Source organism: Sander vitreus, chromosome 3 (assembly GCF_031162955.1).
Source record: "Sander vitreus isolate 19-12246 chromosome 3, sanVit1, whole genome shotgun sequence".
Classification (NCBI taxonomy): Eukaryota; Metazoa; Chordata; class Actinopteri; order Perciformes; family Percidae; genus Sander; species Sander vitreus.
The window spans coordinates 28,603,139-29,179,854 of record NC_135857.1 but is presented as its reverse complement, the minus strand read 5'-3'; the positions used below and the strand labels follow the sequence as shown (position 1 = coordinate 29,179,854).

The 576,716-nt window shown below is 39.9% G+C and overlaps 19 protein-coding genes and 4 long non-coding RNA genes across 44 annotated transcripts; 12 read left to right on the top strand and 11 right to left on the bottom strand.

Moving 5' to 3' along the window:
- Positions 1-6,584: 6,584 nt before the first annotated feature.
- Positions 6,585-23,944, bottom strand: LOC144515763 (A disintegrin and metalloproteinase with thrombospondin motifs 15-like). Its single transcript, XM_078246868.1, has 8 exons — positions 22,671-23,944; positions 20,522-20,654; positions 17,558-17,725; positions 13,413-13,696; positions 13,145-13,322; positions 12,735-12,910; positions 11,580-11,755; positions 6,585-10,244 (listed from the first exon to the last, which is right to left on the bottom strand). Exons 1-8 carry the CDS (start codon positions 23,637-23,639, stop codon positions 9,467-9,469), a joined length of 2,862 nt encoding a protein of 953 aa, XP_078102994.1. The 5' UTR covers positions 23,640-23,944; the 3' UTR covers positions 6,585-9,466.
- A 1,300-nt stretch (positions 23,945-25,244) lies between these two features.
- On the top strand, positions 25,245-41,276 carry LOC144515762 (A disintegrin and metalloproteinase with thrombospondin motifs 8-like). The gene is made up of 9 exons (XM_078246867.1): positions 25,245-26,329; positions 28,088-28,327; positions 32,070-32,202; positions 32,378-32,545; positions 33,852-34,144; positions 35,491-35,677; positions 36,306-36,478; positions 36,897-37,072; positions 37,607-41,276. Exons 1-9 carry the CDS (start codon positions 25,595-25,597, stop codon positions 38,364-38,366), a joined length of 2,865 nt encoding a protein of 954 aa, XP_078102993.1. The 5' UTR covers positions 25,245-25,594; the 3' UTR covers positions 38,367-41,276.
- Positions 41,277-42,509: 1,233 nt separating this feature from the next.
- Positions 42,510-55,506, top strand: zbtb44 (zinc finger and BTB domain containing 44). 4 transcript variants are annotated; one of them, XM_078246865.1, is made up of 6 exons: positions 42,510-42,811; positions 45,083-46,187; positions 47,628-47,712; positions 48,234-48,385; positions 51,363-51,663; positions 53,629-55,506. In XM_078246865.1, the coding sequence occupies exons 2-6, from the start codon at positions 45,119-45,121 to the stop codon at positions 54,026-54,028; spliced, it is 2,007 nt and encodes a 668-aa protein (XP_078102991.1). In that variant the 5' UTR covers positions 42,510-42,811; positions 45,083-45,118; the 3' UTR covers positions 54,029-55,506. The 4 variants fall into 4 exon arrangements, with proteins under 4 accessions (XP_078102991.1, XP_078102988.1, XP_078102992.1 ...); XM_078246862.1 differs by having other exon boundaries at positions 47,628-47,742; XM_078246866.1 differs by having other exon boundaries at positions 47,628-47,742; positions 51,363-51,446; positions 53,629-53,747.
- A 34,952-nt stretch (positions 55,507-90,458) lies between these two features.
- Positions 90,459-104,814, top strand: pou2af2 (POU class 2 homeobox associating factor 2). The gene is made up of 5 exons (XM_078246860.1): positions 90,459-90,688; positions 91,825-91,925; positions 98,599-98,638; positions 98,911-99,215; positions 102,351-104,814. Exons 1-5 carry the CDS (start codon positions 90,679-90,681, stop codon positions 102,786-102,788), a joined length of 894 nt encoding a protein of 297 aa, XP_078102986.1. The 5' UTR covers positions 90,459-90,678; the 3' UTR covers positions 102,789-104,814.
- Positions 104,815-104,818: 4 nt separating this feature from the next.
- On the top strand, positions 104,819-111,382 carry LOC144515759 (pou2af1). Its single transcript, XM_078246861.1, has 5 exons — positions 104,819-106,505; positions 108,358-108,455; positions 108,900-108,960; positions 109,842-110,155; positions 110,807-111,382. The coding sequence occupies exons 1-5, from the start codon at positions 106,499-106,501 to the stop codon at positions 111,155-111,157; spliced, it is 831 nt and encodes a 276-aa protein (XP_078102987.1). The 5' UTR covers positions 104,819-106,498; the 3' UTR covers positions 111,158-111,382.
- LOC144515760 (uncharacterized) lies at positions 106,169-108,359 on the bottom strand. Its single transcript, XR_013501772.1, has 2 exons — positions 107,772-108,359; positions 106,169-106,556 (listed from the first exon to the last, which is right to left on the bottom strand). It is a non-coding gene; the product is annotated as an uncharacterized LOC144515760 (long non-coding RNA).
- Positions 111,383-117,385: 6,003 nt separating the features above from the next.
- LOC144515756 (uncharacterized) lies at positions 117,386-121,182 on the top strand. The gene is made up of 2 exons (XR_013501771.1): positions 117,386-117,472; positions 118,082-121,182. It is a non-coding gene; the product is annotated as an uncharacterized LOC144515756 (long non-coding RNA).
- LOC144515755 (POU class 2 homeobox associating factor 1) lies at positions 120,555-132,986 on the bottom strand. Its single transcript, XM_078246859.1, has 5 exons — positions 132,879-132,986; positions 128,441-128,568; positions 123,340-123,379; positions 122,936-123,225; positions 120,555-122,174 (listed from the first exon to the last, which is right to left on the bottom strand). Exons 1-5 carry the CDS (start codon positions 132,892-132,894, stop codon positions 121,743-121,745), a joined length of 906 nt encoding a protein of 301 aa, XP_078102985.1. The 5' UTR covers positions 132,895-132,986; the 3' UTR covers positions 120,555-121,742.
- A 19,810-nt stretch (positions 132,987-152,796) lies between these two features.
- LOC144515754 (uncharacterized) lies at positions 152,797-165,671 on the top strand. 4 transcript variants are annotated; one of them, XM_078246858.1, is made up of 11 exons: positions 152,797-153,098; positions 154,039-154,160; positions 154,999-155,023; positions 156,079-156,122; positions 156,243-156,390; positions 156,506-156,818; positions 158,319-158,424; positions 159,149-159,295; positions 160,658-160,718; positions 162,419-162,582; positions 164,413-165,671. In XM_078246858.1, the coding sequence occupies exons 1-11, from the start codon at positions 152,933-152,935 to the stop codon at positions 164,443-164,445; spliced, it is 1,329 nt and encodes a 442-aa protein (XP_078102984.1). In that variant the 5' UTR covers positions 152,797-152,932; the 3' UTR covers positions 164,446-165,671. The 4 variants fall into 4 exon arrangements, with proteins under 4 accessions (XP_078102984.1, XP_078102982.1, XP_078102983.1 ...); XM_078246856.1 differs by having other exon boundaries at positions 156,079-156,149; XM_078246857.1 differs by having other exon boundaries at positions 156,076-156,122.
- A 12,201-nt stretch (positions 165,672-177,872) lies between these two features.
- atf5b (activating transcription factor 5b) lies at positions 177,873-181,555 on the bottom strand. The gene is made up of 4 exons (XM_078246839.1): positions 181,341-181,555; positions 180,413-180,634; positions 178,874-180,059; positions 177,873-178,213 (listed from the first exon to the last, which is right to left on the bottom strand). The coding sequence occupies exons 2-4, from the start codon at positions 180,549-180,551 to the stop codon at positions 178,027-178,029; spliced, it is 1,512 nt and encodes a 503-aa protein (XP_078102965.1). The 5' UTR covers positions 180,552-180,634; positions 181,341-181,555; the 3' UTR covers positions 177,873-178,026.
- Positions 181,556-198,187: 16,632 nt separating this feature from the next.
- Positions 198,188-229,483, top strand: LOC144515753 (alpha-2-macroglobulin). 3 transcript variants are annotated; one of them, XM_078246854.1, is made up of 37 exons: positions 198,192-198,465; positions 200,575-200,755; positions 202,458-202,614; positions 203,341-203,393; positions 205,273-205,293; positions 206,252-206,420; positions 206,547-206,631; positions 207,015-207,135; positions 207,241-207,355; positions 207,860-207,969; positions 208,292-208,447; positions 208,732-208,968; positions 209,185-209,248; positions 210,919-211,064; positions 211,228-211,377; positions 211,820-211,952; positions 211,989-212,089; positions 212,325-212,412; positions 212,665-212,806; positions 213,470-213,695; positions 213,870-213,996; positions 215,440-215,561; positions 216,186-216,237; positions 216,892-216,975; positions 217,160-217,336; positions 218,241-218,322; positions 220,023-220,179; positions 221,140-221,214; positions 222,515-222,680; positions 223,718-223,914; positions 223,992-224,207; positions 224,762-224,880; positions 225,844-225,934; positions 226,132-226,200; positions 226,370-226,475; positions 227,911-227,952; positions 228,897-229,483. In XM_078246854.1, the coding sequence occupies exons 1-37, from the start codon at positions 198,383-198,385 to the stop codon at positions 228,917-228,919; spliced, it is 4,443 nt and encodes a 1,480-aa protein (XP_078102980.1). In that variant the 5' UTR covers positions 198,192-198,382; the 3' UTR covers positions 228,920-229,483. The 3 variants fall into 3 exon arrangements, with proteins under 3 accessions (XP_078102978.1, XP_078102977.1, XP_078102980.1); XM_078246852.1 differs by lacking the exon at positions 212,665-212,806 and adding an exon at positions 212,488-212,608 and having other exon boundaries at positions 198,188-198,465; positions 211,820-212,089; XM_078246851.1 differs by having other exon boundaries at positions 198,191-198,465; positions 211,820-212,089.
- Positions 229,308-348,331, bottom strand: phldb1b (pleckstrin homology-like domain, family B, member 1b). 11 transcript variants are annotated; one of them, XM_078246843.1, is made up of 22 exons: positions 348,051-348,331; positions 317,174-317,275; positions 313,692-313,815; positions 309,826-309,996; positions 286,505-286,630; positions 277,208-278,718; positions 258,304-258,621; positions 256,788-256,934; positions 256,381-256,518; positions 254,337-254,465; positions 251,766-251,921; positions 251,148-251,258; positions 250,934-251,023; positions 246,996-247,133; positions 246,079-246,195; positions 245,788-245,893; positions 243,957-244,299; positions 243,549-243,639; positions 240,962-241,108; positions 240,343-240,562; positions 235,531-235,616; positions 229,308-233,374 (listed from the first exon to the last, which is right to left on the bottom strand). In XM_078246843.1, exons 1-22 carry the CDS (start codon positions 348,075-348,077, stop codon positions 233,234-233,236), a joined length of 4,539 nt encoding a protein of 1,512 aa, XP_078102969.1. In that variant the 5' UTR covers positions 348,078-348,331; the 3' UTR covers positions 229,308-233,233. The 11 variants fall into 11 exon arrangements, with proteins under 11 accessions (XP_078102969.1, XP_078102972.1, XP_078102968.1 ...); XM_078246846.1 differs by lacking the exon at positions 348,051-348,331 and adding an exon at positions 338,315-338,416; XM_078246842.1 differs by lacking the exons at positions 246,996-247,133; positions 348,051-348,331 and adding exons at positions 250,371-250,505; positions 318,437-318,705.
- A 2,272-nt stretch (positions 348,332-350,603) lies between these two features.
- Positions 350,604-363,434, bottom strand: LOC144515748 (coatomer subunit delta). Its single transcript, XM_078246835.1, has 10 exons — positions 363,257-363,434; positions 360,476-360,739; positions 359,691-359,870; positions 359,266-359,471; positions 358,908-359,069; positions 357,172-357,337; positions 356,277-356,424; positions 355,992-356,100; positions 352,983-353,187; positions 350,604-352,327 (listed from the first exon to the last, which is right to left on the bottom strand). Exons 1-10 carry the CDS (start codon positions 363,257-363,259, stop codon positions 352,238-352,240), a joined length of 1,533 nt encoding a protein of 510 aa, XP_078102961.1. The 5' UTR covers positions 363,260-363,434; the 3' UTR covers positions 350,604-352,237.
- A 1,506-nt stretch (positions 363,435-364,940) lies between these two features.
- Positions 364,941-375,752, top strand: LOC144515749 (porphobilinogen deaminase-like). 2 transcript variants are annotated; one of them, XM_078246837.1, is made up of 14 exons: positions 364,941-365,121; positions 367,167-367,220; positions 367,623-367,695; positions 368,420-368,469; positions 368,910-368,965; positions 369,426-369,503; positions 369,814-369,891; positions 369,985-370,060; positions 370,233-370,346; positions 370,441-370,479; positions 370,581-370,700; positions 370,788-370,841; positions 372,195-372,281; positions 373,132-375,752. In XM_078246837.1, the coding sequence occupies exons 1-14, from the start codon at positions 365,098-365,100 to the stop codon at positions 373,303-373,305; spliced, it is 1,077 nt and encodes a 358-aa protein (XP_078102963.1). In that variant the 5' UTR covers positions 364,941-365,097; the 3' UTR covers positions 373,306-375,752. The 2 variants fall into 2 exon arrangements, with proteins under 2 accessions (XP_078102963.1, XP_078102962.1); XM_078246836.1 differs by lacking the exon at positions 364,941-365,121 and adding an exon at positions 366,880-367,003.
- A 10,616-nt stretch (positions 375,753-386,368) lies between these two features.
- On the bottom strand, positions 386,369-425,484 carry ubash3bb (ubiquitin associated and SH3 domain containing Bb). Of its 2 annotated transcripts, none has more exons than XM_078246831.1 (14): positions 425,217-425,484; positions 394,643-394,696; positions 393,861-394,047; positions 393,201-393,399; positions 392,433-392,602; positions 392,093-392,301; positions 391,221-391,365; positions 390,783-390,906; positions 390,561-390,680; positions 390,357-390,449; positions 390,095-390,239; positions 388,226-388,332; positions 387,989-388,098; positions 386,369-386,661 (listed from the first exon to the last, which is right to left on the bottom strand). In XM_078246831.1, exons 1-14 carry the CDS (start codon positions 425,342-425,344, stop codon positions 386,524-386,526), a joined length of 1,929 nt encoding a protein of 642 aa, XP_078102957.1. In that variant the 5' UTR covers positions 425,345-425,484; the 3' UTR covers positions 386,369-386,523. The 2 variants fall into 2 exon arrangements, with proteins under 2 accessions (XP_078102957.1, XP_078102956.1); XM_078246830.1 differs by having other exon boundaries at positions 390,783-390,909; positions 425,217-425,482.
- Positions 425,485-425,728: 244 nt separating this feature from the next.
- gkup (glucuronokinase with putative uridyl pyrophosphorylase) lies at positions 425,729-437,699 on the bottom strand. 2 transcript variants are annotated; one of them, XM_078246832.1, is made up of 23 exons: positions 437,449-437,699; positions 435,689-435,795; positions 435,537-435,581; positions 435,271-435,424; positions 435,082-435,153; positions 433,261-433,352; positions 432,934-433,090; positions 432,500-432,577; positions 431,837-431,928; positions 431,537-431,642; positions 431,377-431,456; positions 431,225-431,293; positions 429,665-429,725; positions 429,561-429,577; positions 429,404-429,461; positions 428,951-429,043; positions 428,767-428,827; positions 428,568-428,681; positions 427,441-427,498; positions 427,040-427,108; positions 426,901-426,964; positions 426,686-426,757; positions 425,729-426,358 (listed from the first exon to the last, which is right to left on the bottom strand). In XM_078246832.1, exons 1-23 carry the CDS (start codon positions 437,503-437,505, stop codon positions 426,263-426,265), a joined length of 1,872 nt encoding a protein of 623 aa, XP_078102958.1. In that variant the 5' UTR covers positions 437,506-437,699; the 3' UTR covers positions 425,729-426,262. The 2 variants fall into 2 exon arrangements, with proteins under 2 accessions (XP_078102958.1, XP_078102959.1); XM_078246833.1 differs by having other exon boundaries at positions 433,261-433,349.
- Positions 437,700-437,917: 218 nt separating this feature from the next.
- Positions 437,918-448,874, bottom strand: usf1 (upstream transcription factor 1). Its single transcript, XM_078246834.1, is given in 11 exon segments — positions 437,918-438,668; positions 439,882-440,010; positions 440,405-440,499; positions 440,611-440,669; positions 440,794-440,881; positions 442,210-442,384; positions 445,250-445,354; positions 446,582-446,694; positions 447,872-447,921; positions 448,082-448,143; positions 448,814-448,874. Coding segments are annotated over 10 exon segments (912 nt in total). The 5' UTR covers positions 448,090-448,143; positions 448,814-448,874; the 3' UTR covers positions 437,918-438,578.
- Positions 448,875-451,615: 2,741 nt separating this feature from the next.
- LOC144515744 (uncharacterized) lies at positions 451,616-457,549 on the bottom strand. The gene is made up of 5 exons (XR_013501770.1): positions 457,458-457,549; positions 456,840-456,924; positions 455,482-455,551; positions 455,124-455,353; positions 451,616-453,067 (listed from the first exon to the last, which is right to left on the bottom strand). It is a non-coding gene; the product is annotated as an uncharacterized LOC144515744 (long non-coding RNA).
- Positions 457,550-461,766: 4,217 nt separating this feature from the next.
- On the top strand, positions 461,767-499,828 carry LOC144515742 (alpha-2-macroglobulin-like). Its single transcript, XM_078246827.1, has 37 exons — positions 461,767-461,895; positions 467,382-467,469; positions 467,626-467,806; positions 468,077-468,233; positions 469,258-469,310; positions 469,811-469,831; positions 473,003-473,168; positions 473,246-473,330; positions 473,437-473,587; positions 473,875-473,992; positions 474,119-474,228; positions 474,325-474,507; positions 474,762-474,989; positions 478,114-478,177; positions 478,276-478,421; positions 479,179-479,328; positions 481,411-481,557; positions 481,664-481,769; positions 481,930-482,068; positions 482,548-482,773; positions 484,140-484,266; positions 484,419-484,540; positions 484,638-484,689; positions 486,564-486,647; positions 486,917-487,093; positions 487,527-487,602; positions 487,787-487,943; positions 491,648-491,722; positions 493,034-493,193; positions 493,292-493,479; positions 494,133-494,345; positions 494,468-494,586; positions 496,948-497,038; positions 498,175-498,241; positions 498,326-498,433; positions 498,620-498,661; positions 499,654-499,828. Exons 2-37 carry the CDS (start codon positions 467,384-467,386, stop codon positions 499,656-499,658), a joined length of 4,380 nt encoding a protein of 1,459 aa, XP_078102953.1. The 5' UTR covers positions 461,767-461,895; positions 467,382-467,383; the 3' UTR covers positions 499,659-499,828.
- LOC144513400 (uncharacterized) lies at positions 463,369-465,201 on the bottom strand. Its single transcript, XR_013501119.1, has 3 exons — positions 465,062-465,201; positions 464,894-464,962; positions 463,369-464,169 (listed from the first exon to the last, which is right to left on the bottom strand). It is a non-coding gene; the product is annotated as an uncharacterized LOC144513400 (long non-coding RNA).
- Positions 499,829-502,844: 3,016 nt separating the features above from the next.
- On the top strand, positions 502,845-520,771 carry LOC144515743 (alpha-2-macroglobulin-like). Its single transcript, XM_078246828.1, is given in 37 exon segments — positions 502,845-502,930; positions 503,082-503,262; positions 503,522-503,678; positions 504,084-504,136; positions 504,534-504,554; positions 504,908-505,073; positions 505,147-505,231; positions 505,327-505,477; positions 505,758-505,875; positions 506,003-506,112; positions 506,209-506,376; positions 506,601-506,825; positions 507,548-507,611; positions 507,708-507,853; positions 508,656-508,805; positions 509,238-509,384; positions 509,487-509,552; positions 509,555-509,615; positions 509,953-510,094; positions 510,564-510,789; positions 512,005-512,131; positions 512,263-512,384; positions 512,482-512,533; positions 512,772-512,855; positions 513,151-513,327; positions 513,743-513,818; positions 513,990-514,146; positions 515,100-515,174; positions 516,640-516,799; positions 516,898-517,085; positions 517,580-517,792; positions 517,920-518,038; positions 518,242-518,332; positions 519,517-519,585; positions 519,669-519,774; positions 519,890-519,931; positions 520,621-520,771. Coding segments are annotated over 37 exon segments (4,386 nt in total). The 3' UTR covers positions 520,626-520,771.
- Positions 520,772-526,753: 5,982 nt separating this feature from the next.
- LOC144515741 (tubulin-specific chaperone cofactor E-like protein) lies at positions 526,754-540,459 on the top strand. Its single transcript, XM_078246826.1, is given in 12 exon segments — positions 526,754-526,804; positions 526,960-527,030; positions 528,378-528,557; positions 528,987-529,056; positions 529,058-529,124; positions 530,072-530,171; positions 530,174-530,252; positions 532,650-532,906; positions 536,002-536,128; positions 536,321-536,437; positions 536,531-536,642; positions 538,653-540,459. Coding segments are annotated over 10 exon segments (1,284 nt in total). The 5' UTR covers positions 526,754-526,804; positions 526,960-527,030; positions 528,378-528,409; the 3' UTR covers positions 538,860-540,459.
- A 20,043-nt stretch (positions 540,460-560,502) lies between these two features.
- LOC144515740 (tubulin-specific chaperone cofactor E-like protein) lies at positions 560,503-572,445 on the top strand. Its single transcript, XM_078246825.1, has 11 exons — positions 560,503-560,578; positions 561,806-561,922; positions 562,077-562,147; positions 563,494-563,673; positions 564,103-564,242; positions 565,186-565,367; positions 566,378-566,634; positions 568,520-568,646; positions 568,839-568,955; positions 569,049-569,152; positions 571,151-572,445. The coding sequence occupies exons 4-11, from the start codon at positions 563,526-563,528 to the stop codon at positions 571,375-571,377; spliced, it is 1,302 nt and encodes a 433-aa protein (XP_078102951.1). The 5' UTR covers positions 560,503-560,578; positions 561,806-561,922; positions 562,077-562,147; positions 563,494-563,525; the 3' UTR covers positions 571,378-572,445.
- The last annotated feature ends 4,271 nt before the right edge of the window (positions 572,446-576,716 follow it).

The window sequence follows — 576,716 nt, the reverse complement described above, 5'->3', positions numbered from 1 at the left end:
GTCAAATGGCCTTTTGAATGGGAGTGCTAGGGGCACTTTTATGCTAGCCTCAAAATAGCTATTTTTAAAACACTAAGAAAGCTCGACACAACATGAAACTTTGCTCGAAGTATCGCCAGGGGCTCTACACATGAATGCAAGCATTGAGAACATTGTTTGTGTACACAGAGTTTACTAAAAAGAAAGGTTTTGAGCAACTCACTGTAGCTGTTGTTCTTCCGGTCGCCGTCTATCGAGCCAGTAAAAAATAGTCGAGGGAGGAGAGTAAAGATGGAAAACTCCAAAAGCTTAGTTCCATATAAATGCACGGATAATTCGTTGTTTTGTCGTTAGTGAAACACAATATTGACCTTGTAAGAGCCTCATATAAGAATGACATTTCCTCCTATGGAGTCCATTCATTCGCATTCGGAGATTGCCTATTTTGGACTGGGAAAATGGCGGATAGCGTAAACAACAACTGTTAACGTGAGTTGCTCAAAACCTTTCTTTTTAGTAAACTCTGTGTACACAAATGTTCTCAATGCTTGCGTTCATGTGTAGAGCCCCTGGTGATACTTGGAGCAAAGTTTCATGTTGTGTCGAGCCTTCTTAGTGTTTTAAAAATAGCTATTTTGAGGCTAGCATAAAAGTGCCCCTAGCACTCCCATTCAAAAGGCCATTTGAACGAAAAACGAGAATACGGTAAATCTTAAAAGTGAAGGCTTCCGTCCTAAATATGCTTTTAAACGAAAGTTTGACTCGGATACATTCACAAAAAGACCCTAGGTTGCATTTTGGCAAGAGTTACGCTTTAACACTGTTTCAGCTATAAAACTACACTTTTTTTTTATTTTTAAGGAAAGTACAAATATGAACCTCTCAAAAACCTTTTTCTGGCATCCATGTTTGTGATCAAGTCCATTAGATGGGTCTGTGCATTATAGAGAGAAAACAGGACATCCCACTCCAAAAGTCACTTTAAAACTAACATTGTGGCAGAGGTTTCCGAGGCATGTATCGTAAAATTTGAGCAAATAAATCAAAACTATCTGAGTCAAAAGAAAATGTGTTTTCGTGATTTGGGTGAACTGACCCTTTAAGGCAGTGTGCAGTCAGTGTCACATACAAGGATATGCAAAACAGACATAATTTGAAAGCATAACTGTAATAAGACATAATTAAACCACACACTACTGAAATCACATGTGCGGCTGTGGTCTGAGTGTACAGTATATTACAGTATCTCATCTCCGGTTGAAGACCATCAATCCTTCACTTTGAAAAAAGATTGGTATGAGGACACGACACCGCCAATAAATTAATGCGGATCAAGTCTTCGTTGTTAACCCCACATTGATCCTTTATATTTAACCACAGCCTCTCCTCTTCCAGAGGAAGGACTCCTTGTCTGACCTGAACCAAAATTTAGATATGACAAGACAGGCGCCAGTGAAATGAGCTAAAGCTGTTTGTGTTGACTTTGAAGCCCAAGCTGCAAGGCCTGCCCTATCATGTAAGGTTCTAGTAAACATAAATCACCAAGCATCACTTCACGTGGAACATCAAACTCATTTAATCTCCTGAAACAGTCAGCTGTTATACCACAAGATGACTGGGAGCTAATACCTGTCACCATTAACTGTGAGACCTTGGACCCCATTTACATTTGCTTCTGTGAAGATACACGTAAAATGTGAACTTACGCATCAATGGGTATTATGGGTAACCGTAGATCTCAGTGGTTAACGCACACACACCTCCCAAATTTTAAGCGCATCAAACAAGCTGATTTGTTTATCCACATAAGAAAAATAGTTGTATGTTCAAGTACAAAAACAAACACATGTCAATAACCCCCGCATGTTTGTGCATGTGTAGCCCAGAAAAGCATGTTTCAGCTGTTGGCTGGCTATAAAGTAAATGCAACCAAGAAGCATTCGAGACAGAATGAAGTCTGACGGCCATTGCATTCTAGCCAGATGTTGAAAAGGTGTAAATGGATCTGTCTATTCATATGTAATCTTTACTCCTCACAAAGTAGCCACTTACAGGTTCTGTCCCTTGTGATAATGGCAGCTGAAGAGACACTTCACACTCAAACTGAAATGAGCCATTTACAATGTAAATGAATGGCTCCAGCTTGGGCAGATCCATGGTTTATGAGTTAAAACGGTGACCATCTCACTCCTTCATTTTCTTTCATCTCTCTGGGATTAATATGAGTGTATCAATATAGAATACCACACAGAACCTATTTAATTGTTAAAATCAATAATGAAACAAGGCAACAATTAATAAAGATGAATCACATTTTATTGTACTGTAGTTGTTGTCGGGTACTAAGGAGCTAATTTATTGCTTGAATTCAGAGTATTTCCACCACAAAGAGCCTCTGTTAAACCAGTGGTGATCTTGATGTATTCCCTGACCTTGGCTTAGCAAATGAACTTCACAGCCAGTTGTTTACAGCCCTCCACATGCATTTAATTCTGCAACGCTGGTCATTTTGACTTTGCGGTTCAGTCAATGTAAAGAAAGGCCAACTTAAAGCCTCAGTGGTTCCCATGGACTGGGAAACATTAACCCTTCATGCTCATTAGCCACATTAGCAGTGTCTGAATAGGTGGACAGGTCTCTGGTTGGAGAAGAGGGGGGGGAAAGTACATCAAAATCCACTCAGCTCTTGGCAGAGGCCGTGTCAACTGCTGTGTTGTTGTGTAAAGCAGATAATGTGATTTCCGGGCAAGAGTTCTCTTCACACCTCTCTGTAGCAGCCGCCCACTGCGAGGTAAAACTCCTTAAGATGAACTCCAAGAGGGTGATTTCCTAAATACACTGGATAAAAGCTCACATTCAATAGAGCACTGATCCATTTAGGATGCGACAGGCACAGTCCAGGCCCATTAAAGTGGCTAAAGACTCAAAAAGTGATAAACACAGGAAGACACTGCAGGTCTATGCTTCTGTCATTTTGTAAAGATGGTGTAAGGAGATGAAATGGGTGGAGAAACTGTGTAGGCCAGTGGAACCGAATTGTATTGACTGACTCAAGCGAGTTGATCTAATTTCCAGACACATTCAAATCAAACATTTATATTGATGTAGTGTCATACAAGAAGTCATGTCTAAGGAGTCCAGATGACACTGTAAGTCTAGCACTTCAACCTACTTGGTCACAGTGAATCATGGCTCCATGAACCTATTCCACCCTGCCACACCCATTATTATAAACACATTACTTTGCCAAGCTTTGTCAAAACTCTTGGAACTTTCTTTAAAGTGTAGTTGAGATTGCAGAGGTTGCAGAAAAATCAGTGTGTGGCTATGCAATGTTGTTGGAACAGTCATATGGGTTGTTTGGGATGACAGTCTGACAAGCAATGTATTCTGTTAAGGCATTAAGAGAGACTACGCACCCATCCGAGTCCTTTCCAGCTTGGGTCACTGATCTCCATCCAACCCCCCTCCCTGCTGGGTCAACCAGTCCACGCAGTGAGCCATAATGTAACTTCATCTCACTAACGTCCTCCAGAGATGCTCCAACTAATCATTTAACCAATCCCATGAGGTCTGTTCTTTTACTGGACAACCAGGAGTAATATGATGTGACTTCATTGCACACATTCATGCTCATATTTACCAACTCAGCCTGTCGGCACTGCTTTAGAGCAGAAGACACCAAAGGGACACCAAAAGAAAAAGATCAAACATTGATGAGTCACTGCTTTTTAGGAGTGTTTGAATTTACAAAAGAAGCAGACACACTGACACCACCATTTCATTAATGCAAATGCACAACATGTCAATTAGCAGAGAGTGATTTCTCTTTTCTGTTACCGTTGTGATTCAGGCTGAAAAGTCTGTTTTGGATAATTGTCCCAGTCCAACTTCAAAAGAAAGTCTTAGATGACTAGGAAATGGTGTTTGTGTTTTTAGCAAACTGCCCTCACAGGCTGCACTGACAGATAGACTAAACTTTCTCTATCAGATATTATCTATAAAAGCAAAACACATCTGGTCTACTGGCTCAGTGGTTTAAGCTTTTTCAGGTGAGATCTCGTTGAATTCAGACCATGTGGCTATTTGGTTTAGTTGAACATTTACATTTATAGCTGGGAGGAGGCCTCGGGGGAGACCCAGGACTAGGTGGAAGGATTATATCTCTAACCTGGCCTGGGAACGCCTCGGGATCCCCCAGTCGGAGCTGGTTAATGTGGCCCGGGAAAGGGAAGTTTGGGGTCCCCTGCTGGAGCTGCTACCCCCGCGACATGACCCCGGATAAGCGGATGAAGATGGATGGATGGATGGATGAACATTTACAGGACTGGACACTAGGCTGAACATGAAGAGTCCCAGGCCTCAGTCTCACAATCCTCAGTGTCCAATCTTCTACAAACTCACATGATAAATATATTCGGTGAACTTAAAGGAATACTTCACCCCCAAAATGATAAATTGTATATCAATTACTCACCAATTGTGTCCCTTTTTCGTGAAGAAAACATTTTTATAGCATGCAGCATGCAGCATACCCCATGGTAAATGGAGAATCCAAAAATGGAGAAAAGTCTTGATGAATTGAAGTTATAAGTGACCCCGTTTAACAACAACATCAAAACATCAGTTTACAAGCTCTCACACAACTCATGCAGTATAACACAAGTCTGGTTTATCCAGCCGAATGCTCAGTACTTCCAAAACTATAGAATTTTGGCAAAAATCTCCAGAAACAGCACACAACAGCGTCATGTTTGCGCAGGCGCGCTACTCGTTCACTTTTCATCTGAGAAGCTTGCACAGCCGTGCTACTCGTTTGTGTGTGAGACTGTTTATGTGGAAATGTTCTTTTAGCGAAAATGTGTCAAATGTGTTTGGGAAGTACTGAGCATACGACTTGATAAAGGAGACTTGGATTATGCTGCATGAGTTGTGTGAGAGTTTGTAGATGAACGTTTTGATATCGTTTTTCTGTTGTTAAACTTTACTTCAATGCATCTCCACTTTTGGATTTCTTTGTTTACCATGGAGGCATGCAAGAAAAACTTTGTTTTCTAATTGACATAGAAATTATCAATATGGGGGTGAAGTATTCCTTTAAGGCAAGATAGAGCATCACCATAGAAGCGTAAGGCTGGTGATATTTTTTTGTTAGTAAGTTTTTGGTGGAACGTGTACGTTCAAAAGTTGTTTTACTCCTGCGAGAGAAAACTCAGATTAGACAGATAGTCTAGCTAGCTGTCTGGATTTACCCTGCAGAGATCTGAGGAGCAGTTAACCATAGTCCTCATAGATCCACCAGAGTTTAAAATTCCAACACAAAGAAAGCGGAAGGTACTGAACATCCGGCTGAAAATAGTGACATCTGGCAGAATTCCACATGTCGTGGATATAGACTAGTGTGTGTTGTACTAAAAGGATGGAGTTTCACTGTCATTCTGAAGTGCAGCAAAGAGAGGTTGTCAAGAAAGAGACTCAAATCCTGGTTCAGGCCAAAGAAAGTATGTCAGTTATTTAAAAATTTAAATTATATTTGGCCCGCTGACTATTTTAAAATGCAGTTCCAATTGTGAGCAGTTACAGCTAGTTTTACACGCTCTTTTTTAACAACAAGAATGTATGTGATTATGTGTACAGTGCAAACCATCCAAATCTTTCATCCTTAAATCTTCGGGGTGATGGTACCCAAGTTGGAGAGACGTCTGTCCAACAATGCATTAAGCTTACTGGGCAGGCTCTGGCCAAGCTGGGTGTGTTATTACAGAACAGCCAGAACAACGGAGCTTGAATCAGCAGAATACCAAAGAGGATGAATGAACATGTTTTCATCTGCGATCAAGCTTCAGTTGGAGAAGAGCTGAGGTATCAAGACATGTGATGGAAGACTGCATGGCACAGCAGAAATCTGCTGTAACAGATACTGCTGTAGCAAAGGGAGACGTTCAAGAGACAACAGATATCCATCCAGCCTTTCATCCAACTATGTAGGATGGACTTATAGTAGGGAAGTAATATTTCCTTGTTGTCTTAATGTAAAATATCTGAATAATACTTTAAAACCTAAAGCTTCAGACAGATCATCAATCATGATTCAGCATTGGCTTATAATCTTATATGTATATATACATTCTTTTTTTCATACAGCTAGATGAATGTATACATAGTATACAATACAAAAGACAACTGATTAAAAAAAATAACATTACCATGATGTGAAAGAAAGAAAAACTAACTGTACAATGCCATCTTTTGAATGGTAGGTCCTCTGAACTAAATCTGACTGGAAATTAAAGCAACACTATGTAACTTTTAGCTGCAGCTGTAGTTCCAATGAGACAACCTGTAGGGGGACTGAAGTGGGAAAAGTTGCATATTGTTGCTTTAAGAGTGTAATAAATTTTTTTGTTGAAGGACATGGTCTATCAGTTTAAAGGACCACCTTCAAATACAAATCTGCGATATTTGATGCATTCAAATGCAAGTTGTTTCATGAAGAGTGTTGAAATTGGAAGTGTTGAAAGTTATAATAGCATAGATGATGGAATTCTTTTCTTTTAGTACATTTCTGTCTTTTTTATTAATGAACATTGTAAACATGTCCAGACAGATGCAGTTGCACTTCAAATCTTAGGGTGTGACAGCAAAACTGGACTTTTACCAAGTATTTTTAAGACTGCTGTGAGCATACATATTTTCATCACAGATGTGTTGAAAATGCAGCAACATTTATCCAATGGAATAAAATCAGTCCCTTCAAAACAACAAACTAAAATGCCATGATATACAACAATAGGTGTTTGATTGTGTTTTAGGACTGTTCTTTTAATTTCACCATGTGGATGTGTTTCATAGAGAAGAACATCCTTTTTCTGAAACAGTTCACTAAAGAGAATAAGTGTAACACCTGAGCAAATGATCAAACCATATACATTTTGGTGGTTGGGGCAGTATAATGATAGGCTGGCATGTTGCAATATGTCATTAAGGGCAAGAGGTGATGAAGCAGCTATGCAGCAGCAGGACAAAAGACTGTGAAAGTTGAGGCGATGCCACAAGCCAACATGCATTGTATTCATAGAGCTTTGAGGAGGGCAACCGCATTACCTGAAAACAGCGTATTCATTTAACAATATTAATGCCTAGATTATTGTTATGTCTTGATTCTTTGTCTTAAACCACTAATACGTTTTCTTTCTTCATGCCTTTTGCATAGCCAATGTCTGTAATTGGGAATGTTTTATTTAATTGATTGTATGTTTAAGTCTTTTGTATTTTCTACTTCTGCTATGTATTATGTTGTTTGCTGATTTTTAACTGTTTAAATGCTGCTTAGGTCCTGCCATTGTCTTATATCTTTCTAACTGGAAAGTGTTTTACTAGAAAAGGATTCAATGAATAAACCACTATTATTATTATTATTATTATTATTATTGCTAATCTAATCAATTACTGTAAGGAATTTAACCTAGTGAACATAGATACTCAGTAGAGAAGTGGTATATGCTACATCTACAGTTTGAGAAATCTAGATCAATACCTTCTTCAAAACTGACAACAACCTCCTTTTTTCATGAAGGCGCAAACTTCAAACCTCAATCGTTTGATCTCTTAGTCTTAGGAAATAGTAAAAAATAAATGTCCATCACAATTTCCTAGAACCCAAGATGACATCCTCAGATTGCTTTGGCAAGCTGCCAGAGTGCTGGTGTTACACCGTAAACCGCAGCGCTGTGAAGGAAGGTCTGGCAAAGCCAGACTACACCATAAGTAACGAGAGACAAAGTAAACAAACATGTAGGGCTGTAGTCTTCATGTAACGGGCAGACAGTGTGTTGTTACTGGTATTGAACCGTAAGGAGCACAGCAGCATTTGAATGGACCCGGGTGGCATTTGCGTTCACATGCTGTTTAATGTGCTGAGCAGCTAATTAGCTATCTAGTCTGCACACACTGACGTTAGCCGTGCTCTTTCCCCCGAAGAATGTTCTTGTTTTTGTGGCTTGTTCAATAAGCTAAGGTGCAGGACAAGACGTGTGTTCATGGTTGTAAGTTAGATAAGAAGGAGACGTTAGCAGGACAGCTAATGTAGTTGTTGATCAGAGTCTGAAGATCTTGTGTTGTGTAACAGGTTGCTGTCTGGCTCAGTGTGACCGTCTGCCATGCCCATGATTGAACACGGACATTAATGCTTTATGCAAGATTTAATTGGCTCTATCGAAATGTCTCCATCTTGGATTCCAAACGGGATTCCATTGAATTAATGCAAAACTAGGAGGGCGCCATCATAAAACCAAAAATAATTAATAGGCTATTCATTTGTCCCTTTTGGTTTTAGTTTTTTCTCAGAGGAAAACACAGGACTAGTGATGTATTTAGCAGATCTGCTACATACATATATATATATGTGTACATGTTGTAGCAGACAAAAGAAGTTCCATCAGAGACGTGTCTCAAAGTACTAAGGCTTTTTGAAAGGTTATAATTCTTTGGCAACAGAACAAACAGGAGCATTGCTTAGTTTGTAGTTTACACAAAACAGACACAGACGCATTATGATTGCACCATACAAACAGCCTACATTCACTGGATATAATATGCATCTTAGCTCTAAACTTATTTTCCTCTTATAAAAAAAATATTTTTACTTTTTTGGTCACGAGTAAAATTCAGGAGTTCTTTGATATTGATCAAATTCATAAAGATTGTATCAGGTGCGTAATATATTGACTGTTTTTTTCATTTTGTAAGGATGTGAAGCTTGTAAAGCTATGATCTAACTCTGACTGGCAGTGTGATTGGCTGCTGGCTTTGATTATTCTACATCAAACAGCCAAAGCACTGAATAAAGACAAATTACAAAAAAGATGCAGAAACTGCATGGACCAATCAGGTCTTGAATGGTGCATGAATGTTACAGTACTGTCATTCACATTTTGATTAGTTCTTTAGTGAAAAGAGAACAGTGTCAATTCACAGGTGAGATATCTGCTTGTGATAACACACAGTGTGAGTGGTGAGGTTATATCTCACCATGCTTTGTCTGTCTGTCTGGACTTCTCTCTGCTTTTGCAATTTCATCCCACGCAGGTAACTTTACCAAGAATTTATGTTTGTGTGCAGATGTGTGTGTCTCTGCATCTTTCTCCTCTGTTACTCTCTGTATATGCTCAGGCATTGTGTCATCTTTCCTGGTAGAGGTAGACTAACCACAAGTCAAAACTGAGGCAGATGGTTTGACAGTTTACAAGAAGACAGCTTTCATTCTTTTCTCTTATCTAAACTGATATCTGTCTTTTCATACAATAGAGGGAGACCCTCTCTGTCTCCATTGGCTTTCTTCAGTGTAGCAGACGCCCCTTCAGACACAGTCAGGCTGCATTTGAGAGTATTTCCACCCAACACAGCCGTGGGATCATTATCATGCTGATTTGGGCAAATCGTCACTTTGGCTGACAAAAATAAGTCCTTTGGTTGTGTCTCTTCTGCTTTAACATGGCTTCAGATTGCAGAGGTCCAGTTCCTGAGGCTTCCTCCTTCCAGAGCAGTGGTCTCTGGGTAGATTTAGACCATTCTCGGTCATGCAGCGCACTGGCCTCCTTTTAAAGCCCCTTCCACAGGACTTGGAGCAGTGAGACCAGGCCCCTACATCCCACATGGGACATGGATCACCACATGCTCTCACTGCTACAGGCCTGTCAGCACTGTCACAGTCCACTGCAGGACGCCCCTCCATGCTCTGACACTGCACCAGTCTCTTCTGCAGACCATTCCCACAAGTCACTGTGCACGAATCCCAACTTCCTGTCACCCAATGACTGACCGGCCTCTTACCCATCATCTGCGTCTTAGCTTCTACCCTATTACTGTCCACCAAGACACTATTATGCGCGGTGTGGCTTTTCTCTTCTTTCCGCAGAGTCTTCTGCTCCTTGCTCTCCTTGGTGATGTAGAAGGAGTAGCGCACCCTGGGAGGAGTCATCTTCCCTACCGAGAGCACCTCTACAGTCAAAGGTTCCTGCAGGGGTCTGGTGGCCTGAAGAATCTCCACGGATGTGGAGGTGCCGCTGTAACGCAGTAAGCTGCCCTTCACTAGCAAGTCGCGCTCCACGGCTGACACCACGTAGTTGCCGTTCAGCAGGTACTTGCCATGCCGATTCTTCACTGCTAAGTAGTTTTCATCGCTGACCATTCCTCGGTAGCCACGCTGACGGACGTCAATGTTGGAAGCTCCAACAGGCAGCATCACCACAAAGTTGTAGCCATGACTGAAAAGAAAGTGTGGCGATGTAGGGCATTAATAACGCTGAATGGCCAATGGTTATTCTTTCAAGACGATGGATGTAATGTAACTTGTAAACTTAAAAGCACTTCATGTATTCATAAACATCATCAATGTAAAGGATTCCAGAGAGTGAGTAGATCACAGTGTGTCACTATACATTGGTGCCATCTTGTCCAGTCCTTTTACCTTTGTATAATTAACATAAACATGAGACCATGGTCAAGGTGATTGGTTGCCTCTATTTACCTTGCAGATGCTCCTTTGTGCAAATTCTGACCATTTCTCACCAATTTCTCACAAAATGGTAAATCTTATTGTTTATCACTTCGTCTTTAAACAGTATCACTTTGTCTAATAAAGTAAACATAGATGATTTCCCGCCAAATCAAAGAAGGTTTGGTGGCAAACAATCACGTGTCAATGCTGAAAGATATTCTACATGAATGTCTCCACTTAAAGGAACACTGTGATATTTTCGGAAACAGTCGTTTGCCTTCATAGCCAGAGTCAAATGAGAACATCAATTCGATTTCTATGCTTGTAGTAGAGAGATTGGGCCAGGACATGGTTAGCCTAACTTAGTACAAAGACTGTTAAAAAAATACACGTCTTATTTTCTTGTTAACTTGTTGACTCCAGCCACCAATACATTTAAAAGAGATGCTCCAGTGGTAGCTCATTCAATCACAATGTTTTGAATTTGTAAATGTGTTAAATACACAAGTTACATTGTGGAAATTTTTGAAAGAGCTTAAAGGCCTCATTAACTTTGCGAGGCTAGCTGTTTCCATCTGTTTCCAGTTTTTAAACTACGCTAGGCTATGTCTTGGATTGTTATATCATCCAGTTTCCAGACCCAGATACAGTCTGCCTAAAATTTCCTTAAATCATTTCTCTTTAGTGTTTAGAATAACTCCACAACATCCAGATTATTTATTTCCATGAATATATTGGGAACCACTGCACACTTTATGTCAAATGCCTACCTCTAGGCTATTCCTAAAGCTTAATTGATAGTTCTGCATTAAGAGGCTACGGTGGTTATGTGCTTAGGCTCTTTGGGTGCAGCGGCTACAAAAATACCATGTTGGGAGAACTGTGATTGGTCAGCATGGGCTGCTTGTATTTCCTCTTAGATGTTTCTGATGCCAGTAGAGATTGAAAAAGCTCAGTTATCTTTTCCTTCCTTCAGTAACACAATTCACCAAAGACATTTCCACTGCAAACCTCTTGACATCAACATTGACATTCTGACGTGTCCCGGCAGTTTAGATGTAATACTATGTAGTGATGCAGTATGTGCTAATATGCTACTTACATAGGTTTGGTGAACATTCCTGAGACCTTCTTGCAGCCCTGGTTGTCGCCGCCACACACACCACACTTGTCAAACTTCCTGTTAGAGTCCAGCTTGCCATCGCAGCCTGCCTTGATGCATTTTCCTTGAACACATACAGCTGAGGTGTCTGGAGAGCAGGGAGTCCCATCCACAACCTGCAGGGTTTGAGACATTGCATCATGCTGATCTTAAGGTGGATAATATGAGCAGGAAAAACAGAGGGAAAGAAAGAGCAAGACAGAAAGTGTTGCCACATATATGGTCTTCCATAATTACATACTTTATTCTTCTTTCTAAACAAACATAATGAACCAAAGAGCTACATAAATAGAAAGTCGCAAAGTAGCACCAGAGGGAGTGTAGTGTGTCCTTTAGTGTAAACGAGATGTTGGCCTGTATTGCTGTTACAAGCTTTTTTTCTTTTCTGGTTGCATACATAGTTGCTGACAAGCCACAGCTGTGAAGTGATACTGTCCCTGCATGTTTCCCTTCCTCAATCAGCAGCAGCAGCAGCCACTCTCTCTACTGCCACCAACATATCACCTTTCACTGCTTTGTTGTGGATAGAACTAGCCGTTACTTCTTGCATTTTGAATAAGGGCCGACTCATACCGAGCAGTTACACGCCAAACCTTTGTGAACAGAGAGCTGCTAAATAATCTATCTAATCTAATCTAAATGTTTCAACTACACCTCCCATGAGGTTTTGACGCATGATGAGGTTTTCAATGACACGAGAGATTACATTAGCAAATACAGGAGTTGATACCTGAGTTTATCTCAGAATACTGACAGAATTCCCCAAAGTCACGTCTTAGTGTTTTAGACAGATCTGAGTGCAGCAGGACTTTGGTTTTTATTCATAGCATGTACCGTCTACAGGGTAAAACAACAGCTAGCAATTATTAGGCTCAAATCAGCCTCCAGTGAAAGCAATCAATATGTAATTTGGCTAGTTGTAGTTTCTCTACTTTATTAACACAGGGTTGTCTAGTAAATATATTGTATTGTCTTGTAGTAATTCCATTTTTTCGTGATAGAAAAAGAGTTAATTAAAGATGATACAGTTGGATGGTGTGGTTACAATCAGGAGGAGCGGTTAAGTGAACATACCAAATCCTAAAAGCTACATACCTTTGGAGCGAGGACATAGAAGTACCCAGTCCCGTTGGCGCGGCAGATAAGCTTGCATTTGTCTTTGGGAGAGATGCCCGAATATTTAGGAACCCAAACCACAGAGGAACCTAGTCTGTTGGTGTTCAGGTTTAAGCCATTAAACGCCTCACACTGCTCTTCACGGAAACTCTTACCTGGAGATGTAAAAAGAACCTCAGATTAGTTGACAACTACTGCAACACTCTTGACCTTATAGAATGTGATTGCAGTTTTGCAATTGACTGTTCACTAAGCCCCTAATGGATTTCACTTCTGTGCATTTTATGATGATAATGGTGGCAGATTTGCTACTTGAAATTCTTAGTCAACAATGGGTCCTTGAAGGTCCTTAGACAGAGGTAGACAACAGCAAACAGAGACTAGTGTACCTGTTTCAGGACAAGAGTTGAAGTTACAGGAGCGATATTTGATGCGAAGGCCATAGCAGTATTTGCCTCCATTCTCAGGAACAGGGTTGTCACACTCCCTCTTTGCCAGCTGAACTCCTCCATCACAACTTCGGGAACAGTCTCCAAATGCTCCCCACTTCCCCCACCGGCCATCCACCTGGGACAAAAGAAACACAAACACAATGGTACATCAACATGTAATAAAAAAGACCAAGCAGGACAGGGTTTTCTTTCCGCACTCTCTCACCTTGATGTGCATGGTGTTGTTCTTATCAGTGCAGGCTCCTCGGTAGCAGACCTTGCCGTTGCCACAGCTGGTGCCGTCTGCCCAGGGGAAGTGTCGGGTTTGGCAGACCAACTGGCCGCGGGCCTTCCCGGTGCACCACAGCTTGGAGCAGGGCTGCATGTACGGGCAGGGCTTGGATCCGGGGCCGAAAGCAAGCTCACACTGGCGGTGCAGACTGTAGCTGGAACCAGGCAGGTTGTCTGAGAGAGACAGCTGCCTTTGAGGTTGGTCCAACAGACAGTCTCCTACAGAAACAAACAAACAACATTGCAAACAATCAGACCACAGCTGCATTCACTCACAAACATTCACTTTAAACACAGAAAACTTAAAGCTCCACTAATTGATATTTTTGTATTTACAATGGGGAAAATTACTACGTGTCATATCTAAGACGCTGCTTGACAAACCCACAGAGATTCCTCATCAACTCTGCAGTTTCCCTCAGCTCGATGGAGTTCATCTTTCAGCTCATTGTTTTGGTTTTAAAGTGCTCATATTATGCTCATTTTCAGGCTCATACTTGTATTTAGAGGTTATATCAGAATAGGTTTACATGGTTTAATTTTCAAAAAACACCATATTTTTGTTGTACTGCACATTGCTGCAGCTCCTCTTTTCACCCTGTGTGTTGATCTGTTTTACCTACAGAGTGAGGCATCTCACTTCTATTCCATCTTTGTTGGGAGTCGCACATGCATAGTACCTAGATAAGGACTACTACCCAGTCAGAAGCAGGGTATGAGGACGTTATAACGTGTTACAAAGTGACGCACGTTCGTCACGGAAGTAAAGGCTGGACTACAATACCTATAACGTGCACAAAAAAGACATATAACACAATAAAGAAAAGGGAAAAAGCCAAAAAGCATAATATGAGCACTTTAAGGCTTTACTGTTGTCATCATAGACAGTTAAAGAAATGGACAATGTGATGTCATAGATTTCCATGGAAACCAGTGAAGTCTATATGAAGCACTTTTCCAGCGTTACTGCGCAGCCTCCAACTGAGCTTGACGACGTAGATGTGACGTGAGCAACCTGTTCTGAAAGAGAAATCTCAATCATTCCCAATCTTGCAGAGACGGAGAGCGTAGGTATATGTAAGGAGATAACATGGACACAGGCTAATTATTGCTAACTAAAATGCTAGTTAACATTAGTAATTAAACTTAAACAGCTAATGTAAGTCGAAACTGCCTGCGAGCTTCTCCTGTACTATACGGTAATTCCTCTACTATGCGACAGTAAGTCGCGTGGTTATGACACAATTGTTAACCTATTTTTACAAAAACATCTGCTACAAGGTAATGGAGCCTTTTATACATTGTCGTGTTTCTTTAGAAATAAACAATGGACATATAGAGTCTTTAAACACTTCAGATATAAAGTTATTCGCTGTCAAAGTGGCGCCAAAATGAATGGCAGTCAATGGGATGCTAACGGCGGGTGATGGCTTGTTAGCAACAAAATGGCTCCATAGGAGGTACGCTTTGTGGATGCTCGCTTACCTGAGACTGAATCACTTACGTCATTCAGTCTCAGCGCTCTCATCAACCTTGTTTCAAGCGGCAGCAGGCAGCTGTTTTCAGTGCAAAAGCTAATGAAGCCATTTAACACTACCCACCAGCACCAAACAGCAGGCAGACAAAGTTAGCGACAAGGAGTTAATGGAGACCAAAACATAGAGCAGCTAAAGGAAAAGTGAATATCAGACGTATGTTTATGGTGGACAGGAACATGAATGCTGCTGTTAATATGAATACTCTGTCTAGGCAACTGTTTGCTAACACATTCGCCATATCAACCTATTGAGGTGTTAATATGTCAATGTTTTTTTTTTTTTTTTATAGCTTGTTGCACTGCAACCATATGGCCAATAAATCAACCAATGAAGCTTTAGGGGCAAACATCTAATTAAAACAATAAAATCTTTACCATGGCATTTTGTGATAATTTGACTGATGTGGTGAAAATAGTACTTTTTATTTGCTAAATTTGTGGTTAACCAAATATTTCTACACTAGACCCACGTAGACTCCTTGTTAGTGAAGTCAGAATTAATAGAAACTGTGATTCATCAGTCCATGAAACTGAAAACAATATATCAATCAACTATAAGAGTAAAACAAACTTTGGTCATCTTTAAGTAAGAGGAACATATGTACTGTATCTATCATCTTTCTTGTATCAAATGTCCCTGAGAAAGAATGACGCTGTTTAAAACTGTTATGCATTGCAAGAGTGCTCTGGTAAGTTCATGTAAGGCAATGACTAAATGTTGTACAAAGCGACATAAAACTATGGATTAAAGCATTCAAATAATGTTTATGAAAGAGCTTAAAACTGTTGGTACGGTTATGTTCAATAACTGTGTCTTCAGTCTGTACAAAAGCAGACTGCAAGCTGTCTATATGAGACAGTGCAGGTACCAGATAATGTTAAGATTGGCTCATGTAGAAAAGACAGTAGTGTTAGCTTTGGAGTGTTGAACTTGGTAAAGACTAATTTGCTTGTTACAGTAAGTGGGCTGGTTGCGAGGAGGTAATACATTGGTGTGCTAATTCTGTCTATTACACAGAATCCACTCACAGGCACTTACAGGAGTTTACACACAGACAGAAAAAGACTTGGCATAAGGGAGCTACTGAGAAGAAACAGCCGAACGATATATTATTGAAGTTATGAATGGTATATTGAATGTCGATACTAAAAGTGGATAATGTATGTCATCATCGGCATATGAAATAAAATCTCAAAGAAAGATACTTCCTCGTATACACAGTTTCTTCACTGGGTGATGTTCATTGCACTCTTATTTCAAGTGTAATTCTGCCATGAAGTGTTTCACATTTCTGCATTTCTTGTGGATACATTGTAGTCTATTGAGGCTAGTGAGGATGCAGTATGTGCTAGTTCTACAAAAGAATCATCTTTCTGGCTTAAAAATCTGACATTTAGCCTACTTTTATATGCTCTCATCCACCACTGTAGTATATACTTTATATCTGGATGTGACAACATCAAAATATAACAAAATGTCCTCAGATATTACATAAATAGAATTTTTCTACCATTTTGTTTTTAGCTCTGATTAGCATATAACAAGGAACTCTGTTAGTTTGGCATCCTCAAGCACTTAACTTGCCTTGCTTAAAGCTATGAGGACTCAGCTGGGTGCTGCATCCCTTTCAGCTTGTTGTTAAAACAGGATTTATAGCCAAGAATCCAGAATTCTGATCCCATGTAAAGTAATTTAGCATTGGTTTTAATGTGCTATGGCGTGGATTATTCAATCATTTCACCATTAACTTGTATTATATGACATGACATGACAACTACATGTGTCCACCAACCAAAAGTTTTCTTAAAGCTGCATTCATTTTTTCTAGTTCCATCAACCTTCTGTTTTGCATCTAATCAACTCCCAGGAAGGAAATCTGCAAAATGTTCTACGTTTGCCAGCTAATCACTACATTTGTCGTTTGCTATTTGGTACAGTAAGTGTATCAGAGCTTTTTTTATTTATTTTTTTAGCAAAAACAGCTGTCTGATGTGGCTAGAAACAAAGTTGTTGAGAGTGCTGTGACTGAACCAAAACATTAAAGTTGTGGGCCAGAAAACCAAAACAATGAGTTGAAAGAAGCTAAAACGCTTCGCAGAGCTGAGGGAGTCTGGTGATACTTCTCTTTGGGTTCATCACTACAAGTGATCACTTTCACATTAGGCTACACATTTTTTTTATTTAAGTTAGTCGTTATTGTTGATTGATTCCCTCGTCAACTTAGACATAGTGTTAGGTTTGTTTTATCCTCGAATAATCGAATTTCATTAGGTACAAAAAAAACACTCAAGAATAAACACTCGCTTAACAAAGAAAAACAAATATTTTATCCAAATAGATACAGTACTTAGTAGTAATATGAATATTTTATTTTGTTGAAAGTTGAAACTGATATTGAAATTACAAATGTAACCATGACGAACTAGAGCCAAGGTCTGTTATTGTGGGCGCAATTAGATTACAACCAGCTGAAAGCATGAAGCCTTGACAGAATTAGTGGTCCATCTGAGTCCAGAGACATATACAGGAAGTGTTTACTAACCATGACCTCTGTCCAGGAACTCAGTAATGATGGCTGCGCTGCACACAGACCAGGGCCTGCTCCTGTCGATCTGAATCAGTGTGGGAGACATCATGTGGTTGTCCTTTAGTTTCCCAAATACCTCCTCACACGCCTTCACATTGTCGTGGGGCATGTTGAAGACGTGGCCTGAGGGATGAGGGTAGGGTGGGAAGAGAGACAGAAGGTTATGCCTTTGTTAGCGTTAAGTAGTTCCAATATTTTAAAACACAATAAGCAGTTAGTAAGAGTTACTGGGCATATTCTGTATCTGTGGTGATGAAAATATTACCAAAAAAGAGAAACTTTTTTCCAGACATCACAGCACACATGTATGTATAAGGCAAAGCAAACTAAACTTGGACTGATTTGAAAGCTGATGTCATAGCAGACAGGAATGCAGTTAAGCATGGGAATATACAGCGTGGCTTATGTACGTCCATGTTCTAAACCAGGCCTGACAGGGGAATTTAGTTCCCAAGGAAATCATTTAATTCCCTAAATATGGACATGCAGAACAATCCAAAAAAACGAAACATAGATGTGTTTCCGCATATTCAATCATGAGACAGGACCGTTTCGAGGGGAAATTGTGTAATGAGGACAGTGTAAACCAATGCCTCTCTGGGGGCCTCAGGAGTTACTTGTGCATCTGGTTTCAGGCATGAGTCTTGCTTCTTTTACATTCTCAACCACTGATTATTGAAAATGTGAAAATATGTAATTTGTATTATTCATAGGATTTGCCTTAACTAGACAGTTTTAAGAGTTTGTCAAACTAAAGTACATGCAGTTCATATATCACCCATTAAATTTCATCGAAAAAGCAGGATTAGCATTGCTCCTTTTTTATGTTCACCTTTGACAGGTAATTTTAAGCTGCAAAAAGGAGATTACATACATAATATCAGCCTAAATCACAGATAAATATAAAGAAATTGCATCGTGGTAGATTAACCCTATTTGTCAAAACTACACTTCACCATCCACAGGAAGTGATAACTCAAAACTTCAGTATAAAGTCAGAATTCAGGCATTCTGGTTCACGAAATACCTTCTCTGTGGCCTAGTTGGGAAACAACAGCACACACTTACCATGAAACAGCTAACATTATGCCAATCAATATTGGTTCATTTTAGCTAGCTATTTAGCAATGCTAAAATCCTTGATGCGAATTGGAAATAAAAAGAATGGGTCAGCATTCTTAGATTCGTATTAATCTTCTGTGGGTTAAGTAGGAAGCTGGAGCAAGGATGTGGTTAGCCTAGCTTGTACAAACACTGAAAACGAGTGTATACAGCTAGCCTGGCTCCAAAGTGTAAACATATGTCTATTCATTTTTTCACAGTGTATCTTGTATAGTATAGTCAGTAAGTGACAGTTTTGGACAGTTATTTCTTCACAAAAGAACAGTTTATCCATCTGGCCAGTAGACTACTTTAGTGTAACATCTCTGGCTATGGCATAGGTTGTGAGATACATTTGGTGTATCTAACACAAAGAAACCAAACCTGGCAACCTCACTGTGACTACAAGACTTTGGGAAGCTGCGCACAGTTACAATATGTAGCTGTTGAATGCCAGGAAATATTTACAGCATGTGACATTTTGCTTTCTGCACAGGTTTAGCAAAAACATGCAAATTAGTGTATCCCTTTCTTACAGTCCTTATGCTAAGCTATGCAAACCATGCCCTGAGTCTTGTCTTGCTCTGTACATGCACCAACATAAGATTGGTATAAATTTTCTCATCTCATTTTCGGAAAAAAAGCAAATAAGTATTTCACAAAAGGTTCAACTATTCCAATGCCATTTCCACGGCAACTAGCACAATCCATGTTCAATATCGAAGATCATACAGTCATGTGAAAATATTAGGACACCCATGCTAAAGTTGACTTAAAAGAGGAATAAAAAAATCATCTTTTGGAAATTGATCTTAATGCCTTAATTAAAAAAATGAGGAAAAATCCAACCTTTAAGGACAGCAATTTTGTTTGTGAATGAATAATGTATCGTAAATAAATAAATGTTCTTCCTTAAAATACAGGGGGCATAAGTAAGTACACCCCTATGTTAAATTCCCATAGAGGCAGGCAGATTATTATTTTTAAAGGCCAGTTATTTCATGGATCCAGGATACTATGCATCCTGATTCCCTTGGCCTTTGAAATTAAAATAGCCCCACATCATCACATACCCTTCACCATACCTAGAGATCGGCATGGGGTACTTTCCATGAAATCATCTCTCAATGCAAATCAAACCAGCTATTAGGCTAACTGAAATAAAACCATGCCAATCTCTAGGTATGGTGAAGTGTATGTGATGATGTGGGGCTATTTTAATTCCAAAGGCCAAGGGAACTTTATCAGGATGCATAGTATCCTGGATCCATGAAATAACTGGCCTTTAAAAATAAAAATCGGCCTGCCTCTATGGGAATTTAACATAGGGGTGTACTGACTTATGCCCCCTGTATTTTACAGACTGAACTTCAGATTTTTCTGTTATCTCTCACTTTCAATTTGCAGCTGCCAGTGTGCAAAGTTATGCTGTGCAGCTGTAATGTCAAACATGCATAGATCTCAACCTTGGCCCAGAGACCTGCTGGTTTTGATTGTGCCAATCTATTTTATTTACAAAACAATTTACAAACAGAACATCAGGTAAATGCAATTAAATCACTGCTATGATTGAAACCCAGCAGTGCACTGGGACTAGGACAGCCATATAGATCATCATGAAAGTTGCAAAGCCCTCTGGCCAGGCCAGTTTCTACACTGATTATGCTCATCTTAAACCTGACTGCAAAATTCCTTTGACATTTTAGGCTTAGGTTATATGCAACTCTTGTGCATTAGCATACATCTAAAATGCATAATGGGAGTGTGCAATCCCTGATAATGAATGTTTCTCACAGCAAATACAAACAACTTTCTTACCAAGTTCGTGGGCAGCTGTGAAAGCGGAAGGCAAGCCATCATCTTCAATGACGGAGCAGCTCCTCTTTGGGTCACACATGGTTCCAACATCAGCCATACCCAGTGTATCACAGGTTGTGGCCCCGCAAAGATCCTGGTGACACAGAGACATGTTAATTGTAACACGCCTTTCATTTCATTCTCATAAAAATCTTGGAAAATCTTGAGCTACAGAATGAACAGACCAATAGACCACCAGACTAATACAAAGCACATGGGTTTGTTTCTCTGTTCTGACTTTTGAATATGTTGAAGCAGAGGGTCAGGGGAGATAGCCCACCACACATTTCCTCTTGGTGTTTAGTTAGAGGTAAGAGGTAAGAAGAGAGTTTGGAAGGACAAGATGAGTTCCACCTGCAGCACACAGCCCAGGGTGAGTAAAACCATGACAAAAACTCCATGATAGTCTTATCTTTACCAGTGTACCACTTAATATCTCACTATCTCTTATTTTCTCTATGTTGTACTTCCATTTCTACTAATTGGCTATATCTGGCTGTACCTGGCAGTAGTGATGTTACGTTCGCGAACAATCTGGTTCTTCTCAACTGCAGTGAAAGCTGTTCTTTTTATTGTTACAGACATTCATGATCCCCAGAGGATGAATCCTAATGACTTTGTTGATCCCCTGATTTTACCTTTAGCACCACCATTAGGTTGATAATTTATTTTTCTGGTTAAAATGTCTTGACAACTGTTGCATGGATTGCCATGACATGTGTTACAGGAATTCACATTTCCCTAAAGTGGTGATCTCCTGAATCTTGCGCCATCATCAGGTGCTTTGGTTTATAATCAAATACTGCAGGACTCATGATATTCCCATCAGCCTCAAATGTTCTCGGTGTTTATTGCTAATTAGCTAATGCTAGCATGCTAAAATAAGATGGTGAACATGGTAAACTTATTTATTTATTTTTTTTAAGATTTTGCATCAGGAAGATATAGGTGCCTCTGTCCTAAGGCTTACTGGACAGTATTTTGTGACTAAAACTTATTTTGTCTCTGATTCAATATTTCTGGGCATAAATGATGTTATATACAAATGACTTCCCTGTGCTATTGTAGTGTTCAGAGTAAACACTAAAGTGGAGGACGAACTTATTAACCCAGTGTTACACTGAGGCCCAGTGATGCCAGAAGCACCCTCTGCCAGCCATGTGTATTCCACACCACTTGCTCTCCGTAACCTATTACAAGACTTTTTCCATTTCAGCAGTTGCACTCATTGTGCCATACAAGGACAACAACATCGGACCTGGACTTTCCTACATATAATTGCCCTCAGTAAATAAGGGATCGTTCCCCAGTGTTGGGGTGACTTTTAAGTCGTTTTGTCCTTGAAGTGTTTTTGTATGTTGCTATGGAGTGAAAGAAAGAGGACATGTTTCAGATGGCCAGCCAGAGCCAAACTGGACCTAATGGAAAGCAGGCACCAATAACCAGGCATCAGAGTGGGAGAGACAGAGAGAAGTTAGTGACTGTGGAGAAAGATTTACTAGGCAATGGTGGCAGCTCTGGTGGCCACATGGGATTATCTGGCAGCTGTGACCAGCTGAATGCTTTAGATAGTGTCAATTTACATCATCTTGAATGAATGAAGAAGGAATTTGGATTCTAATTGGATTCTTAAAAAATGGTCTGATCATCATGAAGGTGCCTTTATAGGCAGATAGTGACCCAGTTCTTATTCTGTAGAAGCCGACAGAGGTGAGGTCTTTCATGGAAAGATTTGGCTCAGTTGCTCTTTTCCAGTGACTCATTGAACTAGAAGAAATGGGACTAGCAGGGCTGTGCGGTTGACAGGCTGCACCAACACAGGGCACAGACCTGTGTGAAGTGACAGTTAATATTTCTTGTTGTAAAGTTAATACAATTAACTTCACTGAGTAGTTTTGTGTCTCTGAGAGTATGGGAGTTCTGGTTCACCTGCAAAAAAGACTGAAAGAGTGTCCCTTACAGTATTTTACATGTCTGTGCCCAGGGGCCCATTTTTGTCTCTTAATTCACCCATGCACAAGTTGTGTTTGAGTGCAACATTACAATCCTTACACCACCAATGTGATGCATTACAGCTGGGTTTGGTGCAGCTCACTCCTCCCCTGCTTACCTGTTTGGTGAACAGTATGGCAGTGTCCCAGTATTCTGGGTGCTTGTCGCTGTGTTTATTCAACTTCTTCTGCCAGGAGCAGAAGTTGCGCAGAGTCAGGGCTGCATTACTGGAAACCTTGGGTCCCTTGTCAGCTTCATTTATGACCATGAAACCCACCACCACTATGTTTATGGAGTTGAGAATGCTGGGGTGCTTGTAAAGCCTGGCTGCTACTGACATCAGGGTCAGGAGGTAATGCTTTAGGTCATCCCCGTGAAATTTAGCCATAGATTCATCTGCCACCACCAGCACCTCCACAAACCTGGGGATGGAGGCAAACCTCTTGGACCTCCCCAAGGTTTTCAACACAGTTTCAGTAATGCCATCAATCGCCAGTTCGCTGATGTGCTTGTATTTCTCCAGGGAAATGTTGAAATTGGTGTCAGGTGCAACTCCACACCTGCTGGTGAAGTTGCCGCCTGAGTGCGTAGCGCGTCTCCGGCGGCGGATGACATGCGTCCTGTCGAAAGTTTTTCCATATCCAGACGCGGCTGCTGCGTCTTCAGTTCTGGTCTGGCTGATGAAATACTCCATGCCGTTATAGGAAAAAGCCCCATGGAGACCTTTACACAGGCTGAGCGCGGCGTAGGAGTCCGGTTCGGCGTTGACATCCCCGGAGTAAAAGCATTCCCGTAAGTCAGCTGTTGCAGAGGCGTTGGATGCTGAGGAGCCGCTTTCAAGCGTCAGGCTGACCGGTTCAAGAAAACTGGAATCCGGCGTAAGATGGAGGTAAAGTTCCTGGTTGAATGCACTTAGTCTAAAAACTATCAGTCTTTCAGTCATCTGCTCCGCGCGCCGGTGCAGATGCTTTTCATGCTTTTGATGATCCACACGAACAGGTATGCAGAAATCTACCTCCATGCAGTATGTTAGTTTCAAATAAAGTAGAAACTTTGTGAAAATAATCAAAGAACTAAGCATAGCCATATTTGCTCCTGCTCAGGAAATTCTACTCAGTAATTCGGCTTCGGTGCGTTTGCATGCAATAAAGAAGTTGTGCGCAATTGCACGGAGCGCCGCTTGTGTCTTCAGAAAACTAAGCACCCGCACTGCCTTCCAGCTTGTTTGCCCATCTTGCACCGTTTCCACTCTGGCCACCAACTTATCTGAGCTGCTGAGCTTTAAAGTCGTGCATATACACCAGTGATCACTGTTAACTGAAATGTGGGTACGTGCGTAAGAGAGAGCTCATTGGTCATGCGTCTCGGTTTGTGGTGCAGATCGCAGTCACTTCTAACTCTCCAAATATTATTGTTGCTGTACAGCATGTGTGACAGGAGCTGGAGCATCATCCCCCCTCCCACCGCCCAGACTCACTGCAAGGCGGACAGACAGGGAGCAAACACACAGCCCATGGTTTCATTTAGAGGTTTTCGACATTCATTTCAAACTAATGCGCCAGCACCATAACCTTCTCTAACTGCAAACCTGATGATGTAACATAATTATCCACAATGTCTCCGACTATCTCCATTGTCACTTCCCTTCCCTTCTGCATTTTTTATTTATTTTTCAAACACATTAAATGAATACAGAAAACACCAACATACATGAGGGGAATTAGGGCTACGTTCACTTGAACACGTTTATTTTTCTGCATATCATCATGCATAAGAAAAATTTTAAAGACACATGCAAAGCGAAATGCAAGCAAAGAACGACACCTGTTTGCACTTGAAGTTAACTGGAGCGTCAGTGCATCTAAGCGCCTGAACAAATGTCTTGTACTCTGGCGCCACCTGACGGCAAATGTGTTAAACTGCACCCCCAATGATTACTTTTATTGTTTAAAGAGCTGGCATTCTCCTGGCACATAGTCTTAATGAAGTGCTTTACATGTTGCCTGGCGGAACATGTGTTTAGTCTTGGAATACAGCAAAAGCCTTTTGGAAAGCCCTCTATACCATCATGAATAAAATCCTCCAATTAGCAGCCGTCATAACCATGAATACAAAAAAAGGTTTCAAATAAATACATAAATAAAAATGCAATAAATGCAATTTTAAAATTGGACATACTGGGTTGTTTAAACAGGTTTATTTGAGTCGTTGCTCCTTTTTCATTGAACCTCTGTTTGCTTGATCTTAATATTCAGAATTATTATACAGGTTTATCTGCAGAATATATATGGTGCAAAACCGCATAATTAAATAGCATTCTTCTTCCTATAGCTTTACTAATATGATTAAACATTTCTCAGTGTTCAAGGTGGCGGTCAGCTCCAAGAGCACACACAGCTGTTCTCTGTCCAGCGGTGGTCTTTGTGCAGGGATAAAGCAGATCGGCCTATGGGGGGCTCCGGGCTCTGTGGGTTCCTGCCTCTCACACACTGCTCCGAAATAACTCGAGTAGCGGACTTCCAGCTATGTGTAGTATATATGCCCTCCTGCTGCCATATAGCACGCTGGGTTAATAATAGGAGCACGGTTGTCAAGCTATTTCAGAAGGGGGGAGTGTCGGCCTATTCTCATTGGATCCGTTTTATCCGCGAGTATCTCATAAAGTGCGGGTGGGAGGAGAATTTCCAGCAACGGAGGATATCAAAAATAAACCCCCTCATGTCCAGGGAAGAGCAGAAAGTATAAATACCCCCGATATGTCCAGACTGCTTCGGTGCTGGCGAGTGGTACAACAAGACTTAGCTTAGTGAGGGTATCAGAAACGACAATTCAGACAAACTGAAATTAAATACCAGACATAACTTTGACCAAGACTGCCTTCACAGCGCTGGGAAATCACTTTCATTTGAACAGATCTCTGATTTAAGGAAATAACTATTTCTCTACGATTAGAGAAGACGCGCCATTACCAGAGATAAAGGACATACATTGTAATAAAATCTTTATTGTTACTACTCTTGAGCGCAATTTCCATTGCAGAAGATGTGTTCCACTGTGTGTTTGGTCGTTTTACTCCTGTGCGTAATGAACGCAGCACTTTCCACTCCATTTGAATCTGAGGATATTGTACCTGTTCGGATAAATGGAAGAATCAGCGGTCGCTTTTGGAAAAGAAGCGAGGATCAGCCGAGATTCATCCTCAGTGCATTTGGCAAGGACTTGACTCTAAACCTTATTCCAGATACCAGCTTTATCGCGCCTTCCTTCACCATACAGCGCATCAAAGCCAGAGATGTTGGCGCTTTACGCAGCTCTTCAGGTGCCCAACTTGTCGCTGATCTCCAGAAATGTATAAACCAGACAGAGGAGAAAGAAGGACAGCTTAGGAGCTGCTTTTACTCGGGGAATGTAGATGACGATCAAAGCTCGGTTGTGGCTGTCAGTTTGTGCTCGGGCATCTTTGGCTCCTTCATAACGGAGGGGAAAGAGTATTTAATTGAGCCCAAACTTCGCGGCGGCCTTGGGCCAGACTCTGCCGAGCAGCTGCATGTCATCAAGAGGAGGACATTCAGCAAAAACCACGGTGTTCCCCTCCTGTTTGAACACGCGGCGGCTGAGAGTCGAGCGGAGAAGCACAACGGGGAAAGTTTTACGCACGGCGACAGTGACGCACAGAGGGAACCTCGCCGGAGACGCTTTGTTTCCGCGCCACGGTTCATAGAGACCCTGGTGGTAGCAGACTCAACCATGACCCACTTCTATGGAGATGAAATAAAGGTCAGACACGATGAACTCATTATTTCCTGCACACACTGTTGATAGGAACCTAAACAAACCTTAAGTTTAATCCGCAGATTGTCCCATAAACAAAACGTCGAAGACGTCATCTTTTTCCTTTATTTCCCCATCCTGCTTGTAAGAATTCATAGCCTAGACATATAGTGGCAGGGGTTTGTTTTTCTGTGCTGCTTCATAAAACATGTTTTGGCAATGATGAGGCTTGGGGAGGCAATCGGTGGGCTCCCTGTTTTCCACAGGCTGAGAAAGAGGTCATGCAACAGAATTGTAAGCAATGCTGAAGCACATTCCTAAAGACTTGGTCACGATTTGGCAGCAGAGCCTTAGCATCACCCAGGGAAGATTCACAAGGCTTACAATATCTATTCTGTTCTAGCTTTACTCTTACTTTATGCATTCATTTAAATAACCTTCTCCTGCTGTACATCATACAAAACAGCTATTATGTAAATTGAATCGAATCGTTGGATGGTGATACTATATCACAAAAAAACTCCTGAAAGTAAGACAGTCAAAGTATGACAATCCATGATCCTGCCACAACCTGGAGCAGCCAAGTTCTAGTCTGTTTGTACTTAACAAGTTCCTCAGCTGCCAGACCCTCTGCCTCATCCCACAGTAAGTAAGTTAAAGGAGTATGGAAAGGCTTCTAGGCACCAGGGTCAAGTGGACAAAGGTTAGACTGATAAGTCGGGCTTGTGTTGGCTTTTCGTTACAAATGAGATTCCAATTTCATTACCCTGGTTTTCTATGAGCAGGGGTGGTTTTAGTGATTTAGAGGTCCCAGGCAAGAATCAACATGGCTCATGTAGCACATGTGGAAAACTTTATGTGGGAGTATCATCCCACCCTAGAAAAAGTGAGTTCAGCAAGGCTGATGGAAGACTTTGCTATACACATCATGGCACAGTCTCCCACATTCGTTGTGATTTACCAGCTCTCCACTAAAACACAACCCTATGACAGCACTGTGGAAACCTCTGCCCATCACTACCTCCCATGACACAATCATGAATAGTGGACAAAAACTATTTGGAGGCTGCGCTCTCAAATGGGAAATTTTCACTGAATTCTTCACTTAGAAGAAGAAGACAGTATGGTCTCAAATAAGGCTTCTGTTTTCCTGAACCTGGTTGCAAGCTTAAGATGCAAATACTTGTGAGTGTGTCTGACACATTTTTGCAATTTCCAAGCTCATGTGCAATCCTGGTGATGTGCATCAACACTGTACATTATGAGCAGGAGAAATACAGGTAGTGTCACACTACAGTAAAGTGTGTTTATATCAAACTTGGTTACCTTTATTTTTGTTTATATATAGTATACATATACATATAGTGACAGTGATCAGTTTGTGATTTTGAAGAGGTCTCTGTGTGTACCTCGACCAATTACAGTCTGGTGTGTGCTTGAGCTGGGCTGCTAAATGAAGCATACCAGCTGATTTCAGCTTAAAGCAGATAATATGGTATTGTCCAAGGACTAAAAAAATGAAAAATGAATATTGGCTGATGAAGTGTTATCAGGTTTTGTAAGTCTCAAATATCACTAATGGCTACAAAAATCTAATATTGTTAGGCTGTTGCCTGTGCAGGCAGAGACACAAACATTATATCATGCAAAACCTGTGCTGCATGACCTTCACCCATTTGGTTTTAACCATGCTATCTTTTATCCATCCTCCACTGTATCTTAAATATTAATTAAATGTTGTGTCCTGTCTCTCCTCCTCCACAGCACTACATTCTGACCCTGATGTCGATGGCTGCCCAGCTTTACAAGCACCCCAGCATAAAGAACTCAGTAAACATGGTGGTGGTGAAGTTGTTGGTGGTGGAGGATGAGGAGGTTGGCCCGGAGGTCTCCAGCAATGGAGGTGTGGCTCTGAGGAACTTCTGCTCCTGGCAGCAGCTCTTCAACCCACCAAGCCAGAGGCATCCAGGGCACTATGACACTGCCATGCTTTTCACCAGAGAGGTGAGGGCCAAGTACATAGCTGGTTTAGCTTCTTTACACAGCTGCAGAATAGTTGTTGAGGTATCTGCAAAAACATACCATCATCTACATATAATGTTTTAAACATTTGATGAGATACATTTTCCAGAATTTGAGCATGAAAGTTAATTGTTCACCTTGGAGACAGTAGTTTGACAAAACAAACAACTCAAGGTCCACTTACCAGCTTTCTAAAGCTTTCATCTCCGATTTCTAGTCTTCTTCAGCGGATGGAGTTTGCTCAGTTGTCACAGAGACTACATTGGTGAAACAACAAAGACCCAAGAGATTTAATGAACATTGGAAACAGACAACACAGGCAACATGGTCTGTGAACACCAAAACTAGTCACAGCATCGACTGAGAAGGGTCAAAAGTCATCAACCAGGAGTCAGTGGATGGTCGGGGGAAAGTTAAAGAAGGCCATTCACATCTGTATGACAACTGACCAAACTTCATCCACTGAGACAGACTGTGAGATGTGGTTGAACTTTTCAGAAAAAGCTATAAAATGGATCTTAAGTTAAGTCAAATTTACTAGAACGTTTATTTAAATTTAAAAACAGCAGTGGTTAAAAAAATAAATCCTTGTGGAACACCACATTTCATAATGAAAGGAGCACTATTATCAAAGGTTTCATTGGAAAGTTTGAGCTACAGTAAATACTGAATGTTTACAATATTTGGTCATAAAACTATAATTTAAAGATGCACTAATAATATTTTTTATATACTGTAACTAATGGGTGAAATGCCTGTGTGAAATGTGAATGGTATCACTCATAATGATGAACCTACAAAGAATGATCACGCAACTCAGCAGTTCCCCTAAGCACTATAAGGCGTTTTTCCAGCTTCAGCATTTTGTTTTGTTTTCTGGCATGCAATGTTATTGTTTTGTTTCATTCTCACCTCTCTTATCAACTTTATTATCAGCTGCAGTTTTCAGCAAAAAAACATTGATAAACTGACCTACTCAGCACCAAACAGCAGGCAGACAGTTAAATACTAACTGGTGAACATAGGAGCATTAGCAGCTAAAGAGCCAGATGGTTCCTGGGAGTTGGTGGAGACTAACACAAAAGTAAAAGGAGAACAAGTATTGGACTTACATTCTTCAGGCGGGTAAAAAGAGCTCACACATTAGCCATAACAACTTTTTAAGGCCCCCAATATATCAACCACATGTGATTAATACAGATTTAAAACTATTCAGTATTAGCACCAGATAGCTGGTATCAGTTTATGATTATGGTAGTGGAGCCTTTATTCAGAGCATGGTTTAGACTCTTTGGTGTGTGAAACAACTCAAACAATGTTGTGAGTGCTTTACAGTGTATAATTAGAATAGATTGTCGACTTAAACATGATAGTCTGGTATATTTTGTTCTCCATTCAGAAGACAATAACCCAGCAAGGATGAGTCACAAATTAAGCCTTGGTGGAATTCAGTCCCAGGCCAGCTGCAGTACAAAATGTGGTTTCTGAGCAGCAGTCTCAGCCACACATTTACTTGAAAGCAAAGTTTCTTACAGTAACACAGGTGCCTTTTAGGGCCAGTTACGTTTATAGTGGGGATCCAGCTGAAAAAGAGAATTTTGCATGGGACAGGTATTATCATATTTTGCTCTTTTAGCAACCAGGGAGCACATGTGTGAGATCAGTGAAAAAAAATTAAACAAGGTGAGGTAAAGGAAAGCCTTTCTAGCCTTTTGGGTGAATTAAGGATGCTGAAAAGATGGAATAGTTGTGATCTTTTCCAAGCAGGGGGAATGTCAACAGAGAGCAAACTGTGCTTTATGGATGCTTCGACAGGAAATAAGTTCACAAGTCCTTAGGGTTTGAGTTGTGATTGGCTTGTTCTGCTGTACTTGGCTGCCTTCTTCCATCTGGTATGTGCATGTTGACAAGGTGTTAGCAGACAATACATTGGGCGAGTAACTTCTCTATTATTAAATTTCTACAGCTAAGTGCCCTGGTTGCAGCTTGATTTGATGACAGGCTTGGCATTTATCTGCCAAATGAATGACGTTAGCATGTAAATCTGACCCTGGATCAGAGAAATGATGACTAGAACATATGTTTTGTGCTGGATTTGTTAAAGCTGCTTTCGCAAAACCCAGTTTTGTTTGTTTTTCCATTTCAGCGGAAATATGCTTTGAAATGTAGAGGACGGAAGGCTCCTCGTGGATGAGCTAACTTTAGTGCGGCCACAAATCAGCCCTGACATGATTAAGACACTTTAAATGGTCAGCTTGAGTGCGTGGCTGGGTCTGGGTCAATCACAGTCTGAAGGCTGCTGCCACTACTGTCTGTTGTGAAACTGTAGTGGAAACATTTTTGTGGTCTTATATTGTATGTGTGTGTGTGTGTGTTTATCCGTCTGTCTGCACTATCTGCAGTATCTGCAAATGCCATATAATAGCTTGTGCTTTGACCCATACATCTTACTTTGTCTGTGTGTCTGCATACATGAGTGACAGATGCTATTGTGGAACAAGGTGTACAAACACACGCTGAGCTGGGTTCAAACGGCAGCTCCAAGTCCAGATGTGTTTTGAATTTGAGGCTTCTGCCTTGTGGTATTTTGGGTCTGAGGCGAGGCCATGGATGCTTCCGTCTCCGTCCTACACAGCCAGGCGTCTTCTCGAGCGGGGAAAGATTTCTGATATACCACACTGTTAATTTTCCTAGATCACAGCTCTCGACAGCTGCATGCTGAGGATATTTATTTGCTTTGTTTTATGACTGGAAATACTGAGCAGCATGTTTTTGATTAGTTTCTTAAAAAGTGGCAGAAAAACAACTTACACAAATAGACAGTGAAGGCTCGCCATCCTATGTGATTAATATAACAGTCAGTCAGGGCTGCCCATATGCTTAATATATTTTCTATTTGATAGGATAATGTCTTTAACTCTTTGATAGTCCACTCTGCCAGCTGGTTCTCAGCAAATGTTCCCTACTTTTGAAGGGAAATAGACCTTATGTAGGTTTAGAACAGCGGATTGAGCCAATATTGCGCAATACTACACTTACTGTTCATGACAAGACCTTAACCTGAACTGGTTTGAATGAAATACATTTTTAGTTGAATTGGATGCAATACAAGTATGCATTTTGGTTTCAGTGGAGAGTTTAAGTGTTCCATCACACTGAAGCTGTTTGGCAGCAGTGACAAGACCAAAAAGTGGCTCATGGTACACAGCTCTTGTTTTAGTGGCATATGTCGATTCTTTTTGGTGAGTCACTGTTGATTTTGGTTTGCCGCTGTGGTTCCCTGGCTTATTGCACTTATATCACTCATGTTCCACTGGCAGATACCACTCTCCACCAGTACATACTGCTGTGTGTGTGACTTTGTATTAGTGTTATACAGGGATTCCAAGTAGTAAGTATGTCAGTAGTATCTTGCTGCCATTCGAATGGCACATTCCACTGACCCAGATGCAACAATGGTGCCCTTGCAAAATAGATAGCGTAGATAGCAGAAGGCGAAGGACGGATGTCAGGCTTTATCCCATTAATAGTCTCGAGGCTTGTTAACCTTAATAAGATATAATACAGTTTGGGTGAATACAATTGCTCATCATTTTAGATTTAGAATTAGATTTTTGAACGTCTGCTTTTGCATACTTTAATAATAATTATTTTCAAGTCTTACATCATCATCCTGACCTTGGTGTGCCAATTTAAGTGTTTTCTGTGTTTGGTTGTGTTGCAGGACATCTGTGGACAGAAGAGCTGCGACACGTTGGGTGTGGCCGATGTCGGGACGATGTGCGATCCCAAGAGAAGCTGCTCAGTTATCGAGGATAACGGCCTGCAAGCTGCCTTCACAACTGCACATGAGCTCGGTTAGCTCACATTTGTTGTCATATGGGTGGGCTGGTGTGGGTGTAGGATTTATGAAATAAAGTTTGTAATGTAATAGGCAAGTTCAAATCTTTTTTTACTCATTCATAACCACTTGTCTGTGCATCTGTGAACCTATATTTCACATCATTATCATTGCATTCCTTCCCACTGCAGGTCATGTGTTGAGTATGCCTCACGATGACTCCAAGACCTGTGAGAGGCTGTTTGGAGATCTGGGAGGACATTACCTGATGGCTCCTCTGTTTGTCAGCCTCAACAAGACAGCGCCTTGGTCTCCCTGCAGTGCTCTCTACATCACAGAGTTCTTTGACAATGGACATGGTAGGGAATACTTTAGGTTGTCACACCAATCTGTCAAAAATTACACACTGAGGCCACATTTCCACCTGGTATTAATATCCAATCTGAGTGATCCGATCACAAGCGGACACCTTTTAGTACGTGTTTTCCCACCTGGATCTCACTTCCCCACTTCATATGCAAACAAATACAGTATGTACATAATATCCTGTTCCTGAGACATCACCGACAGTACGATAATAACCTCCAAAACACAAGATTCACTCTCAGTGGTTTCTGGGACATCATAAACACTTTGAATGAGTAGGTAATTCCACTCACAGTTGAGTAGGCAGTCCTGAATGTGGCCCAGTACACATTGCTAAAAGAATGTGGTCATATGTGGCCTAGACCACCTTCGAATGTGGTCTGAGTGATCGGATCTCAATGTGTCCTCATTGCTTCCTGGCTGCATTCCCACCTATACTTAGAGATGTGCACTTGTGATTGGATCACTCAGATCGGATTTTAATACCAGTTGGAAATGGGTTTGAGTAAATCAAAAAGTAAGCGCCCTGTAGAGACCTTCTGCCAACATGGACGTCTGCCAACACACTGTGGCTCTGTTATTAGCGCTGATTCAAAGATGACTAAAACACACTGTTTTTCTCTCACGCTCTAACTATGGCTTTCCTGCTTTAACATGTTGCTCACCTCAAATTATGGGTTGTAGGGATAGTTTATCTTGCACTAGATTTCCACATCTTCTCTCTCCACATCCTCTTCTCTTCACTCTCTCCTTTTCTGTTTCTTTCTCTTGTCTCGCCTGCCTCTCCCCATCTCACGTTGTGCATCATGTAGTGTTTGTATTCTTGCTAGACCTATCAGTGAACCTTCTTTTCCACTGAGTCATACAATTAACTTCTTCCTGTTCTTCACCTCCTCAGCCAAAAGCAACAGCTGGTGTCAGCAAAATATGTTCTTTATCAGTTTGAAAAAAAACTTGTGTGGCTGAGAATGTTCATTCCAAACTGAGGACGTCATTAACAACTCTAGACAAAAAGCGTATTGAATGTAACAAGGAATCATTAGAGGACAATTAATAAATTCTGATTTGGAATAGCTGTCAAATGTCCTGATTCAGAACACCAGCCTGCCTATAAAAGTGCACTGCATTATTAATTTATATAGTCGGGACACAACTTGACCTGAATATTTTCCCACTGTTGTCATGCCACACACAAAGAGCAACACATTTACAATTGTTACTGTGCCACAAAGTTGCATAATCTCCATAAACCACAAAATAATCATTCTCATACAGTGTTGCTTTATGTTGTAACCGCAGGGGACTGCCTGCTGGATGTCCCAGAGAGTACCATACCGTTACCAAGAGAGCTGCCAGGCACTAAGTACAGCCTGGACCAGCAGTGCCAGCAGATGTTTGGAGAGGAGTTTGTCCAATGCCCCAACTCCTCAGATAGTGATATTTGTAGCCAGCTGTGGTGTCAGGAGGATGGGACGCTGCAGTGTTCCACCAAGAACGGCAGCTTGCCCTGGGCTGACGGCACCCCCTGTAGCCTCAACGGAACATGCCTCCATGGAGCGTGCATGTTGACTCAGGATGTGATGCAGCCACTGGTAAGACTGCTTCTTTATTCTTACAAATGAAAAGTTGAATTAATTAACAATAAAACACAGCCTTGTTCAATTCAATACACTCAGGAGTTTGCTGCTACAGCTTTAGTTGGTCTGGTATGACCAGTAGCTTATGGTGGCTAATGTTAGCAATCTTAGCTGTGTAAAAGACATCAGTGAGTCAGTTTGCTGACTTTGTAACTTTTCTCTTCTTGTGCTGTTATGCTATGTTTTGAACTGCCCTGCGGTTTTAATGAGTCACTTCCTTTAAAGTGCACTTCTCAATTACACAGAAAAAGAGTAATCAAGTTTGTAGTCATAAAACACGTATGTCAGCAAATCTAAGACAATCTCCCTTAGCCAATATCCTGTTAAGGGAAGTCATCAATACAAAACTCTAGAGAGTAAATACAGTGTCTTAGGTAGTTGAGATATGGCACTTTTTCAGCATCGCAGTTGTAAGAAGTTTTAAGTATGTTAGTCTTTTTCACTACACATTGTTGTATTTATTTGTCTATATTAGTGTGTGTGTATGTAAGGGTACTTGAAAGTGCTCTGTGTGTGTGTGTTTGTGTGCGTGTATGCATGTGTGTGTGTGTGTGTGTGTGTGTGTGCGTGTGCGCGTGTGTGTGCGTGTGTGTGCATACGTGGGTGTGTTATGGGGGGATGGAAGGGGGGAATTGCATATTGTTAATTTGTATTTACATCTTTTTTTAGGATTGTTTTGTGTACCTGCACCTTGACCACTCGATTTTCCCTATTTGGGATAATAAAGTTTACCTTGACCTTAAGTAGGAATACATTTGTAAAAGTATGGATTACAGCATTGTTGGAATTTGGTGAATCCATTTGCTTCATGATGCCTGTTTATATTTCCTTGAAGAACATTTATACATCTCAATGTTTCATTTTAGCTTACTTGCCTAGATATCTTCTCCGTGTGTTATGATCACACATCTGTTTATGAATCCAGACGTGCTGGCAGTTGTGATGTTAGCTGGTCCAAACTCATAAAACTTCTGGAAAGGACACTCACGCTAGCAAACACACACACATATGCACAAACACACTTTCAATTGTACCTTACAAAGCTGCAGCATGGCAGGTTCCACTAGTGGTGAGTGACACATGTGGCAGGAATGTGGGTAGAGGCAGACAGCAGGCGCGTGCCGAACTTCAACAAAGATTTAGCCTGGAGTCACGGCACGCCAATACACTGTGCAGCCTCAAACCCAGAAGCCCAGGCTGTGGTTTAGGCTACACAGCTGAGATTGCCTTTGGCACTGAGCTCCAACCAACTATTCTGACTGCTCTTTTCCCCCCTCTTTTCTTGCTGTGTTTTACCACAGGTGGTTGTGGACGGCGGCTGGAGCTTGTGGGGGCTGTGGCAGCAGTGCTCCAGAACATGTGGAGGAGGGGTGGAGTTCTCCTATAGGGAGTGCACTGACCCTCTGCCTCAGAACGGAGGGAAGTACTGTGAAGGACAGCGAGTTCAGTACCAGTCCTGCAACACGCAGCCCTGTGACAACAACGACGGTAAGAAATAACACTATGCCGGTTTGTGAGGGGAGCAGAGCACATAAACGCTTTCTCTCCCAGTTCAGTCCATGCAGTCCACTTGACTCATCTTTGAATTTTTATCTTTTATATTTATTCCTTTCACTTTTATTCCATTATTCTCTTTATTGCACACTAGCTTTTTTAGCACAGCCTCAAGAGTATGCCACCCTGCATTTTACTGCAAATACTGTACTGTATGAGCATGTGACAAAATATACCTTCTGAATTGAAATTGAATTGAATTACATGATACATGTATAATAAACTGCTCATTATTTCAATAAAATCATATGTGGCAGGTCATTTTTCAATTAACTAGATGATTATTATCGAAATAAATGTTGATTCATTTTCTCTCAATTGACAAATCAATTAATCGACTAATCGTTTTAGCTCTCTTGATATACAGTGCACTGCAGGTAATTCATCAAAACGTGTAATCCAAATTTCTACTAATATAGAAATATGAATATTGATGTATTGAGCATATTTGACTGTATATTTTTACATAAATATACTTTTGTAGGGAGGTCAAGAGTCAAGTTTTGGTCAAGAGTTGACCTCAGTGTAACAACGCTAAGTTTTACTCCGGCTTTTACCTTAGGAAAGAGTTTCAGAGAGGAGCAGTGTGAGAAGTACAACAGCCCCAACTACCTGGACTCCAACGGGAATATAAAACAGTGGATCCCAAAGTATGCTGGTGTTTCTCCCAGAGACAGATGTAAGCTGTTCTGCAGGGCCAGGGGCAGCAGTGAATTTAAGGTGTTTGAATCCAAGGTACAGTATCTGCACAGCCATTTTGCCAACACATTCACATTTACAGTTCAGCTAACATGTCCCAATATTGATCTGATGCTTTCCAATGAAAATTAACATTTGTAAAAAAACTGTCTGAAATAGAAGTTTGTGTTATATTTGGATAAAGAACACATACTCTTGAGTTTTTTTTGGTATTGCAATAACAAATAATCTTACATGACACATGGGATATCTGGCAGTTTTCTGAAATAATGTTAACAGTAACTCTAAGTGCACTTACTATCTCTTCTCACAGTTAACCTAAAGTTGAGATTCTTTGTCAAAAGTCATTCTCTCTGCATCTTAATATAGAATAGGAGCTACATCCTAGATAAGCAATCATTAAAAAAATCTACAAGATGCAAAGAATCAACACCTACTTGTTGCGTCGCTGCAGGTGATTGACGGGACGACCTGTGGCCCTGACACCACATCAGTGTGTGTCCAAGGCCAGTGTGTGAAGGCAGGCTGCGACCAGGTGATTGGATCCAACAAGAGGGTGGATAAATGTGGAGTGTGTGGAGGAAGTGGGCTCACCTGTAGAAAGATTACAGGCTCCTACAACAAAGCAACGTAAGTGCTCCAAAAAGTCCCTAAGAAAATAGCTTTCTTGACCTCAGTTAGATAGACTAAATTCATACCACTTTCATAGCTGTCCATTCAATAAAGGCCCAGTAGGGATCTCTGGTACAACTTAACCTACTTCCAGGATGCATGGAGAAGGGGAAAAGTCAGAAGAAGTATAACTCCAGCAACACTTGTAGTATACAGAACTACTTTTTTGTTTAGACCCATCCGTTTCAGCTTGTGGCCTTCATCAGGATCACCCTCGTTAGATATAAGCCTACAGCCAGCAGCCGGTGAGCTTTGATAGCACAAAGACTGTAAATTAGGAAAGCCTGGCTCTGTTTGTAAGAGTGTTTCCCAAAATGTCAAACTATTGCATTAAGTAGTGAGCTTTACAGGTGTTGGTTAGGCATATTTCTGAGCATTTGAGAGGTAAGGAAGCAAAGAATGTAAGCATATTACCCAAATTGTTGAACTATTTCTTTAAATTAAGAAAACTAAGTGCATTATCTAAATCCAGTTCGTTGTTTTCTCTAACAGCTATGGATACAGCGACATTGTCACAATTCCCGTCGGCGCTACTAACATTGACATCAAACAGCGGAGCCACAGAGGGATCAAACATGACGGGAACTACCTGGCTATAAAGAGAGAGAGTGGCGGTTACATCCTCAACGGTAACTTCTCTGTATCCACGGTGGAGCAGGACATTCCTGTGCTGGGTGCTGTGCTAAAGTACAGCGGCTCCTCCACCACGCTGGAGAGGATCCAGAGCTTCAGGCAGCTGAAGGAGGCCATCACCATCCAACTCCTTGCCACTGCGGGGGATGCCAACCCTCCCAAGGTCAAATATACATTTTTCATCCCTAGAGATGTGACCTTCAACAAATCCAAAGAGAGGAAGGGCTCATCCCTGTCTCTGCATATGATCCATCCATTCGGTGTACCTGACTGGGTGCTGGGGGAGTGGTCTGAGTGCTCCAAGAGCTGTGGCTCCGGATGGTCCAGGAGAAATGTTGAATGCCGAGACAGCGCAGGCTTCCTCTCCAGCCAGTGCGACAAAGACCTGAAGCCCGTAGACATAAGGCCTTGCGGGGATCTGCCGTGCCCCATATGGCAGATGGGACCTTGGTCTGTGTGCTCACGAACTTGTGGCCAGGGTGAGCGCCGCCGCAGCGTCTTCTGCATAGACTACACTGGGAAGACTGTTGAGCCAGAGAAGTGCGATCTGAACAAAATCCCAGAGCCAGTCTCTGGAGAATGTCTCAACCAAGAGTGCTTATTAGGAATAGGAGTATAGTGAACTTTCCCTTTCTGGTCTGACTGCACTTATCTACCATGGATGGATTACTGATTGGGCACACTGGGCACAGGCCCAGGGGCCAAAGGGGTCAGGGGGCAGAGACACAAAACGACCACAAAGAAACACAAACCGACCACAGAGAGAGACATAACAACCACAAAGAAACAGGGGCCAAAGGGATCAGGGGGCAGAGACACAAAAACGACCACAAAAAGACAAACCAACCACAGAGAGATACATAAAACCACAAAGAAACACAAAGCGACCACAAAGAGACACAAAATGACCACAAAGAGACACAAACCAACCACAAAGAGACACACACCAACCACAGAGAGACACACACCAACCACAAAGCAACACAAAGCAAACCAAGAGCAGAGGCGCCGCCAGGAATTTTGGGCCCCATGACAAAAAAATCAAATTGGGCCCCCCTCTGCGCAGCTGTTGTCACCACATCTCTAGGACCTAACTGTCCCATCAAAAGCTTTACATAACTCTAATTAAAGGCATGCAACTAAAGGCTTCTTGCAGTTCAGTACTAGTACTAGAATTTGACAAAATGGAAAATTCTCTTAACAAAATTAATTATTATAATTATTAATGAAAGACAGAGAAATCCCCACAGACTCCCTGCACTGATGCTAACTGGCATGTCATTTAACACAATGTTGCTCACCTTCTTCACTGGGACAGGGAGGGGCTCAGTTAGGGGGAGACTGGGGTGCTGCTGACTCATCTGTTGTTAAGTCTGCTAAAAGGGGCAGAGACAATGATTCAATATGAATCTCTTGCTAAACGTTTCCCTGCACTTATTAAATGGTGATTAAATGTAGGCTTATTTCACTATGGACATTAAGCCAACAGGTTAATACCACTCACAGACTATAGGCTACCCACCTTTCTTGGTGAAAAACTGGGTTACAGTTTGACACCCTTTCCTTTGTCTTTGCTCTCTCTCTTTTCTCTCTTTCCTTTTTTGAAAACCAGATTTTGATTTAACGTTACTTGGTAACATTGTGGTCACTGTAGTTCTGCTGCATCTACTGACTGCAACTAAACACCGTCACTGAGTGCGCTACGGCAGGACCAAACCATTTCATGCAGATACAGGGGGGTGGTCGGTCTATATGGATGTTTACTTTTTGGTCAATGGGGATATTTAACTTTTACTGCCAAAAACAAGTAAAAACAAAGAGATCATTAATTTTATTATTATATTTGAAATATATATACTGAATGATGATGGTTTAATAATTTTAAATTAGTTTTTACCTATTTTTTGGGGCCCCTGTCAGTCATGGGCCCTTGGAATTGTCCTAACTTTTCCCCCCTATACGGCGCCCCTGACCAGGAGACACACATGACTACAAAGACACACAAAACAACTACAAAAAGATGCAAAACAATTACAAACAACATCTCTACGTCGTTTTTGTGTTTTTGAGATCCTGAGAGTTCTGGTCTAGCTGTAAAATGTGGTTCAAGTGCGTTGTATTGTTTGTATTTGTTTTGTCTCTCTTTCAGTCTGGAGTTCTTGCTTTTACAGTATTTAGGAGGGGTTGGGGGCCTTTTACGCGCCTGTGCCCAGGGGCCCATTGCCTCATAATCTGTTAATGTTACCAACTGGTCGCATCAAGTCACATCAGGGGCATTAGCCTGAATATTGTTTTGTTATCTTTTGTTGACATTTAACAACCACTATTGAGATTTGAAACAAAGGAAATCTACCTCAGGATGTACATGTGATGCTATGTATAGATGCTAGATGAAGGTGCTGTGTGTGTGTGTGTGTGTGTGTGTGTGTGTGTGTGTGTGTGTGTGTGTGTGTGTGTGTGTGTGTGTGTGTGTGTGTGTGTGTGTGTATTCTCCAGAAAGAGAAGTTTTCTTGTCCCTCTTTAAAGAGAGACTAACTTTTTGGATGAAGTCTGGTATAATCGGCAGTATGTTCTAAGTTACCTATCATTTAAAGTGAGGCTGGACAATGTTCTAGCAGCAAACAATGGCATGAAACCTGCTGTCGAACACCAGCACAGTGTAAATATACCTCCAATTGTCCTTCACAGAACTTAAACACCTATAAAGCTTTGATCATGCCATTTACCTATTATTGAGGTAGGATCGATGCATTGGAATTTAAGCCTCTGGGAAATAAGCTCATGTTTGATTGCTTCTCTTTTCTACACACATACAAAATGTTTTGTGTTAAATGATTGTGATGAAGATGTTTTTCAGTGACACTAAATCTGACAATATTTAGGACTTTAAAATGTGCTAGTTATAGCCTACATCAGAACCGATTGTTTCAATGCAGATCTAGACTTATAGAATTTATAGAAATTGAGTTTGAGTTTACGCGGCATGTAAAATGAATTAGCATAGGTAATGACTGGTCATTCATGACCAGAGAAACCCATGACAGAGAATTTCCCTCTTTTAGCCTTTTCCCAGGTGCATTATAATGCAGTTGAGAGGAACATTGGTACAAACAATCTGAAATGCCACAAATATGTCTTCAGAGGTGTTATTACTAAGTTAAGTGATAAGCATACTATCTATCGTCTATATGAAAAATAACATTAATTTTATTTGTTTCCAGACTTTTATCTGTTAATGCATCATATGCAAACGTTCACAGTTGTTTTCAGACTCTTGTATGTATGTTTGATTTCTTCATTCCTGTTGTTAATTTACACTGTTATAAATCAAAAGAGATGGCACATTGGGCCTATATCCCTTCAGTGAAGGACCATACTATTTTATTATTACGGCTTCCTTTTTAAGCTATTTATTTTTTGTAAAATGTTTACCTTGGACCTTGGATGTAATTAATATGGCAGATACTGCTCTCTTTGAGATTTTTGTCTATAAAAATGGTCAAATAAACACATTTATGTCAATACATTATTCTCTTTTACAGCCAAAAGGACACTTTGTGCTAGCCTTTTCCTTGTCTCTGTTGTGCACAAAAGCTTTATTACTTGAGGATCCTTGTTTCCCGGTAGGTAGGTACAACCAAATATCAGGAGGAGCCATACTTCAAAATGACCAATAAATTCCAAACAAATGTTCTGTTTTCCATGTTTTCCAGAGCACTCTTTTAGACCATTGTGGGCCACTAAAACCCACCACTGAAGGCCAGACTAATGGAATTCGTTTAAGTGGGTCAGCAGCTTTTAAAAGCAGGGCGAGGCAGATTTTATTGCATGGTTTACAAACTGAAACCCCTTAAGATGTTCAGTAAAATACTCCCACATTGGAATAATTTCTCTGTTCAGACATCTGAAATGAAGACAGCCATGTAAAAACATACTCAGCAGCAGTGGTTAGGGAGGAATTTCTTCTATCCTATTCTTAATGAATGTCTTCTTCCATTCACAGCTGCCTGAGCTTAGTAGATGTGAAAGCCATAATGGATCACCAAACCAATAGGCCCATAATATCATATATACGGAACAGTATACATCATATAGCCTACAGTTTGGGTTATTAGCAACATTCTAAAATATTTATAATATTCAACATATTCAACTTTTTTATATTATATTCGACTCTGTTTTCAATCTATCAAGTTTTATCAAGATGAAGAAAGGCATTTGATGTCTGACACTACAAATGTATCATACAATATGGTAAATGGTACGATTAATTAAATATATAAATTACTATAAAGAAGAAATAAGAGAAAAAGAAAAAAATGTCTACAACAACAGCAAATATTACACACAGATGTATTACACAAGATATAAGACAACAGAATATGCAGTACTAGTTAGTTAGAAAATTAGGGTTTAGGGCAATATGAACACATTGCATGTTCTAGTGTGCCAAATAATTGAGGTGTAAATTATAATTTTCAAAATTCTGAATACATAACAAAATGAAGTATATGATATATATATATATATAAATATAATATTTATAGTATATATATACATATATATATGTATATACATATATATATATATATATATATAAACCACAAAACACATTTGCACATGTTATGATTAGGTTAACAGGGCTACAAAAGGCCATATATGCCGCATGTAAATTAATATAAACAGTGGAAATATGTAAGTTGTGTTGTACATGTTGCTAAATGTGAGACTTCCTGTTGGGTTACTGTACAGAACCGTGAGAGATGCGCGTTGCATTGTGGGGATATAAATACAGCGCAGGACAGCTGGGCGCACAAAGGAATGAAAACAGCACCTCAAACAACTTTTAACTTCAGCCTGGTGTGATGTGAATTAATGTGAGCGTTTATTCAACTGTGAGTTTTGGCGGCTGGCAGGCTGACAACTGCCTGAGAAGCGCAGGGAATGTGAGTAATCGGAGGGAAGCGGCAGGGCGCACCGCTGTCTCCGACTATCGCTGCTTTTTGTCAGCTGAGCTGTTTGCATCCCGAGGCCCAGCCGATTTAACGGGCCTCATCAGAGAAGGTAACTTCCCTTCATACAGTCTGTCTGATAACTGTAACCCCGTTGTGTGTACTTTAATACGGTTACCTTGTTGTCTAAGTATTGATACGGGCAAAGGAATCAACTAATAGTACTGTGTTGTGTCGGCTAGCGCTAGCTTCGTAGTTAGCTAATGTGCAGCAGCTGCTATCCAGGGTTATCCAAACCGGAAACGTGGCTAATTCGGCTTCAAAATAAATGGGGTAAATTGTATGAATTATTTTTCTACTTGCTTATAGTAGTTTTTTTGTGTGTGGTAATGGTTGTGTATATGTATCAATAAATTGGAAAGGTAAAATATAAATACAATTATAATATTGTACACGAACAGAGCTACTTTCACAGAACAATACGGGTCAACAACAACAAATAATGCGTAAAACATTTAATTTCGGATACCACACAAATGGTTAGCAATTTGCACTATAATGTTTGAACACGACTCCTTATTAAATTTTATTTGGTATTTAAATAACATACCATGCTAAAAAGCATTGCCTAGTAGGCATTTGTCATTTATTTTGATAGTTGAAATCGGATGTACTTTTCATCTCATGGGTGATTTGACGTATTATCTTCTTGACACTGTTAGCTAGTGTTTGCTAAACTGTGATTGTTGTTGCAAACATGTTTGTTCAGCATCTTTTTCACGAGACAATTATCCCCCATGCCTTGTACACATCGAGCCTTTCTGCTTTTTGTGTGCACATTGATCATCAGCCCTCGGAAATCTGTTTCAGTCCAACGCTTGTAAACACTTGCTTACGTGATGTAAACAGAGTAAAAGTACCAGGTTAAAGGCTAAGCCTCCTCTGCCCTATCGCCATCATGAATATTTTTGTGATGGATTGGAGTAGTTTGTAACTGTTGTCGCTGACTCTTAGTTACGTAATCATCGATCAATCAGTTGATAAGTGTATAAAATATGTATTATTATAACAAGTGAGCCAGTGATGTCTTCGAATTAGCTTATTTTGTCTGACCCAAAGAACAAAACAAAGGTGTTCAGTGTACAATGAAGTGAAACAAAAACAGTCAACAGATCCTCAGAGATCATTTCAGAAGCTAATTAAATAAGGTTCTCATTTTTCTTGATGAATTCAACATCAAAATAGTCAATGAATGAATTTCTGGATGTAGCCATTATATAATTATAATTGTATGTGTGTGTGTATATATATTTTATTTATTTATTTGAGCCACACCACATGGCCTTTTAAGATTCTCTTTAATTAGGTATTAGACCAAGGTTTAGACACTTACATTGGAGGAAAAGATATAGCAAAATGTATTTGTTTTTTACAGCTAAGTTTTCCACATTTTTGTAGAATAATGTTATGTATCCTCTCTTAAAGAAATGCAGACAGTGCAAGTATAATTTTTTTAATCGGGTCGTATTTGATTTGTATGCATCATTGCTCTCTCAAGTTAACATACTCTTAATTCCTTTTTGTCAGGAAGAAGTTAATGGTAATCATGTAGCTAAATAATACTCCTACAGGAGACATTTTAGCCTTTAGAAAACCCCATGGTGGAATTTAAGCTCTTTTCTCTTCACCCTGTTTGCTGGTACAGGCTAGGCACTCTCCTGTTGCACCTCCACAGCCCAGGTCTATAATTCACTTTGCCTTTACTGGGCCAACATAGCCCACGAGTATTTTCCTGTGGTCTGTGTGTGTGTGTGTGTGTGTGTAGAGGGGAGCGCGCTCTCCCTGCGAGAGCCCCTTCACTTGAGCTTTTGTTTGATGGAAAATCTCATGCCTCAGAGAATCCACATGTCTCGCAGACAGCTGCTGAGCATCCTGTAGTGCACTGGTCTCCACATGGGTCTGGCTCGCATCGCTGCGCATCTGCTTTGATTGTTGTTACATAACTTGGCATCTTGTCCTCAGTGCTCCTACCCTGGTTTCACGCCCCCCCCCCTTTGCCTTCCCCAGAGAGTACCTTAGTATGTTTCTCTACCTACGTCCACTGCCTTCCACAATGTGCTTGGCTTTTTTGATCCTGTCTTTACTGTGGGATTGGTGTTTTGCAGAGTGGTATTTGACATCTCATTTTGTCTTTGTACTTATTGCTTTCTAATAGTGGTTTAGTGAAAGTCCACTGGGACATCTGTTATTTCACACCTGATTCTTTAACTGCTAAGGCTGGATTTTGTTTAGTATAGGTAATCATTAGAACCATTGACAGTGCTATATACAAACAATACTGATGTAAAGTACTCTGTTTTTTCCCCCTCCCATCTCTCTGCAGGACATATTTCCTGTACCCAGTCATAAACTGACCATCATGGGGGTCAAAACCTTCACCCACAGCTCAACCTCCCACAGCCAGGAGATGCTGGAGAAGCTTAACGCTTTACGCAATGAGGGTCACTTATGTGATGTCACCATTAGGGTCCAAGACAAGCTCTTCCTGGCCCACAAAGTGGTCCTGGCCTGCTGCAGTGAATTCTTCCGCTCCAAACTCGTGGGCCGGCTAGAGGAGGACAAGTTTGTGTTGGACCTTCATCACGTGACAGTTAGTGGCTTCGCTCCTCTGTTGGAATATGCCTACACGTCTACCCTTTCTATTAGCACAGAAAATATAATAGACGTGCTAGCAGCTGCAAGTTACATGCAGATGTTCGCTGTTGCTAGCACATGTTCGGAGTTTATGAAGTCTAGTATTCTGTGGAGCCCGAGTAACAACAGCAACAGTAACAACAACAACATTACAGCAGATAAACCACATGAATCAGCACCAGAGAGCGCCTCATCAAACTGTGCCCTGACGCCGTTGGATGGCAGTGTGTCACCTGTTTCGTCTGACTGCAGCGTGATGGAGAGAAACGTTCCTATATGCCGTGAATCACGACGGAAACGCAAAAGCTTTGTAACAATGGCATCGCCAGAGAGTCCGCTCAAATGCACTACACAGATGGTCACCACCTCCCCGCAGATCCCCAACCCGTCCCCTTCATTCTCAGACAGCACAGCCCAGCCTGTGGAGTCCTCCCTGGCCTTCCCATGGACTTTCCCGTTCGGTATCGACCGGAGGTTCCACTCAGACAAATCAAAGCTCCCAGAGAGCCCTCGTTGTTTAGAGCAGGGCACCCCAGCGACCTCCGAGGTGATAGTCGGCCGGCGGCTCAGTGACTTCCTAACATGTGAAAGCTCCAAGGCGGTGTCGTCACCAGTGCCGGCAGAGGAGGAAGATGTGAGGGTGAAGGTGGAGCGTCTCAGTGATGAGGAGGTCCAAGAGGCATCCTCGCAGCCGGTCAGTGCCTCCCAGAGCTCGCTGAGTGACCAGCAGACAGTGCCAGGGAGTGAACAGGTCCAGGAGGAGCTCCTCATCAGTCCACAGTCCTCCTCTATAGGTGGGGCTATTCTCCTTACGTTAATGAGCCACAGCATTTAGAACTGACCACTAAACCTTGCCCCCAAACAGTGATTTTTCCAGTCATAGCTTAGCAGCATTAACAAGGCACAGCAGGTCTGTCAGTCTTTACGGGGCATTCACACCAAAGAAAGCGATCCGGCGATTAGCCACCGCAGCGTGACGTGGGGTTGCGTCGGTCTTAACGTTTTGCCGCAGGCCCGCTGCGTCCCCCCTGCGGCAACCCCCGCCACAGTCTAAATGCACTTGTTTGCCAAACCTTCTGGTTATTCCTCATCCTCAAATTGATTGCTCTTATTAAAGGGAAGCGTACTGTTAAAAATGTGAACATTAAAGATTCTTAGTAAACACGGTGTTGGTTGTCTTGGTATTGGTGTATTCTATAGTAAGCATCCAAACCATCCAAGAGTTATGTTAATAATATTGAATAACATTGATTACATTTTCATAAATAATACTAGGGCTAACTAGTTCTGCAACAATGCTGTTGCTTTATTTCCATGTGTTCAGCATGAATCATCGACTAGTAAGGTTGCTGACTCTTTGCTTGGGACACCATTTACCTTTGCTAGCCCGACACCATGTCTGTAGCAATCAAGTGCATATGTAAGACTCTACAGGTTTCTCGTTTAAACATTTAAAACATTAAAAGAAAATCAGCTGGAGACAGGTTCCAGCTTGTGGAGTTTTAGCATTAGCTAGTCTGCTCAAGACAATTGTCAATTCAGCCGATAAATTCACGGCCATCGGCTAGAAATGAGATGTACTGGCTTAAAGGTGCAGTTAAAGTGTTAGTGATATTGTAGTCTTGCTTTGCCAGACCTCCTTCCACAGAGCTGCAGAGGAGGGTCTGCTAGTCCACACAGTATTCTGGGATGGGAGAAAAACGTGTTAAGCTAAGCGCCAGACAGAGCCCTGGTGCCACTGCAAAATAGCCTCGGGAAGGAACTTGTTTTAGTCGTGCAACAGAAATCTCAGAATTAACAGATAGTCTAGAAGTGGAACGTCGTGGATATAGACTAGTGATATTGTATCTATCATTGCTATAATAGAGGCTGCGTCCTGACCCAGTTAACACTGACGCTTTGTAAAACTTCCGTCAAACCTGCCTCACCCAGCCCTCAGAGCTGCTTACCCACTTACAAGAGTTTTATTTGTATTGGTTTCTGTGGAAAGTTTTGTCTGGTGGCCCAAATGCAGTTTAAAAAGCTCTTTTGCCCTGCCATAATTAAAAAGAAAATGGAAACACTCACAATTTTTTCCTAAACTGTTGAATAGCACAGTGAATTGGAATCTAGCAGCATCAATCCTTAAATACGGGATTAGCCCTTAAAGACCTACAGTCTAACCTCATCCAACATGCTCAGATTTTCAGTAGACAGCTACCATATGAGTAAAATTTTTTTCTAACTCTTTCTAGGGTCGATGGATGAGGGAGTGTCTGAGGGCTTGCCATCAATGCAGAGTACCTCTAACACTGGAGGACACACAGAAGATGATGAAAGGTATCGTGGTTTGTTTCAACTTGCAGCAAGGCAAGTCATAAGCTGTAAAGAATATATAGACATAAACTTCATTACTGGATGTCTAAGCAACACCTGTTTAGATAATACATTTAGATGTCATGTTGAAATTATTTACTGTAATATAAAGAATGCTGGTTGCATATTGTAGCCTCAAGCCACAAACATGAGTGATACATTTTATGCGAAAACTAACGTAGCGTCTATCTGGAAATCTTTGAACGTCCAACAGTCTGACGCATATCACTATCATCGCTAACAACTCAGTAAAGAAATGTTCCAAACACAATTTTTTAAATGACATAATGCGTGGACCCTTTTCCCCTCAAAACTCACAAGCTACTTTTTATATGCAAGGAGACAAGCAGATTACTCTGGAAGTTACTTCATTGCAATGTCATAGTAGATGTTTTTCAGTATTCGAGATATATTTCACTTTCGTTGAATAATGAATCTGTCCGTATATGAATATCACTTTGATGTTTCCCCTCTTTGTGTTTCAGGTTAGAAGGTATTCAGTATCCATACCACCTCTATATCAGTCCCTCAGCCAGGCCTGGCACCAATGGCCCCGACAGGCCCTTCCAGTGTCCAACCTGCGGAGTCAGATTCACACGCATTCAAAACCTGAAGCAGCATATGCTCATACACTCCGGTATGTGAAATGGGGAAAATTTAAATTTTGGGAAACTTTGGAATTTAACATTATGTTTTTTTAGTTTAAGTTGGAAACAAAAGTCTAAAACTAAAGTCTTTTCCGTGCGGTAACAGGCATTTGTGACACAATCTCCGGCATGCACCTTCTTGAATGTTCAGCACAGCCCAAACACTTTCATATGCCAAAGAAAAAACTAAGAAGTCTACGTAACTCTTAGCAGACCTTTCAAGATAGTGTTGGACCATAGGCCTACAGTTGCGGAATAAAATATTGCTTAAGTACTTTTGATTCCCAGTAACTCTGGGGGTTTGATTGCTCTGGTATGGATTGTGGAACCACCATTTTTCTTAGACTTGGCTGTAACCAGACAAGAACGGTCAGGGAGAAAGGCAAGATGGATTGGTAGATAGATTAATTAACTAACAATTGAGTAAGCCTACATCACAACAAAATGTGAGGGAAATATGTGTAAGTATGGGAATACATGCTTTAATGCATTCCTTTTAAATGGCAGTGAAAGTACTACTGGTGGACTACTATTGAAATAGTACATATCATTCATAATAAAAGGAGTCAAAGTTAATGAGCAGTTTATTTTACAAAAGACAATAGAACCTTTACTCTGCTGTATTATAAAAAATGTGGTGAGAGTTCAGATTTAAATGTAAACATTTAGTGTGTAAAAAGGTTTAAGGTGAATCATTTTAAATCCCTCATTGAATCTATGTTGCTCGTTAGTTTGTGGAAGAAACCATTTCTAGGAGCTACAATTCAAAGATTGATAGTCAAAGAACTAAAACTCAAATTTGACCAGAGGATCACATATTTTGCTCTTTAGCTAAATTACCATCTACATGTTTTATTCTTTTCTTAGCAAGTGGAAAATTGCTTATTGATTTGATAAGAGATTCTTTAGACTTGGAGCGTAACAAATATCTGTATGTATACATTTCAGAACTGGATTTAAAACTGACCAGGGGGCTGTTTCACAAAAGCAGAATTTATAAATCCAGGATAAACGAAAAAGCAAGGCTTGATCTAGTCTTATCTATGCAGCCTGGCTTGTTGCGTTTCACAAAGGCCAAGCCAGGCAGAGGAGGAGCGACTAGGTCAAGCCAGGATGAAGTAATTTGGATAGATGCGCGTTCACGGCTTTCCTTAACAGACCGCAAGGTCGATAACAGATTTACTCATGCTAAAATGGAGAATACGCATTGTTCATACTTTATACAGAGTGAGCAGCAGCTCAAAAGAAACACGGCCACTGTAATGAAACGGCGAGAGAAGGCGTGGCAGATGATCGCGGACCGACTGAATGTAGCCTAAAAATATACACACTGCTCTGAATTGAAACCGTCATAATCATACCATTCAAGGATTAGGCTACTGATCATTTGCACATATTAACCGTTGCACTCTTTGCCTTAAAAGTAAGCAGAAGATAATGTTCCTCAGGAAATTAACCAATCAATTCATTTCTACAACGCTAGAATATGATGTGTAAATATCTCTCTCTCTCTCTCTCTCTCTCTCTCTCTCTCCGGGCTAAAATATAAATTTCCTAAGTCATATTAACTTACATAGTACAACTGTTAACTTTTGCAAATGACGGTGACTCATTGAATGGTTTCAGTTTAGAGCAGTAGTTCGTAAATGTATATTTTTAGTCATTCAGTCTGTCCGCTTTTATCTGCCACGCTTTTTCTCATGTTTTTCTTTAATTTTTTTTTTTATAGAGGACGAGTTTCCTTCTTTACATATTATATGCCTTGCTCCCTTGTATATATGGACATAGAAAAGAAAGACACTGAAGAAATTGGACTCTAAAATCTAGAAACTATAAAGATAATGAAGTGATAAATATAATGCACATTGTAAACATGAATGTAACAGAGTATATTCATCAGTTATTTCCCCCCAGCAAAATATAAGGTCAAAAACCATTGGGGTGTCCTCCCCCTGTTGTTACATGAATGTACAGTAGTCTACAAAATATAGTTATTGCTTCAGTGAACTAAGACTATAATTTGGGAGGATTGTACAATTAGGATATGTCCTTAAAATTGTACAATCCTCCCAAATTATAGTCGTTAAAGAATACAAAGAAATTATCAACTAAAATAATTTGAGGTGCATTGGTCCACTATAGAAACACGCATGTACAACACTTTATATATTGCCCTTAGTAACAGACTTCATTTAAAACACATTTGGCAACTTTATCAGCCTTTTCTAATTATCTCAACAACTGCAGTAATATATTCATCAAACTTCTAACAATATGAACAGCAGTCTTCATACAGCAATATAACGGTAGCAATGACTGTCACATGAATAATTCTAAAAAAAAAAAAATGTCACAACTTAAAATAATAACTTAACAGTACTTAAAGGAACAGCAACATGCACCTGTTGTATTTTTAATGCATGCTGATAAGAATAAGGTAAAACCACTGCTGAGTGAACAGAAAAGGCTCCAGGATTAAATAAATCCTGGCTGTTAGCCTGGTCGGGACCAGGCTAGCTGTACAGAATAAATCTCCATGGTAACTTAGGTGTCTCTGCTTTTGTGAATCTGAGTCAAACTGAGTCAAGGCTAAATTGAGCCAGGATAACTGGGAAATCCCGGCTTAATCCCTTATCTTGGTTTTGTGAAATAGCCCTCTGGAATCCACCAAAGTCTACATAGAGAGTTGTTGTTGTTATTATCAGAAGTGCAGATGCTAATGAAAATCTAAAAAAAGGATACATGATAGTGTGTTGCTGTACTTTCCTACAACTTGTTAACAGATTAGTGATGAATGAATGAGGCTTTTTGTTCCGGGCATTCTGGGAAACAGCGATTTGGAAAACAGTTGGGGCTAAATTTGTGGTAAGATGTAGTCCTTAACCCCCTCCTTTAACTTACCTCACCCAACACATGTGACGCTAATGTACAAATCAGCTGAACTTTGTTTATTTATTTCCCCCTCAGGCATTAAGCCTTTCCAGTGTGACCGCTGTGGGAAAAAGTTCACACGGGCCTACTCCCTAAAGATGCATCGGCTGAAGCACGAAGGTAAACGCTGTTTCCGGTGCCAGATTTGTAGCGCCACATTCACGTCCTTCGGTGAATATAAGCACCACATGAGGGTCTCCCGACACATAATCCGCAAGCCGCGGATTTACGAGTGCAAAACGTGCGGGGCCATGTTCACCAACTCTGGCAATTTAATTGTACACCTGAGGAGTCTGAACCATGAGGCATCCGAACTAGCAAACTACTTCCAGAGCAGGTGAGGAGTCCGGGGGTGCTGACCCCCATCATTTACTCAGATCTCACCTGGATCAAAAAATTACTTCAGTTTAGATTCTAATACCTGAGGTTCATTTGATCGTTTTTCCTTTTATGAGTTTGGTTGTGTAGAATTGTTTTTGAGATGATTGCAATTGATTTGAATGCTCAGATCAAGTGTACCTGAAGTATTCGATTGTATTTGACTGAGAGAAACAGTTGCACCTTTTTAAAACGTGCTTAAACGTTGGACCTGACAATAGCTGCAAAACCAAACATAATTTTGTTTGTATTCGAATGGATTTTCCTTAACCAAATAGAGCGGGTTGTTTGTTTTTATCAGCAGCTCAGCCCACAAAGCCTTGTGAAAGTCAGAACACAGTGTCTTTATAAAGTGGACGAGTGTTTTTATTTCCCAGACTTTTCCACTTCTTAATCAACTCAAGCCCTCACAGGTCGGCAGGACTCAAACGGGCCATTGACTCCTCAAAAGTTTTATAGTAGAAGGTCTACGCCTGAGATCATAACAGTGTGGAAAATTCTCTGGCAATCCAGTCAGACTCTTAACTCCCATCCACAGTCTTCACATAAAAAGATATGTTAACTACGTTGTATTTTTTTTCCAAGTTGCTGATTTGCAGACCAGTTTGTGAGATTCAGCTGTCATCTGTGCTACATGTGACAGTTACACCCGACCTTAACTATTTATTCTGGATACTGAGGTCTAATTTCCACTGTGCTTGATAGTAGTGGTACATGATGTTAAGCTGCATGACTGGGGATTCTGATAAATCTAGTTTACAACGATGCTCACACTTTGCGCTCACACATTTTTAAAGAGCCCCTGTCATAGGAATTTAAATGGAATTGTGTAGGGTATAGTCACATGGGGACCAAGTGGGACCAAGCTAGAGTGGGAATACATGAGTGTATAGATCAAAATTCATCAAAGAGTTGAAGCAACACTCATATCAGTGTTGACTTTAAAGGTTTGTATATCCATATACATTTTTCTAATTGGGCATTATTTGAAGCATTTGTATAGACACATCCTCTGGTGCACAAAATATTATGGCAACATATTAAGGAAATATCCACCCTATATCTAATAACACTTAAGCTATCACAAAAAGTTGGTGCCTTAGTTAATTCTGTTGATTGACAAACTGTACCCACAAGTATGTGTCAAATGCAAATAATATGTACAGAAGGTTGGAAAGAACATGCATGTAATTATTATTTAAATTTAAATTGAGATCTGAATAAAAAATAACTAAGATTTTGATCTTGGTTTTTTGACTCAAAAGAAATGAAGTAAAGATGAGGCTCCACTTTTATTCTTTCTTCTTTAGCACCAAAGACAATAATCTTAGTTTTGTCTTTTATTTAATAGAAGGTTCTGGTTTATCCAGCCATTTATTTGGTCAATGCATTGATGCAGCAAGTCTATTGGAGCAAAGTCAGTCTGTGAAAGTTTTACATAAAGCAGAGTATCATCCGCATAATTATAAGCGATGTAATTGTTTTTTATAATTCTGCCCAAAGAGAGCATTTAGAAGTTTAAAAAGCAGAGGTCCAAGAATGGAGCTTTGAGGAACTCCACATCACGCTAGAAGATGCCAGATAGAAGCGAACTGTTAACTATTTTCAGCAAATCTGCTGACAAGCAGTTAAAAACATTTTTCAAGTTTGTTGGCAGAGCATCAAGGCAGCAGGTTGATGGCTTAGGATGTTGCACTTTAACCTCTGCCTGGTTAAACGGTTGTCAGACTTGATGTTAACAATCATTACTTACAGGTGGAGGCAATTATTCCTAAAAATACATTGAACATGCATGTATCTTTGTGAAAAACTAGCTATTATAACATATTTTAAATTGTCAACATGTACAGTTTAAATAAAAAAAAATTGTCAAGATAGTAAATGGAAGGACATTGAACTCCTCTGATTCTCTTTGTCTTTGCAGTGATTTCCTCGTGCCCGACTACCTGAGCCAGGTACAGGAGGAGGAGGAGGCGCTGGGAGTCCAGTATGAGCTGGAGGAGTCCGAACATCACCCAGTCTACCCGGGCAGCATCTCCACCACCACTGCAGCATCGTCGTCCTCCTCAGTCCAGATGCCCGTCATCTCCCAGGTCTCCTCCTCTACCCAGAATTGCGAGAATTCCTCCGGCTTCCTTTCACCCGAGCCCCTGGACCCCCTGGAAGCCCCAGCCTCCCTCAAGATGGACGCCGATGAGACGGCCGCCATGACAGAGGACACAAAGTTGGACAACAGTGTAGACGGCAGTTCCCCAGAGGTGTTTGAAGAAGAGCAGCAGCAGCATGCCCAGGGCAAGGAGCTGGCTTCCATTACCATAGAGTGATTCAAGTCTTCTACTTTCCCACCATGTCTTATTTTGCAGTCATGTCATATGGGAATATCTGTTGAAATGCCTTTGCGGCTTAAAGGGATAACTTGGACATGTGCACATGTTGAAACCTCATCATGTGAAGCCATCAAGATGCCATGATTGAAGTTTTCTCAAGACTTCCACACGCAACACATGCACTTATTTGAATTCATGTTTTACAACAAGCCAAATACAGCAAAGTAAGTTAGAATTTTCTTTGTTGTCTTTGAAATGATTTTCCCCAAACTTGACTGAAGCAGTTTTCTTGTTGGTGACATGAGGTTTCATAAAAAATTTTTTAGCGACGCACCGATCCCATTCTGATATTGTGCCGATTCTGACTCAAATACCTGGATCAGGTATCAGTGACCATGGGGCCGATCTATTCAGTTAAAATATACAATATACATTATATACTGCATATGTATGTTGCTGCATATAAAAAAAGGTTTACACTTGAATTGTAAGTCCTTAATTTTTAAGTTTTTCTTACCAAGTTGCTGGTGCATGATTTATTATTTTAATAATATAATTATTAATAATATAATTTATTTTAATAATGCATAACAATTCAGTAATTGTTTATCCATGTATTTATGTATTAGACTTTGCTATACAAATTTAGGAAAGAAATGTTAAAGTCGAGCCTGATGTTGCCTTGCATATAAAAGAATGATCCCAGTCTATTCCACACAGTGAGGCATACAGCTTATTAATTTAACACTGGTATCGGAATCAGGACTGAAACAGTTGGATCGGTGCATCCCTAGTATTTTTCAAATGAAGCAAGTGAACGGTATTTTTTAAGAGTCGTTTTTAGGAAGGTTTCTTTTTCCCATATGACGTGAGTGCAGCTCCAGCTAAAGTCATTTCTGTCTTAGCCAGTTTAAGGTCTGTTAAATCCAAGCCTTGCCCTACTTTTGGAAAGTGCCTGAGAGTTCCCATTTGAGCAAAGCAACGTGTAGAGGAAAAAGAGGTCTTGACTTTGCCGACAGTGACAAATCAAGTCTTTGCAAACTGAGCTAAAGAAAAAAACATTGTATTTCATTTGTAGTGATACTGCTAGTTTGTATGGGCAGAGACTGTGTTATTCCTTCAGTGCCGTCGCTATAGGCAAACTGTTTAATGTCAATATTATCTATATTGCAATAGCTTGTACTGTAGTTTTACTATTTGAATGCTGTGTATGTTGGGTGTTGTGAAATATATGTCAGGTGTGTGTATGTGCATTTCTTTTTTTATCTATATAAACTAAATTTCATTTTAAATGTTTAAAACTTGAAATTATATTGACTGAGTATTCCCTTAAGACATTTGTGCAGTATATATTTTTTCTGACACATTACAAGTTTTTTTGTTTTTTTTTTAACACTGTTGTAAAATCAAATATTGCATCTCCAAAAAACTAAATGCTAATAGTTTAGTAAAATTTGGATCAGCACTGATGCATCTTTTTTAAATAAACCAAATAAAAGACCGAATAAGACAAATGTATGTAAAACACAAATTTCTACTTTGGATTTTCTCACAACTGCAGTGTTACATTCCCAATTGGACTCCTAAGATATGATAATGTAGCATTTCATCCCAGTTGAACTTAGGCCTGCTTGTGAAATTGCAATTTTGTTTCAAAATATTTTTGTGCTCAGAATATCGATATCTCACATGGCTTTTAATTTTTGGTCATCCTGATTAACCAACAGGTACACTGCTAATATTCTAGGATATTGCATGACTGTTGAAGTGATGTTTCACTTAGGTACGACATGATTATCATTTTTAAAGTTATATCCTCATTTGACTTTGTGAGGGATAAACCAAGAATATTTGTGTGTGTGTGTGTTCGTGTGTGTGGATTAACCACCAGAATTCAGTTGTTTTTTTCTTTACCTAAGTTATCACAAAGGGAAAAACTACATTGTGAAAAATTCCCTGACTAAAATTAAAAAAATAACCGTCTGCAGCCAGGGAAGCAGGAAGTGATGCAAACAGATTATGATTGCTATCTGTGATGGCCCGTTTACAGTCAGAACAGATTACCAGGTTGTTGGGTGGCATGTGATCGTATTGCTTTAAAAGCAATAAGAGCATAATAGCTAATAAGTGAATGCGAATACTGTGAGTTAAATCATTGTAAATGATAAATATATTGCAAGAGCTTGTCCTTAAATTGATAGCACAGTTTGGCAGTTGACGTTACTAATTTCATTAACTTTTTTTTTAATGCTGATTTTGGGTCAAACCTCCAATTCTTGGTATCTGTGTTGTGCCAACATGGTTGTAATTGTCTACTTGTGCCTGTATTTTGAGAAGATAATGATGCCCATGGTAATAATCCATGAGTTGAATGCTACTGACTGTGTACATTGTTTATTGTTTATTTTCTGTCGCCCCCTGAAAGTAGTACAAACAGCCGACATTAAGGATTATCACAACAGGATGTTAGACCTCATATATACAGGGTTGATTGTAAATGTAAAGATGAATATTGCTGTGATGAGGACATCAGTATTACCCTGTCCCTATCATTGAAATTCACTGAGAGCTGTCTTAATAAGAGCGTGCGTCACCCTGCGCCATCCGATCAGTCACTTTTTCAAAGTTGTGCCATTTGCCCTTTTTATCTGGGTACAAATCATGCTTTTTCCTACAGGACCAAATGTTCTCTATCTCATTGGGGATTTGCCAAGGCAATCAGTAATTGCACATAATAAAAGAGAGATAATCATTCAAAATGGTCCATGCTATTTAGCAAAGGGGTCCTGCTGTTTCGCCCCTTACACTGTATGATGTGCATTTGAGAGGCTAGCCTTAGTAAATGGACCTATTAACTCTAGTTGCACAATATCAACATTTTAAAAATGTTTTCTATTCTCCATTTGTATGTCATGCTTTTCATCTGTTGTGTTCGGTGTCTATTCAAACAACTTTTATAATGAAATGCTGCTGTTTGTTGAAACGCAAAAGTGCCCAAAATATTTTTGTGAACCAATAGTGTGCAATAAATAGACAGGTGTGGTTTTAAAAGATTTCATTTTGTCTTTGAAATGGTGAATTATATATATATATATATAAAAAAGAATGTATAATTTAGTTTAATTCAAATGTGACTGAAGGTGAATCAAATAGGCAAGGACCCCATTTGATCTGTGAAACAAGGAACAAAGCTTCGATATCAAACAAATGGTTCTATTCAGCTCCTTTCTGTTTGTTTCTAATGTTGCATGTTCATATCATTCTGTGAAGTGGAGAGCATGTCTTCAGTTGCCGATGCGTTCTGTCAAGGCCTTATTTGTCGATGACTCTTCATCCAGCTTTGATCTGTTCAGCATGCCCTCTTGTTTTCTGTACGTTATCCCTTTTAAGTGCAATGTTTTAAAATATGATTATATACAGGACATGCCTTCTCAATGTACACTTGATGTTGTATATGTTTTCCAGTCCTTATGGTTTATTTAAAAGTAGGAAAATATAAGAAAAAAAACATGGTAGCTCTTCATAATGACATATATATATTTTTGGTGACTTTTGTATTATGGTTGCTGTTTCATGGCATCTTTGGGTATTCTTGTTAAATGTGAATAGAACAGCTTAATTTGGTAGTATGGGGGGCCTTGGTAGTCTTCAGTTTGTGACTGTCTGCAGTGTGTGTATATATATATATATATATATATATATAGTATATATATATATATATATATATATATACACTCATACTATGTTGCATATTCTTTATACTGTAGGCTTCTTGATTACAACCTGCTTTGAGACAGATGTTGTATTTTGTGTCTTTGATACTGTATTTAAACTGTAGTTTGGAGAAACTGTACAAAAACATCCCAGATAGTAATGCAACGTGCACATTGTATAGGGAGAAATGACGTTTGTGGTGTTGAGTGTTTTAACTGGATCATATTCCACAGTTGGCTGTTAAAAACTGACAAGACCACTCTGTATTTTAGAGGTTATGGTTGTTTTGAATCTTTGCTAGTGTTCTGGCTTTGCAGTCCTGTTATTAAAAATAGTCGTTTTTGTAAAAGTATAAAATGTAAATAAAAAAAAATTAAAAAAAACTATGTCCGAATAAGTCTATAACTTGTCTGAAGTTGTTTGTTTGAGCACACATTCTTTTTTGGTAATACGTGACTTCACTAACACTCTGCATCATCACAAAGCAAAGGCTGTGTTTTTAACTGTCCACAAGAAGCAGACGAGAAAATAAACTAACATTTTCTGAGTTGCTGTGATTAAATTATTCCACTAGCCTCCACTTAGCAAAGTAACTTAGTACTTTATTTAAAAGAGCTGCAGGGCCCCTTTAACTGTCACTAATAGGACTTTCTCTTTACACTTTTTCTATGCTGGTATACCGAGAGACATATTTGGCAACTTTATTCAAGACAGTAATGGTGTAATTGAAAGTCTTAAAACTCGATTTTAACATGTGGGCCATCCTCAAGATAGGGCCTTATCATGTTGGTTCATACTTTGCTTTTTCAAATTACTCATTTTAGTTCAGTGCAAAAATGCTTTCTAACGCTAATATGGCGCTTCAGTTACAGCTATAGTTACACAACTGAAGTTGGTATCTTCTAAACTTAGTCTTTTCCGACTGAATGTGATTGCATGGTCAGCTTCTTTGACCCCTAAGCCACCAGGACACACTAGAATCCCTAAATCCCTAGCAATCCCAGAAGTGGACCGTCGTGGATACCTAAGCTTAGATGACTTTGTTATCATACTGTTACAAAAGGTCAAGAATGAACCTCCACACTCAAATTGTTAACAGTGTTTTCTCCACTGTCCGTGGGAGGAGTTTTGCTGCCTGTGATTCAGAGATGCACAATTGTTACAACATCGCATTACCTGTCAATTTAAAAATTGTTTTCAACTTTAGAACTTTGCACAATAAGGCATAACAATCTCAGCAGTCTACAGCACCCAAGAATGTAAATGTTGGATGGCACCGCGGTCTCTCAAAAGCATCAACAGCACCAAATATGTTTTACCGCTAATCATGTGCTGTCACAGTGAACAGCCTCCGAGCCAGTCATCTGCTTCTTCTTCATCTGCACATTTGTTGATGAAATGTAAGTTCTTTCTTTGTCTGATTTGATGACAACTGCTGCCAGAGCCAACTACTGTGTTTTTTTCCATTTATAACAAAAAAAAACCCACAGTTATTGTCTCCATAAACATCGAAGGCATCACTCCCTGAGGATTTTCCTGACAAAGATTTATACCATTTAGAATCAGTTTAGAACAGACAAAAAATAATTAAGAACTGGCTGCATGGGATTGATATTTATAACTCAGTGGTAAAGAGTAGAAAAAGAAACGTTACATAATTACTTAAAATGTTTAATATCAGTTTGTAGGTATGGTACTTGTGGCTCTTACAGCAGGACATGAACATTTGGCAGAAAAAAAGGCTAAAAGTTAATCTGTGTTTTGTAATCAACTTTCTTTATATTACTGGAATCTTTTGGTTAAGGTTATAATATAATATATAATAATGGGTAAGATCAAGCTTATCTATTCCATTTCACAGTGCCAAATTTGTGTTGAAATTTGGCCTCTGGTAGACTCTCGACCCATCAGAGAAAATTCTCTACCCCAACTTGTTTTTTCAATTGCTTACAATTTAGGGAACAGAAATTATTATTGTTTTAGAAAAATAGAAAATAGAATATTCCTAGAGCCCTTGTTGTCTTCTCCATGTCCGTATAGTGAATAGAAGAATTCTGCAGAGTTTTCAACAGCTGCAAGCTACTCATTAATTATAAAGGCTAAAACAAAGCTACCGTTTATCTGTTGGAAAAAGACAGGTGGATGAATAGGAGTTAGTGGTTGATGAAACCCATCATTCACTCCCCCTTTACCCTGCATGCATTGCCTCCATTAAAACCCCATTGCGTAATGCTGGGCTCTTACTATGTTCCTTGTAAACTTTTACTGCAGAGCCAAAAATGTGTTTTCAGATGCATTTATGACTTGTTTACATTTTGGGCTTATCTGTTGGACGTGCATGGCCAGAGGGGGATTTTAGAAAAACTGGATACAGCAGTTTGTGAGGAGAGTGATAATGCTGCGGTGAGCCTTGCTGCCAGGAAAAATAAAACACACTGCATGACTAATACACATGTCATACATTTCCAATCAATGGAGGGGTTGGATTCAATGGAATATTCCACAAATCACATCCTTGCCAGATTCATTAGGCTTTTGTATCCACAGAAAATAATAGTTAGACATTCAAACTCTGTATTTCAAGAAGTGACCCCAGGACCTTGGCAATGTTACTGGCCATTCCTGTGGCTGATGTCTTGCAGTTATGCAAAAAGTGAATACATTTGTTCCGTTATTTTCCAAGATTCAGGAACAGCGATGACAGGCTTCTCAAATATATTGACCTCGCTGATTTGTCCCTTTTCCACAGCTCAGCTCATGTCTGTCCACCAGTAGCTCCACTTTACCAAATACCTGCTAATAGAAGCAATAAGAAAATCAATTCATCCAATTCCAGTATTATGTCAATTTTATTTGATTTCTAATGAGGTTCTCTGACCTTCTTTTGCTGTTTTTTTTTCCACTATGGCTCAGAATTGAATCTGCTCTCTAGTGTTGGAAGAGGCTCATTTTAGCCAGACATGGAAGATCCAGCCTTCATTCCAGTGTAAATTCCTTCAAATCACGTGATGTCCCGCAGTGCGTGGATGGAGGAAGGAAGAGGAGGTAAACATGAGGGCTGTCCAGAGGGCCTGTAGAAATTAACCAACAGCTCATACCTTGCCCTGCGGCTCCACCTTGCATTTATGGCTTTTAAGGACTGATAATCACACACTTCTGTTTTCAACATCCTAATCATGATGCCGCTGGATTATCTATCCCCAGGGGGAAATTCACATGTTATAGCAGGAGTACACAGACGCAAAGAATAGTGCAAACATCAAACACAAGTACTTACAAAAAAAGTGATATGCCCTTTTAAGTGAATGTGCAAATTGCAGGAAAGTGTGCAAAATGTATGTAATTGTACCTTAGAAGTTCAAAAGTTAAGGCAAGGATGAGTGATACAGTTTTATGGCCATCGGCAGGAATGGTGCATGGCTGAAGATGCTCATCTTCTCAACCAGCATGTCATGGAGGGGGTGGGAGACATTGTTTAGGATGCTAACCAACTCTTCTCCATCACCGCTTCCAGAGCGTCCATCTGAACTCTGAGCCTATCTAACTAGCTTGTTGTGCTCCTTGCCCAGCGCACAACAGCATAAAAGATAGAGTGGGCTCTGGCCCTTCTTGTAGACGGCCTCTGTGTTCACAGCTATGTTTAGGTGCACTCCAAGGTATTTATAGGAGTCAACACCCTCCCCATGGATGGATAAAGGGGTCAGCGGAGGTTTAGTCCAGCGGATGTCCACAATCAGATCCTTGGTTTGCTAATGTTCAGAGTAAACAGGAAGGGGGAGGGGACAGTCCCCTGGGCCCCTGTAGTGCTCATCACTGTTCCTCAGTCCTACAAACTGTGGCCTGCTGGTCAGGTAATCCGTTATTCAGGATACAAGTGGAGTGTTCACCTGCACGGTCCTGAGCTCATCTTCCAACATGAGGCTGTATGGTGTTAAAAGCACTGGAGAGCACTGGACGCCCATGAGATCACTGTAAGGAGAGCTATCTGATTGCTCAAATAGTTACCTAGCCCACATTAACATTACACCAGCCAAACCAAAGCTTGTGTTGTTTAATTTTCATTAGACAGGACCTCGCATCAAAGTAAATTGCTTTGTTTTTTGAATTTCTGCACCTCAAACGTAAGAATGACATTGACAGAAACGTCAAACAAAACAGAAACGGATCATGTGCCTAATTGAAACTAACATCATGCTTTCCCTGCAGAACATATTGCTCTTTGTCTGTGCAATGTGTCTGATCAAGATGTTCCAGACACTTCCCTTTGCCATTTTAAATAAATTCTCAGTTTTTTGACCAATGTGTCTGCAATTAGGTCATTACTGTGATGTTTTTATACTACACCTCCAATCAATCAACCAGTGTGTCAGTTCTGTAATTCCTTTTTGTAGCAGAGTAGGCCAAGGAATTGTGTTCATATTTAATAATTCCACACCTCAGGATTTACGGTAATTGCCAATACAGGAGGCGGCAGTGTGCCATTTACAGTAGCCTATGTAGCAAGGCAGAAAGTAAACGTGAGTCTTGAGTTTGCGTCTTTTCACAGCCAGGGAATTAATGTTTCTTAGCCATGCTAATGACGTGGCTATATGGATGGCAATGTTAGTTTGGTTGGTTGTCCAGAATGAAATAACAACTCCGGGATGTATTGCCAGAACATTTTGTACAGACTATCATGTTTCCCAGAGGATGAATCCTACTGATTTTGGTGATCCCCTGACTTTTCCTCTAGCATCACCAGAGGGTTGACATGTTTTGCTCTTAGTGAAATGTCTTGAGAGCTGTAGGATGGATTGCTGTGAAATTTGGTGCAGATATTCATGGTGGCCAGAGGGTGACTTTAGTGATCCTGATGTTTCAACTAGTGTCACCAGCAGATTAAAGTCTTCACTTATGCAATAAAACATCTTGACGTCTACAAAACATAAGTGCTGTGCTTTACATGTTGTACAGATATTAATGATTACCACATATGCATATTCATGACTGAGGTGATCCCCTGACATTTCCTCTAGTGCCATCATCAAGTTGACATTTGTGACTTTGAGTGAAATGTCTTGAAACTATCAATGGGTTGTCATGCAATTTGGTACAGGCGTTCATCATGTCCCCCTGAGTATCAATCGTAACCCTTTTCCTTTCCCTTAATTTTTCTGCTAGCGCCATTATAAGATGACAACTGTATTCTGTCAAAACCAATAGCATCCTCATCAGCTTCAGTTGTACTTTGTGTTGAGTGCTAGTTAGCAAATGTTAGCATGCTAACGTGCTAACCTAAGATGATGAACATAGTAAATGTTATACCAGTTTAATATCAACATCAGCATGTTAGCAATGTCATTGTGAGCATGTCACTGAATGTCACTGAATGTAATTTAGGTTTTTTCATTGTCATTTAATTTCAGCATTCCTGGTGGGTTTCTTTTTGGATGGATTTTTGCTGCATGTAATTTGCATCTCTGTAGGCAGCAGTCTTTCCCTGTGAGCTGTCATTACTCCTCACGCACACTACCCAGTTTCTCAAATGTTTATTCGAAACAGAAGCATACAGTATAACAAAAGACATTCTTTAATCAAGGAAAGACAAGATGTAAAAGTTTTCAGTTACTGTGTGATAGTAAGCAGTAGCAGCAGCAGCAAAGTTTATTTCAGATTCTGTTTCCAAACTCTATCTGGCCACCTGTTTATCCTTAAGCCAGGGGCACATTTTTCAACAATATCAGCAAGCCATCCATCAAGTTACACAACAAAAGCAACTGTTAATGCATGTCTTGGTCACTGTACAGCATGGTTGCAACCGTGACTTCCTATTTAAGTCCTGGGAAGGTGGCGACTCAAATGATTTCTGTGAAATGAGACCTGGCTGTCTCACATACAGAAGCTAGAGCCGTCAAAGCAGAGGTCCTGCTGTGTGCTTCAGTGGCTGCTGTCTGCAGGCACACCGCAGATTTCTGCTTGAACTAATGTGACACAGATTTATTGTTTTAAAAGAATCAATTTGAAGCTGTTCCGCGTGGACCCTTTGTTGTAATTGACCTATACGATCAGACTCTAAGTCTTTGTGTGGCTCTCAGGGTTTGACTGTTTTTTTTTAGGAAAATAGTTCCATGTATTTTGTTGTTTTTATATGTCTTTACAGACAGGAGTAGTTCGTGTTCAGCATTAACCCTGCAGTGTTATTCCCAGCAGAAAATGTATGTCATTGGATGATTGCAGTGGTCTCCTGTGATTAAATAACAGCATGAGGCTTTCAAACTGACCATTGTTTTTCCATTTCCTGTATCTTTTGTCGTCTTTTTCCCCCTCATTTAATTTTGCCTTTCCCTTTATTTAGTTTCTGCTCATCAGTAAACCGTAAAGACATGGCAGATTATGAACTGTAAACGTTCCTCAATATACTCTTTTTCAGTTTACTTTCTGTAAAATGACATTTGTTTTCATTGACAGTTTTACATTGTGTGTGGTAACTGATATAAATACATTTTATCTCAACTGAAGTGTTATCGGTAGCTCTTCAAAGTTGCATAAACAATTATTTTTTTGGACACTTGGGGGCAGTGGAACTAGTTGTACCCTCAACATTGACATATTATCTCTTATAGCTGAAATGGTGAATGTGTTAGCATGCACTGGATTAATTGCACCTCCAGCAGACCTTAGCATTCATTTGAAGTTGTGTTTCTGGCTACCTGGAAAATGTAAGTCCAATATTCACTTTCTTTTTAGTTGTTTTGGTCTCCACCAACTGCTGGGGGAAAAATCTTCAGCTGCTAAATGCTCCATTATGTTTACTTGCTAGATGCTAACTTTGTCCATCTGCTGTTTGGTGCTGGGAAGGTAGTGTGGACAGAGGGTTTATAGAGCTTTTTCACTGAAAACAGCTGCCTGCTGTGGATGAAAACTTAAAACAACTGAGCTGAAAGACAAACGCTCCGTAGAGCTGGGAAACACTGCATGGTCGGTTGATAATTCACTATTAGTGACCACTTTTACACACAGTTATTTGATCCATGTTAACATAAACATATTGATTAGAGCAGTTTTAAACATGATTTAAATGGTCGTGAGAGTTGAACGATAATTGGTTTATTACAACTTGCACAAAAAATAATACACAACACGCTCAACTCACAATAAGACCTTAAAGACTGAGTGTTGGATCCTTAATATGGATGGTATTTAGGCATCTTGCCCGAAATTAGAGTGCTGTCTTGCCGTCATATACCATCTTGCATCTCATTTTCATAGCTGTAGCTTTCTTTTCTATTAGTTCTAACATAGCATTCGTCAAGTTAGTTCAATCACGAGAGACTCATTTAGAGTGAACAATTATTTATTAAAATGTGCACAGATGAAAAACAAAGTATTTGGCGATTAGACCCATCGTGACGTCATCATGATGGAGGGGTAGAGAAGCTATGAGCAGAATTAGATACTCTTTCATGATGTCTTTCATTTCGACCGGATGTAATTAAGCTGGTAGGGACCAGAAGAGGGTTTGTGAAGTAGTCTTCCTGGTTGAACTTACGCTAAGCTTCATTTAGTTACTAAGAGGCGGTCTGCACCTTCTGATATCCGAAAAATAATAATAGCCTGCCTATTTATGAGCAAGGTGGTTAAGTATCCAATCATCCAGAGTCCATTTTTTCTGTACAGGGCACAGATTTGCTGCTTTTTACTTCTAAATTGACACTTCCTATTTGTTGAGATGATGCCCTACCATTCTCTCTACCTGCCACAATTTATTTGGACAAATGAGGGAAATCTATGACGTCTTAGGTTGGATGGGGTGTTCTTTTCCATTCCAGCTCCATTTTGTCAATTAGGCTGATAGAAATATTGTCTAGTGTCATACCAAACTTTGCCAAGAAACTTGAAAACAGACATTAATGACGTAATAAATACAAAGCCTGGTGACTCTTAAAGTACAGTGACAGCATGGCTGCGGTGTTGGACGGGATTTCAGCTTCAGATGATACACTGTACTTCACTGCTGCTGCATCTTGTCTTTGTTCTGCAGATGTTTGGCAATTTAGGCGTCTTAAATGTCAGATATTCTTTGGAACATTACATTGATGTTCTTGCATGGTGGAGTAAGACATGTTTTATGAGGCTGTCTAATAGCACTCCTAGGTACTTACATAAGCTTGATTTATTAAGGAGGCATTTGGTATGTGTGAATGGCATGTGTGAGTGTTTGGGTGACTTGTAGGGGCTCTTCTTGCTAACCGGCAGGATTTCACTGCAGTGCATTCCTTTAGACTGCTGCCTTATATGGTCTCTCATCACCAGGTTACGGGCCCATTGTCTGCCTGCCTGCTTATTCACTTCATGCTCTACATAGAGGAGGTTCACACGGTGAAAAGCATCAACATTAGAGCACTGCAAACTTGGACTGGCTGCATACTGCAGCATAATGTCACTATCTGTCAGTTATTGTTCCAGAAGCCTGCACATAGTCAGCTCAGTAGCATTGAACTGGAAGTGACGCTCTGCTTTGACAACTCTGGGTGTTCATTTTCAAAAGTGTCACCAGGCATTCGCCAGATCCTCTCCTCATAAGGATGGGCAAAATGATTCTACGGGCATAAGTAAACTTTGGCAAAAGCTTTATTAGGTTTTATGTGTATGGAGTACCTACTCTAGCCTACCTTTCACTAGATATTTGTACAAGTAAAATATCCTAGAGTTCGAGTCTGTCCCAAATAAAGTCTATCCATAGAAGTTCACAATAGAAACTTGAGAATGGCAGCATCATTTGTTACAGTATGGAGATTAACCTCATTCATCCTGGTACATGACAAGCTGACAAACTAGCTGTATAGTTTGAGACATTTCATCACCCAAATCACTCACTCATTAGTTTGACTTAATGGTGGTGGTGGGATTGGTATCCAGGCATTTAAAGTAGACGCTGACCAATGTTGATTTTTTTGAGGGAGATACTGATATCTACATCAAGGTTAGGGTTAGCTGCCTGGAAGGCTAGTTGGAGGCAAAAAACACCATTGAGCTGCTGAGACCCACCTGTGCACAAAAGTAGGCCCAATACAAGACATCAAAACAATTTCAGACATAGTTATGGTGACATCCAAAACTGGGAAGGTGGAGGCTGGGGTGGTGGAGGCAAGTTTTGCCAGCAGCGGTGTGAGGCAGCATTGGAGTAGCAGGAAGCAGAGAGGAACTCCATTTCCCAGACATTTATGAGTCTTTTATTGCGCTGTATCCCAGCAGTGTATTCCATTAGTGCTAATGCTCCTGAACTGTATGGTATGCTAAGGTGGATCTCTGGAAGTGGGAGTGAGGGGAGTCTGTGGTCTATGCCCCGAGCAATAGAATAGAGTTGAATAGCACTTGTTGGGTGCAGATTAGTCTTGCTTTGCCAGACCATCCTCCACACACTGCGGTGGATTGTCTGGCTAGTCCACATAGCAATCCAGGATGGGAGAAAAACGTGCTCTGGTTTATTGGCATTTCTTTAAACCAATCACAATTGTCATGGGCGGCACTAAGCTCCACACAGAGCCGCTGCAAAATAGCCTCGGGAAGGAAGTTGTTATGGTGGAACGTGTACGTTCAAAACTTGTTTAAGTCGTGCAACAGAAAACTCAGATTGGACAGATAGTCTTTCCAACACAAAGAAAGCGGAAGGAAATGGACATTGGCAAAAAGACATGCATCCGGTGGAATTTCCTGTGGCACCGGAACAATCCCAGAAGTGGAACGTCGTGGATATAGATTAGGTGCAGATAGCCTTTAGTGACCCACACAGACAGGTGAAAATTAGTATATATCTACAACATTTCATTGATGGGATTGTTCCGGTGCCTCCGCTTTCTTTGCGTTAGCAAACTATACTCTGGTCGATTCAGGAAACATCCTCCGAGCTAGAACCGACAATCAAACTATATTTATGTTTTTTTTTTGAGTAAACTTCTCATTACACACTCAACAGCCATTTTAATTCCAGGGCCCGCCTCCCTACGTACACATGTTCCACCAAAACAAGTTCCTTCCCGAGACTATTTTGCAGAGGCACCGATGCTGCATCCCGCGCTTAATGCCGCCCAAGACGATTGTGATTGTGTTTAAAGAAATGCCAATAAACCAGAGCACGTTTTTCTCCTATCCAGGAATGTTGTTTAGAAGGGCCAGACCTTCCTCCGCAGCACTGTGGAGATAGGTCTGGCAATGCTAGACTAGGTGATAGTTGACATAACGAGAGATTTTAATTGAAAGTCCTTTTTGCAAGCCCCCAGGAAACTAAATGACATGGTGATATGAGACAGGCATGAAGTCACTGCACACTCAGAATGGTCAAATTTCCATTAATGCTCTTTACAGTTTGTGTAATGCAGTGTAAGGCTGCCTATTTTCCAAATGGTTGGTAGAGGTATTAAGTATTCTGCATAGACGTAACTGATCTTGATCTTGATTCGCCATTCATTCTGGTTCCCTAAATGAAATGTGCACTTTTTCAACAGCATAGACCATAACACCTTTTAACAGAGCACCTCTATTTAAACAGGTCTGTAGACACTAAGCAGGAGCCAAAAGCTGAATTTAGCCTGGCTTGAGACAGATGAGATACAGTATGTGTGGCCACCATAGACCAGTCTCTGTACATTTAAGCAGCAATTCATTTGGCCACCTGGGGGCACATTCTCTGCATGTTAGCAAACAAATGCTAATTTACGTGAGTCATGATCAAACATTTGGAGTCGAAAAACTGATTTTCATTCTCATCTGAGCACAATAACAATAAAGATCTATCTGTCTAAAAACTACTTTCGTTTGACTTTGACAACTAAAAAACAGTTGTAAGTTAAAACAGGTAATTTAACACTGTATTTTGGAGAGTATGAATCACATGTATTTGCTACGAGAGATAGTTTGCATGAGTCTACACATGTGAGCATAAATATCATGTATTTAGTCACGTCCTGGTTATGCAAAAGAAAAGGCAATCACATTTATTTTCTCTTTCTGGCAACTTCTTCTTAAAAACATCACAGTTTTGGAGATGCTCAGCATTTGAGTAACAAATTCAGTAACCAGAGAACTGCGGTGATAATTGTTGTTAATATTCCAGGAGCTGTGTCTCCAGATACAAAATTAAATCAAGGACATAAAATAAAAGTCAAATATAAAGAAAAAGAAAGTTTCATCTGACCCTGGATCCTGTTATAAGCGGTTAGGAGAAGCAAGTTTCCAAGGGTGTTAGTAGGTAGCAAATAACATAAAGTTACATAAACTAGAGGAGAATGACTGTAGGCTGTAGAGAAGTATAAAAGTTTCACTGTTTCACTTCATGCCCTTTCAAGCCATCTGCTCATGTGGAAATACCATTAAGTTCCTGCTTCATCTCACTGATCAGGCTACTTGGTGTGAATAGAGAGCCTGTTTCAGCAGCCTCACTGTCACACAAACAATGCACCCAAACACACCAGAATATGCTCTTTAACTAACAATGAGTCAGATACTCCTGCTCTGTAGACCCTGCTACGTCTGTGAAGGGTTACTGATCAATACCAGGAACTCAATGATTGCTTGGCCAGGCTTACTAAAGTGTCCAGCTCTCAAAGCTGCTTTTCTTGTCTGTTTCAGTTTGTTTTGTTACTATTGTGAGGAACGGGGGACATGTCTGGACCATTCTACTAAGACATAGACTTTTGTGTATTGTCGAAATAAAATTATCTTATTTTTATTCTATTATTATTAATGTGAACACTATTACATTATTACTCTTACTCAAAAGGTTTGCAGCTACAGTACAGTAACACAACAGACTTGAGATGTGCCCCCTAAAGCAGAGCTGGTAAATTCAACAAGTGGCCAATCAGGTTAAATTATTACCCAAAGTGTCTGTTTTATTTCTTTATTTTATTTTATTTCTTTATTTATTTATTTTTGGGCATTTTTGCCTTTATTGGATAGGAATAGGAAAGCTGAGATATGAAAGGGGAGAGAGAGGGGTGAGACATGCAGGAAAACCATCAGAGGTCAGAGCTGGACCTTCTGCATCAAGGAATAAACCTCTGCATATGTGCGCCCGCTCTACCAACTGAGCTGAGGCCACATTCATCAACTTTCTGGTTCAACTTTGATCAGACATGCTTACACTGGAAACCCAGATTTAGTTTTAATTAAACTTTTTAGTGGTCACTACTTATTATTTTTGTTTAATAAGTAGTTTTGTTAAAAAACATATTGATTACTAAATCACATTACTTCTTTGCAATAATCAGCTAAAGTATGCAGTGCACAGATCTTATTAAGCAGAGCTACTAACTAAGGATGTTAATGCTGCGTTCCAGACACAATTTTTAGCCTGTAAGTTACGACTTCAAGTCACGACTCACGACTTGGTAGCGTTCCAGGCAATGACATTAGCTAGCGCTAGCTGATACTAGCGATTTCTAGTCAGTGACATATTTTGGGCTTCATTTAATAAACATAACCTGTAGTAGTACACAATCGTATGTGTATTGTTTTGATTACAATGTGCGGAATTACTTTACGTTGCCTATTTATGTCTATTTATTTATATTTCTCACCGTTAATCACCGGCGTCTGTACAGCATCAACAGGGGTCGCCATTGTTGTTTATGTGTGTGTGACGTCAAAAACTGTAACGGAAAGTACAACGATCTGGTACGAGTTCACGGGTAGTAAGTTACGGGTTTGACTGCCGTTCCAGGGCACTTTCACGGGTAGAAGGTTGTGAAAACACGGGTTATGGGTTGCCTGGAACGCAGCATAAGTTTCTATATGGGAGGGACGGGGTCATTTGAATTGCGCAGGAGCGTAGCAAAGGCTCGTGGGAAAATAGTGTTCTGAACGGTTTCTGTCCTAGTTAAAGTGTGTTTTAATAATGTTCTGTTCTCATGTTTTGGGTGTGCATTTATGATATCTGGGTTTTAGTTTTGTATGGTTGATTTAGTGTTCATAATCTTTATCTACATTTATTGTTACACCATGACCAAGACCCAGGTGGGGACTGATGGGTCTGGGCATTGAGATGGCACTTAATGACTCACACAGATTGGAAATTAGTAGTGCTGTTGTCTGAATGAAACTCTCTATGCAGCATAACTCTTAGAAAATCCCAATGTTGTCTGTGTATTGCTTCACACTGTTTTTTTTAGTATATTGTTCTTATAATTATACTGTCATAAAGTAAATAAAACAATTTTGTCACACAAAATAACTACTCTTAGTAGTAATGAGTAGCCTAATGTTTCATATTTGTCTTGTTTCTTTGCATGTTTAAAGTTATAGTGCGTAGTTTCTGTCTCCACCATGAGGAATTCTAAGTAATGACAACAAAACTGTGATACAAGCCTTCCGTGATCCTGCTCCACCACCACCCCTCCTCCACGCAGTTGCTAGTAGCCAAGGAGGACACGGAGGATTAAAAAAAACATGATGGACTCTACAGAAGAGGTAATTATCTTCACTTGAGTTTCTGCGCGGGAAAGTCGCCGGATGACACCAGTTTCTGAACATAGTCATACTGAGAAATACACAGAGGGTTTTATGGAGCTAATAGTCTTAATTAGCTTTGTATCAACTCATTTGGCAATGACTTGAATGTAACGGACGTTCATTAATATAAAAAAGTTGCGCGCTAAAGTTTTAACTTAACATGCTTATTTTATACAACATGACTTAACAAAATGTATGTTAACTAATGATTTTTTTGTAATGTCTCCTAATGTAAACTTGGTCTACTGCATCGACTTACCGCTCTGTGTTGATACAACTTGACCTGTTAAGTTTCACCTTGTGTAAAAACGACGGTTTAATGCAACAGGTTTCCACGCAAATTTCTAGTAAAGTCAACTAATTCGGGATAACAGTGTACCATAGTTGTGCACATGCACAGTTTTCCTTTGCAATGAGGGGTTTTAACCAACATTTATTAATCAGCACTTTGTGGTGTCTTGCTCAAGGACACTTTGACACGTACAGTACACAGGAGGAGTTGGAGAGTGAAACACCTGCCCTACAACAAATACGTGGCCAACCCACTCAACCACCTCAGCCACTGGTGCTTAGTTTTAACGATCTCATCATAGTCCCAGATGTCAGCAATTACTTATTTTATGCAATCATTTTAACTGATAGAAATGATGGCTTAACCTATAAGATCCAAGTGGAAATGACATTGATTTATCTTTTAACAGATCATATAATGTAGTTAAAAGAATATGGATAGAAAAAGGAATTAAATATACAGTATATTCTCACTATATTGCATATATAGGTCTGTATACTCTGCTCGGAAAAAGGTCTTCTGTCTGTGGTTTTTCATGATCCTTCCCTTTTTTGAAAAAATGTCCTACACTTTTATTAAAGTTACTGTAAATGGCATCACAATAAGCTTCCGAAGTAAGCCATTAAAAACCATAATAGCCTATTTCACTAGAGTGGAACCTGTTAGCATTTTTCTCTGATCAGGAGAGGTTTCCAGTACTTGGGGGGAGTAGGGATGAAATTAATGACTCACAACTGAACTATTCAAAGTAATTTCCAAGAATGTGTTATTCTTGTAACAATACTGGGATGAGGTTCTTGGCTACGGTGCTCTCAGAATCGTATTTGTGATGCAGTGTTTTCCGCTGTTGCTAAGGACACTATCTCTGTTTGACACATGCATCTGACATCAAACAATGGTCTTATCTTCCCAAATAATCCTCCCAGAGATCTCAAAGGTACTGCCTGGATAGTTTATCTAGCACAGGCAAAGCATGTGACTGTTTTTTTCTCTGTAGCATCATCATTTCATTCACATTCTGTGACGTGTTTACTTGCACAAGCTGTGAGTGATGCAACCTGTTCACGTATGTGTTGAAAGGAGGGTCTTGAGTTGACAGATTTGTGAAATTAGGCACGTGCTGGAGATATCAAAAGCATGCTTTCACTTTTTCCCTCATTAGTGTGCAGCCATTGTCTGCAACACAAGGTTGAAATTTATATCAGACAAATAGGACCAATATTTGGAGCACATGAGGGATTTCTTTAAGCAATGCGATGATTTCCAACCAACCATCAGAAAAGGGTCTGGAGCAGTTTTTTTCCATTCTTTCATGGCAAAGGCTCCATTGCATTTCTGGGAAGTCATGGAAAAGCCGACCTGACAGCAGTGACAGTAAAACGCCAATGACACCTGTGACATTTTCCAGTAGTCCTGGTGTCAGCCAGCACATGTGGCCAATTTGTGGAGGCCAGAACCTGCAAATGAGTTTCGGGGAACATGGAGGGATATTTTTCACCATGATATCAGACTAAGAATGTATAAGGAGTTGCTGTGCATGCTCAAAACATGACTGAATGTAACAAAACCTGAAGTAAATGTGATGATTTTTGATTTTACAGTTGATTTTACAGATTAATTTATTTTAATTAGCCTTAAAGATCAAGTGGAAGTTTCTTGAATAATCCATGTGAGGTCATTAAGCTAATAAACTCATATAGTTTTTATTATTATTATTATTCCTTTGTCAGTCAACTACTTCTGCACACTTTCACATAACATATTATGTCTTTAGAATGTTTAGATCATTTATGACATCTGTGAATGCATTCAGACTTTTGATTCATATTCACAATTCTTCAGGCATTTCGTCCCATTGAAATACATAGGAAGTTACTTTACAATTCCTCTTGAACCTATTCACACTCATTTGAATTATCACTTCAAAACTTTATTCAAACTTGAGCAGCTTTTGTACTTTGTCAGGTTAGTTCAGCTTTTCCTTTTTGGTTTTTCAGTAATTATATGGAGCTAAATCAGGACCAAATGTTTTGTTAATTTGAAAAATATATATATAGTTGAAAAACTAAAGCTTGAAATTGAAAAGTGTGAGCGCCAAGGCTGAAAGCAATTGAAATTTCCAATGAAGTTGATGTGCCACTGGTGCCACAAGGGTTAGGGCTAGGTTAGTTAAGTGTCAGTAAGTTAAATAGCTAAAGAAAGAGAGTGTGTGATTTCACTCTAGGTCTAAACTAAATAAAAAGAATGGTTTTATTTTTCAAATTTTAGACCAAAACTTAAATTTTCAATTTCAAGCTTTAGTTTTTCAACTATATATATTTTTTTCAAATTAACAAAACATTTGGCCCTGATTTAGCTCCATATTAATCACAGCTAAAGTTTCATGCTCTTGTCAGACCTTTTTTTTCTTCTTTTTTTTTTTTCCAACAGTGTGATTTGTGTTTCATGTTTAGACCTAGAGTGAAATCACACACTCTCTTTCTTTAGCTATTTAACTTACTGACACTTAACTAACCTAGCCCTAACCCTTGTGGCAACAGTGGCACGTCAACTTTGTTTTTCAATTTCAATTGCTTTCAGCCTTGGCACTCCTTACAACTGACACTATTTACAGTACACAACCTCTGGTACTGGTGCATACTCTTTAAATGACAGTTCAACTGCTTTCAGTTTTTTTGTAACTCAAAACGTCCTATAGGACTTAAACTTCAAATTAAAACAGATTTGAACTGCTCTTACATTTCAAAAGTCACTTGAAACTCTTTCAGTGCTTCAACTTTAACCTAAATTCCCATTCACCATCTCGGATGCAAACAATTCAAATCTTAAGACAGAGTTTGAACCTGCGATAGGTAAACATTTAGCCTTTTCTAGTTTTCACACAAAATAGGCATAACAAGAGGTCATTTTAATGCTTACTTCATGTTTATTCCTTTTTGTAATGTTACAATTATTTTAAAAAAAATACCCAGGTTATCAGATAGCTTAACCTTTCTGATGTAGCCTAACATTTAAAACTTGTGTTTCCCAGCTCACAGATAGTGGAGGTATGTCGAAGGGGCTTTCTGAAAGTATTTACTAGCAGATTTACAGGTCCTGTAATGAGCACAATTAAAGTTTATGTTCCTGAAAGCAGTGTGGAACATGCTCATGAGGGATGCAGGTATTTTAATGTAAGCTATTTTGTGTTTTTAAGCAAACAATGCTGTGGTTTTCCCCACTGTAAAGGCAGCACCCCCAAATGATTTGTTGGACAATGGTGGAAGAAACAGAGAACACTAAAACATGGTTTAGCTGCAGCCACAATATATATAAGTGTTTGAAAAGAATTAAAGGAGGAGTTTTCTGTGTAAGAAAAGCCCTATTCTTGCCAAGACAGCTGTCTTATGAGTGCGCTCAGCACAAATGTTTTACATATTATGAGACATTTTGAAAGTTTTCCTTATAGCATATAATTAACAGACCACACTGGTGTGACAGCTGACACCAGTTTGTACCTGGGTTTGTGCATTAGCAGATGTACCTCGTAACTAACTAACAATAAACTTGCATAGTTGTGTAGCAGAAAATGCATAACTGTGTCAAAGAAAAAAGACTTGTAACTTTGCTCAAATTGATATATCAATCAGCCTGTCTGCAGAGAGCTCTGCTTGTTGTCCTGGCTGATAAGTGCGGGGGGCGGGGTGGATGAGTCTGGGTCTGGATCCCTCCTCATCTCAGGAATGCGTGCAGGTTCCTCTCCAAAAGTGCTGACGTCAGGAGTGGCCTTGGATTGAAAAACAGCCAGGTCACAATAGAAATGACAGGCAGATAGGTTGTGCTATTCGGCTTATCTAATTAAAAGCTCATCTTAGGTTTGTCATTTTTACGATTTGAGAGCAACAATTAAATTTAATTGACTCTTTGTGTAAGTAAAGTTTCACTGAGGCATTGTGTAATAAGTTCATTTATTTGTAGACCTGAACAGCGGCTTTATATGTCAGTGTGTTTTCAATTTCGATAGAGGTGAGCACTGTTGTAGAAGACATTTATTGCCGTTGCTGTAACTGAGAAGCAAGTTTAGGAAAATTACCATTAGATGCATTTGAATTGTGTGAAATCATTAATCTAATGATGTCCAGTGCATTTAGGAGTTAAGTGTCATTTCTTTTTGGTCTGCACTCCACCCTGAAAATGCGTCATTTCCTTCTACTTTATTTTCCGTCTAGTCGCCTTTATCAGAATTCCATGAGACCCCAGGGAAAAACGTTGGCTGAGTTTTCATTGAGAACAATTTTCTACTGAAAGAATAAGGCCAATGATATTCTATACTTTTGTTATTGTCATGAAATCCCATGAAAAGACCAAAATTAGCAAAGAATTTGTCTCGCACAGCACTGTGGAGGAGGGGTCTGGCTTGTCCACACAACATTCTGGGATAGACGAAAAACGGCTTTGGTTTATTGGCATTTCTTTAAACCAATCACAATTGTCTTGGGCGGCGCTAAGCGCCTGATGTAGCAATGGTGCCTCTTCAAAATAACCTCGGGAAGAAACTTTTTTTGGTGGAAAATGTGCACATAGGGAGGCGAGCACTAGAATTAAAATGGCTGTTGAGTGTGTGATGAGAATCTTACTCCAAAAAAACAAACATAATGTGAATGTCGGTTCTAGCTCAGAGGATGTTTCCCAAATCGACTGGAGTTTAGAATGCCAACACAAAGAAAGCAGAAGGTGAGGGAAATCCCGGCTGAAAATGAGGGAAATCCGGCGGAACCTCCAGTAGCCCCGGAACAATCCCGTAAATGAAACGTCGTCGATATAGACTAGCAAAGGATTGTTCATTTTAACAAGTGTTGTCTGATATAAGTTGTTGTCTGTCTTCTGCGCCATTGAACTCCTTTGTAATTCATTACCATTAACACACACAATGTAGTTTATTTTGTGATTTTCATAATCTTTTTCAAAATATAACTATATTGTGATTTCTGTAATTTTTGGGGTTATTGTATTGGTCATTTACATCCTCACGAGGAGCAAATGTGCTTGGGCCAGTGTTGGGAAGTTGGCGACAAGTACTACATTAATTTTATTTGGATTTGTTGTCAATGAGAATAATATAGAAAACAACCCAGTCATCAGCCTTATCCTTTATGTTTGATTGTCAACTGCCTGTCTGCAGAATATCTCTCTCTTTTCTTTCTAAAAAGACATATTGCAGCTAAGATTAATTTTTAACTATGTGTATGTCTAGATACCATTAGGGGTAAGTAACAAAATATGTTCTCAACTCTGCCCTTTTGTAAACACTCCAAACTAGATTTAATCAGTTACTCTAAGTCTTCCACAGAAATTATGTTGCAATGACAGTGACACAGTGTGAGTGGGTAGTTGCCATGGTAATACTCTCACATCCTTGAATGATCCAAACAACAAAGAGGATAAAAGAAGGGATTGTTGACAAAGTAAAGACGTCACTTATATGAATCAAGCATGAGTTAAGGTGAGATCACTCTGCTTTGTCACTCCTCTGTCTATCTACTTAAAGCTGCAGTATACAATATTTTTATAACAGTAATTGATCCAAAAACTCTGTGTAATGTTAAAGGTGCCGTCGGTAGAATCGAGCCTACAGAGAATTATCCCTAAACTCTTTAGTTCCTTCAGCGTTACGGAATGTTTTTTAGCCTCTTTCAGCTCATTGTTTTGGTTCACTCTCATGGCTCTCAAGAAACTTGCAGGCAGCTGTTTTCAGAGTTGAAGGGCTATTACTTTTGCAAAATGTTTATTTTTCATCTATAAGTCAAAGTTTTTCATTAGAAGTGTACATATACCTGTTGATTATTTGGTCAGAAGATGGCTGCTGGCCCTTTGAGGTGGAAGAAAGGATCCCTGTCCTCCTGTCTACATGTGGAAAATCTCACAAGGAACAATGTCATTTTTAATTTAGTAACTTAATAAGATTTACTTTGAGGTCATTTTAAACTTATCAGTGTTTGCTAAACCATTTCTACGTAATTAAATTTGCTTCTACTCAAGCAGAATGTCATCAAAATAGCAGCTCTTTTATTCTGAGCAGCATGTTGGTAGCATTTCAATCAGTGCACCGATGATGTCATCTCTGTGAGCTGAGCAGCCAAGCAGCTCCCCCCCACACACACACAGTTATTTAAGTAAACAGCTCTATACACACACACTGTACCAACCCCAACCACGGAAGCACCTGTTGAGGAGCACTTGCAGGTCTACACAGGTGAGTAAACCAAACACACATAGCTGGCCCCTGAGGGATGACACTGTACATACAAGAGTGATTCAAGCAAACTTTGGGTTTTGTTTTCTTTTAATCCTTCGTCAAAGTCAATTGACAGGCCCACCTTTCTGTGCTTTTGCACACCAAATGAATTGAAGTTGTCAGGCCTGCTTCTTTCAGCCAAAAATGTATGAAATACAGTCATTATGGGTCTGTATGTTTACATTCATGAGGTCAGTTTGAAAAGCAAACAGACGATGTGCAACATATTGAAAACTCAAGCTTGCGCACAAGAGAAATGAATAAGGAGAGGGTTAATGATGCCTGCTACAGTGAAAAGAGAAATACTTAGTGTACTGAGACTGAATCAACATTTGAACTTCAATCAAGAGAGCAGACAGCCAACGCCTGCCCCCTCTGTGCAGACTCCTTTCCTTACATAAAGAAACATCTGGAATTCAACTCCTCCAACATCAGACCTCAGAGTGCCCATGGCAAAAGGCTTCACAAATGGACCACACGTTGTACATCACTTTGGTTTGGACATATTCTTTTTCAATCGTGCAGGTCTCACTTCATATGTCATTACTTTCCGCATTTGATTTCTCTGCTGGCCAGCTGCTCTGCATAGCATCAAATGAACAAAACCTCATCTACAGCCGCATAGCTGCTGACGACAGACTATGAGCTTTAATATTGGCTCAGGTGTTCCAGCACTTAACATGAAATCCAGACTAAACATCTTCCCATATTAGTCCAAATAGTTTAGTAGTATTAGTATTAGTAAAGACATTCGGGAAATGGTCGATTTATAAAAGTAATTGAGGTTCTGAACGAATGTTGAAAGCAATACAGCATCAAACATGAATACTGGCTTTCCAAAAGCAATGTATTATGCAATATTCAAACAAGCACACAGAAGTAGCAGGAATAGTCAAGCAAGTTGAGTGTTTATTCATCTTAAAGCTGTAATATTTGTTTGGGCCACTCTGTGACAGTGTAACAAACAGTGGCATATTAGCACTTTAGAAAGTTGCTATGGCAAACATGTTAGCAAAAATTGCTTCATTACACATATGTAGAACTGAGGAAAACTTAGGCTACACTCACACTACTACGTTTTGGTTTTAAAGCGCATATACTACTACGAGTCTGGCGCTTCAGAGTCCCTGAAACAGACAAGCTTGGAAACACTGCTGACGCCATTTTAGTTTGAAAACTCAGGGGTTGCGTTGTAGTCTTGACTGGCAGAAATGGAGACCTTTGGAAATGATGACGCAGAGACAGATTAGTTTTTACTTCTTTTCATGTCTTAATGGTGTGGATATAGCTTCAGACTGGGGGAAAATTGTCTGTACATTTTGTTACAATGAGCAACATCTTTCACTTTATACATAGTCAATTGTTCCATTGTTACTGTAATATAAAATATGGATCAGTGTAGCTTTAAAGCCACTATGTAGAATTCAAAAATTTCAGATTTTGGAACCCGTTGACTGCATCAATTTGATGGATTTCACCAGAGCTTTTTTTCTACAAATAAAGCCTAAAGCCATCAGATTAATTTGAAACATGCTGTAAAAAAAAATAAAAAAAATATTGCAGATTAAAAATTGCACAGGGTTTTAAATAGTCATAAATACACAGAGCTATTTTGCTTCTGAGTATTCCAGTCTGACAAAAACTCATGAGATCAGACTCATGTGATCAGCTCATTAGTACTGTAAGGCTTCTTCAGTAATGCTTCAGTTGGTTTCTGAGTGGAAATTAGCCCCGGTTAACAGATCAGGGTTGGCTTTGTTTTCAATATCTACTAAAACAGTGATTCCCAACCAGGGGTACGTGTACCAGGGGGTACTTCTGTAGTCACCAGGGGGTAAATGGAAAGATTCTACTACTGCAATTTGAAAATTTTGAAATTATGATTAAAAAAAAAATATATATATATATATCCACATATTAACATTAAGTCAACTGTAACACCTCAACTCCACATGTTGCAGTTATGTAAGAGAAAACTAGTTAGCAAGCGAGCACAGAAGTTTTAACAGGTAGCTAAAAGTAATGGCTAAACAGTTCAAGTACTGGATAAATTGTTGTAATTGTAGTAACATTAGTGGATAAATTGTCAAATATTCAGCTTTATCCTAAGTAGTAGTAACCTTTTAGGCTAGTAGTACGATTGCTGACCAAACCAACCGTAATACTGATAGTTCAATGTATGAGAAACAATATCCACTTTTATATGAATAGTGTCATACATTTGGAAAATGGATTGGGAATCGATGAAAGGGTACGTGAGTTCATCTGACAGGGCTGTGGGGGTACCGCAGACACAAAAGGTTGGGAACCACTGGACACTGGGTGGCCTGACAGATTAATGCACCCACTATTCACACTACTGTCCGACCTCAAAGCTGTGTGTGTGTGTGTGTGTGTGTGTGTGTGTGTGTGTGTGAATCTGTCACGATCTGTTAGAGAGGTAAGTAGCAAGGCTTGGACCCAAATGCAGTTCAGTTCAGAGTAGAGAATTTATTAACAAAAGGACTACAACAAAAGGTGTCCAGAAACTGGCACAGCAAAAACGAGTTCCAAAAAAATCTCAGAGAAAACCGAAATAATCAAAAACCCCAGGGAATACAGCGACAAGGAATGCAGCGACAAGAAAAAGCAACTCACCCACAAAACCTTAAACAGCACACAACAGCAAACAATGATCCAACAAGAGAAAAAGACAGAACAGGAACTAAATACACCAGGTAACAAGGACTAACACTGGACAGGTGACACAACAGATGAAACAAATCAGGGTGGGGCAGAACAATCAAAAAAGGCAGGAAACAAACAAAGACAGGAAGTAATCTAGACAGGACAAGGGAGACAAGACAGACTACAAAATAAAACAGGAAACAGAACATAACAGAAAAAAACAAGACTACCACAATAAGACGGAATAAAATACCAAAACCCTGACAGAATCAGAACTTCAAAGGTTGTGTAGTTCCATTCAAGGAAACTGAAGCTTGCCACCGAAACTGGGTGAAAGAGGCACATATTCACACATCAAGTTAAAAGGCAATATTTACGGTGTGTCAGACCACAGCTTATTGCTCGTTCTCCCTCTCTGTGCTTCCCTCCCGCCCTTGTCCTCTTTCTTACACACACAAGCACACACACCCATCACAATACACACAACCTCTCGCCCTTAAACACATTCCTACAATTGTTACAATAATTCTGTGTGTGTCTTTCTGCTGAACCTGCAGCGTCTGCTGACGTCTAGCTGCACCACCTGACAACCTCTGGGGCCAGCAGCAAATTGGCCTGTCTGTGAACTGAGGGCAGCTTCTGTCTTTGAGCTGGGCCCGGCTGGTACTGTACAGACTGATCCAGACTGGAGGAGTCATGGGGTGAATGTAAACATTTGCTTCAGCTCTTAATCCCTTAATCACGCCAAATTGAGTGTATGACAATCTGATGATCTTGCCTGGCCACAGGAATTTTCATAAAATGAGTGTTGTAACTCACAAGTGAGAAATGGATTGTGGGTGGACAAAATAACATAAATACGAGAATTCATTTTTCTTTATAGGCTATAAATTAAACCCAGAGTGGTTTTTAATCCTGGTTTAAAGAGTGGCTTTTTGATCTGGAAAATGCACTATTTTTTGTCACTAGGGGGCAAAAAAAAAGCAGACAGACACACACCCTGACATATTTTAACCTTATCATGATGTTATGGATAACGTGTTTGCACAAAATAGCTTTGTCATACAGCCAGTTCACCAGCTAGTTGTTTACTGTGTATCTCTTGGTGTTGGGCAGTTAGTGTACAGCTTGTCCGGCTTGTCTGAGCTTGAGCGTAAATAGCTGCCTATGTTTATTTATAGAGGACTGATGACAGCAGTAAGGTCTCAGCAACCCAGTATATAAAACCACTGGTGGGATTTCTCAGAATCACCCATACAATATATGTGCAGACTAGAACCAAAAGAATTAACTAAAAGAGGCTAAACGTTGCATAGAGCTGTGGATATGGGAAAAATCCAATTGGTTCAATAGTAGGTGTGACTCCTTTCACATTGCCTGATTTCATTAAATAGTATTGTCAAAGACACTGCTGCTGAGTGAAGCAATATGAGTTTATGAGTTGAGCACTTCACTATGCTTATAGAAGCTGGAGAAGAAAACAAAAATCCCATATATTGGTGAAACTGGACCTTAACGTCGCTCACCATGATTCGTAATTATTTTAATTAATTAATTAATTAACTGTTAATTATTTAAACCATCTGCTCGCAGTCCGCCACTGGACAGTCTAAGGAGCCGCAATGCATTTTGGGGTGGTTAAGTATGTCCAGTAAGGTGACGTTGCATACTCAGAAATTTTTGTTACATCTGGACATATTTAGGGTACACAAAATCCACATACTATGCAGTTGGAACACACTACATACTCAATTTTACGTCATACTGGGATCAGCATGTTAGTATGCAATTTCGAACAGAGTCCAAGTTTTGTTTTTACAAGAAAGAAGTCTTCAATGATAAAGACTAAGTGGTTTAACTGGTTGGTTTGGCAAATGCACGACTGGTTAACATTCCCACATCCACTAAAGAGCAGTAGCCTACACAGCTGCTTCCCTAAGCGTCTTAATGGGAAGCAAATAGGGCCAGGCTTTACCCATGTCTGGGAAAACACCAGAGGATTTTAACTTTGTGGAACATATTAGATTGAATGACATGCAGTTTGTCTATGGTGTGCTCTAGACTCTTCCTCTTGACGTATGAAAGTAGCCAATGCAAGTATGCAATTTTTTATTCTTTTTTTGTTTGGCCAATGCACCTGCACTTGTAGCACTGAAGATTCAGGCTCATTGGACTTCTGTTCACTGCCTCAGCTAGCTGCATTGCTGTTAAAATGCTTTGGAAACACAAAATTAAATATCTTTTCATCACTCATGTTTCCATCATAATCTTACTAAGTGTAATGGTAGTGTGCAGGATTATCGGTATTGTCAGTATTACAATGGGTTGCTACCATGTTGATAAGCAGTCTGGTTTACCTCATATTTCCATCTCTTGCCTCATCCACAGAGGTCTCTGCCCAAATAATGTGCCCTGCTCACTCTCACTCCTGCACATTCAAAAAGAGAAATTGTTTATAAAGTGCTGAAGAAAAGGATTAGATTCCCTTCAACTTAATATGTTTCCATGTGCTTATCCAAGAGCTGGGTACTGTAATATATCACTACTTTTATGTAAGAGTACGCCAGCTGTCTTTGGTTGCTTAAATTCATTGGTTTTGTGACGAGCACATTTCTGTTTTACTGTAATGTGATAAAATGTGTTATTGATTGAGAAGTGTGACTTCAGCTAATTACGGCTCGCTGAGTCGTGTCTGTGGCTCAACATGTCTACACTTTTTATGCATTTTGGTGGATTCTTTCTCTTATCCATATTTAGAGAAACTGGCCCTTTTGGCAGCTATGAGTTTAAATAAATAATGCAGAGATGGAATATGATGTAGATCTTCACGGTCTCCTCCAGTGATTGAGCGTGGAAATACTAACGTGCACTAAGATTGAGTATTTCTGCGAGGGACAGATTCATGTGAGTTGTCCTCCTTGTGCCAAAGTGATGCGAATATCTGTGCAGGCAGGGCTTGAATAAACATTTATATTACCCCACTCAGCAAAACACATCTTCCAGACTCTCTGAAGAATTTAAAGTATTTATCTCGAGTGTGACGAGGCACTATCATTTCCAAGAAAAAGCAAGTGGCCGGGGCTCAGAGACATACCAAATCTTTACAAGCTGGAATTTAGCTTTATGAGAATAATCCCTATATGTGCATGCTACGCACAGGATCCCACGAAGAATCCTCTCCAATACAGCTTCCTCCTCCGTCCATGACAAAATAAAATACTCTGTCCTCTGGAAAATTCCACTCAGCGGTCCAAGACCATGTCCTGTGATAAGAAACATATTATTCCTGATGGTGACAGAGAAAATAACAATTTGGGATTTTTTTAAGAGGCTGAAAATCCAAAATGAGTTATAAAGTTTAACAAGGTTCTGTTGGCTTTTTTATAAACGGTCCAGCTGTAAATGACAGATATTTCTTAGTCACAGACTCCAAACAGACACACGTTAAACTGACAGAACCCATCTGCAGGTTTTGCCTCATTTGTTGCCTTAATAAGTGGTCAAAGAAACAAAAGAACGTACACATATTCAAACTGGTAGATTGCATAATAGCAAAAAATATTATTTTTCAGAAAGGAAGAGTCATACTTTTGGAGACAGGAGGCAGGACTGCTGTTTCTCAACATCAACTCATTCTTATGTAACAGGTAGCAGTAGAGAAGGGAGGACACTCTTGGAGCATCTCTTTCTAACAAGCGACTTAAGAATATACTGTAGACGGTCAAGGATTGGAATGATATGAATTTGTGAAGGTGATATGGATATTTTATATTAATAGTTATGTTCCAGGGGAGGAAGAAGTACTCAGAACGTTAATTTAAGTAAAAGTAGCAATTCCACAATGTGTAAATCCTCAGTTATAAGTACAAGTTCTGCATTAAAAATGTCAGTTAAAGCAGCAATAACCAATATTTTTCTATTAACAATTGATCATGTGTACAGTATGTGAAAAGTATCTGTCATTGTGACAAACCCACAGAGAATTACTTTGCAGTTGCCCTCAGCCCTATGGAGCATTTGAGCTCCTTTCAGCTCATTGTTTTGGTTTTCCTGCTTGCAACTTAGTTTACACTCACTGGCCTCATAATGTTTTTTTCCAGCCGCAGCAGGCACTGTACACTACCCGCTCAGTACCAAACAGCAGACTAACTACTAACTGGTAAACATAGTGGAGCATTAAGCGGCTAAAGAGCCAAATATTTCGCTCAGGAGGTGGTGGAAAACAAAAACAGAGCTAAAAGAGAGTGAATATTAGACTAACATTCATCAGGCGGCCACAAACACGACTCCAAATGAATGCTAATGTTGTTCCTTGTCTGCTGGACGTATACTGTAGCCCACCATGTCAACACAAAAGGTGATAATGTCAATGTTGTGTTCACAACTTGTTTCTGCTGCCCCTGAGTGGCCATACAATTAACTATTGCAGTTTTATAGTACAGTACAAATACCTAAAGTATACTTAAGCACAGTACTTGTGCAAATGTTCTTTGTTACTTTCCACCACTGTTGTATTCAAGTATTGTTGCTGATTTATTACCTTAAACAATCCTCATGTGTGGACCAGCAATAGACATTATCATGATCATTATTGGTATAATTATTAGTAGCAGAGGCATTTGGAATATCATGATGGTGACAGTAGCAGTAGAAGCAGGTGTTGTATAAGTAGATAGTGGCTGGCTGAGTTCTAGTTTCCAATAAAAAAAGCTTGGCCTGATATGTCAGCCTGACCTGAGCACAGTCTGTACTTTTTTGACAGTGGAGACTAAAAGCAGCAGAGGAGATGTGTGATCAGACCCAGCCTGTGGTAAATCATGACTCAGCAGTGTAGCATGATAAGCAAAAGCTGTTCGAACAAGCCCAGATGACATAGAGATGAGAGAAACTCCTCCTGTCTGTCTGACTCCATCTATTGTTTGTCTGATCTAATGTGTGCGTTTACTTCATGTATCCATGGACGTCTACCATTCCATGTATCTGACCATTTTGTTATTGATTTGATCTTTCCTGTGTTTTTATTTCCAGTCCATCCATTCACCTGTCACTGCTGTCGCCGTTAGACTCTCTTCTATATTGAGTTGTCTCTTACTCCCCTCTAGTGAATAAACTGCATAGTGCTTCAGCTGTTATGACGAAAGGATTCCACTAGAGGTCAGCTTAGAAACACACAAGTCATTATTCTAGTGAACACTCATACATGCCAATGACTGTAAAATAACATAACGTACTGTAGATCCAGTTCTAACTTTACACTTAAATTAGTCATCTGTGATATTTCAATTTCTAAAACTTCAATAATATAGTTCTATTCTCTTTTTACAGTACAATAAATATGCTTATGAAAACATTTGAGGCGAGGATATAGGGACACTTATTTTTATAAAAGTGACCAACTGCGGCATTACCAATATAAAATACATGTTTGCATATGTATTTATGTCCTTTAATAGGACACACCTAATCATCATGGGTGGTTTTAGAAGTCACATAATTAGTTAAACGTAGACCACTTGTATGCAGTCAAGCAGAATATTCAAAGTCTGCACTTGTGTTAAATCTTGGCAAACCATGTTTTCTATGTGAAGGCAGTGTAAAATTAAAACTGTGTTTAAAAGAGTTCAGGCAATGCAACCAAAGTTGTTATCACCGCATCCCTGCATGTACAGTCCTAGAACACAGTTGGCAGAACTGCATCAAATCAATAGAGAAAAACTGTAATTAATATAAAATATTATGATGAAAAAGATCAAAATGTCATGGAAGTGCATGCCACATATTACTTCTGATCTTTGGTTTTAGTAGGTAAGTTGAAAACTTCCAAGTGTAAACCACACTGGTGCTTTAAACGCATATGACTCCACATTGGGTATTCATGTCTTTTATTTCATTGAGTAAAACCTACTATAGTAGTGAGCCTCTTTGATGCACATTACATTTCCATATAATGCCTACAACACAGTCTGTTGCCTTTGCATTAGACTGTAAACAGAAGAAAAATCACTTACTGTTCACCAAAGAAATTTCCCAGGAAAAAGCTAGCTAAGAAAATTGAACATTGTTTACAAGATCAAATGGAAACGTTTTATTGAAAAAGCCAACTGTTGTGTTTTATGGAATGAGACACTGTAGAGTGTAGGGACTAGACAGTCATAATTTGGCAGACTGAGACACTGTACAGTGCAGAACAGTTGGATCTTTTTCTACCTCTTCTGTCCGTTGCAGAGGAGAGCTGTGCATTCCTCTTATCTCTGAGTCATTAACTGATAAACCACACAGCACACATAACCAAAGTACAGTACTGCTATTGACGAGGAAGTCAGCTCTTGAATTTCACAGCAAACACCAGGCCCGACTAAAAAGCTGTGAAAATACCCTCAATAGTCCTCATCGTAAAATGTAACTGAAATTCCGAATTATTTACTGCATAAAATGCTGAAAATAATATGCCAATTCTTAGTCTGATCAAATATTGTATATCTAATCTAATCTGTAATATGTTTGCAATTTTATGTTTCACACCTGAGTAGTAGTTTTTTATTGTGTATAGGAAGTGTGTGGAAGGGGTTTAGACAGCTTGTTTTCATCTCCAGTGAGGATAAAACAACAAAGTTCCGGTTCAGTTTTGTGTGCTTTTATATGTCTAGGGCTGCAGAGATTTTCATGAATACTTTTTTTTTTTAGATTCATTGTTTAGTCAATAATATGGCAAAGAAAAAAAACTTCCCATTATGAAAGTCAAGAGACCAAATTTTCCTGACCAACATTCCAAAGCCCAAACATAAGACATTTACAATAGCAAACACAAAAACACAGCAAATCCTTACTGGGAAGCTGAAACTAGAGAATGTGTGGGCATCATTTCTGCTTGACAAATTCTTTAAATTATCATTTTTAATTGAAAAAATAAATAAATAATGCTTTCGCATTAATTAAAAATAGGTTCTCCTGCACAGAGCCTGTCCCACTTTGCCTACATGTACCAGCATGCATTGCGTGTGTGCCTTGCAAAGGCGAACTCTAAAGACCTTCCAAGTTTGAGAATGGACTTCTTTTCCTGGTTGTTGGATGAACAACGTATGTATACAGAATCAGGTGAAACAATGGACATCCTCATAGCCACTATTAGCAGCTAAGCTTGACATTTTTAGCAAAACAACCATAGCAAATGTAATGTTTTTTAAATTACTGGTAGTGATTGGCAGAAATACTACTTTAAAACGAATGACATAGTTACTGTATTGTATCTATGTACATAAAACAGTATTAACTAATGTTTGCCAACTAACATGCTTAACTAAGATAGTGACCATGGTAAACATACATGCAAAACATCGGCATGTTATCATTGCCATTGTAACCATGTTAGCATTTAGCTCAGAGCAACTCTGTGCCTTATAGAGCCTCACAGAGCTGCTGGCTGTATGTAGACTTATTAAAAACTTTTAGTCATACTAAAATGTGAAGGTATACAAAATAGACAGATTGTGTGTGTTGTGTGTACATATTGGGAAGTCATTTAGCCCGGCCCATCATATTGCTTCACTGACCAAACCTCATATGGTGCTGTCAAGATGTGATTTACAATGTTGCGAGGGCATTATGAAAGTCTTTTGCACAAAAGCATTATTACTTCTGTCATTCTGTGGGTTATATTCATATTAACAGTCTATTATTGCATTGGCCAAATTACATATGCATTACATGCATAAACTAAGAAAATCACATTGCATCAAAACATTGGGCATCTTGCATAAGGATCACGTTTTAACAGCCAATCCCAAAAGTAAATTAAAGGGATAGTTCAGATCTTTTATAATTTATTTCCCCTGCTTTACCTTGCCGTCAGACAGCCCTTTCCTACGGGAAACTGAAGCTGTTCTATCCATCTATGCTCTCTTCAAAGCCACCAGACTCCTGGGACAAAAACAGTAATTTTTCCTCGCTTAACATGGGAGTTGCTGCTGCCTTGCGTGGTTAGTTTGTTTGTGTTATTGTGCGATTTTGGTGTTAAAGGGTTAGTTTGGATTTACCAAAGTCACACAATAAAAGAAACCAACTAACCAATCGTACCCATCTACTATAAGTACCTCATACAACCCCACTTCAAAATATCCAAACTATCCATTTAACTTCATCCTTTCCTGCCTGAATTCCACTCAATAGTATAAAATAAAATATATGAAATATCGACGACATTAACATTATTTCCCATCATCACTTTTAATGATAAATGAGTGCTTACGGCACTAATAACGCTAAAGGACTGATTTAGCCTGATGAAACGCTGGTTAATACTGCAGCACCCTGAGCTGCTAAAACTGCTTGTAGTTTCTTCACCATCCACAGGTGGAGTTAGATCACGCAGCAACGACAGCACACAGAGAAAACATTGCAGGGGAAACACTGTGACACACCATTCAATGGAAATAAGGGTGTGAATTGGAGACTGTTCCTCTCTGTCTGCATAACTCGGTTGATACAGAAGACCAAGGGTGTCAACAAGGGAAGCATCTACTTAGCCTAGGGAGCGAAATAACCTAAACATACTGTAAATACCGAGGTATGGCAGATTTAATCTTGCCTTCAGTTAAAATGACCATATGGAGGCACTGTATGGATGGTTGTAAATTCAAATTCAAACAGCTCTATGTCTCTCACAGTTGCTGAAGTAGGGAGACCTGGTCCAACATTTTTTACTCGGTGTACAAAATTCTGACTCTTTTATAAGTAGAACAAACTACTTTTCCAATGCTTCGGCTCTCCGATTTAAAAAAAATAATAAAAAAGACTAGTACAAGCTGGCTTTATTTATGTTTGCTCATTATTATTTATTATTTATTTACCAGTGAACGTGCCGGCTACCACCAAACTGGCATACCAGCTACCTTCTGCAAATACAAATCAGCAATATCTCAAGTCTGTCAGTGGAGCTGAATGTACTCAACATAGTGACAGTATTTCTGCACCAGGTGGTCTAGGTGACCGTCATTGTGATTCAGATCGTACAGTCAGCATATGACATTTGCAGGCTTCTAACTGGGACTGCGTTAAGCATTCATCATCAGAGTAGCATTTGCAATAAGTATTTGGATCTCTGTTTGAAAATATTACACCCAACTGCATGCAAATTCAAGTAGGCATAAATGGTGCCAATTTAATGTTTTGCCAATTTATCTCACTGGTTTAACTATTGTTCGGCAATAGAGTGTATCAAGATGTAACCAGGTTCAATCTTTATTATGTCATCACCACACAGTATGCTCGTGTACATTTCCATTGACACTATTCACATTTTATCAAACTACCTGAGTCACAATCGAAAGGCAAAACATTGTGAGGATGGGAGTTTCGTTATAAAGCCAGACAGAAATTGTTTAGCAAAGCGGCCTGCAGCAATTCTCCCCTCTCCTTTAATCACAAAGTTGAGGTGATTCATTTGTTTTTGGTTTGCTCAAAGTCGTTTATACAAATGTCAGCACATCAATTTGAGTAGTAAATTGCACAACAATGTCCTTTTATGCAAAAAATGTCTCATTTAAAAAAATTATTGGCGGGAGGCATCAAAGTCTGTTATAAACTGTCTGACCTGAGATGCCATCACTCAACCTGCAAATGCAAAAAAAATTACATTACATTACAAAAGTACATTCTAAGCTGTTACTTCTTTTCTGCTTGGTAAAGGTTTTATTTATTCCAGAGATGCCAACGCTTAAACTGAAACAAAACCAGAACCTATCCCATAAACCAGCAGCAATACTCCAAAACTCCTGCAGCTACAAATCACAATGTGGAAACAATATATCCTTTTGAATTTGGATGATGAGTGGGGGCTCAGGAAGGAGTGACATGCTGCTTCCCAGTCTCTCTTCCATGCCCCTGATGCTTCCAACCCCTAATCTTGACTGCAGATGCAAATAGTCTAAAAAACGTCCCTACCAAACATTTGCATTTAAACAAATAGATAAAGGTCATTTTGAAAAGCTGCCTCCTCATGACTGCAGTGTGAGGTGGCATGTTCCATGTGTCCCTGCCCTCCTGACAACATAGTTAAAGAGCCCATCGTGGCACGCCACACAGTATGGTGCTGCACACTGGGATTCAGCTACTGTAGGCAAATACAGCAGAGCGAGAACATAGAGGCCTCTGTGTGTGTGTGTGTGTGTGTGTGTGTGTGTGTGTGTGTGTGTGGGGTCAGACTGCAACAGCATCATGGACACAGGTAAGACAAACTCATTCATATACAGGCTGACAGCTGCTCCTGCTGTCATTCCTATGCTTATAAACGTTCTATGTGTAATGTCTTATATGACGTCTGCTACAAAAATAGATTTTTAAAACCTGTTAAACATTTTATTTTTCATTTTCATGATGCCTTTATTTTGGAGAGAAATTTACTAGGATATTTTTTTGACAATGCAATTGGTGTTATGTCTCTTATTCGATGATGTGTGCTTATTAAATCAATAGTTTCCTTTCCTAATTTTGATTTCCCATAAGACAGGAATGTATTAACAAGAACAAAGGAAGATGTCAGTAAATCTCTTCTCCATACACTTCACATAAAATCAGTGTATGATTTGAAAGATGCTTTCATATTAAACATGTGTAGGTTATCATATGCTAATTGATAAGCTTCATATTGTAAGATATATTTAAATATGGCCTATAACACCTGAAAGGAAGATGAGTAGTTTGCGCAAAGTGCAAGATATATATATATATATATATATATATATATATATATATATATATATATATATATATATATATATAGAACATTTAATATTTTCGAGAATCTCCTTGGTCGAGCAAAGTTGGGGCTTATCTAAAATATCCATTCAAAAAGCTGGGATCTTTTACATAAGGTTTTTTGCATGCAATTTCCGTTTGCATAATAAAGTTTGCATTTTCATTGAGTTTATGTTTCTGCTTCCCAGGAATGTCTCCAAATCACACCAGCACACAGAGATTTGTAAAGACCAATTTAACAGCAAGTGAGCTGCTTCTATGATGCACGAATCTTGAATTTCTAATCTTTATTTAACATTATGTAATATTTTAGTTACCCCTCCAGTCTTCCTTCACCGTGAGGTTTCAGCCAGTGTTTGTAGTAAATTGTCTCTTTTTGTCAATCCATTTGCATTGACCAAACCCAAGGCAATTTCCATGATATTTACACACCAATTCCAAAGAGTCATTCGCCTATATGAATAAAACTGTGAAACATTCAAATGAACACACAATTGTGGGGATGGATGAAAATTTGTATGAAGTTGTGTTACCAGCTACAAGTCAAACGGTCTCTGGATTTGTATCAAATGTGGATTCTCAAAGTGGTTTTTCTGTTCCGTCTAGAATATTCTAAGAGAGTGTACCAAGGCGTTCGAGTCAAGCACACAGTCAAAGACCTTCTGGCTGAGAAGCGATCTCGACAGACAAATGGGCCCAGATACAGCGTAAGTACAATCTCCTTTAAACCGCTCTGCCTTTGTCCCATCCTGTCTCTCCCCACTTAATTTTTCTCCCAAACCAAACATTGCAGCCACAGTTGACATTCTGTGGTAGCACAATTAAGAGGTCGCTTTTCAAAAATCTGCTCTCCTCGTTTACATTTTGGCTTGTTTTGTGGACTAAGAATCCATTGACCACCTGTACCTCCCCCTTCTGTCTTTGCTCTCTTCGAGCGCTCGCAAAGCCAATCTGTAAATAGCTGTGCACGATGTGTGTAGAGAGAGATACAATGCGCGGAGTCCCAGCCTGACCTCACAAAAGAACATTGACACAATGCATGCAATGGTGACGGCCATGATCTCCTAAAAAAAATCCCCCGAGGTGGAGGCGGGGACGGATTGAGGTGGATAGGTATAGCATAGAGAGACAGAAAAAGGGCAGTGAAGGAGGCTGCCTATGCAAAGTTTGATCCATGCACACCTGCCAGCTGACATTGTCCTCTGCCATGCATAGGCCGCAGACAAGCCTTCTATTGTTGTCTCAGAAACACACGAGCAAGACTGGCTTTTCATTTTCCACAAACTGCCTGTCAAAAGGCTTTATAAGACAGTATCCACTGTTTGTTTTCTATTTAGCATTGGCATGTCCACTCTATAGATATGCAGGCTGCTATGGCTCGCATAATGAGGGGATTGTGTGAGAGGGTTTGCATTGGGTAACATGTTTTTTCATTATCATGAACATACTCACTGCAGTTTATTTTGAGTCAATCTCAAATTCAATGTCTTCCTGTCTTAATTACTCACTAGCACCCCAAATCCACAGCTGAAAATAGTCCCCAACAAATGCGCTAGTTACTTCTCACGTTTCCTAAAAAATTCAGTGTCCAGCTGTTATTGAGCTCTTTGGAAAATTAAACTATGTTTTTTTTGTGTTGCCATGTGGGCTTGTGGCTGAGAGATACAAACAGGGTAGAGAAGTCAGAAAGTATTGATAGGAATTCATGTTTTTGGTCTTTTCATGGGACTTGTTGACAATAAGAAACAATTGGAATAATGCAAGACTTATTTAAATCTGCCTCCACAGCTCTGCATCTAAAAACATATTTATGTCAGCAAAACTACAAGTTGCAATGTTGTGTGGGACTGCGCTACATTTCTAAGTTGTTTGCAAAGTTATGAGTACTGACATGATTTAATGAAGCCAGGACTGACTGGTGTAAAAGTAGAACAAATTGTCCAAACCTGACTTTAAACCATGACTTACTACGTGTGGAGGCAGCAGTGTCTTGAAGAGGAGACACGTGTCGCTGTCAGGGGTCAGTGAGTGACAGATGAGACAATAAAAAGGTTTCTGCTTTTGTTACTCTTTGAAAACAGCAACTGTTGTAATGAATTTTACAGCTGATCAGCCTTTTTATAGAGACAAAAATAATATTTGGCTTTGTATTTATGCTGTTAAGTGTGTCATTTTAATTTTAAACCATTAAAATATTTTCAAAATAAAGTAAAATTTTTAGAACAAAATAAAGAATCTAGCATTGAAGCGAGACTACATTATATAACCTTTGAAAGAAGAAATATCACATTCTCACTCTTACAAATAAAAAATGTAATGGATAAGCAATAAAACACACACCTGTGCTCACTTCAATACACTCAGTGGTTTTGCTGCTACAGTCATATTTTGTGTGCTATGACCAGTAGCTTATGGTTAGCTAATGTTAGAAAACTTAATTAAAAATATGAAATAGATAGATATAGTCAGTGTTGGGGAAGTTACTTTTAAAAAGTAGTGTTTGCTCGTTACTCGTTACTTCTTAAAAAGTAATCCGTTACTTTACTTAGTAACCCCTTATGGAAAGTAACTTTTTACTTTACTCGTTACTTTTGCGTTACTTTTAAAAGCAGGCGTCTCTGGCAGAGACTGAAGTTAATTATACCAAAACTATCTTTGACCATAAAGACAATCTATGGTTTATTAGTGAAGTGTCTGAACTACACTGCAGGCTGGATTCTCTACTCACAGAGTGACGGCTGATTCATTATGAACGAGTCCAGCGCGGGTTGAATGCACATCAACAGGTCACCGGCGTTACACGGTGTTAGTGTAATGTCTGTATCGACTTGTAACTACCGGTCGCACAGCCACGATGGTCCGTGCATTGTCGTAGACACATGCAGCCTCTTTTCTGGAAATCCTTGCGTGTCCGTACAACCGACACAAGTCCACAGCGGTCTGCTGCGTGTATGTATGAGGCCATCTCCACCGCATCCATCTGTGCGGTTGTCAGCTTTGTGTCTGCCTGGCTCAGAGCGCCGTCCAGCAAAAAACCACGAAGCTTAAAACGCTCTCAAAAGTTAGCTTTGGCTGCTTCTCGCTTGCCATGATTAGCTACTCTGCTACCAGCCTCTGTCACGTCCCGTGTGGAGCTTGTGAGCGCGCAGCTGAGAAGGCAGTGTTGCTGTCAAATGTCCCTGGGAAAAGTAAATTGAAAAATATACTGGATATAGTGATGTATCTGACGTTGCTGATTCAGTTCATTGACTTTTTCTACTTATGCTACTGTTACACTATGTTTTAGCATTTATCATTACCCAATGTGGTCACAGTTCAACCAAAGAACTGTAGTCTAACTTCAAGGCAATTAAACTGTTAGGTTTTCTATGAATAACAACCAATATTAAAGTAATAACCAGGTGCTGTGTTCTCATGGTTACCCATATAAAGTAGTTTCATTATAAAGTAATTTCAGATGTCCTATATCAAATCAAGCCGGCCATACTTCCATCGCACTGGGTTGCATATACAGGTAATTCAGCACCTTTTCAGTGTAAGCTTCATACATTCATACTTTCACACAATAACTAAAGCCATCCATATCCTGATGTTAGCTAATGCCCCCTTTTATCTCGGGGAATAAAAGGCTATTTAGAGTGAAGCAAAAGCTTTGACCACAGAGTCAGTCGCCTCGTGTTGGAACACGGAGTGGAAGTATAAAGATCTGACATAATTTCACTTTGTCTGCTTTTCTTTTCTGAGGACATTTCTATTGTCTATTGCTGTGCCCAAACATGCTGCTTACCGTACGTAAACGATTTGGGACTGTGAAAAGTGGTGTGTGATGCAGAAAACTCAAGTCAGTGACATTTATAAGGCTGCAGATACTTTGTGTGAAATGTCTCTTTAATGATCCTCGTAGGGAAATTGTGGTACCTTAACAGCAAATTGTGATCAGTCACAAAAAAGTCCTGAAAGCAATGGACCAAGAAGGAAAAATGAAACTGTATATGTAATATGAGAATATTCTCAAACAAAATGTGTGTGCGTGTTCACTTATTATAATATGAAATACTGTAGGTGCGACTATTTTAGTGGGAAAATAAGATAAGAAGGAAGAGCTTTTTTTCCTGTGAAATAATGTTAATAAGTCCGTCATCATTAGCCTCCACCCCCTCCATTACAAACACACAAACAAACACACACACACACACACACACACACACACACACACACACACACACACACACACAGTCTGAGCTTGAGGTAGATGATTTCCATACACAGCCTTCAGAGATGCACTGAGCCGTACCTGGGCCACATGAGGAAGTCTTGGTACTGGCAAATCACATTCAAATTCAACCCTCAAAATTTGCTTGCCTCCCAGCCAATATCAACTCTTTGATGTTAGCACTATGCAAACAAGAGAGCCTGTCAAACCCTGCCTGTGTGTACCTGCACTCTGCACCAATCTGTATCTGCTTTTAGACTAGAAACAGATGCACACATTATTATTGTTGTTGGTTAACAACATTATAAGATTAATAATAAGGATTAAATCTAATATTAATCATATATCAAATATTATATATGATTGATGAAAAATAGACAATAATAGAATACAAACTCTTCAATATTGCACTTATAAATGCATGTTGTGCAGCCAAAACATTGTTCTAACAGAGTTTCCACAGATAGCAAATATTAAAAACAGGAACTGTTATCAGCTTCAGCCTGCACTTTCAAGAACACACAATTTAGAATTTCTGATGGAGGTCCTAGAATCTGGAATTCAATTCCCAGTAATTTTGTTAACTTATTTCCAGAATATATATATATATATATATATATATATATATATATATATATATATATATATATATATATATATTATATATATATATTATATATATATATATATATATATATTTATATATATATATATTATATATATATATATATATATTATATATATATATATATATATATATATATATATATATATATATATATATATATATATATATATATATATATATGTTTTAAGAAATTCACAATTGTCAACTCTTAGGACTGCAGATTCTGGTTTGCACAACTTGATCCTGAAACATGTTGTTGTTGTTGTTGTTGTTGTTGTTGTTGTCGTGATGATGACATTTGATGCTCTACTAGGGTAACCACACAACAACTCTGCCTGCACATCTCTTGATGTGTATGAATGTATGCATATTTCCTTGTGTTTTAACCTGTTTTAATTTGAATCTTCCCCTTGATATGGTGTAAATAAGATAAACAAATGTTAAGTTGAAAATGTGTTTAAAATGACAGACAAGACATCCAAAATATTTCTATTTGATGGAATGGTCTCAGGTTTAGATATTTCATACAGCATGAACGTCATATAGCTTCTAACAAGAGCTGGACCAAACTGACATTCAATATATATTAGATGTAATCATGCTGAGTGGAAAAGGAAATAAGAAAGTGAGAGAAAAATATGTAGGCTATCATAACACAGTTTCTCAACGTCTTCTGGATTTTCGTGTTTTTTCCAGCAGTAGGTGAATCATCACGTTGTCATGTGAATTTGAGCATTTATTTTGAAGAGCATAGAGTGAGATTTAGATCGTTAATAACATTCAGTGAAGTACTGAACTTAAGTACAATTTTGAGTACTGTTGAATTTCCATTTTACAGTACCACCATTTATTTCTACTCCACTACATTTGTCTGACAGCTGTGGTTACTGTCAATGTGTCTGGTGTAGTTGGGGCTTCTGGTCACAGGTTTCTATCGGTTGTAACTGTTTCACCAAAGACACAATTCCACTCTGAACTTCACAGATGGTTGCATTTCAATAACAGTTTGAGGCCCAAATAGGAAGTATCCAATATTTTACAAGAAAAATAATAAATCATAGATAACTCCAAAACAAAAATTCATTCAAATTTGTGCAGCAGATTTTTCTTCTTCTCATCCCTACTCCATTAATCATCTCACGGCCCCTCAGATTTATCTTCTGACCCTTTGGAGGGGCCCAACCCATACGTTAGAAGCCACACGACTAAACTAATTGTATATAAAGTAGTTAAAACTAGCTCCTTAAGCAGCTGACAGTACAATGCTGCTTGCAGTCCCTCATCACCATGTATATATGTCAGTGAGGTATGAGCAGTTTAATCAAGAGTGACTTTTTTCTTTCTTTTATTTGAATACTTTACAGAGAGGTAAAATGATCCAGTTACCACAACAAAAGATTGCAAAGATCGAAGGAAAGTAAAAAAAAAAAATATATTATTTATTTTCCGTAGTGATCATCTCTGAGAATCTGAGGGGGGGGTGAAACCTTGTGTGGGAGTGCCACTGGTTGCCAATTTCTTTTAGAATCCATTGTAAAATATTACTTGTTACATGGTGGCTTTATGAAAATCTGAAATCTGAAGGAAATAGATGTGGATTCATATATTTACAGCCTGTGAAATTAAATGTGTTGTACTAAGACCCTGTAGCCAGATATGCATGCTATATGAACACAAAGTATAGGTATATAATTGTGAAATCTATGTGAGATTCATTTACATTTATGAGGAAGAAAATCTGTGATGTAAATCTCCCCAAAAAGGGCCATGAGCAAAAACGCGTATCCAAGCTCCTGCACACATATACTAAAACGTATATCTCATTTCAAATGTGTTTGCAGCTCTGTTGCTTTAATGTGATGGCCTGTTTGCTCATGACTAAAACCACCAAAGAGTGTGCTTCAAGTGAATTTGTCTAAAACAAATGGTCAGTGTTGTGGTCGAGACCACCTAAACCGAGACCAAGTCATTACCAAGACCTGAGTGTATTGAGACCGAGACTTTGAGGGGTTGAGATCGAGTCAAGACCAAGACCAGATTTGTGTTAGACAGCCAGAGCTTCTTCCCGTGTCTCCTGCATTCACTTTCTTGGGAGTGCGTGTAAAGGGGGCAGGGACAAGCGGGTTTACGGTAACAAATTTCAGATTAGAAATAAGTCAAGTAATTGGTTGCATTTGCAAGTTTTAACACATAGGCATAAATCAGACAATGCACAGGCAATTTAGCAAAATCCCTGCAGTTGTGGTCTTGACCGGTCTTGAGATAACATCCCGAATCCTATTTAGCCGAGACCGAGACAAGGCCGAGTAAAAATTCTGAGATGAGACCGAGACCTTCAAAGATTGGTCGTATGACCGGTCTTAAGACCAAGACCAATCTCGAGTACTACAACATTGCAAATGGTCAATACAGAATCTGACATGTGAAAGAAATAATTCTTACAGTATTCCTGTCACTCTCCAAAATCTTCACTTTTACGTGTAATTAATGTGTCATCCAGTTTGCACGCCTTATTTCAAGTCTTATTTCTCTGTCACAGGGAGGATCGACCTCTCCGCCTTCATTTGTCCAGATGCCAGGTGAGACTCTGCAAATCAAATGTAACATCAAAGATCTTCACGACTCGCTCTTTACTGCCTGCAAGACACGCTCAATCAGCACTCTCATTCACACCATAATGAATACTTAGAGGATTCCTATTTGCTTATTGACTCTGTTCTCAGTTGTCTGCGAATTTCAAGAATTTGAGGTGTGTCAACACTGTGGTCACAGAGCGGCCTTCTACTGCTGCCATGATGAAGATGAGGATTTTATTTCTCTCAGTCTAAAAGCTTCATATTGTTCTCTGCAGGGTCTCACATGCTGCCCGGCTACTACGGCATGAGGCGTCCCTTCATCTCAGAGTCAGACTTCTGTCAGTCCACCAAGCAGTTCTCCCCTGACGTGTATTCACCCACACTGGGTGGCAAACCTCTGGGCTGCGATCCCTCCACCATAACCAGCTACCCCTCCTTCATTGACAGCTACTACCCAGAGACCTTCGGAGATTACCGCAGCGCTGCTGCCTTCTCCAGCTCTGGAGGATCCTTCCTGCCCTCATCGGCCCTCTCGTCCCTGCTGCCTCCATTTGGTGGAGAGTCCTCACATTTATTTCTGGTAGGATGGCGTCTCTTTGTGTGCAAGTCTGTGACAGAGAAGAGTGAAGAAGGGAGGGAGGTTCATAATCATCAGTAGGGATTTAGTCAATCGTAAATCTACCTAAAATTAGAAAAAGGAAACGGTTTCAATGTTCTTCTTGGCATCTGACTATTGCTATTATACTATTACTATCTGCTTTTTGGATGCTTTTATATAGGCCTTAGTGGTCCCTAATAGTGTATCTGAAGTCTCTTTTATATAGGCCTTAGTGGTCCCTAATACTGTATCTGAAGTCTCTTTTATATAGACCTTAGTGGTCCCCTAATACTGTATCTGAAGTCTCTTTTATATAGGCCTTAGTGGTCCCCTAATACTGTATCTGAAGTCTCTTTTATATAGGCCTTAGTGGTCCCCTAATACTGTATCTGAAGTCTCTTTTATATAGGCCTTAGTGGTCCCAAATACTGTATCTGAAGTCTCTTTTATATAGGCCTTAGTGGTCCCCCTAATACTGTATCTGAAGTCTCTTTTATATAGGCCTTAGTGGTCCCCTAATACTGTATCTGAAGTCTCTTTTATATAGGCCTTAGTGGTCCCCTAATACTGTATCTGAAGTCTCTTTCCCGAAATTCAGCCTTGGTGCAGAATTACAGCCACTAGAGCCAGTCCCACAATGAGCTTTCCTTAGGACGTGCCACTTCTGTGTCTGTAGCTTTAAATGCTATTGAGGAGGAGAGAGGGGGAGCAAGGTGGAGGGTGTGGCCTTGACCAACTGCCATGCTTTGCTCGTTTGAAAGCCATGATGTCTCTCTCTTTCTCATGGGCGGGCCAAATTCTCTGGGCGGGCAAAGCAGAAAAAGGGGAGGTAACCTTTCCCCTTTATGACGTCATAAAGGGAAGATTCCAGATTGGCCCATCTGAGCTTTCATTTTCTCAAAGGCAGAGCAGGATACCCAGGGCTCGGTTTACACCTATCACCATTTCTAGCCACTGGGGGACCATAGGCAGGCTGGGGGAACTCATATTAATGTTAAAAAACCTCATAAAGTGAAATTGTCATGCCATGGGACCTTTAAGATAAACTTGAAACATTGTAAACCTATCTTTCAAACCTAGTGTATGCTGGGAAACGCTCCACAGGTTTTAAACAACACCAGCTTGTGAAGAAAAACAATAAAACTCCACACTGTACCTCCAGTGTTTTCAGACATTTCATATTTCAAATATGAAACCTCAGATATTTTACTTCTGAAATGCTACTCTGCCACTATTTGACTGCAGCTCGCCTATCTAGTGTTAAACCTAACCACCATACAGTGGTAGAATGTAACTAAGTACATTTACTCAAGTACTGTACTTAAGTACAAATTTGAGGTACTTGTACTTTACTTGAGTCTTTTCTTTTCATTCCACTTTCTACTTCTACTCCACTACATTTCAGAGAGAAATATTCTACTTTTTACTTCACCACATTAATCTGACAGCTTTAGTTACTAGTTACTTTACAGTATAAGATTTTTGCACACAAAACACACATAGTTTATGAAATACAATGTTTTATTATAAATTAAACTGCCCAACAATATATAGGCCTATAGTACAGCTTAGTACTATATATTAACACTTAGTTGATTGACAGAACAGTTTTTTATCGTTTCTAGTTTCTAAAATGTGAGGATTTTTCTGCATTGAGTACTTTTACTTTGAATACGTTAAGTACATTTTCCTGATGATACTTACATACTTTTACTTAAGTAACATTTTCAATGCAGGAACTTTACTTGTAAGTATTTTTAAAGTGTGGTGTTAGTACTTTTAGTTAAGTGTAGGATCTGAATACTTCTTCCACCACTGCCACCGTAGCCTTTTAACTGTCAAAAACAGCTATGTGTGTTGTATTACTTCACATTCTCTGAGATGGTGACGATATAGATACAAACAGGGCTGTGGGGAGAAAGAGAGAGGGGAATGACATGCAACAAAGATCCCTGGTCATAATCAAATAAGGGACGTTGCTGTTATATGGCATCTTAACCAATACTCCTGTTGTTTGTTTTTGTGGACAACTGGACAAGCGTAGGCCATCATTACACACCACACATCAATGGTAAATGTTGTATTTAGCATCAATAGACTACAACACTTTAGTGTTCCCCGAATAGTTGGTTTGTTATTGTCTATGCCCATCCTCCCGACTTTGGTAAAGTGCTGCATTTGTGTGAAAAGCAAAAGTAAATTGTGAAATGTTGAAGTAACCTCTGTGAGTTTGAGCTAACAAGGGGGGAAAACTTGGACAGGCACAATGAAATGTCTGCTTATTTGCCTTCTTACAGGCACCAGACACATATGCAGTTGGACACATCTGTGCTCTAACCCTACATGCTGTGCTGAAAATCTCTGTGATCTGTTGCAGATCTGTTTTCTTTTTGTATCGATTTCGAGATATCTGTCTTTGAGATTTCTTCTTCAACCTTAATGTAATGGAGGTTAATGTATTTTCATTGTAGCAATGAAAAACATTTGAAAAATGACGGAGGTTTGTATTGTCTAGTTTTTTTATGTTTTTGTCGTCAGTGTTGGCTGATTAGGATTATTTATTTATTATTTTATGAATAAAAACATTAAAATGTACACATTTGGAAACATTGGAGTTTACAGTGGTGGATTATTGAGAGTAACAGGGACAGGATTTCTAAAAAGAGATGTTGCCGTTGTCACCACTAACAGAATTCCATTCACGTCCGTTGTATTGATGTTGAGGAAGAAATCATAGAGACGTATATCTTTCACTATAAAACCTGGACAAAATACAATCAAAACTGTCTACATTGTTTAGATAACACATAGATACCACTAGGTGTCATTGAGGAAATATGTTAGTTTTGAATTAGTGTCAACCAACCCTTTAAAATCCTGCAACATAATTAACTGCAGCATGGATGCCTTTAACCTTCCTGTAGGCATTCTGGGAAACAGGAAATCAGGAGTACAAGAGTAGAGGCAAAATATAAATGACATCATGTCATCACAAAAGCACTCCTGTTCTGATATGGACAGGCTGTCTGACAGTATCTGATGGCGGGTGCTTCCTTTAGTCGTTAGAGGAAATGAATGAATGATTTGTCCTCTCCTCCTTTTGTCTTCCTGCCTCAGAGAGACTCATGGGAGCAGTCAGTTCCAGAGCCAGTATCCCAGGTGGAGGCTCTGTGTCCGGACAGCCTCGCTTCCGTCAGCGTCCCGCCCTCCATGCCCAGCCCAGAACCCCCAGGGAGCCCCTCCCAGTACCGCTCCCCCAGCCGAGGCTCCTCCATGGGCCCCGGCTCCAGCAGCCAGCCCTACATCCTGCACTCCATGGAGGAAGCCCACTACCACCCCTTAACCACCAACAGCTCTTACCAGGTCCCATCCACCTCCTTCCCTTGCCCTTCCTACATGAGCACTCCCATCAGCGACCTGGTGTCCAAGATGGTGACAGAGGAGGAGGCCGACAGCCACACCAGCCTCCCCCCCAACAGCGAGGCTCACTCCTCCTGGGCCAAGGAAGATGGAGTGAGCTCCTGGTCGCCCTACGAGATCAGGAGGGCCTACTGACTAGAGGATGGGCCTGAGGGTCAATATTTATAAGAAGGTGGAGGTTTCACAGACAATTAAACTCAACAAGCACTTGACATGCCTCCCACAGACCTTAGTTAGCTGGAACACCTCAACGCCACATGCTGTGCTTGAGATTATGAAAAACTAGTTTGCATATGAGCTGAGAAGCTAAGATACATGGCTGCAAATAATGGATAAATGGTTGAAATGTCCAGTTTCTTGTCATCTATAAGTGGAAGTAGTGAAGACAAACTTGACCAAACCTACTGAAGGAAAGTAGCCCAGCCCAAACATTGACAGCTCCAGGATCACTATGACTTGTGTGTGAAAACATTTTTGCAACAGCATCCACAGTGTAACAGAATACATGATGTAAGTTAAAATCCTGTTTAATATCAGTTCAGATAGGATGAAATTAAACCTTTCTGCCCTTGGGAATCCAAAGCTGGTAACACTTTACCTAAACCCCACTATAGCATTTAAAATATCCATATAAACAATTAATAAATAGTTTATAACACACTGTTAATCACTATACTGTAGTTGTAAATAGATAGAAGGGCTTTTGTCAGTGTTTCATAATGTTTTTGTTGACAACTTAGACTAAGCTAACAAAAAAGACAGTAAAGCTGCCATTCAAGATCTATAAAGTTAAAAAAAAAGACAAAAGAACAATCAGTAAGCTCCTTTAATAATTCCTCTCATCCAATTTGACAAACATTCTTTCACAAATTTTATAACTTTAAACTTTGCTCTTCTGAAAAAATGTTTGATGAAGTGAGTCTGCACTGTTCAATGTAGTCAAAGACACTTTTCACTTAAGTGAGGTCCACTTTTATAACTCCATAGTGTGTTGGAAATCATTTAAGATGTTAATGCATCATTTACTCATGCGTTTTGGGGATTAATACATATTAATATTAAAATAAATGTGTGTTAAGCATTAAGTGGAATTAGAAATGTTTAAACTGTCGGTTTATAGGTTTTTTTTAATACAATTTTTTACAAAATGTAGACGCTGGGTGGTGACAATTTACTATTACAACCAATTACCTGTGTATACATTCAGCGGTAAGTTAAACTGTTTAAAAACGCATTTAAAACTAGTGACGACATACGATTGTTTATGATAATATATGTTATAAATTGTATAAATTATACACTAGTTATGAATGCTTCATGGGAGGAGTTATAGATGTCAACAAAGACATTATTAAACTATTACAAAAATCCTTATATCTGCTTAAACCTATACACTATATAAGCCATTTAATAATTGCTTATTTATAGCCTACTGTTTGTAAATGCTAAATTTGGGGGTTAAAATAAAGTGTTATCCAAAAGGTTTTTAGACACAACGGGGTTTTTTGTACATCAAGCTTTTTTAGTCAAGCAACTGACAATAACATTAGTTTGGATTCATTGTCTGGAAAGTAACACTTTATTATGTTCAGCACATGAGGAACTGTGATTTTCAATAAGCTCCATGTTTTCAAAAAATGTTTGTATACCATCTAATAAATGACACACCTTTGTTTAAATTAAGAAACTCATCCCAGTATTGCTCTTTTGGAGGGACTGCGTGTGCAAATACTGGTGGAATATCATCACACTGTATATCCTTGTATGTATGTGTGTGTGTGTGTGTGTGTGTGTGTGTGTGTGTGTGTGTGTGTGTGTGTGTGTGTGTGTGCATCTATAACATACCATTTTCCAAAATGTATTTGATATGGGTTTTTATTTTATATCAGGAATGGAAATTGTTGTAAACTTTGAAAGAAACGTTGATATTGGACGATTCATGTTGGAAAACGCAGTGGTGTAGTCTACGTGATACGCATGTATACGCAGTATACCCACTAAGAAAGCTCCAGGATTTCCATATACCCACTTAAAAATGCCCAATGACACGCAACAACATACTTTCCATTATAGTTTTGATATATTTTGAATTGTCATCTGTGTTTTACTTTCTTCATATAGGCTAAATAAAGGTATTTCCACCGTAAGTGTATCCCCCCCAGGCAGATTCGGGCCAATATATACAGTACAGTATACCCACTACAATACATTAGACTACACCACTGGTAAACGCATACACTGCTACTACACACGGACGTGCAGACAGTGCAGCTGGGAAGAGGTTCTGATTTCTGACCACTAGGTGGAGCTCCAGCACCACTGCTGCAGCGGGAGAAGGGAGACGAGGAGCCGCTGCGCTGTAACGACACGGACAAAATTCCATGCATGTGATGGGAGAGCAGAGCACAGGGAAGAAGGGGTTTTATGTGTGTACAAATGTGAAGAGGGAACTTTACGAAAAGTGCTTTAGATGACTAAAGATGGCTTTTAAATGGGCGAATATTAAATATGAACATGTAATATTGATCAAAATCTTTCATTTTCTTTATAGAGTGGGGATAGGCTACTGCAACTACTAGCCTACTGCAACTAATAATAGCAATAATTATAATAGTCATGATAACTACTAGAGTAAATAATAATAATACTAATAATAATTACGGGATTTAATGGATAACGTTTGCTCCAGATGTGTACAGCTGGCTATAGGAAATAATTAGTGTAAACTATTTTATTTTTTATTTATTTATTTTTAATTTTGCTGTAATTTCTAATAACTGTGTTACTTGTCATGTGTCCCCCCAATTACACAAGATAAATAAAAGTGTATTGCAACATTTTATACCGGCTGATGTGAATATATTGCTGCTGTCTGGTGCACCTAACTGCCAAAGTTCTCAATGCAATCTTCTATAAAGGATTCGAAAATAAATGCATTTAAGCTTTAATCTAATTTATATGGAAGTGATTTGGTGTTTGAATTAAGAAGGTATATTTAAATGTGAAAATATTCCCTGTCAAACTGTGGATCCTCACTGGGAAATTGTTAATTATTACTCTGGTCTTTCTTTATTTTTTAATAATGTAAAGTGTCTAAAAGGTAAACTTATAAAAGCAAAGAGCTGCTGAGTCTCCCCCTGCATCCTTCAGCAGGTGGGTGCACTCAGAGCACTTGATAGAGGAGCTGAAGGCCTGCGATGGCAAAGATGGCTACTGTCCTTTGCCACGCCCACTTCTTTGCCACTTTGACATGTTTTTCTATGAAATGAAGCTTAAAGATATGTTTGAATATATTGTGGGCACGTAGACTGGCCGCAGTGAATGCGTGATCGCATATATAAGGTGACCCGCTGTCTTAAAGTTGTGTGCAAAAAGTATATAGGCCTGTAGTGCTTAATGAGGGGGTGTGATGCTCCGATATTGCAAAAGGAAGATAAAATTAATAAAACTATGGTTTATTTTTGGTCAAAGTGTGAAATACTACTATATTACATTATAGTGAAGCGTATACAATGTTAATGTGGAGTGTTTTTTATTGAAAAATCGATAAAACTCTGTTGCCTCTGAATATTCAAATTGAAAGTAACGCGCAATCAAATCATTGTCAAATCATTGAGTTCTAGGGGTTTTAAATAGTAGGCATGGTGGGAGAAAATCTCAAACTAATATGTCCCCAGCTATATTACAATATTGTTCTATGCTCTGGCTCTGCTGTAGGACATTTGTGTTGAGATTTTTTAATACTTTTGCGCAAATTTCATTCTTGGCCATTTTGCTGAGGCAGTAAAGGACGTTGTGGAGTCCCACAGGTCTTCTCCAGGGAGCCTCTCTTCATCTCAACCATCATGTCTGGTGAGTTTCACATCGGGTTTTCGTCTGGAAATCATTTTGTGGCATTTTTTCCTGTTAGACAGAAAAGAAAAAAGAGAAAAAGCGAATGTTTAGTAGCGAAGTTAAAAGCACATGTGCAAAGGGAGGCTGTTTTTCCTGTAGATGTACATTTTAATCACACTTTTAAATAATATACAAGATGACCACAATTTTAAAATAAACTTAAAGTGATTAATCTTTGTACTTTAATGCCACCTGTATCCAGTTGATGGGTGGAACAGGGGGGCTTTTCCATTCAAACAGTCCTATACAGCTTTACCGACATTTATGGATTTATTGTGTTCAATTCCTATGTGCTATGTCTGTTTACACACGCTAGGACATGTATATTTGTACTTCCAATACATTTTATGAAAGATTAATAACTACTAATATTTCAACCGTAGCCTCTCTGTCCGCGCTGCTTGTGCGTAAGAGGACGTTATGAGTAACCGTGTTAGAGTGGGATGTGTCTGCCGTGTAATTTTGGCCCACTGTTTGCCACATTTAAGACAAATCATGAAGTAGCATTAACTGTATGAATATTTATCAGATGATGTTTCGCTGCCGAGGCTTCGTCTCTTTATCAAATCGTCTTTTTGCAAACGGTTCGCCACTCCTGGGTGCTTTAAATTACGCCTTTAGGCATACATTACGTGCACCTATGCCAGGCGTTATTTCTGGGTTACTAATCAAGCCTCACCTATAGGAAAATACTGCCAATTACTCTCGGTAAAAGCGCCATAGATTTTCACTTTTAACATACGTACATATCGAAATTGGAGTAGAGCTTGAATTATAAACAGCATGTTAATCTAACAAAATGTTAATCGCTCTTGAAACAACAATCTGATTAAACTGAAGCCCAAACAGAACTTTCACTGGATAGCCGGACACCGGTAACATGGCGCTGAACTGCGTAAAGAGTAGAGATTACTTTCCTGGATAGTTGTGGCGCTGCTCTAACCGATATAAACGTTACATTAGTATCGACTGTTATACACAGCTGTGGCTCATACCAACAACTTCAACGCGTTTACGAAGAAAAGGTTTAAGTTTGATTTACCGATCGATTCACAGATTCTTTTCAGCTCTCTGTGCGTTTTACGCGATCGCGCCGAGTGCCTTTATCCAACTTTACCAAACGATCATACACGTATCCCAACATCTAGATTGATCCATGTTTACCATTTCAACATTAATTCAGTCTTATATACGTTAATGGTCATAAATATATAGGCTACTTACTGTAGCGCATTTTGTGCAGCTTTCCTTTGTTCCTGGTCTGGGCGGGGTGGCTGTGGAGACGGGATCACAAACATGCTGCAGTAAAAGCGTCTGCTCGCGGCGTAAGAGGAAACGCTGAGCTTTGGGTTGCCGTAAAGAGGGAGCCCTGCCCGGGAGCACTGGGGGCTCTTGGGTCGGCACAAGCGGGCGAACACACACGGAGCCATAGCGCGCACTGATCGATGATAATAATGCAATTTTACGCAACACGTTTTTGGACAAAACTTTGACTTTCATGCGCTACACACAGTTAAAACTACAGTTTGACATGTAATATACTATCTTATATATGTTGCTACCAGAAAGTCTTACATCCAACATTGTATTAGGGTGTAGGACAATATTGCGACATAATTGTTTCATGGAGAGATTCCAGTTTATTAGGGGGAAACACAATGTATGACATTAATTGTTTATTTGAGGGAAGACAACATGTGTGCTTAAACTGACGGATGAGCGGGGGGCTGAGTATTGTGGAGTGGAGAGTAGTCTGCCATTGTCTACTCCAAAGGAGAGTGTTTAGTGACATGCTGTTGTCTTCATGCAGATAAGAGGGTGTACCAGGGCGTACGAGTGAAGACCACGGTCAAAGAGCTGCTGCAGAGACACAGAGCCCGGGAGGCCAACGGCAAAAAAGTTAAAACGGTAAACATTCCGCACCCCCCCCTCCTCTCTCTCTCTCTCTCTCTCTCTCTCTCTCTCTCTCTCTCTCTCTCTCTCTCTCTCTCCCAACCCTTACAGTCACTCTGCCTTTCTCACTTCCTGGCAAAGCAGAAGAAAAAAAACCACTGAGCAAAGCAAAAACTGTCCCTGTAAATGATTGACTACAGTTCAAGTAGAAAAGATCCCAACGTTTTTATTTTATTTTTATAAACAAAGCCATTCACCACGCACATAAGCACAAACACAGATACACACACACACACACACACACACACACACACACACACACACACATTTGCAAGGGGAAAAAACCTAAATATCGGAACAACAATATCTCTGTCAAAGTCAAATATCTAATAATATTGTCTTTCTCTCCCTCATCCCCCTTCTCCTCCTCCCGTCTTTCTTCTTCTTCCTGTTGAACAGATATCAGAGATATCACATGCATGCTTGGATCTTCAGGATCTTTGCGCGTCCACTTTTCCAAGTAAGTTTACCAGCAGCAATATCCACGTACAGTGTAAAGTATTAAATAAACAAATGGAAGCTGTTAGATAAAGCCTACTGCAGCATTTGAATCCAACCTGACTTGAAACAATTACAGGCTACACCTACATTGGCGATGTACACATTGCAAATTTAGGTCAAAAGTTGTTCGCAGTTTGCAGTGATCCTAATTAAAAAAAAAAACAAACAAACAAACAAACAGCCATAACCACAACTACGAATCCCATTGTTTACTAAGCTGTTGAAAAATCCGCACTGGTTGCAGTAAGACAACTGAAGCAGGACCTGTAGTTAAATTGATCTGAAGGAAGCAAAGTCAAAAACATACAGCATTCCTTGACGACAGACAGCAACTTGCCATGACCACTCAGAACCAGGAACAACATACTCACATGAAAGCCTCAGTCACTCAGGAAAGTCAACTTGTAATGCAATTTTAGTCAAGTATTGTAAGCTCAATTCCAGAAGTGCAGCGTTTCGTCTTATAAGGCTACATTCAAAACTGTTGGCTGATGGTGTCATGTCAATACACTCTGAACTTATATGCCTATTTAAATGTCTTCCTGTTGCCATTCAGATAATATCATGCAATGTGTATGGATGTGCACTCCCCCATTCACTCTATATGTCGGTAGATTGGGTCTAGGCTACTTATATTCATTTATTCTAATACTGACAAATTATATTTAAAAATGCAGCAAAAGTGGGCGGATCTATTTTCTAAACTTTGGTGTACAGCCGAGATGTATATGTTATATATTACAGACATGTGATGCTTATAGCATGTGAAACGAGTTTCCCTTTTTTATAGGCTACTTGTTGAATATTTTAATATATTTTTTATTTATTTAATTCCGTTAGGTCGCTATGTGGACCCTCCTCCTGCCATCCCCTCAGCGGACGCGAGCAGCTGTGGAGCGCGAGCCTTCCAACTGCGCGCCGCCTCGTTCCCCTGCCCTGACAGCTCGTGCAACACCCAAATGCAGGAGGGTACATTTAACGACATCCAGCAACAGTTCGGGGACATTATGTCGCACAGCAACGGCTACAGTAGCAATAACACCAACAACTACACCGGCGGCAGCTACAACGCCTCCCTGCCTCCCCCTCCCACTTTCCCGCTGCCCTGGTGCCATGGACTCTCCTCTGATGCGGACTACTATGGCCATGGGATGGTAGGTTTCTCCCACTGACACTACCAAACTCCATTTAAAAAAAACAGCGTTTTTTATTAACAACAACGTATTGCAATTCTGTACTTAAAACTGATGTGTCTATTTAAAAAAAATTATTAATTAATTAATTAATTTGAAAAAAGAGTGTTTTCAGTGAAGAATTATGGTCTAACAGTAGGCTAATGAACACCTCAGGAAACATACAATTGTATAGTTTTGGAATCTAGGTTTGGCATGGCTGTATCTACTTTGCAGAGACCTGTGTTGGGGCTTGAATTCAGCATGTAGTAATTGTATTTGTGTGGCCTGTGGGTACAGTTGGAGTGACTCATTTTGTTTTGTTGGTAATCAGATCAGTTTGTTTTTGCTTGGTAAAATAATCCAATGGGTGTATACAATAACTACAGCCAAAGTCAAATTGAGTGAATATCCTAATATATATAATATATGAGTACAATTACACATCACCAGAGGAACATTATTATTACAGTAGTATAGAAAAGGACTAATTAGCCTATTCACACTGAAAACTAAAACACCACTCATAGGCGTCCCAGGTGAGCCTGTGGCCTACATGTCAATGGCATGACACATTTGCCAACTCCTGCTCAAAATCATCCTCACCATCCACCACGTCTTCTTCCCATTCAGGCTCCGTGCTCCTCACCAGAGTCCCTTAAGCTCTGCAACCCCATGGACCACAACAGCTACTCGCCGCAGGACTCTTTCTCCTCCTCTTCCTCCTGCTACGCCTCACCCACCAGGATGGAGTCCAGCTTCCATGGCTTCACCTCAGAGCATTTCCACTGTCAGCACTGCAACCTCCAGGACTGTTACTGCCTGTCCCACTGTTGGCCAGGCCAGCAGGAGAGCATCTCTGCCCCTGAATATCCACCTTACTACAACCCCACAGACTATCCATACACCTGTCCCGTGGAAGAGAACTATTGTATTAAGAGGGATTTGCAGATGAGCTCAGAAATGTGTTATAATACGCTATGATTAGACCTTCAGCAGTATTGTTTTGTCTTTTGACTGTAAATATTCTTTTGTTCAAGCACTCAGCAAAGCAGTTTGATTGAATGGTCCATTTTGCATTTCCCTGTATGCTCTGATGAATGCAGAATGAATGGAAAGCCTGATATATTTGTATCAATGACCCTTTTTTACTACTAAGATTTATTTTCATACAAATAACTTGTTGCTAAATAAAAACGTGTTAAACAATGTGCGTACAAATCATTTTTCCTTTATAGACTGATGTAGCATTCACATTTTAAAAATATATAAAAACAGACACAGATAGTGTTATTTGGACATACAGGTGCTGCACGCCTGCGTCAGTGTCAGTTCTTCTTCTGTTAAGCCAAGAACTTAGTCAATTTCATCAGGATCTGGTCCAGCAGGCTCACAGTTTACTCCCTGAGCATGCCACCACAGTTCTCTTCCATGTTGCTCAACATCAGGTCTCCTTCATTTACCATGCACCTATCATAGGAAACTACAAAAATGTGGGAGGCGAGTAAAAATCAACACAGACTGATAACGTTTTGGGGCTGAACTGTGCTGTATTGCAACACTTTGCACTGAAGTGAAGGAATCCTGAAAGATTTCACCTAACCTGCAGAGATAAAGTTGACTAAAAGGACACACACAGATAACAGGTTTTTGGATAAATACTTGAGCAATTTTACTTCATGTCCAAACCAATAACTTTAACAGGCACCAGAGGTTAGGGGTTTCATAAATAACCATAAAGCAGCAGCACATGAAAACAATAGCAAACATACAATACTTAAGAAATGCACCAAGGGAAGTTGTATCACTTGTCCTCAGCTTATGTAATGACCACATGTCTGTCTTGTTCTTTGAGCCACCTGAGGTACTTGACTTGCTCAACTATCTCAACTGTGATAGCTTCCTAGGAAACTTGACATAAAACGTAACTTAATGAGCAAAGTGATGAAGGCTCTCTTAGTTCTGCCTTTAGTACAAGGTTCTCATTGTTTTCAATGGTTTCATTATCATAAATATTACAGCAGCACAAATGTAGGCTGCAGTGATATTTGTGGAAATCTGGTGGGTTTCACAACATGAAGCGGACGTTACATTTTATTATTACACATATTTAAGGTTGATTCTGGCTAACTAAATATACCAAAAATGTGCTTATAGGCAACAACAAAAAAACTAAATACCCACCAGCATTACATGCATGTAAAAAGGGTACGGAAAGCTTTGAAACATTTGGACCATAATGCATTAAACAATACATTTAAAATATAAAACACATTTTAATAGTTGAATTAAATGTACAGAGTTTGACATTTCAATGTCATTATGTTAACATGACCTAGGAAGCAAGTCTCCATTTGCCTTTTCTGTAAGTTATAGAATGGATCATGTTTCACAATGAGTATTACACTGCAGCACTGTTGAGAGGTTTAAACCACCAATCAGAGCGAGCTTGTTTGCTCATTTGTAGGATATTCATTCTTTTATTTACTTATCATCTTTATTGTATTTGCACATTACAGTGTCACTGCCACCTTTATTTCTGTAAAATTTTTTTTTTCATGTCCATATGAGGGGTCATAGTCAAAGTCTAAATCAAATACATCAAAATCCAACCACTAGGATCCTTAATGAGAATACTGCCTAAGACTGTACCCCACCCCAACACACACACACACACACACACACACACACACACACACACACACACACACACATTCAGTTTTATGATGAATCATGCACAAGATGAAAGAGCTGATGGGATTGTATTTCACTGGAATTGTACCTCGTACGATTTCATATGATTGGATAATGGAAATGGATAAGATTGATCGATTGAACATGTAAATCAGGTCATTCAATGTTGTATTGTTAATTGTGACCATGGCAATGCAGTAAACCATGTATCACCACAACAATAACTTTTCAAAAGATAATAAAAACAGGTTTTGTATAACATAATCCAGCTTTTATTTACCCAATAATCAGGATCATTTTCTCAACCGTATAAAGGAAAACGTAATCCTTCAGTTTATCAAAAACAAATTTTAATCATCAAATTTGGAGATACGTGGTTTGATATTGACTACTATTCACTACAAATGTATCTTCAAAGAAAGAAGAACAGGGGGCAGCCAGAGGACACAGCGCAAACAGGATGACACAAACCTGGCAAAAGTTTGCCCCGGGCTAAACCCATTGTTTTGCATGTAAGGAGCATACCATATCCCATCATTGGTCATTCATGTGCATGTTGTGACATGGTGTGTAATTAGTAGAAAGCAGAGTTTTGAAATGGAGAGTGAAATGAATACTGCAGGTGTATTTATTGCTTCCCCTCCCCCCCGCTGCATCCCACACATATGTGAGAGATTCCATGTGGTTCTGATTCTCCCAGGATGCCAAATTCTGCATAGAAAGTTGCTTCTAGTTTCTTAAATGAGGGCCTGGTACTTATAATCTATAACCTGACTTGGGTGTGAAAACCTAATTCTTATCCTAGTTGAAATGTAAACATGTCTTTGTCTAACATAAAAATGTTAGAAAAGGTCAAGTTTGATGCCTACGGTAACTTTTAATCCAACACGGACGAAAACGCCTGAAAGTGCTATGGAGAAAATCAGCAGCAGCTACAGAGCTTGAATCCATCTCCATATGACAATTGAGCAAACTCCGCCTGGTGACGAAGACTATGTGACTATGTGTTGAAAGCTCTAAAAAAGCTAGAAAGTAGTCTTTGAGTTTGGATTGTTTTGTCAAACTGTTAGAAAATGCTGCAAAATCACATGTTTTATAAGAGCCAGCATTTAGTAGCTCATGTAGGCTTAAGTGTTAGGCATGTCGGTGAAGCACTCTCTTGACTCCCTAGTGTTACACTCACAAGTGTCCCTGTGAAACACCAGCAACTGGGAACTGAGTGTGTGTGAATGGGTGAATGAGAGGCAAATTGTAAAGCACTTTGTCTGGTGAGGTAAAAAAAAGCGCTATATAAATGCAGTCCATTGACCATTTACAATAACTAAGGTGACACTATCATAACACTTTTCAAACAAAGTTCATGTTAAAAATTGACATTACAAATGTCAAAATCTGTTTGTATAGCAGTCCCACTAAAATTTTTCAACTAAAACAGTTTTCATTGCACATTTCGTACAATTGAGAGGACGATGGCTCATGACAAAGTTAAAGTTCTTAAATGAGGGCCTGATACTTATAACCTATAACCTGACTTGGGTGTGAAAACCTAATTCTTATCCTAGTTGAAATGTAAACATGTCTGTCTAAAGTTTTGTGATTCCTTAGGCCTCATAAACTGCTATAAACAGCTTCTTTGAACATTAAATCCCCCACCTCGAGCCTAACCGAAGGCTGATTGTCAAAGTTGTAATCCCTTGCATTACACACAGTGAGCAGCTGCAGACAGAGACACAGCTAGGGCTCTCAGGCATTAAGGTGAAAGGGCTGGGGATGGGGATGGGGCTCCCAACTGATAACAGTGTTTGAACAGATCATGATATGATCCACCCTAACCTGATCTGTCTGGTCTATCTCTGATCTATAACTGTAAACAAGTCCCCACCATTAACCTCCAGGGTCACCCCAGCAGCCCTACACTTGCAAATGGTTTAACAAAGCAGCATGAGAGTGTGTGCGTGTGTGTGTGTGTGTGTGTGTGTGTGTGTGTGTGTGTGTGTGTGTGTGTGTGTGTGTGTGTGTGTGTGTGTGTGTTGACATGCTTCATCCCTGCAGCTATTTGATAAGGCTCTCATAGCCTCTGATGAGAAAGTAGAAATTAGTGGCTCACATCATCTAGCCTGTTGTGAAGTTTCAGTCAAAATATCACAACACCACGCGTCTCCATTTTGGTTATCTCTCAGAGCTGGAGGCTGCTACCTAAAGGAGAATGAGTAAATTAAACCAATCTGTAAAAACCAAATTCAGGTTTATCTTGATTGTCAGGGGTTCACAGAAAAGTCCCTGTTTCAGAACCAGAGCTGTGTCTGTCAAAGTGGTGACCATATTATACTCTGTGAATGAATTGTTTCCCCTTTGATCGATCAAAATTATAAGTGTCCAAAATCTTAATTTACTGCTGGCTACACAATTAACTAATGAGTTTTTCGCATATTATGCTGAAAAAATTGATGAGCGATTTCAGACACTGCACAGGTTTAGTAAAAGTCTGTCTGTTACTGTAGAATCAGAATCAGAATAAGTAGGTTTACACTTACAACAAATTTGCCTTGGTGGTTGGTGGATATAAACATATTAAGAGGAAATAAAAAATAAAGTTCTGCAACAGTCAAGAGCATAAATGAATAAATATTGTAAAATATATTTCTGTTTTCTCCTGGTGTCTTATATATCTAAAAGGACAAGTTGAATCAAGTTATGAAAACTGAAACGTGATTAGTTTCTTAACTATTTGAAGTGTCAAGTGTTGACTTGTGCCCTGGTGCCAGATAGGCTCATATGTGCCAAACAACAATCAGTATTTAATCCAGGATACAGCACAGTCTGTCAAGTCTGAACTAAACAAACAAACAGAAATCTAAAGAGGTTTTGTGTTTGTGTTTTCCTTCTATGGTGCAATTTGCATCTAGCAAACATTCCTGAAACTAGATTGTGCTACTGTAAAGTTAAATACTGAGTGATTAGTGTGCATATTTGTGTGTACAGTGTGTATTCCACATATTCTGTTGGCAAGCTCCCTAATGCTCCTGCTGAACTAGCACTTGTGGAAATCCCCCTGCAGAGGCTTGGCAACACCTGATCAGTGCAAAGAAACATGCACACTCAGGCTTTAGCAGAGCTCCTCAATTAGCTTTAGTTTACTTGGTACTGACGTTTCAGCATGCAGACAAAGACAAAAAAAAAAATCTAAGCGCTTTTAGATAAACATCTGTAGGAGCTGTGTGTGTGTGTGTGTGTGTGTGTGTGTGTGTGTGTGTGTGTGTGTGTGTGTGTGTGTGTGTGTGTGTGTGTGTGTGTGTGTGTGTGTGTGTGTTAGTAATGTAAAGCAGCAAGTGAGGGCCAACCCAGACAACTTGTTGCTAAAACGTAGAAAGCTTCGTAAAGCAGAAAAATGTTAGAAAAGGTCAAGTTTGATGCCTACGGTAACTTTTAAACCAACACGGACGAAAACGCCTGAAAGTGCTATGGAGAAAATCAGCAGCAGCTACAGAGCTTGAATCCATCTCCATATGACAATTGAGCAAACTCCGCCTGGTGACGAAGACTATGTGACTATGTGTTGAAAGCTCTAAAAAAGCTAGAAAGTAGTCTTTGAGTTTGGATTGTTTTGTCAAACTGTTAGAAAATGCTGCAAAATCACATGTTTTATAAGAGCCAGCATTTAGTAGCTCATGTAGGCTTAAGTGTTAGGCATGTCGGTGAAGCACTCTCTTGACTCCCTAGTGTTACACTCACAAGTGTCCCTGTGAAACACCAGCAACTGGGAACTGAGTGTGTGTGAATGGGTGAATGAGAGGCAAATTGTAAAGCACTTTGTCTGGTGAGGTAAAAAAAAGCGCTATATAAATGCAGTCCATTGACCATTTTCATTAACTAAGGTGACACTGTCATAACACTTTTCAAACAAAGTTCATGTTAAAAATTGACCGTTGAAAAATGTGACATTACTAATGTCAAAATCTGTTTGTATAGCAGTCCCACTAAAATTTGTTTTCATTGCACATTTCGTACAATTGAGAGGACGATGGCTCATGACAAAGTTCACTATGAGGCTCCAGCTGTATCACTGTACTCACAGAGCACAATACATGTAATACACTCCGTAAGTTACTCTAATGCTCCTAATCAAACTGGATGTTGTACATTGTACTTTATGAGACTCCTTTGAAGTTTTATGATCCAATTCATTGAATCAAATCCTTTGTGTCTAGTCAAAGTGCTGCCTTTGTCCTTGTTAATATCTAAGCAACAGAATGTTTGACTATTCACCCCCTAAAATGGGTGCCAGGTAAGAACAATCCTCCAATTGATTGGATAGATGTGAAACATTAAACTTTGGAATCCTAAATAAAATGTTATCAGTCGTGAAGAAAAGGTGAATAGTGTAAATAACATCTCTGAATTTCGCAACAACTGATATGTGAATCCGTCACCTGTCTGTATTCCTATCAGAGGGTGTTTCTTTATTTAGTAAATCAAGGGCTGTTTACATTCATTTGTGTTGCCTGCACAAAACCCAAACACACACCCAGGCATGATAACAGAGACTCACTGTGCAGCCGCACTGCGAAAGTGACAGGAAAGCCCTATTTACACATCAAACACAAGGTAAGTGGAGGGTGAACAAACCTGATAGTACTGTACTGAGATAGTACTGTTTCTATTTGTGAAGTAGGTTAGTCAACACTATTCAAGTCATAGTATTCATATTAATAAATTGCTGCAAAAACAACCATAAAGTGATTTAAATTGATTTCAGTTCATCAAAGCTCTTGTTTTTTTTCTGTTCGGTGTCTGATAGCTCTTTGCAATTAACAACACTCTGCAAAGGAAGTGATGCGTTTTATGTGAATGGTTCATTTACCTATTAGTCAGAAAGCGCCACCTATTGACATTTCTATGGAAAGTTTACCTGACATGTATTTCACAATATACATTAATCTAAATAACGGCAGTTGTAAATAATCATTAAACCCTTCTTTATCACAACATTCCTGGCATTAACACTCTACCTGCATTGCCCCCTCATTAGATAACTGTATAGATATCTTCTAGGCCGACATGTGAGAACAGTTGAAAAAATGACAAAATGTGAGGAAGCAATAACATGCAGGCTCCTTTAGACCTCCTCCTGTTTGTATTTGTGGCCTGCTATCTTGATGTGTGGTGTCGTGGACGGTTTAAGGGATAACCTTCACTCTTTTTGTTTTCTCTCAGAGTGGAAGAACAGGTCTCGACATGCCTGCACCGGGTCCAGCACCACTTCTAATGTTGATGTTGGGCAAAAGGCAGATGAAGACCAAGATAAATCAAATGTGCAAGTAGCAAATACAATAATGATAGCTGATGATTGGCACTGTTTCTGTATGAGATGACCAGAACTTTGACGCCCTATGGGCGTTTAGGAAACCCTTTGGAACGCTGTTAAATGTTTTCAAAATTGCTTTCCAAAAAACACCTGCCGTCGGGCACCTCTCAAGGTCACTTATGTTATTTGTTAAGTTATTCATTTGTTTAATCGGGGGATTATGTGCATGTCCCGGCCAAGAAATAGTCCAGCACATAGCATCCTGTGAAACAGTGAGTTGCCTTTTTTATGGTTGAGGATAGCTGTTTCTGCTGGCTGTAATATTTAACAGACAGACATGAGAGTGATAGGGATATTTCCTGAACTCCAAATTATTCTTTTAAATTCTGAAAACCCAAAGTAAAAAAAAAAAGTTTGCATGCTAAAAGCCAGTTTGGTGGGGTGTCAAATATTGGGGTAGCAAATATTGTTGTCTGGGTTTCTGGGTTTAAATGAAGCACTACTGCTGCTGGTGCCACGCAACTCGTAAAAGCTACAACATAATATAAGGCTGACATCATAAAATTACATCCTGTAAAGATGAGTGTATTGTATTATGCTGTTAAAGTGCAAAAAAATAGTTTGACATGATTTGATAGCACATGAGTTAAAATATTAAATGACCACTTCAGCAACTTAAGAAGGCAAATAAACTCGGGGTTAGCGGGGTAGTGTTGACAAGGTGAGTCACCGTGTTTTTCTCCTGAGTCACTGCTATAAATTTGATTTCTATGGCAACCTGACACAGTTCCCAGGTTTCAGACTTTAATTAACTAAGATGCACAGCACAATAACGGCTGGATTACCATTACTGGGCAAAGCAGGCAAAAGCCCCCAAAAGCCCCCACTGCATGGCAATTGGTCATACTTTTGATAAATTGTATGGGATGGGAATATATACTATTTAAACAAAACCAATTTCTTTCCTAGGAGGGCAAAGTCATAATCTGCCCTAATCTGCCTCTGATTGGCAGGTACTCATTGCCTTTGGTGGTTGGGTTGATTAGGTTTAGTCATGAAGAGTAAGACTGGTTAGAGCTAGGATAGAATGTCATGATAGGACAATCAAAGGCAGATTAGGGCATGGCATACCTACGCCATCCTAGGAAAAGAAATATCCCCTTAAACAAAACACAGACGATGGTCCTCACATGTTTAGAACCTTTTTTGAAGAGTGGCCCTTCAGCGTTAAGACTAAATTCATTATTTCAAGTGATATACTTACTGTATGGCACATATTTCTAGCTTGTAGTTAAACAATTATCACACAGCAAACCTAATAACTATGATATGACATTCCAGTAAAAAGAGAGAGAGAGAGACAGAGACAGAGAGGGAAGTATAGGGGGTTGATTTTTAAATATTATTTATAATTTTCACACAACCTCTATACGGAGTTGGTTTGTAACTATAAATGTTCAAGCCCTTTTGTAAGTGACTTATTAACATGCAGTTGTTAGCAATGAATATGAAAGGACTCTAAAATGGGGCGTATTGTGAAATGTGTATTCCCAGTCTCCATGGGCTGCCAGTTTTCTGAGACCCTGGGGCACAACCTTTCCATGAGAAGCCCTGGCGAGGGCTCCATGTGTCCCACCCCTGCATGCTATCAAAGGTGCTGTTCAGGCATGTTTCTGCAACGCCTCTTGGCCCAAAGTTGAAGTGCTTTAAAGGGACTCTCTGTCAGACACTGCAGCTCTGACTCTGCATTTGAGATGAAATACATGTAAACAATTAGTCTGATGCACTGAAAGACTGGACTGAGAAGTGTCACACATGATGTTACCTTTCCACACCATTTATCTTCCATGTAGCTGCTGAAACCAGTGGTGGAATGTAACTAAGTGCATTTACTCAATTACTGTACTTAAGTACAAATTTGAGGTACTTGTACTTTACTTGAGTCTTTTCTTTTCATGCCACTTTCTACTTCTACTCTTTTATTTGAGTAACTTTTTTAATGCATGACATTTACTTGTAACAGAGTATTTTTAAAGTGTGGTTTTAGAACTTTTACTTAAGTAAAGGATCTGAATACCTCTTCCACCACTGGCTGGAATGCCCTAAGTGAACATGAGCCCTGTCAGCGAAGCAGCAAAGAACCAACTCTCCCTTCTTTAATCCACTTGAAAAACAACACATGCTGACTTCATGAGTCATCAGATAAATAATTTCCCAAGAATCAAAGAGAGTGGATAAATGATTAAAGTTGCATTTGAAAAAGTGTACATGAGCAACAGTGAGGATTGATTTAAAGACACATACTGCCATTAAACTTCTACGTTGTCACATTCATACAAACATACAGTGTTCAAAACAAACATGATCTTGTCAGCCGAAACCTCTGAAAGCCATCATGTTTAGTTTATTTAGGTTCTTGAGTTACAGTTATTCATGCTAATATAAAAAGAAATAACAAGAAATAATAATAAGAAACCTTAACTGTTGGAATTATACAACCCTCTTACACATGAAAATGATATACTGTCATTTTGGTTCATTATCTCTTTTTTTTATTTTGTATTTGTTTTACCTGTTGGCGCCCATTTGGAGTGTCAACTACACTCTGAGCATTCGTTTTGTTTTCACATTTATGAATTCTGCATTAAAAAAACAGAGCCAAAGCTTCTCTTAATATGTTCCCAGCACGTTTTATCCCCTGTGATACGATCTTTGGTGTTTTTTTTTAACAAAAGAGTTGCAGCCCCTTTCACAATGACAGTTTCTCCTTGGGTTTTTTAGGAATGAGATTCAACAAAAGAGTTGCAGCTCCTTTCACAATGACAGTTTCCCCTCGGGAAAACCCTTGGGACTCAGAGGCCTTCCGTGCCAAGTGCAAGCACAAGTATTAGGACAAAATCTTCATCATACAGTACAGTGTAAGATGGTACTCTAAATATATTTAAAATCGAAACATTTGAAACCATCTGGCATAATTCAGTTTGAACAACAATCGGGAAATAAAGGTTAATTTGGCCAGAAAAAGTTCCTGAAGTTTAAAGTTGCATCACGCAGGTTAGCGTATTGGCGTTGTTAGCTTTGTTTTCTCATTATTTATTTGTTTTAAGTAACTTTTCTTTCTTGTATCAGCAGTAGCATGAATTTACAGTCTTAGTTATCATTTGACATAAAGATCTTGCCTGATGCAGTTTGAGTTTGAATGAAGTTAGTTTAAAGTGGTTCCAGACTCCAGATTTTATCACTTTGAGAGACACCTCAGGAGATAGACAGCACTGAAGGCTAACTGTTTCTCAGAAAACTGCGACTGTCTCGGACATAATTTCTATTGACAGAGACAGCAGTGTCTTTTTTATCCTGTTTTTCAATGCCAGACTTTGCTGCAAAAAGGAAACAGCTGCATGAACATAAGTCAATTACAGCTCAAGAAAAGCATTACACAGAACATCAATACAAATTATAGCCACAGTAACAAAATGAAGTTGTAATTAGGCCAAATTATCCTTTAATGGTGCCCCTGAGAAACAAACAGAAGAAATGCTACTCTCTATGAACAGAAAAAAACTCATATTTTCAGACATTTGGAATGAAGAGCGGGCTGCTGTATGAGTCTTTGTCCTCGTCTTCGCTATCACCCTTTTGATCCTCCAGAAGTTTATCCAGGAGGTTCGGTGACTCTGCCTCTAGACTCGAGCTTTGAGACTGGCCTTGTGGCTCAGGGTCCAGTTGATGTTCCGAATGCTGCGGGAGGTCCAGTATCTGCGGCTGAAGATGACCTCCACCCTGAGCCTCCAGCTGAGGAATCATGGTGGTCAAAGACATGGACAAGGGCATGTGGACCACAGGTGACCCGGGCAGGGCTGCAGAGCCGGGGGCAAACTGGACTCCCGGGTTTGCCATGGTAGATATGGTGGTGATGGGCTGGGCCCAAGGGAGGTAGGTCAACCCTGAGTCTGGGAGCTCCATCTGAGGGAGGGAGCCTGGTGCTGGGGCCACAGGTATGTTCTGAAACAACAACACATGACTAAAATGTTCATGGTGATTCCAAAGGAACTTAAACTAGCAAAGACACAAACATTTGCTCAAAACTGTAATTGCCTTGCCTAAACATTGTCTTGTTTAGACTGACACTGTTTTAGAGACTGAGGTTTTTGAATTGAAATATGCTCTCAACAGGCTCTGCTAATCAGATCCTTTAGGTCAGTGACCCGGTACCGGTCCATGCAATGTTGATTACCGGGGCACAAAGATGTGATCTGACAGGAACCGACTGATCATCCTGGTTTAAACCCACACCCATACTACTGGTCTGTGTGACCCGTGTGTGACTATGCAAGATGGTTGAAGATGGTCAGTGGGTTTGGAGAAGTGAAACTCAACCTCTACCCCAGAAGAAGAAGAAGAAGAAGAAGAAGAAGAAGAAGAAGAAGAAGAAGAAGAAGAAGAAGAAGAAGAATACATACTTTAATCACACAGGGGGAAATTACATTTACCCACTTAGTGTAGGTTTGAAAGGTGGGTGTTTAAAGCTGAGAACAGCAGCTGTTGTATTCATGTCAGTATCCAATGCACTGCAATGATGACAATGACTGGTCAATATTTAAAGTTTCATCACTTCCTGTGGATTAAGAAATGATGATGCTGGACCCCAGGATTCTTTCTCTTTCTTATCCCTCTAGAGATTTAGTCAGTGCATTTTTACAAAGTCTCACCAGGTAAAACTTTAAGCAAACGTTTGTTCACATGCAGAGGTTTATCCTACTCACCCCAAAGTTAGTGAGCAATGGTGTGTGTGTGTAGGTCAGCATGGTGTAGCTGGGACAAAGAGTCTGCATGAATACATCAGCAGTGAGGGTGGGGGTGGCTGGGTAAGCCAGAGTCTGAGCTGAAAGGTCCTGCTGGTAGTCAGATGAGGACCAGGGTGTTACTGCAGGCTGCTGGCCAGCGCTGGTGCCAGCTGGGACAGATCTCCATCCTGCACAGTGCAGCCCTCCATCACTGACTTCAGTCAACGGCTCGGCTGGGGATCCGCCAGCAACATCAGAGCCAAACATGCCTGATTTTGGACGAGAAGTTTGAGTGTGAATCTTCAAAGACAGGCAGAGACACATGCTTTACTTACAGGAATCAATTTGTGTCAGGTAACTCTCAGATCCAGCTGAACGTGTACCTTGTGTGTATAATGACTGGTTGTTATGCGTGACCACATCCTAAAAACAAACAGATAAAGAAAAGGGAGTTGAACATGTCATTAATTTACAGTAGAACCATAACCACATGTTGCTGCTATAGAACTAGTCTACACTCTAATGTTGACACATAAATATGCAGTATTTACACTTGTACCGATCAAGTCCAGGTGTGAGCAGCAGCTGAATTGAGCATACAGGTAACGTCTTGAAGGGTTTGTCTTGTGCAAAATCATAAGTAACTGTCCAACCTATTTACTGCCACTGCATCAACATTCATTTTTCCCATTGAAAATTGATATTTTGAATTACATATCTGTGGTCCACAAGATTATACATACAGACCTTTACAGGCAGAAAACAATGGATAAATGTCATCCACAAACCATCATTTACTGAAAACCTCCAAACTGCAATTTAATAATTGATCCAGATTGCATAAGTGGATATGATATTCCCTGAAGGCACAATGGAAACTGTTGTCTTACAGTCATGTGAAAAAATTAGGACACCCATTCTAAAGTTGACTAAAAAGAGGAATAAAAAAATCATCTTTTGCAAATTGTTCTTAATGCCTTAATTAAAAAAATGAGGAAAAATCCAATCTTTAAGGACACCAATTTTCTTTGTGAATGAATAATGTATCGTAAATAAATAAATGTTCTTCCTTAAAATACAGGGGGCATAAGTCAGTACACCCCTATGTTAAATTCCCATAGAGGCAGGCAGATTTTTATTTTTAAAGGCCAGTTATTTCATGGATCCAGGATACTATGCATCCTGATAAAGTTCCCTTGGCCTTTGGAATTAAAATAGCCCCACATCATCACATACCCTTCACCATACCTAGAGATCGGCATGGGGTACTTTCCATAAAATCGTCTCTCAATGCAAATCAAACCAGCTATTAGGCTGACTGAAATACAACCATGCAGTGCACAGATCATATTAAGCAGAGATAACTAAGGATGTTAAGTTTCTGTATGGGAGGGATGCAAAGGCTTGTTTAAAAAAAAAGATATGTTTTGAACGGTTTCTGTCCTAGTTAAAGTGTGTTTTAATAATGTTCTGTTAATGTTTTGAGTGTGCATTTATGTTATCTGGGTTTTAGTTTTGTATGGTTAATTAAGTGTTCATGTTTATCTACATTTATTGTTGCACCATGACTGAGACCCGGGTGGGGACTGATGGGGTCTGTGCATTGAGATAATGTTCAGTATAGAGTTCACAGATTGTAAACCACTAACTTTGTTTCCTGAGAGAAACTCTTCATGCAGCACAATACACTGTAGAATAACAATGTTTTCAGACTGTTGTCTTCGTTTTGGTATATATTTTAAGAAAGTGTATTGAATGCATTGTTCTTAAAGTCACGCTGTCATAAAGTAAATAAAATAATCTTAATATAAATAAATAATTTTGTTAGTAGTGAGAAGAAGCCTAATGTTTCATGTTTATTATGTTTCTTTGCATATTTGAAGCTATAGTGTGTACTTTCTGTCTCTCCCATGAGGAATTATGACAACAAAACAGTTTGGCGCGTCCACATGATACAAGCTATCTGTGATTGTGCACCACCCCCACCCCTCCCCCAGGCAGTTGCTAGTAGCCAAGGAGGACACAGAGGATAAAAAAAAAAAAGATGCACTCTTCAGAAAAGGTCATTATCGTGACTTGATTTTCTGCGCGAGTTGTGTGGAGCTGATAGTCTTAATTAGCTTTGTATCAACTCATTTGGCAATGCTTTGAATGTAACGTACGTTCATTAATATAAATAAGTTATGCACTAAAGCTTTAACTTAACATGCTTATTGTAGACAACGTGACTTCAGAAATACATCATTTATGTTACTAATGATTTTTAGTAATGACTACTAATGTAAACTTGATTCATCTACTGCATCAAGTTACGGCTCTGTGTTATTACAACTTGACCTGTTAAGTTTCATCTTGTGTAAAAACAGTTGGGTTTCCACGCAAATTTCTAGTAAAGTCAAATAATTAGGGATAACAGTGTAGGTTCTCCTACAAGCATGGAAAGAGAGGGGTGAGCTGAGGGGTATTCAGTTGGTTGCAATATGCAACCTCACTGCTAGATGCCACTAAATCCTACACACTGCTCCTTTAACACAATGCTGGCATGCCCATATAAACATTGAAAGTGTTATTAGTTGTTATTGGTTATGAGGCCTCAGCAGTTCTTTAGTTCTTCAGTGCAGAACCATCTGTGTTTAATCTTGAAAGACGTGTATGCATGTATTTGCTCTGTATGGTCTCTATAAGGGTGAGTCTTAATAAGCAGCGGTACAGTACAGAATCTGTAGTGAGAAAACAGCAGCACTGCCTGGAAGGAGACGTTGGGGGCTTAAAACACCGATAAACGCTGAGGGTTTATAGGACTTGAAAAATCAATTAAGAAACATGAACAAGCAGAACATAAACAACCTATTTGGTCCTTGAAAAAGGACTATGAGTTACAGAGGGTAGGATCAGTAGACATCAATAAATCTAATTCCATTTTTGGTAAGGTATTTGCTGACTGGGTGTGTTCGACTGTAAACTGAGTGAGGCACTATGACAAATACAAGGATCTCAAAACAAAGCTCTGTCTCTAAACCAGGGATCTTCAACAGGGGGTTCAGGACTCCTAGGGGGTCCTCAGAGTCAATGCAGGGGGGCTCCCAAATTATTAATTTTTGAAAGTTTTTTCAGAAATTAAAAAGTCTTAAAATGAATCCAACAGATTATTAGCAAATATAAATCCCCACTGCTTACTGGCCTATAGGTAAGATCACTAAGGCCATCCACAGATACATTAATTCTAAGGATTCACTGTGTCACATGCATGTTTAACATTAAAACATGGTTTATAAAAGCATGGCAACAATTATTAGGCCATCTCTGTTTCAGTTAAGGGGTCCTTTGCTTAAAAAACATTGAAGACCCCTGCTCTAAACAATAATCTCTTGGACATAATGTCAGCCTGCTGCCCTTTACATCAGGCTCATCTGCAAACAAAATAAAATAGCCTGCCCTTTGATTTAAAGTGGGAAACTGTCAGACGTTAAAGGGGCAGTTCACCTCAGACAGTGGTATGGCCATGGAGATTATTTTGAGATATATTCCTGAGATTACTGTTTACGGATACAATGGCAGTAAATGGAATTTGTGGTGCTCACAGTAATATAAAAGTTACATTTAAAACATTCATCAGTAACATCTTTTTGTCCTCATTATGACAATATTTCCTTTATTAGCTATACCTAACTGCACTGTAGCCTACTGGAGATAGCTCTGCTGTATGACGACATGCTGCAAGCTAATCTCATCTGGATGTTTTTTTATTGTATGGAAATGCACTGGTGGGATTTTAATGCATGTATAACAATACATTTCTTGAATCATGGAATCCTAATAGCTTAAGTGTAATGTATTGATTATTACTTTAATTATTTTTAAAGATAGGTCAACATTGGAAATATGATTATTTGTTTTCTTGCCAAGAGTTAGAAGAGAACAGTGACAGAGTGTTGGATAAATATGAAGCTGCTGGTTAGCTTAGCATAGCATATAGACAAAAAACAGAGGGAAATAGCTTGGCTCTGTCCAAAGATTGAAAAAAATGTGTCTGCCATGCACTTTTAGTTACATGCTGTTTTTTATCTGTACAAAACCTGAAGTGATTCTCCCTCTCTGGTAGGCATAATAAATAGCAAGTGGGAGGGCTTTTGGCAAGGCTGCAAGTAATTTTGCATAGGGCTGTGTGCCCAGCCCTGTAGCCATGCAGGGAATGGCTGTAACTGTCATGGAAAAACACCTTTTCTTTCAGTTCTAGAGAATTCCATCTGTAATTTGTTCAATAATATTCCAGTTGGAAGAAATACCCCCCACAGAACAAACCAGATATGTTGTGTTGCAGCTTCTGCTCCAGAGCTCCCATTATTACAACCAGCATTATGCATCTGGATGTTCAGCGGCCTCCCTGCTGCAGATACATAAAGATCCTCAACTCCATTCATCAACATGACAGTTTTAGTAAAGAATGTAAATGGACTGTATTTATATAGCGCTTTTCTAGTCTTAACGACTAGTACAGGAACCATTCACCATTCACACACATTCATACACTGTGGCCAAGGATGCCGTACAAGGTGCCACCTGCTCATCAGATAAACACACACATTTACGCTCCGATGCGCAGCATCGGGGGCAACTCGGCATTCAGTGTCTTGCCCAAGGACACGTCAACATGGGACTGCAGGGCCAGGGATCAAACCATCAACCTTCCAATTGGCAGGCAACCGCTCTACCACTGAACCACAGCCTGAAGAATGTCAGCCTGGAGACTAATGGTGACAGATCATCACAATGCAATAAAGCAAGCGTTATTAGAAATGCAATATGTTATTTAGAAATGATTCAGTACATCAAAAAGTAGCATAAATGCTAATGTGTTTGTCATGGAAACTATTCTAAGAAGAGTTCACAAACTTGAGTTCAGTTAAAAACCTGGCTGTCACTGTCAGAGCTGACAATAAATGTTTGTGTGGGTTGTTTTTTTTAAGACATCTATCTAAAAGTAATTCTGCTCTTTTTTGATTTCATAGACTGTAAATTTGTAGTACATTTTCAGTATTTGAAAATCTCACAAAGCACGTTTGAAACGTTTGATTAGTCACTCATAATCCTGAGCAATCATTGCTCCATACTGTAACTGCTGCCACAGCAAATCCTATTCTTATTTGTTTAATGACTTTGAATTGTGCTGTGATAAAGGTACAGTTAAGGGAGGATGTGGTTTCAGTAGGCTATTTACAAAGGAGTTTTGGGAAGGATTTTTCCCTGGTAAGCGTGGAGGGCTCAACATATGTTCCCAAAACATGTGTTGTTATGTTCAAAATGTATCAGTATGTAAAAGTATTCTTACCTGAAATTACACCTCATTTTAAACGTCACAAAACTGAGTAAAACAAATTTAAGATGTACAGCTGGTCACAAAATGTGTTGTTCATCCAAACTGAATGATAAAATGCATCATGTACAGTAAATGCATGTTATTGTCATTTGTCATGGTGTTCTCACCGCAGAAGGGGGCGCTGTCTTGATGCTGAGCGGCTCCAGATTTCTCTTCCTCCTCAGCAGCTCCTTGACCGGGTCTCTGACTCGAACACCTTGGTACGGTCTGGACCTGGCCAGTGCTGATGGTGACGCTTAGAGACATTAAAGAGACATTTACTGCTAATGATCTGCTCTATATTGGCCTGCACATTAAAAGAGACACTGACAACATGTGAAATAACACGGGCCTCTCATTTTAAGTTAGGTGATAAACTGATTAACATATACAATTGCTAGGTCTATATGAGCTGCTATCCTTTTTAAGAACTGTCATTACAATAAGAAGAAAAACTATGGAAACACTCTCTCATCTGTTGTTTATCAACAGACTGTGAGAAATGATATTCTGATGATACTTTTGTGTTATATTGTGCTGTCATGATGTGATTTACAATGTTTCAAATGCATCACGAAAGTCTAAGTGCAGTAAATTACAAATGCATTGCATGCATACATTAAGAAAGTCACACTGCACCCAAAAACATATTGATAATCTTGCATAATGATCATGATGCAACAGCCACCCATAATAGTTATTGAAAGTATGGGTAAAATGATTAGGGGCAATTGTGATACTTCTAAATGATGTTTTTGCAAAGTATCATAATATATTATGAGAGCTTATAGCAACTCTGCATGTGTTATAATGTTTTATGTTAATCATCTTTTCTAGGTAACAACACAATCATAAAGATTTTGTGTACATATACCAGAGAAGGTTTAGCAAGCAGCAATGGCAAAATAAAACTTACAAACGAGGCTGCGCCCACTTAGGAGACAGGGAGTGTGTACCGTTTCATACAATTGGTGCAACGTGTAATGCACTATCTTTAGTAATGGAGAATATTTGCTTATACACTTGAATTCATTTGAATATTCATATAATATATAAACATCCGATTTCAGCTGCTAGTAAGTCCAAATGTTTACCCCATTGATTCCCTGCAAGTATAAGCATGAGAAGAAATGTGATCTGACAGAGAGGGCCTCTTTAAAATCAACTTAAAAGCAACAGTACTGTGAAACGTCAGTGCCATCAGTTAGTACGGCCCGAGGATACAAAGTCACTGAGAGTTATGGCATTTTTCTCCGCTGCGCTGCAGCAGTGTGAGTTCTCTGCAATGGAGGCTGATCTACATGCACCACATCATGGCTCTTGAATTCCAAATAGACAAAAAGGCTATAGGTCCCTATTTGAGTGGGGAGGGGAAGTATTTGTGGTACAATTTCTTATTATAGTCACATGCTTTATATTTGAATATGGACTGTACTATATAGCTTCAAACTGGTTCAAAATCCCATCTATTCTATTCATCTGACACCAGAATGCAGTGGTCTGGACAGAATTTGACCTGAGCATCCACCTGCCCAATCTGCCTGTACCTGCCTCAGATACTCAACCATAAATAAAACCATGAAGTAATCTGAGAAAGGCTGAAAGGTATGTGAAATTACACCCTGTGATCTGCTCCATTGTTCTCCATCACACTGACTGTCACCCTCGCCCTTCCATCTTCCTCCACTCTCCACAAATTATGTTTAATAGACTTATCTTGTCAGTCGTACATACATCATGTTTGTTTACAGCAGTGTTCCCAGATCTACGACACACTGAATTTGTGCTATAGTTTAGCCCATGTTACGCTGTATTGAACTAGAAAGGTTAAGTCCTAACAACACCTTAACACCTGTGCTTATGTGGCATTAAGAAATGAATTACATGCACTATTATGTCCTCAGACTTACCAAGTCCCATTTGAGCATAACTCAAATTATCTTAATTTATTACTAATTGGCACAGACAGGAAAGTCTTAGTTATGTTGCATACTAGCCTGAAAATGTTGGAACCATGGACCATGGTATTTAGTAGTTGTACTAATGAATTGCATTATGGAATATGTTTTGGAACTAATGTTTTAATTTGATCATGTACAGCTATTGTATGTCAATAAACTAGCCTAAGTAACTAACTATGATCAATAATTCTAAAACCCCCAAATTTAACTACTTTTTTGAGCATTGAGAATAAGCATTTATTAGCATGTTAATGGTAAAAAAACAGGGCTCCTTGTTTAGACCATTAGCATGCTAATATATGCTTATTCGCACTAAACACAAAGTACAGCTGAGGCTGTGGGGGATGCCATTAGTTTTACAGGTATTTGACCTGAGGATTTTCATGGCAAGCCACTCAACAGTTGTCATGGTATGCCACTAAAAAACAAAAATATCAACCTGCTGGTGGCACTAGAGGAACAGTCGCTGGACATTGCTATTCATAGAGCCAGGCCGCTAGAATGTTGAAATGAAAATGACACACATCACTTGAAGTGACAGATTAATAAAGGGTCAAAAAGTCAGTAGTTTGACAGATCTCTGCTAACAAGCCATCTGCAGGTATGAAGGCCCTCTGGCACTTGAAAAAATGAACTCTTGTCCTGTTAGGTCAAATCCTGTCTGACTGCCATGGAGAGGAGTATCACATATGGCCTAATTTAAATGTGCCTGGTGTTTGTGATTACTGGTGGGAAATCTGTGCCAATAGCAACTGACATAAACAAAATATAGACGTAAAAAAGATTTCTCTTTTGTTGGATTTGGCAACATCCAGAGGCGATTACGTCAAGTGTGATTTAATACTTATCACAAGAGCTGCTTTTGACACAAAGTGTGCATTGCTGAATGTTAGGGATGGGTGGCCGGGGTACAGTTAAGCCAGCGGTTAACCAGTACTGGTGTACAGTTAAGCTGCCACTTGAAATGATGTGTTCACACAGGCAATATGGTGCTTTTACAACTAGTTCAGCACCCCCAATTTTTTGTTGTGAGTTTTAATGTGTTGATTGCCCTCACAGTGAATCAACACAGTCAGTTTACTGCTACTGGCAAGAGCTTACTTAGTAGAGTTACAGTTTCACTGCTTAAGAAAGCCCAAAATAAACACTCAATGCACAGTTGGCTTAGCTAGCACAAAACCTGCACTGTTTCTTTAAACCTCAACATATCTGCTAGAATGGTGCTGACTGAAAAGTTGAATTTACGACCCAACAGCAAAGCTCTCTAGACAAACAGAACGGACACACAAGTCGCTAAGACCCCTTCCCCCCATTAGTTACTGTTGCTATGAATGTACAGCTTTCTGTATCATTTAAACTGAAGAGCTCAGTGGAAATGTTATCAATCAACTCTATATTTTGTTCATCCTGGTTATCCATTTGGCTGAAGCCTGGGGTTGAGAAAGAGGACTTTTCTGTAAGTGTACGATAGTTCTAGAATTTCTTTCCCTTATCACTCAGAAGGTATTTTATAAAGATCGATAGCTACTACTGGAGATATTTGGATAGAAAAATATCATAATCTAGCACCTTCTATTTGTCTATATTTATTTTTTAAAGAACTTTTATTCTGGAAAATGTGTTTCTGATATACAGGAAGCTCCATTTCAAAAAGCACAAGGAAATGGATGTTACAGTATAATCTTGAACTGAAACTTAAATGAACAGAGGATGTTGTTGTCTTTCATCTCTCTCTGTTTTTAACACTTACACATGAACACACACAGACAGACAAACAATCACCATGGCACATACATGGGGACTCAACTAACAAAAAAGAGGAAGCTCCACAGCTGCGTGTGGAAGCCTGCTGCCATTTTGCATTTTATCAAGATTACAGCCCAATAGCAACACAGCCAACATCCAAATGACGACCTTCCTCTTTCCAAAAGAGTCCGACACAACAGCTTTAATATTGTTACTGACACAGTTTACAACATGAAAAGTTGGCATATAGCTACTGTTCTTTCCACACAAAAACAAACAAACCTCCAGACTTGAACATCTAAGTAAATGTTCTAAATAAATAAATAACTTTACGTTTTACATTTCTGATCAGCGAACAGTCAAATTAATTATTACAGTTGGCCCAAAATACAACAGCGGAAAAGTTGACCTTAATCAAATTTTATCTCCTAACAACAACCTCAGATCTTCAATATTCAACCAGATTATTATTCTTAATGGACATGGATGAAAAGAAAGATCAATTGTGCTAGACAAAGGTTACATGTATTGCAAGGCTATCGTACTGACTTGCATATTATTATACATAATATTGTGTTCATAGTATTGTGTTTACCTCATCTAAGTGACAGGAAAGGTAATGTACACACAGGTGAAACACCTATTTGAACAATTCAGTATTTGTTTTAAAATTTAGAAAATGTTCTGCTGCTCTTTTACCACCTTCAATGAAATCGAAGCAGATTTTAAATAATTGTTCAAATCAATAGATTAGTTTTATATAAGATCATGGCAATCTGCATCAAGGAGCAAGTATTCTCAAGATTTTACAGTTAATGTGTATCATATAGAGAAAACAGCAATGATGTGTTGTACTTACATTTCTCCCAGTGCATACTGCTTATCTGGATTATGTCATATAGTTAAAGTGAAGAAAATCAAAGTGGCGGGTGACTGACGTGCTTTATAGCAGCCTGAAGCTGGCCAACTATCCCCCTGGGATGTCAGCTCTCGCCACAAATCTCCCTCATGCATATAGTTTCAGTGTTGATGCTATTTAAGTCGAATCATAACTACAAGAGCTAAAACATTTTAAAAAGAGAAACAAAAAGGCCACAGTATGCCAAGATGAAACAGAAGGAGGGTAGCATTTTAATGCATCACAGACAAATTAAGGACAATCCATTTAAAAAAATCGCTGATGCAGATGGTGTATGACCGACTTCCTTTCCAGCCTTCCTTATCAAACTAAGTTACACAGAATTGTAGACATTAGAAAAAGCTCTAGATTTCTTTCATAAACAACAGAGTTAAAGTTGATACATATAGATGTACTTTAATCAAATTATTTGTTTTATGTTGTGTTATGATCTTGCCATGTGCACTTTGTGTGCAACTTCCCCAAGTCTTGTTGTCGCAGTGAGGCTGCCAGATTCAGGATCATTGTGCTAACCTAAACCAATTCCTGTGCACATTTAACTGGCAACCTGTTCTTCAAAGTCGGACATGCTGCACCGAACTGCTATGTGGATGGATAAACTGTTGTTCCTCAAGAAATAGCAACCTCTCAAAACATTCCCTTTTGAGTGCAGGTTAAAAAGTTGGGCTAACTACAGTATGTCCTGGACCTACCTCTGCCATTAATACTGACATGAGAACCATATGAAATAGTTCAATACCGTTGCTAATGTGTTGTAACACAAAGATGACCTGATACTGCTGCTGGAAATGAGAAGAAATAAACTTGCAGTTGGGGCTTGAGGAGTGATATGAGCCCTACAGCCGGATCTTACTGGCTGCCATATCTGGCTGTGGTATTTTGAACACGAGAGTTTTGCAGATGCTGGCCTGTTTAGGCATGTAAGTAGAGAATTATTCCAGCTTGCAGTGTATGTACTGCATTACGAGTAGATCTTGATAAGACACAGCAGGTTTGGTTTCAGTCAAATGTCTCAGCTGAAAACAATAAGGTGAGTCAACATCTTGTTCAAGTTAATGTGCTGGTCAATCACACCAGGTCACACCTGGTCAAGTGTCTACAGCATAATCCAACATGTCAAAACATATTCTTTCCACTGTCCTCTGATTGAATGATCAGAGACAAGTGTTTTCTGGCTGGCTGGGATTAGGGATCAGGTTCAGGTTAAAGGGATATTTCACCGTTGGAAAGATGAATATATCTTTAAATTGGGTCACTTATGTAGTAGAAATGTGAAAATCTTTTAGAAATTGGTGGCTTCTGGGCCGAGAAAAGCCAGAAAATGTGTTTTTCCCAGAATGCCAGAATGTACTTGCTTCATTTTATTTCAACCATATACACGAAACAACGTTTCACTGTGGCTCAAGTGGTTACACAATTAAAATATATGAAAATGACATACGAAACAGGCTACATTTAGTGCAGACACATGATATGCTCCGTAAAGTTCAGCTAACACATAGCTAGCTACTAGCATTAGCGCTTGGTGGACTGTATCACCAAGTATACAAATTTGCGTGTAATGTAGAATGGTCGGCATTTAACAGTCACAAACTCCACCAGCAGTTAGCAGTTAGTTGGATACAAGCACCCCCATTTCTGCACCAGGCAGTCCGTGTTAACACAGCTCACATCTACTAGCTAGTCTTACCCAGCGACAGAGCAACCTGCCTGGTAGCTAGATGGATAGTCCGATACAGCAATTGTTTCCACAACAACAAAAACACAGCAGTCTCTGAACTCGAGTTGGGAGTTTCATTGAAGTTGGATGTAGTCCAGTTTGTTGTCTAATGAGCGGACACTTGCAAGCAGGATTGATGGAACAGGTGGCCAGCTAACGTTAGTTTTCCACCCGCAAACTCGTTCAACGTTCCCCGCTGATGATGTCCCTTTATCGGCCAGAGGCTTCGAGCAACACCGTTGGTCTCCATAGCAGGCGGGCGAAGCTGCGTCGAGTATTCGGTCTGTAATAAAGTTTCCAGCAAATTCTCCGATCTGTACCAATGTATCCTGGTGGTACACGTGTGCGGTAGTTTGAATGCACATAATTGTTGTTCTAAAATTTCCTTCGGGATGAATAAATCTGTTTCTGCTGAGAAGCTAAGCGATGATTCAAGATGGCTGACACTTGTTTTTACCTCGGCAAAAAAAAAAAGCCAAGGTCCAACCCCCTATGGGCTATGCGGAAGTACTGTCCTTTGCCTCTGGAAAAATGTATACCGATGACGTAAAATGACGATTTTTGCATCATCGGTATACATTTTTCCAGACCCATAATACAGAGATCTCCCCTCTCAGGGGGACATGAGGAAGGGAAGCACGGTCATTCAAAAATACAACCGGGTTTCTACTGATACAAAGCTCAATGCTAAATCGGTGAAGTATCCCTTTAAGGTTAAGGTAAGGGAGGAGGCGTATCAACAATGACAGACTGACACAACACCTGCTCCCGCTTCATTGGTTCTTAAGCCGAGGAATCAACTGGAGTTCTAATGCACTTGCCCTAGTACAGTACTACAAGCTCCCAACAACTGCAAAACTAAGAGCAGGGAGACCCTGCTGTGGTTGATGGTAATTTGACCATGGTTTGAACACAAACACAGCATTATAGCCTGTGCTGAAATCATATGTAATGCAAGTATTTAGCCTGCTTGCATTTAACTCCAGTTGGTTTCGCGCTCAGCCATGGCTAAAATACACTGTAAAACAAGATCCATGCAAGTTATATAAGTTGGGGTAAGATTTTACAGTACCATGTAATGTAAAAACTCCTATTTACATGTAGAGTGGATGGCTGTAAAGAGATATCTCCCATTTAATTAAAACATATGTAGTCGGTTGTTCACTTCAAGTTCATTGTTTTATTTATACAGGTGCAAACTAAATGTAAAAAAAAGTGTGCTTAGATGGAGTATGGTTCTGATACAGCAGGCAGTTGTGCTGTTTTCAGTCATTTCATTGTCATTTCATTGTGCTTCCTCTTTTCGAGACTCGAAAGTGGTTTGTAAGACAGCCAAGCTAAGATGAAAGGTTTTACTAAAACATAAATACATAGAATTTTACTTCAAAGACTTATTTAAGATGTATATCACATACTAAAAATATATTAGGGGTCAACAAGGATAAAATATGGAAGACTAACAGCTGACATTATTTGTTAATACTAGGTATCTCTACATTTGAGAGAATTGTCAAATCTTTTTCTCAAACAAAACAGAAACAACAGTTTGATGTTCCGCTTGGCTGCATTTTCCTTCTTTCTGAGGATGTTTACTTCTCATTTAAAGATTGAAAATAAGTTGATTTTAACATTATTGTCAATGCATATTTCTACATCATTACTCAAGAGAAAAAAAAAATGCAATTCAATCTTGGGCTAACGCTGAGCCTGAAACTGGCCTGGGTTGTCTATCAAGCAGGCATGAGGGAAACACCTGCATGTACTTCAAGGTTCACTGACCAGCAACGCATAAAAAACCACAAGTAGAAACTCAGACACGGCTGCATGTTTCAGTGCCTAAATAAACAATGACTTATTTTTTTAAATATTTAAATATCTTTTATTTTGTAAGAATTAAAAATATAATACATTACACCTACTTTGTCAGTGATAAACTGTTGAAATTAGTTGCCTGTGTGTTGTAAATTGCCATCCACAGTCAATGATTATAAGAAAGCAAACAACTGCCATTACAGGAAAGAAATGCATATCATAAGTTTGATGCACATTTAAATAAAAAAAAATTGTGTGAGACTTAAATACATTTTAACCTTTTCACTGCAAATGAAAGGTGGGTTAACTACATTCCTAACACTGCCCATCATGCTGTCATGCTAAGATGCTAAGCAATGTAAGACACAGAGCAGAGAAAAAGCCCAGACTTACATCTTCACACCAGGTGTCATGACAGTTCCAACACGTCCATTACTTCACTATGTGACTTGACTTTTGTGTGCTGCTGGATTTTGAATGTGTGCAGTGAGTGATGCAAAGTGTGGTGTAATGTAGATAGCTGATGCAAAGAGGGGAGAGCTAGGGCTTGTGTTGGTTCATAATGAGATATTTACTTAGACACAATGGTGTTCAAATAAGTGTAGTCTGGATTTGCTTCAGCAGTATGTCAGTCAGAGTGGAGATAACTGGCCTCCAAAGAGAATAAAAAAGAGGAAAAGCTGAGAGCGATATAGAGCCATCTGTCCACAAAAGCAACAGTCATTTCTCACTGTAAGCTGCAGTTTAGCCTGGGGGCTGGCTTTCAGCACTATCGTCACTGCTTACAATACACTTTAACGGCTTGGGCTGGTATCTCCATCAGTAGCTTTACTACTGACGCAGACAGTGGATTTCTATCTGAGCTTCATGTGAACTACACATGTCCTCAAGACACTGAGGATCCTAAACCCAGTTAATTCTACTACCTGACTTAAAAAAAAATTAGTAAGGTGTCTCACCTGTGGATCCCTTTAGATCTATGAATTCATGTTCGACACATCTGTATTTCACAATAGACTGACTTTCCATACCTAATTATGTAATGACTTGTTTTAAAGAATTTCCACAAGATAAAAGACAAAAGGCAGTGCTTAATACTTATAAAGAGTAAATATGTTAAGTTAGATAACATCTTACTGTATACATAAGGAGAGAAGGGACCTGAGGACACTACAGTATACACAGATTCCTTCAGAAGGTCCCCAAGGGCAAAGTCTTGTAAGACTATATGTTTATGCAGGTAGAATAGGTGGGTGGGAGAGGATGGGTTGCACTTGAAAAGAGAAATTGCTTAACGAGGCAGAAGGAGACGAGGCAGACTCAGTTAACAAACATAGTCAATTAAAACAATTGTAATAGGAAAAAAACTCCAGGAAAGCTCAGACAGATAATTGCTAAAATGTTCAAAGGTGGAATTTTCCTTGAAGCAATATGTTTCATCGCTCAGGGTTTTCCAAGCAGTTTACCTTTGGCAAAGCCCCAAAACTTACAAACCCTCATTATTTTCTGTAGATCCTAATTCCTGTCAGGGTGGAGAAGCTTATAAGGCCATGGAAAACTAAAGTTCTGCATTCAAACTAGGAATCTTGATAATACCACCAATAATAAAAATAATATAGCTACAAGCAGCGACGTACTTGTCTAAACTTGTAACCAGTAAACTAAGTAAAGTAATGTTTTTATATTAATAGTGGATCAAATGACTACTGTATTTGTAAAGTGAAAGGGGTCAATCATAGTGACAGACTTGGAGATAATCATCACCAACTCTACAGTTCTACAGAGCATTTGAGAATCTTTCAGCTCATTGTTTAGATTTTCACAGAGCACAACTTTACCGTTTTATTTCAGTCTCACTGCTTTAATCCACAGCAGACAGATACAGTAAGAGACTAGCTGGTTAACATAGTGGAGCATTTAGCAGCTAGACAGATATGTTTAGATTGCTTAAACATGCTGTACATAGCTAGCATACATTTATCATATTGTTATCACATTTGATCTGCAGGGCTATAGCTACTGTTGAAGACACTGAGGTCATGGCCTCTGTGTGTGTGTGTGTGTGTGTGTGTGTGTGTGTGTGTGTGTGTGTGTGTGTGTGTGTGTGTGTGTGTGTGTGTGTGTGTGTGTGAGAGCATGCCAAGCCTTAAAGGGCCTGAAACACGCCTCAACCTGCAGAGCAAATAAATCTGCTCTGGGGGCTGTGGCTTCACTTTCACCTTTCTTTTAAACTCTCTCACTCTCTCACTCTCTAAGTCATGCTCACTTCTCACACACACACACACACACACACACACACACACACACACACACACACACACACACACACACACACACACATGTTGTGTATGTTGTACGCATTCCATAAAGTGGGTGGACAGTGTTGGTTGTCCCTTCACCTGAGCATGATCTTAGCTCAGAGGCCTGAAACAAACACTTTGAGAGGAAAGAAACTGCAGTGCTTGCACAGCTGCTCTTGTTGAATAAATGGCAAAACAGTGAGAGGGGATGAAAGAATATCCAGCTAGTAGTTAGTATTCTGTCATCACACAAGTTCGTAAGTTCACATGACTAAGTTAGGACAGGCAGTCACTGCAGTGGAAAGACTATATCAGGTCAAAGAAAAAACATGAAACACCTGGAAAGTCCCTTGAGTTGACTGTATAAGGTTAATATTTACCTTGCACGTAGTGGAATAACTTGTATAGTCAGATATTAAAATCTGGTCAATTATTTTTGATGGAAGGCCCGTCAATCATTCATGGACTGTGTGTTTTTTTCTGTTGTAAGCAGCATCACAAAGAGCAGCATATAATAACAGAGCAATAACGCAAAAATAATTAAATAAAATGTAGATTCTGCTTTGAGCAGATGCAATGTAAGAGTATTAAATCAAATATAGGAATGTTATCTCATCTTAAATAAAACTTGTTAACAATTATACTGGTGACTCTTTTCATGAACTAAAAAAGAACAAAAAGAAAACACAACACACCAATAACAATAATTGACAACAGAAAGAAGTCCCCGAAAAAAAACATCAACCCATCTATCCATTTTCTCCCTGCTTACCAGGGCAGGGTCATGGTGGAGATATACTATATTGTGCATGTCCTGTCGACTGTATCTAAGTACATTCACTCAAATACTCTAAGTACAATTTTGATGTAGTTGAACGTGAGTATTTCCATTTCCTGCTACTTTATACTTCTATTCCACCACATTTCAAAGGGAAATATTGTACATTACATTTATTTGACAGCAGGAGTTGCTAGGTAAGATTTCACCTTAAAAGCATCAGATGATCTCATAAAATGTGACATGTAGTTAAAGTTTAAACTGCAAGAATATATCAAACTAGCAAAATTAGCTCAACAACACTAACATGCTACTTGCACATTCATTCATTAGCAATAATAATATAATGATATTAAATGTAATAGTATAACCCTCACAGGAGCCATGAAATGGTAGTAAATTTACTAAGTATAAAGTACATTTTACTGATAATACTTAGATACTTAAGTCACATTTTGATTTCAGGATTTTTACTAGTAATGGGGTATATTAACTCTGTAGCATTGCTCCTTTTACATAAGTAAAGGATCGGAATACTTCCTCCACCACTAGTCCTAGTCCACGCTCAAACTACTGCAACTACAACTACTACAATAATACCAAGCATACATAAAACATAGGGAAAATGATATGACATTTAATCGAAAGAAAAGGGCTTCTTATGATGTAGATTTCTTTGAAAAATAAAATAAAAAAATGTATATTAAAAAAATGTATATTAATATTTGCCCAATTTGATGATCTCTTGAAGACATCAAGACAACCGTCAGCATGGCAGCCATTTTCAGGAAGTTATGGAACTTCCCTTTGCAGTTTCTAAGCAAGGGACACGGGTAACTGTGCCAGGTGTTTTTACAGTTTATCTTAGTTAAACATCAGCTTCCCTCAGAACTGCTCTGCCCAAGACACCAGTCACATGCATTTGGCAGACAGACAGGTTGCCATCACACTGCACAGCCTTGTCTCCTTATCTTATTATTAAAGAGAAAAAACTGAAACTGGGGGACAACTGACTTTTAATGACATTTGAGCACTCATAACCATCATATAAAAAGAAGATGATTTGCAGGTTAGATTCAGGTGACGAGGCAGTACAGCTTTGAATTCAAAGAGTAATGGATCAAAAATGTATCTGGTTTCAGTTATGCGTAAACTAATAAATTGTTATTTCATAGGAGTAACTCATAGTTCAATGGTGGGTGGTTTCTCATTAATTTAGTGGGATGGAGAAGCTTGGGCATGCACTCATATTAATTTGACCGATCCACATCCAAAAAGCTGTGTAATATAAGCCAGTCTTCATATTATTACATGTAACACCAACACAGACTTACATGTAACTACAAGGAGGTGACTGAACTGTGTTACTGCATGCTTGTGTGGTGTTATTTTTCTTTATAGAGAATGTTTCTGGGTTAAATATTTTAAGATTAGAAATTGCTTAACAGCATTGGCAACTGTTATCTCAGAACTAAAGAATGTGAGAATTATGTTTTGCGATAATAATCGACATGATCCCATTATTAGGAATGTATCCAGTGACTAAGGGTACAGCACTGTGTGGGTTCTCCTCAGTCACAGAGTAGGAAGGTTCCTCACAATCGCATGTGACTCAAAAGCATTGCCATGAGCTGCAGTAAAAGTATTCCCCGGCTCTACAGAAACTCATAATGAGCACTACCTGCACATCTACACAAGTGAGGGCTTGTACAGTTTCTACAGTAGGAAACAGAGTAAACCCTGAGACCTAATACACACACACACACACACACACACACACACACACACACACACACACACTGTCCTGTAGTTCATATTATTTGAGGGCACAATGGTGCACACTGTTTCTTTTTTTTTTACCATGGAGGCATTTTATCACATTTGTTTGACTAATATCAATCATAACTTGTGTTTCATTGTGTGGTGGGGATGTCTGCAGAGGCAAACCCACAATTTAACTGTTTCTTTCTAAATACACCGATGGAAAGACAGACAGGAACAGCTCTTTGTTGCCCTGCAAAAGTTAAAGCAAACGGATTCAGAATAAGAAATAAATAAAAGAATATCAACATAACTTGCAGGAGCCCAAATAATGTATCCAAAAAGTCCAGGAACAAACTCTCAGAGGGGCCAGTCCACGCTGGAAAGAGTTGTTACATTCTTATACACTACTGCCACCTGGTGGTAAACCCCAATAGCTACACATCATGCAAACAAACACCTTGTGAGAATATCCTACAGCACTAGATGGCGTTAGAGGGCTGGACACAAACTCCAAAGCTCCAAGACACCATACACACGTCACTTAAACTGGAGCTTGATAAGAAAGATGATGCAAGAGAGGCTGAAAGTTTGGTTGTAGCAGCCAGTGGAGACATCATTTCATAGTGGGTAATACATGATCAGTCAAACAGACCATACTCAATCACGACCAGTCCAAAAGAACATAATGGCTTGGAATATTAAAATAATGACTTCTAAACTGATTTTTGAGAGCTGGAGGATCCTTTTGTTAGGTGCTAAGACTATCATCCTGCTGTCAGTTTTGAATCATATTGAATCTAGTGTAGGCTTTATACAATGGACAGTGCTCTTCAACGCAAGGTGTAAAATGCCACAGGCGGAGCTTTATATAATAGTAGGCCTACAGTTCATATCTGGGGGAAACATCAGTGTGCTTTACATGAAGATTAGTACAAAAATAATAAGAGAAGAAGAAAGATAATAACAATAATGTTAACAATAACAACAGCAACAATAATCAGATGGTGTGTACTGGATGTGGTCAGGGCATTCCTGCAAAAGAGAGACTTCCTCTCAGTGAAGAGAGCATGGATGTATCCAACGGCTTCAGTTCCCCATCATAAGTTGTAAAGGGCTGTCTGATGGCAAGGCAAAGAGGTGAAAATATTCGAAATATCCACGTCCACAGCAGTACATTGCTTTGCTTCCATGTTGGTTCTCCTGTCTGTGTCTCCAAACTGGAGGCGTGCCAACCGCCAGCTACTGTAGGTAATACTCTGAATACTCTGACTATAGATAAGTATCTAATACAACCACACTTCAAAAAATCTGAACTATCCCTTTAATCATCACATGACCCCGTAGATTTATCCTGTGAGCCTTAAGAGGGGGCATGACTAAATTACCTGGCTAGTAGCCTAGTTAAAACCAGCTCCTCCTTGAGCAGCTACAACAGTAAAATGATGCTTACACATTGATACATCAGTATTTCCAATCTAATAATCTAATAATATATTAGTCACAGTGGCCTTTTTTCTGCAGAATGATTACTTTTGCTTTTGATACTTTAAGTACATGTTTAGGATTTTTCCGGGAACCATCACCTTATCGTGGTGGAGAGGTTTGTGTGTCCCTATGAACCTGAGGGCTGTGTTGTCTGGAGCTTTGTGCTCCTGGTAGGGTCTCCCAAGGCAAAGTGGTCTCAGGTGAGGGGCCAGACAAAGAATGGTTAAAAAATCCTATGAAAAATCGAGGAAGGGATGAAGTGACCCTGCCCGGAGGAAGCCTGGGGCCCCCGTCTGGAGCCAGGCCCAAATGGAGGGCTCGTCAGCGAGCGTCTGGTGGCCAGGTTTGCCACGGAGCCCGGCCAGGCACAGCCCGAAAAAGCTATGTGGCGGACATCTCTCCATCCCATGGGCCCACCACCTGTGGGAGGAACCGCTGGGGTCGGGTGCGCTGCCACATGGGTGGCAGTGAAGGTCAGGGGCCTCGACGGACCAGACCCGGGCAGCAGAGGCTGGCTCTGGGGACGTGGAATGTCACCTCTCTGTGGGGGAAGGAGCCGGAACTTGTGCGGGAGGTGGAGCGCTACCGGTTAGATCTGGTGGGGCTTACCTCTACGCACAGTCTTGGTTCTGGAACCATACTCCTGGATAGGGGTTGGACTCTTTTCTTCTCCGGAGTTGCCCAGGGTGTGAGGCGCCGGGCGGGTGTGGGGATACTCACAAGCCCCCGGCTGAGCGCCACTACGTTGGAGTTTAACCCGGTGGACGAGAGGGTCGCCTCCCTACGCCTGCGGGTTGTGGGGGGGAAAACTCTGACTGTTGTTTGTGCATATGCACCGAACAAGAGTTCGGAGTATTCGGCCTTCTTGGAGACCTTGAGTGGAGTCCTGCATGGGGCTCCAGTCGGGGACTCCATAGTTCTGCTGGGGGACTTCAACGCGCACGTGGGTAATGATGGAGACACATGGAGAGGCGTGATTGGGAGGAACGGCCTCCCTGATCTAAACCAGAGTGGTTGTTTGTTGTTGGACTTCTGTGCTAGTCATGGATTGTCTATAACGAACACCGTGTTCGAACATAGGGATGCTCATAAGTGTACTTGGTACCAGAGCACCCTAGGCCAAAGGTCGATGATTGATTTTATAATCGTTTCATCTGATCTGAGGCCATATGTTTTGGACACTCGGGTGAAGAGAGGGGAGGAGCTGTCAACCGATCACCATCTGGTGGTGAGTTGGGTCAGGGGGTGGGGGAAAACTCTGGACAGACCTGGTAAGCCCAAACGGGTAGTGCGGGTAAATTGGGAACGTCTGGAGGAGGCCCCTGTCCGACAGACTTTGAACTCACACCTCCGGCGGAGCTTTTCGTGCATCCCTGTGGAGGCTGGGGGCATTGAACCCGAGTGGACAATGTTCAAAGTTTCCATTGCTGAAGCTGCGGTGAGGAGCTGTGGTCTTAGGGTCTTAGGTGCCTCAGGGGGCGGTAACCCACGAACACCGTGGTGGACACCGGTGGTCAGGGAAGCCGTCCGACTGAAGAAGGAGTCTTTCCGGGATATGTTATCCCAGACGACTCTGGAGGCAGCTGCAAGGCACCGAAGGGCCCGAAGGGCTGCAGCCTCTGCCGTGAAAGAGGCAAAGCAGCGTGTGTGGGAGAAGTTCGGAGAAGACATGGAGAAGGACTTTCGGTCGGCACCAAGGTACTTCTGGAAAACCGTTCACCACCTCAGGAGGGGGAAGCGGGGAACCATCCAAGCTGTGTACAGTAAGGATGGGACGCTGTTGACCTCAACTGAGGAGGTAATAGGGCGGTGGAAGGAGCACTTTGAGGAACTCCTAAATCCGACTAATACGCCCTCTATGGTAGAGGCAGAGCTGGAGGATGAGGGGGGGATTGGCATCAATTTCCCTGGTGGAGGTTGCTGAGGTAGTTAAACAACTCCACAGTAGCAAAGCCCCAGGAATTGATGAGATCCGTCCAGAAATGCTTAAAGCTCTGGGTGTGGAGGGGTTGTCTTGGTTGACACGCCTCTTCAACATTGCGTGGAAGTCTGGGACGGTGCCTAAGGAGTGGCAGACCGGGGTGGTGGTTCCCCTTTTTAAAAAGGGGGACCAGAGGGTGTGTGCCAATTACAGGGGTATCACACTTCTCAGCCTCCCGGTAAAGTCTACTCCAAGGTGCTGGAAAGGAGGGTTCGGTCGATAGTCGAATCTCAGGTTGAAGAGGAACAATGCGGATTCCGTCCTGGTCGTGGAACAACGGACCAGATCTTTACTCTCGCAAGGATCCTGGAGGGAGCCTGGGAGTATGCCCAACCAGTCTACATGTGTTTTGTGGATCTGGAGAAGGCGTTTGACCGGGTGCCCCGGGAGATACTGTGGGAGGTGCTGCGGGAGTACGGGGTGAGGGGGTCCCTTCTCAGGGCCATCCAATCTCTGTACGACCAAAGCGAGAGCTGTGTCCGGGTTCTCGGCAGTAAGTCGGACTCGTTTCAGGTGAGAGTTGGCCTCCGCCAGGGCTGCGCTTTGTCACCAATCCTGTTTGTAGTATTTATGGACAGGATATCGAGGCGTAGTCGGGGTGGAGAGGGGTTGCAGTTCGGTGGGCTGGGGATCTCATCGCTGCTTTTTGCAGATGATGTGGTCCTGATGGCATCATCGGCCTGTGACCTTCAGCACTCACTGGATCGGTTCGCAGCCGAGTGTGAAGCGGCTGGGATGAGGATCCGCACCTCTAAATCCGGAGGCCATGGTTCTCAGCAGGAAACCGATGGAGTGCCTTCTCCAGGTAGGGAATGAGTCCTTACCCCAAGTGAAGGAGTTCAAGTACCTTGGGGTCTTGTTCGCGAGTGAGGGGACAATGGAGCGGGAGATTGGTCGGAGAATCGGCACAGCAGGTGCGGTATTACATTCAATTTATCGCACTGTTGTGACGAAAAGAGAGCTGAGCCAGAAGGCAAAGCTCTCAGTCTACCGGTCAGTTTTTGTTTCTACCCTCACCTATGGTCATGAAGGCTGGGTCATGACCGAAAGAACAAGATCCAGGGTACAAGCGGCCGAAATGGGTTTCCTCAGGAGGGTAGCTGGCGTCTCCCTTAGAGATAGGGTGAGAAGCTCAGTTATCCGTGAGGAGCTCGGAGTAGAGCCGCTGCTCCTTTGCGTCGAAAGGAGCCAGTTGAGGTGGTTCGGGCATCTGGTAAGGATGCCCCCTGGGCGCCTCCCTAGGGAGGTGTTCCAGGCACGTCCAGCTGGGAGGAGGCCTCGGGGAGACCCAGGACTAGGTGGAGGGATTATATCTCTAACCTGGCCTGGGAACGCCTCGGGCTCCCCCAGTTGGAGCTGGTTAATGTGGCCCGGGAAAGGGAAGTTTGGGGTCCCCTGCTGGAGCTGCTACCCCCGTGACCCGATCCCGGATAAGCGGATGAAGATGGATGGATGGATGGTTTAGGATATTAAATGCATTTTTGCATTGTGGAAGTGGTACTTTTACTAAAGTAAAGGATCTGAATGTCACATTCCTGCTCTGCTCTTATTTTGTGTTTTTGGACTTCCTGTTTTATTTTGAAATGTTTTGTTTGTTGTCATTACAGGTCACTTGTCTTCCCCTCTTTGTCTGTTTTCCCACCTGTGTAATTACCTTCCCACAGTGTTGCCAACTCTTTTCCAATGAAAGTCGCTAGCACCGGCTCCAAAAGTCACTAAAAGTCGCTAGATGACGTCATACGCTCATTTGCATATTTTTTACGTCATTACGCAATCATTTGTATAAAGACTGCTCCTCCTCTATTGGCCAGCCGAGGGTGCCAATGTCACCGAGGGTTTTTCAGCGCACTCAACCTGTGACATCAGAACTTCATAGACCTGTGACTGTTACCTCTGAGGTTCATGTTGCAGAGGAGCCGATGCACCTGGGTGGAGCTCGTCTTTCACAGGAGGAACGTCGACGTCGCATGAGGGAGGGTCGCTGCATCTACTGTGCCCAGCTGGGACACGTCATCGCTTCTTGTCCAGTAAAAGGACAGGCTCATCAGTAGGCGGGAGGGCGCTGGTGAGTCGAACTCGATCTCAGGCGGTGCTGGTGGATTTGTGCGCAGACACCAGTCTTATGGACGCCAGTCTCGCCAGTGAACTATTGCTGGACTCTGTTCGGCTTGCCAGGCCATTGGAAGCCACGGCGTTGGATGGTAGGTTACTCTGGCGAGTAACCCACCGCACCTCCCCTGTGTCAGTGATGTTCTTGGATGGTCACACTGACATTGTTACATTTCATTTGTTTCATTCTTCTACACACCCTGTTGTTCTCGGGTTTCCCTGGCTCACGGTTCACAACCCCCACATTGACTGGCACATGGGCAAGATTATCAACTGGGGAAATGACTGTGAGCGGACATGTTTTCCTGTTCGCCTTGAAATGGGAGAAAACAAATTGGCTGTTTCAGAGGACAAGAAGGAGAGCTCGTCAGTGGACTTTCCTGATCTCTCTGGCATCCCTGAATGTTACATGGATTTAAAGGACGTTTTCAACAAAACTAAGGCCACTTCTTTGCCCCCCCCCCACAGACCCTATGATTGTGCGATAGATTTATTGCCGGGTACGTCTCCTCCTAAGGGGCGCCTGTTCTCTCTGTCTCTTCCCGAGATGGCGGCTATGAGAGACTATGTGGGGGCTTCACTGGCAGCTGGGATTATTCGTCCTTCCTCTTCTCCAGCGGGTGCCGGTTTTTTCTTTGATGGAAAGAAGGACAAGTCCCTCTGTCCCTGTATTGATTACAGGGGACTTAATGACATTACGATAAAGAACCGATACCCATTGCCTACGGCTTTTGAACTGCTTCAGGGTGTGAAGGTGTTCACCAAACTGGATCTTCGCAACGCCTACCATTTAATGAGAATAAGGCAGGGCGATGAATGGAAGACGGCTTTCAACACTCCTACTGGTCATTACGAATACCTGGTAATGCCTTTTGGACTCACTAATGCCCCTGCTGTGTTCCAGGCGTTGGTGAATGACATTTTAAGAGACATGTTGGACATCTTCGTGTTTGTTTATCTGGACGACATCCTGATTTTCTCTCCTGATCCTGTGTCACATGTTCAACATGTGCGGCTGGTGCTGCAGAGACTTTTGGACAATCAGCTTTATGTTAAGCCGAAAAATGTGAGTTTCACGTTTCCACTGTGTCCTTCCTGGGCTTTGTGGTTTCTGAGGGAGAGTTCCGGATGGACCCAGAGAAGGTGAGGGCAGTTGCTGAATGGCCTACACCTACCAGCCGCAAGGAGGTCCAGAGGTTTCTCGGGTTTTCCAACTTCTACCGCAAGTTCATCAGAAGCTTCAGTACGGTGGCTGCTCCTCTTCATGATCTTACTTCTGTCAAGATGCCTTTCCAGTGGTCTCCAGCAGCTGAACGGGCATTTTCTCACCTCAAAAGAAGTTTCTCTTCTGCTCCTGTGTTGGTCCTGCCGGATCCACTACGCCAGTTCGTGGTTGAGGTGGACGCTTCAGATGTGGGTGTTGGAGCTGTTCTTTCGCAACGTTCCTCGCAGGATGAGAGACTTCATCCCTGTGCGTTCCTGTCCCGTAAGCTGACTGGAGCTGAGAGGAACTACGATGTTGGCAATCGGGAGTTACTGGCAGTTAAGGTGCCTCTGGAGGAGTGGCGTCATTGGCTCAAAGGAGCGGAACAGCCGTTCCTGGTCTGGACCGACCACAATAATCTAGAGTACCTACGTTCTGCCAAAAGACTTAATTCACACCAGGCTAGGTGGGCTCTGTTCTTTAACAGATTTGACTTTACCCTTTTCTATCGTCCTGGTTCCAAGAACGTCAAGCCAGATGCTTTGTCCCGCCTGTTTGATCCTGACCCATCTCCTGAAGAACCTACGAACATTTTACCTGCTTCCTGTGTCTTGGGAGCCATTGCTTGGGAGGTGGAGGAAAGGGTTAAAGGGGCACAAGGAGGTCTCACGGTTCTGCCTGGCTGCCCTCTTAATCATCTGTTTGTTCCAGTTGAACTCCGTGGTCAGGTGGTCCATTGGGCGCACACCTCTCTTCTCACCTGCCATCCTAGCGTCAAGAGGACCATGTTTGTGGTGCGGCAACGGTTCTGGTGGCCGTCCATGGAGAAGGAGGTTGGAGAGTATGTGGGGGCCTGTCCGGTCTGTGCTCAGAATAAGACTTCTTGACAAGCTTCTGCTGGCCTCTTACAACCCCTGTCTGTTCCCAAGCGTCCTTGGTCAGACATTTCCAGTGCTGACAGTAGTTGACAGATTCACCAAGATGGTACATTTCTTTCCTCCTTCCAAGTTACCCTCTGCTAAGGAGACGGTGGAGGTTCTACTTGCCCAGGTGTTCAGGCTTCATAGGTTCCCGACGGAAGTGGTGTCAGATCTGGGTCCCCAATTCATCTCTCAGTTTTGGAAGGCTTTCTGTGCTCTTATCAGAGCTACAGTAAGCTTATCTTCAGGTTACCACCCCCAGTCTAATGGACAGACAGAAAGACTCAATCAGGAGATGGAGACGAGTCTTCGTTGCCTGGTCTCGCAGAACCCGGCGTCATGGTCCAAACAGTTGTTGTGGGTGCAATATGTTCACAACACCCTGCCCTGCTCTTCTACCGGTTTGTCTCCGTTCCAGTGCGCTTATGGGTAGCAGCCGCCATTGTTCTCAGCACTCGAGCAGGAGGTAGGAGTCCCTTCTGCGGTGGCTCTGGTCAGACGTTGTCGGCGAACCTGGACGAGGGCTCGACAGGTTCTTCTGAGAAATAGAGACCAATACAAGGCGGGCTGACCGACGGAGATCTGTGGCTCCTCAGTATCGAGTGGGACAAAGAGTTTGGTTGGCTACCAAGGACCTTCCACTACGTGTCGAGTGTCGTAAGTTGGCTCCTCGATTTGTGGGTCCGTTTCCTGTGTCCAAGATTGTTAACCCTGTGGCTGTCCAGTTGAAACTTCCCAGATCTTTGAGAGTTCATCCCACATTCCATGTGAGCAAGGTCAAGCCTGTTAAGGAGAGCGCGTTGGTTCCAGTCACTCCTCCTCCTCCTCCTCCACCTCGGTTCATTGACGGGGGCCCCGGGTTATTCTCGTGAAATTAGACTTATGAGGTGTCATGAAGCATTTTGATGAGAAGATAAGAAAAGAAGAAGAATACAGTTAGAAACATCTCTTCATGTACTATTTTGCACATGCTTTCAAATGACATCATAAATTCAATTTTTTCTTTTTTTTCCACATTTAAGGGGAAATTTGTCATTACCACAACGTGTCCATGACTGGATTTGGGTTCTTTGAGATGAAAATATTAATAATTAAAAAATATAAAAAAGAAAAAGCTTCAGTGCATGTTATACTATAAAGATTTACAATAAAGAAACATGTGGTATTTGGTGATCATTGGTAAATGTATTGACAATAATAAGGAATATAAATGTGTCCAAGACCAATTTTCTCATCCTCCGCAACAATTTTCAATCATTGTTTAAGTCCTCAAGGAACTAACATTTTCAAGGAATTTTGTTGGAAGGGACATAATTGACTGTGGCACTCAAGATGGCTACCAGGTAAGCAGTTCTTATTTTTTCTCTCCAAGTAAAAGTTAAAATTTTGTTTGTCATAGTACCGACACGACTTTTTAGTTCTCATTACTGAAACATGAGTTTGTGAAGTTTTAAAAAATGTTACCATTTTAATTTTTTTATTACTATATACACCATAATGGTCTAAATATAAAAAGTGCGGGAAAGTTTAGCTAACCCTCATTTAGCTTCCACAGTTAGCAAGAATGTTTAAGGTCACTCATCCTCCGCAACACCATTATCATTCACCGCAACAATTGAAGGCCTGTTGCGGTGGAGAGACACAATGTTTCGGTAATGAGAAACAGACTTATGAAGGAGGGACATGCACTCTAACTTTTGCTCATTTCAATATAACTTGATATTTGCCTCAAACACTTCTTGAACAGATTGCATAAACAAAACAGCTATTACAACCCCCCCAGCAGGGGTCACTAATTTTTCATTTTTATGTAGTGCTTCCACAAAAAGCAGTATGAATGCAGTATAGGCCACCTACTATACATGTAATATTATTTAATATTAAATAGTTTTACTGTAAAACAATGTATTTCTATGTCTTTTTACAAAATGTTACAATCAAGATGGCTATTGTGTATTTTGTTACAGGCAAGCATCAGTTGAAAAGAAAAGGGCATCAGCGAAAGACAGGCTGGCAAAGCATAGAGAGAAAATATACAGCAATCCAGTGTTACTTGAGGAGTACAGAAGAAAGGAGAGAGAGAGGTCAGGGGACAGGGTGATAATAGGGAAAAAATATAATTTGGAATTCATTGATATGACCAACACTTGCACTCCCACTCCCATACAGACACACGCGCACAGAAACACAAGTACACACACAGACATGCATGCATGTGCATACATGCACACACACACACACACACACACACACACACATGCGCAAACGTGAAGGCTGACCTAATTGTACAGTATATATTGTATACACACGCACTCTTTCACACACAGACATGCATGCCCATGTGTGTGCGTACATACATACACACACACACACACACACACACACACACACACACACACACACACAGACACACAGCATAATTGTACAGTATATATTGTACATACACACACTCTTTCACACACATCACACACACACACACACACACTCTCACAGACTCTCTCTCTCTCTCTCTCTCTCTCACACACACACACACACACACACACACACACACACACACACACACACACACACACACACACACACATCATTCCTAAATGAACAATTGTGTGCAATTATGATCATAGTCCAAAGTTTGTATATATCAGTGCTTATTGCATTTCACCTTTCATTAATTTTTCCTTTTCCAGGTATCGGAAACGTAAGGAAATGGTCAAATTAAGACTACTCAGGACCTCACAAGTGGACAGCATGAGAGAAATAAAAAAATAAAAAGGAGGAAAAATTCAGCAAAATATTACAGAAAAAAAAAGTACACCGTCCGCAAACTCCTGGCGGTGAGGAAGAGGAGTCGTGGTCGTCAGTTTCTGGTGGACTGGGAGGGGTACGGTTCAGAAGAAAGAACATGGGTTTCGGCTAGCAATATCCTGGTTCCGAGTCTGATCCAGGATCAATCAATCAAAATCAATTCAATCAAATGTTGAAATGAGCCCGTCTCTTGTGCTGTGATAAATTAGCCTGAAACTAACGCTTACCTGTTCAAGAGGAAATTAGCCAACTCTGCGGCCTTTTGGGCTCTAAGCTGTCTCCATCTTTCAAATACATCATTAATATTTACCCAGGGTTTGTTACGTCTCTGGTTACGCAACTGTCAGAAACATGCCGTTTTTTTTAGGTCAGGTAGAATCTATCTCCGTGGAGCCTGTTCTTTTGTTTGCTGATTTCATGGCTGTACTAACCTTTACAGCTGTAGCGCGCTGGGTTTTCGTGTTTACAGGTATATCTGGCAACCCGTCCTGGCTGTCAAACTGGGCAGTTGATAACAACACGCAGGCCAAATAACAAACAGAAATTCCGTCACGAAACCGAAATTTCAAAAGGAGAAAATACTGGCATTAGCATTGTTGTCAGAAAAGATAGTATTTCAACTTAGCATGTTGAAAAGAAGTGAACAAAAAAAGCATCAAAAGTGCTAAAAAGAAGGTACAAAAACATAATTCAATGTGTCAAAAAAACATAAAAAAAAAAAAAAAGGGTAAAAGAAAATTTCATTTTCGATTTTGACCCGAGAGGACAAGTGGTTGACAGGAAGACAACACAAGGGTTAAGACTATTGTATGAATCCTACTGATTGGCTTGTTGCTTCCAACTGGGAGTCACTCTTCATTTATTATGGTTGGTTATGTTCAGTTACAGGTACTTCTGAAATTTCCAACTATTTTCTGAAACCACTGTGTGGGCGTCGACCTTTCCACCAAGCAGTAGGCGTGGTCCTCTTATGTCTTTGGTACATGCCATTAGGTCTACGCCAGATATGATGCACTGAGCAGCAGAGTGTTTTTAACTGTTTTAACATTAGAGCTAGACTGCTGCTGAACTTCCGTTTTTCTCACGTCAACATTTTCTTTTCAGTAGTTGTACAAGATGGGAAGACTGTACAAACGAAAGGAGCCACGAGAAAGAACTGATGAAACAATAGACATAGGGGCTGGCCTCTCTCCTCTGTCAGGGGAAGCCGCGGGCGACTTGGCTGAGCCACACAAACCTGTTTCTGGTTTGACTGTCCAGGATGTGGCCGGTCGTCAAAAAGGTATGGCGTTTATCTATAGGCCTATGGCAGGTGTTTAAACATTAGATTGGAATTTTAGATATTAGCCTACAAATGCAGAATAGTAATGTTCCAATACTCTCATTTAATGCGTGTTAGACTGAATTGTAGAAACGCCTCTGTTCAGTTCAACAGTACAAACTCCAGTCTCCAGAATGTACACAACTTTGAATCAACACCTCTCGAAAACAGTTAACTAAACATTATAGCCTCCACGAAGGTAGGATTTATTGCAGAACTGTTGTTTCAGATTGATTTAGCTAATAAACTGCCAACTGAGTATGTTTTGTAAAATCATAAACTGAAATGTAAATAATTATATTAGAATTTTAAAATATCACGTAGTGGATAAAGTTGCATAAAATAGAAATACTTGAGTTAGTGCAATCAACTCAGTACTTAACTTGACATATTTAGCAACTTTCCGCCAGAACTGCAAAACAGTTTGAGCAGATATTGACAAATGAGTCGTCTTATGTTACTAGGCTACGATCAGGTCTCCATTTTGGTAACAGTAAAGGGCAGAGGATACAAAAATCATGTTTGTGCCTGAAGTGTTGGGAAGGTTTTTGCCAGTTGATGTCATACTGAAAGAGCTATTTCAAGCCAGTTTGAGCTTGTTCAATTAATAATAATCTACTGTGTTTACAGCTCAAATAGAGTCAGAGAAAACAGTAGTGTTAATAACTATCTTTTGTGACAGCAAGCTAACTGTTCCTGTCATCTTAATGCTGGTATTAGACTACAGCTAGTCCAATTATGACCCAATGCAGAGTCAGACGTGAGGCATTTGGTACAGCAGTTTGCCTCCTCCATCTAAAGTTGTGTGTAATATGAAAGGACAGCTGATTCTGCATTGGTTTGTCAATGTTGTGTTGTCTGACCCTGCATGGAGGTTAACCATCCACTGTTTCTTCACCAGGTGCAAGAGTTTCCATGTATGGGGGGGAGAAGGTCTACCTTGGAGTCCGTGTCAAAATGCCTGTAAGGGATCTACTGAGAAAAATCCGCATAGCCCAAGGCTGTAAACCTCAAGAGTTTCAGGTAATTTTGTCAAAATGTAGACACAATCACTAAGCGTTAAATCACATTTGGTTTTATTTTACACCAACTCTGATTGATACGTTTACTTTCTGTATTGCATGTTTACAGTTAGTTTACTGGTTGGTTGGTTGGTTGCGGCATGCAATTCCAAACATGTACTCTAATATGAGGAAACGTTTCCTGATGGTAACACTATAGCAACAATCTTACAAATCATACAAATCATCCATAAGTGCTTTAGGTTTTAAAGTTTTACCAAAAAGTCTGATTGTAGTTGATACACAGGGGACATTGTGTTTTATGACTTGTTGTGTTGAATGATCTTTATTTATCAAACCTTTTAATTTATCTTTATTTTATTGTATTTATTGTTTTTGACAAAAATGTGCCTTTCCATATATGACAATCCACCAAACTTACAAACACCAAACTGTGCGAATACTTTTCCTGATGGTTGCATGTTCAACTGTCTTACAATGAATCCTGAAAAAATAGCTGGATATCAAATGTCATCCGCTTTATTCATAGTCTTTTTATGCATGGAAAAACTACACTACAGTTTGCTTAGAGGATAACTAAGACATGTCTTTTCAGTGCATTTATTTGGTGTAACCAGAGTTGGAAATGTGTTTTTTACCTGCACAAAATATGCTAAGCTGTAGGCGTAAAAACTCCAGACCTCAAGCATTTTATTTTGGTCTGTTAGACATCTAATCTATACTATTATACGTGCAAGCGGGGAATGTTTGTTTGTTTCTGAAAAAATCTGAAGCATTTAAAAGACAACTCACCCTGATTCAACTTTTTTTCTTTTCACGACACAAATGTGTGAATGCAGGAGATATACGGAAAAACAGTTAAAGGTCAGTAAAACCTACATCTATGAGCGTTAGGAATTTAGGTGTGGTGTCTTGGAGATTTTTGTTCCTCCCTAGAGCTACACATTCTAAAGTTTGGATCACCTGCCACAAAAGCCTGATTGGGTCCAGTCAGATGTCTGAGACTACTACTCTATCTTGTTGAATGGTCTTTCATGTGTTTAGGTTGAAGAAAGTCCTCTTTACAAATAGATGTTATTAAGGGTTTGTTTTGTACATGGTGAACAAAACGCTGTGCAATTGTTCAACTGACTGATGATTGACTTCAATGGACTGACAATCGAAAGGGTAGAAAGAGATAAAGATACCTCTGAGCAACAGTTAAATAAGAATAGAAGAAATCGCCAGTCATTGGTAGAAGAAACTGGAAGCTTGGCATCACAATGTGTGCAGATTTAAAAAGTAACAGGTTCCTGTTTCAGTGTCAAGTGCATAATAATGCAGCCTATAACACGCTGGAATCAAAAGGCGTGCTGCTTTAGCAGAGCTCTTCTTCAATCTTCCCAATAGAAATCTGAGGTTAGTCTAGGGTTAGCACTATTGGAACTGGATCAGGGAATATCAGCTGAACATACTAGATACTAGACTGACAAATCACAGTTTAAACATATTCAGTCTAACCACTGAGTAGTCTGCAGAGGGCCTAAAGAAAAACAGCATCCCAAAATATTCAGAGCCCACGTGCGGTTCAATAAGGATCGAGGGTCACTTACGCTTTTCTGGACTGGAAAACAAATTCAAAATCCAAGTTCCAACAGTGTGTAACACTATGGGGCAATCGACTAAATGGAATTTTTAATAATTAATTCTTCTTCCTTTGGGGGCAAAACTATCATCAATATACCAGCTCATTCCAAACTTGTGAATGGCAGTGTTTATTCTAGATAGATACAGAGGTTGTGTGGCTCATGAAACAACAGGAAGGAACAAAAACCTGCAAGAACCGTGTTTGCAGTATGCTAACTAAACTCGCTTTCCCTCTACTTTTAAGTGAAAACATATTGAGTACCCTCAGCCTTAAACTTTTTCTTTCACAGTAGACAAGCAACGAGTCAAAACTAGCAAAGGACGCCGATGTACCAAGGTGAGTGTTGAAAAGCCCAAACCCCAGGTAAGCTGCAAAGCTGTAAATCAGATCTCAGTTTTGAGGATTTTTTTGTTTTTTTAAGTAACTCTAAATATCTTGGCTGCCTTTGGCTTGCAGAGAAAACGCCCCACCAAAAGCCTGGAGGAGCTGGCAATCATTGTTGAGGTGCTGGAGGAGGATCTCAGAACTGGCAACACCTGCCTGTCCCCTCCCCAATATTTGTCCCCCTCCAAACCTCCAGTGTCTCCTGAGTGGTCTCCAACTGGTAAGTCATGGGGACCCGATCCACATTTATATAGTTACTCTTTAAAATATAACTTTGATAAATATGTTAACAGCAAACTACTCCCACCCCTCACATGCCACTTCTTCTCACTAAGGTACTGGGTACAGTAGTGATGAGTCGGATGAAATGATCCCCAGCCCCCAGTCCTACATGACCTACTCCCCAGGCACAGCAGAGTACCAGCAAGCCCTGTCCCCTCCAGGCTCCATGCACACCAGCCTCCATCATTCCAACATTAGAAACATTGGAGGAGTTGGTGGACGAGGGGAGGAGTGGGCTTATCCCCAGGTCCACGACTGGAACCGGAACAACTCTGCTTTCTTTTGGGCCCAGCTTCAGAAAGAAGAGAGCCAGCTCAGGGACATCTGTGACGCTGCACTGCTGGCCCCCGATGGACACGCCAGGACGTAAGTTTGGTGTTATTGTATGCATGTGGAAATTATGCAGTACATTAGGGCTGGGCGATATAGAGAAAATCAAATATCACGATATACTTGACCAAATACCTAGATGTCGATATTGCAACGATACTGTATGGTTGACTATTGGTGCTTTAACAAAATGTTATTTACACAATGAGTTTTTTGATAAATAATCTCCAGAAATGACTTGGTGGGTAAAGGTAAATAATAGAACAGCTAGAACAGTCTGGTAAGTTCAGAAAAGTACATCACTTTACTATAATGCAGCCTGTAAAACCAGGAAAAGACAACACTCACCATATTACGATATCCAAAATCTAAGACGATATCTAGTCTCATATCGCGATATCGATACAACATCGATCTATTGCCCAGTCCTACAGTACATCCACTAATCGAAGAGGGTCTCCATTGTAAAAAGTGTGACATTTAAAAATGAATAAAAACAAAAACTGACCCCCCAAAAACCCAGAGCGCTGTAACAACCAGCTATGAGGCGAGATCAGCAGTTTGAGTCAACAGGCTGCCAACAAGTTCTCTTTGGCTTTCCTTCTGGTAGTGGTTTTGCCGTAACATGTAATTCTTTATATAAGTTTAATTTGTGCTGCTCCGTGCTTTCTCTTTTAATGTCCGTCTTCTTCATAAGGAATAGATGATCTGTGTTTAATGTCTCCAATCTGTGGTTTAAAGACATGAACAGTTCTAAAACCAGGCCTGAAATTGTTGTATCGTATTAGCTTTTTAATGCTATTAATTAATGATGAAAATGAATGATGCTGACGTTTTGTTTTTAGTCTTGACTTTTCGATTTCATTTTCAGTTAGTTTTAGTCAGTTGTTAGTGTTTTAGTATAGTTTCAGTTTTTCAGGAAGGTTTAGTTTTATACATTTAGTTTTAGTTTTACAGTAGACTGTTTTTTTTGTTTTTTTTGACTTATTGTCAAGTCTGTTCAATTTCTGTGGTTCAATGTCATGAGAGTTGACAGAAATGCATGCTGTTTTTCAGTAGTGTTAAAATATAGCTGGAATATATATATATAAAAACTGAAATAATTCATTTTTATTATATTTCTATTAGTTTTTTAACCTGGCAATATAGTTTTAGTTTAGTCTTTCTTGAAGGTATTAGTTTTCATTTAGTTTCAGTTAACTACAAATATTTTACTGCTTATATCCTGTTTAAGTTTACTATAAAACCCTGCTTACTGGGACACTTACTAGTAACACATGCTTTTCTTCAAAGCCAAAATGGCTGCTGTGAAAAAGACCTACTGTGGTTCAGTTTGTTGATCTCACTCAGGCCCTCAGGCTTCTTGCAATTACGTTCTTCTTTCTCAGCTTGCTTTATGAAACGCCTCTACTAACTACACGGTATATAACCCATGTTCAGACCTGTTCCCTCTTACAAGATTGTGTCAGTGAATACCTTTACTGTGAAGTACTTCCTTTTTGTCTAAAATATGTCTGATTGTTCTTGTCCCTTCAGAGCTCTCCATAAAGTGGCGTGTGTCGGGAAGAGGGCACTGGGCTATGCGATCGCGAAAAGGATGGCCGCATTTAACAGCCTCGACCTCAAAGACTCTGAGGGAATGGTACAGTACAAGACATTTGAGATACAGTCTTAGTTTTTGTATATAAAACATTATTTTCCCTGTGATTATTTCAACCACATTTCAGGAGCTTTTATGTACAGTGTATATACAATAGATATCAATGTGGCACAAAAGAGAAATTTGTTGTATTTGCCTCCATGTTAATATGTACAATTAGGTGGTAAGTCTCATAGATACTGCTTTAACTGCAATTGGAAAGCCAGTTTACACAATATACTGTATCATTGCATGATGCATACTGAACAATAATGGCAGGTGTATTTAAACATATACTGTATCTGGATGATATTTAAGTAGCAGCAACCTAAAACTCTTCGCTTTCATTTTACAGCTACATTTACACTGGTGCAATCAAACATATTAGTAACTATTCAGTGTTTAAATGTCTGATGGATACTATTGGTGCCTTAACTAGGGGTGTGAATCTTCACTGGTCTCCCGATTCGATTACGATTATCCTGTCAACGATTCAAATCGATTCAATATCACGATGCATCACAATGAGTCACCTCCTCATATTTATATTTTGCTACACATGGTTTTCGGTTGGTGGTCTGTCACTGCATCGATGCAGAATCATCCTTGTCCGCATCGCATGCATTGATGCAGTGATTAATTTCAACACCCCTAACCTTAACCACAGGTATAAGAAAACAAATTAATTGTTAAATGTAATTGGATGTAAATGGATCTCTGTTCACAGACCGCCCTCCTCCATGCAGCAAAGCACAACCACCACCTGATGGTAGCGGATCTGATCCATTTGGGGGCCAACGTCAATGAGACCAACAACTCAGGAAAGACCTGCCTCCACCTCAGTGCTGAGAAAGGCTACATCAGAGTCCTGGAGGTTAGAGCCTCGTTTTCGTCTCTACTGATCAAAATGTGTTGTCTCTGTTTTTTTATGTGACAAGTGGTATTTCAGACACCACTGATGGGATATGAGCAAAACATGAGCGACTTATGCGCCTCATCATTGGGTTCCAGGATTTGAAGAATGACACTGATAGGCAGTAAATTAACACTTCTAGAAGAAAAAAAAGTCACCTGTCAATTGGGCAAGAGAATGACTGCGTGTGTGCGGTCTACTCACTGTTCCTTTTTTTTCCTCATTACATTTAATTTCTGAGGCTCGCAGTTCACAAGCATTGCTCACATATCGGATCATATTTACTTTTACAGAGCAACATGACTTAGTTTGTCAGAAGGTATTTAGTGCTCCAGTTATGGTTTCCTTTGATCCAAACTAACACGTTTTTCAGGTACATGTGTCCTCTGTGTTGGCATTCAAGTCATTAAAATGGCTCAGAAGAAAAGCTGTGACAAAAACTCACGTAGCCGGTTTTGCAAGACACGCCGACTGTGTACAGCGTGTCATTTGCGTTTCATAGGTGAAGCAAAAACGGAACATGTGTAACCTACCATTATTCTTTAAAGTAAATGTTTTCTTCCAGCTGTGGTCACTTTTGTAGCACAGCTCAAATGTAAGAAAAAAAGAACTGATTTTGATAATCGATTAATTGTTTCATTTAAAAAAAAAAAAAAAAAGAGAGAATCCAAGCAAGAATACACTCTGTTGTCTGCCTACAGCCATGTGAAGGCGGCAGGTATGTGTTCCTTGAATGCCACGCATTGCCAAAGCGTTGTGCATGCTAAATTAAGTGGGTGTACCTCAATTAAATCAAAACACACAAACAGATGTGCTCTTGTTCACATCCTACTGTACCTTGCTTTCTAGCTTATGTGGTTCAGTGTCAGCAGTGTAGAATATGATAATAATAATGATAATAAATTGAATATGTATAGCGCTTTTCAAGGACTCAAAGTCGCTTTACAGGGCTAGGTAGAAAACAAAAACAAAACAAGATTCAGGCACAGATATATATGATGATGTTGTAGGGACACATCTTGGAAAGGTTTGTTTTTCTCAGTAATCTACATTACTGGAATCGCTCAAGACTTCCATTGTCCACCAATCTGTTTCCTTTATCCTCATCTTAGAGCACCAGGGCCACAACGGCTGTGGTACCGATGTCCGGAAACATGGCAACATATTTGTGCTGCGTTATACTATATTCACATTTGGACTGCTTTATTGTAACTCTGCACATCTCGGACAAGAATCTTAGTTTGTTTCTGTGCAGGAGCTGCTCTGAACTCCCCTACCAAACCAAACTATCTTTAACCAGTGTTAACCAATGTTTTCTTTAAGGTTCTGAGACAGGCGATGATGGACGGTGTGTATGTTGACGTTGAAGCCACTGATAACTCTGGTAAGTACTGTAACCTTTCAAATCCCTGAGGCTACTAAATATTAATAGTAAACTGTATTCATAAAGCTCTTTTCCAAAAACAGGTTTACAAGGTGCTTAACAATTAGAGTAAAAGGGATGCTCAAGAGTGGTCGCATATTAGGATACACAAAATGGTAATAAAATAATCAAAATGAAAACCTTTTAAAACATAACAATAGAAAAAAAAGAGTTTGGTTTGTTTATTTGTTTCACACACACAAATAAAAATCACATTAAGGAAATATAAAATACATGGAGGTGGTGGTAGAAACATGTAAAGGCTTATATAAAAAAACAAACAGCCAAAGGACATAAAAAACTTAAAATGTAAACACAGTCACCAATAGGCCTGCATTTTAAGTATAAGAAGGTTTGAGGAAAAAAGCCTTTTATCTGCATACACAATTACCAAATACATGGTTAAAATCCTTGAATGTTTGTGAATTAAAAAATTCAAGGCCTTGAAAGTTTTTTTTTTAAATAGACATAAATATATGGGTCATTGAAAGTGCTTGCATTTATATATTTTGTGCAAGAATAGAAATTCTATAGAAGATCTTGTGATATTTGTTTTACTTAACGTTAGTTAATAGGCTATGTTTCGTTTGGTCTCTATCTCTCAACTTTAACAATATATTGTTTTGCTTTACTGTGCGACCACATAATCTGCCATCACTGTAACCCAGCACAATTGTTAAGTGTTTTACACATTCAAGCCTCTCTCTCTTTTAAATTGTTGTCTGTGAGCTTCTGTAAAGCCTGCTAGTTCTCATCATCAAAAATCTGTGTTGCAACAGTAATTAACTAGGGGTGTGCAAACAAATCGATTCCCATTCGTATCGCGATTCAAGCTCTACCGCTTCAAAATCGATTCATAGAATTCTAAAAATCGATTCATATTTTTTAATTGAAAAAAATTGGGGTCTGTATTTGAAATATCTCATGAACCGTTTATCCAATCTACTTCACACTTGGATTCCTGGGTACCTAATGAACTTGGGGATTGGAATTTGGAGCAGTTTGGACAGCGTTGGATATTAAACTGTGAATAAAACTAAAACACTGTGGGGAAAAAAAAGGTTGAGGGAAAAAAAGCGCTGCCATAAAGCTGGCTCTTCCATTGCTACCCTTCACAATAAAGGTCCATCTTAAATTCACTCGGATCATTTCGCTTAGAGGAAACTTAATCAAAAGGCATTTTTTGCTGACACCAGATCATATAGACACTATATCGTATTAAGTTGCTGTGAGCTGTAAATTCACCACTTCTTCCTTCTCACTCGGACTCACCCTCAATGCTCACCCTGGGTCCCCAGTTGTTCAAGTGTGCTGCACTAATAACATTACCGCAGCAAAATACCCCAGTGAATCAAATCCATACTTCGATGAAAAAGACAACACTAAATTGTAGTCTCTCTCTCTCTCTCTCTCTCTCTCTCTCTCTCTCTCTCTCTCTCTCTCTCTCTGTGTGTGTGTTTGTCCGTCTAGAATAAGTTTAGAATGTTCAGTTGATTAGTTTTTTTCTTTGTCAATTACCATTTTACAGCTAGGATTAGATATGGTAAGTGTATTATCAAGTCTTTATTACAGTTAGATATTAAAGTTAAAGAGTTAGGGAGTGGCTGTAGTGAATAAAAGGCTCCTTAGAAGTCCAGTCATCCAAATGTTTGTGTTTTCAGGAATGAGTGTCTTCCAGTGTGCTTCTGTGGCTCTGAAAGCCACAGTACGTAAGCTGGAAAGCAGTAAACCCCAAAATCACGTCAGTCTCCACACACTTTGCCAAGAGCAGATGATGGAAACTCTTGAGTGTCTGCTGCAGATGGGCAGCTACTTTTATACCATGGTATGACACTTTTTATTTTTATTTTTTTTCACATGCAAAAAAAAAAACATTGAATCAGTAATGTCACATAATGTACTATTACACTGCAATGACTGGAAATTAAGTATGAACCAAGAGAGATCGTTTTACAAGATGAGAGCTACATTTGGAGGAAATGATTTAGAATGACGTGTGATCATGCTATGGGAAATCTAGTCACTTTTTACTGAAGCTATAACCCCAAACCAGCCATTAAGTTTCTGTGACAGCAGCAGCCAAGCAACTCTGGTGCTGCTGCCTGCCCACAGCCCGCTAACAGTTGTAGGCAGGACACATTCAAACTGATTAAACAGTGCTGAAGACACTAAGTGAATTTGGTCCTTGTTTGTAGTTCAGCATTTTGGCGTGGCAGCACATCATGAAGAGCAGGAACTAATAATGAGTGGGTGTCCATTTTAAACTTGGTAAACACAATGTACCTAATATTTACAAAGCTACGGGACTTGTTCCTCCCTCTTCCCTTGACGAGTATGCTATTGTAGAGTACTGTAAAGTGTAAATGCTGGTATCCTTTAGAAGTGTCACACAGAGGAATTTAGATGATGAAGATGATTATGGCATGATTATGATGATCAAAGGCAGGAACACTTTTAATTTACTTTAAACTTGATGGGTCTATTTTTTAGATGTATTTGCTGTCAGCGCTAAGCTAGCATATTGCCTTTTAGGGACTGCACTTCCTCTCCTCCAGTGAAGCACTTGGTTCCAGAGGGAAAAGTCTTGATAACAATAGGGTACCGTGAGAGGATGAAAACTGACTACAAGTCAACATTTCCATTTGTCCAACACATCTCAAGACCAGATACTTCTGAAGCTCTATGGCTGCATTCTTGTCAGCCTGAACTACAGTTTACTTTGAGCTTGAATATAATAGTGTTTGTACAAAGCAAAATTAACTGAAGTACATCTGGGACTGACAAAGGACAGCTCAAACTGAAAGTTGAGCCATGTTTTGACAGCGTGGAGCTGAGTCTGATATGCTATAAAGGCCACTGTACAGGCAATAATCCTTTTTTGATTATTTAAAGGTGCACTATGAGTTCCTGCATGGTTTCAGCGCAATTTTATTTTTGTCTCAAATTGTAGGCATCTCTCCTTGATCCGCTAGCTGCCTGCCCCCTGAATACACTGTGTAAAAGCCCGGTCTCGGGAGACAACACAGGGGTCGTAAATGTCAAACAAACACTAGGGGGACAGGCTGTGCACAAAAATACAACGAACTACTCCAGCCAATCACCGACAAGATGGTTGGGGGAGGGGGAGGGGGTGGGGGTTAGTGACAGTTAGTCATAACAGTTATGGAAACATGGGGGGAGGGGCAGCCTTGCTCTGTTTTGTTTGAAATTTACTTGGAATGTCAACAGAAGTGACCATGCAGGAACTCATAGTGCACCTTTAAGTAACAACATGGCCTTTCCTCTGACACCTCCCTCAGGCCAAATATGACCAGTTATGTCCTACTCATGGTAAGGACCTCAGGAAGGTTTTCATCTACCAATTTGGTTTAATGGTGTGTAAAGAGCATTATATAGTGGTGGTTTACTCATAACTCTCTCTAAGCATTGACCACTGGTTCAACCAGTCTAATTCCCAAAAAGATTGAGATTAAGTTTCTGTTGCACTCAATTGAAAGAAACTTGCGGCTTGCTGTTACAATAATATTTACTTCAAAATTAGTCTTTTTTTAGAGTATTATATATTGCTTATTTTTAGGCTACTCTATCTAGAGACACTCATTGCACTTTTGATGCAGACTTTTGATGACTAACTGACTTATTTCCTCTTTCTCAGGAGAGCCAGAGTATACAACCTAGAATTGGTTAATTCTGGCTCTTCCGCCCGGCAGGGCTTTCTGGAGACCCGACAGTAAAGTTCCGAGTTGGTTTAGGCTTGAATTCAAACGGAGAGAGACCATAACCAGTGGAGTGTGTTTTCTCTCAAAGCTTGATTTCAGGCCTGCTATGTAAAGCATTTAGGGTTTTGTGTGTGGAAAAAATGCCTGACTTGCAATCGGGTATTTATTGTAACCTGCACAGAAACATTAGGTGCCCATTATTTGGTTTCTGTGAAACTTCCATTGTTTGTTACATTAGAGTAACAAGATGTCCTCACTTAGTGTGTCTGTGAAGAATATTTTTTTAATATGATAGTGTAAACTATTGGCTTGTTCGTGCCAGTTTTAGGGGTCCAGCAGTGTTTTAAAAGCCTGGCCCCAAAATACCTTTTTATTTTTTTTATTTATTTTTTTTAGCGGGGAGGGAAATAAGACCTTAAGGTTTTAGGTTATATTGTAATATTAAGGCAACAGTGCAACTGTTTGTAGTTCAATGCTGTATAAAGTATATCCAAAATGTCTGTTATTCCAATAACAGGACTTATATATATATATATATGTAGTCCTGTTATGTTAAACATAAACAATTAAGACATTTTCCCTCCCCACTGGGGTCCAGCTTGATTTTTAACTGAAGTGATTTTACATGTCAGATCTTTTAAAAGGACTTTTGTACTAGAGGACAATCCATGTTTTAGTAATGTAATGTATCTTGATGGGGTGTAAAACCAGTTTCATTTGACTGCCTTCACATGAGTAAGTACATGTGAAAACCGTCATTGGCAGGGAGTTTTGGTTCTGTTTATGCATTACCTCCTAGCATATTGTAAGTTTTTTGGCTTTTGTACACATGTTATTTGTACCTTGTCAAATGTTATTTGATGTGGTCTGTCTTTGACCTGTTGCTTAAAGAAATAACTGGTTGCTTTCTTACAGTATCAGGAGGAGAGTATCAGTGTAATGTCTTTGCGTTCTATAGAGAAGCATTCAGAATGTGTTTAGCCTAGCTAGCTTAGCTCAATGACTGGAAGCAGGGGAAAGAGCAAGCAAAGTCAAGATGCACAATAACAAAAAGTACACGCTGTTTCATCTGTATTCAATACCTGCAGAAAACAAAACATTGTGGCCTGACATGCAGCTAGCTTGCGCATAAAAGCTATCGACCAACAAATACAGTTGCAGTGACGCAGCATTTGGACAGCTTGTCCTCATAGTTGTCAGCCAATTTTGTGATGTACTGGTGGTTAGCCAGCTGGCTAACAACATACTGTACAACATGACATGATGTAGACAATTTTGGAGTTGTTGGAAAGAATATCTTTCCTCCTTGCTGGGTCTTTGTGCTAAGCTAGGCTAAACATGCCCTGGACCATGTGTGTATATTATTACTTTTTGCCATTTCTCAGGTGTTGGTTCCGATTGGTTAGAGCCATATCTATGCAGTCACTAATTTACTTTATTGCATTTTAAGTGAGAATCATGAGTATTTTTCTAAACTTTTTGCTAAGGAAAAGATGTTAGTACAAGTACTACAAGGTGTAAGTAGTTATGTGATGACCTATTCTTTATAGTTTTGTAATGTGGTGATGGGCCAACAGTGAAAAGGATAGCATTAATGTAACCTCACAACATGAGGGATTTCTATACAGAAAACAGGAGCATTTTTACTATTGATAAAGATATGAGTATTCTGAATTATAGATGGTCACTAAGTGGTGGACCACAGTTGGTATGAAATGTTTTGACTTTCTTAATATGTTTTTATACAGTATGTATATTGATGACCAACAGGGCATCTTTTGCTGCTAAATAGTCATTTAATCGTGAGAGAATCCTAAAATGTAATTAAGAACTTATTTACTCTAGAATGAGACATAATTGTGTTCATTTACAGTATCTTACATATTCATTTATATACTTATGTGGGGGATTATAATATAAGGAATCAGTTCTCTTCTGAAAGTGCAATTGAACACTTAGATGCTTGTTTTGCCTTGCAGGGATGTCATAGTTCAACCACTTTTCGTGTTAAGTTTTTACAGTTGTGTTAATGTATACAGACGGGTTGGGGATTCTGATTTGTATTCAAGTATTTCCTATTTTAAACTGAAAATGTGAGAAAACTGTGTTTACTGTAGAAAACTTGTTAGGAGTCATTGTGTAATTCAGTTTTCAACTTTAAAAAATGTCACTCATTTGTATTACTTTATAATCTTGTGATGTTTGATGAATCATGCGGGTTGTTATACTGTAGCTCAGGCTGAGTTGCTCTCAAAAGATGTCAGTTTTTCGCCGAGTTTTCCTCAATACCACTAACAGCAATTCAAGACATCTGATCACAAAAATATGATCAAGTGCCAAGGATCACAATTATTTCCAGCTGCTAATTGCAGTGTGATAATACATACATAGTTATTTAGCAGTTTATTATGTTTTGACCAAACATGATTGATAAAACTGCATTTCTTTTAAACACCGTGACTCAGATTGATGGTGGGTGTTGGTTGTCATTACAATTCATACTTATGTAACAATATGTGTGTCAGTATATGTATTTTAATCTTAAAGAGCTCAATAAACTTCTAGGTTAAGTAAACATTGTCTTTCAACTTATTTATCTCTGAAGAATACATTGAATAATCCAAAGGAAGCATAACATGATTTAAGATACAGTAGGTAAACATGTTTTCTTTTCTTTTTTTTAAGATTATTTTTTGGGGATTTTCCCTTTACCATAGTGACAGTGGATAGACACGAAAGTGGGAGAGAGATGGGGGACGACACGCAGCAAAGGTCCGCAGGTCGGATTCAAACTCGGGCCGCTGCAGGACTCAGCCAACATGGGGCGCACGCTCCCACTGGGTGAGCCAGAGGCCGCCCTGGTAAACATGTTTTCTACTGATGGACTAGTACATAGAAAACACTAGGAACATAGGCTATAAAATATGGACGTAGTCTCCATGACGTTACCAAGAGGTTTCTAAGAAGCCAAAACTAAGCTCAAAGTGGACAGCTCCCGGTGGCTCCAGCCGTCGCCCTCTGGCAGTGCCTAACGCCGCCTAACTTCCGGCTAATCCAAAAATGGGCAAAAAGTTGAAGCTGAGGCAGGATGAATAAAGCCTACAGTCTAAATTAGCCACATGTGACGCATTTATTTCTGTTGTAAAGTTGGACATTTTAACATGAGGGTTTATGGGAAATGACTCCCTTTTGGAGCCAGCCTCAAGTGGCCACTTGAACTGCAATTTTTGCCACTTGCGCATTGGCTTGATTTTTTTTTTGGTTTGGCGAGAGAGTTTTCCTGTGCTCTAATCACAACAAAAAACTAACTTTGATAAGAAAAAGCATACAAGATGTGTTGTCTAGTAAAGGTATCAAACCAATTTCAAGTTTCTCTCAGTTAACGTTCATGTTGAAATTATTTTCTTTCTTGAATTACTTGAATTCTTGAATTATTATTAATGAACCTAAATTGATATACGGTCCGGATCAAAATTTGCGAGGGGCCGGATTTGGTCTGCGGGCCTTGAGTTTGACACGTGCCCCATCGGGGCAGCACACACCTTAAGCTGTCAGGCGCTTGGGCTTTCACATGTCTCAGTATTACCTAGACAAAACCTTTATGTAGTTCTACCTTTCATCAAACTGAAATATGGAACCAGTCTGATGGCATTCTTTTTGCCCTCCCTGTAGTCTTTCTGCCATTAATCATGCAGGCAAACATGCATGAACCCATGGAAACTCCTACTTGATTTAATTTTCTGAATTAGGTCTGTTTGTAATTGTTGGTTTCTGTTGTGAAATTTAGTTCCTAACTCAACAACTTTTTTGGCATTCTCGCTTATGTCCCTTTCCCACCTCAGTCTCTTAGTTTGTTTGTTATCAGATGCCTGAAGAAGAGAAGATAACTACAAAGCGTTATTTGTGTGTAAAAGGGTGCATAGGCCTAAGCTGGGTTTTTCACTTATTTTGTTCAGTATTATGTTATTGTATTATCACCACAGAATGTGTCAGTGTACTCTTGCAAGTAAAGGCTCTTTTCCGTCTAACTTTGGCATGTCTAACTTTGTACACCTACAGTGATCAACTGAAACTAGTCATTTACCCGCGCTGGGCCAGCAAGCCCCAACAAATCTAGGTAATACTGATACACATGAAAGAGCATGACAGCTTGACACCCACATTCTCAACATAATATGACTAACATTTGATTTGAGTACTGAGAGACTAACTCAGGTCAGGCTTAATCACCACTTTACACAGAAATAAAGCTACGTAGCTATGTATCTCCTCTTCGTCAGGCTTCTGAGCAACTTCCAAATGTTCAACCACAACAAACCAAATGAGAGACTGAGGCGGGATAAGGACATAAGCAAGAACGCAAACAAGTTGTTCAGTTAGGAACTGTAAATTCCACAACAGAAACCAATTTCAAAAATGAAATCAAGTAGAAGGAGTGTTCGAGGTCTCGAACACATGTTCAGCAAGATCTTAGTTATTTCATTTTTTTTCCCATACAAATATTAGTAAACTGAGATCTGTAGTTTTAGCTGCCAAACTTAAGATACTTATACACACCATCTCAGCTCACATTGACAACTGTAATGCAGTTTTCTCTTTATGTCTGCTGTGGATCGTCTTGAGTATTACAGAATGCTGCATCAAGGCTAGGTCAAATAGACGGTTTCATATTACCCCTGTACTTAAGTCTCTTCTCTGGCTCCCTGTTGCTGATAAGATAAGGTAAGATAAGATGGACTTTATTGATCCCACAATGGGGAAATTCACTATTCACTAATAGGATTCAGTTTTAAATTCTTCCTTACGTACAAAGCATTGTGCAGTCTTGCTCTTGCATATGTGGCTAAACTACTTTACCCATACTTGACAGCTTGTTGTCTTAGATCAAATATCTAATTTAGTGTCTGCTTGTCGCTCACGGCTTAAGACCCGAGGTGATTGAGCTTTTGAATCCGTAGCACCTGAACTATGGAATGCTTTGCCTTCTTCCATACAGTCTGCTGTTTCTGTGGACTCCTTTAAAAATCTATCTACAGATTTATCTGTTCAGACAGGCGTTTGGTTGACTGGAATGTGGTCTGCACTTCCAGTAATGTTGTGTAATACTGATTGTGTTTCGTGTCTCATTGTGTTTTTTGTGTAATACCCCTGAACAGCACTTTGTGACTTACATCTGTGATAGGCTTTATAAATCTATTTTACTTACTCACTTGTTATGGAAGGAGAGCTTACATTATGTATAATATAACAGTAAATGGCTGGTTTAGATCATGTACTTGGTAGTGTGGGATGGTGTGGCAAATGGGAACAACATCTTATATCAAGGTGTGCATAATTATTAGGCAGCCTCAGGACCTCAGGAGATTTAACGGACATTGAAAAGTAAATTGTAAAATGCCTTTCAGACGGATTTAACACCCTTGAAATAGCAATACTATTGAGTCCACGGGACAAACAAACATTTTGTTGCAAATGGGAAACTGGGGCGCAAAAAACACATGGAGAAGAAAAGGCGCAAATTAAGTAAGAAAGACTTGAGAAGAATCAACGTGGGAACCGGAGGGTTGCTGGTTCAAGTCCCCGTACGGACCAAAGTATGGTGGTGTACTGGTAGGTGCCAGTTCACCTCCTGGGCACTGCCAAGGTGCTCTTGGGCAAGGCACCGAACCCCCAACTGCTCGGGGCGCCTTTCCATGGGCAGTCCCCTCACTCTGACATCTCTCCATTAGTGCATGTATAGGTACTGAGCATGTGTGTGTAATTCAGGCCTCTGTGTAATGTGTATAATAATAACAACAGTGAAAACATTGTAATTTCCCCTTGCAGGATTAATAAATTATTATTATTATCTAGTCAAATAGTAGATTTTGTAGATATTTGAACAGGCTTTGAGAAATCTACCTCTTCAATTTCTGCCTCCACCCCAATAGTGTTAATTTCGCTAACAAAAATTGTGACAAAACATATTTGTCAACAGGCATTTTTTTCCATGAAGAGACGAAACCAACTGACTTTATTAACTGTGACTAAATCTCAATAAAATATCTCCAACACTGGGCAACTCACGTCAAAACAATCTAGATTGATAAATACTAGGGGTGGGAAAAATAATCGGAAAGAGTAATTCTACGGAGTCCCTAAGGGGACATGAGCAAAAAAAAAATCTAAAGTTTAGATTAGTCATGTGCTGACGTAAAACTTTCATGTGCGCACATGAAAAGGTTTTGCGTGCGCACATGAAAGTTTCACATGAGCACATGAAACTAAACTTTTGCTCATCTCCCTTTTAGCGACTGAAAAAGGATGGGATAATGGACAACAACTTAGAATTTAGGCAAGAGTGCAGAAAAAAAACACAAAAATGGCCAAAAGGAAACTTATTTTTAGTATCCATCTTTAAACATGACTGAGCCTCTGACATGGAAGATTACTGTGAGAGAAGGTGACTTTCACAAGCATGTTTAAGGCTTAAGCATGGAATGACTACAAAACAAAAACCTCAGTAGACAAAACATTTCATTAAAACTTGTGTGTGACAAATACTGTATATGTCAAAATCTAAGCTTTGTCTAGCTGCTTTGTCTAGGAAGTGATTAGCAAACTCTGAGTAGCAAACTCAGATTTATATGTATATTTGAAAAAATCACGCATGGAAATATGTATATAAAAAAATTGTTGCAACGAGATACATCGATAATCGGTTTAGAATTGGATCGTTGGCCTTGGAATCGATTCGAATCGTGAGGTGCCAAGAGATTCCCACCCCTAATAAATACCGTACTACAGGTTAGAGGGAAAATATGTATTTTTGATTTTGGGGTGAACTGTCCCTTAAGAGGCATAGCTCCACGGTGTGAAGATGGCCACACTAACACTCAGAGCAACATACTGTTACTCCACTTGCCAGATTATATTTATCTTTATTATGTTGGAGAGCTGAAGTTTCCTCTTACTCCTCCATAACGGAGGATATATCACCATCTAGTGGGCGGACACATATAAGGTCAATATACCACCTTTGCACACAAGAGATCTAAGAATCTAATTGCCGGAGCATGTGCCTTCTTTGATTTAAATGGCCCCTGTCCTTGATATTTTTAGGCCCATGTGAGCCCAGTGACTCCCGCAATTATTGTACAATGTATGTCTAAACTACTGCTAGAAATCAGAGTTGTACCACTCGCCTGGTCTTCTGCAGCTCCATCCCCACACCACCACCTCACCCAGCATCTTCAACCTCAGCCCCCACCCTCATACTATACTGTACTTCCCCCACTGGCTGCATTCAGCTGCTCATAACAAATTCAAAAGCTTCTTGCTGGTTTACACACAGCCTCGAAGAGAGCTGCAGGCCATTCTCATCACTGAGCTCCAGCTCATCCTCTCTACCATTACTGGAGTCTCACTGTGGTCCCTCCTCCCTTTCTCCCATTCTTGCATCACATTCCCTCTCCCACATCGCGCTCCTCTACTGGCTCTAACATGATCCTGTGTTGCCTTTGTCTTACTTCTTATTTCTTTAGCCAAGAATATCCGTAGCTCACTTAGCATGTCAAATCACAGTTGTTGATTGTTACTAGTGATGGATTTATCATATCTTCATCATAGACTGGAAGGTCTCATGTTATTGGTCATTATCTGGTGCTTTGGCCCACTTCTGTACTGAATACTAATTCTATGCATATTTTTAGTCTGCATTCATACTGGGAAAGTGACAAAATTCAGTAGATTCAATGATTTCCCTTTGCAAATCTCCTTTGTTTTGAGTGTGTCGTTGATGGACCACAATTCATTCATTCATCCTTTATTTATACTTGAGAGATCATTGAAGGGCGGTCCTCATTTACAATGACATTGAGTCAATTACAAACACAAAGAAAGGGAAAACAAAAACAAGAAAAATATAAAGAACAGAAAAGAAGACACACCATCATAAGTACAACATAAAGCTACTAAAACTTTCTGAGTTGGAAAAATAATTTGATAAATAAATGAGGATAATTACAATGCACAAAGGAAATCGAGGAGCTGCTCACAGCAGGGGGGTATCAAACCACATTGTGGTAGGTAATAGACAAAAACTCGACCTTGAGGTGAAAATGTTGTCAACTGTGTTTACAAGATTAAGAATGAGCTGTCAAGCTTTATTTACCTTTTTCTTCCTTTTTAATTAGCAGTTTAATTAGCAGTAGGGTTCCAAGGTTACCAGTAGGTTTACATCCATCTGTGCATGTATTGCATCATTTCCTGTTAGTCCAAAACAGTAAGTCCCTGTGTTTGTATACTAACTGCAAAAGCGGTATACTATGACAATGGGAATCTTACTTTCTTGAGAAAGTTTGTGACCAAGTCGAGCCGAAACCAAGCACCACCCATCGGCCGACCAGCCAGAAAAGAAAGTTCTTATTCTATAGCTAAACAGTACACTAAAATATGTTTCTGAAACCATTTGAGGTGAGAAATAGGTAATGCAGTAACAGAATCTTGATTCATATTTGATCAGCACTGCCTAGTTGGATTCTGAGATATTTATGAAGTGTTTAGGTACTTTTAATGTGTTTATAGATTAACAGACTATTAAGCATGCTGATAGAGAACCATGTAAGCTTTGAAAAGTTTGGAGAAGTGTAGACAGTTATATATCTATATGTTTGTTTCTAAACAAAATTTGTGTCTCTAAACTTCTATACCTGTGCTGTAACTTTAAATCAGCCTCTCGTAGATTTGGAGGATTTTCTTAACCTTTATACAGTACACAGTGTGTCCTCACTTGGTTATAATGGGATAAAGGATAGAGGCACAATACAAGAAAACACACACAGCTATTCTTACTGCTGGCAAACAAATGTGTCATGAGACCTCTTCCCCAACAAATGGATTACATACATTGTAACTGACAAACATGTATTGACTGGGCAGGTTCTATTGAAATCCAAGCAGAACATTTACTGTACACTACTCAACTGTTAACCTTTTCCACTACAGTCCTGCATTATAAGACACACGCTTTATAGTTGTATAGTATCTTTTCTACAAGTGCAGTAACTGTATTGCATACTGCAAACACTGCAGACACATTTCCCTCCACCTGAGTACATTACATCAACTGCTATTTTTGTGTTCTGGCAATTATTTGTGATATTTATGGGCCTCAATATATTTACAGTAGTGGTTACTAGATTTTATGTGTTATATAAGTTTAAGTTTTTTCATGCTTCATGTTGTGTACATGATGCTCATAATGTCCAAACCCCAATTCCGATGAAGTTGGGATGTTAAACAGAATAAAAACAGAATTCAATGATTGGCACATCCTTTTCAACCTATATTCAATTGAATACACTACAAAGACAAGATATTTAAACTGATTCACTCATTTTGAATTTGATGCCTGCAACACGGTCCAAAAAAGCTGGGACAGGGGGCATGTTTACCACTGTGTTACATCACCTTTCTTTTTAACAACACTCAATAAGCGTTTGGGAACTGAGGACACTAATTGTTGAAGCTTTGTAGGTGGAATTCTTTCCCATTCTTGCTTGATGTACAACTTCAGTTTCTCAACAGTCCAGGGTTTCCATTGTATTATTTTTACGCTTCATAATGCACCACACATTTTCAATGGGAGACAGGTCTGGGCTGCAGGCAGGCCAATCTAGTAACCACACTCTTTTACTACGAAGCCACGCTGTTGTAACACATGCAGAATGTGGCTTGGCATTGTCTTGCTGAAATAAGCAGGGATGTCCCTGAAAAAGACGTTGCTTGGATGGCAGCATATGTTGATCCAAAACCTGTATGTACCTTTCAGCATTAATGATGCCTTTATAGATGTGCAAGTTAGCCATGTCATGGGCACTAACACACCCCCATACCATCACAGATGCGGGCTTTTGAACTTTGCGCTGATAACAATCTGGATGGTCCTTTTCCTCTTTGGCCCGGAAACATGACATCCATGATTTCCAAAAACAATTTGAAATGTGGACCACAGCACACGGTAGAGTTTTAACTTGCACTTGTAGATGTAGTGACAAACATTTGGAACTGGTTAAGTCCTCTGGGAGGCCTGAGTTGGACTCGGTTAACTTGTTAAGTTCTTTGTAAGGCCCAGTTTGGAAATGGTTAAGTCCTTGCCTTGCCTTGTTAACTGACAATGGTTTTCCGAAGTTTTCCTGAGTCCAGGTGGTGTCAGTTTTTAATGCAGTGCTGCATGAGGGATCGAAGGTCATGGGCATTCAACGTTGGTTTTCGGCCTTGCTGCTTACGTGCTGAGATTTCTCCAGATTCTCTGGATCTTTTGATGATATTATGGATAGCAGATGATAAAATCCATAAATTCCTTACAACTGTTGGGACTATTTTCTCACGCAGTTGTTCACAAAGTGGTGAACCTCACCCTATCCTTGCTTGTGAACAACTGAGCCTTTTGGGGATGCTCCTTTTATACCCAATCATGACACTCGCCTGTTTCCAATAAACCTGTTCACCTGTGGAACGTTCCAAACAGGTGTGTTTTGAGCATTTCTCAACTTTCCCAGTCTTTTGTTGCCCCTGTCCCAGCTTTTTTGGAAGGTGTTGCAGACATAAGTACATTTAGCTAATAATACTTCTTTACTTAAGTAAGATTTTGAATGCAAGAGAAGAGTATTTTTACACGGTGGTATACTACTTTTACTAAAGAATCTGAATACTTCTTCCACCATTGGTATTCTTCTTTTTGCTTCTGTGACATTTAAATATCCCTGCATGGGATTATAAACATGTATTTGATCTGAAGCGTCTTTATTTGATCCTCATTAGAAAGCATCTGTGCTATGCACAACATCTGGACTGGAATAGTTTATTCACATGATTTTGTTACGTGCACTGCTCCAGTCTTTTTCTAAGCTTAGAAGGACACCTAGTGGTGAGAGAGGTCCCTGTACAATACAGCTAATTGAAAGATTCTATGTGCGCTCACATTAATTAACACAATATTTAACTTCTCCCTGAAGACACTCTGTAGAACCATTAATCTGACATTAACTTCCATAAGCATATCCAGTACACATATGTGTGTGTGTGTATATATATATATATATATATATATATATATATATATATATATATATAGTACATTGAAATATAGTTCTCCACATATTCTCTTGTCCTTACATGCTGTGCTATCCTTAGATTACTTTTGATGTCTGTGTAATTATCAATTTCTTATTGTTAGTGTTTTCAAAAAATGTCCACATTATTTAGTTGGCTCAGTGCAGATGTTTGTGTGATTATAATGTGTAAAACCCCCCAAAAATTCATATATTTTACCTCAACATGTAGTATTTGAAATGCTGGTTAATTGGTTAAATAACTCAGATTTGCTCCGTATTTATATGCTATATGTGTATTCATTTATTCTATGCTAACTGTAATTTAGCCCAACTAATAAAGGAATGAATGGACTATTATCTCACTATCTAAAAAATGTTGAATAACTTAATATGTAACAGTATAGTGAAGAACTTTATTGAACACACTGCAAAATCCCATAATAAATCTAATATCAGCATTACAATCCGTTTTTACATTAAATCTTTTATCAATCAAACAACAAACAGAAAGAAGACTGAATCAATAGATTTAATGGCATTCTCTGTCAACCCAGTACTTTTTTATTCTGATAGTTCACTTGCATCTCTCTCCTCCTCCTGCAAGTATTGTGTGATATTGCCTCATGCACTTGAAAGGCCTACGACTGCTAGGAGAGATACCAAGAGATTTCACACACACACACACACACACACACACACACACACACACACACACACACACACACACACACACTCTTCACGAGCTGGGAGATGAGACAGGCAACTTATGTTGTCTGTTGACTGCCGGATCTTGATATCACTCCGCTCAGCCCCGGGGCTCGATTATAGTGCAAACACAAAGTACTGAAATATTGGAAAAAAATAACACGAGAAGTGTGTATTCGTTTTTCTCTAAAAATATTCACCTCATTGAGTCACTTCCCTTGAGTGTTTGGACAAGTTAATTCAATCCTAGCACCTGTTGTTTTGTTGCAGAATGGTCAGGTGTCGATCAAAGCCTGCCTTGTGCTGCCGTCCAGTGGTTAATCCTGGGAAATAACTTGGACTCTGACTGCATTGCAGCCAAAAAGGAGGGCTGGATCCAGCAGTTATGGGGCAGGGCACAGAATAGATGGGAGGGGCAGAGTGGTTTTACTCTGCATCACTCTCTATCTCTTAATCCCACCCTTCTTATTCTGTGTTTGTGCTGTTCTGGGTGCAGTTCATGAAATTTACACAGTTGTTGCAAGGCGTTTTAATGGCTGCAGAATGAAAGCATAATGACCGGCATGCAGTGAATAACAGTCCAAAGGCAGAGATCAATGATACTACATAACTGGTTTATTTGGCTGTAATTTACCTGATGTATAATTTCCTGACATTGACATTGATTATTAAAAGGACCTGAATTTCAGATACATCAAATTGATCAATTGAAAAACAAAATTCCCAACAACAACGATTTATTGTTGCGTCAACAGGTGATTGTTTGTTCGCAAAATACAGCCGATAGAGAGAGAGAAGAAGAGAAGAGAAAGGGAAAAAAGCCAGTAAATGTTTGTCAGAGCGGAAAACCAAAAACCTGAGCATGAATCACACTGGCGGGGGCAAAAATCAGGGACAAGTCGCCAGCTGATGAGAAGAATAAAGTCAACTCAGTTAAATTGACGCGGTGGAGATCTTGAAGCCATGCAGTTAACAGAATATTGCCTTCAAATAACACTCGCACATGCTTTTCCAAAATCAAACATGCATTGGGTATTTCAGTGGGGTAAAGAAGTGTAAATACTCAACATTGTAGCAATACACATTTTCTAAATGTTTCTGATGATGAATATTTGTAGAGCATGTTACACACTTTTTTTCCAGCAATCCCTTTATTCAGCTGATTGTTTAAAGCAAATGATAAATGACCATTATTAAGTAAAAAATAAAATATAAAATAAAATATTTATTCAGCATGGATCTGCCTCGATGCTGCCAATGTGTGTCACCAAAACCACAAGCAAATTCCATCACTGCTACTAATTCAAAGAGCATTTTGTAAACGATCAATCATTGCAAGCGCAAACTCAGTCATCACAAGGCTGTGAGTGCAGTTCGGATCACAGTGGTCACGGACAAGTTCAGCATCTCCTCTAGGAGCCGCATCACTAAGGCTTGTTATAGTTTAGTCACCCATTTGGAAACTTCTCCTTTCTTTTTTAGGAAAGGTGTGTTTTTGTTTGGCCATCCTCTTGGAACAATTGTATATACTGTGTATATACTGTGTGTGTGTGTGTGTATATATATATATATATATATATATATATATATATATATATATTTATTATTTTTTTTTTTTTTAGAAAAGAACTACCAAAATCATGCAACTACCATTTCATTCCCGTGAGACAAAAACCAGTTGGTGCTCTTGACTTGATTTTTCTCTTGGTGCTGGTTGGGAGGTTTGGAGGTGAGGTCAGCGTGGGCGTTTTAGGCACTGCCATCCTGTTTGAGCCGCTGACTTCGAGCCTTGTAGACCTCGATCAGTAAATCTTTGACGTACTGGATTTCTCGCTCCACCGACTCCGCCTTGTCACGAAGCTCCCGGTTTTGCCCCTCGAGGCCATGCAGCTCCTCCTCCAGAGAGTCCAGCTCCGCCCTCTTACGCAGCCTGTACCTGCAATAGAAGGGACTGCGTTTTGGTCGTTTTTACAGGTTTCTGCTGCCTTGCATTTTTATTCATGAGTCAAGTGAGCGTGACCTATGAGCTACATCGGGTGGATTACTCACACAGCTCGGTCATCCTTCCCCTGAGATAACATGATGTGCTGTTTATTTCACAGAGTGCATGGCTCATGACTGATCAATATCCTCCTTTTCCCAACTTCTCACTTTTCCACAATATTAAGACTCTTTCTACATATATCCCTTTTTACACAGATGTGAATAAATGAAACTCACACACAGATAAAACCAGACTTGGTTAGGTGGGGCTGAATTTGGCAGGCAGTGAGGTACTTTCCATTTCCCTCCTACACTCTGCAGGACATTTAAAGCAGTGGGGTGGCTGCTTTATGTAGCCTAACACTCCTGCATTGTTAAAGTTGCAAAGCGAAACAACAAGTATTTAGGTATCGCTAATTTATTGATATACTAAAAAAAGCAAAAATAGAATCAGTTATAATCCACTGCAACATTGAAAAAAAAATTAAAGTCATAACAGACTTCTGACTACAAGTTTTAAATGTTTATGACGATTTTAACATGTTCTTAAAACGAGGGTAAAAAGAGCAAAGAGGGGCTAAAAAAATTAACATGCAACGACTGAATTGTTTACCTGTGAGCAGCAGTTTTGTTCTGGTCTCTCTTCTTCTGCTTCCTCTCTCCAGTGCCGCCTTCCAGACAAGCGGAGCCCATCACCAGAGCTGGTTTGACGGAGCAGGGCTCATCCTTTAGCCTCTGGGTGGGGCGGTGGATGGGGGCACCCATCAGCGTCCCCTCGCCCTCCCCTCTGGACAGACATTCGTAGCTTTGGTCTGCAAGGCATTCTGGATAGAGGTAGTGGCCGTGTTGGGGCTCTACAGCTTGTGCTTGTGACGGCTGATCTAGGTCACCTATAAAGCTATGGTAAGGCTCTGTGCTCATGGACTGGTGGAAGTAGCCGTCACTGGCCACCATTGTCTCTTGGGGAATACTTCCAGAAAGTCCTCCATCTTTACTGCAGTGCAAGACCTCGAGCCCCGTGCTGTCGTAACTTACATTTACCTTCACGTTGTGCATCAACTGTCCCTCTCGCTTGTGGTGGCTGTCGTACGAGCCACCCAGGCAAAAACCTCGAGCAATCTCTTCGCTGCAAAACATTCCTTCTGAAAAACAATAACTCTCCTCTTCCTTCAACGATAAAGCACATTCTCTCACCTTCTTGACGCTACCGATGCTGTTCTTGCTCACTGTCTTCAGCGTGGAGTAGTGGTTCACAGACAACTCTGTGCTTCCTGAGTAACTTCCCCTCGAGCCCCACGTATCAAGTCCAACTTCCTCCCCGACTTTCACCGCCTCGCTGAGGATCCGACGCCCGTTGTTGTGGTGGTACCGGTGATGGTAGTTGTACGGAGCGGGTCGCGCGATTTTGGTTCGGCCGATGGGACTGCCACAGAAGCTGGCCAGGTCCAGTTCCCCTGTTGCCAAGGTAACAACCACAGGGCTGGTTTCTGATTGGCCGGTCCCATACGAGCCATAGGGTAACTGATAATAAGACTGGGAGCCCATGGCTTGAGCAGCCTTGTCACATTTTGAGGATTTCTCCAACTTGTTTGTTGTGGATGTGGACTCGGAGCGGAAGTAGTCCTCCAGCTGAGCCAGCTCCTCCTGCAGCAGTGAGGTCATGACCTCCAGATCCGAGGGCACTTTGACATCTTGTTCTAACGGCGAGGGTGGAAGGGATGAGCTGGGAGAAGACTCGGTCGTCGACACAAATGAAGACAAATCTACTTTTTCCGTCATCCAATCTGAGTGACCATCACCTATAAAAAATTGAAAAATAATCATATATTCAGTAAGCAATCCGTTATTTTCATGCAGCTGTTTGTGTAGAATAAGAGAAATAAAATCTACAAATTCAGGAAAAAAAATCTTAAATCACGCCAGGTAGAAGAGGATAAATGTGAAAAAGAATGAAGCTTTAAAAACCAAAGCAATACATCCGAAAAAATCCAAGTGAACAACTAACCGATCATCTGAAAATGATTGAACAGCATCGTCTGCATTCGATAAATATCCACTTAGCTGTACTCACTGTACGACATTAGCCCCGTGCTGCACTGCGGCTCCGACCTCGGGATGTGGAAAAATAAAAAACCGTCTTGGCAAAGCTCACCAATTAAGTGCTGCCTCTCCGCTAGCTCCGCCCCCGTCCTGGACCGTGATTGGCTGTGGCTAGCCTGTCGGAGATGGGGAGCGCCGAGCTCGCCTGTGGAAATGGGAGGAATTTTCCTGCGAAGGATCGATGCCGCCATTGTGTCGTCTGCTTCGATTAAATTGTTCAAAAGCGCAAACCGTGCACTGGGTGGATGAAAGAATTGTGGAAACACCTGGAGACCTGTGGGGGAAAAAATTAAGAAAATGAACAAATGTGACAATTTGTTATTTACCCTTTAAATTCTCCACTTCATCTTCTAAAGCCCCAAATAATCCCCCAAAAGACACAAAAAAAAAGAAAAAAAAGAATTAATATTAAAAAATAAAAACTACAAAATTAAATTTATTTTAAAAGTTTAATGAGTTCAAATGAACTCAACTCACTTTGCCATTCACCTGCAACCTCCTGCGGTTGAGCCATTATCGATTTATGTCACAACAATATAATTATCAAGCAGTAACGTGCAAAACTGTAACCTGACATACTTTGAGAAAAAATAAACCATGGGAAAATAATTGACAAAATGTAAACAAATTAAAAACATGAAAAACATGACATTATTTGAATAACATAATTACAGAACTCAATATACATACATACACACACACACAACCATATAGCTATAATATACATATATAAAGTTATTTTCCAGAATGTAAGCTGTAGTTGTGCACTTAAACTTGTACCAAGAAACAGGAATTAAATAAATTCACCCTTTTAATAAAAATAAAATAGTAATAATGGTTAAAATAGTCCTGTAAATGATGTAAATTAACAGCTAAATGTAGCATACAATGTAGTGTTAGTTTAAACAGTGTCGAACCTGAAGACATGATTCTCCGAACTTTCCACTGTCCCCCTAAAGCTAGAAAGCAGTTTTACTCACCCCATAGTTTCTGAATAATGCGTTGTAGGAGCAAAGCACGCGAAGCTTTACGACGAGGAGGAAGACAGACACAGTTTAAAAAGCCATATTTCCCCTTTTGATAGTCAGGGACTCTTCATGAAGTGCTATTTCGACGAACAGACTTGCAGACAGAAAGTTTTTAAATCCGCTACTTCTGCAACTCCTGGTGCCCGGACCTGATCACAGCAGACGAAATTAATCCGCAGTTTACAGAGTTCACCCGGCCGTTACGTCATGAACCTGGGGACTTTCCCATTATCCAGAGACCACAGACTGTTTGTGTGTGTAAGCAGCGCACTCTGTTACAATTCTCCTGATTTATTTAATGTATTATAATCATTTGTATTCTCTATCTTGATTTGCTAATTTAATTTTGTAGCCTACTTAGTTAATAAATAATAATAATTATAAATAAATAAATAATAATGCATTTAAAATAACATATAGACATTTAGCATTTGTGCTTTCTTGAGAGGCAATAGAAAGTATTACAATAATGTCATTATTGAAACTAAAATGCACATGAGTAACCTGCTTGAAAAAGTAATTGACAGAAAAACATGGGCATGAATGCCTTACCTAACAGTCCAGTCACACTCGAAAAAAATATGACAACACGTTAAATACAATAATAAAACGCTAAACACACTTCTAAATTGAAAGTGCAGAGGATTGAGGGATAATTCACCAGACGGTGTAGCAGGCACTAGTTTTCGTAGCGCCGTAGCGGAAGGACATCATGTTGCAGTTCGAAGGTGTAACTTTAGTTGCAGCCCTGTTGCATCAGATCCGCAGGGGATTCGCTGAACGCTGTAACAATGTGGCCACACCATTGGTTTATCTGGGGGGAACTTTTTGTATTTCCATTGGCCTGCCATCGGTCTTACACTGATCGCTGATCATTACACATTAGCACCAACCTGGGACTGGTTCACTGTAAATTATAACCAGTGATGTGTGGTGAGAAGAAACTATGACTTCCAGCTGGAATCATAACCAGACAAACAACAAAATCAATTAGGCCATTTTCTGTATGGCCCCCTCTTTTGACATCACTTTTATCATGTGATTCTTGGTATATCCTCCTAATTTACTTCAGACATTTTCTTAGTATTAACTTGATTTCTAACTTTATTTACTAACTTAAATACTTTGCAAGCTAAACCTTCCTAAAGTCCCTTTACTTAACTTTTTATGTAGGTAATTCAGTTTATCACTTTGTCTTCTGCACTTTGTGTAGCTTTCCATTTATATTTTAGACATAAATACATAGGTGATATTACACAACATCATAGAAGTTAGTTAAGGTCTTTTAAGTGTGACCAATCTAGTCCAGTGTTTTTTTTTAAAAACAATTTTGTGAAATTATGAGAAATATACAGACATTGACGTCACTGCGTGGATAGTCGAGCCGAGGAGAAAACTCAAGCTAATTGCTGATTTTTTAAATTGATTTTACGAGGTGTAATGACTAACACAAATTTCTTCATTAGATACATATTGCATAAACAGTATTTAAATGTAAGATATACTTTAGGAGCATAACCTAAGATATATTTTCCTGTATAACATTTTTTTGGAGTGTAGAAATGTAGAAGAACATAAGACAGAATGCAAAATCCACACAGAAAGGTGTCAGACAGCCCTACACACAGACACACGTTTTAAATGCCTTATTTGAATCTGCAAATTGAATTAAAAAGTATCAAACATCTAGAGAGGTTTTATACATTCTGTGACACTCAAGAAAATCTGTTAAAGCTGAGATGGAATATCATTTTGCCAGCCATCTAGCTCATTTTTGATAAGCCTGCCAGTAGTAAGAGTCAGTTTGTGAACCTGTATCTCCATCCGTACATCCGAGCCCGCTGACATTTGCAAAGAGGGACTGATCAGTTAATCAGACAAAGCACAGACACACATCCACGCACAGGTCACAAACACAGAGTATACAGAGGATTAGAGCATCTCCTCAGTCAACAATATGTGTGCAGTATAAAACTCTGAATAAGCTTAAAGCCATTCACAATATATGCCACTGATTCTAAGTGTTGATCAGAGATAGAATGGATCAAACAATGTCACCACCCACATTGCACCTGTAGTCTGTGAACCAGAGAATGTTCTCACCTACAGCTGCACTACATGGAAGGAGACACGGGTGGTCTGCAAGGGGGTTACAACTGATAAAAACTCAGTGTAAGAAACACACACACACACACACACACACACACACACACACACAGAATAAGTTGAAAGACATTTAAAATTGAATATGTATCAACATATATTAGCACCATCTTATCTTAAAAAACATCTAATATCATGTCATGAAACACGTTGAATAGAAATGAAATGTGTAAACAGATATGTTAGCTTACAATGATAAAGAGTTTGTAAATTGTCCACCTCACTGCTGTCTACTTTTATTTATTGTACAACGATCTGTAAAATCGGTAGGGTATAGTATGAGTGAAATATAGTAGTAACAATCATCAGATTAATAATGATAATAAATGAAAAAAATACGGTAACTCCTTATTTTAACCCTCCATTAAGCATTTATAAGCACTACATAGATGTTTAATAAATAGTTTATAACTTACCATAATGTAGTTGTAAGTTGATAAAAGTGTGTATTTGGTAACACTTTAACTCCTCCTGCGTACACCCATAAATGAAGACAATAAATATAAAACACAATTTTAACAATATAAATGATGCCTTCATAGAAGAAGTTATAATGTTGACAAATACTGTACTCTTGTCAACACTTAAAATGTCCTTATATCTGCTTATTACAACATTATAGTATGTTGTAAACCATTTATGAAATGATTACTGTATATATTACATATATATGCTAGTGGGGTTGAAGCAAAGTGTGACTCACAATAATAAAAATATCAAAAGCTGAAATCTTGTGAGTGTTATATAGCTGCATGTAATTCTGTCACAAATATGCTTCGCCGTAGTTTCACCTGCCACTTCACACTCTGATGCCTTTATAAATCTCGTCTCAGTCACAAGAACATCATTATCATTTAACAGGCTTCTCATAACAGGATCTTTATTTAATCATGATGTTTAATGAACCATAAAAAAAACAATGCATCTGCCACGACTGCAAGCAAAATTACTGCAAAAATGTAAAGACATGTAAGTTAATTACACACTGTTTTTTTTGGAAGATATATAGCCGAACGTCAGTCCCAGCTGCTGGAGGACAGACTTTGATCCCAAATCGATTGATCCCAAATGGTAAATAGAGTAAAACAGACAGATGATGGAGTCAAGTTTACAGACAGTGACAATAAAACTGCCACTCTCTGGTGACAGAAATTTAAACCAAATGAAATGTGTGTGTTAATGTGTCTGATATTCCATCTGTAAGTACTGCCACATGTTTCAAAATCCATCTGTAATGTGAAAAATAATGTATGTTAAACCACAACAGGTAATAGTCAGAGTTTTGTTTCTGTAACCACAGGTATTTAATGTCTCTCTCCCCAGGCTGTCACTGTGTTTGTGCTCCTTGTACCTGACCTCTGCAGGCTGCTTGTGTGGCGTGACAGGCAGTGTGACAGGTAGGATGTGTGGAGGCCCTTATTAGTAAAACCAGGAGGACTCTGCATGTTTCCTTGGCTGGAGCTCCTCTGCCTATCCTCTGCCTCCCCGACAAACCAAAAGCTGATTGAAGCAGCCAGGTCTTCTTGTTGCTATAGTAATAGGCAACACTGGCTCACCCCTCGCAAAACATGTTTTTGGCATCCCTGTAGCCGTGGGTTTTTACGGCCTCCCCCTCAGAGCTCTTACACCCCCTTTGTTTACAGTGTTCGTCTTGCTATTTTTTTTGCAGACGGTGCAGTTTTTTATTATGCATGATGCACCTCTTTAGTCGCGCATGAATTTGTAATCATCGAGGTCGCGGGGATCAGGAAAAGTTGTAGGTGATATGTGCAATGCCTCTGCAAGAATTTTATATTTAATCTAACGTTTTATAACCTCTAACAAATCATGTATTAAGATCAGTTATGAATGTATCAGCAACACAATTTTTTCATACATTCCAATGTTTTCCTAACAGCAACTGAAAACTTAAGATTTAAGAGTAATCATGACACAAGGAAATAAAAAAAATTATAAAAAATTATTAACTCAGTCATCTTTTAAATCATAATACAGTTAAGTGCTATTTCATTGACTACATGTTCAAAATCAGATTATCAACCGCAGATTTGAAGAAATGAAATATAAATGTTAGAATCTGAAATGTGAAAAAATATCTCAGTGACCGTGGCACAAAAATAACATATTCTATTTGATATTAACCCCTACTGTATACCGTATATATATTTGCAGTAGAGTTCACAGATTTCAGTGTTGTGTGCAATAGTGAATCTACAATGAATTCCTTAACTTGCAGGCTTTTTCTGTATTGCGGCAAAACGATTGCCTGCTTTTTGTGCAGTATTGCCCTCCATCTGTCTGTTTGTACTGTACAACCATACAGGAGTCCTCTCCAGCAGTGCATCGTGGGGTGGGAAGAGCCTCCTTCAAAGACGAAGGCGGCCATGCACTCCTCTACTATGGCACATTGGTATCAGTTACACCATAATTTCATCACCAGCAGTTCCCTGTGAATCCTGCTTACATTAACTTTTTACAGGGATTGGCAACACAGACGCAGGGATGCATGGCAGTGCCAGCACTTGAACCCATTTAGCTTTAGCCCTTTTATTCAGTACTCGATCCCAACATATTGTTATTTGTTGAAAAAGTGTTGTATTTGTATGAACAAATGGCCTGAATTGTGAAGAATCCCTGCAGTTACAGTGGGATTACACTGAGAGAAAAGGCGAGGGGGATTAAAAAAACAAGAGGATGGGGAGACTTCAAAGTGGCAAAGTATGCAGGGCTGTGTTTGAATGATGGCTGGCATATTGTTTTGATAAGTGTTCCCTGAGGAGAACATGTGAGGGAGCGTGTCACTTTCTCCTCTCATCTCCGCGAAAGGGAGCCGGGCACCGAGGGAACGTCAAAGCAGCCGTAATTACAGCATTCATACAACAACACTGCAGAGCGGCTGGTTCACACTTACACAGCAGCACGAACACACACAAACAGCACAAATGCAAATGAATTAATTTGCTTTAAACATGAGCCTAAATGAACATGTTAGACCCTGAGATGGTGATGATAATACTGGTGCACAGGGAGCAAGGAAGAACATCAAATTCAGACAATTTAATCCAATCCCCATGATACACACATCTGCTTTCATCACTGCTCATTGTGATTTTAACAGTTACCAGTGCTTGTTCTGAGACAAAACACAAGGTCAAATACACTGTAAATTTCTATATTTGTTCACAATGAGTCTGGAACGTTAATTAACGTTACATCGTTTCTGCTTACAAATGTAAATTACAAAAGCAACGTGAATAAAGATGAGTTCATTAACCTATTAATTTGGCCATGAACATCTTTTAGATGATGATGAAATGATGGTTACTGTATACTCATTATGGAATATGTTTTATTTTGACATTTAACAATATTTGCAGATTTGTAGATTTAAAGATTGCAAATACAAAATTAATTTCAGCTTTATATAGCCAAATTTAATAATTATCAGTACTGGTTCGATTTGGTCGGAGCACCTTTGTTGCAAGTCCTTTCTCTCTCACACGCACTGCATTTCCTGTCTGTGTCTCTGCCAAAAAACACACTGTTAAAGAGACAAAAACAATCTGTACTGACTTTAAAACGACCTACAACCCTGTCTTTGAGAATAGTAACACAAACACACACACAAACACACACAGTGCCTTATACTGTATATTAAATTAGACACATTTATGTGTACAGGCCAGGAGGTTTATTGACTGAGACAGGCCGTCCACCAGTGTCAGTGGATTTGGAGAGGGGAAAAAACTGTGACTGTTAAATAACATTAAATCTGTGCAGCACTTCTTTCATTGCAGGAATACTGATTCTGTTATTATAAAGCCAGATATGTATTCAAGATTTTTAAACTGCACTTCAGTTTTCTAGCAGGATCACACACAGAGATTTGAGCAGAGCAGATGGGTTTACACCCAGAGAAACCCACATTACTAGATTACTGTTGTCTTTCTCAGGGTGTTCCACCGCAGTCTCTCGTAACGATGTTGTGGTTGGGGGAGAGTGTACCAAGCCGTCCCAGCGATTTCAAGTCATTGTGGTCTCATTACAGCAGGCTGTTGGTAATCCTCTGCCTTTGATCTAGGAGCTGAAGGGAGCTGTGTTTTACTGTAGTTTAAACAATGTTCTCCCTGCTCCCTCAGCACCTCCACCAGGAGCCCTGTGGTAGCTGAGGAGCCACAGCAATGTGACAATGTGAGCGAGAGAAACGTGAAGTTGGTTGGTTGGTTGGTTTTTCAGCTGAATGCAGGTGAGACAGAAACACAGATGGAGGTTTGTTGGTGGTGTGTAAGTGAATCTGAGGTTAACCAGGAGATTGATTCCATTGGGCTCACAATGGGCTCAGTTGGAGTGTGCTTTCAATTCAAGTCACTTCAGAATACTTTATTCATGCCTTAAGGGAGACTAGAGCACATGATATCATTCGTTAGTAAACAAGAGATGGAACAACAGCTTCATCATTATACACAACTCTGTATATATATATATATATATATATATATATATATATATATATATATATATATATATATATATATATATATATATATATATATTGAATCTGTATATATCTGGTAAATATATCTGGTAAAAAATTACCATTCATTGTTCATATGAGGTTGTGTGGTTCATATAATAAAACCAGACCTTTTCTTTGTAGCTTTGAAAAGCACGTCAGTACTTTAGTATAAAGACAGGCTTTTCTTTATTTAAAGGGATGTCTTCAGAATTGAATTCAGTGCTAGAAGCACCTTGCGGTAAGGGCTGCGAAACCAACAAATAAGTGAAATGGTTATAAAATGTATATATATAACAAAGCCGGATAAACATTTTTGCCTAAAAAGAGAGCCACGGTCACAATCATCTTCACTCTCACTTTAAACATTTTGAAACAATACATCGGAATCAGAATCAGCTTTAATGGCCAAGTAAGTGGGAACACAAACAGGGAATTTGACTCTGGCTTTTTTTTTTTTTTGTCTATGTCAAACATGAAATCCCATCCCAAAGCATTTTGCTGTTTATTTGTGTCGTGCCTTTAGCAGTTAAGGCATCAAAAGCCAAGTTAAAAAGTCACACTGGGAGGAATCCATCACAGTCTAGGTAGATTTTTCTTCAGTTCGCAGTAGCCTCAATTGACCATAATGCAATGTAGCTGCCAAATGGGGCCAGAAGCGTGAAATTGCATCAAAATTGCCTGGCTCGCTGACAAGTACAACTATAAGGCATAGACACCTTTTAAACAGAAACAGTGGTGCATTGGACATTGTTTTACCACTAATCATGTTCTCGGAGAAAACACTTTTCATCTTGGAGAGAACCAGGCTAGCTGTTTCCACCTGTTTCCAGTCTTTATGCTAAGCTAAGTTAAGCAGCCCTCTGATTGTAGCTTCATATTGAACAACCATATACTGTATGAGAGTGGGGTAAAAAAATTAGCTGATAAGAGCAGTAAGACTGAACCAAACCATTAATGTTGAGGTGAAAGATGCTGGAAGTGAGGCCTGATCTTTGTTCCTGAACCTTAGTTTTAATAAATTAAATATGTGAGATGGTTAAAAATGTGCTCCATGGTGCACTGGCAGCTCTTTGGATCATTGTAGTGTGTCTATACATCATGCTCCCCTGGGCTTTCACCATGGATGCTTATGGCATCATCCCAGACAAACCAACCACTCAGGAACAAGCAGTTGCAACAATAAACTACAATTGCAACATTGAATGACAATATGTTGTTATTGCTTATGCATCATCCTCTGACTGGGAGTTTACATACCTTTCTTGCAAGCTGTAAAAAGGCATTATGGGAAACAAAAACAAAACAAAAACAAAACCAGCTAGTGTTGTAATAATATTGAATATGTAAATTAGTATTTTTTGTAATTTTCCTTGATTCTGGTGCAGTGACCTGTCTTATTCATTGTTATTTCAAGATACACAATAGAAATGACACAACTTGATTTCTATTCATTAGGTTGCATATTTTAGAAGTTATTTAAATAAAATAAGGTTTCTGCGAGTCGCCAGGGATGGCAATGTCGGTCTGTCTGTTGAAAATACATTGGTGGTCCCGTAGCTTCTGCTACGTAGCAAAGATGGCGACCGTTGAGGGCGAGTAGTGTCTAGTGTCAACTTTTTGACCGTTGAGTGCACCATCCAGGTAGGCCTACTCAAAGCGCACTGCATTGTGTTGCATTTTGCATTATACTTCTGTGTATGCACTCAAAAAAGTACAGAAGTACGGAAATGGAGACACGGCATTAAATTTGTTAGGAATTAATGATGGTATGAAATGATACAAAAAATCTTGCTTGACACAGTAAGATGAAAATGATCCTGCAGTGAGTAAAGTGGCCGCAGACGATTAAGTTTTCAGAAGAGTACCTGCAATTTCACATTAAAACAAATAAGTCACCAAAAACTAACTGGAGTGTTTTGGATGTCACAAAAATGGAGATACCTAACAATGTAAGAGCATCAGAGAGGGAGTCTTCCTTTAAATTCTAAGTCACACAAAGCATACTAAAGTTAAAAGGCAGTGTCCGGGTCTGTGGAGCACCCATGGGACTGTTGAAACAAACCAAGGCGGTGCTTAATAAACCTCTAGAAACTACACAGGCAAAAGAACTGAGGGAACCAAAGGCAGCAAGCTCTCTGCTATATCCACCACCTGAAGCTCAACACATCCCTACTCTAGCTCTGTACACACACTCGCACAGAAACACACACCTGTGGATTTTGTTATACCAATATGGAAATCATACAGTCTGATATGGCCTCACTGACAAAAATTCTCTGGGATTGTGCTCATCGCTGGCTCATGTACCGCCGCTGTGCGCTTCTGTTTGTCCCTGATCTTCAACATTTTGGTAGAAGTGTGGATTCCAATAAAGGCTTGTTAAACAACAGATTTCATTCTCAGACTCAAGAGGGCCCTGCATGGCCCAGAGGCGTAAGCTGCTCCTTTGAACATCTAAATCCCCATGCAGCCTCTGACTTCCCTTTGTTATTCGCTGGTGAATGTTCCTTCACTGTTTTTCCGTGTGTACTTTCGCTCTGGAAAGGCTCCAGTGGACCGTGTAGAGGGAGCTTTTAGCTGTAATAGATCACCTCATTGAGATCATCAAGCCCCAGTTAATTGAACTTTTATATACTATCTCTGTAGGAGCACAGGGTGAACATATTGTATTAATAAAGAATTCATCAGCCAGAGATGGGGAGCCAGATTTAATGAGCCCCTCCCTGGATTGGAGATGAGAGACATGAAAAAAACTGTCTGCTCTCAGCCCGAATGTCTGCTGCCCTCTTCTGCCTGCTGCTGTGAACACACACACACACACACACACACACACACACACACACACACACACACACACACACACACACACACACACACACACACACACACACACACACACTCACTCACTCACTCACTCACTCACATTCAGGTGATGTGCTCCCTTATGAGGCCAGTGCTGTGAATATGTACCAAAGTTGTTTATCTGCATTTTTTTCATACTCAGGGCAGGGCAGCATGAGCCTTGATTGTAAAATCCAAGGCTGGTTTTGGTTATTGTATCAATTTCCAATTTATTAAGGAATATGCATGAATAGTTCAGTACTAACCAATACAGGTGTTTTGTTATGATAATGGTGTGCCCTGTGTTCTATCTAGTTTTAAGAACATTCTTACTTGAATATATATTATGTTTTTATGGTGCACTTTTCAAAATAAAGTTGCATTTCATGAAATTACTACAAATTAACTGACATACAGAAAGCCCAGGGCCAAGAATTCCAGAACAGGAGTGCTGGTTGATCTGGGTGTGCAATAAAGCTGACATGGGAACAGGGTACATACACAGACTCCAGGGTTGTCAATAAGGGCCCCAGTCAATTGAGACACCTATTGACCCCCCCCTGACATGTAAAACTGGCCATGGTAAAATCCTGATGCATCCAGATTTGAATCTAAATCAGTATAAGAATCAACTTTATTGTCCGAGTATGTTTAAGTTTACAGACTTAGACAGTTTCCAGTAGCTCCCAATGTACAGTACTTATACACAGTACCAAAAACAAATGTGTCTGGGAAATATCATGTATACTACTGCAGTAATCTCGTTTTTATGACTCTTATGGTTCTTATGTTGTTTTTTAATGTAAAATAGTATTTTCTAAAAATCAAGTGCTATTTGTCTTTATTCTAGTTCAGTGACCTGCCTTTTTTGTTGTTGTTTTAAGACACAGACACTCATGTCTAGGAAAAATATGTACTTTTTAAGGTCTTAGTTATAGAAAGAAATGATGGTGATTGTGATTGTCAGTAAAAAGTGAAATAAGTGTAAAAGTGAAAGTAGGCGATGCTTTTAAATATGTACAATTTCTTGATAAAAACCGAGTTAGGATGTTACAAAATGAAAATATTGAATAAGGGGAAAGTATCTTAGGGGAAGTTTTTTCTTCACAGGAAGCACAGCAAAGTTAGAGGCAGGTCTCTGCACTCCGTGTTTTTTAAAGTGCTCATTATATGCTCATTTTCAGGTTCATAATTGTATTTAGAGATTATATCAGAATAGGTTTACATGGTTTAATTTTCAAAAAACACTATATTTTTGTTGTACTGCACATTGCTGCAGCTCTTGTTTTCACCCTGTGTGTTGAGCTCTCTGTTTTAGCTACAGAGTGAGGCATCTCACTTCTATTCCATCTTTGTTGAGAGTTGCACATGCGCAGTAGCTAGGTATTAGGCTCGTTTGAGATGAACTGCACCTCCGCCTGTAAAGTAGACGAGAGCAGACGGTAGCAGCCGGGGGCAGTGACAAAAATCCGCTGTCAAGTCGGACAGTTTCCAGCCGATTCCAGCAGCCTTCAGGCTGATCAGGAAATCACAGAAACACTGTGGTCCGATTCCGATTTAATAAAATGTTATCAGACCCATATATCAGCTTGTACACAGTCTCCAGTTGTTTTTATTATGACAGAGTAGCTCTCAAAATGCTCTACATGTGGTCTGTTGCTGATTTTAATTAACAACACACTGTAGATGATCTGTAATCTGAACAGATTTAGTCTCTCTGACTTCTAAACGTAACTCTCAGCCACACTTCATGTGTTCTGTACAGAATACGCCTTTAAATCTGACAAATAGCAGTTAAAAACCCTCCAATTCAAAATAAAGAGTTTATAAAGTAAAAAAGTTAAAATAAAACGTCATGATGTTGAGTCGATTCTGAACCAATCAGCTGTTAGATCAGCTGAGAGGCCGGCATTTCCCAGCATGCCCTGGGTCCGCCTGGGTCTTGCAGTCGGTGAAAAGCAACTGCGCTGCCTGCGTCTCAGAACTGCGGCCGCCTTGATCTCATGAGGTTATCGTTGCCCACGTGTGCATGACGTCAGAGCAAGTCGGGATCAAGTCGGACACAAATCTAACCGGCATGCATTGGGCGGCGATCGCCGGTGATTGATTCTGCGCAGACCTGGCTCATCTCGAATGAGCCTAATGACTGCTACCCAGTCAGAAGCAGAGTATGAGGGCGTGCCACGCTAGCAGCTAGGTGAGCATTATAACATGTGTTACAAAGTGACGCACGTTCGTCACGGAAGTAAAGGCTGGACTACAATGGAGCTGTTTGGAGCAGTTTGTGAACAGTGTTTTCTGTTGGAGATGGTAAGTCCCTTTGGGGTGGACTTTGGGCTTTTTCACTTTGTAAACCTATAACGTGCACAAAAAAGATATATAACACAATAAAGGAAAGGGAAAAAGCCAAAAAGCATAATATGAGCACTTTAAGGGACTTACCGTTGCTATCTATTAACCTGAAAGCTACCTAAGAATAACCTTGAAATCTGTGGGATCAGTAGTTAAAGGTAGAACTCAAATTACAAGGAAAAAGCTGCATTCAAGAGTACAAGTAAACAGGTAGGAGTAAAAGTAAAGACAATGAAAGGGAATAAACTTCACAGATTTGGGGATTTTTGTGCTTTCAAATCACTTGAAGCGAAAGCGATGGGGAGAAGATAGGAAGGAAAAAAAGAATACATGTTTTAAACAGGCTCATTTGAACAATTACCCATGAAAGTATAAAAGCTATTGCCAGTGGTATTTGGACTGCACTGAAGCCACGATGGAAGCCATACACTTAGCTCATAAAGTGCTGTTAATGGCCAACTTGATTACTCTGAATTGCTGCTACATTGGCCTAAACACACTTCTTCTTCATTATGCACCATTACGTACCGAAATAATCTCCCCAGTGGACATATAAAGTAGTAATCTTGACTCTTGAGCACTACCTTGCTCCCCGACCCCAGATTTGTGCAACATTTCATTCACTTTAATTGCCCTGAGGAATGTTTCTGACCTCTGAGAAAAAACCTACAAGTGCAACACAGTGGATAAATCTGATACCAGTATAAGACTAGTGCTGCACACAGTCCGTATAACCAAAGACTGAAATACTGTGTATTGTAATAATTTCTGTTCCATTCAGTTCTATCTTTGATTGATTTTTGTAGCAGCAGAGATCAAAGGCAGGAGAAGACAAAAGATAAAAGAAGAAAAAAGAAGAGCTGGAGGAAAGACATCTTAGAAACTGTCACCGTGTCAACTCCAGTATAGTGGCAAACCTGAAATAAATAAAAAAAACTCAACATAAAACAGTTTCATTAAGTGCTATATGTATCGTTATGCGGGTTACTGATGGTATTTACAAACTGGGAAAAAAAAGTGAGACCACGCCATGTCTGTGTTGTGGAAATGAAATACTCTGATCTGTATTCTGCTTCCTGTCCTCACTGGGGAATGAACACAGGGAGTTTGTTGGGTCAAAGAGAATATTTTTAATATCCTGAAAGAAATTCCCCTCATGTTTACCTTTTCCTGTGTCTCAAAGATGACGGGCCTCATCTTAGTTGTCCTTAACACACAATGGTCTTCTGCCAGATTACTCAGATGTGTTTAAATTACTTACCTCCCTCCCTCCCCAGTTATTAGTTGACTCTTGTTGTTGCCAAAAAACACAGGTAGGCCTACTTCACCCCATCTGCCTACAGGATCCTAATGTTGGTAGAGGAAGGGAGGTCAATGATAATGATGACAACCTTCAGCAACCATCAACAATTTTACACATCAAGATCAGCTCACTTGTCATGGGGATTTATATTCAATCTATGAAAACAGTTGTTTAATGTCTTCTGTGACTCTGTGAAACACCCCAGAACAAAGTGGATGAATCTTAAATCAGGATAGCTTAGCCTATGCTCAATTTTAAACATTCTTTTTTTTCAATCTGTTTCATGTGAGTAGTCTCGCATCGCCAGACCTTCCTTCACAGCACTTCAAAGGAAGGTCTGGCGAGTCCACACAGCATTCCGGGATGGGAGACATACATGCTTTGGTTTATTGGTATTTCTTTAAACCAATCACAATCGTCTTGGGCGGTGCTAAGTGCCGGACAGAGCCACGGTGCCGCTGCAAAATAGCCTCGGGAAGGAAATTCTTTTGGTGGAACCATAGACTGTTAATATTAAGTACTCAAGTATCGAGTCCAGGTTTCCAGGATGGAGAACGGGTACGGTGGTTTCCGGGAAGGAGCGGGTCTGTCAGTGGAACACAGTAGGCCGGCTAGTGGTGGGGCCCAGTGATGGTGGTGGTTCTGGTCCGGTGGATGGCAGGAGTGAAGCGGTAGCAGGAGTCAGGTTCCAATGGCAGCTGAGGCACAAGAGAAAGTATAAGGACAGGCAAATACATAAATGACTAAACAGATAGCAAGGTTTGTCATGAGCGAGACGAATTGTGGTCGCCTTGAGTATGATATGACGCAGAGTGGAGGAATGACCCGGTATATGAAGCAGAGGTTGATTGTGGTAGATGAGAGGCAGCTGGAACCCTGACTCCCACACTCTAGACTCCACTCCTGCAATAAGAGACAGACAAAGAGAGGGAGGGGAGACAGAGAAGCTACCTAGGAGCAGCAGGCCTAACAGTAACACAAGAGGACACATCTATTACAGGACTCACATTTTGAACCTCTAAATACCAATGACTGCTAAAGTGCTAAAAGTTGGTCTGTCCTTTCAGTAGAAGAAGCTGAACCAAAAAGGATTTTCTGGCATCGTTATATATATCGTTATAATCAGAACACATTTGAGAACTTGGATGTGGTCAATGCAATCTGTTTTCCACAACCAGATGAATGGCACCAAATACGCTGCTCTACACACCAGGTCTTCCTTCTGTAGGCTCTGGTCATTCCGTTTTCAGTGTGGATACCTTTGTAATTACAGTAAAAGACAAACATGTATTTAAGGCGTGGTAGATCACAATGAATTACATTAATATATGAGCTTGTACATGAATGTATGCTTCAGTTGAGGACATGCAGTATTAAGTAAACATACTCCTACATGTCAAATTTATCTTAGACAATGTGTATTGTACGCAACACTTTTTAGTGATATGTACATGTTGGTAATAAACAGCATTTGTAAATATAGATTGTAACATGTATGTGACTCATCTTAAAACAGACTAATGTGCAGACAGAAGGTCTTCAAATAGATTAGCAGACACAACTACAGTAAGTGGAAGAAAGACATCAGTGTAACAGCATCAACAACAGTGGTTAATAACTCCTGCAACAGCATGCTTGTTACATTAACAGTCTGAAATAATGTATTTAGAATTTTTTGAGAAAAGGTTTTTTGAGAAAAGAATATTGAACCTGGTGCTTTATACAATACATTTGGCTGCAGAACTGAAGAACACTTATGTAACTTTACAATAATATATATATTTTTTCATGTGCGACATTTTATCGCAAAAACGAATATTCTGGCCCACTGCCCCGTCCGTCGACGGGCTCCAGCGCGGCTTTGTCCGAGGGTGAGGGTGATGCTGTGTGGTTGCCGCCGCGGCGGGGATGATAGCGTATGTCCTTCGGGCACCTCTGGGTAACATTGCCCAACTTTCGGGCGGGGTACATATATTTCAGTATATTCAAGTAAAAGCAGTCTCCGCTTGTCCCGTGCGAATGCGCCACACGAAACTCAGATGTGAGGGGGTACTTTCTAAATCACACGCGGTCCCAAAATGATTCTAATCCCGTGTGAATAGGGTTTATATGAATTTGCACTATAACGTTAGCTATATCAGGCTTTGACTTTAAGCTAACATTACCATTATATGTGCATCGATTAGCAAGAACACCACATATGGTTAAAAACAGATCACCGGCGAGACTGTTGTGCATACCTACTGTATACGACTGTAACGTTAAATATATATATTTTAATCCGTTTATACGGTCTGCATAACGTTATTAGTTAGCCCGCTAGCTTGGTTAGCAAGGTGCAATCTAGCTAGCTAACTGATATTACGAAAAACAGTATTAAAACAAAATGTAACGTTACTTACCAGAAAAACTGAACTGCCGACTCCTTTGAGTGTCTTGTCGTACAACCGAACGCTGAACAAGACATTATTAGGCGACCAAGTGTCACAGTCACAAAGACGAAAGCTGGTCAACCCCCAAATGAAGTTTGCGTGCCCTGGATAAGCTAAAAGAGGAGGGAGGAGTAAATGATGCCTAGGCGACGTGTGTGGTGAATCAGATATAATTAGAAAAGTCGAACTACAGGAGAATAAATAGATGAAAGCAATACAGAATGCCTGACAGCCTTATTGCAATATATTCCATTATGTTTTTATATTTGGATTATAATCTATGTTTCCCTTTACATAAAGATATTTCCAGCATCAATTGAAAAAGGTAGAAATAGGTGCATACAAATTCACCAGAATGCAGGAAATGAAGTGTTTAATGCTCAAAAAAAAGAAAGAAACCGACCTCCTTTTTGCAACCACACGTGTCGCCCCCCTGCTGGAATTCAGATAGAATGCAGGTTTAAGGCACTTCCGCATTTGCAGCACTTTGCCGAACCGGATGCTCTGTCCACTAATATATACAGTCTATGGGTGGAACATGTGTAGCCTACGTTCAAAAGTAGTTTTAGTCGTGCAACAGAAAACTCAGATTGGATAGATGATGGTTTTTCCTCTCACAGGCGCTAGGGGGGAGCGAGACGACCACCATTCAACCACAAAAAAGTCATATAACCATTCCAATGACTCCGAAGCTGTTCAGTTAAGCTAAAAAAAAAAAACTGCATAGTTCCCCTTTAACCATAGTCCTCATAAATCACCCAAAGTTTAAAATTCCAACACAAAGAAAGCGGAAGACGGACATCCGGTCGAAAAGTATGATTGTAAAAGTAATTTGTTATTATACATTTGCTTAGTGGGAGAAATTGTAGGGGGGCCTCCGTAAAGCCACTCAGGGCCACAGACACTGAGATCTTCTATGTTAGAAGAAGTGTTATCTCTGGTGTTTTCAATAATCAAACAGCCTGTTGTAGTCAGGCCTGTTGATGCTCAAAATTGCATGGTCATCATGCCTGTATGAGACAATGGTTCCTGTATTTTCAACCCCTCACCCACTGCGGTGCGGACTTTCCTCAAATTCCTTGGAGGAGCGGAGTGCTGGCAGCAGGCAGGACTGGTGATTCAACTTTTGGGAATAGGGAGGAGGCTGCAAAGGTCCAACGAATTTGGGGGGAGTGACTCGAGAGGGAGGGGTAGGTGGTGGTTTGGGGGTATAAACAGCAAACCACCGCCACCACCCCCTCCGTGTGAGCAAGTTGCCCTGCACATCCCTGTCCGCCTCTCTCTGACTCCGGCCCGCAGTAGGCTGGAAGTTCGTCCTCCTCCGGTTGAGTCCGGTCCGCTTAAGTTGTCCCGCTGCTTGGCGCTGCACCGACTCTGCTCTGCAGACATGGCACCTGTCCTCCAAATGTTTGCGGTCATCATCGTATCAGCGCTCCTGCAAACTGCGACATCGGCCCACCTCAATGACACGTAAGTTAAATTCTTAACAAACTTTCGCATCTTGTGCGATCTACAAAAGTTTGCTTTGTGCGTCACGCCAGTGTTTGCAGGAGAAGCAGAGCTGCACGTGATGAAGTTAGCAACAAGTAAAATTGTATGTCGTGTTGGTGTCACTAAGGACCAAAATACAGTATCGTCCCACTTGTGAGGCAGAAAGTCCAGTGGTTGGCCTCAGGATACTGTTATGCAATCTGTAGAGAAGTGTGTGTGTGTGTGTGTGTGTGTGTGTGTGTGTGTGTGTGTGTGTGTGTGTGTGTGTGTGTGTGTGTGTGTGCTTGTTTTACTATATTCGTGGGGTCCAAATACCGGGGAATACAGCATACTTGTGGGGTCTGCAAAGCCTTGTGGAGCCCAAAATGCTGGACCCCACAAGGTTAAAGGGCTGTTTGAGGGTTACAACTTGGTTTTAGGGTTAGAATTAGGTTATGGTTAGGGTGAGGGTAAGGGTTAAGGTTAAGCATTTAGTTGTGATGGTTAGGGTAAGGGGCTAGGGAATGCATTATGTCAATGACGGGTCCCCACAAAGATAGTGAAACAAACGTCTGTGTGTGAGACCACCATTTGACAAGCTGCTCACATCTGCCAATATTATTGGGAAAGTGGTGACCAATTATCAATTTAAAGGAAACACTGTTTTTGCTCTTCATGGTGCTGTGTTTAGCCTATAAGGATTTTCATTTTATTTGAATCAAGCTCTTGGCTCTTAGTTGAAGGCTTATAGGCAGAACTCACTGTATCTGCATATTGATTCTGTTCTGACCTTTGTTTTACAGCCCTTGGTGTAATCTGCACTTTGGTCAGTTTTGCATCAGTCAAACAACTCTTCAACTTTGGCTCTAGCTAAAACAGCATCAATACTCTCGGCAGCACCACCAAAAACTCAATTAAATGTGTCCTTTATTTCTCATTGGTTGCAGCAGGCCACTGTATGCCAACCAGCCTAAAACACAGAATATTCAGCAGAGTGGTTGTTTAGGGTGTCCTTCGATGTAATTTACATGGAAATTTGAAATATTGATTTGCATATGTCTTCTTCAGTGGTGGAAGAAATAGTCCGATTAGTAAAAGTACCAATACCACGATGTAAAAATACTCCATTACAAGTAAAAGTCCTTTATTCAAAAATGATCATAAAGTAAAAGTACAGATTCTAATAAAAGTATCAAAAGTACTTGTTCTACGCCTGTTTTTTGTTTTGTTTTTTTTGTTTACAAATGTGCTCTAAAAATAGTTTAACATGTATTTCTTAAATGGAGTGTAGTAGAAGTAGCAGGAAATAGAAATACACAAGTAACTGACGAATGCATCAAAACTGCAGTTCTTGATAAATGTTGATAAATGAGTTTCTTTCCACCACTGGCCTACTCCAGTGGACAACAACAGATGTCTTGGCCACTTGGGAGTTACGGAAACAAGCCATAAACACTGTGTTAGCATATACTGTATTTTTCCATTTACATATCCAATAGAAAGTGATCAACATTAACAATTATTTGGCGTTGTGTTTCTGGCCACTTGATGAATGTAAGTCCAATATTCACTATCCTTATAGCTCTGTTTCTGGATATATCTGGATCTTTAGCTGCTAAATGTTCACCAGCTACTTGCTAACTGTGTCTGTCCGTCACTTTGTGCTCAGCAGGTAGTGTGCACTGGGTTTTTATAGATTTGAGCGCCACCGTTCACGTAACACATTTGTGTAGTCATTTGACTCATTGTTAGTATATAAATAATGATTATAGTCGCTTTAATGTCAAGATTCTTGATTAGTCCGCCAGTGTTCACCTCCACCTCATGGCTTAACTTATTTTAACAGGTGATGCCAATAACAGCTATTTAATTTCCCCTGCTCAGCTTCAGTGGGTACTAGAAAAATCCAGGATTCCAATAATTGATACAAGAACATTATTGCAATTACAAAATACATAAGACTGACTATTGCAATGCCGAAACAGAAACAATCTTCTCTTTTTTTTACTGTTAGTTACATGTTTTTATTTTTTATTTTTTATGTTTGTTCAGATCTGTAGCACATCATGTCCTTTTCCAACTAATATAAAGTCTTTTCTCTACCTGCAGTATTTTTGCAGTGACTGTAAGCTCCAAGGTGAGAGGAGGAAAACAGGAGACCCTGTGTGCCCAGATACACGGCCCCACGGAGCCTGTCGCTCTGACCATCGCCCTCGAAATGGACTCTGGCAGAACCGCCATCTTGGAGGAGGCTGTCAAACAGGACTTTTACCGCTGCTTAAACTTCCAGGTCTGACTCAACATACGTACACACAGTTTGGCAAATTGCAGAGTGGCGTGTCATATTTCAGTTTAGATAAATATAACATGTATTTGCTCTGTGCAAGTAGTGGAACATTTGAAGTACTTGGGCACACAACCTTAAGTTTAAATGCAAACTCAGGGAGTATTTTTAAGAGAGCCATCCAGCGCCTTTTTCTAATCAGGAAACTGAGGAGCTTAAGTGTTAGTCAACACATACTTGAGATGGCATACAGGGGCCTGGTAGAAAGTATTTTACAGTTTAATATAACCACTTGGTATGGCAACCTGAACGTAAAGGACAAAAACAAGCTTTCCAAAATTGTTAAAATAGCAGGGAAGATGATTGGCAGGCCACAAAAGCAGCTCAACGATCTATTTGACAGTGCAGAACTCAGGAAGGCCAGACTGATATTTGTGGATGCCTCACACCCACTAAACTCTGAGTTTGAGTTGCTCCCGTCTGGCCCCTCGATTCAGGGTTCCGAGGGCGAGCCGGAATATTTATATTTGTTCCCTGTGCCATAGAGGCACTGAACATTTAAAAAAATATCTTGTCTAGAAAAGACAAGATATTTTTAAAAATGTTCTCTTCTAGTCTGTATACTACCTGCTCTCCACCTGCTGTTGTTTCTGCTCATTGCACAATTGTTGTTTTATGTTTAATGCTATCTATGTATTAGTGTGCTGTATGTTTAATGTTTGATAACATCCAATGTGATGGTTGTGTTTTAATGTTTTGGAGAAGCCGAAGACAAATTTCCACCAAGGTGGATAATAAAGTCTTATCTTGTCTTATCTTAGCTTATCTTATTTAAATTTGCATTTTCAGTGGCAGTGAGGTAGAGTAGAGCAGATCTGAACTTTTAATGTTTTTAGGTTTCCAGGCACAGTTTACATTCTTTTCCTTGTCCCCTAGCCCTCCATTAAACTAATGGCACAAATACTGGAGTCATTATGTACCTAATTATCCAGCCGGCGCCATGACTGAGGCTGTCAACGCCAATGGTTCTCTGAAAATAACTGCTCTGGTTTCTGTCACACCGCTGCTCGCTGTTATGCAACTTACAGGCCTTATCCATATTGATGCGAAACAACCTGCCGACCCCAATCAGCTCTCTGACAATAGCACTTAGTTTCACTTCATTCCCCAGTGTTTGGCCCTGCTGCAGGCCTAGTCTGGCATTTGTCTATCTGCAAATAAACAAAGGCTGCTTTCTGCCAAAGACTAGCTATGTACCTGCATTCCTCTGGAATACACCCTCTGCCCTCTGCTCCCTACCCTCAGTCTCACAACACACTCTCGAATACAAAAAACGCCCTTCACAAATTTTCAAAGTGGTTCCAGTTCCTGTTATATAATAGCAGCTCCATTAGCAAGTGAAAACATATGCTACACAAGTATGACGACATTTCATAATTAACAGTGGTGTAGTGGAAGAGGCCAGTTGCTCAATTTCCAAGCAGTTATTGTTTACCATTATAGTTAACAGATGGTGCAGTGCAAAGACAAAATGTACAATCTAGAAAAGTGCTTTTCAACTGGGCACAAGTTGTGGTTCTGCACAAAATTTAATTTAAAAGTTCCCCCCCTTCCTCCCTTCTTTCCTTCCTTCCTCCCTCCCTCTCCTCCTGAAGATTCAAATATCCCCCGGTCCTCTCTGACAGATGTGTGTTTTCGGGTATTGCAGGTCCCTACAGTGCGCACCAGAACTGTGGCAACCATTAATGTCACTATTCAGGGTGAGAGCGCCTTGATGAACAAGAAGACCAAAATCCTCATCGAGCCTCCTGCTTTCATCCATGTTATCCAGACGGATAAACCTATCTACAAACCTGGACAGACTGGTTAGTATTAGATGTTGTGGTACTCTGACCATGTCCACTAGGAGGACATTAAAAGTGTTGGAGCTTCCTGCTGTGTGGTAGAATTGCTGCTGCTGCTCTGCTGCAGTCGTACTGTACAGCCCACAATATTCCCTCTGCTCTGCTTACCAATTCAGCTGCACTTGCGCAATTTTGGACTACATTACAATATCTGCATAATGCTGAGCTGCTACTTGACAACTTTAGGAATTATGTCTATATTCTGCACACAGAACAATGGTGATTCCTCAAGAGTTCTTGGTAGAGGTTGTGTGCAATAAAATATAAAAATCAACATCCATCAAATCACAGTGAAGGCCACAGCATTTGAAAATTATTTTTTATATTTTACATTTTGGAATGTATTTTTCTTCCTCTCAATTTTAAAGTAATTTTTGGAATCATCATGTTATTACCGAATCAACATAACCCTGGTATATTTGCTATGAAAAAGATGAGACAAGTCGTCTCAATATGATTCCGGTGGTATTATTAGGACTTATATTTCTCAAATGAATATTGCAGACATTTAATATTGCACCTTTTTTATAAAGTTTGGGGACTTGTGAAAGAGATCTATCTATGATGTCCTTCCTCATCCCATTTATTTTCTGTTTGCCTTACTGATGTTATGTATATATTTGTTTATATTTAGAGAATAAATGGATGGTCATTTTTTGGTTTGTTTTTTCTTCCTTCCTTTTAAAGTCCAGTTCCGAATCGTCTCTATGGATGCCAATTTCATCCCTGTAGAACGAGTGGTAAGTTTTATGTATTTATTTTATCCCTTCAAAATGATGTCATATTGTGTGATGTGTGTTATAATTCCAACCAGTGAACTTTGCAATCTGGTGTGATTTCTACCAAGCAGTCAGTGAATCTGGAGCGAGGTCTATTTTGGTTCAGGAGAGTGGGAGGTGAAAGGAGGACTGTTTGTTGATTTTGAAGACCGCGTGGGCGTGAAGCGCTGTGTGGAGTAGTGTGATAAACATGCTGTCAGAGTTCATTTGGCACACACTGCATTTGACCCAAACATCTGAATCAATACAGGCTCAAGGCCTTTTCCGTTTGTGTTGAGAGGCTAAAAACACAACTGCATTTGAATTAACGTGAAATTAATTCAAATGTATCATATGATGAGGGTATGTCCCTTCAGCTCCAAAGACTGTTTGTTTGAAATTATCTCATAGGAAACAATGAAGCTGGGGCATAAATCAATCACTTTCTGTCCCCATTGCTTTCCATTTCAATACACTTTTTCCTACTCGTGGTTGATTTGGGCGATGTGCTCATCAGTGGAGCCGTACACAGCAACAGGCAGAACCTACTGTAATGTCCAATCGTCCAAATTAGTCCCACCTTTTACATGACTTTGCACTACACATTTTTGCTGACTTGTGCTTCCTTATAATGTTATTTTCATTTAAAATTTCTGTTTTCCAGTCATGTGATGATAAAGGAATGGGAAAAGTGAAGTCATGTTTGAGGTGAAACAGAAAATCATTGGCAACATTAAGGATTCATGTGTGAAACTGACCTACTCACTACTCACTCTGCTGTTGCGCACAAAATATAAAACTTCAGGAGATGTAAAGAGGAGTCTAAATAGTTTAACATATTAAACTGGAAGGGCACTTGGAGAGCGCAGTCCTCCGCCAAGGCATGCCCTATCTGTTAATGTTAATGCAATGTGAATTTTCCCAGTTGGGAACTCAGTTTTACTGATTATTCCGACACCACGTGAATGCAGCACAAATGTCCTATCTCACAAAGGAAAGTGAAAAATAATTTGTGTATGCAATGGGTTCTTCCTTGGCCCATGCTACACCTTACAACCAAGTTTCATGAAAATTGGTCCAGTAGTCTTTCTGTTTACTTTTTGCAAATTAAGTTTTAAGGACAATTTTTTTTTTTTGCATATTTCTTTATTTTGGACCAAAAGTATTAAAATTGTGGATAAAGTTTGTTAGCTTTCCGATATAACCCTTCTAGAAGAAGTCTTTAGGAAGGGTGGTCATTTTAAACTCTCATATAGGTTAACATGTAGGAAAAAATGTCTTCTTTATCGAAAGCGGGTGAGGTGAGAAATCAATTGTTTTCTTATGGAACGCCCCAGCCATAATTCATAAAATCCTCATATTTTTTACCCACACTGTATGACCGTGTGCAACACTATGTAGCTGCTGCTTCCAACAGTTCATCAAAGATATATGGCTGCACCACATACTATAAAATATAAAATTTGTACAACGTCTTGTACATTGTTATGCACCCCCCCCCCCCCCCCCCCATCTCAATCTTTGGGATCTTGACTAGGACTTAAAACTTAAAAAAAAGTTCTGTGGGTTTGAACAATGTTTGTCTGTTGAAAAGGTGAAACAAAAGTGTCTTTGTCTTTGGATTATTTATTGAAATTTTAATTTCTGTAGGTTGTGCTTTTCTTTGCCCAGCCAGGTGTATATTGCCCACTATCCAGTTTTTCTTCTGTTTATTTGTGGATTGCAAGTTATGACTACGAAAAAATTGACAAGATAGTGATTGTTCATCTATGAGCTAGCTTTACAGATGTATTCTAATTGCATATTGTGTGTATTGTGCAGCTTAACTTTTACATAACTGTTTTTCTTTTTCTTTTTTCAGTACAAAGTGGTGGAGCTCCAGGTAAGACTGACTAACAGTTATTGTATGAGGGACTGGCTCAGGTTCTTATGGGACCCTACGTGGCACCTCCTCTTCCAACAGTTGACTAGTTGTTTAATAAAATTGGTCGACAGAGAACATTTGGCTTCTGTAATGTGCTGTATTTCTGAGTGAGACGAGGAGGGTGTGATCAAATCGTTCAGGGATTTGATTGGATAACTCAAAACTGGGCCTGGATCTCTGGACAATTACAGTGATGCACAACTGTGGTAACTGCTGCTTCCACCCTTCACACCTCCCTCACAAACATTAGGCTCGTTCGAGATGAACTGCAGCTCGCCTGTAAAGTGGACGAGAGCAGGCGGCAGCAGCCGGGGGCAGTGACAAAACACTGCGGTAAATTCTGACAGTTTCCAGCCGTTTACAGCAAATCTAACCAGCATGCATTGATTCTGCGCAGACCTGGCTCATCTCGAACGAGCCTATTGTTAGATGAAGAGCCAGGGCAGGGCCAGGCCAAAGCTCCAGCTAGAAAAGCGATATTATGGGTCTAACGGTCAAGTTTTATATGACGAAAGGGATTAACTAGTCATCGAAAGTTCATGAGTCAAGAGTCATGAACAGCATTTTAAAGTTTTACAGGAAGTTAAAAGAAAGGGATTTTGAGATAAAAAAAATACTAAAGTTATATTCATGATTTTTAAATTGGTTTTTGCATACCATCCAATCCGGGGACACTGAGTTGCTGACAGTTGCAAACTCATTTTCATAATAATTATGTTGTTTCTGTACAAACATAAATGTATGCCATCTGAATAATTTGAAAGATATTGTAATCGCCACGTAGTGAATGGAGAAGGATTTATGTTGCTATTACAGAGGATAAAAAACAATCTTGAAACTCGGTTTGCTTATGCTGGTCACCAAAAGCAGCTCTGAACTCAACCTTCCGTGAATGTGCCTCTTGGCTTTTATTTAGGATCCCAATTCAAATCGTATTGCCCAGTGGTTGGATAAGACCATTGGTAGCGGCATCCTTGATCTTTCCCACCCCATGATTCCTGAGGCGGTACAAGGAAGCTACATGATCACCGCCTGGACGGACAAAGGAGAGCAAATATCCCACAGCTTTGACCTCAAGGAATACGGTCTGTTGCAGTTACATGCCCCAAAAATAGAAGAATTTGTCACATTTACCAAACTAATGGGTGTTTTGATATAATGTGCATTTTCAGCAGTAAGAATTTAGATTCTGTTTCTTTCCCTTGCTTTAGTTTTGCCAAAGTATGAGGTGAAGGTTCACCTACCCAGCGTGATTACCATCCTGGACCAAGAGGCAACGATAAGGATTTGTGGAAAGTGAGTTGTGCCTTTTGCATTTTTTTCAGTTTTCAAAAAAAAGAAAAAAAAACATTTGCAGCAAATCAAATGTTTTATGGTCACGATTCATCTAGTAGTTGGTTGGCTTAGTTCCTCTTAGTCCGTCTTAAAACTTTTTATATAAAAAAGTACAAAAGTTAAAACGTGTGTGTGCGCAAAAATACATTTTAATTTCAGTTTGACTTTAAGAATTAACTTTTTTTAAATTATTAATTAGTGTCATCCACATCTGACCTAATATTATTTCTCAGTCAATAATACACTTGCTGTCAATGGGATGATATTAACCGAAAAATTCTAAAATTCAAAATCGGGATCAATTTCTAAAAAGCATTTCTGTATCCTTTTACTTTTTCCTGCAGATACACCTATGGGAAACCAGTTGTTGGTTCAGTAAAGGCAGTGTTTTGTAGAAAGGCCATCTGGTTTTACTGGAATTCAAGTTCCCGAGAAAGTGACCTCTGCAAGACGTATGAACTGATGGTGAGAATTCCAAAATATAATGCTAAGACTTGCTGTAATCACAGTTTTCTTTCACTAATTCTACTTTATTTTGGTTTGAAATTGACTCTTGTTATTATCTTCTAGACGGATAAAGGTGGCTGTGCTGCACAAACTGTGAGCATGGCAGAGTTTGCCCTCAACAAGAGCAATTACCATGACATCTTTGAGGTGAATGCTAAAATGGAAGAGTACGGCACCGGTAGGTTTGACCGAATACACATTTAGGCTGACCGGATACTAGGGCTGCACGATATGAGGAAAATATCCAGTTGCGTTTATTTTGACTAACATTGCGATTGCGATATGATTCACGATGTTGGTGGGAACGATATCATTATTTACATTTTCATTGACGAATATTAAAATTTTAAAAATGAAAATGATTATAGTGTGATTTTTGCGAGGATCTGTACAAAACAAAGATTTTTTTTTTCTTTAGTCTGTAGGATACGATTTATAGGCTGGGATGTCTTTGTAGCACCACCAAACTTAATTTAGAGTGGTTTGACACTCTTTATATATATTATTAATATTTGGCCTTTAACAAATATTGCGCCCGCCCCTGCGATTTGGATATTGCAGTAGTCCATATTTCAATTTCGATTAAATTGCGATTAATTGTGCAACCCTACCGGATACTGTTTATTGAGTAATCAGCACTAGGTCCTGATGAGCAGTGATCTGGGTGTTTACTACCATCTAGGGGTCATTCTTAAAGGCAGTGGGCAGACCAGTTTCAGCAGTCACATCAGAACTGTCACCTTTGAGGATGTACCTGCCGCATACAAGCCTGGCATCTCGTTGGAGGGAAAGGTAATCCGTCTCATTAAATACCACTGGGAGCTTTAGCCTGCTCTCAGCACAGGACACAGATGAATATATTTTTATTTTATTATTATTTGTAAACCCCCCCCCCCCACCAACACCACCACTTCCGTGAAAGACAAAATGTAAGACAAGATGAAATAATAGCCATAAAATTCAATACAATAAAATAACAAAATAAACCAAATAAAGAAATTATATAATAACACCGTAAGCACATTGCATACATCTATCCCCAGTACATGGCATCCTAATGTCTCATCTTAAAAGTGTGCTGTGGGTTAGCTTCTGCTTTCTGACTTTTTTGCAGGTCAAAGTGATCGGCCCAGACAACAAAGCTGTTGCCGATGAGGCAGTGTATCTGTTTGTCAGCGACTCTCAAAACTTAACGCTCACTACAGACATGGCAGGCATGGCTTCATTTTCTTTGGACACCGCCCTCTGGAAGGACACTGTGACTCTAAAGGTTGGTTACTGCTTCTTTTTTTTTTTTCAGAAGAAGAATCAATTCAGGGCCTCCTATCAATAACCAGTTCAGTATTTATCAATGATACAATCCATGCCTAATTAAGGAAACTTTCCACCATATGGATTATGTTAGAGGTGAACAACACAGACCTTAATTTTTATTAAATTAATCTATTTTTTCAAATTGGTTACATGTCGGTTCATAGTTAATAATTAGAGGTTGATAAGTGATGGCTGTTGAGTGAAAATGTGACCTTTGACCTGTGGTTGTTGTGTCAACAGGCGAGGTCTAGAAAGACGGTGGAGAATGAGCCATATGTGCACAGTATGCGTCGACCAGAGTACAGGTCGGCCTACCACAGAGTGGCAGCATTTTACTCCAAGAGCAACAGTTTTTTGAAGCTCATGCAGGGGAGCGGGATGCTCTCCTGTGACAAAGATGCCACCGTGCGTGCTCAGTACATCATCCAGGGGGAGGAGCTAAAGAAAGGCCAGGAAGTGCTCGAATTCTTTTACCTGGTAAGACTACTGTGATGGGTAATGAACTTCTGTCAGTATTACATCCATCTTGTTTAAAAATCACTTAGATCACACATCTATGTTAACGTTAAGTTGAACAGTAATTAAACCACTCCATTGTCTCAGTCTCTAAAAGTTTTTTTTGTTGTTGCAGAAACTCACTCACAAACACTGAAAAACATTTTATGTATTTGCCTGTGTTATGTTTCAATGTAGGTGATGACCAGAGGTGGAATTGTGCAACACGGTCGTGTCCCAGTGGCTGTTAAAGCGGGAACTGGTACAAACTAATGTTACTTAAACTAAGACAGCCATCTTAAAGGGAAAAGTCTGGTGATAATCTGCATTTCCCTTATTGTCAGCAAATCCCATGAAAAGATCACAACCTCCAATAAACCAAGAAGGTAGCAGGCAGCTGTTCTAAGTGGAAAAAGCTCAGATAAACTCACACACTAGCTGGTGAATATAGTCAAGTCAAGTCAAGTAGAACTTTATTTGTCCCCAAAAGGGCAATTGGTTTCGCAGCAGTGACAAGTACACAAGATCAATACAAATACAGCAATAAATAGCAAAAATGTAAGAACAAAAAACAAAACTAATTTAAACAAATGTAATACTTAATTCAAATTTAAAAAAGCCATGTTTGTCACACGTGGTTGTGGTCAAGCTGATATTACCTTATCCTATATAAGTTTAGCAGTGAGATGGCTGAAGGTATGAATGAGTGTGTCAGTTTTGACTAGCGGGTATTTGAAAAAACGACTTGATAAAAGATCTATAAAACAAAGTCATCAAAGACCTGTCAACCTCAAACTTAGCCAGCTTCCTCAGACAGAAGGCCTTGCTGGCTTTTTTTTACGCAGCATATTGGTATTGCATTCAAAGGTAAGCTTATTATCAGTTACAGTGCCCAAGTACTTGTATGTTTCAACTGTTTCTACATCCTGACCATTAACTGTGGTGTTGTCAGGGTTGAAATTGTGACGTCTAAAATCTATACACATATCCTTGGTCTTTCTCACATTTAGTTACAAAAAGGCTTCTTGACACCATCTAAAACGATTATCTGTGACAGGACCATGGGACATTTCCTCATCCTTCAGCAGACTCACAATAACAGTATATAGTATATAGTGAAATGTTTAGCGGTTAAGAGCCAGATCTTTCCTTCAGGAAATGGGTAAATATGCAACTGTTTGCGAACATGTTTGCCATATTAACTGAAAAGGTGATATTATGTCAGTGTTTTCATTTCATTTCCACTGCCCCCAAGTGGCCAAAAAAAATCAGTCAATGCAGGTTAAAAGATTGATGTTTTCAGAAGAAGTGAATGGGTTTATGGTTGAGAGACACATAATGGCAGGAAAACCAGGAAATTATTAAGAGATGGACTAACAACCCCCTTTTGTTGATGAGGAGAAATGTTATACAATCTCTATTCAAAAATATATTTTTGGGCTGTGCTGAACTTTGAAAAGGCAGAGATTTTGTTACAAATGTCTGTTACCTCACTAAAACGTTGTCTTTAGTTTGTAATACATTTTATCTTAAAGTACAGTGGAAATTCAGGATTTTAATCGGGTTCATATAGCGTCAGGTCTGATTTATTTATTTATTTATTTTTTTGGGCACCTACCTTATCACATCTATGTCCCCTGTTTGTTGCATTGTTCCCTTCTTTCCCCCTTTTTCTGTTCATCTTTTTCATATGCAAAGTAGATAAATTGCTAGGTCAGCTTCAGGTAAACCTACGTAGCGACATTAGCTTCAGGCTAACCTAGCAGATTATTATGTTCCAATGTGCAGTAAAGACGATTGTATAGACAAAACACAAATATCTGATTTAATATTAGCAAAATGGGTAAGTATATTATTTATCTTTGATGTATTTTGATTGTTTCATACGGTCATATAATACATTTCCTTGTCTCTCTGCATTTCATGCCTCAGTCAACAAAGGAGAGTTGTCCGTATCACTCCATCACGTTACAAACCTGGCACCATTTGCCCAAGTGATAGTTTACACTGTGATGCCCAGCGGAGAGGCTGTGGCCGATAGCCAGGACTTCCCCATTCAGCTCTGCCTTAATAACAAGGTACCACCTATGTGACCCATTTGGACGTTCATAACGTAAAGCTACAATAAATGAGTCTTCAAAGCAATTTTGATATGCAATGAAATAAGCGTTTTAGATTATTTCAATTCTGTACTTGTGACCTGACATCTTCTGACTCTCTACCTTGGTGTCTCCTGTGCAGGTGTCTCTGAAGTTCTCCTCTCTCCAGGAGCTTCCAGCGGAGAAGACCACGCTCAGTCTGCAGGCTCACCCAGGCTCCATGTGCTCCGTCAGGGCCATCGACCAGAGCGTCCTCCTGCTGCAGCCAGAGCAGGAACTCACTGTCGACTATGTACGGCACAATCCTCTGCGCTAGTTTGACCTGTGTTAGCATCTGTATCTTTACCAACACTTGAAACATGGTGTTTTTATTTTAAAAGCATGCAGCATGCCTTGATTTTAGAGAAGAGAAAAGTGGAAAAAGTAGTATTTAATTCTAAAATCTACAAATTATAGTGTGGTCTGGTAGTAAAGCCTCTCAAACTGCGTTTGAACTACTTTAAGTCATAATAATCAAATATTACAGTATTTAGTACTCAACTGTCAGTCAATCTGAGTTACTGCAGGTCTTTCAATTGTTTTTTTTTTAAACTTTTCTTTTAAAGATGTTATATATATATATATATAATTTTTAATTAAGACGTGATGTAGACCCCTATTTTGGACTTGCCTGTACCTGCTGCCTATACTGATGACTTACCCAGGCTAATGTACATGTGTGTGTTCTTGCGCAGGTGTACAGCCAGCTGCCTTTACAAAAGCTGTCAGGATACAGCTACGAGGTTGAAGACTTCGAGCCATATCCCTGCTTCCCTGTGCCAATGCCAGAGCCTGAACCAGAGCCTGAACCAGAGCCTGAACCAGAGCCTGAACCAGAGCCTGAACCAGAGCCTGAACCAGAACTAGGGATTGCAGTCGACGATGTGGATCCGACTAGTCGAGCCAAGCGCTCATTCTACTTTGAACCGCCCAGTCAGAAGAGTGATGTCTACAGCATCTTTAAAGTAGATAATTGGTCATTTTCATTGGCTTTAAAGAATAGGCTACAAGAGAAATTGACATTGATCGTACAAAAGCTATTCAGTTTTTATATACAATACATTTACATCTCTATTTGTCTATATCTATGTGTATCTGGGTCAACATATAATTGTCTTTAATTTGTCCAAATCACTATCTCTTATTTTGTTTTATTATCTCTCTCTCTCTCTCTCTCTCTCTCTCTCTCCCCTTTTTTAGAAAATAGGAATCAAAATTGTGACCAACTCTGATGTGAAAAAGCCTTATAACTGCCATGAAAGGAGATATGACTTAGTTTACTATGATGGTATGTGTTATAGTTTTCCACTGGTATTTTCCATTACCAAATAACAAGAAATATAATTTACTGTAAACTTTTAAGTGGCCGATGCAATAAGGGGAGAAAAAGGATCGGTTGGACATTCTCCAGAGGCTGGAATGACCAAAGAGACCATTAGAACATACTTCCCTGAGACCTGGATCTGGGAGCAGGTTTCCATTGGGTAAGTTTTAGTTGTGTAATCTTTTTTTTATTTTTTTTTATATGCTGTGTTCCTAGACGTCGTAGACTCTCCGGTTCCTATGGCTTTCAACATGATGCCGAGTTTAGGTGGTGTGCTGGGCGGTAAAGAGGAGGAGAAGAAGGAGACCGTCAGGACATTCTTTCCTGAAACCTGGATCTGGGACCTAGTTCCTGTGGGGTAATAATCATATATCATATGAAAAGGATCAAAACATTGTAAATTGTTCTTATTTTCAGACGTGTGCATTTTGTACACTTTTTAGTTTATGACTGAATACCTGCAAAACTACATTTCCATCAACCTCAGGTGTACTTTGATTGTATGGCTAATTAGCAAATGTTAGGTTTGTACAGAAATTCATGGTTCCCAGACAAAGCATCCTAATGACTTTGGTGATATTCTGACTTTTCCTTTTAACGCCAGAATTGAGGTTAACATTTGTGCTTTTGACTGAATATCTCAGCATGCTAATATGTTAAACTATGATTGCGACCATGGTAAATGCTACTGTATACCTGCTTAACATTAGCAAGTTAGCGTTGACATTGTGAGCATGTTAGCATGCGGATGTTAGCATTTACCTCTATGCACTTCACAGAGCTCGCGTGGCTGTAGACTCTTTGGGTGCAGCAACAAAGTTTATTTCCAACACCGAAGACAGTTTTGAAATATAATAAGCACTCCACTCCCCAGAGGATGTAAAGTCAAACACACAGTTTATCTCATTATGTACTAATGCAGATTGTCATGAAGTTTGCTGAGCATATTCCTGTTTTGACTCGTAAATCTTTCAGGGCAACTCCACTTTTTCATTTGACTGTTGCTCATATGTTTGTATAGAGACAGTGGGTCAGTGAATGTGGAGAAGACAGTCCCTGACACCATCACTAAGTGGGCAGCCGGAGCTTTCTGTGTTTCCCCTGTGGGCTTCGGCGTGTCGCCCAACACTGGTCTGACTGCCTTCCAGCCGTTCTTTGTTAGTCTCACCTTGCCCTACTCTGTCATCCGAGGGGAGGTGTTTACTCTCAAAGCCACTGTCTTCAACTATCTCTCCAAGTGTATTATGGTAAATATTTAAATCTTACAGATGTGTATACTTACAAGTATGATGATGTAGTCTGTGGGTACGACAATTAGAAACACTGATGAAGTTACAATTTAACTTGTATCTCTTTGCATAAGTATGTCTTGTATGTTTTTTAATATATTTTTATTCCTGAAACTGAGTGTTTGTCTGCAGGTAAATATTGCACTGGCTGATTCAGACCAGTACACCTTCAGAAACTGTGATGGCTGCCAGTACAGTGTGTGTCTGTGCGGAGAGGAGAGCAGGACCTTCTCATGGATTGTAACTCCAACTGCATTAGGTATGACTAATAGATGGCTGACATGAAAACTTGGTTTCAAATTATAAGTATTTCTTTGCAACATTAAATATGTATGACTAAATGAGCAACACTCAAAGTAAAAAAAAAAACTCCTTATTTATTATTTATTGTGAATTTAACGTTATTTCATTTACTAAATCCTGTGCATCACCTTTGTCCAAGTCAGCTCCGCCCACTTCAATCCAGTGAGAAAACCACAGGAAAGAAAATGCATACAGAAATCTCTCATGTGAATTAAGCAAAGTTTGGTATTTTGCACACAAAAAATGTAGGACCCCATTACTCTGATTAAGAAAATATGTTTTCAAGACATCCTTAAGGTTTCTCTATATTTTAATGTGATCATTCATACTGGAGCTAATGACCTAACTTTGACAACAAATAAAGCAGACATAGTCACTGTGCTGGATTGATTTTCATACTATATAGAATTGAATGGAAAGAAGTGGCTGCCTGAAAGCTATGCATATACATTTGTGAATATGTACACAAACATGCATTCACAGATCTAAGACACTATGGTGTCTGTGAACTAATAATGTTAAGTAGTCTAAAACACTGGTATGATCCTAATGTGTTAGTCTCAATGCACTTTTAGAGGCTCTTCAACCGGGCACTAACAGGGTCTGATTTTGATGTTAATCTTCGTTCAAAATATCACTTTATTTTCAATGCAAAAATATGTATCCGTGTCATTCCAAAATTGATTGAATACCATCTCAAAAAGTGTCAACCCGTCCCAGCTCTGCTCTCCCTGCCTCGTCATTATGACAAAAAATAGTTCCAAGTGACCGGTTGCTACCAATATAGTGCAATCTTCACCAAACGTACACTTTTAGTGACAAAGGGGAGACAGAACAAGCTAATTAATCTGTACTAAGGGCCCTGACAGGTGTTGCGTCTGCACTGCTGGAAGCAAAGACAGAGGGCTGTTGTTGTACTGCTGCCTGGCCTGAAAGCAGAGGAATTCTATCAGCCTCCATCAGCAGGGATGGAGACGAGGCTCTGATGAATGTCAAGTTGCGCTCCTCTAATTCCCCCTTAGAGGAATGCTGACAATCACTTGTACTAACAAGTCAGGTAGTATCACTGACGAAACACTCAGAAACCTCTCCCTCGAGGGGTGATCTGTACTTGTCCTCTGTGTGAAAGCTTGTGGGCTGTGGAGAAAAGAAGGGAGGGGGTGTGAGATAGAGCGCCATAATAAGGCAACAAATGGGGATTAATGAGGGCGAATAAGATAGGAAACAGGGGGAGGAAGGAAAACATAGATGGGAGAGATGGAGGAACAGGGAGGATAATGAGTTGGAGGAGACGGGAAGCTGTTTTGCCTGCGTACACAAAATGTGACAGTGTGACAGGGAGCGCTAATCAATACAGCTATGCTTTCGAAATAAGACGGGTGTATGTGTGTGCACGCAGGTCAGGTGAATCTGAAGGTCAGCGCAGAGGCCCTGAAGACTGACATTCTGTGTGGCAACGAGGTGGCCACCGTCCCCGACATGGGCCGAATCGACACAGTGGTCCGCACCCTGCTGGTGGAGGTCAGTGACTGTCAAACACAACACAAAACAGCAGAACGCCTCAGTTTGAGTACTAATAAAGACATATATACTTGTTTTTTCTATGAAAGTAACCTCTAAAATACAGTCAACACCCTCATGGTGAATGAAATGGTGTATCTCCTGTTATTTTATTCTAGTTTTCTGCAGTCTTTATGTTCTGCTAAAAGTCGAGTTATAGTAAAAAATAAATAAAAATGAAACCATTCTATATCGGAGGAAAAAGTGACCACATACTGACAAAAGTGGAACGTACGACACTTCTTTTAAAAAAAAACACTGTCGATTTTACGTTACTCAAGACAGGATGATATAGTGCATTTGTTGGGGACTATTAATTTAGATTTGGTGTTCTAATGAGCATTTGGGGCATGGGGACGGTGTATGTAAGATTGATTTAAAATAAAATGGTATCCATGGTTTTAAATGAACACCCAGTGCAACAGTGTGGTTCCTTGATATTTCAAATAGTTGAGACAATGGTTCAAACAGTGGAGCTCTATTGCAACGAGGAATGGGCTATATCAGACTTTAGATACACACACAATACTTGTTACGTTGCCTGTTGATGTAATCAATATCATTGTCTTTGTCTCTCTCCACAAGGCTGAAGGAACACCACAGATGGTCAGTCATAACGCTCTCCTCTGTCCTGCAGGTAAACGCTCACAAACGACCCGTCTATCAGCATCTGTTATCTGGAAGCCTTAGGGTTAACAGTCGTCTTGATCCTCTCATTCAGAACTAAATCCGTCAATCTGTCATGGATCCCTGTTTCAGGGTCAGAGGTTGAAGTTCTCAGTTCAGTGTGAGGGTGATTGATTGTAACTGGCCGTTTACTAATTGTTCAGAAGCATTTGTGTTTGTCAGATTGGAGATGAGTACTGTACAGAAATGTATGAAATGGAACGGATGGAATTTGGTATACACTGACTCATTGCAACGTTAGTGTTCAAATGAAATCACACAACACTGACGCACATAACAAAGCCAGCAGACCTGAAACCGAGGGGAACAGCTAGCCCGGTTGTGTCCTCCTGAAGCTCACTTATTATTGAGTGTTTTAAGTAAACAAAAAAACCAAAGTGAAAAAATGACAACCTGTGGTTTTATAGGGGGTTATATGCTAGGCTAACCAGCAATAAGTAAGTTTCATATTATCGTACATGAGAGAGGTATCTTCTTACCTAACTCGAGAGAAAGTAAGAAGAAAGTAAATAAGCGCATATCCCAAAATGTGAAATTGTTCCTTTTAAGCTCTCTCCTTTGTGTATCATTTATGTGTTGTTTTTTCTGTTCTTTGTGTTGTCAGAGAGGCCTGTGGAGAAGAAAATCTCCCTTCTGATGCCCGAGATGTTTGTGGCTGGATCGGCCAGGGCCTCTGTCTCTGTACTGGGTTGGTGACACTATTTCTCAGTCATTTCTTTAGTCCAGCTGTCAAGACTCATCATTTGCATGTGACGGGCCAGCTAACACTACAGTATCTACTGTATGTTAACATTCCAACCTGCTAAGAATAAAAAGTTGTCGGGGTGTATAATTTTGGAGTCTGCCTTATCTTCCTCCTGTTGCTTCTGCAGGTGACCTGATGGGCCGGGCCATGAAGAACCTGGACAAGCTCCTGGCCATGCCGTACGGCTGCGGGGAACAGAACATGGTGCTGTTTGCGCCAAACATCTTCATACTCAACTACCTGAATAGCACGGCGCAGCTGACCAAGGATATTCAGGACAAGGCAACGCGATTCCTGGAGAGCGGTAAATTGTTCTGTACCATCTGTGATGGCACCGTGAATGTGGAAAAGAAATGTTCAAAGATGGAGCTGTGAGAATGCTTACTCTCTTGACAGACACTGGGCGATTATTCCAGTCTGCATATACCCTTCATCAGTTCCCAAAATGTTTTTCAGTTGTCCCCTATAGGAAATAATGCCTCTGTATCTGTTGTCATTAGTCTGGCCTAAACCAGTTGAGGGTTAAAGAAATAATAAATGTCCCCTTCAAATAAATGAGGAGGCTGGCTGTGTTCATGGCTCAAGGCGTTGCATTGGCCAATCAAATACATGCTATTAGGGCTGGGCGATATGACGATATAGATCGTCAAAACAATGTCAAAATGTCTCTTTCGTATTTATTTTGCTATATATTTCTAAGTATTTAATTCACACAGGAGAATACAAATGTATGCTTTATCATGTAGTTATTTCTTTTAGACTATTTATTGAATTACCTGATATTGTGATATATATCGTTTTCAAGATATGAAATGACCTATATTGGGAGAGAATATTTTGGCCATATGGCCCAGCCCTACATGGAATAGCACATTCTTGGTAGATCACTATGTAAAATGAAAAATGCCATTTTTTTTAGAGTTTATCTCACAATCACCTAGATGAGGGTCGCAGTGATAACTTTCCAAAGTTGTAAAATCTTGCCTCATAGTATTATAAGTTGCCGTGCATGGTTCTGACATCTGGTAAATCTTCAGTCTTTTGGATCTATTATTTAAACAGCCTTCCGGGATTGTATCATCACTCACTGGCATTTGTGAAACAACAGGCCCTCACCAGCACTGACTGTCTGTCTGTCATTCTGTCAAGGGGCTTTTTTTGTAAATTTGATGGTTTTGTTCATGTGTGTGTATCTGTGTGTGTTGTAGGATATCAGAGGGAGCTTACGTACAAGCATGATGACGGCTCCTACAGTGCTTTTGGGAAGAGTGATGAGTCTGGAAACACCTGGTCAGTAACTTAACTAGCAGATGCTGCTTAGGATACAGATAATGATGTTGTGTAATAGCCATGACATTTTCTATGAACATGCATATGGAAACTGGTCACAAATAAACAAAAGAAACTTTTTAGCAAAAATAAGAAACATAATTTGAGCCATATTGTAATTTTTTAGTAATGATGATGCACATTTTATACATTAACACCCGTTTTTTTAAATTAGAAGAGGCATTTTTATATGAATTATTTATGAGTGTTATTTAAAAAAAATAATAATTATTCTATTATATTTCACATATGGAATTATAAATAATGCATTTTAGTTTCATAAAAAGCCCAAATACTAAAAATGAGATGTATAAATATTCTGTAAACTGAGGAGGAACCAGAAATCCCACCCATTGTCTGTTCACTTTACTTTCACACCTGTCACTGAAACTTGATGGTGTGTGTTTTAGAAAACAGAAGTACCAATAATAATCTGAATAATAGAATATGTTCATTTCTATAACTCATTATATATTGCAGTTGCATCAGTGGTTATAGAACACTTTAAAACATTTATCTTGAGCTTTGCTGTTTAAGCTGTGAATATTTCAGCTCAAATCTCACACTTCATTTGATGAAAGACATGCAGACAAAGTGGGAGGTATACACACACACACACACACACACACACACACACACACACACACACACACACACACACACACAGTGTGTCCTTTCTAGTTTTTGGCACCAGCAAGCATCCTAATAATTTACTTTATGGGGACCCTGCCAGAAAATATTAATATTTGCATTTAATGGGCTTAAATTACAGTGCCTCGGGGGATTTAACAAACCCTTTGCTGTTTGAAAGGGTGCTGGGCAGTTTGGCAGTTGGTGAGTGTGTGTGTGGGTGTGTGTTTGTGGTTAGGAGAAACTAGGGCTCTCAAGTGTTGAATTACATTATAATTCCAACAGGAGATTGGATTAGTCCAAAATCCCAGGACTCTCGAACAAGGACTCACTAAAGTGTGAGAAAATATATAGATTTATTTATTAAAAGCCACACTAATCAATGTTTTATATGAAGAATGGCTTAAAGGGCTATGTGTAATGTGACAGTGTATTTTGAACTTAATTTACGTGGTGGCAAAACACGACACAAGATGATTGCTACAGTAGCTCTTTGTCTGCTGGGTGTGTAAATGAATAATTGTTTGCTTAACACGTTGAACTCTATAGGGTAATATGTCAATGTTGTGTTTACAGCTTTTTCTGCTGCCCCCAAGTGGCCAAAATGAATGAATGCTTATTTTTGTGCACCTTAAAGTATAAATACTGTAAAGAGTCAAGCAGTGTTTACCCATGCTGTACATACTGATTATAGTGCAATGCAATATGTGTAGTATAATGTAAAATGTCTATAACTGGCTTCCTTTAGAAGCATTGCATCTGAGGTATGATCCAAATATATGAAATGTGTGTGTTTAACTTTGCTGCCTCTGTCAGCTCCAGCTGTCTTTATTCTGTGAGGCTCTTCGGCTCAGATTATTGTTTAGTTGTGGATGCAGCTCTGGCCCAGCGCTCTGTGTTAGTGTGAGACAGGAGGCTGTTATGTAATTGTCCTGAAGCTGGGTTCATTTTGGGGTTACCAACACAGGCACATGTTTTCTGAAAAAAAAACAAAAAAACCTTGTGTGCATTTTCTGTATTTGAACTTCCAGGCTGACCGCTTTTGTGATGAAGTCCTTTGGCGGAGCGAGACCATACATCTTTGTGCATGACAAGCACATTAAAAATGCCAGGATGTGGCTGTCCAGAAACCAGCAGACTGACGGTTGCATCAGATCTGTGGGGAAACTCTTCCACAATGGCATGAAGGTGATGACGTCAGTTTGAACGTTTTAGACGTTTCACATCATCTGTTTTTGGTCGTTTAGTATTTTCCTATAAGACAAAACCACAGAATTAGCTCAATGTGAGGAGCAATTTGCATAGTGCTGTGAGTGTGTGCAGACAGCGGCGATGGCCCCGGGCCTGCAGGCAAGCAGCACACACACACACACACACACACACACACACACACACACACACGTGCACACACAGCAGAGAAAATATCCCTAACAAATTATTGTGAGCCAGTCCCCATTAAAGTACAGTACAAGCCGACTAACAGCAAAAAGCCATGACACCTGTGTGTCTGAGGCAGGTACGCGTAGTTGTTATAGATAAAAGTAAGTACTGTGGACTAATATTTATAATCCGTAAAACACTGTGTGATAAGCAAGAAGCCAAGGGCAGTCTAAAGCAATTCCTTTTATGTAAAATTATAGTTTCAGACAACTTCTCCTTTTTGTTTTATAAAGTGGCAATCTCACATACTGGGGTATGGCTGCCAGATAAGGCTACATATATGACTTGTATGTGCTTAGCTCAGGCTTAGTTTGTCTACAGTAAGTAGAGAGTCGATAGGTGTGTTTCATCATGGTGCTTATTTTCTTAGACAAGGAAAGAGACAAACTGAAGTGTGCACAGTTTTAAATTTAATCAAGAGCTTAATGGCCAATTGCTGTGCTGGTGTAATAAAGCAGCAATGCTTTCAATCAGCAGTAACTGAATCAATTTTGCCACAAAGTGGTAAAAAAACATTCACATTTAGTACATCATAAACTAAAACTACAACGAAAATATGCAATAAAAAATATTATTGCAAATTGAAACTAAATAAAAAATGATATCCTTTTAAGAAAAACTAAACTGAAACGAGTCTAGTGGCGCTGACATGAAGTAAAGCTATATGTGTGACAGAGATTGTTTCCGCTCTGCGCCTGTTTTCAACAGGGAGGAGTGAGTGACGACGTGTCCCTGACGGCCTACATCACCGCTGCCCTGCTGGAGCTGGACACCAACACCACGGTGAGTCTGACGGAGCTCTCCTCCGTCTCAACGTGTGAAGTGAACGCCTCGCTTTGCTGCAGCTCGGATATGTTCACCTGTTGAACTCATTGGGTCTGCCCTCATTTTAAATGTTTATCAAGGTTAACTTTTTATATCCTCGGAAACTAACACTGGTAGATTTCCTGTCGTGTTTGTTGCTTTAAATTTTCTGCAACGAGGATACTTTATTTATGTTACATAAATGAAACATTTTCAGATTGCGTCATTTAATAGAAATTCTTATTGTTAGACAGGAGGTCCGAGCATGGCCTACAAATGAACTTGGCCATCCAAAGATTGTAGAAAGAAAGGAACCACAGTCACCTGTGAGAGCTGTTAGAGAGAATTAAGACTAAGCACCCTGATAAATATTGAGCGGAGGTAATCGCTTGTCTCACTACTGCCTTTCAGAGATGTCGGCCTGTGTTCCTTTGTTGTCTCTTCAGCTTTTAATAGTCTGTCTTGGGGGCTACATTTGTCTGTAGCAATTACTAAAAAAGTTCCCTTACAAACAACATTAAAGCAACTCTCATTTTTAAAAGCCTGCAGCGAAATCAGTTCATTAATTGTTCCACTTTTTAGCAGGGCTTTTAAGTGAATGTTTTTATTTATTTTTTTTATCACCAGCCAACATGGCTAGTACATTTTTAAAGTTACCACTAGCCAAATTTTCCTAATTTTCTTCTTTTCCCCCTCCTCTTTCATCTTCATTGTCCACTGTGTCTGCAGCCCTCCTCGTATGCTCTTCTGTTTTCTAAACTCCACGGAAAAGTATTTCCACGTTTTTTGTTTGTTTTTCCTAACTAACTTTAATACTTGATTTCAGCTCCTGCCGTTTGTTTCTCGTCGTTCCGTTGGTCTTTTCCGGCTCGTAACTGATACCACAAACACTGGGCACGTAGCCAGCGGTTGTATGACATGTCACGACGTAGTGTTCATGGGAAATGTAGGATTAGTACTAAAGCAGTGTTGCCAGATAAAGATTACATTTTCCAAGCCAAACACACACACAAAACTGCCCACAGTTCTCGGTAGAATACAGACCAATCGGCAACACTGACTTGTCGCATCGTTTCTGCAGCCTGCCGATTCAAACAGACGCAGTGTTTTTTTGCTTCATTCATCACCAGCCAAATTGGCTAGTAACTTTAAAATGTTACCCGCCAAAGTAAATTTTTACTGACATTTGGCCGGTTGGCGGGTGTTAATTGAAATACCTGGTTGTTAGGCTTATTTAAAGCGCATTGTCTCATCTTTGTGTTTGCCTGTGGTGTGACAGGACCCCATGGTACAGAACTGCCTGAACTGTCTAAAAGAGGCAGTTGCTGGTCAGCTGGACAACCTGTACACCACCGCCCTGCTGTCCTACACCTTCACTCTGGCTGGGGACCAGGAGATGAGGAGCAAACTCATCACTTACCTGCACCAGAAGTCCAACACACAGGGTAAGACAGTGAAACCATCAGCAACATCTGCACGTCTGACTTTTCAGCAGTTCATGCCATTTAGCAGCATCAACCTAAACCTAGAAAGACAGAGAAGGCTCAACTGTCTGAAGAAAATGTGTGTGTGAAAATGTCATGTTGCTATATTTGCTAAAAAAGTAGTTGAACTGTTAAAAGGTGTGTTCAAGTGTCAGTCGACATGTAGAGAGTGTAATCAGTTGATATGTCATTAAAAGGTTAAATGAATTAGACTGCAGAAAGGCTCTCCTGCTGAAAGCTGAACAAGTGCTTTGTCATCCAATGTTGTGGTCTGGCCTGCCCTTGTAGCATTTCTGTTTTTATTACATGTTATCCTTCCATATAGTGTCCCAAATGTATATATATTTTTCAAAATGACAATAAAAGGTTGTCTTAAAAGAACGTTTTGTAACCGCTGTAGCTTGGCTGTTGGTATTAGCTCGAGGTTAAACAACACAGAGGAGATGGTAATTTCCATAATGAATTTCCTATCTAAACATTAAAATCTATAGACTGTAGATCTCATTTCATCTCAATCATCTACTCATTGATTTTTACATTACATTACATTACATGTCATTTAGCTGACGCTTTTATCCAAAGCAACTTCCAATTAAGTGCTTTCAACCTTGAAGGTGCAAACTCCAGACAACAAGTAGTAAGTGCAAGTACATTAGCTTTTAAATAAGTAATAAAAGTAAAGTAAAGTAAAGAAAAAAAATTTTTTTTATTCAAGGTACAATCGGAAGAGATGTGTTTTTAGTCTTCGTTGGAACATGTGTAGGCTTTCGGCCGTCCTGATGTCAATAGGGAGCTTATTCCACCATTTAGGAGCCAGGACAGCAAACAGTCGGGATTTCGTTGAGTGATTAGTTCTCCCTCGCTGTGAGGGGGCAGCAGGCAGGTTGGCTGATGCAGAGCGGAGTTGGCAGGTTGGGGTATAGGGTTTGACCATGTCCTGATTTAACTCAAGTGTACAAAGTTAATCATTGTTAATCTTCTAATGAATGACACCACAGGTGGCACTCGTCACTGGGACAGAGAAGGGGCTTCCAGGAAAGGCCTGGACTCTCTGGAGGTGGAGATGACCTCCTACGTGCTGCTGGCTCTGCTTTCCGGTCCGGCCATGCCGGACTTTGGTTTGGATTACTCCTCCAGCATTGTCCGCTGGCTCGCCCAGCAGCAGAACCCGTACGGGGGCTTCTCTTCCACACAGGTAGGACAGGTGGTTTATGGGTCACCCTTAACCCCCTAACAGTTTTTAATGACATGTTTAACCTCTCTGCTTCTCAGGACACTGTGGTGGCCCTCCAGGCTTTGGCTAAGTACGGCGCTGCCACCTATAGCGCGGAGGGCAGCACTACAGTGACAGTGACGTCGTTAGGAGGCCTGGACAAAGAGTTCACGGTGGATCAGAGCAACAGGCTGCTGTACCAGGAGGAGAAGCTAAGCGAGGTCCCTGGAGAGTACACGGTCCGAGCTGAGGGGCAGAGCTGTGTGCTGGCACAGGTACGATCAACCACAGGATGAGCCAAAGACAAAGCCATCACCAGAACACGTGAAGCAGGAAACAATAGGGCCAAGTTAGTGGTAAAAGAGAATAGGAGCAGCACTTGGAGGCATAGGCGGAGATTTTGGGGGGGATGCAGGGGATATGTCGTCGTATTTTGACAAAGATTTCTTCCAGTATTTTTTATATATTTAACTTACTTATTTATTTGAGATTTAAACATAGTTTTCATTGATAGCTTTTTTTATTTATCATAGACAGTCAGCACAGATATACATGGTAAGATAATGAAGTATCTGACCGGACCAAAAAATAAAAAATAAATAAACAAAATGAATAAAATTAAATGAATAAAAAAAAAAGGGGGAAAGGGAGAGTGATCGCTCTCTTCTTTCAAAACATTTTTCACTGATAGCTTTTGTTAAAAATAATACAAATGTAAATGATATTAATTCTATCTACGGTTATTTCAAGGTAATTGTAACTTATATTTTTGATGAAAGCTTATTGTTCCATTGTAAAGTGATGTTTGTGATGATCTGTCCATCCACAGATCTCCATGCATTACAACATCCCCCCTCCACCCGACTTCTCTGCCTTCAACATCTCTGCTGACACCATGGCCAAATGCAACATCAGCAAGCCCCAGCTCATCCTCTTTGTGACAGTCAGGTACTGTGTGTCTGTGTGTGTCTACATGTTTTTGTACAACTGATCATGCCATTAGATCATTGTTGACTTGTAATTGTATGAAGAAGTTTAGTTATTAACTAGTTATTATATACTTATTATAAATAAGTTTAGTTATTATTTTATATATATATATATATATATATATATATAGTAGTATAGTATTGTTGATACTATTTCCTGTTAATATTTTGGACTTCATTGGATAATTTTACTAAGGAAACTGATTGCATCCGCAAACTATGCCATGACATAACATAACACAGAACAGAAAATAGCTGCATCAAACCTGCAGAGAAGAACTTAAATAATGGCTTTGACCTACCTTTACATAAACAAGCCAGCATGCAGGCCTTTGTTAGTGTTATAATTGCACCACCTGCAACTCATTATTACAAAGTTTTTTGTTTTAGAAATTAATTATTGTGGTTACTTTTTTTCTTTTTGAATTTATAAACTTAAAATGATGACTTTAACTTGGGTTAATTACGACGCTTATTCAGACATGTTAAACAGCATTAGAACATTGGGTTACACTTTACTTGAAGGTATCTACATAAGAGTGACATGACACTATCATGAACATGTCATAAACATTATAAACAAGTCATAAATGTTTTTGACATAACGCTTCTTTTATTAAGTATCATTCGGTTTTTGTCATGACAAGTCATGGTTAGGGTTAGAGTTAGGGTTCATGTGTCATGACTGTGTCATGTGTTTATGACCGTGTCATGTCACTCTTATGTAGATACCTTCAAGTAAAGTGTTACCGAACATTCTGTACTGGCTACAAAGAGACAATATTTGTTTGGCAAATATTCAATATCTTGAAATCATGCCAAAAAAAAATCTTTCTGCCACATTGCAGAGACAAAAACTGATAACCACAGCAGTATGTGAGCGTCACTATCACATGGTGTTTGACTGTGTGGGTGTGTGTAGGTACCAGGGCAGGAGAGAGGAAACAAACATGGTCATCATCAACATCAAACTGCTGTCTGGGTACATTCTGGATAAGAGCTCCCTGAAGCTGGTCAGTTCTTTTAACAGTTAAACCATGAGTCCAGATGATGGAAAATACTTTTCTACTTTAATACACATATCGTTTGTGCTAATACTACCAGACTTTTCTACTGCATCTAATATGTTATACATACTACATTATATTGCTACATTATAATTAATATGTTGGAGTATACTAATGGCAGTCTACGCTCTGTGCTTTGGTAGCTGAAGAGCGACCGCTCAGTGAAGCGCGTGGACGTGGAGGAAGGATTCATCAACATCTACTTAGATGGGGTAGGAAGCACTGATAGAATGTGTGTCTTTTGTTGAGGGTGAAATGCAACATAAACACATGAATTCATGCTTTATTTTGATAAACCTCAGTACAGCCAATGTTTACTGTGCGCTGTGTTTTAAGTAAGTAAATGGCTTCTTTAGTGGCCTGTATTGTTTGTGGTTGCAGCTGAAGAAGGATGAGACAAAGATGCACAGTGTGACACTAGAGGAGGACGTGCCTGTAAGGAACCTGAAAGCAGCTGTGGTCAAAGTCTATGATTACTACCAGACAAGTAAGAGCTTCATTGTGTGAATGCTGATTCAGCAACATACTTTCAGCTACAACAAAAACCATTCAAATATCAAAATATTCAGCTCTTTAAGGACATTTGTGTTGATATTCAACTTTTCTCCACAGTTTTTAAAATAAAAGTTTTTTTCTTGTTACATTGAAAGTCATTGAAGCAATCTTTAAATCCAGTCCCGGCTGGCCCTTTTTATGACGTTTTTTTTTCTTTTTTTCGAAATACTATACTACATACAATACTATGACTTTTTGTGACTTTTGGACATACTATACTATGCATTTTTCATCATTTGTTTCGACATAATATAACGTTTTTGATATACTATACTATGACTTTTTATCACTTATCTCGACAAACTATCCTATGACTTTTTTATGACTTTTTACGATTTTTTCGACATACTGTACTATGACTTTTTTTCACTTTTTTCGACATACTATACTATGACTTTTTAATGACTTCTTTCGACATACTATACTATGACTTTTTGTGACTTTTGGACATACTATGCATTTTTCATAATTTTTTTCGACATACTATACTATAATGTTTTTGATATACTATACTATGACTTTTTTTCACTTTTTTCGACATACTATACTATGACTTTTTGTGACTTTTGGACATACTATGCATTTTTCATAATTTTTTTCGACATACTATAATGTTTTTGATATACTATACTATGACTTTTTTTTCACTTTTTTTCAACATACTATACTATGACTTTTTAATGACTTCTTTCGACATACTATACTATGACTTTTGGACATACTATGCATTTTTCACAATTTTTTTTCGACATACTATACTATAATGTTTTTTTGATATACTGTACTATGACTTTTTTTCACTTTTTTCGACATACTATACTATGACTTTTTTATGACTTCTTTCGACATACTATACTATGACTTTTTGTGACTTTTGGACATACTATGCATTTTTCATAATTTTTTTCGACATACTATACTATAATGTTTTTGATATACTATACTATGACTTTTTTTCACTTTTTTCGACATACTATACTATGACTTTTTTTGACATACTACACTATGACTTTTTATCACTTGTTTGACATATTATACTATGACATTTGTCACGCTATACTATGACCTTTCTTTAAAAGAAAACTTAAAATATTCTACTTTTGTTTAATACATTATTGGTATTATTCAACATTTCAATGAAATTTGTACTATTCTCACTACTTCACCTTCTTACGCAATTATGCCAGCAATCCAGTTTAGCTTTAGCAATTTAGTTTTTTAGCATTCACAAGCATTTTCTGCAGGAAATGCACTTTTTTTGTTGTTATTTTGTCCAAATATATGTGATGCTAACTTATCTTTACTCACTTTACTTTCCTCTCTGTGACACTGCTGTATATCTGATGTGTTTTTGCTGATATTTCCAGGTGATGAGGCAGTCACTGACTACAACTCGCCCTGTGCAGAAAGTAAGTAACATTTTTAAGCTCTGTGTTTACAGAGTTCATATAGGGTCAACACAGTGTTTCATAACAGTATTATACCTGAACTAGTTATTATGGCCAAAACAGCATGAATATCAGTGTTATAAATCGTTGGTTTTTAACACTGTTGGTGTGCACGCTCGCTTTTTGGAAAAACAGGAGCGCTGACACGGAAGCTAAGCAATATACTGCTGTGGATGGATGCAGCAGCTAAACATATTTCAGCCACCTAAAAAATTATATCAGTTTAGTTATACACCATAATATTTTCACTTCACCTTTATGACGCAGAACAGAAGCCATACATCTATGCTTTCTTCAAAGCCATGTTTGACAAAAACAGTAATTTTACCTCGTAGAAAGTTGCACGAACGTTGTTCCGTCAGTTGTTGGTCTACTACTGCCTTGATCATTTAGTTTTGTGTTAGTGTGACTTTGGTGAATCCAAACTAACTTTTAAAACCCTTATACGTATACATGTATAAACCCCACTTCAAAAAATCCAAACTATCCCTTTTAAGGAAAAGGGATTAATGCTAAATATGCTTTTCATCTCACCACTGCAATGTACAGTTTGAAAGTCAAATTATTGACTAAATAGTTCCACATAGGATGTACTACTCAATTAATTAATTAATTAATCTTAACTGTCATCCAGTCTACTACACACTAAAATGTTGTCACAGCAGCATTGTCAGATAATTTGGGCTTTCCAAAACTGACTTTGTCCAATTTATTTTAAAATTATTTTATTTTATGTTTTATCAAAATTCACTAGCCAGTTAATGTATCATATATAATTTAATGTAAAAACAAAAGCCATGTGAATGTTATTTTTCTTAAAGCTGGTCAAATAGAGAGAGTCAAATGTCTGCAAACAGTGAATGTATCTGGGTAGTTTAAAGGTAAAAACATTGTTTTTCTTCCAGGTGACAGCATCAACGAGCTGTAAAATCCATGTGGATAGCCAACGCAGGACTTCTTTCAGTTGGAAGAATCACTGTCAGAGAAAGAAACTAGGTGTTTATTTTTATTTTTTTAGGCTGTTTCTTCATTTGTTTTTACTCCTATAAAACTTTTTTTTAGCTGTGTTTGATTGTGAGTGAATTCCACTTTTTAGGAAGAAATGCTTACTGTCTTTGTTTTTTTTAGCTTTTTTTGGGGGGGGGTTGTTCTACTTGCTGTTCCATGGTAGGCTCCTCCTTGTCCTTCCAATTATGACTGTTAGTAATGAACCAATAATCAGTCGGCATTGAGAATCCATGCGATAGTTGCTGCTATCGCTCTCCACAACACTGGAACCTTCACATTATAACCCAAGGAAAGAAAAGAAGACAATATTCTGTAATAGCTCTGTTTTTAATAGATTTGACAAAATCCATATTATTCATACGTGAAAGTAACGCATGAGACATACAGGGTACCAATAACACAGTATGGTACTGTGTGTGTGTGTGTGTGTGTGTGTGTGTGTGTGTGTGTGTGTATCTACTTTCTAGAAAAAAAAACAAAAGTACAGTCTCATGAATGCTTGGTGAGTTATGTATGTGTGTGTTCTGCTGTACCAGTAAATAAAAATAAAAAAGGTAGACTGATACATCACTACCATACAATTTTGAAATGTAACTGACTGACAATAAAATTTCTAAAATGACAAAAATAAGTAAAAAGTGTACTTCTATTCATACAATACCGTTTCATCTCTTTGCAATAGCAAGACATTTTTTCATTTGGGCATCCTCTTTACATTATATTTAGTTTCCTTTCTCATCAACATAGATAACAGTAATGTATATACCACCTACTATCGACAGACATGATTTAACAGCCTTGCCAGTGTTGAATAGTTTGGTTTGCACATGTTAACTGTGCAGGGAAAGTAAAGGCAAGGGGGACAGAATATATTAAGGTCTTTTCACTAGTCTTTTTTTAATTTATTTTTTAAGAAGTAAACGCGTCACTATTTCAGGCACCACAACTATAAATTATCATCACTGTACCAACACATGAAACTAAACAACAGTTCCACATGCTCCGAAAATCACAGCGTAGTTTTGTACTCTGCTTCTACAAAACTGACAACAGCATCCGGCATCTGCTAACTACAAATGGTCATGTTCACAGCCAATCAATACACTCACAATGTGATGATAAACACTTGATGACAAAGACACCAGGCGAGCCTGGTCAGTTTCAGTCTGTTAAAGCTGAAGAACATTTCTTCATCCACCCTCATGCACGCAAGCCTCTGCTCACAGTGGGGATTTAAAGCAGGGAGTCAAGATTGTATCACTGTTGGAATTCAGAGTTGTGGTATTAAATAAAAAATTGAGTAAACTGATTTTTTTGAATAATACGGCTACAATCAATAATTACTAATGTAAAAAAATAAAGAGAAAGTATTGATTTTATAACCAAATTTCCTGAGGGTATATAGTCTCATATTGACATTTCTTTTTACATCTAAGAAGCCATAATTGTGAAAAATGCTTGCATTACATACAGTATAATCTGAACTGGACGTTAAAGCCAGTTTTTTTGCAAATAAAAAGTTGGCAAACTAAGTTGTGATGAGTTAACCCCGCTACTGAATGTGCAAAATAATGGTGACATTTGTCTGAGTTCAAACTCTTTTTGCACACACTAAATGCACGCTTTTTTCTGCATCTTTGATTGGTTAAAATTTAAAGGAGCATTCCAGCTATTTCGTAGTGGTCGAGACATCTCGACTTTTACTCTCTTATGAGTCAATTTCCCATAATGCAACCAGTGTCTTTTATTAGACTCTCCCTAACTGGTAAACACACAACCTCCATGCCCCCAGTTTTTAACACAGGCTTTCTGTTATGAATTTGTAGTCTCCAAGCTCAATGATGACACACTCAGGACATTAGAAGACATTATACAACTGTTCTCTACTCAGCCTACGAGAACAGTGAACTGAAAAACTGGGGGAGTGCTCCTTTAATAACATGAGTTTAAATAATGACAGTGAATTAGCTGATCCCCACTGTGCTCAGGGCCTTCAGTATCTGTAATGAGGCTACAGGCAGACGTCCCCTCGTGTGAACCTGTACTGCATTACAGCTCAGAAACTAATTAAAATGCGTTCATACGATTGTAGCCTTCCAGCGAGGCTCTGCTGGACTCTCAGACACGGGATCCACAACAACACATAGTCAAGGCACAGTTGAGAATTGCATTAGTCCGTATTGTTGATCCTGTGTGGTCTCTGTAGCGCACTCTAGTGGTGGCTGCTTTAGGCTGGCAGTGATGATGGCTGCTTCTCAGCTGTGTTGTCGCATCATCAAGTTACTAAAGGCTACTTGGCAAATAGATGATATTTTCTGTTTGTACCTGTGCACACATGGATATGCAGTTTGCACCTTGAGTTGGCAACATAGCGGCATCGTACAGAGACAGTGAGATAATGTTCAACATATTTACATGTACGCTGAGAATGTGGCAGCTGTGGTTAGATCAATACACTGGGCTTTTTGGGAGTCAACTTCTGAGTGTTGGATATCATCCGGTGAGTGTCCTCCAACTGATTTCCCTCCTTACTTTTTAAATTACATACAAAATTGTTAACATTTTGGAAATTCTTTAAAGGCATGTTGAGCCTGGCTTGTATAGCCTAGCTTAGCACAAAGGCTAGAAGCAGATAAAGACTTTTTTTTTTTTTTAAGAATTATGGGGATTTGGGGAAAACCTGCTTATTTACTTTATTCCTGTCTGTATGCTAAATTTAAAGTTATGGTCATGTGTCAGTTAGCTTAGCCTAGCATAAAGACTAGAAGCAAGGGGGAAGAGGCTAGCCTGTCTCTGTCGAAAGATACTTACCAATTACACAAGCAAGATACAACATATGAATTAGTGAGTATTGGAACATACCCACGCTAGCTGTCTCCCAGTCTTAATGCTAAGCTAAACTAACCAGCTGCTGACAGTAGCTTCATATTTAGCATACAGATATGAGAGTGGTATCAATCTTCTCATCTAACCTTTGGCAAAAAAAAATCAGCTAGAGCTTAGAGAATGAAACTAGAGCCAGGAACCTGTAAGCTTAGCTTAGCTTTAAAGACTGGAAGCACTGGTAAAATTCACTGGCTGATTAAACAAATTAGATATATAATTTTCATTAGTAAGCTTTAGAAGTGCTGGTAAGAAGATATTTTTACCTTTGGACAGAGCCAGAGCTATCCGTTTCTCCCTGCTTCCAGTCTTTATGCTAAGCTAACAGTCTCCTAGCTCTAGCTTCATGTTTAGAATACAGCTAGATGGAAAGAAGTGGATTTCCCAAAAAGTCAAACTAATGTGCTAATCCTTAAGTTATTTCATTATTCTGCGTTAAGTAGAGGTTTTTATTTCGTAATTTTTTTTTATATTCTAAATACTGCACAAAATAATGTTTATGAGCAGCTCATAATAATAGTATCAGTACCAGCTTTTCAAACCCTGTATTGGTTGAACCATAGTACGAACTGCAGAATGAACTCCTGAGCTGTAGTGGGTCAAAGTCTTAACAAAATACCTCCAATTACTTTGGTAAGCCTATGAGAAGTAATATGACTAGGATGTAGCTCAGGATACCTTAATATGCCGTAGATTTAGAGTTAGTTAGTCTAAGAGCAGCACTGAGGTGTAGTGACTTGTGGACTGGGTGCAATGTTTTACTGTGTTTCACGGTTACTCTGGACTCTTAGATCATCTCCAGTCCCTGTTGACTGATTTCTATTTTTTTCTCATTCATACATTTTGAATAAGATTCTTTCAAATATATTTCTAAATTGATTAACCCTTTGAATTACGATTATTTTATTGTCTGTCTAAACTGAGCATAGTCATAATGGAACACTCAAACAAAACATTGGCATTATGTCATTTGGCAATTGTCTCTATAAGTAAAAAAAATAAAGAAAGGAAACAAATAATACAAAAGGTTCAACAAACAGTAACTATAAGATCTCCATTTGGCAATATAGAAAGGCTTTTTAAAAGTCTTTGACAGGTATACATTTTGGTTTATATACAGATGTGTGTCCTCCAAGGGCTCCCTTTTTCAATCCAAACTGACTCACGTAGAAAATGTGGAGGTGAAAACATCTACATAGTAAAATCAAAGTGTGAGATTAAAAACGAAAAGTAACAAACAAGGCGTTGTGTCCGCTGTGGACTGGAAACAGGAAGGACCTGTAGAGTCTGTGATGGGAGAGTCCCTGACGAAACTATCTGCTCGTCACCTGCGCTCTCTGCACTGTCTCTCTCAGTTCATAAACTGCGTGTATCCCTCGGCTCCTGTGACGATCACGTCCATCCAGATCCTCATGGCCTCTGCTGCAGGGGCCACCATGTAGTAGAGCCGGTCATGGGTCTTAACGCAGAAGGTCAGGGAGGGGTTCGGGCTCTGGAAGAGAAAACTAGAATCAGACCTTCCCAGTGGTAGTCCCACTCCCACGTTTACAGACCCCACTGACTCCCTGCTTTCTCATTGTTCTGTACTCTGAAATGTATCAGGTATGTCCCAGGTTTCTCCCTAAAAGGGAATTTTTCCTCATCACTGTCGCATTAAATTCTTTCTCTTAGGGGAATTACTTGAATTGTTGGGCATCTGTAAATTATAGAGTGTGGTCTAGACCTACTCTATCTGCAAAGTGCTTTGAGATAACTCTTATGATTTGATACTATAAATAAAATTGAATTGAATATAATATATAGGTCAATTTCAACCTTTTACAAACTGAAGTACATATTTGTTGTATTACTTATCAGAACAACGCTAGTTGTCAATGGGGAGACCTTCAATTTAACTGATCTGAATTCACTAATATTTGTCTATATTGTTGCTCCATTTTTAGTATTTTATATATTAATATACATAATATATATATATAAATAATATACAAAATAGCATGTTCATAACATATATTTTTTGTGTCATGCAAAATCATAATGCAATTTCTAGTTACCATGTTAGGAAACAACTTGGGAAAAGAGTTGACAAAGTTTGGTTGAGGATTCTGGAAATACTTTCAGAACAAAAAGTGTTGTTGTTAAACCACCGTCTGGGTTCTTTCAAAGATCACCAGGTATTTATTTTTTTAGAAAGAACTGCTTAGCTCTGTGTGAACTGTAAAGGTAATACATGAGAGGCACGGACTGGGGTTAGTTCGGCCCTAAGAAGCACTGAATGCCCGCAATTTCAGTTTTGCCATTACCACAAAATACTGTCTATCTGGAACACTTATCCCAAAACACTGGTACTGCCAATGAATTGGTGTCAAAAACACAGTACGGTAGTCTACCCCCAATCTGCAGATTTAACGACAACAGTCTATAACAAAAAGTACATGAAAAACTAAACTTTTACGAGTGTTTTCCCCACAAAACTTATGTTTTTGGAAGAGCAACCAACCAGACTATTGTAAAAATTGATTTCACCCCTACACACGTTCCACTCATCTGCATCACTTTTCTTCTTCTAAACCATCATCTTTCTGTCTTCTAAGTGCATCAGACTTTAAAGTTTTACCCTCTGTAATGTGACATTGGAAGTGTCAAGTAAAATAAAAGTTCCAGACATGATCAGAGCCACACAGTAAGTCAGAGTGCGGAGCATTGCGACAGGCCATCAAACACACAAACACACACACACACACACACACACACACACACACACACACACACACACACACACACACACACACACACACACACACACACTGAAGATGAGGAGGCAGCAGCAGCTCAGCTTTGGGTTGAAGATGAAAAATACAAATGACAAGACGTGTAAGGCTCAAGTCAAGTAGCATGCAGCATGGATCATAAAGAACAGAAGTATGCCTACAGCTCTACGGACCATTTCAACTTCCTCAGCAGAGAAGTATCTTTGACAAATGAGTAAAAGGCAGAGAAAGCTCAAATGGGGTCGTATTTCTGTCAAGCCTTAAAATGACTAAAAATGATTTGATAACTTTAATCAGTCAGGAAGTATTGTCCTTAACTGGACTTTCCACTCAGCCTACTATATACTGTATAACAAAAACACGAAATGTACTGTAATAAGAGATATTTCCTCTGCTATAAGCAGCTTCTTGTTTTTTAAACACTTGACTGAGTTACACTGGGAACACTGGGATTGACAGAGAGATCACGCAGGATTAGAAATTCAAATTACAAAATCACACAAGAATCAAACCAGTGCACTGTCTGAGGTCATGAAATGCAAGACTTAACCATGCATCATCAGCTGTTGAACTTATAGTCTCTACCACTATTTACAGTCTATGGTTTGGACACACAGGGTTCAGTGAGGTTAGAGGGGAGAACAGAGAGCGCAATACATACACTGGTCATATTCAAGTTGAAAAATCCCTTCTGTGACAGCAGCCGGCCAAAGCAAAAGCACAAAGGGAGGGGGGGGGGGGGCAAAAGGAAGAAGCAAACCACAGAATGTGCAGAAACATGTTTTAAATGAAAGAGAATGCAGGATAAAAAAATAAATAAACAAAGTGTGAAATAGATGAGAGAAAATCATTGCTGTCAGAGTCCATTACACCATACCTTTGTGGCACTGCGGAGGTGATCATAATAGACCTCTTCTATTGCCTGGAAGTAGATCACACCCTTCAGCTTGGTCTCATGTTTGTCTGTGGGAGGGAAAAGAACGTGGGTTTGGTGGAAGACTAAAAAATATTGACACAGACAGACGCATCGCTTCCATGTCACCTAGAATAACGACAGGAGGATACGGTCATTAAAAAAAAGAAGAAATCAAACTTTGATCATGACCAATTTATGGTTTGTGATGATGGATGGAAAAAGACAACCACAGCACTTTTTCCTCTGTTTTTTTTTTAAAACCAGTGGTGCTCTCATTGTATTTTCAGACTTGACTGCATTCTTACGCTACTCTGGTACATCATTGCAGTTTGTTTCATCAGCCACTGCAGAACTGCAGTAAGGAACCGGTGGGGAACTCAACACCCCTCTCTACCTCCAGGCACAAACACTCACAAGCCAACTTAAGAGTAGTAGGTAGAAACGCAGAAGCGCTTCATTTCGAGGAATAACACTTTCCTTTTAATACGCAGCTATTATCTGCTAATGACCTCTTTAGCATTCAAATAGCCCAGCATTTGCATCTCATTTGACTGCATCTAAATGACCCACAACTCTGGTTGTGGTTGAGGTTGATTAACGTGAATTAGCGGCGCTCATGACTTATGCTCGTCAGCTCTCATTGTTCAAGGTCCAGAGACAAGGGCAAGCGATGCATCTCAAATCAGCCTCCTCAGAGAGTGCAGCGCTGGGCGCATCTTAACTACTGCCAAAGTAATCTCAGTACACCTCCTCACCATGGCTCACTTTCAACAAGGTACGCTTTAAGCAGCTTTAAGCAGAACCTTCTGAGGACTTCAAAGGCCTGACAGCGAACAAGTGTCCCAGAGCTCACAGCACAAGATCAAATTATACGACCGTGCACGCTGCATGCTCCGTGTACTGCTGCTCAAGGTCTGGAGGACGCACGTTCTGCCTGTCACTCATCCAAGGCGGGGAATTTTCTACCACTTTATATGTTAAATCTTAAACTACTTTACCATTTTCACAACTGCCACCTCTGATATTTCTATATAGTTGCGAGAATGTTTTGCTTAAAGTAACCAGGGGATTCTCAGACAAAGTCTTCTCACACACTAGTGTCACATATCCATCGTACAACACTAAAATGCAATTTATACATGAAGACGTCAATATTAACAATCCAATAATACACTGTAATTTCTAATAATAAAAACACTCTTATGAACCATTTTTCTGCTCATAATAACTAAATACCTTTAATTAAGTGACATTTTCAATGCAGGACTTTACTTAACAAAGTATTTTATATTGCAGTATTACTGTAGTAAACAATCTGAGTACCTCCTCCATCACTGAATGCAGTCCATCACATTTCTAGAGGGTTAGCATGTTAGATTTTTCTTCGGCTGTAGTTTGCAGTGTTGGCTGTTGGAAGCCAGCCAATGTTGGATTGCCAATGTTGGATTGTATTGTAACGTTAATGTAGTGGCAGCATGTTAAAAACCTTCCTTGTTATTTCTTGCAGGATGTAAAGAGTTCTGACTCATGTAGACCACCATGTCCAATGTCAACATGCTAGGCTATCCAAAGAGGACGAGGCCCGTAGAGTGAAAAACGGTTTAATTCCACAGATATGATCAAAATAAGATAAAAAAAAAGTTGGCTGGATTATCAAAGAAAACTGACCCTGTGCTGAAATTGAATTTCCTATAACCAAAAATACAGTTTACTATCTGCAGTCAGAAAAATTGTTGCTTCATATCCTGCTCCGTTGAAGCTTTAAAGGTCCCATGGCAAGAAAATGTCACTTTATGAGATTTTTTAACATTAATGTGAGTTCCCCCAGCCTGCCTATGGTCCCCCAGTGGCTAGAAATGGTGACAGATGTAAACCAAGCCCTGGATATTCTGCTCTGCCTTTGAGAAAATGAAAGCTCAGATGGGCCAATCTGGAATCTGCTCCTTATGAGGTCATAAGGGGAAAGGTTACCTCCCCTTTCTCTGCTTTGCACGCCCAGAGAATTTGGCCCGCCCATGAGAAAGAGAGAGACATCATGGCTTGCAAACGAGCAAAGCATGGCAGTTGGTCAAGGCCACACCCCCAACCCTCCACCTTGCCCCCCCTCTCTCCTCCTCAATAGCATTTAAAGCTAGCGACACAGAAATGGCACGTCCTAAGGAAAGCTCATTGTGGGACTGGCTCTAGTGGCTGTAATTCTTCACCAAGGCTGAATTTCGGGAAAGAGACTTCAGATACAGTATTAGGGGACCACTAAGGCCTATATAAAAGAGACTTCAGATACAGTATTAGGGGACCACTAAGGCCTATATAAAAGAGACTTCAGATACAGTATTAGGGGACCACTGAGGCCAATATAAAAGAGACTTCAGATACAGTATTAGGGGACCACTAAGGCCTATATAAAAGAGACTTCAGATACAGTATTAGGGGACCACTAAGGCCTATATAAAAGAGACTTCAGATACAGTATTAGGGGACCACTAAGGCCAATATAAAAGAGACTTCAGATACAGTATTAGGGGACCACTAAGGTCTATATAAAAGCGATTTCAGATACAGTATTAGGGGACCACTAAGGCCTATATAAAAGAGACTTCAGATACAGTATTAGGGGACCACTAAGGTCTATATAAAAGAGACTTCAGATACAGTATTAGGGGACCACTAAGGCCTATATAAAAGAGACTTCAGATACAGTATTAGGGGACCACTAAGGCCTATATAAAAGAGACTTCAGATACAGTATTAGGGGACCACTAAGGTCTATACAAAAGATACTTCAGATACAGTATTAGGGGACCACTAAGGTCTATATAAAAGAGACTTCAGATACAGTATTAGGGGACCACTAAGGCCTATATAAAAGAGACTTCAGATACAGTATTAGGGGGACCACTAAGGTCTATATAAAAGAGACTTCAGATACAGTATTAGGGGACCACTAAGGTCTATATAAAAGAGACTTCAGATACAGTATTAGGGGGACCACTAAGGTCTATATAAAAGAGACTTCAGATACAGTATTAGGGGACCACTAAGGTCTATACAAAAGATACTTCAGATACAGTATTAGGGGACCACTAAGGTCTATATAAAAGAGACTTCAGATAAAGTATTAGGGGACCACTAAGGCCTATATAAAAGAGACTTCAGATACAGTATTAGGGGACCACTAAGGCCTATATAAAAGAGACTTCAGATACAGTATTAGGGGACCACTAAGGTCTATATAAAAGAGACTTCAGATACAGTATTAGGGGGACCACTAAGGTCTATATAAAAGAGACTTCAGATACAGTATTAGGGGACCACTAAGGCCTATATAAAAGAGACTTCAGATACAGTATTAGGGGACCACTAAGGCCTATATAAAAGAGACGTCAGATACAGTATTAGGGGACCACTAAAGCCAATATAAAAGAGACTTCAGATACAGTATTAGGGGACCATAAAGGCCTATATAAAAGCATCCAAAAATGAGCATGTCATGGGACCTTTAATATACACTCACTCCACTTAAAGAAACCAACCTAAAATTGTCCAATAGCAGGACAGATTAATGGAGTGTAATCAAATCACATTGCACAACATGACCAATTACCTGAATTTATTTTAAATGTCAGAGAACAATTTACTTTTGCAATGGGAATAAATTCAAAAACTGTAAACAATACAACATGGCATTTACAGTGTTACTTCTATTTTGTCCACACACCTGTATTACTTATACAGCCGACACACCTCCATCTCCACACTCCACACAACGCAAAGTACAGGAGCAAATTCCAGGTGTGAGTGTTTTCAAATTCACAGCCAATCAAATGCAACATTTACCGAGTTGGCTCAAATATAAGACATAAGATATAAGAATTTTTTTTTCCTTAATCACGCTTGAAAAAGTGTGGTATTATATTTGAAGACTAGACATTTATGTATTTACAACATCATATATTATTTTTGAATGAAGAGAGCACTAGTGTAACATCGGCTCCTACAGAGAGTGTTGCATTATGGGTTGGCTGTAGCTTTAATGTTACTAGGCTAGCGAGATTCTTCGAGTCTGTTAATAGTGTGCCTGATGGAGTTATTCATCCCTTAAAGTTGAACCTACAGCAGTTTTGGAGGGCTGGTGCAATGTGTTTTGCTGCCACACATGAAATCAATTCCTGACCAGTCAAAACGTAGAAACAGACCGTCCAAATCATCTGCCAAACTGTCCAATTACCAGAGTCATAAAATGTCACATTGAAGAGCTCAAACAGAGAGACGAGAAATCATTCTGACCGCTTCAGCAGCCTGACAGGAGAGGCTGTGAGTATGTGACTGAGAGACATGCTACACAACTGTGGTTTTCGTTGTGCTTTAATATGAGTATATAAGTTTGTTTTTGTTTTTTTTGAGAGAAAAGGTTTCTAGAATGTTCTCCTTAGACTAATAGTATCTCAGAGAAAACCATCCCAACAGGATTAGATTCAGGTTACTTTATTTGTACCCATAGGTAGATTTGTTTTGGATTAGTCTGTAAGTGTAAAAAATAGTAATTGTCCGTTATATTCGGTGTCATGTCTCCAGACCTTGAGATATTGGCTTGGCTACATGGACAAAAATGTTCTACCTCTTAACAGACAAATAAGCACCACCCAGGAGCTCCCTCATAGCTAAGGCATAGGGGTAAAGGCGCTGATCATGAGCTACAACGTCCCCGGTTCAAACTACTCTCTTCAGAGTAAAACCATCGCAGTAGTGACCCTGAATCCTGTGTCTTCTTACCAACATAGTAGGAGAAGGTCCTTTTCAGACGGTCGAAGACGAACCAGCGCTTCTTCCAGGACTTGATCTTGCCCCCCATCTTCACCAAGTAGCCCTTGCACATCTTCTCTGTTAGGATGACGTGGTAGCACGTCTCTACGCTGTGGCCCGACGACTCGACATGGCAGCGCAGGTCAAACTCCTCCTTCCGAATGGGAAGGTAGCGAGTCATAGGACGGGCCTGGACCGAGCAAAGAATCGGAGAAAAACACAGGAGGATAAGCAACTAGTTCAGCAAGGAGGAATACTGCCAGTTAGAGAGAGATATAACAGGCAAGCATTACAGTATTTAGTCTTAAATAATGGAATATTCTGATACAAATATGTTTAGTTTGTTGCATATTTTTCTTGTCCATGAAGAGAGTTACTGTCCTGTGATGGTGCAAATGTTCTTCTACAGGTTTTAATTTGAAGGAGAACTGATAATAGGTTTACTTTGGTATGAAAATGGTCAAAGTTTATGATATTGAACTCTGGCACAAAAAATTACCATCAGAAGCTTCACTGTTAAGAGTCGTGTAGGCAGAGCAATTTTCCACCTTTCCGGCATGCAGACTCAATTATGTCTCATTTCACTGACCTGAGAGAAGTTCTTGGACCTCATCTTGACCTCCCTCTCCACTAGCTGCTGCCGGTGGAAAGTTTCATCCTGCAGTCGTTTCTCCGCATCCTCCCTCCTCCTCCTTTCCTCCTCCAGCATCTGACGCCGAGCCAGGCTCTCTCGTTCCTGGAGGAGAGCGATTTCATTTAATATGTTTCTGTGATCTAGGTAAGGGCTCTTTTTTCAGCCAGAACTCAGCTTTGAATTCATATATTCATGTACATTTGTTTGTGCTGAGAGCTGCTGGTAACAATCAACGGTGTAGACAGCAACACACATCCATATAATGCCCATTACATTCATAGAGACTTGCAGAGAGCGGAAAAAATGCAGAAAGTATCCAGGAAGGGAAACGTACAAATAAAAGTACTGAGTGTGTTTAAAGTACATACAAGTACTTTCATACAATCCTGACATGGTTTGGAGTTTGTATTCACATTTAAATTCACTGTCTAAATAATAATAAAGTTGCACTGTAACCTCTGCCAGCGTAGTGTTGTAAGTCTCCACCTTAAAAAAAACTGTTTAACAGCACATTTATTAAAATTAGAAATAAGAGCATTGGAATGGCATTCATGGCGGTGGACCGGAGCGATTTTCAGATCAAGCGAGGAGCGAGGAACAATCAAATAAGGGAATTGGCATGTACCTACAGTCAGAGATTTTAATTCAACACCCTTATAAATAAAACTTTCTGGTGTGCATGAGCTTTGTAGTAACTTCACACAATCCTAAATGTTTTTAAAGACATATAATCTGTCTACAATTCTGTTATTTCCTCATGGACCATCAAACCAAGCCAATCAGATTCAAAACAGTGGCCTTATCATTTAAATCAACTGAACTGACTTAATAATACAACTTGATAAAAGGAGCTACAGGCTTATAATGATCCAAAGGACCACTGGATTAATCTCACACTCATGCTCTGTGATGAGAACTACAGCTACAAGTAACAAGAGAAATGTGGGAGAAAAAGCTTCAGACCTGAGAATTGATTGGGGCAGCGCTGAGCTTTCATTTTCTTGGTCGCGGTTGATCCAGCTAGCCAAATTTTCTTCTGTCTCCCAAGTAGGTGTAATTTAGAGTCGTCATTAAGTAACAAAACAATCCGGTCAGTAGGTATAGGACATCCTATCACATCAGATATTATTGATGTTGTTTTATTCCAGAACTCATGCACCTGTTCACACTCCCAGACCATGTGCAAGAAAGATCCAGTTTGTTCAGGTTGGCAGAACGTGGAGTAGGAATGGCTTTAGAGATGTATCTCTTCTGAGGAGTCCAATATGTCCTATGGCATATGTTGAAGTGGATCTGCTGGTGATATGGGTTCTTGGAGCAATGGGAAATGTTGTCCCAAACTGTCTCCCAATTAATTACGTTCCCATCCGGGCTCAGCTCTCGCTCCCATTTCTTTACTATTGGGAGTTCTCCTACAGATACTTGCATCAGTTTAGCATAAATCCCGAACACTAATCCTTAAGCGAAGATAAAGGAAGAAGGATGTCCTAGGGATCTCAGAGCTAGAGTATTTTAGCCTAGGTTGTTTATTATTCCAAATATACTGCCGAATTACGGTGTCAAGTTTCTTCCAGAAATGTATTGGTGGGGGTAAGGGGATCATTGTACTTAAGAAATTCACACGAGGAACTATGTTCATTTTAACGACAGCAATCCTGGAGTGTAGCAATGCCGGCAGCGCAGACCAATTGGCCAGATCTCTTTGAACACTACTTAGTATAGTTTCATAGTTGTCCTGTATGTAAATATGTAATTTTGGTTTGGGTTGGTATTGTATCACTAATAGCTGAGGTCACCTGTCCGTTGTTCAGCAGAAGAAGATTAGATTTATTCCAGTTGATTTTATAGCTGGAGATTGAGCCAAATTCGTTAAAGATCTTAAGAATTTTTGGGACAGAGTCCTCAAGGTCAGAGATGTACAGCAAAACATCATCTGCAAATAACAATATTGAGTTGTTATTGGATTTAATCTGGACATTACATATTTTATCTTGCTTTATGGCTTGGGCTAACAGTCCAAGAGAGATCGCAAATAGCATGGGAGATAGCGGGCATCCCTAGCCTGCATTCAATGACTGTGAATGCAGGCCATTGGTTGAGACTATGGCCGTGGGATTCGCATATAAAATACGTACCATGTCATTGATTTTGGCTCCGAAGCCAAGCCTCTCCATTACTTGCCACAAGTAGTTCCACTCTAGGCGGTCAAAAGCCTTTTCGCGTCCATTGATAAAACTGGTGCCGTTGTTGGAAGTTTTTGGATTCTTCTATTACATGGAATAATCAGTGTATATTGTCTGCAGTGTGACGCTTTGGTATAAACCCTGATTGGTCGGGTGGACCAGCTTCTCAATAAAGCGTTCTAGGCGTAGTGCCAAGACTTTGGAATAGAGCTTAATATCCGTCGCAATGAGGCTGATGGGCCTGTAGTTTGAGCACTCCGTAGGATCTTTACCCTTTTTGCGTATGACCGAAATTAGTGCAGTGTTGGTTTGTTGATGAAAGGTGCCCTGTAGCGTTCCCTTTTGAAGTTGTGTCTTACCCGCGATTCAATAAGTCTAGCTTTCTCCAGCTGCGCCTCCTTCAGCATTTTCTCCATCTCTTCAATCTTCAGCGAGTCCACTCCTCCGACACTGAAGTCAAACACAACAACTCAGTGTTACCACATAATGTTCATCTGCCTTCAAAGTGATTGAGATAGTACACGCTGACATGTTCGTATCCTAAGAAACAACTTCTATATCCGACAACTACATAATTACAAATTAACTAACAATTTTTTAAAAACAATGTCTGGAGGGCAATTTTGTAGACAGCATTTGTGAATTTGACGTCCATATCAAAATGAAAAGAGAGTCTGGCCTTGACTGTTTGTGTGTGTGTGTGTGTGTGTGTGTGTGTGTGTGTGTGTGTGTGTGTGTGTGTGTGCGTGCCTTTTCCTTGGTTGTACCTGGACATGTTATCTGGTGAGCAAGCCGAGTTGTTCCCTGTGGACACGCTGGTGTCCATGCTGTCGGAGCTCTCCAGGCTCAGGGTGTCGTAGGGCTGCTCCCCAGCTGACGGGGGCTGGTGGTGCAGGATAGAGTGGTGAACCAGAGGGGGGGGGCCTACAGAGCTGTGGCTCAGCGCAGGGCTGTAGGCCATGATCGGGGAGTAGGAGGGCGATGAGGAGGTCGAAGTCATGAGGTGGGACTGAGACCCATGGAGTGCGTCCCACTGACACTGAGCCTCCACCGCTGCTCTCTGTTTGAGCTCGGCCAGACGGCGACGCTGTTCATCGATCACCTGCTGACCTGGAGGGAGGAGGGTGAGTGTTGATGAGTGGACGTTCTGATTTTGAACCAATGTGGCAGATGGAACGACAACGGAACTTCAACCTGCAAGCAACTCCATGTCTGTCAGCAGAGGTCTATTTGTTTCCTACAGAGCTGGGAGATCACCACTGTTCTAGCTATAGCTCATCCAAGCATCCTAAACTGAAGAACCACTAATAATACACAATAAACAACCATCACACAAACGATCCGACCATAAACCATGCACCACACATACAAGTATGTGCTCTCTCAGTAACACAAGCTTGAGGATAATTGCAAAAACCAATAAAGTCCTGTCATCACAAACGTCAGTATCTATCAAACTCCTCACATCTCAAATCCATGCTGCTGTGCACCTGATAATGGGCACATTGGTCTGGAAAGAAGTGCCCAGGTCGATAACTCAAAAGGAGGAGCTCACTGAATGCTGAACATGCAAGATTTATTATCCTGCAGAGGGAATTCATAGAAGATTGATGGAGGAAGAAAGACTCTTCGATGTTACAGACAAAAGAAAAGATGAAAAAAAATATTTTCGTGGGAGAAGAGTTAATGACACACCACAGATGGAAGAGACTGAGAGAGAAGGATGAAGAGAGGAGCGTTTGGTGAAGACAGGGTCTGATATAAACAGCTGCCAAGTTCTGGTAAATGTTACCTTTGATGGATGAATCAATAAAAGTAACCTGCCAGACTGGCTTAAGTTTCGGATTTAATTTTTTAGATACATACAGTCTTTGGTCTTCAAGCAGGTTCCTGATTGGCTGCCTGCTATGCTGCCTGGCATCTAATTCTCTGCATCTCCTTTGTCTGGATGGTTAATTATCCACATGGTCGCTTAAACTTATCTGAAGGTAGAATTAACACATTGGTGAACTCTACAAGTGAGTTTACCCATTTCTAAATGATCCAAGCAATAGAACAGGCAGGGTGATGTTTGAGCTAGAGATCCTTCTCTGCAGGAGAGACAAACAGTTCATTTCAGGATCAATCCCGCTGAACAAAATTAAATAAAGCAATAGAAATCATCAACTCCTGGACGCAGCGATCCATCTACCTGCTGAGCTTCCCTCTATGGTGTTCTGTCTGGAGGTCTGGGGTTCTGTGGTGCAGCAGTGCAAGAAGAGACAAGTCCACAGACAGAAACAGACAGACATGAAAATAACCAGAACTGCAGACGCTGATAAATGTGACTAACTCAGGTTGCCAACCCAGCACATGTGTGGGGCAGCCAGCTGAGCTAAAACGCCAAACTGCTTTGCTCTGATCCATTGAGTCAAACAACACTAAAGCATAAGGAACACAACTCCCTCTGATGTCACACACACACACACACACACACACACACACACACACACACACACACACACACACACACACACACACACACACACACACACACACAGCTCCATTTAGAACAGTGTTGGTTTTTGTAAAGTGAAGCTCAGGGGAAGACCAAGTTACCTTTCTGCTGCAGAGCCAGCTGTCTCTTGGTCTCAATGTCCTGCAGGGTTGCAGCAAGGTTCCTGGGCAGACTGCCAGTGCTGTTGGCCACCAGCAGGGGGCTCTGCTGGGTCAGAGGGAGCAGACAAAATATTAGGATTAAATGTCAACAAATAAATAAATACATAAGAATTGTGGGGGTTTAAATAATTATCCATGTTTTAGGGGGAATTGTGTGGACATTCTCAAAGTGGATGGAGATTTAAGACTAAATTAAAAGTTGATGGCCACATCAATAAACAACCTGTCTACCTTTGAGCTTGAGTTGCGTCCCAGTGTTGCTGCGCCGTGCTGTAGAGGGGATGCAGAGCCTGATTTAGGTTGATGAAGAGAGAGGCCTGGATCACTGTCCAGCTTAGAGCGGAACACCTGACAGAGGAAGAATACAAAGAGCATGACGAGGGCTGATAGTACATCACGTGATGGCAGATGGGGTGTTTTACAACGAAGCACAGCTGAAATCCACCATTGATGACACGAAGCACCTGCTAGAAAACAGAGGTTAAAAGCATGATAAGCATTATGCTGTGAGTGCTTCTGAACACTGACTTTGTTAAAATAAAATGCTGGAATTAATAAATCAAGGTTCAATTGGCAGTATACATTTTCATAATAAAAGACTTAAGAGGTTAAGGAGTTAGGCTGCAGTCACACACACACACACACACACACACACACACACACACACACACACACGGAACAACCACCTACTGCCGCACTACATGGAAGGAGACACAGGCGGTCTGCAAGGGGGTTTCAACTGATAAAAACTCATTGTAAGACAGACACACAGACAGACACACAGACACACAGACAGACACACACACACACACACACACACACACACACACACACACACACACACACACACACACCTGGAACAACCGCCTAGTCCCTTTCATTAAATAGCTCTTCGATCAGGCCCATTAACAGTACATTAATGCTACATTCATGTACTTTTGGACTATATGAAATGAAGACACCCTCTCTATACATAATGTGAGTTTTTTAGTCAGTTCTTCATCTCAAAGCGAGGTGAACTGTATTATCTAGTCGTTTTTTTAAGAGGCTTCAAGAGGGTTAGGGTTTTTTTCTATTCCTAACACACAGTTGAAGTAAGTCGAAGGTTGGCAGATGAAAAACGAGGAAAAAGAAGAAAGGCCCTCTACCTGCAGCACAGGCCTGCGGCCTGACAGTGACTTGGCTGGCAGAGAAGGACAGAGCTGGCTGGAGCCAGTCATCAGCTCCTGGTACCACTGCTCTAAATCTAGCTTGGGGAGGTGAGGCCTACTACCCTCAGACTGGTACTGAGGAGCACACAGAGGAGCGACAAAGAGAGACAGAAGAGGAGAGAGGAGAAAGGAAACAAAGAAGGGAAGAAAAGAAAATAGAGATTAGAAAGCATTCAGTAAGAAGAGGGTAGAAACATTTGTTTTACACACCCTCAAAAGCTGTAATTAAGTTTTTTTTTTAATACTTTAAATATCTTCAACATATTATTGTTGTCAGCAGCAGTATGCTTCATACCCTCCAGCTGCTATATCCCTATTTTACATGTCTCTATTCTAATTCTATGTTGCTGCTGCAATGACCCAGTTTCTCACAAGAACATTTAAGCTCTCATCTAATTTTTTGTTTTACTTCACTTCAGCTGTCCTTGGAGCCTAATGCATACAGTATCCCTATTGTTTACAATATCTAAAAGAACAACGCTAGATTTAGCTTTGTTTTCTTGTTGCCATTAATGCTGAGTTGTTTATACCACAGTTACAAGCACCCGCTGTTCTGAAAAACCCATTTTAAACAGCTGATTGAGACATGCTGCTTGCTAAGATGACTATCATGTAGCTAATAGTCACATTAAATAGATGTTTTTTCATTACTGTACAACTGACAAAAGTGAGTTTATTCAAGTTCAGTTCTGACACAATCTAATTTTATGATACAGAGGCAATGGGTGGGAAAAATGATATATTCATCATATCAAATGTGATGGGTTATATAAGTAAAATCAGCAGTATGACTGTGAGCCACGTCTGGGGAATCTTTGGAAACAATGGGAGTCTGTGACTTGAGGCAAACCTGCAGTACAACAGACAGCAAGAGCTCCTGATAAATACAGTAAGATCACAGGGTTTAGAGTCTTCATGGGCTTCTATAGTGACAGGAAATATGTCTTGTATTATCCTGTAACACTTAAAGTGATATAGGCCAACTGTAACTGTGCGTATCTGTAAGCAAAAGTAACACATTTCTTTTTTTTCACCGAAACAGATAGTTGCATGTAATCAAAAAATATTGCAGTTGTGACAAATAACTTAATGCAAGCACAAATTTCAGAGGCGATACAATTATTATCTATATTTCCAGGGCACCAAGTATGGGGACTTTAAAGGTGTCCCAGATCCATAAGATAAACTAATTCTAGGCTGGTTTTTAGTATGTGTTCACTCTGCAAAAGTGCAGTATACTCAAGTATACTCACTCCAGTGTGCTGTCACTGTAACAGAAACAGATATAGGTTGAGATAATTAATAGGGCACGAGAAATGAAAAAAAATATTTCTGCTACACCAATTCATGTTTAATTTTTTTGATTTTTTCTGTTTCACAAATGACTCAATTCAAATAAAAACAGGGGACAAAAGCAAACACTTTTTGGTTGAACTGGTGACAGCCGATAAACAAATGCAGCCAAAAAGGAGGGAGGGAAGGAAGGAAGGAAGGAGGGAAGGAAGCACACACCTCCACAGAAAGAGAGAGGGAGGAGCCGTGAGAATAGGGGAGGCAGGAGAAGGCGGGGTCTACTGCTCCAGACTGCAGGGGCTGGCGAAGCGGAGAAGTAGGGGACGACTCCACCTTTGGCATCCCATACATCTGATTTAGCTGGCCCACTGTCACATACTCCTTCCCAAAGGAAACACACACGCAGACAGGAGAAAGAGACAGTGAAGACATACACGTCAGCAAGACAGGCAGCAGAAGGGAAACATATCAAGACCTTCTGTGTGAGGGGAGGAGGGTCATAACAACACACAGCATATGGCAACATGTTTCACATGATCAACATTAGGTTTAGACTGATATATGACACCAACACTGGCCTCTTCATATCATTCACCACTAACGTGTTTATTCTCTAGACATGTAAGCATACATTTCTTTTCATAGATGTATCATTATCCTGGATTCTAATTAACAGAGCAATGCAATTTTACAGTTATTAGAGCTGCAGCAGGTAGAATGGAAAACATAACGCCAGAATTTTAAGTAGAGTGAGACCTCTTCCTGCAGCTCTCCCTCTCCCCTCTTTGTTGCACGGGCAATGCATGCGCAGAACGGCCAATAGGAACGCTCTCTCTCTCTGAAATGACCTGTGATTGACCAAAGTCTCCCATGACAGCTAGATTTTATGAAGCCTGAATACAGAGCCAAGAGGAGATGCAGAAGTCTAATTTCTCTCAGACCCCTTGAATTACAATATGCTGAAAGATTATTATCAAATTTTTGCCATACAACGCCAAAAATAAAGTGAATACCACAGATACCAGCTTTTCTATGCCTCAAAGCTAACCTGCATTTATTAGTCCAACCCTAAATAGTACTGCTGATATGATGTAGTCATAGATGCTTAGCGTCTCCTGCCTTGCAGCTAAGTATGGGTGAGTACAATATGCTTATACCAAAGGCTCATGTAGCAGAGAGCAAAGCCAACAGTACAGTCACTTTGATTAACAGCAAACCAGCAGAGGGAGCAACATAACATGGAAATGGAATGATGGAGAGAGACAGAGGAAGGAGAGTCAAGACAGAAACTACAGAGGAAAGAGACAGACAGGAAATGATGGTACCTCGCAGGGGCCAGCTAATGCAGCATCTATGGCAAACGAGCGGCTGTGAGAGGCGGGCTTGCTGTTTTCATGGAGGCCGCTGCTGCCGTACATCTTATAGACATCTGACAGCTTCATGTACTCCTGAGCACGAGCCAACAGCGGTGAGGCAGGATGAGAAGCCATGAGGACAACATTGTACCGTACTTCTTATGTACAGTATATTAACACGCACATACAAGCACAGATACCATATTAAACCCGACTGTTCGAGTGCTGGTATTACAGCTAAAATATGCGCGACGACAACAGATAGACAAACAGAAACAAACCAAGCAACAGAAAGCGCATCTTTAGCATCACATCCGGCTGACACACAGGATGTCACACACAACCAGTGATGTAGTGGTTAATAAGAAGATGCTGAAATTGTGACCGCATTGTATCATTATATACTCTCCTGATTTTATGTGTCTTCCACTACATCCCTGGGCTCGGAACAGAAAAGACGCCCAACTTGAACTGAAAGCTACTGTGCCGGCTCCTCTTTTTAACATAACTATGTAACCTGGGCAGGCACAGTAGGTCACAGGTGCAATTAGAGTTGAAGTGTGACCAGGACACTAACAGTGCAATGGGTAACCTTTGGGGTGAGTTGCACAAACAACAAAGCAGGACGCAGAGGGCTTCATGCAGGGATCATTAGTCTGGTTACCTCCGTAGGGCTGCTGGGGTACAACTGACAGAGAGGGGAGGGATGTAAGTAGGAAGGAGAGGCTCGACAGAGGGAATGCTGGGAGGAGTGGACATCCTCCAACAACAGGTCAGCCTCGCTGATACGGAGCGCTTCCTGTTTTAACAATTCAGGAATAAGTGCTTTTAATGCTTACAGAAAATGTATGGGACACATATACTAGTTCTGGTTTCCACAAAAAAAATAAAGGGAATGTGTGAAACAGGTGTTCTGTCAATTGCCCTTCCTCTATTAAAAAATCAGTGAAACATCAAGTCCATTAATGTAGTGACCATTACAAGATTAGTTTGCTCTACACATTAATTATCAACAACTCCGCATTATAAACACGCAAAACCATCAAACATCTTTGCATTAGTCTGATTACACCAGGTGTGTTGAACAGTTAGATTCAAATGATTACCAAGAAGTTTGCAAATGACTGTGAGTTAAAGGGGTAAATGTGGTGAGGAACCAGCTACAGGTCATCAAAGCTCCCTTTTGTTTTAGGCCAGGAGCACTGTATGTGTGTGTACTTCTCTCACTTCTCTCATTGCAGAAGAGGACTTGGGGAAGATCTTTCCACCCGTCAGGCTGTGGTATCTCTTCTCCAGGGCCGACAGCCTCTCCTTCTCCTGGAACATAAAGGCAATATTTTAGTTGTTTAAGGAGCAACTCTTTAAATCAAATACCATATTATGGTAAACTGCTCATTTTTAGATATCTGCAATTATCACTATTTTTCCTTCACAGTAGTACCTTTTGGAGCATTTGTAGTGTGAGGGTCCGGTCTTTGGCCAGCCGCTCGCACTCCTGAGATGCCTGCAGTCCAAGCTGGTGGGCCTGGTTCTCCAGAGAAGACACCTTCTCCTAAAGAAGGCAGAAATAATGAAACCCTGAATACAAACTGTGCTGTGGCAATAGCACAAAAAGCATAGTATAACTTTTCTGAGTACCAGAGTGGAAGGACGCAGCGGTGCAAAATGAACGCATGACTAAAAGAAACTCCACAGACCTTCAAACCTCCATGTTGTAACGCCAAATGTCTTTGGTGGTATTTGTTTGGTTTAAATAACAGTATTGTTAAAAAGAAATACTGAATTCATGACCTAACGACACCTCTGTAGTGAGTAAAAAAATAAATAAGCAAACTGTCTCCAGATGGTTGAGGCTTGTTTGGCTGCTATCTCTCTGCCTGGTGTGAAAACTACTTTTAACTTCTAAAGGCATTTGGTATGAGCATGGTCAAACTAAATAGATACTGAATGTCTGCAGAACTATTTGCCATTGGCTGCTTTAAAAACCCATACTGTACAAACCATCATAAGGATATTCTGGTATTAAAGATGGCCCACAGTTTGTTGGATGTTTCCTCACCTTCCTCCTGGCCACACTGCTGTGGTACTCTGCTCTCTCCTGGAGCAGCTGCTGGCTGATGGTTTCTCTTTCCTCCTCCAGGCTGCTTTCTCTCTCCAGCTGCTGAAACTCCAAGTCCTCAAACTTTTTGGTTCCTGTTTCCAGCGCCTCTCCGTCCTGATGGAGGCCCACATACAACATCAGCGTTTACATCATAAACAGATAAACCCACTGTACACATTGCTAATTTTAAAGCCATCCACTATTCTCAGACTAGCGCAGCTGTTGACAGTAAAGCGAAAACACCTTGACTTTTATATTTGAAAAAATAGCTTGATGTTTTCACAGCATGGCTGAAGCTCTTTTTGGGGACAAGTACAAGCACACCGTGCTCAGTCAAGCAGATGGTCATAAAGAACATGCTTCTACTGCAGCACAGTGACTGGTGTGTGTGGTAATTAGATGTACTGTAATACACAGGAGGCAAGGGACGCTCATTTACATAAAAAAAAAGAAGAAAAAAAGAAAGAAATTTCACACTGTTTTGATTTGTGGTCAGACTTCTTTGCTAATGTCATTTGATTCTTCCCTCCATCACTTTCACTCTACTCTTCTACTTAAACTGCTAAAGAATAAACACCTACAATATGGGCTACTAAAATGATTGTACAAATACTACAAAATATATGTACAGTAAATATAAAATACTGATATAAAACATTGCTGGCTTCAATGTAAATATCTGTACTACGGTGTATTCCAGAAGTTTATCTCAGGTTTTAGCCCGTCCTTCCTGTTGTAGCTGACAAGCTTACGTTTTAACAGCACTTCTGTCAGCAGCAGGGAGACAAATGTTTGAGTCTATATGCTCTTAAGAATCTTTGTAGCACTTGTGAAGGACCCGACAGCCCGTAATGTCAATTCATTGACATGCAGTCTGAGATGAAAATTACTCATTTTTGCAAGTGGTCAAAACAAGAACAAAGAACTCAAAATGTCAAAAATGTACTGTAGGCATTACAAAGAGTTGTTTGTTCTATGTTGAGACATTTTTTCTACTTTGCACCTAAGATTTAAGTGTACTGGGGTACTGGGCCTGAAAACCATATCTGTTCATCATAAACATTTGCAATGTCGTTTTCAAAGTTTGCTCTCTCACTGAATGTGAGCCAAACAAATTAAGTTAAATAAAGACTATAGCACTACATACAGCTTTACTGAATCACAGTGTCCGATTTTGCACACAGAGCATCACTGTCAACAAAGAATAGCTAAAAAATAGGTAGCTTACAATAACTATTCTAGTTGGTAAAAATGATTCATCTTTTTTTTTCAACTCTCAGACTCAACATTCATTTAGATAAGAGAAGTCACAGAATGAGAGCGAGGGAAGACAGAGAATGGATCTAGTCAGGGCCTATGTTAATTGATTAGTGAGCAGTTATACAAATTAAGCGAGCCATGACAAATCACAGAAGAGATGCAGGTCAGATTCACACATGCAGTGCAGCATGACCGTATCACAGGACACACATTTTACCAAAATGCATCACTAGCAGCTGAAGTGACCAGGAGCTGTGTGTGTGCTCCTATGTTGACCTGAGGGTTTCAGCAGCATGTAGGTGGGGTGTCGAGGAGGGAAAATTCCTGCAGCTTGGAGCAACAGCACGTCTGTGAGGGGCACTGAGGGAGCTTCTCATAAACACACTGAGTTTGTGTGTGTGTGTGTGTGTATGTTTGTGTCTGTAAAACCATATGTAGTGGGCCCCTGCTAAAAGGTTAAAGGTGCCTGTAGCACTATGTGCGGTGGCATGTGCTGAGGCCTGGCACATATACTGCCCTAGCAGTAAGTGCAGAAACATTGAGAGTGAGAAAAAAAGGGTTCAAAGTTTTCAGGCTGGCTGGCTGGAAAACTGTATGGCAGATAGATCATCATGGATCATCTTCACAGAATGCAAGAGGAAAAACAGCATCAACCAACAAAACATGTTTTCCCCTCATCTTGTCCATTTTAACTAGTTAGTTTAAAGGTCCCATATTATGCTCATTTTCAAGTTCATACTTGTATTTTGGGTTTCTACTAGAACATGTTATCATGTTTTAATGTTCAAAAATAATTTTTCTCATACTGTCCGTCTGAATATACCTGTATTCACCCTCCACTCCGTTTTAGCTCTCAGCTCTTTTTTAAAAAATAAGTAAAATTAAGTTATATGCTTTAGCTAAGGCTCACCAGCTAGCTTTCACTTGATATAGCCCTCATGCCAGCTGTCCATTTGGCTTTTTCTCTATAATATACATTTACAAACTATACATTCATAATGGGTCCAAATATCGCTTCTGTGAGGCTGGCCATTGCACATCACCTGCAGTTTAAAATAAGTTAATTTAACGCAGTGCCTGGAGGCTGGAAGGAACATGGTTGATGCTACTCACTAAAAGGTTGTGGGGGGAATGGTGACAGTGAGGAGGTTTATGTGTGGTGATATATTGGGCCAGGTTTTGTAGTTTCAAAGGGTCAGGCTACGGCAGACTGTAGTCCGTAGGTAGGGTGCAGGGGGTCTAGGTGCTTCTGTTGGACTAACGACCCACCCTTTTGAGCTGTTCCTGCAACTGTTCCCGCAGGGACTCAGGACAGTTATGAAGCTGGTTCTCCAACTCAGCGTAGCCCTCCTGGAGGCTCTGCAGGGCCCGGCGCTCGGCCTCAACATTAGCCCTCTCCTAGAAAGACACAACACACCCACACATAGAATGGATGGACGAGGGGAGAGAAAGAGAGAGAGAAACACACTGCTCAAAATCCACGCCATGCAAATAAAAAGCTGCAAGGTGTTAGCAACAGACATGTCGTGACAGACTTTAAGGGCGATTTTAAGAGAGGATGTTTAACAGGATGTTACAACTGGCAGTCTGGGATTCACAGATGGCACATGGTCTTAAAATAGCTAGAATAGATCATTCAAACTCTCAGATTTTCCTTATACAATTCAATTCATTTATTTTAAAGTAATAGATACTTGCATTTGAGTGCCTTCCTTTCCTCCCTTCTGTGTCACTGACAACTATTGGCTGCAAATATCCTGAAAGAACCTACATATCTTCCAACAAATATAACTTCGATAAACCGTGAAGAAATTGGCCCATAATTTATTTGACATTCATTGGCCCCAGAGCATTTATAAACTCACTTGTAATAATCCTGAGCCATGTCTGACAGTAGTGACACGGTCTCAGTTGCTCGCCATTTAAAGTACAGAAACATCATGTCTCTTTGGTGCTGCTCTAGTTTTAGGCTCAGGGATATCATCTTCACTTTGATGTGTAAGACTGAAAAGGTTGGCAGGTCTTTTAGGACTACCAGCACTGACAGGAGTTTCGCTCTAAAGTAAAAGGCAGGGTTCTGTCTTGTGTCTTCAGAGTCGAGGTGAAGCTTTGAGCAGTTCCAAGAGACACCACTGATTCCTTTTTAAATCATAATGGCAACAGTCGTATTGCCAGTAGTAGAACCACAGGTTCAGGGTGAATGTATCCTCTAATTTTCTATTAACACCTGGGGTTCCCCAACATTTCCATGCTAAATGTTGATCCAATGTCATGAGAAGAATTTCCAGATACGATAACATGTGTTCCTGGACATAATTAGTATTCAATTGTATATATAGTTTATAGTGTAGGAGGGGAGGTAGCACAGAGACATCAGATCAAAGCAACCGTTTCTGGTTCACTGACTCAATTACTTATCCTCTAATGAAACAATTATGAATGACACCTTTACATTTTGTTTGGAACTCCGTGGGACCCTCACAGGGAAGTTGAGATATACAGACAATACTGACAATTTAACAACCAAACGCCAAGAGACTAAGCTGGCAAATGTGCTTTCTCTTCACTTCCTTTATGTCTTGCTACAGTTAAAATGTGGTGGGTGCACGTCAAAAGAAAAAAGAACCCCCCTAAAACCCTTACAGAGAACATGCTAGTAGTTTCCCCTGTCCACTACCATAACAAAAATATTCAAAGTCTATTCGTGCACTACAGAACCAAAAACTACAGAGCCCAAACAGCCATAGAAGGGCAGGTTTCCTGGCCTACAGGGTCTGTCATGCAGACAGTGAAGAAACAGGTGAGCACAGTGGGTCAGAGATACAGTACCCATGAGTGCTGAAGGAGCAGAGAAAGGATTAGGGGTTAACGGATGTTGGTTAGTTAGCAGAGTCCAGCTGAGTAGAACACAGATGAGAGTTGACCTGAAAGCAAACCACTAAAGTGAAAACATGCAAAAGAGAATACCCAAGGAGGTAAATCCAATTCTTTATTTAGCCCTTTATATGGCTGTAATTGTCTGTACCAAGCATTCTTGCCTTGAAGAATTGACTATATTGCACAGACAGGAATGCCGACTCATGTAAAGACACCAACAGTGACGTACCAGTAGGGAATGTAAGAGACCAGAGAAGACTGTTTAGGAGACTGTAAAAGCAAAGGCAGTGAGTGTATGTGTGTGTTTTCTCTCTTCTCTAAGAATGTACACAACCTCTGCAAATATTTGAATCCTGTATACTTGAATATAATTGGTGGATTCAAATAAAGCATTTAAAATGTGAGCTGTACTATATATACCCACTGCTCTCTGTACCTTGTCTTTCTCCCTCTGGATGGTGCTCTCCAGCTCATCTAGCTTGCGCTGCAGCTGAGTGATGATGTCTGTTTCAGCCTCTATCTGGTCGAGCTCCGCCTGCCTTTCGCCCTGCAGCAAGGCACGCTCCATCTCCGCCTGGAAGAGTGGACCAAACAAAGTCACTCAGTGTCGTAGCAGTGAGCTATGAGGCTAATATTAGCCTTCAGGCCCCCACAGAATAACGGAACCACTTAGTAATGATGCTGTGACCATGAACTGTATTCAGCTTGTTCTGCTACTGTGGAAGCTCTTGTCTTTTCTATCTTAGTTCTTTAAATGTAGATGTTTTTCTTGAGTCTAGGCTGGGTGAACGTGTAGACTCAAGTGAAATAATATTCCGTTAGTGTCCACTTTCTGTACTCTACCTCTTGCTTGGACTCCTGGAGTTGTTGCTCTAGCTCCGTCAGCCGGCTTTTCAGCTCATCGATTTGAGAGAGAACGCGAACCCGCTCGTCTTCCAGGTAACCCAGCTCCAGACGACCTGCGCTGCCTGAACTGGAAGAGTCCTCGTGCTGCAAGGAGAGAGAGAACATAGGAGGTCAGGCTTTCAAGAAAGGAAGTGAAGCCAGGGTAAGAAGGGAGATACAGATGTACACATCTTTCATTACATGTCAGATACTGCATCATCATCGTCTGTTTTGTGTTGTACATAAATACAGTCTCATACTTGCTGTACTGTGACATTCTCATCCGTTTAGACACCAGAATTCATTAATTTATTCTGTGATTACTGTTATTACTTTAGTACTAGTTTGTGGTTCACAGGGGAATAACTGGTGTCTGAGGTCTAAAAACAGTTTCAGTGGATTTCCCAGCCTCCCAAAATGCAAAACTCTCTCTACAAAAAACATCAGTTATAATCAATTCAAAATGACTGAATAATGGCACAATATAGAATATTCTATTGGCAACTTAAATTTAAAATTACAGGCATTAATAAAACCTTACTTGTCACAACAAACAGAAGAAAAGGATGTGAGGGAACAAACAGAAAGGATGCATAAGGTTCATGCGGGAGCCACTGTAAAAACCCAAAAAGCTAATAAATGTGATTTTAAAAAGAGAGAAAGTAGCTGACTGTAAGCTCTGTCATGCAGTGTCACTGATATGTACTGTAGGCCAAATGACTTTAAAATGACAGAAGATTTATGGGGATCCCATCATGTTTGCATCAATGCAAAATATTTTAATATTTTAGATAATAACAGCATCTCTCTGTGTACCCTGACAATGCATTACTCTGCAACACTAAAGGCCTGTCATAAGTTGCCATTGACTTAAACAGCAACAGAGTGTGAGAGCACAGGACAGTTTAAGATCCCAGCAGTGTAGTTGGTAACAGAAGATCCATCAGACGGTGACCTGGCCCATGACTCATTACCCTCGCCAAGGAGGTTATGTTTTCTGTTTGGTTTATTTGTCTGTTTGTCAACAATATTACAGAAAAACAACTGGCCAGATTTTCCTGAAACTTGGTGAAAGGGTGTAGCATGGGCCAAGGAAGAAGTTATTCAATTTTAAAGTGGATCTGAATCACGGGGGGGGGATACATGAATTATTGATATTGGTCTTGGCGGAGGTCTGTGCTCTCGGAGTGCCCTTTTAGTTGTGTAGTGTCCGAACTGTTGTATTATGTCTGCGGTAAAACCAGCTAGGAAACTAACAGCTGAGTGCTTCCGTACATTTCTTTTTTACAAATTAAAACGATGGATTTTTTTTTTTCACCAAATATGCAGTTGTATAAAATGTTTAGAATGAAAACATGCATTAACCTCACTTTTAACCACTGATTTAGCAAAGCCAAGCGCATTATTTGCACATGCTGGTTCCACAGTGGCATGCAGAGAGTGTCTTTGTTGGGAAATAAGCATTCCCTCTGACCTGTCTGTCTCCATTGTGCAGTGTTGATGCTGTGCTGAAAGCAGGGGATGTCCTCACCTCCTGATGAGTGCTCTCTGTACTACTACACTCCTCCTTCAGGTTCTCCTCGTCGCTCTCTCTCTGTCTCTGCAGCAGGCGGAGCGTGGCTGAGGACGGTGTCCCTCCTAGGACATTCTCTATGGACGGTCTCCGCCCCGAGCCGTCTGCCAGTCCCCCGGGGAAACCTGTCCTCCCTGAGCCCATGGGGTCCAGGCCGGTGCTCTCTCCTTTGTTGTATTCAGCGCAGAGGTTTAGGATGGTCTCAAGTCGCTGTCTCTCCTGTAGAAAAATGTACACATGACCAAAGAGGGACATCAGAATAGGGTTTTCTCATCGTCACATACTGTGCCTTATCATGGATTTTAACCTGAGCCTATGTTTTAACATGACCCAAAGGCTGCCAAGATACCCAAATTATAATCTGACTGACTAGCTGTATCCATTTTTTTAATAAAAGGTCCAATATCAGCTTTATATTTTAACACACTGATATATAAATGTAACTAGCCTACGTTAGATTACGTCCAGCCGTGGTAGGGTATATCTCCCTGCTATCTAATTTCCTGTGTTTGTGCTGGGTGTTGGGGATGAGCCAGCGACTGATGACAATCTGAAGATGGCCAGCTGAGACAGAGCAGCAGAAAGCAGGCCTGATGCTGAAAGAAAATTGTTTAATTTATTATAGATTCTATATTTCCATCACACTCAGAGTGAAAGACGTACAACTGCCATCTCCCAAATATCCTATTTGACTGAGCTGAATGTAACTAAACCAACCAACCAGACTGATGAGACTAATATTCTATTAATCAATGTCTGTGTGAGCCCTCACTGCCCTGCCCCCTGGGTGCTGCATGGGAGTCAGACTCTGTGACTGGTTGTCCAGCTGTCACTATGAGGGGTTAACCCACCTATGGGGGCCCTGGCAGACCAGGCCAACAGGGTGGCCTTTGAACTCTAAATGTCAGCTGCTGTCTGCTGCTGCACCCCTCTGCTGCAGACACAGCGTCTCTAAGGTCTGCAGAGCCTCACACAGCACTATGAGCCTTAAAGAATTATTACTGTTTGGGAGATGGTCTCATTGGTACGCTTAGATGTTTGGTCATGGAAAATCAGAGTCACGTTAATGAATCACTGGCTCCTGTACTCCATGCTTAGACTATATGTTGAATTTAGAGGCCAACAGTCATATATATACAGTAAAAAGTCAATCTCATATCAACATTAAAGCAAATGGTAATGTGTGCAAGAGGCTGTTCAAATGTACATGAATGATGTAAATAATTTTAAACATACACTGAGATTATGAGACGGTGTTGAAGGTTCTGGAAAAAGCCAGTGAGTGGACCATGAGTCAAGACTTTACTTATTTACTACTTGGCATGGAGTCAATTCAATTTCAATTCAATGACATTTTATTTATAGTATCAAATCATACCAAGAGTTATCTCGAGACACATTACAGATACAGTAGGTCTAGACCACACTCTATAATTTACAAAGACCCAAAAATTCCACTAATTCCCCCAAGAGCAATCATTTAGTGTGGACAGTGGTGAGGAAAACTCCCTTTTAGAGAGAAACCTCGGACAGAACCACTTTAGAAATCAATCTTTCAAAAAGAAAAAAATACTTTGGCCTATTTGGTCACTGTGACCAAAAGTGGCAATTATTAGATAATGTATGCTAAAACGTAGTATAACAGAAGCACAAGTAAAGAATAAATAATGTTAGCTTTGGCTAATGTTAAACAACAGTGTGTTTTATTGCTTGTGAGTTCAACATTGCATTTATAAGAGAACGAGTGCTATTTCTTCCTTTCAAAACATGTAGTCTCAGTTTGAGGTTTTAATGAAGAATGTAGAAACGCAACTCTAAGTACTTGCATTGTGACTTTGAATCCAGTTTCAGCTGGTTTACCATCTTGCCAAGATGAACTCAATATTGATAGAATACAATGGCAATTCAAACCAAAAATATCAGTCAAGTTATCAAAAACTCCCCTCCCCAAAAATGATTTTGTTTTTGCTTATCGTTAAAAAAGGTTTTGGAGCCAAAGAAGCATTGTGCTACTTTATACTCTTATGCTCTGGTTCATGGTTAAATCTGTATCCTGTTGTATAGGAACACTTGGCAGCTAAATTGTTCTCACACACAAATAAATGCCCTGGTGTATCTTCTCCCTCAGACTCCAATGAGCACACTGAGCCCACTGAGAGAGCATCTGCATGATTAGGAGCTACAGCCCCACCATTAGCTCCAACCTGTAATCGGGGACCAGTTAGCTTTTATCTGAGTGGGTGGGAGTAAAAGACCCCTTTGGGCCGTGGAACCGTGCTGTATGTATTCAAGAGAAAAGAGTCAAACTTCAAACATTTACTGGCAAGTCTACAACTACTCCTAAGACCTCCCACTCAACATCTGCTCGAACATACACACATATTAGACCACTCAGCATTCTGACGCCCGTCTCGATTTTGTCAAGAAAGCTGATTGAGAGCATATCATTGTCTCATTTGATTGCCAGACAGCCTTCAGGCTACCAAACCTGTATGATGGATGAGTAGCAGATTTCATACCATAAAATGTGTTTGGCCTCAAAATAAATCAACTTGATACAGCATCAAATTTGACAGACACATGCAAACTGTGCTCAAATTATATTTAGCTAATCATCTGCATGTTGACACATTTATTTGAATCCCATATTTTCTGTGTTTTCTGATGTGGGGCTTTTAAATGCCAGAGGATCTTTTGTTATGTTCTGAGGTTGTTGCTGCCACAGGCACTAAAAATCCTCAGTTTAAAAGTCTCTAGGTCTCTCTGTGGCGAGCGGCCCCTTAGGGCTCTGGGTGCTGGCTGGGAAGGAACAAGGTGGTACGTCAGTGTGTTAATCCAAACCTTTTTACTAGATGCTAAGCTTTTACGGCCCAGAACCAGTGAGCTTTTGGCTTGAACAACATAATTCCAGAATAGTTAAAAGCAAATACAGGCCTCTCTGGTTTGCTCTAATCAATGACAAAGAAATAATTCCCAAAATATAGCAAACAACTTCTTTTTTTTTAATTAAGCCTATAACAAAAGGTTTCCCAACCATTAAACTAAAATCTGTTGTCAATAATTCACTTGGATGCTGGAATAAAGAATGAAAATCTGGGTTTACTCACTCTCATGATGGACACTGTGACACGTTACAGCTCAAACTTTGAAATGAGGCACACAATTCAGCATAGACAGCTTGGCGAAAAGACAGATGAACAAATACTGGCTTTTAAAAGGCAGTACCACTCCCCCAACAACACCATAACAACAAACCCCCACCCTCTGGTAGGATAAGAGGGCGATAATGACAGAGCTTTACGGCAACATTTAATCATCGGCTGTTTAGAGAAGCTTCTAACACATAAACCAAAAGCTTAATATTGATTCATATCGGAGATGTTTTCATTGTTAGAATATGGCAGGTGTGCAAAACGACAAACTGCTATCTTCACTTACAGCATGCTAACCAACAGATTTCACATGTACAACACTGGTGCCAAAATAGGCTAGCATGCATAATGTTAGCCATTTGTAAACTTCATCAGGGCATCAGCACGTATCACAAGGCAAACATTAAAGTGCTGGAAATGCATATTCCTAATTTGTGATTACATGCAGAAAACGGACACCAGGAAATGAGCTATTCAGTGAATGTATTCAATCATGTACTGCCAAGTGTGTTGTGTTATTTGAGGGCAAACATTCAGAACAAAGAGACACTTGAATTCGGAAAAATAAAATCAAACCCTGATACTGCAGGCTCAGGAGAAGAAGAAAAAATAGCCTAGCTATAAAAACTAAATATATAGCAGCTGAAAAAGAAGAAGAAATATAACATATCTAAAATAATACGGTTGTCGAGTGGGTGTGAATCCATTTAGCAATAATAATAGTCAGTGACGTTGATTTTAGTTTGTACTCTCAAGTGTCCCTAGCCTATTCCTTTCCCTACATGTAACTTGAAAGAAGCTAGCTTGCTAACATAGTAAACAATTTTAATATTAACATAACATATCATATCAACACATTATAGCCACTACTACAACATGTAATATTACTAGACAATATCCATTTTGTGAATGTTTATATCAAGAAAGGGTGACCAGATATTTAGGAAGCTAACAAGCTACATTATCAACATGTATAGTACCTGTCCTGTTAGCTCCAGCTGTCCTCTTTCACACCTGACCCAATTAAGGCCCACACATCACACCTTAATTACATCTTAATTAGATCAGGTGTGGAAGAGAGCAGGAAGAAAACAGCAGTTTCTATGACTGTTGCAGTGGATACGTGAGGGTTTACCGACTCCTTTTTGGAAGTAGAGAAACTGAATTTTCATGAACAGTTGTATTAAGTGTGACCTTTTCCAACGTATCATCAAATACAATGTTTTTGTCTAAAGGAAGCTGATGTGTATCTGTTAACAGCTGAAACAGCCACAGTGAGCCCCTGCTGGGTCTCCAGGGCATTAAGATAAAAGCCAAGTCACAAGTCTGAAACCACCAACAATGTGATACACACATGAAGCCATGTTTGTTAAACACCTCCTGAAAAGCAGTCTAGTAAACACCTCCTGAAAAGCAGTGTAGTCATACACTAGCAGTAATATTTAATAACACAGTGATAAATATTCTTCGCCACTATTGTCAGCTTTCTGTACAGACTTTAAACAGCACCAACTGACTCGGTGCCCTCCTGTATATATACAACAAATTAACAATGAACACATAATATCTTCAAATAAAGTATTTACTAGAAAGTTTTTCTTGTTATTACTACATTACTATATTGTCTGTCAACAAGTCAACTTCAAAAAGTAAAGCAATGAAACCTTACAGTAGGTAGGTTATTCTAGCTGCAAGACTAAAGGGATACCTCACCGATTAGCATTAAGCTTTGTATCAGTAGAAACCCGGTAGTATTTTCGAATGGCCGTGCTTCCGTCCCTTATGTCCCCCTGATACGAGAGATAGCTATATTGTGTGTCTGGGAAAAAAAAACTCTGATGATGCAAAAATCGTCATTTTGCATCATCGGATGCTTTTTTTGGCCAGAGGCTAGAGACTACAGCCAAAAAAAAAGTTTTGCATCATCAGAGGTTTTTTTCCAGACGCACAATACAGCTATCTCTCGTATCAGGGGGACATGAGGGACGGAAGCACGGCCATTCGAAAATACTACCGGGTTTCTACTGATACAAAGCTTAATGCTAATCGGTGAGGTATCCCTTTAACAGCTGGTGTAAATCCCATACATGTGAGTTTGTATGAAAAGCCTTAGTGCAGGCTGAAGGTTCTCTAGACTCTGTGTTTATCAGAAGGGAGGTGGTGATACTTCCAGACAACCGCAAGTGTGTAGAGGAATGCCTGGTTCCCAGAGTTCTCTCAGCTCCAGCCTGCATCTACCCCCAGACACCGTTTCACACATTCCACAGCCCTCCATGTCTCACCTAGTGGGTGGCTCTCATGACAACTGGGTTAGCTAAAGAAAAGTTGAAGCTGCTGACGAATCTTGCGAAATTTGGCTATTAAGGTCACAGCAGTCAACATATGAAGGTCATTAACAATAGAATTACCACTAACACACACACTAAGACATAATCAAGGGGACATTAATGTTGCAGAGGACACTGCCTTGGCACTAGATAAAAAAAACTACGTATTTATTGAAATTGATGCAGTAATAAATAAAAGGCAGACTGTAAGTGATGGACCAGAAAACAGAACCACATTAACTCGTGCAATACATATAAAATGAAACCTGAGAAATTAACAATTGTAAAAACAGTGCATGTGAAACAAAACCTTAAGCTAAGTGCACTAGAAAGCATTTTCTGTGACAATTGCAGGATATAGAGATTGCTAATTATTTCAAAGATTCGTTTGAGACAGTTGCTTTTAAAAAGGTCTCAAACTACCTGGGGGTAAGTGTTTATGGTGACAAGTTCCACAGTCATGCAGACCTTGCTAAATGTTAAATGCGAAATAAGAAACCAGTTTTAATGCTCAACTGTAGCATGCATAAAAAATAAAAACTTAATTAGTTAGCTGGATTTAAAAAGCAATCTTTTTTTCTTGTACTGCCCTTAGCGGGAGAGTCCTGCTTTAAATACACATTCATCATTTGGTAACCTAACTGACAGCTAGTCAGAAACTGGACACAACAAACAAATATCTCATCGAAATTTTCATCTGTGGCATACCCAAACACAGTGTAACAGTCGCACAACTAGAGTCAACAAACTGACTCGATAATATGAGCTACACAAGAATGTCTCTCTAAAGTTTGCTAACCTGGCTAACAATAGCCACAATAAGCTATGGCTCATACCAGACCGAGTAAGGTACGAAAACGCTGGAGTGTATTTAATAGGAAAAAGTTTGGTTTAATTGCATGTACAAATTCAACATTAAATATGTATGACGAAGATTATGCTATTTCATTTTTGAATAGCATAGCATAGCATTACATTAAACTCATTATGGAGTATTATTTAGTCAACTGCTGTCTCGTCTTTTTTATTTTGTTTGTTAAACATTTTCTACAATAAGTCTGCAGGAATTAAGAATAATGCCCTTCATTCATTCATTCTCTTGGTACTGTAGACAGTTTTCTAATGTAACATCCTACATATCACTCACTCTGTCAGTTTTCCTCATTTAGTCAGTATAGTCTCCTCACTTTACGCTTTACATTCCTTATTTTCATCCTCCCAGCAGTCAGCATCTCTTCCTCATGTCTCCCTCTCTCCCCTGAGAGTCAGTGCCTCCTGTTTTCTCTCTTGCCCTTTAATGTTTCTCTCTCCTCTTCCCCTCCTCCCCCCCGAGCACCCCGAGGCCATTCCCCATATGTGTACCTTTGATCAGAGCAGTTACTTTATAAGTGTACTGCCATATTTTCTTTGCCGCGTTCACCTACGTCACAGACGTAAACAGAAATCCACGCGCATAGCATTTCCACAGTAAACTGGGAAAGTTCAACAAAGCCTTATTCTCTACATATATATCTGCAGGGGCTCCGTAACAGTCTGCAAAACAAACTCCATTCACGATCAGACTCTGAGCCTTGGAGGGTTCATCGTGTTCAGGTCCCAGAGGAGGAACAAACAGATGATCTAACAAAAGATATTTCTATTTTATTTTCTGCTGCTGCGTTTATACTTTTTCCCCCTGCATCAAAGCCAGGCAGGGGGAATAGGACAAGCAGGCTCTCCACGGCAGCCAACCTCTCTGAATAATAAGCTGGTGGTCCTTCATATTGATGTCACTGGTACAGAGCTCAAGATGAAACTATGGAGTCGTTACTCCCGGTGGGGGCGGCTGGCATTTAAACCACTGAAGCTTCTTCTTCAACTGGGATCCAAGCCCTGGAGGCATCTCTCAAAGTGTGGACTGGGTTCCCATTATTATGTCAAGCACTTCCAGCGTAGAGATGACAACATCAAAGACTAGATACAGTGATTAAAGGCTAGATGGGAGTCGTATTTTCACATCCTCTAAACACTGCTGCCGATAATAAGCAGGCATATGGCTTGATTATTGTTATAGGATAGAGATAAGACCACGTCTGAAAGATCTGCAGTCAGTTGCATCAGCTTTGTTAAGTTAAATTTGCTGTGCACAAGAAATGATGAGATTAAATATGTATCTATAAGTCAATAGCAGCTGGTTGGAACACTAGTGAGCCGCTGTACTGTATATCCATGTGAGACTGTTTAGCCAGAGGAGAATTAGAGAGCATACAAGGCAAGGTAAACAGCAGTACCAAGCAAACAGTTGTCCAGCTGTCAAACTGGAGGATGCACACAGCCGCCTGGAGCTTAACAGCCACGTTACTATACAAGGAGTTCTATGTAAATTATAATGCATGTTTCTTATTAGAAAAACTGACTGCAAATTGTATCGTTATTATTCCAAAAAAGGTTTTGTATATGTATTTCGCTGAATTATTTTATGGAATTCTGTAGCATTAAAACAGTCAGGAAATATAACAATATCGAAGAAGCTCTTCAACCTCATCTGACGGTATTTATTCAGTCAGTTAATCGATTAGTCAATCTACAGAAAGAAAATCAACAACCATTTTGCTAATGACTTGCTAATCATTTGAGTCATTAATCAAGAAACAAGGCTAAGAGTCTACAGCCATGCTAGTATCTCTGTGAGGCTGCTGTGTTTTGAGTGAAATGCTAACATAAGCATGCTAATGTGTTTATGTTTAGCAGGTAATGATGACCATGATCAATATCTTAGTTTAGCATGTTAGCATGCTAACATTTCATGACAAGAACAGAACTGAGAGGGAGCCTGACTTAAGTTTCTATTTAACCTCATCCTTTCTTTCCCAAACATACATATCCCTGCCCCTTTCCTCTAAAACAATCTCTGGCATCCATCTTCATTATAACCACATGCCACTCTTCTGCTCCATGTCAATCTACTGCCTCAGTGAAGCTACAGCTGACTCGGTGACCTCTTGACCCTTATCTGCAATAAGCTCAATCTCTGATAAATCATTCTGGTTTAGTACCTATTTATGTCATGTCTTATTGTCCAATACATAAATGTATTAGCATATTTGGATACATTTGAACAAGGTGTTTCAGAGAATTTCTTAGCTTGATAGCTAAGATGTTATTACCTTTATGTTCAATGGAAACAGCAGCTCCTTGTATTATAGCTGAGTTACCATATTTACATTCCTAACATGTAAACTGTACTTGATGTGGTAAAATGTAGTTTTTAGAGGTTATTTAGTGTGTTTTCTCATTTATTACATATTGCAGGATTCACTTTTGAATGCACCTCAACAGCACGTTTCTACCTGCCCCTTCGGTTTACTGCAGAACTGAAATTTCCACACACTATAGATTAGGCCATTTCACTTACCATAATGTTATACATACACGTAACATATTTTTTAAGCCCGACTCGTGAAGTCTCCCATGCAGAAAAGCAGTATGAGGTTCTGAAAGCTCCCTTTGTTAATGACTGAGCCAGCTTGTATCACAGCATCACATGTAGGCAACAGACTTTTCCAAACACTGTGTATAATATCCAAATCAAAACCAAAGGCCCCATCACAGGAACATCCCCAGTCTATTTAAATCCACTCAGAGAGCAACAACTGGCAGAGCTTTGTTAATATTAGCAGCGGCATCCGTTACCTTCATGAGTGCTGCCACGCTGTTGAGAAAGACCGGCTTCTCTTTAGCCAGAGTGAGCAGATACACCATGGCCTGCTCCCTGCTCGGCCCTCGTCTCGGCCCCGGCACAGTCCTGCTGCCACCCAGCACATGATACCGGTCCATGAGACACACACTCAGGATCTTTACTCTACAGCTCTGTAACAACAGTGTAAGATGTTGCAGCTCCCTGCGCTTCCTCCTGTACTGTAAAGTGATTTAACAACTGACTGTGCTACTTTGGGACGGATGGAGAGCAGCCTACCTCCCACCAACAGCCCCCCCCCCCCCCCTGCCCCCCCCCCCTAGACCCCACCACTCAGGTCTTGTGAGAGGAGGTGAGGAATCTATGTGAACAGGGGTGGAGTTAAGAGTATCATAATGTTTAGGGACTTCGTCATTTGGGAGGTGGCTTGCTGGTTGGTTCTAAGAAAAGCAAAGGGGCTAACTTTATATACTGAGTAGAACTTAACACTGTATGCACTGCCTGCTCTTTACTGAAATAGGCTAATACATTTAATCCAGGCAAAAGGTATAATTATATTTATATTATATATAAAAAATTAACAAACCAGGTTTAAAAACATGCTTTGAAGTGCGTTTAGCTTTAAGTGAGGCTAATATTTGCTGCATATGTGCACATAAGCGGACTTCTTGTAATTTTTTTTTTTTTTTTAATTTACTGTTTAATAATGCAGCAAATAAGGGAAACTCTTTGAAGTGGTTTGTGATGCATTTAACATTAAGTAGAAGCATATAAACAGACAATTATATTTTGAATTGAATGGTATCAGGGGTTTCCAGGAGTCAGGGTGAGACTACATAACAGGAGGGAGGCCACTTAACAAGGCGTTACTTAGACTTACCCTGACATTGAAGTTCGGAGTTTGAAATTCAATTTGACTGCAATAATAAAAGGGCCAATTTAGCTTAGGTGGTCAAAAACATTTTTATATGTTAAGGTCTTAGGAACTTTCTTCAACTTTCAACTTTATTTTTTGTCACCGGAGGGAAATTGGTTTTGCAGGCAGGTAGGAAGTAAATCATGACTATGCAGCTAATAGTGTTTGACAGTGCTGTGTAGAGACCCAAAGTGTTCAACTTTAAATAAATAAATAGGAGATTATGAAATAAATAATAATATGAATACATTTCAGAATTTGTGAAATAACACAAACAAATGTTGCAACTCAGCTCATAATTATGAAATGTTATTCATTCCTGCTTCTTGTCACAATAACAGAGCTAATTGCATTTTTCTGTTGATTCACTCTTTAATAACATTAAACAGTCAGACGACCCCCTCTAGTGGAGAAGTCACCACACAGCAGACTGCACTGCTGCAGTTATGACCGAATGCTTATAGTCGTTACAATATGAGCAAAACAAGTCACTCCAAGATACTGCCTCCTCTGCTGTATATTCTCTGATGATCAATTAAACACCATGGAGAGAATAAAAGCAATGCTGCATCAGTGACATCATGCGTCCTAATCTGGAACGTGGTATATTTGTTGGTGCTGTCTCAAGACTGGATTACTGCAGCTTTCCTTTGGACGGGCAGGGAAACAGATTTATCGCTGTCCCTGATTAAGAGTCAACTCATCTGTCTTATCTTTTCGAGCCCGTTTAGATTTCAACCCCAAAAACAGTGAAAATGATAGTAATCTGCATTGTGGTTACGTGCAAATGGGAAGGTGGAACCTGTAGTCTAAACATTTATTGTTATGTACTTTTTTCCCCTCTACAGAAAATTACAGAAACATGTGTGCAATTCTGCAAAAATTCCCCTTCAGCATAGGGCTGGGCGATAGGGAGAAAATCAGATATCACGATATTCTTGACCAAATACCTCGATATCGACATTGCGGCGATGTTCTAGGGTTGACAATTGGTGCTTTAACAAAATATCTCCACACTTACATTTTAGATGAATAATCATCAGTAATGTGGACATAATGTCTAAGTGGGGAAAAGGCAAATAATAGAACAGCTAGAACAGTCTGGTAAGTTCAGAAAAGCACATCACTTTACTGTAACGCAGCCTTTAAAAGCGGTAAAAGACAACACGTGTCATATCACGATATTACGATATCCAAAATCTAAGACGATATCTAGTCTCATATCAAGATATCGATATAGCATTGATATACTGCCCAGCCCTACTTCAGCATGAAGACAGTAACACCTGCTGGTCGGTGGGTTTGTACAGCACTGTGTCCGTGTAGGTGCAGGATATATTTGGCAGCCTAGGTGGGCAGGTCGGGTGTCCCGCAGTAGCTGGATATATTTGGCCGTGCTCTGTAAAATGCTGGTATACATATGTGGTGTTCTGTGTGAGGGTATATTTGGTCTGCCGATCCTCATTGACAGTAGCAAAGACGCCAACCATGCAGGAGAGACATTTCTCCGTGTCACGTACGGCCGACATTTGTGACATCCTGGGCTGGAAAATGACAGAGCAGCGCAGACAAAGGGACAAGAAAAAGACAGAGCAGACTGGTTCAGGTTGTTGGTGGCGGCCTGCCGCATAATGATGAAGGCTAAACTTCCTTTTAAAATTGCCACTAAATGAAATATCTGCCTAAGGCGACATATTCAGAACTAAAGCGCCATCCCTGATATTTCAAGAGCGATTCACAAAAAAACTGACCAGAGTCCAAAGAGACTTGAGTGTCTGGGAAAAAAGCCTCATGAAGGCTTTTATTAAGGTTGCATTAAGCAATCTGTGACCTTTACCATACTTCCAGCAGCAGCCAGTAGCCATTGCAACAACACAGGACTAGGGCTGCACAATTAATCGCACTTTTATCGAAATCGCAATATGGACTAGTGCAATATCCAAATTGCAGGGGGGCGCAATATTTGTTAAAGGCAAGATATGTGTCTAACCATTCTAAATGAAGTATTGTGCTGCTGCAGAGACGTTCTGGGCCAACACATCCTATCCTACAGACTAAAGGAAAACCTCTTTGTTTGGTACAGATTCTTGCAGAAATCACACTACATGACTATAGTACATTTTTATTTGTGTTTCAATGAAAATGAGAATGATGATCCAAAAAAATTGATCATTCCCTCCAATTTCGTGAATCATATCGCAATCGCAACATCAGTCAAAAGAATCGCAATTGGACATTTTCCTCATATCGTGGCAGCCCTAAGGACTCTGGCTGAGTCTGCCCCCTCCTTGCTATCACCACACAACCAAGTCAAGCAAGCTAATTAGAGTGGGAATCAAACAGGAGTTCTTCACAAAAAGATAATGTACCACTGTGTAAAATAAACTCAAAAACCCAAGTAAAAAATAGCAAATGAGAAAGTGAGTTGAGAGAGAAGCTCACTCTGCCTAGTCAAAGTAATAGCAGACCCATACTGGTCTGATCAAACATGATACAAAAAGTGAGGAGGGAACCCGCTCATTCAAAACAATGGTGTTATCTTAACTAACGTCGTAGGAAAGATGAGGTCATCTTTAGTTAACAGAAGAGCGGCGTGTATGTCTGGACAGACGAAGCACGCTGCGACTCGGCTCATATGCCAAGTGTGTTTGCCAAGTCAGCGTGTCAGTCAGACGGCCATGTGGAGGGAGCAGTGCCAGGCTGGACAGCTTGGATCAGATGGACACAGGAAAACAGTGTTCCCTGCAAACTGGTCATCAGAGAGGGCTCACCTCCAGGCGCCAAAGGAAAACGTAATTGGGATGAATTAAATCCTGTTTAAGGAGTTTGTTTCCCGTCATTTGACACTGCTATCATTTAACCGATATATTTTGAAATGACACTGCCCATAACAGACATTTCAGACTGATGCACATTTTTTTTAAATGTGAACATGTGCTGTTCTCATGGGTAAAAACTTACAAGTATTTAGTGCTGTTACTTTTTTCATGTCAGGGTAGAAAAGTCTTCTCTGAAACACCATGGGGAAACTAAAACACTCAGCAGGACAACAATATAATGTGGAATCACAATGTTGCATGATAATCTGTTCAGGTTAAAGGGAAAATCCAGCAATTTAGTAAAAAAACATTTATAAAGTTAAAGGGGACTTGTGAGAGACAGGATTAAAACGTATAGATTTCCTGACCAGGACTGTGACCAGGGCAAAGGGGGTTGTTGTCCAAGTCTCTAAGATTAAAGACAATAAAGGTCATTTTTCTTTTTGTTCTGCTCTCTCAGATGCTTCAATAAAGCAAATAATAAAGTCAAACAGTAACTTAATATATCACAGTAAATGACAATAAATGTGTTAAATTCAACATACAGTATATAACATTGAATTAAAAATGTCTTTAGTAATACTTTCACACAGATAAGATACTGTGACCTCTGGTTGCTGTATTATTTGTTTATTTAATGGTTGCTTTATTACGGTCACATCAAACTGTGTTTTGGGTTGAAAGCCCTTTAAAAGTTTAATTCCACAGTCTCCATGAAACAGACTTCTGGAAATATTTACAGCTCAGGAGCTGTGTAACTAGTCTTAAAATCTCACTTGATAATGACACAAATAAGCTTCTCTGCTATTTGAAGTTGCCTGAGGTTGTCCGTAATGCCTCCTTTTTTTTATAAAATCATGGCAGATAGTTTGTATGGTCATTCTAATCACTTGAGGATAATAGCTGATTGGTTAGCCACAGATTGCTGTATAGTGTGTATTTAGTGCTGTTACATGTTGTTACATGTGGTGTGTTTCTCACATGGAAAAACAATAAAAACTTTGATTACAAAATAAAAAAAAACATAACTAACTGACAAAACTCAACTAATTAACACGATCTTTGTAAAAATATTCCAAAACTGTGGCATTCACCGGAGAATCAAGTAGCGGACTCTGGCGTGCTGGTTGCCATGGAAACAGGAGCTGTCTTCGTGGCCCCAGTTTATGACACGGATTTTCTATCAAATAGACTGTTGAAGTCTTTCAGCATTTCCACTAATTGCATTGAAAAAGCCTAAATGCCACACTATAAATATTCCACATTAAGCACTACATAACAGGTGGGGTATAAATCAAGTATACAATGTAATTAAAATGCATTTAAACAACACCAACAGGCTAAAAACCCATTCCAAGCCCAATATAAGCCTGATACATCAGTATGTAGCTGTAGTCTCCCAGCAGCCTCCTGCTGCCTCTGAGCTGTGTACTCTACTGTTGATTTCACAATAACACTCCTTTCCCTGAATAAACTTTTTCCAGACTCACTGTTCACATAACTTTGTTTTTTGATAATCAGTTGTGTGAATGAGTAGCAGGCCGTGTGTGAAATGATTTAAATGCAGAAGCTCTGGGGCAAGAAAACTCTTGTCATGACAGTGAGTCAACTGTGACTAATTACAGGCCCTGCAGCTCCACGCCCTGCCATCTCGAAGAGCTGCAAGTTTCTGTGTTCGAAAAATACAATAACATAACAGGCTGCTGAGGAATCTCACCTTTGTGTCTCAGGCAGCCCTCGCCTGTCCCTGTATGCTTTATTTACTTGACATAAGTAACAAGTAATAACTTGTGTTCTATGAGCTATTTGCACATATCTAATGTCAATATTTTCTTTTTCTTTTCATTCTTTTGTGGGCATTTTAGGCCTTTATTTTTATAGGACCGCTGAAGACATGAAAGGGGAGAGAGAGGGGAAATGACACGCAGAAAATGGCTGCAGGTTGGAGTCGAACCTGCGGCCGCTGCGTCGAAGAGTAAACAGCTATATATGGGCGTGCCCTCTATCAAGTCAGTTACCCAGGAGCCCAAATGTCAATATTTTCTTTGTGTGCCTACAAGTTGTGCTAGTCCAAAGGTGGTTGTGGCTAAAAAAAAACCTTTCAACAAAATCAAAAGATTCAGGGTTTGACTAATAGTGGTATGTGAAGGCTACAGGTGCAAATAGCCTGCAGTGTTTCTCCAACAAATGTTATTGTTGTAAGAGTGAAAAAAGGTTGCAGACCATAATAAGAGACTACAACCTTCTACTCAACCCATCCTAATGACATTCCTTTAGGTTAGTTGGCAGTGGCAATGTAAACCACCAAACCCATATTTACCAAAAATAAACAATTCAATGAATTGAATGTGCAAAGAAAACAGAAGTTAAAGCAGGTTCTATAGATGTGTTTAGATAGGTACAGGCCAGCTGCTGCTCTGCTAGCTTCTGTAACTCAAGCGTTGGTTACTTTATTTGCTTTTTCAGTAAAAGTTAACCATGTTCTACTATTGACATTCTAAGATAATAGAATTTAGAAAGGTTAGAATTTGAACCTGTCTAGATTTTATTTAAGCTAAACTGTCTAAAGAACATGTTTGGGGTTGACCCTCCTTGTTCATTCTCATAGGTCGCCTCTCGACTGGCCTCAGTCTGTCAACCTGATGTTTAACTGGCCATGGCCCCATTTGTGACCTCAGCTCTCTGTATGTTACTCTGTGATTTGCTCACTCAATTCTCAGGGGAAAAGTCAAAGGCAAATATTTTACCTGTTATGCAGCAGCAGGATGTATCTTCAAAAGGCATTTTCTTCTACAAAGTCTACTACCTGGCCAGAATGACGACATGTTTTCTCAGGGTGAAACCAATGTTATTAGCATTCTGGGCAGACAGTAGACATCTGTTGGATAACAAAAATACCTATGAAGATGCAGACAACTGGTAAAAATTAACCTTTGGACTTTTCTCTATGGGGAACGCTATGTGAGCGTATCACAGAGTAACGTACGGAATACTGAGGTCAGAAATTGGGGTACCCTAATACCTGGATATCTCTGCGATGCCTAACCATTAACTAACCTAAGCCCAACCATAACAATGGATGGCAACACATGACCAGTTTCACTTTGGCTCTCTATCTCCGTGGTGAGGGCCAGACCTCCTAACACTGACTAGCAGACTACCATCTTGTAAAAAACAAAGCATGCCAATAACTGCTACTATCTGAGGGGGAAAAAACAACTATTAATTTTGATCTACAGATCTTCAGAATACCAGTAACTTGAGCGGGTCTCTCTCTCTCTGGCCTTGTAGCCTTTAGCACAGCCCACTTCCCTGTTAAGGGTTAAACACAGTCTCATTGTATGGATCTGGCGCTGTCGTGCCTCCATACGAGGTACCAGAACATGACCTGGTACACAGAGAAAGAGGGCATGTCGTCTCAGTCTTCTCTCAGCCTCACACTTTAAAAAAAACACCCATTTTGTAATTACAAGCAGGACAGACAAATGCCTTTCTCACGCAGGCACAAACACATATAAAGGCTTTTTAAAAAGGACTTTGTCTCAGTAGTTTCATTCAGACTGGCAGACAAGTTCAAGATGTCTAACGCCGCTCCCTCCCCCCTCTGTTCAGTTTAGGAAACAACAAACAATGTGGTTGCTATGGGCTCATCTGGGCGCCCTGTTACCGCATGTCAGCAGCAGTTTAGACAGCAAACAGCCAAGTTACAGACAGAACACTGAGATGGTTTACGGGCCTGGTTACTCCTCCTTTACCAAACAACTGAAGACACTGCAATCGTCACACTCCGCTCCTCCACAAGGTCATATAGATTCAAGTTAGACCAAACCTGTGCAGAAATATTTGCAACATTTCTTTGCAAAGAAGAAATCTTCTAGTGATAATCAGACCAATGACATTCTTTTAGATGGGTTACAAGGTGCTTAAAGGTCCAGTGTGTAACGTGTTTAGTTGTTCATTATCAAAATCTGTGTTGCCCGTTCACAAACTTGTCCTTTTTCATGAATATTTACCACCACCACCAATTCCAAGTATTCCTTTTGGCTTGAAATTTTACATTTGCATGAACTGGGGTAGGCGCTCCATATTCATGCGCCATCTTGAAATACGTTAGCCGGTAAGGGACATACAGGACATACTGCTCCGCCTTTCGCGTTTTCGCTGTCACATGATAAACTCACAGGTGCTGCTAATGCTGCTAATGGGTATCGTAGCTTCCCGGCCCCGGCAAGTTTGAAGAAGGAAACATGGAGGGCCACACGTATTCAAAATCCAAATTTCAGGAACAGGAGTCATCTTCTTCACCCAGAAAAAGAAAACGGATATTGAAAAGAGCAAGAGACCGTCTTCTTGAAGCGTGAAGGCTACGGTAGCTGTTATACGTACTTTGAACTGTGTGGCGCGAGAGAGTTGATTGCGATATATGATCTCAACGCTAGATGGGAGAAATTCCTACACATTGGAACTTTAAGGCAAGTTTCTGCCATGCCTGAAGAGCCTAAATAAAATCCTCTCAAATCCCTGGAAAAAATGTATTTGCCAAACAAAACATAAAGTGGATTGTCTTATGTTGTTCAGACTGCAAACACAGGAATACAGAGGTTTCAAGTAGCACTGAAACCATTAGTTGATTAAGTTATTAATAAATAGTCGATTGACAGAAAAGAATTAGACAACAACTTGATAGTCGATTCATTATTAAGATCAGGGGTCTTCAATGTTTTTTTTAAGCCAAGGACCCCTTAACTGAAAGAGAGACGGATCAGGGACCCCCTACTACATATATTGTAGAAAATGAAGTTGCATATTACTGTAAACTGGGCCTAAAATAACGTGTATGCCCATGTTTTAATGTTAAACATACATGTGACACAGTGAATCCTTAGGATGAACTGTATCTGTGGATGGCCTTTATCAAGGAAAAAACAGCTAGTCAAATGTGAGGGTTTGCTGGTTTTCTTTGTTTTGTATCACTGTAAATTGAATATTGTTCGGTTATTGGACTTTTGGTCAGACAAAACAAGCAATTAAAAGATTTTGCCTTGGTCTCCAGGAACTTGCAATGGCTATTTTTGTATGGGCTAAACAATAAAATAGACAAAAAAACTAATTCACGTGACCGGGTTGGCTCAGTGGGTCGAGCAGGCGCACATATACATGGAGGTTTATGCCTCGACGCAGAGGTCCAGGGATCGAGTCCGACCTGTGACGATTTCCTGCATGTCTCCTCCCTCTCTCTCCCCTTTCTCACCTAGCTGTCCTGTCCATTAAAGGCGGAAAAGCCCCAAAAAAAAGAAAATAATCATTGGTTGTGACTATATTCCCCAAGAATGATTTGAAAAATGTGGTCGGGGATGAACCTTCACTATTTTTAGTGGAACAATAATCTCAGCATCACAACATCTGTCTAAACCTGAAAATCCCTGATAGGATTAAGTGTAGCCATCAGGTACAAAACAACTCTACTGTAAAAACTGACCCAAAGTCATGAGCAAGAAACAGGAACAAACCCTGTGACGGATCAAGTAAATCTGCTTTAACCTTTAAGTCAAAATGGTGTAACAAGTACATAAATGAAATGTGTTCTTTTTAAGTGTAAACTAAGTGCAACCCCTTTTGTCGGGTAGGTGCGTAGGATATGACCAAAAGTAGCAGATCAAAAGCTTAGAGAAGAGTCCCGCACACTGACCATTACGCAAGCAATAATTTATTTAGAAAAATACAACGTTTCGGTCTCAGACCTTCATCAGGTAAATTCCTTACATTCCTTAAATTTACCTGATGAAGGTCTAAGACCGAAACGTTGTATTTTTCTAAATAGATTATTGCTTGCGTAATGGTCAGTGTGCGGGACTCTTCTCTAAAATGTAAACTAAGTAACAGTAGTTTCCTAGTGACGTGTGTTCCTGACTCACCAGTCTCTCCATTTCCTGCTCTCGAAGCCTCTCCTCTCTCTGTCGTCGGTGGTACTCCAGCAGCTCGTCCTCGTTGTCGCTGATCTCTGTGATGCTGTTCTTTCTCTCCCTCATCCCGGGGTGGGGTCTCCCTGCGGACATCTTCCTTTGGCTCCTGGGACTGGCTACGGGGGACGAGCCAGGCAGAGAGCCCAGACTGTAAGCAGGTGACAGGGAATTCCCAAAGCTCGCCTTCCGTACTCCCGCACCACCACCACCACCACCACCCCCCTCCATCATTATAGAGGTAGGCGACGGACTCCGGGCTCGAATCCCCCTGCTGCACGTCGGCTCCTCGGATGTAGATCCGGTCTTGCGTCGGAGCCTGGGACTCTCTGGGATAAGCTTGCCCAGACTCGAGGGGCTATCTGGAGTTCTCAAGGTGGGGATTGTCCCTGGAAGCGCCCCTGGGAGTACCGGGACCCCTCTCCGAGCCATGGAGGGGCTAAGAGGTGGCAGCTCTCTCATACTGCTGCCCCCTCCACTGCTGCCATTCAGCTCCATGTTTCTCCTGACCATGCGAGGGCTTTCAGGGGGCTGCAGCGAACGTGGATGCTGCTGAAGCGGCGATCCTTGGATGATGTGGACGATGGGGTCCAAGGGAGGCTGGAAGGCTCTGGTGGGTTGGGAAAACTGCCTGGAGGGGCTGGACGTTAGAGCACTATCAGCTAGACTGGTCTGCTCCCTGAAAGGGCTGGCAGGTCTTTCCTGGAGCACTGTGGTTGTCTTGGTCCTGGGACTAGAGGGAGATGGGGATGGACAGGTAGGGAATTTGGGAGTGAGTCTTGGGCTACTTGGCACAATGTTTCTACTGCTGAGAGATTCATTAGAGGACAGAAGAGTCTGCCGGGGGCTCTCAGACCCATCTTGGCCTAGTCCTCTGCGGCTTGGCTTAGGGCTTGGAGGAGCCTCTGTTAAAACCTTCCTCTGCAGCCTGGGGCTTTCCTGAACCTTGAGGCCCACCCCACCGCTGCTGAAGTTAGGCAGTATGGTCCGTGGCTGGGGTACAGGCGGAGGCTGGGTGGTGAAGTTGTAGCTGGAGGAGCGTACAGGCACTGGCGGCAGAGAAGAACTCTGGTCCTGGGGTCCTCCACTAGGAGACGGGCTTGTAAAGCTCCCACTGCTGGCCGCTGAGGGGGAGGAGAGAGGCGAGAAGGGAGGGGATGTATTGTCATAGCTGGACCCCACGGACATGGCCCCTGGGCTGGTAGGAGGGGACAGCAAATACCGGCCACCTCCATTGACCATGGGCGACAGGGGGGAGTGGGGAATGGGTTGGCCTCCGGGAGGCTTTTTGCCCTCCGAGGAAGAAGGCTGGGGGTCATCCATGACTAGGGAGTCCATGATGTCCTGGAGGTCCTTCTCAATAGAGCTGACGATTGCACTGTGCTCAGACTGCACTCTCTCTCCAGGAGATGGAGGAGACCGGGCTGGACTGGCCTGGTGATTCCCATTGACGAAGCTCTCCGTGTCTGAGCAAAAGAAGACAGAAAACAACTGTCATTGGCCTTTGTCTAATAAAACAAAACCAACAAATGGGTACAAAACAGAACACAGTTATGTTTAATCCCTGGGGCAACAGAGTATTAATTGGGAGTCTAAATTATACTCAAACTGTAGAATTCAAACAAACTCTTAACCAGTGTTCCAAGCTATTAAATGCCATATAGTTTATCAAACCTCAACATAGCGATATGTTGGAATGACCTTTCCTTAATTCGAAGCAAATGCACCAAATACTACAACAAAGCTCCTTCAGCGGCGTTCAGACCCAGATTAGAAGTGGGTCAAAAAACATAGCCTCCTCTTTTGTTTTCAAGAGAGCAATCCATCGGCGATGGGGGTCCTGATGCTGAGGCCTAAATTGGCCCTGGCAATGTAAATGCAACATCATCTGGCAAGGGTCCTGCACTAGTCAATCAAATCTGTGCTAGCCCACATTCCTAGTAGATTACTTGCAACGTGAAATTGTCAGATGAAGGATGAACTGATTGCCACTATGATAACTTCCCAGAGTTGTAAAATACAGTCTCACAGCACTTTGTTATTTAATTCTTAGTCTTTTATCAGCCAAAATAGCTTTCTCACAGTTCTCTTTATCACTGGCCTGAGCTATTAACACAAGTACCTTCCTAACTACTGTACCTAGCATGCTTGTTAAGCTAATAGCGAATTGTTATGAACAAGCTAAAACGAAAGCAGTCTGTAACTGTTTCTTAGTTTGCCACGAATCTTAACATTTTCCAGCCCAGTGTAGAAGCCGTGCAGACAGGTAAGTGTAAGGGCAGAGGAGGGATTAGTGGTGAGGAAAGAAGGAGGGGCACAGCCGAGGAGACGAACAGACAAACAGGCCTTTGCATTGGATAGGGATCAGGAGAAAATGTGCCTACATAACCCAATTACTGTGTGGCCCGAAAGCAACATAGGACACGGGCTGGGTAATCTAATCTTAACCGTCTCTCTCTCTCTCTCTAATGTCAGTATAGTAGATTATTACAACAGAAACGCATGGCCACGTGGGAGATTCACCAGCATGGCCTTGAGGCAGGGATCAGAGCACAGATCAGGTTTTAATAATGCTAAATAAAATCTGTTTAAATAGAGTGGTCTGTTTAAATGGAAACATGAAGATAATTGTAGCGCAGAGTCATCAGTGCAAACACTGAGAGGTAATAGAAGACAAGATAATAGAGCTGTCATGTCCAATAGTGATGTAATAACATTAGAAATCATAGAAAATGACTGTGGGATAGAGTAATAATTACACAAACAAAAAACAGAATAACATAGAAGTCAATGTTGTCTATTTGTTGATGATGATGTCAGAGAGAGAGAGAGATGTCCCAGATGCAAAACTGCTCTGAAATATAGAAGCTCACAAATAATGCATTAGCTGTGCTTATTCAACAGAGATGGGAGCCGCTTCCTGCCTGCTCCCTTTTAATGACTCTGCCACACAATAAAGCACTGCCTTCATGACAGCCTGACCACAAAAAATCGTATTATAGTTTCATGCTAATTTTATGGCGTTAAGGTCTGCAGGAGGTCTACCCGTTTAGCAACGCATGAATGTCAATGTCACATCCATCGTGTCTAACAGACAACAAACCGGCTTGGTTCTTGTGTATGTACAGTCAAAAACGACGGGGGTGGGGTGACAAAAATGTAAGCAACCTTTTGCTGAGGGAAAGCCCGTGCAATGATGTCATGGTATACAGTCTATCGCCTCGAGTGCACCATGCCAAACTTCATTTGAAAAAAACGGCAATTTAATGTTAGCTTACCTGCCTGTAAAACGGCGTGTCAGATATACTATGACTTAAGACATTTTCTTACATGTGGAGACCTCTACAATTCGGCATCAATTACATCGTCAATAAGCTTATAGTTGCTTAAACATAGGCTGGGTTCATCTGACATTCCCTAAATTTCCCCTAATCAGAGCACATTCTGATATTGTGAACCAAGCAAAAAATGCGATTATTTTTCCGAATGAAGGACATTTTTATTGATAATCTGCATGCTGAATGAAGAATGAAATTCCAATGAATCGAATTAAGTATGTAATTATGTCCTACGCTGTGTGCACCTTTCCAGAAAAGCAAGTGAACATAAAATCGACACATTTTTAATGGAGTTTGGCGTGTGACCGGTTCGTATCACTTGTCTTGCCCAAAGCTCAGGCATTAAGCAGTAGGGTTACTCACATGAAGGAATAAAACTGCGACCCGGTCAGTTTCAGTGCGGTTCACCTGATATGACACACACTTCCTCCGGACACCGGTTACATACCGGGTCTGACGGAGCCCTGCCGTGCCTGGCTCCACACACACCGAGGGAGATCAGAAATTCACCACCGAGGTGATATTTCAGCCGGGGGTTGGGGTACTAGGCACCGCTGCTGCCTCCCGTACCACTGGTGTCAAGTTACTTAAAACGTAACAGCACATTTCCGGTCAAGGCCTTCAGAATAAAACCACAGCTTCCTTTAAGCGCACATGCTAAATAATGTGTAGGCTAAATGTGCTGTAATGGCTAATACGAGCACATACTACAAGGTAAACATATAGTATGTTCATCTCAAGGTTTCCTAAGGTTGCGAAAGGTCAAATACCAACACTGTCCTTATTGCTATAATACTGGCTTTATACATTTAGGGCGCACATGAATTCAAACATGAGACCAGATTGCTCAGAAGAACAGCTCTCTTAAACGGTGTTTTTCTTTAAACGAACAATGTTATTTTATTGTGAAGGTAAACTCGTCTTACTTCCAGTGCTATGGCTACCTTGACATAGCTCTTCCTTTCCAGGGTGAAGTGAACTATTGCGAGATTTACAGCACTGTTTTAAACTGTCACAGCAGTGGATTTTATAGCTTGTCGTTGTTATTGTCACTATAACGCGGATGCTGTCAGTTTTAGATGAGACTGGGGATAGAACCATCAATTAATGATCATCTGGACAGCAAACTTGCACTATGCTGATATTGGCATGAATAACAACTAAATTAACTGGATGAATTGTATTTTACCATCATAAAAATGGATAGACTGTTGTCATACAGTGGCAATGGCAAGACAGCTTTTTATAAGCAAGTCTGATTACCAGAGCAACACATTAGCTTAAAAAGGAACAACTTCCAAGTTGGGAAAAATGTTTTAGAGTGGAAGTTAATCCTATAAAATCCGAGATTCTCAATCTTTTTTCAACCAAAGACCCTTACAAGATAGAGAATATACCCGGGACCCCCTCATGTATTTTTTTTTTTTATATACACTTCTATAGTTTTAGTTATGTAAAAAGAACAAAACAAGAGTAATAGCCTATTATAGATATAAAACACGCATTGACAAAGACTAATCTATGAACTGGTATAGATTAAAAAAATTAAATATTATTCGTTGAACTATGAAGCCTTTTGTAAGAAAGATTAATACAATTTTGTATATCATGATCATTTAAATGAATAAATCGAACAAACTTTTCACGGACCCCTTGGCAGAGTGCCAGGGACCCCACTTTGAGAAGCACTGCTCCTCGACATTAACTATGATTTTCAAGCCTTCAGGTTGCATTCACACAATGACAACTTAACCAACAACCATGTTTCATTTGACCATAAAACGTCACAGGCTGTTTCTTAACAGCAAGAAATCAAGCTTTTGTGGCATTCAAAACCCATCACAACATATTTCAAAACCAGTGGTGGATGAAGTTTTCAGATCCTTAAGTAATTAGTAGCAATACTGTAATATAAAAATACTCCATTACAAGTAACGTCTCAAATAAAGTTTTTTTTTAGAAAAAACAAACCTAAAGTATCAAAAGTAAAGAAAAGTGAAGTAAAAGTATTCACTAAGCTATATATTATGTGTTGTGTAATCAGCATTTTACTGTGGTAGTTGCTCAAGGTAGAGCTATTATTTTTTAACAATTGTATATACTGTTATGCTATGTTGAATGTATAGCAATGCCTCATATTTTTATAAATACATCTTGTGTTTTGTATGTAAAATGTTAATCTGCAAAAAGTAACTATAATGGTCACATAAATGTAGTGGAGTTAAAAGTACAATAGTTCCCTCATAATTGTGGTGTGAAGTAAAAGTACAGTATGACGTAGCATGAGATGGAAGTACAAATTTATACTCACGTACAGTAGTTGAGCAAATGTACATATTTAGATTTGAAATCTGTTCACAACACAGCTCTATTTACATTTGACTCTACGTATATTGAGAATAACCCTAACCCTTTCCATAATAAATACTGAGTAGAGACCTCATTGAGCTAATATAGTGAAATATTAAAGGAAAAGAGAGATTTTCCGTAGGGATGGAAATGTGGGTTTTAACTGGTTTGGAAATGGAAATGAAGGGGCAGGAAAGAGGTGCAGCCTGCTTTCAATGGCAAAAACATTCTCAGTTTGTTGTCCAAAATTGTCCAGTCCTTTTTTATTGATGGACCCTTGTTTTAATTGCATAATAAAGAAAACCATTTGAACATCAGAGATTCAACATGTGGTGGTGCCATACTGCGACCATAATAACTGCATCACGAGCATTCAGCTGTGCCTTTAGCACTGCTTTTTGCAGACTGTCGAGCAGCCAGTGACAGATAACAGTACAGCAGCCAAATCACAGGAAGATAAAGGCCTTTTATTGAAAACCGAAGCTAACAAATAGAGGGACGGTGGGTGGGTGCAAGAAGGGACTGGAGGGGAAACCCAGGGAGGGAGGGTGCAGAGATGGCAGACAGTAGAATGGAACTGGAGGTTTATAAATAGTCTCTGAAAAAGATACTGTAACGCCAGCCGTCGGCCACTTTAAGTAAGCAGCTCAGAGCCACAAAAGCTGTCTGCTTGGCCAGGCACAGAGGCACAGGAAATGTCCAATCAGTGAATAGATGGTAGCTGAAAGACGGCTGGCTAAAAGACAGCTGGTTAGTGGACCATGACTGACCTGGCAAAGCTCGTCAAAACTGAACAACAGACAGGTGAATGTGACCTGCATCATAAAGATACAGTAGCACTGCGGTGTTGCGGTGTCATACTAAATGTCTTTAAAAGCTGATCAAAAGCATTGATGATACAAGTACAACTGGTCAATACGAACATGGCAGTGCAGCGGTGAGCTTTTTTCTCTCACATCACATTTGATTGGAATTGATTGGGTTGTGTGTCTCTAACTTTCTCAACTTGGAATAAATTCTGAAGGTTTTCTTTTTTCCTGACATTGGGACTCACATGGTACGCCATCACCCAGAGAATAAGACGTGGACGAACAACAACCTAAAGTACCTAACATGCCAGTCAACCATTGCACTCTTTCAATGCTCTAAACTCCCACCGAACTCTGAACGAAAAGCTCTTTTTATTTAACAGTTTTATTTTATACTTGAATTAAATGTATTTGAAAGCTGGCCAAAGCTTGGCACTTTTGCCAACATATAAGTAATATCAAACTACATTTAATTTGTTGTGTTTCTTTTCTTTTAAAGTGTATGTCTACTGCAATCACATGGGAAAAGTAACTACATTTACATACTGTGAATTTTTTTTTTTTTTTAAACCGGGAATCGTTTTTGAATCGAAAATCAATATTGAATCGAGTAGGGGGAAGCCATGAGGGGCCGACTCTTTGTTAAAGTACTAGTGACTCCTACTGCCTGGTCTGTCTCCACTGTCCCTTCCATCTCTACATCCTCCCCTGGCCATTGGTCATTTCACAGTGTAAGAAGAGAAGTAAAATCCACCAATAGATACAGGTAAGCTTTGGTTTGTCATTCCCCAATAATTGTACCATTATTTACAGGTACATCGTGGTAGTAATATTATAAAGGGACAAAAATGACATTGGAAGAAAGGCTACTGAGTTGTACTTAGGGTATTGCCGAAGCCCCAAGGAACAGAGCTGGGCCAAAATTTGAAACTTTACGTTCAATTACATTAAAAAGACTCGAAGATACACATGACTACATTATCTTTGTTCCATTATGTGTGTGTGTGGAGCCAGTTTACTCTGCCAGAGAAGGACTCTTGTGGGAATGCTCCATACGCCAAATCCAGGGAAGCTGAAAAGCTCTTTTCCATTTTTTCACTTTTTTGCTCAGTGAGCAACTTTCATTGGAACATGTTCACGTAATATGGTATCCAGTTTGCTTCATACATCCATATTACTACCACAGTGACACGCTTTTGTACTCCCGGGTATTTTAAGGGGGCAATGAGTAAGGGTTTACTGCCTTATAGCACCAACTGACCATAATACTGCATATTAGCAGGGTTCAGCCTCGATAGACGTGTACTATAAATTGATATTATTGTTTTATTTTGTACAGAAAAGCTGGAAAAAAAGCTGTATCCTTATAAAAAAAGAAAAGTAGGTTAATTGGGTTTAGCTAGGTTTGCCCTCCATAATAGCTCTGGCCTCTGGTCTAGAGTTCATACACAGATAACAAGTCTAAGTGTTTCCAAGTCGATATGACAGATATGCCCAGATTATCATGGGAGTGGTATAAACAGGTTTCATCTGAATGAAACTCAGGAATGCATAATTGAAGGAAATTATATGTTTCTAAACAACGGAAGGCTTTCATTACTGCATCAGGAGGTCCACAGCACCCTGCATGCCTGTATTCTATACTTATCCCCTGGTGGCAGACAGTGTCAACAGTGGAAATAACAAGATGCTATGACAGATCCCTGGTAGTAGAGCTAGCCAAGAAAAGGTACACTTACAGTTGTGCGGCTGTCATGAGGAGCGCTCAGAACATACACACACACACACACACACACACACACACACACACACACACACACACACACACACACACACACACACACACACGCAAGCAGCTGAAAACTTTGCCTGGAGACGCAGAGGAATGAGATGCTCATAAAACATGCATGGTGTGAACTCCAGCCCCAGGTCCCAGCTGGGCACCATTCAGGCTGCAGGGTTTAACGAATACTGCATTTTAAAGGCTGATGCTGTCAACAACGCTGTTGAAACCGAGCTGCAAACAGGCATGCTAGGAAATTCATGCTTTAGTTTAATGCAGTTATGTTCAAATATGAACATTGTGGGGCCTAAAAAATGATGAAAAGTTTCTATTTCACAAATAATATTTCTTTTGTCAGAGTGGAAAAGTCACTGAAACCAACTCAGTACAATCAGGTGGGTTTAGAGCTCTTACAGCAAGAGTAGTGGAAACAAATAGTCTTTAAAGCAGGAACTCATGTCTGAAAATACAATGAATAATCAAAATAAAAACAAAGACAATCAAATTGCATTGCATGTTAACATACTAATATTAGAGCCATGTATTGGCCCAGTATTGTATATCACCAAATGAATCTACTCCCAATAGTCACAGAAGGCTTCTACACTTCCTCCCCCCTTGCCAGGCTATGAAAAAGAAAAAATGCCGGGGGTTTACTGCTGTGCAAACATCCACCTGTAAAATACACTGCCTTGCTGCTCTGCCTCACCACCCGTCTGTTGCGCGCTAAAACAATCCGGCCCATTCATTCACACAGACCAAGCTGAAACTGGAACTCCAGGAGCGAAAATGCCTTTTTAGGCTATATTATTCATGTGACAAAAGGTCAGTTTTTATTCACACTGGGCCCATGTTTGTGGAAGAAGAAAACCCTGACATGATTTTAAAAGCAACACGGCTGAGTGAAAACAGGCTGAAAATACAGTAAAAATACCTAACGGGTGTAATATGAGCATGCATGATCATACAGTACCTGGGCATAGTCTGTAGTCCCTGGTGGAGACACTTCCTCCCTGGGGCACCATGCTCTTCATCCTGTAGGCTTCTTCAGGGTGGTTGAAGCGGAAGAAGGCTGACTGGCCAAAACACAGCATACAGCCTGGAAAACAGCACATACATGCTTTGTGTTAATTGGATTTCACAGAACCCACATTTTAAAGTGTGTGAGTAAATTTATCTTGACATTTTAATTTAAAATTTGGCCCACTATCGCTCCAGTGATCAACTGAGCTGACAGTTTGACATTTTGGGAAATAGTGCTTTCTTGCTGACAGATGAAAAGATGGACATTACTAGCTAACGCTAAATAATCTAAATGATGTCAAGATGGCAAGCTATTCCTTTAAGTTGACCAAGGATCAAGCATTCAAACAGAGGACAGAGACACAGAGCACTGTGATAATAGCCAAAAGAGAGGTAAGTAAGGTGAAGAACAGGCATTAGAGTCATTCTGTGAAGGGGTGAAAGCAGTGCAAAGTGCTCAAACAGGAATCAACAACACAAAGAGGATGTGCCGACTCAGACGACAAGCAGGAACTCATGTCTGAAAATACAATGAATAATCAAAATAAAAACAAAGGCAATCTAATTGCATTGCATGTTAACATACTAATATTAGAGCCATGTGTTCACCGTCATCAGTACAGTCATATGAGAAAACTAAGCGTGAGAGCACAGAGTCCCTGGTCACTACATAACTTTGAGTTGATTAACTGAGATGAGAAAAATTGCAGCCAATATAGAAAACTGAGTGGAGTCAAGATCTTTAAGTATCATAAAAGTTTGGACTTTGCACCAAAATGAGACATTTATTAGTTGCACTAAAAAACACATTTGTATTTGCATCTCAAAATCTAAAGATAGGTTTTCCTTTCTGGGTAGGAGGAAGCTGCATCAGAAGTGTAAATGGATTTTTTAATTAGTAAAATACCCCCAACATCAAATAAGTTTGTCTTCTTCTCTCGCTAATTAAAAATCCCATCAGTTTATCCAGTTGAACTATCTGATGTGCCTCGCCCAGACATCCTGCTCCTTCAGGAAATACTTCCAATTAAGGAGATAAGATGCTTCTGAAAATGCGGTTTCGGAACCTATTTAAGCCCACAGTAAACAAAGTGATGACAGACCAAATCTTCTAATTAAAGGATATTCAGTTTGTTAGGGGTTTGTTGGCAAATGTTCCAGTCGATACCAGCCTATGACTCATTTTAGGGTTTTCAGGTGGATTGGTGCATTTGTTGTTATTAGGGTATGTTCAGACCAAACGCAAAGCGAATTTGCAGACGTGATTACATACAAAGTGAATGCTAAAGACACAAATATGTGTCCACCCAAGTTTAAAAGTTTCAACTTGAATAATGTGCATGATGCTGTGTAGCGAAAGCCGATCAGCATTGAGATTCACCTGACGTCACCGAAAATGTAGGACAATCTTACTGTCATTGTGTGTGGGCATCCCAAGGTCTATGACTCAGGAATGGTACTGCACAGAGACAGAACAAAAAAGAAGAGGGCCTTGAGAAAATGAGCGAAGCCACAGGATTACATGGTAAGTGCTGAAAATACGTATGTTATTTGATTCCAGCTATCGGTTGTACTTTACTACAAACCAAGTTAGCAGTTACAACGTTGTAAAGTGAGTAACGTAAGGGTGAATATTCGCGGGTTGCAAGATACTCCAAAAAACACTACAGTAGCTGCGAGTAACGTGAGGCGAAAATTTGCCCTCACCGCTCTAATCAACTTTGATTACGGCTGCAGCAGGCAGTAAAAGCTCCGATAAACTGATAGAAAAAGGCAGCAACTAGCTGGTTAACATAGTGAAGCATTTAGCAGGTAAAGAGCCACATATTTCCCTCAGGAGTTGGTGGAGAATTCTCACCATGATTCACTATTATTCAAAGTAGAGCCTCGATACAAACATTTGGTGATTTCCGATATATCTGCTGATATATATTTTTTTTAAAATGCAGAAAATGTCCCTAACATTAGTTATTTGTAGTTATTTATGAGTCCTGACTAAAATAATATGATAATGCAGTTTGTTTTATTGTCGCAACAGAACAGAGGAACATCAAAATATATTAAAGTTCTGATGAATAAAATGTATAAAAATACAAACTTAAGATATGAAACTTAAAATCCTTTGAACAAAAACACAATAACAAAAAAAAAGAATCAGTGTTGCCAAGAGGGATGTTGTAGAGCGCCCTCTGGTGGACAAACAATGCAGTCGCCAACACTCATAACATGGTTTCTTCCGTTTTTATTTAATTTTTTATTTTATCGGCCATTATAAATGCTGACACCGATAGTGTCCGGAGGAAAATGCCTAATATCGGCCCACCAATATATATGTCGGGCTGGCTCTAGTTCAAAGTAAAACACTGTTCACATGATGGTTGTGTGGTGTTGTCCACCGGTGTACACTGAGTGTCGAAAATAAAAAGAAACTGCTAATGTTGTTTTTGGTTTAAGGTGTCTGTTGTGAGAAGCAGCAGGCACAGAATATTATTAAAGCCATTAGTCAGTGTTGATCCTCACACTGATCAGGCCTTTACATGACACTACCCAACAAACACACTCAGTCTCTATGGTACTATCAATCGCATCCACTTACCATCCTGGTTTGAAATGTCAAAACACAAAATGCACATAACTAATTCATCCCCTTCAGGTGCCACAAGCTCGATAACAGATAAGCAATCTCATGTTCATCGCTTTCTCAATATAGCACCATTGTCCTGCTGCGATAACGAGGTAAAGGTCTTCCGGCCCTGGCAGAGATAAGATCCCTGTCTGTCGTCAGTGGAGAACACAAGGCATAAGGTAAAGACGGAAACTTCTCCATTACACAAGAGGCTGCGGTGATGTACAACAAAGCCAGATGCCCTTTTATTTTGAACAGACACACACTGACAGCTTGGGAAGAAGGCACCTGATTACATCATGGCGAGCTGTGGCCAAGGACACAACTGAGCGACGATGGAAAATAGATGTTTGTTCAGTTTTAACAAGTGGTGTTACATGCAGGCCATAGACCAGTTTCTCAAGAAAATATATTCCTTTCTGGGTTTTTTCTGTTAATATTATGTACTATCATTTTATTCACACAAACCTTTTTAAAGTGCATCCATTATCTATACCCTAGCACACAAGTTAGGACTTCATCCGCTTGCGAAGAATTGCTGACTAGTACAGTGGTGGTGCTAAATACCAGTTAATTGACACTTTCCATTGGTACAATAAATGTCACATGCCAACATGAGCCGTCCAAATGCTGCACTTTGCTTATTTGCATTAGTATTTCTTTTTCACCATCAGTATCTGTATGTGGAGTAAAGAGGCCAGTTTTAAAAATTTCCATCAGCATTCCCTTCAGTGGTTACGACACCGTCCCCAACATAATTTTGGTTGGTATTTTCCACAGTTGAAATTCTTTCTGTCGATGTTTGGAAGTCTCGTCAGCGGGAAAATGAGTGAACCATGAGTCTGGTCATGAAAGGGAAAAACAAAAAAAGATGCTGAATAGGATATTTGAAAGCAGTCATCAGGATGTTAATGCTGTGGTCTGCAGAGCCACGTCAGCCCAGCCACCGTGTCTTCATGCTCTCCGCTTCAGCAGTCATCCGACTCCCTCACCTAGCTCCTGTTTCCTCTGGATCCTGGCAGCAGCGCTGCTCTCCCTACAGCACACACTCCTACATCTGACTTGCGCTAACATGATCTCCCTGGTGGAGATCAATTCAACCACTTCCAAGGAAAATGCTGGTTAAAATAATGTAGCTTGAAGTGGTGTGTATCGGACACGTCATTGTGGCAAACTCATCTCTCACTCTGAGATCTGGAGGGGTTTGGCGACGGCTCTGTGGCACACTGCGTCAGCATTACTACGCAGTTTTGTCAAACAATGAACTTCGGAAGGTTTGAGGGTTTGGGAAAACAATGACTAAGGACAGACTAAGGTTAATAACTGCACTGTAAGAACTGTGGGTTTGCCTAATGATATATTTTTCCAATATGTGCCTGTCATCAGTCAAATTGATCAAATTAAGATCATATATTGATGTTGTTTCATTGTATATGTATTGTATTATTGATTAATATTCCACTGGCTGTCAATTGAAAGCTCTTAACTTAAAAAAGATAGTATTTCACATCAGCCTATATATATATATATATATATATATATATATATATATATATATATATATATATATATATATATATATATATATATATATATATTATGTTCTCTCAGGTATAGACATGAAAGACAGGAAAGTGAAAATGAACTGACAGGTTGCAGACTAATACTCTTGTCTTTTCTTGTCTTGTTTTCTAATACAAAATTCATAGATGTCTATTAACATTGGAATAATACATCACACTATTCTGCAGTATCATAGCACTTCCTTTTAAATTCACATTAGCTAACGTAGATAATTCCACAGCATATTGTACACAATATATGCTTACATCTTCACACTCAGGAATTCCCGCCACACATCAATTGCTAAAGCCCAGTTGAAGTTGAAATTTAACCAACTTCCAAAGACTGGTTCTGGTACCAAATGCAACGTAAATTATAGAGTGTGGCCTTGACGTACTGAATCTGTAAAGTGTGCTGAGATAACTTCTGTTATGATTTGACACTATAAATAAAAATGAATGGAAATTGTTTTTAATTAAATGTCTTGTAGCAGTGTTTCCCACAGGCTGGGAACTTATTTGTGGTGACCGATGATGCTCCAGGGAGGTGCATTCATGGGCTTCATAGAGACTGGACTCCATACACTATCTGTGAGTATATCCTACCCAGCAGCGACAGCATTGTTCAGTGTGGCTTTACCGTTTGTATGTGTGGACATGCAGGCCACAGTGGTGCGGAGGCTGCTGCAAGCTGATGGATGAGCGGAGACATTTCTCCTCCCCTACACTGTTCTCTCAGCACAAACTGCTGCTGGCATGGCAGCTGACACTCACTCACTCACTGACTGAGTCCTCTGCTGGCCCCAAGGGAGCCTGCCCCTACACCTCAGCAGCCTACGGGCCTCGTGTTGTGTGTGTGTGTGTGTGTGTGTGACCGGAGAGAGGCCACCAGGGATCAGAACATGATGAGTCAGCATACAGAGACACTGTATTGTCCTCTGACAGAAAATAATGGCCACTCAAAAAAGTTCACCCATCTTTTTTACATGCAAAATTGATTTTAGTACAGTTTTAGGTGTGTTTTTTTTTTTTTATAACTACCAATAAATAGAAATACCTGGACATTTCATCAAACTCACATAAAAAGCAATTACAACGTTTTACAATGTACTGGAATGCATTACATCACACAAAACGCCACACGTTTGTAAAACTAAAATCTTAATAATTCATTTTGGTGACCTGGTTAAGGCGCCGATCAAGAACTGCAGTGTCCCTGGTTCTTCCAGCTGGGGACCTTTGATACACGTCATCTCCTGCCTCACTCTCTCTTCATTTCCTGTCACCTTTCAACTATCAAATACAGACATAAAAATGCCTGAAAAACGTATTTAGGAAAACACATTTTGTCTCAACAGTTTGTGTGGAATAGCTTGGGACAATTTGTAAAACACAGAATGATCATCATTTTCTGATTGCACCAAAAGTTCATATACTGCCTTCTGTTGACATCATAGGAAACAAGACTGTCAAATTATGCTTGAGTGAAATAAAACAAAGTGTCCAGTCATAGACAATGACCTCAGCATCTGACAATTCTCTGGGACGTTCAGCAGACTGAATGAACAATGTTCAAAAGCATCGGCTCCCACTGGACCACAAGGATATTTGTATGCTCTATTAATTTTATGAGGATGAAAACAAGCTAAATATGTGTCCCTTCATCAGTGTCTGCAGCTTCAGAACCTGCAGACACTTCTGTCTAAAGCAGTAGGTTTATTGGATAAAATGCAGTCAAGATGCATTACACACTAATTATGGGCGAAGGTCAATGGGTATCGACAAGTGGTTAAAGATGAGGATAAATAGGTGGATTCAGAGAATTACCAACTAAACAAATCATAGTAGGATTGTTTAAGGTTCTGTATGTTTTTGTAATGAAATTAAACCCCATTTGTGACACTATTGTCACAATCATTGCAGCGATAGCCAATGCATTGTTTTTATCGTTAGTGGCAGAGTCGGCCATTTGCGCACTGGCTCAAATTGCCTGCCGGCACGGCGAGCAAAATCAGCCTCACTTGTTTACTGTTCACTCACCTAACGCCATATTGGAGCTGTATTAAGTTATTTGGTTACACTTTACTTGAAGGTATCTACATAAGAGTGACATGACACTGTCATGAACGTGTTATAAACATTATAAACAAGTCATAAACGTTTATGACATAACGCTTCTTTTAGTAAGTGTCATTCGGTTTTTGTCATGACAAGTCATGGTTAGGGTTAGAGTTAGGGTTCATGTGTCATGACCGTGTCATGTGTTCATGACAGTGTCATATCACTCTTATGTAGATACCTTCAAGTAAAGTGTTACCAGTTATTTTCTACTGCTGATTCACATTAAAAGCGTTCAACAAATCAATCAGGACTGAAATCTTCTTTTTTCGACTACGTTTGCATGACCTTGTGCGAATCAATTTATATTGCTCCTAATTTTCTTTTCTTTATAATCGCCGGTCCCAAAATGTATCTCAACATTTAACATTGTTGAATATTTGCCCATTTACTGACACTTAGCAATTACTCACACATCATGACATTTTCAAGCAAAACGGGCAGTAAATACAGAGAAACTGACCTTTAAAAGAGGTTTTCAATATAAAAAAAACAAACAAATTTATGGTTGAATAACAATGCAAAGCCGAAGTCATTAGCATCAATTCATGGGCTGCAGCTCAACACATGACATTTTTCCTAATTTTCCTAAGTGAAACGCTGTCGTTGAAGTCCATTACTGGCAGTCTCTTGATGCCAATTAGTACTCATCAATTCAGCCATTACAACACCACGCAGCTACTTATCATGATGGATCCTCCCGCAGCGAGGAGACACACTTTAGGGAGTGTCAGACAATAGATCTCAACAAAATAAGTGTAGATTTATGGTCCTGTGAGACAGAGTATTTATCCAGGTCCTTGGAACGGTTCAGGATATGGAGATGCTCTAAACAGGTCATGTATCTTGCTCAGTGGGGAGAGTTAGGATCATAAGTCATGTAGTTACTCTTTATAGAGCACCCACACAGTGTTGACACAGAAACTGCAGTGATTCATTTTGCAATTACAGGAATGTAATGTAATGGACACACTTGGTGTGAAGTCAATAAACTGGATATGACCGTATACAGGGAGGTCTGCTGGGACATTTCCAGCTGCAACAAAATGTAAGATCACCAAATAAAATGTTCTAGGAGGAGCAGACAGGATAGGAGCTTGTCAATAGATTATCTCAACTGTTTATGGAAACAACGTCTGTTTCTGGTCTCAAACACCAGTCTCCACCCAAACAATGGGGTTTTTTTTCCCCCCCAACATTTCTCCAGCACTGAACAGATCTGCTGCAGATGTGCCATTCTCATATTAAACAGACTGCTGGGCGGGGGCGTTTAATGAGACCAGAGAGATGCCAAACCCTAACCACGCAGAAAAATTAACCACACCTCAAAGCACTAAGTCCTTTATTTAGACTGGAAGGGCTCTAAGTGAAAGATGCTCAACACATTTATGACTTAATCTTCCTAACAAATACATAACACAACTCAATATTTGTCAGTAAATATACCCTTAGCTGTCCAAACATCACTTATTTAGCAGTGACTTGTGGTGATGACGTACAATACTGTAACAAACAAAACACCAACATACATTCTTTCCCTAACCCTATCAAGCATCTCCCTAGGTGGCCAGGGCGAGCTCTGGCTTTAACTTGTGAGGTCTCGTCTCTAAATGTCACGTTCTTTACGGTGATCAGTCATCATAGGAGCTAATCAGCTAAGGTGACAGGGAAAGGGACCCCAGTGGGGGAGGGGGGGTTGAGCTCTCTGGTGATCAACTTTCCCCCACGGCAGGGAGGGTGGTCTCTTTGGCATTTGGAAATTAAGTTTCAAAACTTGCAGCTAGCTGTAAACCCTGGTTTCAATGAGGGAACGCAAACAAGCTACTTTGGGGTAAATGAAGGACAAATGATGACACATACGCTCTGGGTTTGATTTAGATAGAATACCACTGAGCGGGTTTCTGCAGATTCAGATCTGCATGTTGAAGCTGTTTCTATTCACCCTTTTAATGCTGAAACTGGCAATTCTGGCCCCTGCGGGTACACAGATTGATTTACTGAAAGTATAGGCTTCTTTGTCCTTCCCATCAGCATGATGAAAAATTAAGATATGGATCTTGGTTTTTCTGCACCTTTAGTTAAAGCAGCATTAATTGATTTTCAGTCATTTGGGGGCAAAAAGGAGCACAACATTAAAATAGTATCACCAATCAAGTCCAATATTCCCTTTTCTCTTAGGTCTGCTTTGGTCGCCATCAACTCCTGTGAAAAAAATATCTATCCACTATATTCACCTGCTCTTTGTTGCTCAGCAGGTAGCAACAGAGGGTTTATCAGAGCTTTTTCACTGAAAACAGCTGCTGGCTGCAGCTAGAAACAAGGTAAATGAGAGCCGTGAGGCTGAACCAAAACGTAAACCAAACCAAAAAGTAGTATTTTACGGTGTTATCATGTGTTAGTGTCTGGCCAATATATTTAACAGAACACATGCTCAAAGTAAGAAAAACTATTACACCAAGACAAATGATTCACAGGGTGTCTATTAAACTCAACACATTTATATCATGTCTTATTGCTACAGTAAATTCATGGTGTTGTGCCTTTGCCTCTGACAGTCTCATGAAAAAGATCTTACACAACAGCACACATATTGACTGCATTGTTCTAGACATCCATCAGGCCCAATGAAATGTCACTTCATTAGCTACTTTTCCATGGTATTATTTGTAAAACTACTTCTCAAGAAATGTAAAAGAATCTAGAAAATTCATTTTACATCCAAGTCCAATTACTTTTACTGAAAATCTGTTTTCTATCTGATGGTTACCACATGGTGCACTAATAGGCATAAATACAAATTAAAACCAACAAAACCATGAGAGATTTTTGAGACATCCTGCTCGTCCAATTAATTCAAACTATATTTCTCTCCCATAGATCTGGTTTACCCATCCCATTATACACAGAACTTAACGAGGTACTCCGGCAATTTAGTAATGCAATTTAATTAAGTTTGGGGAGTCAAAAGAGAAAGATTTATAAAAAAAATTAAATAAAAACAATTAAAGTAAATATGGAAGCAGCAGAGGTGGAAAACTTCTGACCTCTAGGCGTTACAATGGGTCAATCTCCAAAAACAGGATCCTACATTTCCCATGATGCAGCTCTTTATACAACAGACTGAGTGATACTCCTCATGGCGAGTAAACTGAAATTGATGTGTAAAATTAGCCGTGATTTGGATCCGTGCTGTTACTGCTTGCTTTCATGTGCAGCAGTAAAATATCAGCTCCACATCTGGCCTGACCTGGTTGGCTTTAGTTATTTAAAGCATGAAGTATATCTTCTTCTTCTCTTCCCTTCACTCCTTGATAAGAACCCTCTGACCTGGGATAAGCATGTCAGGATTCTTCCAAGAACCAGCGGTTCAGGTTTGCTCCAAGGCTGAGCTCAGCAAAACCAGCTGCGGTAGAAACTGAGAACCGTTTAATCAACGGCTGTGCTTCCAACACTGTCCAACAGGAAAATATGACACATTGCCACTTTTATAAGTATAACTAAGTCATATAGGAAAGGACAGGAAGTATTGGTTAGAGGGATTGACATTACAGACTGTGTGTATGTGTGTGTGTGTGTGTGTGTGTGTGTGTGTGTGTGTGTGTGTATGTGTGCGTGCGCCCTGTGAAATCCCCCCCAGGTAATCAGTTAGATTGATTCCCTGACCGAAGTGAGAGAGAGAACAATTTCTCCCTCAACACCCCAGGAACGATTCGTCTAATCACTGCCTTCATCACAGTGAGTGCACTCCGAGTATTACTGCAACAGCAGCATCTTTCAGCCCCACACTGTGCTCCAGAGCGGCTCCACTTCAACCAAGAAACAACAAAGCCTGCTTTAAAGGTGCTACATTGAAGGATTTGTGGGCTATCGTTCATTATGTCATGTTATCAAACCCTTCTATCTGCATGGCACATCTTCAGGAGTGAGGACACACAAAGATCATCACTACCTTCCCACAAGGACACTATAACCCCCATTCTCTTATAACAGTGCACGAATACCTAAGTGGATTATAGAGCACATACTGTAATGCAAACAAGGATTGATACAGATTGAGTCGAGGTGAAAATCTCTATATATATATATATATATATATTACTTGTTAGTTGGCAAAATCAAAAACAAAAAGTCCTTTAACATTTTATCCTTACAGGTGCACTTTAATATACGATGTATACTAATGAAAATAACCGTTATACATTTAAGAAGCTGGAACCAGCAAATGTTTGGCATTTTTGCATGATAAATTACTCAAACAAAAATGTATTATTAATCTGTTGGGGGTTAATTAGCTGTCAATTAACCAATCAATTAATTGACAAATGGTTTCAGCACTAAACATGAACTCCAAGAAACGCTTCACATTTTCAGAGATTAAAAAGCAGACATATAAACTGATAATGGTGGTGGTGATGGTGCAGTGGATATGACACATGCCTTTGATGTGGGAGATCTGGGTTCAATTCCCACTGTGATACATCAACCAATGTGTGCCTGAGCAAGACACTTAACCCCTAGTTGCTCCAGAGGTGTGAGACCTCAGATATATAGCAACTGTAAGTCGCTTTGGATAAAAGTGTCAGCTAAATGACATGTAATAATGTTGTTAATTTTATGTGCATACTTTATTATTTTAAAACTGATTACTGTATTTTGTTCATTTAGTTCTAGCCGTGGTGGTATTATTCACTGATGCACTAGTGAAATTAGGCCTTGTAAAAAATAAGGATTTTGAGGAAGAATCACGCAGTGTTTTCCCAAGGTTTGTCGAAGACTAAGATGTGACGTTTATTAAATGAAGAAATATGCAATTTCACATCATTTTGGACCATTATCATTACCACCATATTTGTGCCTGACAGGTTGGAAAAGCTAGAGAAGATAATAAATAAATAAAAATCAAAAAGCTTAAAGACAAAACTTCCTTCCCACTGGGAACTACAATCTTTACATCTGAGGAAAGTCAGTCAGTTAATGCTTAGTTTTGATGATTTCACATTCATTCGGCTTAGGCGGTGCCAAAAATGGCTTGGGTGCTACACCTAAGCATTATAATGGTAGGGAAACCCATGGAATGTGCTCTTACTTACTTACCAAAGTCAAGTAATTTTAAAAAGTATATCTGTAGAATAGGTACTTAAATGTGAAACCTCTTGATTGGCTCTCCTCATTAAAGGATTACTGAAATCCATCAAGTATGATTTCAGTAATCCAAAATTCAGTATGGAGCATTTAAACTGAAAAGCCTCCACTCAGCAGGTTAATTAATTAATGCTATTTGGCAGCTAAATAGGACTAGTGACTACTGAGTCTTCTGCATGCAAGATTTACGTCATTAAATGAATTCAGAGAGCATCTATTAAAAAACCATTTACTTAATACCAGAGCCGACAGGACTGATAATTGTAAACCCTTGTGAGTATTCCTTTGGGACAACTCAGGCCAAACAGCGTTAATGCCAAATCATGCCTCAGGGATGTGTCTGCGGATGAAATATTCCATCATTTCTCTAATAACATCTCTGTGTTTTTCTTCCATCACTCTGGTATGACCACATTAAATCTTTCCAGTGTGTCGGCTTAGCCTCAAGTACATTTCCCAAAAGATTAGATCAGAGCAACCAGAGGTGGTCAGAGCGAGAACACTTCACATACTACCAGAGTGAGTTCATGCAGAGGTAGGAGAGTTTATTAAAGTGTTGCTCACACTTATCATGATATGACAAAGAAAGGCTGGTACATAAGTACATGCTCTAGTACAGTACAGTGTCTTGACTGTGTGGAGTAGCACATCAACGCCGTCTCTTCCAATCCAGCTCATGACTTTTTCTTTCTTTTGATGAGGTTTCTGTTGTTTGCACTCTTTTTTCTTTCTGGTCTAGTTTAGTGGTTATCACCAGTCATGCCAACTATCTAGTCCTTCTGTTTATTGCAAAATAAGAACAATCATGAACCACAGCATTTTTCCCAGGAAAAATATACTAGATTCTGAGGGTTGTGGATATCAAAGGGCTAGCCTATGGCTTGAATCCGTTTTGTAGTGCACTAACTTCCTATTTGTTATTTCCATCTCTTAAAGAGTGGAAAGCTGTCAGCAGAGATCAACTTAGGTAGCCTGGCGCCTAGTCTATATCCACGACGTTCCACTTCTGGGATTGCTCCAATGGCTGGATGTCCGTTACCTTACACTTTCTTTGTGTTGGAATTTAAAACTCTGGTGCTTTATGAGGACTATGGTTAACTGCTCCTCAGATCTCTGCAGGGTAAATCCAGACAGCTAGCTAGACTATCTGTCCAATCTGAGTTTTCTGATTGGTTTAAAGAAATGTCAATAAACCAGAGCATTTTCTCCCATCCCGGAATGCTGTGTGGACTAGCCACAGCGATTCAGACAGGTCTGTTGTTGTGTTCATTGATGGCTTTCTACAGATGGAAATCAACTGAATCAATCAAAGCTTTGTAGGTAGGATTGGGAATGGGGACACCATCTCCGGTGCCAGAGCCAGTAAGGGTTGTTGTAAGTCGACTTACAGAAATAACAGCCCTAAATCGGCACTAATTTATCAACATAAACGTTAACTGCTGTAAGTAACCGCTACAATACCTCTGCTTCGACTGAAGATTTCGTTGACTGGACAAATAGGTTAGTCAAACAGAAATCTGTAAACATGAGCACACAACAATTCAGCATAACTTTAAAGGTCCAATGGCATGAAAACTTCACTTTATGAGTTTTTTTAACATTAATATGAGTTCCCCCAGCCTGCCTATGGTCCCGCAGTGGCTAGAAATGTCGATAGGTGTAAACCAAGCCCTGGGTATCCTGCTCTGCCTTTGAGAAAAAGTAAGCTCAGATGGGCCAATCTGGAATCTTCCCTATATGTCGTCATAAGGGGAAAGGTTACCTCCCCTTTCTCTGCTTAACCCATGGCAAGTTGGTCAAGGCCACACCCCCACCCACCACCTTTCCCCCCCTCTCTCACCCTCAATAGCATTTAAAGCTACAGACACAGAAATTCTGTACCAAGGCTGAATTTCGGGAAATAGACTTCAGATACAATATTAGGGGATCACTAAGGCCTATATAAAAGAGACTTCAGATACAGTATTAGGGGACCACTAAGGCCAATATAAAAGAGACTTCAGATACAGTATTAGGGGACCACTAAGGCCTATATAAAAGAGACTTCAGATACAATATTAGGGGACCACTAAGGCCTATATAAAAGAGACTTCAGATACAGTATTAGGGGACCACTAAGGCCAATATAAAAGAGACTTCAGATACAGTATTAGGGGACCACTAAGGCCTATATAAAAGAGACTTCAGATACAGTATTAGGGGACCACTAAGGTCTATATAAAAGAGACTTCAGATACAGTATTAGGGGACCACTAAGGCCTATATAAAAGAGACTTCAGATACAGTATTAGGGGACCACTAAGGCCTATATAAAAGAGACTTCAGATACAGTATTAGGGGACCACTAAGGTCTATATAAAAGAGACTTCAGATACAGTATTAGGGGACCACTAAGGCCTATATAAAAGAGACTTCAGATACAGTATTAGGGGACCACTAAGGCCTATATAAAAGAGACTTCAGATACAGTATTAGGGGACCACTAAGGCCTATATAAAAGAGACTTCAGATACAGTATTAGGGGACCACTAAGGCCTATATAAAAGAGACTTCAGATACAGTATTAGGGGACCACTAAGGCCTATATAAAAGAGACTTCAGATACAGTATTAGGGGACCACTAAGGCCTATATAAAAGAGACTTCAGATACAGTATTAGGGGACCACTAAGGCCTATATAAAAGAGACTTCAGATACAGTATTAGGGGACCACTAAGGCCTATATAAAAGCATCCAAAAAGCAGCATGGCATAGGACCTTTAAGGCTACATCTTAGGAGTATTCTTTAAACCATGGCCGTGTTTGCCACAAGTGATAAAAACAGGATAATACTGAATTTCCCTTAATATCCAAAGATTATCTTCAGTCACTTGCTTTCATGATTAGGTAACATGACTGATAGCAAGTTAATGCGCACACACAGAAAACAACAAACCATCTCCTGATTAGGAACGTTGTGTTTACTTCTGGAATTACTTTTTGAAGCCAATGAAATGTTTTTCCATGAAGCAATTACTTTGTAAAATCTCACAGCAATATTTACATATTTACATTCACATAATTTTAATATATCTAAACAAGCTTACAATATAGTCTAAAGTTATTTACAGCATGAAGTACAGTCTGCTCTTCTAAAAAAGCTCAGCGGAAATCTAAAAGTGCAGTTTGGTATAGAGCTAGGCGATATGGAAAAATATCAAACATCACGATATTTGTGACCAAATACATCGATGTCGATATTGCGGCAGTATTGTAGGATTGACTATTGGTGCTTTCACAAAATATTAACAAAATTAGAGTTTTGATAAATAATTACCAATAATGTGGGTACAATGACTAAGTGGGTAAAGACAAATAATTAAAAGCTAGTAAGTCTGGTAAGTTCAGAAAATGACATCACTTTACTTTAATGCAGCCTTTAAAACCAGGAAAAGACAACACTTGTGTCATATCATGATACTACCATATCCAAAATTTAAGACGATATCTAGCCTCATATATCAATGTCGATATAATATCGATATATTGCCCAGCCCTAGTTTGGTATTATAAAGCTTCCCACTTGATACCATGATGAGAGCACTACACATACCAGCAGCAGTACTGACTGTGATTCACAGCAGAAAATCCCTGAAGCTATACATTCATGAAGCTTCGCTACACTTTACTCCACTCATCCTGTCAGCCAAAATGCATTCTCTTTGCCAAGTCTCTGTAGTTTCTGCAACTTTTAACTTACTATCAGCTAACTATGAGGAGAAACTTAGGTTATTTAGTGATTTTACCGTTGTGCGCAACAAACAAAGGCATCGCCACTAAACCACAAGCACGGGACGTCACTAAAGCGAAGAGGAGCTGCAGACAAAAGAGATGCCCAAAACTATGGCTGACAGTTGCTATGGAAAGCTGATGGTTTACAGCCTCAGCAAAGGCCAGGGAGTCAAACCCACCAGTTAATCAATGACTGCCTTTTGCCGAGCCAGGGGCCATCAAACACAGAAGCACATACCAGAGGAAGATACGGTACTGGGTTGAAAGGAGAACACAGGGAGGAGAAAGAAGACTTGAAAGAAGTGATAACAAGTTCAAACCAGTCCGACGCCAGCGAGATGCCAGGACGGAAAATATGTCGAGACAGTGGTTGCTCTTGGGCAGCTGCTTCACACACATGCTTTTGAGTTTATGTTGTGCAGCAAATTCAGTTTGCATGTGGGTCACATACAAAAATCCAGTAAACAGGTTGTGTCCTGTTATCACATTTTACAAACTGTGCTCATAGCATTACATATGGAACAAAAATATGCATTTTGTATCTTGTTGGAATGGTTTGAAAATAATCTATCATTCCTGATACTGGAATATATATTTCTGATTGATTTTTTTGTCACTTAATTAGCGAAATCACCATCAATACCTGAGGTCCCATGTAACATTTACCACATCAAAGCTGTTAAGGTTCAGAGGCATTTTCAACAAGGAAGCTCATATTTACGATCCCAGATCTGTAGTGTCTAATGTAAGAACTGTTAATAGTACTACTAACGATAGTACTACAACAAGAATATGTAAGCATGCGACAAATCAAAGTTGTGATAAAAGGGTTCCAAGTGTTCTGAAACTCAAAACCAACCTAAACCAAGAAAGACTTTATTTATCCAAATCAACTCTTTAAAAAAAAGTGGGGGTACTCACAAGAGACATCTATAAAACAGAATGGTCAAAATCAAAGCAGCAGAAAAAATCCTGAATCCTATATATCCTATAATGCAACCAGTTAGGTTTATCTTTCAATATACTCCCTTGAGAGCCACAGGAGACATCTACAACTATTTTCACAGTCTAAATAGTACTCATCCTGACAAATACACTGAACTTCATGTGTAAAACGTGCCCCTCTAAAACACTGAATCAGACCCCGCTGGTCACAGCATCCACATCACTAAGAGCATGGAGAGAGATAAGAGAGCATACTACTAAGAGCAGTATCCAGCAGGCTGTCAGCTGCTGTCTCTAGTAGACGCTCATCACAGTAACGTGTTGGAGGCTGGTTACCGCTTGTCCGAACAGATGTTCCTTGCCCCCCCCTCCTTTTCTCAGAACAAGTAAACCCAATCCCCTGCTGTTAAACATGCTCCCAGAGGCAGATGGCTGCCGACCTGAGCATCAATAAATATTAAACCAATCTACTGATCTACACGTGGTTTAGAGGAGGGCTGTTGCTCAAAGTGGCCTAACCTGTATTTGTCCGTGCTGATACCAGGCTTTCTAAGCAGATCGATTATCAGCCATGCGGGACAGATCCACATTTAATATTTTTCTTCAATGTACTCTTTGTTCATGTAATTATAAAATCCAGTGTTTGCACTGTTAGTCATTGGCCCAATCCCAAAGTGAGCCCTGAGGACTAAGGACCCACAGACTTAATTGATCTCAGGTGCTAAATGAGTGAGTGTGTGAGGCCACATGGACTCAGATAAGTATAAATGGGATTGGGACAGAACTTCACAAGATCACGTTACCTTGGCGACGTTTAATAACAAAGATGTTGCTGACACTTGCCGGTTTGGGAATTTTCATTTCAAGTTTGTTGTTTTCCACACGGCCAAGGCACAGGAGACAGCTGCCTGATTCCACATATTTTCAAACTCTTGTTTTACAAGCTGGACAACAGGTTGGTCTGTGTTCCGTGGTCGTGTGTCGTGCTGTTGTTTACCTTTGTAATTTCCGGATTTCCCTATGGTCTCCGCAGTAAACGGCACAACACTTTGAACTGTGGGTAATTCCCTTTGGGGAAGTCTGCATCGATGCAGACTCACGGAAAGGGCTCGGTAAGTGTGTACTCAAACCCTCATGCCCTTTGAAATTCGACATTGGGACAACCCTAAGCCCTTACGAATTTCGCGACAATGCGCACAAAGTCTGTGAGTCCGGACTTTGAGATTGGGCCAGTCAGTCACAGCATGCCACTGACTCAGTTTTGAGTGCCGCAGCAATCCCTGGTGTCATTTAAATTGATTTAGAAATGATACCCTGAGTTGAGGTATTGGGATTGAGAGAAAAAAATCTAATCTGAATAACTCAGCATTGCCTTGACATTAAGTACATCTTATATAATTTATCTGTGGCACCTTCCCTAATTTTGGATCTGTTGGAAGATAAGACACAATGTTTTATTTCAGGAAAACTCAAGGACATGTACTTTAAATCAAAATGTGCTAAGAGAAGTATGGATAGATACAAAAAGACGCGTGTTGTCTTTTGCTACTGGTACTCCACGCAAGCTTGTCCTGGCATGCTTGGGTTATATTCAGGAATACATATTAACCATTAAGAAAAATCTGATATTGTAAGCAGTGTGAATTCAGCACAAATACCTCCTGTGTGAACACAGCCTTGGTCTCAAGGCACTGGTGTATTTGTAGTGTTTAACCACGGCCTCATTTGGAAACATTGCCTGGACCTCGATGTAGTCTGAGGATGTACGGTCAAAGACTGTGTCAACATCAACATGCAGGAACACACACACTGGCCCAGCTGCTACCAACTCCTTTCCTCTCCCTCTGTGCTAAGATGCACCCACACATGTCTGAGCTGTGCTCTGGGCCCACTGGGAGCCCACATTCACAGCAGCCAGATGACTGTTTGCAGAGGGTCTTCTCTCGGACTCCTCACATCCTTTCTTTACAATGGGGTCAACACAATGTGTCAGAGATGACAGATGTTGAGGAGGTGTGGTGTAGGAGAGAGAATGACCACACTTGTAGAGTAATGTGGTGTTGAACAATGGCTCAGCGAGAAGGTCCTGGGTTTTGTACTGATCACTACAGCTGACCCGGGTCCTTCAGAACAATCTAAAACTCTATGAACTATACTCCACGAATCCATCAAACATGATGAGAACTCGTGGACGCAGAGGCATTTGAATAAGCAGAATGCATGAAAGGAAAGCTCATTTCTATTCTAGTTACCAGCCCTGGTTAGGTCACATTGGCAACCAGGAATAGCAGTGTAACAGTAGACAGACACAGTGAGGTCTGGTCATGCCAGGCTGGATGGGGGGTATCTGCAGATCTGGTAGACTTGTATGTGTTTGTAGTCTATAGACAGAACTCACATAGAGGCAGGGGGGAGTTGGAATTGAGAGCACTGGGGACTGAGTGGCTGGAGACAGCAACGTTTGAGCAGATGTCCATGTTGCATGTGTGGAGGGACAGACCAACCTCCATTCACAAATCTCGCAGTTTAAAGTTCCCTTGCATTTAGGCAAAATGTCCAAGTATTGAAATGTAACTTAAACAACTAAATAATGTCCGAAGGGTATTTCTGAAAATTCGGCATTAAAAAAAACCCGAAGCAGCAATAATGTAAATAAAAAATCTGATTGTGTTTGTAATTTTCTAACACAGCAAGCTACCACCCACCACGGTAAACTTCAGTGGACGACCACAGGCAAGACTATAATAAAAGTATAATTTTTAAAAAGTTGAGAAAGTGAGGTTTGGTGTACGTATGCCGAATTGAATAGACCCACGTATTGATTCGTGGAAAGCTGTAACTAATGTTCTATTACATGTAGTTTACCGATATGAGAGTATAATGTTACATTTGCCAGATTTCTAACCGGAGTTTGGCAAAGGTGTGCGTTTTGACTGTTAAAAAAACTTAATAAAGACAACTAAAGCAATGCAGGAATATGTGTTTTCCACATTTGCGACTAATGCCCACAATACGCTAGCTAGTCACATAAAGTAGCCAACAAGAAGCACTTGGGTCCAGTTTACTCTGTTAACGTTAGTTAGCCTACTTCCCCCACCTCCGTCCACCGGCTACAATAATTACAAGCCCAGCAAGTGCTGTGAGCAAACGCCACTACAACCACCGACCTAAAACCACTGAAGACCTTATAACTAGTCTAGCACACAGACACAGTATAGACAAACCAACTTACTTTAACTGCAATGAATGAAACTCCTCTCTCCCTCCGTTGTTTTCATCGCCTCTGCTCCTTTAAATAAAGCCACGTGTTTTTCTCCGTTTCTGCGAATTATTGTGGAACAACAGGAGCATTTATGGGGTTTTGTCCCGGCGCGCTTTTGTTATGATAATGCTAAAAGCCCATAGGCTCTAATATATTCTGTAGATATCTCAGTGTTCACAAAGGGAGCTGTCTGCTTGCCCACTTGTTAAAACACGGGTTCATCCACTGATGCGTTGGTATATTCCAGTTCATTTAAACCAGTGCGGGAGTTTAGAGTGATTGTAATCTTTGTCCATTGTCTCCTTCCCCGCTATTCACGTAGATACGCTATCTCGTACTGCCGGGGCTCCTGCAAGAAACAGCCGGCTCACAGTCATCTCTCAGCCCGCAGAGAGAGTCGGGGCTATCAGAGTGAAGACAGAGAAACCAGAGAGGAGGAGCAGGAGGAAGAAAAGAAGGTGGGGATCCTGAGTCAGAGCTGTGCAGAGAGAGAGAGAGAGAGAGAGAGAGAGAGAGAGAGAGAGGGGCAAGTGAAGCACCAGATACCACTGAGGGGGACACATCTTAATCCACCATAGAGGAACTAACATAACATTTAATGATTTATCGATCATGTTGATGTCATGTATTGTGACCTGTTATGTCAATAAAGATTTTATTTCCACCGACAGAGAGCCACAGTCAGACCATGCCAAGGCGTGGCTCTCTCATATATAGCCTACTTGTATCACTATATAAGAACAAAGGTGAAGCCTCAAGTATTATCAGACCTGTACTATAGTAGCCTGGACCTATTTGAAAACCATAAAAATACAGCAAAGGGAGTATTCAGGATAAGTGCTCCCTCAAGTCACATTAGCCTTTGTATGATGTGTGTGGCATCATTTGCTTGGTTATGATTTGACTGTCCTACTGACTTTAAATAAAGTCAATGTGTTCCTTCTGAAACAACAAACATATAGTGTAAACAAAAAGGCAGGGATATGAAATAGTTAGGGGCTGGAGTAGTGTAAGGAGTATTCAGATTGTTTACTTCAGTAAAAGTAGCAATACAACAGTGCAGAAAGTAACTGAATTTGATGTGTAAAATTGGTGGAGTTTAAAAATGTTGAATTATTCAAAAAGAATGTATGTATGCAGGATAGTTTAGTCACCGATGTCAAACACGTGGTTCCAATGATATCGTCGGTTATACTCACCGTGTATAATATATATAATATATAATATAATGTCTTAATGTCCTCCTCAGTTAATATTGAGATTTTCGTCTGAGTCCCCTCACCCTTGTGTTCCTTCTGATAGGCTGAATCAAGCCGACCATCCTTTATCCCTTTAAACCATCAGCTCATCCCGCTTTGAACAAACAGGCTTAGTTTTTACATGCCCTTTCATTGTTAGGATTTCCCTCCACCGGCTCTTCTGATTTATGTTGTAAATCCGAGCAGATTACCGCTAAATGCTTGTTGAGCACATTTTCATTTTGTAACAAATACTGACTTTTTGCTGCTTGATTGTATAAACTGTAACACTGACAACTCAAAGCCATAATGAGAATTTGTATTAGCAAAGTAAAAAAAACAAAAAAAAAACAGGCTGCAGACAACATTAGATTACCTGTCTGTGACACACATCAGCGTCTAGTCAAATGCATCCCATGAACTATACTTTGTTTGTCTTGTAGGGAACATTTAAGTGTACTGCAATGTATTATTCATTATGCACATACTGTGGTGGGAGTGGTAAGTAAAAGGTTGTGTAACCAATGATGTCTGATCCACTTCCTGTTGTAAAATTAGATCTGTATCAGCCTGCATTAACACTAAAGGAAGCGATGCCGCCTTGTCAACAATTAACTCTCAGCTCTTCCCACTGTCGTTACAACTCTACCAGGACCCTGACAGTGAACTCTGGTTTACCCTCACACTCATTCTTTAACCTGAAACCCCCTTTGGGGCTAAAGTCAGATCTGCCTGGGGTAGAAGGGCAGTATAAATAGCCCTGTGTCCCCGCTCAGGTTACCCAACCAGAGTCCAGGTTGAAATACCAAAAGACAGAGGGACACACTGACAGACAACACACATTTTCTTCTACACATACATCGCATAAGTCACACAGAACACTGGATACTTCATACAGAGAGATGCATTTAGAAAGGAGTCATATATTAGTCCATGCAGTATGTATTGTACTGGCTGTGCTATTAGCCTTTTTTGAATAGGTGAAGATCCATCTGAGAATGACAAATAACACTATAGTGTTATTTGTGATTACACAGCAGCAGAGAGGGAAGCTCACATCCTGTGAGCACAGTGAGTAATGATGAGTAGTGTCTTTTTAACTCATTCCCATAACACACTGTGCTCCCTCTGAGGCTCTGAGGTAAAACTTCTATGAATTTCTATGACTAAATCGAAACAGTTACATGGTTTACAGATTAATAGTTTAAACTGCATGTTCGACAGTGATCAAAAAGTTTGGGGAGTAAAGGTGAAAACAAAGATGCCCACGAGAGTTATTAACCAAACTGTTACATTTTAAAGGATATGTTCACAATTTTGTAAGTCAGATGCCCATATGAAGATTAAAACAAGTTTTCCTCGCTGTAATATTTCCTCCTGTTCCTTACTGGCCATTAAGAGCTCTCTTCCCAAAACAATATCAATGGAAGTGATGGGGGATCAAATCCGCAGTCATCCTTCAGTTCCACTGAAGTTAATATCCAACCCGTTCTCAATCTATAAAGAGCACCAGAGTTCGCAGGAATAAATAGCTCCAAAGTCGGACATTTTCCTGTTGAGGCATCCAGTTAACCTCTGCCCTAGCTTTTACTTTTTAAGTAGTCTCACTTTGCCAGACCATCCACACGTTGCGGAGCGTAGGAGGGTCTGACTAGTCCACACAGCATTCCGGGATGGGAGAAAAACATGCTCTGGTTTACTGGCATGTCTTTAACCTAATCACAATCGTCATGGGCGGTGGTAAACTGCGCAAAGCCGCTGTAAAATAGTCGTGCGAGAGAAAACTCAGATTGGACAGACAGTCTAGCTAGCTGTCTGGATTTACCCTGCAGAGATCTGAGGAGCAGTTAACCATAGTCCTCGTAAATCCACCGGAGTTTAAAATTACAACACAAAGGAAGCAGAAGGTGAGGGACATCAGCGCAAATACATTGCATCCGGCGGAATTTCCTGCGGCACCGGAGCAATCCCGGAAGTGGAACGTCTGGGATATAGACTACCTTTAAAGCAATCCTTTACCTTTAAAATGCCTATCCCAGGGCATCATTCTAGTAAAATTCTTCACAGGGTCCAATCTAAGATCCACTTTGGCTGTAGCAGATTGAAATCAATTCATCTCTCCCTCTGGTTTCTTCACTATCTGCATGCCTGAGCACAGCAAAGCTTCTGTTAACTCATTAACACAGGAACCTCAGGCTGTTCTTAAATCGATGGCTATGTAAAAGCACACACTGTGCATTTTATTGAACAGACGTGCTTGGCTCTTACGCTGCATTTTCATTGACCAGACAGAGAGCTGATGGATCGATCTCCTACAGTAACTGAGATCATACACATCATAGGCAGGTAAAATTACCGCCCATATATCCTTTAACGTCTGGTCATTGGTTTCCTGTAATGTTTGTTCAACAGTGGAGAAAATGGAAATCCATACATAGTAAAAGCAATATCGTTCTCAAAATAAAATAAATAAACTAAATATCTAATTGACAATCTGGTTGCACTGACTCACACAGTGCACTTCAAGTAGTGCTACCAAAAAATGCAGAGACAGAAACCATCCAGAGCAGAGTGCATTATGGGACAGATGTTTGAGCTGATTCCTACCTTGTGATAGGCGGACGGGCTGTGTGACCGGGAGCCCGTCAATAGTACAGAGGTTCCCACAGGGGTGCAGCGTGATGACCCCTGACCTGTTCTCTATGTAGCAGTGCTGGGCAGCCACTCCCGGGCCCTGGATGTTGATGTCCATGGGACCATGACCTAGTGTTGTCCGGCCTGGGGGAAGTCAAATCCATTTTATTTATATAATGCTAAATCACAACAGAAGTTAAAAAGTCATAACACTTTTCATAAAGAGAAGGTCTAGACCATACTCTTTAATTTACAGAGACCCAATATTCACCCATAAGTAACAGCAGCAAGGAAACACTCCCCTTTATCGGGAAGTTATTATTATTATTATTATTATTATTATTATTAACGGGAAGCAAATAAGTAAACTTTTAGTGTAAGACATTTCACAGAACAATGTCACAAAGTGCTTCACAAGAGGAAAACATTGTAAAAATAAGACCCTAAAAACAGTCAAAAGAAACAAACAATAAAACACAAGCAACAGCAGACCATAGAAACAGGGAAAGAAGAAGAGTTAGAATAACATTTGATGTGGTCCTATAAGTGTGGTCCACCTCTGATCAAACAAAAAGCTAATAAGGATCAAATTGATTATTGTTCTTTCTTTTCATAATAATGGTAGAATAACAACGAATGCTATGCAAACCTCTGTAATTCTACATGAAGTCATATCCTTTATTGATACCTGACCTTACTATGAAGAGCACTGTGCCTAATTATCTCATTATTGACTGATGATCAATTTTAACATATTTTAAGACAATATTACCTGTAAATAAAAAAAATATATATCAAATGATTTTTTTTTAACTTGTATTATATGGTAATTTTTTTTCCAGCCCTTTGTAGGGTCAGCAATATTCCATTCAGGTTGCATAAAGGAGACCTGTATGTGTTCTGAGAGGCAAATCCCAGGGCAAAAACAGACCGCAGTTCTCCCACCATTCTTTGCTTTCTATTAAAGCAGGGGTCTTCAACGTTTTTTAAGCGAAGGACCCCTTAACTGAAAGAGAGACGGATCAGGGACCCCCTTCTACATGACTGTATATTGTAGAAAATGAAGTTGCATATTAATCTGGTCCTACAATAACTTTTAGGGCAGCCTAAAGCATTTATAGATACCCTTTTTGCACAGAATACTAAGTTATTCAAAAAGCCTAATAATTGTTGGCATAATTTTATAAATCATGTTTTAATGTTAACCCTTAAATGTAAAACAAATGTGAAACAATCAATCCTTTCGGATGAGTTGTATCTGTGGATGGTACCTTAGTGACTACATTACCTATTGGCCAGTAAGGCTACCATCAGTGGGGATTTATATTTGCTAATAATATGCAGGAATCATGTTTTTTGAAAAAACTTTCAAACATTAACAATAATTTGGAGGCCCCCCTGGAGTGACTCTGAGGACCCCCTGGGGGTCCTGGACCCCCTGTTGAAGATCCCTGTATTAAAGGAACACGCAGACTTATTAGGACTTTAGCTTAATCATCGTATCCCCCAGAGTTAGGTAAGTCCATACATACCCTTCTCATCTCGGTGCGTGTCATCACTCTGTCTGACGCACCCACCGCTAGCCTAGTTTAGCACAGATGCTTGAAACTAACCGCTTCACCTTCTGAGAATACAATATAGTTCCCAGTTTGTATACGGTTAGAAGATGGCTGTGTCTCATGTGACCTTGTTATTATGTACACGCTGTGACTATACAAATCACAACATGTAAACAGGAAAATGTTGGCGTTATTTTGTCACTTATTGGGAGCAGTAGGCTAGTTGGAGCCGGTTACCTCCAGCTAGCGCTGGGTGCGTGAGACAGCGTTACGACACGCACAGAGATGAGAAGGGTATGTATGGACTTATCTAACTCTGGGGGATACGGTGAATAAGCTAACGTCCTCGGCATGTTCCTTTAAGCCTGTGGGAGAAGGGTTATAACTATGGTGGCTGGACAGACAGAGGACAATGTTCAGAGAGACTTTAGAAAGAAAAAAAAAATCAAATCAACCTGGAACTATTGAAGTCCCTGTGTCCCCAGTGGAAATTACGCCCTTGAGTAGTAGTAACAATAGTAGTGGTATTGCCCTCCAGGGCCAAGTAAAATGTAATAGGCAAGTGTAACAAACGAACACACTTTCACACAATGACTCACACACACTACCCTTGCCTGGACATAACCTCTGGAATCTCCCTGCATACCAGCCTGCAGAGGCCCAGACAGAGACAGGAAGGCCAGCAGACACACAGGTACTGACAGAGAGACAGAAAGGGCATCATTCAAACAGACCAAAGGCCAAGAAATCCCCAGACATAGAAACGTGATGACAAAGAGACATACAAGGACGAAGGATAGATATAGAGGTGATAACATGGTTCAGGTCACTAGAGATACAAGTGTGTGTGTTTGTGTGTGTCGTTGTGGCCCTTTGTAAAAGCCTATAAATGTAATAAAATCACTTTAAATAAACTTCATGTAATAAAGCCAACAACCCAATAAAAAAATAATAATGCAATACATAGCAATTTTACCAGTGATGTTATAACTTATTACATTTATGATGCTTAATAACCATTTTTGACTAACTGAATAATGTGGGATCAGTATTTATTAAAACATGCTTATTTCCCTGATCTTTTTTGTTTGTTTTAAAATGTATTTTGTAACGCTGACAGACATCAGTTGTTGCATCCACATCATTCTTTGAAGCTAACCCCTAATTTCCACCAGGCGCGTCTGCGCTGCGTTCTGGGTGCGTGGCATGCCCCGCGAGCAATCCCGGCCATTCAAGTCAATGTTTGATAATCCACCAGCTGTGCCACGGCGCGTCCCAGAAGCGCTAAAGATACGCGCCAGGTCTACTTTCACGCGGGCTGTTCGGACAGCTGGGCAGGAAGTGAAATAGAGAGAGTATCCAGTCAATTTACCAAAACGCGCCCCCCATTATCGTTTGTGTCTCCTTAACAACACCACAGACAAGGAGAGATTCATCTTGGAGGTTGAAAAACATAATACCACATCACAGATCTTTTTTTTAAAGGACAACGCCAGAAAAGAGAAGGCATGGAGTTTAAAGTGCTCATATTATGCTCATTTTCAGGTTCATAATTGTATTTAGAGGTTATATCAGAATAGGTTTACATGGTTTAATTTTCAAAAAACACCATATTTTTGTTGTACTGCACATTGCTGCAGCTCTTCTTTTCACCCTGTGTGTTGAGCTTTTATCTACAGAGTGAGGCATCTCACTTCTGTTTCATCTTTGTTGGGAGTCACACATGCGCAGTACCTAGGTAAGGACTACTAGCCAGTCAGAAGCAGAGTATGAGGGCGTGCCACGCTAGCAGCTAGGCGAGCATTATAACGTGTGTTACAAAGTGACGCACGTTCGTCACGGAAGTAAAGGCTGGACTACAATAGAGCTGTTTGGAGCAGTATGTGAACAGTGTTTTCTGTTGGAGATGGTAAGTCCCTTTGGGGTGGACTTTGGGCTTTTTCACTTTGTAAACCTATAACATGCACAAAAAAAGATATATAACACAATAAAGGATAGGGAAAAGCCAAAAAGCATAATATGAGCACTTTAATTACAGGAGTGTCTTAAATGGAAGGTAGATACTAGCTTAATAGACACGTGATTGTTCTGTAAAGTATTTGTAGACTCAATATAATCTGCGGGTCGGGCAGCAAGACGCTCCGCTTCTGAGACGCTCCCGGTGTGGTATGGCGCATGGCGGAGGACGGAAGAAAACTGGAACGCAGCCTGAACGCAGCACAAAACATTGGAGAATCGGAGTAACTGGTGTGTTGGTGTGATGTCTGGCAGATGTCTCACCTTCAGGCAGAGGCAGCAGGGTGATGGCTGTACTCAGTCGTCCACTACCCAGGCTGACCAGGTGGGGGCGCTCTGCCTGGAACTTCAGCCCCTTTCCATTCTCAATCAGGTCCAGAGGAGTGCTCTAAAAAGAAGGCCAAAGGTCACAAATAAACTGTAAATGATATTTATCATATCCATAGTTTTTGGTTTGGATAAATTAGCTTTTTGTTTTGTTTGGTGTTACAGTAATGTACCGTTAAGAATGACTGATTATACGGTAGGCCTTTTTCTGTTCTTTTGCCAGGAAATTAAAACATTTGTGGAATATGTGGTATACTCATAATCACACAAAGGGATTTTTTAGCTGATCTTACGTTATGAAGGTGGTTCTAAAAATACATTAGTATGTTTTTACTAATGTATTTTTTATAATATATATATTCTATATTATTTCCATTTAGTGTTGATTATTTCTCCTATTTTAGCGGTTTTACTATATAAAGCACATCAAATACATTGACAAAACATGTATTTTGTACAAAAATAACTACAGTATTTGAAATACTCATTACAGTAATAGCTACAAGTGCTGTAAATGAGCTATAATATCAATGACTGACTGGGAACACCTCCACAGAGAAAATATCAATCACAGCTTTGCAGAAATTGCAACATACTGTAAGATTGTAAACTTAATCAAACCCCCCAAGCCTCATTCTCTGTCTCTATTCACACAGCTCTGTCTGGACTATGAATGGCACATCGTGAATGGGACCTAATCAACAATCATTTCTTGTCCATTAGCAGTACTAATTGGTTTTGCATGACACAAACAATGTGAATATGTAGTATTACAGGGGAGATGACACTCATATTTCTGTCTGACACAAACTACAGTTTTACTGCTTCACTAATACATCAGAGAGAGGTTCATCCTCCACTCTGGGGATGAGAAGAGGAGTCTGAATGTCTTCACTATGGGAGGTCATTTCCATAGCTGGCTGCTTTGGCATATTCTTCTACACACTATGTGTGTGTGTGTGTGTGTGTGTGTGTGTGTGTGTGTGTGTGTGTGTGTGTGTGTGTGTGTGTGTGTGTGTGTGTGTGTGTGTGTGTGTGCCTCGATTCCCCCCCCTCCCCCTCCTAGCTCCGCCTAAAGCACCACAGTGTGCTCTCGGCACAGCAAGAGGGAAGGGATGTCGCCATAGCAACAGCACTCCGCAATTAAGAAACATGAAGCTCCTGGAGGGCGTTGAACGAGCTAACTTGTGATGAGCAATTTTCAGCACATTGATGCCTGAACATAAAGACAATTCTGCTTTTTAGTCATCTTCTTATTGTTAAATTACTCGCAGTGTAGAGGAGAGTTCTGGCAGCGATGCAGCAAAATGTGTTATGCTGTGTTTTTCTCTTTTTCTCTGCAGCTTTACCTCCCAGGGTTTGACATAATGAAATAAATGACCTCTCCTGTTGAGTAGCATCCATTATTCCAAAGAGTGAAAACTATGTTGGCATATCAAAGAGAAATATACACCAGGACATCCTTTAGGACAGATGTTCTCTTCCAGCTGACAGAGTGGAGACAATCATTTAAATTGAGTGATTTTTAGGTTCTAAAATTTGACAAAAGTATTATAATTATAAATATAAAAATTGGAGTTGTCAAATATTGTTTAATTTTGTATTTTATTTGGATTGACTCTATATTTCAACCCTGCTTGGTGGATTAAAAAAAATGTTTAAATGTCTCAGTGTCAAAGGACCCTGTCTAAGTATCAAGTGTAGGGTCACAACCCCAAGGTTGAGAAACATTGCTTCACAGTTTAATGATTTAACAGATGATTAAGCAGCTTTTATAATTCAGCATCACTGGAAATTCAGCATACTGAGGTATTCACTGCTCAGCAAATTAGCTCTGTGCCAGGTGAAGTGTTAAATGGACTCGCTGGCATACATTTGAATTTTGAAACCTGCTGCGACTGCGTCTTTTAGTCCCACTTTTGAGCCCTCACATTTCATATTTACAACCTGTACGCGATCATTGACTCGGCCTCTCGGCTGGTGAACTAGCCGTGTGTGTCCTAATAGGATTATGTGATTGTGGTGGTACCATCGGTGGAGTGGGGTCAAGCCTAAGAGGATTGCTGAGATAGAGAATGACTGGGAGGCACTGGGAGGCTTACTGGGAGTGAAGGGTGAAGAGGGGAGGTGATTCATACTGCCTCATCTGCTGTGTGCTGCTGCTCCCATGTGGTGCGCACAGCAACAGCCTGCTCCTCCGTCTGTCTGTCTGTCTGTCTGTCTGTACATGCAGTCTGTACATGCAGAGCATGCCATGTAATGTAATGCAGTTCATGAGTCAAATAAATTGGATTTTATTAGGATTTTAAGGTACAATTATCTACTGACAGATCTAATCATGTGCATCATGTCTTTGTTGTTGTTTGTTATATTCACTTATTATTCAAGACAAATTTGAAGAACATAATCAGTAACATTCCTTGGCAACAAGACTCACCATTTATGTTTGAAATCGTAAAGTGGAAAAGACAGGACAAATAACATTGCAGGTAAGGTCAAAGTAAAAGAGGAAACAATATGACTTGCTGGACAAAAGCCACACCTATGTCAGGTTAACTTTGTCTCTTAAATTGAACATACAATCAGCCAATTTATGGGGCAGAATTAGTGTAGACTCCTCCCCCAACCCTGCTGGTGAAGTTAACAGAATAATTATGGCAAAATAGTTGATAACAAAGCTTAAATAGATGCATTGTCCCACTTTCCCTACAGTAATCATTAAAGTTTAATCTCTCTCTCTCATTTCTTGCTCCCTCCAACTCCCATATATGTAGAAGAAAAAACTGAACACACACACACACACACACACACACACACACACACACACACACACACACACACACACACACACACACACACACACACACCTCCCCTTAAATCCGGATGGGTTTGTCAGACCCAGCAGGTTGGAAACGCAGACATCCAATCTCCGGGTCTGTCTAATTACTGACTCTGGCTAATGAGTCCTGCTTTACAACATACTGACATATGCTGTCAGGACGCGTCCCAGCTGTACTGCCTGACCTGATCTGCTGAGAGTTTTAGTGCCAAAAATCCGTCAAAGCAGCCAATGTGGTGACATTTAACATCAATGGATGCCTTTATTAGAAGAAGAGATTGCTTACTGTGTGTGTGAATGGGTCCAAACTGGAAACATGGAACAAACATGACACACTGACAACATAATGACTATGCTTTTTCAGTGATAGATACCATCTCAGGCTCTTTGTCTCTCTGACTCTTTTCTCTGTTTTCTCCCTCTCTATCTACTCGCTTATCCCCAAAACACACAGACACACACGGACACACGGACACACACACACACACACACACACACACACACACACACACACACACACACACACACACACACACACACACACACACACACACACACACACACACACACACAATCTCACCTGTAACACCTGGTGGGTTTGCCGTCCACACTCAGGCATGTTCCTATTCAGGCGGTCCATGTCCACTGAGCTGTCCACAGCTCCCTGCGACACATTAAGATCCTGAGGGAGGAAATGACAATCATGATATTAGCCAGACAATGAGTAACAAAAGTCGTCATGGGTGACTTCATCTCTGCAGGGTATAAGGGTTAGTTACAGTATCAAAATCCTTGTTCTTGTGGTCAAAAATGTAACCATATTTAGTGGGATTCCCCCTCCCCACTCTGCCTACACACTAAAGTGTCAAGGTGTGATTCATGCTGTCAGCGCACACAAAACAGATGGTAGATGGTATTTAGCAACATACTCTGAGAAAGTAACACACAAAAAACACACACACACACACACACACACACACACACACACACACACACACACAATATCTTGGTAGTTGACACATTCACTGGAAATTAGCCACCTTGGCTGCTCTCTTGTCTCTCAGTCTCTACACACACACACACACACACACACACACACACACACACACACACACACACACACACACACACACACACACACACACACACACACACACACACACACACACACACACACACACACACAAATCCCACAAATTCCTCCCTTCTTACTCAGTCATTTTGGGGTATTTCCATCAAGTCAGCACTGAACAAACGGCTATAAATATATTCCACGTCTATATTGGTACACTTGTTTAAGTGGCCAGATTCTGTATAAAGGTGAAAATAAGAAGTATGTGAGAAGTCATTATATGAGATGTGTAAAGCTTGTGGTTGTGAGGAAGGACAGAAAAGCACACAGAAAGGTTTTGAAACACATAATTATAGCAATCACATAGAATCAGAGTTTACCCGGAGTCATTTGCATGCCTAAAATGTTATGCAGCATGGATGGAAAATATGTTTCTGATGTACTCTGCCCTCAAGAAAACAAAACACTGCTGCAATAGCATCATATTTGCTCTTCTGACAGACCCATGAAATGATATTCAGCGGAGTCAGCCTCAGGGAAGCCTCAAACAGTAAATCACAAAACAGCCAAAAAATAAAAACAAATGTTGAGAAAATTCTATCTGGAAACGCTTTTGTGCATTAAGAATCTCTTTTCTGAGCCAGAAGGAGCAAGAATTCTGCTAACTACAAACTGTTTCTCCCCTCAGGTTTAACAATGTTTCTCATGTGAAATTCCAACAAACTTTTTACTGTTAACCTGTCCTTTGCTGTCTCTAAATATAATAATTACCTTTCTCCAGTTGTCCAGCACATGCATAGCCTCCATGGCAAAGAGCTGCTTCTGGCTACTGACTCAATCCTATCAGTGTGAACTTGATTGACCAGGACACCTCTGAGACTACAGAGTGAATACAACACAATTTCTTCAACAACGCTTCTTTTCATGAAACACAGATTGTCTCTTTGTCTTGATCTCAGTTCTTTGTCTTATGCTACCGGCGCAGAATCCTCTAAAAGCTCCCATTCAGGTGGTGGACCTGTTGCTGCTTGCTCCTCTAAACTAAGGCCTACATTCCTGAATGGCAGCACCAAAGTGCCAGATAACAGAGACGTGTGTGTGTGTGTGTGTGTGTGTGTGTGTGTGTGTGTGTGTGTGTGTGTGTGTGTGCGTGTGTGCGTGTAAGCGGTGATCAAAAGAAGAAGAAGAAAATAGGAAGGGAGGAAGAGAGAGTGATGACTGAAGTGATTTGAAAAAATAAAGTAAAAAAAAAGTGGTGGACATGCTCAAGGAGAAAGGAGGAGCTCTGTAAATATGCACAATGTACCACAATGTCTGACTGAACAAGCCACAATGAATAAACCATGAATAGTGTTTTCCAGTTTGATTTGTTTATTCCAGCAGAAAGACAAGAATAGCTGAACCGATTTAAATCATCAATCATCATACTCTCGCTGCAACATAAACTTTTCAATTCCAAAATAGGTTGTTAGATACATACTGTATTATCATGTCATTTTAACAGTCAATATACAAAACATTTGCCTTCTTGAAACTAAATATGCATTAATGACTGCATGTGCTCTGTGTTTTCAACAGCTCAGATAACTGAGTAGCACTTTCCGGACTACTGAAGTTGAACTGCATGTTTGAGGTTTGCTCTGGCAGCAGCAGCCATGCATCAAAGTCTGCTAAGACTATTGTGGCCGCTACTTTAAGTATGATAATTTACTACCTTACTTATTGTGCTAAGTGTATAAGCTGTTATAAAACATGGATGGATTGATATTAAAAACAAGAGGTAAATCGGGCCTAAAACTTCAAGTCCAGTCACGTTTCGACTACCGCTCAAACTCATGCTAAATGTCGGTGGTGCAGAATCACATTCGTTTGTTTGTCCTGAACCAAATTCATGTGATTCAAGCGACAACTGAGCCTTGCCAGTAGCAAGAGTGGATATGTTGTATAATTATGAAGGTAACAAATAAACAAAATGTGCCTGAGCAAACAAACATCCCAACTATGACATCTATTTATCCTGAACCTCTGGCTGTAACTCAGGCCTTATACATCAAGGATGACACCAAAAATGACTTTGTAAAACTCAGGATAAGTGACAGAATTAGTTTTGAACAGTTTCCTTTTCGTTACACTGTAACACTGTGCAAAATATCGAATCAGGGATATGAAACCTGTGGAATGCATCCAACAATTGTCTTCATGAATTGCATCTGCAACAACTGCTACAAATCCATAAAGACGAAAGTCACCACAGCTGTGGCCGAGAGGTAGCCTGTTTATCATGTTTACATTCCATGTTGGAACTGTTTTGCTATTATAACAATATTTTTTTTATTTTCTCTCTACACACATTCAAAACTCACTGGTGGACAACCCGTCTCCTAAAAAAGTTGCGCAACTTAGCTACATTAGCCATCTAAGTAAGCTAGCTAGCTAGCTTGCATGCTGATGCTCAAAGTTTTCAAAATAGCACAGTGAGGAAAGGATCATTTAAGAAGTTATGGGCATTCCAATTTTCTCTTTATCTTTTATAGTTCCTAGTCCTAGTTTCTGAACTCCAATTTTTCATGTGAGTATGTGTGTTAGTTCCCACCACATCAAAGTCCATTTCTCTCAGACTGTGGGAGGACATCAACAAAGAAGTCTCAATCTCTCTATTTCTTTCTTTCCCTCCCTCTATCCCCCTAATGCCAGGGCAGAAAGGCTGGTATTGTTTCCTGTTGAGCAGGCATGGATCTCTACTCACACATGAGGGAATCTTGCTTTTTTTTTTAACGAAAGCGAGGAAGGGAGGCTCACCATTTAGTTGGAATGCAAAAATGTAGAAGCAGGCAGGGAAGCTAGACTGCCAACTAGATGGTGAATAAAATTGTAGAGAGGATGATCAAAAGAGTGGAAAAAAAGGTGAAATGAAATGCAGCTGCAGAAGTTATTATTCAAAAGGTTTATCCTTTTCAGTGAACTAATCAAAAGAATTAAAAAACCTTAATTTTGTCTTCATAAACATTTTAATCTTTCCTGCACTACCCTCTATTTTAAAACCTATAGTTGAATTTAAAAATAAAACGTTCCCAAATCATAATATACAATATATCGATAGAACATAAAATTACATATACTGTTTAGATTTAATCCATTCCGAACCCTACCCCACAATGCAAAGTTTTGGACAAAACCAAGATCATATTGAGTTTTTTCAGAATCTTACCAGTAGTAGGCCAAAGATGGAAAGTTTGTCCCGTCAGTGGATATCTCATGGTTAATACTAAAATGGTTTATCTTCCTGAGAGCAAGAAGGAGCAAACTATATGACAATGTTTCAAGCATATTAGATATATTGTATGTATATGAGACATTTTGTCTTGATGGTGGTGCTAGACAAAAGCTCAAAGCATGCACAAAAGGAAAAAGGTGAACCCTCTGGTGAGCATGACAATCCACAGCAAATCTAATGTAGTTCTTGAGCTATGGGCCAAGGTGTAGTTTTGTAGTCACCAAAATAATTTGAAAAGAACAGGAAAATGGAGTTGCTAGTGGGTGAAGTAAGTATGTGGGTCTGTGTAGAGGAGGTTTGCCATGCAGCACTAACTCCTCTGGGAGAAATGAACTGGTCATTTAAACAGGCAAGGGGCCATCTCAGAGAATGTGGAGATAATCAGGAATGTGAAAACAGAGAAATGGATGGGTCATTTCCAACTCATCTGAGGGGAGCATGCATCCACCATTCCTTTTATGTCAGTCTAATATTGTTGTTCATATTAAACAGCTAGTTGCATGTTGCACAGCTACGTACCACTCCACTATCAACATAAAAGTGCAATTATTCTATGTCCACTCAAGGCAATTACTCCAGGTACTGGACAAAATGCGTCTTTGCCCAGTTTGCACATTTTCAACAAAAATACAATTCACATTTTGTAAAACCTCTATATAGTGCATTCTATTGAATTTTCTCACAATTTCCTGCTAACAATTACTGCGTTTTTCTTTTTAACCAAAATTGCAATCGTCACTTGTATTTCTCTTAATTTTTAGTTGTACCCTATTATTATTGAAGATCTTACAAGTTTAATCTTATCCACTAACTGGACTACAAATGCACTCCTGCAAGCACTTGAGACAACTGTCAACAAGTGGTTTACAATGTGTTGAAAGCGGTCATGGATACAGACACAAATACGCTCTTGTACCCTTACCCTCTATCGCTACCACTTTTGTGAACGTGCCAAGTGGAGTTTCTTCTGTAAGAGATACTACAGCATTGTTTTTCCCTCTGTCAAGTACTTTGTAGTCTCACTTTGCCAGACCCTCCTCCAAAGCACGCTGAAGGACAGTCTGGCTACTCGGGGATGGGAGGAAAAAGTACTCTGGTTTAATGGCATTTCTTTAAACCAATCAGAATCGTCATGGGCGGTGCTAAACTCTGCACAGAGCCGCTGCAAAATAGTCATGCGGGAGAAAACTCAGATTGGAAAGATATGGTGTTTTTCCATTACATGGTACCTGCTCGACTCGCCTCGACTCTACTCGCCTTTTTTGGTTTTCTATTAGTCCCTGGTACCTGCTAACAGGTACTTTTTTTAGTATCACCTCCGTCAAGGTTCCAATACTGATACCAAAAGGTGACGTGAAAACCTGCAGACTACTGATTGTTCAGAGAGAATCGCCACTAATCACTGCGTTATCATTGCTAGCGAGAGACGGGGGTGTCCTGAACAAACCCGCCATTTTTAAATAATTTAGCCAGCGGTGTTTTTTTTTGCTGCCTCCAGCTTCTTTTGAAACATAATTTTTCGTCTGTGGCAACAGCCATATGCCAAGAGTCAAAAACAACACACCTTCGACATTCTGTGTGTGTGTGTGTGTCGCGTTAGGTCACGGCAGTTTCCTGCGACGTCGCTATGGTGACCAGCCACGCTCGCCTCAGGCATGAGGCGGTACTAAATCTGCAATGGAAAATGGAGGACGGCCGAGCCGAGCCGAGTAGAGTAGAGTAGAGCTGGTACTAGCAGTGGGTAAGCGCCACTAGTCTAGCTAACTGTCTCAATTTACCCTGCAGAGATCTGAGGAGCAGTCAACAATAGTCATATAGTCATAAATCCACAGAATTTAAAATTCCAACACAAAGAAAGCAGAAGGAAATGGAAAATACATGCATCCGGCGGAATTTCCTGCAGCACCGGAGCAATCCCGGGAGTGGAACGCGAAGGATATAGACTAAGTACTTTGTGACTTCTGTTTTAAAGTGCTAACTTGCTACAACAGCATATGGTCATGTTTGGTAAAAATAAGGTACAAAATGCACCCAAGACCAATAGCCTTTCTCTCTGAAAGTTCAGAGGTCACTGTTTGATGTTAAGGAACAAATGCATACCATAAAGCTGACCTGTCTTCTATGATGTAACTAACACTCCTACCACTTACATGTTTGCAGGTTAGATCATGTGTTTAAATGTTTTGGCCTGAGAGTAGATGCAATCTGTAGCCACAGGCAAGATGCTGATCACAGCAAAGAAATGCAGAAATGCTGGAAACAGTGATGAGGATTTCAGTGAATGGTGGGGAAGAAGGCATTGAGACTTTGCAGGTGTGTCACAAGCTTCCTTGCAAACACACCTGGCTGCTTTATGGCGGCCCACCGGTTCTGTGTGTAAATAATGGCAAAGTATACAACACCACTGGAACATCAAATAACTGTTTGTTCCAAAAGCACATCTCTGTAGCCTGTAAGGAGTTAATCACACCTGTAGTCTAGGTGTGTTTGTTTGGGGCAGCCTTTTCATAATCTGACATCAAGCTTGCCTCTGTGCTGTTAAGGTTCTGTCCCGATTTTAAGTTGGTCTAAAAAAGTGAGGGCACAATCAGATAATTAAGACATCCGTCAGCCTTCTTGTGTGAAAAAAACACTTCAGTGGTGAAATGCAGCTGTTGGAATCAGATTTTCAGAGCAACTCTACTAACAAAACAAATGCTACTATGTGGTTTGAAAGTGCCAGTCAAAGCAAATCATCTTATAAACTCTGCAAATGTTGCCATGAGCATCCTGGTTAATCAAGAATTTGTCTTCAAGTGTCAAGAAGGTGGCAGATCCAACTGAAACAGAAGACAAACAGACACAAGTGTTACTGACTCCACATTAGTCAGCTAAGAGCGGATGAAGGAAGGAGGGGACAGAGAAGAGATAGCGGGATGATGGAGGAGAAGTATTAAGACAGACAGTATATGCAGCAGAGGAGCTGATTCTGGGTTCTATCTTGTCCAGCTAGCTGCCAGCACACAGCTCTGCTCTGGTCTCCTGAATTCTGATAATAAAGCCTGTTGAACAAGTTTCCCTCTGCAGGGATATCTGTCTTCATATCCCTCCACATTTCTCTCTGTGTAGTCTATTTTACTTTGTTTGTCTCTCTCTTCATAATTCTTCTATTCCCTTATCATTGTCATGACTTCTATCTTTCTCTCGCTGCATTCCATGTCCATGCAGAGTGATGCAATTTTTTAAACAGCAGATATGGTTTGTTTGTCCAAGAAAAATTTCCTTCGGGACAATAACATCTATCTTATCTTATCTTACTCTCTTTGACCTTGGGGTTTCTTTCTACACACATACCAGAGAGATAGACAACAGACACAATATGAAGGACAGGGTTAATCAGGGGCATGACTTCTTTGGCTCTTGCCCCAAATGTTTTCTCTCTTTTTAAGGTTTTTAAAATAACTTAAACTTTGTGTCATTTCCCCTCAGTCTCTCCGACTGGACCGGCGAATCAATGGAGCAAAAGTTCTTCATTCAGTCCGTGAACTCTACTGCAGCATAGTATAACAAAACTAGGTTTCAAGATTAGTTAATGATGTTTATGCCAAATTCCTACCCTACCTATGTTATGCAGCCTAACTTAAAAACAGTACTTAAAATTAAACATATACTTAAAAAAATGTCCTCTTCTTAGTTGGCAGAAGTGAAAATGTGTCATCGTCAACATTCATTGTGCTCTGGTTTCCAAATGATGAAGACAGTTGGAGAACAATTAGATACAAAATAGGACGTAGGCTCTACAGGATGATTTTTTTTTCCTTTGGCAACTATCATGTTTTTCCCAAATGATGTACAGATTTGTAAGCATTCTATTACTTGAATTGAAAATACTTGTCGTAATGGGAAAAAATCTCCACAGGGGAGCATGCCCCTGGAGCCCCTTTAGGTTTGGGCTAAGTCCCGAATGTTTGCAACGCCTGGCTCCGCTTGATTGATACGTGGTAGATTTTGTTTTGTTTTGTTTTCAATGATATAGAATCAGATACAATTATCAGGGTTTTCTAGTGGCCATCCTTGGCATCACAGCGTCCTCTGCTGTTTCTTGCCATTTCAGGCAGTGTGTATACTGCAGTGTTTCTTTGTTTTTCTCTGATGGGTGCAGCCAAAGCCAAATGACACATTCTGTTTTTAGAAACAAACCACAGAAATGCAGTAAATTGTGCCATGGGAAGAAGGTTGGATTAACTATAGGGTCCTTTTCAGACAAGACGACACGCTGACTACATGCTGTGTATAAATATGCATATCATAAGAGGGAAAAAAAAATTGCGGGTGATGGTGCAACACACAAAGCAAAGCATTTCCATTCCAGTTGTAAGATTAGATAATTTACATGACTCCTACAGAGTGTTGTGAACTAATGGGATGAGATGAGGTAACTGATTTGGACACAACATCATAACAACAATGACAAGATAGTTAAACATCTGGAAACCACAATGTAAATTCTACATCCACAGCCAGACTGCTCAAAGCTGAAAAGTGAATTTAAGACAGTGAGGAGGATGCAGCTCACACACAACATATATGTATGAAACTACAGTCTGACAACACCCAGCACACAGCCTTCAACTGCTCTCAATTTCAAAACCCCCAGACGCTAATATTTTGTCATATTGAAAGACCTTTCACTCAAACCTTGCTATTTGTTCATTGCCGAGCAAGGCTACAAAGAAATGTAGCCTTGGCCAAAATATTTCTCAAACTGAAACAAAAATGTTTCTGCTAGAACAGGATAGATATGGAACTGACATCAGAGTTATAATTAGAAAACATGAAGGTCATTACCATTGTGAGATATGTGAATCTGTGTGTGAAGCCCTTCAACTTGTCTCCACAATGTTTTACTACATTTATATATATATATATATATATATATATATATATATATATATATATATATATATATATATATATATATAGCAGACAGCATAGGCAGTGCTTTTCACTCCAGTGGTGGCATCCAATCCTAAACATAGCATTAACAAGTTTTATTGGCCGTTCCTGAATAGCTCTGGTTAGTGGCGTCCCTAGTTGTGGCGTCTCGGCTTCAAGAAACAACTGCTACAAAAACAACAGCAACAACTTCCTCTTTTGTGAGCTTTGACAGTTAATCTTGTTGCAAATCCATCAAATATGTCAAGATTCATGTCAGAATAAAAGCAGAGTCAAATCAATCAAGGTTGGTTTCAGAACAAGCAAATTGGAGTTATTTTAAGGACGAAAAAAGCATATTAAAAGACATTTGCATATTTGCAATGATGTAGATTTCACTGCGATATGGGAATATCTTCAACCGAACCTTTGTCTTATACAATACAATACATTTGTACTTCAGCACATTCCCAGACTCAAAGAAAGACAGAGAAAGTGTTTCGGAGCAACAGGAGAAAGCGTGTGACAGATTGAGTAAGAAGATGACATACGAAGAGGCTTCATCCAGCAGTCTGAGTGTCACTCTATGTAGACTTCCTGTACGGCAAGCCGAGCCAGGAACCATTTCCTGTTGGTGACACAGGCCAAGGTTGGGGTTAGCCTCTGCTGTGGGACAGGACTGACCTCAGCTATGAACACTACTGATGTTTGTTATTATCACATCTGCTCAGACTGCTTCATTTTAGTTTTACTATTTGAGTTCTGGTTAAATTAAGTGGTGGAACTGGTACTGTAGTGAAAAAGAAGAATATCAGTTATATCAGTATGATGTATTTTATATGTATTTTTCTCATGATGATTTGTCCATCTACATCAGCATGTGAAACCAGTGCAGCTGGTTTTCTCCATAGACAGTATATAATGGACCAACAAATCCCGTTGCTCTGGGCTGAGACCAGTGAAGGATATTAGAAGCACTTTTACGGTGAGCGCTGAACGTTACTGCGCAGCCTCCAGCTGAGCTCGAAGACGTAAATGTGACGTGAGCAACCTGTCTGAAAGTTGTAAGTCTTCTGGTAGCTGTGCCAAGAGAAATCTCAATCATTCCCAATCTTGCAGAGACGGAGAGCGTAGGTATATGTAAGGAGATAACATGGACACAGGCTAATTATTGCTAACTAAAATGCTAGTTAACATTAGTAATTAAACTTAAACAGCTAAGTCGAAACTGCCTGCGAGCTTCTCCTGTACTGTACAGTAATTCCTCTACTATGCGACAGTAAGTCCCGTGGTTATGACACAATCGTTAGCCTATTTTTACAAAAAAAACGTCTGCTACAAGGTAATGGAGCCTTTTATACATTGTCGTGTTTCTTTAGAAATAAACAATGGACAAATAAAGTCTTTAAACGCTTCAGATGTAAAGTTATTCGCTATCAAAGTGACGCCAAAATGAATGGCAGTCAATGGAATGCTAACGGGAGGTGATGGCTTGGTAGCATCAAAATGGCGCCATAGGAGGTTCGAGTTCTGAAGCGAAGATCCGTCTGTTGAATATTAAGCTACAGTCAACAGCTGGTTAGCTTAGCTTAGCATAAACACCCGTTTATGGTCTGTCACTGCATCGATGCAGAATCGTCTAGGTCCGCATTGCGATGCATCGATGCAATGATTAATTGTAACACCCCTACTAATATGTGGGTTCTGTTATAGAGCCAGGATAGCTGTTGAGTTTTTCAAATGTATTACAATGGAGGGAAGGCAGACATCTTTACTGCCGATATCTCCAACAACTCACAATCTAGACTGATAAATAGCACTAAATGTAAGATGAAAAATATGTATCTTTGATTTTGGATTGAACTGTCCCTTTAAATAGATGGAAAACGATTCACTAGTCACTTTTAAAGTTACAGTGTTTGTTTGGGTTTGAACCAGGGTACCAGTTTTTTTTTTTTTTAAATGCTTTTATGAATGGATTCAGTTGTCCAAAGCATAACTTATTCTGGCTAGAAAAGCTCCTTGGCAGCAGCCAATTCATCAGTGAGATATTTGGTGCAGGAGTCGGGACATGTTCTTTTTTTCAAATGACATTTGGTATGGAAGCGCGACAACAAACCAGCCTGTCAGCATGGTCCTGTTCCAATCCATGAATTACAGTATGTGCTGACATCAAAATTGTGCATAACAGAAAAATAGATGCTTGAAACAGACACGCTACGAAGCCAGGTTCAGAACATTCCACCAAAGAAAGGTCATTCAAATGTATCGGTTTAAATGATGAATCAAATTTGAATGATTACACAGTACAGTATTTTTCCACAGATAAGACTAACCACACATTAAAATGCAAATCTATGCACAGCAAGATACCAGTGTATCCCTCGTAGCCTGATAAGCATGAGTAAACACAGATTCATTATTCTGGCATGAAATGCTAAGCATTGGAGAGACGCCATCATCAGCCGGCAGCTAAATACACAAGCTGCTCCGTCTCTGTGTCTCGTACAGACACAAAGTGGCATCAACACACACATGCACAACTCTACACACACAAACATACTGTACACACTCCAGTAGCAAGAAATGAGAGGTTACAGAAATTAATCTCAGGACTGAATGGGAAAAAAATAGGTAAGACGTGTGAATGAATATACCGCTCATCTTCCTCAATGACTGCTGTTTAGATACCCTTGAGCAAGACAGCTGTTTTACTGTCTCACAGAAGAAATCTGTGGTAATACAGGGCCGAAAAATAGCCTGATCCTCATGTGACCTTAAAACAACAACTTGAAAACCTGGCTGGCTATATGTTTGTAGTGTGTGTTTGTCATCAAAGCTGTGGAATCCTCACCAGCAGAGATGTGTGAAACTGCAGGGCATCAGTTCTGAGGATCAGAGAGCCTGTCATTATCAGATTATTGTCTCCAGTGACAGCAGAAATTATACCTCAAAGCCTTCATGAAAGAATACTTGTTGTCACTGTCCAAACCACTGTTATACAACACAGCAAAGTGGTAACTTTGACTAAGACACTGAGCTGGGGCCACAGGCAGAGATGACTCAGTGTTTCTCTGGCCTCCTCTTTACTCAAGAGTAGGAGTGGAAACAGTTGTAAAATAGCATTTTTTACTTACAAAAGCACACGTCTGTGCAGTAAATTATTAAAAAAATGGATTCATTGCCACCTCCCTACTAAGTACAGTTGCACATATATTGCATTAGCTCAATATTTCCACTTGCTGTGCTGCTGCCAATAAGCTATTTGAAAGTTTACTCCACTAAAATCCATCTTTTGGGTATCAAATACTAACTCCCTGTGGGTAATGATGGCATACTGAAAACAAACTGCTGTCTTTTGTAAAGGAGCAAAACCCTTTCAGAGACACTTTATAATCACTAAGATGTTAGGTGTTTTTATACTCCAAACATGGATTTTCAGAGGTTTGTTTGCTTTAATTCCATTGTGTTCAAACTTCTCAATCTATACCAAAACTATTCTTAGCTCCAGTCCAAGACTAACAATGATGATGACTGTGCTGTCGTGCCAACAAATGTTCAGAGCCGAGGACTGATAATATAGTGATAATAAGAATAAATGTGAGGAGAAACATGACCAGCTTAAAAGATGATTATTCACAGCATGTATATATTATCAGGAGAAATCAGTTGAATTATGAATACTTTGCTTGTAATCTATAAAGAAAGAGATTTGGGCTTTTGCAAGAAATCAATGAGTTTGACTCAAATGAGTTACTGTTCCTGCAAATGGGACCACAGTTGGCCATTTTGGGACCAGCAGCCCTCAAAAGGTTGAATTGTAAAGCCAACGTTGAAGTGTTTGAAGCAGTGGTTTTCTCAGTGACTATGAGTAATGTGAAGAGGAAAGATCATAGTGATGAACCCACAGAAAATTATCACCAGACCCTCAGCTCTACAGAGCATTTTAGTCCCGCCCCCTCTTCTATGTCTGCTATCGGGGCTTAGCGCCATCCAGGACATTCATTTGATTAAATAATTAAATGAATACAAACAAACCAGAGCGTTTTCCCCCCTATGCAAGAATAGATAAGCGGTGTAGCCAGACCTTACTCCAGCGCCAACACAGCGCTGTGAAAATAAGTCTGGCAATGCAAGACTAATGGTTACAGCTCATTGTTTTGTTTTTACGGCCCTCAGCTTTAATGCTTTGTTTCAGTCTCATCTTTTCAGTTTTCAGTTTTGTTTCTGCTCTTATTGGCATAATTTCCAGCAGTAGGAGGTAGCTGATTTTAGCTCTGATAAATCACCTGTACACAACCTGCCCAGTACCAAACGGTGCCATGTCAATTCTCCGACGCTCCATTGTTCCGACCTCTCAATAACCCGAAAAATTCGCTTTGGTCCTATAGCCCACTAGTCCGACGTCCAGAATCCCACTATGGCCACGCCAAGACCCGCCCTTCAATGGCATTTATTGGCCAGGCGTCCATGCTTTCACAAGGTAACGTAACGCATTTGTACAGGTCCTATCCCCTGACCAATCGGCTATCCTAACCTTAACCACTCAAGGTCAAATGCCTAACCCCAACCAATCGAGCTGCTTCGTAGGGCGGGTCTTGGCATGGCTATAGTGGGATTCGTAATTTCGCCATCAGCGGGACATCGGAGTAGTGGGCTATAGGTCCAAAGGGAAATTTCGGGTTATTGAGAGGTCGGAACAATGGAGCGTTGGAGAAATGGGCAGTCCCCGTACCAAACAGCTGAAGAACAAAATTAGCAACGAGCTGATGAACAGAGAGGAGCAGAACGATATAAAAAGTTGTTGGAGTACTGTAGGTGGAGACCAAAACAGCTAAAAGGGGAGTGGATATTGGACTTACATTTGCCGGGTGGCCAAAGACACGACTCCAAATGTATGCTAATGTTGCTCTATCTCTGCTGGACGTGTAACCAGGCAACTGTTTGATAACATGTTAGCCAATTAACATGTCAAAATTCCAACTTGTTGTGGAGAAACCCAAGTATCCAAAAAACTGAGTAATGCTGCTTTAATATTTCAGCTGTTCATTGTCAGCAAGCAGTAAACCAGAGCAAAGGCTTTGAAGCATCTCTTCAGAACCCTTGATTGATATTGCAGAAGATGCATCTGTAGTTCTTTACATTCCATGACATAACACAGGAACAAGATCTGGCCGGTTACCAGTGGACAATCTTCACAAAGTAATGAAGATAACAAACACCTGGAATACAGTAGTGAGAGTAAATGTCGTGTTTGACTTCCACCTTGAGGATTGAACAGGGAAACCAGTGGGAGTCAGTGACTGGGAATGTGGTATTCCATTGCTCAGTGGTTCCGTTGACTTTTGGCTCAGTGTTTCCAAAAGACGTGGAGCTGGACAGGCATTCCAGCCTTGCGGGGACAAAGAGGCTCTTTCAACAGCAGTAATCCTCTGGAGGAGGAGTGGGAATGCTGTTGGCCTGCTGCTGCATACTGGACTACAGGACCCACACTATGGTCCACACACACTGCAGGACCATAACACACCAGAGAGGACAGGACCTTGTGTGTGTGGGTACGAGGGTTAGACCAATATACAGGGCCAATACTGGGCTTTTATCAAACAGTGGATACATTTAAACACTGAAATCTATTATAGTGTTATAAAGCTACACTATTGTGTAATGCCAATTGGCCAACACAATAAGTTCTGCACTAAGTGCAATTGCTTTTGGAGGATTTGTTGGGTCTGTGGGTTTGTTGGTAGAGTGTGGTCTAGACCCATTCTGTATGTAAAGTGTCCTGAGATAACATCTATTATGATTTGACACTATAAATAAAATAGTCAAGCATGAGAGTTCATTCTTAACCCTGGAAATAGTCACAAAGACCCACACCCTCACTTTTTCTGGAGCTTTTAACCGTGTCACACAGTTTTGATTGCCACATGGAGTTTGGATTTACTTTAGCAACCACTTCTTACTTACACTACTACTTATTGCTAATATTAGCAAGGTTGGTAGAACAGGTTTACTAATGAGCTAAGATCATCCTATTTGTCACCAAAACAAACCTGACAGCCTGAACCTCCAGCCTGAAGGAGGAGCTTTAACTTCAACATGATATACAGTACAACACAGGGTCACTCACCCTCTTCTCTCTCTTCTATTTAGCGTGATGCTCTCCTTCACAACTGCCAACTCATTCAAAAGTAAGATTTAAAATCCATCCAGTGTCCCTATTTTTATTCTTCCAAAATCCACCAGGCATAGTCGTATGTAGGAATGAACATTGTTGGTGGTAAACTATGAAAGAAGGGAGTGACGGGGAGGAGGTGGCGACAGGGGAGGGAAGGGAAATGAAGGGGAGAGGAGGGTACGCTGGAGGCAGCGTGGGATATCCCTTTGAGTCATGGAAACTGACCCAAAGAGCAGACATGTTCACAGACAAGCAAGCAGCCCTGTGTGTCTCTTTGTATTGTTCGGTCACTCAGCCTCATTACACTGTGAGGACATTCAACAGCTTCTGGAAACACTTACTGTACTTCCTCATGGAAAACACACATAGTATCACTACTGAATACACACATTCTTTGTATTCACAACTCTCTGTCATGTTAATATGATGTAAATGTTAATTTCATTTTCTTTGGATGTTTCTCTTAATAATTCTTATTTATACAGAATGTTTTGTTCTATTTTTGATTTTACAGCATATTTTCATATTCATTTGTCTCAACATGGCCTGCTTTCACTTTATATGCACAAATAAGATTGCATTTCATGTGGCTGGGTTAGCTCAGTTGGTAGAGCGGGCGCACATATGTAGAGGTTTACTCCTCGATGCAGTGGCCATGGGTTCGACTCTGACCTGTGGCCCTTTGCTGCAGGTCATTCCCCTTTCATGTCTTCATCTGTCCTGTGAAAATAAAGGCCTAAAAATGCCCAAAAAAAAGATTGCATTTCATCTTTAAATATTTTATAAACAGAAGAAAAAAAAATTCAGATATGATGGTATTACAGAAACATTATTTACAGAAATATGTTGTTGAATCCCATTTTTGCCAAACACAATCACACATTTGCTATTTTTATCCTGTTTTCTTGGTGTATCTTGCAATATCCCTGCAAGGATCAGTGAAGTTTCTGACACACCCGTTAACATTATTGTGCATCAGCGTGTGCACAGATTTTCCATCCTAACAGCCAGACACAGAGAGAGCATGTTCGTGTGTGTGTTTCCGTCCAAATAGGCCAGGTGAAGATGAGGAGCAGCAGCCAAAACACCATGAGATCATCCTTTACCAGACGGCTGCCTCTGCCAAATCCTTTGTTACCATAGCAACTCCTCATTGAAAACACGGCTGTGAATTTGTTTTTGTGTAGATGTGTGTGCGTGAGCAACTGTAGCATATCCCTAACAGTTGGTTAAATGTTGTAAAACGTTATATTATAGGCCAGCAATGTCTCAGACAGTCTGTATGTCAGAGTGCGAGCATCAGAGCGTGAGAAAAAAAGGTTTTTAGAGAATGAGGCAAAGTGAAGTGAGCAGTCTGAGAACGATGATGTCTTTGTTTTAGGATGAATCGCTGGCCTGAAGGCATGCTGCAGATAAAAGACAAAGACAATGAAGGGAGGAAATGATGGGGGAGGAAAGAAAAAGGGAGAGAAATCTGCAGAGGTCATATCCCAGTCTGCAGATGACATGCATTTTGATTGGCTGCCTGTTCTCTCTCTCTCTGTCTGTGTGTGTGTGTGTGTGTGTGTGTGTGTGTGTGTGTGTGTGTGTGTGTGTGTGTGTGTGTGTGTGTGTGTGTGTGTTACATGCTGCAGCTGTTGAAGAGGCAATAGCGGTACATTGTACAGCTGTTTGTGTGAATAACAAAGTGAGCAGAATGTCAGGATATGCATATATTTCACATCTGACCAGTGGTGGAGTAACAATGATTTTAGAAATGTTTTAACTTCAAAAGGATAATTCTGGTTTATTACAACTTGGGTGTCATTTTCATAGTAGTTTGTTTTGGTAGCACTGTACTCTCAGTTATTGCTGATAGGAAGTCAAACTCAAAGCTCTGTTTTGCTCTCCACCAACCACAGGAAGAATCTGGCTCTTTAGCTGTTAAATGCTCCACTATGTTCACCAGCTAGCTGCTCACTTTATCTGCTGTTTGGTTTGGATTCTGATCGTTGATTATATTGCCCAAGTTAGGCCAATTGGTGTAATCTTTATCATTATTTTATCATTCAATATTAAAATTTCAAAGCCTAGCAACAGTTTCTTTAATTAAGGTCAATAAGTGTATTCTTTTAAATTACAGGACCAAAGGTTTCTTCTGTATTGGATTTCTTTTATCTAAGTTATTACTTTTTTACTTTGATAACAGCCCACCCATCAGGCTGATTACTGTTTGTTCTGCAGCTCAGTGCAAAGATGTACCCCTAATTTTGCCTTCAGTTTTTTGCCTGATACATTCAATTAGTGTCACGTTAAATGAACGGGCACGAACCAATCACTTGTACACACCTACAGTTTACACATGGAGGTCAATTACCTCTCAAACTGCTCCACACTGATAAATAACCACTATCCAGACCCGTATGTTGTAATTAAGTGGCTCTGATGCAAATTGGCTGCATGAAATGATGTTCTGACTCCTACTCCACATTTAGTACCAATAACTGCCTGCATTTGTTAATTTTTCCTTTACAAATTCATTCTTTTCCCATGTGTCTTACACTAAGCATCTATGATGCATTGAAACTACAATCTTATTACAGTCCTCTGGTTGTGAACATCCTACAAGGTGGCTCTCTCCGAGAAAACAATGTGACTGCCCGATCACATTCAAGGTCCCCAGTATCAGTATCTAACAGCAGAAGTGGAGCACCCAGAGCACCCAGAGGAGGCACTAAGACCCAACACAGGAGAGCCAATGAGAGAATGGGACTGGATGGATGTTGGGTGTGGGGTTGAGGGTGATGGGGGGGATAGAGTGCTTCTGTGCTGGCCTGATTATGCACTCAACAGAATGTGCTCACATAACAAAGGATTTATTATCACTAGTTGGAGAGTTGCTGCAGTCTGGGAACTCTGCACAGCCGTTTTCTCTGCCAGGCGCCCGAAAAATGTGGCCCAGCTCTGCTTCGGTCGGGAGGTTCAAACAACAACGAACCCTGTATGGGTGTCTCTCTCCCTTGGCCTATAAAGCAGCCAGTGTTTCGGGAGGGTGGGAAGGCCGAGAGACTAATGTGGCAGTGAGAGAGCGCTGCCTCTCACAGGCCCATGCTTTACTGTTTTACCCTCCTTCTCTAACTTCTTTCCTCCGGGTACAGCAGCAGTCATGTTTCCATCTAACTGTCAAGCGAATTTAAAGCAAACTTTTAAAATGTCGCAAAAAAGAAGAAAAAAAGAAAATGCGAATTAGAAGCTTTTCCATCAACTAGTTTAGAGCGAATAAACTAGACTACACAAAGTGTAGTTTCGTCACAAGTTGACGTTACGCATGGTTGTAGATTGTAAACCGAGAGTTTAGAAGCTAAGTTCTTTGGCTAAATGGAGAGAGGTAGCATTGTACAAGGTGGCCACCTGTGCAGAATACAGGGTTGTGGCAGAGACATTTGGTGTCAGCAAGACAACCGCTGTGTATCCTCAGTGTGCAGGGCCATACGATTCAAGCTGTTGAACCAATTCGTCAATATACCCGATGTCGCTGAGGCACAGGCAACAGCGCACCACTCCACTACGCACCTTGTGCCGCAAGTGTACGCCGCACTGGATGAGACCCATTTCCCGATCCTTCCCCCATCCGATGGATACCGGGACTATAGTCATGTGAGTTACATGCACTTTATGGACTGCGGATGCCCTGAAATACTTGTCGCTTTGATTGTTTTTAAAGAACTGATTTAATTTCTTATCCTATTTATTCTATATTTAAACCTTATCTTTTTTTAAATCATAGGCTAATGAATTACTGCCACTGCCATATTGCTGGTCCTGAGAGCGAATTTCGTTCTCCGTGTGTCTAACATGCTGAATGAAAATAAAATTGAATTGTATTGAATTGATGTTCGCTACGTCACAACTTATTTGGCAAAGCTGTTTCCATCTCCCATTTTGCGCATTAACTCTTTTTCGAAAAAGGCAAAAACCACCTCAAGTGACCATAAAAACATTTTGGCGAATTTGAGGACGTTTTTTCAAATGTTGCCGTTTCCATCAACATTTTTTAATGCGATACTTCAAAAATGCACATTAAAATCATAAAAATACGTTGATGGAAACCCCACTATAGTCTATCTGTGCTCAGGGGTTACCCCAGGTTAAAGTAATGGGATTACACTAATACCGTATAACTGCTTGTCGGGTGCTTTTGAAAAAAATTTAAGATTATGATTTGGATCATTTAAAACTATAGTGCGTAGTTTGTGTTGCCCCCATGAGGAATTCTAAGTAACGACAACAAAACTGTCGGCGCGTCCACATGATACAAGCCTTTCGTGATCGCGCCCCCACCCCTCCACCACCTAGTTGCTAATAGCCAAGGAGGACACAGAGGATTTAAAAAAATATGATGGACTCTCTTCGCGGGAAAATCACCGGACGACACAATCTTCTCAACATAGCCATACTGAGAAATACAGAGAAAGTTACGCACTAAAGCTATAAAATAAGACTAAGATTTTAAAGAAGAAATAACATAGTCATATGAAAAAGGTAATTCATAAGCAAAATCCAAACCCTTAGTTAATTCAATACACTAAGGGGTTTAGGTTGGTCTGATATGACCACTAGCTTATGGGGGCTATACTGTTAGCCAACATTAGATATTTTTACATAGTTTAAGATAGTTTTGCTTCCACATATTTCTTCTTGACTAAGAGATTATTGCTGCTTGTGGATACAAATATAATTTTAAATCACTGTGAATAGCAGATAGCTGTGTTATCTATTAATACAGCTTATTATTATTATCTATTGTTGAAAAAAATCAACAAATAATTTTTCTGGTCACTTATAGTTTCAGCAGAATGAGCTGAAACTATAACATTGGCATGCTATAAAGTTGATATGACAAACATAGCAAACAAGACACAGAGCAACATTAGCAATCATTTCAAATTGTGTTCCTGTCCACCAGATAAATGCAAGTCCAATATTAACACTCTAATTATGTTTTGATCGCCAACAACTCCTGAGTGTAATATCCGGTTCTTTAGCAGCTAAACACTCCTGTATGTTCAACAGCTAGTCCATAAATGTGTCTGCTGTTTGGAGCTGTACAGGTAGTGTACATTGGGTTTATCAGATATTTCTCACTGAAAACAGATGTCTGCTGCTGCTGGAAAGGTGAGAGCTATGAGACTGAACCAAACATTAAAGTTGTGGGCTGAAAATCTAAATAATGAGCTGAAAAAAGCTAAAACGCTCTGTTGAGTGGAACTACAGAATCGTGGGATTCTTAATGTGTGACTCCTTTAACATACAAAACGGCCATTTGACCCATTGCTAATATAAACATTTTCATTAGTGCAGCTTTAAAACTAACTTATTTAGCTCTGTGATCCAACATGCTTCCCCAGCCATCTGTCTCAGATTCCAACAGACTCCACCTGACGAGCTCTGCCTCCACTAGATGATGTGTCTGCGGCTGATAAGCAAAGAACGCACTCAATTACAGAGAACGAAACATCCACAAGATCCCACAGGACAGAGACAATGATCTTCTACTGAATAATTTGTGATGAAGGCAGTGGTAGCAGCAGGTCATTAATTATGTTTGACACTAAGTTTTTTGCTGAGTACATTCTTGGGATAGTCGTTGTAAAAACACAAAACACATATCCCAACCATGGAAAACTGCCTTATACGTCCTGCAATCAAAACTACCAACCCCATGCTCATGAAATTCCTTTTGGGAAATAAATAATTGATCTAATCACTGATAGTCGTGCTCATAGTTATCATACTTTATCAAACCACTGGAAAACATAACCAAACCCATTATGTAAAAAATCTCTATTATACAAGCAATTCTAGTATATTATTAGCCAATACTGTAACTACATCATAACTTAAAAATAAGTTTCAAATCAGATGAATCACCACTTAATGTAACAATGTGAAGACAGTATTTAGAAATGTATCACAGAAACACATTTTGTTGCCTTTTAACCAAATTATGTGAAGAATTTTGTGGTTCTTTCTGACATTATCAGTAGCTTATGAGTGTATGGAACGAATATAATGACAGAATGATAAAAGAAGTATAATTTGCAAATCATGCCAAAACGCCTGTCTCTGCTTTTAAATTGGACTGCACTCTAAAACATGAAAGAGCAGATGTTACAGTAGCTTTATGATCAAACTGTCACCTGCACTGTCTCACACACACACACACACACACACACACACACACACACACACACACACACACACACACACACACAATCTTAAATGCGTGAAGCTTCTACTGTACCTGACGGAGTGGGGGGGTGTGTGCGTTGGGTGAGGTGGTCCGGTTACACCACAGAACTAAACAAACACACACTGCTGCTGCTGCTCATAAAGATGGGATGGGAGCATAAACTGCTGATGGTGCCACGCAACTCAAAAACACAAAGAAAGAGACAAAACTCTGACTGGGATCCAAAGAGGAAGCTCCTTTCTTTGTTCTCGCTCTCTCTCTCTCTCTCTCTCTCTCTCTCTCGTCAGGGTCTCTCAATCACTGCCTCTCCTCGACACACACACACACACACACACACACACACACACACACACACACACACACAGTCTCTCTTGCTGTCATAACACACACTGGGCTAAAGCCATGTGGCTGCTGACACACACTGTCTGGCTGCTGCTGGTCCTCTCACTCTCCCTCTCCCTCTCTATGGACTCACATGCTCACTCTTTTACTCTTTCCCTCTCTCTTTTAGCATTACTCTCTCGCACACAGACACACACACACACACTGCTTTCCTGTCTGGTCAGCCTCCCCCCACATGGACACAAGGCGTTCATTCTTTTGGATAAAGAAATGCTGTGTTGTTCGTGAAAACCTGCAGAAATGTTCACCTTAAACAGGACTCGTAGGTAAACAAGGTGGTGAAAAAGAGTGGAATACAGTGAGGGGGCAACTGGCCATTCATTCTCTCACACTGGAACTACTGTTACTCTGAGCCATATTTGCCCACATGTTCACCTCTCAGCACTCTATTCTACTCTGTTCTATTCTTAAAAAAAAACAAAAAAAAACATGCCTCCGTATCATTTAAAGACATTTGATTCAGTGTTTGAATTTAGCATTAAATTCCATAACTGTCTGCATGAGAGTCATGGGGACACATTTATACCATAACATGTGTACATGTGTACATGTGTAAATGAAACTGAAATTGCAGGTAGTCAAAAAACAAATGTAAATGGTCTTATATTAGTGAGTGAAAAAACAGGTACAATTCTTCAGTTCCACCTCTCAATTTGTTTTTTGTTTTTTACATGTGACTTTAGCTATGCTAATGCCATGACTGAGATTTGCAAATGTGTGTGGGGCTCGGGTTGGTGGGGCTCTGTCCGTGGTGGGTTTTCTTGCCCCGAGTTGAGGCTGACAGTCTCACACTATGTAATGCCAGGTTGTGTGCCACCTCACTTCCAATTGGCTCCAGTAACTGTACAGCCTACCTACCACCTAAGCAATCATATACACTTCCATTCATTACAGTAATATGGCCATTAACATTTAAGCACATATTTTAAGAATATTTTACACGTTTATTTCTTTATTTTATTGGATCCCCATTAGCTTCTGCCATAGCAGTTGCTAGTCTTCCACGTTAAATAATGCTCAAATAAAACTGTTATACAATGGCGTCCAAAATAAGTCATTAGATCAAACAAAGCAGCTATTCCTTCATACAACACAACTATCAATACATAGTTTAAACTCATAGACACAAAATGAAAGCACAGTGCCAAACAAGCACAAAACAAATGACAACTAATAATAGGGGCATACATTTCACAAATAAAAGAAGGAACCAACCTAAAGTGACGTAGTAAAGGGTTGGTCCACCACGAGGCTCCACAGTCGCTTCAATTATCCCTTATCCCTTATATGACTCTTTGTGCCCCAAATTAATTTCTTCAACTTTTTGTTACACTCAAGAGCTCGTGAAATCATCTGCAATGTTTGTCTATTTTATTCCATTTTTTTTCTTTTCATTCGTCCCTTGTCTGTGGGTCTTCATTAGATTGGGAGTCCTGACTTTGCAGTCCTGACTTTGCAAACTGACAGCATGTCATAGACAGAAAATCATTTCTGGTCCCATATTCACAGACTTTAATGCATGGAGGTCAGAAGATGCAGAGGTATACTACAGCTCAGATGTTGTTCTAATTGGTCCAGGCTGTCTTGACGGACCACTATCTTGGCTCTATGCTAGAGAGAATCAACAGAAATAGAATACACATGTCCAGACAGAGTCACAAACAAGACTGAGGTCACACCCACAATGTACCAGCGCATACTCTGAGTGATGTTTGTTGTGGTGCAGAGTTATGCATGCACAGAAGTGAAATAATTCTGTAATTCATATAGCTAAACGAGAGTAAAGTAATTCCGTTTTTCCAAGTCTACGGTACTGTGTGCAGCTTTGGAGAGCAGAACCACTGCAGACTGTCATCAACGTTCAATAGCTGGTGGTTCCTCTCTGACCAAACTGGTTATCTGGATCGAACTAGCCTCCCCACTGTGACAAGCCCAAATTCCAGCTGAAACCACTGCGTGCATCTGTGTGTATCTATTGTTCAGCGCATGCCTGCATGTCCTGATCTGAAAAGGCTTTTCTTTTTTTTTTTTTAATTACATGACAAACTGCACATACCAAACATTTCTGTAAAGCTGCATTTATATAAAGTACACATCATCTGTCAGCCTAAATCACACAGTTGGGCTTCTACAGAGAAAAACATCCTAACCGATACGTATTCAACCTGTGAAAATGAAACTGTTGGTTGTGGCAGCTGACGGGAAATCTTCTCTACAGACACTTGAAGCATGTATTATAACTGCTGTAATATATCAACGTGGGCTGACAGGAGTTAAGTCACTACTGGGATGTCTGGCTTTCAAAACTCTCTCTCATTCTCAATTTACCTCCCACTTTGACCACCTACCCACATTTTCAACTGCTCAACAATGTTACAACAATGTTACAACAATGCATGACGGTCTATTCTGAAGATAAAATGAAAGTTATTGCTCCAGCTCTTCCTGTAGCATCAGTTTGTACGATGTTCCTTCTTAACTAGACTGAAATTTGTGTTGGCATTGGAAACGTGTTTCTTTAGCTTCTTACTAGTCTCCATAAACTGTTTTGTATTGATAGGGGTCACATGGTTTTATTGGCCCTTCACCAAACCAACCGAACATTTGGACAGATTTTTTAGACATTTGGATACCTCCCTGTTGCTAACAATGCTTTCATTGCAGTATGCTTATAACATTAATCAGGACATGTATAGTATTGCTTTGGTTGTTAGGCTAACATGTTTACAACATTTTCCATATTCAATAGAGTTATATTAGAAATCATCTGACGTTGTGTCTCAGTCACCAGATGAATGTTAAGTTCAATATTCACTCGTACAGTTGATTTATCAGAGCTATTTTGCTGAAAAAAGCTGCCTACCAGAAATACAGTTAATGAACAGCTAATCCAAAACAAAGACCTCAGAGTTCTATAAAGCCCCTACACTTTTTACCCATCCTTCAAGTTTGGCCACAAACGAGTATAAACAGTTATGCCTCTAGCTTTTGTTTTAAGCATACCGTTACCTTAAAGGTACTCTATAAAGTTTTCTTGATTACAGACAAATGTTATGCTTATGTTTTGTGTTTCTCAGCTAAATGCATCCCGTTACTGTGACAAAGTGAGTGATGTACTCACCAATTGTCCCTTGTGCTTATTTGTCCATATTTATTTTACACATTGCTCTAGTTATTTTAGATGGTATTTATTTCACACACAACCACTGTTTAGTTTCATTTAGATTTATTAAGTTGCAGGTTTGAACAGTTAATCTGTTCTTCATACTCACCTTTTCTTTGTTCTTTTGTTTGGTCCACAGTGCAGAAATGTTTGGGGAGGAGCCAGCCAGCAGCATGGTGTATTTATGGTAATGATGATGTCATCACTGACATCATTAGACAGGGCTTAGGGACAGGGAAGCCGTGCTGATACAAACACGTGCTTAGGAAAGATTGAGTGTAGTGTACAAAAAGAAGGTAAGAGCGTGCTGATACAAACACGTGCTTTAGTGAGCATTTGGTACAGCCTATAGATGAGAAGTTGTGCTGCTACAAATGCATGCTTGTCCCATTTTGTCAAGTAGATTCTGTTGTTTTGCTCCAGTTTTCTTTTATTAGTTTCAACTTGTGTATTTTCCTGATTTATACGTGCTGGCACCCTGCAAATAAATCTGTACTGTTTGGAATTCAAGAAATCTGCCTGCCTATCTTTGACGCTCTGGCTACGCTACACAACTGTTACCTTGATGTCAAACAAACGTGTTGCATCTTCTTCTTCTTCTTCTTTATGGTTTACTAGCGGTTGTCAAATCAACTTATATAGGTACATTGCCGCCACCAACTGGACTGGAGTGTGAATGAGAGATAAATGCAGAAAAACAAATTCTCTTAGAAACGTAATACTATTGTAATATGCCTTGCCTGCTGTTTTTCCCAAAAGCCCTGACAGTGAAAGGTTGTGGTGGTTTGCCTTACGAAGTGTCTGAAAAAGGTGGTCTCTGGGGGTGTTGTAGTCCTTGCAATGTATTATTATGTGTTCAACTGTTTTTTTGCTGGTTATTGTGTGCATTTTGTTGTTAAACTTTATATCCATGTTTGCTAGCTAGCAGTCTTCTTCTTCTCTGCCATTGAAGGGGCATTGCTATGCTTCTTTGCGTGTTACTGCCACCAACTGTCGATTAGCTGAATAGCATGAAACCAAAGCCAGAATATGTGTTGTGTCGCATGCTTGTTCTTGCATTCCTATGCACATGTACAATAGAAACAAAACAGGTACCTGCTCCTGAAAACATTGCTCTATAGTGCTGCTACTGGTCGAAAAAATCAACCTTTCACCAAACTGAGGCTAGAGAGCTCAGTAGAGCAGTACTGCAGAGATTACAGAGACTACAGGGACTTTCTCACCATGAGAGACACATTACGCATTTGATCCATTGGTAATATTGAAAATATTGATAATTGGAGCTTTACATCAGTGCAGACTGGCTTGGCTGGTGAACAGTTTACACCGTCACATTGCAGAATTTGTACTTAGCTCAGAATGAAAACTTCTGAGCTGAATATGTGCAAGATTGCCTTGAGCAGCTTTAATAGGCATGCGGTGAATAAGGAGAAGCGACAAGTGCATATAAGGTCTTTTACGTTTCCTTCTTAACATCTGGAATGGAACAATGCTAACCAACATGACATGGCACTGAGTCTCATATCCTTGTTGCTGATGCAGTAAAAAGGCACCCGACATGGATGAGCCTTCAGGTAACCACAAATCCATGGGGGGGGTCAAAGGTAAATTTCTCTTTTATGTGAACACACATAAACTTACACACACACACCCTCACACGTAGCATAAACAGACGTCAGAGACAGTAAAAGCTCTCTCTCCTTTCATCTTTAATGAAAAGCATATTCGGTTCTGCTCCCCTCCTCCCCTGCACCACACCAGCACCCACACACCCATTCAAATCCTAACGCCTTTATAGAAACATACAGTGCAGCGCTTCAGGGCAGAGCAGAGGGAAGCGCTCATTATGAACATCAAAGGCCTAGATGGGCGCTGACTTGATCCTTTGAGATGATTGGAGTATCTCACTCAGGGAACAAAAAGCTTGGATGTCTACGCGGGATGGAAATTCAATTACCAAGCGATTCAGGGCCGACAGAGGGGGAGGAATGTAAAGATTTGAAGGAAATGGGTCATCATTTTTCTGCCAGGATGTGTTTGCAGTTGATGGGTGGTGGATCAGACTCCCACATGTTGCCCCTGAAGCCCAGGGCCATACTGTAGGAAGCTTCAGCTCTGTTGTGGGCCTACAATGTGGCACCAGAGAAATGTTTTATTGAACAACACTATCGCTGAGTGACTGAGGATTCCCACAACGACGTCCATGTCAATCTGCATGTCATGCTCCAGCATTCAACGCTGAAATGTTGTTCCCGTTTTTTGACTATGGCCAGCAGGGCTTTATGTAGACAAAAGTCTGGGAGTGCTGCTGTTCTGAGGGATTACTGAGAGTTTAGCTTCAGGCATCATTTCTTTATGATGGTGTTTGTGATGGAGAGCAAGCAAACCGCAGAACACCAGTGCCATCTAGTGCTGCTCATGCAGCCTGCTTCAACACTGACAGGAGAAATCAGTGGCAGCAGCTGTACACATATTAACCATGATGGGAGAGATAAATATGATGCAGATGTGTGGCCCTTCCTCTGCTTCTTCTCCATCTTTTACTGGGTTTCAATGTACTTTTGATAACAAACTATAGTTTGATGTCAACAGAGACTTTATTGCATGCAAAGATGAAATACTTTTGATGTGGATAAGAATATTATATGTTCTTAAATCACAGAGTCAATCTCTTGTTTTGGAACTAGAGTATGAACATGTCAACAGGTGGATATGCAAAGCCAGATGCATTATGATCAGTCAAAATGAAAGGCTGGTATATCCACTGATATTAGCTTATCAAAGATATATCTGCGTTGCCAATAAGTAACAACAAATTGCAGCACATAAATGCTAAATATACATTGAGATCATTTAGAAATAATGCCACCATTACTAACATATGGCACATTATTTTTAAACTGCAGAATGCCCCCCTAAACCACATTGTGGTAACTAATCTGTAAAATATTTTGTGTTGGGTAAATGTGTGTTTATGTCAATAAGAAGATTATTAACTGATATCAGATTTTTTAAACTTAAATGTTGACATGAGTATTGCTAATGGCCTCAAAAGCCCAGTGTTGGTTGAGCTGTAGTCAGAATCCCCCTTTAAAAAAAGTAGTTTCAACTTTTACGCTTGCGACACAGGCTTAAGCAGTCAAATACGTTTTTTATAGAATGTTTCTAAATTTGCAGTTGCTTTTTTGAAAATGACCTAAAAAATGGCCCTAAAAATAAAATGTATTACAATAAAATGTATTGTTTATTGGTATCTAATTCATATAACTATGCATTTATGAACATGTTTGTTGCATTCTAATGATCGCTGCAAGGAGAAGTTCCCTTGAAAGCACCCTGAAGTGAAGTTAAGGTAAAGAAGAGTTTTAGTGTTCTAAACTCTTAAAAAGTAAATGTTCATGCTCAACTCTAAAATCCAGTCCGAAGTACTGAATACGTTCAAGTTGAATGACTGAAAAGGTTTGACATGATCACCTTTTAGGAAGTGAACTGAACCTGGATGTTGAGGAAAGAGTGGCAGACAGAATGTAGCAGGGCAGTGTGAGGAGAGATCCAAACAAAGAGCTGCTGAGGACAGATCTATGGCGAGCTGACCTGCTGCTGTTTAAATGCTCACAGAGAGGAAATTCCACATATGGATACAGAATTCTTCCAATACCCTCGCTCTATCTTTTTTTTTCTTTTTTCTGCTCTTAATACAGGTCAGTAAGTAGTAGCACAAAATGGTGCCTCCATGGTTCTATGTAGGCCTTTATGATGCTTCAATGAACCATTTTTAAAATGTAGATCTATGTGATGCTAAAAATAGGTGTATCATAGCTCTAATTGGTCATTTTTGCACAGTGTAAGCAACTGCATGAGTTACGGAAGTAAAGGCCAGCTGCTGTTGGTGAGTTCAGCTTCCTTTAGCGAATAATATATAATGATAATAATAATACACTTTATAAAAGCACTTTTCAAAACACTGTTACAAAGTGCTTTATATGGTTTAACCAGGATTAAAACAATTCAGGATTTAGCAAATAAAATCAAGCAAAAAGGGCTCTCTCAAGCAGTGCTGAATTTGAATGTACTATTTGTCCCTCTGAGTACAGGAGTGCACATACGATGGAGAATCTCATTTGCACCATCTCACTATGTATCCTTATATATTTAACAAACCAGGGGATTGGATATTATACGTTACGTAATCACTCACATAACAAAAGAGCTACTGGAGAACCCTACGCTTTTTTCTCGATTCGATTTTGTTTACTTTCTTTCACTCTCACTTTTAGGGTACCTGCCCCTCTTTCCCACACTCTCTTTGACACACTGCTCGGGAAAAGTGTCACCTCTCGGTGGATGGTAGGAACAGCTGGTACTAACAGGTGAAAGTGTAAATGACATGAAACAACATACTCTGCGGATGACCCTCCATTCAGTCTCATTCACTATGTCCTGTGTCATCTAAACCTACAGTAAGCCATAGTAACTTATTGCCAGTTGTGACAGTAATGGCATGATGATGATGGCTGCTACATTAACAGTAATAAATGATACTCTGACACCTCCCTGCTGTGAGCCCTGCAGGCTGTCTACCTCCTGCAGAGATCACACAGTGGAAAATAACTGGAGTCCACCATTATCTCGTGTTCCTTAAACCAGTGATGTCAAGGCTGCTCTTAAGTGGCTTAGCTCTGCTTTGTAAAGTCTTCAAACTAAATGCACTGAATAAGTTGCACCTTACATGAGAAAAACAATGTAGTTGTCATTGGGGAATATTTCACATACGTAAAGCAACTGACAACTAATGTTGAGTATTTTGTTGTGTTCACAGTTTTATGAAAAATGTGTGAGGGTTCTTTAATCTTATTCCCTGTTGTTTTTAACGTCTGTAAAGCATTTTGGAGCTTTTATTCTGAAAGGCCCATTGGTGGATTAATGGAAAGCCTGAAAAACTTAACCCTTGTGTTGTCCTTCATGTCACCGGGACCCGTCCAGTTTATTTGACGTTTTGTATTGGCCTGGCGTTGAGCTTCGGGTTCCCCCCCCCCTAACCCCCCAGGTGACCCTCGCGTACTACGTTATGTCATTTCACATGAACCGGGGAAGGGGGGGGGGACCCCGAAGCTCAACGCCAGGCCAATACAAAACGTCAAATAAACGTATAGTTAACCCTTATGTTGTCCTCATAAGGACCCGAAGGACAACACAAGAGAGGTGCAAGGTGTGCAAAGTAATGATAAAAATACAGATATATGGATATAATAAATACTAATGCACTAATGTCAGATAATAGGAGTTGTCATTGCATTAGTGACAACTCTTTAGTATTTAAAGTTGCAGCTGTAGCTACATCTCCTCCTGTTCCTGTGCTCTAATTATCACCTCAGTGTCATCCACACAGACTGAGCAGAAGCTTCTCCCTTTGAACTCCAAACAGGGCTGCTGCTGAGGAGCCAACACAGCTTTGTTCAGTCACAGGTTTTCTTAAAAGCAATGGGACCCAATGCATGAGAAATGGATGGTGGTTAAACTGGATACAGACATCAGAGTTTCATTTATTTCATCATGATTATTATTATTTCGTTTTTAATCACATGTTAGGCTGTGGTATTTGTCCTCTATGCTTCATAGGGATCATCACATATCACTCAAAGAGTGTGTTGTAGTTCTCTGATGGATGTTTCTGTGGGTGGTGCTCTTTCCCATCTCTGTTTAGTTAGAACGGTTATTATTGCCCATGTATTTGTCCCAAATAAAGTAAAACACATCACTTTCTGTGAGCCAAAGGATTTTACCAGGAAGGAGCAACCAGCTACTGAGTGTTCAAAACAAAATGGAAAATATTTAAGCTGATATTTGTTGGATTGCTGCTGTGTTATCTCAAGTTTTAGTTTTTTCTATGAAAATGTCACATATAAGTTCTGTAAATAAGAGTATGGGAGAAAAACCTATTCTATATGGTGCAAAAATGTATAAGTTTAGACCTGAACAGTGTGTGTAAATCCGGTTAGAACTTTCTCAGTTTAAAGCTAAGTCATAATATTACTGTAAACAGGCTTCCTATAGAAACTACACTGTATATCGTACAGTATATGAGAATGGCGTGGACAGTCATCCAACTGAATGTATCTGCCATACACACAAGTGTTTGATGGCTTAGTCACAATAAAACAAAATCCATCCACAAAAACATGACAAGCTTGACTGTGACACACAAAAAGGTGCATTTCCTACCTTGAATCGCACTTTCTTGAGCATCATCCTTGAATCTCGGTGAGTGAACAGTAAAGATGAGATGTTACCAAACTTTTCCAACTCCACACTCCATTCACCTAAAACAGCCTTTAACAAAACTCCTGTCAGTCAATTTTCTGATTCCAAATCCAGTCAAAACATCCAAACTGAATGACCGTGTGCTCTGCAGTGTGAGGTGTCTGCCTGCCGACTGTGTGTTTAACATGCCAAAGACAACAGTGTCTGCTCCAGTGCTGCCCTGCTCTCCCCTCTCCCTCTCCCTCCTCTGAGACCCTTTTACAAAGCTAATCAGCCTGCTCATTCATCTGTAAAACAGACACACCCTCTTTTTATGACGGGAGAGCTGACGGAACACCCCCCTCCTCCAACAACACCCCACAGTCCAAATATAGGTGCCGGTAAGCTCTCTTAAACTCGCCCCCTCTGACCCTTTAAAGCCCCCCTCTTCATCTCCGAGCATTTACCCATCTGTTGGGCCGCAGCGTCTCAGCTCAACATCTGACTCGGCTCATCTTCATGGCTGTTCTTCTGTCACACGTCCCATCTGTGTGAAAAGAATATAAACCTCCCTCTGTTGCAGAGCAAAACGATCATTTACACTCCAAAAAATTCAAAGCCATCCACCTATGTGGCAGAGATGATGACTGTAATGGAAATTATAATAATCTGGAGTTGTCGGGTCAAATTATTTAACTTGTCCAATACTTAATTCCATTATAACATTTTCAGCCCTCTGTATTGTTCCAATGTGTCTTTATCATAAAGATATAATAATATCCCTCACAAGGTGCTTATAATGCTAAAGCCTTACTATAATCTATGATGATGAAATCACATTAACTGAGGCGAACGCAAAAGTTTTTTTGGCCATGTGGGGCTGTAGCTCATTAGGTAGAATCGGAAAGTCGGTGGTTCGATCCCTGGCAGACTACATGTCGAAGGGAAGATACTGAACCCCAAATTTCTGCGCGTAAATGTTTGTCTGATGAGCAGGTGGCATTGTGTACAGTAGTTTCGGCCACCAGTGTATGAATTTGTGTGTGTAAATGGGGTGATTGCTGCCTGTAGTTTAGATTGCTTTAAGTGGTCGCTAAGACTAAAAAAGCGCTGTATAAATGCCGTCCATTTACCATTAACCATGCTATCAGCGTGGCTGTAGGGATAGCAGCGTCGGTCCAAACTGAAATATCTCAACAACTATCAGATTGCCATGAAATTTGTAACAGACATTCGTGATCCCCAGAGGATGGGAATGGAATAACTTAAGTGACACCCCTGACATTTTTTCTCTAGCGCCACCATAAGGTTGACATTTGTGGTTTTCAGTGAAACGTCTTGAGAGCTATTGGATGGATTGCGTTGACATTTGGTAGAAACATTCATGTCCCCCTCAGGATTAAGTCTAATAACTCTGGATCCATCTAGTTTTCATCTAGGGCCATCTGGTCACAATCTTAATTTGTTCAATAATTTGGTCGATGACCAAATACTGCAAAACTGACACTCCCATCCTCTTCAGCTGTACCTTGTGTTTACTGCTAGTTAGCTAATGTTAGCATGCTAACACACTAAACTAAATGATGGTGAACATGGTAAACATTATACCAAACATTACCATGTTAGCATTATCATTATGAATATGATAACGTTTGTATGTTAGCATTCAGCTCAAAGGTCCTCTGTGCTGAAGTACAGATGCTAGCATAGCTGTAGAGTCTTACGGTGTGTCTCAAATCGCGCACTTCTGTACTTATACTAGCTATTTGAGTACACTCAATCTGTCACTTGTAGAAGTGTGGTCAATGCAGTGCACTACGATTACCCGGATACCTCTATTGCCTTAACTTCTGAATTACTGGGTATAAATCTAAACCATAGATATTACACTTTCAGGTTGAACCGCTAACAAGTCTTTGACACATGCAACTGGTGACACAGTGCTACAAGGCTATATTTAGCCAAACCAAAAAGGTTTGGGAACCACTGTGATTAACTAAAGGAGCCTGTACTTCAGTGGTACAATAAAGGTCAGACATGTGTCATGCATGTAGAAATACAACTTGTGGCTCACTGATCCATGTTTAGTCTGGCTTCTGTGACCCTCACAGTTAATGCTAATGAATGATGTCTTGCGTGACCGGACAGGATGAGTCATTCTCAGAGCCTAGAGTTGTGTGTGTAAAGTTGGTTAGTCATCACATAAGACAAAACAAAATAAACTACCTTAAATTGAGTTCATGCAGGAAATACATGTTGTGGATAGTAAAAAAATTAAATTAAATGAAATAGTATGTATCTGGTTGGCTCATTTAGCCATAGACTTTAACTGTACAGTCGTAGAACATTTCTGACTGCCTCTTTTTAATATCCGATTACATTTTTAATTAATTTAATTGTAATCAATCCAACATTAAATGCCAATGAAATATAAACAAACACAATACATTCTTGCATTATTGGTGAATCCCAACTCCCAAATTCCTGGTGCTTATTAAGTCAAGCTAATTACCAACACAAAAAGCCAAGTCAGACTTCCATTTTCAATAATACATTTTATTCCATTAAAGATTCTTTTTTCTAATTGTACACTGGAATGTTAAGATTCCCCTTCAGTAATTTAGTTTAAAAATGCTCATTCTAGTCATTTTCAACCCGACACAATCATTGCTAAATTGAAAATTGGGGAGTACAAATGAAAAAAAAAAATGAAAAAAAAAAACAATAACATGAAAGACAAACGCTATATCTTGAATAATGTTGATGCACTATGAGAATTTAAGTAAAGGATGACTAGGTGGATGAATAGGAGTGTCAGCAGCGGAATTTACTGTGAGGGCTCGAGGAGTCTCTGCTTAGCTTGGATGTGTGGGGAATGGGTCCAATGTTAGGCTGCCAACCTCAGATCCCTGCTCTGCGTGTTTGCGGGTGTATATCTCTACTATCACGCCAACAAACATCACTCCAATCTCAGATCTAAAACGCCTTGTGGGATGTTAGATTAAGGGCTTGGATGTTGTTTTTGGGCCGCGTGTTCAAAGCACTTTGTACTCTGTGATATCTGAGGGCTGATCATTGGACTTAAATGGACCAGAGTGAAACATGGCATCTATTTTTGATAAAGTGAGGAGGGGTTGTAATGGTGTTACAAGAAAAGATCAAAAATTCAACAGATGCAATAGTCTATTGTATTTACTGGTAGGTAACTTTGCCCTGCAGCTGACAATTCCTTACAAAGTCCTGCTCTTCACTGTTACATTTCAATATCCAGATTAGTGGTAAACAATGACAAATTATACAGCAAACAGTAAAAAATATCAGTTAAAAATAAAAGGACACAACAATTTTGCTGATGATAACCGCAGACAGTACAGACAATATACTGAGCACAGAGCCATATTTTGCTTTCAGCAAAGTGTTACTACCTCTACAAAAACTGAAAACTCAAGTGTCAACACGAGAAGAAAAAAAAACAATCATCTGAAGTGAGATATCAATAGAGCAAATCACAATAGTTTAACCATTAAAGAGTGACAGGCTTATAATGATTGAGACAGCTACAATTCTGCAGTTATTACGGATAAGAAAATCTGAAAAGAAAAAAGCAAAAACCCCATCATCGATGAACCACTGCAATGTGACCGAAGAAGAAAGGGCGTGGGGGATGCATGATGCCCGGGGGATGGAAACTACCAGCGCTCATTCTAGTAGAGACTGATACCGTGGCATCAGGTCCCTGTTCTCCCTCTCTACCTCCTGGCAGGGTTTTATAGATGGATTGACGAGGAGACGGCCGCTGGCCTCTCCTGCACCCCCGCAGTCATCCTCTACTTAGTCTGAAGTCCTCTTTACAGTTCTGCTTGGCGAACACAACAGCATCAGTGTAGCTTTCCTTTTTTTTGTGTTTGTTGGGTTTTCCTGTTCAATTAACTCTATATATAGATGATCCTCTCTCATACAAACATATAAATACACCACCACTGCTCTGCTCCACCACAGGAAGAAGCTTTGCCAGAGGGGCTGACGTAGTCCTGTCGATGTACACAGTCTCTGAAATAGTATACAGGGTGGGCAGGCAAGAAAACTTCAATCTCTCTCTGAAGCATAGATTTGGACTTTTTTTTTTGTTGGTGATTTTTTTTGATTTTGATGTTTTCTTTGAATATTCTTTACAGGATTTCATATTTGTCGACAACAAAGGAGGTTTCTGAAGAGAATCTAATGGAGCCGTCGCCATCTACGTGAGTCACTTTGGTAACCTGGGAAAAAAGGAAATGTACAGAATGTAAGTAATTTATCATAAAGAACATTACTGAGCACAAGCAGGAGAGTTCATCGGTTTGACTTTTGCCTACATGTCCGAACCGTATACAGTTATCCATCCATGACATTTATTTAGCTTGACAGATAATGGGATTTTAAGGCTTTATGACAGAAGAGATGGATTGCATTAGACTGTACAGTAGAGGTGTTGAAATTAATCAAATAATCGATGCATCGAATCGTGGACATGGACGATGCTGAATCTATAATCGGCCGGGCCATAATCGATTATTTCTGTTGACAATTTAATGTGGGCCCAACAACCTTTCTGTTTACATATTCTGCTAAGGTTTGCACATTCAGGAAGTGCCATGTGCTCAGTTCTGTAGTTTTATGTATCCAATTTATTTAGTATTAGAGCACTGCAGAATGTTTTGTTTTTGAAGCTTGAAAAGCTATGAATTAAATATCCTATATGGCTTTAATAGAAAAATGTATTTGACGCATCGAGATATCGAATCGAAGACATGATAATCGTAATCGAATCGGGAGATCAGTGAAGATTCACACCTCTACTGTACAGGTGTCCCTTATAAAGTGGCCTACTGAGTGTATGTGACCTATACTCAGTGGTTCTTTTCAGTAACCCACCTGGATGTCGCAGTAGTTGCGCTTGGACACAAAGGACACATTGATAGGGAAGAAGTCATTGGGCTGCCCGGCGATGCTGAACTCCAGGCTGCCGGTCTTGTTGTTGGCATCGATGACAGGTAGGCACCACTCCAGAATGTTTCGCCTGCTGTCATGTTTGTACTCTCCATCCAGATCACCAATCACAGGGGCTCCCACACCAGACCTGCAGAGGAACAGGAAAACAGAAAGATGTCAATACATATAGCATACATAGGTTTGAGGATTTTAAATTTGCATGCATGCCAATAGATTAGGACAACACATGTGGTGCCAGAAACACTTTTTTGAGGGGAAAAAGGCACACCTTTTCTATCCAGGGAAGTGTGTTTAGATTAGATTATTTTTATTTTGTTGGGCTTTTCCGGGTTTATTTTGACAGGACAGCTAGATGAGAAAGGGGAGAGAGAGAGAGAGAGAGGGGGAAGACATGCAGGAAATCGTCACAGGTCGGATTCGAACCCTGGACCTCTGCATCGAGGCATAAACCTCCAAGTATATGTGCGCCTGCTCTACCCACTGATCCAACCCGGCCACCAGGGAAGTGTGTTTTGTTTGACATGGACCTCATAGATTAGATTCAACTTTATTGTCATTGTGCAGCGTACGAGTACAAAGACAACGAAATGCAGTCATACAGCCACACCCTATTAATTGGATGAAGCTACACACTCTCATGGCAGCTTCCCATTATAGGTTTGGACTGACATGACGGTTTGATAATACCAGGGTTTTCCCTGCCATTATACGGCTTAGATACACTGCCTAAGCATACAAACGTAAAAACAACGTGGAGAGCATCTGGACGAGCCGACACACGGGTCGGCACACAGCGGCAGATGCAGCCCACACATTTGCAAGTGTGCGGTAGGGTTGGGTAGCAGAACCAACGACGCGTTATTATGGAATCCACGCAACTTCGAGGCAAGGCCCGCCCTTCAATAGCATTCACACACTACTATTGGCCAGGCGTCCATGCTTACACTAGGTAACATAACCCGATTTGTTCAGGTCCTTTCCCCTGACCAATCGGCTATCCTAACCTAAACCCGTCAAGGTCAATGCCTAACCCCAACGGGCCTGCTTCGTAGGGTGGAAATTGCCTAGAAGTTACGTGGGATCCATAATAACGCCTAAAACGGCCGGTATCTACCGGACTGCATAGCAACACAGATTCTGGTGCCTCATTTCAGTGTTTTCAGCTTCTCTCTGATGCTCCGAAACAGATGTTAGAGGCAACAGAAGCATTGCTGCATGCGACGCTAGTTAACAATACACTTGGCAGGCGGTAACGTTAGTTAGAGGACTACAACAGTCTGCTGATGCTGTTGTTGGAGAAACAACACAGACGGTGCGTTTACTTGAAACTGGTGAGCCTTGTGGTGCATTCAAAGTTATTGTAAATTGCCCTTTTCCCATCTAGTGGTTGTTTTTGTCATTTAACAGCAATTTACTGGTGAAATAAGTTATTGTTATAACATTTTCAATAAATCATTTAATTTTGACTGTATGTCCGTCCTTTAATGTCGCAGACGTTTGTGCTCTTGCTTAAGTATTGGTTCAGGCATCGGCACCGTTTTAAAAGTATCGTTTTAGCACATGCATCGAAACTCTTGTTATTTTTTCTTTTAATATTTAACACTCCGGAAATACACTTCAGCATATGACATAAAAATGTTCCCACACAGCAGACTTATATGACGCTGGCGCATCCTCCAACTCCGGGCAGCCTTCCTTAGCTCTCCCACTTGCCATTTCTACACGTGACGTGACCTGCAGCACTCCACCGTTCTCTAAATACATCCATGCACTCCACTTGAGGAGCAGTCGGCTCGCCACCAACGAAAATCTTTTAAACTGACCTTTGTCGATCTGAAATGAAGACAGATTCAGCAACTGCATGGCCCATTTCTCGCTTAAAATGTTTTCAGAAACACGTTTCGAGCCACCATTAGAGTCCGTTTTGAAATTCGGGAGCAGCCAGACCCACATGACGCGTTCATCCAATCAGCTGCCATGTGTTGCGTTTGTCACGCTCATCCCGCTTATCATTTCAGGTAAGTGTTTTAACATAAGTGTCGAAAGTGGGCACTACGGCAGTAAGTGGTTAGTGCACATTAGCAGTGTACTGACGAACCGTGCGACGCACACACACTCCGAACCGAGACTAGCGAACCGAACGTTTCAGACGTTTTTTTCATGAACCGTACCACCCCTAGTGTGCAGGGGAGAGAGAAAAAGAGAGAGAGAGGTGTGTGTGTGTGTGTGTGTGTGTGTGTGTACTGTACATGCTGCGAGTATGAAGTTAGCAGTAACGCTATAGCCGTTAAAGTAGCAGTACAGTCTGTGTACAGTTTATCTGCCGGTGATTAAATGCTACAACTCCTCAAGACCTAAGCCAAGTTCCTGTGTCTTTCTTGCTACCTGCTGGTTAAAGTGAAGGGGGTTAGCAGCCACAGAGCTAGTGACAACTTCAGCACAGGCTTACTAACTTAAGGTGGGCTGGCTTTAAGGTTGGACCAGCTGTTCTCACTTTAGTGTTAAGCCACTAAAGTTTCTTGCTTTAGTGACCTCCCTCGCTTTAACTGACAACCACTAAACTTCATGCAAATAATTGCGTGATGACATCACCACTATGCTAATGAGCGTATGACGTCATTTACACCTAAGCGCTCTAAAAACCCTGGATACTATCAAGAGTGGCTTAAAATTAAAACTACAATATTAACCAGATTTTAAGTCCTATAAATAGTCCCTAAATGCCATTTCAGACACTTTTACACAAGAATACATTTTGTATTATTATTTACATACTTATATTACTATTATTTTATGTTGATCTCAGCGCTGAGGAGAGTATAGTATCAACTGCAACTCAAAACTGCTAATTTCAATGCATCAATAACCCACGCCAAACTCATTCAGAGCCTAAACATGTTGTGTAAACATGTGTTTAGTAGATGTACTTACGGTACAGGAATGCTGATGACCACATCGTTGAGCTCGAGGCTCTCCTCCTGCAGCTCGTATTCGATGTTGACATCACAGCCACTACCACTCTCTGAAGGCCAGCAGTTTACTGTGGAAGGAACAGGACATATTATCAGTCACATGAGACACCAATGTGACTGTACAGACTAAATGGTTACAATGAATAACTGTATACGGCAAGGCTGAAATAAAAAACAGCAGCATCACATCAAAACTGGCTTTACTCCACGACTCCCCAGATAAATCCTATGTAGTGGCACTTACTGGTTAGAGGTATGAGGGACTCGTCTGTGGACTGTAGTCTCCACTTCAGCACACCAACATCATTGTTGAGAGGGAAGGACTTCTCTGGGTTTTTCAGGCCAATCACTGAGTCAGCTGTGAACAACTTCTTGTCCACATTGGGATGGGTCTAAGAAGAGAAGACGCAAACATATAACTCACTCATATTATAGATAGATATTTGAAATTTGTTAATCTGAGAAAAGTTGCGTGTAGATGAATATACACATTACAGCTTGGGTCATTTAAAACTCTGGAAATGGAACGGCAACCATTTTTGAGAAACATTTTAAATAACTGGTGTTTTAGTATGCTGCTTTTTTTCTTCTTTGTTGAATGCATGTGTGAAAAGCATGAAAGATGATGTCGATCAAAAAACATAATTTACATAATATAACCATAAGCTGCTGCTATACTGTGTATGGGATAGTCTATATCCACGACCTTCCACTTGCAGAACTGCCCCGTTACCGTAGGAAATTCCGCCGTATGTCCTTTTTTCCCGACCAGATTTCCGTTACCTTCCGCTTCCTTTGTGTTGGAATTCTAAACTCTGGTGGATTTATGAGGACTACGGTTAACTGCTCCTCAGATCTCTGCAGGGGAAATCGAGACAGCTGAGTTTTCTGTTGCACGACTAAAACAACCTTTGAACGTACACATGTTCCACCAAAACAGGTTCCCAAGGCTATTTTTCAGCGGCACCGGGGCTCCGTGCAGCACTTAGCGCCGCCTAAGTGCTTTCTCGCATCCTGGAATGCTGTGCGGACTAGCCAGACCCTCCACCGCAGCGTTGTGGAGGAAGGTCTGGCAAAGCGAGACTTTGTATGGTATAACATTGTCTCCAGAAAATGTTTATAATATGTGGTACACGTACTTGCAGTTGCAATCCTTTGTTGTCATTATTGTTGATAATGAGGCGGATGCGTCCGCTCTTGTCGTCTGTGACTCGGAGCGTGATCATGCCCAGCAGCTCCATGTTCTGTAGGCCGCCGTCACGTCCGCAAGTCAGCGAGATCTTCTCCTCCACACGCAGGTGTACACTGGAGGGGAAACACATCCCAACAGCCTTTAAGTAATGATTTACACCACACAGAAGAGAGTCAAATCAGGTAATATACATCTATCAAAGTATAAAATGAAGTAAGACTCAAAACACAGCATCTGGACTATTAAAGAAAAGAAAAAGACTCAAACTCAAGACTACTTAAAGCGAGAGTAAATGGTTGGGTTTATGGGAGGTGAGCAGTTGATTACTACAGAACAGAAGAGGCCTCACTTATTGGTTTTGCAGACAGACCTCCAAAATATTGGAGGCGAACAAAACTGAATGGCAAAATTCAGATTTTAGTACAAGACAAATATCTTCTCCATGTTCTGTCAAACCAATATAATAATAATTATAGTCATACATGAAACATGAATACTTGTCAATTCATTGAATCGAAAACTTCACGAAAAGCTTGGCATGAGTATTCATTTGCGTTTTAACGACTCTTATTACTGATCTCTAGCGCTTTAGAATGCATAGCATTACCCAATGCATTATTTATTCATCTATTTATTCATATTTGAACTTTATCTATGAACTGTCTTTTTTTAAATATATTTGATGGAAGTGTACACTGTTTAACTAGAGCTTTACTGCATTACTGTTAAATATTTGTTTATCATATCATGTTACACCCAATTCATATTTATGTCATAATAAGGGCTGGACCTGAATCGGAATTTTCCAAGTCGGCTTAGTTGTGTTTTTATTAGGGCTGTCAAAATTTAGTAAGTAAAGTACATTTAAAAACAGATAAAAACTGTGCGATTAATCGCTAGTTAACTATGGAAATCACGCTATTAAACGGAATTCAATATTTGAATCGATTGACAGCCCTAGTTTCGCTCTAGACCACACTATAATTTACAAAAGACCCAACAATTTGTTTTCATAAATACTCAGTTATGACTGATGTTTTTTCTACAACACAGCTCAACTTGATTAGGAGTAATACATTGTTCAGTACAGTCAGGAGCACCTGCAGAGCAGCCGACCCACACTAAACTCTGATAACTGTTATATGTCAAAGTCCCACATTTTACCTGTAAGATGCCTTTGCTTGTCATCTTTACACACAGTCAAAAAAATTTAAACGTGGGCATCCTGGTCATAGTTCAGTTATACATTTTTATTAATCAACATTTAGGGTGCAGCCCTGGTCATAAATATCAGTTTTTCCTTATAGAGCACTGTGTGACCGACCATGCCACATCAACCCTCAATAACACTTTTGTCAAACCATTCAGGAAGTTTCTCTTTTTATGTTCGATCTTCTCATTGTTATCAGATAATCAAAATGAATAATGACATGCAGCAAAGGGCAGCAGGTCGGATTCGAACCCGCGCCGCTGCAGGACTTAGCCTACATGGGGTGCACGCTCTTACTGGGTGAGCCAAAGGCTGCCCCAATTCAGTATATTATCTGAATTTTAACAAAGTCTGCAAGAACCACAGTGTAATCACTTATGCGGAAACAAGCATTGAGGCCCTTATACAAACTGACAATTCCAAAAGGAAACAATATTTATATTTAAATCATAAAGATTGTGATGCGTCTGTACCTCTCCACATTGACTGGTGGTGGTAGAACTTTAGATACATCTGAGCCTCTCTTTCCTGAGGTGGGCATGATGGTTTCACCCTCAGACTTGAGCTTGTCAACAAAGTTGTCCACCTCTTTCCCTTTAGCACCCAGTTTCAGGGCCTTACTGGGTCCACTTGGTCTGGAAAGAAGAAGAAAAAACATCATCTTTGAACATTGGTCTCCAACCATTAAAAAAAGAATATCAACACCCCCAATCAAAACTACAATGACTGGCCACAAAAGTCCCTTTGCACTACGATGCAACTTAACACAATAACAAAAAGAGAATTTCAATTTCAAAAGGATTTTACATATGCATTTCTTGGTAGCTGTACCTGACTGTAGCTGGTGTGATCTTGGGCTTCTCAGGCTCGACGATGGTGTCTGTAATGATGGACCCTGATGAGACGCTGGTCATGCCGGCGCTGCCAAAGCCGCCGAAAGCTGGCACCTTCTTTCCAGAGCGCTCAGCGTCCCTCCTAGCCTGCTGCAGCTCCTTGGCCTTCCTCCTCATCTCTGCCTTGGCCTCTCTTTCCTGGGTCTGTGAGTTAACAAATAACAGTTAAAGTTGTTCTAAATGATGCGACAGTTATACACTGAGAAAAAGTACATCATGTGCACTGGTGTTTTAATTGCTGCAAACTTGTAAATCTATACAGTACAGTAGCTGTATCTACAATGTGATACAATGCACACTTAGTATAAGATGTAACACAGTATTGCTGCCATGACCCGATTTCCCCATAGGGATCTCACACACCTCTCTGACAGCACGGAAAACCTTCTCCTCATGGGAGTCCATCTCTGTGAAGGTGCGGATCTGAGCCAGGTTGACGTTCTCTCTGTAGCCTAGTGCCACAATCTCATCGAAGGCAAAGATCAGGTCAAAGCAGTGCTCCGATATTTCGCTTTCCTCCAGCACACGACAGTACTCTGGGATCTTGAATGGTAGGGAGGCAGAAGGAACAACAGACAACTTAACCCAAGCAAGCATTTTTTTTAAGAAAAGTGACAGAAAAACTATTTTTACATGACGGTCTTGGCTAAAGGCTTGACTGCTGACAACTCCACAGATCCTGATGTATCTGATCATGAAATAAAAAAATAAAAAAAATAAAAAAAAACTTTACTAAAAACTGTGAGGTTGTTTAAGCATTGTCTCTTTTGGCTAAACTTTATCAACAATGCTTGTTTTCTCATAGTTTTTGTGTCACAAATGCAACTTTCACCCGTTTCTGACAAGCTTTAAACAAAGCTATTTTAAACATGTCAAAGAAACTATATGCATTAATACAGATGTCAGGCTCTGAGCAATTGTAATGATCACACTTGTATCACCACATCATAGTTTTCATAGAAAATCTGTGTAAAATATAATTTGCATAATTTGTAACACACTGTATAGGTAACTAGTATAGACCTACAGCTACAGAAGGTAAATCATTTTCCATTTCTTCACACTGCAATGTGACATGTTAACTTTACATCACACTGATGATGGACATTATTTAATTTCCAGGCACAGAAGCACCATGTTTTCCTTACCACACGGGAGAAGAGTCTGAGTGTCTCCAGGTCTTCCAGGATGTTGCTGTTCTTGGTAGTGATGAGGACCATGTAGAGTTTCTCCAGTGGCTGGTACACGTAGCGAACACTGTCTGTTTCCACAAAGGTGTGTTGCTTGCCCATGTTCATCAGTTTAGGGAATGCAGCCAGAAGACCCTCAATACGGGTCCGGGTCATTTCAACAAACTGCCGCGATACAATGGCCTTGCCGGCCTTGGTGCACACCGCCGCTGCCAACAGCACCTACAGGAGAAGAGAAACCTTGACTGTTGTAGTGCCAACATAGCTTCACAATGTTCAGCACATTGTGCATGCATCACTTCTTTGAGCATGCAAATTTAACCGAATGGCAAAATCAAATTATGGGGCAAAAGGAACTTAATGCTCAAATTAGGTTGACAGTTGCCCCATTTGCTTCCACTTGCGGTAACCCGAATCCCCACTAGTGTTTGCATCTTTCTAGAGAGAGCACGTCTTTCAAAGTTAAACATCAGCAATTTAATATCGACTTCAGACAAAATTGTGCGGCAGATTCAGCAACAGACCTACTCAGGTAGCAGCACAACTTACATTATTGGTTCACACTGTTCAAGGCAAAGTACTATGTTGAGTTTTGGTGGTAGAAGACTGTACTGTAGGAGTAGCAGTAGGGCTGGTCAATATTTCGAAATCATATCAATGTCGTGATATGAGACTGGATATCGTCTTAGATTTTGGATATCGTGATATAACACAAGTGTTCTCTGTCCCTGGTTTTAATGGCTGGATTACAGTAAAGTGATGTCATTTTTTTTTTAACTTACCAGACTGTTCTAGCTTTTCTATTATTTTCCTTTACCCACTTAGTTATTATATACACATTAATGATGATTATTTATAAAAAATCTCATTGTGTAAATATTTTTTGTAAGCACCAATTGTCAACCCTATAATATCGCCGCAATATCAATATTGAGGTATTTGGTCAACAATATCGTGAGATTAGATTTTCGCCCAGCTCTAAGTAGCAGGCATTTCTATTTAACCTGACATGTATTACGAATAATTGCTGCCACAGAGAGAACATATATGCAGAATTTGACAATGGTGACAAAACGTTAAGTCGCGTTTACGATGGGTGAATGTCTGCCGACATTTTAAAACTTGAACTGGTGCTTGGTGAGGCGTTCTCATCAAACTTAGAGACAACGTCAGCGTGGACAGATGTGATATGTTTATGTAATTTAATGGAGTAAATTAACTTACATACATTTTTAAATTTACCTTAATATAAGTAGTACTTTTAGGCACCAACCGAATTCCATCCATAGTACCAAAAAATGCCTCGTCATTCAATACAAAATTGTAATACCTGAGTAAATCTTATCAGCGTCAGTGAGCCAATAATGCAGCATGGTTGTATCAAGATCTAATAATGCTTCCAATTGGCTGGCCTAAAATGAGTCTACACACCGATCCCATACCACGTAATTTAGCCCTAGTAAAAAAATAGACTTTAAAAAAGGTAGTTACACCCGGATAAAAGCCGTTGGGTAATGTTACGGCTAGCTCTCTACAAGCAGACCAAACTGGAAATCAATTATTCTCCCAGTTTGCTCTGCTCGCAGAGAGTGCAACAGAGTGTAATGTTGGTCACAGCTAACGTTAGCAAAATATCCGCAATTTGGCACTATGTGTGGTGGCAGTAGTGTTGCCAATTTGAGTTTCACTACTGTTTAATACTGTTACTGTATTACTTAAAATTTGTATGGGTAATTTTATTTATTTAAAAAAAAAAAAATTAGAAGATAAACCCCTTGAGATCTCATTTTAAGGGGTCCATATTTATCTTTTATTTTACTAAATTGTGGCTGCACAGTTCTTTTTTTAAAGGAATTGTTATTTATTTCTAGATTTATTTATGTTTTTTTCAGTTATGACTGACTGTCAAAGTAGATAATAAAAGAAACATGACATTGTATGTATTTGTTCATGTTTTACAAAGAATTTAACCAGAGCCAGGCAATACAACAATGATAGCAATCACATCCATACAGGGTTAGTAGTACACAGATGTTAAAAAAAAGTAATACCTATATATATTTTTTATTTTGAATTCACTGGAATTCGAAATCGGTATCAGAAGGAAAATTTGCATCGGAACATCTCTTAATATAGAAAAGGTAAGCTTAATTTGAGGACACCATTTGTTTAACCCTGGTAAATGAATGAACTGTATTCATTCCACGTTGACAATGGCTGAAGTTAGAAATGAAAGACATCGACTGCATCGAACTTGATATGGACAAGCAACAATTGTGAATACATGTTGTAGCAGCTGGCTAACCATAATGATACGGTATCCGTAACTAATATACGGTATATGACGTTAAGTAAGGTTTGTTTAAGAACGATATCCAGGGTTGCCTGGCTGGGATGACAGCAGGTAACGTTAGCTCGGATCTGGCTAGTGACAGGAGCTAGCTAACCCTAGCGCTAGTTAACGTCAGCAATGTCTGCACACTCTGTGCCGCCTACTCACCTGAACATTGACTCTGTATAAAGAAACGACGACGCATTTATTTGATTTTAGCAACTCTATATAAGGTTAGCGCTGTCAGCCCGGTGAAAAGTAACGTTTGGTGTTCCTGTTATTTCGCTCTTGGAGAACCTAGCTAACTGATACCTAGCTTTAGCTAGTTATCAGGTTAGCCAGTGTTATGATAATTGCTAGGCCCGATAAAAGCCAGGGAAATATCTTAATTTTCTACTATCACTCACCATTTTGGTCTCTCTCTATGGTACGACGATCTTCCGTCTCTCGTGTTTCTTGATTTTTGTGATTTCTAGTCACTCTAGAATAGCAAGGTGCAGATATACAGCTGACTCCAAGTTGTGTGATTGTTAGCTAGCTAGCGTCAATATGGCAGCAGTACAGAGCCACGTCTCCACCGGAAGAGCAGCGATAGAACTGCCCACCGTGAAAACCAATGACGTTGGCCTTGTTGCATAGATAAGTTTCTCGCACTACTTCCACAGGCGTTTCTTCCATTTATATAGATTTATTTATTTTACCTCGTGTGGTGCCGACAACTTGGAAATATATAAAACATTTTAACATATATATATATACACGCAGACGATAGCTGTAAGCAGTTTTTTTTATTTACTAACAAATATTGTAAAATATAAAACTACCAAAAATACCAGGGAATCAATATAGACATAAATCATAATCAGTTCAGAAATGTTATATAGGGTGCATAGATCTAGGGATTTAACAGCTTTCTTGTTTTTAGAATATAGGATTGGAATGTCAAGCTTGATATCATTTCCAAAAATTGAAAAGGATGGTTTATGATTGGAAAATGTATGAATATGAGATTTTGCGAGATATACGATCAAATTGATGATGAAGTATTGCTTTGGTAGCAGAGTAAAATATATAAAGATGACGTCAATCTTCTTGAACCATTTGACAAAATGAGCAGACTACATCAATTAGTAACTGGGCAGAAGCCCTATCCTTACAGAGTGTTATAAACTGGTTTATGATGACTTAATTGATTGTTTCGCAATATGCACCAATAAAGCACAATATCGACTGACCCTGATCTTGAGGCCATGTCTTGTAGAGGGTCCCTGTGTGGAAATCAAGTTATAAAACCTTTATTCTTTCAATTTGTGCTTATACTGGGGACAGGTGATATTCTATCAAAGAAAGCACAAAACATGTCACACTGTCATGGCTTTAATTATCATAAATTAAACTTTAAAGATCGTGGTTTAATTTGATATTAGCCTACCACACGTTGCCATTCTCAACTGAAGTTTATACTCCACCATATTAATAAAGACTTCACAGTGTTGCAGTAACTTTCTTTGGTCACATTATTTAAAGTGTGTGTAGCCTACTGCCAACTCTATTTATCAGCGTAAGTATTTATTAGCGTGAATAGGTTTTAACACATTTCACTGTTCCTTTGTCTAAAATATCCAAGAAAACTAGGGGCATGAGGGCCAGCTGTATAGCCTTTGAAGTTGTTTAATGAAACTTGCTTCCACTCCTTCCCAAAAGATTGTCTGAACATTTCCTTTTGGCAATATGTTCTCATGGAAGTAGTGACAGGTGTGGCACTTGACATTCAAGTCCAAAGTTGATATACTGGTATTGTTTATTATGGTCACATCTGTAAGGAAAAAAATACAGCAGCTTTAAATTAAATTTTTAATTTTTAATTTTGAAGACAGTCTTCAGTAAATTGTTACATTTTCTCTTCGTATAGCCTAGAATAAAGGCTGTAGGCATACTTTATCACAGCTAATACAAAAAATAACCAATCCGCAACCCACACGTTATACCCGTAGGCTATTTCTTATTTTAACATGAGGCTCCTCTATGTTGCGTAATATCCGAAAGAGGAAACTGAAAGACGGAACAAGGAAACGACCTCTAGCCGGATCTTGGTTCCGCGTTCATTCATTAGATGAGCTATGGGAGCTGCATGAGAGGAGTTCCCTGGACTGTTTTCAAGGATTTCGTGTTTTTTTAAGCGTCTCTGTGTCAAGTAAAGCGCGCTGTTAACCCGTGCGACATCGGCAAAGTGAACCGGACCATCGACATGTCGGAGGAAGCAAGTTCTCCGGTAGGTTTTAATTAAATTAACCCAGTAGTTTGCACATGCTTGAAGCTCCTTTAGTGCCATATGTTTAGTTCTCGCTGTGGATGGAGAGCGCCATTTCCGTATGCCCCGTCATTTGGAGAGCGATGATTGGTTAATCCTTTTGTCTGTTTCAGTGCTCAGTTTTCTATTGGACGATTAATAAGAGATGATCTGTCTGTCAAACGTTGACAGATACTCGCTAGTAAAGCAAACGAACAGGTTTAAGGGTTGACGTTGGAATTATACCGTTTTAACCACGTAGTTATTAACCTGCTATATGTTTATAAACTACAATACTATATTGTATGCATCTTTTGTCAACACATTAAAAGCAGAAAAGTAAACTGTTCATCTGCTAAACTTTACTTTGACACTTCCAAACATATGGCAGTTAACTTTAGTATTTTAGCTACATTTATAGCCTAATTCCAGTTTTACGAAATGGGCAGCATTGCTTTTTGGTAGTAGTTTAAATACAATCCACAAAACAAAAAGGATTAGGATAGGATTTTTCTTATTAGACTAGGCTAAATCATGGATGTATAGGATTAAGTGCTGTTTGTTCTACTTCGTACATACCATATGGAAGAGTGTCAACTACTATCTATACCAAAATACTCCATTACAAGTAAAAGTTCTGCATTAAAAATATTACTTTAGTAAAAGTATATTCAGTATATTCATTATATTTTAAGAAAAATGTCCTTAAAGTATCAAAAGTACAAGTAACGTTACTCAATGTCAATATGTATGAATATATACTATTATATAGAAGACTATAGGATTATTAATACTCATGCATTGATATTTAAGCAGCATTTTATTCTTGTAGTTGATTTGAGGTGCAGCTTATTTTTACAGCTCACTAAAGTTTGACTACAGCTGTCAAACAAATGTACTGCAGTACAAAAAATTACATTTTACAATTTCTCAAATTGTGATGACATTTAATAAAACTATTACTCTTTATTATTATTATTATTATTATTATTATTATTATTATTAAACGTACTATTACTCTTATAATGTAAAGTACTATTATTAAATAAGTGTGTACTTGTATTAATGTCCATAGTAAAATGGTTTAATTGGAGTTAATTTCATTGAAAACAAGATGCCTTTATTAAAATCAGTTGTCACATATTGGTATTTTTCTCTGTGACATTTCATAAAGACTCTTTTCATTAGTGTTGTCACCAATCCCTGTACTTTTAAACCATCAGCCAACCACAAGCTTTCAGCCACTCTTACCAGGCATGGCCAATAAAATAAGTGCCCAATGACATTAAATGACACATTAAAAACTAGCTTAGTTTGTACACAGTTGCATATGTTATTTGATATGCAATGTGGTTTGTGTATATTTCCATCAAAGAAACAGAAGGGACAAATATGCTTTAAATGTTCATTTTTTACGTGTATTGTTATATCTTAGTCTATGACAGCTAACCAGTTTTTGGTGGCAGATCATTTAGAAATAAAGCGTTTAACAGGAGAAAAGTTTCTAGCCGCAGACTGCTCTGTATATATAAAAAAAAAACAAAAAAAAACTGTGACCACACCTCATACACAAGACCCTGCTCAAATGCCCCTCCCTGCCTTTTTATAACGGACTCAATGAATTGGCACACTTATCTTTTGGGACCAGAGATATCTTGGGGTGGAGGTCCTGAAGGAGGAGGGGGGGAAATGTCCGGTAAAAAAGACCACTGTTCAGTATCTAGAAGCTATATGACCTCAGCACTGCTCCTTACCAAGACACAGCAGGCAGTCCCAGCCACACAGCGGACACAATAGCCTCCACAGTGCACACGCTCATTGCAGACCGAGAATTATGGAGCAGGGACCTTACAAGTACATGAGGGTGAGGCGAGCAGAGAAAATGCTTGCGCACATTTCTGAGCTAGTTATAGATGTGGTTGTTAATGTGTAGGGCTGATTGAATGACATCAGTAAGAATGTTTTGAAGGTAGTTGGAGGAAAGTGAGTTTAAACTATTTAAGCTGATTTCTCTTTTGTCCTGGCAGGACGGCAGTGGCAAGGTGTGTCGGGTCATTCGGATTGGAACCCGCAAGAGCCAGGTACGGTACTACATTAATTAAATCATGGGTTTAATTTTGATTATGCTTGCTGCTTACTTTTTTAATATGTCACAGAATGTGACTTTTGCATCATTGCCATTTTACATTTTTGTCTTTGGATTCAGGTTTTGGCTCTAATGCTAAGCTATACAGAGCCGAGTCGGTTAAATGTGTATTATCTGATGCACGGCTCCTCCATGCTGGTTTAGATACAGCGGAGCAAGATGTCTGGAGCTCTTCTCGCAGAGATAACATAGCTCTGGCTTAACAATGTCTTTTTAAGATAACTGTCCCTCTTCCAGTTTGTCATACTGATTTGATGGTCACAGGCTCTGTGGATGGGGGATTGACATTTTTACAACTATAAGTACAATCCACCTAAAGTGTGTTCTTCTGTCCCAGTTGGCTCGCATCCAGACTGACAGCGTGGCGGCAAAGTTGAAAGAACTGAACCCTGACATCAACTTGGAAATAGGTGAGGATCATCCCAGGCTTCATTTTCTGCCAGAGAGTCCTCTAGAGGCATGGACGTCTATTCCATAATTGGCAATGTGCAAATTTGAGTTGAATTATTATAATATTTATATACGATGTATACATACAATACATTTATTAACGATTTATACATACAAGTTCTATTCCTCCATTATAAAGACACCTTTTTAAATCAGAAATTGCTGTACAATCAGCCCAAGGTCCGCTTTGACTTTGGCACAAAAGGTCCTGACGTCATTCACACAGGTATTTTAGTTTTTTTACCAAATACTTGTTAAAGGCCCTACAGACCCCTGGGCCACCCACGCAGATGATTTCACTTATTCTGCTGGATTCTGAGCACTCTGTTGGTGTGTACAAACTGTGCTTGATTGACATCTGTCTGACCCCCCTGTTAGTTTTGTTGCACCTGTTCGGTCGGACAGGTTACACCTTTGTTATTCTTATTGGTTCATAGAAATTGGTGCTTGCAGCCATTACTTCAACTATCTTATCTGGCTTCACACAGCCAATGCTTGTTTCTACTTCTAAAGTTTTGTATTGACCTCCAACGTGGCTGCTAGAGGGGGCATTCGATCACCTGAATACCCTAAAAAGTTGTGTTAGACCTGTGTCTTTTGAATGAAACCGGTCATGCATTAGTGTTTTTGCTAATTGTTCCTGATTGATCATATTATTGAATTTTTGTATCTTCTCTCTTTCAGTTGCCATGTCAACGATAGGAGACAAAATCCTTGACACAGCTTTATCTAAGGTGAGGCGTTTTTATGAATTGTCACAAATTAAAGGCTACGTTATAAACAGGCGTGTTCGCCTTCTTCCAACATCTACAAACGGCAGAAAATTCAAGTAGACAATTTATAATTATCATTCGTCATTCATCGTCGTTACTCAAATGAATCCAAGCAAACATGCATGGTAAGGACCTCAAGCTGTCACTGTTTAAATGTAACTACAGTACATTGCAGACTTGTGACACACTCTTTAGGTCCAGTTCATACTCACGACTCATTGTAGGATTAGTGTATGATTCAATGCTTGATGACATTCAATGTGTAAATGGTTGATGTATAAAGAGGTACAATATAATGCGGATCTGCTACTTGTAAATGTCATTTTTCCAATGTAACAGATAAATGTGAAGTTACAATGTAACAGAAAATCACAGTTTGTTTCTTCTTCTTTCGAACGCAGATTGGAGAGAAGAGTTTGTTTACCAAAGAGTTGGAGAATGCTCTGGAGAGGAATGAGTGAGTGTTACCGCTGTCATCTGTGGCTGACACCACACTGGCTTCACACCATTGTTTCACCAAAAGACACCGACCGTTAGGGCTTCTCTGACAGGGGTTCACTTGTGAAGACTTTTGCGTTGTAGCTGTCAGTTACAAATACTATGTGCCAGGACTCAACAAGTATCGATTTTTATGGCAGAAAAATCTCTTTGAAAAAAATGCACTTATCAGACCGTTTCAGGCCATTTCCTCTATCCACAACATACTCTAGGAAAGAAATCCAGAAGAGCATCCACTGAATGCTTCACTGAAAACCCATGCAGAGGGAAAGCCTTTGATTTCCTCAGCCTCAGATGTAGCAGGTGGCTCTGTTCTATAGCTGCCTTGACAATGTAAAACACACACACAGTACTGAATGGCTGTATTATACCATGAGATATAGGTGGAGCATATATGACTGTTCCTCTGTGTCCCACAGGGTTGATCTGGTTGTTCACTCGCTGAAAGACCTTCCCACCACTCTGCCTTCAGGATTCACCATCGGGGCTGTGCTGAAGTAGGTGCACTCACACAAGCAGTGTGCAGTATGTCTATATACATTTGCACTGTATCATGTTATGGTTTATAGGTATAGTGTCAAAGTCAGATATTACTCTTTGTTCATTCTGCAGATCCTTATAGTATGTGGAATCTCATTGTGGTTGTCATTTGACCGGCTGTAAATAAGAAAAAAAGTGTTGCACACTCTGGCTCCATATGCATATCTCTATTTATTCTGACGATGTTTCGGCACCTCAGGCCTTCTTCAAATCAACAATTTGAAGAGCTGTAACCACTCACTGTCCTTTGCACCCGGCTGCTTTTAGGAGAGAAAACCCCCATGATGCAGTTGTTTTACACCCAAAACATATTGGGAAAACTCTTGAGACTCTGCCAGAAAACAGGTACAGTTCTGGAGTATATTTAACTAGCTGTTTTTGTTTTTCACTCCTATGAAAAGTATGGATAACTTTTCTTCTTACTGTGCGTTTGTGTAGTGTGATTGGCACCAGTTCACTGCGCCGCGCCGCTCAGCTGAAGAAGAGATTCTCCCACCTGGAGTTCAAAGATATTGTATCCTTTTTAGGAAGCATTGTTGTCAGTCAGAACATAATGACAGCTGCAGATAAGCTGGGACATATTTAGATGTCACTGCATAACAAACAATCTGTTTAAGAAGCGTAAGGGTGCTAGCAAGCCATAATGGATGTTTGTCTGAAGCGTTTTCCTAAGCTGAGGTCTCTAGCGTGGGAACCTGAACACGCGTCTGAAGAAGCTGGATGAGAAGGCGGACTTTGCTGCCATCATACTGGCTGCTGCCGGCCTCAGGAGAATGGGTTGGGACAACCGGATCAGCCAGGTACAGTTGATCATCTGAAGTCTTCTCTGTGAAGTCTCTCTTAGTCATCATTTGTCATCTAACAGTCAAACTGTCTGATTCTTTCCACTGGTAGATCCTTGGGCCTGAAGACTGTATGTACGCTGTTGGACAGGTAAGAACAGTGAGATGGAAAATATGACTAATCCATAGAAGAGAAGGCTAAATAACAACTAATAATACCACACTATATCCATATGTGTTCTGTGTTATCAGGGGGCTCTTGCAGTGGAAGTTCGGGCCAGAGATGCAGACATCCTGGAGATGGTGTCTGTCCTCCATGACCCAGACACTGTGCTACGCTGCATAGCTGAGAGAGCTTTCCTCAGACACTTGGTACACACACACACACGCTCATTTTTTACATTGTATGAATATGGAAAGCCCCATGTATTCAATTTAACTTTCATTTGTCATTTGTAGGAGGGTGGGTGCAGTGTTCCGGTGGCTGTACACACCGAAGTGAAGGACTCCCAGGTAGGTAGAGGCAGAGACACACACACACACACACACACATACACACACTTTGCATGCATACATATGACCATTCACTAAGCCCCTGCTGCTACGCCTGTCGAGCTTTCTGCAATAAAACACGTCATCAGTGAGTGTTAGATAACACTCATATACATCACAATACTGCACTGTAGTGCAACTTGCACAAACATAGGTTTTACTTACATCTTTATAAATACTATTTAAGTAGTTTTACATTGTTATTCTCAACTTGTAAATACGTTTGTACATTCTCCACTTTGTATTTTTTATGTTCAGTTTTTTAATAGTTGTTCTTGTATTCTATCCTATTTATTATTTCATGTATATTCTATATGTGTGCTGTGTGTCTGATATTTTGCTGCTGTATCTATCTATCTATCTATCTATCTATCTATCTATCTGACAGCACATAATAATGGTGGCAGATTTATCACCAACAATTCTTTGTCATTTATGAAAAAATGGATCCTTGATTTCAGACAGAAGTAGACAAATGCTGTCTTGTCGTTTCTAGCCAGCATCAGTCGATACTGTCACTGGCGGATTTTGATCAGCTATAGCTAGGTAGCTAATTAAACGTTCACTCCATTAGCTGGTTTAAATTGCTTTCCAGCTCACTCGTTGTAGACGAGAACCCTGTAAATGTTCCTTAAATGTGTACTTGTTGGCTAAATACATAATATCATGCTAAAGGACTCAGGCTAAAGCTAACTGGTCCCAGGTACAAAGTCAGCGTCCTCATCAGGTGATGATCCGTGTAATAGACATGGAAATAAAGAAACAATGAACCATTAACTTGTATCTTGTATGCATATCTCTATTTATTCTGACGATGTTTCGGCCCTCAGGCCTTCTTCAAATCAACACTTTGACGAGCTGTAACCACTCACCGTCCTTTGCACCTGGCTGCTTTTAGGAGAGAAAACCCCCATGATGCAGTTGTATAAGTTGCTGGAGTGTAAACTTCCCCAAACCCAATAGACCTTTTTCACGGCAGACATGTTGACATGTCATAGTAGGAAAAGCACAGGTGTATTCAAAGCCATTAATGATGGCTGCATTCCACTTAGGAGAGGTCCTGGTGTTGTGCATGCTCACTCACTGAAATAGCATACACTTGATGGAATTGAGCCATCTTTAAAGTTATCAATTTCAGCTGTGGTCCATAGGATAGAGCTATGTACAGTGTACACTCTGATATAGTAGAATCCAGGACCAGCTCCCACACAGTGGGGAAATACAACACATTCCTAACTTAACATGTAACACGACAAAATAATGTTGTCAGCTGATGTTGAAGGTTGAAGTTGAAACTATTTGATGTGATTCCAGCTCTACCTGACGGGGGCGGTGTACAGCTTGGACGGATCAGACAGCCTGAAGGAAACCATGCAGACTAGCATTGCTGCTGATGACAAGGTAACTGCTGAGTGTATACCGCATGGTCACATTGATGACCATTGTCTGGATTTAAAAAAAACAAAAAAAACCCCACTTTGTCAGACTTCAAAAAGAGACTGGATGGAACATGTAATAAGTATGAAGTTGTGTGTTTTTATATTTGTGTCAGCCATCATATAACCTAGTTTATATCCTTTGCGTTCCACTCCCGGGATTGCTCCGGTGCTGCAGGAAATTCCGCCGGATGCATGTATTTTCCGTTTCCTTCCGCTTTCTTTGTGTTGGAATTTGAAATTCGGTGGATTTATGACTATATGACTATTTTGTATATGACTATTATTGACAGCTCCTCAGATCTGTGCATGGTAAATTGCGACAGCTAGCTAGACTACCTGTCCAATCTGAGTTTTCTCTCGCACGACTATTTTGCAGCGGCTCTGTGCGGAGTTTAGCACCGCCTATGACGATTCTGATTGGTTTAAAGAAATGCCATTAAACCAGAGTACTTTTTCCAAACTAACAAAATGTAAAAAATGTTCGGTAGGTGTTTCTAATTATATACATTTTATGTATATTTATCTTGCTATGAATATGTAATATAAAATATATGAAATACATATACAAAATATCTAATAAATATAGGAAATATTTAAAGTTGAATGAGGGGTGGGAATAAAAGCTTTGTCTTGGTCTCGCTCCATTTCGGACAGGTTGAACATATTGTTTGTAACACTTTATAGATATTGTTGTCCTTTTGGTGTGTTGCTAAACACTTGGTGTTTTTATATTTTATTGTTATGTTTAGTTCGAAATAAAAAGAAAAAGAAAAAAAGAAACTTTATATTGATAATGTGTGTTTGTGTGACAGAGCATAGAGCAGGTGGACGAGCAGTTCCAGCGGGTGGGAGTCACAGCCAGCAAGATTTCTGGTGAAGCCCAGGATGGGGCTGAGCGACTGGGGATCGACCTGGCCAAGTTACTGCTGAGCAAAGGAGCCAAGGAGATCCTGACAGTGGCCAGGCAGCTCAACGACGCCAGATAATCCTCTTCCGGCTCAGGGGCAGGGCTCCGGAGGTGACCAGGTCCTCAGGTGCAGTCAGTCACAGCCTTGTGTCAAGTAAAAACTAGAATTCCTTTTACGTTACACATTTGAAGTTGCGTGAGAAAAAATAAATAAAAGGTGACTTACTGTGGCACCAGGTTATCTCAGTAAATGGCAGATAACATTTTTGAGGATTTTAAACACTACTCGGACCAAAGCTCAGTGTGGTAGAAAGAGTTTACTGGGATTATCAGTGAAAAGCACAAAATGGCCTTTAAATATTGTCGTCAGCTTTTACAGTACCATCACTGGCTGATATCGTCATGGTGAAACCACTTCTTTTTTTTTTTTAAAAACATGTCAGTATAGTAGCGCTATCAGTAAATGGGATGCCACTAAAAATTCAGCATTCTCAAAAAATGTCCCTCACAACCAAGGATGTTTCATCAGCCTCTATTATTGTTCCCCACAAGCAGGTAAACAGAGGAGTTAACCCAGAGTTCTTCTCTCAGCTCTTAGCTGCATTGTCATTTGGAAAAGCTGACTTTTGATGGAACCAAAGATGAGTTTGAGAGCACGTGTTCACATTTTGTGGTTCAGAGCAGCCAACACTACAGTGAAATAGGCCTCGTTGAGGTGTGAAGAGTTATGAAATGCCAATCATAATCTCTGTGGCCACGAGTCGACAGTGACTTTCTTTCTTGAGCTTCTTCCTGACCACAAGTACTTGATCAGACCTCTTCCATGGAAATAATAAAGTGTACTGTACAGTAGGTCTCAGATTGAGTGGTGTTTTATCATAATGGCCTCCTGAAAAATAATTTCACTTCTTCATTCAGCTCATGTTGAATGGAACATTTTCAACTGAGGAGGTTCACTGCTTTTAAGAGTATGTTACAGAGAGAGAATATATTTATTATACATGATGAGAAGCTGGATACTTTTTTTTTTTGTTTACCCCACCTGTGGCCCAGCTAGTGGGGTACAGCTGCTTTGTACTGACCCTAATATGAGATTACTTGTTTAACACTGGAGCAGTCCCGGCATCTGTTTTTAGTTTTCAGCTCAGATATTCTTTTTTATAGCAACAGTTTGTCCTGTTCATGCTTTGCTGATATTGCATCCGTAATGCGATATCACTACAGAATGGCTTGCAGCATCACATTTAGCATCAACTGTGAGCTTGTGATTTTTAAATATGATGTCCAGTTGTGGATATACAATAGTATAATCGATTGACTGCTTAAAATGTAAAAAAGAGAGCACAGCAGCGAACTTACTCATTGGCCTTCGTGTACTGGCTATAGGTTGAATTACTCTTTTGCTAGAGATGCAAACAAATGTTATTTAACTTAACTGAAAAAAATTACAGATTATTTCTATAAACCATCACCAACAGTGTTTTACAGCTGTATTGCTACACTCATTACACTGACTGACTGGCCATTACGGTCTCATTCATTCAGATAGTATGTTTTGGTGTAGTTCTACTAAAGCACTGTTTCATTCACCAAACAAAACAAAAATGACTTATTGCATAATTCTAGCTTCTGCATCTCAGAATTATAACATAGTTTTCTTGTAATTACGAGATGAAGATCTTGTCATCATGGGAAACTATTCTCATAATTATGACTTAGTATCATAATGACAACATCCATATCTCCTAATTATGACATCGGTATCTCGTAATTATGAGATATGGACCTCATACTTACGATACATTTTTCTTGTAATTATTAGACCGTTTCTCATAATTTTCCTTATGTCCTAATTATGAGACTAAGTCATTATTACGAGAATAGATACTTTTGTGAATGCAATGCACGTCTGTATGGTTCATCCAGTTATTCAAAATGTTTGTTTTTATGAAATTAACAAAGAAATGAATGAACATTTGTTTTTGCTGTGCTGTTGTAATATAAAATGATGTACTCCACACATCAAAAACTGAAGTGCCATCAAAAGCAACAGATTTTCAAAAGCAACAGATTTCCAAACTTGTTCACCTTAATGACTCGCCTTAGTTTCTATCAAAGTGCCATCTCAGTAAATGTATCATTTCTGCATATATTTATCATATTGTTTTTTTTTTTCTTCCTTCATTCTGCTTCAGTTTACCAACTGTACAGTTAACGTAATGCCATATTGTACTTCTTTTTTATTTTATAGCTCTCTATTGAATATTATACTTAATTTAAACCTCCTGAGACAATGTGAGGCACTGTTGGCCATATTTGTTTTTCAGCTTTAATTTCTGTATGAATTAACGTAGAATGTTTCAGTATTTAGAATTATTTACAGTACTTCACAATACTCATTGTTAGATGAATCTGTTAATGACAAAATATTCACAAGTTTTTGTTTTGCCAGCCATGTGAACATCGTGTCAAATGAAACCGCTGATGTCAAGAAACAAATGTCAATAAAGCTGTGTTATATCTGTCCATGTTTTTGGTCTTATGTATTGTTATTAATCATATATCAGCATAAAGCTCAGACACATGTTGCAGTTGATTAACACCATAAAATATCAGTTCATACCTACAACAAACTAACGACTAAAAGAATCAACAGGCAATTAAGAAAGTTGTTAAAATTAATTCGGGGGGGACATGAATGTCTGAATCAAATTGCAAAGCATTCGATAGTTGTCGAGACATTTCAACCACAAATGTCAACCTGCTGGTGGCGCTACGTGTCACCAAAGTTATAAGGATACAATGCCTAGGAACCAATGACATGAATTGATGGTGATTGGACAGTTGTGACATGGTCAAGAGGAACCTAAATTATTGTATTAATGCAACAGATGATTTTATTGTTCAGCCAAATACCTCATTATGAAATAATTCAAGAGCTGGCCAGTTACTAAATTGATCTATAAAGATGGTACAAAGCCTACTTTATGAGCATAGTTGTTGGTCTAACTGCAAACCCTCAGCAGGTTGTCCGCATCATGTCCCCTTATCCAGTAAAACTGCAGCCTTCCATACTGGGTCGTCCCAAATGGATTCAAAGTGAAGAAGCTCTGTTGGGAGGCCATTGGGATCACACGGTGGAGGTGAAAGGATGCTGGTTCTAGAGTGTCTTTCATCTGGATCTCTTGCACCACTCTCTGATGTCCTGTTGCCTGGATGGTTGCCGCAAGTTGTCTGGCATTGGAAGACTTGGCTGGATGCTCTCTAGCGGCCAACTGTGCTACCCATGGAGAACAGAAGTCTTGGAGAGTGTGTATAGCCTTAGAATCAGCAGGAGGACAGAAGCCTTTGCGAGCCTGTGTAGCCTCAAAATCAGCAGGAGAACAGACGCCTTTGCGAGCTTGCGTAGTCTTAGAAGTATCTGGGTGCTCAGCAATGGTGGAGCGTTTTCCAAGGCGTGACGAGTTCTTGGTGCCAACTTTCAATTTTTTATAGAGCTCCAAGACTTTTTGATCAAGGGTTACCTGTAGTTGGTCTCTGATGATGTTATATTTAGTCGAAGACAGGAGGAACCCTTTATCTCTCTTTATCTCTCGCTTTATTGGCGAGCATTTAGAAGGCCCAAGGTCTAGTTGGGGTCGGGGATCCTCTGGGGTTGAAGGAGGAGCCTTCAGGGGATAAGGAGTCATGTGTCCGGGCTCTATAGGTGGTATGTACGAGGTTCTGGGTTCTAGGAGTATGGAAAGGTACATGTAATGCAAAGAATGTGAAATTTCAAGAGTGGCGATTTAAATACTGTAAGAACAATGGGCCTCAGGCAAGAACATTTTCGTATTCTTGTCCTAAACATCTCATCACCTCCTCTTTCTGCGATGTTTGCTTGTACAAGTGTCATCAAGTTGGATTCTGCAAAATCACTTAATTAAATCATGTCATGGGAATGAATATGTGATGCTGTGCTTTGCTTTGACCCAAGTGCTAGCATTGCACAAAATACGGCGGTAGCCGTTTGGGATGTCATTAGTTTTGTAACTATTTGGTCATAAATCAAAGTACAGTACTGGAGAAATTAAGAATTTGGCCTGATGATGGTGCTACTGTAAATATTGATTTCCCTGTGTGATACACGAAAATACATCTCATTTTACAGTAGGTCAGTGATGTTACATTGTCCGGTCACACTGATAATTTTACATTAGATCTTTTTATATTGTTTTATTTTAGTTCATTTTGGTTACACATTTAAACTACAAATTCATTCAGATTAAGATTTTATTATTCTCAAGCGAAACAATGACTCATACAGCAGGTCTGGACCACTCATGAATTTTGTTCGCACCGGAACTGTTGAATAAGTTCTCTTAAAACACTTGGATTTCCCACTTAAGAAAACTGTTGTCTGTACTTGCATGAGGCTCAATGTCTTCATGCATTGAATGAATATATACAGTATGTAGTCTTGATGAAAGTTACCTCGCTTTGGGATGACAGCATCTACAGACACCACAGGACTTTCCAATGGAGGCTCCGGCCACTCTATAGAAATTGTAACATTTTTCCAAAATGAAAAATATAAATGTCTCAATGTTCAATGTCTTCATGCATTGAATGAATATATACAGTATGTAGTCTTGATGAAAGTTACCTTGCTTTGGGATGACAACATCTACAGACACCACAGGACTTTCCAATGGAGGCTCCGGCCACTCTATAGAAATTGTAACATTTTTCCAAAATGAAAACTATAAATGTTCACTACTTCAGGCAAAAAAATAACCATCTCAAATGCCACATCAACATTTGCTAGTACCTTTAGGAATTAAACTGGATGTTCTTTGTTTATCGGACACAGAGTATCTCTCTGTGCCCGACTGGATGGGAGGTGTGATTGTTTCATGAAGCTTTGTGTGTTCCGTTTGCTCTCTGAGTTGTTTAGGTCCATTTTCAGGACAGATGGTTGGTCTAGAAAAAAACATACACATTTTACATACTTTCACAGTTGTTATGGGGACTTATATAACTTGCATAAGAAGTTCTGAATAATTGGAAACCATCATTCAGTTTTAACACTTACAGGAAGTTCACAGTCTTTCTTGGATTAAATGTTGAGCTGACTTCTTGCCTTTGAGGCTCCACATTCATTTGTCCGTCTTCAAATGTTTTCAGCTGGTTCTGCAGAGTAGTGTTAGTGTTTATCTGCGTCAGAAGGACATATCTTTCCATCTTGCGTTCTTCCTTCTCTTTCTTCTCATCCGCCCTTTCCTTTTCCTGCACCTTTGTCTTTTCCTTCTTGGCTTTCTCATTTTTCCCATCTTCCTTTTTGTCCGTTCTCCATTTCACATCATCTGTCTTTTCTTCCTCTTCCTCCTCATCTTGTGTGAACCAGAAAACTCTTGTGCTCACATGTTCCTCATCATTTGCTGTGCATTTATTTACCTGATGAGAACTATAAAAGATGTCATCCCAACAGTACACCTTGTTAAGATCCTTTCCCTTCTTCCTCCAGTTTCGGATGACAGAGTTGGGGATGTAGCCATCTGGAGCTATGGGCCATTTCAGAGGCTCCATGTTCACATCAATAGTTTGAGACATACTGTGATATTTGGCCCTCTTCATAGGCTCCAGACTCTGTACTCAACATCTAGCTGTAACTGCATAACAGTTAGATGTCATTGTCAAAGAGAAAATAAGATAAAGATATTTTGGAAAATACATTTGCTGTCTTGCTGAGTTTTAGCTAGATGAAAATACCACTCTCATGTTAGCTTAGCTCAGCATGAAAACTGGAAACAGCTAGCCTAGCTATGTCTGAAGGTAACAGAATCTGCCAGCACCTTTCAAACACACGTTTTACCGTAACACATCACATCTCATTTAACCTGTAAAACAACCCTTGCAATGCCTTGGCTAGGCACAATTTTGTTACATTTAGACAGAGCCAGGCAAGTTGTTTCCAGTCTTGGTATTAGGGCTAAGCTAAGCTAACTGGCTCCAACTTCATATTTTATCAAACAAACATGAGAATGGCATTGATCCTCTCCTCTAACCATCGAAAAGAAAGCAAATAAGCATTTAATTGCCATTATTATATCAGACAAATACATTCTTTGTAACTCACCAGGATTACCTCCCTTTTTTTAGCAAGTTCTTCCTGCTCCTCAGGAGAGGAGGCCTCCCTCAGTTCTGCTGTGATCCATTTATATTTTAAATTTAAACAATTCAATTGGAATTTTAACAACACATTTACAAAATGGAACTCACAACAGGTTACCATTCCAAAGATAGTAACTAGGGTTTGTGGGCTTGAGGTAGTACACAAATAATTGATCTAGTAAAAGGAAATAAGTACAGCAAAACAAAACAAAAATTACAAATGACATTCAGTACATAAGACTCTTGTTTTCACAGCTTTGGAGTTTAGGTAAGACTTGATGAGAGTAAAGTCACTGTTAGGTTGAGTGCATATGGGATTTTGCTAATGAAGAAATACCATTGACAAACATTGTCATTTCATTGGTATATTTACTGTTTTTATAAAGTAATCAAGTTCACATCAAAATGTTTGACTGAAGGTACAGTCCTAAAATAAGTGAGTTCTAGTTTCATCTTTTTTTGCGACTGAAGGAGCAATGAGTGTCCACAGATAAGTTGCATTTGACAAAGATTGTAGGCCTTCACATTTGGAACGTTAAGACCAGAAGCAGCTACAAGATTACGTCATTAAAAGCCTGACTGCATTATGCATTTGAGCTTTACCTTGTAGAGAGAGTTTAATCTGCTAGCTGGCTCAGATAAATGATATCTCCAGCAATGAAAATACCCAGATTTGTTCAATAAAAATGTGTTAATAGCATCCTTAATTCCTACAATAATGATCACATTGTTGTCTATGGTTTTTGTATTCCATTTTTGCCTTTTTCAAGTTTTGTTGGCCAACCTTCACCTTTTTGTGAATCCTGCCTACCATCTTGGCACCCTTTTCCATCCAGGCTTCACAACACTGATTTCATAGAAGGTGTGTGATTTTAGCAGAGAGCGAAAAAGGTTTCCAGACTTGTACATGTTTGTGTGAGCTGTAGAAGCAGTGCTGGGCTCAAAACCATTCCTCTGGATGACAATAACCTTCTGGTATTATCCAGTATTAGAAATACAAAAAGGAGGTCGACCTTTATTGGATTTGTACTCCTTTACAGTATTTGCAGCGTAGGGTGCACCTGTTGTTTTATAATGTTATTGCTATGGAGAAAAAAAAAAAAAAAAAGCTTTTATTTTATGTTCAATCAGAACAAAACCAAATGAACACTATCACACAAATCATAGAATGGCACGTCATGTCAATGGCATTCAAAATATGAAAATATAAGCGCTTTTTAAAAGGGACAACTGTTCTCTTTAACTCAATGCTTCACATCACAACAGAAGATACATTCAGAACAGAAATAGCATACATGAAGCCTACAGACACACTTCATCTTAAATTACAAATCAACAAATATAGATATCAAAAGAAGTAACTTTAAGTCAATTGCTGTACATGTTTGGTGATATATTCAGACAATAAATAAAGACAACAGGAACAACATGGCTTCTTCCTCTTTCACATGCTCTCTTCTGGTTTGTAACTCTTTAATACAATAAATGCTGCTCCAGTTTGTTGTGATGAAAATGACATTTAATTCAAGAGAAAACCTTTTCATATTTCTGTAACACCTGCATTATTGCATCCCTGTCAGCAAAGCAAAGTTGCAATATAGCCATTTAAATGAATTTAATGATATAACTGGTAATGGTCTGCAGATCAAATAAACAGGAAGATGTTAAGATGGTTGTTTTGAGCTCTCTGGTTTTTTTCCACAAGATTGAGTAGATTGACTACACAGATGTAAGCATCAAATCAAATGTCCCTGAATTCATGTGTTTTTCCCTGAATGAAGTTAAAGATGAGGATTCAAAAGGCTTTTTTTCCCAGTGAAGATTTCCAAAATGGCCAGATTTAAATAATGTTTCCGTAAGGAGAGCAGGACCAACTCAAGTTGTGCTGCAGTCATGAGAGTTATGTCATGCTCAAATAGCTACAACCTCTCCTTTTTGATATTTAGCAAAGGGTAGTGTGAAGTGCTCAGAATGCTCTTTACATTTATAGTTTGACATTTGTCTTCTTTGAAATATGCATATATTAGTTGAGAGTTTAATGAGAAGATTGATATCAATCTCATGTTTTTGTATTAAGGTTCCCTGTGGAGTTTCCTTGTAAACAAACAAAAGTTATATTTATATTTTGTGTTACTATCCAAAATGCATTGTGTGTATAGTTAACGTCTAACAAATGTGTTGAACGCATTTCCTTACACATTGTTGACTTACAATTTAACAACCATAATGTATAAATGCAGTTTCAAAGCCCTCTTCTCACTACTGAGAATACATATCAGGTGGCGAGATACTGAATAAAAGTCAGTGGTGCACGCAGGATTCTCCAAGATGTCATGGTGATCTTTTGGCATGAGCCATACCTAATTATGACAAACTGTATTTATTCTTTCATTGTGAAGCTACAAAAAGGCGGGCAATGAAATGGGACACAACTTGTTTTTCACAATTTATCTTTCATTTTTTTGTTTCTTTTATGATATCTAAATAAGTGAGCGATGTGCATCAAGTATCAGCCTGAGCGAACAGTTTACAACTGACGTGGCTTACAGCTTCTTCTTTTTCTTCTTTTTCATCTGCAGCTACGAGTGGGCAGGCGGTACATCAGGGGACATCACTTTAATTCCAACAGGCACTCACAACGACACAGTCATTCAATCAACGGTTTTCAAAGCTGCATATATGTACTGTATGTCTTAAATGCAGTCAACACCTGAGATACCGAGCATATATTCTTGCATGCTGTTAATATTTTTGCTTGTAACATCAGAAAGAAAGGTTTATAAATAAATAAAAAATGCAACTGGAAGACTATTTTTCAAAATATGATTATATACAGCTACTCTGAAACCTTGAACAACATTTAACAAACGCACACTAAAAATGTGCTTGACCAGAATCAAGAGGCTACTGTATGATTGTCATTAGTGCAGGTTGTGCTGTTATAGTTTTTTTTTTTTACATACACTACATGAATAGCAGAAGACACTGCTGTACTGGATGTGCTACCAACATAGAGACAACATGTGGGTAGCATCAGGAAAAGTCCCTGATGAAGCCAGCACTGATATGTTTTCCCTTAGCCACTGTAGTAGGGCAAGCAGGGCAAATGTAAGGTGAAATGCTGCTGGGGTCTGTGTAGGAGAGCAGTGCTGTTATGAAATAAAACTCTCTTTACAAATTCTCAACAGTCTCATTCAATTTTGTGAACTAAGCACAAACTCAAATGCAAATCAGATGTAGTGGACACATATGCAAACTATTAGTTATGATTGTCCTAAAAGTCAACCTGCAACTGCCAGTTTTTAACGCAACTAAAGGTCTATGGCCACTCTAGCAACCCATTAAGACTGTAATGTGCATTACACACCAGAAAACACAAATGCTGAGACAACTTTGTTAGTGTGCTGCAGGAATGAGTCCTAAAACCTTGAAATGAGTTAGCATTGTTGCACTTCCGGTTCCCTTGTCTCAAAGTCAATAGGTTTTTAGAATGTTTTTTTGGGTTAGATGCCTGAAATAAGGTCTGTGGTTATGAGAATTGTTCTACAACATAAAACACGTCGGTAAATACCCCACTCAAAAGCGGTTGCTAACAATTGGTTAAATAAGACTACAGAGGTTGTTCAACGTCATGACACCGTACGCAAAATACGCAAAATCAGTTTGAAGCTTGTGGTGGTGACGTTGCAGTCATGCAAACCAGGGTGATGCTTAGGCCTACTTGCTAGTTGGCTTACAAAAATGTGTCAACCCTACAGTACTCTATTAGATTCTTCATATAACTGGGGCTAATAAAACTGCCATGATCTTACCCAAATCAAAAATGGTTGACAGTATCCTCTGTAAAAAGGACATGCTAACACAGCAGCATGTTATCAGGCTTAGATGTTGAATGCTAAGATTTAGCATGTGATATATATTGGAACTAAGCTTAGAGTACAGCTGAGTCATAATGTTTGCATACAACCATGTTTGCATGGTTCATGCTAATAACTCATGCTAACCCTAATACAAACACTTGTGTTAAAATGTTTACTTTGAACCGGTAATGCTCGTTTTAGCAATGTAGACGTTTTATTCTAACTTTAGCATGTTAAAATGTGTATTTGTATGTTGCAATGTTAACATATTAAAACAATGACATGCTGAGTGTGGTCAGACACAGCTTATGTTTAACATTAGCTAGCTACATTTAGGCAAGTAAACCAATTAGAGTTTAGAGTTATACAGTTCATATTTAGGGAACAAAAACTTTTTGGCAGACATTAGCTGACATTTTTCAGTGAAAATTAACTTAACTGACGAGTTAAATATAAAACCTGAGTCCTCCTAGCTGAAAATACAGATAGCTAAAATCTCGACTTCCGCGCGTTTGCTTTTCATGGCATTACTTCAGTGTCACTCTTCTACCAATAGTCCTGCCCCAGCAACCCTGAAACACATCCTGGTGGGTTGCAAGACCAGCCTTACTCAAGGCAGATACACCTGGCGCCATAACCAAGTGCTGAAGTGCCTGGCTGCTACACTGGAGAGTAAGAGGGTAACCGTCAACGCCATGCCCCTAGAAGCCCTGACTACCTTCCGGCAACCAACATCCTTCATCCGGGAAGGGGAGAAACGGTCGACCAACCGATCGCCTCCAGACTCATGCCCACTGAACGCAGCCCGGGACTGGGAAATGCAGGTAGACTTAAGTCAGAGGCTCACCTTCCCCCCCGAAATTGCAGCGACCAACCTGCGCCCAGACCTGGTCCTTTGGTCCAAATCCTGTCGACGTGTCTATATAGTGGAACTGACAGTCCCTTGGGAGGAAGCCATCGATGAGGCATTTGAAAGGAAAAGGTTGCGATATGCAAACTTTGCCGAAGCAGAAGACCAGGGGCTGGTAGTGGGCTGCAGGGGCTTTCTAGCTAGTTCCACCACAAGGCTACTAAAGGAGGTTGGACAGGCTCAGCGGAAGACCATCAAAGATCTTGCAACTGCTGCTGAAAGAAGCAGTCACTGGGTGTGGCTGAAGCGGAAGGAGACTGTGCTGCCAAGTGACCTCATGGAGCCTCCAGTGCGACACACACCCAGGTCTGATCAGCCTGCGGTGGGCCAGCCTCGGGTGAGGGTGTATTGTGATAAAAGGCCGAAACACCCAATGAGGCCGGGGTGCACAACTGATGATGTGTCGTATTGGAGGCACCAGGCGGTCATCCCCCAATCCAACCCCACCCAAGAAGACATCTCCAACAACAGCGCTTGTGCTGAATTATCAAGGGTTTCTAACATCTAGTCAGAGTAAACATACTGCTTTCTTAATGTTATACATGCCTGTTGGTAAGAAATTATTTTTCCTACTAGTCACACAAAAAGCACACTGTTATATGTTATAAAATGTGCTAATTTCACAAAATGTTCTGAGACTGAGATGAAAATGTCTACACATAATCCAGCTGGATTTCAGTCAGTGAAAGCTCTCCCACACAGTGCAGCTAACATCCATAGTGCCCAAACTAACGTCTCCCTCAATCAACATAGCAATGCAAAGACATTTGAGATTGGACAATTATTGTTGAAACCAGCCATAGAGTCAGTCAGTTCACCAACCATTCACCGGCTGGGACTGGGCTCCTCATGTTCAGGCAGGAAGCTTCTTCAGACCGTCACTGCTAAGCCACTAGCTGTGTAAAGAGGCTGAAAAGAGAAAGGTTCCAGTATTTTGGGGGCACTGGTCTGAAACGTGTTACAGCAGTCAATGGGAGAGAGCACAGTATGAACAGGTTGGACGGAGATCAGATCAGATGTCATTCTTGCAGAAGTGTCTCCCGCCAGTCAAAGGAGTGGTTTGGCCCATGTGTGAGGGGGAGGATGGGAGGGTCCACTAACTGCCAAACCCCTGTGTCTCCCTGCTCCTCACACGAACAGAAGCCCAGGTAGGGGATCTAAGGACCAAGCAGAGGAATTAATCAGTCCCTCCAGAAAAATGCGATTATGCGATCGCATAATTCAATGCATAATCAGCCAAAGTCCGCATATTTATGCAGGGGGCGCATTTTACAGTTACAGTAATAATGATTTACAGTAATAATGGTACATCATCATATGGAATCCAATCAAAAAATGTTGTATGGTAATATATTAAGGCTTCATCATCATAGTGTTGTTTAAGGACAGTGATTGTTCAAAATCTGTTAAAAAACTTATTAAGTACTAAGTCTTTCAATTCCATGCTACTTTATATTTCTACTTTACTACATTTTAGAGGGAACTACTCCACCACTTTTATCTGGCCCCTATAGTTACTTTGCTGTTTAATATTTTACATTCTTTACAAAACTTCTAAAACATGATTAAAAAAAATAAAACCTCCCTCTTATCAAGTCATTTTAGTCCTATAGTCCGTTTTATTATCTTATGAAATTGGAGAAATATCTGCCAGTGTAGAAGGACTATTTCAATCTGTTTTCAATGCAAATCAACTTTTTCAGAATACTAGTGTCCCTTATTCTTTTCTGTTTCAGGATACATAGGATGTATAACTTCTTTAGAGGGAGTTTAGTCTGGTAGGAATCCACAAACACCACAAATATGACTGTATGTCACTAGTTGTGAGCATGCGAGAACAAGCATGGGACAAGGGATCAGTTGCCTCCTTGTTTATCAAGTCAGGTCAGAGTGGTCGAACTCAACAAGCTGGAGTTTGAAACTAATTGTAATATGTGCTTTCAGTCACAGAAGAAGACATGTCGTAAATAGAGCAGATTTTTAGTGGTATAAACCATGGCTTGTAATATAACTTTTATGGTGTCGCACGTGTACGCATTCATCCGTTCAGATTGGTTATTTATTTCCTACAATGTGGGAATGCAACATTATCTTTTGTGTCCTTTAGCTGACAAATAAAATTACATTCTTGAGTATCCAAACATGCTTCTGATGTCTTTTGGTGCTAAAGATTTACTAAAAGCACCTTCCATTTGGAGATTCAGTCTACTGCTCAGGAAGCTTCTTCAGACCGTCACTGCTAAGCCACTAGCTGTGTAAAGAGGCTGAAAAGAGAAAGGTTCCAGTATTTTGGGGGCACTGGTCTGAAACGTGTTACAGCAGTCAATGGGAGAGAGCACAGTATGAACAGGTTGGACGGAGATCAGATCAGATGTCATTCTTGCAGAAGTGTCTCCCGCCAGTCAAAGGAGTGGTTTGGCCCATGTGTGAGGGGGAGGATGGGAGGGTCCACTAACTGCCAAACCCCTGTGTCTCCCTGCTCCTCACACGAACAGAAGCCCAGGTAGGGGATCTAAGGACCAAGCAGAGGAATTAATCAGTCCCTCCAGAAAAATGCGATTATGCGATCGCATAATTCAATGCATAATCAGCCAAAGTCCGCATATTTATGCAGGGGGCGCATTTTACAGTTACAGTAATAATGATTTACAGTAATAATGGTACATCATCATATGGAATCCAATCAAAAAATGTTGTATGGTAATATATTAAGGCTTCATCATCATAGTGTTGTTTAAGGACAGTGATTGTTCAAAATCTGTTAAAAAACTTATTAAGTACTAAGTCTTTCAATTCCATGCTACTTTATATTTCTACTTTACTACATTTTAGAGGGAACTACTCCACCACTTTTATCTGGCCCCTATAGTTACTTTGCTGTTTAATATTTTACATTCTTTACAAAACTTCTAAAACATGATTAAAAAAAATAAAACCTCCCTCTTATCAAGTCATTTTAGTCCTATAGTCCGTTTTATTATCTTATGAAATTGGAGAAATATCTGCCAGTGTAGAAGGACTATTTCAATCTGTTTTCAATGCAAATCAACTTTTTCAGAATACTAGTGTCCCTTATTCTTTTCTGTTTCAGGATACATAGGATGTATAACTTCTTTAGAGGGAGTTTAGTCTGGTAGGAATCCACAAACACCACAAATATGACTGTATGTCACTAGTTGTGAGCATGCGAGAACAAGCATGGGACAAGGGATCAGTTGCCTCCTTGTTTATCAAGTCAGGTCAGAGTGGTCGAACTCAACAAGCTGGAGTTTGAAACTAATTGTAATATGTGCTTTCAGTCACAGAAGAAGACATGTCTTAAATAGAGCAGATTTTTAGTGGTATAAACCATGGCTTGTAATATAACTTTTATGGTGTCGCACGTGTACGCATTCATCCGTTCAGATTGGTTATTTATTTCCTACAATGTGGGAATGCAACATTATCTTTTGTGTCCTTTAGCTGACAAATAAAATTACATTCTTGAGTATCCAAACATGCTTCTGATGTCTTTTGGTGCTAAAGATTTACTAAAAGCACCTTCCATTTGGAGATTCAGTCTACTGCTCAGGTAAATAAAACAAAAACTTTTTGAACATTTTAACAACTTGGTTTAAGTTAATTTTTTCTTCTTCTTTTTTTCATTTATACACATGGATTCCTTTCATCTCTGCAGTTTAAGGTGTGTACTGGTGTATTTGCACATCCAGCCACAATGGCCATAGGGAGAGGAACTAAATAAACCAGATGGAAGTAATGATGGATGGATAGGAAAGTGGGATGTAGAAAAGTAAAAACAATCAGATACACTAGATAAAAGAAAGATATACATAACAGACCTTTCGGACTACTTGGATGAAGTCCTTGGCGCTCTGTGGGCCGCGGCCCTGCAGCTGGCGTGTGCAAGCCTCTAAGGAAGAAGCGTGGGCAACAATCAGCACGTTGTTTCCTATGGAGAGTTGGAAACCAGGCAGGATGCAACATCAGCAGTGGACAAACAATGAAGTAAAAGTTCACCTCCACAGGCTCAACAACCTCTTCCAGATGCTCCAAAAGCTCTGCAGTGTGTCTCTTACCAGTGTTTTTACAGTCTGACAGGATATCTTTGGTCACTTGGTAGCTCCGGCTCATGTAGTTTTCATAGGATTCAGACACAGTGAGCTTGCTGACTGGCATCAGAGGTCTATATGGAGGCAAACACCAAATATTAGAAAGCTAATGGCACATATAAAAAATTGTGTTGCAGTTGTTTTATACAACTATACAACTTGAGGCATTTGTTGGAAGTGCACTGTAGTTTGGGCGTGTTTGGGGTTGTTTTCAGTGAATGTATTCAGTGTATGCACTAAATATTGTGTGGATCATCACACTACACACACACAGAGGAAGAACTGGGAAGCGGGTTCAGGATTTTACCATTTTGTTTAGAGAGGCAAACAGAAAAATTGCAAAAAGCAAGCAAAGGATTTATAATGAAACAAGACTAGGTTGAAACTTTATTATGGTTAAAAGTACTTAATTGTGGCAGCATTTTCACGTGAAGGTATGGATATTAAACGTTCATCTGCAATTTTCTGTAGTTATCCCAGTAATATTTGTTCTCACAGTGTACTGAAGTAGCACATCACATGACATGGTTAAGCTATGTTTGAGTGAAATAATTAAGGACTGCTTTAATTTAAATTCAACATTATAATCATGTTATTTGCAACAATTTGTTGTTATGGCTTACTCATCTAAAGTGTTATTGTGTAATTAATGTTACTTTGTTAAACACAACAGACCTAGGTTGTATCCCATGACATATGAACATGCCCACAGCCTTTAAATGTTGGGTATTACGGAAAAACAGAGCAAGACAACTTTCCTTCACAAGAAGGACTTTGTTTTGCCTCCAGGGCCGAAGTTGATGCTTGTAGCATTTATTCATTGACAAACTGAAACCTACACTCATTACAACTTGACAACTTAACTGTTAATTTCTTCTCTGCTCTGATCGCCAACAACTGTCTGGTCACTACGCTACGTTTGTAACATATGCATCAAACTGTGTTAACGCCATACAAATATAGGACTGAAACACTGCATGTTTGAGACACACATACAGGAAAATAGAAATGTATACAGAAAAAAAAGAGTGGCACCAAAAATGGTGATATTTTAGAGCTTACCCTAAATTTGTAGGCTTTGAGGCTTTTTGGGTCGCGGTTTGCAGGAAGGGTAACAAACACGTTAGAAACGTAGAAACAACGACCGCATTTGTATTGAGAAAGTGGATCAGATGATTATTCGCAGAGGCAAAGAAGTCCCCAGCGGAAACACTGTCGCATCGTTCCATTTGAAAAGAGCAACGCTCAATGGGGAAACTCCAACTGCACTGACCAATAGTGTCACTCATTTAGTGACAGACTTTCATGTTTATCGGGCTGGCCCCTGTTTTGCTGCAGTCCAACCAAAAAGCCCACAGTCAATGATCAGCGGCTTTTATAACCTAGTTTCCCTTGTGGGTATCACGGTTAAATCTCCTGTCACATGGCACTCCATGTACATGCTTCTGTTGACAATACATGTAATTAAGATTCAGAGCTATAGAGCCAGTTAATAACCAGCTTCATGATACCTGTTATTATCCAGGATCACCCATGTTAGGTTCAGTTAAGCCAGGCAGCTCAAAGAGAGTCAGACCATTGCCTTTGTGACTGATTATGTGAATGCTACACATTTCCCAACAAATATATGCAACATAAAATAACAACTCTTTAAGATGCTTGAGTCAAAAATGCCAGATAATACAATAAATTGGCATTTCTGGTACGCAAACATCTAGGTATCATTTTGTAAAAGTAGATGAGAAGTTTTGCAGATGACAAATACGTTTACATGATTAATAACTCACATTAACTTGTATTAATTGAAACAGGTGTGTTCTGCCTTGTAAGTATTACCTGTATGTTGTGTCCACACTGAAGTGGGCTGCAGCCAGGTCAGTGGGAGGTATCCATGCAGGCAGGGAATTTCCAGAAACCCACTTGGTCCATTCAAAAAGCCCCGGTTCCACTCGCACCTTCAGCTTACCGTCCTGCTGCAGACCTGTTTACATAAACACAATTCATTGGAAAAACATGGGTTCTTTGTGGGACCCCCATGAGTTGTGAATGTTGGAGCATCACCCATCCATGATATTTTTTTCGATGAGACTCTTCTTACCTTTCAGGATGTTCTGTGCAGTCTGAACACATCGCAGAGAGGGAGAGCAGTACACAAAGTCTATCACTGTGTTACTCTCTAATAGGGCTTCACCTGACAAAGCAAATATTAAGCACACACATTTCATAAACAAAATGACAGACTGCCCTTTAGTCCTCTGACACCAGATGTAGTGCATCATTTAGATCTATATTGGGGACGTACCCACTATTCGAGCCTGAGTGGATCCAAACACAGTGATGGGAGCGTCCATGTTGTAATCTCTCTGTCCTCCCCACAGCGGCAAACTGGGAGGCATGTTCAGATTGGAACGTACATATCTACCTGCAGAACAACAAAGCACACATTGTCAAATGTACAGTGGTTTCTTTAATGTGCAGTACTTTTGCTTATTCCTATTGTCTACCTATACCTTCGACTTCTCACCTTTAGTGTCGGAGCAGAGGGAGAGCCACTGTTTGCCAAAGACCACATCCATCCTCTCACCGTGCCGACAGACAAAAAGTGTCCGCTTGGGCTGCCTAGAGTGACTACCACTAATCCGCAGGACCTGCTGCAAATAAAAGGCATCAGTAAATTGCTTTGTGAAAATGTGTATACATTTTTTAAGATTCTTTTTTATGTGGCATTTATTTTTACGGATGACAGTGTAGAGGCAGAGACTGGAGATATGGAGAGAGAGAGAGAGAGAGAGAGAGAGAGAGAGAGGGGTATGACATGACATGACAACAAATGTCCCAAAGCTGGAATCGAACATGGGATGTTGTGGTAACTTGGCATGCACTGCTATCAAGGCACTCTGCAGATACAAAGCTACAATATCATGTGAATCTTGTTTACGTAAAAGTCATGAAACAAATGTACCTGCATTGGATGACAAATGAGACTGAGGGAGGGTGTGTCTCCAGGACTGGTGTTGTCAGGGCGTCGGCTGTCCAGCAGCGCATCAAACATCCCTCTTTCCTTGCTGGTTTTGTCACTGGGCCCACAGCTGAAGAATGAATGGGAGCTGTGGTGGACGAGCAGAACAGACATCCAGTATGCAGTACAAACTAGATCATTTCTTTCTTTCGGCAAATTATGAAAAACTGGTCCATGGAGTATGTTGGCAACAGCTACAACAACTTTTTGATATATGGTGTATTTGTTTATTTGGGGTTTGTTTTTGTTTAGAGCTTCTTTTTAGAGCCGATATTTGCTTATCACAGATATATCGGTATTGCTGTACATGTCGGACGATATGTAACAAGAAATTGCAGTACAGAAATTCCAAACTAGGTTTGAAGTAATTTAGAAACAGCATCGCCATTTAGTGATTAAAAAAAAAAAAAAAAAATAATGAAAATCAAGAGGGTTCATCCTCCAGGAAGGATGAATGTGCTCAAAATGATATTTCTTGTGTACAAGAGGACATTTTGATCTGATGGTTGCATTATGAAAGATCAAGGGGTCACCATAGTTATTAGGAATCACCCTCTGGGACCCACTGTCCACAGTGACTTGTATGATAATCAGGTCTACAAAGTTTTGGATACCCTTACATCCCCATCCCGAGCTTGGGAGATATTAGGCAACTGTTTTAAAGACATTAATAAATACCTACTTTATTCTCGTCCCGTGTCAAACAGGTGTTTTCTGTATATTTTTTTTAATCATAATGTTGATGTTTTTTATCCGTTTATCTTGTTTAGTTAATTAAGACCACCTCTTGTGCCGGTGTGAGGTGCTCTGCTCACCCATGGAAGACCCAGGTGTTGGACTCATCGGCCAGGCTGACATAGTTCTCAGGCAGCAGGCCAGACAGCCCAGAGGCCAGCGAGGTCCCGTACACCCAGCCCTCACTGGTACTGCCCTGATCCACTGGAGACATGAAGACAAAATCACCAGGAACCAGCTCCAGCTCATCCTCATTCTGAGGCAAGTAGGGGTACATCACCCGCAGGGTCTGCAGAGGCAATTATTTAGTGACTTATTGACATTTAGAACTAATAATCATGTGTCAATTTGTTGTGATGCTGTTGGTTAATATATATCTGTGACCTAGAAGCATGCATTGTTAGTATGAATATTAGCCACCTCATGGTTTGCAAAACGAATGTCCCGGGAGAACAGGACTGCCAGCCAATCACAGCCTAGCTTGACTTCGATGCCCTTGGCCAGTTTCTCCAGTGATGGGAGGTGATTGGTGGGGAAGTTGTAGGCCAGAGTTACGTGGAGCTGCTTCTTATGAGGCTCCACATGGACCTCTGGAAATAAAAGATGAGACAGGCCTTTGTTTTACGTAGTATGTTACACCAACAATTTACCATAAGAAAATGCTAAATCAGCAGTGTTTCTTATTATACAAAAGTGAAAAACATTGAGATCAAGAAGTTGCAGTCAGGTAAAACTGCTCAAAGCATTAGAGATGACCACATCAGATTTGGATGACACGCTCTAATCTTTCTCTTTACCAGAAGCAAAGATATGAGTATTAGCGCTAACACCACGGCTCCAATCTGATTTGGCACTTAGCTGCCTGAAATACTGTTTGGCAGTCAGTCTAATTTTCGCCTGTGTTTAAAAAAAATGACAGTTACTAATTGAGTGAGTGCTTTAATAACCCAACACGACCGCCATCCTGACCAATCATTCACTGCCACTGCTGGAAAAGACAGCTGGTCACCACTCATTAACTCATTAAATAACGATGAACTGATGCTGAATACAGTAATAGAGAAAGTTAGGATGGGGCAGATAAAGTAAAAGGGAAGACATGCAGCCAAGATCCTAAACATGCTCTAAACCCAGGGCATTCTGGGTATATACTGTGTTCCCCTTTACTCTAGTGCTTGTGGTTCCTACCTGCCGTCCTGGCGGCCTCTGTGGCGAAGTCGGTCGCAAACTGCCTGAGGATGTCAGCCACCTGCTCCTCCACAAAAAGACCAATGAAGTTGGAGGAAGTGTAGAGCTCTAGAGGCAATGGGCTGGGAAATCGACCCCGCCACTGCTGGACGGAGGCCTGGAGGGCCTCGCAAAGAGCTTCTACTTGGTGGTCTGCACACTGTGTGAAAGGAGGAGGGGTGACAATATGTAACATTGCTCGCCTTATCTTTCTGTTAAAGTAATGGCTCTTTGTCCTTCAGGCAGAGCTGTCCATTACATAAAAGTTTGTTACAGATTCATTCAGACAAGACGGGACATTTAATAAGGTGCAAGATCTCTCTCTGTGCATGCTATGGTCTTTATGTTAATCTGATGGCATTTAATTCAGACTCCAGCTGTGTTCAAAGTGTTGCAAAAACTCTTACTGTGTCCCACTGAGTAAAAATGATGTTGTCACTTTTACGTAAAAGTGACTCGGCTGCTTATTCAGATGCCAAATTGCAATCACATTAACGTAACAAGGCACATGTATGAAAGAGGCATTACACACAAGGATAAAAAGATAATCATGCAATCAGAATCCAACTGATATTTACGGTCTGAGGAATGAGCTCATAAAACTGTACAGCTCCAACTCACCATGAAGAACTGGCAGAGGGTGATGTGAGGGAAAATGTTGTGGGCTTTGTTTTTTCCACAAGTGACCCGGCTCTGTTGCCAGAAGTGTGAGAGCTGGTTCTGTAGTGGTCCGCTGGGTCGCAGGTATAGGACAAATTCCCTGGGCAGAGGGTCGTCCAGGAACGGGTCATCCACATGGGAGAACAGCCTGGGGAGAAGGAAAAGTCCCATGTCTACTGTGCTAAGTGGACAGTCTTTTTATAATGCCGTTATTTTTCATTTCATTTCTTTTTCATGACCAACGTTTTATTGTCATTTTCAATACAAACAGCACAAGAAGTAAACAAGAAATAAGAATACCACATGTTGTATAACCACACATTTAAATAGAAAAAATACATGAATAAATAATAATTAAAACAATAATAATTATAAATCTTAATACCAATAAAAGGAAACATACATAATGTCACACTTGCCCTAGACATATAAGGGGAGACTTTTTTTTTATTGCCAGGAGCCTTCATGTGTTTGGTGGTCACAAATATTCAAGAATCTGGGATTGAATCTGTTGAGAGGAATTTCATGAAACTCTTAAATGTGTTCATGATTTAATTTGTTGCCATTGAGAGTGCATTTTTCAAAGACCAGAGCACAATAAAATGAGAGGGCTGCTCAAAAGAAATCAATAAATCAATTATCATAACGTATCTACTGTTTAAAACCCTTTGACAGCAGAGGGCAGTATAACACACATTTCCCCCTTGACTTGTACTGTATACACATTTGTTGTTTTAACTTACCAGTCACATGCTGCTTGCACACTCCGACCTCCTGTTGATACCAGAGCTTTCAGTCTGTAAAAGAGCACAACAGAGAAAGAAAATAAAATCTAATCATGTCCTCAACAACACTAAGAATGCCAACGTTTACCCACATTTTAATTATCTATAGTCTGAAATGTGTGCAGTAACAGTGTAAGACTAGCCAGTGCAGTGCGGCACTGAGAAACCCAGAGAAGTGTCTGAATGAGTTAAGCAGCAGAGAGACTCATTGATCTTCTTTGTACAGTAGTTTGTATCCTCAGGACACATTTTTCTGGCAGCAGATGGCAAATATCAGGAGGAGAACTGTTTTGGGTCCACACCTATGTGGAAAATCTGTAAACAGTTAGAGATGCAAGTGACGGCTTAAAAGGAAAAGGAAATAATATAGAAAAGGGTTAAAGTTGTTGACAGAACAGAACTGCCACTGGGGACGCGTACAAACAGTATCACTGGGGGGGGACTGGTGAATTATTCAGCGTTTCCCTGCTGTGACTGGCTGAAGTGAATATCTAAACAGAAATTCAGCAACTGTCAACTCAGAGAGAAAACCCTTACAATGTCAAATGGAAATGCATTTTTTGGTGGAAGAAACAAACTACCTTTTCTGTCATTGCTAACAAATTACTGTTTTGTATGCACTTCAGTCAGTAAATTAATTATATCATTACATTTTAACTCAAGATGAACTTAAGATGTGTATCCAGTATGAACAGGACATGAGGTTCTGTTCAAACAAGATAGGCTATAGATTTGTAAGAAGATTGTGCAAATGTATGTAGAATTCATTTTAAAGATGCATTAATTGATTTTGGACGTTGGGGCAATGAAATGAGCTGAAAGCATTGACATATTATCGTTTCAGCTAAAACAGTACACATTCAGCAGAATCAGAGCAACATTTTATATTCAATTATGCAGCGCCTGTTATGAATTTTGAGCTCTCTCTTGCTTTCTCTATGCTTCACCGCATTGTTTTAATGTATAAAAAAAAAGAAGCAAAATAACAAAACCGTATAGCCATGACTCCAGTAGGAAAGATGTCCGCTCTCGTTAGCAACAATAATGCAAATGCACCTTGGGTAACGAAAAAGGAGAGCCAGAGAACATGAACAAAAAATAGTTTGTATCTGTGCGATGAACAAGTCTACTCCCACCTTTTAATCTGAAAGGTCAGAGTGGGTCAATGAGTAATTGTACATTTATGTTACACCACGATCTGAGAAAGATAAAACATGAGCAATGCACCGATTACTGGCAGGACAATATGGTCAGAGGAAGCGTCGGAAAGCTCCCTCAACGCAGTGGGGAGGGTGATACATAGCATGTGTAGGAAGACATTTACATAGATTCCTTTCACAACAATGACCCCTGCATGACTAACGAAGGACTCCCAGTTACTTGTAAAGAGGTATTCATCCATGTGAAGTGTGTTATAGCTTCAGTGAAGAACCACCTCACAGTGTGTATTAAGATTTTCTAACTGTGTATTTTTATTTATTCAGGGAAGGCAGCCTCTCTTTTGCAGGAACACCGTGATCACATTCACACAGTTATACATTCATACCTGGAAGCTGCCCAGTACAACCACAGTCTGATCTGCTGGCCACTTAGCAGCACTGGCCACTGGAGCGGTTAGAGGTTAAGGGCCTTGCTCAAGGGCACCACAGTGGTGATAATGAGGGAGGGACAAGCGCTGCTCTTTCACTTTCCCCAGCCAGATTTTTTATCCTGTTGGTCTGGGAATTGAACCGACGACCTCCTGGTCACAAGCTCTCTTCTCTAAGTGGTGGCTCTTTAGGCCACCACTGCCTTATTATTATATATAAGAGAGCAGTGTGACTGCTGAACTAATTGGCTTCAAGCTGCTTTCTGATGTGAATAAAGATATTTAAGTCCCGATTTTACAAAACAATCGAGATTGCAGCTCGTGATGACGACATTTTGCACATTGTAGGTGTTTTAATTTGCTGGGATACGTAATGCATTACCAGAGATTTAAGAAGCGTAGAGGACAGCGATTTATCTGTTCATGTCTCCGTCCTTCCCTCAGCAACACCTGGAGGCTTGATAAGCAGGAGAAGGAAAAGGCAGATCAGATTATTCATATTAGAGCTGAAGAATCTAATTAGCTGCCACTCAGAAGATAAGAGCGTGTACATGCTAATGTGGTTTTAATCTCTGGGGAACGAGCAGCTTCCTCAGCACGGCATGAGATGTTGTTCCTGTGGATTGTGGGACCACTACAGAGAGGTTTGTGTGTGTGTATGTGTGTGTGTGTGTGTGTGTGTGTGTGTGTGTGTGTGTGTGTGTGCGTGTGTGAGTGTATGTGTGTGCGTTAATGACTGCACACTGACAACGTTATCAGGATTTGATTATTACAGGTCTTTGAAGATGGCTGCAAATATGCTTGGATTGAAAACCAATAATGTTCTTATAATAAATAGTGTGTGCCAATAATCTGTATTAATAATGTTGACCACAGACAGGTTGAAACAAAATTGAGACAGAAAATAAGCTCAAGCATGCAGTGTTTTCACCAGATTGAATCAGGCAAGGGTGAAAAATAGAACTACACTGTCACACCAATATGAGTGTCGCTATGTACTACTTAGTGCCAATAGAAACATTACTTTAAAGTTATACCAATATTGCAAAACAAAAAACAATGATTCATATAACTGTGTAATGTGTAATGTGAAACGGCCTGCTTGCAGGCCACAGCAAATGATCCCCCAAATCTGGGTCTGTTGAGCTTTCTAGCCTTTTTTACTTTAGCTAAATGTTTAGCAAATGTACTACAATTGAGTCTCACTGCTCACAACAACCCTATTTCCAGCTGCAGGCAGTTGTTTACAAAAGCCACTGTAAGCAACCTGCTCAGCACCAAACAGCAGACAAGGTTAGCAACTAGCTAAGAAAGTCAAACATCTAGCTGCCACAGAGCCAGATGTTTTCCTCAGAAAAACACAACTCCAAATGAATGCTAATGTTGCTCTGTCTGCTGAACGTGTAGATAAAAAACAATTGTAGAAATTGTGAAATAGCAACTCACACAAGGTGATAATAGGGCAGAGGTGTGTTTTTACAGCTTGTATTAGTGCTCTGCTGCCACAGTATAAAAAAAACCAACTATTAATGCTGCTTTACAGGACCAACCAGTACATTTGAACCAACTTTACCTATACTTATACTGTACCAATTGTTTTTGTTTTTTTTTATATGAATATAGACCTGTTTAGCTGCCGTCTTGACAAACATTGCTGATGTGAACAAACCTTAAACATCATCAACAACAAACATTAGTAAGTCAGAATTTGTTGTCTAGGGTTAATCATTATAATAAAAGACAAGCCAATCAGTGGGGGACATAACAGGTTTGTGTTTTGAATTTTAATGCTGTGGCTAATCTTTGGTTCACAGCTGGATCACAGATCGCAATTTAAAAAACAACATTTTAACAGGTTGTTATATTTATACATTGTGTGTTGAAAAGGGACATAAAAGTATGCTGCCCCAAAGAAGACCTGATGATGTTGATATACAGTATATGTGTTTGCAAATGTGGGTCTTTCATTTGAGTTTTGATATTTATGGCTTAAAGGGGCGCTATGCAGTTTTGGCCATTTCTTCGCTGTTTTCTTTGCTTTTTGCTTGCAGGTTTCTCTATAGAGCTCCCCCTACAGCTTCAGAATAGATATTTGGCAGCTCCTATGTTTACCTGTGTCTGACTTCTCGCTCGGTCAGTCTGCCGTTTCCTCTTTCTCTGTTCCTCCGACAATGCTTTCCTAGCTTTCTGTTGGTTTTTTTTGCCGGCTCAGCCATGACGATAGTGTGAAAAACTCCATCGCTACCTTGCTAGACGGTTCCTGAATGGGCGTATGTGTGCAGTGCAGTGAAGCAATTCGTTGCATCGCGAGACCTGATATCACGCGATACTTCCTGACGCTGTTTTCTGGTGTGGGTGTGGGCTCGCCGGCCAAAAGTTGCCATGGTGGTTTTTCCACTCACAGGCGCTAGGGGGGAGCGAGACGACCACCATTCAACACGAAAAATTAAGCTGAAAAAAAACTGCATAGTTCCCCTTTAAGTTGATGGTGGTGAATATCTTGTGGATTGGGGTGTTTTGCCTGGAGTTAAGTTTATTCTTCTCAGGTTGGAACTGCATGTATCATGTAGCAATTTATCACATCATCAGCAGAGAGCAACACAGAATTTTTTTTTTTTAAACCACACTTGTTTCGGAAGGCCAAAGTAAAACTGGTCTGTAGGCACAAGATAGACATGCCATATCTACCAGGGGGGAAAAAACACAATATTTTTTTTTTTTGCATCTTCACCACAGTGCTCAGCAGCTGTGACTACAGCAAGGCAGGCAGAGTCATCAGAGTCAGCTCACTGGTGTGCTAGCGGCTGCTTGGCTTTTTGAAGCTGCTTTGTCCCACAGGTGTAGGCCTACATACCATTGCATATATGTGCGTGAGAGAATCAGAAAGAAGGAAGAGAGTGCAGCGGCTGAAGGAAGCTGTTTGAGGAAGGGCTTTAAACCACTTAACACCCACACCCACACCCACACCAGAAAACAGTAAATCAAGCCAGAGATAGATAACATAAAAGAAAGCTACTAACACCTGGGTTAGTGCTAATCCAAGATCTGACTGAAACACATCAGGCTTTCACAACCATGAGATAGAACTGGAAAGGAGAAGTGGGTCCTGTGAAACATACAGTACGTCATTCGCTTTGACACCATGTTAGTGTGCAAGACGCGTGTCACTTACTGTAGATATTCACTCAAATGTCATTTTAATATATATATATATATATATGTGTATATATATATGTATATATATATGTATATATATACAAAATATGAACTACAGACAACCATACATATAAGCCAAACTGCTTAAAGGTAACAGTATGCGTATCATCCCTAAACAACAGCAACATGTTATTCTATGATGTAGATGCTACATATCACTAAATAAGCATCAATGAATTTGAGCTATGAAATGCCATTATATGACCTTATAAGTTGTTATGAATCAGTCACAACTGCAACTAACAATTTTTCCCGGTTCCTTGTTTGTCATGACAAATGTACAGCTAAACAGAAAAGGGACTGCACAGATGGAAAAAGCTGCTGCATCCGAAATGACTTTAAGATAGGAGTTTCAAAGACATTATAGGTATAAATCAGTTACACTTTTTTTATGCAAATAGGTGTTTAATGTGCTCTCAGTATCTTATTTTCACAACCCAACTGGCTGATCACTAAACCCTTCCACCAATGGTCCAATCATAGCTTAGCAACTATAAGACATAAATGTGTACAATCATTCAGGAAATTACAAAAAAACCTATGTCTGCAAGACTTCTTTGCCAACTTCTCTAGCCTGAGTTTATGACGCCACTTTCAGAGAGAAGAGAATAATAATAGCATGGCAGAAAGCATTGCTTAGTAAGACAAATATATATGTCACTTGACTGATTTTCACAACTTCTGGGAAGATGTTAATGAACAGAGGACTCACAACTGGATATGTGTGGCTTAGGCAGCCCCTGTTATGTCTGGTGAAAAGCAAACACTGCATTCCACGGTAAGACCCTCGCATGTGGTGGCAGCGGTGTCTCAGTTTGCAGATGCTTCTTCTGCATCAAGACTTGTATGACTTTCAATAAGCTCATGATTCTGCCCTGTATGAGAAAATCCTGCAGAATCACATCAGGCATGTAGTTCATAGGCTAAAACTGAAGCAGGGTCATGCAGCATGCCAGTTCTACTGTCAGTCTTCAGTTGCACTTATTGCTGCTAAATGTGGTGTAACCAGTTACTGAATCTAAATGAGACATAACTTACTAAGGAAGGAACACAAGGATGTGTGGTTGTGCATAACTTGCCTCAATAAACAAATCATTTAAGGATCAATAGTGCAATAAATATTACATTTTGTGGTTCTTCCCTGAGCCACTGTTAGCAACTATGAACTATACGTGGTTATAATCTGATGGATTAAAGGGTTAATCAATCAATTTGGTATTGTACTTCCATGAAGTTAGTGGACTTGTGAGAGACAGATTCCAAAAAATAAAATAAAAGAATGGTCAAAATCAAAGCAGCAGAGGCAAAGATATCCTGACTTTTACTTCTAAGTAAGGATCAAGCTCCAAAAACACTGGATCCCACAATTATAATACAACTTAATAGCATCTTTCCTTAGACCTCCCCTGCCTGGTAAATACCCTCATTTTTTCAGACTTTACGCCACCAGTTTGTAGCGATTTTTTTTTCAATCAAATCATTGAATCCGAACTCCAGATAACCTGATGACATAATCCAGGTTATTTTCCTCAGATTTGACAAAGTTCTTCCAGAGCCACAGAATACATTACAAAACTGTTTTCACAGATTGAGTGGTACCCTCCATGGCTCCTGACCTTTATATGTAAAATAGGTGTTTAAAGTCTTGGTTTTCTTTTTTCTTTTTTTCTGAGTTTATTTTTATTCTCTCGGTTATAATTTGACGGTGCTGTTTCCTGCTTTTGAAACAGAATTGTTCATGACATTTGATTCTTTGTGACTGAATGACCTTTCCTCCACGTTTGACTTATGTTCCCCTGTGGTCATTCCTACCTACAGTGTTGTGTAGGGGATTATTTATATGTAAGACAACATTGCAAACAAACAGAGGTAGGTGGTAGCTAAATTTAAAGTGAGTTTATTTTTCTTTCTTTTTTTTTTTTAATGTTTTTTACATTTTTGTACCTGTTTCTGAATCACAGCTTTAAAATAACCACAACGGACCCATGTTTCCTTTTCTGTTGCTTCTCAGGATTTCCATAGCTGTGGGTTGTTGTTTCATAAGGCGAGCACTAAGCTGAGTCAAACATGTCGATTAGAGGCTAGTGGGGACTCAAGGTTGATCCCATGTAAACTAAGCAAGGAGCTTTTTTCTGAAGCAAACTAATTTCAGTTGAAATCATGAAAGAAATCAAACCTAATGTGATGGTAGAGCAGCCTAGCCTGAGGTTTTGATCAAAGTCGGGAGTGATCGGTTAGGTCTGGTGTGAAGCTTTAAAGGGCAGCTACTCACCACGCCCTCAGTCTTCATGATGCAACTCTGCACACACTTTCAACCCTACTTTTACTATATAGTCTCACACATTATGGACCAGAAAATGACAGATCAACTGTAGTGACGAACAGACATGAAGCATCAAGCAAATGAAGTTCGCTTTGAAGGTAACTTCAACTGGTCTATGTAAGAAACAGCAGCATAGTCTTTTTGGCAATAATAACATTTCACTAGGGTTTCAACGATGTACCAAACTGATAGCCTCAAAATAACCTGCCTTCAAACAACAAACATTTTAATTTTTACCCAGGGCCGTAGCCAATAACATTGAGGCCATGAGCCCCAAGCCGCCCCAGTGATACCCCTACCCAAAACACAAAAAATAAAGTCTCTAATTTTTAAAAACTATTTTAGAATAATACTGTAATTCTTCTTCCCCCAAAAAATTAGATATATTGAATTATTTATGCATTATTAATTTATTTTGTTAATTATGGGCCCAAACAGTTAAATATATTAAAGTGCTCATATTATGCTCATTTTCAGGTTCATAATTGTATTTAGAGGTTATATCAGAATAGGTTTACATGGTTTAATTTTCAAAAAACATCATATTTTTGTTGTACTGCACATTGCTGCAGCTCTTCTTTTCACCCTGTGTGTTGAGCTCTCTGTTTTATCTCACTTCTGTTCCATCTTTGTTGGGAGTCGCACATGTGCAGTAGCTAGGTAAGGACTACTAGCCAGTCAGAAGCAGAGTATGAGGGCGTGCCACGCTAGCAGCTAGGCGAGCATTATAACGTGTGTTACAAAGTGACGCATGTTCGTCACGGAAGTTAAGGCTGGACTACAACAGAGCTGTTTGGAGCAGTTTGTGAACAGTGTTTTCTGTTGGAGATGGTAAGTCCCTTTGGGGTGGACTTTGGGCTTTTTCACTTTGTAAACCTATATCGTGCACAAAAAAGATATACAACACTATAAAGGAAAGGGAAAAAGCCAAAAAGCATAATAAGCAATGGTCTAATATGCAATGGAATCAGCTAATTAAATGCTTAAGTTAAATAGCCACCATGTGTAATTTTTAAATGGCATTTTTCAAGCAAAAGCGTCAAAAATCCACATGCACTGCAAACCTGAAAACCTGCGGAGCTATATGTGAAAACGCAAATGTCAAAATCAGTTGGACCGGACCAGACATTAAACAGACTTTATCCTGCCAGCTCCCAAGTACCAAGTCTGTGTAATGTCCGATTGAGCCCATGTTTGAAGATTCATTGTCCGGAGAATTTGCAGCGAGCGAGTATACGTGTTGATAACGTTTATATAATGGGCAAAATTAAAAACATGCTATGTGACCGCAGTGTAATCTGCGTCATGTCCTGCCTCCTGCGCGCTATTCCCAGGCGCCACACCTCGCCTCAACCAAACGCAGTATTTCCAGTAAGCAAGAATGCGTTTGAGACAGACAGTTTCCTGTTGTGTGCTACATGTTGAAAAGAGGAACTTCGGACAATGTCCGCAACTGATTTCGTCGGACATTGTCTGGAGTTCATATGAGAAAACGGCTGATGATAGTAAAGTGAATATTTGGGTTTTGTACGATAAAACGTGACATCTAATTATGTCACAATGGAATCTCTGAAATTGTGATGGACATTTTTCACAATTTTCAAAAATTGTGCAGACCTAACGATTAATCGACAAAATTATTTGGTCGATTAATGGATAATCAAAATAATCCCAAGTTACAGCCCTGAATATCAAAATTGTATTAAAAGCTTAATATCGGCGTCATTTATTTGTCAAATTCTGGTGGTTGCCACTCCCTGCATCCCCATGATAGAACAACTGCTCTACAGCTGTTTCACTGCCTGACAGTCCCAACAAAAACTCGGAGAGGCTCCCCACCTGGGAGTACACAGAACAGTGTGGGTTGAGAGCTGACTGAATAAAAGGTCTTTGTAGGAAAATGTCCCCTGATGATGACTTTTTCTCATCAGTAATGAAAATAGAGAAAAAACATCAAACTAAATTCAGGCTGTTGAGTGCTGCACTGGTTTTCCTCAACTTCACAATGAGGTTGTTTCCTCTCCAGCTGCTGGATCCACTCAATGGTTAAACTTTTTTGTTTACACTACTTGCACACATTAGAATAATTTTCTGGCTAAGAAATACTTCAGCTTAAGCAACAATTTTAGAATATGTATACTGTGACATGCAACAGCTATACACATTTGTGTCACCTAATTAACACATAGAGTCCTTCTATCAGCTTAAAGGCTTTTTTTGAGAGATACCCACTTGTACTTTCTCGCCCACAGAGATGTGAAAGCAAGTTTTCCAACCGTAAAGAGATCCTCTGTTAACTGTTTGACTTTCAGAGACAGGAAGAGGAACAGACAAGTCAGTGAGCAACACGCCCACGCAACACAACACTGCTCCGACCTATACATCATGCAGCACATAATGCTAACTTTAAAACTAAGTACATAACAGGATGGCCTTAAACACAATAGGTAATCAGAATAAACAAAATATATAAAGAAGTACAAGACACATTAATACGAACAATGGTAAAAGCTTTAGACTGAAAGCCAAAGGAAATGGGGAAAGAGTTTAGAGAGTCTATGTGTTCTGGTTAAGGGTCCATGGCATGTGTACTACTTTGTGCAAACACTCTACATTTTGTCATGAAAGACGCAAAATGATGAGGATTATAAGTGTCCGATCTTAATTTACTGCCCACATCAAAACACAGAACAGAGAAGCTCGGGTTACAACACAAACAGAGGGAGTATCATTCTCTGATGAAGACACCATTACTTCACTATAGCTTTACATAGTCAATAATTGTTTACTGCTATATTAATGTTCTGAATATCAAGTCCAGCCCATTTAAGCATTTCATGGAAAATCTAATATGTAACAAAAAGTAGCTACCACAGTTCTCTAACAAACGTCTCATTTTGTTTGTGTTGTCAAACTAAACTTTATTTCATGACATTTTTTCTTCTCCAGAACAGTTGTTTGACAATAATTGATCATTAATAATTGACAGTAATCAACAACTGATAATTACTTATATATAATATATAATATAATAATTTATTAAGTAAAAATTTCCAACATTTACTGGCATTTACTGCTGCGGCAAAGCTTTTCATACTGATAACTGTTAGCTTTTCCTCATTTCATATCATCACTGTTGGTCAAACACAATAAAGTGTTTGAAGACCTCGCTTTGAGCTCTGGTAACTTGGGATGGGCATTTGTTTGATATTTTAATAGCTTCAATGATTAATCCACTACTATATGAAATATTATTTCCATTGGTACTTGTTACTCAACCAGACATCAGACACACTGCATCCTTTATGCAGTGGGTCTATTTCATCATGGAGTATCATGACTCACTGTTAAATGAAAAAAGAAACCCCCTCCTATCATAACAAGAAAACCTGGGGTTACCTTTAATTACATTTTCTGTGCCCACATCTTCAGTCATTTATTTTCCAAACCCTAGTTGTAACCCCCAAAATGTTCCATATTCACCTTAAAAAAATCATTGACAGTACTGTATTTTGGTGACCCCACAGAGCTTCTACATCAAAGTGTGTTTACAGGTGTTGAGGAGTACTACTGCATATTTTGTGATGTTTTTTTAAAGACGTTAGTGTCTCCAGAGGGAGCTGAGTGAAATCTGATAAATCGTTGGTTAGTGCTGGAGACTACAAGTTTGAAAATTCAAAAAAATATGAGGGTGTGAAGTGAGCTTACCAGGCCTCTGTAGCTCTCTGCTTGAAGCGCGAGGCTAAATTGGCCGCTACTAGCACAACACATCTCTGAGCAAACTGACGACAGTCGTGTCGAATTGTGGGTAATGCAGGCAAGGAAGAAGATAAATGGTGTGACTGATATGGCTTGTATGAGGCAGACATGTTCCTCCTACTTTTGGCTGAAGATTATGAAGCTGACTTTCATGACATTTCATAAAAAATAAAATAAGAAGGAGACGATGATTGTATTTTTATCCCTTGGTCAGAATAGAAAACTATAAAACAGCATTCAGATCAAGGTAAAACACAAAAACTCCATAAAAAGCCAGTACATTGCAAGTTTTACAAACTAACACATCAGATGGTGTTGAGTAAAATATTCCCATACCATGTTGGAAAAAATAAATTTGAAAATGTCAATTACAATGTTATTGATATACTGACATGTACTAGTTTTGGTCTGGGAGAATCCTCAGTCACCCCCATAACACCTCATTGTTAACATTTTTCAATTCCTATATTGTTAATATATTCATCCATTTGGTGGAGCATTATAAAACACTTTTATTTTTTTTATAGAGGTTCTAGACTCCACATCCTGCTATAGAGACATGTTTCTAGCATCTGTCCTGCTTGACTGAACAAAAAAATATCACTTCACAACACAGCTGGCTATGCGTAGCATTGAACACATAGTCGTAGTGCACTGTACAGCAAAAAGGCCCCAGTAAAGCTTGAGGCAGCAACACTTTGTCACTCCGTCTTCAGGTTCATACAGCAGCTGCCAGTAGGCAACAGTTCACTTCCACAAGAGAGCATATTAAAGTTGTTTCAGTATTCACTTGGAACAGTTAAACTGGTTTGTTAAATTAAAAAAAACAACTAGTAAGCATTTGCCAGGGCCAGTTGTCTTGACAGTGAGGAAGGCAGCTTATGGTTCTCTGATCCCGTCCCTGCAGTGTCTGACACCTGCTGAAACTTCATTTGTTACCACAGAAACAGGCCCTGATACCACCAACTGCACTGACACATGCCTCACACACTACAGCTGATACACCAGTGTTTCCTACACATAGACTAATGTGTGGTGGTGCACCGTACTATCAACACCGGCCTCCGCACATTGCGTTTCGTTATTAATTAATTTTTTTTAAACGCTATTTAAAACACGTTCAGCTGCATTTCCTTTCCCTGCCCTCCTCCGTCTTTCTGTCACTTGTGTCTCGCTCACACACACACACACACACACACACACACACACACACACACACACACACACACACACACACACACACACACACACACACACACAAACACACACAGCTCCTCCCACCGTGCGGTGTTTGGTGTTTTTAGCTCCCAATGTCGCCAATGGTTATGTTTCAAGGGTTAAGGTGAGGGTTAGCTGCCTGGAAGGCGACGTCTGGCGAAATTCACAAGTTCACGAAAGGTTGGTATCTATCTCGTGAACACATTAACGTAGTCACACATTAAAAAGTGCTATAAAAATATTTTATATTCTGAATACTATGTTGAGTCCGAAGCGATTGCGCCTGCTTTAGGAAGTTAACTAGTCGCAAGTTTGCGGTAAAATGCAGTTGGGTTGTCGAGGTCAAAACACTATATGTAGCAGCTGTGAATCAAATAAACTAGGGCTGTCAATCGATTAAAAAAATGTAATCTAATTAATTACACACTCTGTGATTAATTAATCGAAATGAATCGCATACATAATTAACGGTGCCTGAACCGATACTTTTTAAGAAAGTAAAAAAAGAAAAGAAAAAAGGGTACTAAACAACAGTTGGTGACATTAAAGAACAGCTTGTTTATTGCTAAGGCCATATGGTCAAAATTAAATGATTTAATAATAATGTATAACAATAACAATAACTTATTTCACTAGTAAATTGCTGTTGAACGACAACAACCAGATAGGAAAAGGACATTTACAATAACTTCAAATGCACCACGAGACTGTAGTTTACCAGTTTTATTGAAGTTTAGCGTTAGCTGTCAGCATTTTAACCGTGTTTAATCCAGCTACTAGCTAGCGGTAGGCTAACGTTAGCTTCTGTTGAGTATTGTGTTAACTAGCGTCACATACAGCGGGGTTTGTGTTTCCTGTAACGTCTGTTTTAGAGCATCAGAGAGAAGCGCAGACATATCAGTGGCACCAGATTTTCGTCTGTATGCAAACGTCAATATGGAATGGATTAATCTGCGTTCATTTTTTTAACTCGTTATTTTTTCTCAGATTAATTAATCGAAATTAACGCGTTATTTTGACAGCCCTAAAACAAACGTATTATAATAACTGTTATGTCATTTTTTACTCTTACACTGAATGTTTACTGCTTAAATCCAGATGAGTATTGAAAAGTATTTTCCGCAACTGAAAAAGGCACGTGTTGAGGATGAGGACCAGCCTGAACCGGAGGTATCAGTCTGAAACAGAGCTGAACAGTCCGACCAGTGTAATTAGTTATGTTATTAATTTGTTTACAATATTTTCAGGCTTCAACCAGTGAAAGACAGGGTCAGGGAGAGAAAGAGATAGATTTGTTAGGCATTGAAGTAGGAGAGGAGGACAGCATCCATTATATTCCCATTGTATTATAAATTCTCTGTTGGTCTCATACTGTTTTTTTTAGCTGTCCAAAATTTACACAGAACACAAATGGGCCCACCCATGTAAAAGGAAACACAAACCACCCACTCCCGGGGAGCCTCGTTCAGCTGAGCAGTTCTGTCACTGTGGGAAATCCCATGTGTCCTCTGACTGCATGCATCCTCACACTTCCTGTTTACAAACACACACACACACACACACACACACTTGCAAAGAGGCACACATGCTAACCATCACACACATACACAATGTAGAGACTTGAACGTATAAACAGGCATATATACACGAGAACTCTGCAGTCTGCGAGAAGAACAGAACCACAGATCACCACAGTCTCTACAGAGGTAAAACCACAGGGTTCTCTTTGTCTTACTGTGTTTTGTAATACAGTGGTTCCAAACATTTTAGCCTTAACACAGTGCAAGGCTGCATGTTCATACCAGACATGGTATAACTGTCCAGTTTTTCACAAGAAAAAGAAAAGATTAGCGTAAAGTCTGAAAAATGAACACGATTTTCTGTAGCACATTTTTTGTGTTTCTTGTTTGAAGGATAAAGTGAGTGGAACTATGTTTACTATACCACAGCCATGCTTTCAGCCCAACATGCTGCTTAAAATACCAGCAGAGAAGAGAGGCCTGACAGCGGTCTCTGCAGTGTGTTCGATAGTGTGGTGGATGGGTGGTTTTTCAAGGTTGCTCCTAAGCTGCTTTAGTGGCTCTGGTTCTATTGGCAGAAGTTTGTGTTTGATCTCAGAGACTTTGTTTCTATACTGAGCCAGCATTGTGATGTGTGTGGAGGACAGGGATACAAACTTCCGTCACAATAATAGAACTGATAATCTTTTTCCTGTTACTGTGCATTGTTCCAGGGAGTCTCCAGCCAGACAAAAGCACACACACATGTGCACTACACTTCAGCTCAAACTGGTTACTTAAAATCAGAACAAATCCCCATAAAGATATTTCTGGATTTAAGCTGCTGTTGGCTTATATTTTGTGCCAACTTGCAACTATTTTGAATATATGCTGAGTTTTTCTCCAGAATATTCTTCTTTGTTTCTGGGGAATGTGCAGTCACACTAATACCATTAGGCACTATGAACTCATTAAATCATGCATACATTTAAATTACTGTGCATTGCTGCATGGAGGATTGAGTTTAGCGTGCAGGGATGTAGGTGATGGTTTGCTTAAATATATAATCATATCATACAATATATACAAGACCCAATGTCACAGTTTAACGTCTGATAGAAATTTAGCTGCATTAATGATACAGTCAAATAATTATCATTCAAGATTTAAAACTGAATGTACTCACCCTGTAAAGGAATGTTGGAAAGATTAAGGGTTAAATATAGATAGTCTCGCATTGCCAGACCTATCGCCACAGCGCTGTGAAGTAAGGTCTGGCTACAACACTGATACATTCTAGGATAGGAGAAAAAAAAAACTGGGTCGTTTGCAATTCATTTAACCAATCACAATTGTGATCGGCACTAAGCTCCAGACGCAGTAACGGAGCCTCTGGAAAATAGTCTCAGGAAGGAACTTGTTTTGGTTCCTTCAATGATTAATGAAGAAAACGCCCCATAAAATGTTAAATGAAGTTAACTGTTCACACAATACAGCAACGTGAGCTACAGTATATAAATTAGCTGGATACATGATTATATATAATTTGCTTTTTACCAGTGTATCGCCATCATGTATCAGAAATTGCACTTACTGTATGTGTTGCACTTACATGTGGCACTTTGTAGTTTGGCTTATTTGAAGCTACTGTATGTCTTCTATGTGATTCTTGCTGTTCCTAGTGTGTACCTTCATGGTTGAATGCACTTATCGGGAGTCACTTTGGATAAAAGCGTCAGCTAAATGAAATGTAAAAGGTAGTATTTATTGCCGAGATCTTGCATTGTAAAACATTATATGGCACCAGTAACTTTTTCTTTATCGAGAAAGCTTGAACAGAGCTACTGTAAGCTCTGGCTATGCAGTGAAATGACTTGTGCTTCTGGGCCAGCTCTGCTTCCAGGAAATGTTTGTAGGGCTAAAACTCTAATCTGCTCAGTAATAAGAGGCGATTCACTCTGTTTGTTATTCATGGTGAAAATGAACTCTGGGTTTAGAGCCTTTTGTTGGCGTCTTCAGGGAAACAATAAGCATCTTTCTCCACAACTCATTTCTCTGTTGTTGTCCTCCAAACTCATTAATCCTAATTGGTTCTTGCTGGAGAGAGACTACAGACGATCCAGCCACCCAAACCCACAGAGATTGTTCAGTGTTCAGGCAACTCATTCACTAACTGATTCCAGTCCAATTATGGACATAGTCGTACATGCACACACACACACACACACACACACACACGCTCTCTCTCTCTCTCGCTCTCTCTCTCTCTCTCTAAAGCAGGTAAATCTCATTCTTATTCCGCTGTTTTCTCACTGGCCCGACCATAGTCACATTTCTGTAGTCAATGTGAGGTCTACTGCTTAAAAAAAAAAAATCTACATCACAAAATATAATCTACATCAGGATTACAATAAAGTCAGTGACAATTATGGCTTCTATTTAGGCTTTTTTTGGCCACTTGGGGGCAGAAGAAGACACACAACCCTGACATTTCATTGTCTTACAACGTTGATATTGCTAACAAACAAGCAAACCACCAAACTAATTTCATATCCAGCATGGAGAAATGTGCATTCATTTGGAGTCATGTTTCTACCCATCTGAAAAATGTAAATCCAATATTCACTCTTCTTTTAGCTCTATTTTGGTCTCTACCAATAAAAAAAAAAAATGTAATGCAGCTTTAAGTTCTCTGAATCTATTTTTCGAATTTAATCCACTTACAGGATTATAGCTTCACATTGCCTAGGTGAATATGTTTAGTGGTTTCACAACCTGAACAACAACCAATTGGTTGTGTGACAGAACACCACCATAGTTTAACAACTCTGTTTAAACATTCAAGTGATCACGTACAGCACTTGAAAGAAAACTGCGACTAGAAGTTCATCATTTAATCAATCAGAAACCTTAACTGTTTGTAACAAGGCTCGAAACACTGAAAGACATGGTCATGCTTAGATAAGATAATTACAGAAACCTGTGGAGACTGAAGAGTATTGTTCTGACTAATAAACCCGTTAAATGCTCGCCCTTGATGACACATATAATATTGTGCTTACATACTTTTATTCAGTACCTACTATCTTGTGTTAATGGAAAATGTATTTGTCTGAAAACAAATGCACAGGATAATTATCTGCCATCTAAATTGTTCCCCTGTTTAATCATTTACATCTCACAAGCAAAACCATTATCATCTTTTTGACATCTCACTGTACAACAGTAGCGCATAAAAGAGTGCTCATATCAACTGGAGCGCTAAACACAATCGTTGTCATCCCACGCAACATATGGAAGCACATGCAGAAACTTATAATATGCTAAATGTGCTCACTGAAAGACATTAAGGTCACCGCAGAATAGAACAATATATACAAGGCTGAGTGTGGAATTCAACCTTTTCTTAAAAACCATGTTAGGTTGGAATCATAAAAATGGAGTTTCAAATGAACTTTGTTTTCCATCTCATCTGAAATGTCAATATGTAGTGGCAATATAGCACCTCTTATTTCTTACATTTAGAAACATTATTCTTAACATTTGCCACATTTATACTCTTTCTTAAACAAGCAAATGGTTCTCAATCTTGGCTAATTCCATAGTTTTTCTACAGTTGTTTTTTTTTTTGTCGATTTTGAATCCTAATATAAAATGATTTTGGGAAAATAGCATGTGTTGTGTAACTTTTTTGTCTTGTCTGTGTTGTTGTGTTTTACATATTTTTATACTGATATTGACCTGTGTCTGAAATAAAGCTGAATTGAAATCATCATGTACACTACAGTATAATAACATAATAAAAAAGGCTTCACATTTTCATTGAAGATAAAACTGACCGTCTTTATGATGATATTTGTGAATATAATATACAATCCATATTATTATATATTTATATAGTTATTGTTATTATATACATATATTGTAAAGAAACACCTTGTTCAGCCTGCTGCCCTCCAATCACATTGACGGCACAGTGTAACGTCCCTCAAGCTTTATTTTTTCCACTTAAATCAGAACCCAGAATTTACGCCATGTATGCCAGTTTAACAATTATGAAAAATATGATTAAATACATATCCATGCATACGTGTTTCATTAGGATCAGTCCATGCCACTACTTCTGTGTAACTGAAGAAGGAACTTACTGGAGGTGAAGCCAGTTCTATTTTTAAAGCTTTCTTGTTGCTTTTCTCTTAAGGCCAAAGTATTGATTTTTGAAGGACATGAGTATAATTTAAAATGATCAATACCTTGTGTCTGTCCACTTCTTTTCTGGCAATGACGCACTTTCTCAGTATTACTGTCTAATGGTTTTACTCTCTCTACAAATAAATGCCTTTGGCCTGATCCAGAATGCATGAGAACCTCTTCATGGAGGGCTGAGCATCTTTTTCTGTTAAGAAACAGCACTCGGCTTTGCGTGTAGCCATAGTTTAGATATGATGTAACGTCAGAGTCGAAGTGCAGCCATGTAGGAGCTGTGCTTTATCTCCACATCAGCTTGGTCATCCTGAGTCTCAGGAAACAGATTCTTGTTGTGTGTTTTTAACACTGATGCTTGCTCTGCTGCATTTAGATATGTAATGTGCTATCTGCACAGAGTCTACAGAGTATAGTGGGTGCAGGAAGAATAAATATAGATTCATTAAATTGAAAAAAATGCATTGCAGCAGTCTGAAATTCATAAATATTGAGGAGTACAACCAGCTTTTACTGTCAGATTCTAGTTTATACGAAACACTCCTTAACACCAGCAATATCCACATCCAATCAGGCCTGTAATTATATGTCTCATCAAATCTATTTTCCTCGCCAATCATTTCAATACAGTCATTCAGCAGGATTACTGGAGCGCAGTGGGAGGGAGAACGGAGCAGGAAGCCGGTCCAAGATGGAGGAGCCTCCTGTCGTGTCTCAGTGAAGGGAATGTGAGGGCAGACGGCAGGAACTGGAGGATGCTGGCTGCTGGAGCCACTCCAGTCGCTGTATTGGCAAAGGTACTACAGGCACAGATGGCTCACTCATCACTGAACACACACACACACACACACACACACACACACACACACAAAAGCCTCTGACAGGAGATGACACATGAACACACGCACATGCAAACAGCAGCAAACAAGTACCAAGTACATTAGTGCACAGCCTGAAATATGTGTATGAACACACACACACACACACACACACACACACACCACATCAAATTGGGCGTGAGATTAAATGCCACATCAAATCTACTTTAGTTCCTGATCCTTTCAACCCCGTAGTGCCCTCCTTTACACACCAAAATAAAAACAGCAACTGTGTTCACAGATTAGTTGTGTGTGCATGTGTGTGTGTTAAAGAAAGAGTGAAAGAGGCTCTCTGACAGCAACAGAAGAATCATGGGACAAGGACACGTTCTTTTCCACTGTATGGTGAACCAGACTTAGCAGTGTTGTAAAAGAAAGCACAAAACAGTCTGATTTCACTCTTATTTTGCACTCTCAATCCAGATGGAGTCTGCGCTGGCAGCTGCGTGCTTTATGAATTTGAGCTTGCACAGTAAGACATACAAAACTGAGAAAGAGAAAATAAATTTTTAAAATGTGCTGGAGAGCATGTGGAGTTGGTTCATGAGCAAAGGCAACAAGGCAGGGTCTGAATAATGATAGTTTGAAGGGTAGGCTGATAATAATATTTTTGGAGAGAACTGGACTGCTGCTGCAGAGAGCTGCTGTTCTATGCTGCTATGTTCAGGCTAAAAATGAATGAATGGATGTCAGGGTGGAGAAAACTGTTAAACATCATGTCTTGCTATGGACAAATAGTCAAGACAATTCAACAAGAAATAGTTCATAAACGACATCATATCCATCATATTACACCCGGATCTTTCTGACTTTCTGATGACCCCTTTCAAAAACAAAATGTATTTATAGACATATTTGAAGCATTAATCTGCATAACCCTGTTATATTGCATTGAGCAGTTTCAAGACTGAGTCAAGATCAGATCCAAACATGCTCAAGACAAATTAAGATTGAGAGCCTTCTTCTTCAAACTGCTGTCTTACTGATGTTCGTAGCGAGTCAACTGTGATATAACTTCAGTTACTGAGCACAGGAGTTTAGTAAAATTTCAAATGTGACAGGGGCACATAAATCAGCCTGTGGCGATATTTGCTAAAAATGTAACAGCAACAGGCGAGACAAGTCCACATCAGAACACCCACAAAATGACAAAAGTCAGAGTCAATAAAGTATAAGAAATGTGTACCTTGCTGAAGTTCACTTCAGTTAGGAATCCATGGAAGGACCACATTACCAGCAGCCGTTATCTGTTACTTATCTTTGGCTGAAATGCAATAAATTGCTTCTAAATTTCTACATTTGAAAGTCAAATGACCGACTGAAGTCACGTTTCACCATCATTTGATGAACTCTAGTTCACTCTTGTAAGAAATAGTTGTACAAATAAATGATAATACTATGGGCTTTAAATGAGGACTACAAAACTGGACAGTAGCGACTAAAAGCATTGGGGCCAAAACTTCACGTAAAGTGTGATAAGTTTCACCTTTGGTTTCTTAGTTTTATTTAGCTGTAGTAAAATGAGAAAAAGAATGCCTAAAGTGAAGACAGTGACCTATATCAGACAAATCATCAATGAGTCATTTACAAAAATGAGGTTATATTTCATGCTTGGTGTGAGACATAGTGAAATTCTGCTATTACTGAGCACAGTAGACGGTATTGTCTTAAGAGATTTGAAATGTAAGAATCTTAGTGATAGTGTTGTCATTAATCAGCTGGAGTGGAACTAACTGCTGCATGAATAAAAAGGCTTAATCCTAGAGTAAAGCACTCTGTCAGAGGGTTCTGCATTGAGATTTGGGGAAATCCCAGTATTTTTGACTTGACAAAAGAAATGTTCCTTTACTATACAAGACATCATGTAGAAACTCAACGTCTTGTCGGCGCTGAAATACTCAATAGCCTTGGTAGTGTTGGGATTAAAATTAGGTAGAAAAACAATAGAATTATCAATTCAACTGATGTGAAAAAGTTCTACAATGTTTGCTTCGACGGGGTCTTTTACTTGTTGTACTTGAATACCAACTTATCTTATAATGGGATTCAATGTGATGAAGATATGAAAAAATGTGATATGAGAAGATATGAGATATCTTATATCTGACCAGTTGTGATGCACCATCAAGTAGGTTACATCTAAGAGAACAGGATATATAGTGTGAGAAGATGTAAGCATACATACATACAGCCACAGCTTCATTTCACTAACTCACCAGGTGCCGAACATTATCTAGCTCCTGAAACTGTCAAACTGTTGTGGTAGTTTGAAGTAGTATTGAAGTAGTATTGTTTCCATCCTACTGTTATTGTCTTACTTGACTAAAAGTTTATTAATAAATAAGGACCATGTTGCCATTTGTCTTCGATATTTTTTGGGATGCACAACAATCATTTCCTGGATCAAGACCAGCAGCTGTAGCAGTTGGCTATGGTACGACTGCTAACCTTACTGCAAGAACCTTTGTCGTGTTGGACCAGCTCCAGCAGTTCTTCATTAATGTGTATCACTGTTTAGTGTGATGTGCAAACTCCCCATTAAAAAGATTAATCTATTTTACAATTTACTGACCAATTTGGAACACCTAATTCCCTATGTACTGCAGTCTTTGGCCCAACCTTTTTCTCATCTGCCATTGACAAGTCTCACTCTGGCAGTGTAACACAACCAACCGTTAGAAGTACCAGCAGCGAACCCTCACTGGCTTCCCACACACAAACTCTACCTATGTCTACCGAGAATTGAGTCTTTGCAGTAGTGGACGGTAAATGTACACCATGCACCCCTCACTCCCTTTTTATACATATACATTTAAAGTCTTTTTTTTGTGAGTAGACAGAATGTTTAATGACCTGTTTTTAATAACTCAAAAAACTGTTTAACATTGTTATTAACTTGATGACAATGACGATGATGATGATGATAATAATAATAATAATAATAATAATAATAATAATAATAATAATAATAACTATTATTATTCTGATTAAGAAACTATAAAATCTAATGACTGATGTGTGCCTGAAAAGATTTTGTATTTTATTGTGGTATGGTTTGGGAGTCATAAATAACTTTTATTTAGTCATAAAAAAAATAAAAGTTAAAAGTTTCATACAATAAATGATAAGCTTGTGTAATGACAAACACTTCATTTATATCATTTAAAAAACATCAGATGCCTGTCAGAGGTTGTTTTATTAATGTTGTGCTCTGGTAACTTTGAATGGTCATTTGTTGCTTATAATTTGCTTTGACAATATTGTTTCTGATAAACAAAACACGTCATTAATGTACGGAGTTAAAGAGAAAGAAACAGTGTACTGATGGTAGAGTTTTGTAGTTGGGGGTTTTGCAGAGGGAGGCAAAGGGCAGCTGTCAATCCCAGCAGCCTCCAGGCCTACATAAAACCTGCTGCTGGCTCAGCAACTGTAGACAGACAGCTGTCCTGGGAGCTGCTTACGGAGGTTAGACAGATACATGGGGCTGATGTTGGCCATTTATTAAAAAGCCGACAGCAGCCAGAAAGCATAATATAATAACTTAACCCTGCATTGGTAACATTTTCTATTTCTGAGAAATGTGTGTGTGTGTGTGTGTGTGTGTGTGTGTGTGTGTGTGTGGTGTGTGTGTGGGGGGGTGTTACGTTTTAGGCACATACCGAATGTGCACAATTAAGGCAGTGTCACTTTGAGTGACTGGCGTCACAGGAGTAGAGCATTTAGTGTAGGCTTCATTCGGCCCACCTCAGCTCCACCTTTTTGCCAATTTTTAGATTAGTCGGGAGTTAGACAGCATCAGGCACTGCCAAGATGGCAACGGCCCAGGTGACTCAGGTGGAAGATTTGGTGTATTGATAAAAGCAAAACAAAAATAGTGCTATGAAAACACACTTTGCAAATGAATCATGATGTACGTGAAGTATGTGACTTAAACGGCTACTGAAGCTTGCGGAAACTTGACTGACCCTGTCAAAAACTGAACTGCTTTTCCAATGAAACCCATTAACCCCATTTTTTTTACTTTTTGAAAAACGTATTAAAACCAAAAATAACCATTTCAATCAGTTTTTATGTGAAGTTCCTCTGACTCCTAACTCTAAAACAAACCACTAATTTGATTAAATGAGAGACACTGTTTTGATGTTAGTCTGTAACTTGGTTCTTAGATGATCTTGCTTTGTTGATTTCCTTTACAGTGAGAAAGAACAGCATTAAAACCAGCCTCACCTGCTATTACATTTATAAAAACTTTATTACAAAGAATAATGCTGTTTCAGAAGACATGAATAACATTACTAAACGCTGTAAATATACAATTAATTATACATAATTTGGGAACAATATACAAACCTTACTGAAAACCTTACTAGTTTCTTGAAGTTTGATAATTAGGCCTGCCATGACATATTTATGACAGGTTATGTTTTCTAAGTTAATGTAAAGTTGTCATAACACAGAGATTGTTGTCGTTGTTAATATCAAGTTGTCATAACACAAACATCTCAAACAAAGCTAACTTAGCATGAAAGTGTCATCATTTATACAATTACACTTAAGCGTGATTTATGCTCCTGTGTTGAATCTATGCCGTTGCTACGTACGTAGGTTCGTGGAGACACAGACCCTACGTCGGACCCTACGCCGTAGCCTGACGCGCACCTCTCAAAAAATGTAACTACACGTCGAGGCGACGCACGTCACTCGGCGTGGCCTGGCAGCGTTGCATTTCCCCCGACTCATTTCCTGGTTCTCCTTCTCCATAAACAACATGAAATCAAGAAGAGGGTTAACTTTTCCCGCTACAGATTTCCCACCTTGGTCAGAAAGCACAGAGGAGACACTTTGTTTCTCTCACTATGACTCTAGAGTCGGTACTTCCTCCGAAGCTAATCACGTTACTCTCTCACTTGCTCTACCACACGCTCCCCACGCATACACACGTGCCGGCCCTACAAGAGATCGACGCACACAACAACGCAGAAGTATAAACTTCAGGCCATCTACGCAGGCTACGGCGAAAGCTCTGCGTGGAGCCTCCGCAGAACCATAAATCAAGCTTTAATGACAACAGTCATGAACATTCAAAAAGACTCCTTCATGTTCATGACAGGTGTCATGTTATAATGATGACGGTGTCACGTCGGTCTTATGCACACCCCCTTCAAATAAAGTGTCACCGCAACCTATTGGTATCAACCTTTAAAAGTCCATAGGGCTCAAACCTTGATGCTAACTGGCACACGTTCGTGCTGCTCGTGTAGTATCTCTCCATCTGTACCTGAGGCCACAAGCTGATATTGACACAGAGCCTCCGGTTCCAGGAGTCAAATAATGAATGACTGTGAATGTTGTAGGAAAGAGAGCCAGATGAATACTGAGGGTCATATAAACCTCTAAGACAGAAGCAAGCACAAAATACTACGCACAACAAGATGCCTAAAATAAGGCAGTAAAAGATGCTTCTAAATATCCATCATTATAACAAGGATTATCAGAGGTTCTACTTATAGAAGACATTTGCTTGGGGGTCATTTGTAATGCAAACTTGCCTGCACTAGCTACCGGTGAGATATTTGAGTGGAGAGATATTGGCCCCATAATCTGATAGTGCTGTCTGTTTGCCTGCTTCCGGACAGAGCTTCAAATGAACAGCAGCTATATCCAGACAGTGAGACAGTGATGCACCTCTCCTATTTCAGGAAGGAGACTAATGACATGTGTATGACCTTGTTAGAGGCTCCCTATTGATGCAGACATATAATAATGACACACCAAATGTAATAGGTTAGGCTATATTGTTTTGATTTTTACAATCATCTTCAAATAGAGCTGGGAAGGCAGAATGGAAGCAAACCTTCAGATTAAACTCATATTCATCTGTGTTTAACAGATACTGGGCTAAAAAACAAGAGAATAACTCAATAATTCATGAGAGTTACCAACTCCACAGCACTTTAGAGTTACCGTAGCTGGGATATACTGTATGCATCTCTCACAGATATAGCAAACTTGAACCCAAGTCCTGTATGTAGACATTTTCCTTTCCTCTTTCAAATCAGCAAATATGCAACCCTTGAGCTGAGCTATACAGAAAATAAATTTCCTATCTAGACAACTGTTGTGAAATGAGAAAGAAAACACAAAATCAGCATTGAGAAAGTGTCGTGCAAATATGGCACTGTAAACGCAAATATGTCATCTGTTACACTGTTTCGTACACTGAACATCTGGGGCCCAGAAGATGCATAAGCTGTGCATTATAGTTCTGTGTAACAGTATACAATTGTATGACCTGTGTAGCAACTGTGAAAAACCACATTATCTACACAGGAAGTGAGTGGGTGTCCATTTGATGGAACACAAGAACTCAAGACACATGTTGACCTAAAGTAAGGCCATATACATATATATATCTATATATATCTATATATGTATATATATATATATACATATATATACATATATATACACATATATACATATATATATACATATATACATATACATACATATATATACATATATATATATACACACATATATATATATATATATATATATACACACATGTCTGCCTCTAGATCTCTAAGACTTTGTTAAGTGAGTAAATACTTTATTTTTACAGTCTATGGTAAATACTGCATTGGTACATCAATGCAAAACACTGCAATGCGAATTCTGTCTCATTTTGCAGCTTTAAAGCGCTATAAGGCATACTTTGTTAAGTGTTATAAAACATATTTTATCTATGGGGGTTTAGGAAGAGATTATACAGTTTCAAACACAGAGAACTAACTTTAATTATTAAGGCAAAACTTGGGGTTACAGATCCCATCACACTAAGAAAACAGCTGTGGTTAGAATAAAAGCTTAGGTTACTGTGGTGAGGCAATGAAAAGCTTTCACTTCTGCATCTGTCTATTTCTTTTCAATGTGTATAATTCAACCTATTGCCATTGGAGCCCAGAATTACTGACTACAAGACAGGAATAAAACCTAGAGTTGGAGATCCAATAATTTAGCCATTAAGATAACAAGTTAGTAGAGATTTACATTTAACTTTTGTGATGGTCTAAAAAAGAATGACCAATCACAAAATTGGAAATTGGTTAATTCTGAAGCATTTACTCCTTCACTACAGAGCAATGCTATTCAACCGTGGAGCTCTGAAGTAAAAAATATTACTGAATACATCAATTCATTATCATTATTCTGTGGCAACATGCAGAGACGTTCAGCCAAGCCAAGTTGTTCCCGTAAAAACGAGCATGACTTTGCTTGTTTCATTCAATTGATCATTGCGTTAAGAGTAAGCTGACATGCACAAGGCTGTCATTTACAAAGTCCGAGAGGTGCACCATGTGACTTTCTGGAAGTTTTTTCTCCCCGGAGAAAAGAATAATTTGCACTATCGATTTTGTTTTCAGAGTGATTTAACCTGAAGATAATGCACAGTAGACCTACAGCCATTTCCTGGTTCCAAGATGATGGAAATTCCAGTTGTTAATAATGGCAATAAGCATTTTTTTTCATTCTCGGTATCATAACTGACTGGAGACTTGTGCTCCTTTGACATAAGATTGTGGATTTGATAAGTTTATTTGACATCTGGTAAAATACATTCATTATCTACCAGATTAAGTAGGGAGAGTGGGGGGGATGACATGCAGCAAAGGGCCGCAGGTTGGAACTGAACCCGCGGTCGCTGCGACAAGGACTGAGCCTTAGTACATGGGCTACACACTCAACCAGGTGAGCTAACCAGACGCCCCTGAAACTGTCTTGTCTTGGGAGAAAAGTTCTTTAAATGGAACATTAGAGCTCCACATTGTAACCAAAAAGTATTATATATATTTATTTATATTATGCACAAACAATGTTAAACAGAGACACAACAGCAAATGAGAGAGAGAAAGACACAACAAAGGTCCCCGGCCTCAACTCCAACAGGAGACGTTGTGGTTCGTGGTTGCCGTCTTAACTCTTAAGCCACATTGTTTTATTGAATTTGGGGTTACAAACATGTTGTAATGCTTCTTTTGAGATTTGTCATAAGTTGCATTTAATGTTGCTGTATCTTGAATTTTACGTTGTCAACAATGTTATATTGTCAAAAGTGTCTGTCTGATACCTTACAGGTCCTGTTGCCCTAACAGTAAACTATGCAAATAGTTCACTTTGAAAAGACAAAATGCAGAAAATTAGCGAGCCATGCTGAACAGATAATCATGACACCAAACTATCTGAGATGTAACACGTGCATACATTTTGGATACCATACATGGAAAAAAAAAAACATGGATAAAGGTAAAGCTGTTGGCTGACTTTGTAAAATGCAACTGCATCATAGTAACATTAGCTTGTCATTCAAGTGTAGCAAAGGAGGCACCAGGAATGGATGGCAAGTACATTCTACTATGTAGTTTAGGATTTGGCTACATGGGTTGTGTTAGAATTAGGGCCACACAGTATATAGTTTTTTTTATCGTCATCGCGATATCAACTGTAAATAAACATATCGCGAAACACACTTTTGTGCTAGTTGAAAGAAAATATCAATGGAAAACTGCACTTTATTTGTTCAAAGAAAGAATGTTAGAAGTGAGTTCCTTTCATTTGTTTTAAATTCAACAAGCAATTTGTTGTATTTAGCAGGATACTGAATGCAGCAGAAAGGTAGAACTGAGTACACTTTAATATCTGTTTATTTATCACAGGTAGTATCATTATCGCGATATTCAACAACGCTATCGCATATTTTCCTCATATCGTGCAGCAGTTAGAATTAGTTCAAACCATTTTAGTTTGAATTTGTTTTAATGACATGCCTAACATGTATGGCAGTCTCCCTGTTTGAATTACATGTGTATTTGACAAATAAGCCTGATGAATTAGAGAAACATGATGCTTGCTCTTCCACTAGCAGAAAATGCTACAATCAAGAAGTTGCATGAGTGTGAACAACTTTACCGAGATAAAATATAGTTAGATTAATGTCCTCATTTTGATCAGAAAACATCTGATTAAAATAAGTAAAAAAAAAAAAGCAATCTGTCTGATCGTTCAATGCCAACTTTTGAAAAAAGTTAGCAGTTTTTGATACTCGCTTGATATACGCAATATTCAAAAAGAATTCAGGTTAATAAGTACCCGGCCCTAGTTGAATCAATATTTTTCCAACACCCCACGCACTACATTTGTAAGTAAAAACTGCATTTAATATTTCTGTCATAATTGTATTATTAATCATATCCAACTGCACTGATGTCACTAAACTCTATTACATAAAGCCAGTGGGTATCAATCTAATCTCTATTGTGTGAACACTGGTAGCAATGTGACGAAGCCCCCCCGAACCAAAACAATGGCACAGCAGATAAATGTTATCTTTCTACACAGAAATAATCCTTTTTCAGCAGAACCAGGACATCTGAAGTTGGTCAGGGATATTTAGTGGGTCAACCACTTCAGACAGAAAAAAAGAGGCAGTGAGACAGACAGACAGAGAGTTAATAAGTGGCTGTGTCAAGGCCAAGCAGTCATGGGCTGATAAAAAAGAGATCGTGGCTTCCCTGAGGGAGTGTGTTCTAGGCCAACACTGGCCTGCCTGGGGGCCTATCATCATCTGCTGTGTCCATTCAGCAAACCACAGCAGCACACTTTCTCTGACATGCACAATCACAAACAAACACTAACACATACACGCACAAACACTCTTGACGTGTGATATCTGTCTGGGTGAAATATATGGAAATGTATGTGCTGAAAAAAAGAGAAGAGCTGTGAGATGTCCCCCAGACCTCAAACAAAATGGACAAAAATAGGTTTTAGCTACTTTCACTAATTAATATGACACAATACTGAATCGACCATAGCCGGTTAATGGAAGCTTTTCCATCTGCTGTTCTGGCCAGCTGGTGTCAGAGAGGTTGTTCCTTGAAAAATCCTCTGGTACACAGGAAGTTTCAATTACATTTAAGGTTTGTTTAGAATAAGAAGTAGAGGTTTAACGTAGTCAATGACAGTCATCATATCTGGAAAATTATGTCACAGTACTGGCCATAGCATTTGACAAACAAATGAGGTCTGAGAGTTGCAGTGCAAAACACACGGACAGAACAGATACTACAGCCAAACCGATAAAAAAGGACTGATGATATTACAGTAGCTTCCCATACACATATCCATATTGGTGTATATGTGCAGCAATATGTAATGCGAAATTGCTTTACAGAAATGCCAAATATATGTTTATTTGACAATTAAAAAACAGTGCCACTATTAAAGGGAGGGGGTGGTAAGCTATGTCGGGTTTTTATTTTTATATATATTTATAATTTGTATGATGTCTGTTACCGTTTTTTGTTGTTATTCTTAAAGAAACATGTAAATGCCATGCAAACTCACAGAGGACTTACACGTTTATTCTAAAATTGCAATTGTTTTGATCACAGTTCTGAGAACCAAAAGTAAGACATCAGTCACGGAGCTGTTCACGGCAAAAAGCTCTGATAAACCCGCTGTACGCTACCTGCCCAGCATCAAATGGCAGACAAAGTTCGCAGCAAGCTGGTGAACATTTGAGAGCCAGATAGTCACCTCAGGAGTTAGTGGACTGGACACAAAAAAACAGAGCAAAAAGGAAGAGTGACTATGGAACTTCATCAGGTCTACATGCAGTGTATGTTTGTATGTTACAAACACCATCCAGTATTGCAGCTTTTACATTAGTATTATGTGCTGCCCAGGAATCATGCCCCACTCCACTGACTAAGTTCCCATTCAATCCAAAAAAATAATTGTATTAATAAGCAACACATAAAAACATAAAAAGTGAACATACCACCAAAACAATTGCCTAGCATGAAAATGATCCTACAAGTATTTATTAGCCTGTGTGTAAGCTGCTGCTTTCCTGGCTGGTGATGTACAGTATACAGTAGTGTTGTGTTTACAGTGAGAGCCTGTAGCCGACAGGACGGATGTGAACTCACTGATCTGGCCAAGTCAAAGACAGTCCCTCCATTCAGTAACAGCAGAGGACACAGGGTAAACCGTATGACAGCCCCCCCGCACACACACACACACACACACACACACACACACACACACACACACACACACACAGTTAGTCAGTCAGTCAGTCAGTCAGTCAGTCATGACTTCATGACTCCTGACTCCTGACTCCAGTTTTCTGAATAGTTCACATATGACAGCTCCTCAATAATATGGCTGAAACATACGTTTCCTACTTATGGTATATTTGACTCAACTGGGAAAAAAAAAAAAAAAAAAATTATATTTAAACAGAGGGATTTCCAATAAAGCTTTAACATCTATTCATTGGTGGCTCCAATTCAAACTGAGGGAAAGAGTGAAAAAGGAAAATTACATTGTAGGCTATGTGATGCTAACTTCTTCTGTTAACTTTTAGCCTATGTTCATAATTCTGTCTCACTCCACTCAGCTCGTCGCTTAAACTCTATTAGTTAACCCGACATTATTCTGCTTTTATTTAGCCTATTTCTTTCTACTGTATAATATTTTATTCGACTCCCTTCTACTCTTCAGTTGTATTATATGGCTGTATACAGGGACCAGCTAGCTGCGCACAGTGAAAATCGATGCAGGGAAACGACGTGTGGAGTGATGCTGCGTTTGACCCGTCCGCTAACGTAACTCATATGAACAAAACCGTTAACGTCAGTGCTCTCACACACCGGCCATGTCCCCGTCTGACATGCATGTAATCCTCCAGCCAACACACACACACACACACACACACACACACACACACACACACACACACACACACACACAAACTCTGTGTTTAGGTCAGACTACTTACGCCCTTGGTCTGGGGAAGCCCATGGATAACAGCACGTCCAGGTTGGAGCCACATTTCACGGAACCCGACCGATTCTGCCGGAGCCTCCGAGGGAGGATTTTACTGTAGAGGTCCTCCTTGGCAGCCATTGTCCACTGGGTCAGCCAGTCCGCTACAAGCCCGATACAGTCCACCACCAGACCTCCAGCTAGTCCATGAGCTTCGGCCGGGTCCGCATGAGTGGAAAGGTAACGGCAACTACGCGAAGCGGAGCTGAGAGCAGAGCTGTGCGGGCAGAGCCCTATACTGCTACTCCGCCCACTGGAGGAAACAGCAAATTAGATCTGCTCACTGAATGTACAGTGGCAGAAAACACAATATAATGGAATAGATCAGAATATATGGGGTTTGAGTAGGAAAAAAAGTCATACAATGTGACTACCTGTTATTTAAGAAGTGACAGGTTAAATGATGCTTCTTTTTAAGAGTGATATAGGCTACATGACTATTACAAGCTGCACAGTATGTCAAAACACTGAGAGAACACTTGCTTTTAATTTGTGTACAAAAAATACATTAATTATACAAAGATGATGTATTTAGATCTATACAACCTATGTATCACACGTACAAAAATAATTACATAATTTTTACATTGTTGTGAGTGATTGATACATTTGACACAAGGTTGTCAACTTGCTACACCTTAAATTAATATCATATAATCTGCAACAGCATTTTGAAACATGCAGATTCACAATTGTTTTTGGGACAAAGTGACGCAATACCTGATGTTTGACTAAACATAATTTCAACAATCTGATACATTATTACACAAACTATCACCTCATCGTCAAGAGTAAAGATCCTTTTAGCAACCCTGATTATTTTTTATTCATAGCTTTCATAGAATATCATGTAACTGGTTATGATCGTTGCTGTCCATTGTAATAATAAGTCATGTGCAAATGGCATTGGGCCTCATTGAGGGCCACACTGTGCTATATGCAACCGATGGCCCTGAGTTGGCCTTGAGTAGCCTGACTGAGTCTTGGGGAGATGTGAGGTTAGTGTTGGCCGCTGACAGTGCTGGCAGATGGGTTGTATGGTGTGATGACACAGAAGACACAGCCTGCCTCCTGGAAAGCTTGCCTCATCTCCACCTAGAGGGCCAAACACAGACTGCATCAGACACCAGCGCATTGATGTCAGATTCACAAATACAGTACATCCTACCTCAGAATTAACAACCCAGAACATGTTAATTTACTGATATAGCCAAGCTCTTAAGACTTCAAGAAATAAATGAGCAAAGAAGTTGGTGGTCCTGTCAAATGACACATTATGGAGATATGTAAGGGCTTGAGACTTTACATACTGTGACAGCGAGGTTAAGGGCTGTCAAAGCATTTTGACATCCCATGGCCTCAGACTGGCATAGATAGGAGATGTCAGCTAAAGACAACAACATCCACATAGTGCAGTCTTACCAGTCGCTCATCATCCAGACACAGACCCACCACGGCCCCCCCACTGCCAGGTAACTTCACCGCCGAGCCAAACTGCAAGAAGCAGCAAAAACTTTATGAATGCAAAAACAGACTCCTGCCGGCACATACAGATAGAGATGGAGAAAGGAGTGAATAGTACTGTTCAATAAAACATGCTCTGCTCGACGCAGGTAGTGGAACCCTTAAGTACCTACCTGCCTCGCCTGCTGAACCATCCTGAGATTTCCAGGACCCAGACAGTCATCAGTGTAGACAGACCTGCGGGACATGTTGTTACTTTAGCTATGAGTGTAACTGCAATACAAGTGCCTCACATCAATATATACTGTTTACCTCCGCAGCTCAAAGTTCTGGTCCATCAGTTGTGCCAGACGCCCCCAGTCTTTGTCCTGCAGAGCCGTCCTGAGGGAGAACATTTTCAATCAGTGCTCAGACAACCGTGAATGTTGTGAACTTCTGAAATGCCACAAGGACAAAAACTGGGTACATTTTATCAGCAGAGTTGCATTACATTAACACTTTGCGTGGTGTGTGTGGTATTTACTCACAGTGCATAAACATTTCACACATTTCAGAAAGCCCAAAGCCAATTTGAGCTGTGCAAAGGCTAGACATAAATCCCATGATTATATATATGCCTTGTTTTTGCCCTGCTAAACTTTGATCAAAACCTAATCTGCTATATATTGCATAAATTCTTGATCAAGAATCCACTTTCAAGTACTCAAACCAACCTCGCTTGATCAGTGAGCTCCGCAAAAGTCTTCATGGCTTCGACTACCAGAGGCTCCCCTGTGGAAAGACAGAGCAGCATGAAACTAGTTCAACCAACCATTCCATGTTTATAGCTTCTTAAAGGAATAGATAGATGGAAATATGCACATGGGCTAGCATGTTATTCTAAAGGACTGAAGAATGTTTTGGGCTGTTTATAGAAAAATGAAAGTTGTTGAACCTTTTGCTACAGCCAATATCTGGGGATCACCAAAGCTAGTACGATTTACACTCTGAGAATCACAAACATCTGCTCCAAATTTTGAAACAATCCATCAAGTAAATATTGAGATAATTCACTGGATAAGTGAGTTTTATGACCGGCTGATGAAGCTACAGCAAAATTCAGGGGATAAAAAAAAGTCTTGATTCATCCTCTAGGGATGTTGGCTGTTGGTACTAAATATTTGGCAATCCATCCAAAAGTTGTTGAGATATTTCAGTTTGGAACAAAGTGGTGGACTAACCGACGTTGCCTAAAATATGGCTAATATCACTATCTCCTTTTCCAAATATCAGAACCAAAACCTATTGACCGAACAGCAGTCTATATCCACGACGTTCCACTTCCGGGATTGCTCCGTTGCTGCCAGAAATTTCGCCAGATGTCCCTCTTTTCGGCCGGATGTCCGTTACCTTCTGCTTTCTTTGTGTTGGAATTTTAAACTCCGGTGAATTTAAGAGGACTGTGGTTAACTGCTCCTCCGATATCTGCAGGGTAAATTGAGACAGCTAGCTAGACTATCTGTCCAATCTGAGTTTTCTGTTGCACCACTAAAGTAACTTTTGAACGTACACGTTCCACCAAAACAAGTTCCTTCCTGAGGCTATTTTTCTGGGACACCTGGGCTGCGTCCGGTGCTTAGCACCATCCAAGACGTTTGTGATTGGTTTAAAGAAATGGCAATAAACCAGAGCACGTTTTTCTCCCATCCCGGAATGCTGTGTGGACTAGCCAGACCTTCCTCCGCAGCGCTGTGGAGGAAGGTGTGGCAAAGCGAAACTAATTGAACAGTAGATCTTGTTTTATTTAACAGTGACCTGATGAATCATAGGAGGCCAATGCAATGTTTGATATGAGACGCACCACTGAGCCAGCGCTGTCTGACGTTGCTGTGGATGCGTCCAGAGTCACTGGGGTCGCTCAGGTACGCTAGCCAGAACAGTGGGAGTCCACTCATGTCCATAGAAACATAGTTCCCTGAGAATGAAAAACACAAACACACATTAGGAAAGAAATGTTTTTGTATCATCTGCTTAGCATCTACAGACGGCGACTTCTATACCGTAGCCCTGCTCTTCCATGAGCTTCTTGCTGAAATCCATGTAGACTAAGCCTTCATAGACCTGTAAAGCAATGCAAATGCAAACAATTCATGCTACTGTAGGTATTCAAATCAAGATAACTGACATGTTGTACAGGGATGACAGAGTGCAGTACATTTGTGTAGAGCTGATTCTGTTACTGACCTGAACAACTCTGTCCTGCAGGCCAGCAGTGATGAAAAGTTCATCAGTCTCTACGTTGAGAATGAAGTTGGCCCGGATCGGCTTTGGGAGATCCTAGAGTGTGAAATGGGAATATATGAATAGATAAATATTAATTAAGTAGATACATTTTTATATAATTTCACATTTATTTATTCATTTTTGAGACATTTTATCAACTAGTCAGGGGCCGTCTTTTGTCTCAGGTGGGTTTTTATTTTTAAAAACTTTGATAATTACACACAAAAGTGTTGCAGTGTTGTTTTCACGGTGTCTAACATCACTGGATCTGTGCGGGAAATCTACTGAATTACTTACTGAAAACATGAGAGGCTGATGTTTTTTTTTTTGATAACAGCAGTGGAAGGAGTGACAGAAAATCAAGAGCTAACTCTGATGCCTTTGGTAACACCATGAGATGGGACAAATCCTTACATTGTCTGTGATGTTGTAGAATTTCATAAGACACTTCAGGGTAGCTGAGACGATGGCACTGTGAAAAGAGAGGATCGTAAACAAGTAAATTATTAAATTAGTGTGCAAAATTACCTTTAAATTGGCTTTTACAGAACATCAAACTAAAACTATTTACCTGCTTCCAGCAAGGCCCTGCATTAAAACAGAGACACATCATTTCATCATGGCATATCATTTTTTACATTCTACACTGTGACCAGTTTTTGAACAGATCCTCACCACTTGCCGAGGAATGTTGGTGTCGTACTTCAGTGTAAAGTTCTGCTTTGTCAAAGCGATACTGCAGTGAGACACACACACGCACACACACACACACACACACACACACACACACACACACATAGACACACACACACACACACCACATCAAATGAGCGTGAGATTAAATGCCACGTCAAATCTACTGGAAGTACCTATCTTTGGCATGGTTTTATTTCAGTCAGCCTAATAGCTGGTTTGATTTGCATTGAGAGATGATTTTATGGAAAGTACCCCATGCCAATCTCTAGGTATGATGAAGGGTATGTGATGATGTGGGGGTATTTTAATTCCAAAGGCCAGGGAACTTTATCAGGATGCATAGTATCCTGGATCCATGACATAACTGGCCTTTAAAAATAAAAATCTGCCTGCCTCTATGGGAATTTAACATCGGGGTGTACTCACTTTTGTTGCCAGCGGTTTAGACATTAATGGCTGTGTGTTGAGTTATTTTGAGGGGACAGCACATTTACACTGTTATACAAGCTGTACACTTAATACTTTACATTGTAGCAAAGTGTCATTTCTTCAGTGTTGTCCCATTAAAAGATATAATGAAATATTTACTAAAATGTGAGGGGTGTACTCACTTTTGTTAGATACTGTAAGTCTTATATTCACTCTCTTTTAACTCTGTTTTGGTGTCACATTCTGCCTCTCTGTCTCTCCCTCCAGCCACGCATTTCCCACTTCCTCCAATCCGCCCATTGCCATTCTCTTCCTGTCCACCAGATGCCCTCTGACTTTTTCTCCTTTCCGTCACCTCACTAACTCTCAACAGGCCAGGTGCCAGGATGAAGAAACTGAGGGGGTTGTCAAAAATTGTGAGGGGGCAATTTTGTTTCATGAAAATAAAATTCAGCCTAACTTTAGACCCTTCCTGAAAAGTTAGCTGGTTGGTACCAACTGATTCCTTATGTCCTCTGGTTTCATATGATATCTATCTTCATTCTAGCTTTTAAAACGGAGTCCGCTACAGGCTCTGAAAAACAGACTTGATACAAATATTTTTAGACTTAGATTATATTTATTTCAGTGTGACTTACACTTTCAGGGGATATCACTACCTCCATCATTTATGTCAGTTGAGAATAAATGTCTATAAAAAAGAGTATAACCTTATAGCTGCAGAACTTCCCTGACAGTTTTCTCTTATTCTTCAGTATCAAAGTACTCCAGTTGTGATGACTGTAGATTGCAATAAGGAACTGCTAATAGCTAATATTTAAGTTCAATGGTGGTAATTTACCAAATGTGAACAAATATAGGGAGTTGTCTTGATTTTGGGGAGGGGAGGGGCCCACAGTGTCAGACTTTGACTAAAGCAAAAATTTAAAAATAAATATTTGAAAAAAAAGTTTATATAAAATAGGTAAAATTAGGTCCATTTGCAACACTGAAAAGCTGGTCATTGCAAAAATATACACACAATTTGCTCATATTTGCTCCATTTGAATGTTATTAAAGACTTGATCCAAGAATATCTTGGTCTTGTGTTATCTCAGTTACTTATCTCACCCTTGTTTGGAGCAGAACTGGTAGAACTTCTTACAGGTAGCCTGCAGTAGCCGCAGACCTCCCAGGTACCTACAGTGGATGATTAACAGAACATTTAGAAAAAACCTCAACATGACCAACTATATCATGTATTTTTGTTGTTGGGTACACACCCTTCCTTCCTGCTGATACAGAACAGATCTTGCAAGCTTCCAAACTCTGTGGGGTCATTGAGTGGATGAGGGACTAAAACCTACAAAGTCACAGAAATGCGCATGACTTTTGCACAATATGTTGAAGGTGTTAAAACTAATATGTGTGTGTGTGTGTTACCAAAGTCTGGCTCTCCACTAGAGTGACCTCGGCCCAGAAGTTAGAGATGGACATAGCGATGGTTTTTCCGTTGAAGCCGTCCGAGGGGTTCCCCATTAATCCGACCCTGTGAGTCGTCATATATTTGGAAAAATCAATTCTTACAGTGTCTGTCAGGTTGTGTTCTAACATTCAATTGCACTTATTGTGAGTTAAGGATGAGGACGAGGCTTTTATTTGCAAGCTGGAAAAACCACAGTAATCTGAGCTAAAGTCAAACGGAGTTCAAGTGGCTATCGAGTGTTGTTAATGTTTTCTTACCTAGCAAATGATCTGTATGTGATTGGTTTAGCAGGATTATCTTGTTGCTTGGTAGAGTAGTGGGTGAGCCACTTGGTGTAGTCTGACAGGCCCTGATGTGTTAGGAGGAATCATGTTATTAGAGGAAACGTAAAAAAGAAATAATACTACTAAAGGTTTTCTTTTATATACAAATCCACTTATTAGCTGCAACAGAAAAATAACACACAGCATCTGATCCCTGCGTGAGGCCAGTGTAGTGACTCACCTTGCCCTAAATATTACCACATCACCAGACATTAACAATTTACATTACATATTCTCTGCATACATTTACAATATTCTCCAAACTCTATGTGCAATTCTCAAATCCACAGTTTATTTTTACCACATTGTACGCATTTCCTGTGGCTTGACAGTCAAGTGGACTGCACAGGTTTTCAAAATATTTGTATTACTTTTAAATGCATTTATCAACATGCTCACTGTGTAAATCCTCACACGCACCCAACCATCATAACTTTTCAGACATAAATGTTTCATATTTCTGTAATCTGGTAAACAGTTGCATTTTTGGATTTTGTTAGCAACACGTTCCTCTTCAGTTTTCAGTGCAGCGTATCGTGCTGTGTGGAAAAAAAAAAACACAAAACATGGCTGATAAACTGAGGTAGGGATACAAACCACTTGTCCAATGAGCTGGAAGCCAGTAGGGAGCTTCATCCCAAACACATCGAGTTGCTTCTTGTTAATGAGCCACTCCTGAAGAGAAAGGAGCCCAAATGTACTAACCAGTACATTTATTACTTTACATTACTTTATTAATTCATGATGATGCACTGATGTTATTTGTAAAGTAGGACTAATTATAGTTTAAGTGAGTAACATTTTTAGTTTTATCATAATGAAAAGCAAAGTCAAAGCATATACTGCCACAGAAGTTCACATTCGAATAAATCCTCCCCAACACAATGGTTTGTCTGATAATTGCCTGATCTAGTATCAATAACTGATTTAGTTTGTAGAGTAAAATTAAGTTTGAATGTGTAAGGCGGTAACATTATCAAAAAGTAATACCTTTTATTGAACTAACACTTGTTGAATTAGCACTTACGAACCCAGAATCGTCCGAAGGACCTGTCTGTGGCTTGAGGCTGCATTCTGAGGAAGTCAGACAGGTAGGACAGTGTGTCTCTCCGAATGCAGTAAAACACCACGCTGGCCAGGCGGGATGCTGTCAGCCCTTCCTGCGGTTTCTCCAAAAAGCGAGTTATCCTGATTCAGAAAACTACATTAGATTAAAAACAAACAAATCTGCAACATTTACGACATGTAGAAAATGTTTGTCAATGAAGTTCTGAAACGCTCCACACACAAAAGTACTTCTAATGCTGCTGTTACAGCATGTGGTGCATTATGGGACTAAACTAAGGAAGTCTTTTCACCTATGGGTGTCTTGGCAAACCTCCACAATGCCCCTGGAGCTGCTTTTCTCACTTTCCTCCAGCTCGTAGTATATGATCAGCTCTCCAGGCTGCTGCGCGCGCGCACACACACACACACACACACACACACACACACACACACACACACACACACACACACACACACACAAGATCAGCTTAAACAATAGGCCAACAAAGTATGTCAGGCGCTCAGGATAAAGCACAATTTTGGTTGTGTGTACTTGTGCGTACAGTGTACAAGGACTGGTGGAATGAGCTGATAAGAAAGCTAAAGGGAAAGCAAGCAGAGAAACAAGAATGGATTGGTTCACTGCATTACCACTAGCACTAATGAGCATGGCAATGCAAACTAACAGAAATGCTTACAGGCAAACCAAGAGCCCCAAGACACTTAACCAGTAACCTGAAGCCAGGCGAAAGCACAATGGAAGAAAAGGAAGGAAGAAATGAACTTGATCACACTCATTGTGCTCTACGTCAACTTCAGCAAGTCATGAGGATTGCTTGTTAGGGCTCTTTTCAGGCAGAGGGAAAAGAACGACGGGGCAGTGCGGGGATGCACCAACACCCTACAGCGGCCTCAGTACAGAAGAGGATGCAAGGCGACGGCTCAACAAAGACACCAGAGATGGCAGAGAGTCACTCAATGCAGGTTTATTTGCAAGTAAACCAAGCTGTCCTGGACACATCAAATGACTTAAGAAATAGCTTGAGCATAGACAACCAATGTTACTTGCACGTGAATATCTTTTATACACACGTTCCTCGCATCTTAAGATGGCCTTGAAAACAATATATTTTTAATTCAATCCTTACTCCCTGTCTCCACTGCTTCCCTTCCCTAATTATGTCCAGGTCTTCATGACCCAGCCAGATCATTGTTTGGCAAGATACTTACGTACAGTACATGCTAATCAAACTAGTGTTGTATTCAGATTTCAGCTATTTCTGCAGATTAAGTGATCACATATCTGCCTTTTTAACAGGTCCTAGTTCCATCTGACTATGTCAAAAAAAAAAAACACCTCTTGGCTTCACTGTCCTGGCTTGAACTGCCATGACACTTTCTAGGGGTTGCGATAATTTCACATTTTCACAATTGTATGCACAGCATTGATTAATATCTGTATCTCAGCTTCTTTACAATGGAGAACCCTCTTCTGTGTGCTGCAAACACTGACCGGATGCACATCTAGATTTCCTGTTCGCTCACCCAAGTCTGGGCCTTACTCCACCATTGTTAGGACCCAAATATATATCAAACCTGCACATCCTGTTACACACACACACATACGAGGAAGCCAAGTCCAACTCTTTTGGGCCTAATTTGTGCTTTTAACATGACACACTAAGTTGCAACATAATCACAATGTGTATTAAATAAGCACACATCATGATACATGATTGATAGTGGATCCTGTTAAACTTACATAACTAGAAGGAAAAGGGAGTGTGTGTGTGGGACCTGTAAATGGAACTGGATTCAGTGGAACGGTGTGATTACATTGGGAGGTTACATCTGTTTGATTTCTTCATCACAATTGATTACATGACAGACATCACATGCTAAACCCAGGAAAACAAAGTATTAACAATAAGAGTGTACTTGTTTCCCCTACACCTCCAGGTCGTAGTATACGATCAGCTCTCCAGGCTGCAGCACACACACAAAAAGATGAGCTGATCATGACTTCACCACCACAAAAAGATTGATTTGACCTTCATGAATATTGTTTGCACAAAATAGATTGTATGGTTTCATGTCCTCTAAAATGAATAAATTATATTGTGGTGAATTACCTCTGATCTGAAGAAGCGGATAACTTGAGCAATGTCAAAGTTCTGGTCTGCACACAGCATGTCTCCTGCGATCTGCTTACACAAAATGAAAATCATCATTGTATGACACATTCATTCAGTTCTACTAGAATACACTGAGCAGTTGTGTGAATGGACATGCTCCAACATCAACAGATGGATTCATCGTACCACAATGATATCATCCTGCAGCTTGCGGCTGCGTATGGCCAGCTCCAGGTCAGCCACGGCCCCGAGACGGTCCTCCAACGTAGTGCTGCCGTCATTTACAACGTTTTCCACCGGGAAGTCATTTGCTGTGGCCCAGCGTTCATAGTGCTTATACCTGGTCAGTGTAACAGATTAAGAATGGAGCAGGAGCAGAAAAAAATACATTTTGGTAACAAACTGTAACAAGACTGCCGAATCAACACCAGCTGGGTCTGGGTTGAACTCACTTATCTGCATTAGTGACCAGATACACTTCTGTGAACAGTTGTCGCCTGGAGAGAAATCAGAGATGCAGAAGTTAACCAGTATATGTGTAAGAGTCAAAAGATAATCAGAAAGGCCTGTTCATGATTGGGGCCACTTGCCACTTGTTACGCACATGTTGACCATTTCCCACCAAAAGTCAAGGATCTTCTTTCCTCCGATGCCAGGGAGTAAAGCCTTTGGTATGCCAGTTAGGTGGCTGTATAAGCCCGTGTCATCATTCTGGGAGATGAGAGGCGGAAAAAATAGATGGACTTAAATACAGGTTACAAATCACCATACTAACACACACTATGACAGCATATGCAACAAGTAGCATTTACTTGGCTATTCACATAGTATACACTATAGGCTACAGTATGTGTTCTTACCTCCATGTCTATGCCCATTCCATATAACATTACAAATGTTGATTAAAGACTCACGAGGGGTCAAGCTTATATGTCAAACACGCAGGGCCTACAGGCTTAATGTTGCAATTAATGCCAAATGTAGCTACTGTAGCTAGCTGGTGACATTATATAGCCTAAACTTTTCAAGTCAAACTCGGTATCATAGGTGTTCCTGGACACAACTATAGACATATATAATGGACACAACACGTCCCATTCTAACGGTACTTTTGGAGATACGTTACTACGGTGGCCGACAGGGGCAAACGTCCTGCAACTTAAGAAAACACACGCAAATAGACAAAACACAAGCAAATTAAGAAAACAACTTTATTAATTTGACAACACATGTGCAGCATTCAGCAAAGGCGCTGCAAATACACACAACACAACCAAATAGATAAACGCGCTGCAACTATGAAACGATGCAAAAAGAAAAGCACACAAACCCAGAAAACAAATGCAACAAAAAAACGCTGCATCCAGATTACACAACGGAAGTTCTCCAGACCTCTAGAGGAAGCAGCTAGTGGAACAGCTTGATTTGACCCCACGGGGAGAGAGCGCTGCCTGCTCTATCAGATCTGTATAGTTGAGAACTTCATATTATATTATTATTATTAATAACATAATATATTAGTAATATACAGTCTATGCTCCCGTCTCATGCCCTCCCGAGCTTTGGCTTTTCAAAATAAAAGCTCGCGTCTGGTCCGCTATGTCTTTGTACTTTGGTGTGTTTGATGTTTGTGAACTAAACACTACGGCAATCCTGCTAATGAATACAATAACTTTTTTCAGCAGATGTCTTACTTACAACACGATGGAGTTAGCAAAGCAGTTTTGTGTTTATATGTGCGAGCAGGATTTATTCAGTTTGATAAATCCCACGGTAAATTGGCTGGTTTACTAAACAGGGAGGGACTAGAAATCCTGTCAGTTTTTTTGTATTTCAAGAGCGAATTGCTCTATACTTCAGTAATGCGCCTTTCGGACCTCGAAATTAAACCCTATTGTCAGTACCTGATCCGTACCGCCTGTAAAATCCGTTCTGCGCATTGTTAGTTTTCTACTACGTAACTATGCGCATGCGCAGAACGGATTTTTACAGGCGGTGCGGATCGGGTACCGACAGTCCCCTTCGTAATTCCACCACAACGCTCGGTATGGGGCGGTGAAGACCGCGAGCCAATAATACAACATTTAATTTCAAAAAAAAAAAAAAAAAAAACGTTAAGATTGAGGCCATATGGTCAGATGTAAGCCGAATGCACCAGTGCATCCTAACGATTCTGTAAATGTCCCAACTGTTGGTCTAACATGTATACAAGACAGCAGACAAGTAACCCAGTGGTGAAGTTCCCGATTCTTTAAGGTAGGTCGGCGTACTGTGAGGTGTATGACCACTAACGTTACATACCAAATGCGAACTTTGCACTGCTTCAAGATATCTCCTTTCTGCTGCAACATATAAGCGACTTACCTTAATTTGTGCCTCTAAGACGGTGCCGTGGCCGGCTACCAGCAGTATACAGATCATTTGTGAAACTTCACTTTATCCTTATTCTTTTAATCAATAAAAATAGTGCAGGAGTTGAGCATTTTTTACGGTTAGAGAGCTCCCAGCGTCAATGATGTAACCTACTTCCGCAAACAACCTTCAAAATAAAACACACTCACGACCATAATTTTACAGTCAATGCTCACGACCACTTCAGCAGTTCATCTTCTTGCTACAGACATTATGAAAAATGCAATGTATCAATCAGTACAATTATACTCATAACTAAGATGCATTATAAATATAAATAAACAGTTCTACATCTTTTAACCAATTTACCAACTTTAATAAACACAACTAAAAGTGGCTTATGACACACAGTATAGTATTTGATTATTTCTTTTTTTGTTTTGTTTTTGTTTATAAAGACTTACATAGCCTAACTACAATGCAATGCTTACCAAACCCTGTTTATTTAGTTAGTTACATTGTTGCAATGCAATTATTGTCCCCAGTAAGGTTTCATAAAACATACAAAAATACAAAGCAAAAGAGCTGAACTATGAACTGGATGCAAACTTGGTATCAACTGGTCAAAGTGATGTTGATCAGATGATCAAAGCATGAATATAATGTTTTTTCTGAGACATTAACATGAATGTATTTGATACAGAGAAGCAAAGTACTGCAAAGGTTAAAAAAAAGAAACTGACATGAGTAGTTGGTCATATTTTAGAGCTCACTGTAATGGAGCTTTAACAATCATAATGTTTGTGGAGGAAGGCATTCAATGAGGGCTTTGTAAAACAGATTCAATTGATGACTTCTGTAACTGAAATTGACGTTTTTTTCCCTCTCTTTTTAAATACATCATGTTATTATGATTAGGTGGTATTCACCAGGCAAATGATTTCAATTTTGTAAATAGCTTTAAGGATAATATTCAAGGGTGTCATTAGGCGAAGAAGCTGGATTTGAATATCAATGACAATATTCAATTGTTTCCCCCTATTTCATGCACTCTTGACCACAAATAAAGTATCTCAAAGCATTTCAAGTACTCTTTTGGCCCATATATGGTTGTCTTCAAATACCCGTTGGCATCAGGCTTCTCACTGGGGGTCTGTGCTGGAGGATCCCACAATGCCATGCTGTCGCAGAAGGTTCCTCAGGATCTGATTTTTGGACTTCCAGTCTTCCACCTGAGCAACAGCAACACAGATAATACCGTAATAATGTAGTAATAAAGCCTCATGCGCTGATTTATGACTTTCTATCAGGTATACAATAACCATGACTAAGTTACTACATTGGGCTGATAACTGGTCTTTTATTAGAATGTTGCTATCAGCTACAAGCTTTATAAGTAATATTCTGGCTTTAAATAGACATATCTAAGTTGAAAGTTAAACAAATCACAATTACAAATCACAAAACCAGCATAATATCACTGTAATGCATGTATGGAATTTTACTTTTTAACCGATTTTGCCAAGAAATGTCTAGGATGTGTTGTAGAATTTGTTATATGTTGCAAATATATACATTGAATTCCATTGAAATAAAGTTTTTGATTTAAAAACTACATGTTGGCTAGACGTCGTTTCACCTGCATATCACTGTACCAGCTCCTCCGAAAATAAAGTTTGCAAACAGAAAGCAACATCTACAAGACTTTGCTCCATGAAATCAAATACAGCTGCAACGATTACTCAATCGATTAGACAACTATTTTGATAATCGATGAGTAATAAAGTTTTGCATGTACACTGTGGAGTTTGGGCAACAACTTTTTTCCCCCCAAGACCTACATTCACAAGAGTACTGCATTCACACAGACTACCTATCTGTCATAGCGGTTGATTATGCCTTGCAGTGCCCTGCTATGCCCTGCTACACCTTGTAACACACTGCAGTGCCCTGCTACGCCATTAACTACTACAACTACTATTTCTAGTCATTGTTCTATTATCTTTATTGTGACTATAATTGCCACTGTTCATCACACCCCCAACCGGCACCGTCAGACACCGCCTACCAAGAGCCTGGGTCTGTCCCAGGTTTCTGCCTAAAAGGAAGTTTTTCCGCGCCACGGTCGCACTAAATGCTTGCTCTTGGGGGAATTGCTGGAATTGTTGGGTCTTTGTAAATTATAGAGTGTGGTCTAGATCTACTCTATCTGTAAAGTGTCTTGAGATAACTCTAACTATGTTTTGATACTATAAATAAAATTGAATTGCTGACAGTGATTAAGCCAAACATCCCCATTCCCATTGTCGGTGTACATGTGTATACGGTTGCCATTTCTTTCTAATTGACTGAGAATTATCTAAATGGTCAACGTTTCAAATCTTGTACAGTGGCAAAAAGTAATGATACTTGACAGTATTAGTCCCAAAACACATGCAGTCATACCTCCTGTCTAAGTAGCTGGTTGTCAATCCTGAGACGATCAAGAGTGCTGATATCTTCCCCCAGCTTCAGGTTGCTCTGTCGGAGTTCCTTGATGTACTCGCAGGCTTTTGACAAGATTCCTCCTTTACTCTAAAACAAAACACAAGGCAACTTAAAAATCAAAGAAATTGCCCTCAATCCTTTCTAATGTACAGTAACTAATACAGTAATAATGTATTTAATGTATAACCCCCTCAACAAAAACACCCAGATAAAACCCACCAGTGCCACTTCGTCTGTGTTATCTGTTTGTGTTATTTTCATGCATGTCATTCTTTTACGTTTGTACTTTTTCTGTAAGCGTGCTGTCTATAACATTCAGTGTTGTGACAAAGAATTTCCCCTTTGGGGACAATAAAGTCTATGAAAAGTTTATCCTTTTTGGAATCTAAACTGTTTGCGAATAGGACATCTAAAGAGTAACATTCCTTCACTGGATTTAATATCTTTGCCAGAGTGGAGTGGGAGTCTTAGCTGAACTTGCCTGTCCCGTCTTGGTATAGTCAATGTTACAGTCTGGGATGGCCTTTGACAGCTGGACAATCCAGTTGTTTATCTTGTCCCTGCGCCGGCGCTCAACTGTTGGAACAACATTTAAAATTGACTCTATCAATTATGTCTGCTCAGACATTTTAGTAAAATACAGCTATATCTTCAACTGGATGGACCACCCTGGAGGTGGGCACTAACCTTCATTGTGCTGGGCTCGCCGTTTATCATCTCTGGAACCCCGAGGAGCCTCTTGTTTTCTAGAAAACAGATTAGAACAAAGATATTAAGTTAGGGCGACTTGCCGGACGTAAAATAATTTTGGCATTAAGCTGTGCATTAATGCAACAGTACTGTATTTCTGTTCAATTATGATGTAATTACGCTATGTATGGCTGAGTGCGAGGTGCGATTGTCCTTTGATTGGAACTCGTCAAAACTTCCTGGGGTGACATCATCACATAAAGCTGCCCTGTAAAATAAAATCGTATTGTCAGCTGTAGGGAATAATTCTTAGTAGACATATAGGATATGCGGTGCCCTGCAGTGTCCTGTTGCGTCCTGCTGAACCCTGCTGCGTCCTGCTATGCTCTGCTGTGCCACGCTACATCCTGTAACGCCCTGCTATGACATGAACTACTATGACTACCATTTGTAGTCACTGTTCCATTATCTTTATTATGACTATTATTGCCACTGTTCATCACATCCCCAACCGGCACCGTCAGACACCGCCTACCAAAAGCATGGGTCTGCCGAGGTTTCTTCCTAAAAGAACTGTCGCACTAAATGCTTGCTCTTGGGGGAATTACTAGAATTGTTGGGGCTTTGTAAACTATAGAGTGTGGTCTAGATCTACTCTATCTGTAAAGTGTCTCGAGATAACTCCTGTTATGATTTGATACTATAAATAAAATTGAATGATAATTAAAAGGCACAATGAGTAGGATTTTCCTAAAAAACAATGTATAAGGCTCAAATAATCCCTCTCAATCATCACTTATGACCCACTAGAAGTGTGGGGCAGTGTCTGTCGGTCTGTGTTTATGCACTATAAAGCCTTCAAGTTATGGGCAATGAAAAAAAAATAGACTCATATTTCTCCTCTATATTTCACAACATAAAAAAAGTCAGATGTCAGTCCAGAAACAGCGTTCCCGATTTCCTCATTTGCATTATAGGACTGGTGTCTAGATTGGCTGCTATATAAGTTGCATGCTGGTCTCATTTGTAGTCATAAGACGTAATACGTTGTGTTAACACTGTATCTTACAGCCTTTTTACAAATTATACAGCTTGCCGTTATTTCCTTTTTGGCCTGAAAATATAGCCGCTCCTCCTCTCTGTCATTCTTTTGCTCCGTCTCTGTCCTGCTTGTGTGTGTGTGTATGTGTGTGTGTGTGTGTGCTGCTGACCGCCGCCGGGCCATGGCTGCATGCTTGCTTGTGTGCCTGGTGCCGCTAAGTCACGTGATGGTACAACATCAAATCACAAGAGGCGGGAGGAGGAGGAGGAGGAGCAAAGTGTGCCAACGTTGGTATCGATATTATCGATATTTAGATCGATCCGCCCACCACTAATGAGCATTAGAGGTAGCGTTACATTCACGTAAGAAAATTAAGACCTGTTTAATTTGAGCATGTTCTTTCGGAGCTTAGAGAAAAACAAAATTAAAAGGTTATATCACAGTCTTGATTTTTTTTTAGACTTTTTAAAAACTTTTTAAGACCCCGCGGAAACCCTGTTTCTGAAAATAGCATTTTACTGTGCCATATATGATTATATACAGGCAGTAATTACCTGTGGGTGTGGTCTGGCCCAGCAGTGTGTCAGAGGCCTGCACTGTAGTCACCATGGTGCCAGTGGTGGCGTCTGCGATGGTGGCAGGGTAGTAGGTGTACTGTGTCTCTGTGCTGCTGTCTCCCTCCAACCCCTCAGGCTGGGAGAACACAGCCTGACATCAAAGAGACATTAACTCCACTGTTAGTTGTGTTGCACTGTTCAACTGGTACAAAAGAAATGAGAGATCAAATCTATAGTGACTTTAAATAACTAAAAATGTATATTTACTAGACACAAGTATACTGTATACAAAAACTGAGCATGAAAGAACCACAAAATAAAGCTCAACATACACCAAACATAATTGGTAACTAAAAAGTGCGCTGAGACAAAAATAGTTACAGATAAAGTTAGGGGGCAATGAAGTTGCAATAAAAAAAAATGTGAGTAAATGATCACATCAGGGTTGAGAAATAGAAAAACTTAGTTAATCAATGACATGTAATGCCAACTGATGACCGCAGATGATTCAACAGCGGTGAATCAAGGTCACCACTTACTAAGAGGAAAGTTCCACCCTCCAACGTATTATCAGTCTGTACATTTCTGATGACATTCACAGTGCTGAATATCAGTGATGAAGGGGAGTAACGGAAACCGTTTAATCTGTTGCCTCATCTACTCTCGATAGCGAGGTATTTAGCTTTTCCAAGTTATTGTTTTCCAAACAAGAGAAGACTCGTGTCATATGTTTAAAACAAAATGTGTTTGGGGGTTGGTGTTGCATTACATAGGTTAGAGTTCAGAGTTGTGGGCACAAACACTGGGGTGGGACATCCCTACCATTTTGTTCCTTGATTGCTTAGGATGTCCCAACCAAGTGTTTGTGGTAATAAATATGTATCAAACACATTGAAATAACATCTGTAGCCTAGGTATTTTTTTTTTTTTTAAAGTTAGTTGATCCAAATACTGGATGTCTGTGTTCAAAACTTAATTTTCTGAGGCTTAAATTAGTGATATGATATGAATTCAAATTAAACAGGGAGAATGTGACTTCTAAAATTGGTGGGACACAATCAACAACAAAGAAGATGTATCACTCTGGTGGAGTTGTGAGAACCACAGGTCCACTTGTGGTTGTACAGTGGTGTTACGGAGCAGAGTTTCGTCCATCACAAACAATCTTTGGCGGAGTACTAGTCCGGCTCAACGGATGTACATTGCTGGGATAAAGCCTGACATCCGTCTCTCTACTTCCGCTGTCCCTGCTATCGATTTTGCAAGGGCCCCGTTGCTGCATCCGGGGCTGAGCGCCGCCCAGGATGGTTGTGATTGGTTTAAATAAAAAAAAAATAAAAAAAAAGTCAGAGCGTTTTCCCCCTATTGCCGAAAAGATAAACGGTGTAGCCAGACCATACCCCAGCCCTGTGGAGATAGGTCTGGCAACGCGAGACACCGGCTGCAGAAAGGACTTTAACCAGACAACACACAAGCTACGTTTTAGCCTCAAGTTAGCCTCTAGTCATCAAGTTACCCACAGAATTAATTGCAGTAAGTAAGTAAGTAAGTAAAGTGTATTTGTATAGCACCTTTCACAGATAAAAAATCACAAAGTGCTTCACAATAAAATGTAATACAACAAATTAAATACAAGAAAATGTAAATACAAATAAAAAACATAACAACCATAAAAACCCCTCGACTAACTAAAAGCCTGCTTGAATAGCAGAGCCTTCAATTGCTTTTTAAAAGATTCGACAGAACTCACACAACGTTCGGGAGGGAGGCAAGACATTCCACAGCCCAGGAGCCACTGCTGGGAATGATCGGTCCCCTCTAGGTCTAAAACGAGTGCGGGGAACCACTAATAGCCTCTGATAGAGGTGTGACTCTTCACTGATCTCGCGATTCGATCCGATTACGATTATCATGTCAGCCGTTCGATTCAATTCGATATCACGATGCGTCAAATACATTTTTCTATTAAAGCCATATAGAATATTTAATTCAGAGCTTTTCAAGCTTTAAAAAATAAATTGGATACATACAACTGCAGCACTGAGCACATGGCACTTCCTGAATGTGCAAACCATAACAGAATATGTAAACAGAAAGGTTGTTAGGCCCACATTAAATTGCAAACAGAAATAATCGATTATGGCCCGGTCGATTATCGATGCAGCATTGTCCATGTCCACGATTCGATTATTTGATTAATTTCAACACCTCTAGCTTCTGACCTAATGACCTCAGACTACGGGTGGGAGTATGAAAGCTGAATCAAGTCAGAGATGTAGGGAGGAACTTGACCGTGCAGGGCTCTAAAAGTAAGGACCAGGAAGTGAAGTGATGCTGGATATGATTGCCTAAGTTATTACCAGTGTAAGTGATGGGCAGTGCCAGCTAAAGATAAGAAACACCTACCTGAATGTTTCATAAACTGCTCTTTACTAACGTTAAATAGAGTTTAGCGAATCCGTGCATCCTGTGTCTAATAGTGCGTTCCATACCTTGGAACCTCGGAAGCCCGAGCTGGGAATTACGCCACACCCGAGTTGAACGGGTTCCATTTAACAAGTCGGATTTTCACTGTGGGGTTAGCTCTAGCCAGGTTAGCCATTGTTAGCATTACCAGTTGAGAACAACGAATTAGGCTGTTTTTGTGCTCCAAACAGCCTAGCGAAATGTCCACAGATAGAAGTTGGACAGCCCTGTGTGTACGACTGATTTAATGAGACACAAATAAGACAGAAGTGCTAATAAGCTGTATGTTACTACAGCGTTCACTGCTGTTTATGCACGGAGCAGCCATGTTGGATTTTGAGCTTGGGGTACTGTGAGGTTGTCTGACTTCCCAGCTCGGGAATCCCGAGTTCAGGGGGCGTTTCCGACTTTGACCTCGGAAAATCCGACATCCGAGTACAAATGGAACGCACAAAATAAACTCAGCTCGATTTTAGTATAAAAACATCAGGGTTGAAAGGTGACTTAATAGCATAGTCTTTAATAGAGATCAGAAAGGCATGCTTATAGAGTTAGTCAGTGTCGTTCTAACCGTCTGGGTCGTTGCGGGGAAACCAGTGACCAGGCTGACCGCTGCAGCTCCATCTGTCTGCCCCTCCAACTGGCCATCTGACACCTGGATCACTCTGTAGGTCACCTGGTGCACAGAGTCTATAATTCATTATCACTTAGGTGACATATATACACAGCTGTAGAGCAATAAGAGCATACAGATACAGAGTCTAAATCTAACTTCTACTTTTAGGTCTCCATTAAGTGAACTGGGTCATGAGTACTGAGACCAGGGGGTAATGTGACTGGCATTCTGGCGCAATTATCAAGAATTTGCTATTTTCTGCTCACAAATGAAAAATTTCACGTGTTTCCGGGAAGGGAAGCAGAAGCCTGCTGAACCTGATAAACAAGGACAGCCTGGGGGGGGACCTTGTGATGACTGTTCGGCCAATTAAAAGGAGCTGCTCTTACTTTCTTGTTTTTTCTTCTTTTTTTAGGTTTGGTGTGGCTACAGTCGTCAGTACTGTGACCCCCAAGGTCTTTTAGAGATCCCGAGGATTCAGGAGTGGATGTCTATTACTTAAATTGCTTTAACCCAACTAGTGGAACAATCTAAATCACAATCCACTCCAGTGTGCTTTGGCCTTGCTTTTCAGTTCTATATCTACAATATTAATCCAAAATCTATTAAAGAGTTTCTGCAGGTTTCACCAAGTCAAATGTAAGACCTTTTAAGACCTTTATCACAACATCAACTAAGCCCTGAATTCAGTTTATTTAAGCCAAGTATCGTTAAACTTCAACTTCCCCATAGCTGAAGAATAAAATCTGTTTTATGTCTGTGGTACAATCCGAAAAAGACTCGCACCAATAATAAATAAGTTGCATGTTGGTCTCATTTGTAGTCGTAATACAGCGAAATTATTTGGACTAACAAAAGAAAAGAACTACAACACCACAGAATTAAAAAAAGAGCATTAGAGGTTGTGTTGCATGAACGTAGGAAAATCAGGACCTGTTTAAATGATTTAAGACCTAGAACACAATACTTCAGCGAATGTAAGAGTCTTTAAGGCCTAACATTATGATTTTTAAATGTTAGACTTTTTAACACTTTTTAAGACCCCGCGGAAACCCTGTATTATTTGTTGTATTGTCTCTGCCTGATTGCTGTCTGTGTGTATAGCATGTCCAGAAAGATTTTTCCTGAATGAGGTCCCCCGCTGCAGACTCCCACAGGTATATTTGTGGTTACGTGTATTACATCACAATGAACATGTCAGGTAAAGTCTTGCCAAATTTTAAATAACAAATCAAAACCATCTCAAAATACTGTTGTTATTTTATTATTATTATTACTTTTTCCTACCTGCCCGCCTGCTCCTTCTGTCTTGAAGAGATATTTGATGGGTTGGTCAGTGAAGGTGGCGGCAGACTGAATCGTGGCAATAGCTGCCGGGTCTTCTGCCGTGGCTACAGACCCTGAAGGAGCACAAAACCACATAACATGTTAACTTTGTAGTTGTCAAAAATAGCTCATGTAAACAACAGCTTTAAGACTACTTAAAACCATATCATTAGTGCTTCAGGTATAATCACACAACCATGTGTGCTGTTACAAGGTAGTCTAAAACGTGTGACATGAAATGATATACAGTGAGCATCTACAGCATGTTTTCATGGTTAAAATGTTTAGTATATACACTCATGTTGACTTCAAAGGGTTTCACTGGATTGGGCTAAGACATTTCAAAAACATACAGCATTAAAAGCCTGAACCACCACTAATTAAGGATTAGACAATTCCTGATACTGGGGTGTTTGACTTATAGGGGTGCAAGATAAATTGACTCAGTATCGTTATCGCAATATCACGTTGCGCAATATTATATCTAGGGGTGCAAGATATATCGACTCATTATCGTTATCGCAATATATCGAAAGTGTTGCAATAAGTATGCAATTTATTTGTTTATTTTGTGGAGCGCTGCGTCCCGTCCGTTGGCTGTGTGGCACTGTTGTGTTTGATTTAGAGCCCCCTTGAAACGCTATAATGATCATGTTTCATTGGCCAGTTACCGTGCCACTTGCACATGTTAGTGCACGTCAGAGCACAGGTCCACTACGTGACAAACCCTATGTAGCGGACCACGTATGTGCATATTTTGACAGTGTAAGTGAAGAAATTGATAGAGACAACAAAACGGAACGAATTAGAGAAGCGAAAGAAAAGTTGTGTCCTGTTCTCTTTATTTATTTATTTTATACTGTACAGCCAGTAAAACATGTCCTGTTCTGTAGACATGGTCCTTATTTATTTATTCATGTTGTACCAGTCCAATATGGACTGTCAGTTGAAATAAACCTCGTGTTGTAAGAGAACTTGTTTAATTTGTTATGAATCTATTTTGATGTGTTTTCCCGTAACTTTTGTAATTTTACATACGTTTAAAAATATCGAAATTAATATCGATATTGCAATATTCATAATTGATATCGCAATATCACATTTTGTCGATATCGCTCAACCCTATTTATGAAAAACATACAACGTACCCTTGGTACATATTTAATCACTTTGAATACTTTTTCACAACACAGTTAAGATAGTGACACTGATTTAATAAGAAATAATGATAGGTTGTTGTTGTTGTTTTACCTTCCTCGTTGACGGTAACACTCCCATCTTGATCAGGGCTTTTCTGTTGGCTGCACACATGGAAATAGAAGAGATGTTGCGGTTACATTAGCTGATTGATTCATTAACTACTAGCTAGTCAGTGGAGTGGTAGCCTAGTCTATCAACGTATTTTTGTTGTTAACGTTATTAGTTGACAATGGCGCGTGTTAACGTTACAGTCCCACTCACCTCTTCATTTCTGCCGACAGTCTTTGCCGAGGAGACCGCCTTCACTCGCGCCACCAGCCAGACTGTGAAGCAAGTTCATAAGTTTGACAAAAAGACGGAAGACAATTTGTTCAAAACTAGACTATACTGACTATCGATATGACTTTAAACGACAATGACCCTAAAGATGAAACGTAGAAGAATAGGGTTGTTGTTGGTAGCTAGCTGTGAGGCTGTGCGAGCTGAGTCAGAGCAGCGAACATTACCATGGGCGATAACGGAAACTGACCGTCTTTGCCTTCAAAATTAAAGCATTCAATTAGGCCGAACCAAGAAAAAAAAAAAAAAAAAAAGCGTGGGCGTTCTTGTGTGTGATGAAAAACAGTATTATGAAAACGCATTTTCATTTACTTAATATAATTCCTGAATGATGTCTGTATTTTAACTCTTAAAGTCTTTCATTTACATAGATTTTTTTAATAAACGTTGTAAACACGTATTGTGCTTTGGAGATTTACACCGGAAATTACGTTTCATTGTTGCTATCTTGACACGGATCGTACCTTTCTGCTACATTACCACTCGGCCCCAGCGGTTTTTACAGATGTTTAACCAAGTACTTTTCTTTCCGCTAACTTTGTGGTCGCAGTGTCCGCAATAACAAATAAATACGATCTAAAATGATATTTAAGAGGCTAAAATGTGTGTCAAATTATGTTGAATATATTCCAGTATGAACAAAGATCTACTTACGTCGCAGTGGTCCCTCCCCCGATATTTGTCAACAGACCAGCGTCGATGTCGACTAAACGCATGCGCGACAGGAAATGAATCCCCCCCCCCCCCGATTCCAGATCAGTTTTGAACAAACATGTTCACGATCAAGGCAACGCGAATATCTGACCCACGGTCTGTGGTTGATACTGCCACATTTTCGGTGGAGACAGGTCGTTGAGGAACTTTATTGTTTAGTTTAGTTTTTATTGCAAAATAGTTGCATAACAAACAGCAATTACATACAGTATATAACAAGGGTTAAGGGGTAAATACATTATATAATTAAAAAGAAAGGATTCAGCAGTTCCAGCAGCTGTACTTTTCAGATGACAATTTACAATTTATACCTCCTGTCCAGTGGGGCACAACCTTAAACATCTAGCCTTAAAATGCAGCATAAAATAATGCAGCACTAATATTAATCCAAGATAATAGTAAAACACTAGGGGAAATTTTACTGCATTAATTAGTAGCCTACTTTTAGTCATTATAGAACACTAACATTACATGGTAGGCGGTATGATTTAAATGCAACCGCAAAGGGATACAATGAAAGTAACAACAACAAATCAATGGTATGTTGGTTTGCAAGATTTGTCATTCTGTCTTAACAGAATGAAAGACAGTAAAACACTGGAAAGCGCCCGCGGTTCGATCCCGGAGAGGAATGGAGATCATAATTCATATAGAATTGTGGGTCGAAGTAACCACTGAGCTACACCAATGCATCTACAGTGGAAGGAACCAGACCTTATATAGCTAGCCTATAACAGCAGCCGGTGTCTGCTAGCTAACGTTGGCCTTAAAGGGACGCTGCTGTGGAAAAAACAACTTCAAAGCTCTGCAACGCTGCCTTTATCCTTTTTAAGAAGTCATTACTGTAAAAGTTGGACGTTGTGGTGAAGCATGAAATCGGAGGGAGAGAAAATACTCGACAGCGCCCATGGTTTGAACCCGGGGAGGGCTGGAAGTGGAACCATAAGTAAAATTACTTGGCGAGCGTAATAACCACTGAGCCACACCTGTGCGTTAGTAAGAGCAAGAAATAGATTATTTATTGGATGCTGTTTTTTGCTCTCAAGGTGCAAATGTGACGTTGCTGTTGAGAACATATTTCAAAGCGTTTCACACCTCTGTAAGAAGCCACTACTGTAAGTTGGATATTGCTGTGCAGTTAGAAATCGGAGGGACAAAAAAAACGTACTGACACGGTCTAGATTTGTACCCGGGGAGGGATTGAGAGCAAACTATTAAAATGGCATTGAAGTTTGAGACAACCACTGCTCTATACCGATGCAACGAGCTTTGTGGGAAACTGTCTTCCATTATCATGAGCCATGTGGGTCTTTTAAAGTCTATTCTGTGATGCATAACAGACAGGGACTTGTTCTCATTAAAGGATTTGGTTACTTTTATCAATAAAAACTTGTCTCGTAGTAGCCATATGTGTGACATGAATAGAAACGCATTGTAAAGATTAGTGCTCCATAAATGCAACTTTTGCTGACTTAGAGAGTGGGAAGATTTCAGGTAAAAGGTGTTGGCTTTTTTTTAGGAATTGCCAGAGCAGCAGTCCGCATTTATGACTTTTTAGTGAGAGACTCATTGTCAATCCTGTGATTATAAAAGGTAATCAATGTTTTAAAAAATCCCAGTGGGGTCAATTCAGTTACTTAGCTTAAGACCCTGTGGTAGTGCTGAGCCTATTAGTCCGTTAATTAGTGAGCAGATTACAGAAGTCTAATCAATCATTCTTTTCATAGTCAGTCAACCAACATCATATGCTGAACATAACATGATATTATCTGAAGGTATTATCCGAATTAACCAAGCAGTCTTTTGTTTCAATAATAGTTTTTATTTTAGTTAAAATGACAAATATGTCAAACTGTTTACACAGTTATAAGAAGCCAAAGGTCAAAGCTATTTTGAAAGAAGACCTACTCATTAGTCTATATGTCTGCAGAGTTGAAGAGTGGATTCTAAGGATTAAGAAAAAGGTCTTGAGTCATGTTAGGAAATAAATGCAATTTAGATATCAGGCTGCAATGCGAAAGAAGACCAGACAATCCAGACTGAAGATAGAGTTTGTGGGGATCAGTGAAACCTTTGACCCCTGACTTCCTGTCCTTCTGTAACAAAATGTGTGGTCGCAAAAAGAGCCATTTCACACACCTCACTATCACCTCTTTTACTGAAAGACCCCAGTTTTAATCTCCCCCTGGTGTTTGTCTGCCTCTGGTGGTCAATTGAAAATATTCACTGGATGTTATCCCTGCCCTGTTACACTAATAGTCTTGCAGCTGATGTGATGCTCTGTAGGCCTATTTGGTTGGAGGAATGGAGATCAGCAACACTCCTAAGCAAATTAGTAACCACTGAGCTACACCAATGCATCTGTAACAGCTGGCAACAAACCTTAAGGCTGATGTTGTCTTCTCTGTAGGTCCTAAAGTGTGATTGTATCCTCTAAAAGACATTACTGTAAAAGTTAGATGTTGTGGTGCAGTTTGGAATCAGGGAGAAAAAACACTAGACAGCACCCATGGTTCACTCCCCAGATGGGATAGAGAGCAGTGAATGTTTCAGGTAGAATTATTGATCGAAGTAAACACTAAGTTATTCCAGTACCTTTATAAACATGAGCCTGTGAGTGCTGCAGAATTGACTCTGTGATGCATGCACAGAGAGGGACTTAGCCTTGTTCTTAGTTTTTTAAAATTTGATTGCAAGCAGTAAATTAAACCAATTCTGTACTCTAACAACAAGAAAGCTGTTAAAACACTAAATGTATGTACTATTCAATATTTTGTATTATTTATTAAAGATGCGCAGATTAGGAAGTGAGAGCAGATTACTTGTTGTCAAAATTGGCATTTTGATGTGAGCAAAATAAAACATAATCACACATTTATCAACTTCTAGAAACAGTGCAAATGTACAACAGTTATGTGCAAATGAATATCTTTCTTTCTTTCTTTCTTTCTTTCTTTCTTTTTAAAGATGTTTTTATTGAAGCCAAAGAGCAATTCTTCATATATAAATACACATGAGAAAGACAAACAATGAACCCCCTGCCCATTTCAATTTCTCACTTGTTTACAATTGAAAAAAATAGAAGAAAACCTTTATAAAAATCAAGGTATATGGTCCTGATATATATATATATATAAATACAACATATTACAGCATTGAGTAGACAAATGTTCATGCTACTTCACTAGCCAGGGAGGTGTAACGATGCCAAAAAGATGAAAGTAAAGATCTTTTCAGGTATACTATAAGATGTAAAATTTAACTATTACCAATTCGATGGAGAACGTTCAGATTTACAGTTTTGTAGGCTAGAATAAACTTTTCCCCAGCTGTGCACGCATACATGCAGTTATAGTGTTTTTTTTTTTTTTACTATGGCTCACTTTAGGTCTTTGTATGTCTCCCAATATCCAGACCCTAGGGTCAGATGAAGTTTCAGTTTTTTCGAGGATATTACACTAATCATCATCATTGTAAATGCATTGAAGATCTTATTCCAATCTTTTTTTAATCGACCTGTTTCGAATATTTGAAATTGCGGACCCAATGTCTAATTTGAAAATTTAAATAAATTTGTGATTAAATGATTTGGTAGCCTAAATTTTCAGTTAATTGTCAAACATTTGGGAAGTTATCTTGGACGTGTAAATCTTTAACTGTTTCTGTGCTGCTATTAAACCCAGTTTTTTACTGTTCCAGCTGCAATAGGGCAAGGGATGTTGGGGTTGTCCCATGTGATAGTGTGGGCATCTTGCCATGCAGCAAAGGAGTTTAAAATAATAGGATTCTTGGTGATAGTTAAGAGTGTTTTCTTAGTGGTTAGGAAAAGGAAGTGCTTTAAGTGATGTCTCGTCTCGTTGTCCTCAGAGTGCAATCAGCACATATTGAACACAATTAAACTGCAAGGTAATAACATTTAAAATTGAGAAGATTAAATCCTTCTTTGGCTTTGAAGCCCGAAGGGTTGAAAGGTTAACTCTAGAGGATTTGCCTTTCCATAGAAATCTGGATATAGATTTATTTAGTTTATCAAAGAAAATTAATACATATGTTAGTCAAAGCTTCCACAACTAATCCCTCATGTTGTCTGGCTACCGAGGACCCTCCACAGAGACAGAATCACCACAGGCCACAGTAAGGATGGAGATCGATGTAGCAGGTAGCCTGTGGTGCCAGAACAGGGTGAGATGTGTTCTGAAGGGAAAGTGAGAGAGAGAGAGAGAGAGAGAGAGAGATTAAGTTCAGTAACACTCATTTTGCTGTGCCCTGTTATATGTTGACATGTATGTAAACACTGGTGCTACTGGTACAGCACATTGTAGTTCCAGTCCCAGATTTTGGCAGTGTATAGCATCATACAGGAATTAAGTGGAATCAACTCATATTTTATCAATAACCTAACATAAAGAACTAAGTCAATAAGATTTTTGTAATTTTTATTTTCAGACCTCTTCAGAAACTTTAAAACAAGTTGTCTTTTGACTTGAAATGATGAGTATTAAAGAAACATCATCAGCATATTAACAGACTTTCCACTATGCACTGTGTGAGAGTTAAAACTCTCTGGAGACCCTTCTTTTTGTAGTTTAAAGGAGACTTGTATGCTTGAATGCTGTATGTCATTATCACATGTTAAGACAAGTTATGGTACTCCTTGTATCCATTTAATAAAGTCAATGGGAGCAGCCTCATGTGGTCTCTGTACTAACTTTGGTACAAAGTGGCTTCAACAGCAGCCACTGCTCTAAGTTTAGAACCGACTCTTCAAACTGACTCTTCAAACTAAGTGTAAAAGGAAAGCAATGACATTTGTCAGAATGACTGAACATTTGTTGATTCAATATTTAATTTCAATATCTACTTAAAGGTCCCATATTATTTTTAGGTTCATACTTGTATGTTTCTACTAGAACATGTTTACATGCTTTAATATTCAGGAAACACATTGTTTTATATCACTATCTGTCTAAATATACCTGCAACAAAGCATAGCTGTGACATCAGTTTTGGTCAAAAGTCCTGAATGCTCATTTAAAGGCCCCGTTTCTGAATACAGATGTGTGCATTTCTCTGTGGATTAAGCATTTTGATTTACTTTCACAGTATTTATATAGCACCTCAACTTGCTTTATAATTAAAATTAAGACATGAAATTTTACTTTTTATTTTAAGTTCATTGAATTTTCTTTCTCAGGTTAGTTAAACTTTACCCTGTTGGTTTTAAATGTTCACAACTCATAAGGCTACTTTTAAATAATGTATTCTAATTAAGTTCTGTTAGCTCAGATATTTAAGGCAGCTTTTTAAGTTTTCAGCTTAAATGTTTAACAGTGTGGAAAATATATGGTCAATTTCAAATTATCCAGTGTCTTTAATTTATGGATCACTGATGTGTGATTGTTTTGACTCTTAGGATAGTGACCAAGTTTTTTTTCTTTGTTCCACTGTGGAAAAAGATATTTGAATTATAGTTGTTTTTGCAATGTACAGTCAAATTTAGCTTATTGATTTTTTTCATTACAGGTATGAGATAACAGGTAATGTTAAGAGAAATTACTTTATTGTTCACTATTATATAGGACATGTTTTCATGATGTGTCCTGAGCTCTATCAAAGATCATATAAATATTAACTTCAGTCACATCTCCACCCTTTCCTTTTGACAGTGAGAAATAATAATACAATTGAATTTGTTTGCATTCATTTAAATTGCCAGACTATTGCTTTTCTAACAGTAATTAGTTACATTAGTGCCATTGTATTATGAATATGTATTTAAACAATAAATAAATAATATTCATTTAAACAATAAATAATTAAACAAAGAGAAAATGCCCCTGACATGTTTGATGTGAACACACCTCTGATGATGATGATAATGACAATGGAAGAGCACTTAATCATTAATTTTTAATCAATGATCAGACTCTAAATGTGTGTTCATACTGCCAACAACACATGCAAAGTCACCAGAGGTTAGATTGTTCATCACAGAGCTTAGAGACAAAAGAGCTGAATGCTCAGTTAGACTGTTAACATTAAACTATCAGGGTTCTAGAAAACTTTTGTACGGGTTGAAAAAAAGCTACGTTCTTTATCTTTGATGGTGTATTGAATTACAAAAAAATTAATCACTAATAAAATGTGTCCATATCAGGGCAGGATTAACCTGCTGCTGCACACCCAATGCTCATTACAGTGTGAACACTCAGCAAGAAATTGGTATGTACAAATGGGAGATAATACTAACGTTTTCCCCTACGTATTCTGTAGTCTATGGTAATTTGCTTCTTTTCTCTTCTGTTTCTTCGCGTCAGTATGCAGCTGTAGCTCGTGGTTTTATTGGCGTACAGCACAGGATGCTCTGGGAGAAAAAGCTTGCACATCTTGGATGGGTTAGCCGGCAGGAACCCGTTTGATGTCATAAATACACAATTGAATGGCGGAGAGTCTGGACAGACTTGATAATAGCATTCCAACCTTCAAAAGATCACAATGTTGTAGTAAATTTTTTGAAGGAATGTCAAAACCAACAGCAAATGCATACCAAATAAATGCAATGAATGTGAACATTCTGTGTTGTTAATGAGTCGGCTGGATGCTTGAACCTGAGGCTGTTGTTAGTGATGCAAGCCGTAAAAATGCCGAAATCCCCTGGTCCTTTGGTAGAAGTTGAACCTACAATCAGACGGAATTTTGTTGGTATAAATAAGAGATGGTGTAATATAAAAAACAAAGAGCTGTGTAAGCCTTCAGAACAACTGAAACAATCGTGAAGATAAATGGTCTTATATTCAGGTTTTGATTACCTACACCCTTATCTAATCCAACCTTATTTATGTTACCCACCCATATCTGAGTTATCTCTGGCACTCGGGTTGGATATTGCAATGCAATATTGGAGAGAACCTATGTTTACATTTCAAGACTCTGTTTACCACATTTCAGCAAATTCAATTGCACTTGTGGAAAACTGTAGGCTCACTCATTGCACAATGCTTTGAGTACAACAATTTATGCAGAGGGGATGTGTTTTACTAGAACATACATGCTAAAGCATACATACTATGGGTTTCTATCACACCATGTCAAACTGTATTAGCATTTCAAGATCATCCTTGGAGTTTTACACCCAAATTCAGTTTTTTTGGTACTACAATGTCAGATAGTTTAAGGAATGTCAAATTGACGTGAATGATTTTTGCCTGATTTTTGAGTTGATCTAATTCAACCAGGAGTTTGCTTTGCTGCTATGATTCTTGTAAAAGTCTTATTGTAAGATTAGCAGCATGGAGTTAGATGAGAAGGTTGATACCATTCTCCTACGTGCCTACATATTAAGTATGGAGCTAGAGCCAGCAGGTGATTAACATAGCTTAGCATATAGACTGCGATATTGAGTGTGGTTGTCTCAGCTTTATACTCTCACTATATATATAAATAACATATATTAGCACCTCCAAAGCCAACAAATTAACACAAATGAAAATGTAATAATGAAAATCAGTGGTTTGAGGGGAAGTAACTTGCTGTAATGATTTCTTAGAGAACAACACCCAGGGGTAGTGACTTCCTGGAGACAAGTGACATCACAGTGTGGTTGTAAGGCAACCTGTGGCGACACTGACTGCACAGAAACACTGTACAGATGAAGTAACTATTGTTCATCAAGCAAAAGCTACAACATGTAACTACCTCTTAAGTAATAATGTAATCCAATCTCTTAAATCTGATTAATACCGGTTCTGCTGATCAATAAGATTGTTACTGAAGCAGCAGTAACCACTAAAATGGTTTGGAGTCTTCCTGAATCTCAAAGCTAGAAATTCAACTGTCCACAGCTGCTCATGTCCACCGTTATATCATACTTTGTGCATGATGATGTGTCTAAGTAGGTTATTTAAATACTTCATTATGATTTTAGTTTAAAATAAAGTCCCCTTTCTATTTTTTGAAGTGAGCTTACCTATAAGGAGGAAGAGAAGAAACAAAGAGATGCACATTGTGCTGATCCAGCTGACATTTGATGAAAACAAAACGTGGTACAGTCACTGAGGGAAAAAAATAAATAACATGTCCATCTATATGAGCACATGACTACATGTTACACTTTCAAATGACACTTAAAATTACCATTCAATCCAAATGCTGCAAGTGTTCATCATTACATCTTGACAAAAGCAACAAATATATGTGCAGTTCTGGCACATACAGTATTCAGCGCTGGCTGTTGGACCATGGAAGTGAATTCTTGAATATAAGTTATAGTGTGTAAATAAGCAAATCCATGCTATGCCATGTTTAATATTATTATTGATCCTCCCTTGTCGAGCAGCAGCAAAGTAGTTTTATAACCTTGTAAAAACATTAAACCATTAAATGAGATCATGCATTAGACTTGTATTTCACTTTTATGAAACCGTAACCAATTTCGAACCCTAATGTCATGATACATGTAACTAGCCTTCAACCTAACTTAATGATCAGACAACAGTTGCTGTGTTCCAAAAGGTCTTACTCACTGTTTCAAAAGAATATACAGTCAAGATATATGTGAAATGTGAATGTAATTGCATTGTCTTACCCTTGATTTGCTTTTTGTTCTTTTCTTTTCCGTCAGTTGCAACAGGGGATGGCAGTAATCCTAGACTCAGTGTGATATACTGGGCAGGGCTGGGCCTAATGAGGAAGGAAGCTGGAGTCGAGTCGGGTGGGAGGGTTGGAGGGAAGATTGCCTTAAAGTGCTGCTGTACTGTGCAGTACAGATTGTTTTTGTCTAAGTTCCATGGGTCACTGCTGATGTAAAAATGGTTTCTTAGTTTTGCACTTGTTACTTTGCACACTTTTGAGCAAGACTCTTTGGACAGGCATTAAAATGTTCAGTGTCTGCAGAGTGTAGATATACCGTATTTTGTGATCACTCTTATTGCATTATTAAAACAGTGTTGAGAAAAACAATAGAATCTACATAACCTTCTTTCCATAACCATCATACTGCAAAACAATTCAGATTGAAGTCGTTTTAGGATATACCATCCACAGCCTTGTTGCACGATTGCACGATTCAAAGTTTCTTCAAAACTTGCCATTTTCATCGTCTAGCTTGGTAGTTCGAAGTGTGTTGTTGTGTCCCGAAGAGAACTGAGTTAAAAAACTGCAACACACAGAGAGCAGTAGGTGATGGACATCTGGCACGTGTGCTACGCGCGGAATGTCAGGCGTTTATCCTGGAAATGAATTTGAAAATGAAAGCACTGCCCCCTGGTGGCTGAAACGGGTAATTGCATTGTTTAAAAAAATTAGTGGAATAATTACATCTGGCATGACCAGATATTTTATAAATATCTTAAATAACACTAAACAACTAAATGGTGGTAGGTAATACATCAGATTTCATATACTGCTTTAGTAAAAAAATATTACCTGGCTAACGATGGGAGCAGCAGGACGCAAAATACGAAAGTTACTGTTGCACTAGTCTGAACATCTTGCCTTGTCAACTTTGCAATAAAGGTTTCCTAAATGCCATGTATATAAATGTGATGTCAGCTTACTAATTGATTGCGGGTTTTGTGTAGATTTGGACTTTTATACGTTTATTCCACTTTGTTTAAACGGCGAAATGGAGAGGCCTCGTTCACCTGTTTGGAGCTGGCTGGTGAATGTGACGCCTTGCTGGATACACCGTGACCCTTTTTGTGGATCTACTGATCGCTGTGGATAACTTTTTTTCCGTGTCATTGGATTACGGCAAAATACGGATCTTTTTTCTCAACGTGTCTTAACATTTTATGGTGTGACTGCGCTTCGTTTCTGTGTTTGGAGAGGCATCTCAACAGACTGGAGGTCCAACACTGATTGTTCACCGTTACATTTTAGTTGAATTTAAGTGTCGGGGCATTCTGCCACCGTCTGTCTATTGCGTTCCAAGACAGCCGTGCCGCGATTGGATTTCATAAGGGCGAATTGTTAAATTGTTACAATGTAATTTAAAATCTGCTTTAAAAATAAACATATATGTTTTGGAATATAATGTTCAGCTTCGGCAGCTTTACCTATGTGCTAAAATATACAATGACTGAGGAAGCCTAGTGACGAGTCCATAGCAACCAGTGATTAATTTGTTATTTCCCAGTGTCCTTTGCTGAATGGTCTCAATGTTTTATTGTTTTATTTCATATGAATACTAGTTTACTAGAGGAGTAACTTAGTATTTGAAGTACTGCAGTACGGTGGCCGACAGGGGCAAACACCCTGCAACTTAACAAAACACATACAAATAGACAAAACACAAGCAACTTAAGAAAACAACTTCATTAATTTGACAACACATGCGCAGCATTCAGCAAACGCGCTGCAAATACACACAACACAACCAAATACATAAACGATGCAAAAAGAAAAGCACACAAACCCCGAAAACAAATGCAACAAATAAACGCTGCATCCAGATTACACAACGGAAGTTCTCCAGTTGGGTATGGCTGCATAATAAAAAGAAAACTCCCGTCTCATGCCCTCCTGTCCATAGACTGTATATTAAATTCATATTATTATTATTAATAACATAGCCTAACATAATATATTAGTAATATACAGTCAATGCTCCCGTCTCATGCCCTCCCGGCTGGTGCCGTCCCGGAGCTTCGACTTTTCAAAACAAAAGCTCGCGTCTGGTCCGCTATGTCTTCATACTTTGGTGTTTTGAATGTTTTTGAACTAAACACTACGGCAATCCTGCTAATGAATACAATAACTTTTTCAGCAGATGTCTTAGTTACAACACGTTGGAGTTAGAGAAGCAGTTTTGTGATAATATATGTGCGAGCGGGATTTATTCAGTTTGATAAATCCCACGGTAAATTGGCTGGTTTACTAAACAGGGAGGGACTAGAAATCCTGTCTGTTTTTTGTTTTTTGTATTTCAAGAGCAAATTGCTCCACAATATGAATACAGATTGATCACTTATTTTATTGTATAATCACAATATTACACTTGAGGAGGCCTATACTTCAGTAATTTCGGACCTCGAAATTAAACCCTCTCATGTAATATGGCTTAAACAAACGTCAACATTAAACGCTGATGCAGTTTTAAATGTTTTACCACGAGTTTACAGACGTCTCTGCTGATTGAGTATCACCTGTGACCTGAGCCGAGACACACCCACCAAACGAGAGAAAACATATCTCAACCATAGACTTAATATTTACAGTCTATGATCTGATCTCACCGTTGCACACCGTTCTGAGATTGAACGTCTCTCTCTCTCTCTCTCTCGCTCTCTCTCTCTCGCTCTCTCTCTCTCTCTCTCTCTCTCTCTCGCTCTCTCTGTAGAAATAAATCAAATGGCGTCTGTACATCTTTGCTAAGTGCAAACTAGCACATAAGGGGAGGGTCATGCCTATTTTTCAAATAATTTTGGAGGGTCATAGAAAAATTATTACTGGCAAGGGGAGGGTCAAGTCTTTTTAGCCTAAAAGTCCCAAAACTCTTCCTGTGGCCCCTTAAATAAATAACAAACAGTCCCTAATATTCAGCAATTTTAGTTGCTTATGTTTCAATTTGGGTTCTAATCTGCGCCATGAACCATCTTCTATTCTGGGGACTACCAACGTTAAACTTCACAACCACAATCCTGCTCTCCCTCTGACAGATTAGATAGAGACTCAGCCAAAGCCGTGAGTCTGGCACAATCACCTCCGTTAACCTTTCCTTGACTGGGTTACAGGTGGATAGCATTGGCGACACAGGATATTAAACCTTTTTCAAACCCTTTGAACCTGTAATTGTTTGTCCTCTGTCACTAACAGACAAGTTCACAAACTCTAACTTGCTGAGATGAAATTTAGGGGGTCTTGAGACCCATAAAAAGAGTCTAAAATCGCAAAAGACTCTGGCCTTGGCTCATGTAACCTGCATGTCTTTTTACGGCCTTGTAACTGGAAATAAAGTGTGTACTAGTCATTAATGCATTAGGACTAATGGATATGTGTAATAATATGTTTTCATTTCCTGGATCCTCCTCTCCAGAGAGAAATTGGAAAACATGCCCATGCCTTGAAAAATGGAAAGTGGTGCTAGATTGAAATAATGCAAATGACAATGTTCAAAACTAGAGAAATGCCCAACAACTGTGCCTTCTAACATGATAAATAAAAAAAAAGTTGTGGCCAGCAACCTGGAGATATCTGGAGATATTTTTGATAATCATGCACTATTTCCATGGATAAATATTACTAAAGCAATGTTATAATGCTGCCCTTGATATACAAAAAAATCACAAAACTTTAGGTATGATTTTGGCTCAGGAGCTTCTTTGTCAGATTAACTACATACAATTAAAATAGTCTTTAACCTTGCTCACAGAAAACAGAGGCCTGTACTATGAAGCAAGTTCAACATACACAGGATATGGTTTCGTTATCTGGCTTCACCCTAACGCCGAGCTGTCACACAACGGTGGTTATCAACTCGGTGGTCCCGCATTGCCAAACCGTCTGGCTACACCAAACATAAATTCTGGCAAAGGAGAAAAAAATGCTCTGGGTTGGTGACATTTCTTACAATCGTCTTGGGTGGTGCTAAACTCCAGATGCAGCGGTGGCTCCGCAAAATATTATTGGGAAGGAACTTATTTTGGTGGAACATTGCACACTGCAAAAGAAACCGTAACATACAATACGGTTGGAATGGATACATGGTTGCTTTTTTTTCTTCTTACCAGACTATACAGCCTACTGTATACGTTACCGGCAAGCAGACTTCCTCTGCCCTTAGCTTAATCTCGACAGAACACCATGGAGAATTTAAGCCTTGCCATTGTTAAAACGGAGCAGGAAATATTAGTGTGTGTGTGTGTGTGTGTGTGTGTGTGCGCTTGCACACGCAAAGCATCGGTGAACCACGTGAGCTCTAAGATGAGGAAAGAAACTAATACCCCTTTGCCACCGATGACTCAATCAGGGAAATACCCAGATCGACAATGAGGTAACCCTCCGGCTTCGCGACCCATGTCCAGGTGGGTAAAGATTAGGGTTAGTCTATATCCAAGAAGTTCCACCTCTGGGATTGCTCCATTGCCTATGGAAATTCCGTCGGATTTCACTCATTTAGGCCGGATGTCCGGTGCCTTAGGCTTTCTTTGTGTTGGAATTTTAAACTATACTAGAGGACTATGGTTAACTGTTCCTCAGATCTCTGCAGGGTAAATCCAGACAGCTAGCTAGACTATCTGTCCAATCTGAGTTATCTGTTGCACGACTACAAAACTTTTGAACGTACACGTTCCACCAAAATAAGTTCCTTTCCAAGGCTAATTTGCAGAGGCGCCATTGCTCCTTGGGGGAATACAGTTTGTAATATAGCTTAAAACTTATTGTGTGTGCTGCAGAGTTGTCATTGTTACTACTACTACTAGTTTCCACCGTAATGGATCATGTGCTTTCCCAACAATTATCCAGGTTATTGATATAGAAGTATTTAATGCTGTTCATTCCATTTGGTACTTATGTTTAGGGTTTATTGGCAACCTAGTGATGTACAGCATGCTTTGAAAATATATATGTATATGTATATATATATATATATATGAAAATATATATGTATATATATATATATATATATACATATATATTTTCAAAGCATGCTGTACATCATATATATATATATATATATATATATATATCTTCACAACCACACATACCTACTATATGGAAAAATCCAAAATAAGCAAATGATCACGTTGCAATAAATAAAGAACAGTTGAAAAATAGAGACATTTGTTATGTTCTTAAGCTCAGAGTCAAACCTGCATGCCCACCTGTTCTAACTCTGCTGTCAGCTTTTTAGCAGCTCTGACAACAAACACACATCAGAGCATATTTTAATGATGTACTACTGTGCTGTATACTGTGTTTACAGTGTTTTAGGAGTTTACTGCATGAGCTATTGTCTAAGATTGAAACATTAAAGCACAGCTAAAGAAGTCTCATATCTAAAGTTCTCCACTGTTCACACAATGTGAATCATGTACAAAACTCCCATAATGTCACCCAAGTGAAGACAACCCATACAGATTTAAAGAATGTATTCAACATATATATATACCACATACATAGCCTACTTTCAATGGCATTCATACACATCACATTATGAATTAACATAAATGTGCAAGCTATAGCTGCAGAACATTGACTTGGAGGTAAAGAAAATAAGGTAATTTACGAGGTTCTCAAGACCGACAGACCTGTAGAGTCTAAAAACATAATTAACTGTACTGAAGAGAATCATCCACAGGCCTTTGAGGTCATGTTTAAAACGTTCTGGCTGATGTTGTACAACAGTATGCTTACATCTGGGCATTGCAAACACAAAAAATTAGAGTTAAAAAGAAAATAAGACTCCCTCAGCACTGGCCACCTCCTCCATCCCTGTTAGTTGAAAGAGGGGGAAGTTTCCTCTTTGCCAATGCTGACCACCCAGTGTACACCTGATCATCAGTCAGGACCGCAGTGCTGACAAAACACTTGAAGCGATTTTTTTTAGGCTAATACATCCCATTTATAGCACATACAACTGAACACAACTAAAGCGTCACTACAAATGCGTATATCTAACGAACAAATATCTGAATACGCGGGTTCAGTTGTACGCCTATAAGCAAATGGAAAAGTTTCAAAATGTTGCATTCTGTCCAATTTCTCAAGTTATCTCAGATCTAAATTCTCAAGCCCTTAGATCCGCTATATGAAGCACAATGGTTATCAACTCGATAAATCAACCCAGGGTTTTCACAATCTAGCCATGACGCGTTCACAGAAAAAGCAGTGTTTACAGCATATGACCAATGTCCTAAGGTTCTCTCGTAGCATAGGCCTACAAACATGCACTCTCTTGTGTTCAAACATGCTGTTAATTATTACAATAATAGAAAGGGGCACAAAACTGTTGACAACTTGACAAAACACATAGTGCCAGGAATACTGACGCTCCTTTGTCCCTGAGGGAGAGTGTTTAAGAGACACTCTGGTTTTAACAGCTGATTCTATCCCCCACAAGAAGAGAAGAGAAAAAAGAGAGCTCCCATTGCCTTTACTGTCATCTTTTTATTGTACATAGTTTCAGTTGTGCTTCTTGTGACGGCTGATTGATCACGTTGATATCACGTTGGTTTTTCATGACACTTTCATGTCACTGCCAATGTGACGGTCCTCTATGTCAGTGGTTCCCAACCTGGGGTCCGGGGAACCCTCAGGAGGGCGGCAAAGATCACAAGGGGTGCACAAGTCTTCATCTGGTTTGAGGTAAAAAAAAATAATATTTGCACATGTTAAACAATTTATGATAATACACTAGAATATATAGGTATACAAAGGTCTGTATAAAATGTATATACTTTTGGTCTCGCTTAAAATTGTAGGCAGGCTACTTAGTAGGCCAAACCTCTGGGACCTCTTAATCTGGGACCCTTGCTGTCATCAGGTCAGCTGCTAGCTGCTATCATCCTCATTTTTCCTGCCGCCACGGTATCACTATTTTATGAATGAAACATAGCGGAGAAACGTAAAAAAGGAAAACAAGTTGGGAACCACTGCTCTATGTGACAGTTTCACTACATTGTGTATGTGGAGCTGCATCCGCCCATGGGGAAACCGGACTGAATCAGGATAGATGGCACATCGACATAGCGGACAGAGACATTAACAGTCCACGGTAGCCTAGTTATAAGGGGTTCTGCTCTTTATTAACGTATAGTATTATAAACGTACAGTGGAAATGGTTACGTTTAACTAAAGTATAGTAATACATGTTTTACAATACATTGTCTATTTTACAGTAAAATGTAAAATACAAGAAATAAAATAACATCCTCAACTTCTAAGGCATTTCTGCTGTATAACAATACAGTAGGCCTATATGAAATAGTATAGTGTCTTCGACACCGGAATATAGCTCCTACAGTAACATTATACATGTTTCACATAATAAAAGTCAACATCACATTCAATAACAGTTACCTGCGCATGGGGAAACCAGACTGAATCAGGATAGGCACGTCGACATCGCGGACAGAGACATAAACAGCCCTACACACCGCACAGTAAATCAGAAGGAACAATAGTATTAGAAGCAATGCAAAATAAGCTACATTTAGCATTCAGCTGAGCCTAAAATGAATGACTCACTCGATATCAAACAAACGGCATTCATTTCTGAATTACATCACAACAAAAATACTGTAAAATAAAACATTGTGTGGTGGGTTTTAAAGCATTTTGGCTAATATTATCTTTACAGCGTTACACGCGATGTACCACAGCAGTTATCAGGCGTTCTGCTGTGGATTACCCATAATTCGTTACTTTTAGCGCTGCGGCGCAATGTGAAAGTGACGCCAGCAGACGGCGCTCTCCCCATTTATGCAGGAATTTAACAGAACCTATATACAACCCGTTACACCAATATTACATATGGTTAAAGTATCACTCCCATTTTATGTACAGATGACAGATATTATAACTGAAGTGCAACAAGCACATACATTTAAAATATTAAATGTTTAGCCCTATGCTGACAGTTTAATTACCTTGTTGCTATCCTGTACAGCTCCAGCTGCTTTTATTCTCTGCATCCACCTTTTCTGCTTGAAAAGCATGAAGAATCATGGAAAGAAGCACTATTTGTATACATTTTCATAAGAAGAAATAGTAGTAGTAGTTTTTTATTCAGCCATAATACAGTCTGCATGGAGTGCTGCTCTGTTGTGTAGAAGTTGTCCCTCTGGTGCTCTTCAGTTTGGGGATCCTATAGTTTAAAAGGTTGAAGGAATCTGAGGCACTCAAGTGGTTAAGAAGTCTTTAATATCTTATTGACTATCGTGTCATGCATTGGCATGACATGATAGATGATTACATTTTAGTTTAGTTTTATAGTTGACCTATTTTCAACGGTCAGCACATTACTTCTCTACTGTGTTGTAACTCATAGCCTGTATGTGACTTTATCAGTTCACAAATGTTTACTTACTGGATAATGTGTCTACTTTGGCCCTAGTAATCTTTAAGAGCTGTTTGCATGACAAAAGCAAACATACCACGCTGGGTAAAGGGCAATGTTGCAGAACTTGACTTACTGAAACATTACATGACACGTTCAATTGATTTAAAATAGTTAGCTACAGCAATAACATCCTGGCATTGTCACTATGGAAGGAACAAAATGCTTAAAGGTGCAATGTGCAAGATATGGCCATATGTTTTTTTTCTTAAAACATAAAAAGTCAGGGGAGGATGTTTTCATACAGCCAGGTCTCCATTATCACCACAATAATCTGTGCGATGGTTGGTAACCACAACTATGCAAATGAGGAGCAGTTAGCTCGACGCCCTGCTTCTCGAAGTCGCTGCGACGCTACCAGAATGCTTTGCCTGGCTTTTTGACTCTTGCCAGTCGGTACGTACCGTTAGCCTAGCCTGGATCCCGGCTTGCTTGGCTCACATCTGCTTCCCTCGCATTGCTGCCTGTGCTTCCTCTCAAAAAAATCTAAACTTTAGGCCTTGAAAGTCTTACATACAGTATTGTGTTCTAGGTCTTAAATCATTTTAAACAGGTCATAATTTTACTACGTTCATGTAACGCTACTTCTAATACTCTCTTTTCTTAATTCCGTGGTGTTTTTTCTTTCACTAGTCCAAATATTTTGCTGTATTACGACTACAAATGAGACCAACATGCAACTTGTATTGCAGCCAATCAGCTTTTGTGTTATTGGCGCAAGTCTCTTCTGGATTGTACCACAGAGATAAAACAGATTTTATTCTTCAGCTATGGGGAAGTTCAAGTTTAACAATACTTTGCTTGAAAAAACAGAATTCAGGGCACAGTTGATGTTGTGATAAAGGTCTTAAATATTGTTCATTATAGACTTAAAGGTTTTAAAAAGTCTTACATTTGAGTTGGTGAAACTCTGGCCAGGCTGTTGTTTCCGCACGCTTCACTGAGCGAGTAATCTCGCCAGGATAGAGCTAGATTCTCTTGGGACTCATTCATCTTTTAAACACAGAATCTCAGTTACATTTATGAGGACGTTGCAAGGTTTGTTGTGTGCCAAACTGTTTGAAACTTGAACAATGTCATCACTGCAAAAAATAAATCATGCAGTTCTTGCACAAGGTCAAATGCTGCCCCTATTTATTTTTTTGGAGCATGTGGCAAGGAACTACACATTGCTAAAATATTCTAAAATGATATAACGTACAACAGACTGATTCAGTAAAAAAAAAATCTTTTCATATTACATATTATAGTTGGAATTAAACTATCTGGACTTCAAACATTGCCCAATTACAAAATTGCAGTCAGCATTACACACCACAACATGAAGTCTATAAATGATTGAATGGGTTACCTTAAAATCAAATAGAGGGGATGTGGTCGTGTGTTTGTGGGGGTGGGATTCTCTATCAGACTATTAAACAGATGCTGACTCATGATCATCTCATTCAGTCATGGGTCGTCCTGGGATTCAGATGTGGACATGGAAACTGTGTGTCTTCTTGAGCTGGATGTGCGTGGGCCAAGTGGTGGCAGGACCGTAAGTTACCTCTACAGTTAAAAAATAATAATAGTACCCTGTGGTTGAATGAATTGATCATGGTTAAGGATTTTATGCTGCATAATCTTCTGGGTTGGGGTTATTTCCATGTCAGATCCAGTGAGATATGTACTGTATGTTTGTCTGTGGCTGTAGGCAGTACATGGTAGCCATTCCTGCAATTCTTGAATCTGGAGCTGAGACCAAATTCTGTGCGAGTCTCCTGCAGCCCAGCGAGACTCTGGAAATGAGAGTCATTCTGATGTCCCAAGAGGCAAATACAACCCTTCTGAAGAAGACGTCCAGTAAAGAATTTCATACCTGCACTAAATTTAAGGTCAGCAGCTTTCCTGATTTGATTGATTTTGCTCATTTCTACAAATTAGTTGGAAAACATTGATGGGATTTCATAACACATACAGAACCACACGTAGATTTGTAAAGGAAAGCACTCAATATAAATAAATAATAAATTGTGTAAACTGCTATTGTACTATTTGAATTTAACCATTTAAGTTGCAACAGATCAAGTTAAATATTCATAAATCATTTTCTTAATGGGATGTAATGGCTCTCTTGGTGTCTATAAAATCTCTTTCTGTCACAGGTTCCTTTAGTGCGGGATGAAGTGGTGCAGAACTTTGAGGTGGAGGTACGAGGCGACACATTCTACTCTAAAGAAGTCCGAAAAATTAAGATCAAAGTCTATCGACCAATGACATTCATCCAAACAGATAAACCAATCTACCTCCCAGGACAAACAGGTAATTTTGAGCTGATGGGTTTATACTTGATTTATGTTGGTTACTTTATATATATATATATATATTTGCTTTTTTAATCTATGTTTGCTTGGTTACTTATGTAGATTACTTGACTTTTGTATTTGCTTATAATACTAATTGAGGTGATATTCCTTCCATAAGCTTCTTTTCTTATGTTGTCCTGTTTATACCACTTTGTGTTATTGTGCAAATAAATCAAATCAAAGATCTATGACGTAGTACACAATATGGTACCATATATAGACAAGTTTTCGCTTTACAAATAATTTGCAGTGCATGCAGCACTGCGTATAAAATGTATTACCACTATATCATAATCTTATATATTGACATTCCCAGGATTTAAAAATAAAGCCCCACAATGATAGAAATCTGTCAGCTCTGACTAACTATTAGCTCTAACAGGTAGTGAGAAACTGATTGTGCCCCAAAATATCAACAGTCATTATAACAGGCAGTAGATGTTAAAATCACAGATGCCCAGAAACATGTTAGCATATACAGTATATATACAAATATGGTAGTATAAATTAAATAACTAGCTTTTTCACCTGCTGCACCAGTTAAGAGCACAGACGTCCGCACATTCTGGATATCATATTAGTAATGTCCCACATTGACAGTATTAATTAAAGAGTGTTACTGTGTGAGCTATCTTATCTCAAAGTTAGTACTTTTCCTTATCAGCAGTTTCAGTGCAAAACTATCCACCACTTTATTGAAATCAAGGCTGTGTCCAGATTCCTAAATACTAATACTAATTATGCACACTGAGCTGAAAAGTGAGGTTTCCTTCTTGGGATATTGGGAAATTTTCCACTGATTACTTACAATTTGTGCAGTTCTATGGCAGACAACAAAGGGAAGACCAATAGAAAACTATCAATTTATTTTTTATTTGTATAACAGTTAACAGAAGACCAATCACTGGCCTGTAAGGATGTTTAACACTGCTGTAGAAGAGCTGTAAAGGCTTCATGTAATCTCTCTGCATGTCTCTCAGTGCATTTCAGAGTCATCACACTGGATACCAAGTTAAGACCTGTCAATCAGCTGGTGAGTGTTTGAACAGTCTTTGCTTTCTTTAGGTCTCTTTCATAAACAGTATCAGTGATATGGTTTGAAAATGGTGCAGGTTTTAGTTTTGATTGAACCAGAATATAGCTCCTGGTGAAGCTCTGGGTCAGTAGTACAACCACAGCCCCTTTAGGTAAACTACCAAGCTGCTTTGAAGGTTGCTGACCCAGTAATAAATCCATTCTAACACCTGTTTCTAATTTTTATTTGCAACATTTTGTCACACATTATCCCATTTAATTGGAAATAACAGTGGAATCTGTATTTCTGTAATCTGTATTTTTCTCTCCAAAAATTACATACTCTTGAGGACAAGCCTTTTTTAAATGTTTTTTTTCATGTTTTGTGTGTCACACGTTCATATATGTAAAATCAAAAATATAAGAGCTGAAGTCTGAGTTTATCATCTTTAACTCACTGTTTGATGAGCGCAATAGAAAGCAGCTTGTCCTAACAAATCTTTCTTTCTTTCTTTACAGTATGAGACAATCGAAATTGTGGTAAGACTAATATCCACACTTAAACACACTACTGGGTATAATAAACTGAAAGTAAAATTTTTTTAAGTTTGATTCAATACAAATACTATAACGCAAAATGCTTTATAATGTCCTTTAAAAGTTCAACATGTTAATCTCCTAAAAACATGAAGTGACTTATAAGCTGATTATAAGTCAGGCCTGAGCTTTATGGAATGTTTCACTGATTCTGATTTCAAATGTGACAAACACACAGTACGCTGTTTGGAAGGATAGCCCTATTTTACAACTTCAACAAGGCATTTATGAACGATGACAGTAAAGTGTAAGAATTCATACTTGACCTTGGATACCAAAATTCTTGACTCACAAATCTTGTTTAACAAGCTGTATTTTCTTTCTTATTTTCCCTTCCCCTTCTTAAATTAAGTATTTGACAAAAATCATAACTCAAGGTCCATTTACGAGCATTTTCTGAAGATATTAACAGCCTCTAATGTTCATCAGTAGATGGGAGGGTTTGTTTATTTTTTTGCATTGCACAAACTCCTGCAAGACTAGCTAATAAAAGTTAGTAAGTGGACCAAAATATAAGATGTATTTGTCAAACTACATAAAACTTGCTTTAAAAAGGATAGAAGACAAATGTGTGTATATATACTTTTGCAGCAACTTATTTATGTACATTTTGCCCATTAATTCAATTCAATTCAATTTTATTTATAGTATCAAATCATAACAAGAGTTATCTCAAGACACTTTACAGATAGAGTAGGTCTAGACCACACTCTATAATTTACAAAGATCCAACAATTCCCTCAAGAGCAAGCATTTAGTGCGACAGTGGCGAGGAAAAACATCCTTTTAGGCAGAAACCTTGGTGGTGAGAAAAACTTCCTTTTAGGGAGAAACCTCAGACAGAGCCAGGCTCTTGGTAGGTGGTGTCTGACGGTGCCATTTGGGGGTGTGATGAACAGTGGCAATAATAGTCACAATAAAGATAATGGAACAATGACTAGAAATAGTAGTTGTAGTAGTTCCTGACATAGCAGGGCACTGCAGGGTGTTACAGGACGTAGCAGGGCACGGCAGACTATAGCAGGATGTAGCAGGACGTAGCAGGACGTAGCAGGGTGTAGCAGGACACAGCAGGACGTAGCAGGACGTAGCAGGGCACTGCAGAGCGTAGCAGGGCATAGCAGGGTGCTATATATATATATATATATATATATATATATATATATATATATATATATATATATATATATATATATATATACAGGTGCTGGTCATATAATTAGAATATCATGAAAAAGTTGATTTATTTCAGCAATTCCATTCAAAAAGTGAAACTTGTATAATGTATACATTCATTCCACACAAACTGATATATTTCAAGTATTTATTTCTTTTAATTTGGATGATTAGAACTGACAACTAATGAAAACCCCAAATTCAGTATCTCAGAAAATTTGAATATTGTGACAAGGTTCAATATTGAAGGCACCTGGTGTCACACTCTAATCAGCTGATTAACTCAAAACACCTGCAAAGGCCTTTAAATGGTCTCTCAGTCTAGTTCTGTAGGCTCCACAATCATGGGGAAGACTGCTGACTGGACAACTGTCCAAAAGACGACCACTGACACCTTGCACAAGGAGGGCAAGACACAAAAGGTCATTGCTAAAGAGGCTGGCTGTTCACAGAGCTCTGTGTCCAAGCACATTAATAGAGAGGCCAAGAGAAGGAAAAGATGTGGTAGAAAAAAGTGTACAAGCAATAGGGATAACCGCACCCTGAAGAGGACTGTGAAACAAAAGCCATTCAGAAATGTGGGGGAGATTCACAAAGAGTGGACTGCAGCTGGAGCCAGTGCTTCAAGAACCACCACGCACAGACGTATGCAAGACATGGGTTTCAGCTGTCGCATTCCTTGTGTCAAGCCACTCCTGGACAAGACACAGCGTCAGAAGCGTCTCGCCTGGGCTAAAGACAAAAAGGACTGGACTGCTGCTGAGTGGTCCAATGTTATGTTCTCTGATGAAAGTACATTTAGCATTTCCTTTGGAAATCAAGGCCCCAGAGTCTGGAGGAAGAGAGGAGAGGCACAGAATCCACGTTGCTTGAAGTCCAGTGTAAAGTCTCCACAGTCAATGATGGTTTGGGGTGCCATGTCATCTGCTGGTGTTGGTCCACTGTGTTTTCTGAGGTCCAGGGTCAACGTAGCCGTCTACCAGGAAGTTTTAGATCACTTCATGCTTCCTGCTGCTGACCAACTTTATGGAGATGCAGATTTCATTTTCCAACAGGACTTGGCACCTGCACACAGTGCCAAAGCTCCCAGTACCTGGTTTAAGGACCATGGTAACCCTGTTCTTAATTGGCCAGCAAACTCTCCTGACCTTAACCCCATAGAAAATCGATGGGGTATTGTGAAGAGGAAGATGCGATGCTCCAGACCCAACAATGCAGAAGAGCTGAAGGCCACTATCAGAGCAACCTGGGCTCTCCTAACACCTGAGCAGTGCCACAGACTGATCCACTCCATGCCACGCCGCATTGCTGCAGTCATTCAGGCAAAAGGAGCCCCAACTAAGTATTGAGTGCTGTACATGCTCATACTTTTCATGTTCATACTTTTCAGTTGGCCAACATTTCTAAAAATCCCTTTTTTGTATTGGTCTTAAGTAACATTCTAATTTTCTGAGATACTGAATTTGGGGTTTTCATTAGTTGTCAGTTCTAATCATCAAAAGTAAAAGAAATAAACACTTGAAATATATCACTCTGTGTGGAATGAATGTATACATTATACAAGTTTCACTTTTTGAATGGAATTACTGAAATAATAAACTTTTTCATGATATTCTAATTATATGACCAGCACCTGTATGTGTATATATATAGTGTATTTATATTATACACTAATCAGACCAATATCTGTAACTGGCCACTGATATTATCCTGCCAGTACATTCATCAGGATCTAATTGAGAGTAGTTTCAAATAATATGTTGTTAAAGTGTATGCTTCAAGTTTTCATGACGTTTTTAGTCCAATTTTTTTTATACCAAACCATGGCCCAGTTTTTTTTTTCTGTCATCTTGTGGAAGGAGAAGAAGAAATGTCGCTCTTCTTGTATTCACGAGTTTCCTATTGTCACATGTTCTTCCCATTTACTTCACTTAACAGGATTCTAACCGCAACAGGATTGGACAGTGGCTGAATGAAACCTCCAATAGTAAGATATTGCAGCTTTCTTACGCCTTGAACTCTGAGGCCCGTGAAGGAGCCTACCAAGTTACTGTGTCGATTGGGTTAGCTCAAATACAACACAGCTTCAAGGTGGAAAAATACGGTAAGTTAGTTTTTTTTACCATCCATTTCAATCCATGTGTAATGAAGCAAAAATGCTAATAATCCCTTTGTCCCCAGTTTTGCCTAAATTTGATGTACAATTAAATGCATCTGATGAAGTAAGTATTAATCAGGAAGAAATCAAAGCTGAAGTATGTGCAACGTAAGTAAAAGCTATTTCATTCATTAGTCTTAAATAATCTAAAATAGGTCCAGTTTAGGGAATGGTTTCTCTTAAATAACAATGCTTTTTTTTTTCATTTATTTAGGTATACATACGGACAGCCTGTGCCAGGCAGTGTTGACTTTAAGGTGTGCCGACCTTTAGATGCCTATGTTGGTATACCCCTTGTAATCACCCCTGAACATCCAGAGGGAATCCCTGAAATCCCGATGCCTTGCTACAAGGAGACAAAGCAGGTACAGTAGCTATGGTGACAGTCTCATGAAGCAAGGTGCATAGACCTTACATATCCTCCTACAGAATGTACACTGTGCACATTTAAGACTACATATTGTCATCTGTCTTGTCAGTCTAATGTACAAATTGAGGAGCGTAAAAGTTCATTTTTATACAATGGAGATAGTAGTTAGATATAAAGATTTGACAGTTAACGTTTTTAAGAAGTAATGGTGATGACGTGTGGAAAGTTTGAAATGTCCTTCACTTTTTAATTTAATTTAATTTAATTTTATTGTGTTTCTAGACGGATAAGAAAGGCTGTGCCACTTTTATCTTCACAATGTCAACTTTCTCGAAAATTGCGCAAAAGGCGCTGCAAGATGTACTGCAACTCAGTGCAAATATGGAAGAGGAGGGGACAGGCAAGTCATAACATATATTGTACTTATAGTTTTAAAAGAGTTAGTAGGACTATAATAACATTACTATGCCATGTATTGAAACAATATGGCGTACACATTGTTGTAACATGAAGACTTCTTGTACAGGTATTTCACGCTCACAAGAGAAGACTACGGTGATTTCATATGTTGTTGGAAAGCTGTCTTTCACTGACACTCCCAAGATTTATAACAAAGGATCAAATGTGGAAGGAAAAGTAAGTGCATTTGGTCTTCACTTCTTCAATGTGATTCTATACACAGCAACTGAAGCAGTGTGCATTCTTGGTGATACAATGTTGTGCTTCCAACAGGTTAAAGCAGTTTATTACAATAATAAAAATATAAATAATAAACCCATTCCTGACATGCCGGTGTTCCTGTTTGAGGGTGAAAGGTGGTCATCGCGTTGGTTACAGAACCTCACAACCGACAGTGATGGTGTCACCACTTTCTCATTAAGCACAGCTGACATTGAAGGGGACATCCACTTACAAGTAAGAAGTAGAAACTACAATCTGTAATCCAACATTTGCTAGCCACATTATAAAACTTTCATGAAGATGATAAACAGTCCAAAATCTAAAACCTAAAATGGTTTCTCAATATGCTGCAACTGACCAATGTGCCATAGGAACTGTCTACTATGTCTATAACTAATCATTTGTGTTGGCTCAAAAAACTGAAGCTTTCTTCTACTTCAACCACCATGATCACATTTATATTTTTTCTTTTTTTCTCTGCTCTCTAGGTTAGCGACACACCAACATTGCGCTTCCCTCTTTACAGAATGCCATATTATGATTCTAAAGATCACACAGTGTCTTTGGCCACACTTTCTTCTCCTGATACTAAAACAGTCAGCTTCCTGAACGTGAAGAAGAAGGATGAACCACTTTCCTGTGACAAAGAAGAAGACATCTTCATCCGATACACCATAGTTGGAGAGGCCCAGGGCTCTGTGGATGTGATGTATCTGGTGAGTGGTTGGTGAACTATTTTCCCGTCACCAGTTCTCTTCCAGAGACATGGACATGGGGAAGATGTTTTTAAAATGACCTTTTCATCAGATTACTGACATCCACAGTTTACCTGGTAAGACTGGAGACACCAAATACCCAGGAGAGTTTGTGTTTTGTGCTGCATTTAAGCATAGACCACGTTGAGTAATAATAGGCAAAGTTTGCCAACTAACTTTAGGGCTAAACCCATTTACAGTTGCAAGCATGTATTGAACAAAACTGTTAAACAAATCTGCAAAAGAAAATTCAGATTAATGTGTGTTTCCATCCACTACTTTTATCCAAATATTAAGAGTTGAGTGCACCAAGCTAAATAACCAGTCTGGTGCGATTAAACCACTGGAGAATCACAAACACCTATTTAGGAAAAAAAACCTGTAGATCACAATCAATGCAGCAGAACCAGAGATTTTGTATTCAATACTTTGTCAAAACCCAGCAGCTACATTACCCATGATGCAACTCAACCACTGACAGTGTGTTCAGGTCGAGATGAACTGCGCCTCGCCTGTAAAGTAGACGAGAGCAGGCGGGAGCAGCCGGGGGCGGGGACAAAAATCCGCTGTCAAGTCGGACAGTTTCCAGCTGATTCCAGCAGCCTTCAGGCTGAACAGAAGGTGACAGAAACACTGTGGTCCGATTCCGATTTAATAAAATGTTATCAGACCCATATATCAGCTTGTACACAGTCTCCAGTTGTTTTTATTATGACAGAGTAGCTCTCAAAATGCTCTACATGTGGTCTGTTGCTGATTTTAATCACTGTAGATGATCTGTAATCTGAACAGATTTAGTCTCTCTGACTTCTAAACGTAACTCTCAGCCACACTTCATGTGTTCTGTACAGAATAAGCCTTTAAATCTGACCAATAGCAGTTAAAATCACTCCAATTCAAAATCAATAAAAAGTTGAAATAAAACGTCATGTTGAGTCGATTCTGAATCAATCAGCTGTTAGATCAGCTGAGAGGTTGGCGTTTCCCAGCATGCCCTGGGTCCGCCTGGGTCTTGCAGTCGGTGGAGAGCAAGGGGGTAAGCTTCGAGCTCGAACCTCCTATGGTGCCATTTTGATGGTACAAAGTGATCACCCGACGCTAGCATTCCATTGGCAGCCATTCATTCTGGCGTCACTTTGACAATGAATAACTTTATTCATAAAGCATTTAAAGACTATTTGTCCATTGTTTATTTCTAAAGAAACATGACAATGTATAAAAGGCTCCATTACCTTGTACCTCACGTTATGGCTCCGTAGCAGACGTTTTAGTAAAAATAGGCTAACGATTGTGTCATAACCACGCGACTTACAGTCACATAGTAGAGGAATTACCATATAGTACAGGAGAAGATCTCAGGGAGTTTCGACTTACATTAGTTGTTTAAAGGACAATTCCGGCGCAAAACGAACCTAGGGGTTATTAACAGATGTGTACCCACTCTGTCGCTCTCTGGGACATGTTTTCATGCTAATCGAATTAGTTTTTAGCTTGCAAGATGCTAGCGTGGCCCGCCGATTAGCTTACAACACTAGTATTCGGGGCACAGGGAACGTAAAAACAAATCGTTATTTATGAAAACATGTCCCAGAGAGCGACAGAGTGGGTACACATCTGCTAATAACCCCTAGGTTCGTTTTGCGCCGGAATTGTCCTTTAAGTTTAATTACTAATGTTAACTAGCATTTTAGTTAGCAATAATTAGCCTGTGTCCATGTTATCTCCTTACAAATACCTACACTCTCCTTCTCTGCAAGATTGGGAATGATTGAGATTTCTCTTGGCACAGCTACCAGAAGACTTACAACTTTCAGACCAGTTGCTCACGTCACATTTATGTCGTCTCGCTCAGTTGGAGGCTGCGCAGTAACGCTCAGCGCTCACCGGAAAAGTGCTTCTAATATACTTCACTGGTCTCCGTCCAACGGGGTCTGTTGGTCCATTCTTATATACGGTCTATGGTGGAGAGCAACTGTGGCGCCTGGCTCTAAAAACTGCGGCCGCCCTGACTCTGGACCCGACGGTACCTGACGGGCTGGGCCGGGTTCGGACAGATATTTAGAAATGACGTTCGGGTTCGGGTTAGGCTCGGTCACATCAACGCCATAAGGCATTGAACATTTTAAATTTAAAAAAGCTTATTATTTAGGTGGGCACCTGTGTTAACGTGCGCTTGTTGCCCCGTTTGCTGATGCGCTCATCTGTTGACATTTCCGAATGCCTTCCTACAGTTGCTTAATAAAAGCGGGCTTTCCACACAAACAAACGTATGTGTCATTAGTATGAGAAAAAAAAACGAGATTTTAATTGTGTCAGGCTCGGGTCGGGCTTGGACTCGGACATAAATATCTTAATGCCTGTCAGGCTCGGGCCGGGTTTGGTTACTGCTCTGTCAAGACGCAGGCCGGGCTCGGACAGAAAAACGCGGCCAGAGCCGCACTCTATTACAAACATGTCAGCTGAGCAGGTGAGTAAATCCAGAAAAACAGGAACATGGAAGGAACGGGCAAAAATCCAGGAGCACAAAAACACAGGACAGAACTCTCCACAAAAGACAGCCGATGAACAACAAATGACAATCAACCAACAACAGAAACAGAAAGCACAGAGACTAAATACACAAGTAAACAAAGGTTAACAAGGGGCAGGTGACACAAGAGCTGGTGAACAGGTGAAAGACATCAGGGAGGAAAACCAAAAGACAGGAAGTAAAACAAGACAACACATAAGAGAACAGAGAGACTACAAAATAAAACAGGAAATTGAAAACCAACAAAAATTCAGAGTTAACAGGGCTAGTTTACTAAAGCCAGATACCTCAAAGAGAGCCAGAGTAAATTCAACTTGCATCATGAGACAGGCCCCTGGTCTGTTCTTTTAGCAACTGTATTTTAGTCAGGCAAGTGTTTATTGATGTCATACACACTAAACCTTTATGGCAAACTTTACATAAACCATATGAACACATTCCACTAAGTAGCCTACTTAATAACATGAAACACAACCACAGCAGACAGTGTAAAAGAAATGTGGTTTTATTGTTGCATTACTCATTCTTTGTGTCATTTTCTTTTAAATTTCCCAGGTCTTATCAAGAGGAGCCATTGTTACACAAGGAGTTAAACAGGTTGAAGTTAAAGATAAATCAGGTGAGCAAAGAATGACTTGTCTTAAAATTGAATTAGCATGGCCAATCTATTGATCTATGGAAGCATGTGAGTGATGATTGTTGTTCATGTTGTTTCAGTGAATGAGGGCGAGGTGTCCTTTAAGCTGACAGTGTCTCCAGACATGGCACCAGACGTCCAGGTTGTGGCTTACGCCATCCTCCCCAGTGAGACTGTGATCGCCAACAGCGCTGACTTCTCTACTGAGCAATGCTTCAGTCACAAGGTCAGCCTGAGAAGAACTAAGACATGTGGCAAAGGCTGTTCATGGGAGATTCTAGGTGGAGAATTAAAGTATATGCTATTTGAGTACATTGAACATCAATATGTAGCATTTTATTTAAATAATCAATTATCTATGTAAGATATATTATTTGGAGCAATTATAAATATCACACTTTCTTACTTTAACCTTTTATTGCATAGAGTGGTCTAATCCATGTGCAGTCCTTGCTAGTCATACTTACTAACACAAGATACTTTACTTTATGCGTTAAGCATGTCTTTTGTCTGAAGCCATAGCATGCAAATCAGAGTTTGTTCAGTCAGCCAATTCACGTTGAACAGATTATTATGTAAATGTAGAATAAATGCAGTGTTGCTTTTTGGCATCTAGACCTCATCACATCTCAAAAGGAAGCACCAACCTTTGCAGAGCAGGGAATGCGAAGTGACAATAACATAACCCCCAAAATCACATTAGATACAGAGCTCCATTATGAAGAATGTATTAAGCGTCGGCAGGACCGACTGCCATGTGGCCATTCCACTGGCAGGAAAATGCTATCTAGTAAAATCGCAGAAAGATCAGTGGTTTCATTAAAAAGCTCTTCTGATGGGGCAACCTCCAGCTCACCTGGTAGAGTATGTGCCCCATGTTGGCTGAGTCCTTGGTACAACCTGGGCAAAGTTTAAAAAGATCCCAGGTTCTCATCTACCACTGAAGTCCAGATGGTGCAATGTGTCTTTTCTGATTGTGTCAGGTGTCGCTGGAGTTTTCTCCGTCCTCGGCTGTCCCAGGAGAGGAGACCATCATGCAGGTTACCGCCCAGCCAGAATCTCTGTGTGGTGTGAGTGCTGTTGACCAGAGCGTCCTCATCAAGGAGCCAGGGAAGACTCTGGATGCAGACAAGGTAACTACTGGAATCAACCAAAACTATATGCATACATAATTTGTGACCTCTGCATGATCTTTTGCACATTTATCATCATCCATTTTTACTCTGCTGTTATCTACTTGTGCCATGGTTAATCTTTCTTCCTTTTCTCTCTCTACCAGTTGTACATTGTTATCAATCAACTTAGCTCAAAGCTGATTTTGTTGTTTTTACCCAGTTGTAAGCTTGCTGTTATGAAAATGCTATAGTATAAGGTCATGATCACATATACAGTCAGGTCCATAAATATTGGGACATTGACACAATTCTAATCTTTTTGGCTCTATACACCACCACAATGGAGTTGAAATGAAACAAACAAGATGTGCTTTAACTGCAGACTTTCAGCTTTAATTTGAGGGTATTTACATCCAAATCAGGTGAACGGTATAAGAATTACAACAGTTTGTATATGTGCTTCCCACTTTTTAAAGGGACCAAAAGTAATGGGACAGATTAACAATCATAAATCAAACTTTCACTTTTTAATACTTGGTTGCAAATCCTTTGCATTCAATTACAGCCTGAAGTCTGGAACGCATAGACATCACCAAACGCTGGGTTTCATCCCTGGTGATGCTCTGCCAGGCCTCTACTGCAACTGTCTTCAGTTCCTGCTTGTTCTTGGGGCATTTTCCCTTCAGTTTTGTCTTCAGCAAGTGAAATGCATGCTCAATCGGATTCAGGTCAGGTGATTGACTTGGCCATTGCATAACATTCCACTTCTTTCCCTTAAAAAAACTCTTTGGTTGCTTTCGCAGTATGCTTCGGGTCATTGTCCATCTGCACTGTCCAATGAGTTCTGAAGCATTTGGCTGAATATGAGCAGATAATATTGCCCGAAACACTTCAGAATTCATCCTGTTGCTTTTGTCAGCAGTCACATCATCAATAAATACAAGAGAACCAGTTCCATTGGCAGCCATACATGCCCACGCCATGACACTACCACCACCATACTTCACTGATGAGGTGGTATGCTTTGGATCATGAGCAGTTCCTTTCCTTCTCCATACTCTTCTCTTCCCATCACTCTGGTACAAGTTGATCTTTGTCTCATCTGTCCATAGGATGTTGTTCCAGAAATGTGAAGGCTTTTTTTAGATGTTGTTTGGCAAACTCTAATCTGGCCTTCCTGTTTTTGAGGCTCACCAATGGTTTACATATTGTAGTGAACCCTCTGTATTCACTCTGGTGAAGTCTTCTCTTGATTGTTGACTTTGACACACATACACCTACCTCCTGGAGAGTGTTCTTGATCTGGCCAACTGTTGTGAAGGGTGTTTTCTTCACCAGGGAAAGTATTCTTCGGTCATCCACCACAGTTGTTTTCCGTGGTCTTCCGGGTCTTTTGGTGTTGCTGAGCTCACCGGTGCGTTCTTTCTTTTAAGAATGTTCCAAACAGTTGATTTGGCCACACCTAATGTTTTTGCTATCTCTCTGATGGGTTTGTTTAGATTTTTCAGCCTAATGATGGCTTGCTTCACTGATAGTGACAGCTCTTTGGATCTCATATTGAGAGTTGACAGCAACAGATTCCAAATGTAAATAGCACACTTGAAATGAACTCTGGACCTTTTATCTGCTCCTTGTAAATGGGATAATGACGGATTAACACACACCTGGCCATGGAACAGCTGAGCAGCCAATTGTCCCATTACATTTGGTCCCTTAAAAAGTGGGAGGCACATATACAAACTGTTGTAATTCCTACACCGTTCACCTGATTTGGATGTAAATACCCTCAAATTAAAGCTGAAAGTCTGCAGTTAAAGCACATCTTGTTTGTTTCATTTCAACTCCATTGTGGTGGTGTATAGAGCCAAAAAGATTAGAATTGTGTCAATGTCCCAATATTTATGGACCTGACTGTATGAGGTGTAGCCCTCTGTAAGAGTCTGCCTTATGGATAAAGGCAATGATTTGACAAATATACTTTACATCCACGTTTCAAGATATAGAGTAGGCCTTAGTGTCCAAGTCTTTCCCAATTGTCAGATCTTCATAGAACATCAAACATTGTCAGTTTATAACTTTGAACCAAACCTTTCTTTTCAGATATTTCAATTGTTGCCGGTCAAAAAAATATCCTATATTCCATATGACGTTCAAGATGATGTAAAATGTTTGCCTGTGAAACCGAGAAGATATGTTTTGCCATACCCCCATGGTGATGGGAGAGCTGATGCTTATACAGTTTTCCAGGTACTTCCTGCACAAATGACTGTACAAAATAAAAAATATACTAAGAAGTTATTGTTGCACATTTATCAACTTTTCAGTGATGCCTGTTTGTTGTTGGATTATCTAGAATGTAGGGATGAAGATGGCAACGAACATGGTTATCCGAAAGCCTTCATGCCTCAAATACAAAGGAAGAGAATACCGCAAGGGCCGCATTAGCTATGGTGGCTATGGTGACTTTCTTTTTTGCTCCATCAAGTGACACATACTGAATATTTACTACCTCATTAAAACTGGTCACTGTGTCATTGCTTTAATTTTTTTCTAACAAAGTATTTTCTACTTTAGGTGTTGGTTTTAGGTATAATTCGTTTCGTTTACTAAGAAAGAAAGTATTGAAAACCATGAACTCTGTCAGAAGCTCTGTTGGAGCTGCTACGGCCTCTGATAGGTCGTCTCCTGATAAATCACCAATAGAGACAGTCCGCACTTTCTTCCCTGAGACCTGGATATGGGACCTGGTGGAAGTTGGGTGAGTTTTTGCCACAGAGGGTTTTGATGGTAATAAATGTGTTTGAGTGTATGAGTGCATTTTTTTGCCTAAAGAGTATGTGCACCTTCCTGCTGTCTCCCTCCACACATGAATGGCATGAAACTGATTTACTGACACTGCTCCTAAGCTTCTTTTTTTTTTTCAAACTGATGGCTCAGTCATTTTAGGAGTGTTATTTTAGTTAGTTATTCTAAGCAGAATGTTGGGGAATGGTCTTTTTGGGCTAAAGTACACATGAATCCCAGTATAACTTCATTTTCTGAGTTTCTGAAATCTCAATGACGCAGCATATGAAACAATTTCACATTTCCACATTCTTTTTAGGTAACGGTAACTACAGTGTGGTGGTGTTACTGCAGTTAAGTCTTCATATTAGTAATTTTAGTATTTTTTTTCACTAATCTTAATCAAGCGAGTATGTTCAAGTTCACCGTATGCGTCTGTGTCTTCTGATCCAGAGAGTCTGGAACGAAGGATGTGTCCCTCACTGTCCCGGACACCATCACCACCTGGGAGACGGAGGCTTTCTGTCTGTCCCCTCAGGGTTTCGGCTTGGCTCCACGTAAAAACATCACTGTCTTCCAGCCCTTCTTCCTGGAGCTCAGCCTGCCCTACTCCATCATCCGGGGGGAGCACTTTGAACTGAAGGCAACCACCTTCAACTACCTGACCAGCTGCATCATGGTAATGCGATTTTATAAAAATAAAAAAAATGTTAGCGTAACGTTTTTACAATGCGATGCTAACATGCAGATGTTTTGCAGGTGTCATGTTTGCCATTTTCCCCCACCTTTAGTGTGTTGGCATCTAAAATTAGCTAATTGGCACAAAACAGAACAGTAAGATGGTGATTGGTCTGCAGGTATTGGTCGTAAACCAAAGTACTTGGAAAAGTGAATATTTTTATTTTTAGAATTTACCTGATGATGGCTCTAGATGAAAAGTTAAGGGATCACCAAAAACCATCCTCTGGTGGAAATGTACTGAATTAGATGGAAATGTATCCAATATTAATGCAGTTTATGGTTTTGTAATACCTTGTTTGTGTTATTATAGTTTTTTTCTTCTCAGAGAAACACTGACTATCTTTAATTTTTTTCATTATCTGGAACACAAACTAAAGATCATAAATAACAGGATATGTATTTATATATATGTAAGAGCCAATTATTGCCCTTGGTATAAACAGGAACCAATCTTTCGTTCCTCGGGTAAAACCCGGAAGCACATACAGTTTTTGACCACACGCACACCAACACCACAACACTATAACACCACACCACTACAACACTACACAGGCATACATACAAGCAGTGATTTGTCTGGAAACCCAACTAAGATCTCATGGAAATAAATGGAACCAAAGGTTTTAACTGCAAATATGACTTCAACTTTCATTGATCAAAAAGGTAAAAAGTGCGTCAATTACTCTACCCGTGGAACAGCATGTCAGGGGCTTAAAGCTTGGGTTTAGCCTCTACAATATACAGTATATATACGTGTATGTATATGTGTGTATGTATATGTGTGCAATATATATATATATATATATGTGTATATATATATATATATATGTGTGTATGTATGACCCTAATGAATCCAAACTTTTGGATGCACAACATACTTAAAATAATTGGTTGGGTTATGTGTTGAACCTAAAGACAACTGCTTTTTCACATTAAACAGATTGTAATAGATAATGACTTTACCCACTCCCTTTACAATGTGGAATAAAAGGCACTTTTAAAACGTTGTTGAAACTTTTAATTGATTGCTGTTTAACTCTACCCACCTCTCTAGCTGGTCCTGTCAACTCACTCAAGACTTACCAAGGTTATTTTAAATATATAATCATATTATATATATTTTCTTAATTAAGTCAGTCTTCAAACTGCTTGATAATTAGATGTCACCTTTTATTTGGAACAAAAACATTTGCAATATGTACCGGGGAAAGGTTAAATGCTGCAGCATTGTGTTGCAGTTTGAACAGTTTTTTGCATTTGCCATAAATCTCCAGTTTTAAAATATATTGTCCTCTCTTGAACAGGTCACTGTGACTCCAACCCCCTCCTTAGATTACACCCTCACCCCCCTCTCTGGTGACCAGTACACATCCTGTCTGTGTGGCAGTGAGCGCAAGACCCTCAGCTGGACCATGGCCCCCTCAGCCTTAGGTGAGAGTCAAGCTTTTATCCACAAAGCTGTCGAGGTGGAGGAGCCCTCTTTGATCTGTTAAATCAGTGAGATTCACATTAGTGACAAAAAACATTTTTGCAAAAAAAAAAAAGAATTCTTAATCAAGTTTCACACTGTTTGTTCTTTTTAGGAGTTGTAAATGTGTCAGTGAGTGCTGAGGCTGTGACATCCCAAATTTCATGTGACAATGAGGTTGTGAGCGTGCCTGAAAGGGGACGAATTGACGTGGTCACACGACCTCTCATAGTAAAGGTTGGTACCTTAAAAACAAGATGATAAAGGGAAAACATTTTTATCCATTAACCAAATGGAAACTCTGTTTCACTCACATTATTTCTTTCCCTCTCAGGCTGAGGGAACTGAGATGACAAAGACCTACAACTGGCTGCTCTGCCCAAAAGGTCAGTACGGTTTACACCAGGCATGGCCCATCAAACATGTGAAAAGACAAATACTGGAAGTCGAGTAGATTGAATGTTAAAAAATGTAATGGAGACATTCACTAATTGCAGATAGCACTTAGTTTCAGTGTGATTATGGAAATTGTGCCAAGTTTAGCGCAGGTGCGTCAGATTGATTTACTGTCATTACATACAGTGGGGCAAAAAAGTATTTAGTCAGCCACCAATTGTGCAAGTTCTCCCACTTAAAAAGATGAGAGAGGCCTATAATTTTCATCATAGGTGCACTTCAACTATGGGAGACAAAATGAGAAAAGAAAATCCAGAAAATCACATTGTAGGATTTTTAATGAATTTATTTGCAAATTCCTCGGGAAAATAAGTATTTGGTCACCTACAAACAAGCAAGATTTCTGGCTCTCACAGACCTGTAACTTCTTCTTTAAGAGGCTCCTCTGTCCTCCACTCATTACCTGTATTAATGGCACCTGTTTGAACTTGTTATCAGTATAAAAGACACCTGTCCACAACTCCAAACTCCACTATGGCCAAGAACAAAGAGCTGTCAAAGGACACCAGAAACAAAATTGTAAACCTGCACCAGGCTGGGAAGACCGACTCTGCAATAGGTAAGCAGCTTGGTGTGAAGAAATCAACTGTGGGAGCAATTATAAGAAAATGGAAGACATACAAAATGATCACAAGAACGGTGAGCAAAAATCCCAGAACCACACGGGGGGACCTAGTGAATGACCTGCAGAGAGCTGGGACCAAAGTAACAAAGGCTACCATCAGTAACACACTACGCCGCCAGGGACTCAAATCCTGCAGTGCTAGACGTGTCCCCCTGCTTAAGCCAGTACATGTCCAGGACCGTCTGGAGTTTGCTAGAGAACATTTGGATGATCCAGAAGAGGATTGGGAGAATGTCACATGGTCAGATGAAACCAAAATAGAACTTTTTGGTAAAAATTCAACTCGTCGTGTTTGGAGTGGAAAGAATGCTGAGTTGCATCCAAAGAACACCATACCTACTGTGAAGCATGGGGGTGGAAACATCATGCTTTGGGGCTGTTTTTCTGCAAAGGTACCAGAATGACTGATCCGTGTAAAGGAAAGAATGAATGGGGCCATGTATCGTGAGATTTTGAGTTAAAACCTCCTTCCATCAGCAAGGGCATTGAAGATGAAACGTGGCTGGGTCTTTCAGCATGACAATGATCCCAAACACACCGCCTGGGCAACGAAGGAGTGGCTTCGTAAGAAGCATTTCAAGGTCCTGGAGTGGCCTAGCCAGTCTCCAGATCTCAACCCCATAGAAAATCTTTGGAGGGAGTTGAAAGTCCGTGTTGCCCAGCGACAGCCCCAAAACATCACTGCTCTAGAGGAGATCTGCATGGAGGAATGGGCCAAAATACCAGCAACAGTGTGTGAAAACCTTGTGAAGACTTACAGAAAATGTTTGACCCCTGTCATTGCCAACAAAGGGTATATAACAAAGTATTGAGATGAACTTTTGTTATTGACCAAATACTTATTTCCCACCATTCATTAAAATTCATTAAAAATCCTACAATGTGATTTTCTGGAGTTTTTTTCTCATTTTGTCTCTCATAGATGAAGTGTACCTATGATGAAAATTACAGGCCTCTCTCATATTTTTAAGTGGGAGAACTTGCACAATTGGTGGCTGACTAAATACTTTTTTGCCCCACTGTACAATCAGCCGAAGTGAAAGACCCCACCATTTTAGTGATTTTATTTTTCTTAATCCAGTCTGACCTGTTTCAATACATGATCCACTAACTGTCCGTTTAATCTAAAAGACATCTTTGGTTTAATACTGAGTGTTTGTTCTCTCTCTCTGTTCACAGGGCAAGCTTTGACAGAGGAAATGGACATACAACTCCCTAAGAACATGATTGATGGATCTGCCCGTGCTTCAGTATCAGTCCTTGGTAAATTAATACAAAAATTCATTTTAATTAAGAGTTGCTTTAACCAAGAAAATTCTAGGAAGGGAAAACAATTTGTGGTTAATTGAACAATGTAAAGTCAAAATATAAAGTACATTTATACCTTCAACATATTAAATTATTTTCTGTCGGGATTAACAAAAGGTGTTATAACAACATAAGAACATACAGTTTGTCTTTCAAGCCCCAGTAGAAAGTAAAGGTCAGGTTAGTTACGTGTTCGGTCTCAGTGAATCCGTGTTTTTGGGCAGGTGACATTCTGGGCCGGGCTCTGAAGAACCTGGATGGGCTGCTGCAGATGCCATATGGATGTGGTGAGCAGAACATGGCGCTCCTTGCCCCAAACATCTACATCCTCGAGTACCTGAGAAACACACAGCAGCTGACCCCAGCCATCATGGAAAAGGCTACCAACTTCCTGACCAGTGGTGAGTCTCCGTTTACTTTGGTAGCTAAAAGAACACGTATGCCAAAATCTACCGTCTGCTACATTCTGGCGCTGGTTGCACAAAATATAATAATCAGCGTGCATAATCACTTGACAGTGCTCGTCATTCATATTAGAGACTACAGATCAGGGGCACCCTGCTGGCCTCTGGGTTATGGTGCTGACAACAGGCCCCCACCATAACTTCTAGGCCACCAAGGCGACCTTGTTGCATGTCATTCCTTCTTTCTCTTCCCTAATTTCCTGTCATCTTTTTACGTCAGCTGTCCAGTAAAGGCATACAATGTAGTTTTTCTTTATATCTGTACATTCACAAGTATATATGTTATAAACAAATGTACCCAAAATCAATTTATCATAAATCCTATCAAATCTGTAAATGCCCTAATAAAAGTGTTTCTATTGTTATACAGGCTACCAGAGACAGCTGAACTACAAACATGAAGACGGTGCTTACAGCACATTTGGAGCAGGAACAGGGAACACTTGGTGAGACCATTACTGGTCAATCATCCACAAATGAATAATTAATTATATATTGATATGTTGTGCAACATTTACCATGACACACAGTTTATACTTGTAGAGTAGATGACTATTGTGAGCCATGAAACGGATCATAAGTGCTTCTTCTAGTCTTTTTTCTGTCTAACTTTTGTTTTAATATCCTCAGGCTGACTGCATTTGTGTTGAGATCGTTTGCCAAAGCACAGTCTTTCATCTACATTGACCCAGCGAACATTGAAGCATCCGTGACTTGGCTGAAAAGTAAACAACAACAAAATGGCTGTTTTGAACAGTCAGGAAAGCTCTTCAACAACAGAATGAAGGTAATTAAAGTCTCTCTTTACTAGAGTTTGTATAACAATGTAACTAAATGACACTTTTGGTGTAGCAGTAGTTCAATGGAAATGCACCATCAGGACTTTCATTCATATCTCAGTAGTAACAAATGCCAGCCTTGGGGCCCACTTCACGAAATTTGCCATAATTGTGACTCATGCATGCGAGAGCCATGTGTACGTTGGCCGACAGGGGCAAACGCCCTGCAACTTAAGAAAACACATACAAATAGACAAAACACAAGCAAATTAAGAAAACAACTTCATTAAAATTTGGCAACACATGTGCAGCATTCAGCAAACGCACTGCAAATACACACAACACAACCAAATACATAAACGCGCTGCAAATATGAAATGATGCAAAAAGAAAATCACACAAACCCAGAAAACAAATGCAACAAAAAAACGCAGCATCCAGATTACACAACGGAAGTTCTCCAGACCTCTAGAGGAAGCAGCTAGTGGAACAGCTTGATTTGACCCCACGGGGAGGGAGGGAGGGAGGGAGAGGGAGGGAGAGAGAGAGAGAGAGAGAGAGAGAGAGAGAGAGAGAGAGAGAGAGATAAACTGCATAGACTGTAAATATTAAGTCTATGTTTGAGATTTCTCTCGTTTGGTGGGTGTGTCTCGGCTCAGGTCACAGGTGATACTCGATCAGCAGAGACGTCTGTAAACTTGTGGTAATAAAACATTTATAACTGCATCAGCGTTTAATGTTGACGTTTGTTTAAGCCATATTACAAGAGAGGGTTTAATTTCGAGGTCCGAAATTACTGAAGTAGGCTATAGGCCTCCTCAAGTGTAATATTGTGATTATATAACAACGGTTACCAACAAAATAAGTGATCAATCTGTATTCATATTGTGGAGCAATTCACTCTTGAAATACAAAAAAACAGACAGGATATCTAGTCCCTCCCTGTTTAGTAAACCAGCCAATTTACCGTGGGATTTATCAAACTGAATAAATCCTGCTCGCACATATAAACACAAAACTGCTTTGCTAACTCCAACGTGTTGTAACTAAGACATCTGCTGAAAAAGTTATTGTATTCATTAGCATGATTGCCGTAGTGTTTAGTTCACAAACATCCAACACACCAAAGTACAAACACATAGTGGACCAGACGCGTGCTTTTATTTTGAAAAGCCGAAGCTCGGGGAGGGCATGAGACGGGAGCATAGACTGTATATTATTAATATATTATGTTATTAATAATAATAATAATAATAATAATAATAATAATAATAATAATAATATGAATTTAATATACAGTCTATGGAGTTCTCCAGGCTGCAGCCATACCCAACTCTAATAAAAAGGCAGAGTGCTCTCCCCCCGTGGGGTCAAATCAAGCTGTTCCACTTAGCTGCTCCCTCTGCTCACAAATGTATTTTCAATTTCCGACTGACAAGCATTTGTGAAACCATTAGATTGCATTAGACACTGCCACTATTTTCAAACTACATAAGAAGATCTCAAAATCACTTTTGTGAGTCGGGCACCTGAATGTTGGAGGTACAGTGATCTATATCTGTATATACGTTGATCTATATCTGTATATACGTAGGCCACAGTGTCACATCTGGTAAACTACCAAATTTGAGCCCCCTATGTATTGAAAGGATTTCCATCCAAAAGTGACTTGTCTTTGAATCGAGTCTTATAACTACGTAGTAAACAATCTGATCAGTCGTCTCGTGTGAGGTTATGAGCTGAGAGTTTATGGTTAGAATTATGGTGGAGGTGGTCAGTTAAATCTATTAGGACTCCATTATACCAACCAGGGAATCCTAATACTAAGATAAAAGCCACTGAAAGCTGAAGAGTGTTGTAGTGGGATGGGCAGGCAGCACTGGGATGTCATTTGATTCAACAGCTCAATGTTGGCGCTCGGCCGTGGCTTGGTAGCCCCCCCTCCCCAAAAAAAAGAAGGGGTGGGGGGGGGCTGTTTATTAGGTAGGCCTAGCATAATTATAAATAATGAGATGGTATATATATACTGTAAATGTACTTTATTTTCATTACAATAAATAACTCATCATTGATGGCATTCGGGCATATGTGTTGTGGATGTTTAAATTTGTGTTCTGATTTGTTTACTACATTCCGACATAAGCTAATTGTTACATTTCCCACATGTGCCGGGTTTTGATACAGAAATGCATTTTTCATTCACAATAGCAAGATTAGCCTAATATGATATACAACACGGTCTCACGGCAGTTCGTGTAATTGTCACGTTATTTTTAATCTATTGCTACGTGTACAACAACACGTTTATCTAATTTTTGTTCGTGGTGACCAACACGGAATGGGAACCATCTATTCAGAGGTTGGGTTTCGGAAAAACACAACGGGGAAAGGACGCCTCACACGCCGGGAGGCGGCCGCTGGGAACACGCGACAATAACGGGATGTTAAATTATTTCTATTTGGCATTAGAAGTAATCAGACTTCATCTGTAAGCAACACTAACGTTAAATTGGGAAAGATGTGAGAAAGACTCGGAACTTGAACTGGACATTTAGTTTTGTGTGGTCTAATAGAACTCCTACCTGATGTCATCACTGGTCTCATCTCTACTTGACGCCATCACCGACCTCATGTCTGACTCATTCACTCCTTGCCTGTGTTCTTCTCCACTAAGACATATTGTCAGACATTATGTAATATATTTTCTATATTACTTTTTCCATATTAATAATATTAAGAAATGAATCTGTTGGTATCAAGTGGCTCCCCCTACACTTCCACCTAATGTTAGACCTACCTGTTGCCGTCCCGTCTATCCTGATCCACCATCCTCACACCTGAATGAAATGAACTCACTGTTAAATATAGCAGCCTAAATTCAATTCTTATCAACCTAGTGATGGCATCTGATAAGACAACTATTATGCAGTAAGGTTGTGCTGCTGTTGAAATTACATTCACATTTTGGATTTTATCGCATTTTTTCCTTGGCAACATGCTGCGCATCTCCCTGTGACAGGTGCATCTTGTCTAGCAGCTCCTACAACCTTTAGACACACCAGCTAGCAAGACCCAAAAAGGGCCAACTTCTTCTTAAGGACAGTGCTGTTGTTGCCAACTTGGCCTTAATTTGTGGTGTGACTGATTCTAGTCTCTAATTTCTTCAGATGAATTCAAATAAAAAGGTTGATGATTGATTATATAATCATTTTCAAAACATTCAAAACTGTTACTGTGTTATTTCTGTTTCAAAAGGCAGCAATAAATAACCCATTCAAATCTAGAGGGTTCATGTAATTTCATACATTAGCAGTGAAATTAATTAATGCATAATAATCGTGATAATCATGAGACGGTGATTATTTTTCAGACTATAATTGTACCAACAAAATCTATAATCGTTGCATCCCCAGTCAGTACTCGCTCCAAAGCTAATCGCCGTCACTGTCTCACTCGCTCTTCTACACACTCCCCTCACACACACATGCCATATAAACTTCAGGCCACTTACGTAGGCTACAGCGAAAGCTCTGTGTTGAGCCTCCGCAGGACCATAAATCAGCCTTGAGTACACAGGGCCCTCGTTTGAGGAAGTCTCAAAAAGAACGAACGAAGAATGAACAGCTGTGGATGTGGGAAGGGGCCCATTGAGAATGCCTTTGTACCAGGCCCAGAATTTTGTTCACTAATTACTTATGCTTCCTCTTTACAGGGTGGTGTGTCTGATGAAGTTACTCTCAGTGCCTACATCACTGCTGCCTTCTTGGAGATGAATACTTCCATAGATGTAAGTTGATTATTTGTAATATGAATGTATATGTACGTAAGATGCATTAGCATTAATTTGAATTTAAATATGTATGGCATAGCACTATAGATCCTGTGAACTGTAGTCGTAAACACTAACACATTTTTTTTTTTACTGTTTTAAAGGACCAGTGTGTAGGATGTAGGGGGGTCTATTGGCAGAAATGTTTTCATTAGTGATTAATCACCTGAAACAAAGAATTGTTGTTTTTGTTAGATTAGATTAGAATGAGCCCTTCATATCTACATTAGGAGTGGGTCCACTTTCAAAGAGCCCGCCATGTTGCACCGCCATGTTTCTACAGTAGCCCAGAACAGACAAACCAAACACTGGCTTTAGAGAGGGCCTTTTTATGTTTTTACATTGAAGTGAAGGCCACTGTAGGTTCTCCTACACGCTTGGACAGTAAGCGGAGGTGTATTCAGTTGGTTGCTGCAACCTCACCGCTTGATGCCACTTAAGTAGTAGAAATACCCATTTAGTTTTGATGAATGAAACTGTCTAAAAAAAGTCTATTTTTCAAAAAAGCTGAGCAGAGGAGCATTTAATTAGTTAGAATTAATTTGAATACAACCCATGAAGCCTAGTCTTACCCTATTATTTTTGAAGTTGTTCCATTCTTTTGCGTTTCTACTGTCTCACTTGAGTAACAAGCCATCTGATGACTTAATATTTCAAATGTAATGTTAGTCTTTTTTAAACACATTTCTGTTTGTTGGTTAGTATTGTATGCCTCATTTGACAATGACATTTGTCGGTAGTCGTTTATTTTGGTCGATGCCAATAGTTTTTTTGTTACCTCCTTTATCATTCAGATTAGTAGCACTGGTTAAAGGAGAATTCCGGCCAATGTCTGAGTTAAAAATGCATCTCGTTGTCACGTAAGGGCCCTGTTCATGTTGCACATACATTTTAATTGCATTTTATGTCTGGTAAGAGGCACAAAAGCACTCTAAAACTTGCCCCGACAACTGCCGTTTTAGCTCAGTGGAAGCTCATACACGTAGCTGCAGCTACTCCGTGTTGCCTGCATCGATTCGGGTCGGGGTTTTTTCAATCGAAAATACACGCATATTTATAGCGATCAAGATTAACGTAAAAATTGGCCGGAATTCTCCTTTAATACTTGATTCCTGGCCTGTTGCTTTTTCCGCTGTGCCCTCACTTTGTCTCTAAAGCTCACTTTCTGCTGTTTTGTGTTATTGCCTCCATTTACTGAAGTTGTTCGTTGAATATAGGAATTTGTTAACACAGCAGCGAAAGACAATGTATTCTTTTAATCTGTTCTAGGATCCTGTGCATGCTAGCTTGTCTTGCCTCAAGGAGTCCATCAGTGACCTCAGCAACACCTACACCACAGCTCTGCTGGCGTACGTCTTCACCCTGGCAGGAGACATGGAGACCCGTGCTCACCTACTGAAGCACCTAGACACTGTTGTATTACAAGAAGGTGAGTCGACCTCCTACAGGAAATCATTCTGGCTTCATAACTGTGACGAAGCTTACCCTGTACCTGTTTGTCTCTTTGTGGATGGCTGGTTTTTTTAGGAGGTTTCCTCCACTGGTCTCAGACAGCAACAGAAACGTCAGCCTCTCTGTCTGTGGAGATCAGCTCCTACGTGCTGCTGGCTAAACTCAGTGCCTCTCCGACTGTTGAAGACCTGGGCTACGCCAGCCGCATCGTTAGATGGCTGACTAGCCAGCAGAACTATTATGGAGGATTCTCCTCCACACAGGTACAGTCCAGACAGGCTTAAGCTGGACTTTGAGTCAAACGTACAGTAATCTCTTCTGGGACAAATAAGATGAACAAACAAGTTATTTAAAAATGTATGGCTTAGCTGTGACCTTAAGCCCATTTGTCTGACAGCCCGTTATCCCGAAAACAATGGCACAAAAAAACAGCCCTATTTTTATATTTGTGACAATGCATTTTTCTGCTTCTTCATTTCAATGTTTCTTTCTTCAGCTTATTAAGTATAGGAGCTTTTTCTCCATTTATTAAAAAAAAAAACTAAAGCATTCAGTTTCTTTCAAAAAAAAATTTCAATTGAAACTCAAGTTATTTAGACATGGATAGTTCTCACAGGACAGCGACACTGCCCGATACCTCAACAGTTTAGCGTCAGTTAAACCATACCAAGAACAGCATTGTTTTAGCCCATTAACTACAAATAAAACAAAATGTGCATACTTATACTTATAATGTTTTAAATGGTAATTTTCTTGATTGATTTCTGTATGAAAATCAACAATTGGAGAGACCTGAAATTGATAAAAGTGAACTCCTACATATGAAAGCTGCTACAGGTGTAAACAAAAGAACATTTACATTTGTATAAATTTAAGCACAAAGTATTAGGTATTTTCTTTTGTGTGTGTGTTGTAGGACACCGTGGTGGCTCTTCAGGCTCTGGCTCTCTACTCCACTCTGGTGTTCAGTCCAGAGGGTTCAAGCACAGTGACGGTCCAGTCTCCCAGTGGCCAGCTGATGTTTGATGTGAATCAGAACAACAAACTGCTCTACCAGGAGAAGCAGCTGCAGGACGTGACGGGAAAGTACAGCCTGGAGGTGAAGGGCACTGCATGTGCTGCAATACAGGTCAGTGGTTTGATGTACAGTGGTGATGCATCATACTGTACATTTGAACCAACTTGAGCAAAGAGAAATTCTTGAGATTCTGTTCACTTTTTTTATAAATATTAATTACTTTCCTTGTTTAGATTTCTCTTGTCTATAACATCCCAACTCCTGCTGATGTTACCACTCTCAGTGTTGAGGTCAAACCAGAGGCCGACTGCACCAGCAAAAGACCCAAACTCAGTCTGAACCTAACGTCCCTGTAAGTAATCAACAGGCAGATCCACGACATGGACAAATACTTATGCTACAAATTATATCCAGCTACAAAAAAGCTGAAAGTTCAAATGGAAGTAGGTCTACAGAGAGTCGTTGCTATGAAGAGGATATACTGTCTCGTATAGTAGCATTGGTGTAAACTGTCAGGTGTCAGAATGTTGCAAATCTTTGGTATGAACCGGCTTAAGTCTTCGCAATGAATTTTTATTTTTCATTATTTCTTTTGCAGCTTGAGGAGCGTGTGGTCAGTCCTCGAGTCGTCCAGAAGATAGATGTTATGTACTTAACACCATGTCTGTTTGTATTTCCTTGTTAGTATTCTGCCATAACCCCTGACAGCTGTGTAACTACTGTGTCTGAAGTGAAATACATGCATAATGCACAATTAAATAATGTGACGTTAATATCCCGCTTGAAACTGGTCTTTTGTTAAACTTTTTCCACTGTTTAATCTTTCTGCTGTGTATTTATGGTATGTGTTTTATCCAAAGATCAGAAGTTACGCAGCTCAGCTTAGTGTGGAAATGCGGTCACAAAAGCAAAAAGTGTCTTTAGATAATATCTAAACTATATCAGACTCTTGGAGAATCTACAAATCCCATCTCCTAAAGCAGTTGGAAATCAAAGTTTAGCAAATATATTGTTTTTATAATATGTATGTAAACCCTCACCAACTCAGGTGAACAGGCTGAGACAAATGACCCTTGTAAAAAAACCTTTGAAAAAAGTCTTAGTCCATACATCTTAACCTACAGACACAATACAGCTCAAGTTTTTGAGAAAACTGTTAATCTTGTTTTTTGTTTCATCAGCCATCATTGTTCTGTCTGCTAGTATTTTATTACCACTTCTATTTTATGCCCTTCAACAATCAGCGTTACTCTCCAATAATGGCCTTTTGTAAAAATTGCAGTGTTGCAAAGAAATGCATACAAGTTCAAGTTTCAAAATAAGGTCCGTGGCATGGACCCTTTTTCACAGCAAATATTTTAAATTGTCATAGCAAAAGACTAGACTGGTCTCAGACAGCAACAGAAACGTCAGCCTCTCTGTCTGTGGAGATCAGCTCCTACGTGCTGCTGGCTAAACTCAGTGCCTCTCCGACTGTTGAAGACCTGGGCTACGCCAGCCGCATCGTTAGATGGCTGACTAGCCAGCAGAACTATTATGGAGGATTCTCCTCCACACAGGTACAGTCCAGACAGGCTTGAGCTGGACTTTGAGTCAAACGTACAGTAATCTCTTCTGGGACAAATAAGATGCACCAACAAAGTTATTTAAAAATGTATTTGTCTGACAGTCCGTTATCCTGTGAACAATAGCATGCCACAAGAAAAAAAAAAACTAAAGCCTTCAGTTTCTTTCAAATTCTTTAATTGAAACTCGCATTATTTAGACATAGTTCTCACAGGACAGCAACATTGCCCGATATGAGCAGTGTCAATTATACCATACCAAGAACAGCATTGTTTTATCCCATTAACTACAAATAAAATGTTTATACTATTTTAAATGGTTATTTTCTTAATTGGTTTCTGTATGAAAATCAACAATTGGAGAGACCTGAAATTGATAAAAGTGAACTCCTACATATGAAAGCTGCTACAGGTGTAAACAAAAGAACATTTACATTTGTATAAATGTAAGCACATAAGTATTAGGTATTTTCTTGTGTGTGTTGTAGGACACCGTGGTGGCTCTTCAGGCTCTGGCTCTCTACTCCACTCTGGTGTTCAGTCCAGAGGGTTCAAGCACAGTGACGGTCCAGTCTCCCAGTGGCCAGCTGATGTTTGATGTGAATCGGAACAACAAACTGCTCTACCAGGAGAAGCGGCTGCAGGACGTGACGGGAAAGTACAGCCTGGAGGTGAAGGGCACTGCATGTGCTGCAATACAGGTCAGTGGTTTGATGTACATAAACCACCAATCCTGATGCTTCATACTGTACATTTGAACCAACTTGAACAAATAGAATTTTTGAGATTCTTCACTTTTTTTATGAATATTTACTTTCCTTGTTTAGATTTCTGTTGTCTATAACATCCCAACTCCTGCTGATGTTACCACTCTCAGTGTTAAGGTCAAACCAGAGGCCGACTGCACCAGCAAAAGACCCAAACTCAGTCTGAACCTAACATCCCTGTAAGTAATCAACAAGCAGATCCACGACATGGACAAATACTGACGTTTTTGGCAAACGATCCTCTGCATCTACCAGCTTGAACTATGGAACTGTTGGTGGATGCAGGGGAGGAATGTCTACAACTTGGTAGCTAAAACGTCTATCTGGTGCTTTGGAAGGGCTCCATCTACCATCTTATTTTTATTGTACTTGCAATTACAGATATAGTGGAAAAGAGTCCAGTACAAACATGGTTATCCTGGATATCAAAATGCTCTCCGGATTTGTCCCAGACCCAGAGTCTTTGAACATGGTGAGTGATTACAGTAACTTTTAAAGGTACAATAAGTATTAAAATGTCTAAACAACCATACCTGTGAGAATATTTCCACCAAATTTCAAACCCAGATAAATCGGTTTTATTTTCAGACACGGTCGTTTCCTTCCGTCAGTGGCATCATAACCTTTCACCGTCTAGTTACTTGTAACTTCCGTCAGAACACTGGCACCCAGATGATAGAGAGACTCAGTCGGGATGACAGCTGACAACAGCCCCGGGACATATGGCTAGCTAGGTACCGTTAGCCCCCAGTCAGCTAGCAGCCATCCACCCGGCCAGCACTTAACTCCAGTGCCTGGCGCTTACGAGGCTAACGGCAGCTTAATGAAGTGTCGGGGAAACGGACCATATCAGACCCAGCACCTGAGTCACAACAGCGGCCATCCATAGCGTTAGCCACGTCTCCGTTAGCGCTACCGGTGTCCGTGCCGAAAATCTCATCCCTGCCGAGTTTATCCCCCCCCTTTGCGTTTAGCGGTCTTTACAGTTAGCTAAATTAACCCGACAAAAGGTGGGTTAAGCACCAAAACGAAAAGTTAAGATGACAGAAAAGTGAAGAGGGCGGGAATCATTCCGGGCACCTGGGAGATGGTCTGCTGCTGCACAACAGCCATCGACACCCGTCTCTCAGCCTCGTTGAGTAGCTAGCTAGCGTTACAACAAACCCTGACAACCCAGCCTGGTTTTTAAACCATCAAAAAGGTGACCTGGACATGTGAAATTTGTTTTAGCTGCTGGCTAATGTTAGCTTGCTGGCTCACTAGCTAACTGGTCAGCTACCAATATAAAAATCAAGAAAAACATTCATTATGTTGGAACTGCAGCTATTTTATTAGATTAACATAAATAAACATTACTAAACTTAACGTGAATAAACTTGAATGCGTTAACTCGTCCTTGAACAAATGCATTCTAATCAGCAATGGTGTTGAACACTAAACTACAACTTCCATAATACCACGCAACTTCCCAACGTCATCAAGTCTGTTTACCATCCATTGATTTGGAGAGACCCCTAGTGGCAGAAAGTTACATTGTACGTTTAAACTGAGGAGTATTTTTGTCAGTTGTTGTTGTCATGATAACAGCTGATTAATGTCTCCTCACAGCTCAAACGTGCCCTGCTGGTGGATCGTGTTGAACAAAAGGAGGATCATGTTCTGGTGTACATACAGGGAGGTGAGAGGGATTTAAAGTGACAAACAAGAGATGATTCTCTCCAGATTTGTTACTGATCATGTCGTCTGTTTTTCTTCCAACAGTTACCGAAGGACATAGGCATCAACCACAGACTAAAGCTCATACAGGAGCACCAAGTGCAGAACCTGAAGCCAGCCGTGGTCAAGATCTACGACTACTACCAGCCAAGTAAATCAGTCCTCTCTAAACCTCATTCACAGAAGTCACAGCACACACTGCTCCGTGGTAGCTGTACAACAACCTGAACACTTATCAGAATAGTCATTTATAGTAGTATGTTAAATATTAAGGGCTATTGAACACATGATGCAAGTTTGATGCAAGTTTGACTCATTTTCTACTTTTTCCCTTAAGGTGACCAGTCTGATACAGAATACATCTACCCTTGTGTTGCAGGTAACAAACTATGATAACATACAGAAGCACTATAACGTATATAAATGTAAATTGGAATTGTTTAAAAGATTGTAAAAGTGCCAATTTTGTAACCTAAAACCAAATGAAGCATACAACTAGTGTAGACTGTAAAACCCAGCTCACACCAAAGATTTGCAATGAGGAAAAAACATTTTAGAACGTTGCAGCAGTCGGATGGTGACGCCTGCGACTCAGCTTGTCAAGTCGCCATTGGCTGGTTTTAGAACGTAAGGCACGTCACCTGTTTGAACAGCCAATTAGCTCATAGCGAAGTCAGCTGGTCAAGTCAGTTACAAACTGTCAGCTGGTCGAAAATGGCAGAGTCAGAAGGATACTTTTAATTTTCCTCAACTGTTACATCTGCCCTCTTTTCCCTTATCAAGAGAATAGTGTTACTAAGGAAACATACACTGTATATCTATGAGCTGTAGCTCACCTGTTTCCAAGAAGCACAGTGTTATCATCAGCCGTTCTCCTGGTGACACGCTGTCTCTATAGTTAATGTTTGGCTGATTAAATGTGACACCAACTCCCCTAAACTCTATCTCAGCCGGTAGAGCGTGCGCCCCATGTAGTCCTTGGCAGCGGCCGGCGTTCAAATCCAACCAGTGGCCTATTTGCTGCATGTCATCACTTCTATCTCCCCCCCCTGTCATGCCATTCTCCAGATGCTCTATCAATAATAAAAAATTTGAAGAAAAAAATGCAAACAAATTGACCCTTTTTTTGCCAATTCATCACTACTGGAAATTAACTATCCTCATTCATAAGCTACAAACTATATCCAGCTACAAAAAAAGCTGGTAGTTCAAATGGAAGTAGGTCTACAGAGTCGTTGCTATGAAGAGGATATACTGTCTCGTATAGTAGCATTGGTGTAAACTGTCAGGTGTCAGAATGTTGCAAATCTTTGGTATGAACCGGCTTAAGTCTTCGCAATGAATTTTTATTTTTCATTATTTCTTTTGCAGCTTGAAGAGCGTGTGGTCAGTCCTCGAGTCGTCCAGAAGATAGATGTTATGTACTTAACACCATGTCTGTTTGTATTTCCTTGTTAGTATTCTGCCATAACCCCTGACAGCTGTGTAACTACTGTGTCTGAAGTGAAATACATGCATAATGGCCAATTAAATAAAGTGACGTTAATGTCCCGCTTGAAACTGGTCTTTTGTTAAACTTTTTCCACTGTTTAATCTTTCTGCTGTGTATTTATGGTATGTGTTTTATCCAAAGATCAGAAGTTGTGCAGCTCAGCTTAGTGTGGAAATGCGGTCACAAAAGCAAAAAGTGTTCTTTAGATAATATCTAAACTATATCAGACTCTTGGAGAATCTACAAATCTGCTAGTATTTTATTACCACTTCTATTTTATGCCCTTCAACAATCAGCGTTACTCTCCGATAATGGCCTTTTGTAGATATTGCAGTGTTGCAAAGAAACGCAAGTTCAAGTTTCAAAATAAGGTCCGTGGCATAGACCCTCTTTCACAGGGAATATTTAAAATTGTCATAGCAAAGGTTTCCTCCACTGGTCTCAGACAGCAACAGAAACGTCAGCCTCTCTGTCTGTGGAGATCAGCTCCTACGTGCTGCTGGCTAAACTCAGTGCCTCTCCGACTGTTGAAGACCTGGGCTACGCCAGCCGCATCGTTAGATGGCTGACTAGCCAGCAGAACTATTATGGAGGATTCTCCTCCACACAGGTAAAGTTTCAAAATAAGGTCCGTGGCATGGATCTTTTTTTTTTTTTTTGTTTGGTTATAAAGAAACAAAAAACTCCATAGGGATAGGGTCTGCACAAATCATCTGGGAAGTGTTTGTTATTTATTTGTGCTTTAGAACGTAATCACTGCGAAATTATCATAAAAGCTTTATCTCGCCCTACTGTACAATGACAGCTACAAAACATAGGCCTATTAATTCTGCTGATATAAAGATGGACAGGTCTGGAGTAGGCCTATGTGATGTTACCTGTTCACTGAATATGACGTGTAAGCCCCACCCATTTCTAGCACTTAAGGTAATTGTTTGATTGCTCCTGGGTGGACGCAGGTGTTCTGAATTGTCATGAACAGGGATCTATATACAGATGTAGAAGACTGGCTTGGTTTGAAATTCCAAAAGGAGCATTGAACCCAAATCAGACAACTCAGCAAGCCGAACCCTGGTAGGCGGTCTGGAAGAGGTAAGACACTGAGCTGAAATTTAAACCTGGCGCTGCTACACGTGTCCTTCAGTTAATTAAAGGCATTCACTTTTGGGGTTTTTGTTATTTTACAGTTTAGTGGGGGGGGGGGAATATGGAAAACTCGGGTTCAGCTATATCCTTATAAGGGAATGTTCATTATTTAATTAAGGGGCCACCGGAGGAGTTTTGTGGCCTCTAACCTAAAAAGACTTGACCCTCCCTCGTCAGTAATAATTTTTAGGGCTGTCAAAATAAAGCGTTAATTCAGATTGATTAATCTGAGAAAAAAATAAGCGTTAAAAAAATGACCGCAGATTAATCCATTCCGTATTGACGTTTGCATACAGACGAAAATCTGGTGCCACTGATATGTCTGCGCTTCTCTCTGATGCTCGAAAACGGACGTTACAGGAAACACAAACCCCGCTGCATGTGACGCTAGTTAACACAATACTCCACAGCAGCTAACGTTAGCCTACCGCTAGCTAGTAGCTGGATTAAACACGGTTAAAATGCTGACAGCTAACGCTAAACGGTGTAAAGTTTGACTGTTTTACTGTAGAGGATTCAACACCGGGATGTACCAATCTGCAGCTGCCGTCGGAGAAACAACACAGCCGGTGCGTTCAATAAAACTGGTAAACTACAGCCTCGTGGTGCATCTGGTTGTTTTTGTCGTTCAACAGCAATTTACTAATGAAATAAATTGTTAAACATTATCAAATCATTTAATTTTGACCATGTGGCCTTAGCAATAAACAAGCCGTTCTTTAATGTCACCAACTGTTTAGTACCCTTTTTTATTTTATTTTTTCCTTTCTTAGAAAGTATTGGTTCAGGCACCGTTAATTATGTATGCGATTAATCAGAGTATGTAATTACTTTTTTTTTTTTTTTAAATTGACAACCCTAATTTTTATATGACCCTCCAGAATGATTTGAAAAAGAGGTGTGCAAGTTTGCACTTGGCACAGAAGTACAGATTTTTTTACAGCACTTGACCTCTGCATTCTCATTTTATACATCCCACTCCTCTGTTATGGTGTGGTGGCCATTTCAGTAGATTTACGATTATGGATTTGTCACTAGGCTTGTCATGCTATATTTTAGCATATAGGTAAAACTGCCGAAGCTCAACATTAGGCTATATTCCAAAACGCATGTTTATTTTTAAATTAGATTTTTAACTTGCATTGTAACAATTTAACAATTGTTAAGTAGTTGGACACCCCTGATTTGCATAAGTAGCCTGGAACCACAACTATGCAGATGAGGAGAGGTCAGCTCGACGCCCTGATTCTCAAAAGTTGCTTTGCCTGGCTGCTCACAGAGGATGAATGGAAAGCTTGAAAATGATGCTTCCCAGTGTACGCGTACCATTAGCCTAGCCTGGATCCCAGCTTGCTTGCCTCGCTTCTGCTTACCCTTGCATCGCTGCCTGTGCATCCTCTCTGCCAGGCTGTTTCACTCCATTGAGCTAGACTCTTGCGACGGTCTTTTAAACGCAGAATCTGTTACATTTTTGGGGATGGTTTGCTGTTGGCCAAAACAAAGGGCAGCGGCAAGGAACTACATTGCATTTTATTTTTTCCTAAGATTTGCATATCTTAGAAATGAGATATGAAGTACCGCAGACTGATTCAGTAAAAACATTCATATTTACATTATTATAGTTGGAATGACAAACTTTCTGGACTTCAAACATTGCCTAATTGAACTGTAAATTGCAGTCAGAGATATGTACTGTATGTTTGTCTGTGGCTGTAGGCAGTACATGGTAGCCATTCCTGCAATTCTTGAATCTTGAAATTTAAACTGTAAATTGCAGTCAGCATTACACACTACAACATGAAGTCTATAAATGATTGAATAGGTTACCTTAAAATAGAGGGGATGTGGGGGTGGGATTGTGGTCGTGGGATTCTCTATCAGAGACTATTAAACAGATGCTGACTCATGATCATCTCATTCAGTCATGGGTCGTCCTGGGATTCAGATGTGGACATGGAAACTGTGTGTCTTCTTGAGCTGGATGTGCGTGGGCCAAGTGGTGGCAGGACCGTAAGTTACCTCTACAGTTAAAAAAATAATAGCCTGTGGTTGAATGAATTGATCATGGTTAAGGATTTTATGCTGCATAATCTTCTGGGTTGGGGTTATTTCCATGTCAGATCCAGTGAGATATGTACTGTATGTTTGTCTGTGGCTGTAGGCAGTACATGGTAGCCATTCCTGCAATTCTTGAATCTGGAGCTGAGACCAAATTCTGTGCGAGTCTCCTGCAGCCCAGCGAGACTCTGGAAATGAGCGTCACTCTGATGTCCCAAGAGGCAAAGACAACCCTTCTGAAGAAGACATCCAGTAAAGAATTTCATGCCTGCACTGAATTTAAGGTCAGCAGCTCTCCTGATTTGATTGATTTGCTCATTTCCACAAAATGTGTTGAAAAAAATGTAGCTGGGAAAACATTGATGGGATTTCATAACTCATAGACACATATGTAAAGGAAAGCACACACAATATGAATAATGAATTGTGTAAACTGCTGTTATGTTTTTTTTGTTTTGTTAAAACGCTCCAGTTAAATATTTATACATTTTCTTAATGGGATGTAATGGCTCTCTTAGTGTCTATAAAATCTTTCTGTCACAGGTTCCTTTAGTGCGGGATGAAGTGGTGCAGAACTTTGAGGTGGAGGTACGAGGCGACACATTCTACTCTAAAGAAGTCCGAAAAGTTAAGATCAAAGTCTATCGACCAATGACATTCATCCAAACAGATAAACCAATCTACCTCCCAGGACAAACGGGTAATTTTGAGCTGATGGGTTTATACTTGATTTATGTTGGTTACTTTATATTTGCCACTTTGTTATTGTGCATCAAATCAAAGATCTATGATGTAGTACACAATATGGTACCATACTGTATAGACAAGTTTCTTCCTTGTGTGGCTGTGTCCAGATTCCTAAAAGTTAATAGCCAATTATGCAGACTGAGTTGACAGTGAGGTTTCCCTATTGGGACCGTTTACCGCTTATTACTTGCAATTTGTGCAGTTCTATGCCAGACAACAAAGGGAAGACCAATAGAAAACAATTTATTTTTATTTGTGGAACAGTTAACAGAAGACCAATCACTGGCCTGTTAGGATGTTTAACACTGCTGTAGAAGAGCTGTAAAGTCTTGATGTAATCTCTCTGCATGTCTCTCAGTGCATTTCAGAGTCATCACACTGGATACCAAGTTAAGACCTGTCAATCAGCTGGTGAGTGTTTGAACAGTCTTTGCTTTCTTTAGGTCTCTTTCATAAACCGTATATCAGTGATACAGTTTTAGTTTTGATTGAACCAGAATATGAGCTCCTGGTGAAGCGCTGGGTCAGTAGTACAAAGCAGCTTGGTAGTTTACCTAAAGGGGCTGTGGTTGAAGGTTGCTGACCCAGTAATAAATCCATTCCAGCACGTGTTTCTCATTTTGTCACACATTATCCCATTTAATTGGAAATACTAGTGGAATCTATACTAAAGATTACAATAGAACTGTATTTCTTTTCTCCAGAAACTATAAATCAGAATAAATATAATGGCTCAAGTCTTTAACTCATGACACTGATCAGGAATACAAAGCAGCTTGTGCTTTAACAAATCTTTCTTTCTTTACAGTACAATATAATCAATATTGAGGTAAGAGTAACATCCACACTAACACAATGGGTATATTAAACAAAGGGACATAATTTTGCATTGCACAAACTCCAAGACTAGCTAGTAAGTGGACCAAAAGTTAAGATGGATTTGTCATACTACATAAAATTTGCTTTAGCAGACAAATATGTATCTGCTTTTGCAGCAAATTCTGTACAAATGCCCATTATAGACTAAGACCAATATATCTGTAACTGGGCACTGATATTTGCATGTGCTATAATTTTACACCATGGCCCAGTTTTATCTGCCATCTTGTTGAAGAAATGTCTCTTCTTGTATTCACAAGTTTCCTATTGTCACATGTTCTTCCCATTTACTTCACTTAACAGGATTCTAACAGTAACAAGATTGGACAGTGGCTGAATGAAACCTCCAATAGTAAGATATTGCAGCTTTCTTACACCTTGAACTCTGAGGCCCGTGAAGGAGCCTACCAAGTTACTGTGTCGATTGGGTTAGCTCAAATACAACACAGCTTCAAGGTGGAAAAATACGGTAAGTTAGTTTTATTTTTTATTTACCATCCATATGTTTAATGAAGCAAAATGCTAATAATCTTTGTCCCCAGTTTTGCCTAAATTTGACCTACAAATAAATGCCGCTGATGAAGTAAGTATTAATCAGGAAGAAATCAAGGCTGAAGTGTGTGCAACGTAAGTAAAAGCTATTTCACTCATTACTCTTAAATAAGCTAAAATAAGTCTAGTTTAGGGAATGGTTTCTGTTCAATATTTTTTTTTTCATTTAGGTATACATACGGCCAGCCTGTGCCAGGCAGTGTTCACTTTAAGGTGTGCCGACCTTTAGATGCCTATGTTGGTATACCCCTTGTAATCACCCCTGAACATCCAGAGGGAATCCCTGAAATCCCGATGCCTTGCTACGAGGAGACAAAGCAGGTACAGTAGCTATGGTGACAGTCTCATGAAGCAAGGTGCATAGACCTTACATATCCTCCTACAGAATGTACACTGTGCACATTTAAGACTACATATTGTCGTCTGTCTCGTTAGTCTAATGTACAAATTGAGGAGCTTAAAAGTTGATTTTTATATAATGGAGATAGTAGTTGGATATAAAGATTTGACAGTTAAATGTGTTTTTTTAAGAAGTAATAAAGGCATGCCGTGTGGAAAGTTTGAAATGTTCACTTTTTCATTGTATTTTTCATCTTTTTAGATGGCCAAGAGAGGCTGTGCCACTTTTATCTTCACAATGTCAACTTTCACAAAAATTGCGCAAAAGGTGCTGCAAGATGTACTGCAACTCAGTGCAAATATGGAAGAGGAGGGGACAGGCAAGTCATAACATATATTGTACTTATATTTTAAAAAGTTAGTAGGACTATAATAACAAAATTACTATGCCATGTATTGAAACAATATGGGGTACACATTGTTGTAACATGAAGACTTCTTGTACAGGTATTTCACGCTCGCAAGAGAAGACTACGGTGATTTCATATGTTGTTGGAAAGCTGTCTTTCACTGACACTCCCAAGATTTATAACAAAGGATCAAATGTGGAAGGAAAAGTAAGTGCATTTGGTCTTCACTTCTTCAATGTGATTCTATACACAGCAACTGAAGCAGTGTGCATTCTTGGTGATACAATGTTGTGCTTCCAACAGGTTAAAGCAGTTTATTACAATAATACACCCATTCCTGACATGCCGGTGTTCCTGTTTGAGGGTGAAAGGTGGTCATCGCGTTGGTTACAGAACCTCACAACCGACAGTGATGGTGTCGCCACTTTCTCAGTTAGCACAGCTAACTTTGAAGGGGACATCCACTTGCAAGTAAGAAGTAGAAACTACAATCTGTAATCCAACAGTTGTCAACAAGTTTAACACAGTCCAAATCAAATGGTTTGTCAATATGCTGCAACTGACCAAGGTGCCATATAGGAACGATCGGTCTATACCTAAAAAATTGTTATGGCTGTAAAAACTGAAGGTTTCTTCTACTTCATCTGCCATGATCTCATTTATAGTGTTTTTGTTTTTTTTTCTCTGCTCTCTAGGTTAGCGACACACCGACACTGGGCTACCCTCCTTACAGAACGCCATACTATGATTCTAACGATCAAACGGTGTCTTTGGCCACACTTTCTTCTCCTGATACTAAAACAGTCAGCTTCCTGGCCGTGAAGAAGGATGAACCACTTTCATGTGACAAAGAAGAAGATATTTCCATCCAATACACCGTAGTTGGAGAGGCCCAGGGCTTTGTGGATGTGATGTATCTGGTGAGTGAACTATTTTCCTCTCACCACTTCCAGAGACATGGACATGGGAAGGTGTTTTTCCTTTCCATCACTACCCAGGAGATGTTTTGCTACATGTTAACATTTAAGCATTGACAACATTGAGAATTAGAGTTTGACAGCTAACATTAGGGCCAACCCTGTTTACCGTTACAAGCACTGTACTGGAAACGCTGTAAAAGAAATCTGCAAAAGAAATTCCAGATGTGAGTATCCACTACCTTCATCCAAATATTAAAAACAGAGCGAGTCAAGTTAAATATCCAGTCTGTGTGATTAAGCCACTGGAGAATCACAAATGACTGTTTAGGGAAAAGGATCAAAATCGATGCATAATGCAACTCAACCACTGAAAGTGTGGTCGGACATTCGGGTGTGTCATGCTAGTAGTGGCTAATGTAGCTGATGGGTTCCACACCCCCCAGACTTATGTTCAAACTTGTAGTCTTCAGCCCCAACCAATGCTGACTTATGCAAGGTAACATTTTTTTAATACATTTTACTGAGTATCTTATTAAATATCCTGCTCTGGATATGTTGATGTTGCCTTTGAATAACTCCTTTTTTCAACTGCAACTTCAATGGAAAACTTTTTGACATGAACCATATAAACATATTCCACTATGTACTTGATCGCATGACAGAACCTCACAGCTGGCAGGGCATGTTGCCTTACTCATTTGTTTTTATTTCAAATTTTCCAGGTCTTAGCAAGAGGAGCCATTGTTTTACAAGGAGTTGAACAGGTGGTAGTCGAAGATAAATTGGGTGAGCGAAGTAACTGGTCTTAAAATGATCCTTTGAATTGGCATCCATTGATCTGTGGAGGCATGTGAGTGATGATTGTTGTTCATGTTGTTTCAGTGAATGAGGGCGAGGTGTCCTTTAAGCTGACAGTGTCTCCAGACATGGCACCAGACGTCCAGGTTGTGGCTTACGCCATCCTCCCCAGTGAGACTGTGATCGCCAACAGCGCTGACTTCTCTACTGAGCAATGCTTCAGTCACAAGGTCAGCCTGAGAAGAACTAAGACATGTGGCAAAGGCTGTTCTTGTCAGATTTTAGGTGCAGAATCAAAGTGTTAGTTTTTACAAAACATCAATACAGCATGTATAACACAAGATTATTTATGCATTAAGCATTTCCCTTGTCTGATGTCATGTCAGCCAATTGAGGTGGAATGGATTATTTATGTAAAAGTTTAATAAATGCAGAATTGATTTTTGGCCTCTAGGCTCTGACTCTGTCACTCCTCGAAAGGAAGCACCAACCTTAGCAGAGCAGCGAATGCGGACTGACAATAATATCATAACCCCAAAATCACATTAGATAAATTATGAGCAATTAAGCGTCGACAGGACCAACTGCCATGTGGCCCTTCCACTGACAGGAAAATGCTTTCTAGTGAAATCGCTGTGTGGGCCTGGCGTGAGGCAATTTCCCTGCTAGGCACTTCCGACCACCAACATAAGGATGTCGGCTCAAAGAAAAGGTCAGTGGTTTCATCAAAAATCTCTTCTGATCAGGCAACCTCCAGCTCACCCGGTGGAGTATGTGCCCCATGTAGGCTGAGTCCTTGGTAGTGGTCCGGGTTAAGTCGACCTGTGGCCCTTTGCTGCATGTCATTCCCTCTGTCTCTCCCCAATTTCCTACAATCAAATACAATTTAAAAAAAAACAATCTTTTAAGAACAGGCCTTGATTGACTGACTGGCCTGATTTAAAAATCAATCTGGTCAGGTTGAAAAGATCCCAGGTTCTCATCTACCACTAAAGTCCAGATGGTGCAATGTGTCTTTTCTGATTGTGCCAGGTGTCGCTGGAGTTTTCTCCGTCCTCGGCTGTCCCAGGAGAGGAGACCATCATGCAGGTTACCGCCCAGCCAGAATCTCTGTGTGGTGTGAGTGCTGTTGACCAGAGCGTCCTCATCAAGGAGCCAGGGAAGACTCTGGATGCAGACAAGGTAACTACTGGAATCAACCAAAACTATATGCATACATAATTTGTGACCTCTGCATGATCTTTTGCACATTTATCATCATCCATTTTTACTCTGCTGTTATCTACTTGTGCCATGGTTAATCTTTCTTCCTTTTCTCTCTACCAGTTGTACATAGTTATCAAGTGTGCAATGCAGCTCAATGCTGATTGTTCTTTTTACCCAGTTTTAAGCATACTGTTATGAAAATGCTTTAGTATAAGGTTATGATCATATATGAGATGTATCCCTCGAAGAATCTGCCTTATGGATAAAGGCAATGATTTGACAATATACTTTACATCCACATTTCAAGATAGAGTAGGCCTTAGTGTCCAAGTGTTTCCCAATTGTCAGATCTTCATAGAACATCAAATATTGTCAGTTTATAACTTTGAACCAAACCTTTCTTTTCAGATATTTCAATTGTTGCCTGTCACAAAATTGTCCTATATTCCATATGACGTTGAAGATCGTGTAGAATGTTTGCCTGTGAGACCGAGAAGAACCGTTTTTCCATACCCCCATCGTGATGGGAGAGCTGATGCCTATACAGTTTTCCAGGTACTTCCTGCACAAATGAGCGTACAAAATTAAAAACGGTACTAAAGTTATTGTTGCACATTTATCAACTTTTCAGTGATGTCTGTTTGTTGGATTATCTAGAATGTAGGGATGAAGATGGCAACAAACGTGGATATCAGAGAGCCTTCATGCCTCAAATACAAGGGAGAAGAGAATACCACCGGGGCTATGGTGGCTATGGTGGCTATGGTGACTTTCTTTTTGCTCCAGGTGACACATGCTGAATATTTACTACCTCATTAAAACCGGTCAATGTGTCATTGCTTTGATTTTTACCTAATGTGATTTTTACTAGTGAAACAGTTGTACATTTTTACTCCCCAACTTGCACATTAAGTTTATCTATTGAAACAGTTGTAAATTTCATTTTCCAAATTGTATACATTTTAAATATTGCTCGTAGTATTCTATTATTTCATGTGTATTTTTTTCTCCTATTTAATGTTTACTCTGTATGTGTCTGGTATTTTCTGCTGCAACACCATTATTTCCCTTTTTTTTGGGATCAATAACTAATGGAATATTTTCTACTTTCTTCCTACCATAGCCAAAATTGAAACCTTATTGGCAGGCAGACACCCTGTTGAAGCTGCTGGGGCTCCTTCTATGCCATCTCCTGGTATTTCGCCATTAGTGACAGTCCGCACTTTCTTCCCTGAGACCTGGATATGGGACCTGGTGGAAGTTGGGTGAGTTTTTGCCACAGAGGGTTTTGATAGTCATATATGTGTTTGAGGGCATTTGTGTGTGTGTGTGTGTGTGCACCCGAGTCTCTCTCTGACTTCCTGCTGTCTCCCTCCACACATGAATGGCATGAAACTAATTTACTGGCACTGCTCCTTTTTATTTTAGCGTAATGTGTCATTTTACAGGCAATTTTCTTTTAAAATTGTGTATGGGGAATGGTCTTTTTGGGCTAGAGTACACATTAAACCCAGTATAACTGCATTTATTTGAGTTTCTGAGATCTCAAGGATGCAGCATATGAAACTATTTCACATTTCCACATTATTTTTAGGTAACAGTAACTACAATGTGGTGGTGTTACTGCAATTAAGTCTTCACATTAGTAATCTACTCACATTGTTGTTTTTTGATTAATCTGACTCATGTGAGTATGTTCAAGTTCACCGTATGCGTCTGTGTCTTCTGATCCAGAGAGTCTGGAACGAAGGATGTGTCCCTCACTGTCCCGGACACCATCACTACCTGGGAGACGGAGGCTTTCTGTCTGTCCCCTCAGGGTTTCGGCTTGGCTCCACGTGAAAACATCACCGTCTTCCAGCCCTTCTTCCTGGAGCTCAGCCTGCCCTACTCCATCATCCGGGGGGAGCACTTTGAACTGAAGGCAACCACCTTCAACTACCTGACCAGCTGCATCATGGTAATTCATTTTTTTTACATGAGCTAAATGCTAATGTTAGCATGCTAACATTCCTGCTATGCTAACATGCTGGTGTTTAGCAGGTGTCATGTTTGCCATTTCCCCCACCTTTAGTGTGTTGGCATCTAAAATTAGCTAATTAACACAAAACAAAGTACAGTCAGATGGTGATTGGTCTGCAGGTAATTTTGGTCGTAAAGCTAAGTACTTGGCAAAGTGATTTACTTTTATATATACAATTTACCTGATGATGGCTCTAGATGAAAAGTTAAGGGATCACCCCAAATCATCCTGTGGTGGAAATGTACTGAATTAGATGGAAACTCATCCAATATTAATGCAGTTTATGGTTTTGTGATACCTGTGATCATTTGATAAATCAATACTTCACTGGTTGTTTTGTGCTATTAGTTTTTTCCTTTTGATTTGTATTATCTGGAAGAAAAAATAAAGCTCATAAATAACAGGACAGAATGTATGTACTGTGTATACATGTATGAATCCAATCCGCACAACATACTTATGAGTTGAAACTAAAGACAACTGGTTTTTCCTCATTAAACAGATTGCATCACTGCACTGGTTGCCCATTAATACATTTTACTACATTTTAAAATTGTAATAATTACATACAAGGTCTTGCCCCAGATTACATTAAAGAGTTTTTAACCCCTTATAGCCCAGCCAAGCCCCTATGATCAGCTGATCAAAATTGTTTAGCTATTCCACCAACCAGTCTGTCGGTGTAGATGGACTTACATTGGTTTCTAATTCCGAATTCATATCCTGTAAATCTTTTAATCTGGAAAGCACTTTGTGCTTAATGCTTGAAAAGTGCTATATAAATAAAATGATTATGATTGTATTAATGACTTTAGCCAGTCCCTTTTTCAATGTGGAATCAAAGGCACCTTTTTGAAACACTTGAAACCTGTAATTGATTGCTGTTTAACTTCACCCACCTCTCTACCCAGTCCTATCAACTCACTCACCAAGGTTCAAGTAAATATTTGACTTAATTAAGAAAAATTAGGATTATTCCAGTCTTCAAACTGCTTGATAATAAGATGTCTCCTTTTTATTTGGAACAAAAACAGTTGCAAGATGTACCGGGGAAAGGTTAAATGCTGCAGCATTGTGTTGCAGTTTGAACAGTTTTTTTGCATTTGCCATAAATCTCCAGTTTTAAAATATATTATTCTGTCTCTTGAACAGGTCACTGTGACTCCAACCCCCTCCTTAGATTACACCCTCACCCCCCTCTCTGGTGACCAGTACACATCCTGTCTGTGTGGCAGTGAGCGCAAGACCCTCAGCTGGACCATGGCCCCCTCAGCCTTAGGTGAGAGTCAAGCTTTTATCCACAAAGCTGTTGAGGTGGAGGAGCCCTCTTTGATCTGTTAAATCAGTGCGATCCACCTTGGTGATAAAATGTTGTTCTGAATCAAGTTTCAAACTTTTTGTTCTTTTTAGGAGTTGTAAATGTGTCAGTGAGTGCTGAGGCCGTGAAATCCGAAATTTCATGCAACAATGAGATTGTGAGCGTGCCTGAAAGGGGACGAATTGACGTGGTCACACGACCTCTCATAGTAAAGGTTGGTACCTTAAAAACAAGATGACAAAGGGAAAACATGTTTATTCATTAACCAAATGGAAACTCTGTTTCACTCACATTATTTCTTTCCCTCTCAGGCTGAGGGAACTGAGATGACAAAGACCTACAACTGGCTGCTCTGCCCAAAAGGTCAGTACGGTTTACACCAGGCATGGCCCATCAAACATGTGAAAAGACAAATACTGGAAGTTGAGTAGATGACTGTTAAAAAATGTAATGGAGACATTCACTAATTTTTTTTTTTTTTTGTGACTGATCTTAATCCAGTCTGACCTGTTTCAATACATGATCCACAAACTGTCCGTTTAATCTAAAAGACATCTTTGGTTTAATACTGAGTGTTTGTGCTCTCTCTCTCTGTTCACAGGGCAAGCTTTGACAGAGAAAATGGACATACAACTCCCTAAGAACATGATTGATGGATCTGCCCGTGCTTCAGTATCAGTCCTTGGTAAATTAGTAGAAAATTAATTTTAATTAAGATTTGCTTTAATCAAGAAAGTTCTAGGAAGGGAGCAGGCTTCCATCAAAAATAAAAATCTGTGGTTAGAATGAAAATGAATCAATTGAACAATGTGAAGTCAAAATACAAAGTGCATTTATACTTTCAACATATTAAATTAGTTTCTGTCGGTATTAACAAAAGGTGGTATAACAACATACAGTTTGTCTTTCAAGCTCCAGTAGAAAGTAAAGGTCAGGTTAGTTACGTGTTCGGTCTCAGTGAATCCGTGCTTTTTGGGCAGGTGACATTCTGGGCCGGGCTCTGAAGAACCTGGATGGGCTGCTGCAGATGCCGTATGGATGTGGTGAGCAGAACATGGCGCTCCTTGCCCCAAACATCTACATCCTCGAGTACCTGAGAAACACACAGCAGCTGACCCCAGCCATCAGGGAAAAGGCTACCAACTTCCTGACCAGTGGTGAGTCTCTGTTTATCTTTGGTAGCTAAAAGAACACGTATGCCAAAATCTACCGTCTGCTACATTCTGGCGCTGGTTGCACAAAATATAATAATCGGCGTGCATAATCGCTTGATAGTGCTCGTCATTCATATTAGAGACTACAGATCAGGGGCACCCTGCTGGCCTCTGGGTTATGGTGCTGACAACAAGCCCCCACCCTAACTTCTAGGCCACCAGGGTGACCTCTCCCCTAATTTCTTGTCATCTTTTTACGTCAGCTGTCCAGTAAAGGCACCAAATGTTTTTTTTGTTTTTTTTACATCTGTACATTCACACTTACAGAGCTGTTTTAAATAAATTCACCCAAAATCATAAGCTTATCAGAAATCAAATCTGTAAATGCCCTAATAAATGTGTTTCTATGGTTCTACAGGCTACCAGAGACAGCTAAATTACAAAGACAAGGACGGTGCTTACAGCACATTTGGAGCAGGACCTGGGAACACTTGGTGAGACCATTACTGGTCAATCATCCACAAAGAATAATTAATTATATATTTACATTTACCATGACGCACAGTTTATACTTGTAGAGTAGATGACTATTGTGAGCCATTAAACGGATCATAAGTGCTTCCTCTAGTCTTTTTTCTGTCTAACTTTTGTTTTAATATCCTCAGGCTGACTGCATTTGTGTTGAGATCGTTTGCCAAAGCACAGTCTTTCATCTACATTGACCCAGCGAACATTGAAGCGTCCGTGACTTGGCTGAAAAGTAAACAACGAAAAAATGGCTGTTTTGAACAGTCAGGAAAGCTCTTCCACAACATAATGAAGGTAATTACGGTCTCTCTTTACTAGAGTTTGTATAACAATGACTGATAACTGAAACTAAAGGTCAGTATGTTAATTTTACTAAATGACACTTTTGCTGTAGCAGGTGTTAAATGGAAATGCACCATCAGGACTTTCATTCATATCTCAGTAGTAACAAATGCCAGCCTGGGGCCCACTTCACGAAATTTGCAACACAAAAGCAAAAAATTGCAATATGAGATAATTCCCTCCATAGATTAATTTCAACAGTCTTCACTTATCAAAACAAATGCCATAATTGTGACTCATGCATGCGAGAACCCTGTGGGACTCACAAATGTATTTGCAATTTCCAACGGACACGCTTTTGGAAAGAGTGGCGATGTCCTGTTTCACAAATGCTTAAGAAGACTTAAGTCTACTTGAGTGGGGCGGTCCAGTGATCTATGTCTGTATATACGTAGACCTATATACAAATATGTATGTGTAATAATATATTTTTAATATACAAATTGTGCATATTTACTAATATACTAAATACATTTACCCATCTCTCCTTTCATTTTATTAAATAAAGGTTTCTTTTTACCAAAGTGTCACATCTGGTAAACTACCAAATTTGAGCCCCCTATGTATTGAAAGGATTTCCATCCAAAAGTGACTTGTCTTTGAATCGAGTCTTATACCTACATAGTAAACCATCTGATCAGTCATTTTGTGTGAGGTTATGAGCTGAGAGTTTATGGTTAGAATTATGGTGGAGGTGGTCAGTTAAATCTATTAGGACTCCATTATACCAACCAGGGAATCCTAATACTAACCAAAGGGGACTGAGTACCGAGGGCCCAAAAAGATGCTAGAATGAACAGTTGTGGATGCGACTACTGTTTGAAATACACGGCCAATGACAGGCCTACATTCTGCATCCAGTGAGTCAGACTAGATCACTAATTACTTATGCTTCCTCTTTACAGGGTGGTGTGTCTGATGAAGTTACTCTCAGTGCCTACATCACTGCTGCCTTCTTGGAGATGAATACTTCCATAAATGTAAGTTGATTATTTGTAATATGAATGTATATGTACGTAAGATGCATTAGCATTCATTTGAATTGAAATATTTATGGCATAGCACCAAAGATTCTGAACTGTAGTTGTAAACATAACAATATGTTTTTTACGGTTTTAAAGGACCAGTGTGGAGGATGTGGGGGGGGGGTCTATTGGCAGAAATGTTTTCATTAGTGTATAATCACCTGAAACAGAATTGATGTTTTCGTTTGATTAGAATGAGCCCTTCATATCTACATTAGGAGTGGGTCGGTCACTACCCGATGTGAGTCGAGTGCAGATGTGAGTTGCACATGCGTCACTTTGCAACGAGTAGTCTATGAGAACCAGCTAATGAGAGACTTCTGTAGTGTTGGCAATCAAACACAACAAAGGCTGTCACTTGAATGGCGTTTTGAGCTAACGTTAGCAATCAAACAATCATAGATAGCTAAAATGTTTTTGAAATGATTTCCATCTTCTGTTGTTTGTAATGAGAGTTTATTATTTTATGGATTTCACAAATTTAAGTATGACACGTTATGCCGTAAACCGTTTAAATCTGAGCATGAGCAATTCACATTTGCACTCGATTCACATTGGGTAGTGACAGGGTCCCCTGCCACGGGGCCCGCCATGTTGCACCGCCATGTTTCCCAGAACGGACAAACCAAACACTGGCTTTAGAGAGGGCCTTTCGTGTTTTTACATTGAAGTGAAGGCCACTGTAGGTTCTTCTACACGCTTGGACAGAAGGGGGTCAGCGGAGGCGTATTCAGTTGGTTGCTGCAACCTCACCGCTTGATGCCACTTTAGTAGAAATACCCATTTAGTTGAGTACAGGCAGGAAACCCCAGTATTAGGTTGTAGTGATGAATGAAACTGTCTATCATAAAAGGTCTCTTTTTCAAAAAGCTGAGCAAAGGAGCATTTAAAATGGTTTTTTTCTTTTTGGGGAATTTTAGGCCTTTATTTGTATAGGAAAGTTTACACTTGAAAGTGGAGAGAGCAGGGGAATGACACGCAGCAAAGGGCTGCAGGTCGGAATCGCACCTGCGGCCGCTGTGTCGAGGAGTGAACCTCTCTATATGGGTGCCTGCACTACCAGGGGAGCTAACCAGGGGCCCCAAAGGAGCATTTAATAAGGAGTAAATGCTCACATTGTCATACAGTTCCAATTTTCAACAATGCAACTTCAGTAGCAATTAAAAATATAAACGTAAAATACAACAATAGAAGTTACAGTGCAGTATAAGAAGTGAACAATTATTTAAAGAGGCAGCATCAAAAAGAGGTCATCAGCCTTGCTTTAAAAGAACAGTTGCGGCACACCTGCAGTTTTCTGGGAGTTTGTTCCAGATATGTGGAGCGTTAAAACCGAACGCTGCGTCCCCCTGTTTAGTTCTGACTCTGGGGGACAGAAACACAGCAGCGAAAGACAATGTATTCTTTTAATCTGTTCTAGGATCCTGTGCATGCTAGCTTGTCTTGCCTCAAGGAGTCCATCAGTGACCTCAGCAACACCTACGCCACAGCTCTGCTGGCGTACGTCTTCACCCTGGCAGGAGACATGGAGACCCGTGCTCACCTACTGAAGCACCTAGACACTGTTGTATTACAAGAAGGTGAGTCGTCCTCCTACAGGAAATCATTCTGGCTTCATAACTGTGACGAAGCTTACCCTGTACCTGTTTGTCTCTTTGTGGATGGCTGGTTTTTTTAGGAGGTTTCCTCCACTGGTCTCAGACAGCAACAGAAACGTCAGCCTCTCTGTCTGTGGAGATCAGCTCCTACGTGCTGCTGGCTAAACTCAGTGCCTCTCCGACTGTTGAAGACCTGGGCTGCGCCAGCCGCATCGTTAGATGGCTGACTAGCCAGCAGAACTATTATGGAGGATTCTCCTCCACACAGGTACAGTCCAGACAGGCTTGAGCTGGACTTTGAGTCAAACGTACAGTAATCTCTTCTGGGACAAATAAGATGCACCAACAAAGTTATTTAAAAATGTATTTGTCTGACAGTCCGTTATCCTGTGAACAATAGCATGCCACAAGAAAAAAAAAACTAAAGCCTTCAGTTTCTTTCAAATTCTTTAATTGAAACTCGCATTATTTAGACATAGTTCTCACAGGACAGCAACATTGCCCGATATGAGCAGTGTCAATTATACCATACCAAGAACAGCATTGTTTTTATCCCATTAACTACAAATAAAATGTTTATACTATTTTAAATGGTTATTTTCTTAATTGGTTTCTGTATGAAAATCAACAATTGGAGAGACCTGAAATTGATAAAAGTGAACTCCTACATATGAAAGCTGCTACAGGTGTAAACAAAAGAACATTTACATTTGTATAAATGTAAGCACATAAGTATTAGGTATTTTCTTGTGTGTGTTGTAGGACACCGTGGTGGCTCTTCAGGCTCTGGCTCTCTACTCCACTCTGGTGTTCAGTCCAGAGGGTTCAAGCACAGTGACGGTCCAGTCTCCCAGTGGCCAGCTGATGTTTGATGTGAATCGGAACAACAAACTGCTCTACCAGGAGAAGCGGCTGCAGGACGTGACGGGAAAGTACAGCCTGGAGGTGAAGGGCACTGCATGTGCTGCAATACAGGTCAGTGGTTTGATGTACATAAACCACCAATCCTGATGCTTCATACTGTACATTTGAACCAACTTGAACAAATAGAATTTTTGAGATTCTTCACTTTTTTTTATGAATATTTACTTTCCTTGTTTAGATTTCTGTTGTCTATAACATCCCAACTCCTGCTGATGTTACCACTCTCAGTGTTAAGGTCAAACCAGAGGCCGACTGCACCAGCAAAAGACCCAAACTCAGTCTGAACCTAACGTCCCTGTAAGTAATCAACAAGCAGATCCACGACATGGACAAATACTGAAGTTTTTGGCAAATAATCCTCTGCATCTACCAGCTTGAACTATAGAACTGTTGGTGGATGGACAGGGGAGAAATGTTTACAACTTGGTAGTTAAAACGTCTATCTGGTGCTTTGGAAGGGCTCCATCTACCATCTTATTTTTATGGTACTTGCATTACAGATATAGTGGAAAGGAGTCCAGTACAAACATGGTTATCCTGGATATCAAAATGCTCTCTGGATTTGTCCCAGACCCAGAGTCTTTGAACATGGTGAGTGATTACAGTAACTTTTAAAGGTACAATAAGTATTAAAATGTCTAAACAACCATACCTGTGAGAATATTTCCACCAAATTTCAAACCCAGATAAATCGGTTTTATTTTCAGACACGGTCGTTTCCTTCCGTCAGTGGCATCATAACCTTTCACCGTCTAGTTACTTGTAACTTCCGTCAGAACACTGGCACCCAGATGATAGAGAGACTCAGTCGGGATGACAGCTGACAACAGCCCCAGGACATATGGCTAGCTAGGTACCGTTAGCCCCCAGTCAGCTAGCAGCCATCCACCCGGCCAGCACTTAACTCCAGTGCCTGGCGCTTACGAGGCTAACGGCAGCTTAATGAAGTGTCGGGGAAACGGACCATATCAGACCCAGCACCTGAGTCACAACAGCGGCCATCCATAGCGTTAGCCACGTCTCCGTTAGCGCTACCGGTGTCCGTGCCGAAAATCTCATCCCTGCCGAGTTTATCCCCCCCTTTGCGTTTAGCGGTCTTTCGGGTTAGCTAAATTAACCCGACAAAAGGTGGGTTAAGCACCAAAACGAAAAGTTAAGATGACAGAAAAGTGAAGAGGGCGGGAATCATTCCGGGCACCTGGGAGATGTTGTGCTGCTGCACAACAGCCATCGAACGTCCTCACCGTCCTGGAGATTTCCCCCTGGCAATACCCATCCACACCCGTCTCTCAGCCTCGTTGAGTAGCTAGCTAGCTAGCGTTACAACAAACCCTGACAACCAAGCCTGGTTTTTAAACCGTCAAAAAGGTGACCTGGACATGTGAAATTTGTTTTAGCTGCTGGCTAATGTTAGCTTGCTGGCTCACTAGCTAACTGGTCAGCTACCAATATAAAAATCAAGAAAAACATTCATTATGTTGGAACTGCAGCTATTTTATTAGATTAACATAAATAAACATTACTAAACTTAACGCATTCAAGTTTATTCACGTTAACTCGTCCTTGAACAAATGCATTCTAATCAGCAATGGTGTTGAACACTAAACTACAACTTCCATAATACCACGCAACTTCCCAACGTCATCAAGTCTGTTTACCATCCATTGATTTGGAGAGACCCCTAGTGGCAGAAAGTTACATTGTACGTTTAAACTGAGGAGTATTTTTGTCAGTTGTTGTTGTCATGATAACAGCTGATTAATGTCTCCTCACAGCTCAAACGTGCCCTGCTGGTGGATCGTGTTGAACAAAAGGAGGATCATGTTCTGGTGTACATACGGGAGGTGAGAGGGATTTAAAGTGACAAACAAGAGATGATGCTCTCCAGATTTGTTACTGATCATGTTGTCTGTTTTTCTTCCAACAGTTACCGAAGGACATAGGCATCAACCACAGACTAAAGCTCATACAGGAGCACCAAGTGCAGAACCTGAAGCCAGCCGTGGTCAAGATCTACGACTACTACCAGCCAAGTAACCTGAACGCTTATCAGAATAGTCATTTATAGTAGTATGTTAAATATGATGGGCTATTGAACACATGCAACTTTGACTCTGTTTTCCAATCTTTTCTACTTTTTCCCTTAAGGTGACCAGTCTGATACAGAATACATCCACCCTTGTGTTGCAGGTAACAAACTATGATAACATACAGAAGCACTATAACGTATATAAATGTAAATTGGAATTGTTTAAAAGATTGTAAAAGTGCCAATTTTGTAACCTAAGACCAAATGAAGCATACAACTAGTGTAGACTGTAAAACCCAGCTCACACCAAAGATTTGCAACGAGGAAAAAACATTTTAGAACATTGCAGCAGTCTGATGGTGACGCCTGCAACTCGGCTTGTCGAGTCGCCATTGGCTGGTTTTAGAACGTAAGGCACATCACCTGTTTGAACGCCAATTAGCTCGTAGCGAAGTCAGCTGGTTAAGACAGTTGCAAACTGTCAGCTGGTCAAAAATGGCAGAGTCAGAAGGATACTTTTGAATTTTTCTCAACTGTTACATCTGCCCTCTTTTTCCTTATCAAGAGAATAGTGTTACTAAGGAATACTCTGAGCTGTAGCTCCCGTTTCCAAGAAGCAGTGTTATCAGCTGTTCCCCTGGTGACATGCTGTCTCGATAGTTGATGTTTGGCTGATTTAAATGTGACACCAACTCCCCTAAACGATGGAACTGCTAGACGGGAGAAATGGACAAAAGAGGGGAGATCTCTTGTCTTATGTGGGGCGACCTCTAGCTCAGCCAGTAGAGTGTGCACCCCATGTAAGCTGAGTCCATTTCATCACTTCTATTTTTATTTTTTTATTTTGCAGCTTGAAGAGCATCTGGTCAGTCCTTGAGTCGTCCAGAAGATGCATATTATGTACTCCATGTCTGTTTGCATTTCCTTGTTAGTATTCTGCCATAACCCCTGACAGCTGTGTAACTACTGTGTCTGAAGTGAAATGCATGCATAATGGATAATTAAATAATGTGACATTAATGTCCTGCTTGAAACTGGTCTTTTGTTGAACTTTTTCCATCTTTTTGCTGTGTATTTATGGTATGTTTTATCCAAAGATCAAAAGTTATGCAGTTTAGTGTGGAAATGTGGTTGCAAAAAGTGTTCTTTAGATAATATCTAACTATATCAGACTCTTGGAGAATCTACAAATCCCATCTCCTAAATCAAAGTTTAGCATTCATATTTTTCTGACCACTTGGGGGTAGCAAATAAGCTGCAACACAAGACTAAACTATTAGTTTATGAACATGTTGGCAAACAATTCCCTATTCACGCAAGTAGAGGCAGGCAACATTAGTGTAAATTAGGTGAAATGCAATCTTCGCTCTACTTTTAGCTCAGTTTTGACTGAAATTGGACTTAAAGCTATCCAGGTGACCAGAATTACAACTTCAATGGAAGGATTTTGGTTTATTTGCATAGTTGATGCTACTGTATATCATGGGTCTGCTCCAAGGAATGGGTGGTTTTGGATTAATTGGCTTGCTCAAAACTGGAACATGGACCGGTCCAAACTAAGCATAAAACCAGGGGAAACTGGGATCAGCAGGTCACGACTGTTTAATTACTAGGAATCATTCCTTTTACTTTAAGGAAAAGAGGAAAACTGAGTTCAAGTCAAAATGAATGATTGACGCAGCTGAGAAAACAATGTATTTCATATTGTTTGAAATTGCCTACACTAAGTTTTTGAATTTAATTAGACATTTTACATTTGAACCATAAGTTAATCATTACCAGCTGCAGTGAGATTCAGGAAACTGGCATGTAAGAGTGCAGGTACATAGCTGAGCTTGCACTTCTGATGGATTTCAACATTGTCGTACAGTTTGAGAATGAAAAGGGGCATTCACTGCTGTGATGGTACTTACCTGTGGTATCTCTAACTGGACAGTGGCCTTCAGTGATCAAATTAGCAAACAGGACATCTACAAGCTCATCATAGACTCTGACAAACTACTAGTGAGTATCCACTTTAGTTTTCACTTTACAACCCACACAACAGGATCAAAACTGCAAGGTTAACCCTCACAATGACAAAGCAGACTCAAACAGCAGGCAGCCAACAAGTGAGTCAAAGTACCTGAAATTGTAATCAATGTTACTTTGTAGACAATAGTATTTTACGTGCTGCTGACTAAAATATCTGAATTCCACCCAGGATGACACAACCACTAGAGGACTCTAGTGTACAGAGTCAGTCGGGTGGATGGATGATATACTTACCCTAACACAGATCTTTAACAGGGGGTCCTCAGTTACTGCAGGGGGGGCCACCAAGTTATTGTTATAAAAAAATCCAAAAGGGAAAATGTCAACTAAACACAAGCCCAACATCAACAAACTCTATAAACCTAAACAAAATGATGTATAAATATATGAATGTCAATTATTTTAATAACTTTGTATTGTATGCACCATTAGTATGTGTAAGGGTTCCCTACACTCTCTTTCAGCTAAGTGGTCCTTGGCCTAAAAAACATTGAAGACCCCTGGCCTAACCCCACTAACACAGAACGTTTAGGGAACGTTGGAGTGTTAGTTTCTTGTTCCCAAAAGATTAGTTTGAACCAAACCAATGGTTTTTATACATACGTATACATTCATTCCACACAGACTGATATCTTTCAAGTGTTTATTTCTTTTAATTTTGATGATTATAACTGACAACTAATGAAAACCCCAAATTCAGTATCTCAGAAAATTAGAATATTGTGACAAGGTTCAATATTGAAGACACCTGGTGTCACTCTAATCAGCTAATTAACTCAAAACACCTGCAAAGGCCTTTAAATGGTCTCTCAGTCTAGTTCTGTAGGCTACACAATCATGGGGAAGACTGCTGACTGGACAGCTGTCCAAAAGACGACCATTGACACCTTGCACAAAGAGGGCGAAGGGAAGGAAAAGATGTGGTTAAAAAAAAGTGTACAAGCAATAGGGATAACTGCACCCTGGAGAGGATTGTGAAACAAAAGCCATTCAAAAATGTGGGGGAGATTCACAAAGAGTGGACTGCAGCTGGAGCCAGTGCTTCAAGAACCACTACGCACAGACGTATGCAAGACATGGGTTTCAGCTGTCGCATTCCTTGTGTCAAGCCACTCTTGAACAAGACACAGCGTCAGAAGCATCTCGCCTGGGCTAAAGACAAAAAGGATTGGACTGCTGCTGAGTGGTCCAAAGTTATGTTCTCTGATGAAAGTAAATTTTGCATTTCCTTTGGAAATCAAGGTCCCAGAGTCTGGAGGAAGAGAGGAGAGACACAGAATCCACGTTGCTTGAAGTCCAGTGTAAAGTCTCCACAGTGACCGTTTGGGGTGCCATGTCATCTGCTGGTGTTGGTCCACTGTGTTTTCTGAGGTCCAGGGTCAACGCAGCCGTCTACCAGGAAGTTTTAGAGCACTTCATGCTTCCTGCTGCTGACCAACTTTATGGAGATGCAGATTTCATTTTCCAACAGGACTTGGCACCTGCACACAGTGCCAAAGCTACCAGTACCTGGTTTAAGGACCATGGTATCTCTGTTCTTAATTGGCCAGCAAACTTGCCTGACCTTAACCCCATAGAAAATCTATGGGGTATTGTGAAGAGGAAGATGCGATGCGCCAGACCCAACAATGCAGAAGAGCTGAAGGCCACTATCAGAGCAACCTGGGCTCTCATAACACCTGAGCCGTACCACAGACTGATCGACTCCATGCCACACTACATTGCTGCAGTAATTCAGGCAAAAGGAGCCCCAACTAAGTATTGAGTGCTGTACATGCTCATACTTTTCATGTTCATACTTTTCAGTTGGCCAACATTTCTAAAAATCCTTTTGTGTATTAGTCTTAAGTAATATTCTAATTTTCAGAGATACTGAATTTGAGATTTTCATTAGTTGTCAGTTATAATCATCACAATTTAAAAGAAATGAACATTTGAAATATATCACTCTGTGTGTAATGATATGTAATATACAAATGTCACTTTGTGAATGGAATTACAGACATAAATCAACTTTTTCATGATATTCTAATAATGACCAGCACCTGTAATTGCATAAATTCAAATTTGTATTTCTATATGTTTTACAGCAACTTTTCCTGACAACCCTTGGAGGTTCGACCAGAGATACTGCCATTCGTTGCATGCTACGGCGAGTGCCAACCAATGACGTTCTAAAATCGTATAGCCTGCGGGGCAGAAAGGCAAAGAAGGCCTTCCAGGACCTGACAATCTGCAGAGTTATAACAGGCAGGTGTTATTTTATTGTTCACGTCAGTTTTATGCTTAGCTTGGCTGATAAGAGGTTTTAATTTGACTTGTAACTTTGCTTCATTTTGACTTCTACTCTAGCGGCCTCCCAGAAAAACTTCCCCGTGCTGACTGCAGCAGATGTGGAAGACCCCACAGTGCTCCCCCCCTCACAATATCCTAACAGCCCAGTGTCAAAGGTGGACTCATTCAAGTTTCTGGGCTCCATCATTTCCCAGGACCTGAAGTGGGAGTCCAACAACAACACCATCCTTAAAAAGGCTCAGCAGAGGATGTACTTCCTACGGCAACTGCGGAAGCATGGCCTACCACAAGAGCTATTGCCCATCTTCTACACTGCTGCTATCCTCCTTCCTCCTCCCCTCTGGCAGGCGCTACAGATCCCTGCACAGAAAAACAACCAGACACAAGAACAGCTTCTTTCCCACTGCCATCACTCTCCTGAACTGCTGATAAGTGGGGTCATCCCCACTTTGGCCATTCACCTACACATTACATACCTTATCATTCCAATATGCATCTTGCACACTACATTTGCACTCTACATCCAACTCCATTGTTATTTTTTTTTTTATTTGTATAGTTTGTTTGTTATATTATTTTTTTAGGCCTTTTTTATATTTTTTGTATTTTGTTAATTTTATATTAAAGTTTTAAATCCCATTAAGGTTGCCTGTTCATTCATTCCTGCCAATATATATAATTAATTCCTGCTCATGCACAGACAGTTTAAACTATTATATAATAAAATTGGTACCACAGTCGTTAAAGGTTAGGGGAACGTTCCCTAAAGGTTGCAACGTTATGGGAACGGTAACCAATCCCCACTCCCCATGCATAAACTTAACTACGTCTTCGATTTAGGATCTACCACAATACCTAAATTGAATGCAGCCGTCATTAATGTTTAGTTACACCGGCTTTCCCCACCATAACATGTCAAAATGTCTGCCATGACAAAGGGTCTATTAACATAAGGGCTACATCTGTTTCAGGCTATTTTATACAGTCTATGCTGTCAGGCAAGCTATAATGATACAAGAATAATCACGGTCATTATCAGCAACCATAGACAGTAAAAACAGACTGTAAAAAAAACTTGGCAGTAACACTAGGACCAGCAACACAATGACATCATTGTCTCAGGGGGCATGTCAGACTCTCTCTTGTACGATTTGATAGCATCTCAGAAAATAGACAAAGAAAAAAACTACACATGTAACTTTAAAATGGTACTACTTAAAAGTAAGTCAAATGAAAAAAGGCAGAAAAAAATCGTTTCAGCTTAATGCTTAAATTACGTCACTTCCGGGATGTATGGCAGAGCAAAATGACAGCTGGTTTGTTTTTATCAACAAGGAACATTCAAAATAGACCTCAAAGGTATAGTAGAACGACGACTATTTCATCAGTTTTTAAGACGTCCTCCTAGCATATTGTCACTAGCTAGTGATTATTGAAAGTATATTTATGTCGTTGCCATCTGTAATCCATCTCGGGCTCTATCGTTGCTGCTAGGGGTCAGAGAGTCTACTGGATGCGGTCTGCTACTCGGCTGTCAACAACCGGTTTGCACGTATTATTTACCAGTTAAATGTTATTTCTTTAACCAGGGATATAATGCTAAAAATGTTAAGTGCCTGTACAGGGTTAGCTATACGCTTTAGTAAAACAGCCAAACTCCTTTCGCAAAAATGTCAGTTTTTAGTTGTCTGAGCTGTATCGGCCTACGTAGCATAACAACATAACAACAACAACACTATAAACCTTTAACTAGCTAATCACCAAGAGATATACATTAATTCGGCGCAAATGTCATAGAAGTATCACAATACATTATCAGCTTTTATAATCGGTCTGCCTATTGATGTAACTTGGTGAGAGGCTATAGCTATTAAAGCACGTAGGCCTATAGAATTTAGAATTTAGTTTAAATAACTATTGCTTTGTCAAAAAAGTACATGCCGAATTTAAAAGAATTGCGTGCTGAATTGCAGGTCATCAGGTTTTACAAATTGTTAAATGTTTAACTTCACTGATAAGCAGAAAAATGATTAAATTAGGAGACTTTTAAAGGGTATTTGGCATAGCGGGCTCCCCATGTAAAAGAACAAGCCGAATTCCATTCAAAAATCAGTCTCTTTATAGATGCCTGTATCTTATCGACCGATGCATTACGTGGCAACATCACTTAATATATTTTACGAATCAGCAACAGTTACATATCAGGTCGGCGTATATCTAACAGAATAAGTAGCACAATATTGCAATAAAATATCAACGTTATAATCGACCATTTCTTTTCACCCAATACACGATATTCAGTAAAAAGGCTCTAGCTGGTAATCCGGCTTTACAATCTTTTAACTTATTATCTTCAGTCATCAGTCATTGAGTATATTTATATTGTCACAGACAGATAGTTGTATCTTTTTTGCTAATCCTTGTGGGGACAGTTCCTGTCTGGTTTGTATCTGTACTGTGAAGGCAGTTTTTTGGCTGTGCACTCTGTTCTACTTCTAAGTAATCTAAATGTGCTTCCATCTTCTTTTTTATTGATATTGGCAAATGAATAACAAGGCAGAAACGGATCTTTGACTTTGCTCTCCAGTGTCATGTGGTGAACAGCCTCCAAGTCCTCCCTGTTCTGGTCTGTCCAGAGCAACTGACCAAAGAGAGGACCAACATTGCTTCTAAGGACATCTGCCAGTACCACCAGCCACTCTGGAGTAAGAAACAACTGATAATGCTACAACCTCTCTTTCACCTGTAGAAATAGACAGCTTTGACATGTGTAAAGATTAATGACATGTTTTATTTGCACTTGAAATGATCTGTCAGTGGATACAAAATGAACCAGGCTTACCCCTGATTTCTTTGACAGGCCATTAGAGCAAACACCGAAGAAGACGGCGAGCTGTGATAGTGGTCAAGTCAAGGGAAACTTCTCTTCAGGTAAGATGCTTTCTGTCATTTATTTTGTTCTGTAATCACACATACAGTACCTGGATATTACCGAACAAGTAGAAATGTGTGACTTCTCTCAAACAGGACAGTGGGTCAAACACCAAACATGCATGTTGTTTTGGATCTGTGTTTTATTTGCCTGTTTTATAATAAAAAAAATAACCATGGCAGTAAAGCAAACTACTTGATTTGTTAGCTGAGTGACAAATTGCTTTCATACATTAACCACAATTTACTGCAGCCAATTTTTTGTCAAATAAGATATTGTAACAGGATCCTTTTATTTTTTTATTTCAGCAAAATCACTACATAATTTATGCTTCCCTGCAGCAGATTCCACAGAGAGGCTCTGCTCACTAAGCATTTAAAAACACAGACAGACACTCAACATTTTAATTCTAGAAATTTAAAAAAGTTCAGCATGAAGATCAGCTTTCTTGCTTCAGTCCTCTGGGCAAATTCAGGGGTATTTAAATTGGACAGTGTCTTTGTGGTTTGCTTATAAAGACCTGAGGACACCTCCGCTCCTTGTGTCCCTTCCCTTCTCCCATTATCATCCATACCTCTCTTAAAAAAAGCAGTCCTGGTCATTCTTGTGTTTCTGCATGGATTGCTAATATACACAAGCTAGACCTGAGAAAGGCACAATGGTTAATTTACAAAATATGCTTTTATAGGTACTATATTAGTAATGGCTGCATGATGGAAAAAGTTGCAAGGTAATTACTGAAATGAATGGACTGTGTTGGAGAAGATAAGAAATGTGGCAGAGAATTTTACAGTTAAACATCAAATCTTTAGCTATATCTGTCTCGGCTTTCTCTTTTTCCTGTATATTTTTTAACTGGTGTGGCAAAAGTAGCACTTTGTTTTTTAACTTAAAAGTGTGTATTTTTGCAACGATTATTGTTTAATTTAGGATGTTTTTTTCTTTCTGCATCATATCACATCTTAAATTGAATTTCTTTGAGTTTTTGGACTGTTGGGCAAAAACAGCAACAAGGATACTTGCCTGGGTCTCTGAATGATTGTGATAACCCTTTTTCACCGTTTTCTGAGGTTCCATAGGCCAAATGGTTCATTTACATATTCATGAAATTATAAGTAGATTAATAGATAATAGAAAATGAAAAGTCTTCGGTTGTAGCCCTTGTTCGACCTCTTCTTTATTTGTTGTTGTGCACTGTCATGATTGGCACAGCTATGTAAAAAGTCTGAGTTGAGTAGTGTGTATAGTAGCAAATGTGCTTGGATTGCACAGTTAATGAGGGCCCTACGTGCGAGCTGACGGCTAATCACTGTGGATGTCTGTCTCTTTGCTACACTGCTGACCAGCTGAGGGGGAGGCTGTTCAGCGGGACGGAGCCATGGAGCCACCAGAGGACACGTATGGTCGTACTTTTGTGGAGGTGATGAGTGAAAAGTACAGTCCAGAGAACTTTCCGTTACGCAGAGGGCCTGGTATGGCAGTGGTGGTGGTGCCCACCCCAGCTCCTCAAGGCTCCCCTGTGAAAGGTGAGCTGGAGATCAGATAGATATGGGCATGTCACTTTCCCCTTACCTCACTACAGCCTCTGTAGAATGGGCCAAGGCTTGTTACATTGAGCTGTTTTATATGTTGGTAGAGAGGGCAGTTGTGAGTGACAGCCGGACAACGACGGTTTCCAGCCAGTTTGACCCATTATTTAAAGATACAGCATGGCTGAATCCAAATGTGCACCCTAATTTGCAGACTGAGCACTCGTGGACTTTTGTCGTATGCACAATGTCATGTTCACTATCATCACACCAAGTCTGTGAGGGCGCTGGGCCAGGAGGGGATACAGCGCGCTATGGGACTTAAGACCTCACTGTAATGAATCAATGTAATGTCTAAAGCTTCCCATCTGTTTGACTAATTGTTTTTTTACTTCTTCCTTTCATCCTCTCCCACCTCTCCTCCAGACCGTCTGAACCTTCCCATTGTTCTGGTGTTGAATAGCTGTGGGATCAGCAGGGCAGGAGACCGGGCTGAGTGCTGCTTTCTGTGCCCATGTCATTGAGCTGGACCTGTCTCATAACAAGCTGCAGGACTGGCATGAGGTGCCGTCTCTGGGTTTATTACAGTAGTTAATTTCCATTAAAGGGATAAGGCTGGTGATATTCTGTATTTTACTTATTGTCAACATAGTCTTTATCCACGACGTTCCACTTCCGGGATTGCTCCGTTGCCGCCAGAAATTCCGCTGGATTTTACTCTCTTCGGCCAGATGTCCGGTACATTCTGCTTTCTTTGTGTTGGAATTTTAAACTCCGGTCAATTTCTGAGGACTATGGTTAACTGCTCCTCAGATCTCTGCAGGGTAAATCCAGACAGCTAGCTAGACTATCTGTCCAATCTGAGTTTTCTGTTGCACGACTAAAACAACTTTTGAACGTACACGTTCCACCAAAGTTCCTTCCCGAGGCTATTTTGCAGCAGCACCGGGGCTCTGCCCAGTGCTTAGCGCCGCCCATGACGATTGTGATTGGTTTAAAGAAATGTCAATAAACCAGAGCACGTTTTTCTCCCATCCCGGAATGCTGTGTGGACTAGCCAGACGACTTCCTCCGCAGCGCTGTGGAGGAAGGTCTGGTAATCGTGAGACTATTGTCAACACACCTGTGAAAAGACTGAACCAATTAATCCTACTAACTAACGTGTATCCGAAGCCGGATATATCTTATTTCTCTGTGTCATAGAGCTCCATTGTTGTCCAAAAACAATTAAAAACACATTAATGAGCCACAGTGTTGCACTGGGTGGCATGTTCCTTCATTACAATAAGTAAAACACTCTACCAGCCTTTTCCTGTGAGGGTTATCAAGTGAATATGCCAAACTTAGAAGGAAAACCTGTGCTGTCTCCTGGGGAGTATTTGTGATGATGCTATACAAATTATAATGACCAGTAATGATCCGTTGTCCATAAAGTGGAAACAGTCTTGTAGTTTTCTGTTCACATTCTGTGGTTTTTGAAATTAAAAAACACGTCATTGTCTCATTTTCAGATCAATAAAATCGTGTCCAACATCCCCAACCTGGAATTCCTGAACCTGAGCTCTAACCCCCTGGCAGAAATGACCATTGAGCCGCGCTGTGCGAAGGCCTTTCCCGGGTCCGGCGCCTCGTCCTCAACAACACCCGGGTGTCCTGGGACACCGTGATGCTGCTCACCACGGAGATACCGGAGTAAGAAGAATAGTTGATTAATGCTTCTCAATTTCTCCATAGGCTTTCAACCTATAATAACAGCAAATAACTGTCTGTATTAATATAGTATATAATGTAATGGAATAATATGGTATAACATATATTTAAAAAAAACAAAAACATTGTATGGTATAATGAAGTATAGAATATACAATATTATATATAAAGTATAATGTGATAGAATATTAAATATGCAATATTCATTAATTTGTCCGGACAGTGGAGAGGGAGAGACGTGGCTGAGTTTCCCAAGTGTGTAGTGTAGTGTTGTTCAGTGAGGATATCTGTAGGATATACAGTACTGTATGTACATTTTAGGTGGAGGAGGGCAGGTTTTAGAGGTTGTGAAGGAACGTCCTCCCTACTTGTCACTACGGTCCCTTTTTTATCATTCCTCTGCACCTCCAACAGCCACGGCCTGATGCATTATGTTTTTCGGGTTGTCCCTCGATTCGTAAGTACTAATGTCTTCCGTCCGTCTCTTCGACATACATTGTCCATCCATACGTTGTCCATCCGTACCATACTTGTGAACGCGATTTCTCAGGAACCCCTGGGGGGAAATTCTTCAGATTTGGCACAACCGTCCACTTGGACTCAAGGATAAACTGATTAGATTTTGGAGGTCAAAAGTCATAACTCAAGAATTCCTACGCTAATTACGACAACATTTCACACATACTGAATTAGTGACGCTAACTTAGGGTGCCCACCTTGTGGTGATTGTATAGATCTTCTGTGCTGCCGGGTTGAAGATGTGTGTAAAGGCATCCACATTCAGGGTTTTTCCTGGCTCAGAATGGGCCTCTTTGGGGGGCGCCAAAAATTCCTCTATGCAGGAAAAACTGCACATTTTGCCAAAAAAATACACAGAATACCTTTTTTATTATATTACTTTAAAGTCTTCACTACATATATTATGTAAATTCCATCCATCCATCCATCTTCATCCGCTTATCCGGGGTCGGGTCGCGGGGGTAGCAGCTCCAGCAGGGGACCCCAAACTTCCCTTTCCCGGGCCACATTAACCAGCTCCGACTGGGGGATCCCGAGGCGTTCCCAGGCCAGGTTAGAGATATAATCCCTCCACCTAGTCCTGGGTCTCCCCCGAGGCCTCCTCCCAGCTGGACGTGCCTGGAACACCTCCCTAGGGAGGCGCCCAGGGGGCATCCTTACCAGATGCCCGAACCACCTCAACTGGCTCCTTTCGACGCAAAGGAGCAGCGGCTCTACTCCGAGCTCCTCACGGATAACTGAGCTTCTCACCCTATCTCTAAGGAGGCGCCAGCTACCCTCCTGAGAAACCCATTTCGGCCGCTTGTACCCTGGATCTTGTTCTTTCGGTCATGACCCAGCCTTCATGACCATAGGTGAGGTAGGAACAAAAACTGACCGGTAGATTGAGAGCTTTTGCCTTCTGGCTCAGCTCTCTTTTCGTCTAGCGGTGCGATAAATTGAATGTAATACCGCACCTGCTGTGCCGATTCTCCGACCAATCTCCCGCTCCATTGTCCCCTCACTCGTGAACAAGACCCCAAGGTACTTGAACTCCTTCACTTGGGGTAGGACTCATTCCCTACCTGGAGAAGGCACTCCATCGGTTTCCTGCTGAGAACCATGGCCTCCGATTTAGAGGTGCTGATCCTCATCCCAGCCGCTTCACACTCGGCTGCGAACCGATCCAGTGAGTGCTGAAGGTCACAGGCCGATGATGCCATCAGGACCACATCATCTGCAAAAAAGCAGCGATGAGATCCCCCAGCCCACCGAACTGCAACCCCCTCTCCACCCCGACTACGCCTCGATATCCTGTCCATAAATACTACAAACAGGATTGGTGACAAAGCGCAGCCCTGGCGAGGCCAACTCTCACCTGAAGCTGAGTCCGACTTGCTGCGAGAACCCGGACACGGCTCGCGCTTTGGTGGTGCAGGGATGGATGGCCCTGAAGGGACCCCCTCACGTGCTCCCGCAGCACACTCGCAGTATCTCCCGGGGCGCCGGTCATACGCCTTCTCCAGATCCACAAAACACATGTGAGACTGGTTGAGCGTACTCCCAGGCTCCCTCCAGGATCCTTGCAGAGTAAAGATCTGGTCCGTTGTTCCACGACCAGGGGCGGAATCCGCGCTGTTCCTCTTCAACCTGAGATTCGATTATCGACCGAGACCCTCCTTTCCAGCACCTTCGAGTAGACTTTACCGGGGAGGCTGAGAAGTGTGATACCCCTGTAATTGGCACACACCCTCAGGTCCCCCTTTTTAAAAAGGGGAACCACCACCCCGGTCTGCCACTCCTTAGGCACTTATGTAAATTGTTGTAGTTTATTTTACATGCACAACATTCCACCCTGGTTTCTCCTGTTTTGTCCTGCAGGCTGGAGCAGTTGTTCCTGTGCCTTAACGAGTACAGTGGTGTGAGTGCCTCCAGTGTGGTCTGCCCCACCTTACGGCTGCTTCACATCACCGACAACAGCCTCCAGGACTGGGCAGAAGTCCGCAAGTTTGGCACCATGTTCCCGAACCTAGAGACTCTAGTCATGGCCAACAACAACTTGGTCTCCATTGACGACAACAAGGATATCCTGCAACGGCTCTTCCCTAACCTCCGCAGCATCAGCCTGCACAACTCAGGTCAGTGGATCTGACTGTTGAATTTCTGTGTGTGTTTCGGTGTAAGCCATGTTAAACAATTTAAATAGGTTTTATTGTCCCATGATGGTCGCACTGAGTGCTTCAGATTTTAAGTTAAGTACAGATTCATAGTGTCAGCATCTGTAGGCAACAAGTTAATAACGGCTGAGAATATTAGCACAAGCAAACATGTCACTGTATCCTAAAAGCTTTGCGTTATTTGTAGAGTATTGCAACAGATTCCTGTCCCCCGCCGCTTTTATCTCAGGTATTGTTTCTATTTTGGGTAGTATCAGCGGTGAATCTATTTTGAGAATTCTGTTAGGAGTAAAGGAGATGAATCCAAAGACGTTAAATTGACTTCAGTGCACCGCTTTGTCATATCTCCTTCGCCTCAGGCTCAGAAAATAATCCTTGCAAGTCATTTAGTTTCAGATTCAGCACTCAAGACTTTTTTTTTTTTATGTATTTTGTTTTTTAGCAAAAACCACATTCTGCTGAGATAATTTCCCTGGTAGGTTACGAGTGCAGTTTCCATTGTTCAGGGATTTTTTTTCAGAATTGAGTGCAAATGTCTCGAGACAATAGATAATAAAGCAGCAAAGATTGCAGCCTAGGATTAAGATTTTGACTTAAGATAAGATACTTAAAGGATTGTTTTTTTTATTGTTAGAAGTCCCTTTAAAAGACCCAAACCAAAAATGTGTGTGCATGCGTGGTAATGAAGGAACATGTCACCCAGTGAAAAAGTGTGGCTCATTGATACGTTTTAAGATGTATGGCACAGAGAATGTGATATATCAGGCTTTGCTTTGGATACACACACAATACTAGTAGAATGTATTAATTGATGGTTTTGATCTTTTCATGACATTTAATGACATTAAGTAAAATATAGAATATCACCAGACCTATTCTTTAAGCATAGGCAAACTTTACACATTTTAGCTATGCTTGTTTACCTTGCTCACCTCGCCCTTTTTAGATATTACCAGTCAGTTGAAGGACTGGAACTAGGGTCTGTCTTTGTCGGGTGAAAAGTTATTCTTCTAAAGTTTGTGTTATTTTTTAATTTCATGGCCAACATAGTCAGAACTTGTCAAAACACATTTAATTTTATGTCACCGGCTGGGTAGCCAGCTGAATCAGCTTGATTGTGGCTGTGTTTCAGAACCAAAGGGCCAGATGTGAGATATATCTACAGGGCTCTCAAGTGTCACGCATTGAGCGTGACAGTCACTCATTTCGGTCTTTTGTCACGCACTCCCGCCACACATTGTATTTCTCTCACTATGGAACCGGCAAGAATGAAGCGCGTCTCCCCTGGAGTTCTTAGTTGAGCCTGCCACTTATCAGCCAATCAAAAAAAAGAAAGGGGCTACACAATAGCCAATCAGAAAGTAGCACTATTGTATCTGGGTAAGATTTAATGCAACAACCAATGAAAAAAAAAAAGCATAGAGCAGCGTACAGACACTTCCCTAAACGTTCGCTCATTCAGAGACCCAACGGGGGACTCTGTGTCTGTCAGACGGTCTGAGATCTACCGTATCAGCAGAGCAATCACGTAATGCACAGCAGGCTATGGTGCAGGTAGATTATTTTCCGAAATATAGTGAATATTATAACTTTATTTTTCTCAAAATATCACGACGACTCCAAATCTCAGAGAACACAGATATATTTTGAGCAGAACTCTTGCTCAAACTTAACAATATTACAGTCCAGGGGTTTATTAATACATTAAAATGAATTAATGTATCATTGAGGTGAATAATTGTCATATGCACATTTAAGGAGGTTACTTCCTCAACAAAAGATGCAAAAGAGGAGGGAGGAGTAAATGATGCCTAGGCGACGTGTGTGGTGAATCAGATATAATTAGAAAAGTCGAACTACAGGAGAATAAATAGATGAAAGCAATACAGAATGCCTGACAGCCTTATTGCAATATATTCCATTATGTTTTTGGATTATAATCTATGTTTCCCTTTACATAAAGATATTTCCAGCAAAAATTGATTCAGAAAAGGTAGAAATAGGTGCATAAAAATTCACCAGAATGCAGGAAATGAAGTGTTTAATGCTCAAAATTGTCTGGGGAAGGACCCCCAGACTCCCCCACATTAGTCACCATGTGGAAATGGAATAAATACTTTGTATTTGGTTGAATTGTCAGTGCCATGTGTCAAACCTTTTCTTCTGCAAGTCTGAGCAATTATTAATAACAACAACAACACAAACACTAATAATAACAAACACCCCCATTCCCGCGATCCATCCAACCCGCCCACCCCCCTTTGACACCCTAATGGGGGGGGGAGGGTAGAATGTCACTCTTGCCTGTCTTCAAAACTTGAGAGCCCTGTATCTAATACATACAGTACTGTATGTGTCTGCCTAATGTCTAGGTTTAGGGGTACAGACTTGGGAGTATTTAGGCTGGGAAGCAGTGCTTAGGCTGGCTTTTGACCTTTGACTAAGTATACTGCCTTGTCATGCATCAAATCCAGTCATGCCTGCAAATAGTATCAATATTGGAAATGGAGAGACATTCATGCAGAGATCAAGCAAATCATAGGTAGTAGACCTACCTCTAGAGCCAGCCATCCTTATACTGCATATGGAATGAAGACCATGAATGAAGGTTAAATGAAAAAATACAATTTCTCTATAACAGAGTAACCAAACAACCCACCAAATGTCACCAGATTTTAAATGAAACGTATCTCCAGATGAAAAACAAAAAACCAAAATCTTAAATGGGAAATAAGCAAAACTGTTTTAACTTCAGCAGAAAATAGCTTGTTTTATCCCACCACCCATAGTAAGAAGGGGATGACGGAAATATATTTTCAGGGCCTTTAAACAAGCCCGGAAAGTCTAGACATATTCAGCTGCCACAAGTTCTCATTTTTTTCCCTTCCAGGAAAATGTTAGCCTGCTATTAACATATTGTACAATAAAGTGTTAGCACATAGCTTTGACAGAGTTATCTAAAGGATACATGGTGCACCTTCTTGCAATACTTGTCTACTGTCGCTGTTCCTTTGTCCTAACTGTTTAAAACATGACTTGCCTGCTTGTGTTGTCAGGTTTCAACCGATGGGAGGACATTGAGAAGCTCAACTTCTTCCCCAAGTTGGAGGAGGTGCGGCTGCAGGGCATTCCTTTACTGCAGACCTACACCAACACAGAGCGACGCAGCCTCATGATAGCACAGTGAGTCCCATCCATCAGTCCATCAGTCCATCAGTGAGAATGGAACTCCTTTACACTAGATAGAAAGATTGTTTGCTCCTACCACTGAGGAATGTTTAACATCTGAAATAGATGGCATTCAATCTGGTAGATTTCCGATTCAGACAGTGTCACACATATCTGCTTATGCAGTATGTATGTGCTTCCCCTCAGGCTCCCTTCAATATCACAGCTAAATGGCAGTGTTGTGACTGATTGTGAGAGAGAAGACGCAGAGAGGTTCTTCATTCGTTACCACTTAGACTACCCTGAGGAAGAGCTGCCTTACAGGTACGCTGCACTCACCGTCTATACACCAACTACAATGGTATGAGTGTGTGTGTTCTTAGGACTGACAGCAAAACCTGCTCTTTTCCTCCTAAGATACCATTCCCTGGTAACCAAGTATGGGAAGCTGGAACCACTTGCTGAGATTGACCTCCGACCTCGCTTCCGTGCCCAGGTGGAGGTTCACTGTGAGGAAAAAGTGGAACAGGTGTGTTAAATATGTCATGAGGTATTGTTCTGAATAGTTTACCAAAGTAGAATAACTTGAATGGCAGGGCTTCAAGTGAACTAGCGCTGTCAATTGATAAAAATTTGTAATCACGATTAATTGCATACTTTTTTTTTTTAATCTGTTCTACATGTACTTTAAAAGGGATATTTTTCAAGCTTTTAATGCTCAAGTGGTATTTGAGACTTGACTACTTCGTTGGTAACTCAATTCACATCAGACGGATTCTAGTGTTTAACCGAGGGTCTGTGGACTGCATGCATGGGAATGAATTATAATGTAAATATATTTTAATAACTTTATAAGTCGCTAACAGGGTCTGAAAAGTCGCTTAATCTAGCGAGAAAGTCGGCAACACTGTCCACAACCCTGATGCTGCAGCTTCCTGATTTCTCAAACTATGGAGCGAAATCACAGAACGTGCGTACGTTAATCGCGCTTTAAAAAAATGAGTGGCGTTAAAAGAAATGTGCGTTATGCTCTTATTATCGCGTTCATTTTGACAGCCCTAATTGTATCCCATTTATACTTGAGCTCACAATCCACGATCCAATTGAGTGTCTCATAAGTAAATGTAATGATTGTTTCTGCCTCGATTGGTTGATTGTGTCCTTGACACTAATGCTCCCTACTTTTGACTAATTGGCACACCAAGGATATATATTTAAAATTAATATCTGCACCAATCCAGTAGGGTGAAGCTTGTTATTTGAAACATTTGAACGCTTTAATAGATAAATATTCAGTTTCCTATGTTCTGCACAGTCAGTGGTTCTTGAGGAGTCCTGCAACCTTCATTAAACTTTCCTTTGTGAAGGACTTATCGATCAAACACGCCATGGGACTCCACACAGTGTTATTAATCCCACTTCAATGATTGAGACAGAAACAAAGCATTGCTGTGAAGGTCACTGTCTGTATTTAATTCCAATGTACTGAATATCAAATCCCTCACTAGTTAACGTGTTTAGAAATGCTTAGTTGTCTCGCGTATATTACGTCGTGCCCTGTGTCACTGCTCGAGGGTGTTCTTGTGACAAAATGTAGTTTGGAGACTAGACTCAAGGATTCCTCCTGGTGAAAGATCTAGTAGTGTGTGTCAGTCAGGTAGTGTGAAAACAAGACGGCAAGTTGTGTAGTGTGAACAGTACAGCAAACTGATGACTTTGAAAGACTTGTAGTGTGAACTTAGCTTAAGTCACAACCCTAACCCCCCCAGTGTCTGCACCTTTTGGACGATCCAGTATAAAGCTATACATTTTCAATAACAAACTATGCCCATTAAGATGAACAATACTAAGACTGGGGAAATATTTAAAATAAAATTGTGTTTCAGTGCACTTTAATCTATGGCCAGGGTTATGTTTGCATTTTTTACCATCAGTACATGCATAGTCTCGCATTGCCAGACCTATCGCCACAGCGCTGCGGAGGAAGGTCTGGCCCTTCCACATAACATTCCTGAACAGGAGAAAAAAAGTGCTCTGGTTGTTGTTCTTCAAACCAATCACAATCGTCTTGGACGGCGCTAATCTCCAGAAGCAGCATGCGTGGCTCCTCAAAATAGTCTCGGGAAGGAACATTTGCATCCTGCAAAAGAAAACGCCACATATTCTTTGTAAATCTTTACAATCATTCCTCGAATGAACCAAGCATGCCTGCCTTGTTGCAGGATCGAAATTGTCCTTCAAACTTGCCATTTTCAGCCAGTAACGTTGCTCAGAGGTTCCGGTTAATGTTGCTCGATCCGACCGGAGGATCTAAACCAACTATTAAAGTTAACTCAAAGAAAGCGGGAAGTGAGGGTCAGTCGTCGTCGATATAGTACTATACTATACGCACTAGTATATGCATAGCTTTTAACCATTCTTCTTAAGCCATTATATGCTGAATTTGATTGTTCTTGACTTTGGTTTACTGTACTTAATCCAAGTGAAATTAGTGTCAGTTTAATGCTTAATATGAAGAGACTGTTTGTCTTTGTGTCAGCTGAGCATCCGTTTGGACCAGACAGTAGCTGAGCTGAAGAAGCAGCTGACAACTGTGGTCCAGCTGTCCACCAACAGCATGAGGATCTATTACATCGACAAGTGCAGCGCCTTCGGTCCAGAAGAAATGAAGTACAACACCCGGGCCCTCCACTCCTACAGCATCCAAGACGGTGATGAAATACTGGTGGTGCCCAAGACCAAGTGAACAGCTGGTGTCCAACTGGATAATTTGAGTGACTCATTGATTGATTGATTAATTGGATTATTTGTTGCCTGGTTAACTGACATCACAAAATAGTTGAAAAAAACACATATGAACAGCATCAGCGGCCCACTTTTTTGGAATGAAGAGAGCAAAACGAGAATGATGTGAACACCATCATGCACAGTGGGCTGCTGGGAGGCTCTAGCTGGAAATGCAGCCATTAAGTCAAAATTTATTTCAGCTTTATTTGAGGGCATCCGCTGGAGTTAGTAGACAAATTTGTCACACTGGAAAACAGGCTGAGAGAGTAACTCACAGTCAGCTAGCAGCTTAAGCAGAGGAGAGAGGCGCTGCCGTACCAGCAAAGCTTCACTGCAGCTCTATACACGGCATGTACCTAGCACCTGCATAAGCAAGTATCCAACACCACTGGCTTGCCCAAATGTTGTGAAAACTACCCTGATTAGCAGTAAGGCAGTGCACTTTTAAAATGGGCACAATAGCAGGAGGAGCAGCAGTTGTTGAAGGAAAAATCCTGTCTAAAACACTGTTTAATGGTGGTGATGAAAGTAGTATTTTTTGGGTCTATTTTGTTGTATGGTGGTGTTTTTTTCTGTATTTCTGGGGTTAATTGCTAAAGTTAAAAAAATGCTACAGCAAATTTCGATCATTTGACAAAAATACAGGCAAAAAGCTAGAAAATGTTTCTAGATCCGTAATAACAAGCGATAAGTGTGAAATTTATCATAGAATATGCAATTTTAAATAGTCATTGAAAAATCCAGAACCAATGAATAAGCACATTTTGTAATTAATTACAAAAGTGTACTGGACACAAGATCTTCCAGTCGTGATCACTGCACTGCCTTTTTTGTTGAAGGCGCCCCGATCAGACCAGTTGCATTTTTTTTGTGACTCTTGCTAGGCAACCATCCAATCACCAGTCAACCGTTATTTTGCTGTGAAGTTAAATGCCGTTGGTCTTTCTTTTTTTCACTCTGAGTTGATGTTTGATGAACTTCAGCCGTTCAGAGTGAAAAAAAAAGTGAGGCGCTCAGCAACGCAAAAGCAGCAAGCAAAACGCTTCACTCTAAAACAATTACAAAAAGCCTCCCCAGGCCGCTAAACCATGCTCTGTCTGATCGGGGCCTCCTTCTTCACCATTCTCAGTGTGTGTGTGCCCTGCAGGATTCAAGTTTCCACATCACACTTTTGTTAGTTGCATAGTGCGTCAGGATTGGCTTCCAAACTAGTTGTCATCATGCTTGTACACTTACATGCTAAACGGAATTTTAAGGTGAGCACAGATAAACTTTCCTCCTTCAGTAGATGCATGTGAAAACAGTTTTCTACTGTCAAACCCTGCACACAAAAGGTCAAACATTCAATCAAGTGTGAAGAGTATTTTTAGGGTTGTTTTCTTTTACCCTGTTATGTGTTTTCTACATTTGTTTTCTGGACTTGGAGAAGGCTTACAACCATGTACCCCAGGGAGTCATGTGGGGAGTGTGGGGTACAGAGCCATCCGGTCCTTATATAACTGGAGTGAGAGCCGTGTCCACGTTCTCAGCAGGAAGTCAAACACGTTTTAGTTGAGCTTAGCCAGGGTTGTCCCTTGTCACCGATTTTGTTTGTGATTTCCATGGGTAGGATCTCAAGGCGGGGGTGGGAGAGTGATCATTTTGGGGACCTCAAAGTTGCATATCTGCTCTTTGCAGATGATGTGGTTCTGTTGACTTCATCAGACTGTGACCTCCTGCACACACTGAGGTAGTTTGTAGTCAAGTGTGGAGAAGTCAGGGTGAGAGTCAGCACCTCTGAGTCTGAGGCCGTGGTTTTCTGCCAGAAAATGGTGGATTGCTTTCTCTGGGTTGGAAATGAGTTACTGCCCCAAGTGAAGGAGTTCAAGTATCTCAGGGTGTTGTTCACAAGTGAGGGTGAGATGGGCAGGCGGATTGATGCAAAGCCGGAAGGCTAAGCTCTCGATTTACCAGTTGATCTATGTTTCGACCCTCGCCTATGGTCATGAGCTTTGGATAGTAACCGAAAGAACAAGATCACAGATAAAAGCGGCCACAATTAGGATAAAGAGCTCAGACATCTGGAGGGAGATCGGATTAGAGCCACTGCTCCTTCGCGTTGAAAGGGGCCAGTTGAGGTGGTTCAGGCATTTGATCAGGATGCCTCCTAGGGGCCCTAATTTGCAGGGTTTCCAGTTAAATCCAACTGATAGGAGACCCCAGGGTAGACCCAGAGCACACTGGAGAGATTATCTCAGGCTTGGGAACACCTCGGGATCCCTAAGGAGGAGCTGGAAAAAGTACCTGGGAAGAGGGATGTCTGGACTACCTTGCTTAGCCTGCTGCCACTGCAACCGCCCCCAGATAAGTGGCAGAAAACACACAACAGTAACTTTATTAGATTATTTTTTTTTTTTATGAGGAAAGGGAAAGAAGTGAAACACACACACACACACACACACACACACACACACACACACACCAGGGTACCCAAAAGACAATCTTTCATTGCACATTCTGCATAGCAGCAGTATGAAGGCATAACCTTTCTATTTAAAACCTCATGTAAGTGCATGCTTGATTATATTCATCCATCCATACATCCATTAGCTTAACCCGCTTATCCAAATCATGTTAATTGATTTGAGCAGATTCTAGGGAGCAGGATAAGGTTGAGAGTTTATCGTTAACTTATGTGTGCATGGTCATTTTAAGGGCACATGGCTGCAAACTGTTTTCATCAAATTACCTGATTTTGCATACATGGCTGATTTTACAAGTTATTGCTGATGTTGCTTACCCTGGTTGACACAAGACCCTTCTCAGTTGTAACTGAGAGTGGGTCTGGGCAAGCTTCATTCACAGCTCATTTCCAAAGGGGCGTCACCGACGGACGCCGCTCAAATGCCTCTGGGCGCAATTTTGATAGTCCTTCAACCAATCAGACCAACGTGACGTAGCAGCGACAGCGGCATCAACGGGTTCCTGCGTTATGTTGAATGTAAACAAAAAGCTGCTTTCCGTCGCTGCGCTATCGTCATCGTGCAAAGCCCGCCTCAACGGTTGCGATTGGTGCCTCGATTTGGAAATATTGGAAATGGGCTTGAATGGGTTATTGGCCAGACTGACTTGCAGAGCAAATCACAAATTTGCCGCAAGTTCGTCAGGCTAGATGTTGCTGGCTTTTACGAAAATAGCACTCTGACTTTTCAGTGCTCCATTTTTCTGATATAAGTCATATTTTATAATTTCTTTAATTACTTGCATATGATCTTGTTTTATAGATGTTTAAATGGTTCATCAATGTACTTTCTTTACAGTGAATATATCATTTTCTAAGAATATAATCAGCAATTCTTCTTAAACACATTTCCACTATTCAGTTAAATACTACTGTATTCTACATTTCACTCCATCCTGCACATAATTACTTCCACCAAAGATAGCTCATATGGTATTATTATTATTATAATGTGGACTATTTAAAAGATGATTTTATTATATAGCATCACCTTGTATAAGAGGAGCATTGATGTCTATCAATTTTTCTTATAGCAAGCAGCTTAGCAGAGTAGAGAATTCCCGACAGTGCACAGTGTTATGCTATGGACTTAGCGGATATTTCAAGTCACTACATTAAATATTCACATTTAGGGGCTGTTTGGAAACAAATACCTGTTTGGGCTGTGCTTTCAGTTTATCCACTGTTGATAGAAAAAATCCGCTCAGTGTGCTTTATTCTCTTTTTAACAGTGTTTTTACCCTCCAAATGTATTAATATCTCAAGTATGTAAATGCAACACTATTTCCCTCCTTACTATTATAATTTACCAATGTTTATTTTATAATACTACTGCTATACTTGAATATTAGAAGGTGTGATATAAAGCAGTGATGGTGTAGCAATGACACACAACAGGTTAGATGAAGAGAATAACAATACTGCGACATGTTTTCCCCCATTTTGTCACGGTATAGTGCTGAATAATTGTTAGCGTAGCTTGAACCACAGCCATAGAATCCAGCAAAGAGAGAGGCAGCAGTGCACTGCAACTGTTAGGTACTGAGTTATAGTGTCTGTGCTGCTAATCAGTGTTAGATTTGTTTGAAGTGCAAGAACATGTGATGGTTTGCAGAGTGGGTGATATTTTGTTATGCATGTTATTAATTGATTTTACGTGTTTTATGCGAGGAAAGTGGTCACTATGCCTGCTTATAGATTTATGGAATGAGGAACTTGATGGAACTTTGTTTTACACAAAGCCCAAGAAAAAATATTATAAGTCTTGATGTACATTTATTGTTTACCTGTTGAATTCATCCAGATTTAGTTTGTTTAAGAACAATATGTTATCATGTTATTTATTATGTCTATTGTTTACTATCCAACCTGAAAATATTGGCTAAGTCATTTTATAGCCCCTGAAAACTTGATTTTAGAATTTAAGTATTTCTCTGTAACATTAAAGATTCATGACAAATAAAGCAACAAACAAAGTTAGAAAAAAAATCTTTAGTTATTATTTATTGAGGGTTTAAAAAAAAATAAAAAAAACTCAGGTAATCTGCTTTATCAAGAGTGCGTAGTTGTGATCTGATGAGATTTGATTGACAATGGCCTGGCAACAAAAACAAAATCATTATTCAACAATTTCACAAGGACACATTCATGTTTATCTGTGTTTTAAGCTCCCCAACGTCTCCTTCCAGGCCTTGGAAGTCGATTAGGCAATGGTTATGGTTATGGTTAGGGTTAAGGTTAGGTGCCTTGAAGTCAACGGTCGCAGCACTGCCTGGAAGGAGACCTTGGGGGGGGGGCTAAAAAAACACATTTTTTTAGCACCATTGAGCCACATTCATCATAAAGGCAGATATAATAATTCCACCAGCAGTACCCTCAATAGACCAGAAGGCAGTACAGCCACTGCACAGGTGATTAGTTTAAATAATTAAACTAATTAATTAAACTAATTAATTAAATAATAGTCACTCGCTTGTTGTTAATATCTAGATTTGCAACCACCATCATTATAACTCTAATTTCTTTTACCACTTTCATACATAGTACAGAGATGAATGTCACATTTAAAGGAACACTTCGACATTTTGGGAAATAGGTTTCTATGCTATCTTGCCTGAGAATTAGATAAGAAGAATGATACTACTCTCATATCTGCATGCCATAAATAAAGCTACTGTATACAGCCAGGGGTCGGTTTTTCTTATCATAAAACTGGAAACAGCGGAAACAGCTAGCCACTTCTGTCCAAAGGTAACAAAATCTGCCTACCAGCACATCTAAAGCTCACTTATAAACATGTTATGTTGTTTGTATAATCCATATAAAAACGTAAGTGTAAATACGACAGGTTGCAGTTTAACGGGGGGGTTTTGTGCTGGATGGGACTATTTTTTGGTGCACCTTATGGAGTCTCTGCTTTAAAATAGTTTGGCACACAGTCCCCTGTTACCACAACTTGTCATTCATACACTTACTAGTGAGCTTTAGAAGTGCACATTGGTGGACTTTGTTACTTTCTGACAGAGCCGGGCTAGCTGTTTTTCCCTTTTTTAAGTTTTTGTGCTAAGCTAAACTAATTGACTGCTGGCTATAGCTACATACAGTCATGTGAAAAAATTAGGACACCCATGCTAAAGTTGACTAAAAAGAGGAATAACAAAATCATCTTTTGCAAATTGATCTTAATGCCTTAATTTAAAAAAAATCCAATCTTTAAGGACACCAATTTTCTTTGTGAATGAATAATGCATCGTAAATAAATAAATGTTCTTCCTTAAAATACAGGAGGCATAAGTAAGTACACCCCTATGTTAAATTCCCATAGAGGCAGGCAGATTTTTATTTTGAAAGGCCAGTTATTTCATGGATCCAGGATACTATGCATCCTGGGAGATACTATGCATCCATGGGGTACTTTCCATAAAATGCAAATTAAACCAGCTATTATAATAGAAATAAAACCATACCAATCTCTAGATATGGTGAAGAGTATGTGATGATGTGGGGATATTTTAATTCCAAAGGCCAAGGGAACTTTATCAGGATGCATAGTATCCTGGATCCATGACATAACTGGCCTTTAAAAATACAAATCTGCCTGTCTCTATGGGAATTTAACATAGGGGTGTACTGACTTATGCCCCCTGTATTTTAAGGAAGAACATTTATTTATTTACAATACATTATTCATTCACAAACAAAATTGGTGACCTTAAAGATTGGATTTTTTCCTCATTTTTTTTAATTAAGGCATTAAGATCAATTTCCAAAAGATGATTTTTTTTATTCCTCTTTTTAGTCAACTTTAGCATGGGTGTCCTAATTTTTTCACATGACTGTATGTAGTGTACAAGATTAGTATAAATCTTCTCATCTAACTCACTGCCAGACATTAAATAAGCATATTTCTACAACTATCAAACTGTCAAAGGAGTCCTCGTATCGGTGGTGTCAAAAGGCATTCTTAAAAAAATGTAGAACTTCATGAATTGAAGTAGTTAAATATCTCCTGAAGGGTAATTAATTTGATGAAGTTAAAAGGTTAGACCTTTAAACTTAATAAGGTCTACCCATGATCTCCCTCTCCTCAAAACCAGTGCAGTATGTTAATGTTGTAAGAAGAAACTGAAAAAGATAATTAATACATTGAAAAGCTCTGTATTTCCTTTGCTTAGTTAAATACTCAACACATAATGCTAGACACCTGGCAGCTTCAGTACTGCACATTCTGTTTTGAATGGAGACCTGTGAAACTAAATAGATACTTGCATCTCTGGATATATCAGTAAATGCACTGCTTGAGTCATCAGCTGTCTCTAAAAGTAGTGCACCAGATCTTACGTGGATCTCAGAAGGCTATATTTGTCTTTGATTATAGTGTTATATATTTTGGTTGGACTAAATTTGCAGGATGCCTAGGTTTCAACCCCCGCTCAGACTCATACACCAGTATTTAAGCTAATCATTCACTCAACTATATGTAACACAGGACTGTTCATAATATGTGGCAATTAAAGCATTATCTTTTCTTTGTAGGAACATATATGTAATACATGTAAGTATTAATGGAACAGAATGAGTCACCTTTCTTATATTAGCATATGTAGAGAAAGGTCTGTTACTGAATGGTAATAAATGGCAGTCTCCCTCCTCAGTGTGTGACACTTTGTTTCATTCTTCGTAGCACTGGAACCATGTCTGGGGGTCTGGATGTACTTCACAGCTGTTATACTGCAGTATGATTGTATGACTCATTCACTTTGATGCAGATGCTCGCTCACTCCAGCATGATTGACTACTTGAGTGCTGGAACCTGAAATAGTCAAAAGAAACAGTCAACCTGGTCTTTTAGAGCCCTTTCAATATTTGACCCAACCACCCATTAATGCAGCAAATGTATTCTTATACCAAACTTGAGTATTGTAGGAGAATTAAAAGAACACAGTAACATCATTGCATATAATATTATTTATATAACTCTTTTAATCAATTTAACAGCATTTTTCTTTCAGAGTTCTTGAATTATTAGACATTCAGAACATCACAAAAAGGTAAGCTTTTATTAATGTCTTCTAAAAATATGTGTGTGTATAAGATTTTAGCCCCAATATAGCCGTAAAAGAAATGTAACTGCACTGTGATGGCAGGGAAATAAACACTTATCTATGTCCTTGGAGGTACTTTTTCATATTAACTATTTATTTTCATTTACTTACTTAAATACATTATAATTCCTATTGTTCCTATTCTACTTCAAAAAAAATAATTATAGCAATACTTTGCCAGGGTCAAACCATTAAAAAAGTCATTTTCATCTGTATTTTTTACAAAGCAGGAATCAATATTTGGTGACAGTTCCAGTTGCATTCACAATCCGAACAAAGCGTGTGGTTAAAAGTACTGTACATGCATTTGAGGTGACTGAAGTCTTTAGGCATTGTGTTTTTCAGTTTCACAATAAATACATGTACACTTATTGGGTGGAGTAAGCTTTATTTTTGTTTTGTTTTTAATAAAAATGGGTTTGTGTATAAGATTTTAGTCGCAATATAGCCATAAAACAAAAGTAACTGCACTGTGATGGCAAGTAATAAATAACAGTTATCTATGTGCTTGAATGTACTTATTTCATATTAACTGTCTATTTTATTTACTTACTTAAATCCATTCTACATCCATATTAATATTGTTCATATAGCCTACTACTTTAAAAAATAATAATAGCAATGCTTTGCCAGGAGTCATTCACAAACCATTACACAGACAAAGTTATCACAATTGTATCTGTAATTTTACACAGCAGATCAATCAATGTTTGGCGACAGTTCTAGTTGCATTCACAATCCGAACAACGTTACATACGTTTGAGGTGACTGAAGTCTATAGGTATTGGGTTTTTCCAACAGTTTCTCAATAAATACATGTACACTTATTGGGTAAGCAAGTAAGCTTCATTTTTGTTTTGTTTTTATTTCTGGTGGGACTTAGACCCACAACCACAAAGCTGAAGGGAAAATGAATTATTATTGGAAACAAGTTACCGTCTTTCCCATAGCCTTGAAAGCAGCATTTTTTCAATGAAAGCAATTTCTGCTGTTTACGTTCGTCACCATGGTGACGGTGTAGGAGGCGGGTCGCAGCGTTGGCTGGTGACCATAGGCTTGTGACGCTCACAGAAAGGTATGAACCAATCATAAATTAGCTCCGCTACCGGACTGACGTCACCCTTAAAGCGAAAAGAACCGTTACTTGGTTGCAGAAAGAAACTACAACTGCAAGATGATAGAATATGGCTAAATACCAGCGTAGTCTTTATTTAAAGCACATGAGGATGTAGTCTTCTATTCAAAATTATCGGTTAACCGTCATAGAAACTTAAGTAATGGTCTAAAAAGCAACACAAACCTGCCATAAAGATACCTTTGGGGGCGTTTCGCTGCCCGTTTGGATCGGGATGATCTCCAACAGTGAGGTGAGTAAATGCAGTTCAGTAACGTTAACGTTACCCCACAGCTCACGCCACCATAACCCTCAGGTGCTGTTCTCTTCTACGGGCAAAAGCAAGTCAAACTTCTACATCCGACAATGTTAGGCTGCGTTGCTTGCCGAGAATAAAAAAAAAAAAACACAATTTAATGAATTTTAGAAGTCACAATGAGTCGCTAAAATATTCGGCATTAAAACGTGTCTGCGAAACAGCTCAGTATAATTTCAAATGTTAAGACAGGTAACGTTAGCCTAACTAGTTTCTACATAAACTGCCCGACGTTGTGTTATGGGGTAGAGTAACACCTAAACCAACTCTGAAAGTTCACAATTTAAAGGTCCAAGCTGTATGCGGTAGTCATTGAACACACTGCCGTAACACTGCTGTCTTTGCTTCACAGAGAAGCTCACGTTACTGTTTAACGTTACTTGCGTTAATCAGCCGATGCGGGACGTTCGCCGAGGTGACACGGAGAAGATAATCACGCAGGCTTGTTAATAAGCGTTGTATTAACTTTGTACTTCACTACCTCCTAGTGAAAAGAACTACTGGGAAAACTGAGTATTCGCTGATACTATCTCCTGTATATCTAGCTATGCTCTCCGCCCCCTTCTCTCTGTCAAACATGCCCCGCTTCCATTAACGAGCAGCAACGCTCCTACGTGGTTTCTAACGTTAATCACGTGTGGAATAATGTTATCCCAATACTTAATGCAAAATTATTTCAAATACATTGATATTTGCCTTAAACCAGTCTGTTATGCACCATGTAAAAACGGCCACACTGCGGTGCATCGAGTATGGCTTCTTTTCTTGTCGTCCCATCTTCTCCTTGTGTCATGAAATGCTATACCCTTCACGGAGACCGTCCACTCTGTCTTTTTTCCATTGTCTTACACACATACGTCAACTGTTCTCCTGTGCTAGAAAATACTCGATTTGGTCATTTACTGGTGTATGTTTTCCATACATTAGTTTTTGCAACTATACACGGATGGCCAGAATAAGGGAAGCAAGGTAGAATATTATTTTTAGTTTGTAAGAAATTACATGTAGAAGATAAGTCATATAAAGCTGAAATACATTAGTACCATCACCGTATAAATTCATGACACATTTTACATTGTCTGTGACTGACAAGGCAACAAATGACTTATTGTGGCAGTTTGGGGTGTATATACAGTAACTTATGCAGTTGCACTTTTACTTGAGGAATGCAGAGGTGCCTGCTGTGGATGAATCATGATCCAGTGAAGCTTGCCAATCTGCTGGCTAAAGCAGTGTGGTGGACTTGATGCTTACCCAGCTTGGCTTATAAAATCTTAATGCTAGTCCTTTAAGAGCATATTGGAATGCCACTGAGTGTTGAGTGACCTGTAGAGGCCATAGGCGTCTGCTATATTTACCGGCTCTGTAACTTGATCTGTGGCATTCTGGATCGCTGTGCTCATACTATCCTCTCACACTCTGGGGCCACAGCCTCCCAAGTAGCACCTCATTTCTTTCTGTCTATTGGCCTGGCCGCTCAGAACAACAAGGGTGAGCCTCTTAACATACTAACTTAACTGCCACTCTTCCTCCCTTTTCTTCTATTAGGTACCTGGTTGTCTGTTGAATGCATACTGTGTGGGCTGTTTGCTCAGCTGTAGGGTATGTCTTCCCAAGGAGACGATGAAAGAGAACAGGGATAACGTTTCAGAAAGTTCTGGAGTTGACTAGCGTGACTTGGGGAACAGTGAACAACTCTTCAGGGTAGGGCATTTCAAAAGTTGATATGTGTGAAGTTTGTATTGAAAAGGGAAAATGTATAAAGCAGCAGGTTGTGATGGCGAAATAAGCACTTTGAAACAAGTGCCGGAAGAATCACATAATAAGGCTGTACAATGTGGAGTCAACCTTTCAACTTTGTCTTTACCTGAGCTTTATAATTGAGCAACTTTTCTGGATTTGATAATACGAGCTGAAGGATGCATCATCAATCTTTAATGGTTGGACATGAAATCCAAAGAATGTGTTGACCGGTGGCCTGTACAGTCACTTGATGCTGAAAGTCTTAGAGAGACAGCACAAAACAGATCAAGGAGATGTTGATTTCTGCTCTCTTTGTCAAGTTATAGGCCTATGGGCAATATGATATTTCTCACATACAGCATTTGTAATTTTCCGGCAGGGATTTTCTGTCCCACTAGTTTGATAGCAGTGTTTGACAGCATATGATCTAGTGAAACTGTATCTATTTGCCTGTTTCAGTTTGTATATCTAAAAGAAATTCCCCAGTCAACAGAAAAAGATAAAGCATTTTAATGTTGCTGGTTCACTGTTCTGTCCTCTGTGTTGACTGGTATGTCATGTAATGTGTCCGTGTGTTTCCACAGGAGTAATCATTGTCACAAAGCCTGTGTGTGTGTGTGAGAGTGTGTGTACACTGTGGGGTAGCAACAGTAGGATGAGCTGCCCAAGAGCCATCACAGCCTGGAGGGACTGACATACATCGCTACAAATACGCAGGTAACTACTTCACACACACACACACACACACACACACACACACACACACACACACACACACACACACACACACACACACACACGTGCAAACAAACAAACAAACACACACAATCTGTCCCAGTTGACAATGTGAAGTCTTAATTATCCTTAAGTACATGTAGTCTATACTACATCACTGTTTTTTTATGTAAGAGCAGAGTTTTACATCACTGATTGCATGATTCAGATGTATCACAGCAGAACTGGCTGGTGCCTTTATTAAAGAGAGTCAAAAAAAAGTAAGAAAAAATTAGTTATATGTTATGTTGTATCAGCTTACAAATGAATCACAGAAATGACTTAACTGGAAAGGTGATGCTGCACGTCAGTTCCTTCTCAGTTTACAGCATTGCTGCCATGTAGACATTTAGACTATGACAATAATAGAGCATTGCAATTGCAGCTTACACTGCTAAAAGGTTTTGATGATGCCAATACCAGTCAGAAAACATCTACACACGCATTTATCAACACATATCCACTGAATTAGACACCAAAACTGCCATGCAATGCATCTTTTATATAATACAGTGATGATCGTATATTCAGATATCTAATGAAGACTAGTTTACATAGTGGATTTGGAACAAATCAATAGAAAACCAGAGTAAACAAATGAGTTTTTTAAGTTGCTTTTAAAGATGTGCACTGATTTGGCTTCTCTGAGGCAGTTTAAGGGCCAAAAACAGCAGTAGCTGTAGTTTTCAGCCTTGACCTAAGTACTGCCAGAAGTACTTGCTCTGATGATTTGAAGCTTCTCCCGAGGTCAGAGTGCACAGCAATTCCTTCAAATACAGAGGTGCCTGACCATGTAGTGCCTTGTATGTCAGAAGTCAAATCTTTAAAATCAATAAAGTGACAGGAAGCCAACAGAGAAATCCTGAAACTGGTGTAATGTGTGATCTACGTTTAGTTTAGATTTTTTTAAAAAGCCTGCAGAGTTCTGACCAGCTGGAGTTGTTTTTTTAACGGTCCTATGACATGCTGCTTTTTGGATGCTTTTATATAGGCCTTAGTGGTCCCCTAATACTGTATCTGAAGTCTCTTTTATATAGGCCTTAGTGGTCCCCTAATACTGTATCTGAAGTCTCTTTTATATAGGCCTTAGTGGTTCCCCTAATACTGTATCTGAAGTCTCTTTTATATAGACCTTAGTGGTCCCCTAATACTGTATCTGAAGTCTCTTTTATATAGACCTTAGTGGTCCCCTAATACTGTATCTGAAGTCTCTTTTATATAGGCCTTAGTGGTCCCCTAATACTGTATCTGAAGTCTCTTTTATATAGACCTTAGTGGTCCCCTAATACTGTATCTGAAGTCTCTTTTATATAGGCCTTAGTGGTCCCTTAATACTGTATATCTGAAGTCTCTTTTATATAGGCCTTAGTGGTCCCCTAATACTGTATCTGAAGTCTCTTTTATATAGGCCTTAGTGGTCCCCTAATACTGTATCTGAAAGTCTCTTTTATATAGACCTTAGTGGTCCCCTAATACTGTATAACTGAAGTCTCTTTTATATAGGCCTTAGTGGTCCCCCTAATACTGTATATCTGAAGTCTCTTTATATAGACCTTAGTGGTCCCCTAATACTGTATATCTGAAGTCTCTTTATATAGGCCTTAGTGGTCCCCTAATACTGTATCTGAAGTCTCTTTTATATAGACCTTAGTGGTCCCCCTAATACTGTATCTGAAGTCTCTTTTATATAGGCCTTAGTGGTCCCCTAATACTGTATCTGAAGTCTCTTTTATATAGGCCTTAGTGGTCCCCTAATACTGTATCTGAAATCTCTTTTATATAGACCTTAGTGGTCCCCTAATACTGTATATCTGAAGTCTCTTTTATATAGGCCTTAGTGGTCCCCCTAATACTGTATATCTGAAGTCTCTTTTATATAGACCTTAGTGGTCCCCTAATACTGTATATCTGAAGTCTCTTTTATATAGGCCTTAGTGGTCCCCTAATACTGTATCTGAAGTCTCTTTTATATAGGCCTTATAGGAGGGTGGGGGTATGGCCTTGACCAACTGCCATTTCGCTCATTTGCAAGCTATGATGTCTCTCTCTTTCTCATGGGCAGGCAAAGCAGAGAAAGGGGAAGTAACCTTTCCCCTTATGACGTCATAAAGGGAAGATTCCAGATTGGCCCATCTTAGCTTTCTATCTGAGCTTGGGCTTGGTTTACACCTATCACCATTTCTAGCCACTGGGGGACCATAGGCAGGCTGGGGGAACTCATATTATTGTTAAAAAATCTCATAAAGTGAAATTTTCATGCCATGGGACCCTTAAACAGGTGAACATAGCATTACGATAGGCGATGCAATACGGTGCTTAACGGTATCTGGTAGAGTTGACTGATAAATCGGGCAGGCCGATATTAGCTTATAGCTTATATTATATCAGTATCATAACAACAAATTGCAGTGCAGAAATGCCAAATGTGGTTTGGGATTATTTAGAAACAGCGTTCATTACATAGTTTGTCCAACAGAACATGTCTGATTGTGTAGTTTTTGGTTTAGAAGGTTTTATTGGTGATTTTTCACGGTAGAAAGTGCTTCTATACTTCGTCATAGTCAGTCCCCGGGCTGCAGTGATGGACAAAACAAGCAGATGCGTAAGTCCTAGAAACGCTGACCAATCCGAGCAGACTGGGTTTTTGTCATGAGGGGGGCTTAAAGAGACAGGCACTCCAACAGAGCGACTCTGACAGAGGGCGAATACAGGTACAGCAGCCATGGGCCGTATGAGAAACATAAAATGTTTTTTTGAACATTAACATGTAAATATGTTCTAGTAGAAACCCAAAATACAAGTATGAACTTTAAAATGAGCATGATAGACCAATTTGGTGTTTGTAAACAATGATGATGCTTTTGTGGGTGGAGTTTAACTGGTGGCAGAAAAGTGACAGTTGTGGTGGGATCTATTGATTTCCCAACCCACTTCAGATGGAAACACGGCCACTTAAGCCTGGACAGCTAGCCACGTTTGTTCAATAAATTTACAGTTTATCAGACAAAAAATTTAGACTTTAGAGATTTGTTGGCCAATTTTGTTTAGCTAATTTAGTGGTCTTCTTCGGGAAGAACGAGACCCTCGGCAGGCAGTGAGTCTGACTGACAGCGGGGAAACAGCTGTGGAGCCGGGCGTATTTTTACTCTTGATTTTTACTAGGATTTATTTCGACCAAACCACAGTTAATGATTGCAGGAACTGCGGAAAAAGTTTTTGGTGAGTTTAATTTAACTTTGAATGAAACATGTTTTGGCTGAGTTAAGGTGATTAATCTAACGTTAGTCTTTGTTAGGTGAAGGAGAGAAACTTGAATTCAGAAGGTGTAGGCTACGTTACGGTTGTATTTTTCTGTTTAATAAGGAAAATATGTGTTTATTTATAAGTCTAAAAAAGCTAAGAGAACTGTGGAACAAAGGGAGTTTGAACACATCTCCCATGCTGACTGAGAAGAACATTACCGTAACATTAACTTAGTCAGTCAGTCACAGCCGGTGTGCCAGTTTAGCTGGTGATCATGTTAACTGGTGATATTTGCATGAAATCAGTGAATATTCAACAAGGCCCTGCCCTGCGTTCTGCTCTGCCTCCGCCCCTCGAGTGCCAGAGGTTCACATTTTCACGAAAGTGTTTGCAAGTGAGACAAAATAATGGATATTGCTAAAAACATCATCAGTTTATGTGTAATACATGTCCGTTTAAGCATTATCCACACAAATACGACACATACTGTATGAACGGTAAAAAAATTAACAAAACAACGCACTAGAGATCTAGCTGGGATTCGAACCTTGGATGTCATGGACAAAAAATTAACAGACCAGCTTCTATGTCATCTATACCACTACACTACACATCACTGAAATAATGTTGTGATTTCTATCTATATATTGGACTTTTAGTCTAAGTTAACACAGGTTAACATATGAGAGAAATATACGCCCATGTTAACCGGTGATATCACAGTTTAACATGGGCAAATGCAAGCCTCGAAACAGTAAAGTAGGTTCATCTTTGCCTCAAATACCAAAACCTAACTGATGTACAACAAACAGGCATGACCCCACTTAACACTTTATTCCGTTTTGCGCAAACGTGATCTTTTATCATTGTTATTGTGGGCCATCTCATACGAAGAATGTGTATGCCTATCTCAGCACAAACAGTCTCTTTCAACCTGTGCCACAGGTCAACTGATTATAGTTGTGTTTAATTTCATTAAACCCATATTAGGAATCTGAAACAGCAACATATCTGAATGTTATCAAACTCTCTCAGTGCATCGAAAGTTTTGTAATCATATACCATAATGACCATTTTGTGTCGTCAAAGTAGGCCAACAAATTATGTGTGGGATAAATAAAAGTCAAACTCAGAGAAAATAAGCTTCATATGTTCTTCACTTCAAATCACTAGACTTTTGCTGCAACTCACTTGCATAACTTAACAGAGACTAAGATAACACTAAGTCGCCCGAGAGAAAACGAGGATCAGCACTTTGCCGCAAAACATTCAATGGCCATATGGTCAACAATAGTGTATCTATGGCTACCATAAGACAAAAATCGCGATTCTGGGTCGACACAGACATACTATGGGTCTAATAAAATTAAACACAACTATAATCAGTTGACTTGTGGCACAGGTTGAAAGAGACTGTTTGTGCTGAGATATGCCTACACATTCTTCGTATGAGATGGCCCACAACACATGATAAATGATCACGTTTGCGCATGACTGACGTGTTTCATTTTTTACCCCCCAAAACGGGATAAAGTGTTAAGTGGGGTCATGCCTGTTTGTTGTACATCAGTTAGGTTTTGGTATGTGAGGCAAAGATGAACCTACTTTAATGTTTCGAGGCTTACAGTTTCCCATGTTAAATTGTGATATCACCAGTTAACATGGGCGTATATTTCTCTCATATGTTAACTTGTGTTAACTTAGACTAAAAGTCCAATATATAGATAGAAATCACAAAGTTATTTCGTGAAGTGTAGTGGTATGGATGACATAGAAGCTAGTCTGTCAACTCTTTTTGTCCATGACATCCAAGGTTCAAATCCCAGCTAGATCTCTAGTGGTCGTTTTCGCTTTTATTTTTCATTTCCATTCATACAGTATGTGTCGTATTTGTGTGGATAATGCTTAAACGACATGTATTACGTATCAACAGGTGATGTTTTCAGCGATATCCATTATTTTTGTCTCACTTGCAAACACTTTGTAGAAAATGTGAACCTCTGGCACACCGGCGCCGGTTGCTGGGCTGACTGTGGCCGGTTGAAAAATGTAAACATATCGCCTAACCTGGTCCCTACCTACGGGGAGGAGAGCGGAGGTAGCTACTCCGAAGATGGTTAAGCTAACATTAGGGCTGGCTAGTTAGCTAGCTAGCTTATCCGTCTCTGGAGCCAGCACTGCTGCTGTTCACCATTCGGCTGTTTGGCCCATTTTTCTGTAACCAACGTGAGCATTAAAACTCTGGCGAATAATCAAGCTAGCTAAGAAACTAGCTAGCTACTTGGGGGTAGCAAATAAGCTGCCAACACAAGACTGACACTATTAGTTTATGAACATGTTGGCAAACAATTCCCTATTCACACAAGTAGACGCAGGCAACATTAGCATACATTTGGTTCACCTGAAAAATGCAATATAATATAATATATATAGTATATATACAATACTACTTTTAGCTCAGTCTTGACTGAAATTAGACTTAATTGGCTCCCTCAAAACTGGAACATGGACCGGTCCAAACTAAGCATAAAACCAGGGGAACCTGGGATCAGCAGGTCATGGAATGTTTAATTACTAGGAATCATTTTGCCTTTACCTTTATGAGGAAAAAGAGGGAAATTATCTTTGCGTTAAAGTCAAAATGAAACGTTTCGCAGCTGAGAAAACAAGGACACGTGTTTCATATTAATATTGTTTTTCATTGTGTTTTATATTGCCAACATTAAGTTTTTGCAATATGTCAAGTAATTAGACCTTACTTTTGAACAACAATACATAAGATTATCAATACCAGCTGCAGTATTATTCAGGAAACAACTGTAATGTACGAGTTCAATAAGGGGTGCTATTTATTGCATTATATTAGTGCAGATACATAGCTGAGCTTGCACCTCTTGTGATGGATTTCAACATCATTAATGTACTTATTGATGTCTAAAAAGTCCCCATGTTTGAGAATGAAGAGGGCAACCACTGCTGTGATGGTACTTACCTGTGGTATCTCCTAACTGGACAGAGTGGCCTTCGGTGATCAAAAATTAGCAAACAGGACATCTACAGAGCTCATCACTGAGACTCTGACGAAACTGGCTAGTGAGTATCCACTTTGGTTTTTTCACTTTACAACTACAACCCACAGGATCAAAACTTGCAAGGTTAACCCTCACAGTGTACGAAAGCAGACTCAAACAGCAGGCAGCCAACAAGTGATGAGTCAAAGTACCTGAAATTTGTAATCAAATGTTACTTTTTGTAGACATATATGTGTCTTTACGTCCTGCTGACTAAAATATCTGTAATTCCGCAGGATTGACTGCAACCACTATGAGGACTTTCTGGTGTACAGAGTCAGTCGGGTGGATGGATGATATACTTACCCTAACACAGATCAGCACAGCAGCAGTCCTCAGTTACTGCAGGGCGCAAGTTGTGTTATATCCATCAAGGGAAAATGTCATAACACACACAAGCCCAACATCAACAAACTCTATATAAACCTAAACAAAATGATGTATAGAAGCCATGAATGTCAATTATTTTAATAACTTTGTATTGTATGCACCCTTTAGAATTGTATGTGTGTCCCTACACTCTCTTTCAGCTAAGTGGTCCTTGGCCTAAAAAACATTGAAGACCCCTGGCCTAACCCCACTAACACAGAACGTTTAGGGAACGTTGGAGTGTTAGTTTCTTGTTCCCAAAAGATTAGTTTGAACCAAACCAATGGTTTTTATACATACGTATACATTCATTCCACACAGACTGATATATTTCAAGTGTTTCTTTCTTTAATTTTGATGATTAGAACTGACAACTAATGAAAACCCCAAATTCAGTATCTCAGAAAATTAGAATATTGCTGACAGGTTCAATATTGAAGACACCTGGTGTCACTCTAATCAGCTAATTAACTCAAAACACCTGCAAAGGCCTTCAAATGGTCTCTCAGTCTAGTTCTGTAGGCTCCACAATCATGGGGAAGACTGCTGACTGGACAGCTGTCCAAAAAGACGACCATTGACACCTTGCACAAGGAGGGCAAGACACAAAGGTCATTGCTAAAGAGGATGGCTGTTCACAGAGCTCTGTGTCCAAAGACATTAATAGAGAGCGAAGGAAGGAAAAAGATGTGTTAGAAAAAGTGTACAAGCAATAGGGATAACCGCACCCTGGAGAGGATTGTGAAACAAAACCCATTCAAAAATGTGGGGGAGATTCACAAAGAGTGGACTGCAGCTGGAGTCAGTGCTTCAAGAACCACCACGCACAGACGTATGCAAGACATGGGTTTCAGCTGTCGCATTCCTTGTGTCAAGCCACTCTTGAACAAGACACAGCGTCAGAAGCATCTCGCCTGGGCTAAAGACAAAAAGGACTGGACTGCTGCTGAGTGGGATCCAAAGTTATGTTCTCTGATGAAAGTACATTTTGCATTTCCTTTGGAAATCAAGGTCCCAGAGTCTGGAGGAAGGGAGAGAGGCACAGAATCCACGTTAGCTTGAAGTCCAGTGTAAAGTTTCCAGTCAGTGATGGTTTGGGGTGCCATGTCATCTGCTGGTGTTGGTCCACTGTGTTTTCTGAGGTCCAGGGTCAACGCAGCCGTCTACCAGGAAGTTTAGAGCACTTCATGCTTCCTGCTGCTGACCAACTTTATGGAGATGCAGATTTCATTTTCCAACAGGACTTGGCACCTGCACACAGTGCCAAAGCTACCAGATACCTGGTTTAAGGACCATGAGTATGTCTCTGTTCTTAATTGGCCAGCAAACTGCTGACCTTAACCCTATGAGAAAATCTATGGGGTATTGTGAAGAGGATGATGTCATGCGCAGACCCAACAATGCAGAAGAGCTGAAGGCCACTATCAGAGCAACCTGGGCTCTCATAACACCTGAGCCGTACCACAGACTTGATCGACTCCATGCCACACTACATTGCTTCAGTGAAATTCAGGCAAAAAGGAGCCCCAACTAAGTATTGAGTGCTGTACATGCTCATACTTTTCATGTTCATACTTTTCAGTTGGCCAACATTTCTAAAAAATCCTTTTGTGTATTGGTCTTAAGTAATATTCTAATTTTCAGAGATACTGAATTTGAGATTTTCATTAGTTGTCAGTTATAATCATCACAATTTAAAAGAAATGAACATTTGAAATATATCACACTGTGTGTAATGATATGTAATATACAAATGTCACTTTGTGAATGGAATTACAGACATAAATCAACTTTTTCATGATATTCTAATTATGACCAGCACCTGTAATTGCATAAATTCAAATTTGTATTTCTATATGTTTTACAGCAACTTTTCCTGACAACCCTTGGAGGTTCGACCAGAGATACTGCCATTCGTTGCATGCTACGGCGAGTGCCAACCAATGACGTTCTAAAATCGTATAGCCTGCGGGGCAGAAAGGCAAAGAAGGCCTTCAGGACCTGACAATCTGCAGAGTTATAACAGGCAGGTGTTATTTTATTGTTCACATCAGTTTTATGCTTAGCTTGGCTGATAAGAGGTTTTAATTTGACTTGTAACTTTGCTTCATTTTGACTTCTACTCTAGCGGCCTCCCAGAAAAACTTCCCCGTGCTGACTGCAGCAGATGTGGAAGACCCCACAGTGCTCCCCCCTCACAATATCCTAACAGCCCAGTGTCAAAGGTGGACTCATTCAAGTTTCTGGGCTCCATCATTTCCCAGGACCTGAAGTGGGAGTCCAACAACAACGCCATCCTTAAAAGGCTCAGCAGAGGATGTACTTCCTACGGCAACTGCGGAAGCATGGCCTACCACAAGAGCTATTGCCCATCTTCTACACTGCTGCTATCCTCCTTCCTCCTCCCCTCTGGCAGGCGCTACAGATCCCTGCACAGAAAAAACAACCAGACACAAGAACAGCTTCTTTCCCACTGCCATCACTCTCCTGAACTGCTGATAAGTGGGGTCATCCCCACTTTGGCCATTCACCTACACATTACATACCTTATCATTCCAATATGCATCTTGCACACTACATTTGCACTCTACATCCAACTCCATTGTTATATTTGTATAGTTTGTTTGTTATATTATTTTTTTAGGCCTTTTTTATATTTTTTGTATTTTGTTAATTTTATATTAAAGTTTTAAATCCCATTAAGGTTGCCTGTTCATTCATTCCTGCCAATATATATAATTAATTCCTGCTCATGCACAGACAGTTTAAACTATTATATAATAAAATTGGTACCACAGTCGTTAAAGGTTAGGGGAACGTTCCCTAAAGGTTGCAACGTTATGGGAACGGTAACCAATCCCCACTCCCCATGCATAAACTCTTCATCGACCATTCTGTCAGATTCGATTTAGGATCTACCACAATACCTAAATTGAATGCAGCCGTCATTAATGTTTAGTTACACCGGCTTTCCCCACCATAACATGTCAAAATGTCTGCCATGACAAAGGGTCTATTAACATAAGGGCTACATCTGTTTCAGGCTATTTTATACAGTCTATGCTGTCAGGCAAGCTATAATGATACAAGAATAATCACGGTCATTATCAGCAACCATAGACAGTAAAAACAGACTGTAAAAAAAGCAGCAGTAACACTAGGACCAGCAACACAATGACATCATTGTCTCAGGGGGCATGTCAGTTTACTTTTTTTTTTTTTTCTCTTGTACGATTTGATAGCATCTCAGAAAATAGACAAAGAAAAAAACTACACATGTAACTTTAAAATGGTACTACTTAAAAGTAAGTCAAATGAAAAAAGGCAGAAAAAAATCGTTTCAGCTTAATGCTTAAATTACGTCACTTCCGGGATGTATGGCAGAGCAAAATGACAGCTGGTTTGTTTTTATCAACAAGGAACATTCAAAATAGACCTCAAAGGTATAGTAGAACGACGACTATTTCATCAGTTTTTAAGACGTCCTCCTAGCATATTGTCACTAGCTAGTGATTATTGAAAGTATATTTATGTCGTTGCCATCTGTAATCCATCTCGGGCTCTATCGTTGCTGCTAGGGGTCAGAGAGTCTACTGGATGCGGTCTGCTACTCGGCTGTCAACAACCGGTTTGCACGTATTATTTACCAGTTAAATGTTATTTCTTTAACCAGGGATATAATGCTAAAAAATGTTAAGTGCCTGCTACGGGGTTAGCTATACGCTTTTAGTAAAACAGCCAAACTCCTTTCGCAAAAATGTCAGTTTTTAGTTGTCTGAGCTGTATCGGCCTACGTAGCATAACAACATAACAACAACAACACTATAAACCTTTAACTAGCTAATCACCAAGAGATATACATTAATTCGGCGCAAATGTCATAGAAGTATCACAATACATTATCAGCTTTTATAATCGGTCTGCCTATTGATGTAACTTGGTGAGAGGCTATAGCTATTAAAGCACGTAGGCCTATAGAATTTAGAATTTAGTTTAAATAACTATTGCTTTGTCAAAAAAGTACATGCCGAATTTAAAAGAATTGCGTGCTGAATTGCAGGTCATCAGGTTTTACAAATTGTTAAATGTTTAACTTCACTGATAAGCAAAAAATGATTAAATTAGGAGACTTTTAAAGGGTATTTGGCATAGCGGGCTCCCCATGTAAAAGAACAAGCCGAATTCCATTCAAAAATCAGTCTCTTTATAGATGCCTGTATCTTATCGACCGATGCATTACGTGGCAACATCACTTAATATATTTTACGAATCAGCAACAGTTACATATCAGGTCGGCGTATATCTAACAGAATAAGTAGCACAATATTGCAATAAAATATCAACGTTATAATCGACCATTTTTTTCACCCAATACACGATATTCATAAAAAGGCTCTAGCTGGTAATCCGGCTTTACAATCTTTTAACTTATTATCTTCAGTCATCAGTCATTGAGTATATTTATATTGTCACAGACAGATAGTTGTATCTTTTTTGCTAATCCTTGTGGGGACAGTTCCTGTCTGGTTTGTATCTGTACTGTGAAGGCAGTTTTTTGGCTGTGCACTCTGTTCTACTTCTAAGTAATCTAAATGTGCTTCCATCTTCTTTTTATTGATATTGGCAAATGAATAACAAGGCAGAAACGGATCTTTGACTTTGCTCTCCAGTGTCATGTGGTGAACAGCCTCCAAGTCCTCCCTGTTCTGGTCTGTCCAGAGCAACTGACCAAAGAGGGACCAACATTGCTTCTAAGGACATCTGCCAGTACCACCAGCCACTCTGGAGTAAGAAACAACTGATAATGCTACAACCTCTCTTTCACCTTAGAAATAGACAGCTTTGACATGTGTAAAGATTAATGACATGTTTTATTTGCACTTGAAATGATCTGTCAGTGGATACAAAATGAACCAGGCTTACCCCTGATTTCTTTGACAGGCCATTAGAGCAAACACCGAAGAAGACGGCGAGCTGTGATAGTGGTCAAGTCAAGGGAAACTTCTCTTCAGGTAAGATGCTTTCTGTCATTTATTTTGTTCTGTAATCACACATACAGTACCTGGATATTACCGAACAAGTAGAAATGTGTGACTTCTCTCAAACAGGACAGTGGGTCAAACACCAAACATGCATGTTGTTTTGGATCTGTGTTTTATTTGCCTGTTTTATAATAAAAAAAATAACCATGGCAGTAAAGCAAACTACTTGATTTGTTAGCTGAGTGACAAATTGCTTTCATACATTAACCACAATTTACTACAGCCAATTTTTGTCAAATAAGATATTGTAACAGGATCCTTTTATTTTTTTATTTCAGCAAAATCACTACATAATTTATGCTTCCCTGCAGCAGATTCCACAGAGAGGCTCTGCTCACTAAGCATTTAAAAACACAGACAGACACTCAACATTTTAATTCTAGAAATTTAAAAAAGTTCAGCATGAAGATCAGCTTTCTTGCTTCAGTCCTCTGGGCAAATTCAGGGGTATTTAAATTGGACAGTGTCTTTGTGGTTTGCTTATAAAGACCTGAGGACACCTCCGCTCCTTGTGTCCCTTCCCTTCTCCCATTATCATCCATACCTCTCTTAAAAAAAGCAGTCCTGGTCATTCTTGTGTTTCTGCATGGATTGCTAATATACACAAGCTAGACCTGAGAAAGGCACAATGGTTAATTTACAAAATATGCTTTTATAGGTACTATATTAGTAATGGCTGCATGATGGAAAAAGTTGCAAGGTAATTACTGAAATGAATGGACTGTGTTGGAGAAGATAAGAAATGTGGCAGAGAATTTTACAGTTAAACATCAAATCTTTAGCTATATCTGTCTCGGCTTTCTCTTTTTCCTGTATATTTTTTAACTGGTGTGGCAAAAGTAGCACTTTGTTTTTTAACTTAAAAGTGTGTATTTTTGCAACGATTATTGTTTAATTTAGGATGTTTTGTTCTTTCTGCATCATATCACATCTTAAATTGAATTTCTTTGAGTTTTTGGACTGTTGGGCAAAAACAGCAACAAGGATACTTGCCTGGGTCTCTGAATGATTGTGATAACCCTTTTTCACCGTTTTCTGAGGTTCCATAGGCCAAATGGTTCATTTACATATTCATGAAATTATAAGTAGATTAATAGATAATAGAAAATGAAAAGTCTTCGGTTGTAGCCCTTGTTCGACCTCTTCTTTATTTGTTGTTGTGCACTGTCATGATTGGCACAGCTATGTAAAAAGTCTGAGTTGAGTAGTGTGTATAGTAGCAAATGTGCTTGGATTGCACAGTTAATGAGGGCCCTACGTGCGAGCTGACGGCTAATCACTGTGGATGTCTGTCTCTTTGCTACACTGCTGACCAGCTGAGGGGGAGGCTGTTCAGCGGGACGGAGCCATGGAGCCACCAGAGGACACGTATGGTCGTACTTTTGTGGAGGTGATGAGTGAAAAGTACAGTCCAGAGAACTTTCCGTTACGCAGAGGGCCTGGTATGGCAGTGGTGGTGGTGCCCACCCCAGCTCCTCAAGGCTCCCCTGTGAAAGGTGAGCTGGAGATCAGATAGATATGGGCATGTCACTTTCCCCTTACCTCACTACAGCCTCTGTAGAATGGGCCAAGGCTTGTTACATTGAGCTGTTTTATATGTTGGTAGAGAGGGCAGTTGTGAGTGACAGCCGGACAACGACGGTTTCCAGCCAGTTTGACCCATTATTTAAAGATACAGCATGGCTGAATCCAAATGTGCACCCTAATTTGCAGACTGAGCACTCGTGGACTTTTGTCGTATGCACAATGTCATGTTCACTATCATCACACCAAGTCTGTGAGGGCGCTGGGCCAGGAGGGGATACAGCGCGCTATGGGACTTAAGACCTCACTGTAATGAATCAATGTAATGTCTAAAGCTTCCCATCTGTTTGACTAATTGTTTTTTTACTTCTTCCTTTCATCCTCTCCCACCTCTCCTCCAGACCGTCTGAACCTTCCCATTGTTCTGGTGTTGAATAGCTGTGGGATCAGCAGGGCAGGAGACCGGGCTGAGATTGCTGCTTTCTGTGCCCATGTCATTGAGCTGGACCTGTCTCATAACAAGCTGCAGGACTGGCATGAGGTGCCGTCTCTGGGTTTATTACAGTAGTTAATTTCCATTAAAGGGATAAGGCTGGTGATATTCTGTATTTTACTTATTGTCAACATAGTCTTTATCCACGACGTTCCACTTCCGGGATTGCTCCGTTGCCGCCAGAAATTCCGCTGGATTTTACTCTCTTCGGCCAGATGTCCGGTACATTCTGCTTTCTTTGTGTTGGAATTTTAAACTCCGGTCAATTTCTGAGGACTATGGTTAACTGCTCCTCAGATCTCTGCAGGGTAAATCCAGACAGCTAGCTAGACTATCTGTCCAATCTGAGTTTTCTGTTGCACGACTAAAACAACTTTTGAACGTACACGTTCCACCAAAGTTCCTTCCCGAGGCTATTTTGCAGCAGCACCGGGGCTCTGCCCAGTGCTTAGCGCCGCCCATGACGATTGTGATTGGTTTAAAGAAATGTCAATAAACCAGAGCACGTTTTTCTCCCATCCCGGAATGCTGTGTGGACTAGCCAGACCTTCCTCCGCAGCGCTGTGGAGGAAGGTCTGGTAATGCGAGACTATTGTCAACACACCTGTGAAAAGACTGAACCAATTAATCCTACTAACTAACGTGTATCCGAAGCCGGATATATCTTATTTCTCTGTGTCATAGAGCTCCATTGTTGTCCAAAAACAATTAAAAACACATTAATGAGCCACAGTGTTGCACTGGGTGGCATGTTCCTTCATTACAATAAGTAAAACACTCTACCAGCCTTTTCCTGTGAGGGTTATCAAGTGAATATGCCAAACTTAGAAGGAAAACCTGTGCTGTCTCCTGGGGAGTATTTGTGATGATGCTATACAAATTATAATGACCAGTAATGATCCGTTGTCCATAAAGTGGAAACAGTCTTGTAGTTTTCTGTTCACATTCTGTGGTTTTTGAAATTAAAAACACGTCATTGTCTCATTTTCAGATCAATAAAATCGTGTCCAACATCCCCAACCTGGAATTCCTGAACCTGAGCTCTAACCCCCTGGCAGAAATGACCATTGAGCCGCGCTGTGGCGAAGGCCTTTCCCGGGTCCGACGCCTCGTCCTCAACAACACCCGGGTGTCCTGGGACACCGTGATGCTGCTCACCACGGAGATACCGGAGTAAGAAGAATAGTTGATTAATGCTTCTCAATTTCTCCATAGGCTTTCAACCTATAATAACAGCAAATAACTGTCTGTATTAATATAGTATATAATGTAATGGAATAATATGGTATAACATATATTTAAAAAAAACAAAAACATTGTATGGTATAATGAAGTATAGAATATACAATATTATATATAAAGTATAATGTGATAGAATATTAAATATGCAATATTCATTAATTTGTCCGGACAGTGGAGAGGGAGAGACGTGGCTGAGTTTCCCAAGTGTGTAGTGTAGTGTTGTTCAGTGAGGATATACTGTAGGATATACAGTACTGTATGTACATTTTAGGTGGAGGAGGGCAGGTTTTAGAGGTTGTGAAGGAACGTCCTCCCTACTTGTCACTACGGTCCCTTTTTTATCATTCCTCTGCACCTCCAACAGCCACGGCCTGATGCATTATGTTTTTCGGGTTGTCCCTCGATTCGTAAGTACTAATGTCTTCCGTCCGTCTCTTCGACATACATTGTCCATCCATACGTTGTCCATCCGTACCATACTTGTGAACGCGATTTCTCAGGAACCCCTGGGGGGAAATTCTTCAGATTTGGCACAACCGTCCACTTGGACTCAAGGATAAACTGATTAGATTTTGGAGGTCAAAAGTCATAACTCAAGAATTCCTACGCTAATTACGACAACATTTCACACATACTGAATTAGTGACGCTAACTTAGGGTGCCCACCTTGTGGTGATTGTATAGATCTTCTGTGCTGCCGGGTTGAAGATGTGTGTAAAGGCATCCACATTCAGGGTTTTTCCTGGCTCAGAATGGGCCTCTTTGGGGGGCGCCAAAAATTCCTCTATGCAGGAAAAACTGCACATTTTGCCAAAAAAATACACAGAATACCTTTTTTATTATATTACTTTAAAGTCTTCACTACATATATTATGTAAATTGTTGTAGTTTATTTTACATGCACAACATTCCACCCTGGTTTCTCCTGTTTTGTCCTGCAGGCTGGAGCAGTTGTTCCTGTGCCTTAACGAGTACAGTGGTGTGAGTGCCTCCAGTGTGGTCTGCCCCACCTTACGGCTGCTTCACATCACCGACAACAGCCTCCAGGACTGGGCAGAAGTCCGCAAGTTTGGCACCATGTTCCCGAACCTAGAGACTCTAGTCATGGCCAACAACAACTTGGTCTCCATTGACGACAACAAGGATATCCTGCAACGGCTCTTCCCTAACCTCCGCAGCATCAACCTGCACAACTCAGGTCAGTGGATCTGACTGTTGAATTTCGGTGTGTGTTTCGGTGTAAGCCATGTTAAACAATTTAAATAGGTTTTATTGTCCCATGATGGTCGCACTGAATTGCTTCAGATTTTAAGTTAAGTACAGATTCATAGTGTCAGCATCTGTAGGCAACAAGTTAATAACGGCTGAGAATATTAGCACAAGCAAACATGTCACTGTATCCTAAAAGCTTTGCGTTATTTGTAGAGTATTGCAACAGATTCCTGTCCCCCGCCGCTTTTATCTCAGGTATTGTTTCTATTTTGGGTAGTATCAGCGGTGAATCTATTTTGAGAATTCTGTTAGGAGTAAAGGAGATGAATCCAAAGACGTTAAATTGACTTCAGTGCACCGCTTTGTCATATCTCCTTCGCCTCAGGCTCAGAAAATAATCCTTGCAAGTCATTTAGTTTCAGATTCAGCACTCAAGACTTTTTTTTTTTTATGTATTTTGTTTTTTAGCAAAAACCACATTCTGCTGAGATAATTTCCCTGGTAGGTTACGAGTGCAGTTTCCATTGTTCAGGGATTTTTTTTCAGAATTGAGTGCAAATGTCTCGAGACAATAGATAATAAAGCAGCAAAGATTGCAGCCTAGGATTAAGATTTTGACTTAAGATAAGATACTTAAGATTGTTTTTATTGTTAGAAGTCCCTTTAAAAGACCCAAACCAAAAATGTGTGTGCATGCGTGGTAATGAAGGAACATGTCACCCAGTGAAAAAGTGTGGCTCATTGATACGTTTTAAGATGTATGGCACAGAGAATGTGATATATCAGGCTTTGCTTTGGATACACACACAATACTAGTAGAATGTATTAATTGATGGTTTTGATCTTTTCATGACATTTAATGACATTAAGTAAAATATAGAATATCACCAGACCTATTCTTTAAGCATAGGCAAACTTTACACATTTTAGCTATGCTTGTTTACCTTGCTCACCTCGCCCTTTTTAGATATTACCAGTCAGTTGAAGGACTGGAACTAGGGTCTGTCTTTGTCGGGTGAAAAGTTATTCTTCTAAAGTTTGTGTTATTTTTTAATTTCATGGCCAACATAGTCAGAACTTGTCAAAACACATTTAATTTTATGTCACCGGCTGGGTAGCCAGCTGAATCAGCTTGATTGTGGCTGTGTTTCAGAACCAAAGGGCCAGATGTGTCTGCCTAATGTCTAGGTTTAGGGGTACAGACTTGGGAGTATTTAGGCTGGGAAGCAGTGCTTAGGCTGGCTTTTGACCTTGACTAAGTATACTGCCTTGTCATGCATCAAATCCAGTCATGCCTGCAAATAGTATCAATATTGGAAATGGAGAGACATTCATGCAGAGATCAAGCAAATCATAGGTAGTAGACCTACCTCTAGAGCCAGCCATCCTTATACTGCATATGGAATGAAGACCATGAATGAAGGTTAAATGAAAAAATACAATTTCTCTATAACAGAGTAACCAAACAACCCACCAAATGTCACCAGATTTTAAATGAAACGTATCTCCAGATGAAAAACAAAAAACCAAAATCTTAAATGGGAAATAAGCAAAACTGTTTTAACTTCAGCAGAAAATAGCTTGTTTTATCCCACCACCCATAGTAAGAAGGGGATGACGGAAATATATTTTCAGGGCCTTTAAACAAGCCCGGAAAGTCTAGACATATTCAGCTGCCACAAGTTCTCATTTTTTTCCCTTCCAGGAAAATGTTAGCCTGCTATTAACATATTGTACAATAAAGTGTTAGCACATAGCTTGGACAGAGTTATCTAAAGGATACATGGTGCACCTTCTTGCAATACTTGTCTACTGTCGCTGTTCCTTTGTCCTAACTGTTTAAAACATGACTTGCCTGCTTGTGTTGTCAGGTTTCAACCGATGGGAGGACATTGAGAAGCTCAACTTCTTCCCCAAGTTGGAGGAGGTGCGGCTGCAGGGCATTCCTTTACTGCAGACCTACACCAACACAGAGCGACGCAGCCTCATGATAGCACAGTGAGTCCCATCCATCAGTCCATCAGTCCATCAGTGAGAATGGAACTCCTTTACACTAGATAGAAAGATTGTTTGCTCCTACCACTGAGGAATGTTTAACATCTGAAATAGATGGCATTCAATCTGGTAGATTTCCGATTCAGACAGTGTCACACATATCTGCTTATGCAGTATGTATGTGCTTCCCCTCAGGCTCCCTTCAATATCACAGCTAAATGGTAGTGTTGTGACTGATTGTGAGAGAGAAGACGCAGAGAGGTTCTTCATTCGTTACCACTTAGACTACCCTGAGGAAGAGCTGCCTTACAGGTACGCTGCACTCACCGTCTATACACCAACTACAATGGTATGAGTGTGTGTGTTCTTAGGACTGACAGCAAAACCTGCTCTTTTCCTCCTAAGATACCATTCCCTGGTAACCAAGTATGGGAAGCTGGAACCACTTGCTGAGATTGACCTCCGACCTCGCTTCCGTGCCCAGGTGGAGGTTCACTGTGAGGAAAAAAGTGGAACAGGTGTGTTAAATATGTCATGAGGTATTGTTCTGAATAGTTTACCAAAGTAGAATAACTTGAATGGCAGGGCTTCAAGTGAACTAGCGCTGTCAATTGATAAAAATTTGTAATCACGATTAATTGCATACTTTTTTTTTAATCTGTTCTACATGTACTTTAAAAGGGATATTTTTCAAGCTTTTTAATGCTCAAGTGGTATTTGAGACTTGACTACTTCGTTGGTAACTCAATTCACATCAGACGGATTCTAGTGTTTAACCGAGGGTCTGTGGACTGCATGCATGGGAATGAATTATAATGTAAATATATTTTAATAACTTTATAAGTCGCTAAGAGGGTCTGAAAAGTCGCTTAATCTAGCGAGAAAGTCGGCAACACTGTCCACAACCCTGATGCTGCAGCTTCCTGATTTCTCAAACTATGGAGCGAAATCACAGAACGTGCGTACGTTAATCGCGCTTAAAAAAAATGAGTGGCGTTAAAAGAAATGTGCGTTATGCTCTTATTATCGCGTTCATTTTGACAGCCCTAATTGTATCCCATTTATACTTGAGCTCACAATCCACGATCCAATTGAGTGTCTCATAAGTAAATGTAATGATTGTTTCTGCCTCGATTGGTTGATTGTGTCCTTGACACTAATGCTCCCTACTTTTGACTAATTGGCACACCAAGGATATATATTTAAAATTAATATCTGCACCAATCCAGTAGGGTGAAGCTTGTTATTTGAAACATTTGAACCCTTTAATAGATAAATATTCAGTTTCCTATGTTCTGCACAGTCAGTGGTTCTTGAGGAGTCCTGCAACCTTCATTAAACTTTCCTTTGTGAAGGACTTATCGATCAAACACGCCATGGGACTCCACACAGTGTTATTAATCCCACTTCAATGATTGAGACAGAAACAAAGCATTGCTGTGAAGGTCACTGTCTGTATTTAATTCCAATGTACTGAATATCAAATCCCTCACTAGTTAACGTGTTTAGAAATGCTTAGTTGTCTCGCGTATATTACGTCGTGCCCTGTGTCACTGCTCGAGGGTGTTCTTGTGACAAAATGTAGTTTGGAGACTAGACTCAAGGATTCCTCCTGGTGAAAGATCTAGTAGTGTGTGTCAGTCAGGTAGTGTGAAAACAAGACGGCAAGTTGTGTAGTGTGAACAGTACAGCAAACTGATGACTTTGAAAGACTTGTAGTGTGAACTTAGCTTAAGTCACAACCCTAACCCCCCAGTGTCTGCACCTTTTGGACGATCCAGTATAAAGCTATACATTTTCAATAACAAACTATGCCCATTAAGATGAACAATACTAAGACTGGGGAAATATTTAAAATAAAATTGTGTTTCAGTGCACTTTAATCTATGGCCAGGGTTATGTTTGCATTTTTACCATCAGTACATGCATAGTCTCGCATTGCCAGACCTATCTCCACAGCGCTGCGGAGGAAGGTCTGGCCCTTCCACATAACATTCCTGAACAGGAGAAAAAAGTGCTCTGGTTGTTTGCATTTCTTCAAACCAATCACAATCGTCTTGGACGGCGCTAATCTCCAGAAGCAGCATGCGTGGCTCCTCAAAATAGTCTCGGGAAGGAACATTTGCATCCTGCAAAAGAAAACGCCACATATTCTTTGTAAATCTTTACAATCATTCCTCGAATAAACCAAGCATGCCTGCCTTGTTGCAGGATCGAAATTGTCCTTCAAACTTGCCATTTTCAGCCAGTAACGTTGCTCAGAGGTTCCGGTTAATGTTGCTCGATCCGACCGGAGGATCTAAACCAACTATTAAAGTTAACTCAAAGAAAGCGGGAAGTGAGGGTCGTCGTCGTCGATATAGTACTATACTATACGCACTAGTATATGCATAGCTTTTAACCATTCTTCTTAAGCCATTATATGCTGAATTTGATTGTTCTTGACTTTGGTTTACTGTACTTAATCCAAGTGAAATTAGTGTCAGTTTAATGCTTAATATGAAGAGACTGTTTGTCTTTGTGTCAGCTGAGCATCCGTTTGGACCAGACAGTAGCTGAGCTGAAGAAGCAGCTGACAACTGTGGTCCAGCTGTCCACCAACAGCATGAGGATCTATTACATCGACAAGTGCAGCGCCTTCGGTCCAGAAGAAATGAAGTACAACACCCGGGCCCTCCACTCCTACAGCATCCAAGACGGTGATGAAATACTGGTGGTGCCCAAGACCAAGTGAACAGCTGGTGTCCAACTGGATAATTTGAGTGACTCATTGATTGATTGATTGATTAATTGGATTATTTGTTGCCTGGTTAACTGACATCACAAAATAGTTGAAAAAACACATATGAACAGCATCAGCGGCCCACTTTTTGGAATGAAGAGAGCAAAACGAGAATGATGTGAACACCATCATGCACAGTGGGCTGCTGGGAGGCTCTAGCTGGAAATGCAGCCATTAAGTCAAAATTTATTTCAGCTTTATTTGAGGGCATCCGCTGGAGTTAGTAGACAAATTTGTCACACTGGAAAACAGGCTGAGAGAGTAACTCACAGTCAGCTAGCAGCTTAAGCAGAGGAGAGGGCGCTGCCGTACCAGCAAAGCTTCACTGCAGCTCTATACACGGCATGTACCTAGCACCTGCATAAGCAAGTATCCAACACCACTGGCTTGCCCAAATGTTGTGAAAACTACCCTGATTAGCAGTAAGGCAGTGCACTTTTAAAATGGGCACAATAGCAGGAGGAGCAGCAGTTGTTGAAGGAAAAATCCTGTCTAAAACACTGTTTAATGGTGGTGATGAAAGTAGTATTTTTTGGGTCTATTTTGTTGTATGGTGGTGTTTTTTTCTGTATTTCTGGGGTTAATTGCTAAAGTTAAAAAATGCTACAGCAAATTTCGATCATTTGACAAAATACAGGCAAAAAGCTAGAAAATGTTTCTAGATCCGTAATAACAAGCGATAAGTGTGAAATTTATCATAGAATATGCAATTTTAAATAGTCATTGAAAAATCCAGAACCAATGAATAAGCCTATTTGTAATTAATTACAAAAGTGTACTGGACACAAGATCTTCCAGTCGTGATCACTGCACTGCCTTTTTTGTTGAAGGCGCCCCGATCAGACCAGTTGCATTTTTTTGTGACTCTTGCTAGGCAACCATCCAATCACCAGTCAACCGTTATTTTGCTGTGAAGTTAAATGCCGTTGGTCTTTCTTTTTTTTTTTTCACTCTGAGTTGATGTTTGATGAACTTCAGCCGTTCAGAGTGAAAAAAAAAAGTGAGGCGCTCAGCAACGCACAAGCAAAACGCTTCACTCTAAAACAACTACAAAAAGCCTCCCCAGGCCGCTAAACCATGCTCTGTCTGATCGGGGCCTCCTTCTTCACCATTCTCAGTGTGTGTGTGCCCTGCAGGATTCAAGTTTCCACATCACACTTTTGTTAGTTGCATAGTGCGTCAGGATTGGCTTCCAAACTAGTTGTCATCATGCTTGTACATTTACATGCTAAACGGAATTTTAAGGTGAGCACAGATAAACTTTCCTCCTTCAGTAGATGCATGTGAAAACAGTTTTCTACTGTCAAACCCTGCACACAAAAGGTCAAACATTCAATCAAGTGTGAAGAGTATTTTTAGGGTTGTTTTCTTTTACCCTGTTATGTGTTTTCTACATTTGTTTTCTGGACTTGGAGAAGGCTTACAACCATGTACCCCAGGGAGTCATGTGGGGAGTGTGGGGTACAGAGCCATCCGGTCCTTATATAACTGGAGTGAGAGCCGTGTCCACGTTCTCAGCAGGAAGTCAAACACGTTTTTAGTTGAGCTTAGCCAGGGTTGTCCCTTGTCACCGATTTTGTTTGTGATTTCCATGGGTAGGATCTCAAGGCGGGGGTGGGAGAGTGATCATTTTGGGGACCTCAAAGTTGCATATCTGCTCTTTGCAGATGATGTGGTTCTGTTGACTTCATCAGACTGTGACCTCCTGCACACACTGAGGTAGTTTGTAGTCAAGTGTGGAGAAGTCAGGGTGAGAGTCAGCACCTCTGAGTCTGAGGCCGTGGTTTTCTGCCAGAAAATGGTGGATTGCTTTCTCTGGGTTGGAAATGAGTTACTGCCCCAAGTGAAGGAGTTCAAGTATCTCAGGGTGTTGTTCACAAGTGAGGGTGAGATGGGCAGGCGGATTGATGCAAAGCCGGAAGGCTAAGCTCTCGATTTACCAGTTGATCTATGTTTCGACCCTCGCCTATGGTCATGAGCTTTGGATAGTAACCGAAAGAACAAGATCACAGATAAAAGCGGCCACAATTAGGATAAAGAGCTCAGACATCTGGAGGGAGATCGGATTAGAGCCACTGCTCCTTCGCGTTGAAAGGGGCCAGTTGAGGTGGTTCAGGCATTTGATCAGGATGCCTCCTAGGGGCCCTAATTTGCAGGGTTTCCAGTTAAATCCAACTGATAGGAGACCCCAGGGTAGACCCAGAGCACACTGGAGAGATTATCTCAGGCTTGGGAACATCTCGGGATCCCTAAGGAGGAGCTGGAAAAAGTACCTGGGAAGAGGGATGTCTGGACTACCTTGCTTAGCCTGCTGCCACTGCAACCGCCCCCCAGATAAGTGGCAGAAAACACACAACAGTAACTTTATTAGATTAGTTGTTTTTTTTTATGAGGAAAGAAGTGAAACACACACACACACACACACACACACACACACACACACACACCCAGGGTACCCAAAAGACAATCTTTCATTGCACATTCTGCATAGCAGCAGTATGAAGGCATAACCTTTCTATTTAAAACCTCATGTAAGTGCATGCTTGATTATATTCATCCATCCATACATCCATTAGCTTAACCCGCTTATCCAAATCATGTTAATTGATTTGAGCAGATTCTAGGGAGTAGGATAAGGTTGAGAGTTTATCGTTAACTTATGTGTGCATGGTCATTTTAAGGGCACATGGCTGCAAACTGTTTTCATCAAATTACCTGATTTTGCATACATGGCTGATTTTACAAGTTATTGCTGATGTTGCTTACCCTGGTTGACACAAGACCCTTCTCAGTTGTAACTGAGAGTGGGTCTGGGCAAGCTTCATTCACAGCTCATTTCCAAAGGGGCGTCACCGACGGACGCCGCTCAAATGCCTCTGGGCGCAATTTTGATAGTCCTTCAACCAATCAGACCAACGTGACGTAGCAGCGACAGCGGCATCAACGGGTTCCTGCGTTATGTTGAATGTAAACAAAAAGCTGCTTTCCGTCGCTGCGCTATCGTCATCGTGCAAAGCCCGCCTCAACGGTTGCGATTGGTGCCTCGATTTGGAAATATTGGAAATGGGCTTGAATGGGTTATTGGCCAGACTGACTTGCAGAGCAAATCACAAATTTGCCGCAAGTTCGTCAGGCTAGATGTTGCTGGCTTTTACGAAAATAGCACTCTGACTTTTCAGTGCTCCATTTTTCTGATATAAGTCATATTTTATAATTTCTTTAATTACTTGCATATGATCTTGTTTTATAGATGTTTAAATGGTTCATCAATGTACTTTCTTTACAGTGAATATATCATTTTCTAAGAATATAATCAGCAATTCTTCTTAAACACATTTCCACTATTCAGTTAAATACTACTGTATTCTACATTTCACTCCATCCTGCACATAATTACTTCCACCAAAGATAGCTCATATGGTATTATTATTATTATAATGTGGACTATTTAAAAGATGATTTTATTATATAGCATCACCTTGTATAAGAGGAGCATTGATGTCTATCAATTTTTCTTATAGCAAGCAGCTTAGCAGAGTAGAGAATTCCCGACAGTGCACAGTGTTATGCTATGGACTTAGCGGATATTTCAAGTCACTACATTAAATATTCACATTTAGGGGCTGTTTGGAAACAAATACCTGTTTGGGCTGTGCATTCAGTTTATCCACTGTTGATAGAAAAATCCGCTCAGTGTGCTTTATTCTCTTTTTAACAGTGTTTTTACCCTCCAAATGTATTAATATCTCAAGTATGTAAATGCAACACTATTTCCCTCCTTAGTATTATAATTTACCAATGTTTATTTTATAATACTACTGCTATACTTGAATATTAGAAGGTGTGATATAAGCAGTGATGGTGTAGCAATGACACACAACAGGTTAGATGAAGAGAATAACAATACTGCGACATGTTTTCCCCCATTTTGTCACGGTATAGTGCTGAATAATTGTTAGCGTAGCTTGAACCACAGCCATAGAATCCAGCAAAGAGAGAGGCAGCAGTGCACTGCAACTGTTAGGTACTGAGTTATAGTGTCTGTGCTGCTAATCAGTGTTAGATTTGTTTGAAGTGCAAGAACATGTGATGGTTTGCAGAGTGGGTGATATTTTGTTATGCATGTTATTAATTGATTTTACGTGTTTTATGCGAGGAAAGTGGTCACTATGCCTGCTTATAGATTTATGGAATGAGGAACTTGATGGAACTTTGTTTTACACAAAGCCCAAGAAAAATATTATAAGTCTTGATGTACATTTATTGTTTACCTGTTGAATTCATCCAGATTTAGTTTGTTTAAGAACAATATGTTATCATGTTATTTATTATGTCTATTGTTTACTATCCAACCTGAAAATATTGGCTAAGTCATTTTATAGCCCCTGAAAACTTGATTTTAGAATTTAAGTATTTCTCTGTAACATTAAAGATTCATGACAAATAAAGCAACAAACAAAGTTAGAAAAAAAATCTTTAGTTATTATTTATTGAGGGTTTAAAAAAAAACAAAAAAAAAAAACTCAGGTAATCTGCTTTATCAAGAGTGCGTAGTTGTGATCTGATGAGATTTGATTGACAATGGCCTGGCAACAAAAACAAAATCATTATTCAACAATTTCACAAGGACACATTCATGTTTATCTGTGTTTTAAGCCCCCAACGTCTCCTTCCAGGCCTTGGAAGTCGATTAGGCAATGGTTATGGTTATGGTTAGGGTTAAGGTTAGGTGCCTTGAAGTCAACGGTCGCAGCACTGCCTGGAAGGAGACCTTGGGGGGGGGGCTAAAAAAACACATTTTTTTAGCACCATTGAGCCACATTCATCATAAAGGCAGATATAATAATTCCACCAGCAGTACCCTCAATAGACCAGAAGGCAGTACAGCCACTGCACAGGTGATTAGTTTAAATAATTAAACTAATTAATTAAACTAATTAATTAAATAATAGTCACTCGCTTGTTGTTAATATCTAGATTTGCAACCACCATCATTATAACTCTAATTTCTTTTACCACTTTCATACATAGTACAGAGATGAATGTCACATTTAAAGGAACACTTCGACATTTTGGGAAATAGGTTTCTATGCTATCTTGCCTGAGAATTAGATAAGAAGAATGATACTACTCTCATATCTGCATGCCATAAATAAAGCTACTGTATACAGCCAGGGGTCGGTTTTCTTATCATAAAACTGGAAACAGCGGGAAACAGCTAACCACTTCTGTCCAAAGGTAACAAAATCTGCCTACCAGCACATCTAAAGCTCACTTATAAACATGTTATG

What these genes read in the sequence shown, in the direction of transcription:
- LOC144515759 (XM_078246861.1), top strand. An exon ending in ACGGCAAAAAAGTTAAAACG is followed by an intron (nt 108,456 to 108,899) that starts GTAAACATTCCG and finishes CCTGTTGAACAG; the next exon opens with ATATCAGAGATATCACATGC. An exon ending in ACTACTATGGCCATGGGATG is followed by an intron (nt 110,156 to 110,806) that starts GTAGGTTTCTCC and finishes CTTCCCATTCAG; the next exon opens with GCTCCGTGCTCCTCACCAGA.
- LOC144515748 (XM_078246835.1), bottom strand. An exon ending in TTTTCCGTGCTGTCAGAGAG is followed by an intron (nt 359,472 to 359,690) that starts GTGTGTGAGATC and finishes GTTAACTCACAG; the next exon opens with ACCCAGGAAAGAGAGGCCAA. An exon ending in CCACCAGTCAATGTGGAGAG is followed by an intron (nt 357,338 to 358,907) that starts GTACAGACGCAT and finishes TTTCCCCTCCAG; the next exon opens with TGTACACCTGCGTGTGGAGG.
- atf5b (XM_078246839.1), bottom strand. Translation starts at nt 180,551, where the DNA reads ATGGCGGCATCGATCCTTCGCAGGAAAATTCCTCCCATTTCCACAGGC. An exon ending in GGAGAGGCAGCACTTAATTG is followed by an intron (nt 180,060 to 180,412) that starts GTGAGCTTTGCC and finishes AATTTTTTATAG; the next exon opens with GTGATGGTCACTCAGATTGG. An exon ending in AACAAAACTGCTGCTCACAG is followed by an intron (nt 178,214 to 178,873) that starts GTAAACAATTCA and finishes CTTCTATTGCAG; the next exon opens with GTACAGGCTGCGTAAGAGGG.
- LOC144515754 (XM_078246855.1), top strand. Translation starts at nt 152,933, where the DNA reads ATGGGAAGACTGTACAAACGAAAGGAGCCACGAGAAAGAACTGATGAA. An exon ending in GTAAACCTCAAGAGTTTCAG is followed by an intron (nt 154,161 to 154,998) that starts GTAATTTTGTCA and finishes GTGTGAATGCAG; the next exon opens with GAGATATACGGAAAAACAGT. An exon ending in TGAAGCCACTGATAACTCTG is followed by an intron (nt 160,719 to 162,418) that starts GTAAGTACTGTA and finishes TTGTGTTTTCAG; the next exon opens with GAATGAGTGTCTTCCAGTGT.
- LOC144515763 (XM_078246868.1), bottom strand. Translation starts at nt 23,639, where the DNA reads ATGGCTATGCTTAGTTCTTTGATTATTTTCACAAAGTTTCTACTTTAT. An exon ending in CAACTCTTGTCCTGAAACAG is followed by an intron (nt 12,911 to 13,144) that starts GTACACTAGTCT and finishes TTACATCTCCAG; the next exon opens with GTAAGAGTTTCCGTGAAGAG. An exon ending in TCTATGTCCTCGCTCCAAAG is followed by an intron (nt 11,756 to 12,734) that starts GTATGTAGCTTT and finishes CAAACCCTGCAG; the next exon opens with GTTGTGGATGGGACTCCCTG.
- LOC144515755 (XM_078246859.1), bottom strand. An exon ending in AGACAGCGCCCCCTTCTGCG is followed by an intron (nt 123,380 to 128,440) that starts GTGAGAACACCA and finishes GTTTGTTTTTAG; the next exon opens with GATGTGGTCACGCATAACAA. An exon ending in CATTGCTCACTAACTTTGGG is followed by an intron (nt 122,175 to 122,935) that starts GTGAGTAGGATA and finishes TTGTTGTTTCAG; the next exon opens with AACATACCTGTGGCCCCAGC.
- ubash3bb (XM_078246830.1), bottom strand. Translation starts at nt 425,344, where the DNA reads ATGGCTGCCAAGGAGGACCTCTACAGTAAAATCCTCCCTCGGAGGCTC. An exon ending in GGCTTCCCCAGACCAAGGGC is followed by an intron (nt 394,697 to 425,216) that starts GTAAGTAGTCTG and finishes GCTCTTTTACAG; the next exon opens with ACTGAAAGCTCTGGTATCAA. An exon ending in TCATCCAAGTAGTCCGAAAG is followed by an intron (nt 386,662 to 387,988) that starts GTCTGTTATGTA and finishes CTTGGTCCTTAG; the next exon opens with ATCCCCTACCTGGGCTTCTG.
- LOC144515753 (XM_078246851.1), top strand. Translation starts at nt 198,383, where the DNA reads ATGGCACCTGTCCTCCAAATGTTTGCGGTCATCATCGTATCAGCGCTC. An exon ending in GCATCTCGTTGGAGGGAAAG is followed by an intron (nt 207,970 to 208,291) that starts GTAATCCGTCTC and finishes ACTTTTTTGCAG; the next exon opens with GTCAAAGTGATCGGCCCAGA. An exon ending in AGCTGGACACCAACACCACG is followed by an intron (nt 221,215 to 222,514) that starts GTGAGTCTGACG and finishes GTGGTGTGACAG; the next exon opens with GACCCCATGGTACAGAACTG.
- pou2af2 (XM_078246860.1), top strand. An exon ending in CAAATGGGCCCAGATACAGC is followed by an intron (nt 91,926 to 98,598) that starts GTAAGTACAATC and finishes TCTCTGTCACAG; the next exon opens with GGAGGATCGACCTCTCCGCC. An exon ending in AGTCCTCACATTTATTTCTG is followed by an intron (nt 99,216 to 102,350) that starts GTAGGATGGCGT and finishes TTCCTGCCTCAG; the next exon opens with AGAGACTCATGGGAGCAGTC.
- LOC144515740 (XM_078246825.1), top strand. Translation starts at nt 563,526, where the DNA reads ATGGAGCCACCAGAGGACACGTATGGTCGTACTTTTGTGGAGGTGATG. An exon ending in CGCAGCCTCATGATAGCACA is followed by an intron (nt 568,647 to 568,838) that starts GTGAGTCCCATC and finishes GCTTCCCCTCAG; the next exon opens with GCTCCCTTCAATATCACAGC. An exon ending in GAGGAAGAGCTGCCTTACAG is followed by an intron (nt 568,956 to 569,048) that starts GTACGCTGCACT and finishes TTTCCTCCTAAG; the next exon opens with ATACCATTCCCTGGTAACCA.
- LOC144515762 (XM_078246867.1), top strand. Translation starts at nt 25,595, where the DNA reads ATGTGTTCCACTGTGTGTTTGGTCGTTTTACTCCTGTGCGTAATGAAC. An exon ending in AGGATGTGATGCAGCCACTG is followed by an intron (nt 34,145 to 35,490) that starts GTAAGACTGCTT and finishes GTTTTACCACAG; the next exon opens with GTGGTTGTGGACGGCGGCTG. An exon ending in GGCTCCTACAACAAAGCAAC is followed by an intron (nt 37,073 to 37,606) that starts GTAAGTGCTCCA and finishes TTTCTCTAACAG; the next exon opens with CTATGGATACAGCGACATTG.
- phldb1b (XM_078246840.1), bottom strand. Translation starts at nt 318,472, where the DNA reads ATGGAGGCTATGCATGTGCTGGACAACTGGAGAAAG. An exon ending in TCCAGGAGTCCAAGCAAGAG is followed by an intron (nt 256,519 to 256,787) that starts GTAGAGTACAGA and finishes CCACTCTTCCAG; the next exon opens with GCGGAGATGGAGCGTGCCTT. An exon ending in CTAGACTTATTGAATCGCGG is followed by an intron (nt 241,109 to 243,548) that starts GTAAGACACAAC and finishes GCTCTCCTCCAG; the next exon opens with GAACGAGAGAGCCTGGCTCG.
- LOC144515749 (XM_078246836.1), top strand. Translation starts at nt 366,974, where the DNA reads ATGGAGCAGGGACCTTACAAGTACATGAGG. An exon ending in GACCTTACAAGTACATGAGG is followed by an intron (nt 367,004 to 367,166) that starts GTGAGGCGAGCA and finishes TTGTCCTGGCAG; the next exon opens with GACGGCAGTGGCAAGGTGTG. An exon ending in TTGGAACCCGCAAGAGCCAG is followed by an intron (nt 367,221 to 367,622) that starts GTACGGTACTAC and finishes CTTCTGTCCCAG; the next exon opens with TTGGCTCGCATCCAGACTGA.
- gkup (XM_078246832.1), bottom strand. Translation starts at nt 437,505, where the DNA reads ATGATCTGTATACTGCTGGTAGCCGGCCACGGCACCGTCTTAGAGGCA. An exon ending in GGTCCTTCGGACGATTCTGG is followed by an intron (nt 432,578 to 432,933) that starts GTTCGTAAGTGC and finishes CTTTCTCTTCAG; the next exon opens with GAGTGGCTCATTAACAAGAA. An exon ending in CAGACAGCGCTGGCTCAGTG is followed by an intron (nt 427,499 to 428,567) that starts GTGCGTCTCATA and finishes GTCTTTCCACAG; the next exon opens with GGGAGCCTCTGGTAGTCGAA.
- LOC144515742 (XM_078246827.1), top strand. Translation starts at nt 467,384, where the DNA reads ATGGGTCGTCCTGGGATTCAGATGTGGACATGGAAACTGTGTGTCTTC. An exon ending in GCTACAAGGAGACAAAGCAG is followed by an intron (nt 473,588 to 473,874) that starts GTACAGTAGCTA and finishes TTGTGTTTCTAG; the next exon opens with ACGGATAAGAAAGGCTGTGC. An exon ending in CTGCATGTGCTGCAATACAG is followed by an intron (nt 494,346 to 494,467) that starts GTCAGTGGTTTG and finishes TTCCTTGTTTAG; the next exon opens with ATTTCTCTTGTCTATAACAT.
- zbtb44 (XM_078246862.1), top strand. Translation starts at nt 45,119, where the DNA reads ATGGGGGTCAAAACCTTCACCCACAGCTCAACCTCCCACAGCCAGGAG. An exon ending in GCATATGCTCATACACTCCG is followed by an intron (nt 48,386 to 51,362) that starts GTATGTGAAATG and finishes TTTCCCCCTCAG; the next exon opens with GCATTAAGCCTTTCCAGTGT. An exon ending in GCAAACTACTTCCAGAGCAG is followed by an intron (nt 51,664 to 53,628) that starts GTGAGGAGTCCG and finishes TTGTCTTTGCAG; the next exon opens with TGATTTCCTCGTGCCCGACT.